Here is a 574,412-nt window from a genome sequence, read left to right on the forward strand (position 1 = left end):
GTTTCGTTCCTGGTAAGCTATTTGAATAAATAATGCAAAACCACACTGCCTTCAAAATCTCTCCCTGCCTATGCTACCTACCCCCAGGACTGAAATAGCAAAATTCCATAATGGATATGTTTCACCAGCAGTGTAGGGTTGTGGGCTATAGAATCTGTGTTAAATGATGTACCCTCCAGGAAGAAGAGCTGGTCATTTATCCAGGTACTAGAGGCATCGCTGCACAGCTGACACCACCTGAGTAACTGAACTAATGAGTTTTCAGGAGACACAGAATCCAGAACACAGCTGGGAGAATGAAGTCCGCATTTAGGACTGAAAAGCACCAGAATGGGGAGCAATTCTACAGTGGATAGCCTCTAAAAGTTCAATGCAGCAAAGAAAAAAGAAAAAGAAAGGGCCACCTGAGAACTAATTCTAGGCTAATGATTTAATTAATTAAGAATTAGTTAACTAAACTACTTCTCCAGTCATGTTTGCCTCGCTGTCAAGTAAAGGTATTAAAAACAAATACATTTTCAGAAGGTACACCATTGATCACTGAAGTCCATTCTCTGAAATTGGAACATTTTCAACATTGCACCCCAAGATGAATACGAAAGCATCAGACCAAAAGAATCCTTATGTACTGCACGGTACACGTTGTAATATTATTAAATTTATTTTGTTGAGCTCATTAACTCTACCTTTTGCCATCCCTTAGCAATAGTTCCTTTTCTGTTGTTAACTCTGCATTTTCAACCCCCTGTGCTGAGCACAAAAGGATCAAACACCACACACTTCCTGCAGCCTAAATAAAATAGCAGTGCAGCCTTGACAAAGGTGAATGTGGCATGATCATCTGCATTCCCAATTCTTCAACTTCAAAGCGAACGCTAATTGCCTCGTGAACGATGCATCGGGGTTAACATATGACATGCCTCCCAGTCTTGAGCACTGAAGTGCAGGCTGAGAGCAACAAATAGGCAAACCTCTGCAGCAGGGGATGCAGACTGCAAAGGAAGCCAGCAGCTATGAAGAATTCAGGCTTGTTTTACCTACCGGCGTTGTCCATGTCTCAGGAGTGGCGAGGCGAGTTCTGCGGCTGGCAGCGGGAAGCCCTGGCTCTTCTGGCTAACGAAGCACCCTGCCCTTCTGCTGATTATCAGCCCTTGCTGGCACACAGAGCATCCTTCATGCACTGTCTGCAGGAGACACCGCCAGGAAATTTATATCTCCAAGGATGACAAACAGCCATTAGCTCCATTACAGGCTGATTAAGAGAGACTGAGCCTATCAAGTGGGTACTTGAATCCCCTGGGGTTTCCACCTCTGTTCTAAGCAAAGAAGGAAAAAAAAAAAAAAAGGAAAAAAAAAAAAAAAAGAAAATCCCTGCAATGTTGAATGTGCTGCACATTTTAGGGGGAAAAAAAAGTGCACATGCTTTGCAAAACACCATGCTTTCCAAAAGATATCAGAGCAAACAGGAGCAGGAAGAGGCACACGTAATTAAAAGGTAAAAAGGAATCTCTAAAAATACTACAATAAATTATTCTTTCTTTGGGGTTAGTCTGAATAGGCTTCAGTCTTTATCACTGACATCACTGAATGACTGGGCAACTTTTCAATTTAAAATCTTAAAGTGTTTTGGTTGTTGTTGGGGGAGGGAGCAGGGAGTAAACATAAAGCATTTAAAAATAAAGACTATCTGGAATAGCTCTGCTCTATCTAAAGGCTAAGGCTGAGAATTCTGTTCCATCTTGGCCATGTTTTTATTGTCATTAGTTTTCTTATTTCTGGTCAAAATTTCTATCCACCTATCCGAACAGCAAAATTCAAAGGAATTTCATCAATCATACAAGAAATAACTATCAAAAGAGGTCAGGGTTAAGAAATGGAAATCTGAGGATCAAGAAAAAGCCATCAACGAACCCAGGAAAAGACAGTTCACTTCTTTAATTTAATCAAGTGAATGTGATCCCCCCACCCCCCGCCAAAGACACCAAAAACCGCTTCCAAAATCAGGGAACAGGGCTGAGCAAGGTGCTGAAGAAATCTTGTGTCAGGCCTTATGGCTATTAGAACGCTAGGTTTTGGGCACAGCATAACTCTGTCTTCTGCATTTTCTCAGATAAAGAGAAAAGATTTACAATGACCTCTTGTAACCTACAATACAATGAACCAACAGTACAACAAGTTTCTACAGGTGTTTTATTTTGACAGGTTCTTTTTTAAGTTCATAATACTATCATAGCCCCACAGTTGGTGAATTCAAAAAGTATTTTGTTTATTAAGCATTTCTGGATGCCATTAGAATTCCTAGTGACAAACCACACACCAATAATTCACAACCTAATCTTCTATTACAACAGCTTCTGAGCTTAATTTTTTTTTTTCGTGAACTTCAGGTTTGACTATAGAATTAAGGTTCTTTTAGAGTTTAAGCAAAATACTTCATTTATGATATCAGTATTAATTCAAATTTCTCAATGATTCTGCCCTGAGATTTTTATGTCTGTTATTTTAATTTTGTCAAGTGATTTTAAGGATGAATGAATTTTAAAAACTGAATATTTTTTCAAAAATATTCTTCATAGTTAAAAAAAAAAAAAACCTGCTTGGATCCCATAAGATTTAAATCACTGTGGCTTCCACACCTCTGCAGCTTGCCCTGATTAAGACCTGCCAGCTACCCAGAGTGAGTGTTATCAGCACAGAATCTAGGGCAAACTAACTATTTTTGAGAAAAAAAAAAAAGGGTGGGGAGGGGGAAGTAACAGGGAAATAGGAAAACTAGAGAGACAATTTATCACCAAGTCTGAGGTTCTGGTAAAGAACAGCTAAGAACTCTTATCTATTGAGAATTCAGATTGCCTCATACAAATATATTTGTATTAGCTTGGTCTGTAGTTTGAAATGTGTCAGTTATTTTTTATTAACATAGTAGTCCCCAGATGACAAATAGATTCTGTTCCAAAAGTTTATTTTGTTGAGCATTTGAAACATATTTTTCTCTTAAATACTGACAGGTTCTGAGGATGGTTCAATAAATGTTTTTTGATGTGATTTGTCTAAGGTACACAGCCCCTAAGATAATTCTAAAATCCAGAAAGTTCTGAGAATCTTAAGTTTTTTCAAAATTTTCTCCTTTTTTTCTCCCTCCCCCCCCCCCTCTCTCCACCTCCCTCCTTCCCTCCCTCTCCCTCTCTTTTTCTCCTTCCTTGTACTGGGGGTTGAATTTTTTTTTTTTCATTTGGCTCCAAAATACATTTGATGTCCCAATCTGACTTTAATCCTGTTGAAATCTTTTCTTATTCCATTCAGAGTGAAAAAACATGTACATATTTGCAATTTAAAATGGTAGGTAACAAGTATTTGTGCTGATGGATAGGTTAGTTTGCTTGATTTAATCATCTCACATTTTGTGTGTGTGTGTGTGTGTGTGTGTGTGTGTGTGTGTGTATCTTACAACATCATGCCGTACTCCATGAATATATACAGTCAAAAATTTGACAGTTTACAATAATATAAAAAAGTCTTAAAATTAAAATAACATTGAATGGTAGAAAACAGTCACTGACCCTGGCTTGCCACAGGGTCCCCTCCACGTATTTAGGAACTCACTTTCTTCTGCCCTCACCCATCAGCATCCAAATTTCCCCACTGATGATGTAAGAGGTGACAAAGCAAGGGCCATACAGGAAGATTCCAGAGAGGTTGCAACTGGTGTTGGTGTCTACTGTGAATCAGGCTGTGTTTAAAAGCTGCCTAAATATCATGCATAACTAAAAAGAACCAATTAAAAAAAAAATAATGCTGCCTAAATGGCCAAGGTTGTGTTTGTTTCCCATCTTCCTATCCTGGCCACTGGCACCACCATCTGCCCCTCCCCAGTATCAGAAAGCCACAGAGCAAGAAAAAGCACAATAAATGGGCCATTTTCCTCAAACCCCAAGAGAATCCACCCCCCATCCTCACTCTCCCACCCCCGACTTAATTCAGAGCCACAATTAATATGCTCTAGTTGGGGAATGCTTGAATCTAAAATGTTTTCTTAGGCCCTTTATAAATGTCCCAGAGATGCTGTGTGGCATAGAAGCAGTTCTAATATACCTCAGTGTTCTATATTACGTTTCTAAATATGAGTTGAGTTTTTATTCACCTTCCCATATGTGTACTACTCAGCTTGCTTAGATTTAGACTAACTTGTTGGAGACCAGAGGTAATTTGGAACACCCACACCCAAAGGACCCTCAGTGTATCCCACCTTCAAAAAGAAACCCCCCACACCCTAGGTTTTTAAAAGAAATTGTTTGCACAAGGACGTGGGACAACTACAGAATAGAAGAAAATATGTACAAGCTATAATCCTGGCCAGGGATTAATATACAGAATATATAAGGAACTCAAAAACTTAATAGCAAAAGAGTAAATAATGTGATTTAAAAATGGGCAAAAGACCTCAACTGACATTTCTCCAAAGAAGAAATTTGAATGGACAATCAGATATATGGGGGAAAATGTTCAACACCACTAATCATCAGAGAAACGCAAGTCAAAACCATAGTGCAAGATCACCTAACTCCAGTGAGAATGGCTACTACCAAAAAGACAGAAGATGAGTGTTGGCAAGGATATGAAACAAAAGAAACCCTTATAAACTTTTGCTGGTAATGTAAATTAATACAGCTATTATGGAAAACAGTAAGAAGATTTCTCAAAAAACTAAAACTAGAGCTAACATATGATCCAGCAATCCTTCTACTGGGTGCAGATACAGAGAAAATAAAATTAGTGTGTTGAAGAGGCATCTGCACTCCTATGTTCACCAATGCATTATTTCCTATGCCAAGTTGTAGAGTCAATCTAGGCATCCATCAATAAACAAGGGAATATTATTCAGTCACAAAAAGCATAAAAAGGATGAACTTCTATCATTTGCAACAACATGGATGGATCCAGAAGACACCTGTTAAGTGAAATAAGCCCGACACCAAGAGACAGATGCTGTGTGAGCTCACTCATTTGTGAATCTAAAACAGTGTTCTCAAGATCACAAGTTCAAAGCCAGCCTCAGCAATTTAGCAAGGCCCTAAGTAACTTAGCGAGATCCTGTCACAAAATGAAAAATAAAAAGGGCTGGGGATGTAACTCAGTGGTTAAGTGCCCTTGGGTTCAATCCTTGGAATTGGGGGGGGGAAGTTTTCATAGAAATAGAATGGAACAATGATTACCAGAGACCAGGAAGGTGAGTAGAGAAAAGGAGAGAGATTAGTGAATAGGTACAAAGTTAGCCAGGAAGGATCACTTCTTGTGTGCCATTACATAGTAAGGTGACTACAGTCGGCAACATGTATATTTAAAAAACTAGCACAAGGGAATTTGAATGTCTCACCACACACACACACACACACAAAATAATAAATGTCTGAAGTGATGGATAAGCTAATCACACTTACTGACTCATTTATAAGATGCATACATGTTTCCAAACAGTACCTCGTACCCCGTACTTATCTACAACTATTATGTGTCAAATTTTTTAAATTTAATTCAATTTTATTTTTAAATTTTTGTTTATTACAAAAAAAAGATGTTGATAACTCCAGACTTATCCAGCTGGGATAACATCATCAAAGGCCAGTGATATCTAGCACTTTCCCATATATCACTTCAAACCACATCTTTCTTCAAAGAACCCTATTAGCAACTGTCTCTCCTAATTTCCAAGAGAAGAGTATCTGAGTTTCCTATGACAGTTGTGTGGGTTTCACATGTCTTTCTGCAGTGCGGGCATTGAACCCATGGCCTCGTGCATGCTAGGCCAATGCTCTACCACCGATCAACACCCCAGACCTTTGCACTACTTCTTCACAGTTTGGGAGCACAGGAAAAGCTGATGATAGTAACAACCTGCCTTTTCTGACTGACTTCCAAGCCCAGGGGCCCTAAGGGCAGTTCAAGTGGATGTTGTGAACAACAAGAGCCAGAAACACCTTCTCAAGGAACAGAGCAACTGCAGAGTCTCAGGCTAGAAACACCATGGTTTGGCTTTCAGAAGACCAATCCTCCTCTGCAAGGGCAGACTCTGCTCTTTTCGATGGGAAAACTAAGAGAATGAATTGCCCAAGTAACACTATTGCTCAGCCCAGCATATCTGCAGTGCAGTTCAGTCTATGTGGCCTTCTTGACCTTTTCACCTTCTGACTCATCCAACGGCATAAAAAAGTGCCAAAATATTAACTGCCCAAGAGAAAGCTTGCTCCCAGTTCCTTTTGGAACAATTCTACTGGAAATCTGTTTGGAAAGCATTTCGGCCACTGCTTTTACAAAAACAGCTATCGGATACAGATAGTTTCGATGGGCAGAGTGCTTGGATTTATAACTCTCCAAATCCCTGAACTATTAACAACACACAAACACACACCAAAAAAAAAAAAAAAAAAAAAAAAAAAAAAAAAAAGTACATTGGAGAAAGTTTTGCTACAGATAGTCTTTCCAGGAAGTTCTGGGCAAAGAAATATGAAACATTTATCTAATGTTCTATTATGGGGATTTCAAGAAAATACTTACTTGACATGACTGCATTTTCAATTCTTCCTAACCATTCTCCTTTTGAGATTTCTCCGGTGTCAAAGGGTGTGGGGAGGGGGTCTCCTGAATCACTTGTTAACATTTGCTTCTCTTTCCTTATTTGTGGTCCTTGGTCTGTACCTTCCAGCTACACTTAATATCCTAAGCATCTTTATCTGGAGGCCAGGAAATTTCTCAGCACACTGAATGCCCCCTGATAAGTCTGGATGTTTGGTCAAGGTGATGTGGTGAATGCGGTGGGACCTCACCCACTGCTCCAGGCACATAGCAATGATGGTAAAATATCACATGGGAAGTCACAGCTTGGGCCCACAGAGGTAGACAACTCTTGCCACAAGTCAGAAAGGAGCCCAAAGCAGTGAGTGAGAGGCCTGCAGAGACTTGCTATGTGCAAGACACAAAAGTAGAGGCTCATTGCTCAGCTCCTGGGTGGTAAGGGTTTAAATGCACCAGGTGAGAAAGAATGGACAGGGCTAGATTCTGTTCAAAAGAGGCTGTGTGAATGACTCAAGAAATGAGGTTGGAAAAAAAATGGCTACTGTCCTAGTTTCAGGAGTCATGGCTCTGTAAAGCTGAGATGGGAGGATACATCCTCATCATGAAGAATTAAATTCGCTTCATACTGACTCCCTAAATGCTGGATCCACAACATCCCCTCCAAATAGGGGAGGAGCTCCAAGCTGTCATGAGAAAACTTGACTAGACAGCAGCGTCACAGGGACAAGGTGGAGGTGACTTTGGAACCATAACATTATTGAAGAGGGCAAGAGAGAGGGATCAAAGCCAAACCCAAAGAAGCAAAAACAAGCAAACAAAATAAATACAGCCGCTGAATTCCAAAGTACAGTCACAGTTACTCAATGGTGGGACACAGCCTGAGACCTATCACTGGGCAATCTTGTCCCTGTGCAAAATCGTATCGTTAAGTACACATTCCTAGATGGCAGAGGGCAATCACTGGTCTCCTGGTACAACTACGAGACACCGTGAATGGGACAGATGAGGCTGCTGATGGAGTGACATGGAGGGCAATTTATGGAAAAAAATTTTTTCTTAAATAAATAGGAGTACACTCTAAAATAGCAATAAAAAAAGAGCATGCTATAGGGACACTGCTACATCGATGTTCATAGCAGCACAATTCACAATAGCAAGACTGTGGAACCAACCTAGATGCCCTTCAATAGACGAATGGATTAAAAAAATGTGGCATTTATACACAATGGAGTATTACTCTGCATTAAAAAATGACAAAATCATAGAATTTGGAGGGAAATGGATGGCATTAGAGCAGATTATGCTAAGGGAAGCCAGCCAATCCCTAAAAAACAAATGCCAAATGTCTTCTTTGATATAAGGAGAGTAACTAAGAACAGAGTAGGGACGAAGAGCATGAGAAGAAGATTAACATTAAACAGAGATGAGAGGTGGGAGGGAAAGGGAGAGAGAAGGGAAATTGCATGGAAATGGAAGGAGACCCTCAGGGTTATACAAAATTACATACAAGAGGAAGTGAGGGGAAAGGGAAAAATAATACAAGGGGGAGAAATGAATTACAGTAGAGGGGGTAGAGAGAGAAGAGGGGAGGGGAGGGGAGGAGGGATAGTAAAGGATAGGAAAGGCAGCAGAATACAACAGACACTAGTATGGCAATATATAAATCAATGGAAGTGTAACTGATGTGATTCTGCAATCTGTATACGGGGTAAAAATGGGAGTTCATAACCCACTTGAATCAAAGTGTGAAATATGATATATCAAGAACTATGTAATGTTTTGAACAACCAACAATAAAAAAAAAGTTTAGTATAGTACATACAGAAACCAACAGCATAGTCATGTATTATCAAGTATCGTGCACTGTACACAGTTGTAGGAGTTAGACTTCAATGCAACTGGAAGTGCCACAGTTTTGTTCCCACCAGCACCACCATAAACAGGAAATATATTGGGCTAGGACATCACAACAGCTCCAGGGTCCCTAGGCGATGGCAATTCTTCAGCTCCATTAGTCTTATGGAACGACTGTCACACATGCAGGCTGCCATCGACTGAGACACCATTACACAGTGCATGCCTGTCTTAAGACTGCTACTACTAACCAAAGCAGGACAATACAATAACCAAATAACATGATTGCATGGATCAGAATGATGTCCATGTTGTGGAAGAGCCTAATACAGATTTTTAAAAATAAGTAAGTTTAGCCAAGAGTAAGTAAAGGCCTGACATCTACCAAAACAAAAAGGCAAATATGAAAGAAAAACAGGTTGATAGGCGGAAAAAAAAACAAAAAAAAAACCCAAAAAAACAGACGGATGCCGAAAATAACCCGCAGGAAATCTTGGAAATAAAAGTCATGACATTTAGACTGACGCAGGCTTCTTATGAGCAGTTACTGATGCCAGAAGGCACGACGCTGGAAGAAAATGACTGTCACCCTCACATTTTATGCTACCATTCGTCAGCAGAACTCTGCCCTTTAAGCCCTATAGATTCAGAGCTTAAAATCATTAAAAGATGTGTGGGACTTTGGTATAAGATCAAAAAGCACAGTGAGTAAGTTGCTATGACATATCAGTATATGGAAATAATTGGATTATGAAACAATGCTTTCATAAATAACAAAAATGTTTACAAAAAGGCATAAAACTGGCTGAACATCATGAAATGTGGGTATGGGGTTCAAAGTGTCAAAGGAGGATAGAAATATTGGAGCGTTTTAAGTTTAGGCTCAGACATGATGAATGGTTTTAAATTTTAAGTTAGTAGAAACATGTAAAGTTATATATCGTTTCGAAAATTAGGAGCAACTGCTTGAAGAACGGGAATAACTTGGTTCCTTAAACCAAATGTCTCTATCATAGATTAAATATGCACCAAAGGAAGGTGAAAAGTGATTCAGTGCTGTGAGGGAAAAGAACATTAGAACTTCTATTAACATTTATTTTATATAAAAGATAAGAAAACAGACTGGGGGTGTTGTTCAGTGATAGAGCAGGCATGTGTCCCAGGTTGGATCCCCAATACTGCCAATAAATAAATAAAAAGATGAAACCACTAAGCTATTATAGTATTTAATATATGCATTTCCTTGGCACTTTCACTTTTTCCATGTGTCAGATTTGAAAGGAGTTCCATAGTATGGAGTTGACACAAATTTTGAAGCTGAATTCTTAATCTGATTGTAAAAGTTTTGAAATGAAGAATTCCAGTGTATTTTTCAACTCATTTGCTAAAATACAAAGAGGGAACACATACCAATTAGCTCTCAAGAATAACTGAGGGCACCAGAGGAGAGCCCTGCACTAGCTGAGCTTCAATAGTGCCTCATGCACAAAAGGTCGAGGGGTTACATTATGATTGGCAAACTCAGCCAATGATACACTTCTTCACTGAGCTATCTCTTTCAACTCCGATTGTCATTAAAACCAGTATCAAAATAAACTTGAGAATCAAGTCATGAACTTGCTATTCCATTAATTGTCAAATTAAATTTTTAGAAATTATGATATGTACTTAGTCATCGCCCTCATTAAAAAAACATTTTTTTTGTCCATAGGAATATGTCTTATTAGTGCAATAAACTTTTGCTGTTTTTGAAACATTGTTTCACCTTGATCTTGGCCTTTAAGATGTTTTATTTTTATTCCCCATAATATGCATGATACACAGCAGTCCAAATATAAAACTTTTAATTTAAAATATATGCATATATTGAGAGAACATGATGATTTTCTTGTGACAAATTACCACAGTGCCTTGCTTGCCAGCCATCTGCAACACACACTCCTTCCATCAAAGTTCTGATTGTTTTCTTGACTCTCTTCTGCATTACTTTTTTTATATAAAGGTAGAGTCCACTGCTGTTACCACCGATGAGGTCTATATGTCCTGTCTGCTGGTCACTGAACTCTCAAGCACATTTCTTCCTACTCAATCTTTGGATCACTTTTCTTCCTTCATTCAAGAAATTACATCATTCTCACCTTCTCTATGGAACCTTCCCTAATGAACAGGACGCACAAGAAACTTCCATTACTTTGCTTTTACTCACCATCATACAGACCGTAATCACTGCTTGGTTTGTTCATACTGACACTTTATTTAATGTATTCTAAAAAATTCATTGGGAATAAGTTCTTTGTATTTTTTTTCTATGCAGCAAATGGACTGCAGTCTCTTTATTAATCTAGAACCAGGGAAAAAGGTGTCAGATGATCTGGGTTAGAGTCCCTCATTTCATTTATAAGCTGGAATCCTTGTGCAAGTTTGTGATGCCAAAGGACAACTGGTACCACGATTCATTTGGGATAACCAGTCTCCAGGAAGCTGTCAAAACACTTGACTCACTGAGTCACCTCCACCTCCCACTACCACCCTTTTTTCAGTGCTGCGGATTGAATTCAGGGCCTTGCACACCATAGGCTACGGCTCTACCACTGAGCTAGGCTCCCATGCCATCATCCACCATCTTTCTTCTACACGCTCCCTTAACTCCTGTAGATCCCAAATCCTGCTTCTCAGAAAAGAGATCATCGTTGAGGTGTGACTGCACATGCTTGCAATCCCACCGACTCTGGATGCTGAGGCAGGAACATCACAAACTTGAGGCCAGTCTCAGTAACTTCATGAGATCCTTTTTCAAAATAAAAAAAGGGATAGGGACATGGCTCAGTGTTACAGTTCCTCTGGATTCAATCCCCAGTACCCAAATAATAAAATAAAACAGGGAGGGGGTCGAGGCAGGGGGAGATCTTAGGTGTGAACGCCTCTTTCTCTAAGTGTGATCTACCAAGGGTTTCTCACGCTCATCTCAGCTAACCTTCCCTTTCTTCTGCCCTTTTTGGCATAACTCTTAAAATTCCCAAAGAACTAATGTTCATGTGGGAATTGAAGGGAAAGTTCAGGGTTTGTTTGTTTTTGTTTGCAGACTGATGATCAAACCCAGGGCCTCTTGCATGACAGGCAAACACTCTACCACTTCCCCAGCCTGGACAAGTTAACTTTAAACATGAGCATTTAGCACAACTTTTTGGTCTTGAACATTTTGAGTGCTTATGTCTGTTGCTTAGATTGCTACCATAGCAAGAAGGAGACAGGTTTCCCAGTGTGTGCCTAGGGAAAGGGTCCTAAGTAGAGCAATCTCTCTGTAGTCACAAAAAGAAAGCCCAGGAATGTGTTTCTGTTTCACTGCTAATGCAAAAAAAAAAAAAAAAAAAAAAAAAAAAAAGTGAGAGAGAATGAAGGACCATCTGAGACGCAAGAATACACATTTGCTAACAGTGAACCTCAAAGTGAATGTACAGTTGGCTATAGAATTTAAAACAAAACCAAAAATGAAACAAAACAAAACCTCAGCAGCCCATCTCAGTGAAAGAAGTCATACAGCAGTGGGTTCTCAATATGTAAAGTATTTTAGCTTTGTAAATAAGGCCAATACACTGGGTGTACCCTAAGAAGCATATTCTGACATGCAAATTAGATTTCCTCTGTGTCTGTCTAGAGTGTCTGAGCCTTAGAATTTGCTCCTACAGAAACTGAAAGTTGCCCTCAGAGAAGGAAGTTTCATGTTGACTTGGTCACTAAGACAGTAAAAGCTCTGGTAGTGAAGTCAATGTCAGTTTATCAGACAAGCAACCTATCCTGATCCACAATCCCAAAAAGGCCTTTTTCTAGATGATTCTTACTCAGGAAACCATTCACAGGTTTTCTTTTTTGTTTGCAGACCTGTAACCCAGAGTTGACACTTGCCTTTGATTCTCAGTCCAGGAACCTTAGTAATGGCAGCATATGCTTTTTGAGCATTGACTTTTTACCAGGTGCAGCTGAATTTTTTTTTCTTAGACTTGCTCTCATTTAAATCTAACAAGAAGAATTATTCTAGTACAATTTTTATTTCCATTTTCTAGATGAATAAACTAAGGTTTGGAAAAGTTATGAAATGTGCTTCAAGTTGCACAAACGGTAAACCTGGATTCAAACTCAGATCTTTCTTTTTTCTTTTGGGGTTGAGGTGGTACCAGGGATTGAACTTGGGGCCACACTACCACTGAGCCACATCCGCAGCCCTATTTTGCATTTTATTTAGAGACAGGGTCTCATTGAGTTGCTTAGCACCACGCTTTTGCTGAGGCTGGCTTTGAACTTGCAATCCTCCTGCCTTAGCCTCCCACACCCCTGGGATTACAGGTGGTACACTTACCTGGTCTCAGATCTTTCTTCTTGGAGCATCTTCCTTTGCAATGTCTACATTGATCAGGAATGGCAAGGCTCAACGTATAGGTCCAACATCTTTTTATAAAATCTGATCTTGTTGAACTCCTGATTTTAATGTGAAAGAATAATTTATTTTAAAGCTGAAGGGTTTTGTCTCAATTGAACAAATAAAATATTTAAAGCTAATATTTTTGTGCCTTGGCAAAAAAAGGAAGCTCTTGGTTTTCAATAGCACTCAGGTATCTTGGTATGAATATAAACATGGTAGAATTTCTGCCTCATTGTGTTAAGATACAAGCTTCCTTCTAAAGTCCAGAAGATAGCTACATTTAAAAATTATTTCTGAAGGAAGACTGAATTATAAATCTATAAATCAAGGCAGAATGATATATGCTCACCATTATTCAGATCAATTTATTTATCACTTCGAGGAGTTTTTAAGATAGTTTTCAGGAACCTTGCATAAACTTTATTATGGCGAATGCTCAAATAATGATTGAGTTGGCAGCAATACAACCAGGTCACCAGAATGTAGAGGAAAGCATCTATCTGATTCAGTGCTGAGTAATTGGCCAAAAAGAGCTGGCACTATCGATTAACCAAAGGGTGGCCTGTGGCCTACGGGGCACTCACAGCTGCTTTCGGATGAGTCTATTGTTATAAAACCAGTAAACAAAGGGGAAAAAATGCTCTGAGACTCTGCTCCAGAAATATACAGCCTAAACTAGTTCTCTCCACAGGCTACCATGTAGTTAAAGGGGTAATGATTACCCACCCCAACCAGAGAGATGTTCCCTTCAAATGACAGATGGTTGGTAGCTCAGGGGCAGCCTGCCACCCATACTCAAAAGACAATTCTCTCTATAGGGTATAAGAAAGGGTCAAGAGTGGGGTGCAGTGGGGTGCTCCTATAGCATCATCTATTTGGGAGGTTGATGTTGGAGGATCACTTGAATCCAGGAGCTCAAGAGAAGTTCAAGAGATAGTAAGACCCTATCTCCAAAAAATTGTGATGATTAGAGGTCAGACTATTGTTTTCTCAGATGAGCAACCAAGGGTTGCCTACTGGCAGTCTAGTGTCAAATCTAGCCCACTGATACAGTCATTTAACCAGGCCAGACCTCGAAAGCTTTAGATAAGGCATATGCTCTGAGTTTGCCAAAGTCCCCACCACTCCGTATAGTCTTACTTGAGTTGCGAACATCTATGAGCCCTGCCTAGCTCCTGAAAAGTGTTTGTGCTCAAGTTAGCAGAATGAACTGATGACATCTTACATTTTCTCCGGATTCATGATTCTCTAAATAAAGAGTGGTATACCTTAATTATCTATATAACATGAAAAGATAGAAAGACATACACTGGCTCTTAATGAACCACTCTTTCAGGAATTTAGTTTTGCAATCCAAAAAAGTTCCTAACATGAGCTATCCTTCTGGGATTCAACAAAGAAGGTACTATAAGCCCTAAGTGAATTAAATTTAAATTTATAAACATTCTTTAGTAATAAGATGATTGTTAGCTAGGGTAATTTCTTATCAAACATGGAATGCTTGCCTCCACTACTATATAGTCAAGGGAAGTAGGAATCCTGTTAGAATTCATAGCTCCTACCACATTACCAGAGTGCCAAACAATTGTTTTTAGAATGAATTCCTGACCAGATAAGTGATAGATAGACAAATCAACAACACTGTGGTCCAAGCAGGCTCCATCCTTACTCTTGGCTTTTTCCCATTTCATCAACAAGAAAATTCTAAAAGTGGCCCAGAGTTGTGTGCACACCTGGAATCCCAGCTACTCCGGAGGCAGAGGCGGGAGGGTGGCAAGTTCAAGACCAGCCTGGGTAACTTAGTAAGACCTTGCCTCAAGATGCAGAATAAAAAGGGGTAAAGATGTAGCTCAGTGGTAGAGAGCCCCTGGGTTCAATCTGCTAAATAAATAGAGAGATAAATAAATCCTAAAATGTCTGTAGTCACTTCTTTGTTTTTTTACTCTCATCCATTGTTAGGTTGAGGAGGTCTTCCTAACGTACACTTACCGTGTATTAGTTCAAAAACGGAGGGCAGGGTAAATATTTAGCATTAATGTTTAGCATTCAGGTAAATTGGGAGAATGATTCTTTTTCACATTGATATTTCATATCTCCTTGTCCAGGTGCTCATTGGATAAAAAAAAAAAGCGGAGGCGACCCAAATCTTTCCCATCAGCCCAGGGAATCTAGAGCAAAGTGCTGAGTACACAGTGGGTAATCAATAAATGTTTGGCTGACTTAACTGGGACTAAGTTCTTGGACTTCTCTCACTGCCACCACTGTTCTAGGGTCAGGGTGAGATCCTGTCTAAGTTCAGTCACGATAGGATTTCCTAGTGGCTCACCACTAAACCTGGCACAGGAAACAATGAACATCAGTGCCATTCATCTAAGTAGTTCTAGGAAGAATTGTTGAGTGCACAACACACATCTAGCTACTGCCTTTGAGGAACGTGAGGTCTAGTAATAATGCCTGCAAGATGGTCATAGAAAAGTTCCTGGGAGCCATGGTAGAAAAGGAGATGAACACTAGAATCTGATAGAGAGGCAAGACCAGGAGAGACACTGGGATGACAATCAAGGCTTAACCAGGTTCTAGTGTAGGAGCAGGAAAAGGTGAGTGAGGGAGTGAGGGGTTTGGGCAATTGTTCTTTGAGAAGTTCTTAGCCATCCTCCGCCGCTTTTTCTGCCTACTTCAGTTTTCTACAGTTTCCTTCTTTCTTCCACTGTCTTTTTAAAATCAGTATTAGTTTCCTGTTGCTGCTGTAACAAATTATCATACATTTAGAGGCTTAAATCAACTCAAATTCATTCTCACAGTTCTGGGTCAGAATCTAAAATGAGATTTACATGGCTAAAATCAAGGTGTTGACCAGGTTGTATTCCTTCTGGAGGCTCCAGCTTGGTCTCTTCTAGCCCTACAAGTTATGTTGAATTCTTCAGCTTGTAGCCTCTTCAAAATTTGCCCTTTCAAACCATTGCCTTCTCTTCTTTTGACCTTCTTATCTCCCTCTTATAAGAATCCTTGTGATTACATTGAACCCAACTGAAAAATCCAGGATAGTTTCCCCAATTCAATATCTTTAATTACATCTGCAAAGTCCCTTTGGAATATAAAGTAGCATATTCACAGAGTTAGAAAGTCAGATGTAGGCTTCTTTGTGGTGCTATTATTCAACCAACCATATCCTCATTGTTTTAACAAACTACATGTCATCAAGTCATCTTAAAATAAAATTTCCTCTCCCTGGAAACAAGCTCAAGGCAGCCAAAGTCCCCATGGGTGCACGGAAATCTATAGTTGAGGAGTTGTCAAGAGGGGTGATGGTAGTGGGATTTGAACAGGTACTGAAAGAATATTTAGCAGGAGAAAAGAGTAGAATTAAAAAAACAATGAAGAATATCAATATGATGGACATAGGGAATTTCCAAGATTCTAACCCCAAATGGCATGTGTTAAGTGAGGGTAGAATGGGGGAATCAAATTCTTCTAATGCCTTTATCATTGACTCCCCATCATGGAAAACAGAGCAGGGGAGAGATTCAAGAGTCCAGGAAAAGTTAAAACTGAACTCTGCAAAAGACCACAGATGCATCACATCTGATTCCAAGCTTGCATACCCACATTTGGCATGTGGATTGGAGGGAGGAGGGATTTCACCTGATTTTTCAGGACAGTGTGTAGGTAGAGAATGATGTTCATCTGGAATGAAAGAACTCTGGACATTTCATAAAAATGCACGAGGCCTTCACCCCTCACCTGGAAGCCAGAATCATGTTTCAGTACAACTGCCCAGCGTGAAAAAGCAAAGCAATTCTAAAGGAAGGGACAGCAGGTAGCTCCAAAGTGGCATTTCTAAGCAACTGTCTTCCTGGAGGTCATTTGTATTCCTCCCCTAAGACTCGGGGTGGGGGCAGGCAATCAATGTGCTCTTCCATGGCGTGCAGAGGGAGAACACAGAGAGGAAAATACATGTGAAGGAAAGAAAGAAAGATCCAGAGCATAGAGCAGAATGACGTGGGCTTGATGTGGCTCCTGGGAGCAACAAGGCAGGCCGGGAGAAAGGCGGCTGTGGACAGCAACAGAGCTATTGACGCAAGCCAGAGGCCAGAAGGCAGGGGATCCGGGCCAGCCCAGCCAGGTCACAGGATTCACATCAAGAACTGCGGAGGCCCAGCAACAGCCTTACGATTGGATGTGGTGATTTTGTTAGAGGGTTTCGCTATTTCCCAAAACATTCTCCTCCTGAAAATCTATATTATGCACCCCAAAACACTGCTTATTAAACATTTATCATGGATGCGGTGTTTATAATCTGGGGAAACCAAAAAAGGAAAGAGTCTCTTTCCTAGTAAAATTCAGGCAAATGAGAATCTCAGCAACACAATATATAATCACCAAGAAACAAACCTAAGAAAGGCTGATCGCTGCCCCTAGCCACCCCAGCTCAGGAAATGGACCATGAGATAAAAAGATACCACATCGGAACTGAGAGGAGAAAAGAATAGAGGGACTCTCAGCTCTCACTTGCTGGGGTCAAGGTTTTCCATGGTCAATTTTGTTACGGATCAAGATTCAATGGCCATATGTCCAGTGCTATAAGGTTTCTGTAATTCATTTGGGAGAGTTAAATTATTTAATAGGATTAATAATTTGTACATTGTCCAACTTTATAGCATCTCTACAAACTGAATAATTCTCAAATATTCTCTTATCCTTTCAAGTCCTATTTTTAAGAGCCCCCAGCAAATAGTGCTTATGTCAGAAATAGTTAGAACCATAGGAAAACCAAGAAAAAGGCTGACAGGAACAAACTCTTCCAGAAGTAAATCTACCTATAACCCACCCACTCAGTCGACCGGAAGGGAGTAGGAAAAGGTTACGGAATTAATGTTAAAATAGCACCATCCGCATGTAATGATTCACCATCGTGTTTATCTTTGGAGGGCTAAATTAAGTAGAACGTTCTGGTAACATTCTTTTTCTTTATTCTAAGGGCATTCTTTTTCTCTTTGAAATCAACAACAGACCACCTCTAGCCCTCTTCCTGAAAGCTTTCACGGAGGACTAGCACTAATGTGGGACCCCATCCCCTTGAAATTTGGATACGTTTACATTTGTAACGTGAAACGTGGGCACTGAAATCAAAGACATGGTGTGGAACTTTAAGTAAACATCAGTTTTTCAGGGCACATTGTATAGCTTGTGCTCTAAAAGTCTGAATTAAAAATATGTTAGCTCATGGGTCATTTGAGTCTGGAAACATTTAAATAATTAAGTTGCAAACACAGGCAGCACCAGAGGAAAGCTCATGACCCTGGAGGTGTCACAGGTTTGTCTGCTCAGCTTCAAGAGTTGAAAAACTCCCCCAGAGCCAAGGGAATGTGGCCCAAAGCCTTGCACTTTAGTTTTTTGCCTGAAATATAGAGTTACCTTAGTTTTTAAAAGTAGACTATGGGAAGCCTATCACATACCCTGCTTACTCTGCCCAGTTAGCCATCAGCGTGACATCTGACATACTTACCTTCCTTCATCTATATTTTAGTGACCATCCTCTAATTGGACTTTTTAATAAGAAACATTGTTCCTCGTCCATCTATATTTTGCATCAAATGCGTCACACCTTAGGAAGGTTTCTAAATCTGTTCTTACTATAAGAATCTAAAATTGTCTTGCTTCTAAAACCTGATTTGAAAATGTAACAGAAAAAGACTGACTTTATAGGAAGCTGTATGTTATTCATAAAGTGATTATGTAACGGTCTTCAATTTCAGAACTTCTTCCCTCTGCTGATGTGTTTATACAAAGAAGCTCTGCTAAAACAGGCTGATTAGAATAAGAGGGGCCCTATGATGTCAAACGTCCCCACAGACCTGATTCGCCCCACCTGACCACCAACAGCAGCCAGCAATTCTGACCTGGTTAATGAGAGGAAAATGGGGCCAAGTGCTCTGTAGCGGCTCCAGCCCAGCTCTGTGCACATGCGCCCTCGTTCAAGCTGCTGGCTCCAGACCAACAATGGTAAGCTCAAGGGGACGCCATATGCTGGTCAGCACAATGTACACGAAGGCGCCTTTTGTGAAAGCTGGGGCTTGCTCCTTGGTCTGGGCTTTTCCCACTTGACCTCCCTGGGGGCGCCATCCTACCAGTTTCATTTAGAAGAGAATGAGTGGTGTTCACCCCATGCCAACCCCCTGTGCATTGAGCCATTTTCACCAGAATGCATTCGCGGGTTCTAAACACAAGTTGTGTAATGGAGTTTCAGGTGGACAGCTGTCAAAAACACAAGGTTGTTCTACAAATTTGTTCTGTCAACACTTACTGAGCACAGAAGGAGGCCAGGCATTGAGCAAGGAGATGGGCACTCAGTGGTGAGCCAAATGTGGCTCTGAGAAGTCACAGTGGGGCGGAGGGGCAGCAACTTTGATAGGTAGTAACATGAGCAGAACAGACAAGTGCGGTGTCTTTTGACAAAGTTAGGACTACTTCAGTACCTCTGATAACAGCGGGGAGAACAGAGAAAAAGCCTGCTGTGGAGACACTGTTGACTATAAGAGCTTGGAGAAATGAACGCTGTTGAAACCGAACTTGCATGTCACTATGGTCTTTTTCCATTTGCTTTTTGTGGTGCTGGGGATGGAACCCAGGGCCTCACACATTCTAAGCAAGTGCTCTGCCACCGCCTTTTGCAGTGAGCTAATGTAGGGAGAGTGTCCAGCCCAGGGCCTACCACATTTATCATGTCTTCACTGGTATTCAATATTTGAACGAATTGATGTTTTAGCTAAAACTTAATCCAATGATGTAGGAATCACTTTTCAAGCATTAAGTGCTCCCCACTTTAAACATAAACAAGGTCATGAGGAATTTCTCTAGGACTGTAGATAAAACTAAGTAAGTCTCTCTTAAATTGCCTCACCACAGTTTCTACTGGTTTTGTTCCTCCAAATACCTATTGAAGGTAGGAAAAGAATGGATACATTTGATCTGAAAATAGACATGATGTGCTGTTAATTTGAGCCAAAAGTCCCTCCTGTAATTATCTGAAACAGAAAAGAAGACATGCCAATAATCTCCAAGAAATTTAGATACCGTTTCTCAATCACACAACTTCTCCTTCGAGATTCAACTGGAGATGCCAGTTTTTCTAGAACACCTTCCTTGGCCTACCAAGGACAGTTACACATCTACTGTGTCCTCCTTGAGGTCCTGTTCTTCCATCACGGAAAACACGTCTATGGAACACCAGGTTTCCTGTGAGGACAGGGCCATAATTGGTTTTGAACTCCTAGCATCTAATACACACCTGGATACTTAGCAGGTGTCCAGTAAATACCTATTCAATGAGTATACAAATATATGTAATATATCATATATATATATATATATATGAGATATAATTTCTTCTCTCAAATAGGCAACTATCTCACAAGCTGGGGATTCTTAACAACAGCTAACTTACATAGGCAATAAATTTGGAAGGATCGAAAAGTTCTAGTCTAGAGACTAGTTTTGGATATTATAAGGCTAAAGGAAACAGCATAGGCCAACAATCAGAAAGAGGACCTGTGGCTGGGCCAAGGGTCCTCTTTCTGATTTCAAAGGATCCGCCCATATGATCTGTGTCCCTTGGAGCACAGGTCCAGTGTGAATGGTAGAGTTAGGTTTGTTTTTTTTTTAAGCTTAAATTACTTTTTATTTATTTATTTATTTAATTACATGAGCTCTTTTATGATTATTATTATTATTTTCATTACAATTCTTAATACACCTTTATACCACAATTCATCATATCTCTGTATTTAAGGTCTGTTTTATGAAGCCTCCGGATGGAAAAATCTACCATTACTTGTGTTTCTCTTTCCCTAGAGTCAGGTGAAGCTTAGAAACTTTGCTAAGCAATAAGATATATGTGGGGGGCCTGAATGTAAAGGATGTTTATCTTTATTTAGATGCTCATTAGTTGTTAGTTTACTTGCTTTACATTTTATTGATTGCTTATTATCTACATTGATGAATAAAGAGAGAAGTAAGAGGTGGTGGGATAGAGAGGGGGAAGAACTAATTGTATCCCTAAGTCCAAGTTCAATTTATACTCTTTGCCAGGGAATGATATGATTTTCAATGTCTCCTCTTCTGTTGGGGGTAGGTTTTCCCCCTTCTTGAATAAAGATTCCTCTGACTAGAATTCTCTTTCTCGGGAATGTAACCCTGGCTTCAATACCTAGTGGATCCCTATTTATGATGAGACTCAACACCCTCTAACAAGTACATTTGCATTATCTGATCTTCAATTCACTCTCTTTTTTTGTCCTTATTAGTTATACATGATAATAAAATGTATTTTGAGATATATTATAGATATATGGAGTATAACTTCTCATTCTCATTCTTGTACATGATGTAGAATCACATTGGTCATGTAATCATATATGCACATAGGATACTCATGTCCAATTCATTCTACTGTCTTTCCTATTCCCATTCCCCCTCTCTTCCCTTCATTCCCCTTTGTCTAATCCAAAGTCCTTCTATTCTCCCCACCCTTCTAATTGTGAGTTAGCATTTTCATATCAGAGAAAACGTTCAGCCTTTGGTTTTCATGGGATTGGCTTATTTTACTTAGTATGATATTCTCCAGTTCCATCCATTTACTGGCAAAAGCCATAATTTCATTCTTCTTTATGACTGAGTAGTATTCCATTGTGTATATATAACACATTTTCTTTATCCATTTGTCTGTTGAAGGGGGCCTAGGTTGGTTCCATAGCTTAGCTATTGTGAATTGGGCTGCTATAAACATGGATGTGACTGTGTCACTATATCATGCTGATTTTAAGTCCTTTGGGGATCTTCTAAAGAGTGAACTAGCAGGGTCAAATGGGGTTCCATTCCAAGTTTTCTGAGGAATCTCCATACTGCTTTCCATAGAAGCTGTGGCAATTTGCATCCCACCAGCGTGTGTGAGTGTATCTTTCCCCCGCATTCCCACCTACACTGTCTTACCATGGTGCTATTCAAGCCTGCTCTTAACATGGGTGTTAAAGGGTCTGGGGCAAGGGAACATAGGAAAGTTCACATCCTCTGTTTACACATCTGAAAGTTAGAAATCAAGCTCACAAACTGCTGATTACAGCAGCTTCTACCCTCCAACTTTAACAAGGACACCTCTGTGATGGCTAGAACATGGTGGCACAGAAAGGCCCTCCTAGCTGGAGGCCCACCTCCTCTCTGCCCACCTCCAGGTCTGTCCTGCCCTGTGAGAGGCTGCATGCACCTCTCGTGTCCCTAAGGTACTTGCTGTCAGAACACCCTCAGAGCCAGCCAGCCCTGCTAACGACTCGGGTCTAGGGGCAAGCACCCAGCACTGGCAAGGTGACCCATGCAGGTTGGGGGACAGACTGAGGCCAAAGGACAGAGTGAAACTGCTTCATCCACAGAAAGACATTCTAAGACACCCTGTTTCTGACCACAGTCATCTTAGCTAATAAGGCTTAAGGCTTTTTCTTTAGATGTTCATATACATATATAGCAGCTTATTCCAAGAGATGAGATATAGGCAGACAGACAGACAGACAGACCGATGGTAGATGGTTACTGAACTCCTGGGGTGAAGTTTAAGCCCAAGAAGCTCACTGAATGGTGTCGCCTGGCCCTGTCTTCTTCTTTTCTCTTTTTCAATAGCACCCACTTGTGATCGCAAATGCCCCTGCACAATCCAGGATGCTCTGATTAGTTTCTAACACTGATTTTATATCGAGGCATGTAAATAACATGGGGGAGGTGAAATTCTGCGTTCCTCTTGATTAGTGTCTGAAAATAACAGGCTTAAGCAGCCGCGGGCTGACAGACATTTGCTCCCAAAGCACATTTAAAGCCACAGACAGGCGTTCTCCTGCGCTCAATTCAGCCAGACGCTCATTAGGACTTGCGTGAAACTCCAGGATGTTTTCATGAACGTGGACCCTTCAGCTTCATGGCCGTTGAGTTCCTAAAAGGCCTCGAAAGCACTTGAAGAGTTTTAATGAGTCTAAGACCAAAAACAGGGACAATACTGAAATAAGACTCGGTCTTATAAAAAGATTCGTAGGTTTTAGTGAATGTAAGACCACTCAAAACTTTCAATTCAAGTCAATCAAATTTGTTTTCAAATAAGTACATTTTCTTCAATCACTAATTACTGGTAAACTGATTTTAGACTCTGCTACCATGAATTTTAATCGCCAAGCCTAGGGTTTTAATGACTATGAGATTCTGTAATAAACTAAACTTAGGCGTGATTATTAGATTTTCTTCATTGGTGCATTATGGTTGTATATACTGACGGGATTTGTTGTTATGTATTTCTATATGAATACAATATGATTATTAGATTGTTAAATACTTTGTTGGTTCAGGTGAGATTTTGTTTATAAATTTTCCATCTCCTTCCTTCCTTCCTTCCTTCCTTCCTTCCTTCCTTCCTTCCTTCCTTCCTTCCTTCCTTTTTTGGTCCTGGGGATTGAACCTGAGGTACTAACCACTGAGCTGCATTCCCAGCCCTTTTTTTTTTTAAGTATTTTATTTAGAGACAGGGTCTCACTGAGTTGCTTAGGGACTTGCTAAGTTGCTGAGGCTGGCTTTGAACTTGTGATTACCCCTACTTCAGCCTCCTAAACTGCAGGGATTACAGGTACATACCACTGCACCTGGCTTTCCATCTAAATCTATGGTAAAGATTGGTTTGCCATATTCCACTGCCATACTATCCTTGCCTAGCTTCAGAAAGAGATGGAATGTAATTTCTCATTTTATGCAATATGAAATAGTTTGTGAAGATCAGCATTATGGGCTGAATTACTCCTATGTCGAAACCCTAACCCCAGTGCCTTGGAATGTGACTGTTTTTGAAAATACGAACTTTAAAAAGATGCCTGATTCAAGATGAGGCTGTTAGGGTGGGCCCCAGTTTGGTCTGGTGTCTTTGTAAGAAGAGAACACTTGGAGCCCATAACAGACAGCAGAGATGAACACTGAGGAAAGACCAGATGGGGTACAGCAAGAAAGTGGCCATCCAAAGCCCAGGAAAGAGACCTCAGAAGAAGTCACGTTGACCTTGAGCTTCTAACCTCCAGAACACTGAGTACACGAGTGACTGCTATTTAAGCTACACAGTCTGTGTTTCTGATGGCTGCCTCAGCCAACCAACAAAATTAGTGAAACTCACTAATAAAATTTTTTGAATCTGGTGGGACATTTTGATCCTTGATTCAAATTAGCTAACATAGAACTTGTCAATTTTTTCTTTCTTCTTGAACCAGTTTTCGTAAGTTAGGTTTTTTTTAGAAACCTGCATATCTTCTGGTTTGGAGTCTCTAGCTGTCGTCTTGTTTATGAGATCCTCTGGCCATCTTTTAATCTCTGCAGGCTCTCTAGGTGTGTTCCCTTTTCATCCTAATGTGGCTTATTTGTGCTGTTCCACACTCCCTTCCAGGTTATCTCCAGGTGTGTTGTTTTTTTTAGTCTTTTCACAGAACCAGCTTTTGGCTCTGTGGATCCTCATATATTTGTGATTTCACAAATTCCTGCACTTATCTTTTTTCTTTCCTTCTCTCTCTCTCTGAGTGGATTCCAGGGTGGCTGACATGCGGGCCATGCAGGGTAACTTAGTTGTGCAACACCCTAGCATTCTGTTTGGTGGTTGCTGTGGAGGGTCACTCGCACCTTGAGAATGCTCAAATGTCACCATCAAAGCAGTTCTCCTTTGACCAGTTTCACCTATAAGACTCCCATAAAATTTAGCGGAAAAAAAAAAAAAAGGTTCCATTTGCTAAAGAGAAAATATTTTAAAAATTTTTGAAGACTAATGAGCCCCTGGGACACTGAGGTCTATTTCCCCCATATCGTAATGTTTAGTACTCTTAGATACATATATTTCTATTGACAACATTACTAAATACCAATTTATAGCTGGGGAAATCTTTCTACATTCATCAATGCCAGGAATCCTTCTAAATTGGGATCCTGTAATTCTATCCACTTATATAAGATCAATTATCTTAAGTACAAAAAAGCTTTAGATCTTTCATTGCCAGCAACATTTAGAATTTGTGCTGAGTAGTGGACTAATTTTTTAATCTTAATAACCCTTTGGGTAGAGTCCTTATGGGATGAATGAAAGAACAGTGTTTTGCAATTTGGAAATATACACAGGTTGGGGCTGGGGCTCAGTGGTACAGCACTTTCCCAGCATATGAGGCCCTAGGTTTGATCCTTAGCACCACAAAAACAAATAAAACTCTTGATTTCCCATTTCTCATTAATTTCTTGAACATGCCCATGAAAAAAAAAAAAAAACATATTCAGAGATTTTTGTTCTTGTTCTCAACTAACAGCAGATTTAATCTTTTAGTTTAATCTTATATGAGGAGCTGACAAGCTGTAGGTATAATTATTGCATTATAGATCCCTGCAGTAAATCCTTCCATGTTGTGAGAGATGAGTTAAAGTTAACATCAGAGTGCACTTGTTAATATGAAACTTTGAGCAACATTAATCATCTAATATCAGCATTTGATTCCATTGACCAAAATAATTTATGGGCTTATGAATATGTTTTGACACAGTCTATAAATGCTTTTAGAATGTCGATATCCTATCCCATCGCCAAAAATCAAAGTATGATGGTTTCTTAGAAAAATAAAATGGAAATTCAAATGTTATAGAACAGCACTGAGTCTTGTTACCGCGTTTTCTCTCTCACACTTGCAGCCAAGTAATGTGATTTAAACTTTGGAATAATTATCATGTCTTTCCACCGTGGCAAGTAGATGATTGTCTGTCTTCACACAGATGATGTGAACCAGGAGCAGTAATTAGCTGGACTTGTTAGCTAATTACCATCAGGAAAAAAATGACTCAACAATAACAAAAATATCAACTGCTGAGATAAAAACTTCTCTTCCATTTAATATGATGCAGAAGGCCAGGGTCTCATCCAAACACATGATAATGTGTTTCCAAGGTTTATGTTTTGTTTTAAAGAAGAAACAAAATGTATCCTTGCCATGAAGGGCTAGTGGGCCCAGCTTAAACTCCCCTGCGGCAGGGCTTCTCCGCTTTGCATTTCAACATCCAGGGCTGCATTAACTTCTTGGCCAAATCTAATCTGAAACAGAGATTACCTAAGAAGTCTCATCCTTCCATGTCCACTAGAAGGGTTTGGGGGTGAAATTCAAGGAGTTCATTCACTCCCGAATGGTTTTTGAGCACCTATTAGGCACCATGCCTCAGGGTCATTAGGGAAAATGCCTGTCTTCATGGACCTGGCTTGAGGCTCCTGGTTAGTCTTTGTTAGAACACAGTATTCCCAAGATGACACCATCAGATGCTTGTATGATCCCTGAGCTGCAGGGTCCCAAGGAAGGATCTTCTGTCCCCAACTCAGCCACTTCTTCTGACCCTACAATCCCTTCCATGAGAGCTGTGGCTAAGATGAACTCCCACTCCCATCTCACAGTCTCAGGCCAACGATTGTAAGTGAAGAGCTCAGTACTGATGGACAGACACACGTGCTCACTCCTTTCATCCATGTGGTAAAAACTGACCAACAATTGCTGAATAATTCTGTCAAATCCTACATATCATTTAGATCTCTTAAAGTCTTCTGGGATGATGACACTCTGCTTTGGGTTGTCCCGGGGACACCATCAAGTCAAGGCCACCTTTTGCTGAGTGATGCCTTACTTGAATCTGACACTGTTTGATCGACTCTGTCCTTTCTTCCTCCAGAGCTGAGACTACCTGACCTTCCCTGGAAACTTCCTCCTCTGGACAGTTCAGGGATTTAGGATGCTTTATCCAACACCATGAGATGCCACATGAAATCACTTTTTGAGCTCTGTTCATACTGGTTCTTTAATTTTCCGGTCCCAGTCCATGTGGGGCTCCAAAAATATGACCATGACCCCAAGGAGTGATTAACAGTTGACATCTACAGCAGGAAGCAAGGTAAGAAGAACATTTCTCATGGAAATGGTGATGAGTCAGAGCTGCCTGGCAGAGTACGGCAGTGGGAAAGCCTGGTATGGAAGGGATTCATCGGAGCTAAAAGGCAGACCAGGAGGGAGGCACTTTCAGTAGGATATTCGATCAGTTGTTAACAGAACCTGAGCCACCATTTGCAAACCCACTCCTTTATCAAATTTTTACTAAGAATATCCTGGGGGTGCCAGGCATAATGGCAGGCAGAACAGTAAAGGAGATCAATAAGACACAGTCCCTGCTCTATAGACTCTCAGAATCTTGGAAATAACTCCTTTGCATAAACCCTGGTTCCTTATCTGGTTCCCCGGTCTCTCCTCAATATGATGCCTATCACTTTCTGTCCGGGTATTTTTTAAATAGTGCAGCAATCAATAAATGACAGTTTGCATTTAACACGTATTAAGCAAATATACTTTTAGACCAATGTCCAAAGTCTTTGGGTGAAGGACTGGCAAAACAGCTGGGAAAATCATAGCATTAGGGAGGTAATGTGTACAAGACCCACTTTAGCCCTCTTGCAATCAAGAGAGAGGAGGCTTACATACAGCTCTGGCTGCAGTTTTGTGTATTTGTACTCTATAGATTTCTTTCCATAAACTCTTGCCAGAGTCCCTGTTTTTGTGATTAAGCAAAGTACAAACATGTTATTGTGTCACTCGGCAACTGTGGGATAAACCTGGAGAGCATAAAGCAATTTTCCACCGAGCACAAAAGCGAGAAAGGGATTGTGTTTTTGCTGTGGATGTTTCTGTGCAGACGACAATCTGAGAATTGCTGCTAGCAGGCATTTCTGGAATCCATCCCCGTGTGGTATGACAAGTGCTTTCATTAACGAAATCACTGTGTAGTAAAAAAGAATTCAATCTTCTCAATTCACAGAGATGGAAGGAGTACGGAGGAACGCTCTTTACTGCTGCTGTGTGTCCCCATGGTGACATCGTCAGTACCTAAGTGGCCTGTATCCTGGCTATTATGGAAGAATAGTTGCCACATAATTACATTCAAAGACAGGAACAGAAACTTAACTCACTTCTAAATTCTCTGAGAAGTCTTTATATCCAAAATAGAAAGACTCAGGACAGTGTTGCTAATTAAAGTATGTGAATGTTGTCTGCCAGTTTAAAGCACACCAGAGTTTGAAATTAAATTCTATTTGCAGACAATATTATTTATATGTCCTTACACACAAATTATCTGTAGCCTTTTCTCTTTTAATACACCTAAATCCTTCAACAAAATATTAGCAAGGCCATCAGTTCTCCTGTTCTCTTTCTGTAGAATAGATCAAATACCTACTTAAACAGAATTCTAGAAGAATAAAATATTTCTGTTTATCTAAATAATTTGGAGAGTTGAACACTGCCACACTTAACAGTTTCTTATCTTACTTTTGCCCTTTAATATTGTATTATAAGCACATTCTCATAGCAGTAAAACTGTTCTTAAGTATGAATAATACCCTACAATTTTTAATCATTTACTTGTTTATTACCTCTTCTTAGATATGCAGGTTATTTCCAAGGGTTTATTTTTAACTATTATAAATAACAATATGATGAATATCCCTATATTTCCATATTTGACTTTTTTTTCAGAACAAGTTGCAGGAATAAAGGAACTAAACAAAAAGGAATGAAAGTTTTTAAGATTTTTTTTTATTTTACTTAAAACAGCCAAATATATCTTCCAGGTATGTGTCATTGAATCGAATTACCTGCTTCCTCTCCTGGTATCTATTATCTGTACCTGACAGTTTGGAATTTAAATTTCTGGTTTTTTTCCTTCTGATTCCCTCTCCCTGTGATTTGTTTCCTAGCCTATTTTGCAATTTTGATTTGTGAGCTTCTGTTCAGTCTCAATTGAATCCTTCATGTATGGGAATGGCATAAAACTTCCATTTCCAGAAGAGATTTGCCCTGGGTTGTGCTAGGTATCCCATGAAGCTCCAATCTAGAGCTATTTTAAGTTATTAGTTTGGTTTGGCATTTACAGACCTAAACGGGAAGGATAAATTCCAGCCTCAAACCTGCAAAGGGATTTATCTATTTTTGATCCTCTGATTTGTAGGGCTCCTGAAATGGAAGACTTTTCCAGGATATCTCATCCACTGGAGTGCCAGGAGTGGTGCCTTTTTTAATCACTAGACCTCTCGTCACTTTCTCTCACTCCCCAGAAGTTTCAGCATCCAGCCCACAGCTTACCTCTGCTCCAGGTCCCTCTTCATTCTGAGTCACTTCAACATTGACGTGGGTGACTCATCCAATATTCTAGCCTCTCAGTTATTTGTAATGTCATCTTTAGTGACCTCTGTGTTCATGTTCCCTCAGCTACGACACTCTGAACGTTTTTCCACTACATCAATGGTAGCACCTTCAATTATTTGAAATTCTATCATGTCACTCTTGTACCACAACCTGTTATATCTCCACTTCCCTTATTTGATTAGCTCTGACATTTCTGGACCCATGATTCCTTTATTCCATACGTCAATGCCTCCTGTCTTCCCTTCCTGCCTATCAAGTTTCCATCTCGGGATCCAGCCCTCACTCTGAGACTTCACCGTCTTGTTCTGCTGCCCTTCAGTTGCCCCCACCTGAGCAAAAGTTCGAAACGCTGTGATTCCAACAGCCTGCTCTTTCCACTCCTTTGCTTAGGCTGCGGGGGAAGTCCACACACCCATGGAGACTGTGCCTCTTGAATTCAAGTTCTGTAGCTGGTGGCCCTACACTACTTTTAAGTCTCCATAGTTAATTCTCTCTTCCCCAATACAGAACAATCGTTTCTTCCAGCGAACCTGTGACTCTCTCTATAAGCTTCACAGTAGAACAGTCCTCTTATCTCCCAGAAGAGGTGCCAGCTCTCTTCCTTAGGTTTTCCTGATACCAAATTTCAAACCAACCACACTATGTAGGCAGCCTCTTTTAAGAAGATCCCTAATATTCCCCATCCTGTATCTAAATAATCACCTTGCTTTAAGAAGGGACTGGGCCAAGTAACTGAGATTAGGTTGCAAAAAAAGAGTACGACTTCTGTCTTGCCTTCTTTCCTTTTGCTTTCCTGTCTGACTTGCCATGTTGTAAGCTATGGAAAGGTCTTCCCATGGCAAGACACAGGGTGGTCTACCGGACATCTGCCTGTGGAGGAACTGAGGTCCTCGGTCCCACAGCTCACAGAAAACGGAATCCTGCCAACAATCATGCGAGTGAGCTTGGAAGCAGATCCTCCCTAGGTTGAGCCAGGCGATGACTGCAGTCTTGGCAGAGACCTTGATTGCAATCTGGGAGCAATTCTGAGCCAGAGGACCCAGTTAGGATGCTCCTGGATTCTTGACCCACAGAAATAAATAAGTGGATTTTTTAAGCAGCTGCGTTTTGGGGTCATTTGTCACACAGCAACAGGTAATTAGTACAAACGCCCACTCATCCTTCCTGCTGCTGCCCTCCTGGCCATGGAGAAGGAGCTCTGCACCAGTCAGCCATTGGGGGAGGAGGTCTCCTGCCATCCCTTCTTCCCAGGACTTCCTGTGCCCCCAGACAAGCTCCTCTGGGATTTTGCCCTTCATGGAGTCCTTATCACTCTTAAGTATTGCTTCTCCCTTTGTCTCTCTCCCAAGAGTATAAGCTAAGCAAGGACAAGAACCTCGCAAGCAGTCTTCGTTGTCTATTCTCAGTTCCAACCATCAGCCTTTGCATGAGGGAGGCCCTTGATAACTCCGTGGTGAAGGAATGCATCATGAATGGACATGAACATTTCTAAGACACAGTCTAATGAGATTTCTTTGGTGGTCGGCCTTACAGTGTTGTCTTTTGAAAACATACAGATTTAAGTATGAAAATCTAATTTAAAACTATACACGTAAAAGGGTGATTTGCTGAAGTTGTTTTTTTGTTTTTTTTTACCACGTTTGGGTTTTATTTTTTCATTATTATCTTGTTTTCTACTAAAGAATCACCTCCTCCTCCAAGTGAAAATATTTTTCTTCCTTTAACCAGGACCTCATTTATCCCATAAGGCTTCTTTATGTAATTTTTTTTTTTTTCTAAGAAGGTGCCTTTTCCTCTTGCAGAAATGGTCCTGTGCCCAGCTTGGCAAGCAGGGTACACACCGGCTTTCCGGCCTCACTCTCCCTCACAGCCAATGCTCTTATTCAGTGAACAACCTACACATCCTTCCATTCCCACCCTCCTCGACCCTTTCCACAAAGAAAGCCTCATGCCAGATATTTGCACTCTTGAGTTCAAGTTTCCTCCTTAAGGAAAGGTAAAAACTAAAAAGAATTGACTCAAACTGGATCTTCCAAGAAAAGGAGAGATGGAGGATGAGGCTTTGCATTGATCAAGAGGAATTGATAAATCTGGCTCTGCCTTCCCTAGCCTGACCAGGAGGATGGCTGGTCTAGGGGTCCATCTCTAGCCACAGTGGAGCCAGTGCTTGGTTGTTATGGTCTGTGATCAGACCTAAATTAATTTAGGAAAATCATTAAGGAGCCCTGGTGTGCTCAGTACCCTATGTTGGGCCACAATCTCTATGTCCACACTTCCCTCACCACGCCTCACATGCACCCTTTGTTTCTGAAGGGCTGGAACCTTGCAGAGGCTCCGATGGTATCATATTTAAATAGGTGTTTCATGGCTCTAGCATTCGCTGTTTTCTTTCTCTCACTAAGTATGTGGTTATCAGATTTATCTCTTGTAAACCTAGTTTTCAGGGTGTCACTCTGGTGCACAAACATTTCGGACTCCCCATCAACTGGTGGCTGTTCAAATCCTTTGCCTGGGGCTTAAGGCCTTGCAAAACAGGGGCCCAACATGTCCACTTGGCTTTATCTTCCATTCCCCTGGCCTGTGATTGCAGCCAAGCTGAGAACTTACCTAGGCCTTTCTCATCTCAAAGCCCTGCTCACCCCACTTCTCTGACTGGGTTTTGTTCCACATTTTGTTGTTGTTGCTAAGTCTAAATTGGAGCCAGTCTTTAATCCCCTTGTATTTTTTTTTCTTTCTCCCAAAGCCTCTCCTGGCTCTTTTAACCCCTGGAGTCCTTCTCTCATCTTATCTTATTGTTTAAGATCACACCTTCATCTCCCTGTGTGAGGTAGTATTTTCATTTTAAAATGCTGCTGCCCTGGACTGTGCGTTCTCAGGGTCAGGGACCAAGCTGTATCCTTTTTTGTGTTTTCCATGTTTCCCGGCACAGGGTTATACACACAGAACATCTCAAACAAAAAGCCATTGATTGAAACTTCCCTTTATCAGGAGAGTCACCATAACAAATTTCTTGGTGTCCTGGAAATACGGGTTTTAAAAGCAAAACCGATTTTTAAACATTTCATTCAACTTCTCAAAGACGAATTCCATACATTTCACAAAAGCAAATCAAAAATTCTGAATCATAAATCCTGTCTTATAAAAATTAAAGGACATGAACATACAATCTGATATAGAAGTGTTTTGCTTTTTTATGTGTGGGGCATAGAGTTTTAGTACAGTATATCTGTGCCACAGCTGTGTCATAGAAAGTTCTGTCTTTTGCAAAGAATTTTCAGGTTAGCCTGAGAAAGGAAATGTTGCCTTTTTCAACTTGTGCTTTAGGACTGAAAAGCTACATGCTAAAAGTCTCGCATTCTAAGCCAGTTAGTGGTAATAAATACAATGATAAAAGTTAATAAATGTAAAACCTGTTAAACTTTCTGGTTTCTTATATTTTAAAGCCCAGGTTCTTTGCTGAATTAATATAATTTAGCAAACTTGCTTTTTCAGGAACAAAAAAAATCTTGTGATTTCTGAAATACGTAATCTAGAAAATGCGTGAGAAGAAAGACTTTCCAAAAACTGTCATGAGAGCTGAGTGTTCTACAGCAGCATCTCTAACTGATTGTCCCCTGGGCGTTATATAACTCAGAGGTAATTAAGAGATTCGGGCTTGGATTGCAAATTCCATCCCACAAAGAGTAATCCAAGGTGAAGACGTCAAGTTTGCAGATGCTCCGAATTTCCAGCCAAAATAAAGAAACAGCCTTTGGATGTATACATCGATGTTAATCCTGCTGGACACCAATTTAGATGAGTTTCAATTCATCCAAGGACATTGGCTTTCTCTGACATATCTCATTCCAGAAATGTGATTATACTCAGTTGGCTGAAAACAGCAACTTTTTTAACGTTTCTAAAAACTTTTTAAACATTTGTTCACAGACTAGAACACAGGTTTTTTTCCCCCTAAATTGAAAACAAATGTCCACTTAGAAAGATTTAATGTACTTAAGAATCAATTGTATCCTGAAAACAGTTTACCTCAGGAAGAGCTGGACATTTTTAATTTTTATTTAACAAAACAATTCAATAATGATTTTAATAGATTGGAAGATAAATAAACATTAAGTTGTTAAAAGCAAAGAGCAATAACTTAATACTGCTTCTCAAGGACTATAGTACTTTACAAGAGAAAAATATTTAAACATTATATTTATAGGTAGAGTACATCTATCTTTTTGATAGAAGCTATTCAGCCCAAACATCTAGTTCCAAATCCAAATGACTTATTTTATCAGTGTGACCACTGTGCCATCTAGTGTCCAAATTTCAAATGGCAGTTAAAGAGTTTTTTTTTTTTCCCTCCAGGTTCATCTTTCTAAATGGTATTTTGTAAAACAGTTTATCACCAAGAATATAAAGGATAGATCATTTGTGTCCAAGCTGTTCAGCACCATGTAACATTTCCAAGGGTGCTAGAAAATTAGATCTTTTACCTAAACAGTCACACATACTAAAAAAAAAAATATTAAAACACAGGTAAAGATAGGAATAAGTTAACCAAGTTATTTTTTAAAGATCTTTTGTAAAAGAAAAACATAAGATAGCTTATTGAAGCATGAGTCATGTTTAGGAATCAAGGCATTCATAGACTATTATTTATACCAACAAAATGGGGAAGATAATTAGCAGATATAAAGCTAAACCCATATAAATATGAAAACATACACGAAGAAACAATTTATTGGCTAGAAATGTTTTCAGAGTTGTTCATTATTATTGCTTATACAGATACTTTGTTATAATACAATAATACTTTGTACAGATACTTTGTTATAATAACTAGGCAAGAAATCCCTGAGAAATCTAATCTGACCGTCACATGGAGCCATTCTGCGTAGATAAAAATCTATCCAAATTTCACAGGACTCTATGAGAAATTTGATTTTTTTCTTCTGTATGGTATTAGAAAAACAAACAAATGACAGAGGGCAGCTGTTAGATTTAACAGAAAGGAAACATCTGTATGTGACAGGGCACAGTCCTTTGGGCTTCTCTCCAGTACTGCTGCTGGGGTCTTGCATTTTTTGGATATGTCCACATCAGATTCCAATGCAACCAACTCAGAGTTGGTGCTTTTTTCCCATCATCATAAAAAGTTTTTGAAAATTTAAACATGTTGCAGAGACTGATTTTATGAATATCTTATTATAAAATGATTCAGCCTAAAGGAAATGCAGGTGGTCACAAAAAGAAATTTCAAGTTGAAACTCAAGAACTTTCCTGAGGAGAAAAAAAAATAGAATTTTAAAATTCTAATTGAACTCTCTGAATGTTAGTTAGCACACTGAATGACATAAAACTCACTCGTGGAGCCAAAAGAAGATACTTTACACATCAAGAAAGGATAATGTGGAGGGCAGACCCCAATGTGATTTGTCACTTGCGAAGCCCATACAGTTGCATGATCCTGGCTCCTTGAATATGCATGGGACATGTGATGTGGCTTGTCTTTAGCCAAGAGAACGTGGCAATGGGAATGGGTTGCCACTCTGAGTGTGGCACCCTCTATGAGACTCCGTCTTAGCAGACCAGAGTGAGAGATTCTCCTTTATGGCTTGAGGAAGTGAAACAGAAGAAAAATCTGGAAAAAAAATCCTCTAACTTCACATATTTAGTTATTTGCTTTCAGTGACTTTAAAAGTCACTAATTTTTAGTGAAATCACACAGCTAAGCCATGTATCATTAGTCTTCTGACAAGACTGACTTGTGGGTCAGAGATCTCATCTTGCCTGGGCTGCCTGGGTTGCTTTTCAGGGACTTGAGGCTGCTCTTTTGGACATGAGAGGGCTGAAAACGCCACTCTCAGATCATGTTAATGCTGCCATTTTCTAAACATGTGTCCTATTTAGATCTATGAAGATTAATTGTACATGGATGGATCACTGATTATTTCACCTCTAAACACCCTACCTATGCCTTAAATGATCCTGTTTCTTTATCCCACAAATATCCCTAAACTCCATCCATCTCCATACTCTTGGCTGCCTCTAGAATAAACTTTGGCAAAACTCACTGTTCTGGTGACTGGCATACCATGCCTGGTCAGAACCAGCCCAGTGGCAACAGATGTGAGCAGCCAACAGAGGGCACCCATGAGAGGCTCTAGCAACTTTTATTTGACAGCTAGCAACATTAGGGCCCTGCACCACCAGCCTCTGCCCTCCAGCCAAATGAGCTTAGAAGCAGCTCTTTCCCAGTGGAGCCTCCGAAGAGAACACAGCCCCTGACACCCTGGCCTGCAACCTGGGAAGACCCTGAGCAGAGGACCCAGCTGGCTTGTGTTAGCTGCTATAGTAATGGAAAAATGAACACAGTAGTCTAGTACATAAAACTCACAACTCCAGATAGATCTGGGCATGGTGGATCAATAAATAAATAGCTCAGAAGAGGTAGCTCTTCCTTACAGAAGAATTTCAATGAATAAATGTGGAAGAAATGGCGGACATAGGAAGTGACCATTTGGCAAACAACACTGGAAGTCATCAGTGGGGTGTTTGACTACATTTGCATTAGGTGTTTTGATTAGGGAGTACTTTATCAAAGTTCATTTCCTGGTTTCAATAATTGTGCTCTGGTTCTATAAGATGCTGTACGGGGGAGAGCCAGTGAAGAGGATATGAGAACTCAACTTGCTAGTTTCCCAAGAGTTAAGGTTTTAAAAATGTCTTGAAAAATATGAACCTAATCTTCAGGTTGCAGGGTCGTCACGTGAACATCAAGCACCAATTTCAGAGCCATGACTTTGGTTAGGAAATTCAGGCAATGTCCTCCACCTGAATTTTGGAGGAAGGAAAGATACAGAGAAGGGCTTTGGCAGTCAAGAAGAGACACAGCTGATAAAAGTATCTAAGTGATCCACACTGGATCAGGTAGAGGCTCCTACAGAGCCCAAGGGAGGATATGCTCCTTCTCCATTTGCCCAGGCTCCTCACCCAGGGCCACCATTTTGTGGATCCTTTTCCACTGGGAAAATTTCTAAAACTGCTACTAAAATAATTAATTTCCACAAAAATGTGTGAAGATAAGGGAAGGAGGGCAAGCGGGGAGGGAAGAGCCACAGCAGAGTGAGGAGGCCTGACATACCTAGTGGAAGTGCTGGTCACCTCCTCAGGAACAGCTCGGAGGCTGTATTGGAAAAGTATTAAAGGACCCAACAAAGCCGGGCACCATGATGCACACTGTAATCCTGGGACTGGGGAGGCTGAGGCAGGAGGATCCAAGTTCAAGGTCAACCTCAGCAATTTAGCAAGACTCTCTCAAAATAAAAACACCAAAAGGGCTGGGAACGTAACTTTCTTGGTAGAGCACTTGCCTAAAATCCATCATTACAAAGCTATTGATACAACACATTCTTGGCTGCATTTGAAATGCAATATACAGTGTTATCACACAAGAACAGTTTGTCATCCATGTCTCTGACCTGTAGGTTGCTTGTCTCACACTTTAATATTCAGCATGGTGAGGAAAGTCGGAGTACAAAACTGCACAGAATGACTATGAATACAAAGACATTTTTGATTAGGGCCAGGGTTGGCTGAACAGAGGCACCCATGGACCTGCCCCTGTGACTTCAATCAGACCCACAGCAACATGAATGAAAGAACATGTAAATGAAAGAACACCAAATCATCATTTTAAAAAGATCCGCTATGCACACACAGCTTTACATTCTTAAAGGTCATGATGCCATTAAGATGAATCTTTGGTTAAATCTGATACTTTTAGACCAAAAAAAAAAAAAAAAAAAGACTTATTCTGCTATTGCATAGAAAGCTTTTAAAGTAGGAACCGTTATCTTACCAGGAAAAATTCTTTACACTTTAAACTTCCAAAAGGTTATTTTCTGTACAATCATATAAATATTTCATGCCTTTATATGAACACAATGCTTATGATCCTAAAAGTTCTAAAAATCAATACAATTAGATTCTTCGGATAATGATTAGCCTAAATAGAAAATAAGAAATAATCCCTGAGCAAGAATAGAGAGGACAGAACTGGGGACAGTGTGAAGGACTGGGGGAGGGGAGGAAGAAGACAGAAAACAATAAAAATGCAATAAAACCCTGCACTTGGATTTTAAAAGATAAAACCAGAAAAACCCATAATACATACAAACAACAACAAAAAAAAGGAATAGTTATCCAAGTAAAGGTGAGACAGCTTCATAAGCCACTGGGTTCTAGGTTGATGTAGCCAATACAGCCCCTGGCAGATCTGCTCTGCAGGCCAGGGACCTTTCTATTGTGCATCAAGGTAGTCAAGGCCGCAGCAGAATGAGGTCTTCAGAGCCCATGGTCAGGGCATGCAGATTGGCTGTGCGATCCTGGTTTGGATGTGAAATCTGATTTGAGCCCAAACACATGTACTGAAAACAGAACTTCTTAGGGCAGGGAAGAAAGAGGAAACAACAAAACTGACTTTAAAGGGCTGACCTGGGACCTTTACTATTTAAGATCCTGGATTTAAAAAGAAAAAAAAAATGTGTAATACTATCCGCTTGATAACATCTACTGGGGCGGGGGTTGGGGCTGTAGCTCAGTGGCAGAGCACCTGCCTAGCACATGTGAGGCACTGGGTTCAATCCTTAGAACTACATAAAAATAAAAAATAAAACAAAAGCACTCTGTCCATCTACAACTACCAAAGAAAGAAAGAGAGAGAGAAAGAAAGAAAAAAATGAAATCCACTGACCCTAATGCTCAGCTCTAATTATCAAAAATGAAAACTCCCTATATCATGGAGATCTTCTTAAGTAGAAATTCCACCAAATAATCAACCATACACTGTTCCCCATACCTTCGGTCATTTGAATACGGCCTCTCAGATTTTTGCCATAGCTGCATACCAATTATACTTTATCTACCGCATATTTCTCTTTCAGTTACTTCATGTTCTCCAAAGTCATTTTAAAAGAGGAATTTATGAAAGCACTAAGGATGGAAAGGAAGTATCAATTGCCTTAAGCAGAAGCAAATTTTAAGTGTAAATAAATATCTAAAATACAAACAAGATTATAATCCACATAAAATTGTTTCACATACAATGAGTGGTATGCATATCCAGTTTGGAAGACACTCCTATATAATGTAAAAAATGCAAATACAGCAACATTTTCAAGATTTACTGTCCACATACAGGTAGGATAAGAAAATCAAAGACTAGGCAGACTGAGGCAATGTTAGAGATGGAATGTGTAGTAGTCAGAACAGACTATATCATGCTACATTAACAAATAATCCCCAGACTTCATTGACTTGACAAAGCCAACATTACATCAAGTGCCAGGTAACTCTCCAAGGAAATGTCTTCATGTGATATGCCTCACAGCTGAAGCTTATAGAGGCTCTACTGGCATGTAGCTATAATATCCTGAACTTCTGGTCTCTTCCGTTTAAGAGTTGAGGAAAGAAAGCCAAAGTTATTAGGCTAAACCTTCTCACTGGTTCAAACCATAAGGGACACACACAGTATTTTCTCCCCGGTCACCAGCCAGAATGAATCATGCAGCCCTGCCTAGCTATAAGGACACAGGAAAGTGCAATCCTTATTCATAGATCTTGGTGAGCACTAACTATGTCACCACCAAATATGAATTGGGAAGATTAAGAGAGGAGACCAGAGGAGAAATGGTCTGGGAACAGAAATAGAGAGAAGAGCTGAGGGAACATAGCTGAATCCTGGACAGGAGACCCCCTTTGCAACTCTGAGTCAAAGATCCAAAATGTGCATTTGATCTATTACACTGCCAAGATGCTGTAGTCACTTGTCCAATGATAAGAGAACAAATAATTACCATAACTGCATGCATAATTCTCTTCTGCATCTAGCTTTAATTTAGGGCAACACATATCTATTGGACTCCTACAATATGCAAGGAGCGTGCAAAGCTTGAAGTACTTCCATTGTGAGCAATGAAAATACAAGGACACGTGAAGATTGGGAAAGCAGAACCAACCTTCATGAAAATATTAGCAGCATCTGAGATTCGAGGCTGCATTTACAAACCATCAGTTACAAGTCTGCCACTGTATCACCTTCTGGATTTAACATTTAAACCATGCTGGAGCAATTCCCCCTGCTCATCCATAGGAGGGGGAGGATGAGGAGAGAGGGCCTCTTCCTCAGGGGCAGCCCCACAGCCACACACCCAGCTCCTCTTTGGAGCTGGCATCTATAGCACTGGCAGAGCCCTAGGGTCCCTCTTCTGCTGTCAGGCTCAGTTGCAGGGTTTGGGTGCCTTTGACCAACCAGAAAATTGAACTATGTAGTTCCTACAGCCTCGTTCACTGCCTCTAAACATAGACACTAACAAATTATTTCCAAATATTAATTTAGAGCCAACAAGGGCCCTACAACCTTATTAATTCATTTCACCTCAGTCACAATCCTGCAAAATGGATGGCTTTGGTTGTACCTCTATTTGTGGACAGGCAGGCACAAGATTTCTCCTGATTCTGAATGTTCATCTCAGAATGCAAGGAGACTCATTTTTCTACTAGGAAAGATGTTCCTGGACACCCTGGATCTATTAAAAATCAAGGTCAAGGGAACTCTGTGACAACATACAAGAATTGTTTATAGTATCATGAAAAAGGAGTAACATCATGTATATGACTGCCATTCCATGCAAAGGATGTAATACAAGCATACCCCAAATCCCCTCCATGGGATGGAGAGATCTGGGAATTGCTGGGACCTTCCTGAAGGTGGGGTTGATACTCGGAGTCTCCTTCATCTATATTTTCAAGATCCCTTCCTTCTCTCCATCCCTCTTGCAGAGCATGACTTAAGCTCTCACACATCTGAGCAACACATTGACAGGTCAAACGTCTACAATGGAAAACCATGAAGAGCAAAGTCAGGCTATGCCTCAACTCAGCAATCAGTCCCCTGTGGCAAGATCCAGAGGGAACCTCCTTAGGGAAGGTTCTACCTGGAGCAAATTGGCATTTCTAAATCTAAGACAGAAGTCCAGGTGGAGAGAATCTTGAGGAGGAATGGCTCTGTTTCCTCTTGGAAACCTGCATATAGCTGCATATCTAGAGCTTCCGCGGTTTTCAAAGGCCAAACACATCTAAACCACATCTGCCACTTTCAAAATGACTCCAGGAGACTTGGGGTATTAAAGCCACCCCAGTGCTTAGAGGCAGTGAGTTCAAGAAGCGAAAGTGTCTACTGTTATGTATATCAACATTTTGAAAAACATAAAAAGAAAATGGGGGAAAAAATAAATGAATATACTGTCCCCAAAACTTGTGAAATAGCTTATAACCATTATTTATTTTTTAATATAAATCAGGTCCATCACTCATTTTTTTACACAAATAAATTCATGTTCTACTAATATGCTTTTTCCAAAATGGAAATAGCTCTAGCTTTTATTGATTGTAAAAGTACCTAAGATTGTTTGATCATTAATCCTCCCAAGTACGTGTTTTTATAACACGCTATGCTTTTTTACCACATCAGTTGTAGTTATAATAAATTGATCATTTGAATAATCATTTTTTTAAAAAAAAGCAAAAGTGTTAGTGTGACAAGAGAAAGGCCACTGCCCTGGAAAAAGACCTGATAATGACAAGGACGTGGACACCATGAGGAACACAGTGTTTGCTGTTAATAGCTTTAAACAAACAACTGGCGGCTGCATTTCAATAGGAAATTCTGAACCAGATGAAATAGATCAATTTTATTTGGATTCTGATTCAAATAATCCCATTTGTGAGACAATGAGGGGAAATTTGAACACTGGCTGAATAGATAATGGTATTAATATTACATTTTTAAATTACCATAATGGTATTGTGGCTTTGTTTTTTTTTTAAAGAGTCCTTATTCTTTAGCACCATGTACCAAAATATTTACGGGAAAACAGATACAATGTCTGGAATCTAGTTTTAAATATTCTGAAGTGGGGAGGGAGAACAGATGGGCACATGGAAGAAAGACGTTTGAGTTAGTAACTGCGGGGGATGGGCACCTGAGGTGCCTTAGACTATTCTGTCAAGACTAAAGAACAAGCTGAAAAATGATCCTGAGACGCAAAGGGCATTCTGGGTGGTTCGGGAGAGCCCGATGTCCTCATCTACATGAAGAGGAAGAGAGGTGAGCAGGAGCAGGGAGGCTGGGGTACCTCTGAAGACGGAGGAAAGGGCCAGGAGCCAAGGAATGCCAGAGCCTGGAGAAGCTGCAAAAGGCAAAGAAAAGGATTCCCCTTTTCTGGGGAAAAGGATCCCCGCCCTGCCAACATCTTTATTTTAGAACTTCTGACCTAAAAAACTGGAAAACAATACGACTCAGATACTGTACCACCAAATGTGGGGAAGGTGTCACAGCAGCTATAGGAGGAGATACACCACTCACCTATTCAACCTCTGCCGTCTAGGTGTCTCAAAGACACCTCAAACTCCATGTCCAAAATGAGCTGCAGGTGTTCACGTGAAACCTGCTACCCCCATGGCCTTCCATTCCGATGGCCACTGATGGTGCTCCATGCTTCTGTTGCTCAGAGCTAACACTTCTGAGCTGGCTGTGGCTCCTCAATGCCAACTCCTGCACCAGTGCAGATTCCATTTTCAAAAAGTCCTGCTAGTCCTCTAGTCCTGCACCCTTTTTTGGTACACTCAGGATCACCACACATTCTGTTGCTCCACCCACCATGTCTTGTTGGGAGTGTAAGAGTAACCTCAAAGCCCCCTTCCTTCCAGCCCTGCCCCCAGCCATCAATTTCCAACTCAGCAACCCACAGAACCCTTTGACCATCCAAGCCGGGTCAGCTTACTCCTCTGCTCAGAACTGGCATGTGCTCCCTTCCACTGAATTGATAAACCATGAGGCCCTTCTCTCCAGCACCCTCCCCACCTGGCCTGCAGCAGCCACACTGGCTGGGCGGACCAGGACCCCTTCTGGATCCTTCCCCCATTTTTGTCCTGGAACATGCATTTCCCAGTATCTACTAGTTCCCTGCTCCAATCCTTTGTCCCATTATTACTGTTCCATGGCAGTGACCCTGGTCAACCTAGCACAGCCCCACCTACTGCCCCTTGCCCATGCTCTCCTTTCTCTGGAACTCTTGAACTTCTTTCTGCTGCTCTGTTTTTTTTTTTTTGTTTTTTTTTTTTCTTCTTCTTCTTTCTGTAACACTACTTGCTAACAGATTATATCATTTACTTATATCCAATGTTTATTCCTTATTTGTATCTCTTCTCACTAGACCAGGAGCTTCACAAGGACAGAGAACTTGGTTTGGTTCCAAGAACTTAGAACAATGCCTGGCCTATAGTAGGTGCTCATTAAACATGAGAACATGAGAGAATGGCTACATGGAATCTGACTTTTGATCCATTCCAGCCACTTGCAACCAGAAAATTCCTCATCCGCATCATTGACTTGAGCTGTCATTTCTGCTCGAAGCCTGTGCTGACAGTGATCAATATTTTACACCACCAAACTCTGTAGAAAAAGGGGATCTCTACTTGTGATCACTCTTCATGTATCTAGATAAAAATACCAATCAATACATTTCCCATTATACTTCCCACACAGAAGGGCTTTCATTTTGCTGGGGTTGCAGTTGTTATTTTTAGGGCCTGTTACTGTTTGTGACTTCGCCATTTGGATTCTGCCAAAGCCTCTGCTTCTGATCAGAAGCCCTTCCGAGAACTGCCATCTGATCAGTCAGAGGCAATCTATAGACACCTTCTCCTGGGCTTGAGCCCTGAAATTATCCACAACACAGCCCCAGGCCCCGTCGGACCTCCCTGTGCTGCTCTGTGTCCCACACAATCTATCTCCTGCTCTTTAACTGTTTCATGTGGGAAATTTTAAAATCCGGACTTCTCCCTCTAGGGAGTACCCATAAATGGGCATAAGTGCCAAAAATACAAAATCCAAGCAAAAGTTGTTTTTATGAGATAACAGAGGGATCTAAACCAGAAAAACAAAAATATATCATAAATCATGCTATAACTGCTTATTTAACTCTTGGAACATTATTTGTGCGAGTGTATAGATACACACAGTTAAGACAGATTAAAAACTAAAGGTAACCAATTTATTTCATTTCCAAGAAATTTCAATAACCCAAATTTGAGTTCTCTCAGCTTATTTGAAATAGAATTTTATAGGTCAGGAGCTATGCCATGGATAAATCAAAGGAAGAGAAAAATGCTCCTGAACGTCAATCAATTATATATAGTTCATGGAGGTTAACATTAAAATTTTTCTCAATTTAACATTGAGAAAAAAAATACTTGCTGATGATAGTTTTGCAGAAAAATAAGATCACAGAATGCTGATTTTGATGAGATCTTACTGATTCCCTAAAAAATGTCAAGAAAAATGCATGTCTTTTGGGTTTTTTTCCTCTTGATAAGGAGTCTGTAGTGAGTCATGTCACCTTTAATTGGCACGCATACTTTCAAAATACTCTCTGCAATTGGGTTGTTAGATTGTTTTACTGATGATTTTTTTTTATTTCTTTCTTTTCCATGCATTGCTATTTCAAAGTCTAGAGTAAAAGACACATAACACATTTTAACTGTTTTTCCATTCATGGGATGAAGTACACTCACCACCATTTCCAAAACATTTCATCCTTCTAAACAAAAACACCAGACTTGTTAAATAGTGATTCCTTCCCTCTCCTCCTCCCCCATCCCCAGATTCTGTTTTCTGTCTCTGCGTTTGCCAACTCTAGGTACCTCCTGTACATGGAGTCACATGGTGTCTGGCTTTTTTCCTGTAGCAGAATGTTTTCAAGGCCCATCTATGTTGCAGCATGTACCAGAATGTTCTTCCTTTGGCTGGCCTAATGATATTGCCGTGTATTGCGGTTTACTGTAAAAAGTATGTTTAGCTTTTCCGGCTACTCACTGCCTTTCAGAAACAATTGTGGATGTTCTGGTTCCAATGCCTTAGATACGTTCTTTATTTTTTTCCCCCTTCATAAGATTCTGTGACTTGAGCTACAGTTATGCAAATTTCAAAACAGAATCCATTGTGCCTCTCCAAAGCGCAAGGGAGAAGCACTGTGATGGCTATGAGCCCCCAGTTAACTGTCTGGAGGGGCTATAAGAATTTCAAGTGAAGCAGTATTGACTGGCCAGGGTTTTGAAAGATGAATGGAATTTCCATGTCAGAAAAAGAAGAGCTGGATGGCTTCCAATCACCAGGAGTGACACCCTTTGAAACGTGGGGCAAAAACAGAGGGCACATTGGAGAACAGGGAGAAACTGAGAGGCCAGGAGCTATGCCATGGATAAATCAAAGGAAGAGAAAATGCTCCTGAACGTCAATCAATTATATATAGTTCATGGAGGTTAACATCAAAACCAATCTGTCTTTCCTCAGATTTCTGAGCCAGTGGTTAGGGGGTGAGATCACACAGCGGTAATAGTCCGACTCTCCTGGGCTTTCTGCCCAGGCCTCTTGGTGCCCCACAAGGTTGTCCCCATGAATCCAGGAGTCTTCCTCCCTGTCCTTCCTTCCCCCCAGAGCTTTGTGCCTTCCAGGTCTCTTGATGGCATGTCTCACGTTACTGTTGTGGGAATGCAGAGCCTTCTGGAAGCCCACAGGTGCTACAGTCCCCAGAGACTTTACAGTGCAGAGCCACAGGGAGCTCTAAGCAGAGGAGGGGCCCTGTCATGTCACCTGTGCTCAGAGCTACAGCAGCCCCGGAAATCCAGTCCAGGTAAACCTGCATCTCCTTTCTGCAAAGAGCTGAGGCCTATACCAGGGGGCCTGGTTGGTTCCCACCACAAAACCTCTTTCTGAAAGTTCTTCTCCAACAACCTCCTACATTCAGTTATTTTTTCAACAAATATTTATTGAACAACTACCTAATGTGTTAAGTCTTGGAGACAAAGTCAAAGAGAGAAGTCCCTGATCTCACAAAGCTTATTTTTTAGCATGTGTGTTATACAGAGGGGAATACAAATTATGAGCAGGTATAAAATTCTGTTCAGAAAGGCAATTTTAACAACTGATATCTTTAATAAGGTAGAATACATTAGCATGGAGAGAATGACTGCTGGATTGTGTTAAACAGCCATCCAGGGAGGGTAGAGGCACATGACCTCAGGTGCTGGTGGAGGTACAGCCAGGCCCTCCCGCAAAAACACTTATGATTGTGCCCAAATCATAAGACATCACCTACTTCCTTGTGAATAATGTTGTCTTCTGACCAGAACCTTCACAAAAGCCATGAGTAGATTGAAAGCAAGTTAACAATAATAGCCTATGAATATATCTTTCTCAGAATTACAAAATTAATCTCAGAATAGAATTACAAAACTTCTTTTGTGCACACCTATAATCCCGGTAGCTCAGGAGGCTGAGGCAGCAGGACAGATAGTTCAAAACCAGCCTCAGCAAAAAGCGAGGCATTAAGCAACCCAGTGAGGCACTGTCTCTAAATAAAATATAAAATAGGGCTGGGGAGTGGCTCAGTAGTCGAGTGCCCCTGAGTTCAATCCCTGGTACCCCAAAAATAAAATAAATAAAAAAGAGTCATGCTATACACTAATAATATTCCATGTTCAAATTAAGTAATACAATTTTTTTCATTTTCATTTTTTTCTCCATACATAATAAAGGCATTGACAAAGAAATCATAGAAGAAAAGACCTTTTGGTTGGTCATTTTCTTTAAGGCCACCTCCTATCTGGCCTCTGACAGGGATGGGGTCACCCTGTCTTTTTGAATGAAGTCCAAGTTTGAAGGAGTAAGCTTGAAGAAGTAGGGATTACACCTTTGTCATATCTGAGACGCCTATGTTGGTCTTTGATGATCTGAGAGTCTTTGCACCATCAAGCTCAGAGAGTCAGTAAGCAAGAAGCCTGGTTGAATGGTGCTAGATGGACTAGCCCCCCCATTCAGGTCATGGCATCTTGAAGGCTAAGGCTGCTGTGAGAGGGTGGACAGGGAAACTGTGCTCAGCATGGCTAGAACCTTCTAGGAGACAGAACGGCTCACCAGCCTGCACACACACGTCACACAAACACTGGCATCAGGCCAAGGTCGGAAGACAGCCAGTGCCTGTTCAGTCTTCTCCCCTGGTTCTTGCCTGTGTTTGAGATGCACCGGGCCTGCCCCAGGCTGGCTGCTAGCTAAGCCTAACTTGAGCCCAAACTGAGGTTCTGAGTTGGAACTCCTTCAACACTTGACATCATTTCCTGTCCATGCCTCATGCCTGATAGCATACACTGAGGTTCTGAGTTGGAACTCCTTCAGTTCTCGACCTTATTCCCCGCCCGTGCCTTATACCTAATATTGTGTGCGTGTGACACCACACACACACACACACACACACACACACACACTTTGCATTTTATATTATAATCATCCGGGTTTTTTTTTTAACCATTCCCCAGAATCCCAATCCACCCTCTCCTCTGTGTACCCACTGCTCTTGCAGGAAGCAAGCTCTTCTTCCTCCCCTGGCCATCGCCTGCTTCATGACTCAGCTCAGGTATCCGTCACCTCTGGCGATCCCTCATGGCCACCCAGGTCTAGGTCAGGTCTCCCTCCTCCATACTACTTTGGGTTGAAATGTAATTAAAGTGGACCTGTTGCAGGTCTGTTTAGGCCACAGAAATAAACTCCTAGATACAGGGACTAATGACATCTCTTTCCTTTTGTGCCCCTGGCACCTTCCAGACAGTGGTCTTATTCAGAGTTGATTGCGTGAACTAATGGGTAAATGGTAGACTGTGAGAAAGAGGGCTCCAGACAGTAGCCACAAACAGGGTTTGACTTCTTATCGTTTTTAATTAGCTGACAGTCACATGGCTTATGGGTGAATGAGTTGAATTGAAAGATACAGAATTGAATACTTGCTTCAGTTTTAAATCAATTAAACAACTGATTAGATCAGTCCATTTTAACTGCAGGACTTTTTTTGTAAGAATGGAAATTCTGTAACACACTTTTCCCAGTCTCTCTCCATGAGTACTGAGTTATTTTGAGTTATTTTTTTAAATATTTTTATTTGTAGATATCTGTATTTTATTTATTGATTTTTATGTAGTGCTGAGGATTGAACACAGTGCCTCACATGTGCTGGGCGAGCTCTCTTCCACTAAGCCACAATTTTAACCCAGTATTGAGTTATTTGACATCATTTTTAAAACCGAATGAATTTTATTTTAATAAAAATACTATGTAATTATTACCAAAAATTCCAAAAAATACCAAGTATTTGTTTTCCTAAAGCAATCCTTATATGTACAAGAAATCCACATCTTGGTAATGTTCTCATGGTAATCCTGACAGTCCATGCTTGCAAATTTTTTATATTAGAAAATAATTGGTATTTTTAATAATATTTGCCATATGGCACAACTAAGAGAGGAAAGAGGAGAAGGAGTTATCTGACATGTTCATGAATGAATTATATTCAGTTCCCTTCTCCATTGTCCTACTATTGCAGACCCAGCAAGAGTTAGAGGTGGGAGGAGAGATGCTAGGATAGAGTTACCATTGACATCCAGAGCATCACAAACTCATAAATAACTCATAAACCGTCTTGTCTTGCTCTCCTTCCTTTCTCCAGATATTTTCTTTGGATGATCTGTGACAATTTTGAAACAGGCCAATTCACATTAAGTCTAGGAGATCGTGACTCTGAATTCTTGGTAGCCAGGGAGATGCAGTTGGAGCCGACCCTATTCAATCAGATGCAAAGTAAAGCAGATGCTGGCAATGAGAATGTTCCAGCCCAAAAGGTGGCATATAAAGGTAACAGACTCCATTGCACAGTCTTATATATATTATAGTTGGGGACTCAATCCCATTCCAGGACATCTTTCAGACCATGAAACATTAGGCCATTCCTTATCTGGCACAGCACCCCTCCCTGACCTCTATGGTGGAGGGGTGCTGTGATGCACCTGGGGAAGGGAGCTGCAAGCTTCTATATCTGCTTATGACTGCCAACTATTCCGGAAACCTTTTCATTAGATGCTAATGGATCTCCCTCCTTCCAAGGACTGGGGTGGGGAGACCTAAGCCATACCCCATGCATTCCAGCTGCTTAATCTTCTGGGAGGTGTTTATGTACCTTCAAGCTACCTGATCACCAGTACTGAGCCCAATTTGCTGCAAGTTGTTGCAATTCTCTTCAAATGCCTAAAATTTCAAAAGTACTTGTGCTCAAAGGCCAGTGGAGAAGCAAAGAGCAGAAACTCAAATTTGCAAGAGTAGTGGCAAGACAGATTCATTCTTTAAAAACCAGAATGAGTCTATGTTGCCATTACTAAATTCACTTCCTCATCCTCTCCCAGAATATTACCAAGAAAAATGACAAAGATGATATGGATAAATAAGACGGTGAGCATCCTGGTCTCTGTCACATAACCTAAAACATGAAAATGGACGTTTAATTAGATTGAAACACTGAATTTGGTTCTTATAGTAGATTTTATACTCATGACTTTTACTCACATTAATTTAGAAATGCAGTATTTCTTGTGGCAGATAAAACATATTTATAGAATAAAGGGAGGGAGGGGAGTAAAAGATTTAAATCTTTTGGAGAAAAAAAAGGTGGAAATGTTTTTTTCTACTATTATACTTTTATGTGGAAATAGAGGGAGATGCCTTTTTTTAAAAAAATGACAACAATAGCATTTCATATTTAAAAGCAAGGATCACTGATTCCTTAATACCATCAAATATCTAGTATAACTTATTTTACAGTTTGAGTAAGAATACAAATAAAGCCATACGACCCATATATTTGAATGGTAGACTTTCTTTTAGTTCTCTTTCAATTTATAGGTTCCTGATTGGGAGCAAATATATAGACACGAGGACTGTCAGGTAACAAAGCGCCAGCTCTGAGGCAGGATGGCAGGGAGGAGGCGGGGGAAGAGCTCAGGTTGGGTCTCCTGTGGCAGACGAGGCTGGGCCTGGACCTCAGATGCCCACCCATCCTCCAAAGGTGTTACTGGTGCAAGAATGAGGGACAAAGGGAAGAAGGGAAAAAAGTGGTTTTCATATATGGAAGATGGTTCCAGTTTATTTCATGAATAATAGGCCTAAGCATTACCTGTTCAAGGGCAGGAGTAGATTTCTCTTTCCACTTGCCAGAGGCACCTTTTACATTTTCTTTCCAGGTAAAAGAAACTGGATGCCTCTATCTCAAAGGTGGGATGAGACATGCAGAGGATTGGTGCCTCCAGGGACTGTGACGAGACTCTAGGAGGAGCCCAGCAGAGGGAAATGATCATAGTCTGGAAGAGCTGGACCAAGCCCAAAGTGAGGCACTTACTCCATGGATGAAGGTTATGTCCTCTCACCCTCAGGCCTAACTTACTTGCTCTCTCCTGCACTTTCCCGCTTCCCCATCCTCTTCCCAGCCCACACAAAGCTCCTGCTCCCACAGGTGTGGGAATGTCATCTATCTGGTGATCTGGACAGGTGGCCACGCCCCAGGTCTTGGACTCAGAGGACCTGGTTTGGATCAGGACTCAAAGCTTACTGATGGTGCACTGGTTACCCACCCCTCACCTTCCTCGTCTGTGCAATGAAATGTTAGTCCTATCAGACCCACAGCGTCAACAGAATGAAACATGGTAGAGAGAGAGGAGCTTCTTCAATTTCTTTTCAATACTGATCACGAGGTGGAGGATTAGAGTGACTTTCACACACACACACACACACACACACACACACACACACAAATGTGAATGGTCACTAAAATGGCCTTCACCCTTTTGATATTGTTTAGTCTTTCAAAGGAAAAGCATGTCTAAGTAAGTATAACTTATTTTACAGTTTGAGTAAGAATACAAATAAAGCCATACGACCCATATATTTGAATGGTAGACTATTGGTGAACTACATGGAGAAAATATTTTTAAGACAAGTTCTTGGCCAGTTCCTCTGAAACTGAGGCTAGGGCTAGGCAGGTCCTTTCATCTGACCTCCTTTTTATTTCAAACAGAAATATAGACTCTTGGAAGGAGAAAGTTAGGCAAGCACTGGCAACATTTGAGCATTGTTTTGATTACTTCCTGGCCCGTTTCTTTTTTTTTTTTTTTTTTTTTTAAGCAAAAAAATATTTGTTGATTCTTAAATGACACACATCAGAACTCACTTGACTAGATCATGTCAAGTTGGACTCTAAGGTGTGGCCAGTGAGCCCAGCCTGAAAGTTTTATGATGGCCCATTGTCATGCCACTCTAGTGACCCACACCTTGCCTTCCATTCTAATTGACCTGAAGAGCTGAGAGGCTTCCATTTGACAGCAACTAGAAAGTTCTCAGCTTCATACCTAGAGGACTCCAAGATGGGAAACCCAACTGGTGCTCTAGAGGTTTATTTATATTGATTTTCTGGATGCTGTCCCTACAAGTGGGCTAGTGAATTTTATCTCAAAATATTTTTCTCATTTTCATTTTTCCCCTTTCCAATCTGACAGAATTGTAAATGTGTATTCTAGTTGGGGTTTATTCCTCAATTGTTTTTTTTTTTGTTGTTGTTGTTATTCTATCGAGATGTTTGCCTTCAACCTTTTCTCCATTTACTAAAACGTACTATGTGCTATAATGGCCTGTGATTTCCACTGTTGCAGCTGATTTCTTGGGCCTGTTATCCAGGAGCTTTGGAGATGCCTATGCCAAAAGTACATACCTTAAAGTCCTGAATGAATTTGAAGAGGGAAATGAATGAATTTGAAGAGGGGAGAAAAAAACAAAAAAAACAGAATAAGCTGGGATTAGATTATATCTGTAATTGCAATCACAAAATTCTCATCAAAGGGAATTTGGTGTCTTATCTATAGAGAACAGAAACCCGCCTGACATCCTAAAAGTCACTCCTTCACTTATTTATTCCATATACATCATGAATCTCACCATCCCTTCTACACTACCCCTGCTACCTTCAATGTAATACTACAAGTAGATTAATTACTAAAAGATTTGGTTTCTTTTTTCTTTTTGTTCTTTCTTTTCGTTTTTAATTTATTGTGAAACAGCAACTTAGAAAACAACAGTTTAAAAAACAACAGTCATTTCAATGAAAAAAAAAAAAAAGCTAAATGTCAAAGTGTCCTAAATTCTTTTGTGTGTGATTAGATTATATGTCACGAAACCATTCTGAGGTGATAATTAGATTTTATCTGCACATGGAGGTGGAGGATAGGAGTAGGTGGTGGTGTCAACATTTCACCAAAACAACAAGACAATGCACGTGATCAGGTAGGAAAAAAAAATTTTTACACGGTTGGTTGGGGCCATTGTTTGATCAAGTATGGTTTGACGCTTCCAGGATATAAGGTGGGTGGACATTTTATTTCCCTCTCTATGGCTAGAAATTTAAGAATACACACTGGTACAAGAGGAAAAAGCAGAAACATACAATGACATATAAAATTTAAAATCTCTCTGTTGTTGATCATCATGGAAGAATCTAAAACAGAGCAGAAAGACACCTTGTCCCCACAGGTTTTCAACAAATGGCTCCATTAATTATTTTTGAACTAGTATAAAGGACTGAGGATTGGAGGCAATGAAACTTCAAAGCAGCTGGTGTGGAAGTGATAAGGTTTTTGGCTTCCAATGACACCTCCAAATTTGCACAATAACAAGGACTCCTGGTGATAGAAATTCGCTTCAGGCCGGGTGATGTCCTACATTTCAACTCACTCCCAAGAAAATATCCTCAATTTCACAGGTGTTCACAGTAATATGACCTGACTGCAATCTCTTCTGCGTTTTTCTCTGGGTTAAAATTAAGCTCTGCAGGTTCAAAGTAAATTGTGCAGACAAGGCAAAGCAGGAAGCTTCCCACACCAGAAAGGGAAGATAAGAATTGCAAACGCTAGAATGTTCTTTCTATTGATGGACATTTCAAAGAAAATATAGACATCCACGGCATGTTTGTAAATCTTTCGTGTGTGTACATAAACATAACCCTTCATACATCAAAACTAGATTTGTTCCTGAGCAACAAAAGGTACTGAAAACAAAGTGAAAGTAAGTGAAACAGAAAATACTTCCCATGAAGACACAGGCACAGGGTTATTTGTTACCCTCAAGAGACCAAGAGCTAAGAAAACTGCCACAGAAAAATGGGCAAACGAGTTGACTACAAAGACCCAGAGAAAGAAAATAAAACTGGTTAATAATATCAAATACTTCCCAAGTTCAATAGTGATCAGGGAAATGCAAAATTGGAAATATACTCTGACCTCTTAGACGCCCAGTGACAAAGATTCTTTTGCTTAGTCAAACTTAAGTCAGTCTCTTGAGCCTACTTTGATCCATCTGTTGTCAATCAATTCAAACTCAGAAACTATAGAAGCAAAAGTATTTTATTTGGAGCTTGAGAATTGCATTTCAGGATAGATAGATGCAGAAAGTTTGGAATGAGTACTCCATAGATGCGCAGATTGTACGTGACTTTGACAGGAAAGAAGCAGCTGAGGACAGAGAGATTCCACATCTTCTGTGAAAAGTGTCTGGTACAAAGAAGCTGTCCTGGCACCAAGCTGTGCGTGCCAGGGCTACCCACAACTGACTGCCAGAGCTATCTGTAGGTGTAAAGTTTGCTAGTCATCAGGGACAGTTGACTGGCTGCAACTGCCAATAAAAGATGCTAATGGTGCCAGGCCCAGTGGTACATGCCCGTAATCCCAGCAGCTTGGGAGCCTGAAGCAAGTTCAAATTCAGCCTCAGCAACTTAGCGAGGCCGTAAAAATTTAGTGAGACCTTGTGTCTAAATAAAATGCAAAAAAAAAAAAAAAAAAGAACTGGTGATGTGACTCACTGGTTAAGCACACCTGGGTTCAGTCGCTGGTCCCTCCCTGCCCCCCCCCCAAAAAAAGATGCTAACAGCTTTGCAGAAGTTGGCCCTATTAAAAAATTAGCATTCTGTTGTCATTTTCTCAGGCCTAGTTCAAGGATTCACCTTCTCAGACAGCAGCCTGACAAGTGTGTGGATCCTGGTTCCCTCATGGCCTTCCAACTCCAGGTTGAAATGCTCTCTAAAAATTGCATTTCATAATGATTTTCTTTGGAATTTCAAACTATTGCACATGTAGGTTGAATAGAGTTTTGGCAAACATCCCTGATAAGTCAGTTTTGGCAAGAACATCCCACATTGTCCCAGGTGATGTCTGGAGCACCTTGGCCTGTCTTCAACAACTCCACTGCTAGGTTAGTTTGGCCAGAATCTCCCCTGACCCTGATGTTTCCTCCTAGTAATTTTTCATCCGCTGACTCCCACCCTGCTCTTGGCTACAAATTCCCACTTTTCCTTGTATTCAAAGTTGAGCCCAGTCTCCCTTCTCCACTACAAAATCCCATTGTGGTGTATCTGAATAAAATCTGCCTTACGTGCTTCATGGAACAAAGTTTCTTTAAATGAGGCTACAAAATGTTAGTAAAACCAGCCTGGCAAGGTCCGAGTCTTCTCATGGAATTATGCCCATGTATGCAAAGAGACACAGATGTCCAAGATTTAGGGAAAATGTAATATCAACAACTCAGAAAAACTGAATGCTATTAACAGAGAAGTGCTTATATAAAATGTATGTCTAGATCATAAAATTCTCTGCAATGAATGAAGCAGAATCATGTATATTGACAAAAAGGAATGTTCAAGACATGTTTGAGCACGAAATGGAGTTGGCAAGGAATACGCACAGCATAGTCCCAAATCTTTGGAGGATAAAGTTATTCCTATTGTGTTCCCAAGGAAGTAGTCAGGAAGGACAAGCTGATCCCCAGGGGGGTCATTCAGAAGGAAGGAGGCTAGGGCACATGAGAGGAGTTACACTTCCTATTTCATACTTGTCTGTCCTGGGTCGACTTTTTACTATCAGAATGTAACGATAGAGCAAATATAAACCAAGTTTGCTGTTTTACGTATTCTTCAATGACAAAGATGAATCGGAGTTTAGATAAAGATATTTCAGAATGACTTCAATTAGTTTGGCTACTTCCACATAATGTCACTTGTGTATCCGCTAATTGGCTAACTAATTGGCAGGAAGTGGGGAAGAGGCAGACACCGCAGCCCTGCATACTTCTTGACAGCATGTCGATGACCAAAACCTGTCCTTATTACTTTAGAGTCTAGCTTTGTGAACCTTTGCTATCCCTCCACCTACAGCTCCAAGGGTGGCATTTTTGTGTTCTCACTGGCACATCACAGAGACTCAGTAGATACTTGCTGAACATGGTGAATGGACCAAAAGTGGCACGTGGGTCTTAACTTCCTCAGCTACACTTCCAGGCTGGGATAAGCACCTTAAAGTTTTTGGATGAAATTTCATTGCTCATTTCAGACTTTAAACACCTGGCCAGCTGGGAGTGGTAGCGAACACCTGTATTTCCAGCAACTCAGGGGGCTGAGGCAGGAGGATCATGAGTTCAAAGCCAGTCTCAGCAATTTAGTGAGGCCCTAAGCAACTCAGCAAGACCCTGTCTCTAAATAAAATACAAAATGAGCTGGGGATGTGGCTTAGTGGTACCAGGTGGCCAACTATATCACAGATCATGGCAGTTTTCCTACCTTACATTTAATTTGTTTTAAATGTAATGACAGGGCACCATCTACCACGTGCTTAATGCCATCCATAAACATATGCAATCCAGCAAAGAATACCACATAACTAAAAGATGATTGAAAGGTACCCCGTGAAAAGCAGCAACTCCACAGGGCTCTTCTTATTACTTCCGCACCCTCGACTCCCCTAGACTCTCTCTGGAAATCCAGAGTGCTCTGAGGGGGTGGGTGTCACTCAGAGCGAGAGCACATGTGTAGCATGTGCAAGGCCCTGGATTCAATTAAAGGGGCTGTGGCTGTGAATTCCAGTGACTTCCTTCAGATGCATTCCAAAGATGTCTTTTCAGTACTTGTTCTTGAGGCTCTTTTAGGTGATATGGGTGCTGCTAATCTCCCTTGCCATGTTCTTTCTCCCTTGATCTTCTCTTTTTTCTTTCCAGCCATGGCTCCTCATCATTTTTAGCTGACTACAATTAGCCGAGTATAATCAGTGACTTGTAACAAATTAAGTAACCAACGCTTTAGCTGGAACTGCTAAAGGTGAGGCACCATGGAGATCACAAAGCTCTAGTTCAAAGGATGCACTGAAAGAGAGGGGAGACAGTCTATGCTCATACAAAAAGTTAAAGGTGATGGCATAGTGCCTGTTGTGAACATACCTTGTATACAACCAGAGATATCAAACATTGTGCTCTATATGTGTAATAAGAGTTGTAATGCATTCTGCTGTCATATGTAATTAAAAATTGCTTATTAAATGAAGTACCTATGGCAGAGAATTTCAAACTCTGCAATGTTTCAAACTCTGGCAATGTCCAAGGCAATAAGGAACTGTCATGTTATTGATACAACCAATAAGTTAAAGTTCTCCAGTTACAACTGGAACCTTCCCATTGTTACATTTCTTACTTCTGTACAATATTTCCCATGGGTATGAACCACAGTGAGCCAAACTAACATAACTTCTATTTCAGAATCTTCTAATTTCAGATTCAAACCACATATTTTCCAACATCCTGATAACCCAAATTCTTATACTAAAGTGTAACTTAGCATCTTCCATCTCCTGAGGAGACTATGATTCCAAGGTCTCCCTTCCTTCCCATTTCTTTGGCCACGGCCCTCATCTGGGAGTGATAACAGCAAAAACTCAAACTTTGCCCCAAACCTAGAGCATTCCAACAACATCCCCCAGATGACTTCTAAGCACGGTAACATTTGGGAAATGCTACATTAGATAATATGACTCTGTCACTAAAGCATATATGAACTCAGGTAAGCACTTCGATCAACAGGCCATTGCAGTTGATTTGAATCATTCATTGTCACACAGAAACATCGCCCCACTTCCCATTTAGCAGAGGATGGTAGAGTAGAGTAGGCCCTTTCTGTTGTGGCTCACTAGGACCCACTCACCCTTTGTGCTGTGCCCTGGTTGCTATTGCCTATTAACAGAGCCAAGTGCTGATGGCTGGGAACCAGCCTGGGATCAAGAGCACCCTTGGTGAGACACAGGGACCTGCTGAATCATACCAAGACATCCCCCTGCTTCTCAGCAAGGCTTTAACACAGGTTAGGGCCTGCAAAGGTGAACTTCGAGGGAGGCCAGTGAGGACGAAAACTCAAAGAGCAACTGTTAATGTGGATGAGTATAGAAGGGGAGGGAGGTGTAGGGGCCAGGCAGCCCAGAAGGGGAGGTAGGATAGGAATGTGTGGATGCAGATTCTGATGTATGAGGCAGGCTGTCCAAAAACAGAAAGTTCAAAACTTTTTGTTTTCCTTCTGCAGCTGGAACAACTTCATGTCAAACCTGGGCTTCTGGCAAACTGTGCCTTGTTGCCTTTACCTGAGGCCACTAAATGACTGTCAGACCCCAGCCCTCTGGGAATTTGTCAGCTGCCTCGCGGGTAGTCATCCCAGTGAAAACCCACAAATCTTGATCGGGGTGATCACACATGACCTCATGCCAGCTCTAAACCCTTGCTAAATGTCTGGTCAAATGGGGCCACAGGGATGCCATCTCATAGCCAGAAGAGGCCCTTAAGCCAGGGTCACCACATGGGAGTACATGATCCCCAGAGAGCCAGGGTCTGAATCAGCCCCATTGTCCTGTGGCTCCATTTGGAAAGCAGCACAGGCTTGCTCTGCTGTGTGAGGCCCACCACCGCCATCGACATTCCTGAGGGATGGGGAGAGCTGGTAAAATGGCCATTGAGAGCATCCTGATGGCAACAGGGCCCGGAAGGCACTGTGGCAATGCAGACTTGGGTGGTGGTCATTGTGGAGGGTGGCGGGGCTGGCATTCTGTCAATCAAGGAGAGTGAAGAATGCCAGTCTTCATGCCAAGACTTCCCCCTGGATTCTTGATGCTTCTTGCCGTAAGATCTATCTCTTGTGACTTGCCCTCTAATGTGGGCCTTCAGCCTGCACCCCAGTCACCCCGACTTCCAACCCCCTTGCCATCCTTGCTCTGGTGTTCCCTGGGAAACCCCCTTTCTTGCTTTCTTCCTTGTATCTCCAACAAACACTATGAGACACTCACTTCGTTGTAAACAAACTTTTCTTTTCTATGTAGCTTTCTTGTCTCACCCTTTTCCTTCTTTCTTACTTGAACAACTGACTTTTCTCAGTGACACCTATGCTTCCCCAAAACTCAGAAACTCCTTACCCCAGATCCCCTAATACAGTGAGGTAACAGATACTTTGGGGGTATTTTCAGTCCCTCTACCTCTTGTCTAAGAACCACCCTCTTGCCTACAACAGCAACCCAGAACTTCACTTGACCCAGGTCATCGATGCAACTGGCTACAGGATGGCTGGCTACTTGGTTCAGGCTGTGTTTAGAACTGGGATCCAAGGTCAGTGAGTGTCTCTGCTGGTATGAATTGACGATAGGTCAATCTGGGAACTTTGAGGGGAGCATGTGCTCATAGCAGCAGAGAAACCTGGGATGGATGGGTAGAATGAAAGACAGATTGCACAGACATGTAATGGAATACATGTCTGTGTCCCTTTATAAAGCAAAGGTTAAAAGTCCATCACTAATGTAAAGGCATTTGGAAGTGGGGTATTGGGGAGGTAATTAGGATGACATGAGGTCATGAGAGTAGAGCCCTCGTGAATGAGATTGTGTTCATAAGAGAACTTGCCTCCTCTTCTCTGTGACACAGTGAGAAGATGACTGTCTATCAACCAGGAGCCCAGTCCTCACCAAATACCTTGATCTTGGACTTCCTACAACTGTAGGAAATAAATTTTTAAAAGTCACTCAGTCAATAATATTTTGTTATAGCTTCCAAATGGACTAAGATAGTTAGATAGTTAGCTAGATCCCCAGGTTAAAAAAAAAAAAGTGAGGGAGAGTCCAGTTCCTGGTTCTAAGCTGTCATGATGCTCAACTCTCCTGCCTAGTTTGGGGCTGATCTAGTATCCTCATGAGAAGGGGAAAAAAATTAAAATAAATCAGCTCTTATCTTTCACTCAAACAAGGGTGTCTCTATGATTGGCTGGGACATGTGTTCATTTTGATCAAACTTCACTAATACTTAGCAATCTTCAGTCATAGCTTATTGAGTCCCTCCCACAAATGTCACAGTGGCAACTTCAAAACTTCTTTATTCTCTTGATCTCACCATCTCTGTGTTAACAGTCCAAACCAACCTGCTTGGTTAGCATGTGCTGTCTTGTATGGTTTCATATTTGGGGGATAGGTGGCACTACTAGGAAGTAATATGAATGGTTTAGCCATCCAAATGATTGTTACTACCACAAAATGATCATGTTATGACACAGTAATTGTATTTCCACATGTGGCCACTGTCCCTGCCATTTCTGAAATGCCTGTTCAACTTTTCCTCTGTAATAGTGAATCCGCCACTCCCATAGGTAGACACGATTTTCAAAAGAGCGACAGTCTTTTAGTCGGGGTAGGTAGATAGAAAGAACAGTCACACATTGTAGTTACAAATATTATTGGGCAAAACAGGGTGCTCTACAGTACTTGATATCAAACACCCATTAAGCTCATAATTATAATAAACACATTCTCTTCCTAAAGGACAAACTCTTAAAAGATAATAATTTGTAGACATAAGTTCTATTACATTTATTAAATTTAATCATCATCACCTCTTTCTGTCACTGTCATTCAGGCCTCTGGAGTAGAAATCAAAGATTTATGATGCCCAGTATACTGGAGAAGTAGGGTTTAATATAAATTTGTTTTTGGTGTTTAGGTTCCTTAAAATGATTACTCAATAGAAATTGTACTTCTAAAAAAGAGTCAAATATTCAGGTAGGTCAAAAGATATATGAACACAAAAGAAGATTACAGACCAACTTCAATAATTTGATTCACTGTCATAATATATCACACCCAATTATGTTAGCCATTGATCCAAAATCAAAGTATTGAACCTCTGAAATTCTCGCCCTCACCACAGTCCAGAGCTCTGGATAGATATAATGTACTCTTTTTTGTTTTTTTTTTTAAGTCATAAGTTTCTTCCTGTTATGAGGGATAAGCAGTAGCCACTTTTTTTTAAGACTTCACAGAGGCATCAAGAAACTGCAAAGTAAGGTATATAAATGTCAAGTTTTAGCCAATTGATCACAAAGTGAGTTAGATCTCAGAAACCATCCTAAGACAAGCCAGTGCAACCTACTTCTTAGTGCAAATTTCAGCTAGTGTGATCAAAGATAATGAGTCATCCAGCCTGGTATTTTAAAAACACTAAAGCTGCTTCGATGTTTTTTTTCTTTTCCTGAGCTTCACTGTAACTGAAACTACACTTGTACTTTGAGATATGGTTCTTGTGCATGAATTATACACGATTCCAACACTGAGTCGTTTTTCAATTTAAAGAGTGCACCTAGGTGTGATCCTTGTAGTGGGCTAGCCTGAAAATATTAGCAGAACCTCATCACGAGGAAGTCTAATGTTCTGTCTACAGTAGAAATTTGAGGTACTACACATACCTTCAAGTGGACAGACAATTGGCTAAGGCCTTAAAAGACTTTTTGGTAGAAAGAAATGTTTACTCTCATGCTCTCTCATACAAGGATATTCACAGTTTCAAAAACATGATCAGTTTTGTCCTACTTGAGAAAATGACCGTGTGGCTCCTACAGGGGTGATGGGATGTACTACGGTAACTTGGAGAAAAAGGGTGTGTGTGAGCTTTGAGGTCACCAAGACTTGAATGTCGGCTCTGTACTTGCCTGCCTCCTGTGGTGCTCGGTGGGTTACTCCGCCTTTCTGAAACCAGACTCCTTATCTCTCAAGTGAAGCTGCTACATCACCTTGTCACAGGGCTGCTATGAAGATGAAGTCTGACAGTGTGTGTAAACAATGCAGGACCAGATCAGTAAGAGTTCACCGCCTTCTGACCCTCCTTCCCATACTCTTGCGTCTGGTACCCAGTACAGTGTCTCAGAAGACTGAAGAATTCCTGTGACTGGGATGCCATCACCCCTAGCCTCAGGCCGGATGAAAGTCAGAGTGAGGATGACTTCTTTTCCACAAGCTTCCTTCTAAAGGTGTCACCAAAGGACGCTTGTGCGATACCTACTATGCAAACTTGAATGAACTCATGCTGGCTCTTTAAGAAGCAAAACCAAAAAACTCTGCATAGTAATTTTAAAATTTTACAATATTTTGAAATTATGTCTTTACTCATTCATATACCCAGACCAATTTTCTAATTATAGACACTTGATGTCAAAAGAGCTGACTTTTAAGTAATTTGTCCCTTGATTCTGTAAATGTCCAATGAGAGCGTCATATGTAGGCATTAGAATGCAAAAAATAAACTTGTTTTCTGTCTTCAATGATTTCCCAGCTTGGGGAAGGAGACAAAACCATCCTAATTTGAATGCATCATAGTTGGAAGTATGTAAAAGCGAACACTATTTGCAGAGTACTTCAAAGTTCAAAGCACTCTTCCCACATTTCAGCTTCATAATCATCAGATGAGCCAGATGTCACTGTTACTAATCATTTCCAGGTCAGATACAACGAAGCCAAGCATGGGGAGGCAAAGTAACTTGACCAAATCACACGGATGATAACCACGATTCTGTCTCAGTCTGGGTTGTCTCTGCCTCTCAGCGTCCATGTGAAAACACATTCAGAATATATCTTATCAAACTTGCAAATGCCATACAAATGTCACCTGAATTGTGTCTCCCAGGAAACAGGCACAGCCACCTCGTGTGCTCTGACCTTGGCCTCCCCTCTTGGCTCTTTCTCTCCCCCAGGAACCCAACTCGGAGCCAGCAGACTCTGATTGTGCCTGGTTGTTTCAGGCCTTGATGCTTTTGTGGGTACTGCTTCCTCTCCCCAAACACTCTTCCCCCGCCCACCCAACTCCATCTTCCTGTTCCTCCTCATGCACGGGGAGAGCACAGGTTTCACCCTCTCCAGGAGGCCCTTCTGCACTACCCTCCCCAAGCCATTTCCTATAGCTGGTGCCCTGGGTCTCCCCCTGCCAGGCCAGAGCACGAACCACAGCTCATCCTTGACGACTCTGCGGTTCTTGGCCTGTCTTTCCCCGCTAGACTGTGAGTTCCTTAGGGATGTCTTCGCGACCTGTGTTTAGCCTATTGGCTGTTTGTTGACTGAGTGAATAAATGAACATCTAGATAAGACTTCCTTGCCTGGAGCGCCCTCTGAAGTGGCCGAGGCCCACAAGAAATCCACAGCTTTCCAGCAGCCTCAGAGCCACTGCTGGAGCAGGAGTGCAAACTAGAGCTTACCCAGTGTAAGTTCATGCCGCCTCTGAAAACAAGGACAGCAGTAACATCACCATCATGTCGTCTATTGCCCCTCATGCATGGCAGATGGCTTGGATCACTAGAGATGCTCGTATCTGACCTGCTACACACTTCCAGAGTGGTCTCTCTGCTTTCAGTCTAACCCCCACCTCAAATCACAGAATCATATCTGCCCACCACCATATGTCCAGTGCCTAAAACAATATCTGGCACACAATGACTTTCACTTAATACTAGTTGAACGAATGAGTGAGTGAAAATTGCCTAGGCGCAGTCCTTTCCAAGTGTCCACACTGTCACTGTGGCACCTGACCCTGTAAAACGAGCTTGGCTGGGGTGGGTATCTATCTAATGGCAGCCTATCTGCAGGATTCTCTGTGATCTATGATCCATCATCTGCTGTAAAAGTTGGCTTCACAGAGTAGATCCTTTCTAGAGAACTTGAACTAAGAAAGATCAAGAAAAATTCCAAGGCATGTACAGAGTCAATGGCTAAAAGAAACCAAGGTCAGATTGTTGCAGTGCTAGTAGATCCAAGCACCTATGAGCAAGAGAGCTTTGCTCAGACAGGAGGGTAAGAAAACTGGTCAGCAGGGAGGCCAACAGAAGTTGGCATGTCAGCTGAGCCCATGCCAACCTCAAGTGCTGAAGAAAGAGGAACCAGTTGCCTCAGTTCCTGATAATTTTCTCATTTCAACTCTCAGTCAGGTGCAAACTGACTTTAGAGGGGGCATCCTTACTTTCAGGAGAGGCTGATTTTTAAAATGTGCCAGCTTCAGGTACAGGAGCACCATTCACTCACATGGTGACCTTGTGACAATTAGATCAAAGGTGCCCCTCCCAGCTGGGTAAGAAGCCACTGACCTTTGTGCAAAGAGAAAGTTCCCCTTGTTTCCCTCCTTGGGGGGTGGGGCACACATGTCCATGCCAGGTGCACAGCTTGGCCAAGGCAGAACACCGGCTGGATTTGAGCCCTCCAGCACCCGCTCCACCCGGCATCCTTCTGCACTGTCTGCCTTTCCCGGCAGGGTGGCCTTGCTGTTCTGTCACTGAGCAGAGACCGAAAGTAAACTTAGACACAGATGGTCTTTGTTTGGCAAAAACCCACTCTGAGACACACAAACTTAAAGTGAGCAGGTGTCTGTTGTCCCTGGTTTAGGACACCTCCAGTCTAGCTTGTCACTGGGACCCAGAAACCCCTGGAGACCCAGTCACCCTGGCACAGTACTATGATTTGGTGAGCAAAGCATCAACTTAAAGAGTTACAACCTTAGAGGTCTCTGACAGGCACCCTGGGAGAACCCCCAAGGTATGGACAAGCAAGGCCTCCTCCAAGGGAGTAGGTGATCATCAACTGCAGAACTGCCCTGGGTCAGCACAGCACCTCATGACAGTGACCAGGAAGCAGAGGCTATGGACAGACAGGACATCCAGGTTGCTAGATTCCTCACTTCACTCAGTACTGATCAAGAAAAAGATGAGTTTGCTTTCCCTACGTACCTAGACATACCAACACACGGGATGCTGGGGGGAATGATTAGAGTAATAATAATACAAGAGCTGAGATGGGCTGGGCATGGTGGTGCACAGCTGTAGTCCCAGTGACTCAGGAAGCTGAGGCAGGAGGACCACACATTCAAAGCCAGCCTCAGCAACTTAGTGAGACCTTGTCTTAACGTTTAAATATAATATTTATTTAAAAGGGGGCTGGTAAAGTGGTAAAGTGCCTCTGGGGTCAATCCCCAGTACCAAAGGGAAAAAAAAAAAAAAAAGCTGAGACTGTTTTGTTCACTAAGATGACCATCTGCTTATACAGCACCTTTTGGAGGTGGCTGAAATGGTTTTTTGTTCCATGAGCCCAGTGTGCATCACTTGAAGAGACCGCTAGCCCCCATAGGCACAGAACGGTGTTTAGCATACAGTGGGGTTACAGCCATCAATTTCTGGACACTTACAAAAGGAATTCTAGACTCTCTGCTTCCTAAACACTGGGCTTATCATAAGAGTCTATAAGAAGCAGCTAATTTAGGACTGGGACCGTAACTCAGTGGCAGAGCAGTTGACTAGCACATGTGAGGCACTAGGTTTGATCCTTAGCACCACATAAAAATAAATAAAATAAAGGTATTTTGTCCATCTACAACTAAAAAAATTTGAAAAAGAAACAGTTAATCATACGGAAGCTTCCAACTTGGAACAAGACCAATCTACAAATTAAAAGAACTATGTAGCTATGTAAACCTTGTTTCAAGATTTTACTTTTAAAACTTAATTAAAACCTTGCTTTATTTACAAAGAAATACTAGATTTAAAAAAATCCAGACCTTTTGTTGCACTTAAGAACTGTGAGTTCAAAAACCATAAGACAAAAATCAGTTGGAGCTTTTATAATGCCAAAGCAATTCCACTTTTTAATAAGGTCAATAAAAAGGCTTATTCATAAGTTCTATTGTCATTTCAATTTTCTCTTTTTAATTCTGTATTTGAAAACACTTGGGTTTCTTAACATTTTTGTATGAATTTTAAAATCTAAAACTAAAGATTTTGCTGATAAAGCACATGCATTTTTATTATGTGAAAAATGAACTCCTCAAACCAGAAATCAAATAAAAGCCCCTGAAGTCTGAAATGACTTTTTTGGGGGGTGGGTAACCGAGGATTAAACTCAGGAGTACTCAACCACTGAGTCACATCCCCAGTCCTATTTTGTATTTTATTTAGAGACAGGATCTCACTGAGTAGCTTCTACCTCGCTTTTCCTGAGGCTGGCTTTGAACTTGCCCTCCTCCTTTTCAGCCTCCTGAGCCATTGGGACTACAGGAGTACACCACATGCCCTGTCTGAAATGGCTTCTTGACAAAAGCCTAGTAATAATAGAGACCTCTCAGGGAATGGGGATTTTCTAGGGAGATCCTCACAGCAGAAATACAGAATCAGCACTAAGCAGGTCTTTTAAAAGTCTGTTTGGTATTAGACTGTAATTGCAGTACCTGGTAAAATGTTAGCTTTTTAATATTCTTTCATGGAAGAAAGAATGGAGGGGAATTGGTGGTGGGAGGTGGGGTGACGGCTGTGGCAAGCAGGCAGTGGTCAGTTGTCTTGGAATGAAGCTGTTCCTTGACAACCCTTCCTTCCCCTTCCTTCACCCTGCAGGGAACACAGCACTGCAAAAGGTGATTTCCTTTTCCCCTCAACCTCTCCCAGGGACTCCTACCGGGGAGATCTTAGAAATGATCCCATAGGAAGAATGATTTGACAACCAGCTGAATCAAGAATGAGAATGAGAAAGGCTGCTTGGGAGGTTGCATAGTGAAAAGAGGACTAATGGAGACGGGGAAGGTACTTCAGTGCTTCAAGCTCACACTTGCCTAGGCCAGCCTTAGTCACAGTATCATAATAATACATGGCCATAGGACAATGGTTCTCAAGCTTGGCCTCAGGGATTCACCTAATGCTGGACTGCACCTGATATTGATAAAATCAGAATCCCTGGGGGTGGAACCAGTCACAAATTGTTTAATTGTTGTTTTTTTCAATTCCCCAAGAGATTTCTATGTGCATCCAGTGTTCAAAAGAAAGGCTTTTTCAAACTTTAAGCTACCCAAGAAAAGCCTGGGGATCTTATCAACATGCAGATTTGGATTAAGTAGGTCTGGGGTGGGGCTGAGATTCTGAGATGAGGCTGGTGCTGCTGGCCCAGGGTTGGGTTCTGGCAAAGTCACATAGGAGCTAGCTCTCAATATTGCCTCTAAGTGTACCCAGAGTTGCTGGGGGTGGCCCGGAAATTGGGCTATTCCAGGAATGTTTTCACAAAGTGTGTCAACTCCTTAATGTGCATCTAAGAAAATTCAGGTGTCGTTTTGCTGGTTCTCTGATCCATCAAACGCTGCGGCATTCTTGGAAAATACTCTGTCAGTGAGGGACTGGCTCATTTTTGTTCTAAAAGATTCTAAGAAGGATGAGGGGGAGGAATCCTGCTTATGTTCAAGGCTCTGATCTGATAATGGAATCCAGTTACATGGAAGACACTCACTCTCCTAGCTATGGGGCAGAGCAACACTGAGCTGAAAGTTGTCATTTCTTAACATCCTATAAGAAGGCATAGAAAAGACAAGGATCCTTATAAGTAAAACTAACTTAATTAACATGGTTCACATGATGTACATTTTGCACATCACATTTGAAAGACGTGTACTGTCCTTTTTCTGAGTACAGGACTTAATTTCTATCTGTAAATACACAAATTGGAGATATTATATATGCTTACTTATAGTATTAACAGGACTAATATTCAGTTGTCTCCTTAGGACCATCTAATAGTTAATATTTGTTAAAAAATCAATCAAAATTACTCATGGCTTGAGTTCAGTTAGTTCAAGACACCCAAAGCTGGAGGTAAAATTCATTTTTATTCTGTGTTTTCATAAAATAAATTCAGAGGAAGACTCTTTACACACATTCCATGATTAACATCCCACTACTTGTATTTAATAATTCTGACTGGCTTTATCCATGGTGATCTGCAAAATCAGGTCAGTAATGGCTTTGATGCTTTTTAAGTACACACACTGGGTGGCAAAACTGTTTTAAAAGAATAAGACAATAGTAGGCTTTTGTGGAAAACAGCTAGCTAGCTGAAGTGGAGATAGAGGCATGGAAATGTGCTTTTTGTGAAGCAGGAACATGGCCTCATGTAGCAGTGAGGTTGAGTTAGAGATCACAGAAGGCCTGACCCCAGAACACCCAGCCAGAAAGAGGTAGTGACCCAGGTAGTGCATACAGGCACACCAGAGCAAGGGCCTTTGTTGTTGGTGGTGGTTGCAATGTCAGTTTCATTTCGAGTTTCCCAGCTCCCTTGCATCTCCATAGATTGCAAATTTTAAACAGTCAGTGAAAACTTATCTTGTGGACTTAAAAAAGAAAAAAAAAAAAAAACTAGTTCTACAGGCTGAGGATGTAGCTCAGTGATAGACCGCTTGCCTAGCATGCATGAGGTTCTGGGTTCGAGCCCCAGTACTGGAAATAAATACAATCATCATCATCTAAAATTTCTAGGATAATACTTTGTTCAAAAACACTTTGAATTATTAGTTATTTATTTCATGTAACCTCCCCCATGTGATAGTTCCATAATATCATTCCCACGTTAAATACAGATATATGAGAGACAAGGTCAAGTGATTTGCCCAACATTCTACAGCACAGCCTGACAGCATGGGGCCTCAGCCCAGTTCCTGGTTCTGTCATCCAGGTGCACCAGGCAATCTCTGAGGACACAGTGTAGAGGGCCAGTGCTACAGCAGCGGTGCTGACTCCAGTCTTTTCCAAGTAACAGTGAAGGATGAAATACCCAAACAGCCTGGACAAACTCTCACCACCACTTGTACCGGTTTTTACAGGAAGGAAAACTCATATCCCGGGTCCTGTTACCAGCAAACATTCAAAGAACCCTTAATTTCAGAAACCTGAGCAGCTGCGAGGGCTCCTTATAACCGCACTAGTCCCAGCCCCTCAAGTACGGGGACCGCACCCTTCCGAGGGACTGAAGTCGCACTGAAGACCGAGAAGGTTCCTCTTCCTGATGGACAAACCTAAAGAACCAAAGCTGTCGCCGGCGCTCCCTGGCGCCATACAGCCTAGAGGGAGCGCTTGGTAAACCAGCAGAGACCGCACACTGCACTCGCCCTGGCCAAACGCGCACCCACTGGGCTCACCTACTCATTGTCTGCATTTAGCATCCTCCACCGAGGGTCACCGAGCCTCCGCAGCCGAGCAGGAAGCGGCAGTCGGGGGAGATCACCTTCACCCCGTCTCCACCAGCCTGCCCGGCTGGTGCCCGCTAGCGCCCCGGGCTGGCTGCATCGTCTCTCCGCCACCTGCCCGCTGCCGGCCCTCCACCGCCCGCGTCCCAAGCCACCCTTACCTGAGCCGGAGATGTGGACCCGGAGCGGGCGGCCCCTGCTGGAGGACGATGAGAGGTCGCTCTGGGAGCGGCCGCGGGGACTCAGGTCTCCGGGCAGCCAGCGCAGGGCAGACGCCGGCGGCGGAGCGGGAGCCTCGGACTCGGAGGCTGGAGCAGCCGCCGCCTGCTCGGCCGGCTCTCCCGGGAGCCCCGCGGGACTCCTCCCCGCCTCGGCCATCGGTTCCGGGCGCCGGGCCCGCGCGCCGGCGCCGAGGGCTGCGCTACCGGGTGCTGCCCCGCGCGTCGCGACCCCGAGGCAGCGAGGCCGGCGAGGCTGGACGCCGGGTGCCGAGAAGCGGGTGGAGAGGGCGGGAGGAGGAAGAGGACAGAAAAGTTTGCACAGGAAGGAGCCGCCTACAGTCGACTCTCGCTCCCGCGGGCGAAAGCCGCAGGGTTGAAGCTGGGCGGCCCTCGGTGCCGGTGAACCTGCCCGGCTGCTCCTCCCCCAGGCGCCAGGCACTGCCCCTTTGCAGGACTGCAGCGGAGGGTCCCCCCTGGTGGGGCGCGGTTCACCCAGTCGGCTGGCCGCAGAAGAGTGGAGTCTGGGCTAGAGGAGCTGGGATGCAAAGTCAGGGCTAATGGTACCTTTTCTACACCGAGGCGGGGGGCGGCGCGGGGGACGACTTGTGCACGCACTTAACCGCCTTGTAATAGGACAGCAATCATCATACCCAGTTTATGGGTACGAAACTGGCGCCCAGGGGCCTTGGGATCACGGGTGGGTTAGTGGCAAATCTGGAGTTGTTTGCGAAGTCAAGCCTGATGACCTTTCCCACCACTAAAGCACCCTGCCCTCAAAGGCCATCTCCATTCTCACCATTGTCCACATCCCTGGGTTTCTGTCTGCTGGGTCAAATTCAAAGGTCATGTTTAAAAAGCCAGTCTTCTGAGAATGAACAAACACCATAGATTGGATGTCTGAGTCAACGCTTTCTAACAAGGATGAAGCTGAGTTGATGGGAAGTATCTCGGTTGACACCGCATCTTGTAGGGTGTTGCAAAATGCCCAATGGAGATGTTTTCCTAATTCCTTCAGTGATTTCAGAACCTGAGCTTAATCGGTTTTACAGATAGGTCCCTCAGTTGTGGCTTGTCCAGAATGGGAAGGCTATAAGTTAAGCTCAGGAGTCACCACTTCTGGAAGTTACCGGGAGAGAAGGAATATCCCTGGGCTCACCTGCAGATCACAGAGGGTGGGCAGGAAGAGAAGGAGACTATGGAGGGGAAGGAGAGAGTTAGCAATTGCCACTTACCACACACATTCACAGCCATATTCCAGGCGCTACATCAGGCACTTTGCAGATAATATATTATTTAATAAGAGAACAAACCCAAACAGTGAATGTAAGAGAAAACAAAAACCAGGAGTGCAAACTGGAGAAGCCCCTGGAAACCCACAAAGCAACTAGGTCATCATCATCATAATAGTTTGCCCTTGATAATTGAAAAGGTTGTTCCCCATAATTCTCACAGCAACTCTGTGGGAAGGTTATAAGTGTTCCAGCTTTACTGTGAAAACTGTCCAAATACAGGTCCCTTTCCACAAAGCCAGCCAAGGTTGCCTGGTCTAGCTCTAAATATTTCCTACTAATGAACCCTTTAAATTTATACTACCTCAAATGTCACTTTACTTTCTGGATAAAGTGTATACTTTATGATACTAAAATGATGGGCTATGTGTCACTTCAATGATAAAAGTAAAAGGGCACTTAGATGGGTTTTATACTTACCCCAAAATAGTTCACATTAGGTTATGTTGAGTTATAATTAGATTACAACATGAGATTATAACCTTGAATAATTAAATGCTAGATTACAATGGTAATTCTCACGGCTCTTGGCAATCTGGTATACTGTATTACTGGATGGGTGGTGACAATGCTGTCTATTCCCCCTATGTCCACTTCCTCAACAGCTAGCTCAGCCATGTGCAATCCCCCTCCTCCCCCGGGTGTACATCCCGGAGGCTCCACGTGGGTCTCCCCACCATCTGCTGTCCCCCGTTGCAAAGGATGTGAGTGCTCATAGTCTTCCAGGCTGCTTGCTTCTCCTGATATCTTCTCTGATATCTTCCATATCATCTCTTGTGAAGAGAAATGAGTAATTAAATACTTTAAAACATAAGAAGTCTTCTCTGACTCATTATTCAGGTATTCCAATAATCCATTATTTTGACTTTTATTCAAGAAATATGTACTTGAGTGCCTTTTGTGGGCCAGGCACTGTGCTAGACATTCCATGCCCTGTGTTCCTCCCCTCATTTTCCCTTTGCAGCCAAGCTTCCAGAGAGAGAGTAGCTTACACTTGCAATTCTTGTGCTTCTGTTATTTTCCCTTTCCACTCACTCCTCTGCTGTCTGCAGTGTGACTTCTGCCTCCAGTACTTCAAGATGCTGCTTTGGCAGCTGTCACTTTGAAGTACCTAGATGCTGGTATACTGGGAACCTCCCAGTTCTCACTTAGTTGGACTTGTTCTGCAGCCTTTAACATGTTCAATAATTTGCTCCTCTTCTAGATTCTACTGTCCTGGCTTCTAGGGCACTCATCTCTCTAGATGTTCCTCCAGCCTTTTGATTCCTTCTTACCCTCTTCTCAGGGTCTCTTTTTGCCACCTTTCCTTGGATAGTGTTGCCTAGAGTCCCAGCATCAACCTTTTTTCTCTTTGCAATCAACAGATTTTGCCTGGGACATCTCACCTGGGGTTTTGAGCTATGCACAGATGACTACCAAATCTCCACCCCAGACTTTTGCCCTGAGCTCCAGATCCCAATGTCCAGCTGCCTACTGGGTTTCCTTCTTGAAGTTTCCTTGACACTGACTGGGTGGGTAGTCAACATTCCCAAAGTTGAACTCCTTCTCTGCAAGTCTGCTCTGCCTATTCTTAATCCTAAGTGTTTTCAGAATCAGTTTCTTCTTGCAATTCACAGTCACCTTCATTGTTAGAACCTTCATCTTCTGTTTTCTTTTAAAAGGACTCTCTGCCTCTATAGTCACTTTCTCCCACTCTGCCCCCATCTCATTCCTAGTATGACCTTTCTAAAACATTCTCAAGACTTTGCTGCCCCTCCATTTAAATTCTTTTCAGAAGGCTGGGAAGGTTGCTTAGTGGTAGAGCTTGTGCTTAGCATGCACAAGGCTCAATCCCTAGCACCTATCTAAATAAATGAATAAATTATTTTAACAGTGTGCAGTCAAATAGATGATTTTTCCTCGCCCCCCTCCTCCTCCTCCTCCTCCTTTTTATGTGTGTGTGTGTGTGTGTGTGTGTGTTACTAAGGATTGATCTAGGGCCTTGCGCATGCTAGGTAAGCACTCTACCACTGAGCCACACCCCCAGCCCATGACACATAGATATACATCCTCAGCATGTGTATCAGGGCTTCTGTATCCTGCCCAGGCTCTTCCCTCCCTGCTGTTCCCTATGGCACCACTGCTCTGCTCTCTAGCCAAGCAGATCACTTGTAGTTCCTGGAATGCAGCCAGCTCATCTTCTCATGGTACCTCCGTGAACCTGTTTTCTCTGTCTGCAGCATCACTCCATGTCTTCCCTAACTTTGCCAAAATGACCATCACTTATCATTCCACCCTTAGTTCAAGTGTCTCCCCATACATGAAGCTTTTCTTGCTCCCCCCAACTGCCACACCAGGCTAAGTGCCCCTGCTGAACTGTGCCATTAGGCCCATGTAGGTCTCTTATATTACCTTTCATGCAGGTTTGTCTCCCCTACTCCCTGTGAACTACTTTAGGGCAGGAAGAACCAATACTTGACTTTGTCCCCCAGCACCACTGTATACTGAGTGGATGAATGAATGAGTGAAATCTGTTTGGGGAGACAGACGTTAACAAATGATCACCTGGAAATTTATGGCAATGGGTAAAACTGAGATGTAGATGAAAGGTGCTTTGGAAACCTGAAGGAGCAGACACCTAACCTGCCTGGAGCAGAGAACCAGGGAGGGCTTCCCAGAGGAAGTGGCATCTGAGATGCAAAGGTACCCCAAGATGAGGTAGGGATATGCAATGATAGAGAGACTTGGCTGAGACTTTTCAGGACATGGTAATGTGGGACTGAAGATCAGGAAGCTTTTTTTTTTTTTTTTTCCAGAGAGAGAGAGAGAGAGAGAGAGAGAGAGAGAGAAAATCTTTTTTTTTTTTTTTTTTTTTTTTTTTTTTTTTTTTTTGTAGATGGACACAACACAATGCCTTTATTTTTATGTGGTGCTGAGAATCGAACCTGGTCCCGCCCGTGCTAGGTGAGCGCTCTACCACTGAGCCACAATCCCAGCCCAAAGGGAGCTTAATTAAGATTTACTTTTCAAATACCTTATGTTTGCACAATGGTAAAATAATGAAATTTCTATTTAAGTGAGGGCTTTTTTGTTCTCAATTGTGTGCATCCTGACTCCTGCAAGATTTCTGTTTCCTTAGAAATGTCCCTCAACACCAAACACAATATTTTGCCTAGCACCTAGTAAATATAGCCATTTGACAAACTGATTCAGAGAGATAGAAATAGAGATAGATAGAAAGATAGATAGATAGATAGATAGAGTGTTAGAGTTCAGTTTTTTCAAAGTAAAATATTTCTAAATGTGGTTTTTGTTAAATTTAGCTCTTTTCATTAAATATCACAAAAGATTAGGAATAAAAAATGAAGATAAAAATAATTGCCTTTAATCACATAATTAAAATGTTGACAGAAAGACAAATAGGACACATTGTCATTCATTTGTGGAAAAAAATAAGTCAGACTTGTAGAAGAATAGAGTGGAAGGGTGGTCACTAGAGACTCCGGAGGGCAGCGGGTGGACAGAAGGAAGTTCAAAAAGAGGCGTCCAAACGCAGTAGAGGAATTACTTATGGTTCCTCTACAGCAAGAGTAGGGTAAATGTAGACTCAAACAATCTATGATATATTTTGAAAGACTAGAAGTGTATGAAATTTACAACATATAAAAATGATTGTTGCTAGGTGCAGTGGCACACGTCTGTAATCCCAGCAGCTTGGGAGGCTGAAACAGGAGGATAGAGAGTTCAAAGCCAGCCTTAGCAAAACCAAGGCACTAAGCAACTCAGTGAGACCCTTTCTCTACATAAAATACAAAATAGGACTGGGGATGTGGCTCAGCAGTCGAGTGGCCCTGAGTTCAATCCCCAATATCCCCCAAAAAAGATTCTTGTATGAAAAGATGGAAATGTTTCCAATCCCAATTTGATGGTCTCATATTGTATATATGTATCAAATCACTGTAGTATATCCCACAAAATGTACAAGTATCATGCCTCAATTGTAAAACCAAAAAAAAGGAGAGATTAACCTCATTGTTTTATCATGTTCTTTAAAATTATAACCCATGTAATATCATAAAGGACAAAGGAAATTTTATCAGTTAGTCCATTCCATGCATTAGTGCTTTCTACTGGGGAATGGATGTGGTCTGGAAGATGTCTAATCTGTGGCCATGGAGCATGGTGGCATGCACCTGTTGTCCCAGCTACTCAGAAGACACAGGAAGATCACTTGAGGCCAGGAGTCCCAAGCCAGGAAGATGAGGTCTCTTAAAATAGAACAAACAAAAACCTCAGTGGACTAAGTTGAAAACCCTATATAGATTACAGTTTCATTGGTGGAAGAAGAAATTTTTATTCAGACTTGGATGTGCAAGAAAGGGTACCATCAATTCTTGAATTAGACAAACTAGGGAGACAAAAGATATTTTGTAACTTTATGTATTAGTATTTCATAGTACTCTATGGTAATTTTTATATATGTAAACATGGATTTTTCATGGTAATGCCAGCAATTGAACTACTCAGGTTAAAATCAGACTTCCAAAGTTCTAATTGTTAGCAATATCAGTCCCCTTCCAACTTGGATTGGAAGTTCTGCTTGTTACCTGAGTACCAAGTTCTGCTTGTTACCTGAGTTCCTTGCCTTTCTCCTATTTAATTTTGGTTGCACATCATCAGTTCTGATCTCAGAGTGGCAGAGATATATTTGTAATATATAAATATATTACAAATTTTTATATTTGTAAGTTTATATATTTTTATATTTGTAAGTTTCCATTGCTATCTTCTCCACCACCATATGTTTATATATATCACCCAATTTATTATCCTTTTTGAGGGGAGGGGTACCGGGGATTGAATTCAGGGGCTCTCAACCACTAAGCCACATCCCTAGCCCTATTTTGTATTTTATGTAGAGACAGGATCTCACTGAGTTGCTTAGTGCCTTGCTTTTGCTGATATTATGTTTGGAATCTCCAGTCTCCTACCTCAGCTTTGCAAGCCGCTGGGATTATAGTTGTGTGCCACTGTGCCCAGTTAATTTATCATCCTTTATGTGTAAAACATGCATACAAAAGACAATTTATTTTATTATAAAGTACTGTTCCAAAATATGTAACACTGTATATCAGCATCTTTCATTGACAGTAGCATTTCCTTAATATAGGTAGATAAAAATCACTGTGAGTAGAGGCAAGGAGATTGAAATAATATCTGAAATGAGTGGCAGAGATCAGAACTGATGATATGCAGCCAAAATTAAATAGCAGAAAGGCAAGGAACTCAGGTAACAAGCAGAACTTGGTAACAAAGCAGAGATAAAACACCACCAAACAGTTAAAAATAGACCTGAATTTAAAGTTGCATTGTTAGAAAGAAAAGCAAAACAAGAAATTTGTTTGATAACTTCTAAGGCCTCTTCTGGTCTGGGATTTTGATGAAAATTTTTGTTTGTATTTATTTTAAAATTGAAGATGAAATTATTTGTGAGAGGCCAGAGCTGGTTCATAGCTTTGAGCCCACCCTACCATTTCCTTCTATGGTACCAGTCTGCAAAAGTCAACAGCTTCACTTTGACCTTCCTCTCCTCTCCCCTTCCTTTCCTCTTCTCATTATAAAAATGAACTCCAGAAGTAGAGTAGAGGAGGCTGGGGAGGGGTTGTGAAGATGAGAGACATGGTCAACCAGCACAGTTAGAAAGCAGGGATAAGTTGGTGTTGTATTACACAGCATGGAAACCATAGTTAATAACACTGCATTTTACATTTCCAAATAACCAAGAGTATTTTCAATGTTCTTGCCCCAAAGAATGAGGTGATGGCATACTAATTTGCCTGATTTGATCCTCCCACAGCCTACAGAAATGTGTATGTATGGAAACATCACATTTTACCCCATAAATATGTATTACTATTTGTCAATGACAAAGTAAAACTTAAGAATAAATAAATGCATAAACCAAGATAATACCTCCTACTATTCCCAGGCTATTTTCCAGTTACATGGAGGTGAACAGGAATCTATCTTGTGCTAACAACCTAGGAGACAGGGTTATTCAGATTTCAATGGAAAGAGAAAATTGTCCCTTTGTGGGTAGATTGGGGAAAGCTGCAATAGAAAGGATACAAGAAATCAGTCAGAAAACTAAGAAGGATAAAAGGGCGGGGCGGTCATGCTAAGCAAGGAAAATACTATGTACAAGGGCCCAAGGTAGGAAGCAGAGGAGAGGATGTGGGAGGTAAATGCGCCTGGAGCCTTGGAGGAGAGTGGGGAGACGTGGAATATGAATTGGGGTGGGGGGCTGTGGAAGGATTTAGCAGAATTATAACATGATCAGAATCACTATCTTTTTCTTCAATTTTAATACTGAAATGATGCATATATTTAATTTGTTGGGTTGTTTTAAGATTGAAAAAATATATGGAAGATGTCAAGTGGAAGATTTACATATAATGGCAGTTCAATATAATGATCAAAGAAACTCGGGACACACATTTTATTAATTTATTTCTATAAGTCAAACCAAGCACAGCTCCTCTACAAAGGTTACCCAAAAGACATTGTTATGGTCTAGATGTGAGGTGTCCCCAAAAGTTCATGTGTGAGACAATACAAGAGGGTTCAGAGGAGAAATGATTGGGTTGTGAGAGTCTTAACCCAATCAGTGAATTAACCACCTGATGGAATTAATTGCGTGGTGACTGAAGGCAGGTGGGGTGTGGCTGGAGGAGGGGGGACACTGGAAGGCATGGGTAGGGATATATATTTGTATCTGGCAAGTGGAGTCCCTCGCTCTGCTTTCTGATCACTAAGTGAGCTGCTTTCCTCAGCCACACTCTGCCATGTTTTTCTCCCTCACCTCGAGTCCTGAGGAATGGAGCCAGCTGTATATGGACTGAGACCTCTGAAACCGTAAGCCCTCAATAAACTTTTCCTCCACTACAATTGTTCTGGTCAGGGTTTTTGTCATAGCTGTGAAAAAGCTGACTCGAACAGACATTTTCCAGGATTCCCTCCTTCTCCTTGGTCCAAACAAAAACTTTGGGGCATATGAGTCTGAGAAGACAGGTGGGGACTGCTTTGGTGGTCCACACCTCTTCTGCTCTTTGGTTCTCCCATTGAAAGCAGGGGGTCTCTACTGGCACCTTCCATTCATGCCAAGCTCAGTGTGGTTCTTTGATTAGACTTCCAAGGCACCACATGTCGTATTCAGGACACCCAGGAAACCAGGAAGCCACCCCTCCCATGTTCTGATTACTTAGATTGCTGTTGGAGGGAAAGCTAAGATGTCCATCACTCAGATTCTAAAGGCCCCCCATTCTCTGAGGGGGGTTGGAGGTGTCCAAAACATCTGGGACCTGGCCTCCTCAATTTAATCCTCAAAACACTAAAATCAATTGCTAGTAGGAACACAAAATGGCACTGATACTTTAGAAACTAATGTTTCTTAGAAAGTGGAACATATATCTATTTACTATATGACCCAATAACCCCATTCATAGCAACTTACCCAGAGGAAATGAAAGCTTGACATTCATGCAAAACTTTGAAAGCAAGTGTTTATAGAAGCATTTTTCATAATCTCCAAAACAGAAATCCCAAATCAGTACACGCATACAATGTAATACATTGTATACATGTAATACATGATAAGAACGACCAATACACCCAAATGGAAGATGCTCATATGCATTATACCAAGTCAGAGAATCCAGGCCATACCACATTGTCCCATTTAAAAGATATTCTAGGAAAGGCAAGGATGTAGGGACAGAAAGAGAGATCAGTAATTAATCAGTTGTTGGGAGTAGGGAAGAGGATGACCATTGAGGATACTAGAGCTGTTCTAAATTTTGGTTGTGGTGATATTTATACAATTCTATTTGTTAAGAAGCATAGAATTAAATGCAAAGAAGAAATTTCCTGTGTGTGAATTATACCAACAACAACATATCCCATCAGATTACCTTCTTACTTTCCCTTTGGAGATAATCCAACCTAATTCTCTTGAACGAAAAAGACTAGGCAAACAGTGAGCCAGTTAGAGCTTGTTCTGTGCTTTGAAACTTCTCTGACTTGAGAACATTGAGCTGAGATAGAAAAACATTTAAATTTTTTTGTTGTTTTTGTTATTACTCTTTTATTGCTTCCAGGAAGCAAATGTCTGGCTTCCCTTCTAGAAGAGAGAAAAGACTATCTTTCACCTTTCTTGATGCCTCTCCAGCTGCACGGGAAACACCATATACACAGAGAAAATAAGGAAGAGGAAGAAGAGTGGGAGGAGAAAAATAGGGGAAGAAGAAGAAAAAGGAGGGGAGGAAGGGAGGGAGAGAGAGATGAAAGAAAGGAAAAAAAAGAAATGGAGGCAAAGAAAGATTTTAAAAAATTAAAAGACAGAACAGGTTAGTTTAAGGGTTACTATGGGTCTTGGCGATTTCCAATTTGTTTTTAGGTTTGCAAAGAGGGAAGGTCAGATAACTTTCATTCCTCAGGGAGACTGCACCTGCAAAGAAATAAGAAAGTAAACTTTTGGTAAATTTTCTGCTACACGGTATCTTAGCATAACATCCCAGTTTAGGATTTCTAGTCCAGGTTGACCTGTTTCCTGGCTGTGAGGAGGCAAGAGGCCCTAAAGGGAACTCCCAATGAAACCCAAGCACAGGAAAGGAAGACTGAAGCATGAGTCTGGTTTTTATTGTTGTTGTTGCTTTGATAATAACACAATGCCACAGACTGGATAAGATTTCACAAAAAGAGGTTTATTTGGGTTCTGGGTTCTGGAGGTGTAAAGTAGAGGGGCCACATCTGGTAACGGCCTTTGGCTGACTGCATCCTGAGGTTAGGCAGGACATCCTAGACAGGAGTCAGAGACTCTACCTGTATATATGCAAATTTTCTGGTCTCTCATCCTCTTCTATAAAGCCATGAAAGTTCAATCACAGTCCTTCACCCTAATAACTTTACCTAATTCTAACCACCTCCCAACGGCCCCATCTCTATATCATAGTCAGGTTGAGTTTCCACCCTCTCAATACCTCACATTGGGGATCAAATTTCAACAGATGAGACCTTGGAGGTCACAGTCTACCTATATCCAAACCACAGCAACAGACAAACAGACAAACAAGGTATGACTACTTCTCAGAGGTGTAACTACATTGAAGGAAGAAAATAGTGTGGTGTGGTAGAAAATACCTGGAAGAGGGGACACTTTAGCTAGAGTTATCTTTCTGAAGATGGGACCTTTGAAAAGACTTAAAACATGAGGCATCACTCATACCAAGAACAGGCTGAGGGGCCAGCAGATGCAAAACTGCCACAGAAGGGAGGCAGGGGTACAATGAGTAAGAGGATGGATCTAGGTGACAGAGGTCAACTGGGCCCACATCCCCCACTAGTCTAAGAGGAAGACATTGACAACAGAAAGAGCATTGTCAGAATCGCATTTGAAATAATCACTCTGGATTTTTAGCTGGGCATAGAGGTACATGCCTGTACCTCAGTGGTAGAGTGCTTGCCTAGCTCGTGTGAGGCACTGGGTTCGATTCTTAGCATCACATATAAATAAATAAAATAAAGGTATTGTGCCCATCTACAACCAAAAATATAAAATAAATAAATAAGACTAAAGATGTATCTCAGTGGTAAAGTGCCCCTGGGTTCAATCCCCAGTACCTAAATAAATAAATATTGCTCTGGATTTTAAAAAAAAATGTAAGTACTGATAGATAGGAGGCAGGGAATAAAGGGAAACAATGAATGAGGTACAGCTTCAAGATGTTGGGGTTGAGAAGAAATCAGCCTATTTTTTAAAGAAATAAAAATTAAGAAGATTTATTCAATATTTTAAAAACAAGACAGAGGCTGGGGTTGTGGTTCAGTGGTAGAGTGCTTACCTAGCATGTGTGAGGAGCTGAATTTGATTCTCAGCATCACATATAAATGAATAAATAAAATAAAGGTCCCTCAACAACTAAAAAAAAATACAGAGCTGTAATCATTGAAGAAATGTGCTATTGGCTACCACTTATTTAACTTGTACAATGGACCAGGCCTTACTCTGTTTTATACACATAACTCATTTAATCCTTAAAAAGTTGCACACGACAGATAACCAGTAGCACTAGTTTACAGATGAAGAGCAAAGCTACAGAAAGGGTTAATAGAATGTCCATGCACAAAGTTCAGGAGCAGGTGCCCAAGGTAGTCTGGTTCCAGTGCCAGGAACCATACACCCCATCCTGTAGTTTCTCATCAGCGGCTACAGATAAGACTGCTAGGCCCTTAGATCAAGATATGGAGTCCTCAAAAATCCCAGATATATATAAATCTTAGTCTATCATAAACGTATCACTACAGATCAATGAAAATTAATCAATAATGGCTGCATTATTTCCAAAGTATTTGAAAATTATTTTTAGCACATTCAATAGTAAAGACATGCTAAGTATAGATTTAAGAGTTAAATGCAAAGAAAACACAAATCACAAAAATAGTTACAAGTAAATATGGGATGAAAAACACTTTCTAGAAATGAAAGTAATGTAAGAAATCACACAAAGAAAAAAATCAATAGGTTTGACTTCATAAAAATTTAAGACTATAAAGTAAAACAATCCAGAAATACAATTGCTTTCCAGAAAGATTGTATAAAGTCTACATTATGGCTCACAAGATTATGTCAATTTCTTACCACACTAAAGTATCTAAGAGTATCCATCATACTTTGCCAACACTGGCCATAAAATTCTTTCTAAAAATTGTTTTTTTCCAAATTGACAAGAAAGAAAATAGTAAGCTTCTGTTGTTATAATTGGCAATTTAAAATGTCTGGTGACTTTGAACATTTGTTTGATGTCTCCACTGACTATCTGAATTTCCTGTTTGCAAAATGATTGTTCCTGCTCTTTCTCTATTTGCCTGTACGGATCTTAGCCTTATTGATTTGTATGAGCACTTTATAGATCAAGATGAGTATAATTTTTTTCACATTTGCAGAATATGAGTTTGCCTAATGTTGTTTGCCTTTTAGTTTCTATATTTTTTGTTGCTATTGCTAATGGAATGATTTCCATTGTTACTGTTATTCAAGCCAGTTTTGTATATAGGAAAGCTATTATTTTTATATCTTTGTTACTTAGTACCTTATTGAACTCTTTTAACTCTAAAAGTTTTTGGTTGATTCTTTCTTGGGTTTATGATAATATCATCTACAAAAACCTCTTCCTAATAATAAAACCCTTATTTAGATTTGATGTTTTTTTTTTAGCCAGAATTTCCAGAAAACTGATAATAATAAATATCATACCCCCCCCCCGCCCCCGTCCTATTTGAATAGGAATGTCTCTGGAATTTCACTATTAAGTGTTGGGAGCCATCCATGGACTTTGTGTGTGAGCTATGCGCATTTGAGCATATGAGGGGACTGGCCCAACATTACTGCCTGATGAGGCTGTGCAACATATGTGTGCCTTTCCTCTCGCTCTGCCTGTGATCCCCACAGCACCTGAGATGGGTGTGACTTTCCAAGATGTCAGTCAATCTGCAGGACATCACCAAGCAAGACTCCACCCTTTGAAACCCAATTCCTTGCCTTATTTGGGTGGAACTTTCTATCCAATGTCTTTCCCTTAAATAAATAGAGGGGTTTGAGGCATGCTGTCTCTCTTACCTCTTACCTCCCTTGCTCCCCTGCCCTCCTGTGTGGGAGCTGAGAACCATCCCTGAACTCCCCAAAAGATATTTCTTTGTTTGTGTGGTCTTTTAGTTGCCAGCCCAATTCACATGGAGTGACCCTGACTCCGTCACCCACAGGGATGTGGGTGACAATTAAGTATGGAGTTGGCTTTTGATTTTATATTGATATTAATAGCTATCTTAGAAACTTAATAATCTAAGGTAATTTTAAAGGATGTTTTTGTCTATTAAAGATAGTAATAAGACTAAAAGCAAAATGTTTGACTTCATGCATAAAACACACTAGCATTAGTATAAGTGAGGCAAGAAAAATCTTCAACTCTTTTCTCTAAGTGGTGAGCAATTTTTCTTTTCTTTGTTTTTTTTATTATTATATATATTTTTTATTACCAGTCCCTTGATTTTCCTTTGGATCTGACTCCTCCCGTTTTAAAAAATCAACTCCACTGAGTTTAATTTAAATGCCATATATTTTATCTATTTCAACCCACAATTTGATGCATTTGAGCAGATGGACTCATCAGTGAAATCGCCACCATCAAGACACTGACAATTTGCAATTTATACCCCTCCCACCCCCCCCCCCAAAAAAAAAAACCTCTGCCTATGTCCTTCCAACCCTTTACCTTAGCCTCATAGCCCCAGGCAACTACTGATCTGCTTTTTTTTTTTTTTTTTTTTTTTTTGTAGATTAGTTTGCGATTTCTGGAATTGCATAAGTAGAATTGTACTGCCTGGGCTCTTGAGTCTGACATCCTATATGTAGCTCTAATCCCACCTGTAGAATGGTAGAGGTAGCACCTTAAAAGGTAGATGAAACTTTGAGCTGCTACAGGTAGCTTTCTTCAGAATGAGCCATAAGGTTCCTTGAAAGCACCAAGCATAATAATCTCCTTTGGGGAAGTTAGTGAGTAGCTACAAAGTCAGCACCTCCAGAGGGTTAGTCAGACCCTCTCTGTTTTAAGGGTCCACAAGAAAACATGTTCCTATTCTTGGCATTGAGTTCTTTCTCCCTAGGAAGACAACAGAGGTTCTGGGTCCATGAGGGATCTGGTTCTGGAACTAGTCACATCAGTGCTCTGAACTTCTTCAAGATGGCTGTTTGTCAAGTGAAAAGGCTAGCCTCCAGGACCGCGGGCACTTCAGAAATTCAGAACATGACTTTCATGAGCTGAAATTGCTGAATGTGGAAATCTATCCCAAAATCCAGGCACGAGCACCCTGGGAACTTAGAGAGGTCATGTGTATGTATTAGTTTCTTATTGTTGCTGTTACCAATTACTATAAATAGAGTGGCTCAAAACAATACAAATTTATTATTTTGCAATTTTGGAGGTAAGAGTCCAAAATGGGCTACTGAACTAAAAATCAAGGTGCTAGTAGAGCTGTTTTTTTTTTTCCTGGAAGCTTGGGAAGAATCTATTTCCTTCCCTTTTCCAGCATTCAGAGGCTGACCACATCCCTTGGCTATGACTCCCTTCCATCTTCAAAGCCCGCAACAGTCCATCAGGTTTTCTCATGATGTCCTCACTCTGACTTTGATTTTTCTGCACCTCTTCCCCATTCAGAGATCCTTTTGATTACATGGGTCTTACCTCCACGATCTAGACTGAGCTGTTTATTTCAAGTTGGCACGTTAGCCACCTTAATTCCATTAGCAATCTAAATTCCTCTGTGCCACATGACAACATAACAACATGTTCACAGATTCCAAAAATCAGAAGTGGACACCCTTGGGAAGAAGGCATTAATTTGCCTTTAAAAATTATTTTTATTGGTTCATTATAATTATATATAACAGTGGGATTCCTTATGCCATATCTGTGTATGTTACTTTGCTTTTTACAGTGTATAAACTAAAAGAACCAACCACAGAGCACAGTTGTTTTGAGAACTCACATATAGACATCTGGCATGCAAGAGATGGCCATTCATCTGAATTAAATGAGCTAGTCACAAGAACTAACCATTATGAGGTCCCATACACAGCCATTCTGAGTACTCAAAGATGGTTAGGAATAAATAAAGAATAAGTTAAAATAAAGAATTTGGGAGGCGTCTGGGTGTAACTCAGTGGTAGAATATGTGCTTAGCAGGAACAAGGTCTTGGATTCAATCCCCAGAAACACACACACACACAATGTTTGTGTGTGTGTAAACATATACATGTATAGATATGTATATTTACATATCTATACATGTACATGTATACATATATATACACATACTATATAAAATGGGAACATCATCCTCTTTTGAAGAACATGAAGGACTGGCATCAGATAAGCCACAGCACAGAACCAGGGCAGCTGTGGAAGGCCAACATCAGGAGTCTCTCCATCAGAATGTGGAAGTTGGGTCTGCTTCCTTTTTCACATTGTGGGTCCCCACAACAACTCATGTGGGAAGGCCAGCCCCAGAGGGGGATATCAGGCTTTCTCCTAAGAAGGTAGGTGGGAGCCGGGGGCAGAAGTCATGAAAACAAACAAAATAAAAGATGACACACTAAATATCAAAATTTTAAATCAAGGCAAGATCTAACTCACCTTTCACAACTGACCTCATTTGCTATAACCTCAGCTCTGGTAAAAACTTCATTTACAAAAATGGGTGGCAGGGTAGACATCTATAGTTTGCTGACTGACTTCTAAAAATGTAGCATTTTCTGGGTGCGGTGGGGCACACCTGTAATCCCAATAGCTTGGGAGGCTGAGACAGGAGGATCAGACAGGAGGATCGGGAGTTCAAAGCCAGCCTCAGCTAAAGCGAGGCACTAAGCAACTCAGTGAGACCCTGTCTCTAAATAAAATACAAACTAGGGCTGGGGATGTGGCTCAGTGCTCAAGTGCCCCTGAGTTAAATCTCCAGTACCCTCCAAATAAAATAAAAATAAAATTATCATTTAAAAATTGATATTGATTAATAAATTTTCTTTGTGCTCCTGATATTTTGCTCCTGGAGTGAGGGTCTCACTTGTCTCTTGTTTGAATGTGGCTTAAAGAAGACAAAAGGTCTTGATAAAATTCACATCCCAAGAGTGCACAGACAGTATGCTCACCTCATGGACCATGTGCTTCAGATCAAAGCTGCTTCTCCTGGTCTTTAGGGCAGTTGCCTTTGTTCACATGGGAAGGCAGTGGAAAGTCTTCGCAAGTGTGGACCTCCCAGTGAGCCAGACCCCAACTTTCTGCTTAGAAGATCCAAGGCCTTGTGCATATTTCCTCATTTATGAAAAGGGTACAGTGCTATACAACTTAACAGATGTTAGTACGATCATGGGATCATCTGTAGTGACTAGCATTGACATTGCACAATGGGAAGCAATAAATATGAATTATTTAAATGGCCGCTGTACATCTCTGCTAAAATCATTCATACATTAGAGGTTCATATTTCCAAATAAAGACAAGTAAACATATTCCCAAGTAAAGACAAGCAACATTAACAACTGAACGTCCATAACAAACAAAATACACAGACGTTGTCTATTTTGATATCTAGGAGCTCCAGAGAGGCTGAGGGGGGTCAGGACAGGAGGGGTGACCCTAAGAACAAGCTGGTTAGGTGGCTGCTGGCTTGAAAGGTACTCCCCATAAAAATGTCCTCTCTGTCTGGCCTAATTCTCTCCATGGATGGATATTTGCATCCCAAACAAAGTCCTCAGCCATGCTGGGATTTCAGAGCTGTGGGTTTAGAGAAATGGGAGGGAGCTCAAGTAAGGAGCATCCCTGAGGCCCTTCAGGCTCAGCCTCTTGGCTATGAGTCTCTCCTCGGGAATGAGGATGGGACCCCAAACTTCAAGGGCTTCACTGAACCTGGGGTGCCAGCTCTAGATCTAGCAGTAATTCCTCTGTGATTGCCTCATTAGGACAGTTCATTTCCTTGGTTGGGAGCTGAGGCAGATGTCTCTCTCTTTGAAGAATCTGCTGATGACTACCAGTGGGATTTGGTAGGGAAGAGCAAGGTGGCTGAGGAGGTGCCTCCAATCTCACCTGTAAGGGCTGCATTCTTTCTGACAAAAGGTATCATGGGAAAAATCTATAATGAGGAAAATTATTCTGCCTTGTTATGGGGTGACTTGTGGAAGAGACAGAAGAGTCTTGTTCATTTATTCAAACCATTTTTTAATTGAATACTTACCATATTTTGGCCTTCTTCTAGTCACTGAGTATACTATGGTGGGTAAGAGCTTAAACTCTAGATGAGTTCTAGCAGAATAATTTTTGCCCTTCCAAATGTCTACCTCCTGATTCCTGGTACCATGAATATGTTATATTACATGGGAAAACTAAGTTTGCAGATGGAGTTAAAGTTACTCATCAGCTGACTTTAAGATGGGGGTTTATCCAAGTTAATTAGCTAAGCCTGATATAATCATAAATGTCCTTGAATGTGGAAGAGGAAAGCAGAGAGTCAATCAGAGAGATGGTATCACAGGAGAGACTCAAGCTGACTTTACTGGCTTTAAAGATCAAAGAAGCTCACAAGATAAGAAATGTCAGCCTTTAGCAGCTGCAAGAAAGAAACAGAATCTCCTCTAGAGTCTCAGAAAGAATGCAGCTCTGCTGACTGGGATTTTATTCAACTGAGACTTATTTCGGACTTCTGACCTCTAGTACTGTAAGACAAGAAGGTTGTGTTGTTTTTGGCCAACTAAGTTTGTGGTGATTTGTGGCAGCAAAAGAAAACTAGTAGAGACACATTGAACAAAATGAATAAATGAATGAACAAATGAATAAAATAATGTGAAAAAAAATTACTGGCTAGGATGAAAACTAAAGAGATGTGGAATGAAGGGATAGAGTAAGAGATGAAATAATGGAAGTGATGTTTTCAAAAAAGGAGTTTGGGATTCAGAGATGGATTGAGGGTAGAGACAGTCACTATAAGATATGACCAGGGCCCCAGGAGGAGGCAGCACTGGACAGGTTCCCTCACTGGACTCCTTTAACTAAATTGTGTAGCTAGAGGGTTGCTTTATGTTGCAGAGACCAGTACCTCATAAAAGCCTGTAAGCTGAGTTTAGTGCATAAAGAGAAATTGACTTCGTATTCTAGGCAAGTAACATGGGAACCCAATCTCATCTTCTCTATCCACTTGGTCTGATCCATGTCTGAATCATTTTAAAAATTCATTCATTTATTTATTAACAAATTTATTCATTCATTAAATAAACATTTCCTGAGCACATTTCTAAGCCTTGGAGATACAACACTGAGCAAAACGCATCTGGTCTCTGCCATCATGGATCACTGAGTTGTATTATTAAAACTATTTAAACAATCATAATGTTTGACTTCAATCAATCAGAAGGGACACTGACTTAGTTTCTTGAAATGAACCCAGTCCTTTTCTTGTTTCCTGTCCATCCCCACTCTTAGAACCTTCTCCTACCTGGTAGAAGTGATTCCGGTCACATCCATCCTTCCACAGTCAAGTGAAAATTTTTTAAGAAAAAAAAGTGCCCCTTACACTCCTCTGATTAAAGAACTTCAATGGCTTCTCATTGTATACTGGACCAGGTCCATCCAGACTCAGGGCGGGGGAGGGGGGAAGGAGGTGCATGACCCTCATCCCTCCAATCTCCTCTGCTTGATGTCCCAACATGCTCAACTCTCTCCTGTCTTGCCCAAACTGCCCTTTCAGCCTGCAGTGCTGTGCACCTCTCCCCTGATGAGATGTGCAGATGTGCCATGGTGGAGAACACATTCCTCTGAAGCCCAGAATCCTGGATCTATGTAAATCCTGTCTGGGCCACTCAGAACTGGGTGACCTTGGGCAAACAGCTCAAGTATCTAGGTCTTGGTCTTTCATCTGTAATAACAGATATATCACAGAGTACCTGAGACTCGCATTTGCTTATGCGTATATAAGCAAAGAACTGAGAATTGTGCCTGGTACAAAGAAGCAGTAAATGAGTGTTCATTATTTCTGGGTCCCCCCAACGTTCTTCCTCTTGTTTTCCTGCACATATTTCTACAGATGTACTGTAACTCCTTACTGTATTTATTTATTTTCATCTCCATGAGGCTGCCAGAACTTTGAGGTCAAAAATTTCCTCTGACTCAGCCTTAAATCTGGAGTTGGTGCATGTTATGGTCTAGATGTGAGGTGTCCCCCAAAAGCTCATGTGTGAGACAATACAAGAAGGTTTGGGGGAGAAATGATTGGGTTATCAAGACCTTAATCCAACCAGTGAATTAATCACCTGTGTGGGATCAACTGAGTGGTAACTGAAGGCAGGAAGGGTGAGGCTGGAAGAGTGCGTCCTTGGGGGAATGGCCTGGGGGTATAATTTTATATCTGGAAGAGTAGAGTCTCAGCTTCTGATCATCATGTGAGCTATTTCCCTCCACCACACTCTTCTGCCATGATGTTCAGCCTCACTTTGAGCCTGCTGCCTATGGACTGAGACCTTTGAAACTGTGAGCCCCAAAATAAACTTTTCCTTCTCTACAATTGCTCTGGGCAGATCCTTTAGTTACAGCATCAAAATAAACTGACTAAAACAGCACATTTGTTAGCATATAGTGGTGATTAAAAATGTAGTTATTGAAAGAATAAATTTAATGAAATATGATTTAAAATAAATAAATGAAAAAATCAGAAGAAGCTTGTTATTTGAGATTATCTAAAGCTATTATGAAGTAAATAAGTTAAGTGTTTTCCATAAATCTATAAATCTAATATCACTTTTCAGGATTTTCAATAAAAGTAAAGAAATCCTTGTTTTCTTTTAATGTTTTCAATAGCTAACATAAAGAAATTCATATGTGAATCTTGCCTCCTAAATTAAGCAAGAGCTGGTGGAGTAGTGCACACCTACAAATCCAGCAACTTGGGAGCCTGAGGCAGGAGGATCACAAGTTTAAGGCCAGCCTCCGAAACTTAGGGAGTGAGGCCCTAAGCAACTTAGTGAGACTGTCTCAAAATAAAAAGGGCTGGGAATGTAGCTCAGTGGTAGAGTGTCCTACCACTTGGTTCAAACACCAGTACTGCAAAAAAGAACAAATAAAGCTAAAATAAGCAAGATTTCATAGCAGGTTGCAAAATTGTAATGAACATTTCATTTTAAGAACCCATCTTCATATGTTGATGAACACTTACATGGCCTAATGTTAATTTTTTTTATTAATGACGTGTGTTTGAAGAAAGCTAGGGAGATGAAATATAGAGTATAAATCTCACACAGATATTTAAGGGAGTCTTATCTTTTGATATGAATATTTGAGCAATTCAGTTGTCAGATAATAATATGGGCTTTACTGATATTTACAGAATAAATGACATTCCTTCTGACAAGTTCCCAAGGTATCTGTGTCCCTGGGGGAGGTGGATGTGATGAGATGTCTCTGCTAGAAACTTCAAGTGACAGCAGCTATGTGTACTACACATTCCCCTCTTTGTCCTGCCCCAAGAGCTTATTCGGGCAACTTGGGGAAGGGGTGTTGAGCTTGGTGTTAGCCATAGGACAGGGCATTTCTTCCCATGAGACATAGATCTGGGGTCACTCTGTAGGTCTGTGGTAGCCTTACTGGGCTCTGGGCATGAAAAGATTTCAGCAATTTCTTCCTTCCCATACTGTCTGCAGGGCTATCTTCAACTACTCTGGTAAACAACCCCCAAGGCACTAAAATGGATAAGATCCTCTGTCTGTGCCTTAGGGAAATTGTTAATGGCTTATCCAGTCTTCTTTACAGATCTATTCTAAGTTATTTCCATGGGTTAAGACACCACCTCTCTCCCCACCAGCACTTCTTACTGAAATGCTCCACCTTCTCTCATTGCTTACCTCCAGGAATTTCTTCTCTCTTTACAACTGGAAATGTGCTGAGAACTGATTTTCTTTCCTGGGTATCTGACCCAGGCTGTCTGCCTCTGCCTGGAACACACTTTCTGTCACTGTTAACCTAGTCATTTATCCTTAAGACCTAATTCAAATTCTATGTACTCTGCAAAGCCGTCTCTGGTGCCCAAATTCAATTGGGGTCCGATGACATGCACTTTGAAGGAACTCTATGTTTCTTTTTAAAAATAGATATATTAATTTATTTATTTTTGAAATAAATGAACTTATTCTGAAAATAAAAATTCAACAAAAATTTTAAAATTGAAGATTACATTTTATATTTTATTTTTTCTAATAATAGCTCTTTTCTTTTTTATGTAAATTTTAAAAATTTATATATGATAGAATGCATTTCAATTCTTATTACATAGGCAGAGGGGTTGGAGGGAAAGGGAGGAGGCATGGGGTAATTATGATGGTGGAATGTGATAATCATTACTTTCCAAAGTACATGTATGAAGACATGAATTGGGGACTCTATATTTCTTAGCACAAACTCCAGTTTACAAGGCTGTATTTAGGTGGTCATTTGCTTAATGTCAGTATTTTCCACTAGAGAGTAAGCGAGAGGAGGGGTAGGGCCATGTCTGCTTTCTTACCTTTGTAACTACTGAGCCAACTTAGTACCTGCACAAAGTAGAACCTGAATAAATATATATTTTGACCCAATGAAATAAAAAGGCAATGACCAAAGAAATGAGTGGGTGATTGCAGTGTTTTCTTTCATGTGATATAAGCAGCTTTCCTTAGTTGAGTATGATGGCTAAAAATGGGCCCTTGGCCATACTACCAAAAACAACATACAGATTCAATGCCATCTCCATCAAAATGCCAATGATATTCTTCACAGAACAAGAAAAAATAGTCCTAAAATTCATCTGGAAGAATGAAAGACCAGAATATCCAAACCAATCTTAAGCCAAAAAATCAGCTAGAGGCATCACAATACCTGCCCTCAAATTATACTACAGAGATAGTAACAAAAACTCCATGGTATTGGCATAAATACAGACACATGGACCAATAGTACAGGACAGAAGACACAGAGACAAACCCACATAGTCATCCAATATATATAGTCATCCAATCCTTGGAAAAGATAACAAAAACATACATTGGAGAAAAGATAGCCTTTTAAACAAATGGTGCTGGGAAAACTGGTTATTCATATGTAGAAGAATGAAACTGACCTTATCTCTCACCCTGCACAAAAATAAACTCAAATGGATTAAAGATCTTGGAATTTGACCAGAAACTATGCAACTCCTAGAAAAAAAACTTAGGGTTAACATTCCAGGGTGTAGGCACAGGCAACAACTTTCTCTATAGGATCCCTAACGCTTGGAAAATAATTCCAAGAGTTAATAAATGGGATGACATCAAATTAAAAGCTTTTGCACACCAAAGGAAACAATTAGAAATGTGAAGAGACAACCTACAGAATGAGAAGAAATCTTTGCTATTTACTCTTCTGACAGAGGATTAATATCTAGAATATATAAAGAACTCAAAAACCTCAACACCGAAAGAATCAAATAATCTAATTTATAAGTGGGCAAAAGAATTAAAAATACATTGTTTAAAAAAATACAAATGGGAAACAAGTATACAAAAAAATGTTCAACATTATTATCAATTAGGGAAATGCAAATCAAAACTGCACTTAGATTTCATCTCACACCAGTCAGAATGGCAATTATCAAGAATACAAATAATAATAAATGCTGGAGAGGATGTGGAGAAAAAGGAACACTTTTACACTGTTGGTGGGATTGTAAGTTAGTACAACCACTTTGATAATCAGTATGGAGGTTTCTCAAAAGACTAGGCATGGAACTATCATATGACCCAGCTACATAACTCCTTGGTATTTTTCCTAAAGAATGAGAGTCATCACACTACAGTGAGACATGCATGCCCATGTTTATAGCAGCACAATTCAAATTCATAATAGCCAAACTATGTAACCAGCCTAGGTGTCCATCAACAGATGAATGGATAACAAAAATGTGGTATATATACACAATGCAGTTTTATTCAGCCATAAAGAAAAATGAAATTGTGTCATCTGCAGGAGAATGGATGGAACTAGAGACCATTATGTTAAGTGAAATAAGTTAAACTCAGGGGTCAGGGGTTGTATGTTTTCTCTCAAATGAGGAAGTTAGAGGGAAAAGGGAAAAGAAAAGTGGGGGGTGCATCTTATAAAAATCAAGGGAGATCAACAGAGGAAAGAGACAAGGGGTGGAATGGGAAGAGGGAGGGGGATAGTGGGGTATGATATTGGCTAAATTATATTGTTATATTGTGTGCATGTGAGAATATGTAACAATGAATCCCATCATTACTTACAACTATAATGTGTCAATTAAAAAGTGTGGGAAAAAATGAACCTTTGCTATTTAGGTAAGTGATTTAAATCTCTATGCTTCTCAAATTCATTTGTAGAATGAGAATTTTAGACCTGAAAGAGTGTTATGGGGGTTCAATGAAAAAAAAAAGACACATCACGTGGGACAGTGCCTAGCATACAGTAAGCATTGAACAGCATATGCCAGCACCTAAAAAATCCACCTCTCTCTGGAATTACAAAATCCCATGATCATTGCTTCTAATTGCTGCTATTTTAATGCACTTAACCTGGCTCACATTAATATAAATATTTAATGTAATCCCTTTGTATATTTTTAGAGCTTATTATTCTGTGTCTCTGCATTGTTCAGGGTTGTCGTATCCACCAGGGCAGCAGACACAGCACCTGCAACACTTACAGAGTTCCAAAAAGTGTTTTCATTTCTTATAAAATCAAAGGGAAATAAAAGAGCCTTTAGTTCAAAGAGAAAGTTTTAATAAATATATATAATATTAATCGATTCCCTTGTATCCCAACATAGTCATAACATATTTTTGTTTCTATAGAGGAGGAAGGGGCCCAGAGGCAAAGGGGCCCAGGGCCCACACCAGACAATGCAGTCCCGTGAGTTTGGACTTACCCCCTCTGATTCGGAACCTACACCCTAAAAGGGGAGTGAAGATACCAGTGTGGCTTCAGGACACTCACACACCATCCGAGTGGTTTAGGTTGGACCAGGCTGCTCCTGGAGGAAGGACTCCGGCAGGAGGAGGCTCTCCATTTGGGTTCTGCCTTTCCCAGCACACACATTCAGATGTTGCTGGCCAAAAAGGACTCCTCTTGGTTCCCCTTCTCTCAACCACCTGCTCTCTCCAGCTTGTTCTTTAGGCCTCCCTGCAGATGTCCTGTACCTGCTGCACTGGTCTTTGCCAGTCACCCCTTGTTTGCTGCCACACAGGGCCAGGACTCACATGCAGGCCATCCACACCTCACCTAGCTTACAGCCTTCTTCCTCTGCCCGACCATCCCTTGAGTTTCTCATTTTGTTCTTTTAACATTTTTACTTTCTCATTTTGTTCTTTTAACATTTTTACTTTCTCATCTGCTTTTCTTTGTTTCAATTTCTTTTTTTTTATTCCAGTTTTGGGATACTCTTTCTCTCCTGTTATCCTTTTATGGCTTTACTGACTCCATTCTCTTATACATTGATTTGTGTGTGGGATGGTATGAAGGGTGTGTGTGTGTGTGTGTGTGTGTGTGTGTGTGTGTGAGAGAGAGAGAGAGAGAGAGAGAGAGAGAGAGAACATCTCCCCTATCCCTCTTGCCCAGTCTTCTCTCTGTTCTCTGCTAGTTCCTATTTTTGCTTTCTCTTCCTCTTGAGACCTGGCCTCCTCCCTCACACTCCTAACAGGGCTGTTGAAACTCCACCCTCCACTCTGACTGGCCCACACCACAGGACATTGTCTCCATGAGCCACAAGGGCCACGAGAAATGAGGTTTGATGTGCAATGAAAACACCAGATCTCTTCTCCCTGAACAGGACCTCTGTGGGCAGGCACTTATTAGATCATTAATTTTTCAATGGAGACATTGGGAAGGAGGAAAAAGGGAGGCAAGTGCGATGCTTACCTGCATTATCAGGAACAAAAATTTACTTGCTGCTACTCACCATGGTGCAGAAAAAAAAATGTGACTTTTTCATTTTATTTATAGTCAACCTGCTTGCCTTGCAGACAAGCATATCTTTCTCTGCCCCTTTATACACATCCATTGGTCTGTGTGTCACAGGAGAATGGGGAGCCCAACCTCCAAATCTCAGTTCTTATGTTCTGATGAAAGAAAATATAAAGTCAGACATGAAAAGTCAAGCAAGAGAACTTCATTATAAGGGAAAGTAAAGTAAGGCTCAAGCAAAAAGCACTCCCGAGAGAGACAGTGGGCCCTCTCCAAGCAGAGAAGGACAAAGGGCACACTGCTGCCTCCACATTCATCCTTGTTTAATGCTGACCAGGAGAACTGGGCTCCACCTTCTGCAGTCTTTACCCATCAGTGTTTATCTCCTCTCTCACATCTGGTGGGGGCATTTTTGACCTTAGCTGGTCTTTTCTGGAACTGTCATGGTGACCATCCCATTCAGTGGGGCTGCATCTACAAGTTGGTCCTATATTAATGTGGGTGCTGGGGTCAATGCCCTGTAGACTTCATCTTAGTGCACCTGCACTACTAAAGGAATTTCCCCTCTGAAATACATGGAGAAATCTATGGCCATTAATCCTAACTGTACAATAACCTCAGTAGACCTTGCCTGGAGTTAGTCCCATTGATCTTTCTTTCTTGACGTAGTTCTTAATTGGCTCCCTTTGTTTCCATCTGTTTATTCTCAGGGTTAGTGAACCTGTTGTTCTACAAATTATTTGATTTGTTCACGAAAGGCAATTTCAAAGAAACCCCATGACCCTGCTGTTATTGGTTCACACTTCACTGCTCATTTCTAACTACTATCTAACTCATGGGCAAATTTCATTGTTCCATCTGGAGTAAATGTAGACACCAAAACAAGGTGCATTAGCAAATATTTAGGCTATTCTCTGTACTCTGGTTTGAAGATGCCTCCCCACGTCCTGCATCTTCCTTACTTATGGTAAAAATAAGACCTCCTTTAGTGTACCTTAGGACATAAATGATCCTAAAATACCAGGTTGACAATTGACATAAGATTTGGAAAGAATGGCAAATTGTGTTATTTGGAAAGGAAGAAGAAGAGAGATTCTACTGGAAAAATTTGTTAAATAACTGTAAGAACAAAACTTATGAGCTATTTTAGGACACAGTACTATGGAGAGACTCACATGCAGTAGATTTCTTACTCACATAATATTTTATAAGATAATACTTAGTAAAACTAGTTTTTGCAGCTGGGAAAACTGTGGTGCATGTCTATAATCCCAGCAGCTTAGGAGACTAAAGCAGGAAGAACCCAATTTCAAAGTCAGCCTCAGCAACTTAGAGAGGCCCTAAGCAACTTATTGAGACCCTGTCTCAAAATAAAAAAAAAAAAAAATGAAAGAAGGCCTGGGGATGTGGCTCTGTGGTTAAATGCCCTGTCCCCAGTACCAAACAAACAAACAAACAAAAACCCTTTGCTAGTTGAGTATTAGAACTCTACACTAAGGCTTAAACTCTATATTTGAAGGTTTTGATAGAAGATCCGGAAATCTGACATATCAAGTTCTTTGGGAGGACATGGTTTATTAATAAGGCTTTTGGGAGCCCTGGGCCTCCATGGGAACATTGTCAAGAAGCTCTGATCTGATCCTGCTTGCCTGAAGGAGCCAATTGTAGGAAACGTGAGGTCGTTGTCCTGTAGCAACAGGTGTGCTCATGGAGCCACCACGGCTGGCAGCTCCTGGCACACAGGGCACTGGGCAGGAAAGCCTGGGGGACCAGCCCCCACCAGATTCTTTGTTGCTGCCAGAGGAAGAAGTCCTGCCAGTTGTATCCTCAGGGATGTCACCGACTGCCGAGAGTGGAGCTGATATCTGAGTGAGCTCTTGATGACATTCTGGATCTCTATATGGGAGTTGGATGATGGCCACCAACCAGTCTCAGCACTTCCCAGAACTCCTCTGAAGTGGACAGTGGAAGAAGTGAGACATTCACCCCGCAGCTGACATCAACACACAGAAGGAGAGTGTTCAGAACAAATCGAAACTCCATCCAGCCTTTATATGGTAACTAGTCCAGTTTCATGGTAGCAAGAGCCCATGACATAGCACAAATGAGAGAAACCCTTTCTTTTTTTGGCCTGGAGTCAGGGAATACATAGAAAAGGAGTAAAGAGAGGAGGACAAGGGATTACAAATAATAAGGAGCACCCCAGAAAACAGTTTGAGACCACTGGGGTTTCCAGACAACTCCACTCTCAGCTACAGGACTGTGGATCACTGGGTAAGGCACTCAACCTCTCTGAGTCTCAGTGTCCTCACCTGTTAAATGTGAATGATAATGGGACATCATCTTCCTCAGATTGAGGTGAGAATTAAATTATGCATTGTACATAGTAAGCCTCCTGTAAGTGTGAACACTATCTTTGTGGGTGTTACAGAAGTAAGGGGGAGACTGAGGGAAGGGGCTTTTCTATCCCATCACAGGCTGATGGGCACATTTAACAGGTACAGCCCTGTTAGGCACAGAAGGCTGAATTTTACATTTCTGGGAATGAACTTGATATTTCAGTGTAACAGATAGGATCCAGAAATAGCTGAGAAGTTAACAGAAAATTTGACCAGAGTTATTCTTTGTGGCAGGCCCTCTTTGCCATGGGTGTGCAGTTCACAACCATGTCTTAAAAGACCCCAGCATACCCCTGTAAGCCTCCCTGCAGACCAGATCATGAATCACAGGAATATCAAGCCTCTTGTGGCAATGGCAAGAGGACCAACGTCAGCACCCCCGGGCCAGAGGAGGCAGGGACATCATATTCCTTTCCAGAACCTGGAGAGCACCTGAGCCTCCTGTCCCCAACTCCCTGTAAGCCTCATGTAAGTGTGAACACTATCTTTGTGGATGTTAGAAAAGTAAAGGGGAGCCTGAGGGAAAGGGCTTCTCTGCCCATCGTAGGGACAGAAAAGCTAACTAAAATAGTTTCTTTGCCTTCACAAGAAATGATAAATGACCCAAGTATCATTTATGTAGATCAGAGCTAATCAGCACTCTTAAAATGAAATGCATGGGAATGTAAATAACTTATTACATGATAAAAGCACAGTTTGGAAGACAGAAGTTTTTGCTACATGGGGTTCACATAAGGCTGATGAGAAGACTAGGCCCCACTGTTGCGTTGTCACCACGACCATATCTACAGTCCCATTGACTCTTCACAATATCATTGTCACTAGGAAAAAATGTCACTTGCACTTAATACACGAACCTCTGATGAGGGATGATGTTAAGGCAACAGTGGTGAGAAGTCCACCTCATTGTTCCAGTGTGCCTTGGGTTCAGTGGCTTCTGAAGTCTCAGATGGTTCTGGGGCTTCAAAGACGAGGTAATAAAAATTATCACTTTCCTTTTGTATCAAACTGGGACTGTTGCAATTGGTAGTTCATGTTTAGCAGATCCCTTGTGCCCTCTCTTCCAAAAGACCCTCGCTATGACAAAACTGGGGACTCTCATGGTGGAGCTGCAGTCCTGGGGAGTCACTGTCATTGAAACAAGAGGAAGAATGCCACAATTCCTGTGATGTCAGTGACTTCAGCTGTTCCCATGTCTCTGCAGAGATGGGAGAGTGCAGGCAACATGCCACTTCCTTCCTTGTTCACTCACTAATTAGAACCCCGATTCTGTGAAGAACTTCAGGAAACACATTTTGAGTGTTTTGACACAGCTTCTCTGTGTCAGGCTCTGCTGTATATGCAGGGACAAGAGAAATGAAATTCACTATTATCACCCTCAAGAAATGCACAGACTAAGGAGAAATGGGGTCTATATGTACCCACTTACAAGACAGAGCCTAAAATCCTGTCTTAGTGGTTGCAATATGGTGTTATGGAGATACACAGGAGGGCATAAAATGTTTAGGGAGGGAAGCAGGAGGCAGAGAGCATCACACAAGAGGTGGCATTTAAATTGACCCAACAAAGGGAGAGGATTTGCAGAGAAGAGGAGTGAGGACTCTTTCTGGCTTTACTCTGAAGATATTTATAAGGCAGGAGAGGTAAACTTCTGAAGCGGGCTCTTGATTAATTTTTCCAAGTTTCTAGCTCCTTTCCCCAAGCCGGCTTGGAGATTTCTGAAACATTCATTTCAAAAGTGTCACCTGTCTCAGATCACCTTGTTTTCTAATGAGTAGTCCTTGGAAAAGTTTGGTCCACCCACTAACAACATGAAACTCACCTAGGGCCTCCGTAGAAATGTAAATTCTTGGGCCCCAGTCCAGATTAACTGAACCTGAAACTCTTGGGACTTCACATGATACAAATTGAAGGTTGGCAGCGACAGTTCTAACATATCCAGAAACTCTGGGGCAAATGTAGTGGTTAAGAACAATCTGGATTACTTTCTGAGTTCCTGCCTGGAGAAACTCCTGCCTCTAAGAACATGGTTGAGACACATTAGGCAGTCTCCATAGTGGATGGGGTCACGATGACCTTTCTAATGATTTCTGTAAGGGTCATTTTGTTACAGGGTTGCGGGTCTTCTGAGAAACTGAAACAGCCTGAAGTCCCCCTTTCAAACCCTGATTCTTGGAATCAAGTCAGAAAGATTTGAGACAGTGTAGCTCAGAGTTACAGGCACCAACCAGTTTATTAGAAGGAATGGGAAAGAGAGGGGAACACTCCTGAGGGAGAGAGTGGGTCTTCTTGGAGAGGAGAGAGTGTGCCCTGCTCCCCTCCAGTTTCATTGGACATCCCAGGGAAGTTTCCAGAGAGTTCTGCTCAGGTCCTCATCTTGGCTTTTGACTGACAGCAGGATGATGTCAGACTTTCAAGTCCCCACTGCTGTGGCAACTCCAGGTCACTCTGACCAATGCTGTTTCTGTTTGGAATCTGTTCTCACAGATTTTATGCTTAGGCCTTATCTCCCTGAGTTCTGGGGTCAGGTCTGTGTAAGGGTCACAAAAGTGTCCCCCTTCAGATTAACTTGTCCTCTTCTTATGACTTTTTACACCTGCATTTCTCCTTCGAATAATAGGCAGTTTGCTGAAGAATGTGACATATCCTATTGATGTAAGCCAGTTAGGGTTAGAGGTAGAAAGGAAAGCATTTGGATCAGCACAGAGGGCCCAGTTTATAGATTTATTCCCTTAACCTCATGTTCTCACCACTCATGTCTGTCCCTATCAATATCAGATGGAGGGCAGAGCTGCTGGTCACCGGTTTCTCATCCACACTTAACTTTTCTCTCCTCAAAGCAGATGAACTGGGAGTCTTAGCTAGGCACTCTCGGGGCTGGTCGTGGGATAATAATTGGCTTTCTTTGTTTTACAAGTGAACCAGGCAACCCTCCTGGGTTCAATTTAAGGACCCCAAAGCGGGCACACCCAACCCACAGGGAGAGAGGATGGTCCGTCATCTGACTGAGGCCTGTTTGGTCAGGTGACAGTAGCAGAGCATACTTGGCAGGAGACGCGGAAGTACAAAGCTCCAGCGGCCGCGGGAGCGTGCAGACGGACCGTCGCCGCCCCGGGGACATGTTGTCCTGGGAGCTGGCGCGCACGCGCCTCGCGCTCCCGCTATTGCTGCTACTGCTTCTGCCACCCCCACCGGGCCCGGCCAGCTGCGCGGCACCCTACGACCCCACCTGGGAGTCGCTGGACGCCCGCCCACTGCCCGCCTGGTTCGACCAGGCCAAGTTCGGCATCTTCATCCACTGGGGCGTGTTTTCCGTGCCCAGCTTCGGTAGCGAATGGTTCTGGTGAGTGCGCTCCCCCCACCCCAGTCTCCTTGCACGCTGCTTTTTGTCCCTAGGCCAAGGACCCGGGACGCGCCCCAGCACGCCTGTTTATGGCCTACGGCTTGTCAGTTTCGCTTGGCCGGTTCCAGAGTTCGGTTCCCGGGGTTGATGACTTCCTGACAGTGCCTGGGGCTAGAAGAGCACAGGACAGTCCTTCCTCGTGACTGCAAGTTTCCAGACACCGACCCTGGATCGACCTCCTCACCTCCTGGAGCCTTGCGCTGGTCGAGCTGGAGTTATGACATTATGTATGCCGTGGAGCGACCCGAAAAACCAGTTTGTGTCGGGGAGACCAGTGCCTCGGACTCACGTCCCACTGTTGTTAGGCGGCTACCTGCCCACTTTCAGTCGTTTTGCCTTTAAGTATGGTCCAAGTGTATGTGGAAAGGCTTTCATTTGTTTTTGTTTTGAAACTAATTTGCCCTTGCTGGCCTGGAACTCCGGGGGACTTCTGCCTTAGCTTCCGGACTGGCTGGGATTTCAGGCTTGTGCCACCCTGCCTAGCTAGAACCTTCTTTAAAAGAGTGACACATGATAGCATTTTAACATAGCACACCAATATGTGATGGATGGTGTGTATCCACCAGAGATGCTGAGGCAGGAGGATGGGAGTTGGAGGCTAGCCTGGCAACTTAGTGAGAACCTGTCTCAAAAAACAAAAACATTTAAATCATTAATAGACTGTCATATGAAAGGTGCTGCACAAAAATGTTTGTTAGATTTTATCTTGAGATTTATATGAAATGTGCATGTGATTTTATAAATGGTTACACACACCTTTTCTGATTAAGCGCTTCTAATATTCAGCTCTTCAAATGAGTGTGCACATGTTTATATTTGTGTTCAGCTTTCTGATTGTCACAATTTCTTTTGTAGTTCACTTCTCTTTATTCCCCTACTGGTACTCTTACCTCCCAGCTACATCTAGGGCCCTTTTTATTTTTAAATTTGAGACAGGGTCTCCTTTTGCTTAGACTGGTCTTGAACTTTTGATCTTCCTGTTAAGAGGATCCCCAGTTGCTGTTATTATAGGTTTACACTACTCTGCCAAACTTGTAGTTCAATTTAAAAGATAAGAATGTTGGCTGGGGGGATAGCTCAGAGGCAGAGCATTAGCAGCATGCTGGAGACCCTGAGCTCAATCCCCAGCAGCATAAATAAATAAATAAATAAATAGTGAAAATGCACCATAGATCACTTGTGGTATTTTCATTTCGAGGCATCAAAAACCCAGGTAAAAGTTGTAATAATAAGACTTTTTTGTCTCACAGAACAAGAAGTTTAGAAGTAGTTGGTTCACAAATGAATCAAAGATGCAGCCTCTGTTTGAGGGCTTGGTCCTTCATAGTTTTATGATAGTGTTCAGGCATCCCAAACCTCACATAACCTGCAATCTTGCCCAAAGGCAGGAAGGAAGGCCTTGTTTGTCTTTTTTGCTCAGAAAGAAACCATTCCCAGAAACCCCCAAGCCACCTTTCCCACAAGGTCTACTGGCCAGCATAGTTCTCACTTCTGTGTCCTACCTACCGTGGAAGCTGGGAAAATATGTATGTGACTTTGGACCAGGCACAGGTCAGTACTCAGTATGTATTATGTTTACCAGCGAAGTCTTCATAGCCAGAAGAGCCTCCTTGTCATCTTTGGGGATGCAGTGCTGACTGTGGATTTGTTTATCCAGTGGAAGTATTCTTATAAAAGTAGAGGTGACCGACAGGCAGAAGATGGGTCCCAGATATAGCTTGCATCTGTTTTGTAAGGATAGTTACTGTCAGGTTGATTTCATGTGTTTTAGATGTACGTTTCCTTATGCAGCCTTGTGGAAGCAGTTTAGGCTCAGTTCACTCTTGGTCAGAATGAATACATGTGATAAGTCATTCTTGCAGGCTGTTAACTTGTTAAAAATAGCATCTTCTTATTTACTGTTGCTTCTTTTTCATCTTACACCCAAAATGTGTTTTCTGCTATTGAATATAGTAGGGGTTTGTCTCTTTTGAAGCCCTAGTTTCTTGTGTTACAAAGCACTTAAAGGTCATTCTAGGTATTGTGATTTAAAAGTGAAGAACTAAGAGAATATATAGCCAGGTTGTCCAGAATGCTTTAATTTCAGAGCTGAGAGGATTTCACAGTGGAAATAGAGGAAAAATGAGAGGGGAGTTTGGTTTACATCAGCTTTTCTTAATACAAAGTCAACGGGGAAGTTGATGGGGAAGCCAAGGGGATCTGGATAATTTTTGAGGAACTGGGAGATACTAGAGGGATCCAGGGCAATCATTTCAAATGGTTATGTTTGTGTTGTTTATGTGCTACTGCTCTTCTTCCCATAGGTGGTATTGGCAAAAGGAAAAGAGACCAAAGTTTGTGAAATTTATGAAAGATAATTACCCTCCTGATTTTAAATATGAAGATTTTGCACCACTATTTACAGCAAAATTCTTTAATGCAAATCAATGGGCAGATATTCTTCAGGCCTCTGGTGCCAAATACATTGTCTTGACTTCCAAACATCATGAAGGTAATGTGCACACAGATGCTGACAATGCTCAGGAACTGACAAGTTATTCCTTTGCTAAAGCAAGGTCATCCCTATGAGATCAGTTCTCCAAAGTGGAGACTGACATTTAAGACCACATGTTTTACCTAAATTGAGAGACAGTGGGGATACAGACAGATCACATATTTCACAGAACAAGATGGCCACAATTTATTCTATGCACAGTTGTTTCCAAGCATTACTTAAAGCCAACTGAAGTGGGATGAGAGTTCGAGTTTCCAAGAGGAATTGCATACTTAACTCTCTTTCCTCTGAATACTTTCTGTGAAGACACCATGAAGTCTATGCGGCAGTCTTGCAATATTATTGATAAATTTGACTGCAGTTTTGACTAACTCTTAGATGGCCACATGGTACAAATGGTGGATGAGTTACTAGTGATCAACACAGATTACCTGGAGGGAAAAGGATTATGGAACTGCGATGCTGCCTAGAAATATCATAGTTGGTTGAGGAATATCTAAAAGAAAACACAGTGGTCCTACACTAAGACTGCACTCCACCCATTACCACTTAGTATCATAAGACCAAGGACACATCAATAAGTTTATTGTCCCAACCTCATAATTCATTAGGTAGTTTCATTTCCATGACCATCTTTGCCTTGATATAAGAAAATTTACCTCATTGTTTTTTCTAGGAGTACAAAGGAAATAGGAAGGGAGGAACAAAAATTTGGAATTATCTTAGAGTATTTTCCCCTTTGGCCACAGTCTGAAGCTTCATGATTCTTCCTTATAGATATTTCTGCTGAGATGAATTTTTATTAAGTGTGTTTTTTCTTGAGATCATGTTGATTTCCTGATATCTAGGAACTTCCCCAACCTATATGGCACAAAGTATTACTTAGTGAGTGTATTAAAACACCACCACCAACAACAACACAATGATCTTAATCAAACTGTGAGGAGAGATGACACAGCCCACATTTATACATTCTCAATTTTTATTGCTCATGGACAGTGTGCTACTGGTTCCCGTTAGGAGGGACCAACACTGTGTGAGCATATGGTGGAGATACTGAGTCAAAGATCCAAGTGGTCACTGCACTGCCTGACATTAGGATATGTCAAGCTGAAAATATTTGAGTTAAGACCTCAAATGTTAACACTGCTTTGAAGCTTACCCCAAATGTCTTTGGAATAAGTGCAAACTATTTTAAAAACTTCTTGAAATAAATCTGAAGAGAGACTCAATCTTAGACTTGACTGGAATAATAACATGATATCTATGATTCTACGAGTCTTTCATGTTGTTTCTTAAGCATTTCAGTTTATATCTCTCTTTGAACATGTTTATATAGAACAACTAGCAATCAAAATGCACATTCCCATTAAAATATTAATTATTTCAAAATACTTGGGTAATGGTATACTACTATTTTCTCAACTATTTAATTGGTAAATTATTCACTTTTGGGGCTGGGGTTGTGGTCAGTGGTACACTGCTTGCCTACCATGCACAAGGTGCTAAGTTTGATCCTCAGCACCACATAAAAATAAATAAATAAAAATATTGTGTCCAACTTACAACTAAAAACATTATTTACTTTTATGTTTAGAGTAGGGTGAGGTTCCAAATGGTGGGTAGCATGAAACTACTGGGAAGTAGTGTCTTTTCTGCCTCTTGGTTAAATGAATTGTCAAGATCAAGGAGATTGTTTACATATGGATCCCTAGTGTTCTAGAATCACACTATGATAAAACAGACAATCCTACAACCAAGCAATATACCTTCACATTTGGATAAGAAGTCACATAAGAAACTTGTAGGAATGCATCATCTCAGAAGCTCCATTGTAAACAGTGGTGGTCATTGTTGTAGCTTGTGGGTATGGAAGGTGTCCCCATCTTAGAAGTGACCTGCTGTTGTTGGTTTATTTTGCTTTGATCTTGAGCTGACAGTTGGCTGAGCATAGTGGGGAGCACTGCTGACATGATGCTGCCCCTCAAGGATCTCAAAGTCCTAAGGAGAAAAAAAGAGATCACACTATACAGACCTTACAGTATACCCTGAGTGATGTTTTTAAAGATTGAGGTTCCACTTTGTTTAAATTCTCATTTGTTTCTCTTATAAGAACAGAATCTGAAAAAGAAACGCTAAACTATGAAAAAAATGCTAAACAATTGTCACTTGTTTAAGTAGTTATTTGTATATTGCATCTGAGTTGTTTTGGCATTTTTATGAGTGGAAATTTACTGAAGTGAAATTGACAATGCTTACAAAGGGTTTTAATGTCACCTTTCAGGCTTTACTTTGTGGGGTTCAGAGTATTCCTGGAACTGGAATGCCATGGATGAGGGACCGAAGAGGGACATTGTCAAGGAACTGGAAGTGGCCATCAGGAACAAAACTGACTTGCATTTTGGACTGTACTATTCCCTTTTTGAATGGTTTCATCCACTCTTCCTTGAAGATGAATCCAGTTCCTTCCGTAAGCAAAAATTTCCAATTTCTAAGATGTTGCCTGAGCTCTATGAGTTGGTGAAAAAGTACCAGCCTGAGGTTCTGTGGTCAGATGGAGATGGAGGGGCACCAGATAAATACTGGAACAGCACAAACTTCTTAGCCTGGCTGTACAATGAAAGGTATGTGTGCTACTAGGTGCTTGTAATTTCCCAGGAGCTCCTAATTTGCATATAGCATTTAAATTTACATACTTCTTGAAATATTTCCTTTTAGGCTCACTTGTGGTATGGAAAGTGTTACAGGGTTGGGGTCTGCCAAGAAACTGAGGCAGCATAGAGACCCCTCCTCCAAATCCCCATTCTTGTGATCAAGTCAGAAAGAAAGATTTCAGACATGTCGCTCAGAGTTACAGGCACAAGTTTTTTTTTAGAAAGAATAGGAAAGGGGGACACTCTTAAGGGAGAAAAATGTGTCCTTTCAGAGAATAGAGCGACAGTGTGCCTCTCCTGCTGTCTAGTTCTATTGGGGGTTCCAAGAGAAGTTTCCAGAGTGCCCCCCCAGATCCACCTTCTTGACTTTTGACTGATAGCAGGATGATATTAGACTTTCACGTCCCCACTGTCATGACAACTCTAGGTCACTTTGGACAATGCTGACTAATTCTATTTGGAACCTATTCTTGAAGATTTTATGCTTAGGAGGAATGATCCTTACCTCCTTGAGTTCTGGGGTTAGGACTGTGTTAGGGTCACAAAAGTGCCTCCACTTCACAAGAACTTGTATTCTTCTTATGACATTTTGTGCATGCATTTCTACTTCAGATAACAGGTAATTTGCAGAGACATCCTGTCTACTTAAGCCAGACAGGGCTGCAGGTAAATTGTTTTTTGTTTTAAAAAAGGGAAAGCATTTGGGGGTTGGCAAGAAGGACCCATTTATAGAATTATTCCCTTAACCTCATGTTTTCACTACTCAAGTCTGTCTGTCCCTTATCAGGGAAGGAAATCATTATAAATAACACTTATTAGCAGTATCCATATTCACTTGAAATTATCAGAAGTAAATAAATCAGGAATTAAATACAACTTTGTTTTCTGATTTTGAAGTCAGACTAAAAATCAAAGAATCAAAAACTTTAGAAGTATTATTTTTGTGGATCCCTCTTTTAATCAATTCCTCTGGTCTGTTAAGGACCTTGTACTACATTTTGATTACATTTTCACTTCCTCTAATTGCTTCTTTTTATCATCCTACCTTCTGATAATCTTTGCCGCTCTGTCGGAGTCAACCTTGTCTGTCTTCTCTTTCCAGTCATCCTCAGTATTCTCACCTTTTCCCCTTCTTTCCTGTTACTTTCTTGAGCATTCAAGACTGTCCTGTGTGAATTGGGAGCTCTTACTGAATTCCTCCATTAGGCTAGAACCATGGGAACCACATTTACATTTGTAAGCACTTGATACTGTGCAGTAAAGTCAGGAAGCCTTCTGCTTTTGCTTCCTTGGTCTACAAAGCACATAAGTACATGTTCTGGAAAACTCTTGATACCAAAAGTGGTAGTGCTTCCAGGTGCTCCTTCTGAGGAAAAGGACTGGAAGCCATCTCCTTTGGTTTGTGAATCAAAACTGCCTCTTTAGAGGTGCTAAATATCTTGTAGAGGAGGAAGATTTTCATCTTTAGCAAAGGAATTTCTGTCATTTACAACAAATATTTTGAAAACAATGGAAAAACATTTTTCTGAATAAATTCATGTCTCAGTTACATTCACATCAGGATTATGTTCTCAGAGCAAAATGGATCAACTCCTAGGACACACCCAACTTGTCATGTCTGCGATATGCTGAAGATTGGAACATTTGTTCTTGATACAGCACAAGCTTTTTACATTAGCTTGGGAGAGGGGGCAATGACCTTAATTTATCCTCAAGAAGTTGTATCTGACTTGATCTGAAAAAAATTGACACAAAGCCCTGTTATGAGCTGTATTAAAATGCATTTAAATGAAACAGTAGAAAGTAAAGAGGTTGTTAATGATTAAATGTATTCCTTGTGACAAAAGAAAAAAAATTTGCCTCCTTTAAGTGCAATGAGTTCCTTCTATGTGAACTATCAGTCATGATAAGAAATGTTGTGAACTTATTTCATATGATTTAAACAGTTTATTTTTCTGAGATTCTAAAATACTAAGCACAATTAGAGAAGAAAGGTTAGAATATACATTTGAGATTATTGGAGAAAAATATCTTGAGTATAAATCTAGTTTGGGGTGCCATTCACAGTATGGGAGGCAGAGCTTCAAATAATAGTACAATGCTCTTGTAAGTGCTGTGTGTGCTGGGCACTGGGCTGTTTACATCAATTATTTTTGTTCTAATGATAATGAGGCAATTGGTTATTCAGAGGAGTTAGATAACCTGCTCTAGGTCTTGGAGCTAGAAGGTTGACAGAGCCAGAATTCCAATCAACCTGGGTCTAATTGACTTCAGCACTTTGGGGTCCCACTCTGTCATTCTGTGGTCATTTTTCAGGAGTGGATTTCGGCTAGACCTCTTTTCAGTGACATTTCCTTTGGCATATAAGACACATTTTCTTTGAAAAAAATTATACTTCTCATTTCAGCCCAGTTCGGGACACAGTAGTCACCAACGATCGCTGGGGAGCTGGCTGCATCTGTAAGCACGGTGGCTACTATACCTGCAGTGATCGATATAACCCAGGACACCTTTTGCCACATAAGTGGGAAAACTGTATGACAATAGACAAGTTTTCCTGGGGCTATAGGAGGAATGCTGACATTGGCGACTATTTTACAATTGAAGAGTTGGTAAAGGTACGGTAAAATGTGTGATGGCCATTATTGTCATGTTCTTTTTTTTGAATATTTTCTTTTTAGTTTTAGGCAGACACAATATCTTTATTTTATATTTATGTGGTGCTGAGGATCAAACCCAGTGCCTCAAGTATGCTAGGCAAGCACTCCACCATTGAGCTACAGCATCAGCCTATGTTCTTAATAGTGAGGTTGGGTGGGAACAATTTCTTACAAGTGGGGTAGCTTGATGACCTGCAAACACAGGGCATTACTCTATGTCTAGGTTTGTTCTTCTGGATAGTGACTGTATGTATACAGAAAATTATGATGTATTAACACATGGAAGATGGATTTTTTTAAATCTAAGAACTGTATTTATTCTTAATTCTCTAGCAACTTGTGCAAACAGTTGCATGTGGAGGAAATCTTTTGATGAATATTGGACCCACACTAGATGGCACCATTTCTGCAATTTTTGAGGAGCGATTAAGGCAAATGGGGACCTGGCTAAAAGTCAATGGGGAAGCCATTTATGAAACCCACCCGTGGCGATCCCAGAATGACAGTGTCACTCCAGATGTGTGGTAAGTTTTTCTTGTTACCAAGTTCCATTTGATAGAGGAAGGCATTTAAATTTCTCAAAGATAAAAATAAGAGCAGAATAATAAGGGAAATCAGATGATATTACCCATCCAAAGCACTTTCCAACTTTACTCAAATACAAAGAGAAAAAGAAGAATTAGCATATTTTTGAATACTTAATGTTTCTCAAATTCTAGATATCTCCTAGGAATGGACAAATTTTAACCCAAAGTTGTCAGCTCTTATAAGAGCCATTTAAATAAGTTGTAAGCCATTTAAATAAGTTGAAAATGCTGAGTGGTTAATCTAAAGCAGACTACTGTTGAATCATCAGTAAATTCTAATTTTTGCAGATGTTATATCCTATCATATTAGCAAGCAAGAGATATCCAAGAAAGGAGAAAAAAAATCCAAATTACAGAGGATTTGGGGAAGATGTCCAAGTAGGAAGCACCAGGTATCTGTCTCCCTACTGAGACAACAGTTGTAATGGTGTAATTTGTCTCATGGCCAACAAGCACAAGATGAGATACTTAATATCATAATGATTAGGGAAATGCAAGTAAAATCCATAATGAGATACTATCTCACATCCACTAAGATGGCTACTATCAAAAAAAGGGGAAGCAAGTGTTGATGAGGATGTGGAGAGACTAGAACCCCTGAGCACTGTTAGAGGGAATGTAAAATGTTACAGCTACTGTAGAAAACAGTATGGCAATTCCTCAAAAAATAAATCATAGAATTAACCTATGACCCTTGAGTTTTACGTCTGGGATTCATATGTGCCAGGCAAGTGCTTTACCACTCACTGACTTATTGCACATCCATGTTCATAGCAGAATTATATTCACAATAGCTATCCAAGAGTCCACTGACAGATGAATGGATAGGCAAAAGGTGTCATGTACATATACTGTGATATGCACATATTATTCAGCCTTGAAAAGGAAGGAAATTCCAACATATGTTACACATAGATGAACATTCATGTTATGTAAAGTGAAATAAGCCAAAAGACAAATACTATATGATTCCATTTTGCGAGATATCTGCAGTAGTTAAACTCAGAGACAGAAATTAGAATGGGAGTTGATGGGAGATGGGACAGAGGAGGTGGGAAGTGATTAATGGGTACAGAGCTGAGTTCTATAAGATGAAGACAGTTTTAGAGATGAATGGTGGTGTTAGTTGCATAACATTATGGATGTATCTAATAACAATGAGCTGTACACTTAAACAAATTTAAGATGATAAATTTTGTTATACCTTACCACAATTAAAAAATTGGAAAAAATCAGTCTCAAACAACAGCATTATTCTTATTGATTAAAAATGTGTTACTTGTTTATACTATGCTAATAAATCTAAACCTGATGTTTCTTTAAAATTAACTTGCTTAATTTTCTTTAATATCTTCCATAAAAGTTTTTCCTCAAGTTTCTACCTGATCTTGGGAAGCTTCTGTGTGCCAATGAGTACCCAAATTACACTGCAAACCTAATGGTGTTTGATGTGGGGCCTTCATATGCATACATAAGTGCAGTCAGTGAAGTTCTAAAATTGTACCCCGATGCCACCTAAGTGCGTGCTTCCTGATCAAATATGAATCAGAAGGTTAAACTAAATGTTCTTGCTCAATCATACTTAACTTATAACTTAAAAACCTATAGTCAACTCTCTGAAGAAAATAAAGAAAGGCAATCTATTCAGAGGCAAATAATTGAAAAAAAAGGTGTTTTTTTATTTTTCACAATTTTATCATGTTGGATCTTAGAGAAACCCTAATGAGAACTCAGTGCCAATTCTTCATATTACAGATAGTTTAAATCTAATTTTGGAATTTGCTTCTCTGTTTTTAATTTCACAATCATTAGTATTATCTATCGAGTGGTGTTGCAATAACTAAAAGTAAAATACAAAATATTTGATGTGACCTCTGAAGCTGAATGTCTCCCTCCTTCTCCCTCATTCTTGGGAGCTCTTCTTAGTTTCAGAAGAGCTCCCAAGAGCTCTGCCTCTCCTTCTGCTTATGGTCATCTACATATTCCCAGGTCAAACCTTGAAATCCTTTGAGAGTTTAGCCTTAGCTCACTATCCCTATTCCCAGAACAGTTTTTAAAATACTTCATAATGGTTTTACTTTATCTATTTACAGTTCTAACTTGCTGTGTGACCTCTCTCCTAGGGATTTTGTCTATTCTACCTTTGCTACCCCTTCCTTTGGTTACAACTTAGATTTTGCCACACATTTTCCATGGTTTTAATTTGAAACATTCTTATATCTCAGCTCACTCCACAAAGCCTGTCAGCCTCCAAAGGGATTTATAATCCAATGATCAAATGTCTTTAATCCTATCACATTTTCCCTGTCCCTCAGCCCTCTCAAGTTTTCTTTTCTTCCTTATCCAGGTCAGATCTCTGGCCCATCATTGCAGTAAATCCATTGCACATGCCCTCAGCTCCTTTGCCCTCTCTCTATTGTATTTACTTAATGTAAAATCAGCTTTGGTTAAGTTAAGCTCTAAGTTTAGCTCTAATCTTGGCTGTCCCTAGAAAGATAATTGTCACTAGAAACACGTGTATACATATACAGTGTCAATTTATATCACTTTGATTTAAGGTCATTTCTTGGGGGCTTTTTGTTTTTTTGTGGTGCTAGAGATCTAACTCAGGACCTTGCACATGCTAAGCCAGGACTATATCACTGAGCTACACTCCCACTCTTAATCCTTGTTTCAAGGATCCCATCCTAAATCCTATACTCAAGGATATTGTAGCAATTCTCCATTTTTACTGTGTGCCAATACCATGCCCTTTTTGTTACATAAGTCTGTAGTATAATTTAAGGTCTGCTATTGTGATGCCTCCTGCATCACTTTTCTTGCTAAGTATTCTTTGGCTATTCTGGGCCTCATTTTTTTTTGGGGGGGGTACTGGTCATTGAACTTAGGGGCATTTGGCCACTAAGCCACATCCCCAGACCTATTTTGTATTTTATTTAGAGAAAGCGTCTCACTGAGTTGCTTAGTGCCTCATTTTTGCTGAGGCTGGCTTTGAACTCAAGATCCTCCTGCCTCAGCCTCCGGAACTGTTGGGATTACAGGCATGCACCACTGCACCTGGCAAGGGCCTCTAATTTTTCCAAATGAATTTCATGAATGCTTTTTATATTTCTATGAAGAATGACATTGGAATTGCATTAAATCTGTATAGCATTTTTGGCAGTATGGCCATTTTGACAATATTAATCTGCTATACTACCTAATCTGCCTGTGGAAGAACATGGGATAATCACATGATTATCTCAATAGATGCAGAAAAAGCATTTGATAAAATTCAACATCCATTTATGTTCAAAACACTAGAAAAACTAGGGATAGTATGAACATAGCTCAACATTGTAAAAGCTATATATGCTAAAACTAAGGCCAACATCATTCTCAATGGAGAAAAATTTTCTTCTTCTAAGGTCTTCTTCAATTACTTTCTTTAGTGTTCTATAGTTTTTGTTGTAGAGGTCTTTCACCTCTTTTGTTAAATTAATTCACTTTGTTGTTGTTTTTTTGTTTTTGAGGCTATTGTGAATGGGATAGTTTTCCTGATTTCTCTTTCAGCTGATTCGTCATTGGTATGTAGGAATGAAACTTATTTGGATGTTAGTTTTATAACCTCCTACTTTGCTGAATTCATTTATGACTTCTAGAGGTTTTCTGGCAGCGCTTTTTTGGGTCTTCTAAATATAGACTATATATTTATTCTAAATATAAATATAGAAATGGGGATAGTTGAGCTCTTCTTTTCATATTCATATCCCTTTAATTTCTTTCTTTTGTCTAATTGCTCTGGTTAGAGTTTCAAGGAAGATGTTGCATAGGAGGGGTGAAAGAGGGCATCCTGTCTTGTTCAGTTTTTAGAGGGAATACTTTCAATTTTTCTCCATTTAGAATGATGTTCGCCTTAGGTTTAGCATATTTAACTTTTACAATGTTGAGGTATGTTCATATTATCCCTAGTTTTTCTACTGTTTTGAACATGAATGGATGCTGAATGTTATCAAATACTTTTTCTGCATCTATTGAGATAATCATGTGATTTTTGTCCTCAAGTCTATTCATGTAATTAATTACATTTATTAATTTTTGTATGTTGAACCAGCCTTTCTTTCCTGGAATGAAACCCACTTGATCATGGTGCACTATCATTTTAATATGTTTTTGCATGTGATTTGCCAGGATTTTATTAAGAATTTTTGCATCTATGTTCATCAGGGATATTGATCTGAAGCTTTCTTTACTTGATATGTCTTTGTCTAGTTTTGGTCTTATAGAACTTAGCTAAGAATCCATCTGGTCCTGGGCTTTTCTTTGTTGGTAGGCTTTTGATAGTGTCTTCAATTTCATTGTTTGAAATTGATCTGTTTAAAATTTCTGTGTCCTCCTGGTTCCATTTGTGTAGGCCATATGTTTCTAGAAATTTGTCAATGTCTTCATGATTTTCTATTTTATTGGAGTAGATTTTAAAACTAGTTTCTGATTGCAACTTCAGTTTACCCCTTTTTCTAAATCTGCTCTCATCAGCATATGAACATGTTATTTCTTTCATTTTAATAAAGTGCTTTTGACTCTGCTTATGTTTCCAGCTACCTGCTCATTCTTTCCTTTCCTTACTGGTAAAATATCTTGAAAGAATCTCCAACCTTTTGCTCCAATTTTCCTCTTGAACCCTCTCTGTTCAGACTTCCACTCCCAACATTCCTCACAGTTGTTGTTGCCAAGTCCCATCGTAACCTCTGGTGGTTAATACCCAGTTTCTCATTTTCTGAACATATTGGGAGTATTTCCCTCAGCTGACTGCCATTTCTCTTGGTTTTCATTGCACCTCTTGGCTGTTCCTCTTTGTTGATCCCACCTGATTTTCTCAACCTCTGAATCTTGAAGGTCCTGTGACTTACTCTTTGGGCTTTTATTTTCTCTCTAGTTCTTAATTCCAAAGTTGATATCATCCATTTTCTTGGCTTTAATGCCATATGGATGACCTCTCCATGTCTGTTTCCATTTGGATGTAGAGCATAGTAAAGCTGTATGTCTAAAATGGAAGTCTTAATTTAAAATTTTTACTGTAAACTACCTGAGTGCTGTTCTTGTTGGATCCCTAACTGAGCACAATACACAGCTGACACATGCAGACCTGGGAAGATTTGAATTAACAGGTGGAAAGCCATCTAGTTCTTGTGTCCTACACTTAGTTCATTCTCACCCCTTTTCCAGCTCCATGAGAGCAGTCTGAAAAGAATACTAGCCAAAGAAAATTATTTTCTTCCAAGCACTTCCTTTTAGTACTAGAGGAGTGGAGAGAGTGCTTTATATACAACCAGGGGGCTATTTTCATTTCTTCTTTTTTAGCAGAGACCTTGGTAAATGCACATAGAATTATTTCTAAAATAATTCTAGACCTGACCCATAAAGAAGGAGTAACATGGGATGTAACTTGTTACTATGCTTTCTATTTTTTCTTTTAACCAGGTATACATCTAAACCTAAGGAAAAATTAGTCTATGCCATCTTCCTTAAGTGGCCCGCCTCAGGACACCTGTTTCTTGGCCAACCCAGAGGTATTCTGGGGGAAACAGAGGTAAGAGGAAGTGTTCCTTTAGTTGCTGACTAAAATATCCTGATGAGAACATAACTTGTTTTAATTTCAAGGGGAGCCTTATATATGTTCCTCTTATATCTAATAAGAGTAATTTTTAAATGAGCTTCATCAATTGCAAATGTTTGGCCAAAATTTTTTCAAATTCTTCCTAAGAAAATTAAACTTACAACAGATATATCATCTCCATGCATATCAATATAAAATAGATATTGTTCTTCAGTCATTTTACATTGTTCAAGTTTACTGATTTTTTTCCATAAAATTGATATTTAGGTGCTTCCTCTGACATCCCAGCCTAGAACACATCTGATTTATGATTTAAGATGTCATGGCCCTACTTTTTTCTTTTTGATATCCAGGATTGAATCCATGGGCAATTAACCACTAAGCCCCATTCCTAGCTCACACCCCTTTGGTTTTTTTTTTCTTTTTAGATGTTGATGAACCTTTATTTATTTATTTATTTATTTATTTATTTATTTATATGTGGTGCTAAGACTCAAACCCAGTGCCTCATGCATGCTAGGCAAGTGCTATACAACTGAGTCATAACCGCAGCCCTAGCCCTTTTTGAAAAATATTTTTTATTTAGAGGCAAGGTCTTGCTAAGTTGCTTAGGGTCTTGCTAAGATATTGAGGCTGGCTTTGAACTCTTAACCCTTCTGCCTCAGCCTCCCAAGCCTCTGGAATTACAAGCATGCACCACCACATCTGGTTATTACCCTACTATTTTAAACTAACTGTTGTAACCACCAGGTCTGGTAGTCAGTCCATTTTGGCATATTTTATGGCTTGTTCTTTAAGATGTTGATTCCTTTGGAGCTGAGTTGCCCAAATAAGCCTTTTTGTGTCACTTTCCACATTTGTGACACTTATGGTTATCAGGCAGAAATAAGATGAGTTCAAATCTAAAGTTTAAGGACACCTTTAAAGTCTGGATATGACATTATTTAAGTTTATCTATGTTTTCTTTGGCATCAGTTAGTATTATTATTATTTAAAAGTACATGGGATGCTGGGTGTGGTGGTGCATGCCTATAATCTCAGCTATTTGGGAGGCTAAAGTAAGAGGATCACAAATTCAATGCCAGTCTGGCCAACTTATTGAGATCCTGATTCAAAATAAAACTAAAATGGGTTGTGGCCTATGAGTCAATTAATATGAAGTTATTGATGAATATTTTCTTGTAGACTGCTTATCTAGCATGTGGAAGACTTTTTGATAGCAAAAAATAAAAGTAGAAGGATTTTATTCTTATGTTGATCCATCTGAGAAAGTTATGGTTCAAAATACTCTTAGCATATGTAGGGAATAACTTCTTTTAATCCACTTACCATAATGAAAATTAAGGCTGTGAAACAATTACAGCAGTAACTGATTAAACTAATATATTATTGATTAGTGGAGGCTATTAGTAAACCTGGGAAGAAACAGTGGCTAAAGAAGAGAGTGTTTCTCCAAACATTCAGCGTAAGCACTGGGCAGGCCTTGGTTGGGCAAATGGTTCTGGTCTTTTTCTATCTGATTCTCTCTTTGGCATTTCCCCTCCTTGGACACTTCATTTAAGCTTTACAATTCTGATTCCCCCAATCTTTGTACAATTTTATTTCCTTCTTGAGAGTAATAAAGAAAAACCATGTATTCACTGAATTGACTTAAAACTTGTAACTCTCGAAGGGTAAAAATGTATCTTCTGCTGGGCCTGGTGGCACACGCCTGTAATTCCAGTGGCTCAGGAAGCTGAGACAGGAAGATCAAGAGTTCAAAGCCAGACTCAAAAGCAAAAGCGAGGTGCTAAGCAACTCAGTGAAACCCTGTCTCTAAATAAAATACAAAATAGGGCTGGGGATGTGGCTCAGTGGTCATGTGCCCCTGGAGTTCAATCCCTGGGACAAAACAAAACAAAACAAAACAAAACAAAACAAAACCCAAAATAAAAGAATCTTCTGTCAGTGGTGCTTTTTTAGAAATATCAATCACTTCTTCCCCCCCCAAAAGTGGGTGGATCTGAGAGATGCATCTGGAGACATTGTATGTCTAATGTTTCTAATTTCAGGTAAAACTACTGGGACATGGAAAGCAGCTTAACTGGATTTCTTCAAAGCCAGATGGCATTATGATAGAACTGCCACAGCTAAGCTTTCCTCAGATGCCCTGCAATTGGGGCTGGGCTCTTGCTCTAACTAACGTGACCTAATGTGCAGCAGAGAGACCCATGCTGCAGTTAGCTCTAACACTAGGAAATGATAGGTGTCTATGATTATACTATGTGGAGAAAGCAAATATAAAATTTTATCCCATCTGATTCAAATGTATGATATGTCAAGGTCATTGTACTGTCATGTGTAACTAATTAAAACAAATTAAAAAATCAAGTAATTAGAAAACACAGCTCTATGTTCCCTTTTCTCCCTGTTGCCTAAATTACTCATTGTATCATTTTAACTTTCACTGCACTTTACCATTTAAGTTTTTCTTCTTCACATTGAATTCATTTCCATGTGTGTCAGAGGTAGAATTATTTTTTGTTTTTAGTTTTGCTAGGAATTAGTGGTGCTATGGATTAAATTGTGTGTGTCCCCCCCACCCCACCATTCTTATGTTGAAGGTTCTAACCCCCGATGTGACTATATTTGGAAATAGAGATTTATAAAGAGATAATTAAGATTAAATGAGGTCATAAGGGCAGGGCCCTAATTCAATAGGACTGGTGTCCTTATAAGGGAAAGAGATACCAGAGATGCAAGAGCACAGAAGAAAGCTATGTAAAAACATAGCAAGAAGGTCACCATCTGCAAGCCCAGACAGAAGCATCAAACCAACCAAATCTGCCAATATCTTGATGTTGGACTTCCAGCCTCCAGAACTGAGAAAATAAATTTCTGTTGTTTGAGCCATCTAGGCAATTGTGTGTGTGTGTGTGTGTGTGTGTGTGTGTGTGTGTGTGTCTTGTTTTGTTACGGCAATCCTAGCATACAAAACAGGTATTTAATAAATTTGGCCCAATGTGTATTTCCAATGTATCCAGTAATAGTCTTTTCCCTCTTAGTTATAAAACTGATACATGTTTATTATAGATATTTTAAAACAAATTCTCCAAGATGAAATTTCTACTCAGATTGGCACTACTAATATTTTAGAACATAGTCTTCCAATTTTTTTTCCCCCTGCAGAAGGAGAGGTTAGAAAGAGGTATGAGATTTGAGGTGTGGGCCTATTTTTGAAGATGGGTTAATCTGAAGGCCAACTTAAATTCATAAATTTGTTTACTTCAAGCAAATTGAAGTTGAAAACCCAGTTGAAAATTAGGAAATCTATTCAGATCTTCTCTTAGAAGGAGACAAAAATAATTATGATTTTCCAAATGTAAGTTTAATGAAAATTGATTAAGGAGCTCATTCCCCTCAACAAAAGATGTTTTATATGGTCATATCTTTATTTGAAATGCTATAGATTCCACTTTGTTACAATCAAATGTAGAAATGTGTTTCAAAAAGTCCTTCAAATAGTGAGATTAAACATTATTTTTATTTCCTAAAATCATACCAAGGTTGAAAACTTTATTTTTAAAATTACTCATTGTTGAGGTTCTTGAAACTGACCATTATTTTTTTTGTTGAGACAGGGTCTCACTATATTGCCCAGGCTGACCTCAAACTTCAGGGCTCAAGTGACATTCTTGCCTCTACCTCTCAAGTAGCTGGGATTCAGCTGCAATTATTAAATATTTGAAGCTATGCCAAAGACTTTATGTGGACAAATATTTCAGTAGTTCCTAAATCCCAATTAACCTTTTATTAGAGATCCACTCTATGTAGATTTTCATGATTCCAAACACTATATTAAGAAAAACAACACACAAAAAAAGAAAAAGACACCAACAAATAAACTAATACATAAAGGAAAATGACAAAACAAAATCCAACCAAATGGTATTAATGGTAATCTTAAGGCAAAAGTAGGGTTAGCTGTTTGAAGAAATTATTCTTGGGCCCAAAACTTGTGAATTGCTTAAATTCCTACCTTGCTTTTATGGTTTAGATGTGGTGTCTCCCAAAAGCTAACTCGAGAGAGAGACAATACAAGAAGGATTGGAGGAGAAATGATTGGGTCATATCCTCAATCTAATCAGCAAATTAATCCATGATGGGATTACTGGTAACTAGAGGCAGGTGGGGTGTGACTAGAGGAGGGAATTAGGGGTGTGACTTTGGGGTATATATTTGTATCTGGCAAGTGAAGACTGCTTTCTGATCACCATGTGAACTGCTTCCCTGTGACATACTCCTCCACCATGATGTTCAGCCTCACCTTGAGCCCCACAGAATGGAATCGGCCTTCTATGACTGAGACCTCTGAAACTGTGAGCCCCCAAATAAACTTTTCTCCCTCTACAATTGTGCTGGTTGAGCCTTTTAGTCACAACAGTGAAAACGTTGACTAAAACACCTGCCCATCTTGACCTCTTAAAATTAAGAATGAAGTTATGCTAAAAATGGAAATACTTCATGAAATCATAGTTAGAGACAGGGTTTAGTAAATGAGTAGCTATGAGGGAGCTATATGAAAAAAAATCAGTATTCAGAAGTACTGATGTTTTGCCAATAACCAGACTATATATAAAAAAGTATAGATCCTAAATTTAGATTTATTTAAAGTATATTTTGTTTATATGTGAAATGTACTACCACTGGGTAAATTACAACTGTAAAGACAACATTTCCAAGTGAGCTAATACTCAGAGTTTCCAGGTGAATAATTTTGGGGGAACACTATTATACTATTATAATAAGGATTTGAAACACTCCAAATTCTTAAAATGATCTGAGGCATGGAAGACAAGGATTGAGGATGGTTAGAAATCAGACCTTTCACTACCTATCTAACCCAATAGTTTTTTATCCTCTCACTAATTAATCCTTTTCCTAGAGTTGCTCATAGGCACAAATTTGCCTTACTTGAATTTTGGTAATTTCTGATTTACTTTTAATGACTATATATTAAAGGCAGAGTAAACCAAACTATATATTAAAGGCAAAGTTTTAGATTGAATAATATAGACATTGATGTTTGTTTTGCCATTTTAAAAATGAATATCAATTTAATAAGATTTATCTCATTTTCTTCTGAGTGCCATATTGAAAATGTAATTGCTCTTAGAGGTCAGACTACAAATAAATATGAATTATAACAAACCTTCATTTCATTTTGACTAAGTGAAAAACTTGGTTAGATAAGAATCTTCTTAATTTCCAGATAAAATAAATGCCCATATAAAACTTTTATACATATATAATAACAAGCATATTTATGCAAGTTTGAAAGTATAAAAGTAGTGACAGTTTAAAGTCATCTCCATTTAATCATCAGATTAACTGATACTGTCCATTTCCTTGTAAAAAACAGATTGATGCCCAGGACAAGCTTTAGGCTTTTATTTGGTAAGCTCATCCATTTCCAGTTGCTAAAATATATATAAACCAAAAGTTAGTTGAGTATGTGACTATCATAAGTTGAATAGTGTTCTCAACAATTATGAACATGATCTCACTTGGAAATGGTGTTTTTACAGATGTAATTAAGGATTGAGACAAGCACGTAGTGGATGTGGGTAGGTCCTAAATACAATGCCAGTATCCTTAAAAGAGACTTTAGAAAAGGACACAGAGATACATAAAGCCTGTGAAGATAAAGCAGAGATTTAGGGTTATGCTACTACATAAATCAAGGAATGCTTGGTGCCACCAGAGGCTGGAAGAGGCAAGGAAAGACTAGAAGGATCTTCCCTAGAGCCTGCAGTGGAAGTGCGGCCTTGCTGATACCTTGATTTTGAACTTCTAACCATATCTGTTGTCTTGAGCTTTCCAGTTAATAGTAATTTTTTACAGCAGCCCTGAGAAACTAATATGGTTGCCAAATAGATTATGCAAGTTGACATTTTATTTTTATGATTATATTAGTTGATGAATGTTAAAGAGTTATAGTTTCTGTGAAAGCCAAGTTTAATACTTCAGAAAGAACAGATAAAATATTGCCCAAGTGTTAAAAATGCTATTGGTTAAGTATAGGCAAAACAGTACTAACAAACTGGAGAGAACTACAATAAAAATGTACAAAAATTCTGCCCCTCTGGTTCACAGCCATGCAATGAAATCCATGTGATTTGTGTAGGAAAGACAATTATAGAACACTTACAGTGGACCTCCACTGGAAGGCAGTTCTGCTAATCACTCCACCACCAGTGTTCCAGCTCAGCGGCGCATACTGAAGTTAGAAAAGGCCCGGGTCCTATGAAAAATCACTGGCAAATAAAGAATATTTATATTATAAGTTAAAATGTCTAAAATATGTGTATATGATAATATGTTTCAAATAACTTTTTAGATTAAGCATACTAAGTATCTGACAAAGCAACTCTAGTATTACTAGAAAGTAAACTAGTAATGCCTAACACAAATAATTTTAAATACATATGGTTTTACCTTGCTATCTTTCCAACAGCCACAACTGTACAGATGCAGATGATTCCAAGTAATAATTTTTAGTTGATCAAATATGTTCTTATAAAACCACCCCTGTTCTCAAATTTTCTCTGATGAAATCCTGGGTAAATATTGCTGGAAGACATGCATGCCCATTATATATGTTCCCTAACATTCCAAAATGCAATTTTTCCTTCACCCAATTAGGAATGATAACAATATATTCTGTCAAACTTTGAAAGCATTCCCTCTTCTCGATTATACCTATTTTCATTTTTTAAAACATTCTAGACATACACACTTTAGCAGTAGGCTCTGGGCCTACCTCAGAAAAGACTTCACAATTCATTTTCTGCCTTTTACTATTTAGCTATGTAATGTTAGAGAGACATAAATGATGTTTGAAAATTATCTATTACTGAAAATATATCTAATACACTAATGATATAATGATTTATTTATTTCTACCATAATTCCCCTTCTATATTCAGAACTATAAAGTTACTAGAGACAATGCATTCATTTATTTTTCAGAAAGTAATGCTATTTATTTTTTTTCTAAATAAGTTAAAGCAACTATATTAGCAGTTAAAATGAAACCTAAAACTTGTTCTTCCAAAATAACAGTAAAAGCACTATGGGACAAATAATAGCAGTAAAATATTAATTCAACAAATCTATGTTGTATTAAAATAGTTTATTGCAATAAGATTCATTGTACTCAAAATCATTACAAAGTAAGTTATTAAAATTATTTACATACAAATTAATAAAATTATGCAGTTAATAATAGCTGTGAGTAAAACAGCATTAACACAATTTGAGCCTATAAATCAATATGTAACTTTCTAAGAAAGTTAGAAACTATTGCAAAGAAATAGCAAAGAAAAAAAAGCTCACCATAATTGTTAAAATTCACTGATTTCCTTAAGAAAAAAAAACCCTCCAGAATATATGAAACAAATAATTTATTCCTTTGAAGGGTAACTAGAGAAAAGTCCACTTTACTCCTGGTTACTGCAGAGTCCAAGGAATTTTATGATTAGTTAAACAGCACATTTTCCAAACTTCATAAATTTTAGGCTTATTTCCTGAACAGATTTTTCCTCAGTATTAATGCCAAAATACACAGCACTTCATAGTTTATACAAAAGTAATTACCTTAGTTTTAGTCAGTTTGGATCAAATATCCCTGATGTAATAAACTATGAACAATTCTTTTATCTGCATTGTGTGTACATTTAGATATACCTGCAAAAATTGGTCTGTTGATGAATTTAAAAAAATATATTAAGATGCCAAATAAATCTATTTCATTATGAAATGAAGACTTTGATTAAGAATATTTTTTTATTAGGCATTTTTGTAACAAATTGTCACTCTATGTATAGTTGATTTATTCATGTATTTTTAAAAGTAACTGAATCCCACTGTAGTTTTTCTTGAAGGAAAAGTCATTTCTCCAATTGCTGAGGGGTACTAAAAGCTTCGTACACATTAGCAGCAAAGTCTTTCACTTGTTCCATCATCAACAGATCCTAGCAAAGAGGACAATATAACATTACAATTTGTAAAAAGTATAGGTAATTTTGAATTCATTTCTGCAATAAAACAATGAATTTGGCTCTAAGAAATATACCATTAAGAAAGGAATATTTTTTCTTATAATAAATCCTAGGACATATTTATTGTTTGAGTTATTATATGAAAGATGGTGTACAAGTATTCAAGTATTATTTAGCAAAAGAAAGTCCCAAATAGTCTTCACATAAATTTAAATGTATATTCATATAAATTTAAATGTATGTTAATTTAAATGAATAAATGATACAATAATAAAGTTACAAGACTGAAGTTACTGTTTGCTGTTTGTTTGCTGGAAGCTGACATAACATGGTTGAGGCATATTTCTAGAAGATCTAACACACACTATGTGTATATTTAGTAGGCTCATATATTTTAAAAAATATTTTTTTCAGTTGTAGATGGACACAGTTTGATTTATTTATGTGGTGCTGAGGATTAAACCCAGTGCCTCACACATGCCAGGCGAGAGCTCTACCACTGAGCCACAACTCCAACCTCATAGCAGGCTCATATTTTATATACACACACATACAAACCAACTATATACACGTTAGAGAAAAGGTTCTTAACCCCAGGGGCTTGTGAATATAAAGATAAGGAAAAAATTACATATATATATATATATATATATATATATATATATATATATTTTATAAATATATATATATATATATTTTATTAACCTTTAACTCTAAAATCCAAAATTTCCTTCAAATATGAACACAGGCCTCAAAACACAACAATATTAAACAGGATATATAAATTTGTCATCAATAAAAATCACAGACATTTTTATATTTTACTTATGTTACTAGACTTCCCCATCTTGACATTTAATTTATTTAATGCTTTATTTAGCAGCAATACTGCTACAAAATGTTTGACTTTAAGAGGTATTTTGAAAACTGTATATTTATAATTAGTCACCCTTAAAAAATTTGCATGAAAGTTTTTTAAACAGCAGTTTTGCTGCCTTCATTTGTAGATGTGATTCTAAAAAGGGGTACATGACAGAGGCTTAAAGCCTCTGAAAGTGTCAAAGACATAGGAAGTGAACCTGGCCTTTGTGGTCTCTCTTGAGTACTAGAAAACCTAAGTGCACTTAGTGCAAGTGCTGATCTCAATCGGTTCATGGTTAAATTCTCCCACTAAAGAACTCAATGTATTCAGTTTCAACTATGTTCAATAAAACAGTTTTAGATCAATGTTTTTTTTTTTCAACCAGGATTTATAGACATGCTTTCAGGGCCCAAGAATTTGAGAGGAAATTTTAAGTTTTAATTTCTACGAACTCTAAAAGAAAATTCATAAATTAGATCATCTGAAAGATAAACGTATAACCTAGAATTTAGGGCTTTTGTATTTATACTTACATTCTTATTGGCTCCAAGTAGTAGTATTTTGAGTCTTATGAATTAATTAAAAGTACAGAGGTAATGAGAAAAGAATAGAGATAGAAATTCTTTTAATGAAGCCCAAATCATATACTAGTAGCTCATAGGATATAAATGAAGGTTTCAGAATAGTTAAAGTAGACAAAAAAGAGTGCCCAGCAAGTTAGGTGTAGAAGAAGCAGGTTGAATGCCCACAAACATGAATGGTAATAGATAGGTCCATGTTCACTTTGGAACAACGAATTAGTAGCCATCAGCTATGTTTAGTAAGGTGTGCTTTTTGTAGTTCAGATCTAATCTAATGAAAAAAAACGGGCTTTTGGTTTTTAAGTTATGAAAAGGTCTAAGCTTAAGGAGTTTTATAGTTTTTTTTACTTACATATTAAAACAATTTCAACACTGGTGGACTGATTTTTTTTAAACTTAGAAGAGGTATATTAATAAGTTTGAGAAATATTTATTATTGCAGTGCAAAGCAATATCGAATAGTACATAAACTAAAGGACATAGGTTTGTCCAATAGAACAAAAGCAGGTGGTTGGCCAGATTTGACTCAAAGTTTATAGATGGCTGACCCAAGCTCTACCCTACAGGGTTGGTTTGGATATGAGGTATCCCCCAAAGACTCATTGTGAGACAATGCAATAAGGTTCAGAGGAGAAATGATTGGGTTATGAGAACCTTAACCCAATCAGTGAATTAATCCCCTGATGGGATTAACTAGTGGTTGAAGGAAGGGAGGGTGTGGCTGGAGGAGGTGGGTCATCAGGAACATTTTTTGGGGTATATATTTTGTATCTGGCAAGTGGAGTGTCTCTCTTTGCTCCCTGATTACAAATGTTCTTTTCTTAAGTTATTTGGAAGCAATCTGAAATAATTTGTCTCATTATGTTATTTGAAATAGCATTGAAAAAACTAGCTCTCTCAATTGTTTTCCAATTTTGTCCAATTTCCTACCTTTCCCAGCTGTACTACCATCCTAATATCTTTTACCACAAGGATCAGCAAAGTATGGCCTACAGGTCATGACTTCACATGACAGATTATCAAAAGGTAGGTGCAATAAAAATATTGTTTAAAATTATCTTCAGGCTATAAGATGTATTGAAACATAAATGAATTTTGTGCTTAGACTTGGGTCTCATCCTTAAGATATCTCATTTTGTATATGCAAATATTCCCAAATCCAAAAAATATCCGAAATCCAAAATACTCACTCTGATCCCAAGCATTTCAGATAAGAAATGATCTGTGTCTGGTCTTCATGGAGTTTGCCAACCCTGGTCCTACAGCATTCCCACAAGAGTATCTCCTATACATCTTTGTGACTGAATTACTAGCAGTAATTTGGAAGGATTAATTTCAAGTATCTTAGCATTCCAATCAAGGCAAATGCTTTATGGAAGATAAATAAAAATAAAAGAGCTTAAAACATTATTTTTGGTTAAGAAGATCACTTGGTATTTTAACTCAGAAATTTAAAAAACAAGATAGAAGCCTTTTAAATCAATGATCTAATATATAAACAGAATCAATATCCAGTCACACTGAAAAATGATAGTAAATGCTAATATTAATCTTATTAGATTAGAACCCTTTGTTTTCATTATATTAATTATGCAGAATTAATTTATTTTTTGGTTCCAGGGATTGAATGCAGGGGTTCTTAATCACTGAGCCACATCCCCTGCCTTTCCTTATATTTTTGTTTTGAGACAGGGTCTCACTAAGTTGCTTAGGGCCTCACTAAGCTGATGAAGCTGACTTTGAACTTGTGATCCTCTTGCCTCAGCCTCCCGAGCTGCTGGGATTTCAGGCGTGCACCACTGCACCTGGCTAATTATACAGAATTAAAATGTACTACATAAAATTACTTAGGTATTAAGGCTGATGAGAATGTTTATACTTGGTTGTATTTCCCACTTATTGATCAAAATGAATGGCCTTCAGATAACACCAGAGACGACTTCAACAGAAAGTTGAGAAAGGTAAAGTTAAGCTTTTTTTTTTTTTTTTTTTAAAGAGAGAGAGAGAGAGAGAGAGAGAGAGAGAGAGAGAGAGAGAGAGAGAGAATTTTAATGTTTATTTTTTAGTTTTCGGTGGACACAACACCTTTGTTTGTATGTGGTGCTGAGGATCGAACCTGGGCCGCATGCATGCCAGGCGAGTGCGCTACCGCTTGAGCCACATCCCCAGCCCAAAAGTTAAGCTTTAAGTGCTAAAAGTCACAATTTTTTTTCTCACCCAGATATACATGTGAAGCTTAAATTCAGTGAAATATGATCAGCCTTATTCACTATTTCTTCTGAAATGTTAATGCTCTTTTGGGTAAAGCTGATGACACTGAAGACTGAAGAGAACAGTAAAGGAAAATAGGCATGTGAAGAACAGGCTAATAACTCTACTGGGAAAAAAATAAATAACATTTCTTAGCCTTGGTGCTCTTCACCTTCCCAAGACTTCACTGAAGATGGACTAAATTGTCTGAGACAATTCGTATATGCAAATATTCCAAAATCCAAAAAATATCTGAAATCCAAAATGCAACCATAATTCTACCACCTGGAAATGACAACTATAATTGAATTTATGGATAGTTTTTCTGGTAATGTATATGTATATGTATCAAATTATCATTCTGTGTCTGGTAAATTTGTACAATTAAAATAGTAATGGATAAAATAATAAGAAGATAAATTTTCCCAGAGCAGAACCCCTCCTCCTAAATAACATTATGAGGATGCCATCTTTACCCTTAGGCCTTCTTTCTGTACACTGCTGCAGCAGTTTAGCAACTGAGGCCTACTGTAAGTAATTTTTTCCTTATAATTCAGTTCCTAAATTTTCAAATGATTCAGAAATAATTATGTAGATAGAGATTATCCTTTTAATAACAACAGTTTTATTCACTGCATTCCCAAGAAAAAAGAGCTGTGGGTTGATGAGTGAAAATTTTAAATAACTCATTGTTTATACAGCTTTTAGTGACCAGACTGATGTACTATTAACAGTTGTATTTCATTAATTACTAAAATGCTTCTCCATGAAATTTCTTTTAGTTTTCTTCAAACCCTGAGCAACTGGATCACTGATTTGCCTCAAGGCTCAATTTTCTTACAAGAACAGCTTCATGCAAACCATTAATGCTATATAAATTCAACTGACCCCTAGAATATATCTGGTCTAAAAGGGAGTCCAACAGGTATTTGGACTATAACACGGGGAACTTTATAAATGTTCTGTGATACATTATTGCTCTCATGGGGCATTCCACCACACTCTACACATGATTCCAGGTTTTGTGTTATTTTGAACGTATATTACAGTGGATAATGCAATTTTATGTTAGAAAACATGATTATATCATGAATATAATTTGTGTTCAATAGTATCCCCAAGTTTGTTCTTACCTGAACAAAATGACTAGGAGTTTCACTGCAAACTGAGTGGATCTGTCCATTTACTATTGGAATTATCTTAGCTAAAGGCAGGCTGACACTAGAAAGACTGAAAAATCCATCACAGTGATTATTTTCTGAAATCATCTCATAGTCATTTAACATTTTAATTAAAAAGTAACATTCACTCATAGAAGAATACATGCAGAAATATATTAAAAGAAAAATCAAGTCCAACCATAATTCTACCACCTGGAAATGACAACCAATTGAATTCATGGATAGTTTTTCTGGTAATTTTTACACATAGCTTTTTTTTTTAACACAAAACTCTTAACTACTTGAAAGTATTGTTTTAAATTTTTTGTTATGAGCATTTTTCTATCTTTTAAAAAGTTCTAAAATTTTGGTCTGATTTTTTTTTTAATGGTTGCATGGTAATCCATTCTCTAGCTATGAGAATTTTCATCATCAGCTTCTTAAAGTTGGGGTCATTTAAGTATTTGACTTGATTTTCTTAACATAAATAATTCTATATAAACATGGTCAAACAGTATTAATGCTTTTAAGATTTATTGTGTACACTGCCAAATGCCCTCTGCTTCCTCAGCAGTATATGAATAGGCTTGCTCCATCAGGCCTTATTTCCACATTGGATACCCTTTTCTTTTATCTTTCTATGTATGAAAAGTGAAAATGTTATAAGTCTGTATTTCTTTTAATTACTCTCAAAGTTGAATGTTTTTTTGCCCCTATTCTGAACCACATCATTATCTATCTGGCAGTGTAAGTAGAAAACCTGGGCATTATCCTTGTTGATATCCGATCTCTCCATAATCCTAAACATTCCCTTCTTTTCTTTTCTCCTCCCTTCTCCTCCCAACCCTTCCCCTTATGCTGGGGATTGAACCTAGGGCCTATGTCTGGAATTTATATTGTATTCTGCTAATTTAGCTATTCTTTTATGTGTAACATATTATCTTAATAATTAACACTTTATGTATTCTACAGGAAAAGCAAATTCATTGCTCTACTTTTTCAATAATTTCTTAAATAGTCTCAGCCCAGTGTTTCTCCAGATCATCTGTATTATCATTTGTCCAGGCTTACTATTAACAAAGCAATATCCTCCAATCCCCAATAGGGTTTTAGTATAGTACTTTGACTAAGTCTAGGAGAATAATTTTATAATTTTTAGTTAATTCTCTTTGTTTTCTAAGTTTAAAATCATGTCACCTTCAAATAACAATAGTCATTCCTCTCTCTTTCCAAAACTTGTATTATTTTAAAAGATTACACGAATTTAACTTAGAAAATCAAGAGTCAATTAACAGTTTGTTAGAATAGTAACAACAGTTGGTAATTTGTCTATTTCCAGGATAAATATATAAAAAAATCAATGGCTTTCCTCAATTTTGTCTTCAAAAAAATGGTCTTGTCTTAGCCTTACTACATTAGTTAGAATAAAAGAATGATGCTGAGTAAATATATCAATACTGACCATCTTTATATTGTTTCTGAATGTGATGAAAATCATTCTGGTGTTTCACTATTAAATATATTTGCTCTTGATTTCAAATTTTCTTTTCTTAATATTTATTTTTTAGTTGTAGTTGCACAATAACTTTATTTTATTTATTTATTTTTATGTAGTGTTGATGATCAAACCCAGGGCCTAACAGGTGTGAGGAAAGCACTCTACTGCTGAGCCACACCCCAGCTCTTCTTTTATTTTTATAAACATACTTTTTTATTTATGATAAGAGGCTTTATCAATAATTGATTATTCAAAAGGCTTTATTAAATGCCTTTTCAGCAACAGTGATAATGTTCTTTTGTCCTATTAATTTTATAGTTTATTGTTAAAGCTTTACTAATGTTTTAACCCTCTTTTCATTCTTAAAATAAACCTTATTTAGTCCTAGTTGCAGAATAATTAAAATTCTGGGCTCTGATATTCAACAGAAGTTATTGAACATCTGTCTTCACCACTTCCTAGATTTTTGACCTGAAGTTATTTAACTTTTTTGTGTCAGTCTTCTCACTTGGAAAATGAGAAAAATACCAGCACCTATTTCCTAATGTTACTTTAAGAATTCTATGAGATATGTTCTGAAGAATATCTATCATCACACTAACAAATAGAAAAGGTTTTGGCCACCATATATTTCTGGATTTCATTTGCTAATATTTTATTAAGAATTCTTATATCTATATTCATCCCTCGAAAATCTATAGTTTTCCTTTTAGTCCTATCTTATTCATTATAGTTTCTATTGGGCTACTACTGGTGATAGGTAAGCTTTTCATTTTAAATATCCATTGTATATATTAATATATATGTATACATAATATATAAAGCATTATGCATATACTTTATGTATCTAAAACCTTTATTAGTTTGCATCATTTTCAGTTGACTATCTCCAGAAATGTGAAATATTAATCATAATACATAATACATAAATAATGATACATTTTGTCTTTGCCAATTTGAAAATTTTATTTTTTTCTTCATTTACTATAATGACTAGAATTTCCACAACATGTTCACTAATAGTGATGAAGTATGCATGATGTAAATGTTTCTAAGTGTTACATATAGATTATAAAGTTAGTTATTTTATGAACTAGAAAAATAGGAAATATCTGATGTCCCAGTATATACATGCAGAGATATGAAAGGGTATAAGATGATCTCTATTTTTGAGAGGAGACTCAAAATTTAACTGAGGAATAAAACTTCAAAGTGGTGCATGTAGGTTGTGCATGAAAGTATAGACAGTAAGCACTCTGTGTGTTCAGAAAATGATAAGACTATCAAGGGCTGATGATGTTGCAGTCTAATTTTTGTAATTCTTTAGTATAAGATAAAGCTTTTGTTCATGTTAAAACAACTATTACCATTCTTTACCACCACTTGGGAAATAACTAATACTTTGCTAAGTTCAGATTATACCCAAATTTTACTAACTATAGTATTTTTTTTACCAATATTAACTGAGTATCTTGATTTTCAAATACAGGATTGGCCTTGAACTAAATATTTTTAATGTAACTTAAAAGAACTGCCAAAAAAGGTTTGAGGATCATATTCAAATTGTTTCAGGAAATAAAGTTTATGGTTCTAAGTATTCCAAATGCTCAATGTTAATGGAAATTATTCTTTTCTGTACAATAAAGAAGGGTTTAATAGAAGTGGGTAAACAATGTCTTGTCATGTATAGATATTTAAAAATTAAACTGGAAACTGCACATATTGCGTATAAGTTATTGTTTCCTCAAATTTTAGTGGGACACTTTATAGTCATCATTGATTTGGTACCCTTATTTCTAAATGTGACATAAACATCTGCAAAAACAGAGCTCCTGGAAGAGTGTAGATGCTAAAATGAGACCAAAAGTGCTCATCTTGAGCTGATAAAGGATCCACGATGTAATAACAGGTATAATTAACATTACTAACATTGAACTAACTAAATAATACCAATCCTATCATAAAATGAATTTTCTCCTTGAATTATAATGATCTCAATTTTTAGAGATAGTTGTAATAAGATAATTACAATACAAGGAGAAAATTCATTAAATGAGAATCTACAACAAGAATGACCAGTAAAAGTATTAAATTATGTAAACCAACAATGGCTTAAAATACCAGAATAATATTGGAGAACACATTTAAATTTAAGTACATTATCATTTTATGTCTTAAAAAGTTAAAAAAAAACTATAACTGGAATTTGGTTTATAGAAAGGCAGTTTCACAGCTTAAATATTTCAATATAGTAGAAAAAATTTTAGAAAAACTGCAAGTTCTAATATTGAATCTAGAAGGAACTTCCACTAATGAAGAAGTCATTGGTTCAAAAAGCTTAATATGTTAAAAATGAGGTACTCAAATTTATTCTCTAAGATTTCATCTGGGACAAAAATAAATGTATTCAAAGCACCATTTTTAAAGATCATTCATTTGTATGATACCATTTTCATATGTCATCTTACCTATTCATGGAGTTGCTATGTTGCAGGTCCTGTTCAGTAGGTCGAAAGAACTCAGCCATGTTGTCTAGAAGTCTACTAAAACCTCGATTTAAACAGGTATTCAAAACTGTACTAAAATCTGGACTACATAAAATAAGAAGTATATGTTACTTTTTAGATTCTCCATGGAAAAGGAAACAAATTCAATAGTTATGTAGCTATCTTTGAAAGCCACCAACATTTCTAGTTACAATCTAGTTTTTATGGCCAGAAACATTAAAAATTTATCAAGGAACCAATCTTTAAAAAAATAAGCATAAAATGATATTATTATTTAGCACAACATGATGACAATATTCATTCATTTCACTAGATTTTTTTAAATAAATCAGCACTTTATACAATGTTTAAAAAAATAGCAATATTCTTATTACTTCTCTCAAGGAAACTTTTGAATCCTTCCACAGTCACAGATTATTGGTTTGCTTTACTACAACATCCAAATTTAATGAGATAGAAAATATTATTATCATGTATAGATGAAAAACAAGATACATGAAGAATGAAGAAACTCCCTCAATGGAATGCAATTAGTAAACTGGGGAGCTCTAATTCATATCCAGGTATTTTTCAATCCTAATTCAGGCTCCTTTAATTACATGGATTTCATACCTTACCCAACTCTGATATAAAAAATACTATACAAGGATACTATCAAAGTTAGAAAATGCCTAGTGAAGTAACTACCGCTTTTTAAATCAGTGTGTTTGTATATATATATCTATGTATTTTTCCTATTTCTTCTCTTTTTAAAAAACTTTAATGTGTTAGAACTTTGATACTATAAATTTCACTCATTTTAAATGTACTAAGTCACTGATTTTTCACAAATTTACATATTTGTACAACTATCACTACAATCCAATTTTAGATCATTTTTCTCACCTTTTTTGTCCAGTTGCAGACAACCCCATCCCAACCCAGGCCACAGGTAACCATAAATTTACTTTTTGTCTCTGTAGTTTTCTGGACATTTCATGGAAACAGAGTCTTAGGAAATTGTGGTCTTTTGTGTCTGTCTTCTCTCACTTAGCATGATGGTTTCTTATTTTTTTATTTTTTGCAGTAGTGGGGCTCAAAACCCAGGGTATTTTACTATGAAGCTACAGCTCTAGCCCTTTTAACTTTTTATTTTGAAAATAAGAGTTTTGGTAAGTTGTTGAAGCTAGTGTGGAATTTGAAGTCCCCTTTCCTCAGCCTCCTGAGTTGCTGAGATTACGGTTATACTGGTGTGCATGGTCATGTCACACCTGGCCAGCATGATGTTTTTAGGGTTCATCTATGTTGTGCCATGTATCAATAGTTTGTTCCTTTTTGTTGCTAAGTAGAATTCCATTGCATAAATATATCACATTCTATTTATTCATTCATCAGTTGATGGGCACCTAGATTGTTTCCACTTTTTGTCCATTTAAAATAATTCTATTATGAAATTTCTTAAGTTTTTGTGTGCACATATGTTTCAATTCTCTTCAATAGATATCTAGGAGTGGAATTGCTTGGTCAGGTAGTAAACTTAATCTTGCCCTCAAAGGGAATATGATAGGATTAAAAGAAGAAAAAAATGATTAAGGGGACGAAAATTCAAGAAATGAAAACTGAACCTACCTGCATTTTTTCCATAATTCCCATATTTAAAAAATATTATTTATTTATTTATTTAATTTATATATGACAGCAGAATGCATTAAATGATTTAGGAAAGGTAAAGGAGTATAGTACAGTGTTTGGAGCACAAGTCCTCGAAAATATTAATTTTTATTTTTCTTCTGATTAGATTGTTTTCATTTGGGCAATAAAAGAAATGAGAATAGCTTTTTTTAAAGAAATGACCTTGCTTCCTACTCCACAGAATAAGCAATGAGAACTTCCACATATTTGTCCTACCATATCTACCAACTTACATGCCTCTGTGCCTATCCTTAGCTATCTCTCACTGACTCCTAAAACCAATTCCTTAGAAAAAAATTTTTACTGACACATATTTGTACATATTTATGGATGTGATGTAATTCAATAATGTATACAATGTTTGTAACGATCAAATCATGGTAATTAGCAACCTTGTACAGTGTATTGAATCCCATTTTTTTTTTCTATTTGAGGTTCTTTGTTCTTAAAAGTACTCTAATTTCCTACACCAATTTCTCCCTCTCCTATCACTTTAGGTCAGTTAAGTAAAGACTTATTGAGTATCTATTACATGCAAGGCACTGTTCTAAAAGTACAGTATACACTGATGAGCAAAAAGACCCAATTTTCTTATCTCATGGAGTTAAAGTCTACTAGAACCTGTGATTAAAAAAATGCTTGAAACCAAAATAGACCTGTAGACCAATGGTATAGAATAGAGGACAAAGAGTCTAACCCACATAACTAAAGTCATCCTATATTAGATAAAGATGCCAAAAACGTACATTGGAAAAAAGATAGGCTCTTCAACAAATGGTGCTGGGAAAACTAGAAATCTACATGTAACAAGATGAAATTAAACTTCTGTCTCTCACCATGCACAAAACTCAACTCAAAGTGGATCAAGGACCTAGGAATTAAATCAGAGACTTTGTGCCTAATGGAAGAAAAAATAGGCCCCAGCTTTCTTAATAAGACTCCTGTAGCACAAGAATTAAAACCAAGAATCAATAAACGGGATGGATTCAAACTAAAAAGCTTCTTCTCAGCAAAAGAACAATCAGTGAAGTGAATACAGAGCCTATTAACTGGGAACAAATCTTTACCACAAGCACATCAGATAGAGCACTAATCTCTAGGATACAGAAAGCACTCAAAAACCTTAACACCAAAAAACCAAACTAACCCAATCAATAAATGGGACAAGGAACTGAACAGACACTTCTCGGCAGAGTATACACAATCAATCAACAAACATATGAAAAAATGTTCAACATCTCTTTAGCAATTAGAGAAAGGCAAATCAAAACTACTCTAAGATTTCATCTCACTCCAGTCAGAATGGCAGCTATTAAGAATACAAACAACAATAGGTGTTGTTGGTGAGGATGTGGAGAAAAAGGCACACTCATACATTGCTGGTGGGACTGCAAATTAGTGAAGCCAATTTGGAAAGCAGTATGGAGATTCCTTGGAAAACTTGGAATGGAACTGCCATTTGACCCAGCTACCCCACTCCTCGGTTTATACCCAAAGGTCTTAGAAACAGCATACTACAGGGATGCAAACATATCAATGTTTATAGCAGCACAATTCACAATAGCTAAATTATGGAGCCAACCTAGATGCCCTTCAGTAGATGAATGTATAGGGAAACTTTGGCATATATATGCAATGGAACATTACTCAGCATTAAAAGAGAATAAAATTATGGCATTTGCAAGTAAATGGATAAAGACACGAATGGTGTGAAAATACTTTGTGTTCAATCAGTAACTTGAAAAATTGTGCTCTATATGTGTAATATGAAGTGAATTGCATTCTGCCATCATGTATAACAAATTAGAATAAATAAATAATTTTTAAAAATGCTTGAAACACAAAACTGAGGTTGAACAGCTAATAAGTAAAGGAGCCAATTTTGAATCTAGGTCACATGGTCTTCTAATGCACACTCTGGTGCTTTTTCATTTTTAATACTTTGACTTTTAAGTGATTCAAATAATAATACTAAATTTAGGGAAGAAATGAATTTCTATATTGCTGGGGTATACCAAGATTACCCTGGAAAGCATTTTCAGAATATATCTTTTAACCTCTCAATCAATATATCATAAGGATCTATAGTCCAAGGGAGTGGGTGGCCAAGGTGAGTATCTTAAAATAAAAAATCCCTCCAGTTAGGAAGGAAATCCTACCTGAAGGCAGAAAAATGATTCAAAGTTTAATTTTAACACAAAATTATGTTGAATATGGTGTTCAGGAAAAACTAAATAAATGGTCTAACACATATCCAAAATACAAGCCCATTTTCCCTCTTACATGCAGTCTACATACCTTTCTAACATGTCTCTAGTTTCATTGAGAAGTTTAATAGTAGTAATATCTCTGGAAGAAAGTCCACAGGCCTGTAAAATTAAAATGCCATACTTCAGAATTTCATATATCACCTTGGTTTCATGAAGAAACTAATCACATTCAAGGACTTAGGAGTTCAAGAAGTCTAAAAGTCTTTGTTACATCAATGATTAAAAAAAAAAATTCACCAAACTCAAATACACCTACAATAGTTAATGTACACAGGTAAGTAGTATTTAAAACACGAGTCAAAGTATACTTTATAAAATCCTTGTTAATTTGGCCCTTCTTGGGTGAATTTCTTGCATATATAGACAATGAAAAATAGGTTTTCAGATTCCAGAGATTTGGGGTTTTTTTTTCCTCTTTCACCATTAAAAAATTTTATCAGGAAATGTGTCTTTTTCATCAGTCTATCCTGAGGCTCCGTGTGGTTTTTCAATCTGAAGTTTCAGGTTTTCTTTCAATTCAGTAGGATTTAGTCCATCATTCTGCTCTTCACCTTTTCCTCCAGATCATTTTCTTTTTAGTTCCACTATTGAATTTTAAAATTTGGAAATTGTTTTCTAGTCCAGAAAGCTTTTAAAATTCTCTTACTATGTCTCCTTGAGACCATTCTGTAAGTAAGTTTTCCATTAATTCTGCACCACTTGTCCTTCTTACTCAGTTTAGCCTCTCTATTTCAAGTCACAGGTCTCCCTTAAATGGTAGATTGCAACTTTAAAAAAAAAAATTGCTCATGAATGTTGCTTAGCACTCAAAGAGGTCATCTTTGGGGTCTCTAAGGGAAGGCAAACTGGCAGGCAATTAAATTATAGTATTCTAGTCTATGGTACCTTCATGCTGAAGTAGAGGCATTGGTTGGTTACAGTTATTATTCTTCCAATTGCAAAGAATTGGCTTAATCTAGTTTATGCATAAAAAGCCACTAATTTAAAAATGAACTACATAATCTACAATCTTTGGCACTTTTATTGTTCCTACTCAATGAATGATTTTTATACAACAATTGCTTAGGACACAACAGTGTGTAATAACACTATAGTTGATAATTTGTTAGATTAGGCTTTGTTTCTCAACTGGATAACTACAACATCCTTCAGGTCATTTCACACTACCCTTATTTTTTTTTTTTTCACTACTGGGTATTGAACCCAGGAGTGCTCTATCACTGAGCTACATCTCTAGCCCTTTTTAGTTTTTATTTTAAGATAAGGTTCTAGTAAGTTGCTGAAACTGGCATTTGCCATCCTCCTGCCTCAGCCTCTGTAGCAGCTGAGATTATAAGTGTATAATACCAAGCCTGGCTGCCTTTAGTTATTTTAAAAGCAAATTTGAATGTAGAACTTAACTTCATTAAAATTTAAATTTCTTTGTCTGCAAATTGAAGTTTAACCTGTTTACCTTGGCATACAAAGCTTTGCATGACCTTGTCCTCACATGATCTTGTTCTAGGTTCTGCTACTTGATCTTACAGAAATAGGTCTAGCCAAACTAACTGAATTTGTCTTCTCAATTCCCCAAGTGAAATGAACATGTCTACCTTATTTTATATCTGCAGCATATATCGCAGTGTCTGTCACATAAATATTACTCAAAAATTTGCTGAATATCTAAAATTATATGTGATTCTAACTAAAAAATAGCTGTATTTACAGTTTGTTTTCTAAATTAATCAAGTTTTATTTAAATTATTGAACTATATCTTTCAATCATTTACATTTCAAGAGACAGTAACAAATTTAGAAGATACAGAATAGCTGGTTTGGTTAAATGGTTATAAATTAAGCACCTGAACTGCTAATGGAGTTTCTTCATCTGGCATCATATAATGGCATAATAAAGATTTGGATCCATCTTTATTAATCCAAGAAGAAGATTTATCTTGTTCAACAAGAGTTCTGATTTCTTTTATTTTTTGCTCCAAGTCCAAAAGGGACAAAGAATGTTTAAGAGAAACACTAGAAACAAAGAAAAGAGAATTGAGTTAAATTTAAACTATGAAACACATCACATACACATTTTGTTTTCTTTACAGGCTACTACCTGTTTCATCTGGTCAAACCTGAAACTGCTGAATGGATTAGAATGGATTAATAAATCAGCCACCAGTTAAGGATCATTACTACAAAGCCAAGAAAAAAATCTTGCTGCAGATTAATAAGAAAATTCCTTTTGTAATTATAGATTTTATTAGTGTTAGTGGGAGATAAAAGCTTTAGGCAGATTTTAAAGGAGGCTTTTTTTCTTTTATTTCATGACCCAAATATTTCTGATTTGCAAAGAAATAAATAAACATGAATGTTAAATATTTCCCTTGTGTATCAACAGGTTGATACTGATGAAGAAAAAGGGTTCTACAATGCAATACTCAGAGCTGGTATCTGGTTACACAGTGTTTCACATATCACCATTCATCAAGTTACCTGCTTCACTAGAACAATTTTAATTTTTCTTTTATTTGTCAGAATCAGGGAGTCTGAAAAGTCAAAAAATGCCTTACCTTCCTAAAATATTCTGCACAGCTTGTTTAATGACAGTGATCAATTCTGTCAGGCCTATTAAAGGAAAAACAAAATTTAAAAAATCTTGCTCACATTAAGAATTCCTCAATAATAAATACAAATAAGTGACCTGAAATTAATATACAGGTCACAAGTCAGAATCTTACCATCTCCAAGGAGGTGTTGAATACTTGATAAATATTGCTGTTGGACATCTGGGGGAGCAAGAACTGTCTGTACAAAACAAAAATAAGGTTAAATTATCTAAATTTTTATTAGTAAGTAATATTTTCAGTACAATCTGAGTTGAAATTTTTCAGGATCTAGAATGTCAGGGAAAATATTTTTTAACATACCAAAATGTATGTTTTCAAAAGATGAAAAATAATCACAATGCCAAAGTTTATAATCTCATTTAATACAAAGTTATTTTTCATAGAAACTGTTATCAGAATACATAATATCCAACTAAACTTTGAACTTCCTAAAAGAAAGGGCAATATGTATTTAAGTCTATTAAACTTACTGTGCCATTTTTGCCAACAGCTGCATTATCCAAGTAAATATATCCACCAATTATGTTTAACTGGACTCTCAAAAGAACAACCAGCATGCAAGTACTATATACAGCCACGATACTTCTTGTGAAACCTTCAGAGAGAAAAGAAATTCTTTGGTATTATTATTAAGATATCAACAAATGTGTAAAATCCTGAATCATCTCTAACACTATTTTTTTCATAACATGAATTTAAAAATGTATTTGTAACTGTATCAAGTATAAAAATATATCAATTTAAATAGTTCATATTCAATCCACCTCCTTACAACTTGTTTAGAAGTAATATAGGTTACGCTCCTAATTTAAGTAATAACCAATGAAAACATATTGTATAAAAGAGCTATACAATATAAACTTAGAAAGGAAAACAAGAACAGATTGTACTAAAAGTAGCAGCCTCTAAACTCAAGAGTTTTCCAGGGAGCCAGAGAGCTAAGAGAAGGTGGCTAGGCATGGAAGAACTATGGCCTTCAAGGGCAGGCAAAGTAGGAAAAGCCCAGTAAAGGAGTAGAAGAAGGAAAAGAAAAGGAAAACACCTCAGCAGCATATGTCACAGAACGTTCATGACAGAGGAGAGAGCAGAAGTGTAGACTGCTGCTAGGAGATAGGTGTAGACTGCTGCTAGCAGGTGAAAGATGTCCCAGTGGATTTAGCAACACAGACTTACTAGTGATGACTACAAAATCTGCCTGGGTAGACACAGGGGTGGAAGTCAGGTTATAGTGTGTCAAAGAGTGAGTGAAAGTGAAGAAAGAGGATGTAGAAATCTTTGGTCAGAAGGAAAGTAAGCAATAGTTGAAAGGAAATACAGGATACTAGAAAGGTTTCTTTAAAAACAGGCAAGGCTTAAACATCATTCAGTTGCTAAGGATTAGTTGAATGGATCAAAAAATATGGGAATAATTGTTAATATGAAGTTTTGAGACATAGGTAGATATACAGGACCCAGGGAAGCTCTTTCTTTCTGTTTTTACCAATGAAGGTTTGCATACAATATCAAAGTAAAGTTCCTAACTGGATTAGAGTAAAAGCTCCCCTTTAAAATATAATGTTAAACACACTAGTACTCAATACAGGCATATGTAGTTTAGGAGTTTTCACATTATAATTAGAACAATAATAATACCACTATCACTAAAATTCACTAAGTACTTCTTATGAACAGATATTGATCTATTTGTTTTATGAGTATTATTTTATTTAATCTCGACAATAACTTTATGAGGCTGGTAGAGTTATTCATATAATGCAGTACAAAAATTTCCCCTTATAAATAGCTTAAGGATGTGTTGCCTCTCAGAATATATAGTCTTACTTATTATCTTCAGATCCTCCCATATTTCTAGCTTGTTTGAAGGCCTAAAGGAAAAAAATAAGGAAATATATAAAAATAATAATCCAGATAAGCTAATAGAAAACTTTGAATTCAATTTTTTAAATTAAAAATAATAGAGATAACTGAAGAAGACAAAGCTCACAAAATATAATAAAAACCAATTATAATTCCAGGAACCAATGATAACAATCATTTTCACTGGCATATATTCATTCACTCTTTTTCTTCTTTCTAAGCATATGCATACATGTACTATAAAACCATGAAGGACAATCAGGAAAGGATGTTTATTTCTTTCCCTTATTTACCATTTTACAAACAAGAAAGTATATCTTGTAATCCTCCAAAGGTAACTGGTGGGATTTTTGTTTCAAATATCATATAAACACACAAATTTGCACATATATTTGATATCTAATGAACTGTAGTTATTATCTCTAATGATGTTCAAATTTCCCATCTCTGACCACTAAAGGGTTTTTTAGGTAGACTCCTGGATCTTTTTGAAGTGACCCCATTAATCTTTGAGAGCTTCCTTGGTTTCTGATGAGAAAAACAGTTCTGATTTCATCCTATGCAATTTTTGCTTCAGACATGAAATTATCTGTATCTCTTAAAGTCCTGGTTCCTTGTCATGGAAAATGGTAGCTAGAGACCACATCTTTGATTAAGGACATTTGTTGTTACTGGGTAGGTCATTATTTCTAACCTTTACAATGGACTAAGCTGGTTGGTGTTTAGTCCTTCAGAAGTCCATGAATTAAAGGCTTGGTACCCAGAATAGCACTACTGGGAGGTGGCAGAACCTTTAGGAGGTGGGGCCTAGTGGAAGGTTGTAAGGTTATTGGTGGGGGGGCGGGAGTTATGTCCTCAAAGGGGATTTTGAGACCCTAACCCATCCAGTGTTATTCTTTTTGCTTCCTGGCTATGAAGTAAACAGTTTGCCCCACCACATACTTCCTGGCATTGCCATGACACTCCCACCAGGTGCCTACAGCAATGGGTCTGCCTGCTCTTGGACTGGAACTACCAAATCCATAAGCCAAAATAAACTCTTCTTTTTGTAAGTTTATTGTCTCAGGTATTTTGTTATAGCAACAGAAAGCTAACTAATACATTGACAAATATGTGTCTGTCTACTTACATGTACATGTACTTGAAGAGAGAAAATACATCATACAGTCATACTTTTATTTCCAATTCAAAATCAGGACCACAGGGTTTTTAACTTAAGTTCATTGATCTTACTTACATCTGCATTTACTGAAAAATCAGTGAAAAACATAATTGCTAATTTGCTTCATCCCTCAACACAAGCACAGCAGACTTAAAATATCAATACTAAAAAGGGTTTAAATGTTTTTGTTTTTTTTAAGATACTGTGTGTCGAATGAATATATGCACCAAGAAGGATATATAATCAAATTTCTGTGGTAAAGTCACTTGGCTATAGTTTCTGTCTTTTTGGTTATACTACCAACTAGTGTTTTTTTTTCCTTTGTTATATCCAATTTGTCAGAGACCAATATTTGTGTAAAATACAATAGATTACCAGAAAATTAGTTTAACCATAAATATATAAAAAATACAAGCTTGAAAATCCTTATTATTATATTTAGACACAAATTTGTATTTCAATAAAAATTGAATTAGCATTACAATTGTGGGATATTATTAGCTCTCATCTTTCTTTACCAATGAACAGACTCTAAAGCTTTAGTCATCTCTTAACTAGATGATACAGGTTCAGTAGAGATCTAGAGTAGATCCTATAAAATACCACCATAGCTTTAATATAATTTAACATTTAAGACTCCTAGTGGAATGCCATTTTTCCCTTCCTCCTCCTCCCCCTCCCTTCCTTCTCCTTTTTTTCAGTGATAAGATTCTCCTTTTTTCACTGCTAGGATTTAAGCCCAGGGCTTCATTCATGCTAGGCAAACTATTCCAATTAAATTGATGACTGGGCCACAATTTGAGGGTGAGATAGTTTAATATAAGGAAATCATATCTTTTATCACCTCAGAAAAACTTCCAAATGTGAAATAAGAAAATAATGATCCTTAAATGCAGGAAGTGCTTAGCAGCAGCAGTTTGTAGAAGGAAAAATTAGGTTATTTGAATTGAAATTGTATTTGCTGAAACTGTATGTTATTTGGGGTGATTTTGGATGGAGAGGACAGAGTAACAGTCACCTAGGACATTCCTTTGTGTTGACAGTCATCAAAATTAGGCTTTAAAAGTAGATATAAAAATACTGTCCTTAGGACTGTGGACATAGCTTAGTGATAATGCTTGCCTAGAATATTTGAGGCTTTGGGTTGATCCTCAGCAGTTAAGTATGTATGTTATGTGTGTGTGTGTGTATGTATGTATGTGTGTGTGTGTATACATATATATGTATACACACACACATATGGCATTCCACCGAAGTCTTGAATATTAAATTATATTAAGGTGTACTAAATTGTGTGTGTGTGTGTGTGTGTGTGTGTGTATATATATATATATATATATATATATATATATATATTGAGAGAGAGAGAGAGAGAAATGGGGGAGGGAGCTAGATACATACATCTGTATATATGTATACATGTATTTATGTATCTCCCCCTTTCTCTATATATATTCATTATTTTATATACATATATATATGTGTGTGTGTATGTATATGTATGTATGTATGTATATGTATATATATATATATATATATATATATATATATATATATATATATATATATTCTCTTCCAAATATATGTAGAAGGACAGGGAAAATATTTCCTAGCAAAGATTCCTTTCAAATGCTTCATCTGATGGAAATCTACTCCAAGTTAAATACATCCAGGTTCATTAGTGTTGCTAAAATATATACTTAAAAATTAAACTAATCCATACAACGTAGTCTCTTTCTTGTGATGAGTTTCTAAGATTCTTTGGCTTCAGAACTTTATTGGCATTGTCAATCTTCAATAAGAATGCTAAATATTAAAAAGTGATACATGTATATTTGCTATTATGAAACTGACAAAATAAGGCTATAAGGTCATTTACTTATTTCTGATTAGTCACTATCAAATTAGTTTAAAGAGAAAATTAACTTGCTTTATAAGTTTATATGAGATCAGAGTTGACTGAATACTAACATAAAAGCAATCGTAAGATTGGGGCCTCGTGTAATCATACTTTGTAATGGCTCAAGCCTCTTTTTAGGCAAATGTTTTTCAAATGGACCTTTTACCCCTAAATTGCAAAATAGAAATTTCAAGTCAAAAGTAAAGAAAGAAAAACAATAACATTTAGATATTTAAAGAAGTAATGATGAGGGAGAAAAATAGTGACTCATCTCAAAATCTGAATTTAAAGAAATTCTCCTATGTATTGAGTAGGAAAAGGGGAATCACATCTTTTTTTTCTCACATTGTTTATTGGTGCATTATAGTTCTACAAAATGGTCTGATCTGTTGTTATATATTTGTACATGCACACAATATAACTATATAGTTTGGCCAATATTATTCGCCAGCATTTTCCTTTTCCCTCCCCTCCTCCCTTTCTTACACTTTAATGATTTCCTTTGATTTTTATAAGACCTCCCTCACCAACCTTTCTTTTCCTTTTGCCTCTCTAGCTTCTACATATGACCCTTGACATTCTGAGTTTGGCTTATTTTGTCTAATGTAATGTTCTCAAGTCCCATCCATTTTCCTGCCAATTGTGAAATTTGATTTCATTTTTCTTTATGGCTGAATAAAACTCCATTGTGCATATATATCACATTTTCATTATCCATTCATCTGTTGCAATTATCCATTCATCTGTTGCAATCAATCACCTAGGCTGGTTCTATGGTTTGGCAATTGTGAATTTGAATTGTGCTTTTTAAACATGGGTATTCATATATCACTAAAGTATGACAACCTTAATTCTTTAGGATAAATACTGAGGAGTGGTATAGCTGGGTCATATTGTGATTCTATGACTAGTCTTTGAGGAATCTCCATAACGATATCCATAGTGGTTGTACTAATTTAAAATCCAGTAATTTACTAATTTAAATTATGCCAACAGTGTAAAAATGTTCTTTTTTTCTCCATATTCTCTCCAGCATTTATTATTGTTCATGATCTTGATAACTGCCATTCTGACTGGAGTGAGAAATCTCAGCGTAATTTGATCTATATTTCCCTAATTGCTAATGATGTTTAACATTTTTTCACACATTTGTTGGTCATTTGTATTTCTTCTTTTGTGAAGTGTCTATTTAGTTAATTTCCCCATTTGTTAATTGAGTTTTTTATGTTAGTTTCTTAAGTTATGTATTCTAGATATTAAACCTTTGTCGGATTCTTTTCTTTAAAGCTATCCAGGACTAACGTCAAAATTAATCCTTTTCTTTTCTATATGCCCATATTTTCTTCTCACATTTTCTACCATGACACTAATAACTCTTGTATTATGATAATTTTGTTTACTCCTTCCTTTGGCTTTGGATGGTGGAAGCCTCCATGACCCCCTAATGCCAGCATCCTGCATTTCTGCAGAGCCAGCACCACGTGGTCGAGACCAAGGTCTGCAACCATCTTGAGCAGTAGCCAACCCTCCTGGACCATGGATATAGCCGCCTCTGAGTGCCTGGGTAGCTAGGAATGGTAAGCAAAGCAAAACAAAACAAAACAAAATTTCCTGGGCTCCTCTGTGCAAGCAGTGCACCCATGATCTCTTCTCAAAAGAATTTTTTACTTTTACACCATTGAGCCTGAGATGGGTATGGTCTTGCCAATTCTTGACATTTCCTGAAGCCATCTTTCCTATTGAATCTGTGGAAAGTACTTAGCCTCTGTGCAGTGGCTGTAATGTCTTTAACAATCATGCCTCCCTTAGTTTCAGTTTTACACACAATTTTCTAGACAAACTGCAAGTTTTAAAAAATCTTTCTGCTTTGCTTTCTGCTCATAATTATCATAGTAAACTTAGATAGAAGTGCCAAAAATATCCATGCTACTTCTTAAATGCTGTGTTGCCTTGAATTTTCCTCTGCTAGATTAATTAGTTCATCATCTTTAAATTCAGAGTCACAGGAAGGCTCAGGACAAGGGCAAAATGTAGACAACTGCTTTGCCAGAACAGACAACTAATGGCATCTAGTCCAATTTCCAATAGTCTTCTTCTTTCTTCTGAAATCTCATAAACCCACTCTTTACTGTCTGCAGTGCTAGTCATAAACTTCACTTATCACATTCTAAAGATTTTCCAGTTTGCATCTCTAAACTTTTCAAAATTCCTCGTGCTGCAAACCATCCTAAGGTTTCTGAACTACATGGTAAAGTAGTCACAGTGAAGACCCCATTTCTCAGTTCTAACTTCTGTTTTAGTCAATTTTTGCATCACTGTGGCCAAAAGACATGAAAATAACAACTTAGAGGAGGAAAAGTATATTTTGGCACGTAGTTTCAGAGGTTTCAGTCCATAGTTGAGCCTGAGGTAAGGCAGAACATCAGAGCAGAAGGCTGACAGAGCAAAGTAGTTCAGGAAGTAGCAACCAGGAAGCAAAGAGTGAGCTCCACTCAAGAAGGACAAAAGATAATCCATAAAGGCTTACCCCCAATAACCTACTTCCTTTAATTACACCATGCCTACAGTTACCAACCACTTATCTGTATTGGTGAATTAATCCACCAATTAGGTCACATCTCTCATAATCTAATCATTTAACCTCTGAAAATTTTTGCACTGTCCTCCACATGAACTTTTGGAGGATATGTCATATCTAAACCGTAAGAATGTCTTAATTATCTTTATGTGTGTGTGTGCACTAGGGATTGAATCTAGGGCCTTAAGCATGGTCACCACATACAGGTTCTACCCTATCTTAATGATCTTGAATCCCCCAAAACATATGGGACCTAGGGCCTTTCAGGATACAGATTAACCAAGACGAAAGAATGCCACTGTGTTTATTACTTTATTAAAAGCTTGTTATTATGTTAGCATTATTCATTTACTTCATCTGTTTTGCCTCAGTATGACTCAAACTTAAGGCAACTGAACTCTATTTCTTTTCTATACTATACTAATGTATAGGTGGTAATTAGGTGTTTTTTGACTAACGGCAATCAACTCATATGCATTTTGTATATAATTATACAAATAATTTGTAAACCAAACCTTACATCTATAAGCAGGGGTTAAAGTCAGTCTACCTCTAAGAATGATGAAATTTATGGAGGAAAAATCTCTTGCCAGTAGTAGTATACTTTAATCAGATTTAAAAAAAAATCAAAGTACAAAAATCCATTGCTATTTTAGGAGGTATTCTCTGCATATAAAAATATTTCAAAGAATTTTTCCAACTTCTTATTTCACCTATCTAAAGCACTAAATTCTTATGTGCAAAATGGAGATGATAATGTCTATCTCACAGGAATACTTTGAAAATTAAATAGGAGCATGTATGCATGGAAGGTATCTAGCACTGGAGCTGGCACAGAGAGACTCTAGAAATAGCACTTTTTTCCCTCCAACTATTTGAAGGGTGATTACAAGGCAAATAAATATTTCAGTAAGGCCACAGTGATTAAAATTTATTTAGTGTTGGAGATATAGGTTAGTGACATAGTAGATACTTAGCCATGTGTAGGGCTCTGGGTTTGGTCTACAGCATTACACACACACACATACATAAGCACATAACATTTACTTAGTGAAATCATCCCCATACCTAATCTTCCTCATTAAAAGAAGGAGCCATTTCCTTCTGGAAGTCTTCACAAACTAACCTAAAATTATACTAACTGAGGGCTGGGGCTGGGGCTCAGTGGCAGAGCACTTTCCTAGTGTTCGTGAGGCACTGGGTTCAGTCCTTAGCACCACATAAAAATAAACAGATAAAATAAAGGCATTCGGTTCATCTACCTCTACAAAAAAATGTATTAAAAAATTATGGACTGGGGATGTGGCTCAAGCGGTAGCACGCTCGCCTGGCATGTGTGCGGCCCGGGTTCGAACCTCAGCACCACATACAAAACAAAGATGTTGTGTCCGCCGATAACTAAAAAATAAATATTAAAAAAAAAATTCTCTCTCTCTCTCTCTCTCTCTCTCTCTCTCTCCCTCTCTCACTCTCTCTTTAAAAAAAAAATTATACTAACTTACAATACCTCGGGTATACTATATGCCATATGTAAAGTCATACATATGAAAGTGCTTTGTAAAATGGCATTATCATATGCAAGTGTTATATTTGTACTTCATTTTGTTAATAATTTATAATGTAAATTCAGGTGCTTTAGTTATTAAAATGTATGATAACATGCTTCACTTATTACACTGTAAACAATATAAGAAACACAATGTTTAACGTAAGTTTTGTCTGCTTCACAACATCTGGTTCAGGAATAATTAAATTTCTGAAAAATGTCAACATTATATAAAATCTATTTATATAAAATAATGCATAACATATTGGTGCTCTAAATTATTTGCATAATGCCAGTGGTACTATACTTTAATCAGATTTAGCAGAAATGAATGAACAAAATAAAATATGGATTCAGTGATACAGTCACTTGATTTTTTTTTTTTCTGAGTCTAAATAAGTCTTCATTAGAAAGAAAAGTAAGAAAACAAAGACTTTGGGAAAGTATTTTTGTTCATTCTATCAATTGTAGTCCATGAACAAAACATGCTGGAACTGGCATTTACCTGTTTTTTAGTAGAGCTGTAAGGCTCTCGGAATTGAGTTGCTGCATTAAGGCCTCTCTCAGTGTTGGAAGCATGGACAGCACTGTAATCCAAACAGAAAAAGAAGATCACAATTGATATGACTGTAATCACTGAGAAATATATGTTATTTCAGGCTATATGAAAAGCAGCTAGTAAGAGGTGGAAGGAAGTCAAGTCTAGAGAATTCCAATTAATACTATTAGTGATATAAAACTAATTTGTGCTAATAAATCATTCATTTTCTGATGCTATTACAACAAAATTATACATATGCCATGATATGATCACAGCAATGTAAACAAGTACATGCAGAAGAATGAATGAAAAAAATTACCCTCAGGTGTAACAATGGTGGTCTACGGACTATGGATTATGAATAATTCTGTTTTTTTCCTTGTTTTCTGTACTCTCCAAATTTTTTTACAATAAATGCTTATTTATGATATAATGAAAATGATTAAGACATTTTTATATTAGATATACTTTTTCTACATATTTTATATATAATGTTACAAAAAGGTTTATCAATATTTTAAAACATTAAGTACTATAGCATGGCAAATAGGAATTAAGTACTGCTGACTTTTAGTTTTGGTTTTGTCAGTGGCTACTCTATGTCTACCACTCCCAAGAATAACATGAAGACAAAATAATTCAGTATTCCACGGAAAAAACCTTGCAATTACTTCATGTCTTGAAAGTTATTTCTTAAACATTGTTTAAGAAATACTAGAGCCACATACACATTTAAATTTAAATGAATTTCTAACACTAAATAAATCATGAAAAATATGAAAAAAATCCAAGAAATCATAAGTACCACATTCTAGAAGGGAAAATTTTAGTATATGATTTTTATTTCTCAACTAGGTAAAATTGTCAATATAAAATCCAAGTTTTTTTTCTATAGAAAATTTAGGTTTTAATCTACGCAACATTTATTTCAATACTGCACTCTTAGTTTCAGCATATTTCTTCAAGCTGCTCTTGAAATCTCCTAAGTTATTTAGACCATTATCAAAGTAGCAGCTTAGAACCAATACAAAAGCTAGCTTGTTTCTTAGTGTATTTGGTATAGATGTCCAGTCCAAACACAATACAGTTGGCTCTCTATATCAGTGGGTTCTGCACCTGCAGATTCAACCAACTTCAGACCAAAAATATTTGAAAAAACTGGGTCTGGGGCTTGGAGTATAGCTCACTGGTAAAACACTAGCTTGGCATGCACAAAGCCCTGCCTGGGTTTGATTCCCAGAATCAGGAAACAAAAATTTTGTCTATACTGAATAAGTACAGATTTTTTTTCTTATCATTATTCCCTAAACAATAGAGTATAACAACTTTACATTGTATTAGGTATTATAAGTCATATAGAAATGATTTCAAGTATAGAGGAGGATTTGTGTAGGTTATTGAAAGTACTATGCCATTTAATATAGGACTTGAGCATCCTATTTTGTATACTGAAATCTCATTTGTGGTGTCAGCTATGCATATATGAAGAAATTCAATAAGCTTCCCTCCCAGATCTTCAATAAAATCATGAAGAAGAAAAGTGAAAATGGAAAGCACAGAAGCAATCCATTAGATATTATCTTTCAAGATGGGATCAACTTCTTGGGCAAAAAAGCAAAACAAAAAATAGTTATGTTTACCCAAAAGTATTAAAAATTTTCTAGTATATTCACTACAGATTTCTAAATAAAAGGATAGAAATTTGAACATACTAGTATCAGTATATATCAGAAAGCTAGTCTGTCAACTTTTTAAGTGAACCTATATTTTGCCTATTAGTAATCACCATATGTTATTTTAAAAATTATCCATAGTCAGCTATTTCTTCATCTGAGGGTATGATGGTTATGGACATGTGTCACTTCCATCTTCTGTTGGGAGCACCATAGTCAATTAACAACTCTATCTGCCATCCTCTATATCCATGGCTGTGATTGCACTGATCCTTGCCAATGAGAGTGCTCAGGTGGGGACTCCTCTACTAGGGAACTCCACTGGCCTGGCCAGGCTCTCCTAGAATTTGGTATAGTCTCAGGCTCTCCTAACCTAATTTTTCTTCCTTCTCTTTTCCTTTCATAAATGTCAGACCAGAATTGTGATATAAAGGTTTTCCTTGCCTTCTCCCCTGTTCCTCCCCTCCAGGAAATTTCTCACATCTAACCTATCTGCATCCTGGAGCAACCAAACTGACATAGGATCTGTGTCAAACTGAGATATATCTTGAGACCCTAGAAGCTGCCTTTTTGTATTTTCTGAAAATCTGAGTAATCGCCTGAAATGAATCATTCCTATACTCTAAAAATTCATCAAATTGTTCTTGGTAGCACCACTACATTTAATGCTGAAATTTAAAGAACTATGTTTAAAAAGTTATAATTTACTGAGTATTTATTATGTGCCAAGTACTTTAGAAGCATTATTTCATCACACTCTTACAAAACATTTCTGAAGTGGCTTTTATGATGTGTATTCTGTAGAGAAGAGAAATGAGATTTAGGTTGGCCCAAAGACACATAAATAAAACAAGTCAAACTGGAAACTAGACCAGATCTGCCTCACCCTAGGGCCTATGCTCTTACTCACTATGCCATATCAGAGTAATCATTGTATACAATATTTCTGGTCACTCTCTGCCCTATTAAATAGAAGTATTTTTCTGTATATTACTACTTCAAATATTAAAATGCATACTTAAGTAGTAACTTTCAGACTATCTCTCACTTCTTGATCTTAGCCTCTTTATCTATAAAACAAGGCAAGTGAAGTAACAATAAAGTCCTTTTAGCTCTGGAAAAAATGTTCTACTTTTACAATTTAAAAAGGAACACTTAGCTTTATAAAGTCTTTCCAAATTAATTGTTCTTGAAAGAAACATCTTTTTAGAGAAAATATTAAGCTTTAAACAATGAAAAAGATGAACAAGTTTGACACAGATTTGAGAACTCTTCAAATATTGGCAATTGGTTTTATTATGACATTCAATCAGTTTCTAGCTCCAGGGGTTAAATTATTACCATTACTTAATGCTGAGTGAATGTATACTACTATGAAAGAATTACAGGTCTATAATTGCCTGCTCTAAATTTAACAAACTTAGGACTCTTTGCTATGACCTATTAGGCCCTGTAGATAAGGCCAACCTTTGTGGCCTTGTTTCCTACCACTTATCCATTGTTCATTATTTTCTAGCTACATGACCTTTTTGCTATTTCTTGATTGTCCCAAACTTGTTCTCACCCCGGGCACTTTGTATGGCTTGCTCCATTGTACTGAGTGGTTTCTCCTCAGATGTCACCTCCTCAAAGAGACCTGACTGATGATCATCCTCTCTTAAGGGACATCGTCACTCCTCACACAGCTTTATTCTCCTTATAGCAGTCATCACTGCTGAAAGTCATTTATCTGTTGTTTATCATCTTTTCTTCTCACTAGAATATAAACCCCAAAGGTCAGGAATCTTAAAAATATTGTTCACTCTCTGCTTCCCCAATGCTGGATACTGCAAGTATTTGCTGGATGAATATATAAAATGAATGAACAAGTATTCATTTAAAAATTCTATGGAAATGATATATTTCAGTTAATGCAAATACTTGCTAGATTTATCATTCTTGGTCTTTTCCTCTAAATTTGGCTTTGGAAATATGCAAAATACTACAAATCAACAAGCAAATTCATACACATATAAATATTTATCTCTGCCTTACCTGTCATATTGCAAGTCCTCTGGTTACTTTCAAAATGATACTGTCGTCGTGCTTGGGCAATGTATTCTGCCGCCTCCCTTTCTTGTATTTCTCTTATTTTCTTCTGTCCATATTTCCCCAGGATATATACTCCTAAAAATAAGTTAGTATGCAATTAGAGTATTAAAAATCCCAAACACTATTTTTAACTTGCTTTATCTAATTATAAGGTTTATATTATAGAAAACCTAAAAATTATAACTTCTAGAAAACCCTATATTAAAAACTGGTATACAACTAAACTAAAGATAAGGAGAAACAGATTAATGTTTAATGGCCAATGACAGAGGAAATGATGGGCACATAAGAAAAAGAAAGAAATTAAATCTAGAAAGTCTGGCAATGACTTTAATAGTTAACTGGAGACACTGTAAATGTCCAGTAATAGGGTATTATTTAAATAAATCATGGCCTATCCACACAATAGAATTTCATGCAGCTATTAAAAACCACATTGCTGAATAGTTAATGACTCAAGGAAATATCCATGTTTTATGATGTTAGATGATAAAATAAGATCTCAGAACTTTTATTTTTTCATTTCTCACAGAAAGAGATGAGTTTTAATTTCTAGCCTATAATAAAGTGATCATTGCTGACTGATGGGATAACAAGTGATTTTTTCCCTCCATTTGCTTTCCATTTTCCATATTTTCTTCAAAGAATATATAATATTTATAAAAATTTTTAAGATAAATTTTTAAAAAGGAAGAGTGAAAGAAAGGTAGGTAGTCAGGCATACTAAAAAATAACACATGCATCCATGTGTTTGAAAAATCTCTGAAAAGGAGAGAATGAAGCTTGAACCACCTAAAACCCAGTAACTTAAATATAAAAGGGAAATATGTTTACAGTATAAAAACATAGGTGGTATCATGTGTTCTGCAATTAAACACATTTCAGCATAGAAAGTATAATATAAATGTGTATACGCTGGTCTATACCCAAGGTGGTTAGTTGTCCCAGTAGAGAATGTGAACACACCAGTATTTAGTTAGTATATGATCAAAAGACACATTCTAAAGCCTAAGTGCTTCAGTTAACTTTTATCTATGATCAGAAACAGATAATTTGTTAATTAGTACACTGATCATCAGAATTGGATTTTAATAGATTAAATTAGTGGTGTTCAAGATACTGGACCATCTAAAGCATTTTAGTAATATTCATATGAATGTGAATACACGAATCTAGCAAGTCCTACCACCTTAGGAATGACTTAGCCTGGGATTGTGAGCATTCAGAGGATTCTTCTTAGTGAACATGTGTCAAATGAGTTAACTAGATGACCAGCTGGCTTCTATAGCTAGAATTTGTTGTATTTGTTTCAAGTAAATCTTTTGTACATGTTTTGTCATAGCACTAAAGAAATATAGAATTCAATGAGCTTATAGAATAGGTTGTGTTGCTTTTTCATCTTTGTTTGCTAATACTTTTTTTTATATGTGTCAGAACTTGGCTTCATTGTAACCAGACAGAGAGACTGTATGAGAGTAACTAATCCTCATTTACCTCCAATTGTCTGTGGCCTACAATATCTACTAAAATGAATTTAAGAATTATGCATGACCTAAATAACTGGGTTTGTATGTTTGTCACAAGTGAGGAGGAGACAGCCCTGTAGGAACTGCAAAGTAAATCTGTATTCTATAACGAATGCAGATGTTATAGATGAGCTGATAAGATGTAATATATTCTTTCAAATAGTTCAGTAAGACTATGTGCTATGATAATTAGAAGTATAGTATGATTGTTGTTGCTACATTTATATATATATATAAATGTATTGCAATCATGCTTAAGGAACAAATACAAGTTCACCTAAGGAGCTTCATGGCTACCTTTCTTGTAAGTAATCCTAAATAAACTGATAGTGTCTCAATACAACAGAATGAACAAACTGACTTATATTTCAAAAAGCAATACCTTGACAAGCAACTCTGATACAACTAGTTCTGCATGAAATGCTTGTTATCTTATTCTCATAACAAGCTACTAAAAGTAATGTGCAAAATGGTTCAAGTTATATTGTAAAATGAAACACTGAAATGACATCCTTTGCAGAGGTAGGATTTTTTCTGGAATAATGGTAAATTTAATTGTTATGTATGTTTTCCTGGGGAGAAGCTACACATATTTCATCTGATTCTCAAGAAATCTGATAAAAAATTAGGAATCACTATATTTTATAAATGTCTAGCTACAGCTAAAAAAGAAAATAAATTGTTATGGGCTAAATTGTGTTAATTCTCTTCCCTCAACAAATTGATATGTTGGAGTCCAGTATCTTACAATATGACCTTTTTTGGAGATCCAGTCTTTATAATCAATTATCTCTGTAAAGAATTGAGATATATCTTTATATCTCAATTATAAAATGAAGACATTAAGGTAGGTTGTAAACCAATATGACTGGTATCCTTTTAAGAAGAAAAAACTTGGGCACAGATTTGGACATGTGAAACTCAGAAAAGATGGCAACCTACAAGCTAAGGAGAGAGGCCTGGTACAGATCCTTTATAGCATATAGAAGGAACAAACTCTGCCAACACCTTTATTTTGGACTCCTAATCTTCAAAACTGTTAAAAGAATAATTTTTTGTCACTTAAGCTGCTTAGTTTATGGTATTTTGCCTTGACAGCTCTCATAAACTAATACATGGAAAAATAGGCTAAAATCCTAAATTCATTATTTTTGTTTAGTTAGCACTAAAGTTCCTATACAAGGTCTAGTTTACCCTGGCTCTCATAACCATATTCATAAATTTTGTCATATTTGTCTCCCTTGTAAAATAAGAATGAGGAAAGAAAACTCATTACATAAAACATGGAGCTCTGGCCTCTGTACATACTTGAATAGCAGCTTGAATTTGGGCCTAGAAGATAGGACATCTTGATGGTTCTGGTGCCAACTAGTTACGTGACTTTAAAGCAGTCCCTTTCTCTCTCTGAATCTAACTTCTTCATAAAATGACATATTGGGATTATATGAGCTTTAATGTTTCTTCTGTAGCTATAACTTGATTTATGAATAATGGAAACATTGATTAAACACCTCAAAAAAATAAATGTAAAATGTAAGTTTCCCTTTCAGAACATTTCTGGTAAAGCAAAATATCTTTCAGTTGTTTTAAAATCATCTTTTAGTCTTCTCTTTCAGGATAAAAATTCCTAAAATGCAACTATTTGCCAGGTTAAACATTTCAATAACAGTTTGAAAAGTAATATATTAATATTGTTCCCAATCTAACAGATTCCCAAATCCTTCTACTCTAATTCTATTTCAGAAATAATTTTCTTTTCTTTACCATTACATGTTTAGAACATGAATTAGTGCTCTTGAACTGAGTCATAAATAGCTTCTTAGTTTTTTTCTTTTGTTAAACTCTTACTGGTGCACACTGGGAACTCTATAAATATTTGCTGAATGAATTAAGGAATTCTTGAACTGTAGAAGTGGAGTCTTTATTTTTATTATCCCCTTAAGTATTTTTTTCCATAATAAAGTCTTAGAAGCACCAATACACAGGATATTATCCACATTATTTAGAATAGGGTAGTAAGGAAGGCCTTTAATCTAGTTTTATTTATGACCTAGTGACTTCTCCAAATCAACCTTTTACCATTCCTCACTGCTTAGCTATAGTGAAATATACTTTGACTTGTCAAAATCAGTGTTTCTGTATCTCTTGTATACTTCCTTTTTCTTCTGTGCCCTTGACTCCTTTGCTAGCTTAGAACTTAAGTGGAACTTCTGTAAAGTTTGCCAGACAAATTCATGCTTCTCTCTCCTCTGCTTCCATAGTACCATAATACTATCATTGTGCTACTTTTATTTTTATTTATGCTTTCCAGATTGTATCATGATTTCCTCAAAATCAAGAATTGTGTATTATTTCTTTGTTTTCCCAGAGTCCAGTAAAAAATAATGAATAATGAACCCTCTAATGAGAGCAGGCATTTATTGTCATTAAAATGCTTGTTGAATGAATGAATAAATAAAAATATGAAGAGTCCAGAAATGACAAAGTTTAAGACATAAACCATTAGTCAATGTTCTGTGATTTTCTAAAAATCAGCAAGCCAATATATATGAATCTGGTTGCTTTCTGTTCTGCAATACCTTCTCTAGTGCATTGATTCTTCATGGCTTGGGCACCCCTGGGTGCTTTGAGACTCTTTCAGGGGATCTGTAAGGTCATAACTATTTTTGCAATAGTATTAAAATGTTATTTGCAATTTACATTATCAATCTCTCATGAGTGTACAGAGGAAGATCCTAAGAGCTACATGATGTATGGTATCACAACTGATTGAATGCAGAAAAAGATATGAGAATCTAGTTCTCTTCAGTTAAGCCAATCATTATAGAGACTTGCAAAATTTAAACAATGCCATTTTTCTAGTAAGTGTTGTTAATGTTAACATGCAATGGTTTATTATTTTAAATGAATTAATAAAAAATTTTAAAATTTCTTGGTTTTAATTTCAAATATTATAAATAGTAGGTATAACATTTAGAAAGCTCTTTAGGCTCCTTAATTTTTAAGAATTATGTAAGGGAGACCTTAGATCAAAAAGTTTGAGAACTACTACTTTATCGTCTTTCCACACTGGTCAAATTGTACAAATTCGTCTGAAGTAATTACCCATCCAAAATTCAGGGAAATAGAAATTCCCACATAAGCAGCCTTGCAACTCAAAATTTGATTTGAGCTTTTTTCCACTAGTAAATGGTCAGACTTCTTTGAGAGTGCATGTAGATACCTTACTCAGCTTTCAAGCATGTCAAAATGTGCCACTTGGGGGCTGGTACTGTCTCTTTTCTTTTTTTCAGACTGACTTTCTTTGCTGTACGACAGCAGAAACAGAACATCAGCTCTATTATTCTGAACTTGTTAAAACAACTCCTCTTAGTCTGATATTTTAATCTGTAATTATAAAGCTCTCCATAGATTTTTAAAACCCTATCTTTTTTGTTATCCCAGGGTTGAACTCAGAGGTGCTTAAACACTTTATAACCTCCCATCCCTCTTTTTATTTATTTATTTATTTTTATTTTGAGACTGGGTCTCACTAAGTGCTTAGGGCCTCACTAAATTACTGAGGTTGGCTTTGAGATTGTGATCCTTCTGCCCCAGCATGCCAAGCTGCTAGGATTACAGACGTGCACCACCATTCCTGGCTTCTATAACTATCTTTTAAGAACAGTCTTTGTTTCTCCTGTGATTATTTCTGATTTACCATTAGGTTGTTCTATAAGCCTGAAGGGGTATGCTATTCCTTCTGAAACTGCTAAAGGGAAAATTTGCCTTCCTTCAGAAGCAGCAAAAATATTGTACTGACATATATTCCATTACAAATATATCTTTAGCTTTTATAAATAGAATGGTCTCTGTAGTCTCAGTGTAGCTTAAACATACTTTAAGATGTTTAAAGTATCAGAAGAGGCTTAAGATATCAGAAGATACCTTTTATTTATAAAGGATGTCTTAATGGTGATCAAAGTTTGTATATGCTTATTATCAATTTGTGCTAGACCTGAGACATGCAAAACATAATCCTGATCGAAAACCCTATCTCAAACCACAAAGAATCATCATATCTGAATTACTGATATAATGGTATTATTAATTTCAAATTGTTTGGGCATAATAGAATACAATCAAAAAGTAAGACAATAGCAACCAAGTTCTTTGGGAAACTTCTGTCCTTGATCTTTAAGTACTTATGTAACCTAAACATGTAGTTGGTGATAAAAAAAATTCTCAAACCCTCAAGTTCAAAAACATTCTCTTAAAGTTCCTAAGTTTCCTTTTTGTATAATTCAAAAGGCTTTTTATTTTCTCCTTCAAATTCCTGAATGCTATTACATGAATGTTATATGATGGAAAAGGGTCTCAAGATTTTTAAGTAAAATCTGTTTCTAAATCTCCTTTCAGCCAGTGATTTCAGATGTGTTACCTAGATGTGTACTGATCCCAACCTTCACAATCCTGAGAAGATTGCACAACATCCTAATCCTAAGCATTTTGTTGCTGCATAATTTTATCTAAAATGGCAGAACCAGAGCTAAAATATTGATTTGCTTTTCTTTATCTAGTACATATCTTCCTTCAGTACAACGTGCTATTTTTTAAAAGTCAAGTTATCTTTAAACACCACCCAAAGTACAGACTTCAGATAACTCCCTTAGAATGTTATGAAACTCCAATAAAGGGTGAAAGCCAAAGTACTGAGAGTGCCAAAAAGAAATGAAGGCTATCACAAGAAAGCAACAAAGAGAATTAGAAAGAATGCCTGGGGGGGGGGGTACTTAATTGTGGTAGGTTCTCCAAGTTCCGTGGGGGGTAGGGGGTGGAGAGAGAAGCAGAGTGAGGGGCAGTGACAGGGCAAAAGACGTAGAAACTGGAGAGATGGAAAGAACCCTGGAGGTTTGCCACACCGCTCCTCATCCACAGCCTCTACATATCCTGGCCTCTCCCTGTTTTGGAAGAAAGCCACCTCTCTCCCACCTCTTTCTCCCAGTGCCCCTTTCCAAGCACGCTCGCTGTCACCCACCTCCAAGAACTGTGCCCAGGAAAATGCATTTCTTTTTGTGACGTTTCAAAAAATTCCACATAGATCTCAGCATCTTCAGGCGCTGGGGGTGCGGACTGCTTGGGTGAGGGACAGGTTCACCAGGAAACCGTTTCTTTGTCACCTGGGCCGGAAGACCCGGCAGGATCGCCGTCGTCCCTCTCGGTGCTCTCCAGAAATCACAAACACGACTTTCCGCAGAGGCTGTCACCAGAGCGGGGAAGGGGGCGTGGACTACAGAGCAGCTGCGCTTTCTGTCGCTGCCGCCGCGCCGCCGTCACCGCTCACTGGTCCGGAGCTCCCAGGTCCGTCGGGAAATTGCTTCCGCGTGCCCTGGCCTTCTCCTCTCCCCCGGAAACGGTGGCCCATTTACACTGCGTTCCGCAGTCCCTGCTCCCCTTCGGTCTCGGCCTCTGGCACCCAGAGGTCGCGCGCGGGTGCGGTATGGAGGCAAAGGTGGCTTCCTCGCCGGCCCCAGACGGCTCGTGCGTGGTGTCAGCAGAGGAGATCGAAAAGTGGATGGAGGAGGCGATGCAGATGGTGAGGAGCATGGGAGGGTGGGTGCTGCCGGTGCGAACTTTCTCCAGCCCCATCCCTAGCCTGGTTTTCCAGCAAAACTCCCAGGCGCGCTGCTTCACACCATCATCTGGATGGCGCTCAAATTTTCTGGGTAATCGACTGGCTTTACTCTCATAATTTTTTAAAAGTCTTTTCTCACAGTGGCTCCCGGAGAAAGGGAAGGAGAAAAGTACAGAAATTATTTGTTTTGGTGTCAAGGAGTAGGTGCTGATGTAGCCCTTCAGCTGTTCCTTGGTCTGCGCTGCCTCTCCTTCCTTCCCGTGGACGCACAGTCCCAAATCTACACGTCACAGGAGTTTGTATTTGGGACCCTCAAACGTTTCTAGTAGAAGCGAGAAAGTTGAAATGTTTCTGGTGGAGAACAGTTTGAAATGCGTGCCTGTACAATCAGCGTGCCTCTCGTTCGTTCGTTCGTTCGTTCGTTCATTCATTCATTCATTCAAAGTCTACAGGACTTTCGGCTCTCCTCGGGCTTCCTTCCCTCGCCCTGTGTAGCATTGCTGATTGAGGAGGGCGAATCAGATTTGGGTATTATCCAAGCTTTACTCTTATTTGTGTGTGCCAATGAGCTTCTTAATTGGGATTAAAGTTTGTATGGTGTATATATGTACAGCCTACTAGGACACGTTCCAAGAAATGCCTCCTGAGGCAATTTCATCACTGTGTGAATATCATAGAGTGTACTTAGCATTCCTCCTACACACTGGGCTATATGGCAAGCCTGTAACTCCTAGGCTACAGCCCATTTAGCATGTTACAGAACTGAATACTGTAAGTTATTGTAACACAATGGTAGGTGCTGGTGTATCTAAACATAGAAAACTTAGTAATAATGCAGTGCAAAAGATTTAAAAATTGAACACCTGTATAGGGCATATGCCTTGAACAGAGCTTGCTTTGGGTGAGTCAGTGAGTGAAATAGGATATTGTTGTATACAGTGTAGACTTTACAAACATTCTACACTTAGGCTACATTTTAGAAAAATATTTTTTCGCCATTCAATGTGTTAACCTTAGCTTACTGTAACTTTTTAAACTTTTTGTTAAAAGAAAAAAAAGAAAAACTAAGACACAAATACCCCCAGTAGCCTAGGCCTACAGGAGGTCGTACCAATACCATTGTCTTCCACCTCCACATCTTGTGCCTCTGCTGTTTTACAGTTAACTTTTTTTTTAACAGGTAGAAGGAATAGACTGTAATGATAAAAATGTAGTAAATACTTAAACAAGTAACATAGTAGATGATCATCATTATCAAGCTTGTGTATTTTCACCAGACCGGCAGTGCAAGTAGGGTTGTTTCTACTAGCATAACTACAAACCTATGAGTAGTGTGTGGTGCAACTTTATTACAACATCTCATGGCAATCGGATTTTTTTTTCTTTTTTTGTACCAGAGATTGAACCCAGGCACTTAACCAGAGCCACATCCCCAGCAATTTTTATTTTTTATTTTGAGACAGGATCTAAATTGCTTAGGGCCTCACTAAGTTGCAGAGACTGACTTTGAAATTGCAATGCTCTTGTCACAGCCTCCCAAGTCACTAGAATTACAGGTATGTGCCACCACCACCCAGAGGCAATAGGATTTTTTTTAACTCCATTGTAGTCTTGTAGACCATTGTCACATGCAGTCTATTGTTGATCAGATTTTCAGCATGTAACTATATACAAACAAACATACACATTTATATATAGATAAGTACATATCCATATATACATGCATTTGTGCACATACAAAATGCATATTTCATATGCATGCATAAACATATAAATATATATTAAATGCCCTGAGCTTTTCATTTCTCTGACACTGTTGTAAAATGATCTTTTTATACATGTTTTGATTATGTTCTATCCTTAATGATCTCTGGTCTCCTATAGTTAACTAATTCACAATTTTTGGTTTATTTCACAAGTTTATTGAGTGTGCTGTGCTTAACACTGAGGATTCTCCACTGAAAAACTTTGCTCTATCGTTCTCTGTTCTCAGAACTCTTGCTAAAATATAACCTCTCATTTTATTTTTCCTGTATTTATTCACTTTAACAACCAAATGTTTTTCAGTTTCTTCTGTAAGCTATGATGCACGGGAGCATTTATCATTTTCTTTTACTTATATGATGTTCTTTTAAATTTGCTACTAATACTTTAAAAAAGTGATCCTTGGTTAAAAAATCGATTTTATATTATAACTTAGGAAACAAATATATGCAATAATTTAAACAAAGGTTTCATAGAACAGTGCTTTCCTTCATATACACAGTTTTCCTGGTATTTTTATTTTAATGCATTAAAAAAATGCTAGTCATGACCTAGTAACTTGATACTCTGACTCATTCTTTAAGCCCTCTTCTAGATATATTTTTTCCATTAAATTTAGAGAATGCACAGCCTTCTGATACTTATGTGCAAATATGCATTTCAATATTAAACTTGTAATTTTTAATAAAAAATTATTTGTCCTGAACTCCTTTTTTTAAAAAAAAAATTTTTTTTAGTTGTAGTTGGATACAATACCTTTATTTATTTATTTTTATGTGGTGCTGAGGATCAAACCTAGTACCTCACATGTGCTAGGTAAGGGCTCTACCACTGAGCCAAAACCACAGCACCCTGAACTCCTTTATGTTATTAAATTCTCCACATTGGACAGGAAATTTTCTTATGATACCAAAATTTCATTATTCCTCCCAATATAAATTAGCTTTTTATTATTATAACAAAATACCTGAAATAATTAATTTATAAAGAGAAAAGGTTATTTTGGCTCACAGTTTTGGAGGTTCCAGTCCATGATCAATTGACTCCATTACTTTGGGGCATGTGGCAAGGCAGCACATCGTAATGGGAGAGTGAGAGTCCTTGTATCAGGAGCCAAGGAACAAAAGGGAAAGACAAAGAAACAAGGGTATCACAATTCCCTTCAAGGGCAAGCCCCCAATAACCTAAAGACCTCCTATTAGGCCCCAACTCCTACAACCTCCTAAGAGTGCCACACTGGAGACCAAGCCTTTAACATATGGGACACTTATCTAAACCATAGCACTACCCCAAATCATTTCAATAATACCATGCACTAGATAGTTCCTAACAGCCAGGATGAAAATACTAAAGATGCATAAAGGCTAAAATATCATAGAGTAGGTTAGTCTGCTTTCCATCACCATAAAGAATATCTGAGGTAATTGATTTATGAAGGAAAAGATTTATTTTGACTCATGGTTTTAGAGTTCAAGTTTGTGATCCTATTTTCTCCAGTGGAACTGCCCATTGGTGATGGTGGAGAGCATGTGGTGGGGCTCCAGCCTCAGCAAAAGCGAGGCGCTGAACAGCTCAGTGAGACCCTGTCTCTAAATAAAATACAAAATAGGGCTGAGGATGTGGCTCAGTGGTGGAGTGCCCCTGAGTTCAATCAAAGACCTCCCACTAGGCCCCACCTTGGAAAGGTTCCATCACCTCCTGGGGTCCAAGCCTCTAACACATGGGCCTTGGGGGGACATTGGATATGCACAGAATCAGCTGCATTTGTATCTTTCTATGGGTGAGAGATCTAGAGGGCAGATGATGCCTGGTGCTGGGAAACCATAATTTTGTTTCCCCGGTTTATTTTCATAACTTTTCTCAAGGTGCTTATCTGCTGAACTTGCTTAGATGAAACTTTTACGGACACTATCATGAAGGTAGTTTCAGAACAGCCAAGTTCAGTCATTTGTTGAGATTTTCACTTTTGAATTGGAACTGTGTTTTCTTCCCATTCTTTCACATTGTGAGTCTCTATTTTCTTTTAAGCATCTTTTCATCAAACTGCTTCAGGGCATTTCATCCACCCACCTCTGTACTATTCTGTATTTAGACTTCTGCACTAAACACATAAGTCCTTTTGTGTGACTGTGGCAGATCACTTCATCCTCATAGCTGCACTTTCTACTCTGAAATGAGATGGTTGAACTCCAGAGAATTTCTGTGATCCCTATGGCCTTAACATTGTGCCTCTCAATTCACTTATAGATATCTAGGGTGTGATTACCTAGTTTACTTCCTGTGTGAGGTTAAGGAGATCCAGTTGCTATTATTATTATTATTATTATTATTATTATTATTGTTATTGTTTGCCGATGTCTGTTTCTTCATGCCTTAATCAAAAGAGAAAAAGTATTTGTCATAAATCTTGCTCTTCATCCTGAAAGAAATTTCAAATCTTAGGTTATTTTGAGAATTACTTCTAAGAGTTTGAGATTAGACCAGAAGCATAAGTACTGTCGAATCTGTAGGCAGCAGATTAGTTGTTAATTAATTCATGGTGAGAATTTGTTTATTTGTTTTAGGATGGGAGTCTCACTATGTTGCCCAGGCTGGCCTGAAACTTGTAATCCTCCTGCTTCAGCCTCCCACAGAGGGATTACAGGTGTGTGCCACTGGAAGTGAAAATGTCCAGTATTATATGTAATGGGGAGGATACAAGTGTCCTCATAGCACATGGATAGAATAAACATATTTCTATGGCCAATATGAATCACAATATGGCTGACTGAGATGAAAGGTGAACACAGGCTAGGCGAAAACAACTCAGTCATTTCTGGGTCTTATTTTATTCATGTTTAAAATAAGAGCGTTACACTAGACATTTTCCCTTATTTAAAATTTTAGTAATAAAACAAACCTATAAGCCTAGGTTATAAGAAGAAAGGAAAAGCATTCTTTAGAAAACTTAAAATCTATTTTTTACAAAATGTTATCTAAAGTTAATGAGATTGCAAAAATCAGTACAGCCATACCAGTCTAACAGGTTTAATGTTTTTGGAAGGCAGCCTGGCATAACATTATTAACATCCACAAGACATCATTTGACCCAGTAATACAGTCGCTTCTGTAAATAGTGTAGAATGATAAAAACGATTGTCATTTCAGTGTTAGACATAATAGTGAAACTAGGGAACATATGGTATTTAGCATTAAACAAGCAGAATACAAATTGTTTTATACATATAAGTTTAGAGGTTTGCTGTGTTTAAACAGCTGCTGACCAGCAAACTGACCTTGACAGGTGCTTACCCTTTCAGCCTCAGTGTCCTCTTCTGTAAAAATGAGAATATAATATTGATGTCACGGGGCTATATAGATTAAAAGAGACAGTGTGTAAAGTGTTTAACATAATATGCTCAATACACAGAAGCTGTCATTCTGTGAATGAAGACCAAAGGAGAATATACAAAAGTCCTTAACAGAGTCAAATTATGGGTGATTTAGAAAAAGAATTATCAGTATTTTTATAGTAAAAATATAAAAATTTAATTGAAAAGATAGGATTAAAGAATAAAACCAAATAAAAATTAACAAAACTATCAGAGAATCAGAAGCAATAAATGGTAGTAGTTATATAATCTTCCTTTAGTCTACCACTAAAGGAAGAAAACACAAAAGAAAAATTATTGACTTTTCATTATATAAACATGCAAAACACCTACCTGTTTAAAAGATAACATGCAAAGTAACAAAGCAAATGGCAAAGAAAGAAAAATGCGACATATGTAAAAGGACAGGTTTAACAACCTTAATGAGTAATTTATAGATGCCTAGAAAATATATAATTTATATTGTTTTGGTCTATTCCTGTGTTTAGATTTTTGCCTAGTAATGCCATTTTTGTTTTTTTTTTTATTTTTCCCCCCCAAATAAAAATATTTTAGTGTTTTATTTTTCTGATTATATCAATAATTCAGGGTCATAAGAGATTCAAACTATAAAAGTTTAATAAATATGTTTAATGTTTAAAATAAAGGAATATATATGTACATATATATATATATACATACACACACACACATATATATGTATATAAGTTTAACAAATTATGTAAAAAATTACCTAAAAATCCTACCATCAAAAGTAACACTTCACATTTTGGGAGCATCCTTTCATATATCGCTGTCCACATAGAAACAGCTACATATACTTTTGCATAAATGGATTATATATTCTTTTTGATTATTAGCAACTTTTTTGTGATTTTACAAAAAAAAAATTATTTTTGACTTGTCATCATCCTCTCAGCCCTGCCCCATGGAACTTTCATTGCAATAGAGTAACTATCAAAAGTAGGACAAAAGATGTGCATGTGTTTTTAAAACATACAGATATTATAGTGTTGTTTTCTAAAATAATATTGCCCAATATAGTAGCTATTTAAATTTAAGTTAGTTCAAGGAAAATAAAATTCAACTTCTCAGTTGTACTAGCTACATTTCCAGTATTCAGTGACCACATGTAACCACTGGCTACCACATTGGATAACACAGAATAAGACATTTTCATTGCTACAAAAGTTTCTTTTGGTCACCACTGTTAACAATGGTCACAATTCCATTACCAGTGTGTGAAAATGTCCTGTTTCATCTGTTGAAGGGCATTTAGGTTGGTTCCATAGTTTAGCTATTGTGAATTGAGCTTCTATAAACATTGATGTGGCTGCATTACTATAGTATACTGATTTTAAGTCCTTTGGGTATAAACTGAGGAGTGCATCCTGGGTCAAATGGTGTTCCATTCCAAGTTTTCTGAAGTATCTCCATACTGCTTTCCAGAGTGGTTGCACTAATTTTCAGTCTGACCAGCACTGTATAAATGTACCTTTTCCCCACATCCTCGCCAACAATTATTATTGCTTGTATTCTTGATGTTATAGTGTTGTTTTCTAGAATAATATTGCCCAATACAGTAGCTATTTAAGTTTAAATTAGTTCAAGGAAAATAAAATTCAACTTCTCAGTTGTACTAGCTACATTTCCAGTATTCCAGGCCAAATATTTTCTCTGATAAGCAGATGCTGATCCACAGTGGAGGAGGGATGGTAGGGAAGAATGAAGGAACTTTGAACTGTGCAGAGGGGAGTGAGGGGAGTAGTGGGGCTGTGGGGATGGGAAGGACAGAAGAATGAGGCAAACGTTATTTGTATATACATGATTATATATGATTACACTACAGGTGTACCATGTGCAGCCAAAGGAATTAGAAGTTATGCTCCGTTTGTATACAATGTGTCAAAGTGCATCCCAGTGTCATGTATAAATAATTAGAGCGAAATAAATAAATAAATAAATACACAAAAAAGAAAGCGTCCTGGGTTCATTCTTTCTCCATTAGACCTGGAATCGTTCCTCGTTAATATTTGGCAGTGTGATAAGTGAGAAGATATATCCCTGTTACTTTAGTTGTTGTTGTTCCTGAGTCTTAAATAAGGCCATCAACTTTATTATTTTTTAATAAAACCATTTTTTTCATGACAGTTTTATTTTGTAGAGCTGAGCATGTGCGAAAGGTTATCATTTTAACCATCATAGCCTGCTGAGCACAGCATTCTAGAGATATGGGCTTAGAAAAATATCTGATTAAGAAACAGTGTTGTCCTCTTATGTTCCACCCACAGTGCTAGGCAGTATTTCACCTGGGCTGTGTCACTTAAGCCCCACACCAGCCTTTTGAGGTGGAAATTGTTAGTGTCTTTGGCTTCAGATGGGGACATTGGCATTGAGAAAGTTGTGATTTCCTCAAGCTGACAGGGCTGGTTAGGTGGAGCTTGGTTGGAGTCTACCCATCCATTCTGTTCTGGCCTGTGCTTCTAGTCAGGGTTGGGTTGCTCAGGGCTCAACTGCATGTTCTCTACTCTACTTTTCTCAACTTCGTTTCCCTAACTTCCACTTTGAGCATGCTAATTGGATGTTTAGTTTCTTTTCTTCTGTGAATTGCTTAGGCATATTTGCCCAGTTTTATTATTTGTTTTATATATATATATATATATATATATATATATATATATATATATATATATATATAAAATCACACTGTAGGAGTTCTTTGTGTTTTATAGCTATTTCTTGGAATAATTCACAAGGAAACAATAAACATACTATATAGGGCAGGTCTACACTTGTTTATAATGAAAGAAAAATTTGAAGAAATGTAAATGTCAAACAATTGAGGATTGAGTAAATGAATCTGATATATTCATATAAAGCAATACTTTAAACCTTTAACCTCTAAAAGATCATGTGATAAAAATTATTACCCAACCAAGGGAAATGTTTACAATGCATTTCTAAAAGAGAAAGGCAGACTGCTGCACTGTATATAAAGTGTGAATCTTTTGACTTAAAAAAAAAACTACAAAAATAGTGTGCAGGTAACAGGAAGAAAACTGAAAAACTTGTTGCCTCAGAGTAACAGTGATTATATTTTGGGGTGATGATATTATGAATTGGTTTTGTTTTTTATTGTTTTAGCCCCCCCCCATGTTTTCTTATATATTTTACCTTGTAGTTATAAAAAAAAGAGAAAGATTTACTATATATACACAAAGAGGGGAAAGAATTGCAAATTTTCTAGAATAAATTATGTTTTATCATAGTATGCATTTTGGGGGCACTTAGGATAACATTGTATTAGGCCTTGAGGAAAATTCAAAGAGAAAGCCAAGATAAACATTGATTCATTTTAATGAATGTGGCATGATCAAGTGTTCCCTGTGTGTTAGGACTTGTGCTGAGGGCTAGAGCTGCAAAGGTGAGCAAGAGCACTGGATCTAGGGCTCACCTCCTAGGATTAAGCCATGCTCAGATGGAAATGTGGATAGGAACATGTCCAGGGATGTCAGGGTTTGGTTATGAAATATCCCACAAAAGCTCCTATGGTGAAATAACTAGATTATGAGAACGTAACCTAATCACTGGTTCAATCTGTTTGATGGGTTATAATGATTTGAATGGACTACTAGGTGGTAATTGTAGGCAGGTAGGGTGTAGCTGGAGGAACTGGGTCACTGGGGGTGCTTGAGGATTATACCTTGTCCCTGGCTCTTCTTTTCTCTTCCTGCTTCCCAGCTGCCGTGAGCTGAGCAGCTTTCCTCCACCGTGCCTTTCCATGATGCTCTGCCTCACCTCAGGCCCAGAGCAATTGAATCGGCTGACCATGGACTGAACCTCTGGAACATGAGCCAAAATAAACTTTTTCTCTTCCAAGTTGTTATTGTCAGGTGTTTTAGTCACAGCGATGGAAAGCTCACTAATACAAGAGATCAACATGAGGGACAGATATAAAATACTATCACATAATCACTGTCAAGGTCCTGAGCAGTTCATTAACATAAATTATAGAATTCCTTCTGTATTTTAAGGGAAAAAGGAGATAGAGGAAAGGAAAGACTGATCAGAGGAACTGTCAGAAACGAAGAAATGAAGGATTTTGTCTACTATCTTTCTAGAACAGAGCTTCCTAACCTGGGACTCACATTATAGGGGGATCTGTGAACCCTGAAACTATCTGGAAAATTATTACGTGTATGTGCTGTCTTTTTCTATTAAGAGAATCCATACCTATCCTCAGATTCTCTATAGGGGATTTTGGCTCCAATAAAAGGTTAAGAACCACAGACCTAGAAGAATAGTGAAAAGATTCTCTGACTGCCTGGTGGGGAGGATGAGTGGGAGTTGGGAGGCCATGCTGAGGAATGTTAAGTTGATAGAGTGAAAACAGAACTGCTGGGAGTCATTTGCAGTAAGAGTCGTATCGTTTAACCTTCCTATGTTATGATGCTGTACCTAAGAGTTATTCTAGCTCATTGTTTTTTCGCCCTCATTTTTTGTCCTTAGTAGGAAATACATCTTCAGAAACTTATCAAGAGTCTCAAACACAGTCTGTTTTCTTCCTAGCCCCTCTTTTATTTTCACATCAGTTTTTGGTGGTAATGTCTTTAGAGAACATAGTCAAAACTACAACAGCTCTTCCACGCAGGAGTTTTCATTATCGATGTGGGCAATCCATGACTAGAGAGAAAAGCAAATTATACTTAAAGACAAAATGGAGACTTGTGTTCAGGCTGGAAAGAAGAGAGCTTTTGTGCTTCAATTTTGAATGTTGATCATTTGTTAGTTTATGTAAGACCAGGATGCCATTTGAAATAGTGAACTGAGCTTTGCTTTCCCAAAAAAGGCAAGGTATGTTAAATTCAGAACTGCTTGCACACATTTCAGATCCATTTTGCTTGAGCTCTTTTGTGTTTGTAAAGAAATGATCAGACTTGACAGAAGAGGTGGGAGGAGCATTGGAAAGTATGAGAGGGGATAGAGTAAAATGGATTTTCAGCTTAATTAAATCTGCTTTGGACTTGTCAGCAAAGAAAATATATGTGTGTGTTATTGGGAAACAGTTCCCTCAAACTCCTTTCCTTGGAGCCTTGTCTTACTCTCCCCATGACCCTCCTGGCTTGCCATTCTGAGTGCTCATCTTCACTCCCAGCATGGCTAACTAGGCCATTCTTCATTGGTGATGGTATCTGTCCTTTTAAGATATTCTCATCACTCCTATTTTCAAACGAGATACATTTGCTGAAAGAAAAAGAAAAAATCCAGAGGAAGAAACAGAAGGCACAAGCCTAGTCTGCTGGTGGCCTGGGAGCCGAGAGAGGCTATCAGGCCAGCAACAGCTTCTGTAGCATTGTCCCTGCTCTGTTCAGTGGGCAAGACAGGTCTGGTAGGCAATGAGAACTCCCTGTCCCTCTCACCTCCCACCTGTGCACATTCCACTTAGTTTTGGATTCTCCTTTGTGTGTTTGAAATATTCATGTGGAAATACCTAGAGTCCTTCAGGGGGTATACTTACAGAAAAGCCTTACAAGTGGCCTCCATTTGATTATTCTCTTGCCAAATGTGTTTTGTAATCCTTAAACTTTCCATGTCTCACTCTTTTGCTGACTCTTCTCTCTCCTTTTATCTCTTGACCCACTCTAAACCCAAATCCTAATAAAGTAGCTTATCAATGATGTGAATAAAATTAGAGACAGTATAGTGACAGAGAACCTTGGAGTTTATCATCTGCTAGGTACCCAAAAGTTTTTGTTGAGCAGGTGAATGGGTACAGCCAAGCTGTCTGGGCTGTGGCCCCAGCTCTCTCACATGAATGAGTTATGTGATACCCCATGCCTCTCTTTCCTCGTCTTCAACATAGGGAAGATCATGCAACTGCCTGGTGGGGTTGTAAACTAAATGAATTTATTCTTATAAAGGGAACAAGATAGTCCCAGGTGAAAGTAAGCTTGCAATATTTTCAATATCTCAGCATCTGAATATTTGAGATGTAAACAGCATTACTTCTTGAGAGGTTCACTGGGAAAGTACAATTGGAAGCTAGAAATTTAACCCATAGATAAGTCACTCTTTAGACCACTGGTTTTCATTTCCACCATTCCACCTAAATCACTTCTTGTCACTGAGTTTGACCCCAGCTGACCCCCATTTCTTCTTGGCCTACTTTTTTCTGGGGTTTTCTGTTACACTGAACACTTCTGGTTTCCTTCCTCCCTCAGTAGGCAACTCTTCTCAATTTCAGTTGCAAGATTCTTCTTGTTTACTTGTTTATTTATTAACTTTTCATTTGAAGTAATCATAAATGCACAGGAAATTGCCAAAAAAAATGTGCAGGCTGGGTGCCATTTTTACATGGAATACTCCTAAACTTTTATTGTCTCGCTTACAGTAGAAATTGTGGGACATGATGACATTCATTCTGCTATTGACATCCATTTATGCTATTGGGACTCTAGGGGATCATTTCTATAATTTTTGGAAAAGCAAAAAAAATTAAGTAGAACTTTAACATAATTCTGATGAAAGCTTTGTAAATGTTATTTCTTCTCCTTTGCAAATATATATATATATACTCTCTCTGATAAGGGCTGCTCCTGGCATGTTAAGATAGTGGTTAGTAATCGTCCTGTGGTCCCATGTGCTTCCAGTGACAAGAAGAAACTAGAGTCTTGGAAACTATGAAGGGAATTTATTCCCAAGTCTTCCTTAACAAGGACACACAGCAGAGAACATGGGTGCTGAATATTGTAACAGAGCTAGATTTGAGCAGAGAGAAAGCTCAATTGCATTTCTTTGTTCTGGTGGTCGTACATGTGCATCTTGTTTGTCCTGTATCAATTTCTCTCCTATAGCCTTCTCAAGTATTGAAGTACATCTCAGGTTTTCTACTTTGTGTTTCAGGCCAAACAAGCCCTCGAAAATACTGAAGTTCCTGTTGGCTGCCTTATGGTCTACAACAATGAAGTTGTGGGGAAGGGAAGAAATGAAGTTAATCAAACCAAAAATGTATGTGAGTTAACTAGTGTGATTACAAATGTACAGTAGCGATGGTAGTAGCAGAGGGATCCTAGGACAATTGAGGAGAAGATGAGACTGAACATGGCCCCCGAGGTAGGCACCAGTGCTGAGGTAGTTTTCTTTAATATGTCTCTCTTTTTAAAAATGCTTTTTTCAGATTATAATAGTAATACAATGTTTTGTTTAATTTAATTAATTAATTAATTTGTTTGTTTGTTTGTTTATTTATTTCCATACCGGGGATTGAACTCAGGGGCACTCGACCACTGAGCCATATTCCCAACCCTATTTTGTATTTTATTTAGAGACAGGGTCTTACTGCGTTGCTTAGTGCCTAGCTATTGCTGAGGCTGGCTTTGAATTTGCGATCCTCCTGCCTCAGCCTCCTGAGCCGTTGGGATTATAGGCGTGTGCCACTGTGCCTGGCTTGTTTTATTTTAGAAAAACCTAATGAAGTTATAAAATCGTAGGGGATAAGATTTTCTGGTTTTCTATTTCATAGAGTTTTATGTTGACCCTTGAGTGAAACCCAAGAGTGGATTCTGTTATCTCAGTGTGTCAGCATGGAAGAAACAAGTCTAGCTCCTTTTTAAGCAAATCAAATATGTGAAAACTCCACTTTGCAAAGGAGATCAATGTACTTCTCCATGCATTCTTTGTTTCCTTTAAGCGTTTTCTTCCTAGTAAATCAGTTTATAACTTTGGAGGGAGGAATAGAAGAATTATATAAAGGAACCTATTTTTGTGTCAGATAATTCAACAGAATAAGGTCTCCAGCACCAGCTGTCTGTAGCCATGTGTAGTGCATGTGCTCCAAGGGCTTGTGGTTTTCTCTTGGTTGGGTGGGAATTGCATGGTTTAAGGCAGTGCTCCTTAGACATGGTGTCACAACAGTGTCATAGTAGGTATACTTGGGAAGTGGAAGTGGAAGGGAAATACTAAAATTTATGATTATAAATCCACATGGATTCAAGGATAACTTTGATCTTATCATGTGATCTTGGGAGCCAGAGAACAATCTAGTGTTGGTACCCAATGCTGCTAATGCCTTTAAAGTTCATCTATCACATGTATCAAAAATAAAAAAAGAACCTGCGATTTAGCAAAACAAGTAGAGTAGGAATCCAAATTCACAAAGAAATAGTTATGAGGATATCAAAACATCTGTGAGATAAGTAATAATCATAATACAGCAGTTAAAAATGAATTTATTGATGCTTGCCTAGGAATTCTGTTTTTTATTGTTGTTTTGGGCACCTAGGGATTGAACTTGGGGGCATTTAATCACTGAGCCACATTCCCGGCTCTTTTTCAGTCCTTTTTATTTTGAGACAAGGTCTAAGTTGCTTAAAACCTCAATAAATTGCTGAGGCCAGCTTAGAACTCCTGCTCTAACCTCCAAATTTGCTAAAATTATAGGTGTACACCACAGCACCTGGCATGGAATTCTGTTTTAAACAGTCATTGTATCTCCCAATTTGTGTTCTGTAGTTGGTATGATATCTTTAGCATGAGAATTTTGAATGACCTGACAATATCCATCTAATCCCATCTAGACCCATCTAATCTATTCCATAACCTGGATTTCTTCTATATCTAAAAATTAAGCAAGGTCTATTCTGGTATCACGTGTTATATAGATGACCCTAATATGCACAGAAAGACTCTGGACCCTAAATGAGGAGACCTAAATTCTACTTTTGTTCTGATACTACCACCACCCCGTCAACACCACCAGCTCCTCTCCCTATGCCTTTAATACACGCTAACATAGCTTAACTTTCATTTCTAGAAGGAGTTGACAGAGTTGATTCAGTGCAATAATATTTATCAGGAGCTCTGGGGAGATATGATTCAGGAATTTTGAACCTGAGTTTTAAAGAGAAGCTACAATGGGGAGACATTTTTTTAACCTTTCCAGGAGTTTCAGTATGATGTCAAGATTGGCAGTCTCTTTTCTAAAGTAACTTCCGTGTGAGTTTCTGATTCTATAATTTACCCACATATCTCCCCTGGCCAGCTTTGCTCCCATCAGCCTCTGGCTTCCATGGCATCTTGGTCACAGTTCCAGCACTTCTCACACCATGCCTTAGATCATAGCACCTTTCAATTGGCCTCATCCAATTTTATGCTCATTGAGGGCAGTGATGTTTTTTTATCCTATGCAGAATTTATTTAGGACTGTGCTTTGTATATATTTAGCACTCAGTGTAAATTATTGATAAATGCTATTGTAATGGATATTATAAATAAGTATTTTATAGAGGATCTATGATCTACATTAAGCTATTTAATAAGGGGAGAAGAAAAGGGAAAGAAACCTAGCCAAGAACATATATGCAACACTGTGTTTCATGTAATTCAGCTATTACATGCATTATGAGGTGTGTAGGGGTAGATATCAGTGCACCCCATTTTACACATGGGGAAACCAAGGCTTAAAGAAATTAGTTAATTTTCCCAAGACTACATAATTAGTATCATCACTGTCAGGATTCAAATTTAAATGCAGTCAATTCCACATGCTGTGTGATTTCTCCTGTAGTGTGCTGTCTCCCTTGAGGTATCTGAGATTCATACCAAATCTCTGTTTCTCTCCAGCCTGCCGGTATATAAAATCTCATTCCCCAAAATGTAAATGATGACATTCCAGTAAGCTAAATATAGATTTGCTTACAGTGAGGTCAGTGACAGCCTTGAGAATATATTTGAAACTGGAACTTAAGCTTATAAAAATTTTAAGCTTCCCCTAAAATATTCAGAAACCATAGATGTCTCTTTTTTTTTTCTTTTTGAGACTTTTCTCTGGCATTTTAATTGCAAGTGTCCCCTAAGGGACTTAGGAAGTTAACTAAATACAGAAGGATTTGTTCAGCATCTTAGATGAGGGGGTCTTCTGCTGGTGAGGCTATGATACATGAACTGGGGAGTAGACTATCAGCTGCTAAGGATGTCCTAGAAACACATTCATTAAAATGGCAGAAATGATGGGCATCTATTTTTGTAGTTAAATTTTGTATATTTGTAGAGTATCTGTTATATGAAGCAAATGATATTGTGTAAACATCTCTTTCTTTTAAGGCTACTCGACATGCAGAGATGGTGGCCATTGATCAGGTCCTGGATTGGTGTCATCAGAGTGGCCAGAGTCCTACTACTGTGTTTGAACACACTGTGCTATATGTCACTGTGGAGCCGTGCATTATGTGTGCAGCTGCTCTCCGCCTGATGAGTATCCTTTGACTTCATAGGACTGTGTCTTATACCCGTCCCCTATCAGAAAGTGACCAAACACAAAACCTGTTTTCTTCCTTCTTTTTTGACCCTGGGGATTCAACTCAGGGCCTTACTGCACATGCTAGTCACACATTCTCACTGAGCCACACCCTGGCCCTCTGTTTTCTAACACAAGAAAACAAATTTATAAAGCACATCGTAAAACATTGTGTATCTTGGCAAAAAAAAGGGAAAGTTTAAAATAAAATTACCTATTTCTTTTTGTATCAATACATGTAGAACTCTTGAACAAATAAGCTAGAAAAAGAAGAGCTGGAGGGCTGGGGATATGGCTTAAGTGGTAGCGCACTTGCCTGACATGTGTGAGGCACTGGGTTCGATTCTCAGCACCACATAAAAATAAAATAAAGATATTATGTCCACCTAAAGCTAAAAAATAAATATTAAAAAAGAAAGAAAACTAAGGATAAATAGTAAATTAAGTTAAAGTAAGTTATAGGAGAAGTTCGGAAGAATATGCACCAAAGTTTAAGCTTGGATAATGGTTTAAATTTTTTTCTTTCTTCGTTTATCTGTCTTTTTTTTTTTTAATAAGAAAATTTAAGCCAAAAATAAATAAGTTAAAAAATTATTTGTGATACTATAATTATCTGCAAATGGTAAATTATTTACATTATAATTCTGGGTTGTGTCTTGCTTAGAGTAAACAATATAAATACGGGGTGTAGTCAGCCTAAAGATCTTTTCAAAAATTATATGAAAATAAAGAAACTTAGTTTCACACTGGTATTTTCATGTACTTTTTAAACTATATATGTTGAATAATTTTATCACTTTAAAAATAATGCAGAGGTTTGTATTGGGGCACGGGGTATATTTTACTTAGGGACAGAAGCAGAAGCAATCTGTTATTTTTAAAAGATAAAAATCCCCAGATTGAATTTCAGCCTCTTTTCTGGCTCCAATTCTCGTGTTTCTGGAAAAGCGATTTAGGAAAAAGTAGAGAGTGCGCTAAACTAAAAGCTGAGCAACTGCACACTCGGTTTCCATTCTGTAGCAATTGTTAAATATCACTCTTTAAATACTTTAGACCACTTTCTTTTGTGTAGCTGGATTGTGTCGTGTTTAGGACTGACCCTAGCTTCACTGTCTTGCAGAGAGCAGCCTGAGCTTTCTTTCCACCCCCATTTTGCCACCGTACTTCCTGTACTATGTATAACCTTAATTCTGTCTTATAAATCCCACTGGTCGTCTATGGCTGTCAGAATGAACGATTTGGTGGTTGTGGCTCTGTCCTGAACATTGCCTCTGCGGACTTACCAAATACGGGGAGGCCTTTTCAGGTAATATGACCTGCTTATGCTTCTTCTTTCTCTGATTGCATTCATCTCACTTATAGTGTGTGGTTGGTGTTCCAAGAAGCCATGTCAGAATCAGACAGGATCTAGGGACCCCGAGGGTGGGCTCCTTTAAACCCCCACGGAGGACAACAGGTAAGTTTCTTGTCAGTGTCCCCTCTCTTCACTCACAGCTTCTCCTGACCTTCCCCTGGCTCCTGACAACCTTCACCACAACAGGTAGATTAAGGAGCTGCTGTCAGAGCTTTCACTCACTGAATATTACCTGCTCCAGGATGGACCAACTTTGGGGAGGCTTAGCCTGTGTCCATGTCAGTAGATAATATTTTAAGTGAACACAATATTCTTCCAATCATTTTGCTTGATCACCACTTACCTACTAGCAATCACTGTAATTTTATTTTCCCCTGGCCTTCTTAATGTTGAAATTTCTTCCAGATTCAAGAATCTACATCTTTCATTTCTTAGAAATTCTGCTTTCTTTGTGCTCTTGCCACATCTTCCACATTTTTATGGTTAAGAGTGTAAGCATTAGGAATTTATATGCATCCCAGACCAGACTCTGACATGAATTGTTGTTCTCTCCAAGATGTAAGGTTAACCCCAAAGTATTGTATTTTCAAAAGAAAAGGATTTAACAAATGGTGAACCTTGGGCAGTTCACTTTAATCCCTTGGGTATTCTTAGATAAGGACCTATGAAGGGCTAAATTTGGCTGCATCCCACTGAGAACAAGTTTTGTAGAACGTTCTGTCTGAATTTGCCCAGCTGGACATTAGCTTTCTTAACAACTGCTATACATCTGAGAATAGATGCCTTTAACATCACATTGAAAGAAACTGTAATGGGATGATGGAAAGTGAACAGTACAATTTCCCTGATCATTAAAGACATCAGCAAAATCAGTGGATTTTTTTTCCATCACTTCTATGAGTAACTGAAACTTTAATTGCATAACTCTTTGCAAATGGATTGCTGACTCTGTGCAGTACTTCTTTTTGGGAATGATCTAAAGAATTTCTCAGAGGTTTTGGGCAGAACAAAATGAGCCCCAGGATATCAGACATGGATGGAACATTTCTCTCTGAGACGTCATCGATGTGAGGCCACAACCATAGTCCTTTTTCCCTGATATCTCTGCACAGAGTCAGAGAACCTAAAGTCTGGATGAACCTAAAAACATTCATTTGCAGTTTGTACACCAACTACATAAGCTCAATTAGAACTGAATGGCCACAGCTTGAAGCTGTATATCTAGGTTTGATGCTCAAGTATGAGTTTTAAAAGTGTTTTGAAATTCTAAAGAAACATGGATGCCCTAGCTTTCTGGATTCTGTATTTTCCTACTTTCTTTGGCTGGATTCAGCAGGCAGGGGATGACAGGAAAGTAGGTTCTCTTTTCTTATTGTAGAATTATATATTCTATAAGCAGCAGGAAAGTTCATAGAAAAGACCAACAGAACTGTTCTTTTCAAAGAAGATGTCAATTCATTTATAATACCTGCTCTGTCTTAAAGATTTTTTTATTTTAATAATAATGTGTGCTTTTTACTAAAGCCACAAATCTGTAGCTACAATGGATACTTGCAAATAGTATCTTGATATCTTAGCACAACACAATTTCCTTCTCCACCTGTAATCCCAAGAGCCTTTTCCCTGCCTACATATCTGAATCACCTGGAGGGCTTTGGTGCTCAGTCTTTGCCCTTATTAAACCAACGGAATGAGAAGGCAGGGCATGAGCACTGCTGTGTTTGAAGGGGCCTCCCAAATGATTCTACTAAGCAGCTGGGATTGAGAACCATTGCTCCAATTCCATGGGAGAGGAGAGGGCTTTGCATGTGCACTAGGGTGCTGCTCTCCAGAGCAAAGGTAGGAGTCCTGGGGTACCAGCTCCTATAGACAGAAAGCCCAGGACACCTGTGCAGACACCAAGCAACAGTAGTTAGAATAATAATATACAAAGGAAGAGAAGATGCCTGAGGCAGGTGTGGAAAGAAGGTGTGGAAGAGAAGATGCTAAGATGAGTTAAGGAGGTGGAAAGAAGACCAGGGTTTTGGTATGTAGGGGCCCTTAGAATATCTGAGCAGCAGCATCAGTGGAGTCGAGAACATAAGCCATTGACGGTGAGATTGACAAGGAAATGAGAGTGAGAGGGAAGTCTAGAATGTTCTGGGGCAGGAGCAGGACATTTGCTCTGAGGAGACAGGTGAATTGACAGTGTGGTTACCACGGGGAGGATGTGTGGGGGCTTTGTGTGTTCTGAGCCTAGCTCCTCCTGATGCAGACACAAGTACACATTCCAAGGAGAAGTTCATTAAAAATAAGAGCAGACTAGGCTGGGGTTGTGGCTCAGTGGTAATGAGCTTGCCTAGGATGTATGAGGCACTGGGTTCGATTCTCAGCACCACATATAAATAAATAAAATAAAGGTCCATCAACAACTCAAAAATATTTAAAAAAAAAAAAAAAGAGCAGAACTGGGAGAACAGTAGGACCTTATTTTACACCAGTCTTTGTACCCCAGACTCAGGAACCATTGGGGCATGGTCTCAGAAATGACCTCTAGCTTAAAGACAGGAAGAAAGACCATGATCTGGAGGACCCCCCTACCCATGAGGCTGAATGCTGTGCATTCAGTCTTTGGCATCCTTAAACCATCATGTTTTAAAGACCATCTAGAAATAATGGGGTGTCAGTGGAGGTGGATGGTGCCAACTGGGGTTATGCTGGGGATGTGCTTGTGGGGCACAGTACACCCAAGGTTTGATGTCTTAAGAAATGTTTTCCATGGTGTCATCAGCATAACAGGGATTCCCTTGATCTGCTTTCAATCCCAAGTCGCAGTTCTCATTAAGAATGTCAGCAGTCTGGTCCTTGGGTGGACACAGTCTTCCTTCTGATGGCTTCCAGGTGTTCAGTTCCTATCAGACTCTTCCTCAATCACAGCAAGGTCTTTCTCTTTGGAATGTGTGCCCTAGCTACAGACAGGAGTGTCATTAGGGATGCTCTGTGCACCACTGGCTAATGGCCATCTCAGTGTCTCTCTCTCTCTTCTCTCTCTCTCTCTCTCTCTCTCTCTCTCTCTCTCTCTCTCTCTCTCTCTCTCTCTCCCCCTCCCTCTATTTCTCTCTCTCTCCTGAAAAATCTTGGCAAAGCCAGCCTCTGGGCTGGGAACTGCCCCCTCCTGCTTGGGGGTAGTTGTGGGACCCTGACGTATCCCTGTGGCCCCCAGAGCCTGGGCCCTGGCCACCTTGGGGCCCATGCCTGGCTGCCTGTGGCCTGCTACCCTGAATGCTGCTTGACCATGTGTTGTGCAGGCTTAGTTGCCAGCCCAAGGATATGTCCACTTCTTTAAATATCCTTCAAGTTTTTCACCTTCTCCATATAATATTACCTATAATATCACTCCCTACTAGTATCACAACTTCTTATATTTATTCTTTCACATGTTTTGATTTCCCCTCTCCAGTTAGGTCCCAAAGATAGAACAAACACTTTTTAAAAATCTTCTGTAGCAAAAACTGACAAACTTTTTATATAAAGGGCAGATAGTATATATTTTAGCCTTTATGAGCCACAGTATCTCTGTTGCAGAGCATTTTTTAAACAAATCTTTAAAATTTATAAACCATTCTTAACTCACCACTCTTGGCTGTGAATTGAATTTAGTCCACCAAGTATAGATGGCCAACTCCAGTTCTGTAGCATCAAACACTTAATGAGCCACCACCAATAATAATATAACAGCAGATAAAAATAGTTAATGCTTTAAAAGCACTTGTGATACACCAGGTATTTAATAGGTATTATCTCATTAAATCCTCATGACTTCTCTCTGAGCAAGTGCTGATACCTATGTTATACATGTGAGGCATGGAGTTTAAGTACCTTATTCAAGATCACACAGCTAATATCTCCAGTAATAGTTGCTTGAGAGTGATGTTTGAAGCTAAATGTCTTTTCCTTTATAAATGTGCTTCTTTACCCATAGTAATATCCCCAAGGGATATTACTATGGGTAAATATTATCTGAAATCTCTTCGCCTAACTGTGTATGTGTTGCTGTTTTTAAGGCCTACAACACACACTCATGGGCAGGTGTTCATTTCTCACTTTTCTCATTTCCTCAGTGCATTCCTGGGTATCGGGCTGAGGAAGCAGTACAACTGCTGAAGACTTTCTACAAACAAGAAAATCCAAATGGTCAGTTTTCCCCTCTTCCAATAATGTCCCTCCCCTAAAGCAAATCAGTGTGAAGAGAGTCTTCATTTTCTTTTCTATTCTTTTTACAGCCCCTAAATCGAAAGTTCGGAAGAAGGATTGTCAGAGATCGTGAACTTGTTTTGAGAAAGACTAATCCACACAGTGACCTGCACAAAATTCCTGGCCTGAAAGCTGTTGACATTGATGAATCATATGTTTATATGTTGTTTCTCTGTGGGAAAATGGTGCCTCTCATCATTTGCTCTGTTAAGGGAACAAATTAGCACTTTTTAAAAGTCTGACAATTGTAAACAACTATTAGCTTTTCCACAAGCTGAAAGAACATTTTAAGAAGGGGGAAGAAATTAAGGTTTGAGGTTTTAGGAATTAGCAAACAGTGCATGCCCCTCAGCCACAGCATGATGCCCAGTCCAGGAAAGGGCTGACTTTTCAGGGAAAGTGCATCCAGCCCTAGTGACCTGCTTCTGTCTGAGCTAGCAAGTGCCAGGCTAGGACTTGTTCTCCAGGCCTGGCCTTTCAGGGTTGGATTCCTCCCTAGGGACTGGGCCTGGCTTTATTCTAGATTGCATATGAGTTGTATAGATATGATCATGATTATATAGTCCATAGTATAGATTTTTTTCTTTTATAAAGCATTTAGAGAAAATGCATACTTAAGTCCTTGAAGGTCATTTTTAAGTTATAGCATATTGCTATAATAAAGCCTTATTTATGCCTTCTTTGAAAAGGAATAGTCTTAAAAGTAAAACATAAAAGTGGAAATGATACAATTCCTTGTTTTTGAGCAACTGTTTTGTGCCAGGGTCCTGGAACAAAACAAAGAATTCTTCCCTTGTGGCAAAGGGAGACAGATCATAAATATAGCCAATCACGTGGTTTACTGAAGGGTGATAAAATTGGGGGTAATGCTAGATAAGGGTATGGGCACACCAGTTGGTGATAGGAATGCTAGTTGCAGAATCTAAAATCAAAGTTATTTTTGTTTAAATATAATAAACTTTAAATTTAATATCCAAAATCTGAAACTGTAAACTCGACACAGGAGAGAGTACCCACTGCAGAAGCCCCAGGCGGTCACCTCACCCACTGCAGTAAGGGTCACTGATGCCAAGTGCCACTTTGTAGAGCCTCCCTGGGAGCAATGTGCTTCTCTAGCCAGAAGGGGGCCTCACCGTTCCAGCAGAAGCCCAGTGCCAGGCCCTGGGTGGCAGTGCCTTCTCAGTGCATTTCTTCAGTGGATTCATTTCCTTGATGCAAAGCATCTGTATTTGTTGGTTCTGCCTTTGAGTGATGTCTCTGACTTGTTTGTTTTGAATTACATTACAGGCTGGAATGTAATTGTGGTGGAAGTATTTTTATATCACTGAGAGTAGCAGCTAATCACAGTTACATGCTTCAGAGGATTTATAATTGCTTGGTTTTGTGCATCTGTGTTCTTACTGCATTTGGGAAGTTTTATGGAGAAGAATATGCATGATTTAAAATCGACAATAATGTTACAGGCACCTTCTCTTTGATTTTTACCTATTTTTAAAATTGTCTTCTCATTAAATTTTAGTGCCTTGACTAGTTTGTTCTTTTTAGCAGTTGGTCATAATTCACTTCTGGCTCCTTATGCTTTTCTGCAAGCAGACTTCATTTCATTTATTGTCTGTATACCATCTTCTTGGAGATTATTTGTAGGACAAACAACCTGGAGGGTCTTCCCTCTGTAGAGTAGCACGCAGAATCTGGCTGAGCACCTTAAGCCAATAGGTTCTTAGCAAACATTTGCTAAATTAAATCATTAGTTGAAACTTGGGGAAAAATGAATAAGGAGACTAAGATAAAGACACAAAGTCAAAAATGGTATATGGGTATATTATCCCAGAGACAGTAATTACTAAGAATCAAAACAAAGCAATAAGCAGGGAAAGATAGAAAAGAGACTATACATACATATGTTCTGTTTTTGTTGTGTTTTGAAGAATGGGTAAGTAGTATTTCCAGATTCTTTAACATGGATGAACACTTTAATTTCGGTTTACCACCTTTTCAGGTCTCTCTGTGACTGATTCTAAGTCTGTGCTGAAGTTTCGGACACATGCATAGTTATGTCTATTGCTTTGGTAGAAAATCAGTTAAGATGGCACATTGTACCCTGGAGGCCAGCACTCCCAAGTGCTGATGCAAGACCACTGTGGGTGCCACAGACATTGCAGCTGCAGAATTCAGACAGCAATATTCATGTAGTGACCCCAGTTCCTGAGTACCATGTTCTCCAGTGACTTAGCCATTGCTTAAAATATGAATATGTCTCAGCTCAAAAGTTTGCTTTCCATTCATTGATACTGACAGTGCCTACCTAAGAGAACAGCTAAGAAACTTGCTTTGTCTATGATGGTTCTGGAAGAAGTGGGTTACAAAAAGGTTTTAAAGTCACTTTCCTGTTTAGAGAAATTGAGGGGAAATTATTAGATCTAAGCCGCTAGAGTATCCAATGTTTGCTGGTTTTTGCAACAAACTCTGCTGAAGATGGGTGGTATGTAATGTTTTGGCAGACTTCAATCACTGATAAAATATCATGTTAAAATATCTTTGTGCTTTCTTGTTACTTGGCACGAGCGCTTCTTCCTGTGTTGTATTTGGAATATAATGGAGAGAAATTAGATAGCCAAAAATCCCAAGCATTATTAATTTTTCTTGTAACTGTACTTGGAAAATTGTAAATATCATGCATCATGGCCCTTTGCTCTGAATTTCTTCAGTATCTGATAGGTAAAAGATATTTCTTACGTTACCACTGTACAGTTAATGATTTCAGGAAATTTTACATTGATGTACTTTAGGGCTGGGGTTGTGGCTCAGTGGTGGAGTGCTTGTCTGGCACGCATGAGGCACTGGGTTCAATTCTCAGCACCACATATAAATAAATAAAAAGGTCCATTAATAACTAAAAAAATTTTAAATAAAAATAAAATAAAAATTGATGTACTTTATCATTGGTATTCCCATTTTGCCAATTAGTTCAATTACTCCCTTTTGCAAATTTCCTCTACTCTCCCTACAATACCAGATCCCTTCTAGGGTCAGATGTTATATTTAGTTTTCTTGTGGAACCCAAGGCCTGGCCCATGCTCTACCACTCTACCATTGAGCCCCACCCCAACCCCACAGGCAGTTTTTAATAGCATGGCCATTCTGCCCCTCCACTGCCTTTACTTCTGCTGCTGCTTTATCATCTTCTAAATAGACTGATCCTTTTTAAAAATTTATTGGTGTTCTCTCATGATTAGATTCAGACCATGCACTCAGAGGATACAATATTCCCCTTAGAGTACCACATCTAGAGGCACAAAAGGCCGTTGACTCCACTGGTGATGTTAACTTTGGTCACCTGGTCAAGATATCTGAGTTATTCACTATATAATTGGTTTTCCCCCTTCATTGCAATGAATAAGCTATCTGTGGGAGAGGACTTTTACATTTTTAGGAGAAAGTTCATTGGACACTGATAGAAAGGAAGGAAGGAAAATTAATGATACAAAATTTAAAGCAGCTATTGAATTATTAGACTGCATTTTCCCTCTGATACTATGCCTGTCCAGAATACACAAAGTTCTTTTTCTAGTAAGAATATTTTAAATTGCACCGTCTTTTAAAAAAATTTTTACATGGTGCTGAGGATGGAACCCAGTGCCTCACACATGCCAGACGAGTATGCTACCCTTGAGCCACAATCCCAGCCCCAATAGCACTGTCTTAATAAAAGATAGAAGGAAGCCACAGATGTAAGTTCTTTCCATCTTCCTCCTCAGCAAAAGTAAATTTCATATGACTGATAGAATTCCAAAAATTCTAAGATATTTCTGACATTGGAGATGGCAGAGAGTGATCCAGTAGGATATAGAACCCTAGGTAGGTAGTCATTTGGCCACAAAATGTGAGTCTTCCTGGGTTTCCATAGAGACATCTCATCTAGGCTTAAAATGCTTTAAGCCCTGCTACTTAAGTGTCAGTAAAAACAGCAAAAGTTGGGACTTTTTAAAAAATCATTTTATTGTTATTTTTTAGTGTAGGTTCCCTGTTAAAAATCTCCAGGGAAGCCAAAGCTTGTCCTTCCCAGGCGTTCTGCATCAACTGGCCTTGAGTAGCCCCAGGGAAAAGAGGCTTCAGGAATTGGTTTCCCTGCCTTTTGGCAAAGGAATGAGACTGTGTTGACTTCATCGATGAAGACAACTGCCAGCTATTTCCTTACTTCATAAATTGCTAATTGTGTGTGGTGAGGAGAGGAGTGATGGGCCACGTTATTTTTATGGGTGAGATTGGCATAAATTGTGGTGAGAGTTTGACAACTGTAGGGTCTTATGTTTTTCCAAGTTGAGTTAATAAAAGCAGGTTCGTGGGATTGTTTCTTACCTGCTTTTTAAGTGGATTTTTACCTGGCTAACCCTGTGTCTCCATGACTCGCAAGGAGGCTCTAGGTTGCTGTTTGACAAAGGCTGTCCTCTTGACCAAACTTGAGTCAAGCTCCATGCCCTCAACCAGGCCTCAGCCATGGCCAGCTGCACCTCACTGGGCCTGCATAGTCTAGCCCATCGTTAGCAGGAATCCTGCTAACTCAGAGAGAATCTCTAACCCTCAATATCATATTCTATTTCTCATCCCCTGCCTGATGGGAAAGTCCTTGGCTTGCCTTCAGCAAGAATCCTAAATTGGTTTGGCAAGAACTCTCCTACCTTTAATGTTGCCCCTTTCCACCCACTGATCCCCTTATCCCCTTGTTGGTTATCAGTCTCCACTTCTGTGTTTAGGGTTGAGCCCAGTCTTTCTCCCCTATTGTGCTGTTCTTGACACCAACCACTATAATCCTGAATAAAATCTTCCTTTCCATTTTCACAAGTGTCAGAATATTTTTTCCTTCCATCCGTTGAACATGAGCCTGAGAATCTAGAACAAGAATCCACGAAGTGTGGCTGATGGGCCAAATTCAGCCCCATATCTGTTTTCATACCACTCATGAGTTAAAACATATTTTTACTTTTCTAAATGGTGGTGGGGGGTGTTAAAATAATACTTATTGACCCAAGAATCTTACATGAAAATAAAATTTCAGTGTTCTTATCATTGGATCACAGCCAGCCCTTTTTTTTCCCCATATTGTCTATAGTTGCTTTAGTGCTACAATGACAGAGTGGAATGTGGTGACAACCATGTGGCTCAAAAAGCCTATTTAGTGTCTGCTCTTTAAGAATATTCACTGCCCACTGGCCTAAAGTAGGTATAGGGATGAACATGGCTCTCTGAGGTCCTCATTCAAATTCTGTGACTTTAGAAGAGAATAATGTTCATCTTTGCTTCAGCATTGTGATATTTTTTTAAAAAATTTTTTTGGTTTATAAATGTAGATGAAAGATTTAAGACTAAAATATAGTGGCTTGGGATATTTTTATTTATGTACATTTTTTTATTGTTGGTTGTTCAAAACATTACATAGTTCTTGATATATCATATTTCACACTTTGATTCAAGTGGGTTATGAACTCCCATTTTTACCCCTTATACAGATTGCAGAATCACATCAGTTACACTTCCATTGATTTATATATTGCCATACTAGTGTCTGTTGTATTCTGCTGCCTTTCCTATCCTTTACTATCCCCCCTCCCCTCCCCTCCCCTCCCCTCCCCTCTTCTCTCTCTACCCCTTCTACTGTAATTCATTTCTCCCCCTTGTATTATTTTTCCCTTTCCCCTCGCTTCCTCTTAGGAGACCTGAGGGTCTCCTTCCATTTCCATGCAATTTCCCTTCTCTCTCCCTTTCCCTCCCACCTCTCATCCCTGTTTAATGTTAATCATCTTCTCATGCTCTTCGTCCCTACTCTGTTCTTAGTTACTCTCCTTATATCAAAGAAGACATTTGGCATTTGTTTTTTAGGGATTGGCTGGCTTCACTTAGCATAATCTGCTCTAATGCCATCCATTTCCCTCCAAATTCTATGATTTTGTCATTTTTTTAATGCAGAGTAATACTCCATTGTGTATAAATGCCACATTTTTTTTATCCATTCGTCTATTGAAGGGCATCTAGGTTGGTTCCACAGTCTTGCTATTGTGAATTGTGCTGCTATGAACATGGATGTAGCAGTCTCCCTGTAGCATGCTCTTTTTAGGTCTTTAGGGAATAGACTGAGAAGGGGAATAGCTGGGTCAAATGGTGGTTCCATTTCGAGCTTTCCAAGAAATCTCCATACTGCTTTCCAGATTGGCTGCTATTTATGTACATTTTAAGAGAGGCAAGGGAAAAAGGTAATTTGCCATTTTATTTGGGTTTATGATATATGATGCATTTAATTATGATTATATTTAAAATGTTGTCAAATATTTATCCTCTGTAAGAACAGTTACTATAATATCAGGAATCTATTGGACGCCTTGAAAAACCCGGAACATAAACAGAAACCATCTTCGTACCATCCTCATTACTACTTTCCCCAATTTTCTCTGCAATGGGTTTGCTCATGCTCTGATGCTAGAGCACACACAATTGATTTGAGGGAAAGACAATAAGAAGAAAAGAACAGAAAACTAATTAGGTCTTTAATTTCTCCTCTAGCACTGAATTCAGGACAAAGCCTTCATATGTATGATAGCCAAATGCAAATGTCTAGATGCTAGGGGTAGGGAGCTTTGGGATTTGGAAAGGTCAGTGAGAGGATAAGAGGCCACGTATGCAGTGAGAGTGGTGGGAAGAAGCATGATGTGAAGACAGGGAAGGGACATAGGGCCTGTTGTCATAATACAGACACACACTTCAGAGGACAGTCCATCTTCATTCTTTTCTGATGTTTGCTTCCCGGGGTACACCAGGTTTGGGTGGAGTATTGACAGGGATGGAGCTTCTGGACACTATGGTCACTGAGCCTAGGAGACAGGAACTAGACATCACAAGGTAGGATTTGAGCTGTGGGGAGCGAGTGTGTCAGTGATAGAAGGTAATGTTTACCTAGCACTAGTACCTAATGTGTGCCAAGTCCTGTTCATATATACCTCCCTAATTCATTAAGTCCCAGATTTTTAATTCTGGGAATATTTCAACAAAGTCGACCAAAGTACATTAAAATAGGTTAGAAATCCTAGTTTAGAGCTTCTATGTATCATATTAATATTATAATTTTATTCATGTTCTCAAATAACTATATATTATGAACTATATTTAAGTTTTTATAGGTGTTTTATTTGGCTATTTTCCAGATATGACCAAAAGACCTGGAAAGAGCAATTAGAGGAGGAAAAATTTATTGGGGTCTTAGCCCCTAGATGGCCGACTCCATTCCTCCAGGCCTGAGGTGATGCAAAACATCATGGTGACAGGGTGTGTTAGAACAAAGCAGCTCAGGACATTACCAGGAAGTAGAGGAGCTCCCCTCATCACAGACAAATGTAAACCCCAAGGGCACACCCTCGTCTACTCAGTTGCTCCATTCATACCCTACCTGCCTACAGTTACCACCCACTTAATCCCTATCAGGCGATTAATGCACTGATTAGGTTAAGGCTCTCATAACCCAATCATTTCACTTCTAAACCCTCTTGTATTGTCTGACACATGAGCTTTAGAGGTTCCCCTCATATCTAGACCATAACAATAGGTGTTCCACATCTGGGAAAATGAAAATTAGTTAGTCCTTTTAACATCCCTATGAGTAAGAACTGTTATCTTCATCTGATATCCAGGAAACTGAGGCACAGGGAGACTGAGTAACTTGTCCAAGGTGCTAAGTGAGTCAATCAGAATGAATTATGTATACCAATATAACAACCCTCAAGTCTTCATGACTTGGAAGACAAGATTATTTCTCTCAAGTTTCACTTCTTCCTTTCTGGACAGATCAAGGGGCCTAGACTAAAGGAAATGCTACGTGGAAACTCTGCTCACTGGCTAGAAAAGAGAACATGGGTGAATGATGCTCTGTGTCTTAGGAACAGGGCTTCATAAACTCAGATGTACATGGGAATCTCTTGGGAGCTTATGAAACACAAGTTCTATTTGGGAGATCTGAGAGAGTCATGCCCAACTTTATGGTGGCCAGGTTGTGCATCCACCATCTCTATCAGGAGAAAGATTGTTAGAGTATTTGTGAATACCTCCAATGCAGAGGAAAAAACTGTGACATGAGGATGTGAATTCTACCAGGCTGGCCCAAGTTCACACTAGTCATCATCTTATGCAGTCATGGGAACTGGTCCATTCTTTATCAGGAAAAGGCAGCACAATGGCACCAGGCCCTAGGTAGGCAGCCTGTTGGGGCAGTTACAACTGACTTCTGTGACCCTGGCACTGGTTGATCCAAGCAACATAATATCCAAGCTAGGTGTTTTTAACAGCTCTATGAAATGTTTCAATTCATTTTTATTTTAATAAAGCACCAATATCTATAAATTATTATTTCTAAATTGAAACCATACCTTAGGGTCAATTCAACTCTTCCCCTATACTCCCTCATCTCTAAACATCTACCTTGCTTTCCTATTCTGGAGAAGTCCTGGGATTAAAAGCAGCCTCCAGGGAATTGTGCATGATCCTGGTTGTGCCCTGGGGTGTATGTCTGCGATGTATACCATGCCTTGTGTATGTTTGCTGCAAAGTGCTAAAGTGCTGGTTGGGGATGGCCCCAGGCTTGCAGTCAGCATAATAAACTTGATTTCCAGACGGTTTGGCAGAAAAATATGCAGGTATGAGCCTGCAACCTATAACCATAAACTGGGAAATTCTGATATCACCATAAATCATTGAGTAGCATAGATGTGAGTGGTGGATCCCAGGCCAATTTTGTTGAAGTCTTTAAATAGAGCAAAGTGGACATGGTTTCTTTGAGAGGGGTACCAAATGAATATCACACCTCTTTTGACCTTCTAATGCCCAGTGAGCCCCTGTTCTGGGTCCTACAATTGCCCATTTTGCTGTTGGTTCTCAGGTTGGAGTGCAGAGAAACCATTAGATACATTGGATTAAGCAAATCTTCTGTCTACCTTATGAAAAAAACTGATCGTCTGATGATACTTAGAATGAAAGGAGATTGTTCTTCACTTGGAGGGGAAAAAAAAACTCCCCCAAGAGATAAATAGCTCTATATTTCAGTTTTACATAATAATTAGTGTGAGATAAGATTTCAGAATTAACCCGCAGCACTAGTTGAGTCAGTCAGCACTTTTGCTAAATGTGAAAGAGAAAATTTTAGCTAAATGTGAAGGAGAAAATTTAGCTAAATGTAAAGGCCTTTGCTGCCTTTCTTTTGGAAAATCAAGTTTGCCATGTTGAAAAATGCTTCCACTTCTATCCACTTGTCCTATCATTAATCATAGGATGAGCTGGTTAGATTTGGGTTGTTTCTCCAGAGACAATTTTGTCAAATAATGCTCATAGTTTAGTTAAAATATGCAGATAAATGCAAAGTTAATAGTTAAGGGAAAATAATGAAAAGCATTGCTATTTCCATCAATTACTTAGGTCTAAACCTACAATATGACTTTTGTAAATTAATGGAACAGACAGAATTTACTGTGTGATCATGCTAATCCTAGAAAGTATTACCAATTGGCTGTTAGCATCCCTTAATCCATTAGTAATCCTGACTTTGCAGGAAAATGCTTTCCTCTTTAGATCCAGCCTGTGCTGGCATTGGTAAAAAGTCATTTCCCTTCCATGATGTTTCTGTATTGGAGGCCTAAATAAATTAAGGATGTCTGAGTTTTATGTCAGCAATGTTACCATCATGATTCAAATGCTAAACACTTTCAGGAAAGATTCAATTTCCTCTTGACCTGAGAGGAACCCCATTTTCTTGGTGATGAGAGCTCTGGCAGGATGCCGGAAGCCCAGCAGCTCCTTCCAGGGTGGAATCTGCTTTTCTGGTGGGGAAGCCTGGTGTGCCCCCAGCGTGCTTCTATCCCAAGCACATTTATCACCATCACAAACCTCACTTGTTTTGCTGCTGCCTTCAAAGTCCTGCAATCTCTACAAGCTCTTTCCCAACGACTCCAGCCCACAATGATCATTTTCTTCAAAACACCTACTTAGTGTTACATGGTTTAATACTCAATTGGTCTCTAATTATAGTGATCAGATGCTAAGCTCCTCAAAAGCCAGGGTTTAGCTCAGTGCTAGGCCCAGGGGCAGATTCAGCAAATGCAGGCTGAGTGATGGATTTGCAATTCTGAATGTTTTTCCAGTCAGCAGGACAAATGGGTGAATTAGCACTGCCGTGGGGACTGTCATGGATTCCTGAGCAAGCCTCTGTCCACTGTCACTTCTGCAACATTGCCAGATGGCTGGGCCGCCAAAGTAGCACAACTTAGATTCTAGATGTTATCCTCCAGTTCATTTCTGCTCATTGGAAACCCACATTTTGAACTTGGGCTTATAATCTCCCATTTTGGGGTTTGAGAAGTCAAGGTGAACAATGTAGAAGGGCGGAGGGCTACCAATGTTTCTGCCTGCTTTGCTAGAAGCTAACTTTCCTGTGGAGGCATAAAAAAAATAAAGAGAGGACACATGGCATATTTAACAGCAAGTCAAGTGCTGTGTGGAGATTTATATAACTCTTGCTAGATTAGTCCAGAAGCTGGGTTAATATTTTAATCATATTCTCTTGACAGGAAAAGGCAGCTGGTGAAATTGTTGGAGGTGACATGCCAATCTACATAGAAACCAAGTGTGGCTTGGAGACCACCATGGAAATAATAACTCCAGTCATTAAGTGGAGAATGAAAGGGAGAAAGAAACCAGATAAGTTTTCCAGGATCAAGAAGTTATTTTTTATTATAAACTAACCTTAGGAGACCACAGACTTTATTATTATTTTAACATTTAAATTCGAATACTGACGGCATTATCTCTTCACGGTGATTACTCTTGGCAACAGCAAGTTAGTGATGAGGGCAATAGAACATCCTTCATCTTTGTTTTCTAAATTGCCATTTGATCCACGTCTGTAAGCTCCCGTTGTGTAGGCAAAGCATAGCAAGAACACATGGCACAGTTGGGGTCCCCATGCAGGCTTGCTCTGTCCTGTGAAGACTCCCCAAGGCCTAAATTCTAAAAGTTGGCACAAATTCACTGGCATCATTTCCTGGAAAGAAAAGGACTTAGTTTCCCCGCAGACCTGGACAACACCAAATCTTTACAGTGGTCACTAGCAATAAGGGTCTGGATTATAACATATGTGGGGCTCTGGGAAATGCTGTCCTTTGCTTGGAACTAGCATAGGTGGAAATGGATGCTTGTATTTTTAACTGGGAATTTGTTTGTGCTTCTGAATTTTATGGGATTAAGGCAGGGGCTGTGATATTTTCATGTGCTCTGTTGACCCTTGGGTGTTTTAGCAAGAGGGAAATGAATGTCTCAGGACAGAAATAGTCCCTGGCTGGAGGTGCTAAGGCTCTACTCCAACTACATTGGCAGTGCCCACGGTGCATCTGCTCAAGTAGGACCCCAGATTCCACCCACACCCCCAAATACCATCCCTTCTGCCTGCAAGCAAGTCAGTAAAGGGAAATAGTAAAGGGTAGAACTTTGGACTGAGATTTCTTTGTGGGAGCAGCAGATTGAATTGATAATGGGAGGAAGTTTTGTATTGTTAACTTTTATAAGGTGGCAGTAATTTCAGGAATTTTATAGTGTTGGCATATGACTTGGGCCTTATTTTCATCTGGTACTCATTGTTCACCCTGTTTGGTTGGGTAGCCTTGGCTGAGCAGGGTTGAAGATGAGGAAGAGAATTGTGATTGACTTTGGCATTGGCATTCACCAAAGCCCTGAGGGATGAAACAGGAATCTCTTTGACTTCTAGAGGTCAGGGAGGAAGAGAGGGAAGAAGCCACCCAGGAGGTGGCTTCTTGGAGAAGAGAGTGAGAACTTGGGCTTCTCCCCTATCTGAGGAGGATGCCCATACTCAGGGTAGAATGGTTCTGTGGTTGATTTCACTAAATTAATAATAGAGAAATAGGAAAAAAAGAAAGAAAGAACATTGGTGTCCAGGGGAAGGAGAATCTGCTCATGCCCTTGGTTGATTAGGAGAAGGTCATTTGATCTGTCTGTGTGTCACAGGCAGAGCTACAGTATAAAGCTGCAAGTCACTTTGAAAACTTTTCTCCTAAGAGGCTGGGTGGGTGACTTAGAAGTAGCAAAGAAACATGGCTCTTGGCAGCCATCCAAAGTCCTGACCCTCTTCTTCTCCTTCATAGGTGTGGCCTTTCCCCACACTGGAGCATGAATTCTGAGACTTGGTTTTTAATCTATATCTGGGATGGCTATAGGTGATTCAGTGCTCTAACCTGTTTGGAAGCAAGGCATCTTAGGCTTAGCTAACGCAGATATCCATGTGGTCCCCAGAATCTAGCTAAAATAGAAATGAAGCGGAGAGAACGCAGACTCTCTGTTAGAATAAGTAGGAATAGCTAATATTTATTGACTGTTTATTGTGTGTCAGGCACAGCTCTAAGGAGCTTTGCAGCTGTAATTTTATATGATCCCTGAACAGCCTTAGGAGGTTACTGTTCTTATCCCCACTTAAGGAATGAGGTAATAGAGGTTTATAAAGTTTAACTTGCACAAGATCACAGAGGGGCAGAACCAGAATTTAAACTTTAGGTCTCCCATTTCTTACCCATTATATTAGATGACTCCAAGATTTACAAATAGGAAAAGAACAGAGGCTGGTAATGAACGTTGTTCCCTGCCCAGCCCCTTCACAGCAGTAGAACCCACAGCTTAAGTTTATTCATGAGGCTAGCCTTTGGCTTCTCTCAGTAGACTGTGAATTTGAATCTCTTTACTTGTGTGTGTGTGTGTGTGTGTGTGTGTGTGTGTTGGTTTTGCTTTTTAAAATTTTAGCAAAATAAATATTCTAGGAAAAGAAGAACTGCTTAACTTGCAAGGATATTTAGAAGCTTAAAAAATGCAATTGGATCATCATTTTGGACCTTTACAAAAACTAAAATTGCCTGGTTCTACAAAACTTGTCAATGAAATGTGTTGTTCAGGATTCACAGATGAATTTCCAATACTTTTGCCTCTTCTGAAATTGTTTCTCTTAAAGAACAACACATGTTAGCATTGTTGTTATTGTTATTAGGGACTGGGTGAAATGATTGCCATGTATTTTCCCACCTAAATTGATACATGTATGACAGGTATTACCATTGTTATGGTATATATATGGGGTGTCCCCCAAAAGCTCATGTGTGATACAGGGCAAGAACTTTCAGAGGTGAAATGATTAGATAAGAGGGTGTAACCCAGTCAGTGGATTACTCCTCTGGTGTGATTAATAAAGTGGTAATCGAAGGCAGGTAGGGTGTGCTTAGAGGAGGTAAGTCACAGGGAGGGCTCCTTAGGGGTCTCTATTTTGTCCTGGGTGAGTGGTGCTCTTTCTCCTTCCTGGTTGCCATGTCCTGAGGTGTTTTCCTCCACTGTGCTCTTCTGTCGTGATATCCTGCCTCATCTCACATCCAGTGCTCAGACCATGGACTGAATATCTGAAACTCTGAGTCAAAATAAGCTTTTTTTCCTCTAAAATGTTCTTGTCAGGTCTTTTGGTCCCAGTGATGCAAAACAGCCATCACTTATCAATAATCTATTGTCACAGCCCTATTGCCTAAGAAAAAGTTTAATGAAACCTCAGTGACATACAGAAATAACTACTTACTGCTTCGTCATCTGGCACAACAGCTAAATGGATCTGCTGATCTTGACTGGCCATGGAGAGTTGTGCTCACTGGAGGCTGATGGAGCCTGGCTGTGGTTGGCCTGAATGGAGCAAATCAGCTCCACATGTCTCTCATTCTCCACCAGCAGGTCTGGTTATGTTCTGGGGACAATTGCAGAGCTCTGATCACAACTCTGAATAAGCCTAATTAAATCCATTTAATCTTTTTGCTTGCAACATGTCTGTTAATAGCTTATTGGCCAAAGAAAGTCACATGTCGAAGACTAAAAATGTGGGGGAGCACCTTAATGCACTCCCGCCCTTGGGAAACTACTGGAAAATAGCCCAGCAAAAGGAATGGATACAGGGAATGGTAATCTATGACACGTTCTCAGTTTACAGGTAGAGAAACTGAGGTTCACATAGTCAAGTGGCCTAGGGTCACATAAATATGAAGTGACCAAGCTGGAATTTGAACCTGCACTTGTCTTTCCTCCAAGCTGGAGTTCTTAATGATGGGTAGAAAAGGCAAGATTTAGAAACAAGCTCTGCCTCCAACTCCTTTCCAGATCTGAACAATCCTTTAACTCCCTTTTTGTTCATCTTCACCAGAGAAGACAAAATTCAGCTGTTGACATTAGGTAATGTGAATGCTGCCAGGAGTAATTAATATTAGCAAATTCTCTGAAATAATGCTAGGTATTATGATTGAATATCCAGACTTTTAAATTACTTCCAGGCTTAATCTACATTTTGTATTCTTTCAGATCTCTATCACTTGCCAGAGATTAGAAATTTAGTACGTATAAAATCTTGTAATACTCTTCACTCCCCCACCCTCCAATTATCCTGCCGTGCCCCAATCTGCCTCTTTTGGCAGTAATTATGATTTAAAATAATGCCTTGTACAAATCGCTCTCTAAGAAAACCACAGTAACATCTTTCAGGCTGTCTAGAAAGCTGTACATTTTACAAATGGACAAGTGTGTGCTCTAAACTGCTAGAAAAATCTTGTCTTGCCAGATGTGGTGGCACATATTTGTAAATTCCAGCAACTCAGGAAGCTGAGGCAGGAGGATCACAAGTTCAAGGCCAGACTGGGCAATTTAATGTCTCAAAATAAAAGCAAAACGGGGTATAACCCAGTGGGAGAATACCCCTGGGTTAAATCCCCAGTACCACAAAAAGAAATAAATAAGAAAGAAAGACAGAAAGAAAGAAAAGAAAAGAAAAGAAAATGCAGTCTTTGTGTCAAATGCCCTTTCAACACATGTCTAGTTTTACTTGATGACTGCTTGCTATTGTTATGGTTTAGATATGAAGTATCCACCCCCACCAAGACGCATGCATTGAAGTCTTCCTCCCCATTGCAGTGATGCTCAGAGGTGGGGCTTTGGGGAAGTGACTGGATCATGAGGGCTCTGACCTCATCAGTGGGTGGCAGAGTGGACCACTGAGAGTTGGAGGAAGCAGGTCACTGGAGACATGCCCTTGGGGATTACATCTTGCTCCTCTCCCTCCCCACTCCCCCTCTCCTTCCTGGCTGCCATGCATTGAGCAGCTTTCCTCTGCCACTCTCTTCTTTCACGATGTTTCTGTCTTAAGCCAGTCACGGAGTGAAATCTCTGAAACCATGAACCAAAAAAAACTTTTCCTCCTTTAAATTGCTTATGTCAGGTAATTTGGTCTTAGTGACCAAAAGCTGACTGACAGACTAGTCTGTGTGTGTGTGTGGCGGGGGGGGGGTGGGGGGGGTGCTGGGGATTAAACCCAAGAGTGCTCTACCACTAAGCTACATCCTTAGCTCTTTTTATTTTGAGACAGGGTTTTACTAAGTTGATGAGGCTGGCCTTGAACTTGTGATCCTCCTGTCTCAGCCTCCTGAGTCATTGGGATTCTAGGCATGCACTACTGTGCTGGCCCCTATTGTTATTCTTTTTGATAAATCAGTTTCATGGCACATGTTTTGAAGAAAGTTAAAAAGCTTTATATTTTTCTACTGACCCCAGAAGCAAAAGAGCATAAAGTGGGGGCACATTCAGACACATTTCATGGTATACCCTTTGGCCCATGTCCCTCTGGTCCTGTCCTGGGCCATTAACAGTAGAACAAAGACAGTCCCTTGGTTCTCAGGAATGGACATATTTGTAGAGCTCAAGAACCACTGAGTGTCCCTCAGGACTGTGGATGAGAAGAGTGTTGGGCATCACTTTTGAAATATGGAGTTAGGGAGAGAGACTTTGAAGGAGAAAGGGGGAAATTGGAGAGAAAAGATAAAGATGAAAGTACATTGCCTCTGGGATGAGGAGAGAGAACAAAGCTGATGGATTCCAGCCAATATGCAAACGATGCAGGCTGACTAAGAAACTCAATTCTACTTCTATGTGAACATCAACACTTGGGAAACCCGAGCATGTGCTGAATCTCCTCCACCAAGCTCCTCCACTCCACATGGTTCGGACCTGCTCTCTCCTGGACTGTGCACTCGGGGGACGCAGGGACTGAGCATGTCTTGACTGGTGTTATCATCACAAGGTAACCTAATGTGTTGTACTTGGCGTGTGCTAAATAAACGTTGATCAGCCGAACGGACCAGTAGCTAACCAGTACTTCTGGAACATTCGTCTCATGAAAGCTCAGGATTGCTTTTATCTTGTATGACCAGAAAACTTAAGGCCGGAATGAAATAAAATATAACTCCAGTATTTAATTAAGTCCCAAAGGAGAAGTTTCTCATGATGGAGGAGAGGAAGGGAAGAAATATCACCATAAAGTGAAGCAAGAAAGATCACCATAAAGTGAAGCGCCTGTCTTCTCGAGGTAGCTCTGGTTTTGATCCTATCACATGACCCAACCGCAGCTCCCCAGGTATACCACAGGAATAACATGTGAGGTGCTATATACGAGAAGGCTTCCGAAGTAAAAGTTCCAAATTAAAGCCAGGTACCATCATTATGTAAGACACAAGTTAAACTGGAGAGTAACTCCAGATAACTCAGGAAAGTTGTACTAGAGCCAGAACAAGTAGCATATAGATAAATATTTTTATAAGAACACAAATCCAGTTTTATTTATTTTTTAGTTCAAATCCTTGAGCAGTACAGCCTCACACGGATTGTGTGCCCAATGGCCTTAACAGAAAGGCTGCTTCTGAATTTGGCAGGAACCATGCCACTGTTTCCATGGGTACGCGCTACCTTTCCACAGATTACTGTGGTTTTCTCTGATTTGCCACCAGGACTCACGGTGTTGTTTTCTGTTTTCTACACATAAGAACATATCTTGCCCAAGTGGAATTCAGTTTCATCTCTGACATAAACCCTTAGATTTTTAGAAGAGCTGTGTACGCCCTTTACTCCTGAAGATCTTGCTAATAGCCAACAAAAATGGCCTTGCACCCCAGCCTTCCAGATAGATTTTTCTTTTCTTTTTTTCTTTTCTTCTCTCTCTCTCTCTCTCTCTCTCTCTCTCTCTCTCTCTCTCTCGGTACTGGGGATTGAACCCAGAGGATCTTAACTAACCTTTTTAATTTTTTATTTGAGACAGGGTTTTGCTAAGTTGCTGAGGGCCTTGCTAAATTGCTAAAGCTGGCCTCAAACTTTTGATCCTCCTGCCTCAGCCTCTTGAGTCCCTGTGATTTTAGGCATGCACCGTCACATTTGGCAGTTAGATTTTTCTTTTAGAAGTCCTATTTCTAGCAGGACAAGGTACCCTTTCCTCAGCTGTCAGGGTCCCAGCACCATCAGTTCCACATCTCCATTCCATTCTCCTTTTCCCAGAATTCCTATAAATCACTGGCTGGAAGAGTCTCTGGGATGAACTGGTGCCTGACTGGGGTATATGGATAAACCAAGTGGTGTATCTTTTTAATCTTTTGTTTGTTTTCAATGCCTGATACCAGGCATTGAACTCAGGGACATTTGACCACTGAGCCACATTGCCAGCCCTATTTTATATTTTATTTAGAGACAGGGTCGTGCTGAGTTTCTTAGCACCTTGTTTTTGCTGAGGTTGACTTTTTTTTTTTTTTTTTTTTTTACCCAGTAAGGCTGACCTTTTAATCTTATATACAACTTCAATGCCTCACATACTAAGTACATGGTCAATAATGGCACCTTTATGGCATCAATGAATGATCCTCACTATAACATAGAATACAAAAGTAATCCCAGATAATTATTCTAGTCCTTTTGTTTTACAATAGAAGATTTTCATGAATTTTGTTACCATGCAGTTATAGAAACTACATAAATTAATAAACAGTTGAATTGTTCAAAACTACTTGTTGCTGAAACTCTAATGGAAGCAGTACTATATGTAGAGTCAGTGAAAATTTATAGCCTGACTAGGATGGATTTCATTTATGTAAGGGATTTAGTTATAAGACTAAAGAAACATCCAACCTCACAAGATCTCATTAGCCACTCCTCAAATTAAACGTTAATAACAGGCCATAGAAGAGTCCTGGTTAAGTGCTTTTGGATGTAAGGGCTGGACATTACTCTGGTCAATTTCAGAGGAAAGAATGTGTGGTTTTCAGAAATGAAGGGAATGTGGAAAAGCCAAGCCCAGGGAAGACAAGCTCCTGTACCTGCAGGATGTAGGAGCAGGACACAGAGTGAGGTCCACCAGGCTCTGCAGCCAGCGTGACTATCTTTATCCTTTTCCTCCTTGGGTCACTCCATTCTTGATTCACAGAGCTGGGAGGGAAAGTCCAGTTGGCACAGCTGGGAACACAGACTCACTCCCTGGTCAAGGAAGGGTAGCAAGAAAGAGCTGCATGAACTGGGGACCACATGTTCCCCAGAGTCCAGCAGGATGCAACTGTGAGATGCAGGGAATCCCGCCAGCAGTTAGCTTGCTGAGAGTTCCAAAGAGGGGAACCCTGGTGCACCCTTAGGGGATCAGGATAGACATTTAAGAGTGAGTATGAATGAGATCAATGAAGAAGAACAGACTTCAGACGGCCTTCCATGAGGAGCAAGGCTTCGAGTTAGGGTTGAAGCAGACATGTTCACCAGAGGAGACAGAGAAGAAGGTTATTTAAAGATCCTAGTAGGAAATGAAGGTAGACTAACCCAGGCAGGGAAACAGTAAATATACCAGACAAAATATACATCCTGAGAAGGCAAGAGGGACACCTATGTATTTTTAAAGACAATCAGAAAAGTAAAGGACGTATTCTGGACATGAGTTTGAGAATCCAACTGAAGGATGAGTCTTAAAGATGGGCAAGGTCCCTGCTTGCACAGAGACTAAAGGATAGGATTGGGAATGTTGGGACATCAGCACGACTATTTTATTTTAGATATACCAGACCTTTGCAGTTGGGGTAAAGATCTTGGCCAGTGAAGGGAGCAATGTTGGATGAAGACTCAAAGATGAAGGTGCTTTGGAGTGTCCACTGTGGTCAGACCACAAAGCAATCAACAAGGGGTCAGTACAGGATTACAAGTGTCTCTGCTTAGGTTAAAATTAGCATGAATTCGAGATGATTTTCCAAATGACTGGATGGAAACTCTTCTCAGTTAATATCCAAAAGCTAGGGTTTCCAAAACTTTGGAGGAGATTTTGAAGATAAGGGAATTTATTCAGGAATTTAGCCTTTGTTCCTAGACTTAAAGGATTATTGGAAATATTTGGAAGGCAGCAGAGTGGTGTATATTGTTTGTGATGCTTTGCACCCCTAATTTATAAATGGAATAGTTGTTATACAAGTCCCTTGATCTTATATCCTTTTCATAAAATAAACATATTACCCGAAGCACCAGACATTTCAGTGTTTGACTTAGCACTGAAACAGGATCCTGTGTAGCTGTACTCACCCTTCTTCTGTCCTTGCCCATTATTTATCCTGGAGTTATCTCAAAAATGGATTAAAAGAGAAAGCGTGAGTCTACAAGCAATCTTTAACCTCAAATATTTGATCTATGTCATCACATTTAAGTAGTTCAGAATCTGCTTAGAATAGACAAACCAGAGGGTTTGGCTTCTCCTTGCCCCTTTGACAGAGTCAACATTGTTAAGACTTATTAAGCCAGAATCTCCCCATGCCTGAGTCACCCAGCGGTGGCCCTTTCTCAGTTTGCTTAAGGCAATGCTTTATGACAGATCTGTCACTGCAAAATTAAAAGTAAACCAAATTTTACTTGCTTCAAAAGAGGCCTATGAATCATGTCTTAAAAAAAATAATCACCCACTATTTATCTGTTTCAAAAGTTTAGAATTTCACACATTGGATTTACTTATAATGAAGTACCTCAAAACCTTAAAAGCACAACCTATGGGGTATCTCCCTGGTCTTCAAGAGGCCCCTCAGTATACCTGTGTAATTTGTTCCAAGGAGTAAGCTAGTCATTGATGTAACTCATTGTAACCAATCACAATAACAACTACTACAAATCCTGTTGGCTGAATTTATCATAAGTTCTGGACAAATATTAGCTATTGAGTATAGCTAATCATAATATGGACACAAATATAGGCAATTGTGTTAAACCATATAAAGTTGATGTGGTTATGAGGACCCATTTGGAGAAAGAAACAGAGAGATTAGGTAACCAGCCTGGCATTGCAGTTTGTAAGCACCAAGGCCAGAGTTGAGCCCACATCTGGATGGCTCCAAAGCGGTGCCTTCTCTGTGGATTACTGTTTTCTTGCTTAATAAATGGTCCCATATGTGACCAGATTCCCAACCAGAAGGACTTGCACAGTTACTTGCTGTTTGTCTTGATATTTTTTAAATTAAAACTTTCAAGCTTTTCATTTTAAATTAGTTTTAAGCCCACAAAAACGTTGTACAAACAGTACAGATAATTCCAGTATACACAGATTCCCTCAACGTTAACATTCTACATCACTACAGCATGATGATCAAAATCAGGAACTTCACATTGATACAACAGTCAACAGAACTTTCTTGAGTTTCACCAGTTCCCCACTCACATCCAGGATGTAAACCAGGATGACATGCTGCGTTTAGTTGTCAGGTCTTCGTCAGGGCCATCCCTATACTTGTGTGACCCGAAGAGCAAAGTCCCCCTTAACTCTGCACCTTATCAGCTTTACCTGTTTCATCCCAGTCCCTTGAGACTAGAACAATTCTCTTCCTATCTTGGTCTTTCATGATACATTTAAAAAAAAAAAAAAAAAAAAAAACACTGGCCAGTTATTTTTGCAGAATGTTCCTGAATTTGCTGTTGTCTGATTTATTCTGCATAATTTGCGTTGTGCATTTTGTGTACTATAGATGTGATGTTCTGACCTCCTCAGTGCACCATACTAAGAGGCACCTGTGTGATTTTTCTAATCACAGCTGACTTTAACTTTGATCCTGTGTTTATAGTGATCTCTGCCAGATTTCTCCACTATAAATAACTATTTTGCCTTTGTAATTAATGAGTTTTTGTAGAAGAGACTGTGTAAATATCCTGTTCCTCGTAATACTGTGTCCACTAATTTTATCATTCATTGATGATTGTTGACGATTCTTTCCTAAAATAATTATTGCTATATACTTGAAAATTGTGATTTCCCCTGCCATCTTAACTTCTACATTCATTAATTGGAATTCTATTGTAATGAAAAGTTTTCTCTTCCTCCTTACTGTTCAGGTTTTTTATTTACATCAGTATGTTCTTTTTTTTTTTGATAGAGAGAGAGAGAATATCTTTTTTTGTAGATGGACACAACACAATGCCTTTATTTTTATGTGGTACTGAGAATTGAACCCGGGTCCCACCCTGCTAGGCAAGTGCTCTACCTCTGAGCCACAATCCCAGCCCCGGATTCATGGATTCTTATATTCTCTGGGTTATGTCTGTTCCTGTCATTTTCCATTTTGTTTGCTAAATTGTCACAAATTTGGTCAAGAGAACTGCTTCAGGTTGGTGACTGTATCCCCATCCTTAAAAACAAAAACAAAAACAAAACAAAAAACACCACTTCCTTACTTTCTAACAACAGGAGATGTTTCAAGTTCCTCTTGCATTTTCCTTGCTTATCTCTGGTATCCAAGGAATCTGTTTTCTTTTGTTGGAGAATGATATTTAGAAGCCAATATCTGGATACTATACTCATGTTATTGGAGTAACATTGATTTCAGCCTCTCTCAATGAAGAGAGCTAGAAATCTATGTGAGGATACACACATACTGTTATGGGCCAGGCTATAAGGGCAATAACCAAACAGACTCCATTATACCTTGAGACTTCATATCCTGTAAGAAATGTTTCTCTGTACCCATTAATAATTACCTAGCATAACATACTTGGCAACACAAAATAGCAATTCTTATACAATGTAAAATTGTTCTCTTTGGTTTCCATTTTTTCTTGGGTAATGGTACCTTGTCAGAGACTGATTGTCTAGACGTTAGTAACCATTCTCTAACTTGTATTGAACTAGGGTCATTTTGACCCCCTTCCCTTCTGCTTGCTTGCTGCTATGCCAACCTGGATAGTCCCGTGGGAAATACCAAGGTACCCATTGCATTCTCTCACTAAATGCCCTATTCAGCTTCTGTACCTGCTTGCTTGCAGCTATGTCAACCCATATGCGGTTTTTGCCTTTAAATATCCTAAAATGCTCAGGCTTGGGGCTGTTCCTTGCAGAGACAGTTATGGGTCCTGCAGAGAGCAGTGGACGGCCTTCCTGCTAAATAAAGACTCTTCTATTTGGATAAAACTAGGAGTTGGTATGTTTTCTGAGTGACCTGCCCCACAATAATACTTCTTTGTCTATTTATATATTTGTCTTTCTGAACTTATTTTATACGCATTAATATCACTTCACAGTGATGCCTGCAATTCCAGTCCAACCCCACAATGTTTATTCTAGACTTTATAACTCCTTTCTCTGTCAATGAGAAAACTGAATCTCTTTTGTCACAGTAATTAATATTCACTTATTTGTTCAATATTGGAATTCACAGAAAGTGGTTTCCCATTCCCCTAGAAGTAAGGTTCATTTTATCTTTTGTCTTAGCACATATAATAAAAGTGCTTTTGGGCTGTGTTTTCAAAGTAAACTTAAGGTTAGTTGCTTCTTCTGGGTGGATATGCTATTCATTTGTTATTATATTGATTTTTTTCAGCTCTTTTGCCAGCTATCGATTAATTGCCTGCTCTCTCCAAATTGCTCCTTATCTTCAAATGAGGCCTGAATCTCATCTTTGGAGAGAGGCCCTTCTAAGCCTGTTCATACTGTGGGTCCTGTCTTTCAGCCCTAGTGTACACTTTAAAGTTCTCTGTATACCTTTTAGTTCTCTTTCTACAATAGTTTATATTAAACCTCTCTACTGAAATTATATGAAACCACATGATTTTTGCCTCCTGATTGGACCCAGACCAAGACATATTCTATTTGGTTTTCCTTTTTCATCCTTGCTGGTTTTATGTATGTCTCTTTCTTGAATAAATAAGTGATTCACTACTATGGTTGTCAAAAGTCAGAATCATGTAAGAAGGTGTATTCAGAGAAGAGTTACTCCTCTACTCCCCCACCCGTCTACACTGCTTTTATTTTCCCACCCTTTTCAACCCATTCCCATCTACTTCTTGGTTTGCAACCAATCTCATCAGTTCCTAGGTTATCTTTTCTCTATTTTTGTACTATTAAGCAGATATGTGTATATATTTCCCCCTTTTTTCTTATGCAAAAGATAACATGCTATTAATTTTTTTAACATTTTACTTTTTTCATTAACGTAGCCTAGTGAACACATCACATGGGTTCAAAGAGACCCTTTAACATTGCTTTTAACAGCTGCGTAGTTCTCCATTGAATGGATACACTCTAATTTATTCACCAGCTCTCTTAAGTATGAACATTTAAGTGGCTTCCAACCAATACTACAATGAATAAACTATTGTATTTTTGTGTTTTTGGAGTTTTATCTTTAGGGTGGATTTCAAGAAACGGGATTTCTCCATTGAAAGGTAAGTGCATGAATATTTTGTTAGTGATTGCCAAATTCCCTCTAACATGATTGAGCCAATCTGTATTCCTACCAGCAATACAGGAGAGTAGCTGCCTTTTTCTAGCTTTGCCAACAGAATGTGTTGAGATATTTTAAAATGTGGGCTTATCTGATAGGCTTTAACTTGCATTTCTTCAATTATGAGTTATTTGAATATCTTCTTATATGTTTGAATGCCATGTATATCTTTTTAAATGAACTGTTGGTACATGCCTTTTTTTCCTGTTTTTCTGCTGATTTCTGTCATTCCCTTCTCTTTAAGAATTTGTTAAATATTGAGGATATTAACACCATGTCTGTGGTGTAAGTTACAAATATTTTACCTAGTGTGTCAATTGTCTTTTGACTTTATATGTGGTACTACTGTTATGAATACATTTTTGTAACTTTTTGTTTTGTTTTTGTTTTTGATGATACTGGGGAATTGAACCTAGGAACTCCCTACCACTGAGCTGCATCCCCAACCCTGCCTCAGCCTCCTGAGTGGCTGGAATTACAGGAGTATGCTATGTTTTTTTTTTTTTTTTTTTATCATTTTATGTAGCACAGTCACCATTTTTAAATGTTTTTTTTTCCCCCTGGGTTTTGAGACCTTAATACCAAAATTAAAGGGGAGTTCACCCATATTTTCTCCATGTACTTGTATATTTTTAATAGTTATGTTCAGAGTCCTGATCCATTTGGAGTTTCTTCTTGTGTGTGGTGTGAAGTACGGATCTAATCTTCTTCCAGTGGCTACTCAGTTTTCTCCAATCTTTGCCCTACCTATTTAAGATTACCCTTTTGTTATATACTAAATTCCCGTATGTGCTTGGATCTCCTTTGGGAATTCTTATTTTATGCCACTGGTCTGCTTGTTTCGTCATGTGGTCAGTACCAGACTATTTTGAACACAAAAGTTGATTGTAGGTTTTTGTGTCTGGTGGAGATAATTTCTTCTCAAAGTTGTCCTTTTTTTAAAAAAAAAAATGTTTTCTGGGTGATTCTTGCACACTAGTCATGTTTACTACTTTTCCTTGATGGTTCATATGATTCAGTTATGTGATACTAAATTGAGGAAGTACTTCAGGGATTCAGAAGCATTTTTGCTTTAACAGTAATTTAGGCAGTGGGAGTCCACAGCAGAGACCTGGGGCCTGGAAGAAGTTTGAGGAAAAAGCATCAGGGGCCCAGATGGAGTGAGGAAAATCACTGAGGTAAGAGGCATACTCTGGGTAAGTTCTATGTCCTGGAACTCACCGTTGGACAGAGGGTCAATATTGGATGATTAGAAGGGGGAATCAGGACCCCACCTGATGGTGGTCAAAACCCAGCACATATGCTGTGGAGGCCCACAGGTTCTTAGCCCTCAGTGAAATAAGTTTATATTATACATTTGAAAGAAAAAATTCTGAAACCTCTATTCAAATAGCCAGCAACATGACCCTGAAGAGTTCAAATGTATCTGCAATAAGGTTTGCTTTATTTATTCCTGGAAAATCCAAGTTCCTTCTTGGAGCGTTCAACCATTTTAAACTGAAATTTCAAATGCATTTTAAACAGCCCCTTTCCCTCCTCTACCCACACATTTACCAAAATAAATAGGGCCACCCGACAAGGCGCTCTCTGATTTGCAGAGCAGTGAGAACCCATGCAAATCCTCACACTAGGGGCTATTTCAGCTTTTGTGGAGATGGCAAAGGGTTCTATTCTTTAAATAATCCTGAGCGTGATACCGAGCTTGGGCACTTTCTGAAGTGCTTTGGCTCTAGAGTGAAAATATTTGAGGAAATAAGATGCTGATGATAAAAGAAAAAATTGGAGAATGGTGTCAGGTTTGATTTTTGTAGTAAAAAACCATCCCAGTCCTGAGTGGAAAGTTAGAACTTGGAGCCTGGTGTTGCCTGCGGCTCCTGCTTCAGTCTCAGCCAGCTCCTGGTCTCACCTGCCTCAGGGGGCCCTGCCATTCCCAATGACAGTTCACTTCTGTGCCTCCTACCCCGCCACCACACACATACAGAGAAAGCAGGATCTGACACCGACTCACACCCGACACAAGTCTCTTCATATAAAAGCATCTGAATAGTGCATAGCATGCGCTTGTACAGAATCCAGCACAGCATATGCGCACGAGCAGGTAGACGAAAAACCTTGGTTCTGGTGCAGTAAATCCAGTTTGTCACATCTTCACCCCCTTCCAGTCCCCAACCTGCTCCACTGCCAGGGGAAGCCAAAGTCCCCAGTGCAGTGTTCAAGGTCACGAGCATGGTAAGGTAAACAGGGATTGATAATGACAAGTGATTGGTAGAGAGAAGGGAGGAACCGGAGAGGGAGTTCATATCCACAGAACACTGTCTTTGTCCCAGGCAAATGTGCTGTAGACATCTTGCTTCAGTTGACGGTCCCATTAGCTGCACACATTCATCCTCGTTTTTCATGGAGTCTTAGGGATTCTGGATTTTTCTGTCTGACCCAAAGCTCATGCTGAATTACGTGCCTCTGTATTTACTCACAATAACTAGGACAATGATCAGCAAGTAGTTGTGGCTCAAGAATCTTGTGATTAAGTGAAGTTAAACCATGGACTTTCAAAGACTCAAAGACTGACCCCTAAATAAGGATCTTCAAATTTTAGGGACAAGCAAGGTTATTTTGTTAGATTCTCATAGTCTCGAAATGTAGAAAACTACCTTGTCTGACTCTGAACAAGATTTCTGACTTTTGTGATTCTGCTTCTTTTCTTTTCTGTGCCTTTGGCTGACCCCAACTTTAGAAAACCTCATAACAGAAGTTGGCCCTCTAGATTTTTTCAAAAGTCAGTCTGTCCCTGAGGACCGAACTTATTCTCCACTAAGATGCCAGCAAAGCCTGACCTCAAAATATCGAGTCCGCTGTCCAAGCTGAGAATGTCATTCACATTTAGGGATTCTTCCCAGCACAAGAAGATGCTGCTAGTGCAGCCAGATACATGTGACCAGAGAATATGCATAAACGTGTTTGGCTTTACAAATTATCAGGGAAATGTTAATGAAAATTAAGGAAAGTCATTTTTTTCTTCTTCTGATAGTCTACTTCAAATATAAAAGATTGGTAATATCAAAAGTCAGCACTGGGACGGGTGTGGTGGTGCATGCCTGTAACTCCAGCAGCTCTGGAAGCTGAGGCAGGAGTCTCACGAGTTCAAAGCCAGCCTCAGTAACTTAGTGAGGCTCTATGCAACTCAGAAAGTCCCTGTTTCTAAATAAAATACAACAACAACAATAAAAGACTGGGGAAGTGGCTCAGTGGTAAAGCACCCCTGGATTCAATCCCTGGCACAGAAAAGAAGCAGCAGAATCACTGAACATTTTTTTGATGTTTAATTAATAGGGTAGATCAAAATTTAAAGTATGCATATTTACATTGAATTAGTTTTTTTTTTTTTTTAATACCTGGGATTGAACTCAGGAACCCTTAACCACTGAGCCATTCTCCAGCCTTTTTTTTTTTTTTTAATTTAAAGTTTTATTTAGACACAGGCTCTCGCTAAAGTTGCTGAGGCTGATTTTGAACTTGTGATCCTCCTGTCTCAGCCTGCTTAACTGCTGGGATTACAGACGTGCACCAACGTGCCTGGCTTTCTTTGTTTTATTGTCTTTAAATTTTTCTTTTTTCCTTTACTCTTTCTCCCACCTCCCCCTTCATTCCTCCTTCCTCCCTTCTCCCTTCTCCTCTCCTTCTCCCTTTCCCCTTCTTTTTCTCTTTCATCTTGTTTGTTTTATAAAAATTTTACTGGCTGAAATTTGTTTTCCTAAGTGGGTCTTCCTGTGATGTACACCTTTCACCTGCTTTTACCTATGTTCCTTTTATTCTTTCTCATTCAGAGAGAGAAATACAATCAAACTGTTTTTAAATTAAAGAACTTTCTTAAGAGCTTCCCTCATTCTTGGAGCCCCAAAATAAAGGAGAGACATATCTTCAAGGAAATAAATTGGCAGCTTTGGTGAGAGGCCTCCAGTCAAGGCTGACAGTCCTTCTGGGAGTGAGTAACTGGTCCTTCTCCTCCTCTCTGGCTTGCCTTCCTCCTGGATCTCTTCTCCCTAACTGGAGACCCAGGGCAGTTACCTGCCTGAGCTGTAATGTGGTCCCCAGCCTCATTTTCCAGCTCCATCAACATATCAGAGTAGATATGCTCAGTGGTTTTGTTTGGGGTGTAGACATTTGTTCCACTAAAGAAAACGTTTTCTTCCGTTAGCCTTGAAAGGGGTGTCAGGTAAAAACGCTTGCTTCTTGTATGGTGTTTAACTGCAAGTTTAATTTCAGAATCACAACACTGTAGCTTACTTGAAATCCTCTTTGTTTATACTTTCCTCCCAATGCTTGCTCACTTGTAACTGGCTCATGTTAGTCACGCACACTCACCCCAGAGAAAATATGTACTCAGATTGCTAAACATGGCTGGAAAACACTTTTTTCTTGACTTTTATTTTTTTGGCCAGCAAAATGTTCCCAGTCATCTTTGGCACTTGTACTTTCCTCAATGGTCTTTTACAGTTTTCCCAAGAATACAACCATCTGGGAAGGCAAAGGAGAGGGTTCAACACGGAGATCATGGAGCAATTCACCCATTTCCGGGAACATCAACAACCCAGGAGGTGCTTGATTTCAGAACGCTGTTGACCATGATGGCCTCTAGCTAAGCTGTCCACTATGGCAGGTCCGTGGGGTGGTCTGAGTTTGGAGATAGCTATTTTTGTGTCCATGAGATGGGAGAGAAATAACCCTAGCACCTGACAAAGAAAAGCCAGTTTTCTAGAGAATTTTTTATTTTTGCTTGTTTTTCATTTGCATTTCACTGGGTGGCTCACACTAATGAGAAGACCAGAGACTATGTGACCACAAACGTAAAAGTGTTGGCACCTAAATCACTGGGTGTCATTTTTAAATTTTCTGGTTTACCCTGGTTTCTTACAGATCGCCTCCTGGACAACTGGTTTTTGTTGTAGGCAGCCCCTGGCGAGGAGAGCGTCTGAGCATCTTCCTTTCCTGAAGATGTGTTCCTGAGCTTAGAACAGGCTGTTACTGCGGTACTCACGACCCTCCCATAAGATGTCACAGCATGCCAAGACACAGGCTCCTTCTTTTGCATGAGGCAGCTTCTACAGACAGATGTGGTAACTAGACTTCTGTCTTGAGCAACAGCTCTGTTTTTAAATAGCTTCCAAAACACACCTGAGTGTGCTCAGGATTATATTGGGTTTTTCCTATTTTGTAGAGAACGACTTCTTTTTATCAGGAGAGGATCTTTTCTTGTTTAGAAATAATGTTCTTTGGTTTCTGCTATGTTTGAATGCCTTCCCCACCCCCAATTCTTACGTTAGAACTGTAATCTGCATCAATAGATATTGGTGGTATTTGGAGGTGGGGCCTTTGGAGGTAATTAGGATTAGATGAAGTCATGAGAGAGGGGCCCACATAAGTGGTTTTATATGAAGAGGAGGAGACATCTAAGCTAGCATGCTCTCTGGCATTTTACAACTAAGCTAAAAGGCCCTTACCAGATGCAGAGCAAATGCCAGCACCATTTTCTTAGACTTCCCAGCCTCCAGAACTTTGAACTAAATAAATCTCTATCCTTATAATAACTTGGTTCAGGTATTTTGTTATAGCAACACTAAATGGACTATGAATTTCCAAGTTACTTTGGTGAAAAATTATTTTACCTTTTGATTGACATACAACAATTATGTATACTTTTTTTAAAAAAAAAATTTCGATTCAAGTTACTTTCTATGAGGAGAAACCAAAAAAAAAAAAAAAAAAAAAAAAAAACCTATAAGAGAAGCAAGGGTAAAGAAACTATGAAAGTTTTGTATATATATTAACAGAAATAACTGTAACAATGACTTAGTCTAACCAGCATTGTAAAATAAAAAGAAAAGTAAGTTCCATGTCCATTATTCTTTAAGGTGTAATTTATACAGAGGTGTTCAATTTAGGTAGAAAATGTAAAAGAACCAACACTTCCCACCTTAGGATCTTGCTGAGTATTGTAGATAAAAGTTCCAGTGAGCAACTCCTCAAAAATATTCGCACGCAGCCTGGGCCGTTTGGAATTTGCATTGAGGTGAAAGTGAAGCTACCTTGTTTCCCCAAACTGCTCACTTTTCTTAGCATGAAACAATGGGGCGCATTGAGCCGTCCAGACCTGCGTATACAGAGGAGGCTGAAGAGAAGAACTGAGCGTTGGGACACTGACCTACACAAAGCCCCCCAGGGATCTCACAGAGCTGAGGGGCTTTGCCTGTTTATTTGTGTTCACACCTTTGAAACAATACAGCCTTCCCAGTTTCGGCCATGTTAATTAACAGCCTTGCCAGTCAGCATGATGAACAAAATAAAATCATTTCTGGATGTTTAAATCAGAGAGAGCTTTGAAAACCTCATTGCTGCAGATCTGCTGGCAGAGTTTGTCCCAGGATGCGTGGACGTGCTCCTGCAGAGGCCAGCTTTCCATACTGTGCCTGCTCTTGGTGTTGCAAGCGCTGTCTGGGGCACCTTCTTGCTGCTTTGAAGGTCTGGCCTGTGGCTCTGGGCCCTTAGGAACCTCTCTTCTCTTTATTTCCTTGCAACTCCCAGTCTTCTGAGAGCTCTTCAAACAAGCTTGTGAACTTTATTGAACAGGAGGAATTAGAGACATCAGTGAACGCCGGAGGGGCCCAGCCAGGATCCTTAGTGTGGAGCACAGGAGAGCTGTTTTTGCAGCGTGTGTCTTTCTTGCTTACTTCCCGATTTCAGGCTGTGCTTTGCCACAGGGTTTGGGTAATGTAAGATGGATGAGGAATCACCATAATTTGAAGAAACAGGATGAATGAAAATGTGATGAAAGCTTTACTGTCTTTGGCGCTTGGCTCATGTTCTACTGTGGTCACCTTGGGGAGAATCCTCCAGACTGCTTGAATACCAAGTAGTGGAGCAGTAGGAGCCGGGCTGAGTCTCGGAGGATGGGAGGATGGGGACTGTTGTAGTCAGCTTTTTCGTTGCTGTGACTAAAGGACCCGACCGGCACAATTGTAGAGGAGGAAGAATTTATTTGAAGGCTCATGGTTTCAGAGGTCTTAGTCCATAGAGGCCAGCTCCATTCCTCAGGGCTCGATGTAGGGCTGAACATAAAAGTGGCAGAGGGTGGCAGAAGGAAGCAGTTCACATCACGGTGATATCAGAAAGCAGAGAAAGACTCCACTCTCCAAGTACAAAATATATATATATGGAAAGCCACGCCCCAAGTTCCCACCTCCTCCAGCCACACCCTACCATTTCAGTCACCACTAAGGTTAAGACTCTCACAACCCCATCATTTTTCCTCTGAACCTTCTTGCATTGGGAGCTTTTGGGAGACACCACATCCAAATCATAACAGGGATGATCAGCTCGGGTGGCTTTGAGCTGGGTGAGTTTGGTAGAAGGGAATGTGACTTTCTGTTGGAGTTCTGCTGTAACCTCAGAAAATTGCCCATTCACTTCGTATTTTTTTCTCTTATTGTAAATGGAAAGATTAAGAACAAAAAAACAAGGTTCTTTTAGCTTAGCATTTTGAGTTTTCTGTGTGTGTTTCAACGTGGAGGACCCATGGGAAAAGGCTAAATGATGAATAGCAGATGTCGTGTCATCCCAAGATCCAACACCAGGACAAGAAGAACAGAACAATCTCCTAGAACCTCTGGCACCAGTGCTGACTTGTCAGAGCAAGGCAGGCAGGATTATCCATGAATGCCACCTTTCTAGCACAGTGACCTTTTAACTAGCTTCTACAAGACAAAGGAAGATGGGGCCCAGGACCCATGTGAATTGAGGAAGAGGAAGAAGAATTATGAGACACTCCTGACAAGTCGGGCTCTGGTTGGTGTTTTCTGGGCTGCCTGAATTTGATAATCCTCTCTCCTTGCCTTACAAACATTAAATCCCATTCTACATGATCCAAGATGATCTACATTTAGTGATTCTACGCCCCTTTAGACTGCCATCTGCATGCTGATGTAAGAAGGGATATCTCATTCTGAAAATCTCCAGCAGCTTTTGTTTATAACAAAGCTGCAAAATTCATAAATTTTAAAAGGAAGGAGATGGGGTGGGGAAGCACATTTCACTTTTAACATATTGTCAGAAATGACTTGATACCCACGATTCTGATCTGTCACACTGATGAGAACAGACAGACTGGTTCTTTCCGAGAGACCAGGGGCCCCCAGATGGTGGCTGGTTTTGAATAAGAGTTGAGATTTTCCTCTCATTTTCAGACTGTGTTTGCAGCATGCTAACCAGACATGGTGACCTAGAAGAGCCGCTGAGAGCTGATAACTATATACAGTATGTACAACACAGTGTATTTTTTTGCAGGGGAGGTACCAGAGATCAAACTCGGGGCAGTTGACCACTGAGCCACATCCCCAGACCTATTTTGTGTTTTATCTAAAGACCGGGTCCCTGAGTTGCTTAGCGCCTTGCTTTTGCTGAGGCTGGCTTTGAATTCTTAATCCTCCTGCCTCAGCCTCTTGAGCCACTGGGATTACAGGTCTTCGCCACTGCGTCTGGCTCAATGCATTGTATTTTAAATGTGGACATCGTTCATGACTATACACATGCTTAGGAAATGGAATATCCATATATGTTATTTGGATGATCATGATACAGTATGAAAACTTGTGAAAATGTACCTGTGAAAGATATTAGAATCTCTGGTAAGGTCTAAAAATTCCTATATAGATGAGTCTACCTAATATATCCCAGGGGTGTGTGTGTGTGTGTGTGTGTGTGTGCGCGCGCGTGTGTGTTTATGTGTGTGTGTATGTATGTGTGTGTGTGAATTATATCCCTTCACTAATATCACAGGTGTTCTGAGATTAAGGGTTACAACTAGGGTTTAATTCATACACCAGTTTTACATGTTCAATGATAAATCTACTCAACCTTCTTCTTACATGTGATAGTGACATCCAATCCTCACCATGAATTCCAGGGTCCCCTATGACCTGGCCCAGGCTTACACATCCTACCTTCTTTCCTATTCTTCTCCCTTCCAATTCTCAGCCACGTGGACTTTCTCTTCCTAGAATATGCCAATCTCACTTCTTGGGACCTTTGCACTTTCTGTTCCGTCTGCCTGGAATGCATGTCTAATACTAAGGCTGGCTGTTTCTTGTCAGTCTGTCTCTGTTCATAGGTCACAACTTCAGAGGTCTTTCTTAACTCTCCTACTTCCTCCCCATCACTTCATCACATGAATTTTTCATTTTCCTTGCAACACTTCTCTCTCTTAGACCTGATGTCCATTGATTGGCTTGCTGTTTGTCCATCTTCCAAGAAAGAATGCAAGTCCCATGCTAGCAGGGAAATGGCTGGTACTGTTCAAGATCCCATGTCAGCTCCTAAAGAGGGCGTGGCACAGAGCTGTGGCTGGGTCTATATTTGGGCCACATAGGTGCTGACTGCAAGCAAAGTCAGCTTATGTCTTAAGAGTTGAAAAACAAAACAAAAAAACAAACAAACAAACCCCCCTAAACTATAAATATGTCCTATTGAACAACTGTCCCTACGAGCCATGTATCTGTGTGTAATGGTTTGGATATGAGTTGTCTCCCAAAGCTCCTGTTAATGTGGGAATATTCAAAGGAGATATGATTAGATTGAGAGCTGTGGCCTAGTCCTAGTTTGAATGGACTGACTGGGTGGTAACCATAGGCAGGTAAGGAATGGCTGGAGGAGCTGGGTCACATGAGGTGTGCCCCAGAAGGTGCCACATCCTGTGGTCCCTTCCCCTCTCTCTCTGTTTTCTGACCCTACCATGAGCTGAGCGCATGCTCCATTGTAACTTGCTCTGTCCCTCTGCTTGGCCCTATAGGTCTCCTCCAAAACCCAACTCAGAACTCACCCCTAGTAAGATGCCCTTACAAAACCCTCTTGCTCTGCACCTGCGTTGGGCCACTCTCAGGTGGCATTCCAGTTTATGGACTAGCATTGCTAATATTCTTTTATACAAAAGCTACTTCTTTCTTTGGTGTATTGACAGGGAAGAAGGGGACATCTTAATCATATATTCAAGTATTTGAGAATAAAACTTTGTGGGATTGTTTTCCCTTGTAATTTTTTTTTTAATTTTGTTAACCTTATGACTTAGCTGATATAAGAAACCACCTGGGTCTTCTATGAAATAGCTTGCTGTCATTATCAGAAAGGTAATTTGTTCCCTGAGAAAAGCAACAATGCCATGTTTGACTGAAGTTTAAAATACCCAGTAAGAGTATAGCTGTTCACAATGGTCTTGTCCTCCCCAGTAATGACAACAGGCAGTTCCATGGTCCTTCGTGAAGTCATTTACTACTGAGCATCTCCAGTTGGAAGGACTTCCTGGTCCTCTTTGCCAAACTCCTACTCAAGAATGACCCTGTGGAGCCTCTCAACACAGAAGCAGAGTCATAGCATCTAGGGTTAGTCATCTCATCCTCTCCTGCCTCCGCAGGAACAAAGCTAAAGAGTCCTAAGCAAACAGATCGCTTCCACAGGATCCCCACAGACTCTTTTTGGTGTTGCCAAAGGCAAAACCTTGGTGTTGGGTGTCAGCTGACCTCACAGGAAGTCAGTCATGGGGCCAAGCCAACCAGCCAACCGAGAAGCTCAGCCCAATCCCGGGCTTTGAGACCAGACCGTGTTCCTGCTGTTTCCATGGCATCCAAACGTTTGTGTGGGCACAGTCATTTCCAGTAGAAGCTCATCATGAGGCAGCTGCCTCACCCCTGTTGGTGCCAGGAGAGTGCACCCCGTGACCTCACGCAGCAGGCTGCTCCCCCACCTCCTCTACCTGGTGTTCTGAACGTCAAAAGTTTCACAACTCGGCCTGACTCAGTGTGGGGTGTTATTAAATTACATGATAAAACAGAGCTACATGGATTGCAGTGTTCACACCTGTGGGATGTGGAGCTACAAAAAGCAGGAAAGGAGAAAGAGCGGAGGCCAGCGAAACCCTATAAATCATCTTCATTTCCCACCGCCCCCGTGTCTGATGTTCAGGCGTTTCTTCTGCCATTTTCTTCTTGCTGAGTTTCCATAGCTCAGGGAGAAAACAAACAAGGAAAGAAACCACACGGCTCCATCAAGCAGAAAGGACTTCTGGAAGGTTAGTTAGAGTGGTTCAGACCTCCTGTGTCTGCACCACACAGAAGTGGGGTCTCCCCACTGCAGTCCTGTGGGCATCTGCCATGCACAGGCCATCAGCTGGCACCCAGGCTGAGCCAGCCCTCACCTCGTGTGGAGGGCTCTATGCATACGTGTGCATGTGCGTATGTGGGAATGTGGGTGTGTGCAGAGAGGAGGGTGTGAAAAAGCCTCAAAATTCAACCTCCAAAGAGGATGTTTTAATTCAAGACAGTTCCTACTAAGGAATCTGCGTACAAAACTAGAGACAAACATGTCCTTTTGTCAAAAGAGATTGCCAAGAAACATGTCAGATACTTGTGCTTTCATTCAAACTTAGAATTAAGTCACAGTAAATGGCTCATCAGACAGTTAAATACAGATGCTCAAAAGAACAGAATTATCCAGAGCTCCACAAGAAGTCTGTTGGTGCCATCTGTCTTTGGCTTTGAGATGCCTTCTTCTGCTGATGTCACCATGTCCTGGGTGACTGAGCTTCTTATTGCCCATGTTTGTACTGCCTGTCCATCCCACACTCCTAATCAGTCATGTATTTGAATGATCTCTCATGTGTCTCTTTTTTTTAAAAAAAAAAGGGGGGGGTGCCATTGGTGGTCTCTGATGAAGTGTCACAGATTCATGACTGTGACATCTCAGTAGCAGCTCAACAGAGCCAAGGTTGTCCCTACTCTGCTAAATGACAGGTCAGAGGGGCACACAAATTACTTTCTCTCAACTTCCAGCTGTTCTCTGCTTTAATGCATTTTCAGCCAGATTTCTGAGAACTATTAACATTTTAAATCACGTTGGCAGTGATTGCCAGGTCAGTTCTGAAACCTGAATTTTCCTGCGCATTATCTGCAGCTCAGTGTTGACCTGGTAGCATGGAACCCTCTTAGTTTTCCTATTTAAGAAAAGGCACAGATGAAATGGATGGGTCTTCCATTTACTTCTAAGAAGACATGGTTTTTAGAGTCATTTTGAACAATTTAGAAATGAGAACAATTGCTTTTTTCCTGTTGCTTGGCTGGTTAATAGAGAATAGGGTTTCTCAAATGAAGATGGCCCTGGGATCAGAGAGTAGCCTCTAGGTCAGTGCTTTGTGCCTGCATCACCATAAGCATGTGATAGACCTGAGCCAGCAGATTGGATCCCGCTGGGATGACCCTCCTCCTCCTCCTCTCCCTCCTTCTCCTCCTCCTCTTTCCTCTCCTTCTTCTTCCTCCTCCTCCTCCTCCTCTCTCACCAGGCCTGCATGGCTCTTTCCACCCAGTGGGGGTCTTTCAGTCCACACTCCCTGTCTCAGCATGAGGAACAGCACCATGCCTAGTATTGGGGGTGAACTCAGGACAGACTTTTCCCCATCATTCTGAATTTCCTAGGTTTCGTCAGTGTAAGCCAGATGCTTAATGCTATTTTAACGCAGTTGTTTTGTGTGTGAATAATATGCTCTTTTTGCCAAACCTCAAGCCCTGGAACTAAGATCTCATAAAAATGCCTAGAGTCCAAAGCTAATAGCTATTATTCAGCTCTTATGGGATGGGGCCTAAAACCTTTCAGGTTGATGTTATCCTCAGAAGTGCAGCGGGTGACATGAACCTAGAGGGGTAGATGCCCACACATCAAGCTGCACCTACTAGGCTGTTTCAGCTTGTCCCTCCATGCTGAGGTCTCTGATAAAAGACATTTTAAAGTTTGTTCTTTACTCAGTTCCTACTGACAGCTTCTCCTTAGTCTCCAATGCAGAGAATAGCCTCACCTCCCACCTATGTTGAAAGTTCTGGAAGTCATCTTTGACACCTGCCTTCTCTACCACCACCCCCGCCCTCACCATCTTCAGCATGCATATCTAATCATTACCAGCATTCCTCCAACAAGTTCATCATGTAAGATGCAATTACATGCAAGCTTCTCTCCATGTACAATGATAAAGTGAGCTTACTCCTAAGGGCAGTACAGCATCATGGTTAAGTATTTAAACTTGGGGAGATGAGGGTGGTAGAGCACTTGCCCAGCATATGTAGTTTTAATCCCCGGCACCACAAACACACACTAAAATGAACTCAGAAGCCAGACAGCCAGGATCACATCCTGCCATTGCCACCAATGAACTAGCTCTGTGACCTTGAGCAAGGTCTTCCTGTCTTACTCTGGGATTAATAACAGTACGTGCTTCATAGTTACTTTTCAATGCATAAATTAATTAATATTTATAATGTACTCAGTGCTTGGCACATGGTAAAAACCATGTAAGTAAATGAAAAAATAAAATAATAGAGGAGAAAATATTGGTACCAGACTCTACACAGACAGGTGCTAATGCTGCCAGGAGACCCACATTCCTGAGAGCTCTGGGAAGCTTGAGCTGGGGGAGCTGAAGGATGAGTGGGCATCAGAGTCCTATGGGCTTCATCTCCTGATACATTCCTCACTCAGGCCACAACCATCTCCCATCATGACCACACAGACAACTCTCTAAGGGACAGCTAAGGCCCCTCAGTGACTCCTAAATACCCTCAGGTTTACATGCAAACTCCTCAGCAGGTTTACGGGGTCTGCATGGTTTTCCTTCCCACGTTGTCTCTCTCCTCCTGTCCCTTCTCAATACCTAGGACACGCTCACAATTGCAACACTCCAACTCCAAGGAATTTCTTTTACTCTTCTCTCCACGTGCCTCAGTCTCTCTCCCCTCTGGCTTTTGTCCTGTTGTTGCCTCATAGGAATATGTATCTGCTCCACTCCAAACTTACCTAGGCAAAAGCCTATCATCCTGCAGACTTCAGACTCGGCCTCACTCCCCAGGGTGCATGGCAAGATTGCTCCTCCTCCTCTGTTCTCTTGCCATCTCTTCCAGGGTCCTATTGTAGCATTGGTCACTTTATCGATTGCATAATTTCTCTCTTTACTCCCTGCACCCTCCAATGACCTTGAGGAGAGTAGAAATTGTATTGGGCCGGCACACAGAATCCAGCACAATGCCTGGCCCATGGCAGTGTATAATTTTATACATGACGGTATGAATTGTGTCCCCCCAAAAATCATCTCTTGAAGCTCTAACCCTCAGTACCTTGGAATACGATCTTATTTGGAGTTGTTGCAGATATGATTTGCTAAACTGAGGTCATACTGGAGTAGAATGGGCTTCTAATCCAGAGTGTCTGTGTCCTTATAAAAAGGTCAACATGTGAAGAGAAATATACACAATAGAGGAAAGATTACATGAAGATACATAGGGAAAAGGCAGACATCCACAAGCCCAGGAGAAAGACCTGGAACAGAGCCTTCCCTCACAGCTCTCAGGAGAACTACCTCTGCTGACGCCTTGATCATGGACTTTTAGCCTGTGTCCAGAACTGTGGAGTAATAGATTTCTATGGTTAAGCCATACAGTGTATGGGACTTTATTAAGGCAGATTGAGTAAACTAGCATAACATATTTTTTTTTTCCTGCAAAGACTGGGTTTCCAACTCTTTTAAATGTGCTTCTGTAAGTAAAGACAGCATGTGCACAAATAAACCCTCCACAGTTCCATATTCCACAAATAGATGGATCCACAAGAATGGCAGGCCCAGGTGGCTCTTAGTCATTGCGGCAAGCAGCCAATTTTAGCTTCCTATGACCCCCTCTCCCTGGGTATTCCAAGAACTTCACCCAAGTAGGCAGGGAGGCACCCCTTTCAGCAAGCCTCCACAGCAGGGGGATGTGAGCTGGTGTGCAAACAGGTGCTTGTTTTTCTCTCCCTGTCAGAGGAAGCAGCTGAGAAAGAACCAGAAGAAGTGGGGGGAGGGGCAGGGCTGAGCCAAGAGCAGGGAAGAAGAAAAATGTGAACAGGAATGTGGAGCCAGAGTCGTGCTTATTCCAGACTCCAGTATCATGCCACAGGATGTCATTGCCGGCTGTATGGAAGCCAAGATGTCAGGCAGGAATTTCCCCCCTTAGAAAAGTTCTCCTCCTCCATTTGATTGCAGCCTCTAATAAGCAATTCTTCCAAATTTCTTGACTTCAGAAGTTCAGAGTATGTTGAGCTGAAGAGACACAAGGCTCATAATTACGGTTATTATAGGGAGTCATGTGCCCATCACCACGGCATCTGGCTGTAATCACATACTTAATGGAAGGCAAGATGATCCGCTGCTTATAATGGGCAGTTTCCGAGCCAGGCAGCCACCAAGTGCCCACCCTCTCACTTGGAGGCCCAACAGAACAGATGTTTGTGGAAAGAGATGATGCTTGTGTCTGTCTGGAAGGTCAGTGACCTCAGGGATAGTGCCAAGGAAAGCAGGTTCCATAAGCAGGTCACGGAGCCCATATGGTTTCTACCAACCAGCAAGGGCAAGATGCGGGCTTTCCCTCAACGCTGGTGGCAGGGAAGGGGTGGAGTGGGGCAGGTCCCATTATTCAACTCACAGATGGTGAAGTAAAGGGATGTGACTGTGGGTCATAGTGGAGCATTTGATCCTACTAATACCAAGTACCTTGCCTCATTCTTCAACAATGCTAGAAAGGTAGGCTAGAAATTTCTCTAGCCAAACAGATAATCTAGAGCACAATTATCTCAGGCAGTTCCAGCTGCCATAGGAAGATGCCATGGGCTGCCTGGTTTGAACAACAGAATTCTATTTCTCACAGTTCTGGAAGTCGGGAAGACCAAGATCAAGGTCAAGGAAGACCAGATTCAGCTCTGGGTGAGAACCCTCTTCCTGGCTTAAGGATTCCTGCCTTCCCTTTCCTGCTGGGTCCTCCTGTGTGGAGAGCGGAGCCTCTGGGGTCTCTTCCTCTTTTCATAAGGACACAAATCCCACCATGGAGGCTTTGCCCTCATAGCCTCATCCAAACCTAAACGCCTCCCAAAAGACTTCCTAATCCAAGATATGGGGGCAGAACTTCAAGATGTGAATCCAGGCAAGGGACAATCAATTCACAATGATAATCACATTTCTCTATAAAGTGTGTGTGCGCGCGCGCGCGTGTGTGTGTGTACACTGTCCATTTTTTTTCTTCAGAATAGGAAAGACCATTTATGTTGGTGACACATAAGGTGGCAGTGGAGGACGGGAACAAGAGTCAAGAGACCTACGACCTGAGCAGGCCTCATCCCTACAGATTAGGGCCTCTAGTGCTCTGAACTGGTTGTGCCACACTTTGATTATACTGAGTCTTAGCTGGTGTCTTCAGTGGGTCCCTGAACACTGTCACTATTGGGAACCCTGAAGCCAAGTACTGGAAACCCCTGTGCCATACATTCTAGGCACCTTGGTCACGAAGTGCCTATAATACCCAGACCTACATGAGTCAAGTCATTGCAGGTGAATGTGTCTTCTCCAAAAACAGGGTGACCACATGCCTAATTGGTCAAGATGGTCTTGGTGCAATTCAGTATGCCTTATCACAGGACCATCTCAAAAGTGTCGCAGTTTAGATAATTAATCATATCATCAAATACCAGTTCATTAGTACAACTGAAGTAATTGAGAGAACTCCCCTATGTTAGTCAGCTTTGCATTGCTGTGGTCAAAATACCTGACAAGGACAACTTAAAGAAGGAAAAGTTGATTTGAAGCTATGGTTTCATAGGCTCAATTCATGGTGCACTGACTCCACGACTCGGCCTGAAATGAGGCAGAACATCATGGTGGAAAGGCATGGTAGAGAAGAGCCACTCAGCTCAGGGCAACTGGGAAGTAGAGAAAGGAAGAGAAGAGCTGGGGACAAGGTATAGTCCCTAAGGGCATGCCCCTAGTGACTGTCTTCCTCCAGCATGCCCCAACTGCCTATAGTTGTCACCCAGTAGCCCATTTAATCATTAACCCAGCAAGTGGATCAACCCACTGATTAGATCGCAGCTTTCATCATCCAATCATTTCACCTCTGACATTCCTGCATTGTCTGACATGTGAGATTTTGTGGGACATTAAATATCCCAGCCCTAAAGTCATCTAAAAAGAATGTGTAAGAATTCAAATATTAAGGTGTCCATTTTTTCTAAGGGATTATGTGGGTCACATATCTTATATTTAGGCATAACTAGTGTTTTTTACTACTAGTTGTTTCTCTGCTTCCAGAATGTTTTCATCCATCAAGTTAATACTCTGCTGTTTCTCCTGGCTTAGGACCCTTCAATGGTTCCTCAGTGCTACAGGGTTACATCCAAGCTCTTTTTTTGTGGCTAACAAGATCTCTTTTTCTGGATCCCTTTGTGTTTTATAAAACGCATTTCCTGCTTTTCCCTATGCCATGGCCTCCAAATGCATCCACATCCTAATCCCTGATACTTGTGGATTTTACCTGGAAAAAAAAATCACCCTTTTGATGTGATTAAATTAAGGATCTCGAGATCAGGAGATTATCTTACAATTACAGGGGTCTTTATAAGAGGGAGACAAACAGGTCAAACAACAAGTGGGAGATGGTGGGTAAGTGAGAGCCAGAGGAAAAGGCAACATGTGACAGAAACAGAGAGTATAGCCATTTGCTTTGAAGATGAAGGGAGGGGCCATTAGCCAAAGAATGCAGGCTGACACCAGAAGCTGAAAAATACAAGAGGCTCCAGAAGGAAACTTAGAGCCTCCAGAAGGAACCTGCCCTGATAATATCCTGACTTTATCCTGGTGACACCAAGCTTGGACTTTCTGACCTCCAGAACTGTAAGGGGAATGCATTTCTGTTATTTTAAGTCACTGCATTCATGCTACTGTGTCATAGCAACTGTGCAGAACAGACACCTTCCCTGATGCTTTATATTCTGGCAACCAGTCCATCTGAAGCTCACTGCCCACATCTTATGTTTCCTAGCTCTGCTATTTTGCTGCCATCTCTGCAGCCTGAAGTGCCTTTTATCTCCCACCCTCCTCCCTTTCTCACTCCAGCCCCCATTTGTTCAGCTTGGGTATTGCCACCACAGGAAAATATCAGTGCCCTGTTCCTACATCTACTTAGGCAGAGTATCTTTCCTCTGGATCCTGTAATTTTTTTCTTTGTCTAGCATTTCTTTTACCACATTTTATTAAAATTGTCTAGTGATTGTGTGATTGTCATCTCTAATAGTACAAGAGAACTTTAGTGAAGGGACTGTGTATTATCTACTTTTATAACTCTAAGTTTAATGGGTGCTCAATGGTGGTTTGTTGAATGATTGAAAAATACATCTTAAAAAGTTTACTTTAACAAATATTTCTTGAAGACCTAGTTGTCTTTTGTCTATTTCCAAATAATTTAGGGAAGAGTCCCCTATGTTCAATATTCTATCATATTATGATATAATATAATCATATCAAATTATGATTTGCTGCCAACTGGAGAGAAATTAAGAATCAAAATTTAAGAGTTCTGGATCTCCTCTCTTTACTATGGTCTTGGTCTGAAATGTTCCACCAGAGTTCATGTGTTGAAGGCTTGGTCCCCTGTGCAGCCCACAGCAGTGTTCAGAGGAGAGGCTTCTGGGCGGTGGTTGCATCCTGAGGGCTCTGACCTCACCAATTCATGAGGGAGGGGCTTTGGCATAAAAGGGACCTGTCTCTCTGCTTACTGGTTGCCATGAGATGAGCAGCTCTTTCTCTACCACATTCTCTGCCATGATGGACTGTCAAGTGACCAAGGATTAAAACCATGAGCCAAAACAAACTTTACTACTCTCTAGTTCTTTATTTCAGGTTTTTATAACAGTGATGAAAAGCTAACATGCCCTTCATTTCCCTCACAATGGGCTTTTAGGAACCCTCGCCTGTTCCTGGTGTTTTGTGTTTCCAAGGAAGCTTTCCCCTCAGAGGGAGTGACTCATTGGGATCCTGGGGCCCAGGTTCTAAGCTCTATTGGACCAGGTGAGAGCATCAGCAGAAATAGTTTTGTGCCAGGAATGTCTCACCCCAGCTTCAGCCCAGCTGGACTGAGCTTCTCTTTCCAACAGGACTTCCTGTCTCCACACCTTTGCTCAGTTCTGTCTCCCCTTGGATGCTCTTCTCTCTCATTCTCCATGTTTTCTTATTTGAACTCATCATCCATTGAAGTTCACCTTCTAAAACTATTCCAAATCCTGGCGAGGCATTTCATATTTCGGCTGAGAGGGTATGAATAATCAGCCCAATCCATCACTACCATAAAAGCAGTTGAAGATCAAGTTCCTCCAAGATGGAGCCCATCACACCTTTCTCTACCTTTGCAGAGTCATTAGACTTTAGAATGTGATGGAATCTTCCATAGACGCCTCTGAACATTCTCTTGTGTATCTTCTGTGGCCCATTATGTAAATTCCTTCTCCTCTTTACCTTTCTTTTTTGCAACTGGGCAATTATACAGCTGGTCCCTGGGTACTATAATTTGCATTGCAGTATGAGGCTTCTATTTGATGCTTGCAAATTATGGGCCCGGGGCTGAAGCTCTGATGTGAAAGATGCTTGCACGTGAGTCAAAAGAAGTTACATATATATGAGTGCAATGCTGGGAATAAAGAACCTCTTTGATAATCACAATTGAATATTTAAAAATAAAATCTCAGTTGCAAGAAAAATAATAGGAATGGGCCCACCATAAAAAATAGAGGAGAGTGGAAATGAGGTGCTGCCGTAAAGGTTTCAGAGACGACAACCACACATGTATTGCACACACGGGGCTGCCATAAAAGTTCTGCACAGGAAGAAGCAATGTTCCCTCTGTCCCCCTTCCTGTTCAGGAAGGATTTCTTCTGAGTTCTGAAGACCCTCCAGGTGAGTGTTCACAGGCATTGAGGCATTTGAGAGGAAATAAGTTAGAATCATTGGTCTGAGAAAACAGGGAGAGAGACATTAGCTCTATCCAGGGAAATCACAGACTATCACTGTCAGAGGACGAGAATTATCATACAGATGTGTTTATCTAATTCAGATTTTGCCAGAGGACATAGCTTTTGTGATCTTGAATTCAGGGGAAAACATGGTGTATTGAGGGAGGGCAATTTCTGCATGGTAAATAGATCTGGGTTCTAGTCTCATTTAACCTTCTCATGACCTTGTCACCCTCAACAAGAACTGGGTGACTTCATCTCTTTATCGTGGAAGTCAAAGGAGAATATCTTTAAAGTTTCTTCTACATTTAATGTTCCAGCATTGTTACCCAGAGCTCACTGGTGTGTGATGACTAGACTAGTAGCTTCAGGCAAAATCTTTACCTGGAGAATATTATTCCAGCTTTGATCTACATAAAGGAGTTAGTGAGACACTAAATCCAGAGGCTGGAGCTCGCCCCATCTCTAGTTTGTTGGTCTGAATAAAAAGTTTTCTACTCTGTTCTCCCACCCTCCGAAAATTTTCGAGAGTTAAATTCTCTGGCATTATGCGTGTGTGTGTGTGTGTGTGTGTGTGTGTGTGTGTGTGTGAGAGAGAGAGAGAGAGAGAGACAGACAGAGAGAGAGAGAGAGAGAGAGAGAGAGAGAGTGAGTTATGCTCAGAAAAGTGCAACATTGAAGATTGAAGTACATGGAACTGAGAGAACCAAGGGCAAGAGGTGGAAGTGAGGAATCCCTGAGCCAGAGACTGTTAGAACAACAGCAATAGAAAAGTACCAACAATTGTAAATAACTCTGAAGTAGGACTTGGTTTTCTGAACTTTAACTGTAGGTCTGTGTTAAACAAGATATATGTGGAGGGAAGCAATTTCAGATCCTGGGAAATTCATTAAGCCAAATTAATTGTTTAGTTAAACCTTAAAAATGATAGAAAATTTCCAATTTTCAATTGAGATCTACTTATTTCAAGACATATCCAATATAATGAACAATGATACAAATTCTAAACCTGCTGCCCTAACAAAGTGATGCAGATGTTTTCTTGAAATTGACTATTAGGAGGTTAGACCTACATGGAATTTTAACATCACAGTAGGATCAATCTATCATGACATGTATGAACCTAAGTCTCTTTTTCTAGTTGTATGATGTATTTGGAGATGGCCTGACATTGCAAAGAGTAAAAGCTCTGGAGTCAATCATCCCCAAGGGGCTCAAATCTTGGCATTCCACTTTTTGTGTGACTTTCAGTGGATTTCATAATCTATCTAAACTTCTATTTCCTCTTTAATCAAAAACAGCCTTTTTCAGGAGATGGTTGTGAAAATTAGAGATAACATGCTTAAGGGCACTTGATAGAACTTAATAATTATAGCTGTTTAAAATGGATTGAATGTTTGAGTCCCCCCAGAATTCTTGTTGAAACCTGAATCCCAATGTTATGGTATTTGGAGGTGGGTCAGGAGGTGATAGGTCATGACAGTGGAGCCCTTGTGAATGTGATTAGTGATTTCACAAGCAAAGGCCAGAGAGCTAGTGATGACGCATACAAGAAGCCATCAGCCTGCAACCCTGAAGAAAGACAGCCCTCAACAGAACACAACCAGTCTGGCAGCTGCATCCTGGACTTTCAGCCTCCACGACTGTGAGCAATAAATTTCTGCTGTTTTGAGCCACTCAGCCTGTAGTGCTTTGTCATAACAGCCCAAGTGGACTAAGACACTATCACTACCTCTGACATGGCCATTGCAACTCTTCCAGCCACACGTCTACATGTAGGAAGAAAAAGCACCATGTATCCCTGTGTAGTCTTGAGACCCATTTCTCTTTTCATTGAGAGAATCATGGAGGAAGTCCTGCTAACGTGAACACACAGGAAATCTACTCTCTAGCACCACACCTTGACTCTCCATGGCCCTGAGTGATGTGGATAAGACGACTTCCTGGTTCCCATTCCAGCACACCACCATCATCAATGTGCTCCCCACCCCAATCTGTAGTGCTCTCCTTGGAAGGTCAAGCAACAGTTTTTGAGAGAGATCCTTATCTGCTGCCCTCGAAGGAAACTGAGCTGGAGATCTCTAGGATCACTTTCAGCAACTTGGAGAATTTATAAAGAACACAACCTAGAAATAGTGCTAAGGAGATGTTTTGAATGCAAAAGCTCTAGCTGTTGAGGAGAGGTTTCATCACTCTTGAGCTTAAAACACTCCAATAGCTTCTTATCACTTAAAAAGACACCCAGATAAAGCAAACAACAAGAACAGAGGAAGAATGAAAAGGCCTCAGTGTGTCCGACAAAGACCTCACCCTGGCCTTCAACATTTCCCACCATCTTCTCCTTGCTCTGTTTGGGCTACCCTGCTCTTGTTCTGGCCTTTGCACCCCCTTCTCCCTCCTTCTGGAAACCCCTTCTCCACGATCTTTGCGTGACTCACTTCCTCATTACATAAGGTTTCTTCTCAAAGCGAAGGTCTCTTGGGCTCCTCTGCATAAAAGACCCCCTAAACCACCCCTTCCCTTCCTCTGTTCCTCCATCTTTTCTTCTCTACCTTCTTTCCCTGTCTCCTGACCCTTCCCTAACCCCTGTATTTATTTTTTTCTTCATTGCACTAACACTACTGGAAAATTACTTATTTACTTTTTTTTTTCTCTTTTGGTCTGTGTTCAGAATTTAAATTTCATGAGAATAAGGGATTTGTGTATCTTATTTGTCACTGTATCTCCAGTGCTTACAACAGCCTGGCACTTCATCAATGTTTGCTGCATGACTGAATAAATAAACAGAGAAGCAGGAGACCAGATTGCCTCTTACACTAGGTCATGACCATTCAACTCTAAGATGCTGCAAGTATTTTCCAAGTGCAATTAGATTTGGAGTTTCAATGAATTTCCCTGTTTTCAGTTTATACAAGGACATAACTATTTAAACCGGTTTCTTTTTAGTAGTTATTGCATTTTTATCTAATTTAAGTCATCCTTTTCTCAAAATAGAGCCATCTTTAGGTTGGTAATGAAACCTGCCATATAGGCTCTGGGCATTCTCTCAGGTATAATTTGTGGCCCATTATGGTAATTTCTTCTCTTTACCTTTTTTGTAACTTAGGAAGTCTTACAAAGTGCTGAAGTATTTGTTTGGATTAATTAAAACCAAGAATACCTTCTGGATGTTTAAATCCAAGGCTGTAGGTCAAGGAGGGCAGAGACCATGTCTGTTGTTCACATTGTTTTCGACTGGGCATCCCGCATAGTGGTTTGGCACATCATTTCTTGGGAAGCTCAATGAATGTCATTGAATAGACACTTAAATCATTTCTCCTGGCTACTTTGACAACTAATGGAACCATTGATTATGGCCCTGGCCTTCACAGCTAATTACTCACTAAGTGAAGTTACTGGGGAGCTGACTCCTCCCTCCCCACTCTTTCCATTGTAGGATGGCTCACCATTCTCCTTGGTCATGACTTACATTTTTTGGCTGACTTGGTGCTTGTTGGCTTCTTCAGGAGGTGGTGCCTCTATAGCCTCCTCTACTTGTGCCTTTGTTTCCAGCTGCTACTTTGTGCCATTGTTTGGATTCAGCCATCACAATGGCTTCTGAAGATGGAGAACAGTTATGTCTCAGTTCATTAACCTTAGACATACCTCACCTCACCTAGACAACAGTGCCTCCCACTAACAGAGATCTTCATCCAGTGTCTAACATGCTGTTTTCTCTTTTGGTGTGACATCACTTCCTTGTAGACCTCAGAGTAACTTAAGAGTAACTGTGCTTGAAGATTATTGAGAAGCACCATGTGCCAGCGAATGTGAAAAAGTATTGTTGATGCAAAGAAGACTTAGTCGTATAATTCTGAATCCTAAAGTAGCAGAGTCTAGTAGAATATACAGGCTTGTGTTTGTTAGCTTTAAAGGAATAATCAGTGGACATAATAGACAAATTTCATACTTGTAAAGAATCTGTAGTTTGGCTGAGGGGGATGAATCAGACATTGAGAACCAAGAGAAGATGTTTCTCTCTGCTTCCTTTTTCTCTCCTCCATCCTTTTCCTCCTCCTCCTCCTCCTCCTCCTTCTCCTTTTCTTATTTCTTCTTCTCCTTCTTCTTCCTCTTCTTCTCCTCCTCCTTCTTTCTCTTCCTCTCCTTCTCTTTCTCTTCCTCCTCTTTTTCCAAGCACAATTAGATTTGGAGTTTTAATGAATTTCTGTTAAATAAACTAAGGCTTCTCCTTGTCCTCCTCCTCTCTTGTCTTTCCTCTTGTTTATAATTTGTTGCCTGGTTTCAAATCCTTCCTCTGCCAATTATCTATCTCCCTACCACTGTATGGTTTTCATTTCCTTTCATAATCCAGTGGGATAAGTGAGGAAGAACTCTTCTTTGGAACTTTTGTCCCCAAATGGAAACAATAATGCCCAAGTCTCTCAGTTCCATTAAGGCTCTCAGTTCCATTTTGACCTCTTTAATATATATATATATATAATTTCAAAGGCCTTTTTACAACAGCACTGTTCTGCGGAGGGTAGATGATGCTCTAGAGTCAAGATTCCTTACTTTTGCCCTAAGGAGGGGAGGAGATTTCTTCTCATGTGTTTGGAGTGATGCTGAATATTTGTTGAATTTACTGCGAACCTGCTTTAGGCAACTATTAGTTCATTAAACTTTTCTTAGTATATAGGAAACCTGATAAGACCTGGTAAGACCATCTAGACTATACTAGGGCAATGCTGTTATTTATACCTCCAAATTACTTACACTTTAAAATAAAATAGTCAGTTTCTCTAGCTAATTAAGTCATATTTCCTCCAGGAAACAGAAACAAAATAATTTTTAATAACTTGGTTTGCATAATTTGGTTTGAAACACAACAGTTTTTATATTTTTGTAGTGTATGTTTCAGCCAGCTTTTTAAAAATTTATTCTAGTTTATTGTACATGATAGCAGAATGCAATTCATTTCATATTACACATATAGAACACAATTTTTCAAGTCACTGATTATAACAAAGTATTTTCACACCATTCATGTCTTCATACATGTACTTAAGGTAATGATGTCTAACTCATTCCATCATCATTCCTACCCCCTTGCTCCCTGCCTTCCCCTCCCTCCCCTTTGCCCTAGCTAAAGTTCTGGGTGACTTTAACACACCTCTTTCACCACTGGATAGATCTTCCAAACAAAAGCTAAACAAAGAAGCTATAGAACTCAATAATACAATCAATAACTTAGACTTAACTGACATATATAGACTATATTATCCATCAACGATCGAAAACACTTTCTTCACAGCATCACATGAATCCTTCTCTAAAACAGACCATATATTATGCCACAAAGCAAATCTTAGTAAATATAAGAAAGCAAAGATACTACCCTACATTCTCCCAGAAAACAATGGAATAAAATTAGAAATCAATGATAAAATTTTAAAAAAATAAAAGATACTCCAACACCTGGAGACTAAATAATATGCTATTGAATGAACAATGGGTTGCAAAAGATATCAAGGAGGAGATTAAAAAATTCTTAGAGGTAAATAAGAACACCAATACAACATATCAAAATCTCTGGGCCAATATGAAGGCAGTTCTAAGAGGAAAGTTCATTGCATGGAGTTCATTCCTTCAAAGAAGAAAAAGTCAACAAATAAATGACCTCACATTATATCTCAAAGTCCTAGAAATATGAGAACAAATCAATTCCTAAAGCAAAACAAAGAATATAGCAACTAGCTTGGGATAGTCTTGATTTGTAACTATCATAGCTTGTAGCTAGATTCCCCATGTCATACTCTTGGAGCTTTATTTTTTTCCTCTAATAAAATTCTACCTTCTTCTCCAGAATCTATTACTGGGGAAAATGAGTAATACACTTTGGAGAAATTCTTGCCTTTCTTTAAGGAGGTGTTAACTATTAGAGACATACCCAGCATTTAAAGAGGGTGATTTCTTTTAAGTCCTTAAAGCACATGTTCACATTCTTGTTTCCTATGAAAAGTGAATTTCAACGAGGAGAAGAAACAAAAATAAACAATAAAATTAGGAACTCCAAAGTCATAACTAGTTCTGGTGTGTAGAAATGGGACAGGTGATGTGTCACCTTCCTGAAATTACTATTTTATTCTAAAGAGAATAGAAGTTGTTCTGACTTAGAACCTCTCAAGTAGTGGTGGGGACTTTGAGCTCTTCTTTAAAGGGCAAAGGTAAGTTTGGGGAACTTTCCAGGGCATCATACACAATTGACAGATGTGTTGACATTCAGAAATTCATTGTGTCATGAATCTATTTTCAAGGCTCACTGATTTAGAATATCTTACAGTGACATTGAGGATTGCTAGAGATGGAGGGCTTTTTTTTTTTCTTTTGAGTTTTTGTTCTATGTCCTAAAATCTGCTTTCTAATTTTTCGAAAATCTTTTAAAAATGTTATATTGTCCCATATTTTCCAGTGGTTTTGTCTGAAGATAGAGAAATAGATTTAAGCAACCTCCCAAGACCCCTTTTGAGTCCCCATGTGTCGAGTTTGCCACCTGTCTTGCAGGCCACCAGAGGGGGATCAACCCTTAGCCACAGGAAGTTCTGAGGTAATTGTTAAGAGAGGCACACTTGGGGTCGTCCTGTGATCCATTCGCCCCCTTTCTCTGCAGATGCCTCAAGTGTGTTAGAATTAAGGTAAAGGATCTTTATAACATCCAGAGGATGGCTCTGGAAAAAGGGTTTGTTAAAGAAGAAAAAATTTTCTCTAATCTTTTTAATCATATAATTTCTAATAAAGACAATTCAGGGAAGATTCATCAATGTGTATTCTAGAATTGTGATTACAGAAACTTAAACCTCTGTAATCTGGAATTTGGGTTAAAAAACATCACTAAATTAGGAGAGTGACAATATTCCTTCTTTTAACCATGCAGACAAAATGCAATCCCAGTGGAGCTTTTCTTAGACTTCATCTGGATGCCTGGGACAAGTCATATGAAGAATTTGAAATGTGCATAGCCATAGAAATAATGAGCACGTTTTGATGTTTTTAAACTCAAGTGACAAATTTCATACCATGAGTGTGAAAGTAGCTTTAACCTGGAGATTTCTGTATTGTACTAGTCCTACTCTTTTTTTTTTTAAGTACAGCTATATATATATTTTAAATATTATAGTTGTATGAAGATACAGAGACTTTGAACTTGGATGGATGAATGGATGGATGAAGTGCTTCTGCTCTATACAGCGCAGAGTTTATGAAGTGAAGGAAGATGGAAGGCCAGTGTAAAGAGGGGTCAGATTTATCACAAATACATATTTTTTAATGAGAGAATTCCTTTATCTCTGTACTGAAATGAAGAGGTCCATAACAGCCTGTATCAAGAGTTCATAAATCAACATGACTAATTTTTCAGAGTTATAAGAATTTGCTTTAAAAGTCCATCAGGAGAGTAGAAGATTGGCCAGCAACACGTACATCCCATAACAGAGGACAAGCATGGTCACACCCAGGAGATTCCTGCACATGTGACCAGGAGCCAGATCCTCAGGTGGAAGGAGGAAGGATTCACAGGCTTTTAGATTCCTCATTGAAGAGGTGAAAATGCTCCTCCTTAACTTTCTCTCAGATTGTTTTCTACTTTCAGATTTATCAGAACCAGCTAACTTTCCAACATCAGCACATACACATTCCCAACAGAAATCAGCTCTGTGAATGTTGAAGTGGTAAAATGTCTAAAATGAAAACAAAATAAAACAAAACCAAGGCAGAAACCAGCATATTCAGACAATCCTTAATTTCAGAAAGAAATATTCAAGGACAATAGGATTCCCCAAGGGTAGGCTTATTGTATTGAAAACTGCCCAAATTTCATGAGAAAACAAAAACAAAAACAAATTCCAGGAAAAGGAGACAGCTCCTGGCCCTGAGTCGAAGGGAAGAAGCCTGTTGCAGAATCTAGCTCATGCTGTCTGTGCCCTCATCACTTCCTCTATTTCTTACTTCTATTCCATTCCAGAGCTTTTGCCTTGGTTGTTGTGATTCTTTATATAATATCAGAAGTAAAACAAACTATTCAAAAAGATGTAAAGTTTTGTGGTTTCTTTCCTGCATTTTTATCCTTAAAGCAGTCAAGGAAACAAGTGACAAAATTTAAAATGTTCATCCAGCAGATTTTTGTCAGGAGCATAATTTTTATTTCTAACTTTTGGAATGATGGATATGTGCACTATCTAGATTATGGTGATGGTTTCATGGTATACACATATGTCAAAACACAAAAATGTGCACTTTAAACATGTGCAGTTTATTATATGCCAATTGTACTTCAGCAAAGATATTTTTAAATTTTTGAAAGTTCCCACACACATCCCTTCTATATCCACGCTGTCCAATAAACTCCTGAAGCTATTTCAGTTAGTTAAAATGAAATAAAATTAGAAACTGTTTTTTAGTTGCACTAGACACGTTTCAAGTGCTCAAAATAGCTACTGATGGCTAGTGGGTACCTTATTTAAAGGGTAGACAGAGGACTTCCCATCCCTGCCCGTCAGGCTCATGGACAGGATTGTAAATAATTACCCCATTCACCCCTCATTTTTATTTCCATGTCCTACCTTAATTATGCCCTTATCAAAGCAGGGATCTCTTGCTTTCAGACTCCACATTGAAACTGGGGCTGTCTTTCTAAAATGGAAATCTACCCAAAATCACTTTCCTGCTTGAAAGCCTTCAAATTTCTCCTTGAGAAGAAATCCAAACGTTTGTAAATGGAAGCTGAAGAAAGGAACTCCCCATATCCATTTTCTGCCACATCCCATCCTTCTCTTTCCATGTTCCTGTTCTCTAGAAACATTGTCAATCCACCCCCTTCCTCAAGAAAGCTCTCTGCTCAAATCTCTGGACTTTTATACGTAATGATCTTATCTAGGCTGTCTTCCGGATCAATTTGGACAATTAAATGACTCCCATCTTCTGCTCCATGGCAGCTGTCCACGGGCCTATCTGTTTCAGGGATATATGAGATTTTCTTTGTTGCTTAATAATATGGCTATTTAGTGTTTTTATGTGTACTTACTTAAAAAAGAAGGTACGATCTCTGTTTATAGAGTGAAAATTTTTATGTGTATATTTCACATCAGCTTATTGATGACATTTTGATAAATGAGCGATAGTTTCTTTGCCTATATCTATTTTATAATATCATATATATTTTATTAAGTAATCATATTTTTAATAGAGGTTGTTTTTAAAAGGCTTTAAACCTCATTTTTTTTTTTGTCTGCCACAGTACATTGAGATTCCCTCAATTGAAGAATTCAATATACTTTTAGACCCTCCTCCCCATCCTCATTCATATACCTCACCATATTTTTAATCTCATGTTCTGGGTCAGGTACTTGTGTGACTTATTCTTTCTCCCCACATATGTGTGTGCATGAAGATTCCTATCTGTTGATTCTCTACATATAGTAACACACATGCATGAAACTGAAAGTCCTCCTTGCTGACCTATCCCTAGCCCTCCTTCCTTCCTGACCCGCAGAGCACTGGCAACCAAGCCTTGGGCCATCAAGGCCTCCAAGCAGAAATTAGACAGAATCTTCTACAGCATCTGAGAAACCTTGAGAAAAAAGAAATGAAATGGAGGGCCTCAAACTGTCCATATAAATCCTCAATGTGAAGTGTTCATTTGGCAATTCCTTTCACCTACTTAGAAATACCCATTAATTTTCTTTCTTTGGTCTTACTCTTTTGAACGTGAATAGATAGCCAAAACTCTCTCTCTCTTTCTTCTGAGGAAACACCTAAAATTGAAAGTGGGACAATAAAATAATCAAGTGGCAAAAGCAATTTTCAGTAAACAAAAGTGATATGGAGAGAAAAAAATGATTTCATACTTTAAGAATATCCTCCAGAAATATGAAAAGGGATGGTATCCAGAAGACAAGGACAGGATGCTGGATGCTGTAAAATAAGAACATTCTGGAAAACATAAGAACTTTTAGAAATTAAAAAGCCATTAGCAGCTGAAGAACTCAATTGATGGAATGGGAGATAAAATAATTTCCAAGAAAATAGAATAAAAAATATAAAGAGAAAAAGGATTAGAGAAAGGATGGCTACTTTTTTTTTGGTTTTATTAATTAGATTTCACATTTATTAGTTGGATGCGGTGACACACACCTGTAATTCCAGCCACCAGGGAGGCTGAGGCAGGAGGATCTCACGTAGAAGGCCAGTCTTAGCAGTTTAGTGAGGTTTCTCAGCAATTTAACAAGATTTTTTTCTCAAAATAAAAATTTTGTAGCTCAGTGGTAATGTGCTTCTAGGTACAATCCCTAGTGCTGCCTCCCCATTCATATTTATTAATGTATAAAATAATCAATCATAAAATATTTATTTGAAGGGAATATGTTTTTTTTTTTCATGATCTGGCCTGGGTTGGTCATTAGGGGCAACATAAGATTTGAGGACATGACAGTCATGGGAGGGTCTGAGAGGCAGCCTTGACCTGTGGGTGATTGGACTGAATACGGCTGAGTGGTGCAGGTCACAGGGGCCAATATGATCAGCAGTTGACCGGCCCTGCACGTTGTCTGAGATCACGGGTCAGAGGAGGGAAACTTTACGGCCCTCTCTGCAATTATCTTATTAAGAGCTTGTCCCAATTTCCCCTTTTAATGGAATTTGCACACCCATTAAGAATGGGTATGCAAAAGGTTAAAGCATAGGCCAATCTCAATACATGTGGTCCCAGAATTTGTCCTTCAAAATCACGTGTGATTTCCCCACTGCCTCGAAACTTTAAGGTGATGAAAAGAGTCTAGGAATTGTGCCTTCAAGTTACTGAATTTTTTACAAGTTACAAAATATTGTCTCCCTTTTATGGCCTCTTGACCCCTTTCTTCAGTGTTTACAAATTTCTTGTCTCAGAACACACACCAATCTTTGTGTGTGTGTGTGTGTGTGTGTGTGTGTGTGTGTGTGTATGCACACGTGGGGTGGCAGCCCAGGGTGGGGGTACTGGGGATTGAACTCAGGGGCACTCCAACCACTGAGCCACATCCGCAGCCCTATTTTTTTTAAAGTATTTTAAAAATATTTTTTAAAAAATATTTTTAAAAACTGGACACATGTTCTCCAGTTTCCAGATAAGAAAACTGAGGCTTAGCAGGATTGATGACAAGGTCTCCCGGACAGTGAATGGCAGAGCTGGGAAGGAAGGCTGCGTCCCTCCAGTTGCACAGCGTGAGCTCAGTGCTGTGTCCTCTGGACTGGCTGTTCACTTCCTTTCTGCTTCAGACAGAATACTTTTCTTTCGGCTTTAGGAAGGTAAACTTGGGCATTTTTCACAAAAAAGGAATGCATGCTGTCATTCTGTGATTGCTGCCCTTTCTTGTCTCTCTGCTCTTGATTATGATTGTCCCCTTTCACTACCTTAAGGGGCCATGGCTGGCACAGTGACAGGAAGGAGAGAATGTTGGAGGATCTTGGGAAGATGGAGAGTTTTGGGGTCTCTGGCAACAATCGATATGCTAATCACTTAACAATCCTCAAACAATGGAACAGGAATATGCCCAGCAGCACAAATACTTTCCATTTCTAGCCACGTATGGTGGGCAGCACAAATACTTTCAATTTCTAGCCACATATGGTGGGCAGCACAAAAGACTACTGTTCAAGGTTAGTAGGGGGCCTGGCAGAACCCCAGGTCCACTCCGTCCCCATGCTCACACTCTTGTCTCAGACCCCCTCACCAGCCATTTCTCTGAAGAACAGGGGTCAAGGCTTCTAGCAGTGGGGAATGGCCACCACTCAGTGTATACTGTGAAAATTGCCATCTCAAAGAAGGAGAAACTGTGAAAATAGTTGGTGCTGTGGACAGGAATAAAGAGGAGGGGCGGAAGGCTGGTAAATGGGCAAAAATAATGAATTGAGAAACCAGAATGCTAGAAAATGGCCAGAAATCTGTAAAAGAGAGGAGGGGTATCCCCATGGAGAAGGGGAGTGGGCATGAGAAAGAAGAGGTCCCACCAAGAAGAGTGAGTTGTGCACAACCACCATTAATCTAGCATCCATCCCAGGCCATCCTGATTATTTATCTTGTATTGCCTTTAGAAATGTAATATTGGATACATACAAACTCTTTCTCTACCCCCTTCCCCCCCCATATGCGTGTGTGTGTGTGTGTGTGTGTGTGTGTGTGTATCCATCTCCAGGTGATTAAAAAAAATACAATACAGGGAATTGTACCCAGGGGCACTCTATCACTGACTACACCCCGAGCCTTTTTTGAGACAGGTTTTCACTAAGTTGCCCAGGATTGCCTTGAACTTGAATCCTCCTTCCTCAGGCTCTTGAGTTGCTGGGATTACAGGCATGTGCTACTGTGCTTGGCCATGCACCAGGTAATTTTTAAGTCATTAGAATTTCATGGTTGAATAAAATATGAGAAAACACGTAGTAGGTAAATCAGAAGTCATGTCTGGGTGCTCAGGCAAGAAAGGAGAGATATATATTTACCTGGAATGTGGATTGATAATATTTCCCCTTTAATATTTGAAAGTGTATGTTGCAGGTTAAAAAAAAATAGGTTTTATGGAAAGCAAGCAGCATTTCCCAGTTTTCAGGGCTTACATCCACATCTCCTGCAAAGTTAAGTTGGAGAGCTGCTTTAATCGCAGTCTCTCTTGAAGGAAATCATCTTTTCTCCTGTTGTAGTCTCAATTGACATTCAAGCACAGAGTGTTATGTGCCCTAGATAACTCTTTAAAAAAATATATAATTAGATTGTGTAGAAAAATGTTAACTTAGAAATGTTATTTGCAAAAATTAAGTAACTCCAAAATTTACAGGGGATTGGTCAAGAGAGATCTGCCTGAGTAGGATTTTGGTGCCACTACCAAATGGATAATTTCAGGTGTTTTCCTCTCTTATTTATCAAATCGCTTCCTCTCTGCTCTGGGACTCTTTGTTCCAGCCCAAATAACAAGGATGGAGGTGCATAGAAACCTGAGAATTAGAATAACAAATTCTTGTCCTCTTTGCAGAAACCCTCAACCCATATGTGAGACAGAAGTGGTTTGGGGACGATGCAATTTGGTATCACTGGTTCCTGTCACAACCAGATGAAAAACCTCTAGGATGGAAGGGAAGGACAGTTGAGGCAGGAATAAGCTACACACTGGAACAGGGGACTTTGCAACCTGCTTTGGGTTGAGCCAAATCCTTAGAGTGATAAAGAATGATAAGAGAAACACAGCATAATTTGAAGTGCTCAGGTAGAGATTGCCTCAGGTATTATCCACTACAGAAATATGATTGACAGTGCAGGGTATTCAAGTATAAACACACTGTTCGTTTTCTTTTCATTAAGAATTATGAAATAAGAACTTATGAGAAACTTTGTATTCACAGGGCATAAATCATACATACGGTAACCTGTGTGTGAATTTGCATGTTTTATGAATCCAGACCATCTGTAACACAGTAGCTTCCCCTTCTCTGAAGTTTCTGTTTTCATGGTTGCAGTTAGCCATAGCCAACCAGTCTAACAACACCAATATTTGTCTTGACTCTTTCAAGAGACAGAGACCACTCTCAAATATTTTTTATTACAATGTATTGCTGTAATTGTTTTGTTTTACTATTAGTTATTGATGTTAATCTCTTGCTGTGCCCAATTTATAATTTAAACTTTATCATAGGTATGTATGTATACCAAAATATATAGAGAGAGTTCGGTTCTACTCACAGTTTCAGGTGTCTACTGGGGTACTCAGAATGTATTCCCCCATATATAAGGGGGCACCACTGTAATAATAAAAAAGTCATTTGACTAACTTTTCTAAAGAAAAAGTAAAACATCTTTCTATTCTTTCTACTAAAAATCCTAATACAAAAACAAAAAAGTCTGAATCTCAATAAATAAATAAATAAGACAATAGAAACCTAGTATAGAGGTGTGTGGCAGGCAATTGATAGAAAAGAAAGTTTGTTACCTTCCTGGATTTTATGTTTTGGATAGTATTGGCTTTGTAAAATTAGTGATTTGTTGTGAATAAATGTTTATATTTATACTTATTTTCTGTTTGTAATTGTGTATTACATTCTTTTAAAGAGAGCCTCCCAAATACTTGCTGTCCCATAACACTTTATCTGCTTCCTCAAAATAGCAGTCTTTGCATATAGAATTCATGTCCCAAAAATATATTAATGAATATCTCAATATACATTATTAGTGGGAAGAATGTTTCAATTTTTTTTTCTAATAGTGCCAAATGCAGTTTTATGATCAGTTATTCTTTACATGGAGATAAAATGTCATGGGCAAAAGACAGGCTTTAGAAACAAACAAAAACCATTTGAATACTTGTGGTGCCAGAGACCAGCCATGGGTCTTTGAGACTGTAACTGGTCCACTCTGAGCTTCTGTACCCTCAGTTCTGGGATAACATGTAATGGGTTCACCTTCATGGAATAACACCTCCACTGGGATCAGGTCTTTCTATTCCAGAAGGCCCCATGGCTCAGGCCCGTCCACCAGGCACAAAACACATTCATGAATTGTTGTTTACTTTTGTCAAATGCTTTTTAAAAAATCTGTTGAGATTATCATGTGATTTTCTGTTTTATTTGGCTATTATGGTGAATTGAGCTATTAAGCAAATCTTACATTGCAGGGATAAACTCTACTTTGTGGGATATTATCCTTTTTCGATATTTCTGAATCCAACTTGTTAATGTTTTGTTAAGAACTTTTGTGTTCATGACCTAGAGGGATACTGGTTTCTAGATTCTTTATTATGTGATGTGTTTGGATTTGATATTAGTAGGAATTTCCCTACTAATGTATGTAGGCTCCAGGCAAATAGCTTTTGCCAGGCTTTTGCCTATATAAACAATTTGATTAAAAGTATATTAAATTCATGGATCCATGTGAGACACAGTGAAGATTAAGAATACAGGTAGACAAAAGGTGCTTATTATTTGTTTATTGTCTAATTGGTGTATATTAAGTTTCTTTATAGTATCCGTATCTCCCTATTTAAGTCTAGGAACTATCTTATCCAGGTCTTTATAAAGAATATTGCTTCTGGATTACTTCCTATCTCTCATCTTGAGAGAATGCAGCAATGCTGCCATTACTCACATTGCCAGAACTTATTTGAATCCCAAAAGCATAAATCTCCTTACCTCTGAAATCTCTAAAATGCCATTTATTTATGTCAGTCACATTATTACTCATTACTCACATCATCCATCTGCTACCCATGAACATTGGCTTTCCATGGACACAATACATGTTGTTCTTGGGCCTTCTCTATGCCACACATAGAGGTCTCACCCAGAATCTGTGGGGAAATTGAACGATATTTTGTTTTCTGCTCATGTTAAATTTGTTGTTTAGAATTGTAAAGCATAAATGTAGGAATCTTTAGATTATAATCAGAGCATTTCTAAATGTGATCTCTTTTGATGTTGGCCACAACACTACTTTTACACACTGCCGTTTTCAGGGAGGATAGGAGAAGGACCTGTGAATAGAGCAGGAATGGCGGATTCATTTGTGCAAGAAAGGTCAATCCCCTATCAGGCATGACTTACAACCATCCTGGCAGAGCACAACCATGCCAATTGGAGGCATCAGAGAACACTAATCAGGAGGAAAACTGGTGTTGCAGAGCATGATCTCAAAAGGCTCAGAGAAGACACAACTGCTTCCAGAGCACTGCCTGACTGTCACACAGAACTTGTGGAAGAGGTTGGGTACAAGTCTGGGTATTAGAGGTGGGAGATGTACAGAGTAAAGAATTTTTGATATCTGGTTTCATATAACTTCTGCTTATAATCAAGTTTACTGATAATGAGTTCTCTCAACTTTTGTTGGGGAAAAAAATTCTTTTTTTGTCTCATTTTTTGAAATATATTTTTCAGAGTATGTACCTCTAGTTTGACAGTTTTTTCCCCCAGCATTTTCAAGATACCATTTCATTGTCTCCAGAACTGCACAGTTTCCAAAAAGAGATCTACAGTATTTCCTATGTTTGTTCCTCTTTATATGTGTGTCTATTCTTCCTATGGATGCTTTTAAGATTCTTCTCTGTATTACTTGTTCTCTGCAATATGAACATTGTTTCCCTTGAAGTGATTATTTTTGCTTTTTATCCTATATGGAGTTTGTTGAGCTTCTTAAATTCGTGTTTACCGTTTTCAATCAATTTGGAATATGTTCCGTTGTTATTACTTCAAAATTTTCTGTCTCCCCCTTTCTCTTCTCTTTTTATGGATCTCCAATTTCATTGAGGTGGCAACTCCATCCCAAGATGTTTTTTTTTTTTTAATCTCTTTTAATAGCAGTAACCTGCTGGTTTCTGCTTCTGTAATCATGCTTTCTCAGCAGCTGTGCCAGGAACCAGAGCTGCCTAGATAAAGGGGAAGGGATCAAGGGTACTTGCATGAGAACGTCTCAAAACATCTCTTTCCATTGATACAATTTTCCATGTTTTCTGTAACAGCGTATATGTTATTCCATATGTCACTAAGTCTGCAAAAATTTTTTCTCACTCTCTATTCTCTGCTTCAGTATAGATAGTTCCTATGACCATCTCTTCACATTTGCTGATCCTTCACCCCTTGTAATTTCTACTTTTTTGTTAATACATCATTGCATTTTTCATATCTAAAAGTTCCATTTGCATTTTTCATATCTTACATTTTTCTCTGAGACATATTAATTTCCCCTCTGCCTTCTTGACACATGGGGTACATTCATAGTAGTTGTTTTAAAATCCTTCTGTGTTGATTTTCTTTCTTTATTAATTCTGGGTCACCTTCCATTGATTGACACCTCCACCCTTTATATTAGGTCAGAAAAATTTTCCTACATCTAGGCAGGGGTAGAAAATTTGATTGGATGTTAGGTGCAATAAATTTTATGACTTGAGCATGTGATTTTTTTTTTTTTTTTTTTTTTTTGGAGAGTACATCTTTTTTAAAGGCTGTGTACTTTATTCTAGAAAGAAGTAAAATTACTAAGGATCAGTTTAATAATTTTGAGGCTCCTTTTAAAGATTTTTTAAGAGTGGGTCTAGAATCATCTTTACTCAAGAATTGTTACAAGCATGTGGCCCCTTTAGGTCCCTACTGAATGCCCTGTGTGTTCAATGAGGCCTCTTCACTCTAGCTAGTGAGAACATGGATGGTCTGATGTGAGTGCCTGGATTATTCAGCTTATAGTGCCTCAGCAATTGTACTTTCCCCCAAATTGTAGATTTTTGCCCTATGTCTGTGCAGACTGTCCAGAGATCATGGAACCCCCATGTGGATTTCTGGGGCTCTTTCTTTCCATAGCTTTCTCATATTCAGTATTGTGTTCCACAAATTCCAATCACCTAAAGTCTCCCTGAACTCTGGTTTCCTTAACTCAGTGAGACCCTGAGGTTTTGCTGGGAGATTCCCCTCCAGAGCTATGATCTGGAAGTTGTCTCTAGTCAGAAATTTAGGGCTTACAATGGGCCCACAGAGTTCATTTTATTTTCTTCACGGATCTTAGTCCTAAGTAGTTGTGTTGAGCAGTATCTAAAGATTATTATTTTACTGTATTTTACCACTTTTTCTCCAGTTATTTGTAGGTATGTGTGTGTGTGTGTGTGTGTGTGTGTGTGTGTATGTGGTATGTGTGTATGTGTAAGAGACAGAGAGAGAGAGAGAGAGAGAGAGAGAGAGAGAGAGCGCAAGAGAGAATTTCAGAGCCTATTACTTCTTCAGAGTAGGAAGCAGAAATCCCCCAGACACAACAGATTTTGAACTTTGTCTCAATATTCTAGTTTGAGTGAGAACAAATGTTGCAATCTGCTAGGCTTTCTCACAAATGGTGATAAACCTCTAGTTCTCTAAAAAAGTTTTTATCCCAGAGTTTCATTTGTTTTTCTAAAATTAATATAGTGAACTCCCAAATTACAACTTGAAGTTATATATATATATATTAGAGTTATATCATAATTTGTAAGTGCCAAGATTATGGTCTCAGGTTGAGCCAGTTTAAATGGAAAACTTACTTCTTGGAGGCACAGCACTTTAAACTGGAGATCTGTCTTTGGAAAAGTGATACAAATATTGCAAAATTAATCCTGACCCTCGTATGAAATAAATATTAAAAAGTAGTGAAGTGGGAATGAGGAACCTTTGTGCTTCCTGGTAGCTGTCAACTGGAGTCCATAGATCAAGATAAAACTTGCCAAATGTCTCACCTTTTAAGTTCAGAGAAATGCCTTCTTGGTGCCAGTCGTGTGCTGTGAATTTACTAGCCAAAGGGGTTTGGCAGAACCAGTTTCTTCATCCCCGGCTCTTCATCCATCTTTCTTTTCCTTCTTTCCCTCCTTCCTTCCTTCTTTCTTTCTTCCTTTCTTTTCTCTTTCTCTCTTTCTCCCTCTCTCTCTCCTTCCTTCCCTTCCTTCCTCTTTATTTCCATTCATTCTTGGTACTAGAAATTGAACTCAAGGCACTTTACTGATGAACTACATCCATAGCCCTTTTAAAATCTGAGTCAAGATCTTGCTAAATTGCCCAATCTGGCCTCAAACTTATCATCCTCCTGTCTCAGCCTCCTGAGTTGCTAGAATAAGAAGCAGGTGTGCTGCACTGGACAGTCCTTATACAAAATTACATATAAGAGGTTGTGAGGGGAATGGGAAAATAAACAAGGAGAGAAATGATTTACAGTTGATGGAATAGAGAGAGACTATGGGAGGGGAAGGGGAGGGGGGATAGTTGAGGATAGGAAAGGTAGCAGAATACAACAGTCACTAACATGGCATTATGTGAAAATGTGGATGTGTAACCGATGTGATTCTGCAATCTGTATTTGGGGTAAAAATGGGAGTTCATAACCCACTTGAATCTAATGTATGAAATATGATATGTCAAGAGCTTTGTAATGTTTTGAACAACCAATAAAAAAAAAGAATAAGCCAATAAAAAGAAGGGACAAGATGATGTGGGCTTTGTAGAAATCAGAGTTAACATTAAGCATTAACAATGCCCTTTCCTTTCCCTTTCCTTAGTGGGGAGCCAAAGAGACAGGAGGCAAAGAAATCTCAATTTGTTCCACTTTCTTCTAAAATCTTTGTTTCCCAAGTTCCTCTGCTCCCAGGAAGAGCTGTGGGAGAGGGATGTGGTTGTATGAAGCTGGACTGAGGAGCACTTAGTGCTGCCACTGATGGAGGGAGAGTGCCCCAGGGCAGCCCGTGTACCCACCCTTGGCTTAGCAGAGTGAGTACCTGTCATGGAAGGTAGCTGGGGTCTGCCTGAAGCAGAGACTTCTGGGTGGATTGCTTGTTGCCATAACAGGGGAGAAGAGCCCTTGTGAAGCTAACAGTCTCCTCCCCACCTGAAAACCATTGCCAGCACTTGACTCCACCCCCCTCACCATTGGACTGAGAGGCCCAGCAGGCACATAACCATCTCTGGTGTCATTTGCTACATAAGCCTAGATCATTCCCCCTTTTTTTTCCAGGCACGAGGAAGGGAAAGTGGGTTTCGACAGTTTGAATTTCAAAAGGCACAGGATTAAATGTTAAACCTGAGTGGGATGAAGAAATAACATTTCCGGCCTGCTCAGGATGCAGAGTTGAGGAATATCTAGGGATGTTTAAAAATGAATTAGTTGTGTTCTTCAATGTTGTCTATGTGGAGACTATGTAATCGAACTTAATATGCTTGTGCAAGTATGTAAAACCTGGCATAGCATTAAAACATCTTCGATCATGTTTGGTTTTATACACTTGCAAAATTTCCTTGAGAGGATTTTTATTGCTTATATTGTTTTGACTAAGGCTTTAAAAATATGTCTTCAATAAAGCTTGGTGATAAGAGGCCTCCCTCCCTCTCTGGCAAATCTCCCCGTAGCAAGCGTAGACATTTGTCATTACTCCAAGATTCTTTGAATTGTATTCAAAATTAGGGTCATCTGTCTCAAAAATGTTCTTTGCTTTGCTGATGAGTAGGCATGAAAGCACCTAAATGTTGCTTCAGTGGGAACTTGAATGGTCCTCGGTGCTTCCATTTCAATAATTCAGATGATTTTGAATGATTCTGGCTGACTTGGCAGCATTGGGTCATCAGTTTGGCTTAGTGAGAGATAATGGCGTTGGCCAATTATTAGAGAATAGCCTACATAAATGGAAAAGCTCTTAAAGATAGCATAGGTATTCGTTTCCTATTGCTGCAATTGAACAAATCACCACAAATTTAGTGACTGAAGACAAATTTATCATATGGAGTCAGAAGTCTTGAAATCAGAGTGTCAATGGGAGTGTTCCTTTTGAAGTTTTGAGAGTCCATTTCCCTGGCTCTCTGCATTCTTCGGCTTGTGCCCCTTCCTCACGCCACTCTGAATTCTGTTGCCATGATCACATTTCTTTCTCCCACTTTACCTTCCTGCGTCCTCCACTAAGGATGCCTGTAATCACAATGGGCCCACTGGTAATTCAGGGCCACTCCCACATCTTAAGATCCTTAACTTCATCATACTTCAAAATCCCCTTTGCCTTCAAGGGAACTGGATTCACAGGGATTAGCATGTGGAGCTCTGCAGGGGCCGGGTGGGGTGGGCAGGACTACCACACCATATTTACTGAAAAAGCAAGAAACAGAATGATCGTGTACATCTCTATAATGTTAAATCCCAACAGTTAATTCCCGATAGTGACTTCCTATCTATCTATTGCCCTCATTTCCTTGAGACATCTGTTTTCCAACTTCATGGAGACCACCAACTTCTGAATCATTTTATTGTGTCCCTACATTTCCCCCCAAGTTCCCTCTGGATCCCATGATCCTCTCATGACAATACTCTTGCTCACCTGCTTGTCTTTGTGTGGCAACTCTCCTCTTCTAAACCAAAGAATTTCCTTACCTTGCCTGGCCTGTTGAAGTTCTTGGAAGGAAACCTGGATCAGTCCTTGTTATCACCAAGTAAATTCACGGTCTTCAATCTCTCCTGGACCCTCGGTGTAGCCTGGAAAGCCTTCTGTGTTTCCACAGCCCATGCCACTGTTTACAGGGCAGGTGACAAACTTCAGTCCTTCGTCTGTCCTCTCACTCTAGAGACAATTCTTTGAGACAAAATGGTAGCCATCAAGCCCATTAAAAATTCTATCATGCTGGGTGCAGTGGCGTAACCTATAATTCCAGTGGCTCAAGAGACTGAGGCAGTAGGATCTAGAGTTCAAAGCCAGCCTCAACAAAAAGTGAGGTGCTAAGTAACTCACTGTGATGCTGTCTCTAAATAAATATCAACTAGAGCTGGGGATGTGGCTCTGTGGAGTTCAATCCCTGGGACCAATCAATCGATCAGTTAATAAATGTCTATCAGCTCTTCCCAGGGCACACATCCCTTTCTCCTTTCCTGTGACACTGGGAGAGGTGTTCCCCGCCTAAGCCTAGCCCAGAATAGTTACCAGGTGAAGATATCCACATTTGATTCATATTCCTCACTTAACCTTTGCGATGTGACAATTCTTCTTGAAACAGGATTCAGTAGTTGCTCTCTACTTCTTTACCATCCTCAGAAACTGCTGACTCCTTCCTCCTATACAATCTGCATTCTGTCCCTATAATTTCAATGAAACCAGCCCTTGACTCCATACAGAAAGATCCAAGGCCTAGATTATCATGGAATTCTACCAGCCTGGTCATCCTTCAGGCTTCCTTCTTAAGGAAACAGTGGTGTCACTGTCTTGAACACATCCCAGGTTGCTTCCTCTCAATTATCTCATAGTGTGTCAGTTCCCAGACCCCTTGGACTCAATTTCCTAATATATATCAGTATATAACATAAACTTACCATCCTCTGTTGTGGGAGCAGATATCCACCTGTACTTCCTTATATTTCTCTAAGTCTTTATTACTTTATTCTTTCTTATTTTTAAATTATTTAGTCCTGTGTGTGTGTGCAGTTTAAGGAAAAAAGAAATTCTTAATTGTTTCTTTTTCATCAAATAGTTTTACAGGGGCTGGGGCTGGGGCTCAGTGGTACAGTGCTTGCCTAGCATGTGTGAGGCACTTGGCTCAATGCTCAGTACCACATAAAAATACATAAAATGAAGGTATTACGTTTGTCTACAAATAAAAAAAATAGAGAATAGTTTTTCATTTATCATGGCATAATTTATTGGATAATTTATTATAACCTTACAAATTAAAAATTGCCATTTTTATTGTTAACTAAATTTCTGTGTATACTAAGGCCTGTTTCTGGGCTTGTTGTCTATTTTTTTTTTTTTAAATTTTCTCTACTCTTGAGCCATATCATACCACTTTAATTATTGCATTTTTATAATATGTTTTAATAGACCAAAGTATGCTTTAAGTATTTACCTTTTTCAAGATTTTTTTTTCAGTTGTTCTTACTGGTTTATTCTGTTAAGTTGAAAAAAAACAAAACAAAACCGTGTTCTACTCATGTGCTATGTAGACATTTTGATCAATGGAAGATTATATATATATATATATATATATATATATATATATATATATATATATCTCCATCCGTATATGACTGTAGTGGATGGAAAAATTTCTATGGCCTCATGAAATTATAACTGTCACAGCACAGTCCATGTGTATTTGTGATGATGCTGGTGTAAATAAACCCATGCTCTGCCAGCTGTGTAGAAGTAGAGCTCATACAATTGTGTACCATACTAACACTTGACACTAATGATAGTAACTGTTGCTAGTCTATATACTTACTATACAATATGTTTAATTATTATTTTAGAGTACACTCGTTTGTTCTACTTGTATACAAAGTTTCCTGTAAACAAAATGCCATGGTATACCTGCAGTAATAGTATTATATATCTTCTCTTTACTGCTTCCTTTGGCCCATAGATTGACCTACACCATCTAGGTTTGTGTAATACACTTTGAATGCTTGTATAATAATGAAATTGCTGCAGGATGCATTTCTCAGAATGTGTCCTCGACACTAAGTGACCTATGACTTTATTGGGAAGAAAAAAAATTGGCATTCTTTTTAAAAATTGAGTTTTCCAGAATTAACTTCATTTTATTAAAGTCTTTAATACAGCAGTGGTGCATGCCTGTAATTCTAGCAATCCAAGCAGCTGGGGAGGCTGAGGCAGGAGGATCACAAGTTCAAAGCCAGCTTCAGCAATTTAGTGAGGCCCTAAGCAACTTAGTGAGAACTTATCTCAAAATAAAAAATAAAAGGGACTGGGAATTGTGGCCCAATTACATCCCCGGTACCACACAGACACATACACATGCTCACAAAATCTCCATGGAGAAAATATAGTATTGGGGCATAAAGATCATTATTTTATTATAGTGTTAATTTTTACTCCTAGTATTTTATTTATGATAAATGAAATATTGTGCTCTGTTGGTTTTAGGAAGGGTGTGTAATATATAGAAAATAACTGGAGAAACTTTTTGTCACTCTGCATTTTTGGTGCAATTTCTTCTTAAACCTTCTTCCATTAATTCTCGTTAATTAATTATTAATTTTCTTTTTCTAGAAGTGGAAGTAGAAGCAGGTTCTCTCCTTTATATGCAGGCACAGAGAAAAGCACATTTTCCAGAGAGTTGCCCAGAGGAAGGAAGCAAGTGGTTTAAACCAAAGGGAGGAGCGGCTGGTTATTCTTCCTTTGCACTCAGTGATTACAGAGCAGTAGGCAGAGTCATCCTGATGGGCTCCTGGGCAGAAGGAGTTGCTTGCACAGGTCACTGGGTACCTAGCAGCACCTGCTCCGCGTGGGCGTGTCCTAGTGCTGCAAGCAGCTGGCGAGACAGGGCTGCCTTCCTAAGGAAATAAGTAGCCCAAGGCTCAGCTGCTGGGATTTCCAAAGCCAAAATAACCCACCAGGAGAAAACAACACAGCAACCCCCCCAAGTCCAAGGGCATACTCTATTTCCAGCACCGCAGTTCTGCGCGCATCCCAAAGGGCTCACAGTGAGCTGAATTAGTTTCTTTAAAGCACACAGGTGTCAGGTTCTGTAGGTGTTTAGTGTTCGGATCAGGAAACATTATTTGCTTGAGAAAGAAGTGGGGTAGTCACAGGGCCCCAGAGGAATTTTTCCTGGAACTGCTTTAAAATTCCACTCCACTAGGTTCCTTTTGTGAGAGTCGCCTGGAGAAATGTTTTTCTCTTAGATGTTGGTTTTGCGTCTTTCCTGCTTGTCTCAAAACATTAATTTTCTTTTCCATTAATAATAGAATTCTGTAGTTGTTTATAAATGCTTCTTTTTTAAAATGTAAAATTTTCCACTGATGGTCAAAATATAACTCATTTTAAGCACGATAAAAAATATTGTAATATTTTTGTTGTTAGTATTTTAGTTAAAACAAGTGAAAAACATTTTTGGGGGGGTTCTGTTGGCTGTTTTGAGAGTTTTATTCACTTTGAAAAGTAATTTGTGAAGTGTTACATCATTGTGTTATCTTAGAATAATTTAAATAATATTAGAATTATACGCAAGCGTTTTCAAGAACTTGTTCGTAAAACACTGAACTTAACAACTTGTTTGAAGATGGTAAATTGAACATTAAAAAAAATCACTTCCACTTATATTCAATTCCTTTTAAGTCCATTTCCCTTGAAAATTGCACATTTCGTGGTTCTAAGAATTTGTTCCTAAAGTGCTATAAACATTTTTATAATTAAAAATTTACTTAATATCTGTTTATATTGTCAAGTGTTTGTGTTTCTCTCTCTTTCAATTAACATGCTGATGGCTTGTATCTTTTATTGATATTGGTACACATGATATACTTGTATATGTTAATCAACTTGTCAGTTCTGGTGTTTTCCTGCTTTTTATTTAATTTTTACTTTCATTTCCTTAGTTCCTAATATTGTTCATGAGAAGAAAAATAGGTACAATCCCCACAGAGAACAATTTGTCTGTACCTTTTAAAATTACAGATTATATTTACTATACAATATGTTTAATTATTTGTAAAACTTGGAGTTTTAAAAGTTTTAAAAAAATGTTTCCTATTTCTTATATTTACGACATGGCTTGTTTTTGTCACACAAATTTTGTTTAAAAATAAAGTCTAAGGCTAATATTTTTTCTAAATATAGCTTTGATTACTTCTTGAGAATTTTGTTATTATTTTCTGACTAGGTAGAAATTGTGTGTGTGAGTGTGTGTGTGTGTGTATGTATTTGTTGTAGATGGACACAATACCTTTATTTTATTTTGTCTATTTTTATGTGGTGTTGGGGATTGAACCCAGTGCCTCACACATGCTAGGCAAGTGCTCTATCACTGAGCCACAACCCCAGCCCCTAGAAATTGCATTTTAATTTTTTGTCTGTAACATACTTTCCTCAGAGTTGTATTTAAATTAATTTATTACCCTTTTTAAGAATACAAACACCTTTCAAAATATTTTTTAAAATAAGATGGTGTCAAATAAGATCCCACCAATGGGGTCTCCTATCAGTCCTGTTTCATCCTTTATCACACACATGAATAACTTCGTACATTTATGTATCTTTCCAAAGTTTCCTTACCCATGTGCAAGTGAATCTCCATCCTTTTATTCCTTCCTCATCATTCTGGCATGAAGAGTGGCATGTTATGCCCTTTCTTTGACATGTTTCTTCTTAAAATTTAAGGTAGATTTTTAGGTAGATTTCCCCGTATGGATGCACAAAGGATGTTATCAGGTCCTCTACCCCTCTTCCTTCTTTTTATAGCCCCATAGTATTCTATCCCATAGAGGAACCATTATGTTTTAAACCAGTTTCCTATTAGGAAAGGAAACATTTCAATTGTTTCCTTTTCTTCTGTTATAGACTTTGGTACAATCAATAAGTTAAGTGTGGAAATAAGCCTGTTAGCATAAATTCTGAAAAACAGAATGACTAGGTCAAATGATTCATGCATCTGTAATTTAAAAAGATACAGACAAATTGTTCTCTGTGGGGACTGTACCTATTTGTCTTTTCATGAACAATTATAAAAGTCTCCTATCCTCACAAATAGTGTTTTGTCAAATTTTAGGGGGTTTGTCTATCCAATAGGTAAAAATGATATTGAGAGTGGCTTTTATTGTGTTTTCTTATTGTGATTGAGGATGCATTCTTTTCATATGTTTAAGCAATACTTCCCTTTTTCCTCTAATATTTTCATGTTCTTTGCAATTATTTTCCTACTAGGTTGCTGTTTGCTTTTTTCCCCTAGGATTTCTTTATATATTAGGAACACAAATCCTTTGTTAAAGGAGTTGTAATTTTTCCCTCCAGTTTGTGGATTTTGTCTTTTCTCTATTTTTTTTTCAATGTAGGAGTTTTAAAAAGAATTTTGATGTAACTGAATCTATTAATTTTGTTTTATGAGTATTATAGTATGGTTCATAGTTAACTGGAAAGGTTCTCTACTACTGGAAAATTCCAAATCTTCTTTTCCTATAGTTTCTTTAACATTTTAAATCTTTGTTCCTTTCAAAATATGTCAGAGTAAAAGGTACAGGTTTGAATCCAGCTATTTTTTTCCCCATATTTAGATGGCTTTTGGATTATCCTTATAATATTTACTGAATAATCCATCGTTCCTCACTGATTTGAGGTACAACTTTTATCTATATTCCAAAATTCCATATGTACTTATTTTTGTTATTGATCTTTCCATTTTGTTTCATAGTTCCCACTGCTTTATTTAGAGAAGCTTTTATTTTAATATTTGGTTGGGTTAGTTTTCTGATCCTTTATTGCTACTATTTTCCCCCCAGAATTTTCCTGACACTTGTTGATTTTTACATGATGTTTCAGGATTAACTTACCTAGTTTTAGAAACAAACGAACAAACAAACAAATAAATAAATAAAATGATGGGTACTTTCAGTTTATACTGAATTTATAAACTTTAGGCTTTCTAAGAACAGGACATGTGTTGCTACTTGTTAAAATCATATCTTACATAATTTTACATAATTTTCTTTGTAAGGTTGTTTCTATTGCATATGGGAACTTTTCTTCCATGATTTTCCATTACATCTTGTATGTAGGACGACTACCAATTTGTATATGTTAATTTTATATTCTATTGCCATACTATCTTAATTCTTAAGTCATTTTTCACTTTACTTTTTTTGGGTGAGTTTCCAAATCTAGACACCAATATATCCTAAATCCATATATTCTTTTTACAATGTAACATTGATACTTCTCCATCAAGACACGGGGAGTCTATGTTTCCTCCCCTCGAGTCTGTCATAAATGCAGAAGCACTCTGAGACTTCTGAAGCCAAGTCATATTAAGAAACATAATTTTTACCTGGATTTGCTTGGACCCAGCCACTATATTACATCAAAGCCAACATAAAAATGACAGTCAACTGTATAGGATGAAGCCAGCCCCCACATGGAAAGGACACCTGTAGCTGTTCCAGGGACAGCCTAAGCTGAGGTCTCAGTTAAGAGCCAGCAACAATCACTGGACATGCACATGAATAAGCCCTTAGATGGCTCTAGCTTCAGCCTTCAAGTCACCTTGGCAGATACAATGCCCCATTAACAAGCTCATGCTACTAAATCCTGCTCATGTGGCCAATTCTTTGGCAAAGTAAATGTTTTCAGCCATTAAGTTTTGTCATGGTGTGTCAGTGGTAAGAAATAATCAGAACAGGTTTTGTGTAAGTGTTTGTTTAAAATCATATCATTACAAAAGTGTGATACTTTTACCTTTTCATTTTAATTTGTAAAGCTCTACTTTATTTTTCTCTGTGGTCAAGGGTTTGGAACCACATAGTCAATGTGATACATATTTCCTTCAAAATCCAATAAGACCCCATGATCTTGCATGCATGAAAATCTTGGATTTCACTTTAGAGGCATGTAGTGTCATGCTCACATGGATTACGGGAGCCCCGGAAACTTCATGAAGGTGGATGGCTTCTGCATGTTTATTTTGGAAGGGTCTCTAGGGTATGTGTTGCATCCTGCAAGGAGTATAATTTAATCAGAGTAATAGAGGCTTGATGCCCCATGCAATGATTAGACAACCAAGGTCACTGATACACCGCCAGAAGGCATACTGCTGTCCTTGCATGGTAGAGCATTTTCATAGCTTCATACCAGGGCTTGAATTGAGTTATCACTACAAAAAAGGACCTTTCATCTGGAAGAGTTCCTGTAAGTGGAGTCACCACCTAAGTAAGTTTATAATAACTCATTACCATCCTCCAAAAGCCATTAGTTTGTTATGCACAGCAGTGTTAGTTTACTAGGACTGCCATAATAACCACATCCTGGGGCGTAACCAACAGATCTATTTCCACAGAGTTCTGAGGCTGGAAGTCCAAGAACAAGCTGTCAGCAGGTTTCAGTGTCTTCTGAGGCCTCTTTCTTTGGCTTGCATTTGGTTCTCACATGGCCTTTTCTCTGAGCATCCCTGGGGTATCTTTGTGCATCCAAATATTCCCTTCTTATGAAGACACCAGCATTTTGGATTGGGGCCTACCCTAATGGCCTCATTTTAACGTAATCACTTCTTTAAAGGCCTTATCTCCAAATAGTCACATTCTGAGGTACTAGGGGTTAGGGCTTCAACAATAGGAACTTCAGAACCATGCAAATCAACACATTACTACGGGTCAAACAGGTGAGTTGAGTGTGGTTGTGATGGCAATCACCAGCTCTGTAAGTCTTTGATAGTGGCACTATCAAAATGTGGCATTGCTTTTCTGTTTTTGGCAGATTTCTGCTTGACCTTTCCTACTTCCTCATTCCAACTCTGAGAGTTAGGAAGTCAGTATGATGATTCTTCCAGATAGTCTGATTCTATCAACTGTGCTTTCAGAAAAGGGCCAAGGAATGCTAAGTGAAATGAACCAATCCCAGAAAACCAAAGGCCCAGTGTTCTCTCTGATATGCAGATGCTCACTCACAATAAGGGAGGGGGAGGGAAGAATAGAAGTTCATTGGATGAGATAGAGGGGAATGAAGGGAAAGAGGTGAGGTGGGGATAGGAAAGACAGTGGAATGAACCAGACATAACTTTCCCATGTTCATATATGAATACACTAGTGAAAATCCACATCATGTACCACCACAAGAAGGGGAAGTTATACTCCAGGTATGTATGATATGTCAGAATTCACTTTACTGTCATGTGTAGCTAAAAACAAATAAAAAAAGAAAAATAAAAACAAAATTTAAAAAGTGGGGGGCATGGAATGCCTCACCATGAGGTACTTGGGTTTGAACTGCACATTAAATCTCTGTTTGTTTTAGTTTACCATTTTCAGGTGTACTTTGGCTATTTTTTCAATCTTTCGGAATGACTTTGTGTCTGTTTTGCAATATATAGAATAGAGTTGGATTTGCCTTTGAGATGTAGTCTAAAATATCTTTTTCTTTTAATATATGAATACTCTTTTATGTTTATTGATATTGACATGTTTAGTTAGAGTTCTTTTGTAATATTTTATGATATGTTACTTTTCTACATTATTGACTCAACTTTCCTTCTTCAGGCTAGAAGTTTTAATAAGTAGTATGTTAAAAATTGGATGTATGTACTGTGAAGTACAAACACATTTACTATTTTAAAGTATATCTACTTTGAATTATCTTCAGTAAATTATCAGGAGCATCCTAGAACCTTCTCTCCTCTGCAGGTGGGTACTGGGCCCTTGGCAGTTGCCAATGGGAATACTCAGCCTTAGTTAGGAAGGAGTTGTAATTAAGAAAAAATAAATAGAGGAAGAGAATGTATGTTTATGTGCATGTGAGGGTATTGGTACAGGTGTAGGCATGGGTGAGTGTGTGTGATGGGAAGATAAAAAGATGGGGAGACATATTTCAAGCATTTTAAAAATTATATTATCATCAATTACATAATAATTATTTTTTGTGATAGCAGGGATTGAACCCAAGGACGCTTAACTACTGAACCACACACCCAGCCCTTTTTTATGCTTTAGTTTGAGACAGGGTCTCACTAGGTTGCTTACAGCCTCACTTAGTTGCTAAGGGAGGCTTCAAACTTGGGATCCTCCTGTCTCAGCCTTCCAAGCCACTAGGATTACAGGTGTGTACCACCATGCCCAGCTTTAAATAATAATTTTTCTAGTAAATTATTTTATATCATTTGCTGATCCAACTTAGTGTGGACAACCAGCACCTATATTTGTGTTAGGTATTACTTTATAATTTATATAGCATTCCATTTTCTACTTGAAAATTAATCATGGTCATCAGTAGAGAAAGGGACTGGGGGCAGGGAGAGGGAGGTGTGGCAGTACTAAGGAATAAAACTGACCAAATTATGTGCACATATGAATATGTAGCAATGAATCCCACTATTATGTATAATTATAATGCACTAATTAAAAATAAATAAACATAGGCAAAAAAGTAATTATGTCTCAAGGTTTTATAACTAGTGCTGAGAAAGTTTTTCTTTTTGGAATTGCCAAAATCTACATCTTTTTCTAAGTCAGAAAAAGTATAGGATAAAACTAGGTATAGTAAACCCACTTTCAACAGGTGATAATGCAGAATAAGAAAGGAGATGCCAGTGTTGTTAGGATCTTGAGAAATACCACGTGAACATCAGATTTGGGGTTGCTTGGTCTTTATTAAAGTTTGCATCAAGGGAGTTTCACAAGATTAAATCAGGAGATTGAGTACACTCAGGGTTTTGACTAATTTGATGTAATTATTACTAACATTGCCCGGATGAGGTGACTGTGACTTAATTGCAATTGGAACCATCTGTCTTGCTTCCCCTCAGGCCCCCATGATGGCCTAGGTGTGTTATTCCAGCTCCTTTGGGACTAAATACACTCATGCCTTGCTCCACATACCCCCCTTTGACTTGAAATATTTCTCAACAAGAAACACAATAGAATTTTATTCCTCCTTGATTAAATGGAGTTATAATTGCAAAAAGGAAAAATCCAATGATCAATTTTAGTTTTAAAGCTAGAAAAGGAAAAAAGACGTTATTATCAAAAAATGAATTTGGAAAGAATTCTTTAAAACACAGCCAGGGTGAAGTATTTTGGAAAGCACTGTATTCTATTTGTATGCATATTTGTATATAAAAAGTGTCCTCCCTCTGGGGCAGGGAGGTGGGGGCTGATGACATTGCCTCTTGTGAGGTTCTGTTCTACATTGCAGATGCTGGAGGTGACAAAGCTCAGTGGTGATTCAATCCTGCTTTTCTGTTTAGACCTGGATCTTATTCCAGTTTAGGCTTCTCTTTCTCTTCTTCCATACCTAGAAATACAAACAAAGTTCTTTATTTGGGCATCAGATTAAACTAGGATCAGATATGTCAAAACTGCTCACAAAACTCTCATCTCCCCACCCTCCTAAAGACTGCTCCCCCTTTTTCTCTTAACGGAAAAGGAAAGCCATGTACAACTTTTCCCAGAAACATCCTCAGTCACTTCTTTCCACAACCTTTCCCTGAATCAGGACACAACACCTCTGGGACATAGTCAGCTCTCTCTCTTCTGTGGGTGAGGACCACACATTGATTCTTGATCCATTGAGTTTGTGTGGAAACCCCAATCTGACCAACAGAAGCCGTGCAGCTGATGTATTTCAAATGGACTTCATTTATTTTTATTCTAGTCCTGTTTCTTCCTAAGGCAAGGACTCTGGATTTCCAAGAGTTAAGACTTTAAAAAATATATATTTATTTTTATATTTTAAAAAGCTCATAGGGACCTTATTAGTCACAAGAACTATTTATTTCCATACCTGTGTGTACTTTTTAAAAGACATTTTTGCAATGCTAGGGGTGGAACCCAGAGTGTCATGCATGCAAGGCAAGTGCCCATTACTAGGTTACACCCCAGTCAAGTCTTCCTTCTATTCAACCTGCTGCTGATAGACCTACACTTTTCTTCTTTTCCTCCTGCAGAATTTGTGTGTACTAGACTAGTAAGATCTGCCTGTTGTCTTTGGTGAATAGCCAGCAACCTTTCATTTTCCTGGGGATAAATATGTTTGAGTCATTCTTACAAATTATAATTAACTTTTTTCTTTTGCTTCTAGTTAAACATTTTTTTCTCATGTTACCAAATTCTCAGAGACTTTTTGCATGTTGTTTTCAATAGCAAGGATGGAATGAAAGAATTCAAAATACTGTTTTCCAGGTTTTATTAGTATTCTTTTATAAATTGCTAGCTCTCTGAAAGCAGGGTCCTTGACTGTTTTGCTCCCGATTGTATCTCTAGCATCCAACATGCAGTGTCTGTCTCATAGGAGGTACTCAATCGTCACTGAATAAATTAAGAAAAAATGCATATAAAGAAGGCCTCAGAAGACCGGACCTGCAGGAAAGCAGTAGAACAAAACATGGGCCTCCACAATATAATAAATCATAAAGCCCCATAGGGTCATATAGCCCATAATGGCTCCCCACCAACTCCCACTCCCAGCTCCTAGTCTATGTTTGGTGGGGTCAGGAGGAGATAGTGGGTGTCCTCAACAGTCTTTGTGTTTGGTTCTCACTACTAAGGAACTACAACACTGTTTCTAAATTACTTCTCAGATTATGAGAAACCTCATTTTGAAGAACAAGGACATTGAGAGGGAGGAGGAATAGGGCTTCGCTGTTGGTAGCTAAGGCAAAGGCCGGAAATAACCGATTCTGTTCAAACTGCAGACAAGATTTGAGTTCCAACTTCTGGCCCACATTCTCTGTCCATGGAGAAGGTACTGGAGACTAATATGAACTTGCTTCCTAATGTCTTTTTCCTCCAAACCCCTTCTGCTAATGGGCCAAGGAGGCATCATGGTGGAATCTTCAGAAGCGAGAGTGGGGAACAGGGAACATTCTCTGATCTAGAGAAGGAAAATGGCTCCCCACCTATTTTGGTTCGGCAGCTGTGAGATTGAGGTGAAAAATTAGACAGTTGTAATAACTGTTTAGAAGAACCAGGCGTACAGTTTCCACACAAAGCAGAAAGAACCCTGTCACAAAGCTGATGGTGGCTGCAGATGCAGGACACCAGGACAAGACTGTCCTTGAGGGAGGTATTTAGGTGTGTCCTCAGGCTGGAACAGGGGCTCCACCAGGGGGCAGTACTTTGACACTGCCAGCCTGCTGGGCCCAGGCAAGAAATGACCTGGAGAAGAAAGGCCAGGGGGGTTCTGCACTCTCAGGCTCTCCTTCCCAACTCGTGTGTGAAAGTCCTAACTCTCTTTTCTGATAGTTTGGCCAATCGCACAGAGGCCAATTTTTTTTTTTTTTGGGGGGGGGCAGGGAATTTTCTACCAGCAGAGACACTGCCACCTTGGACAAGCACAAAGAAATGAAGGAGACAAATCTTTGGTCAAGATGGCTCAGGCACTGCCTCCTGGTTCCAGAGGGTGGGGCTGTAGCCCAGGGCTGAAGGGGTGGAGCTACTGCTAGGCCTGAAGGCAGGGCCACACCCCCTTCCCTGTGAACCCTGAAGACAGAGCATCCAATCAAAGAGGATTATTCTCAAGCTTTCAAATCTGACGGATTTTCCTTGCTGGCTTTCAGACTTTCTTGGGAACCACTAGGGGCCTTCTTTCCCCTGCCATTTCTCTCCCACCATTGTGTCTTAGAAGCAGGTAATTTCTTATTTGGTTTCATAGGTTTCCATGCAACTGGAGAATAATTTTGCTCCAGGATGACTCATACTTCAAGTCTCATCCATGCCTGATTGATACTATATTAAGATGAGATTTTGGATTTAAGAGTTGATGTTGGAAGGACTTTGGGGGCCACTGGGATGAGGGGAATGTATTTTGCATGTGTGAAGGTCATGAGTTTTATGAGGCAGGGAGCATTATAGGCTGAATTATGGCCCTCCAAAATTCTCATGTTGAATTCTGGACCGCTGGAGTCTCAGAATGTGACCTTTTTTGTATAGGGTCTTCACAAAATTAAATGAAAGTCATCAGGGTGGGCCCTCATCAAATATGACTTATGTCCTCAGAAAAAGGGGAAGTTGGGGAGCTATCTCACATACAGGGAGAACATAAGTAAAGGAAGATGGGTAACTGTAAGCCAAGGAGACATCAGGAACAGATACTTCCCTCACGGAGGAACCAATTATGCCAATACCTTGGATTTTGGACTTCCAGTCCCTAGATGTGTGAGCTAATGAATTTCTGTCATTAAGCCACCCAGCTTGTGGAACTCTGTTCCCACAGTCTTAGTAAACTAAACTTCCATGAAACCATCTTGAGTTACTTTATTATATAAAGAGCAAATGCTTGATTTTTAACTTAGCCTATTTTAAGGGCTTTTAAAAATTTATATTTCCTATCAGCTTAGCCTGTTTTGCAATTATATAGGCAAGGTCTGTGGTTCTGATGAAGTCTCTTGAGTTCTCATATGTCTGGATTTCTAAACATGACGACGTGCTGATGCTTCACTAGCAATAGCGCTGGACTGAACCTTGGCTAGAAGGTATTGGCTCTGCCACCAATTATTTTGGTAGGTCCCTCTATTTTGGTATGACCCTCTGGAGGCTTTAAGATTTCTGAGCCTCAGCTGACTTTGGTAAAAGGAAAATGTTGGTTTAGATGATTCCTGATCTCTTTTTCAGCAATAAGCTTACACAATAATGAAATCATGTGATTTTATCTTGAAGTTATAGTTGACAAAAGGAACTCAAGTCACAAAAACCATTATGGAACAAGGGAAGGGGGCTCATGTGCAGTGTACCTTCTTCTTGGGGGATTCTCTAGTAACTGGTGTGTGGTAATGATGATACACTGTACGCCACTGAATTCAACACACACACACACACACACACACACACACACACACACACACTCCGTGTTCAATCAGCAGTTTCAAAAATCAACTACTAATGAGCCAGGAAACTAAGTAAAGTGCCAGATGAGAATTAGGGAAAATTAGAGAGCCATCTAAAGCAGAGAGTCAATTCTAATTAATTCTTGGTTGATAGAGGGAACAGTGGGCTTGGTATTCCTAGATCTTAAAATATTTGATAGGAATTTGAAGTCTGGCCTTTATGTGAGGTCTCCCAAGTTTTAAATGTTGGTTCCAAACTCAAAACCCCACTATGTAGGCCTAATGAAACTTCTTGGTGGATACAATTTAGGGGCAGGTGATCAGTATTGTGATCCCCTATTGTAAATGGGAAGATACCTACCTGACACAAAACATCAGCCTCAAGGGAATCAACTAGAGAGATGTAGACAAAATTAATTTCAAACCTGAGATGAGTTATAAAAAGTTAGCCTTCACTCAAGTGCCTTAAGAGAATAGGACAATTAAAGTGAACAGACCATTTGAAAAAGTCTTAGTTTCACTATTCATTTTAAACTCCTCATTCAAAGTTGTTAAAAGCAATATTATTGTGATCTGGAATGGATATTTATCACTCCTGGTTTTTAGGCCATCTCCTCATAAAAGTATTAGAAAAATGGCCAAATGACTGTCAGACAAATCAAGGGGATACAGTCATAAATATTTCCTATCTTGGACTATTAAATCTGAATACAGTTTTTCTTCCAAGAATCTGGAAAAAAAAGCTTAATTTTGTTTTCAAAATATTTTCAGTTAACTAAATGCCTCTATAAATTATTTAAATTAACTAATAGAGAAAGATTATTATTCCTATCAAACCGAGGGAACATTATTAAAAGATAACTTCTGATTCCCCAACTGTGTCCTGAACTGAATATAAAATTTTGAAATCTTTTCAGTAGACTACTCATCAAACCGAAAAGCTGAGAAAGTAAACCCTCAATTCCTCTGGGCCATTTAGCATTGGCTAACACCTTGACACATACAATCTTAGAAGATTCACACAAAAAATGCCTGAATCAGTAACTGCAATCACTGTGCTTTATTTGTGTATTAGATGGAGTTCCTGGCATAGTATCTGACTTGGAGTAGGGTGCTCAATGTTTGTGGAGCAGAATCCAGTTACTGGTGACCTCTAGAATGCTGTGATTGTTGGAGATGTCCAGAGCTTTCTAGAATTCCCACACCATCTTGCCTTTGGATGGTATTTTCATGCAGGATTCAAATCACTACACATGTGTCACTTTTTCCATCTTCCAATGTTTATGTTATATTACATACAATTTGGACAGGTTTTGCACAGCTTGGACAAGATTACACGTCTTGCCCAGATGGAGGCTCTGCCATAAATGGAAACAAAACAGAAATCACATCATGGGTTAAGAGAGCTTTTGCAACAATGCAGTATTACCTTTCACAAGCCTGTACCTCTTTGCCATCTTTGTACCTTAAAGAGGACAGCCACTGGAGAGTCATTTGGCCAGAGGCATTCTGAGGTGCTTAAGAGTTCTAACTACGTGGTGGTGAGACTCCTCTGAGATTATTGCACCCACATAAAAGATGACTTAGAAAGTGGACAACCAGGTGATTTAACAAGACCTCTTGGCTACATTTCGTATCTTATCTATTAAATTTGGGGTCCTTTTGGCTAAGACAGCATTTGGATAACCAGAGCAAATGTCTCTAATTTTTTTTCCTGTTGATACTATGTTTTTCCCTATAAAATTTTATGGATTTGGAGGTTTTACTAGCTAATAAGACTGAGTGAGTAGTCAACCTATCAGGTAAAACCTCCAACAGTTCCTAAATTGATACTGTAATTATAAAAATGAGAATTTCAGAAGAGATCCAGCGTGAGGGTTAAAGGAGAGGCCGCTGTGGAATTTTCCCTCAGTCTCTGCATCAGCTGTCGTGGGCAGCACTTCTCCTGTTTTATGCCCCCCTCCCCCCCGCCCCCCTACCCCCAAATACTTACTTCTCTGTGTATCCCAGATGTAGTTGTTCAGAACTTCTCCCAGCAGGTACAGAAAGTTCATCAAGATGGTCGTCGACCCAAAGAAGATGATCCTGGCTCCGGGGCCAATGTGTTCCAGGAAGGGGTACACCCACATGCCAGTGACATGATGCACCCAGCACACCCTGCCAAGGAGTCGGAAAGGAGACAGAGGCAGTCACTCTCATGGCAGATGTCAGAGCTGCTAGGTTACAAGTACACACACCCCCATCTAACCCTTCTTCAGCAGCTGCCAGTCCCAAGTGTGGCTTCCGATCCTTGGGAGTGACCAGAAACCTGGTGGTTGGTGATTTTTACCTTTTATTTTGAAATAATTTTAGACTCTCAGAAAGAGGTGCTAATATGAGGCAGAGAATTCCCATCTGTCCCACTCTTAGCCTGTTGGCATCCTGTATAACCCTGGGACCATCACTACATCTAGGAAGTCAACCTTGGTACAGCAGTATTAATGAAACTACGGCTTTATCTGAAATTCCCCATTGTTTCCATCAATGCCCTTTTTCTGTACCAGGATCCACTCCGGGGTCCCTCCTTACATTTAAAGGCGTGTCTCCTTAGTCTTCACTCTGGCAGCTCCTCAGCCTCTCCTTGTCTTTGAAGGACACTTACAGCTTTTGGTCAGGTATTTGAAACTGTTATACAATCTTTTTAATCTCGTCTTTACATAACGAAACAATGTAGCATTAGGCAGCCACGCTGTAACCAGATCTAGGTGGAGATGCACAGGCATCCTGCCAGACCACCTTCCAACCAGACATGACTGCCAGCCGGGCATGCTAGCAGGACCATCCCGGAGCCTAGCAAACACCAGGCTTCCTGCTCCTCTGATCTTCTCATCCTACGTTCATTTCACCGTTCCCCCCCACCACCCCATTTTACATATGTACTTGTAATCATTCTATTTGTGTCTGGAGATATTTTTGGCTCAGTGGGAACAGCAACATCATCAACTGCGGCTGCTTTCAAAAGTTTGTTAGAGTAACTGAGCCACTGGCTTGGTCCTGACATGATGTTCATAGCTGTTTTTCAAAAATATTTTGGAGTTCATTATTCTATTGAATGTTGTCAATTTTGAAGACCAAATAAAATATGAATAACTATAGTATACTAGGAATAAAATTACTTTTTAAACTAATGTGTTCTGGGGTCATCTCATTTTCCATGATTTCACTTTTTAAGAAGTGTACTTACATATTCATTACCTACACATAAATTCATTGAAGAAAAACCTGGGGTCTCAGAGCTTGTATTATCCATGAAGATAACCCCCAACCCCCATGGAAGTCAAAATTCATTTTGGGGTGTTAGTAAAACACTCTTACTTTTTAAATGTAGAAAGCATATACATACACAGCTAAAATCATGCATGTGTATATATATATAAACACATGCACATAAAAAGATATACACTATATCTGTAGTATCAGAACTTCATGGCTCAGCAATTCCACTCCTAGGTATGCAGCAAAATAATAGAAAGCAGAAACTCTAAAATATTTGTACATCAATGTTCTATCAGCCAGAAGGATGAAATAATCCAACTGTCCATCAACAGATGAATGAATAAACATGATGTCGGATATACTGTCAATGGAATATTAATTAGCCATAAAGAGGAATGAAATTTTGATACATGTTGCAACATGGATGAACACTGAAAACAAGCTAAATGGATTAAGCCAGATATGGGACAAATGTTGTAGTTTCCACTTATATGACACATCTAAAATAGGCAAATTCAGAGACAGAAACTATAATGCAGGTTACCAGGGACTGAGGGGAGTGGAGAATAGGAAATTTGCATTGGAGATGATGAAAAAATTCTGGGTATAGATAGTGGTGATTATTATGTAACATTACAAATGTATTTAATGACAACTGTACATCTACAAGTGGTCAAAATGATAAATATTGTGTGATGTATATTTTACTACAATAAAACATTTCATGGGATAAAGATTAGGGGGAATGTATGAAAGGGCTCCTTGGAAAGGTGGAGAAATTGTGCCTTTGGAAGAAGAAGCAGTCACTGGGTTCATCCATGGCTTGAATCATGTGCAAAATCAGAGTTGTTTTATTTTTTTTAAATAAAAAATGAGGCCTTGCTATCAAAAATAAACACATACACAAATAAATACATAAATAATAAATTTTAAAGCTAAAGCATTTATGAGACTCAGTAGAAATTAAATTGTCAGAGCTAACCTGTGGGCTTCTGATACATCACATTCTGTTTGTTCATAAATCAGAGGCAGTTTTATCTTCCTAATCTTGTCTTAACTAATGTGTACCCATCAAGTGGCTTATTAATTTCCACAGAGATAATATGCAATATTCCCCAAATTTAATACCATAAAACTATAATTGATTTCTTTGCAAATCTACTTATGACAGTATAATCTGACTCACAGTAAAACTGTTTCCTTAATTAGGCAAACTGGGAGCAATTCAAATTATAATTGCTAATGGTACTTTTTATACTTGTTCCTGATATTCAACTCACTTTTGTAGAATGAGCTTTCCATTTGCAGGTTTTGGGATCATCTCTGATGTCAGGATGAGGTCTACTCTTCAGACCCTATTGGATGGCAATGTACTTTTTTTGATTTGTATGGAATCATCCTATAATACCAAACAGATATAACCACGATGCCACATCCTATCTACCCTTAGACAACTCCTAAATTCTCACCTCCAGCCTAGATCTCTTTCCTGAACCCCAGTATTCCACACCCCACTGCACAACTGCCCTGGGATGTTTAGACGTGCTGTTAGCAGCATTTCCAACTGAACATTTCCATGCCATCAACTTCCCTGCATCTGATTCCGCACACACCCTTTCCCCTGTCCCCATCACTCAATGACAAATGTGCCTATTCTGCATCTTTCTCTTCCCAGATTGATGGCCACTATATTTTTCTAGTAGTAGCCTGGGGCAGGAAACATGGAGTCATCTTTCTCTTTTATTTTTCTCACAACCCACACCCAACCCATCCTTAGATCCTTTAGGCACCACTTTCCAAATATTGTCATCACTTGATATCCATAGGGGATTGGATCTAGGAATCCCACAGAGACCTAATTCTGCAGATGCAAAAGTCTCATATAAAATGTCTTGGTGTTCACATATCATCTATGCACACCCTTCTGTATTCTTTAAATCATCTCAATTACTTATAATACTTAGTACAACGGACATGCTGTGCCACAAGTTGCTACACTGCATTGTTTGGGAAGTAATGACAAAAAAAGAAGTCTGTGTGTGTTCAGTATAGATGAAATTTCCCCCCAATATTTTTGATCTGTGATTAGTTGAATCAGTGATACAGAAGGCCAATCGTATGACCCATGTATCTACCTCCCACCACTCCCTCACTGTCCCTTGAGTTCAAGCCATCCTTGCTTCTCCCAGGAACAATGAGGCCCCCTCTAGTCTCTGCTTTCACTCTCTCCACACTGGAGCAGCCAGGCAGGTCAGCATCCAGTGCCCGCCAGGCCCTGCTGCTCTTCTGCTCAACTCTCGCTTCCTCTCCCACTTAGAGAAAAGCCCGGTCCCTGGATGGTTCTCAAGGCCTGACCTAAGCTTGCCTGGCGCCTTCCTAACGTCATCTCCTGCTCTTCTCCCTCTTGCTCACTCCATCCCACCACACCCACTTCCTGGCATCCCTGAAGCACACTTAGCCTTGTCACTTCCGGGATCACTACAGGGCTTCTCATCCTCCCTGATCCCAGTATCTCCAGGGCTCCCTTGGGTCTTCCAGATGTTCACCCAAATGCCACCTTCTCATTGAGGGCTTCCCTGGCCCAAACACTGCAACCCTGTCCTGAAACTTTCTATTCCCCATCTCCCTAGCCATTTACTGAGCTTTATTTATTTACTTGTCTGTTTACTGTCTGCACCTTGAGCCCAGATATTTTGTCTGTTATGTTCACTGCTGTATGTCACGGTCCCCGCAGCAGTGTCTGGCATACAGTATGCACCAAAAAATTTATTTGTTGAATTAATAATTGAATAAAGGAACATCTACCGCCACATCTTGTACATCCTTATATTATGTAGCAGGCACTTTCCCAATATCTTAAAAGCAATCCCAAATAGAAATGCAAAGTAAACAACTCAAATCTCTATGCTTTTTGTCACTACATTTGATTTAAGTTAGGGGTAGGCAAACCTTTTCTACACAGGACCAGACAGTAAATGTTCTCAGCCATTATATGGTCTCTATATGGTCTATATAGGTCTATATAGGCCACTATATGGTCTCTGCCACAGGTAAAGTCTGCCGCTGCAGTGCAAAAGCAGCTACCGATACTAGCTAAACAAATGCATGTGGATATGTCCCAATAATTTTATCTATGAATATTGAAATTTGAATTTTCATATCATGAAATTATCTTATTTTGATTTTTTTCAACCATTTAAAAATGTAAAAGCTACTAGTTTTTTTTGTGTGTGTGATACCACACACACACACACACACATACACACACACACAGAAGTGATGGACTGAATTTGGCCCATGGGCTGTCATTTACTAACCCCTAGTTTAGTAGTTTTTTTGTGTGTTTCACAAAACTCTTTGTGCACATCATCTCATCTAGTCCTCTCAGCAATTCTATGTATAGCATGTCTTTCTAATTTTACTGATGTGAAAATCAGAGATTATGAAGAATATGTCAGAATTGCCAATGCCAATTGCCAGGTTTACATCCTGCAGTGCAGGGCAGTGAAAGTTATCTCCTTGACCTGTACCACCCTGTGACAAGGTACAAGCATCCCTATTTCACAGATAAAGAAACTGAGACTCGTTTTTTTTTTTTCTAAAAAGTTTCTTTCTAAAAAGCTGGCTAATCCAGGAAAGAAATGCACATTTGATTTCTCTTTTTTCTGTGTGCATTGCTTTCCATAGTGAAGCATTTATTACTGCTGCCAAAATGGAAGTGAGAGTTTCTTTCTTTCTTTTCTTTTCTTTTTTTTTTTAGTTTTCTTGATCTGGGGGGTCAACACACCATCTCAGATACGGAAGTCCTGTTACCTGGGGCTTCACCTGGATCAGTGTGAGGATGCATACACTTGCCCTGACAGGCTGTGCTTTCATCATTTGCTTCCTTGATATGATCAGGGCCCAATTTTCTGCACCAAGATGACTCATGCCCCTGTTCATTTATTTGTGAAGAGTTCTCAGTTCTTGGTTGACTCAATTTCTATCTTATTATAAAGCCTTCTTGTCTTAGTGCCTAAATAAATCACACTTAAGGTAATGGTACCAAATGTAATTTAAGAAATCAATAACCATGGTGTGTGCATATGTTTGTGTGTGTGTGTGCACACACAAGTATGTATATACTTATACCATGAAACTTCTGGAGTATCTATTTTATCAAATGTACCTTCAATTTCATTCACTTTAATGTGTCATTTTTTAAAAAATAACACTTATCTATGTCTCCCACCTAAGTACTTTGCTAGCAAGGATACAGAAGTAAATAAGACAAAGGTAACTTCTGTCCTCTTGGCTTATAGTCAAATTAGGGACCCAGCTATTAGAGAAACATTTATAAGTGCAGTAAGAATTAAGACAGGGTAACTGTAGGGGTGCCGTGGGTGCACAGGGACTGTCCCCTGCTTTTTCTTTTAGCCTTATACTTATCATTAGTCTTTCTCTTATATATATTCAACTTTCTTTCAAACCATTTTCTCATAAATATAAAAATAAGAACATGTAGGATATAAATATAAAAATATTTGAAAGAGTTAAATATGAAACTTTTTACAGTGGTTAATATACAACTTCTTATAATGGTTTCACAAATATGAGAAAATGATAAATATGCTCAAATATCTTTCATTAAACTACAACCACAAGGTCTCCACTGGTGTCAGAAATACTGCTGTGTCTGTCCTCTACAAAGACAAACTGTTCCAACAGTGGCTCACACTCTGACTCTGCCTCTTTGCTCAGCACTCACTCCTCCACTCATGACTGCTTGGCTCCTTTTCCCCAGCTGCCTGCTCTTCTTAGCTCCCTTTGTGAGTTCACCCTTCACTGCCTCGCCAGTAAATGTGGAACTTCCTTAAGGCTGGGTTCCTAACCCATTTCTCACGTTGTGCATTCTCAGGTGATGAGCTCATTTATGGCCACTGCAGAATTCCACTAAATAGATGGATATTTCACAAATTTGCACCCTAACCCAGATTTCTTCTCTATTTTAGAAAAGATTATAAACAGTCCTCAAAACACATTGTTCTGCACATCTTAAAGATATCTTAGTTCAATATATCTAAAGCCAAAGGCACGCTTCCCCCAGACCTCTGGAGTTTCTTATCTCTGAGAATGGTACCACTGTTCTTTCAGTGCAACTCAAACACCTGGAGTCACCTTTGACACCTTCCTCTCCTTCATCACATATAGTCAATCCACAATCCTGTCTTCTCAAGATCAGCACACAAATCTCTCCCATACATTGCTATTTTTTTTCACTTCCATCATCAGCATCTTAATTTGTGTTACAATAATCTCTGTCCAGAGAACTGCAAAAGTTTCTAACTTATCTCTGCTTTTACTTTTGTCTCCTTTGTACTCATTATCATACCTGCCACAGTGATTTTTTCCAAAACAGAAATCTGAGCACATGATATTACAGCTTTCTACACACTGATGGATTCCCATTGCTGTCTGTTAAAGACAACAAGGTCTGGAGTGCCCTTTAGGCCCTGGCTGCTGCCTGTCCACATGACTCTGTCTCAAGCCTTCTCCTGCTCCTCTTTACATTCCTGTTACACTAGATTTCATTTGGTTCCTTGATTTTGCCATGTTTCCCCTGTCATGTGAATTTTCACATGTTCCTCTTTCTGCTTATGCTATTACCACTCCTTAAACTAGTTCAGTTGTGTTTATATTTTATATCTTATATCACCTCTTATAATTGCTCTGTTGGTACATACTGAGGAAAAATTCCTTGATTTACCAGATGAGGATAGATTTTTTATAAATTTTTATAGAATGGCAGATCTCTTTTATTTTCAAAGTTCTTTCATTGGTATTTAAATTTGAATAATATCTTTATTTGAGCATTTCTTCCCTCTAGAGTACAAGTTCTGTAGGGCAAGACTGGGTCTATTTGTACTTTTCCTGACATCCTTAATGCTTGCCACATGCCTGTCCAAATAGAAGAATGAACAAGTGAATAAAGTAGCATTTAAGCTGTGATATGGAAGATGAGTAAAAGCTGAGTAACGATGGAAGCAAAAAACCTTCTAGCCAAAAGGCAATAAATAGCAATACCCAAGAAAAGGAAAAGCTCCTAGATGTTCAAGAAGAACATTTTGTTGTTGTTGTTGTTGTTGTTGTTGTTGTTGTTGAGATCAAGAGAGACAGCACAGGATGGGTAGGCAGGTTCCAAACTGTGGATGGTTTTTTAAGAATTGTAGACTTTGTCTTAGTCTGGACAATAGGAAGTCTCTGAAACATATTAAGTAAACTTAAAATAGATCAGATTGACCTAGAAACCAATTTTATCAGAAATGGTGGTGGCTGGGAGAAAAATGGCAACATTAGGGATGAAAATTAATGGATAAATTTAAGAGAGATGTAGACCAACAAGTGTCTATCAGGCTATAGTTCAGAAACATTGGCATCCTGGAGATGATCATGAGAGCCAGTTAAATCTTTAGGAAGTTTGTAAGCTGATTGGCTGGCAGCTTGAATTCAGCCACCATGGAACTACTCACACCAAAGACATGGGCAAACACTATACATCAGGTGTCCCCTCCCCTATCCCCCAAAGAACTGGTTGTTACACAGTTTCCAGTAACCACAGGTTTCTAGCCTTTAAAAAAAATAAGAAAAGAAAAAAGAAAACATCAGAGGACACTGCATATAATGATAAAAATTGTTTTGCAAAATTTCTGTTTCAATTATGCAAAAATGTTGCATGAGCACACATTCACACGCATGTTGGCTGGATCATGATACAAAGGATGTTTCTTTAATTCATAGGAAAAAAATTGACAAGCACTGATTTAGGAAACAGAATTTAGAGAACTTGGTGATTGATTGGATTTGGGCAATGAGGGAAATGAGATGAGTCAGGGATTAATCATAGATTCCTGGCCTGATTAGCTGGGTGGAGAGTGCTACTATTTCCTGAGATAGGGAGTGCTGGGAGGGAGGCTGCTTGAGGGGATCATGAGTTCCGTCTGGACACGTGGAGCCTGAGATCTCTTTGAGATATCCAAGTGGAGATGTCTTGAAGGCAGACAGCAACAGGGGCCTGAACTATAGAGCAAGGACTGAAGTGACTGCAGGTATTGAGCTCATTGGCAGAAAGATGATCTGAACAGATTGAGATCAGCTGGAGAAGAGTGTAAGGTATGAAGAAACTGGGCCCATGGGAGAGCCCGGGAAAAAAGTCAAGATTTAAAGGGCTTCTTAGGGAAAGGAAGCTAAAAGGAAGACCAAGAAATGTGGGCTAGTGATATGGAAGCAAGATGGAAATTGCCATTTCTTGAAGCCAGGGAAGAAGTGGCTCAAAGATAAGAGTAGACATTCTCTGTTAGCACAGGAACTTTAAGAATTATTAGAAAACTGGCTTTTTGCCTATAAAATAGAAGTGAGACATTGTCAGATTTCAAGTGGTATGTGTATCATTCACATCTATTCTGAATATTGACTGGGAAGAAGTGATAAAACAGTTCATTAAAAAAATTGACCTTGACCAGTTCAGTGACTCTTTTCGTCACACAGCCAAATTTCATCTGATCACTCATATCATGAATTGTGGTAGTCCCAGGAGCCCTTGAGGAGCCATAGTGAGATAGATTTATCATCCCTTCCTTTTCTGGCTGTTACTCTTATTTATTCTGGATAGACACAGTACCTGTCTGACCACTGAGAACCTTTCAGTGTTGAAGAGTATTTTAAATAGGATTAAAATTTCTCTTTACAATTCACATTTAGATAAGGATCTAGGTTGTTTGAGAGTTAGGCTATTTGCTCATCAGATACTAAGGATATAGACACATACAACAATAGCAAACAGCCAACTACATGAATGCTTCATGACAGGCACTTGCTAAATCCCTTACATGAGCAATTCTTTGGAGAAGGTATCATGGTACCGTTTCACAGATGAGGATACTGAAACCCAGAGTGACTAAGGCATGGAGAAACTGTGAGGCACATTTCAGCAATTAAGTTCTCAGCCTGTATACCAGGGCCTTCTACTGCACCAAAGGCTAGATTGTGATGGATGGGAACAGGGCCCTGGAAAGCTTTTAATGCACTCAGAACCAAAAAATAATCTAAGTATGAAATCTCTCTATAACATTTTTCTTTTTTTCCCACTGACTATAAAAGTAATTCATACTCATTACCAAAAATGTGCGAGATGCAGAAATGTTGCAAAATGCAAGATAAATCATGTTTGTTGAAGTTTTAACACAAGATTAAATGTCTTATAAAACTCAGGGACCTGATTTTATAACTTCCCCTGAGGAGCAGGGAAACCACTGCAGGGATAAAGTAATGAACCCTTCCATCAGAGAAAATAATAACGTACCTCTTAAGAAACAGTCACATGATGTGACTACATTTCACCTACTGAAATTTACTACACTAAGTGTCAGCCAAAGAGCATGTGTCCTGGGTGGGACACAAAGTGCATCAGCTTCTCATTCCCTGGGTCTCTGTGCATCTCATGGTACTTCCAACCTGATGCCTGAAGGTCTTTCCAAGGGCAGATTTGACTTTTGGCTTAGATGCTGACTTTAGACCTGGCACTCTCTTTAGATCTATTTTAGGGCTATTTGAAAGGTCTCTTAGACTGTCCCCTGAGTATTGACTGTGTGGGTCTGGCTATATTTTATGGGAATCTATAATCCTACTGGAGTGTCTAGAGTTCGTGAATACATTCCCTTACTTAACAATTTTTCTTTTTTTAAATGCTGGGGTTTAAACCCAGGGCCTTACATATGCTCTACCACTCAGCTATGCCCCTGGACCCAGTAAATATTTCTTCAGTCTTGACTTTGTGTCAAGTTGGGTGAACAACAGTGGGGATGAGTGTGATGGGTCTGCCATGACTCCCAGGGACTAGAACAAGGGACATTTGCTTTGATGGAAACAGGGCTCAAAAAGCTCTCCTAGCTGAAGCATACAGTAGTGCCAGAAAATTAATGAATTAATTCACAGGCAAATACTAAACAGAGGGTTCCCATCTGAAGTAGTTTTGAACTAATTCTCTAGTTCAGTCACAGATATACTTTTAAAAGTCTATTTTTCTTAAACTGTGGGTTTAAGAAATTTTTTTTCAAAATAATATTTTAAGGCAGAATCATAATTTAATACTCATCAAACATGACTCATTTTTTTTTTCAGTGGAACTACCCCAGCAGACCCTGGGGGGTAGCTATACATGGGGTAGGCTTTCTGGGTATGTGTCCTGTGTAGTCACACAAAGCACTGTGCCCAGAAGGGCCCCATCCTTGGTTGAATGACCTGCTGTGACCATCCTGAAATTCTTAATTTTTGAACAAGGGGTCCCACATTCTTGTGTTGCCCTGGGTCCCATCAATTATGTAGCTATCTTGTCTCTAAAGCTGTGTCATCAACCCTCCAGTAACTCCTAGCTGATTCACACATTTGTTAGGCTACCTTGGATATTATTGAACTTCTGTGAGCCTCAATTTCCCATTTAGTAACGTGGCATAAGCAATATTGCCCAACTTAGAGATGTAAGCATCAGGTAGTATAAAGTTTTTAGCATAGAAAACTTTCATCAGATAAAAGAAAAATAACAAGCAATGAAGGCAAACAAAAAACCTTCCCACTGCTTTCTTCAGCAGAAATATCGACTATTTTTCCCGTACTTCTCATACACAAGAATATTTTCAAGGTTACAAGTCCCTCCACCCATCCCTGGGGAAAGAGGCAAACTGTGCATGCCTCCCGGAATGAATTCCTGTAATGAGGTAATGAGGGAATGTGCTCAGTTCCTGATTCTAAATCACGAATATCAGAGTGATTTATCCAGTAAGGCAGGCTTTGGAATACTCTGTTTCAGAATATTTTCCTTTAACACATCTCCTGGCAGGTGTCTAAGCTGGTTGCAAATGATTTGTTTCCATTGAGCTCCACTCTCTACAATCTACCTGGTTTTAGGGTGATGTTTTCCTGGAAATAATTCAATTTGGATTTCTCATAATAAAACCCATAACTATTTTTCTTAACTTAAATCATTTGGAACTTCTCAAAGCATACAGGTGCCAAGCATTAAGTTGACATATTGAACACCACAGGGAGTACGTGTACTTTTAGAAAGGAGGTGGGAACTCAGCAAGGGACCATTATGGCCCAAGTGATCATCAGAGTTGGCTGCGGCAGAAAGAAGCAACACACTCAAACTGGAAGGGAAGGAGGAAGAACATTCTGCATTCCACAACAGAAAACCATAATCGTCCATATTTTGTAGAAATTACCTCCAGTGTGTCTCTAGCATCTTCTCTGTGTCTCCCTCCACTAAGTGCTTATATTTAGGACTGTAAACATGATTCTGGTTATCCCTGCCATGACACTATCTTCTCTGATCCAATCTTTCTCTCTCATTGCCAACGTTCCTTAATAAAGAGATAATTTCCCCAACATTCTTTGAACCCCTGCTTTTGTGCCAGGGCCCCATGTCACACTGTAGCAAGGCCTTCTCTGTGTTGTTCGCCACATGTATCTTCTGGGTGCTGCCTCTACCACTGTGAAATGTTTCTTTTTATTTTCTCATTCCACAGGTAAGTAGCAGGCCTGGAGGTGGAAGACATGTGAGTGCAGCAGCCTGTGAAGTGGACGTGGTCGCTGACTTTTAGATGGGGTTCCAGTCGAACAGTCCCTTTACACCACCATAGAAGTGTGCCCTCACTAGAGTGGAAAGATGAGTTACAGTGTTCCTTCTTAAAGCTCATTTTAATTCTTATAAGAATTAAAAGTGCTTATAAAAATTTCTAAAATGCTTATATTAAAAAAAGAAAGCCAGGCACCGCGGCGCATGCCTGTGATCCCAGTGGCTCCAGAGGCTGAGGCAGGAGGATTGAGAGTTCAAAGCCAGGCTCAGCAACGTATTGAGGCACTTAGCAACTCAGTGAGACCCTGTCTTTAAATAAAACTTTAAAAGGTGCTGGGGATGTGGCTCAGTGGTTGAGCACTGCTGGGTTCAATCCCCAGTACCATAAAAAAAGGAAGAAAAATTTCCCTGCTCCATAAAGCGCAGCCCTGAGTACCCTCCCTGTTCTCTGCCCTGACCCCCAGGGGAAGCCACATTCGACTCTTCTGGTTGTTTCCTCGGGTGTTTTCTTATTTAAAAAGTGGACTCTTTAAAAACTGAGATATGATTGACATAAAAGGTGTACATTATTTAATGCATACATGTCGATGGGTCAGAAGATAAAGATACACCTGTGAGACCATCTCCATAAATCATGCTATACACATAACCATCTCCTATAAGCTTCCTCCACTTTCTTTGTGTGGGAAGAATGTGTAACTAAGCTCTATTCTCTTAACAAAGTCTCCAGTGTTTTCACGGTTGGGATCTTAAAGCTCCCGTGCACGAGTCTTGACACAGCAGTGTGCAGAGGCAGAGCTCCCGGGAGGTGATCATGATGACTCTGACCCCATGAATGGATTAATCCATCTATGGAGGCATAGTTTCAGGAAGGAGCTTTGTTATAAAAGCAAGCTCTGTCTCTTAACTTCCTGGTTCCCATGAGGTGACCAGCCTTTCTTTATCCTCCACTGCCACCATGATGTACCGTCTCACAACAGGGCTAAAAGCAACTGGGCCAACTGGACATAGACTTAAACCTTGAGCCAAAATGAACCTTACCTCCTTTAGGTTGATTTCTCTCAAGGACTTTCTAATAGCAACGGAGAGTGGAATAACACACGTACAATACAGGATCTAAATACGTGCACTATGCTGTAGATTAGATTTCTAGAGCTTATGATTTTCCATGACTGAAACATTGTACACTTTGACAAACACCTTCCAGAGTCTTCTCCTCCAAGCCCCAGGTAGCAACCATTCCACTCTGTTTCTATGAGTTTAATGATTTTAGATTCCTGATGTAAGTGGGATCAGATGATCTGGCTGATTTCACTTTGAACCATGTCCTCCAGGTTCATCCAAGTTTGATCAAATGAAAGAACCTCCTTTTTAAAGGTTGAATAATATTCCATTGTAAGCACATGCCATCTTTTATTTATCCACTCATCTGTTGATGGACATTTAGGTTGTTTCTATGATCTTGCTCTTGCGAATGCTGCTGCCATGAACATGGGAATGCAGATAGCTTTTTGAGATTCTGCTTTCAGTTTTTTGGGCTATATCCCCAGAAGTGGGATTACTGGGTTCTATAATAGTTCACTCTTGATTTTTTGAGGATCTTGCATACTGTTTTCCAGAATGGTTGCACCAAGTGGCCTTCCTAGCAAGAGTGTACAAGGCTTTCCTTTACTCTACATCCTCACCAGCATTCATCTTTTGTTTTTCCATAACAGCCATCCTAACAGGTGCGAGGTTATATCTCATTGTTGCCTAAATTTGCATTTTTCTAATGATCAGAAAATGTGAACACCTTTTCACACACCTGTTGACCATTTGTATGTCTTTTTTTTTGAAGATATATCTATTCAGATCTTTTAGTTTTTTAAAATCAGGGTTTTTTTTTTTTTCTATTGAGTTGTATGAGTTCTTTGCATATTTTGGATATTTACCCAGTATCAGAAAAATGGTTTGCAAATTTTTTTTTCACAGTTCATAAGGCCTTTTTAATTTGCTGATGGTTTCCTTTTCTGTGTAGAAGCTTCTGAACTGGATGTAATACCATTTGTGGATTTTTGCTTTTGGTGTCATATCCAAGAAATCAGTGCCAGGGTCAACGTCAAGAGTCTTTTTCCCTATGCGCTCTTCAGAACATTTTATTTGTTTATTCATTTTTTCTTCTTCAAAACATTTCAGTGCTTCAGGGCTTACATGTAAGTCACTAATCCACTTTGGGTTGATTTTTCTGGATGGTGTGAGATTGGGATTCTTCCTCATGTGGATGCCCAGTTTTCCCAACACATTCACTGAAGAGACTGTCCTTTCCCCATTGTGTGCTCTTATCCCCCGAACCCCCCTGGCACTTGTCAAAGATCGGTTTACTATAAAGGGGTGCTCTCACTTCTGGGCTTTCTATTCAATTCCACTGATTGATACATCTGTTTTATGCCAGTACCATACTGTTTTGAGTACTGTAGTTTTGTATATGTTTTGAAATGGGAAGTGTGATGCTTCCTGCTTTTTTTTCTTATTCAGGACTGCTTTGGCTATTTGTGATCTCTTGTAGTTCATCATAAAATTTTAGGACTTTTTCTCTTCCAATTCCTTTACAAAAACAAAAAGCCATTGGTATTTTGACAGGGATTGCATCAGCTCTGTAGATCTCTTTGCACAGGTCATTTTGACCATATTAATTCTTCTAATCCTTGAACACCAATGTCTTTCTATTTGTCTTTCTCAATTTCCTTAGTTAATGTTTTATAGCTTTTACTGTACAAGTTTTTCAGCTCCTTGGTTAAACTTATTCCTAAGCTGTTGTTAATGGAATTGTTTTCCTGATTTCCCTTCCAGATAGTTCATCATTAATGTAAAGAAATAATATTGATTTCTGCATGTTGATTTTTTTATCCTGCTGTTTTACAGAATTTAACAGTGCAAAAGAGGTTTTTTTTTCTGGGGGGGAGGGGTCTTTTGGTTTTCTGTATTTGTTTTACTTTTTAAATATTTTTTAACTGTAGATGGACATAATGCCTTTATTTTGTTGATTTATTTTTATGTGGTGCTGAGGATTGAACCCAGTGCCTCACACACACTGGACAAGTGCTCTACCACTGAGCCACAACTCCAGCGCCAGGTTTTCTATACTTATGATTGTATTATCTGCAAGAATATAATTTCACTTCTTCCTTTCTGATTTGTATGCATTTTATTTCATCTTCTTACCTAAATGCTCTAACTAGAATTTTCACTACGATGTTAGTGGTGACATTGGGCATTCTTGTCAAGTTCCTGATCTTAGAGGAAAGAAAAGCTTTCATTTTTTCACTGTTGAGAATGATATTATCTGTGGGCTTTTCATAAATGGTTGTTATTGTATGGAGGTAAATTCCTTCAATACTTAGTTCGTTCAGAATTTATTGTTTTTAAGTCGTGGAAGTTAAATTCTGTCAAATGCTTTTCCTGCCTGTATTGAGGTGATCATGTGATTTTTGTCTTCTTGCTATTACCATGGTGTGTCACATTAGTGACTTGTAAACGTGACATCACCCTTGCATCCCAGGGGTAAATCAACTTGGTCATGATGTATGATTCTTTAAGGTGCTATATTGTATTCAGTTGGATATCATTTTGTTGAGGATTTTTGCATCTATATTCCTCAGGGATGTTAGCCTGTTGTTTTCTTTTCTTGCAGTATCTTTGTCTGGCTTTGGTATGAGAATGAAGCTGGCCTCATAAAATGGTTTTGGAATTCTTCCCTTCTATTTTTTGGCAGAGTTTAAAAGGGTTGGTATTAATTTGTCTTAAATGTTAGGTAGAATTCACCTGTGAGGCCAGATGGTCCCTGATTTCTTTGTTGGGAGAGTTTTGATTACTGCATCTGTCTCCTTGATTGTTACTGGGCTATTCAAGCTTTTAGTTTCTTCTTAAGTTCAGTCTCAACGGGTTTAATGCTAATAGGAATTTGTCCATTTCATGTAGGCTTGTGCATAATTGCTCATGCATAATTGTTCACTATAATCCCTTATACACTTTTTAAAATTTTATTTCATGGAATCAACTGTAATGTCTCCTCTTTCATTTATCATTTTACTTGAGTTTTCTCTCCCTTTTCACATAGTAGTCTAGCTAGGGTTTGTTGATTTTTTTTTTTTATCCTTTAAAATATTAACTCTTAGTTTTATTGATTTTCCTGTTGTTTTTCTATTTTATTTATTTATGCTCTACTATTTATTATTTCTTTCCTTCTGCTAACTTCGAACTTAGTTTCTTGTTCTTTTTCTAGTTTCTACAAGTAGAAAGTTAGGTTGTTTGAGGTGTTTGTGTTTGTGTGTGTGTGTGTGTGTGTGTGTGTGTGTGTTATCAGTGTCTGACTCCAGGACCTTGTTTCTGCTAAGCACGTGCTCTACCACTGAGCTACTCTCCCAATATCTTTCTTTCTTGCTTGCTTTTTTTTTTTTTCAATGTGGTGCTAATTGTTGTAAAATTCCTTCTTAGGATTGTTTTTGCTTCATTTTATAATGTTTGCTATGTTGTATTTACATTTTCATTTGTCTCAAGATATTTTCTATTTCCCTTTTGGTTTCCTTTTTGACCCAATGGTTGTTCAAGACTGTGCTGTTCAGTTTCTCTGTTTGTGAATTTCCCAATGTTACTGATATCTAGTTTCATTCCCACTGTGGTCAGAAAAGACACCTGGGATGAAGTCAGTCTTCTTAAATTTTTTAAGACATGTGATCTATCTTGGAGAATCTTCCATGTGTGCTCATGTGTATTCTGCTGTTGCTGGATGGGATATTGTGTACATGTCACTTGGTCCACAGGGCTCAAGCCTGCTATTTCATTATTGATTTTCTGACTGAGTAATCTGTTCATTATTGAAAATGGGGTAGTGAAGTGTCCTCTATTATTATTGTGTCTGTGTCCATCTTCCTTGTTAGGTCTGACAATGTTTGCTCTTTATAATGTTAGGTGTATGTTATTTATAGCTACTATCTTTTGGGTGAATTGGCCCTGGTTTGTCTCTTATAAACAGATTTTGACTTAAAGTCTATTTTGTCTGATTATAAGTATAGCTACCTCTGGTCTTTTTCGACTACTATTTTCTTGGAATATCTATTTCCATCCCTCCACTTTCAGCCTATATGTGGCAAGTCTAAGGTGAGTTTCTTGTAGACAACATACTTGGACTTGTTTTCTTTATTCATTTAGCCAGCCTACGTCTTTTGATTGGTAAGTTTAGTCTATTTACAAATTAAAGTAATTACTGATAGGTAAGGGCTTGCTGTTGCCTTTTTGTTGACTGCTTTTACCGTTTTATAATTCTCTTGTTCCTCTCTTCTTCTATCACCTTTTCATGGTTTGATGATTTAGTTTTAGTAGTCGTGTGCTCTTTTCTTTTGTCATTATTATTATCATTTTGAATACACTATAGATATTTTCCTTTGTGAAGACCATGAATCTTGCTTCAAACTTCTTATAGAACTTTCTATTTGAAGCTGATAAAATCTTTACTTCAATTGCATATGAAAATCCTAGACTTCTACTGCCCTCCTTTATGCTCTTAACGGCAGAGTTTTGTCTGCTTATGTGTATATCAATAATAGATTTTTTGTGGTTATAGTTATTCTTTTTGGGGGTACTGGAGATTGAACTCAGGGACACTCGGCCACTGAGCCACATCCCCAGCCCTATTTTGTATTTTTATTTAGAGGCAGGGTCTCACTGAGTTGCTTAGCATCTCACTTTTGCTGAGGCTGGCTTTGAACTCCAGATCCTCCTGCCTCAGCCTCCTGAGCCACTGGGATTATAGGCGTGTGTCACTGTACCTGGCAGTTATAGTTATTCTTAACACATTTGCATTGTGGCTTTTTTTGCTAGTGAGATTTGCACTTCCATATGCTTTTGTGTTGCTGTCTGGTATTTGTTTCAATTTGAATATCCCCCTCATCATTCTCTGTAAAGCAGATCTAGTAGTGATGAACTCCCTGTTTTACTGCATGGGGAAAGTCCTCTACCTCTTTTTCATTTGAAAGACAATTTTGCCAGGTATGGTATTCTTGGTTGGCAGTTTTTCCTTACAGTATTTCACATATATCTTCCCTCTCTCCCCTTCCTGCAAATTTTCTGTAAAGAAAAGTATAAGGAGACAGAAGCAAACAAGGTGCAGGGGCAAAGTAAAAGGGCTCGCTGAGCTGCAGGTTTCTGCTAAGTCCACTGATAGTTTTGCAGGGGTTGGGGGTGGCGGGACCGAAATTCCTAATATGCAATGACACAGTTTTCTGTTTCTGCTTACAAAATTTTCTCTTTGACTTTGATTTTTGGTAATTTAGTTATAATAAGTCTTTGTGTCTGAGCTTCATGAATCTGCATATCTATTTCCCTCCCCAGACTTGGGGAAGTTTTCAGTCATATTTCTGTAAGTAATTTTCCACCCCTTTCTCTCTCTTTTCCTTCTGAAACTTCCATACTGTATGCTCTTTCACTTGATGTCCTATATATCCTGTAGAGATCTTCACTCCTCATTCTTCTATCTTTTGATCTTTTGACTGGAGGATTAAGTTCACAGGACCTGTCTTCATGTTTGTGAATTCTTTCTTTCACTTGATCAAGTATTCCTGATTTCTTTGCTTATTCTGAAGCAGGCTTTGATGGAAATTGCTATAGTTACACCAGCTTAATTTGGATTGGTGTTACCTCACTATACTTTCTCCATCCCTCTATTCTTGGCCTGTGCTTTTAAATTTAAAGTAAGTTTCTTGTAAGCAATGTATATTTCAGTCTTGCATTTTATCTACAATAATAATCTTTGTCTTTTCATTGGTGTATTTACACCACCTGCATTCAAAGTGATGTAGTCATATTAATAAGTACCGTGTTTATAATTGTTTTCCATTTATCATGTTTTGTTTTCATTTCATTTCTTTCTTTCTTTCTTTTTTTTTTTTTTTAATTTCCTGACCACTTTTCTGCTTTCTCTGGTGGTTTTAACTGAGCAATGTATATAATTTGGTTTCCTCTTGAATACTTCTAATTTCCTAGAAGTACTTCTTTATATATATTTTTTCTGGTCTGTTCTTGGAGATATGATATATATCTCATCTCATATCATATCGTATCATATCATATCATATTCCTAGAAGTACTTCTTTATATATTTTTTCTGGTCTGTTCTTGAAGATATGATATATATATATATATATATATATATATATTTATATATTTATTTATAACAAATGTATACAATTGTAAAATAAGCCTAATAAGTCTAAGTCCATTCTTCAAATAAGACTCCCTCCAAAGATAGTTCAAGCACCAAAGTGAGGATATTCTCGGTTCCTTTCATCTCTTTTAACATCACTACCTTTAATTCTACTGTCCACACACTATAAGCACCTAATATTGTTACCATTGTAACTTTAAACACTTCTCTACTAATTAAGGATAAAATTAAAACATGTTACCTTTATTTATTCCTTCTTAAATGCTCTTCCTTTAAAAAATTTAGATCTAAGATTTTGACCTGTGTGATTTCCTGCTCCTGAAGAACACCTTTTAACATTTATTTTAGGGCAGGTTTGTGAGTGATGAATTCCTTCAGCTTTTGCTTTTTTCTGAGAGAATCCTTATTCCTTCTTTTGAAAGATAATTTCGCTGGATAGAGAATTCTAGGTTGATGGTGGGGGGGTTCCCCCTAACACTTTAAATCGTTTACTCCCCTCTCCTCTAAATTGTGTGTTTTTTTTATGAGAAGCATGATATATATAATTCACATTATTCTCAGTCTTCTTCAAGTAAAATGTATTTTTCTCCACCTCTGAATTCTTTTAAAAATTTTCTGACCTTGGTTTTTGTAGCTTGAATACAATGTGTGTGTGTGTGTGTGTGTGTGTGTGTGTGTATATATATATATATATATATATTTTTTTTTTTTTTTTTTGTGTGTGTGTGTGTGTGTGTGTGTGTTCAACCTGTGTGGTGTTCTCTGAGTTTCCTGGGTGGGTCTGGATCTGTGGTTTGGTGTCTTGTCATTAATTCTGGAAAGTCTTAGCCATTTTTGCTTCAAATATTATAATATTTGTAACTGCTGTTCTTTATTTTCTTTCTGATATTTAAATTTTGTTTATATCATACCTTTTAAACCCTGAAGTTCTTGGATATGCTGTTCCATCTTTTTCATTCTTTTTTTCTTTTTGCATTTAAGCTGAGAAATTTTTATTGACATATCATCAAACTCACTGATTTTGTCCTTGGCTGTGTCCAGTATACTGATAAGCCTATCAAAGACATTCCTCCTTTCTGCTACAGTGTTTATGATTTATAGCACTTCTTTTTTATTCTTATGTTAGAGTTTTCATCTTACAATATCCCCTCTGTTCTTGTATGTTGTCACTTTTACCATTAAAGCCTTTATGTACTAATTGCAATTATTTTAAATTCCTTGCCTGATAATCAAAATCTGCACCATATCTGATTCTGATGTTTGCTTTGTATCTTCAGACTATGCTTTTTCTTCTTTCCTATTATGATTTGCCTTTTTTTTTTGTTGAAAGCTAAACATATAGTGAGTACTAGTAACTGATAAACTTTTAGTGCGAGATTTTATGTTACTTTTTCTATGACTGGGGCTGTTTTTCATGTTTGTGATAGCCACAGTGCCAGAGGAGTCACTAACATTAGTGTTTTTGTGTTTCTTTCCCCTTTTGTCTTTAAGTTTCCCTATAAACTCCTTCTTAAATAGAATTGGTGTCTAGAAGCTCTCTCTCTCTCTGTTGTAATCTGCTATTATTATGCTATGTAGCTGCTATTATTATTATTATTATTATTATTCTCTATTAATGTGGCAGTAGGTGTGAAGAAAAAGGTGTGTTATACATCATATTATTAAATCTTAGTCTTTTAGAGCCTATGGCCCTGTGCTGAGACAGGATGACTAGAGATGTACAACTATACTTCTGCAGGAGCATAATGTTCTGGTAAAGTCTTTTCCCTTTTGCAAGAAGGTTTTTGTTGTTGAGAATGTACTGAGAATATTTCAAAATGATTATTTTTCATTCCACTTTCCAAAAAGCAAAAAAGCAAAAAAAAAAGTTTTCTTGAGTTTCCACCATATGAATCATTCATTCTTGATTCTCTATTAGTTAACACAACCATCTTGTAGGGAGCCCTACATATATATTTGTGGTACAAGTGAATCAGTGAGTGAAGTTAAATCCATAAAGAAGATGGTTTAGAATAAATAGTATGTAGTGCTTCAACCTCAATACCGATGACTACATTAAAATTATACGCAACTGTTTTTTTCTGCCCATTATAAGCAAAAAAAAAAAAAAAATGTAAATGGGAAAACAATGGTGTCCGGCACACTCTAGAAACAATGGAAGACATTCCTTATTCTAAGACTGAGTTGGCTCACTGCTCACTCTCTGGAAGTGGCAGAATCTGTGGGCCCAGCTCTTCCTCCCACATGATCTGGCTCTGTTTCTGCTCCTGTTCTCTCATGTTACCCACTGGAAGGAAGTCCTCTTCTAGATCCTAATTCTCCCCAGTTTCCAGTCCTGCTGACCTTCAGTCTCTCTCCCTTGCTCTGATCTCAAATCTCACTGCTCTCCAAGGGAAGTCCACATTCTCTCATCCTCCACCCTAAAGGTGGATGGGTCCCTCCTGACAACTTCCAGCTGGAAACTTCAACCCTTAATTTAGTCTAAATTTCTTCTATCGCAATCCTAGTTCCTTTCCATTTTTTTCCTCACCGGCCCCATGCATAGCTAAGTCTCTATTAATTCCTACTGCCCATCCCATGGAAGTTTTTTTAATATGTAAAAATATATTTAGTAGATGACAGAAACTTTTATATACCCCCGTGGATGTAGTACCCACCTAGGTCATTTATACTGAGGGCTAAATCTACAAGGGAAAGACCATCTTACAGAAATTTCACAGATTAAAGTAGCTAAAATGGAAGCACTATAGACCTACTAGTTCATAGGTGGTTTTGGACATCCCAGCCTATAAGAAAGAGAAAGGAAATTAAAATGAAGAAGTATAGTCTTTCTTCTCTTGCTGAGTAAGTGGCAGAAATTATGTTTCATATAGTTGAGCAGCAAAATGATGGTAAGCCTTAGTCAATTTTTTCTATTTTGAATGGAAGACCGAGTTGAATGAGCACTGACTGACTTCACTGTCAACATCAGTGAGAACAGGCAGGCTGTAAAATGAACCCCACATGTACTCCTATGAGCTCAAGTAATCCATTCATAACCAAAGAGAGGTCACACTCACCAGAATGCATTTATTTTAGACAATAAAGACAATGAGTAAATCTCAGTGCTGAGCCACTGGGAAAAATGAACACATACATGAACACCACAAATAGCCATTTTTAATCCTCGATGTTAATCCTTATACCTTAAAAGTTTGAGCTGTTTTATTCCATCCTTTTACATTGCACTATTAAGTGTATAATCACAAACTTCTTTTCCAGCTCTGACGAAACGATTTCACCCGTCATTCAGTTCTATTTATCCCTAGAGCAACAACTGGGACAGGTGAATTAAGTTATTAATATGCAATAAGATCAAAGGGACACTAGCCCTGTTTTAGTGGACAGCTGCTTAAAAGAAAACCTGAGTAGACATTGTGCCTTCCCTAGTGCGAAACCCAGAGACCTGCTTCCTCATCATGCTGGTGTTATCAACATTCCATTTCCTTTCTTTAAGCAATGACAAGGTGCATATTCAGGTACTGTCTATGTTATCAATGTGAATAACAAAAGAAGGACTGCTACCATGGAAACCTACCTGATGGCCTTTGTGGAGAGCTCCTTGTTACTTGAATTCTAGCAAACTTCACACAATAAAGGGCAGATCAACGTTAGGCATACCGCTTCTCTACAAGAGCACTGATTATTAACTTTAATGAATGCCTTGAACATTGCAATCCGAGGCAGCATTATTTGTGTCCAACCTCATTATTAGATAAGCAAAGGGGAATCTGCACCAAGATCTACTTTGGATTGCAAGGCAAGTGTCAATTGAAGGCTATCTTGTACTATTTGTCTCTTATAAAAACAAACTATATAGTTGGTTTAAAGATGCATGCACTTAGAAATAAAGTATTAAAAGCAAACCAAGAATGTGGATCATTGCCAGCTATATTTTAATAGATCAAGCTCACAGAGGTTGTGTGTGTCATCTATTTCTTCTACACAGAGGAAAATTCATCCAAACACTTGGTGTACGCTGATTTAACTGTAGCTGTTTTTTTCTAGGTGTGACTATCTTGAAGAAGGATTTATTTGGACAATTCTAGGGAATATCCCTTTCAACTTAATGTGCTAATTTAAAAATCTGATTTTTCTATATAATTTAGTAATTTTTAAAAGTGCACATAGTAAAAAACTTAACCAAGTTAAGAAAAAAGGTCTTTGCACCTAATGGAGGGTAGGCATGTCAATAGTAATTCTTTGCTTTTTAAAAGCACTTTTACCCTCTCCAATGGCCATTCAAACAGCCTGTCTCTACTGCTACATTATATTTGAAGGCCTGGCTAGTATCCCGATCTTCTCTACCTTTGAGTATTGGGTGAAGAGCCTTTTGCCACTTTCTAGTGGTGGTGCAGCAGTGAAGGTGTTATGGAAGTTGGTGTTATAGCACCCAACACCAGCTCAGTGTCAGGGAAGGTCTCTTGAGGAAGTGACATCTGATCTGAGACTGAAAAACTGAAAATGGCAATGAGACCTGGTGCGGGGGGAAGGACCAGGCAGAAAGAAGACACAAAACCCATAAGTCATTACAAGAGGAGCTACAGGTAGTTGAGGAGGGATGGTATGTGGAGTTTTGAGTCTCCCCCTGCATTACATAACTGTGCAGCATTGTACTGTGACCACCAAACACAACCAGGCTCCTTCTGTGGTATGGAACTCCTGTTCCCATAGCTCCTTCTGTCTTTTGACATGTGAGCACTACATATCTTCAAAATTCCATCTTTAGCTAAACAATGCAAACCACCTAGGGATCCATCAACTGATGAATGGACAAGCAAAATGTGGTATATCTTCACAATGGAATATTATTCAGCTCTAAAATGAGTAAAGTACAAGCTATTAGAACCCTGTCATAAAAGGATACATGTTGCATGAATTCCAGAATAGACAGATCCATATAGATCAGAAGTAGATTAGGGATTGCCAGAGAATAGGGGAGGTGATAAGTAACTGCCTGAAGAATTTTAAGATTCTCCTGGGAATGACAAAATATCTGGAATTAAAGAGTAGTGATAGTTGCACAGCCTCATGTATATTCTCAAAACTACTGGATCGTACACTTTAACAGGGTGAGATTTATAGTAAGTAAATGCTCTCTGCGTAAAAAAAAATCAAGGTAGAGTTATAGATAGAACAAGTTTGACAATAAATTGGTAATTGTTGAAATTAGATAGGGGTTCATTATACCATTTCTTCCTGAAAATACAGAACAAACAAAACCCCACCTGTCTCATCCACCTTTCTTCTTATATTTCAGTCATTTCCTGTCAGAGAGAAAATAGAAGCTAGAAGAAAACAACTCATTCAGCTTGCTGTCATCAAACCTTAACACTCCTTCACACTTTCTCCTCATCCATTTATTTCTCCATTTAACTCATGCTTCAAGCTACACTTTCTGCTAAGAAGTTGAGATACAGCAATGAATTGAAGCACCACAGTGCTTACTCTCAGCACTTCACTGACTAGAAGGAAAACCAGACATTTGAGAGTAATTCCTAATGATTATTGGGAAGCAGAAACACAGACCTAAAACAGGGGATAAAGGAAATTTTCATGGGAACACGTTGAAGTTTAAGGTGAACATGAAAGCATGGATGGGAGTTGTTAGGTGAAGGGGGGGGTTGGAAGTGGAGCCAGTGACAGGGGAGGGACAAACGTAAGAATGTCTTGCGGGAAGAAGGAACATGGTGTGCTTGCCAGTTGGGGTTCACGAGTGGCTACATACACATACATGACACATATGGAAAGAGATTTATTATGATCCATTGACTCAGTGATGATGGAGGCTGAGAAGTCCCACCATCCACTGTTTAGAAGCCAGAGGTGCAGAAAAGCTGGTGGTGTCATTCCAGTCTAACCCAGAGGCCCAGGCCCCAGAGGGCTGGTGGTGTTGAGTCATGGTCTGAGTCCCGAGCTGGAGAACCAGGAGCTGTGCTCTCTGTGGGCAGATGATGGACATCCCACTTCAGCAGAGACAGCAAATTCGCCTTTCCTCCACCTATTTTATTTAAGCTCTAAATAGACTGCAGGATGCCCAACTGCATTGGTGAGGGTGATCTTCTCTATTCAGTGTGCAAATTCAAATGCCAACTTCTTCCAAAACACCCTCAGAGACACAACTGGAAATAATGTTTTGCCAGCTATCTGGGCACCCCTTAGTCCAGATTCACAACTGCAGGATGTCTGAGGGATGGAAAGAAGTTGAATGTGGCCAAATGATAAAAGGGCAGATGGACAAGGTCAAGGAATGAGGCAGCACCAGCAGGCAGGGGATCACTTAGGGCTTTGGGGATCACCTAGGGATTTCAGCAGTGGGAAGCTCTTCAGCTGACTGCATTGTTCTACTCCTAGTTCTTTCCCATCTCTGTGTATGTGGCAAATGAAAGCATCAAGAAGAATCAAGAAACCACGGCTCTTTCCCTCAACTGTGGTTCAGGTTGAGCAAAATTGCCTCTGCTGAGGGCAATGCCCACTGTGCCTCACTGCTCAAAGCAAGGATGCCATGGCAGGTATGGGAAGAAAGGTCACTATGCGGATGAAGAACCTGGGACTAAAGAGTTGTCTACCACCTAAGATTCCTGTTCAATGTAGGAATCTTGCATTGTGAGATAGGGAAGTCTGGTAGTGTCCCTTCTACAGCAAGATGCCTGTCGCTCCTGAGGAACACTGTGTTTACCTTACAAAGCTCCTCTCAACCTCCTTTCAACAAGGTCACTCGTCTCAGACCCCGTTCAGCACCTTCAATCACCTACCTGCGTGTGTTGCTATTCCTGCCACACGTCTGTGTGCTTCTGCTCGTGTGCTGCTGGCGTTACAGACTAGGTGACAGTGGCACCACACAGTGTCTTTCTACGAGGGCTGTACTGACTCACGCCATCTTATTTTTAGACCCAGCCATTCCAAAGATTGTGAGAAGAAGAGGCCACAATGTCACTACCACAGGAGAGAAGAAAATTTTACATGATGCTCGGGAAAAGTCGGGCCTCCTTGACCTGGATGTCAAATAGAACTACCATCCTCCCGAGGGATAAGAAGTGGGTTCTCTGCCAGTCAGGTGATCAGCTCTAGCAACAAGGACACGGATCCAGTTTTTGTTGTTGTTGTTGTTGTCTTTCCCAGATATGAAATGGGTGGCATTTAGGAGAGCACTTCCAGCCAACCACAAGCTGTGATGCTTACACTGGAAAGGACATACGTGCCAACACAACACACACCAGCTGGTCTGGTAGCACTACCACGTGCTCTGGTATTACTGACTTTAGAACACGAACAGACGCCACAGCCCTGGAGCCATCCACAATGAAAATCAAGGCTATTTCTCCTTAGAATGCAGAGAGTGTGTCTGGCTGCTAACTTGACCTTATACCAGGGGCCAAGCAGGACTGATGAGTTTGGACTGTTAATTACTCACTGAAAACACTTTTAAGTGGATGACTGACAGATACACTGCACATTTTATATGAGTTAGTTTGCAAACAGAAGTTGGCCTTAAAGATCTAAGTGTGTACGAATACTATTTTTAAAGGAAAAAAAAAAGAATCAAAATACATCATCTATTAGAAGAACATCCCACATTAAAAAAATTAATCTGAAAATGAAAAGAAGTTTTCTGAAAAAGGTAAAAAAAATTGACAAAATGAATTTAACCTTAATGAAATTGTTAAATTCAAGGAAAGACAGAACTTTAAGATGTATCCTGATGATAGCAGGTTGTTCTCTAAAGAAATGGAGCTTGCCTCAGATTTCTTCACAGCAAGATTAGAGACCAGCTTGGCATGATGGCTGCATGGTCAGATGAGGCAACAGGGTTGCAAGTTTGGGGCCAGTCTCAGAAAATTAGCAAAACCATGTCTCAAAAAATAAAAAGGTCTGGGATGTAGCTCAGTGATAGAGTACTCCTGGGTTCAATTCCCAGTAATGCTGGAAAAAAAAAGAGTAGAGACCAGAAGTTCCTACAGCAAAATCAAAGAAATGTTACAAGAAAGTTTATAAGAACTTTAACTCGGTCAAGATGGTGTTCAGTGGTAAAGGTAACAAAAAGGAAGTTTGAAAAATGAGCAAAATAAGAAAATCTACTTGAATTTTAATCCTATCATAGTCACAAATAAGGAAATAGCAGTCTGCTAAAAAGGAGAGGTTAAAAAAACAAAGTTTCTCCAACCGATAGTTTTTTGCAAGCTATTACTACTTTGGGGAAGGAACAGGTCTCAACAGAGTCCTAATGACAATTCTTGATTTCTCTAGAGGCTGACAAGAATTTATGAATGAATTGTCACTTCCTTCTTGTAGTCTTCCAGCAGAGCTAGATAGATAGAGGACACAGCTCATCCAAGTCTAAAGACTCCATTATCCTTCACATCCAATGTTTTTCCAGCAGAATATCAAGGGTTAAGTGATTATCATTTGAAAATAGTTTGTATTTGTACCTGTAGGTTTATGCATCGTTTTAATTTGCATAGGATTTTTGTACGGGATTCTCAGATTTTAAGGATGACTTACACACTTTGTTTTCCTCTCTACCGTCATGTGAGAATATCACAGCCCAGGGAGACATAGTGCAAGGAAAAAAGAAAAGTGCTACCAAAACAGAAAAATCCAAGAAACCTCAAACTGGGAAAAGCAAACGATTGAAGTTTTAAATAGAACGATTGATATGATAAAATTTGCATTTAAAAAACAAACTCTCTGGCCAAGAAGTGGAAAATAGATGGGAGGCAGGGTAAGAATGCTTGCTCAGAGTTGGAACATAGGGAGGGTGTGGAAGAATGGGCTCAGGGAGGCTGGGAAGAAGTGACCACAGAACAGCTGGTAGCGCAGAAAGGGGACAGAACACCCACCTACCCACTCAACCACCAAGAAACCTGCTCAGAGAAGGCGTTGTGGGAAGGTAAAATGAAAGTGGAGGAGGGTCAAAGGTCACTGGCTCCAGGTGCACTGAACTTCTTTGGCTTTCTGGGGGTTGTCTCTCCTTCCTCTGGCTGGTGCTTTTACCAGGGACCTTCATAGGGATGGCTCCTATTCACCCACAAAGGGGCAGGTTATAACGTCACTTTTTCTAGGAAGCTTTTCATGACCTTGTAAAACAGGTTAGAGAACCTTCCTCTGGGCTCTGGAGGTCCACCTACTTCTCCTTTTTATAAACAGGCTTCATCAAGTCTAATTGCTGCTTATTTCCCTGTGCCCTTTAATAGTGTAGAAGTTTCTAGGTCAGAGCCAAAGCTCTTCCCATTGTTTACCTCCCCCACCTGGCATAAGGCCTTATACATGGTAGGCACTCAACAGACACATTTTTGAGAAAGTCAGTGAACTTTGTCATCTATCAACATGTACCTAAATATTTCAAAATAAGATCTAGAATATTATGGTAATAATAATCATCAAGATGCTTTGTTTACTTAGAAAACTATTAGGAGATGTATAAAATCAAAATTTTACATGGTGATTTTTAGACCAAGTTTCTCTCGCCATTTCCATTAATCTCAAACAAATGATCTTTTGGCTTTAGATTCTATTGACTCTTGGAATATAAATTCAACTCTGGTGCAGATATCTCCTCATCTGAATTGTTTATTTTCAATTGGTTTTTATTCTGTGTCTCCTGGGAACCCAGCACTTGTGGGAGAGACCATGCCTGGGAACTGTTTTCCTCCTGGTTATTCCTGGCTATGGAAACCATCTGCTGAAGGTGAGCAGGGCAGGGCTGAGGTCACTGTGAAGATGCTCCTGTAAAGCTTCCAGTGCAGCCCATTAGAGAATGTTCTGAGCCTTCAAAGTGCTCTCAAATTCTCTGAGAACCTGCAGAGGCTCGGCTCAGGAAAAGGCACAGGCTATAATTTTGCTAAAAAAAATGAAATTTTCCTCTATTTGAGATGTTCCTATTGCCTGAACTGGACCATCTCCCATACAGGATGTCACTCAGACAAGAAGTGCAGTCTGTGAGGTTTCTCCTACAGGATCATCAGCTTCCGTTGTCAATTTAAACGAATCAGGTAGGTGGGAGATGAGATGATACAGCTGAAACTCAGTCTTACGGAAATAAATGGGAGAGGCATTGCACATAGTTTATGTGGCTACCATCAAGCTAAGTGTTAAGAGAGGGGTGTGGGAGGTTTATATACCATGCAACTTTCAGTTAGAACTCACTGTCACAATCTCTTCTTGAGCTCTCAAAATCAAGAATCTTGTCTATGACATTTCGATTGATGCTATGTCTAAAGATAATTAACCCTTAGAATATTGTAGAAGACAAGGCTTTCTGTTGTCTTTAAGATTATTTCAGGTGATGATCTTCTTTTGCTCTACATAGTGAGGGGAAGGGACTATGGGGACAGACTTTTGGAGATAAAGAAAACCCCACAAACTTACAAGACTACACGCAATGTTGAAATCCCCTGGCACAAATGAACAGGGGATTATAGTAGGTGTACCACACAGAAGCTGCCAAGTGTGAAGAATCCCAGAAGGCCCCCACTACTGAGAAAGAAAATCAGGCCAGAGCCTGAGAGATGAGTTAACAGAAGTGGGAATCATGGTTGGGGAAGGTGGGTTGGGTGGGGTATGGACAGGGTGAAAGTGGTAAATCTGGGAGGATAATTGGATAATCTCTTGATAATCAAAGAGACAGTTCACTGTGGCTGGCCTAGTTAGCAAAGGGGAAGAGGAAGCAGAGGAGAGGTCATCAGGGGTCAGGTAATGCAGGGCTCCCTAAACTACCATGTAAAGAATTTTGTCCTAATCCCTAGAAGCAATGAGAAATCATCCAAACTTTGTAGCAAAGGAGTGGCATGCTTATGTTAGTTTTTAAAAGATCACTCAGTGATCCCGTGAATAGATAGGGTGGGTGGAGGACGCTAGTTTTATGTGGTGGTTTAGGATAGAGATAACTGAGCTTGGACCATGGTGTTGGCCATGGGAGTAGAGCAAAGTGTGAGGGTTATAAAAGTTCTTTGCAGGTATAAAAGCCAGAAACTGATAAGCAACTGCCTGTTGTATGTCCAAGAGAGACTGAGAGTGTCTCCTAGATTTCTGACATGGGTAACAGGGTAGGTGATGATGGCAGGGTATGCAGGTTTGGAGGTGGGATGGGAAATCAGGTATGATATGAAGTTGGCTTGAAATTGCTAAGTGGGTAGATTATGGAGTAGGCTCAGTAGAGAGCTGCTGGCTGAAGATTTGGGAGATACTGCAAACACAGAGGGGACTGAATGGACCAGGGAGAATTGGTAGTAACAGAAGAGAACCTGGTACTGGGTCAAAAAAAACCCTCCAATATAGAGGTTTGGGGAGAATTGGAAGAACCGTCAAAAGAAGCTAAGGGGATCACCATGAGAAACTGGAGAGGGAAAGAATAGGGAGACTGTTATATTACTGAAGTCAGGGAAAGAGAGTTTTGCGGAAAGAGTGCAAAAAACATCCATTGAGAAGAGGCCTATAAAGCATTCCATGACTTCCTTAAGATACAAGCCACTAGTGATATCAGCAAAGCCACATTAGAGTGGGTTAATAATAATAATATTATAGTACAGACTCTGTGCTAGGTATTATCTTACATGCCTTATATATACTCAAGATGAACATTATTTTAATGCTTAATGTTAAGAAATAGGTACAATTATTTTCCCATTTCACAGATGAGGAAATTAAGGCATTGAGAGGTTTAATGAATTGCTCAAGGTCATGTAGCAGAAAGAGAATTTAGACATGAGTTCATTTTTTCAACCAGTACACTACATTATCCTGTCTCTTTGATGTGTAAGTGAGAGTTAAGACAGTCTAAACGACTCCTGGGAGCAACTCGGCTGTGAGTAGCAAGTGGGGTAGTAGCTGGATTTCCAAGGGGGTGATCTTGGAAAAGCAATTTTTGTAAGGTGAACATGGGGACTAGACTGTAAGGATCCAAGAGTGAGGCTGAAGTTACAGAAGAATGAAATGATGATTGACAGATGAGGTTCCAGAAGCTGGGAGGGGATGGGGCCAGCTCACAGAGGGGAGGGCTGCCTATTGAAAAGTGAGGAAACACATCTCCAAGGTGAGAAGAGGGTGAGTGCAGAGAGAGCACCTGCAGGAGGAAGGTGAAGGAGTCCTTGTTGGAAGTCTGGTTTTCTCTGTGGCATAAAAGGCCAGGCCACCCATTGAGAGGAGTGGGAGAACGAGGTGGAGGAAGATGAAAGTGGACAGAGATGTCCACATGGAGAAACTGCCAAGTAGCATCAAGGACACAAGCAGCATCAACTTGTTAATCTGAGAAGACTGAGGGAAAAGAAGGAATGGTGTGGTTATGGGTGGGAAGCTGGGAGTGTGGGAAGGCCCATAACCACATAGAAAATGACTCTGGGGTGGGGAAAATTAACAGCACATGGGGATTTCCCCATCTCCAGGTATTCCCAGAATGTCTGAGAACTGACTCTTGCAGGGAAAAGATGAATTCCAAATGATAAATCCTGGGAACTGAGATAGATTAGAGACACAGGCCTTTTCTGTATGGGAGCAGATCTAAGAAACTGATTGGACACGCACCCCAGCCGATTCTCGGAGTGGCCCAGCACAAGCCACATCTCAGTGGCTAAGCCCTCAAGAGTAAAGATAGACTTCTTGTTAAAAGAATGAGAAAGCAACATACTCTCAACAAAGTGCTTCTGAAAGCAAGCAGATTGGAACAATGGGAAAGCAATGACATTCTCAATTCTCAGGGGAAAATCAGAGCTCCAGAAATAACTTAATATATGAACCATAAGAAAATTTCAGAAAACTCTTTAGCATTCTTAATAGGGGGAAAAGATAGAAATCCCATGAAAAAGGACCAAAACCCATAAGAGGAGCAGAGGATAAAATGAAAATTAAATAAGGTTGGTGGGGAAGAGAGAGAGAAAGAAAAATGGGCCTCTCTCGTGGAGACTCTGTAGATGTTTGGGTTTTTTTATTGTGACCTAGAAGGAAGGAAAGATCCTTTCATTCTTCCTTTCACTTCTTGAGCATCCCTACGTGCCTGTGACACAGGTGTTCTTTTGTGTTTTATAGGTGGTAAAAATGAGGCTAGGGAAGGCTAAGCAACATGCTCAAAGGCCCGAGGAAGAGGGAAACTCAACAAGGAGCCTCTGAATTCAATGATCTGGACTTCCGCTCCCAGAATAAGCCCCACAGGTTCGTGAAGGCTTTCCAGAGACCAAACATTCTCAGAGTATAAATAGAACTATAGTAATGGCCATTGTACTGAGTGTCAATTATGGGATGGGAATTGTATACCCATTTTTCTGATTCTCACGGTAATCCTCCCTGATAAGTATCATATTTCTTATTTCCTCAAGTGGAGAAACGGTGGCCCACAGAGATTGAATGATTTGCTCAAGTATATTAGTTTGCTATTATTGCTATAACTTATCGCCACAAACCTCATGACTTAAAACAACATAAACTTAAAATTCTATAGATTAGATGTCTAACTTCAAAGGAAAATTCTCTTCTCTGCCCTTCTCAGCTTCTAGAGATGGCCTGTGTCCCTTGCTCATGGCCTCCTTCCTCTACCTTCAGAGTCCGGAGCGGAGGTCTGGGTCCGTCCCTCCTTCCATCTTTGAGACTGTTCTATCAGATCATGTCTCGTTCTGACCATAGCTATGAAAGGTTCTTCCCCTCTAAGGACTCCTGTGGTCCTCTGGGCCAACACAGGATAATCTCCTCCATCCAAGGTCCTTAACCTGATCATACCTCAAGGTCCTTTTTCCAGGGACCATTCACATTTTCTGATGATCAGGGTGTGGCTATCTTTGGGGGTAGTGTAGGCATCATTTTGTCTTCCATACCAAGGTTAAATATTGTTAAAGGGGCTGTGTTTGGAGTTTATTGACTGGGTCACAAATTTCTACTGACTGTACCTTCAGCCATCCCCATTTCTACTATCAGAGGCCAAGCCACTTTGTCTCTCAGCAGGATTACTTCCATAGCCTCCCATCTTTTCCCCTGTCCCATCCCTGTTATGATTTAGATATTAGGTGTTCCCCAAAAGCTCCTGTCTGAGATAATGCAAGAGCATTCAGAAGTGAAATGATTGGGTTATGAAAGCCTTAACCCAATCAGTGAATTAATCCCCTACTAGGTATTAACTGAGTGGTAACTGAAGGCAGGGTGTGGCTGGAGGAAGTGGGCATTGGGCACATGCTCTTGGGGTCTATATATTTTATCTGGTGAGTGGATTCTTTCTTTCTCTCTGCTTCCTGATCATCATGTGAGCTGCTTCCCTCCACCACACTCTTCTGCCATGATGTTCTGCTTCATCTTGAGCCCTGAGGAATGGAGCCAGCTGTATATGGACTGAGGCCTTTGAAATTGTGAGCCTCCAAATAAACTTTCCCTCCTCTAAAATTGTTCTTATCGGGTCTTTTAGTCATGGCAGTGAAAGAGCTGACTAAAACAATCCCTTGCCCCAATCCACTCTTAACAAAGTAGCCCAAGGGATCCTTTAAAAACCTCTTGGGTCATGTAAATGCTCTGTTCCAGCCTTCCAATGACTCTAGATTTCACCCTGAATTAAGCACAAAGTCCTTACAATGACCCACGAGACCCTCGGTGGCCCTCCCCAACTCCAGGAGTCTCTGTGCACTCTCCCTTTTCACTCTGATCCAACATCTGGCCCTCTGCTACGAGTACATGAGGCTCGTAGGTGGAGCCCTGAGTGGAGGGCATGGCCTGGTTCTGAGATGCCTCATCCCCTGCCTGGAGGTCTGAGAGGAGAAATGAGAGGAGGATAAATACCTTCAGACTACACGGCCTGTTTTTCTGTAAGTGGCTGCCTCTATTTCTCTGGCTAATCCCAACATCTTGCTGATCATTGTACTGAAGCTGCAGTCTAAATGCCCACTTTTTCTTGGGACTCAGGTGTGAGATTTGTAGGAGTCTCTGAAGGGCTTCTCCACTGCAGAGTTCCCTGATGCTGGGAATATGGCTGGCTCCCTCGATTACACATTTAACACAGCTCAGCTTCTGCCCATGGGAACATAACACAGAGTTTCTTATTGCTGGATAACTCTTGCCCAGGGGGCTGGACTTCTTGGGGGCCTATCCAGACAGCTCAATGGGAAACCTTCCTCTGTCAAGTCATACCCATAAGAAACTCATTCATCTTTGAAACACAACCATGAGATCGGGGCAGCTCTACAGCAGTCCCTCTCTCCACATGCCACTTTCCTTGCACAGGTATGAGGCATAAGAGAAATGAAAAGTCTGCTTCTTGAGTGGATTCCTGCCTCAGCCCAGTGTTTACCAGAGATTCTCTTGGAGCCTCTCACACTTGACTTTGGTGAGCATGGGGAGCACTTCTTTTACGTGTTGCATTTTTCCATCCCCTAATGGCTCCCTCAGACTCCAAATTCAAGTCTGCAAAGAACCTCTTTCACTTTCTCAGTCAAGCTGGAGCTGGAGGATGGGGGAGATGGCCATGATGAAGAGTGTGGGTGGCTCTGGGGATGGGCAAGGGAACAGAGTCCCTTGGTTGTCTCTTACAACCCTAAGAAAGGCATCTCTATTCAGAATGTGAAGTACTTAGAAGTTACTCACTCATCCGGGGCCCAGAAAAATCAAGAAAACCTTGAAGCACTAGTATAGATATAAAAGCCAACAGGTGGGCAGTTGTGGTGGAGTGAAAGGTTCAAGCTGAACAGAGAAAAGTGTCATCCTCTGGTCAAAGAACAATTACCCGTGGGCCAGATATGTTTAACTGGTGAAGAAGCATCCAATTAATCGGGAGGACTTAAATGTGGTCTAAAATTTCATTTTCTTAGTCAAAATTTTACTCATTCATGACTAAAAATTCTTAAGACTTTAAAAAAATCTGAGTGCACTATTATTTTTGTTTTTTAAAATTTCTTTGTGTTTAAAGGTGATATATGTAAATAAAATAATGATGTTTCCAGTAGAAACTTGAGAAAATGCAAAAGTTTCAATAAGGAAAAAAAAAATGATCCAGAATTGCATGACCTAAAGATAATCAAGCTTGGTGGCAGATAAAATTATGAGACAATTTAGGATTGCATCACAAAGCAAAGGTCATATTTCATTCTGCTTTTGCTCCATTTCCTATGTTGGAAAATTATGAACACATTTGGAATAATGGTGTTTGGAATATGGTATTTATCTAAAACCATTAGGGCCCTGAGACCATAAAAAATGATATTTTCAAATCCCATAGAGAAAGTGAAGAGTGATGAAATAAGTAAAGGGAGAAAAAACTTAGGGTATCATAACTAGTATTCTCAAACCTTTGAAAAGAAAACATTAGGTGCTAGTATTATTGTTTGTTGGGGAGCTTCTCAGAACTGATAATAGCAAATATAGGAACTTTTTACTATGAGCTAGGCATTGTTCTCTAGGTTGTACATTCAGTCATTGACTTCTTACAACTGTTCTGTGAGGGATAAACTATCTTTCTCCCTATTTTACATCTGGATGAGCCTAGAAAGGTGAAGTGGAGGGGCCAGAATTCCAACCCAGGAAATAGGCTTACCTCCTAGAGTTGGCTGTTTTGGTTTGTTTCTTTAAAATACAACAAAACCAAAACTCCATATAATACTTTCATCTATAGAGTTACTCTTCCTACAGGAACAGGCAGGCAAGGGTAAAGCTAATAATATGGATTCTGAGCCACACATCTATAGTTCTGGCAAAGCCCAGTGGCTTGTCCTGATTTGAGTCAAAGAAGCTTTTTGAGTTTTAGCTTCTTTCTTTGTGAAATGGGCAAGATATGCCCATCCCACAGGTCTCCTGGGGGAACGATACTGTGATATTTGAAAAGCACTTGGCATGGTGTCCACTTCAGAAGAATGGTTCCTACTACGAACCTTGATAATCACTGTCATATGAATCACCAAGGGGACCTCAGTGTTGTATGCAGCATGAGACAATAAGGATCCTCTCATTTATTTGGAGAAATATTACCAATAGGGTGCAGAGAAATGATGATGGGAAATGATGATGGAGGATAAGGATTCAGGAAAAGAGTTAGGAGCTCTCCATAAAGTGAACAGAAGGTTGTTTATGTCTGAAACATTTGGGTAGATGGAGAAAGCAGACTGGCGGGTAGGCAGACATGGTCACGAGAGGACCTGGGATGGACTTGGGTGTTAAGCTTGGGGAGGACTGGGATGAGGTTGGGAAACGGAGCCACTGAGTGTGGGAGCTCAGGGGTGCATCACTGAGGGAAAGTCCAGGCATCTCTCCCGGGATTTCTCAACTCTCCTTCTCCAAACCTAAGATAAGAATAACTTTCAATGGGGAGGAAACTGAAAGCCAGTTAGTATCTGAGGAAAGAAGTGGACCTGCTGGCCCGCAGCCCCAAGGTACACAGTCAGCTACACCCTACTCAGCACTATAAAGGAGATCTGCTTATTTTATAAGTAGCACATGATAAGAAGACTACTTTATTTTTTCTTCATCTTGGCATGAGGTTCCAGAATGTCCAATTCTAACACTGGAATGCTGTCCAAAGATTTCATATCCGGCAACTTCTGCTGTTGTGTTACTGGTATGTGAGTTCTGAGATAGTCTAGAAGGGAGCAAAAGCCAGTGCCTTTTTGATAACAATTAAATCTCTGGGTTTATATAATGTGACATGACGTGAGAGGCATTGTTCAGCTCTTGGCATGGCTATAAGTGCCTGGGGCAGAACACCAAAGGAAAATGCCTACTTTGAAAGCTTTCTCAGAACAAATCTGAGGGAATTCTCTGGTTAATGCAAACACAAGGACCAAACAAGTACTGGTTTGCTTGGGAGTACATGGAGCTGGCAAGCCTCACTTGGCACAAGAGCATGAGTCATGCTTCACTGTAATGAGGGATCTTGGGGGTCTATAAAGAAGACTGTGTGGTATTTCCCCCATGCCTCTTTGGAACATGGACTGATTGTATATACAGTCGAAGAAAGGCCATCAAAAAGAACATAGTTCCTAAAACCTCTGGGGCTTTACAAGAAAACTGAAAAGCATAAAAATGAACCCTCAGATATATATCACGGTTTCCAGAGAGCAAAACCTGCCTGTCCCATAGGTGGAGGTGTGGGTATGAGAGGTTGACTTTTAAGCTAATGCTAAAGGCAGTTTCAGGTATGTTTTAGCTTTTGTAGCATCCTTGCAGTGACTGTAGCTTCCCTACTCGATTCTTCTGAAAGGGAATAGTCATTGAATATCAAGTTCATATGTAAAAAGCAGGGAAGTTCATTTCTAAGACATAACGTTAATCACATTTCATCTGTGATCTTTTGGACTTTTTCTATCAGACCAAGTCAATACTTAAGGAATTGCATGCAGAAAAACAAAACAAACAAACAAACAACAACAATAACAGGAAACCAACTCCGGAAAGTAATTAGGACTCTTTCCCAGTGCTTGCAAATGGCTCCTTACTACCTGATGGAGTGTCAGATGGGATGAACTTCTCTGCATGTTTATTTTGGGGTCCACTATCTGGATGCCCCTTGGATCCAGCCACATAGTGTGACTTCCTGGCAGCAATTTCTCTTTCTGATCAGATCCGGGGCATTATGTGATTGTTTATGCATAGAATGTGAAGTCCTGGACTGGCTGTACTTTATTTTATATTCTAGGCTGGATGAAGCAAAATGCTCTATGGAGACTGGGCCTCCCAAAGAGCTCTGGGCTCTTGGCGGGATGAAGTACAGTTTGGGGGTGTTTGGAAGAACATTATCCAGTCCTTCAGGCTCAGAGGAGGGGATGGTGACCCAGAACTCAGGACAAAAGTGTCTCAAGAGACAGAAATGCTGGTGGGAGGGACAGCTCAGTTAAGAGGAGTATGTGTGTGTTAATATATCAAAGCAGACGTGGAATTATAAAGAGAAATTAGTACTCCTCTATGGTAAGATAAATAAATTTTGAAGTATTAAAACATGATAAAAACTTAAATTAATGTGAAGTAAACTTGCCAGGCAAAAACTCTTATCAGATAAATTTGTCACCTTACTCTGGGACTTCACTGTGTCCAATAGCCAACATGGAGATTTCTTGTGGTGATGTACCCCAACATTCAACCCCCAAACAGTTAAACACACTCTATATGTAATAGCTAACTCTGGAACAAGTTTTAAACACATTCAGAAAAATGGACATTTTCGCTTGCTTCCTATTAAAGTTGCTGTTCTTAAGAGGTCATTTCTTCTGTCCTTATTTCATGTTTGTTGCAATTTCTCCACCCCACCCCCAACAAAAGCGACAACAAAAAATCCCAAGCTAAAAAGCCCTTAAGCTATAAAATTGGTGTCCAAGAAAAACATTTAGTTTGAAAAAGAGTTGAAAAATGTAGCCTTGGAAGAACCACTGCTTACATGGGATTGTTCAACAAATTCCTGCTGTGTGAGGTTTGGCATATACTTTCTAAAAATATAAGCATCTGGGGAAACGAGACAAAGCCCAGGTCTTGGACCAAATGAGGCACACAGTGTGAATCTGTTAGTGATTATATCCATAATGCAATATGTGCCCAAATTTAGCTGTGCAAAATCTCATACAATATGAAGGCCCAGCAGGCATGGTCCTTACCATAATATATAGCCCACAGAGAAGGTGCATATGGCTGTGAGTCCACTGCTCCTGCTGGGATACTGATGATGCGATGTCCTCATCTCGATTAATATAAAGGGCAAAACCGTCGTGTGCTGGAAAAGAACAGAGACTAGGTGACACAGATTCTTATCATTGCCTTTCTACAGTTGTATTTTTTCTCCAGTAGGAAAATGAACAGTGTAAATTCCTAAGAAGGGGCCAGAGTAGAAAGTGTATAACATGCTAGAGAGGGAGAAAGACACGACAACATGTCCCGCAGCAACTGCTCCGTTTTTCTTCTATATCTTAACTTTTGAAATTTTGTTTGATTTGATGTCCATGATAGGAAATTTTGATGCCATAGAAAGAGGTAGAGCAAAAAGAACTGGAACAAAAATAACCATAGCTAACATTTGGGGGATGGGTTGTTTTTGTTTTTTTTTTCTCCTTGGTCATGTTATTTATATATCTTTAAGATCATACAGTGCATGCAATTTAGTTTTAGATTTTTATCACACTATTGTAGCATGAGAATTTTTGTTATTCCATTTTAGAAATTCTTCTAGACCAACAGCCCTGACCGTAACTGCTTAAAACTCTATTATGTGGATGTACTAAAATTTATTTAACCAATTCCTGTCCTTGGGCATCAGACAGTAAAGGGTTTTCAATTTTTCATTTATTACCAATGTCATTATCAACTTTTAAAAATAGAACTCTCTGAAGGTCTGAATGTTAAAGTATTTCCTTGGAGTTAAAGTGTCTGAAGATTTTAAAGCTACTGACATCTACTGCCAAATTATGTGTGTATCAGAATCAGATTAGGAAACAACATCAAATTTGTTTCCCAAAAGGCTGTGCCAGTATGTACCAGCAGTACATGGATTTAAATATGATGTTTGAAGGCAGAATCCCAAGAAGTTAAGTGGAACATTCCCTTGGTCTTTCTGTTCCAGTGGTTACTCTATATACTAAGTACAAGGGACCAGAATGGAGATGAAATGTATCTACCCAAAGGGTAAGAAGGAAATTCAAGTTCTTAAATCCCTCTAAGATCCAAAATATTCTTTGGTACTGAGATATGGTAGCTAGACATAAGGTTCCAAGAGCTTCTTAGATAAAAGTGTGTCAGGATATATCCTTACTTGTCAACTCTAGAGTTTCTTAGAAGTGCAAAGGTGGCAGAAATGACTGAAAATCCATCTGTTGGTAGGGTTGAATTTTATTTAGTAACTCCTGAACAGCCATGGAAGAATCTTTGTCCTGCTCACGCTGTGTTGTTTGCATATGCAAAGAAAAGTAGACAATTTAATGTCCTGATTTTCAAACTCAGATTATAACAAGTATTTCAGCAAAAATGAAGCCAGGTGGCAGGTAGGTGTTGGCAGGTTGAAAGACATGCTGGGGATGTCAAGGTAAGCATCTCTGGAGCAACTTATTGTTAATGTCCATAGACAAAATAGAAAAAAAAAAAAGTGATTTTGAAAGAAATATTAAAATGGTGGATTTTTTATTTTTTAGCCTCAACAGTCTCCTCTAGATAACTGTTCTAAGTGCCATTTCATTAGTAATTAGAGTGGCATTCCAAGGATGTCAGGAGAGTGATCCCACAGTTGGGTAGCTTTATGTTTCTTCATCTTTTATCTTCTTTACTATTATTATTGTTTTGAAACAGTATAATTATCTCTCTAGGGAAGCATGCAAAATGCACATATGTGCTAATACAGAAAAGATAAATGCATTTTAAAGAACCATTCTCTTGTATTTTTATTGTAATCGAGTTACCTCAGATGACACTGGTCTGGAATTTTACCAACAGTTTGAGATAGCAACAATACTTTCACTGTGTAAAATTTAAAATACAGCTAGCAATAAGGTCATTTCTTATCAAACCTTACATAGAAAAAAATTCTTCAAACCTTTACATTGAAGATAATGTTGACTTTGATAACCCATGTGGTTATAAATGAGAATGATATTAGTTTGAGATCATTCATATTAAGGTATTTCTTAGTTCTGCCTCTGCAATCCAAAATGAGTAGAAATGAACCCATTTTTCTACAAATTTATATTAGTTCAAATATCCTTAGTTACCCAGTGACTATTATTTTATCTAGTCTACTTGCTGACAATCAGCACAGGGTTAGGATGCACTTTACTGATGGCAGGCAGAAAAATCTACTTTTAAAAAGGAAGATCTTTGTAGATCACTTTACCCTTGAAACACTAAAAAGGAACAACTTGTTCCATCAGTGACATAACCACTAAGGAGGAAAGTTTTTCTAGACCATTCTTATCATTCATAATTTTCATGTACTAAAGAATGTTTATCTTCTCCTCTGAACATTTATAATGCAAATCATATTTACTTGTAAATAGCATCTACCAGCAAAAGTCAACATAATATCAAAGATTTATTGCAAGTGTTGCCCTAGTCTAAAGTTTTATGAACTAAAAAGATGGTAAAACTTTATAGATGGTCATTTTGAATTTTAAGTAACTTTTAGCAGCTAAGCTATAACTCCAAATCTGTGGTAGCAAGAGGGATAGTTATTTTAGAACTTTAGGTACAAGAAATCCAGTTTGAATCCATTTCTAGGCAACACTGCTTCAGAGACTTAAGGCCCAGGATAGAAAGGGTCTGTTCCCTTTTAAGACCACCAGCTGCACAAGAATGGAAATCTTATGTTTTATTCACTGTGGCATTTGCAGTACTTAGAAAAGACCTTGTTGGCGCTTAGAAGGAACTTGAGGAATATTTGTTGAGATAATTTAATGTTCTGAACATTCTCCTAAGTGAGTATTATTAACTTCATTCTGTAGATGAGAAAAAAAAAAGCTCATAGAGGTTAATTATTTTGCCTAAGATCACTCAGCTACTAGATCCAGAGGGAGGATTCAAAACAGATCTGTTTTTAATCTGCCTCCAAATCCCATGGTTTTTTTTTTTTCCCTTAGCATTGTATTTTTCAAATATAACAGAGTTGAATAATCTTAGAATCATAAGCCAGTGCATGATTGAAGATCACGTATATTGTTTCCCACAGACCAGAACTATTTTTTGGTTGGCCCCCCAAGGAACAAAAAGTTCTTCACTCTAATAAAATTAATTTTACTCACCCTTACTTCCTGTGATTATCTGAATAATCATAAATGACAGAGTGGGCTACTATAAAGTCAGAACTATAAAGTGGTTTGATGACAGCAACAGAGGACTGGAGACATAATCAAGAAGCACCTGTTTCTTCTCACCCCAATACTATTTAAAACCTGAGTATTCTCAGGTAGGTGTAGGCTCACTTTGGATAAACAGAGGAAATAAACAGTGGGGTAAACAGTGGCTCCCAAGACTTGTATAGGGTTGTTCTTTTTATAGACTGTTGCTATGGTTTTTGGTATGGCTTGTTCCCAAGGGATCCTGTGTTGGGAGGCTTGATCCTGGGAGTACAGGTGGACCTTTAAGAGGTGGAGCCTAGTGACAGGCCCTTAGGTCATGGGAGGTACACTTGGAAGGGCTGTAAGAGCCCAGACTGTCTTTCTCTTTCTCTCTAAAACTTCTTGTTTTTCAATAGGAGGATGGTATTCCTGTACCATGTGAAAAAATTTCTTCCTTGGAGGCAAAGCCTGGTTTTGAATATGAGGTGTGACCAGCCTAGTTGGGTAACAGAGCTGGCAACCTGGGGTCCACTTTTCTGCATCAGCAGGACACAGGCAGCCTCTGAGAGTGTGCTCATGGTAAAGGGTGCATCAGATCACCAAGCAAGCTTGCTTTTGCTTTCACAGTTGTCAGGACATCTAGGTTTTCTGATATCCCTAAGACAACTAATGATCAAAAATATAAGGACAGCTGTGTAGGTATGCATGGCACCTGCATATATGTGCATGTGTGTACTCGCAGTCTTATGGGCACCCAGGTTTCAGGCATGCTGGAGACATGACAGGGCCTCCCAGAGAAGATGGGATGAGAAAGAGTCTCCATGAGGTCCACCACAAACGGAAATAATATGAAAGGCTTCCCTAGGATGCAAAAAGTCATACACTCCAGGTTGTAACTTGGATGCTTGTTTTTTTTTTTTTCATCCTATTAAAAATGGGAAATCTGGGCTGGGGATGTGGCTCAAGCGGTAGCGCGCTCGCCTGGCATGCGTGCGGCCCGGGTTCGATCCTCAGCACCACATACAAACAAAGATGTTGTGTCCGCCAATAACTAAAAAAAATAAATATTAAACTTCTCTCTCTCTCTCTCTCTCTCTCTCTCTCTCTCTCTCTCTCTCTCTCTTTAAAATAAATTAGAAAAAAATAAAAATAAAAATAAAAATGGGAAATCTGTATTTGTACATAAAATAAGAAGGGATTTCCCAGTTTTTAAAATAAGACCCATTGCATTAGCAAAGTAATATTTAAAATGATAGAAGGGGTGACATCAGAAAACAGTGATATCACAAAACACTGGCCGATTCCAATCTTGGGCAAAGTTCTGGGCTCTCCCAAAAGTCCAATGCTTTCTGAGTACAGGAAAACACTATATAGGGTGGGGGCCTGTGCAAAATTAGGGTGGATCTTCCCTTGGGGCCAATAATTTAGAATCTGTTGGTGAGGCATCTTCCTCTTACAGAGAGACAGAGATGACATCCAGGCATCTTGGAAATAAAAACGATACAGGCTCAGCTGTGAACCTAAAGTTTTACCTCTGAAAATATGAACAAATGTTTTATCCTGAAGCTGTTGTTATTAATTCCACTATCAGTTCAAATCAGCCACTCCCTCCCTAGTACAGATGTTTCAGTGTTTAGAGTGACAGAAAGCTGCCAATCTCAAACACTATAATGTCCTTTTCTCCAGAAGTCTCCAGAATGGAACCTCCTCATGGGACTCCCTCTCCTGAAAGCTGAGGTGTTAGTTTTTATTTGGTGATGTCTGTAAATATGATGTAGAATCTCTCTAGTAAGTTCCAGAACATTTTTGATTATGCCTTTTTGGTACGGTTTTGGGTGTCTATTCCTGCCAGCTGCCACGTGGGATTGAATTGCTTTTTACACAGAGCAGCCTCATGTTCAAAATGAGGATAGAAAAACTGTGACCCAGGGTCAAAATCTCAGGTTCAGATGGAACCAACATGCATCGTGAGTCTGTGTGGTCTCAGGTACTTCCCAATCTCTTTTTGGCCTACGTATTAAATTTGGGATTCATTCAGCTCTAACTTTAGTCCCAACAACTGTTAGGATATGGTTTTATAATTAGGCCAAATAAATCAAATAATGTCACACATTATAAACAAAGACACACATATCTTTGCAATTAAGAGCAAACTATGCATCACAGAAACAATTACACTAGGACAGGGACATGGTTCACTGGACTATTATTTTGCATTTAAAAAGCATTTTTAATATGACTGGAGGGCAGTAAATACCTCTTGCAAAATCTTCCTAATGATGGCGGCCATGAGGTGCCAAGGGGACGTGACATTATTGGGCAGTTTCAATGTGGTGTAATATTCCTTCCAAATAAGGAATTCTTTTTGTGAATGGGATGCCAGAAATGGCCCATGTTGTACCATAAAATGTAACAGTGATTTTTGAGGGACCTATTTTGTTTACTTCTCCCATGACATTTGACAGTTAGCATTTGTCCTTCTTATAGACTCTCTCTCTAATTACTGCCTTCTTCAGAAAATCAGACAACATGATGGGCTCTAGCCAGATGGCTGACATGCAAGGGCCTGAGGGATCTGCTCTGCTTGGGTGGGTCAGGGAAAGACTGCACACAACAGGAGACATTTGAGCTGGGTTTTTACCTGTGACTGGGGATTACAAAGCAGAAAGGAAGGAATTCATCTACCAGGACAAGAAGAAGTCAAAGTGAGTGATGGTCCACCACGGAGACATGGCCCATGAAAGAGTGTGAGGATGAAGTCTGGCTAGGTGAGGTGACCAGAAGGCAAATCACCAAGGGTTCTGGTGTGCGCTTTGCCAAACTGCTCCTGCCGTATTGTTAAGGTGTACAGGGTAGGAGAAACACGTTTGTATATGAACAGTGGAAAGGTCAGGTGGGGTGGAGGACGATCAGGGAGAGGTGGATCTACCTGCCACGGGCTCCCCTGTCTGATCTTCTGTCCTGCAGGTCTTTCAGCAACGACGGGGCTCCTATGTGCCCCACAACTTTGTTTAGGCCTCCTCTCTAGTCTTTTACCTTATATACCTTTCTCAGCCTGATTACCTACAATTTTTCCCTCTTTTTTCCTTTTTTCTCCTTTAATAAACACCACAATACTGAAAACAATGTATGGGGAAAAGTACAAAAAACGAGTCTGTATCTTTGGGAATATTTGACAGGCCCACACGGGAATGTGACTCTTCATCCGTCTGTGTTTACAATGCTTCCTCCATTAGTTATTGATGCACATAAATGTAGAATAAATAAGAAGAGATACCATTTACTTAGCTACTGTTCATGCTAGACATTTCAACTAATATCATATTTAATTCTAATGACAATCTTTATGCAGTAGTTATCTGTACCTTTATTTTATGTACAAGGAAATAGCAAAACAAGGGTTTGACTGGCAAAGGTAGTAAAGAACTCCTAATTGGTGCAGTCAGCATTTGACATCAAATCTCTGTGACTTCAGAAACTGTGCTCCAACTGAGACACATTGCTTCCCAAGCTCCTTTGTACATTCATTCAATAAATATTTTACTAACTGGACTTGTACTATGATGTCACTCACTATCCCAGTTATCTTAAAATATACTCCAGAACAAAGATTCTTGCCCCTAATGAACTATTCTTCTTGGAAATGTATTTCAATTAGCCTGATACAAATTTGAAGTCTTTCACCTTTGAAAAGAGCCAATTCACTAGGGTTGCATGTATGAGATCCTATAGTAAAAGCAGCTCACTCCATACATGCAAATATGATTGAAGTTATTCTGCGTGATCTCTTTTCTGCATGCTAGCAACTGTAGCACTTTATATGGATTAAAACTCATTCAATTTTAACAATAATCATTTGAGGTATATGTTGTTGTTATTTTTATCATCATCATCATCATCATCATCAATTCCATTATAGAGAAAAATGAAGCAAAGTATAATTAAGAAAATTGCTCAGGTTTATCTGATGGGAAGGTGGTGGATTTGGGCTCAGACCTGGGCAGTTCAGCTTCTGAGGCCACCCTTTGAGCCTTGATGCCACGTTGCCTATGGAGCACGGGGAGAACATGAGCCTATCAGGGCAACTCTCTCATGGTGGAGCTTGAAAGAAGGAGCCAGGCATCTTTTCTCATCCCCCTGCCATTCAGGTTGGAAAGATTCCAGGGGCAAAGGACTGAATGGCTTCTATATTCAGTATGAAGCCAATCTTCATGCTCATGTTGCAGGGCAAATCCCCTGGGCACTGAGGACCTCACATAAGGAGAAAGGAAGGAGTCAGAGTAATAGCAAGTCACTGTCACAGAGAAGCACCCTCTGGGATTTGTACGACCTTTCTTTTTTTTGATGGCCTATTACTCAAAAGTATTTTGCAAGCATTTTGGGTCATGGAGTGAGGAGAAGAAGGAGGGAAGGAACCTCAATGCCAGATAAAGTAGAGGTGGAAGGCAAGGGAAAGGGACAAATGAACTGGATGTTCCTGCAGTCAGTAATATTTGAAAGCATTGGGGTATTTTCTTAAACATCAGGAGAAAATGGCAAGTTTGGGGAAAAATTATAGAAAATGAAACTTATTGTTAAGAGAATTCTGGAATTAAAAAAAATAAGAAACTAGGATTTTAATGCTAATCGCCTGTTTCTCAGAAATTATTTTCTCTGTAAAATTCACTCATCCAGATACATCAGCACCCTCTAATGTCAAGGGACAGCTCTCAAAACACAATCCTAATCATCTGGTTCCCTTCTTTGAAGCATTCCAACTACTTTCAATCTGTTTCTTGGCATTGCGTTCAAAGGCCTTTGCTATGAGACTCAACCTATTTTTCCAGATTAGTTTTATATCACTCTGCACTGGTAACTGTTCTTATTTTGCTAAGAAACCTCAAGTCTTCATGCTTATGTTCCTGTTCTACTCTCGGAGTGAGATCCCTTGACACTGGGGTTTTCTCTTTGGTATATACTTAGAATCATGTCTGCCCATCAGAGAGCGTCGCTCACCTGTCTCTGCATCTTTACAGTTAGGCAGGGCCACTGAGGGGTCTAGTTCTGACCAGTGGGCCTAATGTTAACAGAACAGATGTGAACACCTGTAGACCAGGGTACTCAAAGACTACTCTCAGTTCGCTTTCTTCTCTGCCATACTGACCTGGAGCTATGTATTGTCATGGAGCCACAGATGGAAATAGTCTGGATTCCTGAGTCACCACCTGGAGGGGAGCTACCCAGAGAATCAACTGGATGACATCAGACTATGTGAATGAGAAATAAATGTTGTGGGGCAAATCCAGGGAGAGTTCAGGGTTAATCTGTTACCTCAAAATAACCTGGCAAATGAGATTCCATGATGTCAAACCTGTCCCTGAAAAAAAAAAAATTCCTTATTTTTACTTGTGTTCTCACTACATACCTATGTGATGGCACTGAAAGGTTTTCTATCTATCTGTATCTATACAAAAGGTGGAGTAAGACACCTCACAATGCTGGTTCTAGTTAGCCTGACGAAAGGTGACCCTAATGCATTGAGGCACTGCAAGGAGAAGAAACAAACCAAATTGACCGTAATATACTTGGCTTTTGTTGAAGGAACATATTAGCCTGACTTTCCCTTAAGCGAATCTTATTTTCCATTAGCTTTTATTAGGAAAAAAAATGCCCCTGTAATTGAAGTGGAATTAAAAAATTAGTTCCTGAATGCAATGTATAAGTAAATTTCAAAATATATTTATCTTTAAGAGACAAAAATTGTAACTATCCATTACAGAAGGGAAGGGAGCTATTTTGACCCAAATCATATTCATATGGGAATAAATTGCCAAATTAAAGCTGCATATTCACAAAATATGTAGAGGCATTAATTTTTTGAAGTGAAAATAGTAACACACTTCCATAAACTTTTATAATGTCACCATCAGGGTTCTCTATCACAGTATAGTGCAAACTTGAAGGTTCTAAAATGTTTCTTCACTGAGTCTTCAAATACAATGATTTCAAATGGTTTTAATTTACTCTTGTTTATGATAAAATAAATGTTGTTTTGATTGATTGGCAAACGTCTACTAGCAGCAATAAGAGCAATTAGGTTTGACATGGAGACATTATAAAATCTACAACCCAAACCTTTAAAGCCTGATTTGAAATGTCAAATTTGACTTATGAGAACCAGTTATAATCCTGCTTCATGCAAAAAGCATTAGGTTAATCTGGAGCAAAGTACTGTTGCCAAGCGTGCACTGGCATAATTAATCAGGGATATTTCAGAAATGAATCGTCTCCAAGAAGTTATTGATTTGCTGTCATGACAAGTTTTTCTTATGGGCTATGATGGTACTCTGGAGCTGGGATGCACTGGCATGTATTTTTCAGTGACTAAGCCTTGATCTGTCCTCCTGGATTCTTGCCTTCCATGCTCTGACATCTGCAAACACTCACATTTGACAGCCTCATGCCTGAGTGTGGTGGCTTCCAAATTGATTAGGATTAGTTCAGAGGGGTTTTGGACTAGTCTGAGTATAATCAAAAGCAGAGAGCCATGAATCTCAAGAGAATGACATGCACCCTGCAAATGACAACATATTAATAGAGAAATGTGCGTGTGCATACAGTCGCATGTGCATACACAAATACACCCCAATGTATACAAACACCCATGCAAGTACATGCATCTATGCAAATACACACCCATACAAAAATATACAATCATACCCAGCCACGCACACCCATGCAATCATATACCCATAAAAAGAAATTCACAAGCACATGAAAACACACACACACACACACACACTTATGCACACATACAAATACACATCCATGCAAACAGACTGTCAGGTACACACCCATGCATACATACACAAGCAGATACACATACACAATTTATATATAATGCAAATATACCCTAAGTACATATCCATGCTTATGTATACACACAACACACATGTGAACACATGAAGCACATACTGATGCACATTCACAAATTAACATACTTAAGGAATTGAGAAGATTTCAGTTTTAATCTCCAAGGTCATCTCAATAACCTATTAAACAAAATTTAAGCTCTTAGAGAAGCACTTTTTTTAAACATATAAATCAGCTACAACTTAATTTTTTTTCATAGTAATTCTAGGACATAAGAGGCTCAGAAAAGTTCTTAAAGAACAAAGTAGTCAGATGTTCTCCCAAAGATTAGAGGAGAAAGACAAGTCGGAAGATACAACTCAGCTCACAAGTCAAAACTTTTTCTCCCTAGTCTTTGCAAAGAGTAAGTGACAGACTTTCAATAAAAAGCAATGTCAATGGTTACAGAAGTGTGGATGAGCAGACAGCAGGTAACGGATTGAAAAAGACCCATAGGGAAAGGAAAACATCTCTGTTACCCTGGTACATCCAATTCCCATGCCTTTCCCAATCTGTTCAAGATGTATTTCCCTATACCTTCCATGCCCTGATTAAGCTGCCCTAATGACTATGTGGTCAGTGTTGAGCCCAAATGAATGGGGACTTTAATAGGCACAAGAGCTCTGATCACTGGGTTGATCTAGGGAGAGGATGGGCCCATGATGTCATTCACCACTAGCTGGTTATGTAACTTGGAACCAGCTGGAGCTCTTCTGGACCTCAGGCCCCTCATCTTTAAGAGCCTGTAGCACTGGACAGTATAAGTCCTGTACAGGTCTAGAAAATTTGTGCCCACATCCTTGATGATACACTTCTGTAGAGTTTATATCTGCCTTTCTTTCCTCTTTCCCTCACTGTGTAAACTTTCAGTTTAAGTATGACATATATACAGAAAGTGCACAAATAATCACTATCCAGAAGATCAATGAATATTCACAAAGTGAACTCACTTCCATAATCATGGATCCATGGACCAAGATACAGCCTTACAAGTCCCCCAGAATATCCCCTCAGACCCTTTCTTGTCACTATTAATCTCCTCCAACCAAGTTAAACATGATTCTGTCTTTGACTTCAAAATCAGTTTTGTCTGCTCTTAAGATTCACAGAAGTGGAGTCACGCAGTATGTATTCTTTTGTGTCTTGCTGCTTTTGCTCAGTATTGTCTGTGAGACTCACCCAAGTTGCAGTGTGGATCTGCAGGTTTTCATTGTAGAGTAGCATGCCTTTGTTGGAACATGATACAATGTACTCACTCATTCATTCTACTGTCAATAGCACTGACATTCTTTCTAGACTGGTGTATTTAGAATGCCGTAACCTCAGTTCCTGTGCTTTATTCTTTGGGTGAACAAGTTTGCAATTTTCTAGGGCACATGCTGGGAAGAGAAATTGCTACATCATAGGACATGATCCCAGGTATTTGGAGATCCCAGGTATGTCGAAGTTTTCCAAATGATCATACCAATTTACCCTCCTCTAGCAGTGTGAGTTTCACTAATTCTGCACCTTGCCAACACTTTTAATTCTGTCTTTTCATTTCGGTGATTGTTACACCTGTCCTTTAAATTATGGCATTTCTAACTTAACATCACCTTTTTACATACTACTCTATGTCAAGTTTCCTGGGAAGCAGAATCTGAGATGGAAATCAGCACACAGAATTTTCTTAGGGAGGGTTATTAGGGTCAACACCTTTGGGAGGGGAGAAGGAAGTGTGGTCAGCCCAGGAAGTGGGCCCATGAAGTAGCTGACCCTATCAGCAGCTGAGAAATGTGATGGCCCTTCAAGGACCCCAGATTGGGATAAGTGGGTCAGGTCTTCATACCCCAGGGTGGACCAGTTATGGGACATGGGCTACCACAGGAGAGGGAGGCCTGCTCTTCAGCAAGGCAGCTCTTTCCAGATGACAGCTGGTCCTGGAGGAGGCTGAGAGCAGAGAGCAGAAACCTGCATGCAGCACTCTCAGCTCCTGGGTAGTATGTCTTTTAGTGCCCAAATAAGGGACATCACAGCACCCATCAAACATGTTACCACCAAACTAGGTGATGCAGTCAGTCTGAACCTCTCCTTGTAAAATCCAAACTCCAGCAAATGGACTCTGACCATTCCCACTTGCACTGCAGAGACATGAACTTGCCATGTGGCAGTGCACTTAGGAGGGGTGGCTGGAGGGAGACAGCTCTGAGCTCCATAATGAGGTCATACTACCCAACTGTAGCTTGATTTCTCTTTATGGCCTTCTTTTGTCATTTTTTTTTTTTTTGTGCACAAGCCAATATTTTAAACAATTTTATTTCTCAAGCCATATATATTGCCATAGTCCTCCCTATTTTAATATCAATAATCAAAGACATGTATTTTTGATCTCAGCTTCAAATCAGTATGGGACCAACAGTATTATGACATTATGCTCACAAAGTTCAGATGAATCAAAGAAACCTGACGTTTTCATTAGCCTTGGTAACCTGATAGGGGTAGAGACACATTTAAAAAATTACGTATTTATAAATAATAGTTGTATATATAGAGATACTTCTTGAAAGCTTAATCACAGCCCTGGATTCATCGCCATCTCCACCTTGGTTGATCCTAGAAGTCAGGTTCCCATTCTATAATCACTTAGGCAGACAGAAAAAGCCCCGTATCGGTAGAAGTAAGTGTGATATGTGTCTCCTCACCAGGAGCCTTCCTCATTAGCAGAGACTGGACCTCTGAGAACTGGGGGGTCAGCATGTGTCTTCAATCCCGTGTTCCAGCCATATCTTACTAACCCCATATCCTCTCACTTTCCTGGTCATGAATTAAGCCATCTGGGAGCCACTCGAGAAGTGAGCAGGATGAGGTCAGGACTCACTTGAAGCCTTGAGAATCTTTTCAGCTTCAAGAATCAGAAAGGATGAAGGGAAAAAAGTCTGAAGAAAGATTACTTTTGGTCTAAGATGAGGAACACTATAGGTTGGATGGACTAGAATAACAGCCAGTTCCTAGAACACTGGGGCTTGGAATGAAGTGAGTTGAGGAATATAGAAAAGCCTTGTGCTGTGCTGTGAACGGAGAGGCCACTTCTGGGTTGAAAGTAGAATGGTCTAAAGCAGAAACTGGTTCAATACAAGTTTTGATAAATGTGTTAATGTGATCAAAGAATAAGAAATGGCTAGGAAAAGCTAGGTTGCATTAAGAATATCAGGCGTCAACCCCAGCAACTTAGCAAGCCCCTAAGCAACTTAGTGAGACCCTGTCTCGAAATAAAATATAAAAAGGGCTGGGGATGTGGCTCAGTGGTTAAGCACCCTTGGGTATTATAATAATAATAATAATATATATTATTAACCCCTGGTATAATAATAATAATAATAATAATAATAATAATAATAATAATAATAATAAAAATAATAATAATATCAGGTGTCCTTCCAGTTATAGGCAGACAAACTGGCAAACTAGTCCCCTTCCAATGGCCTCAGAGGACCTTTTTCTCTGGCCTCAACACACCCAGTGGCCCCTGCTCCAGTGAGAAGGAAGCCAATATGGCTTCCAAGATTTGAACAAAGATGTTGGGATCCTTCAGATCCTTTTGTAGGAGCTGTTTTTAAAATGTAGTTGAGAATAGAAGAGGGAAGGGAAGAAGAGAGGACACTGACAAGAGCTGGGTCACTTTTTTGATTCATGGACATGTTCCTTGAAGTCCCGTTCTTTCTGCTCTGCTTAGATTGGTGCTTGATCATAGTACTGCCCTTTGTCAATTCTTTTTTTTTTGTTTGTTTGTTTCATTTTTACTGAGGTATAGTTGACAAATATAAATTGAATTGGTGTACAACTTGATATTTTGATATATATATGGACATTGTGAAATGATTACCATAATCAATCTAATTAACATATTTGTCACCTCAAGTAAGTTAGAGTGTGTGTGTGTGTGTGTATGAGAGACAGAGAGTTTGTTTGTATGACACTGAAGGTTTACCCTCTGAGCAAATTTCAAGTAGACTATGATTAATTCCTAACAGATTATCTCATGGGATTTCTGCTTAACACCTGCAGTGAATTCGCCATATTCTTATTCTCGTTTCCTTTTAATTCATCACCTATGGAGCATTACAGATAAACAGGATTCTAAATTACAGGAACGGAGAGAAATGTCACTGAATGATATTTAGATGCCCTGGTGTGGTAAGGGCTAAAGATTAATGAAGCAGATGAAATGCACATTGTAAGGGCTGACTCCACAGACTCTCAAGGACAGCCAGGAAGGAGCAGGCTCCTGGGACTTTCAAATGGTAAAAGGTGCTTAATGCTTTTTCGTTTTTCTTTTTTTCCCCCTTTTTTGGTGAGAAGGAGTGGGTGAAGATTCTGCAGAAACACCAGATGCAGAAGGCCTGACCTGGTGACTTTGTCATTTTCAGTTCACAGGGAGCACCAGCGGGCACTTAATTCCATCAGGGTCCCTCTCAGAAATCTTTCTCCTCCGAATGAGGTATATTGTTTTCAGCTCTTGCCAAACCTAAATTGCATCCATGTTAAAGAGGAAAGAGGCTTTAGCACATTCCTTTGGGGAATGGAAACAATTTATTTTGTTTGTTTCTAATGGAGAGGTTCAGCTGCAAAATCACACTGTGAGGTCTGAGAATCGGGGCTGAGGACGGTCAGGCAGCCAGAGGGAGAGCAGGGAGAGGAGAGGAGAGGGACCAGGAGACTATCAGGTGAGTGGAAACAGCAGGAGCATCCAGTTACAGCAACCACGAAACACAGTTCTTGGATTTACATCAGGAAAACACCTTTAGCCAAATATTACATGAATAGAACTTGCTTCATGATTATTATTTTAAAAAGAAGTGATTGATTTTTTTCCCCCAAATTAAAACCTTCCCCCTGTTCCCTACAGCCCCGTACAACCAACTACAGTATCCTTCTTTGGTGTGGTATGGGGCAGTTTTTGTTTATCATTTTATTTTCCCTCCTTGTGTTTCCCCTTCCTGCGAAAGAAGAAAGGCATGAATGTAAATGACCCGAATGGTCATAAGTAATGAGATTTTGGAAAGACTTTCAGATTCCCCCACATGAACAGGGTGATGAGAAACATAAGCACAATGTTTCATCTGTTGGTTCCCTCTGAAAGCTTATTCTATAATTTACTTCCAGAGGGTGGCTTGGTCTCCTAACAAGAGTGCAGCATTGTCATTGCAAAGCGGCAAGCGTCAGGACATGGCCTCAAGGTTAACATGGGTGGCATAAATAAAAAGGAAGACACATCTTTCTCAGAGTTCCCAAGCCGACAATAAGAGTGCTGTGTGTTCAGTGATATATGACATCTTTTTATTTTCAGCAGAGAGAAGTATGCTTTAAGTCTTCAAAATATTGTTTGATTGCTTTACAGAAACCAATCAATAACACACAGGTAAAGTTTTGTGCAAGGCACATAAATCCTAGCCTGGGGAGACCAGCTGTTGCAAGGTTCTGGATGGGTTCCAATTTCCAACTGGGGAGTCTCAAGGAAATGATCCTGAATCTGGGGCTTTGTTTGGATTTCAATGGAACATAATCGGGCGACATCTGGTCCCCCACCTTGTGCTGGCTTGGCCACACTTCATCTGTCATGGCTCTGGGCACCTCCTGCAGGGCTTCCTGTGAGTGCCAAGCACTAGTGCCCTGCCCGTCATCAGCTGCCAATCAGTTTCTCACAGTGGGGGACAAAAAGAGAACTTGGGGCCTTGACGTCACCTGCTGAGAAGGACTCATAAAAATGATCTTAAAATGCAATTTGGGTCCCTCTGCCCCACAAGTTACTGGACACCAGACAAAAGAGAATTACAAAAATAACTCGGGGTGGGGGGGCTAGCAGAAGGGAATAGGATAAGCATTGGAAATGAGCAGAGCAGAGCACGAGGTAATGAGAGGGTGAAGAAGGGGCGAAAGAATTCATGAGTAATGGCTGACAATAATCAAATGTACATGGAAATACACGCACTCACACCAATACCAGTTGCCATCACGTGAAATACCATTTTCACATACTGAATTAGCAGACTTTTAAAAGTATTCAGAGACATAAGAATGAAAGGAAAGGCACATGTTCATGAATGCCAGACACAGAACACCCACAACCAGTTTTGAAAACAAGTTCACCCTCTTGTCAAAGGTGCTAAGCCCCTTTCCAAGAACTGTAATTCGATTTCTGTGCATCTATGCTAAAGAAGTAGTAATCAGCCTAAATAAAAGAGACAAACACAAGATACACACATCCTGCTCAGCTCAGTAAAGATCTCTAACGTCACTTAAAACAATCTTAAAGATCTACAACTTGGGAATGATGTTTTTAAACTAAGATATTGCTAATCAGTGGAAAATTATACAACCATTAAAATATATTAGGAAAAGTATTCATTTTTCATATTTAGACATCAAAGAACATCAAAGGATACTTGTATCATCATATTTACTTTATAAATCTTATTCATAAGACAGTCTAAAAGGAACAAACTGTAATGTTCACAGTAGATTCTTTCTTTCTTCTTTGTTTTCATATTTTTCAAAATATTCTTAAATTTGTGTGTATTCCATTATCATTAAAGATAAATTAATAAAAATTTTAAAAGAATACATTAAAGAAAATGTGGCATATATCTAATGAAACATTAGGAAAAATTTTTAAAGAAAACACAGAAATATGAGGAAACAGATCAGGGCTTATAATAAAAATTGAGAAGATCAGTAAGAGAAAGCGTAAGCTGGCCAATTCCAGCAATCGGTGGCGGGAGGGGCAGGGGGGCGGGGAAGGATAAAGTAGAGGGAGATGCTTAAGTGGTTTAAAAAAAAAAAAAAAAAAAAAAAGGAAGAAAACCCAGTGAGGTATCAGGACACAGAAAACAATAATGGGAAGCTATTAAATAAAAGTGGCATAGCTTAACGTTGGATCCATTTGGTTTGCTAGGGGACCATTTAAACACGCTTGGTTACCATAAGCAATGTCGAGGTAAGCCATGAGAATCTGCAATACTAAAAAGCCAAAGCCAACTGTGCTGACCTGGGGGATGCGCTGAGCTGATTTCCCTTCTTTAAAACACAGTCGCAGCCAAAGGAGTCATTCCAAGTTTCAAGTCGGTCTACTGGGACACAAGTGACCTAACAAATATTCCTTGTGGCTTTCCCCTGCCAACTTGATTATTACCCTCCTGCTCATCTCTGGCGTGGGTTTTATGAATATTTCAGGCTATCCATGCAGATTTGATTGAGGAGGAATGTGAAGGGGGGGGAGATTAGAAAGGATTGCAATAATGACACATATTGAAAACTTGAAAACGTGACCACAACGGTTAGGCAGAAAACTGCAAATAGTGTGGCTCTCATCTGTGGTCCCCCACACGATTTTCCATCCTCGAATTGGCCCTCCGGGAATCTAATGGAGACCTTAATGTTGCACATTTCTAAGATCTTCCACTTGTTAAATTGTAAATCTTTTGTTAAAAACAAGCCTCCAATTTTCAGTTCTGTTTCAATGTATATTGGCTCTTTCTGCCTTTGTTGAATCCTGTGTAAAATCCCTTCCACCCATATATTATCGAGTAGTAAGTTAATGTGACTCTTGGCAGCAATTTCCTTCATTTAAAGGCAATTGCTTCTCAGAATCTCCTTATTTTCCTCTCTGTTCCCCTTTTTCCTTGCAGTTGGAAAAAAAAACAAAAAAACAAAAACAAAAAACGATGAGATAAAATAGAGCACTTCTTATTTTCCAGCTGCCACTTGAACACAAGGCAGAGCTATGAGCATTTCAGAGTTTCTCCCACAGCAAATAATTCTTCCTACCTCTTACTTGCAGATGGAGATTTCAATTTTCCAAAGAAAAAAGTATCTTGAAAATGATGTCACCCTGTTTTAACAGCATGAAGTATTTACTATTTCCTGTGCTACATAGATTATGAGACCCATTTAACCCTCCCCTGGCACAGCTTAAATTTTCAAGTGGATTTAATGTCGAGTTGTTTTTGCTAAGTAATATTAGGAAAACACTTCCTCTTGCAAATTCTTAAGGCTGCCTTCTGTTACTTGTTTCATCGAACATCCCTGGTTGAGCTACTATTGCTGAAAGTCTCTTAGCAGCTGCACCTGGAACATGTCATGCAATCTTATTTTTCAACAGCAAGGTAAGTTCAATACTCCTTCTCATAACTCACATGTTTTCTGAAAGATAATCATTGAGAGAAATTGACCATAAACTAACCATTTGCTTATCCCAGAATCCAAGATTTTCTTCCCTAGTGGCAACGAAAATTCTTTTAAGTCAACCCATCAGGGGTAGGTGCCTTTTGGTGGTGATTCTGATTAGACTCGAACACTTTTTTAAAAAAAACTTTTGCATGGAAGAAAGGTAAGGGTTATCATCTGTGTGTGTTTTCTAAATTTTATTATCCCTATTTCCCCCCCTTATAAATTCTGACATTTAACCAAAACTCTTTTTCAGGGGGAAGCTTTGATCTGCTGAGGCCAAGGCCACCACTATTCACATGACTCCCTCAAACACAGCCTCTCACAGGATGGAAGATGCCAACACCAAAGAGCTACCATGCTTTCCCTCCTCCTTCCTCGATACTCGGGAACACCATATATCTGTGGGTTACAGTGAGGTTCATCTCCAGGCTGTTTGCTTGTGTGTTTGATACCCTGGGACTCTCTTTCCTTTTAATTTCTCATCCTCCTTCCTTCAACTAGAGAGCTGAAACCTAAGAGAAAGACATTCTTTTTGTTGTTGTTCATTTGAATGAGCAAAAGGAAACACGGGGCCCCCTTTGGGTTTCTCTGAGCAGGATACACTCATTAATGATTTGGAAGTTTTTGCAGAGGTGAGATAGGAAGCATAATTGGAGGGGGAAGGCTCTGAAGTTAGTCTTGGGTTGGAATTCTAGCTTTGCATTTATTAGCTTTGTGAGCTTGGGCCAGATATTTAATTTATTTAAGGCTTAGTTGACACAGCTACAAAATGGGGTTAAAAAGAATATCTAGCTAATGGTAGGACTAAATCAGACTATAAATATAAAGCATTCCTCATAGAAACTGGCACAAAGTAAGCATTCAGTGTTTGTATCATCATCATTTCCTCACTCTGGTAGTCTTTCCTGAATTTTTCCTGGCAACAATAGCACCCCAAAGATTCCTCAGTGATCTTGAGATAAAGTGGAACTAATGGGCCTATATAAGGAATCTGTGATCATGGATGAATGAATGAATAAATGAGAGGATGAAATTTCAATTACTAAACACTGAGCACAAGGATGTATATTGAACTGATAGGGTGGAGTAGAGAGTAGTGTCTTTGAGAAGTAGGAGAATCTTACTGTCTCTCCTGTACGACTTTGATCCAAAAACTCTATAGAAATAATTTTTCATTTGACCTCCAGGTCTTGATCAAATCCTCTGATACTTGAAACTTTATGCAGCTCAAATGCCCTAAGCCTGGAGTAAATCCATGATCAGCTCTTTTTTTGGTTGTTGTTATTTTGTTTTTTAACTATCTCGGTTCTTCCAGGGCTCCCTATTAATTATCCAAGCAATTGTTCAAATGAGACACTGGGGGTCATTCAGCAGATAATAGGGACAGAAGGCAAATGTCCATGTATCCTACTAGCCCATATTATCCAATCTAAACTCTTGGGTTTTGAATTTGAGATCTTTTCCTCAACTTTTTCTCAATTACCAACTTAAGCTATCATTTACCAACAACTCTATAGTGTCTCTTAGCCTCAGTTATGCCAATCTCTTTCTTGATTCTTCCTCCATTCTACTGACATGGTCCTCCTTTATTTTCTCTGCCATTCAAGATCACGAAATACCTTCAGGGTAAGAAGCATGTAAGAAAAGAAAAAAATTTTGAAAAAGGATTGTTATGAGTTCTTTCAAAGGGGAATGGGTAAGAATGGAAGGTCTCACTCTCTTTAATGTTAGTAACGGCTAAGAAGAAATCTCTGGACTGGGATCACATTTAATTCAGCCTCGGTGAGTCAGGCAAAGGTTAATTTGTTGATGACTGGAGTCATCATGTGCTGATGCTTGTTCACAATTCATAAAGGGGCTGAACGAACGTAAGTTCATTTGAATCTGTTCAGCCACATTCACTACTCCAGAATAAACGACAGACCCCAAAATATTTTTGTCTTTACTTAGATAAGAAAACTCATGGCCCACCTTCTCCAACATTTACACAGAAATGGTTCAGTCAAGTGAGAAACATCTGGCCTTTGTCTTTAGTGAAACTGAAATTCAAATATGATTGATGTCACAAAAGTTGGAGAACCCTGGGCACTGATTTGGCTTTTCTCATTCTTGGTTTCCTCATCTGTCAATAGGGATAATTCTTCTTATGGCACTGTCATGAGGATTAAACCCATGGCCTTCCATGTAACAGGTACTCTGTACTATTAGTTTCTTTTTTCTTCCCTCCTTCTTCTTTAACCTTTGAAATTTCAATTGGAAAAAGCATGACCCACTGAACCTGGATACACTTAACTTTGAGGGCTGGTGGGAAGCAAAGAACAGTTAGTAGGAACTCAGCCTCTCAATCAAGTGCATGTTCTCAGAACTGTTTCCATTTTCCACAGACATCACTGGGCATAAGTGAGAACTGAAACTCATGAAGAGTTACCATGGTCTTTGCCAATGACTGGGACAGGGCTTATCTGTGTCTTCATGATACTTAGCCCAGTGCCTGCCAGACAAGGCCAGATACAAAGGTCAGTGTGTTGGCAACTGAAGCAGCATATTAAAAAAACCAGGAAGGCCTAGGGCAAATAACATAAAATATGGCAATTTTATTTCTTTGCCGAGTGGAACTGGAAATGTTAGTAGAATTAAAAAACAAACAAAAAAGCCCCCAAACACCAAAACCAGACCAAAACAAAATCAATCAAATAAACAAAGCAGGCAAAAAGCCCTTTGCAAAAATATAAATGCTTAACTGTAATAATCCAGGCACAAAAAAAAATATACACAGACACTCAGTGTGTTTCCATTGAGATTCTCCAAGATTCATAAGTGTTTTATTTTTGCTAATTTCAGATTTACTGTTTTAAAAAATATTTATTTTAGTTGTAGGTGGATACAATACCTTTATTTCATCTTTTATGTGGTGCTGAGGATTGAACCCTGTGCCTCACACATGCTAGGTGAGCACTCTACTTCTGAGCCACAACCCCAGCCCCCAGAGATTTACTTTTTAAAGGTTTTCTTAATTCTTTGGGGAGGTAGCAATTAAAGACTCTTTCTTTCTCAAAGTTATACGCCCTAGAAATGTTCAAGATCACTCTAATAGAAAACTACCCATTTCAAACTTTATTTAATTTTAGTGATTCAGATTGCTATTGACTCCAGAATGGATGGGACCCCAGGATCTTGGAGCACTCCCTGAAAGCCATCAGGCATGGACCAAGGCCGTGGGAGATGCCAGCTGCCTTTGCAACTGACACAGTGACTTCAGCAAAACTGACATTGAGGCTTTGTCATAATTCTTTACAAAACAGCTCTCCATCATCGGGGAATCAGAGGATGGCTTAAATACGTAGGTTCTGTGGCTCTAGCTGTATTCTTTTGGGCAAAATGAGGCTCAAGGTTAAAAATGTTTCTGAAGTCAATTATGCTATTTAAGATTTCCAGCTCCTTCCCTCTCATTGTCTGAAAATGAGAACAGGTAAATGAGAATGGTGTTAATTTTCCTATTCGCTACTGATATTTTTATAAGTGATTATGGTCAGAGAAAGTAAATATGACCCCCCTAAATCTGTTCTTTTAAAAAAATGATAATTTGTTTTCTTCTTCTGATATTCCATTATATAAAGAGTGCTACATACACAGGGCAAGAAGCCACTGCAAACTTCTGATGGAGGGAAACTCCATGCAGAGTTCACTTGGGGTGAAGGAGATACTGGATTCGTAGTATACTTCCAATTCAGTGGGACCCCTTTCCCTTTCCATTCCAGCTGTAACTGATCCCTTTTTATCTGGTTGGCACCCATGGAAGATTTTGCTTGGATGAAGGGTTCAATAACTAAAGCAAAACTTGAAAATTCCTGTGTAAGAAAAATACCTAAACCTATCAAAATGAAATTTATTCATTTCTTTTTGGTGCTGGGGATTGAACCCAGGGCCTCATGTGTGCTAGGCAAGCGCTCTACCGCTGGGCTACATCCCCAGCTCTCCAAATGAAATTTATTGATGGCAAACAAAAATCCACTATTGAGGTTTAAGAAGCTCATCAGCACAAATATGCATTTAAAATACTAGCTGCAGAGATCAGTGTCTGGTGTGTGTGGTGGGGGGTGGGGGGCAAGCAGCCGTACAAAGGAAAGCCAGAAAACAACATGGGGAGGTAAAATTTAAGTATCCTTCATCTTATATTTTCCATTTAAAAATCCTAATCTCTTTAGATTTTTCCCACGTCATCTGTTTCCCAGCCACTTGTTTTCACTACTTTAGTCCACATGCGAATGATTATGGACATACTGCTGTCTAGACTGGGCAATCTACTTCTATTTGCTTGCGTACTTATTTTTGTAACACTTTACGGTGTCCTATGTTCTTGGTTACTTTTCAACTGCTTTTCCTTGACCTACCTCAGATGTTTATTTGATTCATAAACTTTATATATTTACTCAAGCAACCAAGCCACCTTGTATGGAGGAAGATTCTAAAACTTTACAATAATGGAAAATCATTACTTTAGATATCTCTGAAGGATAAACAAACAAACAAACATGTTTTTCAACCATTCCCTGCAGTTTTTGAAAGATTAATTATTTGTATCAAAATAGAATATCTCCAAAGTTAAAGCCACAGTTAGTATGGCCAATATCCAAAAGACCCAAAATACCAAGTGCTGGTAAGGGTGAGGAGGAAGGGGACCTTGAACCTGTGGGTGTGAGTGTAAACTAGTACGCTGTTATAAAAGACAGTATGGAAGTTCCTCAAAACATTAAAAATAGGAATATAACTACCATATGACCTAGCAATCCCACTACTGGTTCCACAACCAAACGAAGAGACACCTGTAGTCACACTCCCATATCACTATGGCACTAGTCATCGCAGCCAAGAACTGGAAACAACCCCAGTTGTGATGAGTGGAGACCATGTGGTATATGTATTCGATGAACCACTATTCAGCCAGAAAAAATAATAAAATCCTATTATTTGTGACAACATGGATGCAACTGGAGATTATTATGTTAAGTGAAAGAAATTAGGCACAGAAAGACATGTAGCACATGATTTTACTCATATGTAGTATATAAAATAGGTGATCTCACAGAAGTTGAGAGGAGAATGGTGGTTACTGGAGGATGAGGGCAGGAATGTGATGGGGAAAGGTTGATCCATGGGCACTAAGCTACAGCTAGACAGGAGCAAGAAGCTTGGGGTACTGTTGCACAGTACAATGACTATACATGACAATATGAACTGTGCAATTTTGAAAAGCTAGAAGAAAGGATTTTGAAGAGTTTTCACCACAAAGAAACAATAAATGTTTGAGGAAATAAACAGGTTTTAACCTTACTTAAACTTTAAGCAATGTATACATGTATTGAACATTGCCCAGCACTCCATTAATAGGTACAATTTTGTTTTTGCATATCAGTTATAAAAGAAATTACAGAGCACAGAGCAACAGGGTTTCTAGAAACATAGAATCTTTGTGAAAGGATTAGCATATAGCATCATGCCGAGAAGAGTAACTAGGGAAGTTGGTATAAACCAGTGCATCCTACTGCAATCCTCCGAAATTCCCATAAGGGTGTGAACGCTCTCCAGGACAATCTACCTAAGTACACTCTCACACACATATTGTCTTAAACTATTTATGACCTCAGATCTATCCATTCAGGAATATTGTGAATGATCCTACATTTATGGATTGAATTATATTCCCCAAAATTCATATGTTGAAGTCCTAACCAGCCAATATGCCCATATTAGGAGATATCTGAGTGAGCTGAGGTCATTAGGATGCGACCCTAATCCAACAGGACTACTGTCCTGACAAGATGTTGAAGAGATCACGCTCTCACAACTCAAGGACACAACTAGAGGGCACCATTTTGCAAGCCTAGGAGAGAGGCCTCAGGAGACTCCTATCTGCAGACACCTTGATCTTGGACTTCAAGCCTCTAGTACTGTGGAAAAACCAGTTTCTGTTGTTTAAGCCACTCATTCTCACTGTATTTCATTAGGATAGTCATAGCAAAATAGTGGACTCCAGGATGAAAAAAAAAATTTTTTTTCATATAGTGAGAAAAGCGTGAAGTGTGATTGGATTGTTGTTGCTCACAGTAGACCACTGGCTATTCTAGACACGAACTATTCTGCATTGCGAGACAACCAAAGGGCTATTCTATGTACTCACACATTTGATAAGATTCTAGAATCATATTTTTTCAACAGGAAGAGCTCAGTTTTAAATACCTCACAAGGCATTGCAATAACTCTAGTCATATCTTCCTTAGAAAATAAAACAGGCCTTCATGAGAGCTAAAGCCGTCCAAATCTAAATCAGCAAGTTAAACTGGGCGGGGGTGGGGGGGGGAAGGACAAAGAGAATCAACTCAATAATGCACGAGTCTATAAAGGGAGGAAAGAAAAAGAAAAGCCCCCAAGAGTTTCCACTTCATTTGTGTTTCAAGATGAAGGGAAACAGGCACACGACCAGGATGGCTAGGACTTGGCCCCAGGGCAGGGTCTAACTCTTTAGGTGCCTAGGGAAGATTCCCACTTCAATAACTTCCATTGCTTTAAATTTCCCATGAGGCCTCTGGGACACCCACCTGGGTGAAAATCTCCACCTATGCTTGGTCCACTTTCAATGCCACTCCCTGTTTCATGCAAATTACAGCAAACTGCAGCCCACTGAAGGACCTTGCATGTTAAACACTCTCCAAGTCACAGGGCAAGGTGGCTTTCTATGATTCCCATTCTCCCTCAGCTCTCTCAGTAATCCCCAGGAACTGCTGCTGCTATTGATTATTACTTTTGTTTACTGCTGCCTGCTCCAACAGACTCAGGTAAGGCAGGAACCCACTACTTTCAAAAGGTATTTTCTCCCTGCACAGAAGGGAGCAAGCCTTTGAAGAGGAACATGGTCAGTGGGAGCCCAGTTCAAAGCACTCCCTGATGGTTAGGAAGCTAGAGAAGACTTCAAAAAGGGAAAGGGTCAGTCTTTGATGAATCTAAAAATTCAAAAGAGTTTCTGCTCCCCACCTAACAGGGAGATTCTTCCATCCTGAGCTACAGGGAGAGGAGGTGGCATCCATGGTAACCCATGAGATTTAATGTCAACAAGGGACCAGGAACTTCAGAATAGGGGACTCAGTGTTGCTTGGGAAGTTTTTGTTTAATTTTAAGAATCTGAAACAGTTTGAAATATTTCCTTGAATTATACATTAAGAGACATTTGGACTTCCATTGAAAACACTGAGGACTGCATAGGGTAACTCTGCAGTAAATACAACATTGATCAAGATCAGTTCATGGCCACATACTCTTTTGTTGGGAAATAATTTGTTAATAGTCCTCATGTGAAGCAGTAAGAAATTAGTGATGGCAGAAGTATAGAATTCACTTCCTTACATGGCTGAGGACCCATTAAGTGGAGAATTGGTCCCAGGATATCAACCTGAAATTTGGAAAACATATTCTCACAGAATAACAATGGGATAAATAAATGTTGGTTAAAGTAGTTTGGTTAGCATGACATTTGGAATATTTTGGGTAAAACAGGCATGACTTATGGGTGGTAAGCCCCAAGAACATAACTCTATTGTTTTTATAAGAAAAGCCTACAGAATTCTTAGTTCTAACTGAGCAAGAAATAAATGTGGGGGATGAGACCCCATTCTGTACTTAGGGAGTGCCTTGGGTACTTACCAGGTGTGACAGATTCTGCAATGTTTTTCTTTTTTTTTTTTAATTAATTTTTATTGTAGGTTGTTCAAAACATTACATAGTTCTTGATATATCATATTTCACACTTTGATTCAAGTGGGATATGAGCTCCCATTTTACCCCATATACAGATTGCAGAATCACATCAGTTGCAGAACCATTGATTTACATATTGCCATTCTGGTGTCTGTTGTATTCTGCTGCCTTTCCTATCCTCTACTATCCCCCCTCCCCCCTCCCCTCTCCTCTTCTCTCTCTACCCCCTCTACTGATCTGCAATGTTTTTCAATGCTTCCAGATTCCTGACATTCACGCCCTTGTTTGAGGGTTGGGTGGCTTAGTGACTTGCTTCTAATCTACAGTATATGATAAAAAGTTGATGAGATGCTACTCCTTTGATTACGATAGATAAGACCACAGATTTCATCTTGTCAGCAGGTTTACTCCCGTACTGGCAAGGTGCCTTGAAGTAAGGTGCCATGTTGGGAAGGCCCTCATGACGAGACCTTGGGGCATCCCCTGGCCAGCAGCCCTTGAGAAGCTGGATCCCATCAACAGACATGCATACTTGGAAGCAGATTTTTATCCTGTCAATCTCCCAGATAAGGCCTCCAATTTTGACTGCCACATTGTACTTTAAGAGGCCCTACAGTAGAGGATCTAGCTAGGGCATGTCTGGACTCGCGACTTACTGAAACTGTGAGATGATAAACATGTTGTTTTAAGCTGCTAAATCTGCTAAAGAGCAGTAGGAAAGAAATGAGCATAGACTCACCTAACCATTCTGACCTTATCCATATGTGTTTGGGTTAGCCCACAACCCAGTCAACGGAGACCTCTAATGTTGTTTCAGAATAATTTTATTTACCTTCTTAGATTCCTAGAAAATTAAAGAATTTATTCCAAAACATCGCCATTTTTGTCAAACCTCTTCAGCTCTCCCATGCTCCGTCTATTCAGTTGTGTGGTACCTGTTGGGTTCCTATACTGTTAGATGAACCAGATGGTAAGGCCATTCTAAAGTCTGGTAGAAGATATTCACATGAATACCTGGTTTAGTCTCCAAGAAAGAACACAGTGATATGGAAAAGGAATAAGCTGGCATGATGGATCCCAGAGAAGAAAGTTCTGGACGGAGGGGGCAGTTTTGATGTAGCTTTGGAGATGGGGAGATGGGGTAATGGAGAGCATAAATGGAGAACAGACGTAATATGAACAATAGTTTCCTTTATTGAAAGCAAACCAAAGGAAAGGCAGGCTGCCTTTTTAATTTTTAAAATTTTTAGTTGTAAATGGATAATACCTTTATTTTTTACTTATTTATATGTGGTACTGAGAATTGAACCTGGTGGCTCACACATACAAGGCAAGTACTCTACCACTGAGCCATAATCCCAGCCCCCAAAGTTGCCTTTCTTATACAGTGTGAGCACACAGAGAGTGAAGGAAGAAGCAAGAACAATGGAATGAACTACTAGCCAGAGACCAGGATGGGACTCAAAAAAGGCCAGAAAAGTACAGATTTAAAGTATAGTGCCATCTGGGGCTGGGGGAGACACGTGGGCACACAAAATCAGGAAAAAAAAGGATTAGAATGAGGGATAGTTTTTTATTCATCCAGTGAATAGTTATTAAGCACCTATAGCATGCATCACAGTGCTACTTTCATAGATATTACAGTTCAATAATCTCAGGTCCTAGTTATGGTGCTGCTTCAGGCAAAACCTGAAGATCCCACTCTAGTTTGCAAATAGTGTCTCAAGAACTCTGGAGACATCTAAGAAACATTTAACATCTCACTCCACTCAGAATGGCAGTTATTACAAAGACAAACAACAATAAGTGTTGGCAAGGATATGGGGAAAAAGGCACACTTATACATTGCTGGTGGGACTGCAATTGGTGCACTCAATGTGGAAATCAGAATGGAGGTTCCTTGGAAATCTAGAAATGGAACCACCATTTGACCCAGCTATCCTCTCCTTGGACTATACCCAAAGGACTTAAAAACGGAGTACTACAGGGACACAGTCACATCAATGTTTATAGCAACGCAATTCACAATAGCTAAACTGTGAAGTGCTTCAGTGGATGAATGGATAAAAAAAATGTGGCATATATACACAATGAAATTTTACTCAGCAATAAAAGAGAATAAAATCATGGCATTTGCAGGTAAATGGATGGCGTTGGAGAAGATAATGCTAAGTGAAGTTAGCCAATATCCGCCTCCGCCCCCCCACCAAAAAAAAACAACAACAAATGCTGAATGTCTTCTCTGATATAAGAAAGCTGACTCACAATGGGGTAGGGAGGGGAACATGGGAGGAACAGATGAATTCTAGATAGGGAAGAGGGGAGGGAGGGAAAAGGAGGTGGCAGGGGATTAGCAAGGGCAGTGGAATGTGATAGACATCATTATCCAAAGTACATGTATGAAGACACGAATTGGGTGTTAACCTACTTTATATACAGAGATATGAAAAACTGTGGTATATATGTGTAATAAAAATTGTAATGCAAAAAAGTACATATATAAAGACATGAATTGGCGTGAGCATACTTTATACAAAGATATGAAAAAACTGTGCTCTATATGTGTAATAAGAATTGTAATACATTCCGCTGTCACGTATTTAAAAAATAAAATCAATTAAAAAAAAGAAAAAAAAATTGAAACATTTTGGAAAGTATATGTATTAGTTTCGCAGGGCTGTGTCATGATCTGGATTCACTTGGCAATTTAACTGCCTTCCTAAAAAGGTAAAGGCTGGGACCTTTAAGAGATGATTAGGTCAAGAGGGCTCTGCCCTCATGAATGGATGAACGCTGCTATCCAGGGACTGTGTTAGTTATATCTCAGGAGCATGCTCCAATAGGAGCATGAGTTAGGCTGGTTTCCTCTCTGGTGGGGGCTCCCTTGTCCTTCCTCCATGTTGCCATGCAGCACAAGACCTTGACCAGGTGAGGGTATTGTGCTCTTAGATATCCCAGCCTCCAGAACTGTGAGCCAAATAAACTTCTTTTGTTGATAAACTACCCATTTTGTGGCATTTTGTAACAGTGGCAGAAGTTGGACCAAGCCAGGCTACTATAAAGAATGCCACAAATTGGGTGGTTTAAAACAATAAAAATGTGTTCTGTCACAGTTCTGGAGGACAAAAACATGAAATTAAGGTGTTGGCAGGGCTTCAGTCCTTCCCAAGGCTTGAGGGGAAGGATCTGTGCTTGTCCTAGCAGTTCTGGCTAGTAGCTGCATCTCTCCAGCCTCTGCCTCTGTGGTCACAGGGCCTCCATTTCTTCTAAGCAGTGTGTCTAGTTTCCCTCTGCTGTTCTTGCATGACATTTGCAATGGCATTTAGTTCCCACTCCAATAATCCAGGATAAGTTCCTCTCAAAATTCTTAATTGTATCTTTTTTCTGTATCAGTCAATAATCACTCTTTTGTCATAATAGGTAATATTCACAGATTCTGGAGGTTGACATGTGGATATTTTTTGTTGTTGTTAAAATGTTCACACTTTGATATGATTATATAATCATGGAATAGATCTTATTCTAGTTAGAGTCTCAGACTTGGAATGAATAAAAGATGCAAGTATTTATAAAAGAAAAGTTCACTCTTTAATATAAACTACTCATAGGAAGTCTTTTGAGATTTATAATCCCTTCTTTGGCATTTTAGTAAACTCATTCTCAAACCAGAGTCCTCAGCATGAACATTTAAAGCAGATAAACCAAGTAATTCTTAAAGGGACAGAAAAGTAAGGGGTACAAAGTCAAAGAGCTGCCTCCTTTTCCAGAGCCAGCCTTGGCTTCCCTCAGGTGAAGAAGACACAGGTGATAACAATTATGGAGAGGAGCAATGGAGCCCAGAGACTGTGAACACAGGGTCTACAGAATGCTCAGCCAGGACAGGGGACTGTGCTGGGGGTCAACCTGCAGTGCTGCTAATGTGGTCTGTTTACTCTGGATAGCCAGTGCTTTTGGAGAAGCCCCATTCCCACAGTTTCCTTTTTTCTAGACTTTTAAAAATTTTTTTTTAGTTGTCAATGGACCTTTATTTTTATTTATTTGTATGCGGTGCTGAGAATAGAACCCAGTGCCTCACACATGCAAGGTGAGCTCACTACCGCTGAGCTACAATTCCAGCCCCATCCTTTCCCTAGACTTTATGCATGGCTTGCCATGTTGTGTATCTCTGATACCACTTTCCTGGTCAAAGCCAGATGGATATAGAACGAGTACTTGACCCAAAGATGGCCTTCTGTAGGCAAGCAGTGCCCTTGTGGAGACTTGTTTGTTGCAATATATGCTCACTAAGGGTGCAAGACATGGATCATGACTGGTCACCCTACTCACTTGCTTTTAGAGGCTTCGAATATGAGACACACAAAGAGCATCAGCAAATGACACAATGAGCTGAAGCAAAGGACACAAGAAGAAGGTAGTAAGCAGTTCCATGAAGATAGTAGAGGCTCTGAATAAATCAAAGCTATGCACTGGGGAGATAGTCTATCACAACAGCAGAGACCAGGAGCTCAGTGCAACAGGAAGTCCAATCTAGCAGAGAAGCAGAGATGGAAGAGCCAAGTACTGAGCTTAGTAGGCTATCAGAGTTGCTGTTGGGTTTCCGGAACTAGTTTCAGATGAAAGGAGCCCTGTCCAGTCCTGGCTTAACAATGACTCACGCTCACTTTTCTATGAGATCTGGCCATGAGGCTGCTTGGCAGATTTTGTTTTTCTCGCTACACACATGCCCTCCTAACACATCCACGTTGATGGTGTAACCCAAGCTTATTTCTTTCTTACAACTTGAAAGAACTTAAAATTCAGGCTGCATACCCCATATTGATGTCAATAAATAAGGAATGATTAGTCCATCAGCATCATATGGAAGGTGTACTGAGGAAACCGCTTCAAACAAACCTTTTATCCCCACAAAAGATGTACAAATCAAAGAGCCACTCTGTTCTTGGAAGCGACTTTAGGAAGTTCCTCAGCTGTGGTCATTAACATCTAGGGTGAAAATACTGTTAAAAAAACTGCAAAAGATTTATAAATGACAATCAAATTACTTTGTTGCAAACTTATCCCAATTTTTAATATATTCAACACACATAAATGCATTTACTTTTAATGAACAGTACCAGCCCCTCTTACAAACCAAAATTAAATCTAAGTGGAGGCTGGTCATTTTATTTCCTCTTTAAGAATGAACCTGTCCAATGCTAAAAACTAGCATTAGATGATAAGTTGTTCTGTTCCACATTTTTTTTTGGCAAAGTTAAGTTTTTAAGTGGTGGTATTATTTCAGATCTATTATGTCTTTGACATTCGTTATAACTCCGAATCCCCTGTAGAAAAAAATCCAGAGTTGCTATGCTTTGACCCAGGACATGCTGATTAAGGAGGAATCCAACTAACTGACAGGCTGGATAGGAAGTGGAGGAGGAAGTGGACCTATTTTTTTGCTTTATTCAACTCACACAGTTTGACTGCAGGCTCAGGGATGAGCTGGCCTTGCACATTAGCACAGCCGCTCTGTGGGTGGGAGGTGCCCGCCCCTTTGATTTTCATCAATGATCCCTCTCTGTTTGCAGTGGTTACCCAGAAAAGCTGTTCTCCAAGGGTGGTGGTGGGGGTGTGGATCTCCTCCCACCACACTCCACAAAACCCTCCAGGCCTGACAAGTAACTGAGAGATAGTCTTTAAGGGAACAAGCTGTGGCTGGGTATCTATAATTATATCCAAAATTTCAGGGCATTGGAGACAGCTCCAAGAAAACACTGTGCATTCAAAAATATATGAGGAAGTATTGCCCTTATATGTGCCATAGTGGTGTACTCTGTGCAAGCAGAGGCCAACTCTATTTCCATACAGGCCCTCAGTATCGTCCCTTCCCTTGAAACGTACATGCCATATAGTTATGTCTGAAACCTGTTTTTGTCCTCTATTGAAATATTGGTCCCAGAGGTAATATTTTCAAGGCTTATACAAACTCTCCTGACTTAAGATACTCCCAGAAGACAACAGAGGAGTACTTTTGAGATACATGCTATAAGGCTCGATTTGCCAGCAGTAGAACCCAGTGTGAGTCATTAGCAACTTCACTGAGGAAGAATTCAGAGTCTTGTGGACAATATTCACTCAGCAAGGCTCTCACGTTTATGTGAGGAAAAAACCAGAAGAAGATAGAAAGATCAGAAACTCTTGAAACAGAACCACCCAGGTTCAAATCCAGGACCTACCTACCATTTATTAGCAGTCTGATTCTGGGGGAGTCAATAAATATATCTTAAGGCAGCCAGGAGTAATGCTAACACATTCCAGAGAAAGACTGCCTGGTTCTCAATCACCATCTAATTCTTATGTAAGTTTCTTCACCTCTCTGTGCTTCCATTTCTCTTCCTATAAAATGGGAATCACATTAGTAAGGAAGAATTAACTTTATCCAAAGAGAGGTCTTGCCATTGACCTTGGCTACTAGGAGGTGCTCTCCAGGCCTTTGGGATGTGCTGGCTAATAGGAGTGTCTTGGTTTGCCCTGGGGTTTTTGACAAGCTGACAGCCTAACAATGTGATTTATAATGGGGGCTTTGGGCCACTGCTATCATTTGGATCTATTTTTTGGAGGGTACCAAGGATTGAACTCAGGGTACTGAAGCCACATCCCCAGCCCTATTTAATATTTTTATTTAGAGACAGGGTCTCACTGAGTTGCTTAGTGCCTCTCTTCTGCTGAGGCTGGATTTAAACTCACAATTCTCCTGCCTTAGTCTCCTGAGCCCCTGGGATTACAGGTGTGCACCACCACTCCCAGCCTCTTTTGGATCTTAACTGTCCCCAAAAGGCCCATGTGATAAAGGTTTGGCAGCCAGTTCATGGTGTTATTGGGAGGTCATGGAACCTTTAGGAGGAGGGGTGTAGTGGACTGAGGTCAGGTTATTGGGGTGTGCCCTTGCAGGGGCCTCTTCCTGCCTGTCTCATGCTGCTTCCAAGCTGCCATAAGGAAAGCATTTTTGATCCACTGTGTACTCCCCACCAGGATGTTCTATCTTGCCACAGGCCCAGAGGCAATAGAGCTAGCTGACCATGGGCTGAAACCTCTGAAGTTATGAGCCAAAATCAATCTTTCTTTTAATTTGATTATCTTAGATATTTTGTCAAAGCAGCAGAGAGCTGACTGACGCAGCCACCTAGCATCAGTTTTGCCTCCCAATGGACACTGAAGGTTGGCCACGTGGGCAGTCCATGGCCAAGCCCCCAAAACCCTGCACACCAAAGCTCAAGGGACCTCCTTGGCTGGCAGTACTCCATGGAGAAAGAACAACTGCAGGTCCCACATTTGGACCCTTCTGGACTCTTCCCTTGGCTGACTTTAATTAGTGTCCTTTTCCTGTTGTAAACCATAACCATGAGTATGACAGATTTCAGTGAGTTCTCTGAACCCTTCTTGCAGACTTTTGAGACTTTATATGGTTTTGGGAATCCCTGAACCAGCAATCGGTGTCACAAGAAGTGAAAAGTGAAAATGCTCTTTGTCAACAGTGTTCCCCCTAATTTCACAGGTGGCTAATTGTTGAAGTTCACTGAAAACCTTTTGCCTGACTTCCTCACGTCATTATTGAAAGAATTACATGTTTTAACACATAAAATGCACAGAATAGAACATGGTATATGCTAGCTATTACTTTATGAACTGCACAAGTATTTACTAATCATTTTTTTGCTGCTCAGTACTGACTGCATGCCAGTTGAATAGTTCAGGCGAGTCATCATGCAGCTACCTCTTTAGAGAAAACTAAATGAAATGTAGAGAGCTTCAATAACTTCCTCAGCTGTCAATCAGTAAGCAAAGTCAGGACTTGAACACAGACTCATATGTCTTTCAAGCCTGTGCTCCAGCTGATAAGCTACACTGTCTTATAAAATACCCCTGTTGAAGGCATTCATCAACTGTGCTGCTGTCAGGTTTATAGACAATGTTTGCAAGCTCACAAAGTGTTCAAGAAATGAGAACAAAAGCTCTCAGATTTTCAGTTTTTTTCCTTGCAGGAGAGAAACCCTTGAAATGCTACTGTGGAAAAATCTGGAAGAAGACCCCACTTTTGGGATTGCTTCATTGGCTGAGAACACCCTCATCCCAAACTTGTTTATTTCTTTTCAAAGCAATTATCATTTTGTAAGACTCTAGCTTTGGGAGGGGCAATATTTTTTCTTGATTGGATTTTATACTGACATATGAAACGAATAAACATTTTAGTCTCTGAATTAGAGTGTATCAAACTCCATTATAGTATCAATAAAATGAAAGAAGCAGTAAATTTAGTGCAGAGCCTCAGGGGGAATAATTCAAATCACCATGAAACTTCTATATATTCCAAATTTTCACTAGAAGTTGTATGTGTGTGTGTGTGTGTGTGTGTGTGTGTACTACTTTTGTATAAATAGATGCCATTTCCATACACTTTGCTATTGCACATATCAAAATGTTAAAAAAAAAAAATGACTGACAACAAGTCCTGCGATTCTTCTCCTCTGGTGAACCGCACTAATTATTTATGTCCCCATGGCTCTACCCCTCCCCCACCTAGCACATCTTTCCTTTCTCCTTTTCTGTCTTGTTCATTTCAGTCTCTTTCCCCTGTCTTCAGTTTCTTTAAAAAAAAAAATCTCACTTCTTTTTCACTCAGGGGTACATTCTGTACTTATGAAAATGTACCATATTAATAGCAATGCTTCGAGTTGGTGATAATTCCTCAAATTTCAAGCTGCCTGGTTGCCATGGGACACATTTTTTTCACTAGGTTCATCTTTGAGGTGTTCAGTCCCTTTGAAGAGAACTAAATGGCTGTCATAACCCCACATGACCCTTCTGTGATTTAACTAGCATGGAATGGGCAAGACCTGATACATGTAACTGTCCCAAAATTCTCACTGCAGATGATTATTCAAGCCTTTGTTTCATTGTTTATGTAGATTATTTTATTTTCTTTTAAAATCTAGATTCTGGATAGTGATAAAACTTATCACTAAAATAGATCTAATAATAACTTTCCATCTACTTTGCATCATGGTTGAGAGCATCAGATAATATAATGTATGTGAAAGCAAGTGTTTTGCTAACTGTCCTATAAAATGCAGGAGATTATTCTAATATTCATTTGAGTCATGTTCAATATTTGGATCAATAACCCAGAATTATTTTTCTTTATGTGGCTTTGGGAGGTATGATTCTCCCCCACCACCACTAAAAGGGACAATGGCTGCTGCTCCTTCACAATACTAATTCCGTAGTGGCTCTGTTGCAGATCTGTTTCTTCTTCAGGATTGGACTATGAGGTTAATATCTGAGTGTATTTCCTTCATAACATATTTATTAAATGTTAAAAATTTCCCAGGGAGTGAATGCTAAGTTCAAAGCTTGGGCTATGAGAAAGGCTCCAGTGGTAATTCAAGTTAGGGTTTGGGAATCTCCAGCTGAGAGTCCACACTAGTCTAAAAAGGAGAATTAAATTGATGTACATGATATAAAACACCTGAATGGACATCCAGATCCCAGGACTCAAGTCCCCACATTTCCCATCCTGAACAGGGAGGAACTTGGTTAAGTCAGCTCTGCAGCCTGTACCTTGATGCCCATGGTGTTTTTGTGCACATTGAGTTAGCCACCGAGGGCAAAAGCCTTCTCTTCTCTATATTGCCTACTGCTAGAACCACACAGGATGTGTGCTCTTAGCAGTGACATTATTAATGTCCATAGCTGTATGATATATTCCCCCATCATCAGAGACCAGTCCCTAGGTGTGCTGTGAATTCATGGAGCCTTGTCAATGTTTCATGGCTCCCGAGGGGTCCACGTGCCTTATCACCCTTCCTGGCAATCCAAAAGGTCAAGCTCTTGACCAGAAGCCTAGTCCCCCTTCAGCCACTGCCCTGCTGGGCCCCAGGCTGGAAAAGCACTGTCCAGGGTCAAGCTATTAGAAGTCCCATGCCTCTTTCTTCTAAGAAGTGAACTTCCCTGCCCCGCTTTCCTTCCAATTTTGCTCTTTTTCTCCAGGAAATCCTATTTACCTCTTTCAGGAACAGTTACTACACCATCTCAATACCATTGAGCTTATAAATTCTATCATTTTACCTCCTAATATTCTACTAACTGATGCTAGGTAGGATTCTCACCTCTGTCAGCAACTGTTTGAGAGCAGGCGCTGTTTTATTCATTTTTTTCATAACCAGTACTAACCAGAGAAAACCAACAGTTTTCAACTCATGGGACACCTGTCATGATTTGAGAGGATCTGGCTGGAGCCTTGAAGTGAGAAGGATTTTGATGCCAAATTCAGGCTTGGCAGGAAAGAGTGCTGTGATTGATTAGTTATGGTCTGCGTTGGGAGCCAGAGAGGTGACTGAGGTATGAATGCCATGTATGCATCCTTCCTATGCAGCTTTGAGACTGCCCACTGCATGGATCAGAAGTGCTTTCTGGTTCAAAATGAATGAACATTGAGGGTTCACAGAGGAGACCACCAAACACAAATTACAAATGCTTGTTTCTGTTTTTATCCCCTGAATATCAGCTCTGTCCAGAAAATCTCTGTCTCTTAATTCTTCCTTTTCTCCTGCACCCAGGGGATTTCTTTTCCTGATCTACCTTCAGAGGAAGGGTAACACTTCAGAACCACAACCAGGGGCAATAAAGAATTCTTTAATTTTCTTAAGCAAGTCATAGAAAGTCTTCTCCTTCCTCCACTTTCTTACATTGATACTTTGAAGATACCTATGTTAGCTCTGCCTATTGCCAAATAAAATGTATAAGCTTATCTGGGGTGATTTAATCTCCAATATCTTGAAAGAAGAGAGGTCACCTGGTCAAAAGATTCCAGGCATTTTGTATTTTAGGATACTTTATCTGGTTATTTTTAACTGGCAGGTCATTCAAAGAAAGATAAGGCTAGGATTCTAAGCAGGTGTATAATTACAGGAAGCACCTTGCCAATTCCAAGAGTGTACAGGCTTTCTCTTTTGGGAAAGTCTTATCAGTTTATTTTCAAGATTTCATTTAGCATTACAAGAATATCACTCGTGATGACCCACCCTGGAATGGCTTCTTGAATTGCTTTAGCCAAACTGAATATCCTAGATATATCTCCAACTCCACAGTCAATAAAACTTTAGTATCTACATACGCAACTGCAAGTGTTCCTACATAAACAACTTCTTGATTATTAAGAACTGAAAAGTAGTTGGACCTAGGATTATTCTAAGAGATATGAAATGTATTTGTGCAGGATTTGAGGAGTAATGAAAACTCCTCCAGCCCAGCCTCAGGGACCAGCTCCATTTCCCCACAAACTGTATGTAGATCTAGGATGGAAATAATGCTGGCAGAACACAATAACTCTAATGGGTCATCCATCCAGGACATCAGATAGGCATGAGGCCCAGGAACAGCATTCCGCCTTCCACAGACCACATACAACCTGGTGTAAGAGACACATACCCCAGGACAAGTGCTAGCTTCTTCTCAGGGACATAGTCTCAGCCATCATGTCACATATAGCTCTTGCAGAGGTGCATAAGACATTGCACTTGTATGATACAGAAATATTCTGTAGTTAGTTAATGGGTGCTAAGTTTACCTTTCTTTATTTTTGTAATTTAAAAAAAAGTTAAATTTTACCTGTGGGTGCCACCATTTGGAGATTTCTTGGGCACACAGAGGCTCAACACATGGATTTAGGATTCTCCTAAGCCATCCTTCTAATGGCACTGGGTAACTTACTGATAAGCAGCTTGGATCAGTGATATGTACCTTTATTCCCAGCAATACCAGAGGCTGAGGCAGGAGAACTGCAATTTGAAAGCCAGCTTGAATAACCTAGTGAGACACTGTCTCAAAATAAAATGAAAAGGGCTGAGATGCAGCTTAGCAGTAGGATGTCTCTGGGTTTAATCGCCAGTACTGAGAAAAAAAAAAATACCTTTTAGTAATAATGGAATATCACTAAAATAGATAATAGACTATTATTATTCTATTGCCTATTATTCTACTATTATTCTAATATTCTATTATCACTGTGATTATTACAGATGTATTAGCATGTCCTTGGAAGTGAGTTTGGTTGTGATATGTGATTTTGGTTCTATTTTCTTGTATTACATAACGGCCCTGCCACAAAGTCCTAAGTTGGTTTTCCCATACTGGTGACTGGAATCCTGTGCTGTGTCTGAGATGTGGCTGCTTTCATGTGCTAGGACTGTTGCTTTTCCTGGACTAAGTTAAATTCTCCCCACTACCACTACTATTACTTGTGCTCATTCTAAGCTGGCACCTCTGCCTGTCTCCTTTACTCTGGAGGGAGAGAGATACTAAACAGATCAAAATTTACCTGCGTGACCAGGAATCTATTTCTTAAACATTCTGTGCTTTAGTCTCCTCATCTACATAAATCAGAGGAAATAATAGGACCTACCTGCTAGGGTTGTCCTAAGGATTAAATGAGTGGATATTTGCAAATTCCTTAGAACAGTTCCTGACACTCAATAAGCACAGTGGGAATACTTGTTAAATAAAACGGGATGAAATGAAATAGAAAGCCCTTGTTAGGAGGTGTAGCAGCAGGGCTGCATGAAAATACTCTTTTCTTCATTCCTTTCATTTCCTTTGTCTCTCAATACTTCAGCAGAGAAGTGGCAAGATACAGCCCGAGTGGTGCACTTGCAGAAAATGCTGTCAAGCAAGTCTGGGTGAGTCAGGGAGGCAGCCTGAGGGGTGAAGGGGGCTCCAGGAGACTCTAAAATAGTTCAGTCTGCCTGACAAAGGGGCAGGGATTTCATGTAGGGATTTGGGCCAGTTCTGGGCTAAAATAGTGTTTCTGAAGTAGGACCAGAGCTTATTTCCTTCAGGATTCTCTTGAGCCTTTGTTAAAAGTGACTTTAATATTTTCTTTGCACCTAGCGCAAGATGAGCTGTAGAGGCTGTTTGGTTGTTGCTGTCATATTGTTTCATATCACTTTTTTAATGTCCTCTGAGGGTGGATACAGGTCCTCTAGGAAGTTCTGCAAACACCAGGTCAATGTGTGTAAAGGAAAATCTATGGAAATCTAAGTAATTTTTCCAATAAGCTAAGAGCAAAGAGGAATGTGTATCATTTCCACCTGACTAGTAACTAACTCTTGGTGGAATTCTTGAAACCAGATATTCAGAGTGTGGTCTGCAGAGTGGAGACTGGCCACTGGTCCAGTGCCATGGAAAGACGAGTAGAGGAACCGAGGAGAAGCACTTAGAAACTCCATCAGCAATTCTCCCACTGAACCTAATCATACAAAAGATGGAGCTGAAATGTTGCCTACTTGGTTTTCATATTCATTTCTTTTCTTTTTTTTTTAGTAATTCTCTTTTTATTGTATTTTGTAAATAATTTTGGTTCATGACAGATTGGAGACTAAAAAAGAAAAAAAATACTAACTAAATACCAAACATGAAAACAAATGCTCCTTCACCACTGATAGTTTTAAGTGTGAAGAAAATTCTAGCAGTCACTTGGTCAAGAGGCAGGAATTAGACAAAGTGGCCAAGTCTGTGATTCCATAATTTTCATGATCCTGGCAAGAAAGAGGAATCTGCTGTTTATGTTTAACATAGATACATGAATTTGTTAAAGGAAATATTTTTATGAAGTTTCAGCTTCTTTCTCACATGTAAAGGTTAAAGTCAATGGACTCACTCATAATATAAGTCCTTATGTCATAATACTATATGGCCACATTAATTTCTTACACTGGGGCTTGTAGCGTCAGGTTTAAATCTCAATCTCAATTCTCTCACTACCTAACTCACCTCAGAGACGCAGCCCCTATTTAACATTTATAAGCTGTCATCAGCTATAAAGTGTGAATGTAATGTCTAACTCCTAGGGTTGCTTCAAAGCTCAGGTAGTTAGTACTTGTATATCTTCACCACTTGCCAAGCTCAGAGTAATGCAGAACAATACTACATGTATACATTTAATTCTTACAATGACCCTCTGAAGTGGTTAACTGTTTCTATTTTTCAGATGAATAAACTGAGGCACAGAGAAGTAAAGTGACTTGCCCAAAGTCAGTCAGAAAGCAATGAGGCTGGGGTTGAAACCCAATGGGTCTGTCTAAGGAGTCTCTAATATAAGTCCTTATGTCATACTCTTTTTATTGGTAGTTTGATAAACGGTTGCTCCTTCCTCATTTAATCTCTTTGTCACTGTAGGTGATTTAGGTAGTAGCTCAGTTCTACCTAGAACCTCCTGTGTTATATTCACCCAATAATAGGGAGACATTCTTTCTCCACTTCCCCACCTGTTGATACATTTCAGAGGTTCTCATCAGGTACAAAACCCTGAGCCAGCTATGATTAATACACTCAAACCAGGAGACCAATTGGAAAATTCCCGTTGCTTATGTGGTCAACACAGAGGTCACCACTAGCCAGCTTCACACTTCACTTATTCAATCATCCATTTGTTCAACACTCAGTTTAAGACAAAGACTGTGTGTTAGTCTGGTGCTAGGGCAGAGGTATGACGAAGATGTAATGGTGCACACCCCCCTGGGGAGGTATGAAGTTTACTGGGTAAGATGGACCTTAAATGTGATGTGAAGGTGAGAAAGTGAAGAAACAAACAAGATCATTGGTAAAAGAGGTGGGGAACGGAGCCGGGTGTTGTGGTGCACGCCTGTAATCCCAGCAGCTTGGGAGTTAGAGGCAGAAGGATCGCGAGTTCAAAGCCAGCCTCAGCAAGGCACTAAGCAACTCAGTGAGACTCTGCCTCTAATAAAATACAATACAGGGCTGGGGATGTGACTTAGTGGTCGAGTGCCCCTGAGTTCAATCCCTGATACCCAAGAAAAAAAATAAAAAGAGATGGGGAATGGAATAAGAGTCCTTCCTACGTTCCTTAGGTACTGCTTACCCTCAGTCCAGCCCACAGTGGCTCCTTAGCTCTTCTGCAAGCAGCTGTGTCTAATTATCTACCACCTGCTCATTCTGAAGTCATACCCACAGTCTCTCTCAACGAAGGAAAAGAGCACAGCTTTTCTGAGTAGTAGTGGTGCAGGTTCTTGGGGTCCTGAAGATTTTATCACTGATAGCTACTGAAAGAGATTCAAAGGACTTGAACTTCTGTTATGAGATTCCTCTGGACTAGATTACTGTCTCCTATATTTCACTGAGTGTGTCTTTTCCTTCTTCAGAGTCCATCTCAAATGTCATTTCAAGTGCACCCCTCCCTGTATCACTGCGTATCCCATTCTGAGCAGAATCAGCTGGTCCCTCTAGAGGGTTCCAGTTGTCATCTGTGTGGACCATTGGCAAAGTCCTTACCATATTCCAAGTACTTTCAGAAATGCATAGATATCCAGAATTTCTGCCTGTGAGTGGACGTGTCTCAGGCATCTTTGTGTCACAGTGCCCTGTGTAAAACAGACACCTGGATGAACCTCGTGTCCACTTTCCTGGTAGTACTTTTACTGTGTCTAAATTGAAAATGAAAGGGAAGTTGTAGCTGGCCCTTCTCCATTTCAAATACAAGATAGTCATGGGGCATTCACAGGAGTCTCCCTAGTGGCGATCTTATCGCTTGCTTTTCTCTTTTAGGGACAATTTCCTCTAGTAACAAACTCTGTGGACAACAAAGGTTTTGCTCCTGAGTATATCCTTCCCAGTGTTAAAGCGTTGAGTAGTCTCACCCATTACGGTGTTTTTTCAAGGGTTTTTCTAGGGCCAAATGATACTACAGTGTTTGCTTCCAAACCCAACTCTCCATGACTACTTACCCTTCTCCTTGCAAATTCAACACAGGTTTTAAAGAGCTGACAAATCTCGGACCTCAGAGAATGCTGAATTCACATACTCAGATCCAAAGGGTGAATTATGATTGGCTTAGCTCTTGACCTATGACCTGGTTCTAACACATGAGATAAAGCAGGAGGTTGGCTGGGGGAGGGCTCCTTTTCCAGATTATTATGATTATTTTTTAAAATACATGTGCCACAGCAAGAAGAAAGTCTTTCCTCCTATGGCTTCTTTTCTGCTGGGACACTGTTGTAAGAAAATAATACTGGGAATATCAAATACCATTTTGTAACCACAAGGAAATGACTGAAGATAAAAGGCCAAGATACCAAGCAAGATGGCAAATGAGAAACCTAGCCAAAACTGGGTCCTTGGTGGCACTGTTGAGCAACTGAAATAATACCAGCAACATTCACCCTTTGACCTCTTCTTGTATGAGAAAACTCCTAAAGCCACTGGCCATCATGTTTTCTGCTACTTGTAGACAAAAGCTCTCTAGTTGATGTACTTGTGGAACTTCTTTTTCCTCACTGCCTCATGAACCCGGATTACCTCTTTCTTCTTTTCCCACATTTCTAAACCCTCGCCTTCTTTTAAAGCCAAGTTTGATTAGAGTAGAAAGTATTTTTCCAGAGCTGGAAGTAACCTTACGTATTACCTACTCAATAGATGAAGAAACCAAGAGCAAGACAAGCTCCAAGCCTGGCCAGGACACACCTGCCAGATACTCGTGCTGGCACCCAGCTTTCGGATTCCTAACCTGAGAGGCCCAATACACTGGAAAACTGTGAGTTTATCATATAGCAGCATAGGGCTACACACCATATGTCCCTTATAAAGGTTTATTAAATGAATAAATGTAGCCCCACTCCACTATAAGCTTCACAAGGCAAGACCTCCTCATCATTGTGTCCTTAAAGCCCAGCCCAGCACACAATACTCAGAAGATGCTCAAAAATATGCACTGGGTGGAGAAGAGCATGGGAATTGCTAATAGATGTATGATGCCATATTTAAGGCTTCAGGGTTTAATTAGTCAGTGGAAGGCATTGCAATTCAAAGCACTGGATTATTAATGTCAGGGTGGAGGCAGTGTACAAGAAAGTCAAACTCTTACCCTCTGGAGCCAGGCAGTTGGGCTTAGTTCCAGGTCTACCACTTAGCAGCATGGTCATGATAAGTTCCTTGACCTGTCTGAGCCCCAATTTCCTTAAGTGCAAAAGCAAAGATACTAACTGTACCTCTTTCACTGGATTTCCATGAGGATATTATGGTTGTCTATTTTCTTGGTAAAAATAAAATTTCTCCAGGAGGCATGGAAAGGTATGTGGTTCTGAACAGATATTTAGGCTTTCTTGATGCAAATGAGTTTCACTCAGGGATGTTTTTGTGGGTTGGTTAGGTGGCTCATTTTGCTTAGTTTGAGGAGGGAAAAAGCTAAGCAGATGGCCCAGTGACACAAAGGACTGGAGCCTACTGTTGCTAGAGGTTGTAAAAGTGGAACCCCACGGCTGCCAGCTTGGCTGAACTTCAAATGAGTCCCACAAAGAGTCACTGGCTCAAAGGGAGCAGGCTTGGGTGTGAGGTTCTCTAAAGTGCAAAGGGCAACATCGTTAAACTCAGGGCAGCCTGACTCAGCGCTGGGTCCTGGCCACAGGCGGGACAGGAAGAGGGGGTCAGGAAATCGCTGCCAGTGCCCCTCATGGAGGGAAGCCAGAGACTGAATCCTTTGAAAACCCCTGACTCCAGAACAAGGACAAATTACCAACAGATGGCATGAGTCACAGAAGCCGAGTCGGAATGAGGCATCCGCAAACGCACGGCAGAGGCCCTGCCCCGCTGGGCTAGCCGGACAGACGCAGGTCCTGGCCCAGATGGCTGCGAAGGTCACCAGGAGGGACACCAGCCGTACGCACTCCACTCCTGAGAAAAACACAGCCTGTGAAGTCCACTGAGGCTTCTAGGAGCAAATCAACCCAGATGTCCTGGGCAGGTAAGACCTCACACTTTGGGACTTATTACTTATGAGAAAATAAAAATGTGATGCGGCTGAGGATGGGCTAGCCCAAAATACTTGACACTAAAGGTATCTGAGAAAATGGAAGAAGCAGGATGGTCATCCTCATGGCCTCCCCCCAGCCTCTTCTCCCCTGAAGCAGGTTATAATCTGAGATTGGTTTTCTGACCTACTTTGAACCAGGTGAGAAGACCCTCATTGGAGAGATGCCCTCCCTATTCCCAAAGCAAAGTCATGTTCTTTTCGTTCAAGAAAAGGTGAAGATGTTGCTGTTTCCTCCAATACATTATGTTAGGTCATATTTTTTTTTTACTCATTCATATTTCACAACTATCTACTCTTCAAACTTAATGTAAAAAATTAAACATGTTTAACTGTTTCTTTCATTTTTCTTAGGAAAGCTCTTGTGACATGAAAAACTTGTAACATACATTTGGATGCTTTTCTCTTGTTAATATATGTCTTGCTATGGGGGCTTCAGCCATGTACCTAGAATTACATTTAAGGGGGTGCAGGCGGGGAGGAATTTGGGGTGGATAAGCCCTTTGCCACACTCCAAGTCAATCAGACTGAAATTCATTTCATCCTCCCCTCCCAACTGGTTTTAACTCTTGCTGTGTGTCGCACAATATTCAACACCAGTGACCGAGTCATGAAAGGCTACTTTCTGAATGAAAGGTCCAAGCATTTCTCTCCCAAACCACTGTTAAAGTTTGGCTCAGGTCCTGTATTCTAATTTCATCCTATTCTTCCCCCTAATCAGGGTCTGAGTAATCACTCCCCCTGTTCCCAAAAAAGCATGTGAAAGCCTCTGTTTAAGAAAATAAAAAGAACTCAGCCAGGTAATGCTGGCTGGCTGAATTCTTTTTTCCCCTTAGTATTTATTTCTCTAGTAATTAAGCCTTTTCTTTCTGTATAAAGACAACTCCTAGTCAGCCTCAATCAATATGTTCTTCTCTTTTGAAACAAAGCTCTCCTAAAAGGACTCTGATGCTCCCAACCAGGTGGGGGCAGTTGGAAGGATTTTCTCTTTGGGAAAGCCCCTTAGGGGTATTCAGGGCCTTATCACTGATCACTCTAATCTATCTTTGAAGGAAGGCAATTGACAAAGCTACAGGAGTCAACCTCAGTGGATGTAGTTTTCCAGAGAAAATTCACTTTTCTTCCTTTATGAATGTTTGTGTGATGAAAAGATCATAAAAAGAAATCTTTCACCTTGGAAAAGGCTAATTGTCTACCATTTTACTTAACAGTGGGTAAAATATGGTCAAAGTCCAAATCTCCTCCTCCTCACAGTGACACTGTCCACCCCACGAGAATGGCCAGAGTTGCGTGTGTGTGTGTGCGTGTGTTGTGTGTGTGTGTGTGTGTGTGTGTGTGTGTGTTGGCATGGGTGTCTTTCTGGTTTTCAGAATATCCTCAACCACCCATCAAGCACCATGGACAGATGCCAGTCAGGCTATCCACAGTATCTAACTCAAAATGAAAAAAAAAATGTTTTAAATAAATAAAGGAGACTTTTCTAGTAACTTACCATCTCAGTAAACTAGGCACATCATAAGAAAAAGTGACAGTCATTCACATGTGACATGGCAAAATTAAGGTGATTCCTCAACTACTCACCATGGCCATCTTTACTCTCTCATTAAACCACCAATCGTTCCCAAATTTCCTGGACTCTAATTTGAGCAAAACAAATTAAACCAACCCAGGAGTTGGTTTTGAAACTTAAGAAATTTTAGATTCAAAAAATTTAGGTTTAAATGTTAAGATTTAAGAAATGGCTGCAGGGCCATGCAGAGTCACCCCTGTGGTCCATGTCCCTGGTGATGGTCATCTGAATCACTTTATGCTTTATCATCTCTGGGGTATAGAGGATGGTGCCTAGTGTGGGGCAGACCCCAGGAGTCCAGGAATGAACTCTGGACACCTCCTCCTCCGGGCATCAGCATCTCCCTGTGCTCCTGTCCTCCAGGCTTGGGGCAGTTCTTTGTACATTTCAGTTATTTTAGTTACCATTGTTAGGCTCAGGGAGACCGGCAGAGGCATGGGAGCTCCTAGAGCAGGAGAAAGAGGAGGCATGGCCAGCACGTGGCTCTGCAAGAACACCATCTGAAGTTTCCAGGTTCACTTGCTCTGCACATAAATATCCATTGATGTGTGGCATTTGGATTAGCAATCAAGGGAGCTAGAAGGCTGCCAGAGAATGAGGCAGCAGAAAAGCAGAAGATAACAGAAGGAAGGACCCTGTGAAGTAGACAATCCTGAGAACAAAATGAACTTGGAAAGCTTGTCTTAGTTCCTCAAGGGGAAAAAGTGACAGCTTGACTATTAACAGGTGTGGTGAGAAACTATGCAACCAACTCAAGACATTTGCCTTTTTAGAAAAGATCACAAAAAATCAATTTTTATCTCAAAGGAAACAAATTACTACCTAGAACTTAGAGGTAGGAGCACACTAGCAAAGGCGGGATCTGGGACAGTGGGATATTTCCCTTGGATCTACTGCCATCAAGGACAGCAGTCCTGCACCTGTGTATGTGGTGGGGCACTCTCACTGCCTGCATGGTGGTTTGTGGAGGTCTGTTGATGAGGAAATGCCATCATGAGCTGTGCAGCCTAAGCCCCGCCGTGTCCGCAGTCCCCGTGCCGTCTCTCTTATAACCTGATATTCTTTGCTCCTCTTCTACCATACCCTTAATTCTCACTAAGGCCCAGAAAAAGATTAAAACTCATGAAACGCTGGAAATTAAAGCTGTGTACTAACTGCTAGTGTTTATGTGAAAATTCCATAAGCACAGAGAAAGACTTTAAACAGCACTGCTTTTCAAAGTGCCTCCCCAATCAGTCCTTCACATCATTGCTGACATAATCTTTCAAATCCACAAATTATACCTATATAAAGTGTTTCAAAGGCGTCAAAGGCTCCTGAACGTGTTCATGATTAAGTCAAGACTCCCCCATCTTGGCATCCAAGGCCTTGCCAGTCTGGTGTCTGACTGTATCTCCTTTTCATCTTCCACTGGTATCCCACACATCCAGGGCTATAAGCACATCAAAGATCTCTCAGCTTATTTAGTATTCTGGGCTTCTATCATCTATACCTGTGCTGTCAAATTCAGTAGCCACTAGACACATGTGGCTAATGAGCACTTGAAACATGGTTGATCCAAACTGACAAGTATTGTGGATGTCAAATATATACTATGTTTCAAAGATTTTTTTATACAAAAGAATGTGAAATATCTCATTAATAATTTAAAATATTTATTACCTATTAGATGGTAATATTTAGGATTTATTGAGTTAAATATATTATACTGTTAAAATTAATTCTATGCATTTCTTTGCATCTTTTGTTTAACCTGGATTATATTTGTGGCTTGCATTATATTTCTGTTGGACAGTGCTGGTCTACACAGAATATCCCTGCCCTCAGCCCAGGGAGCCCTTCTGTACCCTCTCCATGACATCACCTGTCTTCATCCTGTCAGGCTCAGTTTAAGCATCACCTTACATTATGCCTTCTATGGTAATTACCTCTTCAGGTAAAGCTTGATTCTGTTCCTTGAAGGGAGCTTCCTTAAATTGAGTTCCTTGAAGGTAGACACCCTTTCTCTGATAGTTCTGCATTAGGTACTGCCTGCCATTCCATGAATGCTCCCTTCGTTAAATAAGTGCCCTTTCAAACCTGAACACTGGTGTTATTCATTCATTTATTATCTAACACATCCTTAATGGGCACTTATTCTGCACTGAGAGCTATAAAAGTGAAATATTATAACCCATTATATTTGTATAATTTATTTCATTTGACACAGTACTAGTACATCCAGAAACTTTTAAGAGACATCTGGTGGGTGACCATTCATTAGTTTCTAGTCCTGTTTTAAGTGAGGAAACCCAAGAAGTTTAAGTGACTTTCCCAAGGCATACATATGTGATGTGACTAAGTCAACACTAGAACTCAAGAATGGGAAATGTGAAAGTTAATTGGATATTTAAGGAGCAGCCAATATTTCTGGATGGTTAATTGAAAGGCAACAAGATATAAAGCTGGATATAAGCTGAAGAGTCAAACTTTCTCCTGCTGGTAAACATTTAGAGATTTCACATATTTAAGAACCACCTGTAGCATTATTTACTTAGTATTAAAAATGGATTCTATAATGATTCACTTAATGTTCTTATCATTCTGGGCAATAATATCCATAATTGATATATACATTATATTATATAATATAATGTATATATTATAATAATATAGTGTATATAATGATACAATGATATAATATATAATATAATAATATATATTGTATATATCATGTATATATATAATGTCCATAAATGATATATACATTTTTAATATATAATAATATAATGGTAAGTTACTTTATTAATGCATAACATTCTTAATATATAATAATTAATATGTAACATTACCTATGATAATTTTACTTTAATATATACTTATATTTTTCCTAATACATAGTAAAATTAACATAGAAGTAAAAAAACAAATTTCCACGATGCCCCTAAAACCATTTCACTATCACCAGGAACAGCCATGCCATCCACTGGGAAACTGCTATCGACGGTGGGGATTTTCAATACAGAAGTCACATAATCAAGTTGTTGTTTTAGATTTCTAGAAACTGATCACCTAGCCTTCAGATGAAAGGAAGGAGGGTGATGGGATAAAAGCTCTAGTTAATAGTAAGATAAGAAAAGCTCTGAGAGCTTAGAATCACATTTTAAATTACCTTTAAATAAAAGAATACTAAAGATTAGGTAATGTCCTACAGTGTCATTTGCTGTCTCTGAATGACGAAGCCTTGTAAATGGGGCAAACTGCACATCAAACACTGTTGTACCACAAAAACCAGCAAAGTTCTTCTTTGGTTATAGTTGAAGATCATTTTTCTAAAATGTCCAAATACCAGAAGCATCTAAGTAAAGTTATTACAAAAGGCCTAAAAAAAGTTAATCAAATGATCATTGTTTTATCAGTTGAAATATGAATGATGAATGGGCAACCTCATGACGATGGCCCGGCCCATTTAGGACACTATTAGCTAGTGACATCATAACAGTCTCAGACCAATTTCTTTTTGGAGCCAAAGGTCTTCAAACATCAGTGGTGAGGGAAATGGCTGTAAGTATTTTGTTCCAATTGCAGGAATCACAGCTGCTGTTTTCAAAGAGCCCTGAGGCCATGTCTGAGGGTCTCCAGAATAAGGCCTTGTTCCTATTGGAGGGCAGGGCCCCCTTAGGGTCACATTATACTTCCTGTGGCTGGGAGCACCACAGACCTTTCATCTGGACCAAAATCTGGGTTTCTATTATGGCACTGGCCAAATGGTCTTTGCCATACATCCTTCCAAATGATGGTCACAGAAGCCACTTCTGCATTTTACAGGGAATAAGAAATGAACTCTTAGATGGAGAGTGAGTTGGCGTTTCACACTTGACATCTTGAAAATGGAAAGAACACATTTTTTAAAAGCTAACTCCACCCTACACAAGGAGGCAGATAAAGGTTACTTTTGTTTTCCTTGTTCCCCAGACCACACCCACTTTGGGACCAATTAATCACACTGGTGACAATCGTTTCTTTATTTGGTGCTGAACTTCCAACAATCCCAAGTCCAAGCCCCTGGGCCCCTCTCATTTGCACAAGTGAAGGTGGTTTGGATGTCCCTAATGGCTCCTTCAGATCCTCTTTCTGGCTGATCAGCTGTCCTTTCCTTCCAGGTGGCCTGTAGCTGGTTGATGCTTCAGCCTCCTACATGCTCTCCTGGTTTGGGTGCCAGGACACCTGCTCCACTATCATCATGACTAGACATAGTATCATGGAAGCCATCACCTTACCCAGTTCCTGGTGAAGGGAAATCCTTACCTGGTCTCTGTATCACTTAACCTCATCTTTAACTTGGTCACAATTGATGAGACCAGAGGTGGCTGCTTCACTCGACACTAGTCCAGTCTGTACGTAAACAGGCCTGATGCAAAAAACAAAGTAGCCTGTGAGATTCTACCGCAGGCCAAATGTGGTCACAGCAGGTCATGAGGAGGAGTCAATGATGAGAACGCCAAAGCCAAGGGACAGAGCTGAGGTTCTCAAAGTGTGTTCTAAGGTGTGTTGGGGTTCTCTGGAGACAGTGTAGGGCTTGATGCAGGGATGAGAAGAGGGCCACAGCTACTGTCACTTCCTTCTCTGCAGGTTAGTTTATATCAGCTTTAAATAGAAGATGCTGCCCGCAGAAAGAATTTCATTGCTTCAAGTGTTTGAAATCCCTAAGGAAGGGGCAAAGATAGAACCAGGGGAGGTTAAGGAAGCTAGATGACAGAAGCAAACCAAGGAGATGTAGCAGGCCTGGGAGAAGAGCTGAGTCACATCAATGTGGATCAGAGTGCAGACACCTCTGTTCTTCCTGAAGCTGACTCCTCCGTGGCCCCAGCTCCTTCTGGCTTGTGTTAGGTCCCTTTGAAGGTGTGTCTCTCCAATAGACTGCTGCCAGCCTGCCCCATTTCCTCCAAGGCCTGGTCACTTAAGGCAGCTGAGTCTTAGGTTCTGCATCCAAAGAACCTTTATTAAAAGAATCCTAAAGCATGTGAGGGTTCTCCACGTGAAAACAATGTAGCCCAAAGAGATCACAGCCCTTTTGGCTAATCAAAGGTCATGACTTCTATGAGGTTGCTGAGATATTTTAGGCCCTGAAAGTTGGCCTGTTTGGTTTTTTTGTTTTGCTTTGGTTTCTTTCAACTTCACAATCTCTTGGATCAAAGAGTTTTAGAATTTTCCAGGTTCCAGACTAGAAGATAAATACAAGGAAACTGTCACTGTTGCTTTCTAAAGCCTCCTTCCCAATGTCAACTGGGCCAAATAGCATAAAGGAGGGGCAGGGGACAGAGGCACCTGGGCAGCCACGATGGTGCCTCTCGCCAGGCATCCACCCCGTGAAGAGGGCCTTGGCCATGCCTGGCAGGTTCTCACTGCACCTCTCAACACTACATCCCTACCTTGTCTGCAACAGGTGCTGAGTAAGCATTTGCTGTCAGGTTGACTGACTGGCTACAGGTGAAATTCTTGTTTTCTGAGACAAACTTCCTACCTCTGAGAATTCCAGGATCTTTGCCAAGAGTCTTAATGATAGAAGTTTAGACAGTGAATTCTGTTTTTTGTTTCTTTTGTTTTGGGGCATTAAGTTAGCTATGGAAATAAGATGCATGGTGGCCTTCCCTGACATCCCAGTTCCCTATGAGGGAATGTGAATGAGCTACCCCTGAGGTCACTCTATCAATATTTTAATGACCATCTAAGTTAAGTAGGATTTCTATATAATTTTCATAAAATTATGCTAATTCTGAGGCCTGAGCATTTCAAATTCAATAAAAGTTAACTGCCTGTATTTTCACTTCCGAAAACCCATGCTGGGATAAAAGTGGGGTAAAAATATTCACAGCAGTTAAAAGAATTATTTGAGCAATTATCCAATGCAAAGAAAAAGATCTCTAGGATTAAAAAGTTAAGGAGCAGGGGATCTAGAACTGTTGCTTTCAGGTAAGACCAAGCAGGTGTAACTCTTCACTGCACCAGGACACTTTTGTGAGAAAAACGAGTGAATAAATGTTGAAACACGAGCCAGAAGATGGTCTGCTCCTCTATAGCACAGTCCCCGGGATCCAGCAGCAATTCCACATGGTCTCTTTGTCAACAGGCAACTTTTTCTTAATGAGATCTGGAGCAAAAATTAAAATAGCACCACCACCAAAAACTAATAAAATCTATTCCTTTAACCACAGATGTTTTCTTAAAAAAAAAAAAAATTCTAGCAGCTCAGGAGGTTGATGCAAGAGTATTGCAAGTACAAAGTTCAAAGCCAGCCTCAGCAACTTAGCAAGACCCTAAGCAACTTAGTAAGACACTATGTCAAAATTTAAAAAAATAAAATAAAATGGCTAAGGATGTGGTTCTGTGGTTAAGCACCCCTGGGTTTAATACCAGTACCCAAAATATAAAAATTTTAAAATAAAAAAATAAATACAATAAAAGGACTGGGCATGTAGCTCAGTGGTAGAGCATCACTAGGTTTAATCCCCTGTGCCACAAAAACAAAGAAACAAACTTTATGTCTTAGTGACTATAAGACAGTTGCAAAATGGATATGCTGAAACAGTCTAGCCCTATTTCTTTAAAATACATATAAATTTCCATCAACTGGGACAAAGGCAAGGAAAAAAGAAAAAACAACGCAAAATTTCCTGCACATTTTGGAGTTTGGGGGAAATCAGTGAAGTCAACCAATTTTAAGTATTTTCTGATATCCAAGTTGTAAGCAAATGCCCATTTTTACTATATACATATGTCAAATTTGCCTTTGAACCAATTATTTTTTCCTAATTATGAAATTATTTTTTTTTTCGTGGAAAGTAACGCTAATTTCATCAATTAAAAGATGCAGAAAAACATCTTGTGTAGTTTTAGAACTATTGGCTTCATGGTTATCTTAATTTAAGCAATTTTAAACTTCGATGATTTTAAATTTTAATTTAAAAGAGACAAAAATCAGTGAGAATCCATGTCATAGTCTTTAAAATGTTTGGTCACTCAAGGAGGCAAGGGCAGGATTTAATTACTGGAGGGGCAGGATTTAATTACTCACTTATTCATTCAACAAGCATTGACTGAGTTCCTCTTATGTTAGAATTGAGGCCAAGAAGCATGAGCCAGATCTATTTGCTGCCTCCCAACCCCTTTCTTTGTGGGCTGCCTAAGATATAATTACAATAAAAAAACAGAGCACGAAGAGGTCTAGGAATGAATAAAACAAGGTTAGGTGAATTGAGGGGAGAAGGACTGAAGGGATTTGAACAGGTGGAGGCAGAAGAAAGGTTCCACTACCCAGGAGAGACAAGGGCAAAGGTACCAGGGAGGTCAAAGCAGTTGGGAAATGCTCATGTTTGCTGAACATGGTACAGATAAAGGTCAGTGCTGGAATGAAGCATGAAGAAATCTACTGGCCCCCAACAGGAAGGCTTTTGCATGCCATCCTGGTGAGTCTTAACTTTAGTAAGTGTGTACAGGCAGTTGTTAAAGGGTCTTGAGTTAGAGAATGGGTTGAGAGAGATGGTTTCAGAAGACTAATCTGGCAACAGTACAAATTACACATAGAAAGGGAAAAATAAAAGGTAAGGAGCTCAGCTGGAAGAATGGTCCTGCCTTCTAAGAGGGAGGGACTGAGGCCACGTGGGATGGGAGGGATGACAATGAGAAACAGTCAAACACAAGCACAGGGAGGGAAAGGGAACTAGTATTTATTGAGGACTCACTGCATGTGACTCACAATACTAAATATACAGGAGGAACACACGACCTGCTTAGCTGATCTGAGTATATCTTTTTTTTTTTTTTTTTTTTTTTTTTTTTTATTTTTTAGACATGGAAAAATTAGTCTGGCCACCTTTACTATCTCAATGTGGCCTGGTTTGGATAATGTGTCACACCATCATGTACTAGTTTATTTTATTTTTTGCAATGCTGGGAAATGAATCCAAACAATCATATAATTTAAATAATTTTTCTATTTTATTCCTTAAGACAGTTTCCCACTTTACATACAAAGGATCTAAAGATTTGAGAGAAGAGTTGCTTAGTGGCATGTAGCCAGTGTGTGGCAGCATCTGGATCTGAATCCAGATCTATACAGGTCTCAAATCCATGGACTTTCCACTATCTTCTGCTTAATGGCTTTTATGGTTTAGATATGAGGTGTCTCCAAAAAGCCCATGGGTGAGACAATGCAAGAAGGTTTAGAGGAGAAATATTTGGGTTAGGAGAAACTTAACTGAATCAACTCAATAATCCTCTGCTAGGGATTAATTTGGTAAGTTCTGTAGGCAGGCAGGTTATGGCTGGAGGAGGTGGGTCACTGGGGTTTATACTGTGTCTTGTTGAGCAGAATATTCTATCTGCTTCCTGGTGTGATGTCTTGAACTGCTTTTTCTCTGCCACACTCTTCTGCCACACCCTAGGGCCTTGAGGAATGGAGCCAGCTGTCTATGGACTGGGACCTATGAAACCATGAACTCCCAAATAAACTTATCCTCCTTTAAAACTGTTCTTGTCAGCCGGGTGTGGTGGTGCACACATGTAATCTCAGCAGCTCGGGAGGCTGAGGAAGGAGAATGGCGAATTCAAAGCCAGCCTCAGCAAAAGAGAGGTGCTATGCAACTCAGTGAAACCCTGTCTCTAAATAAAATATAAAATAGCACTGGGGTTGTGGCTCAGTGGGCCAGTGTCCCCAAATTGTTCTCGTCAGGTCTTTTGGTCATAGCAGTGAAAAAGCTGACTAAAAAACGGTAGATACGTTCATTAAAAGAAATATGGATGTCATGGAAACCAAAGGAGGGTAAAAGTGCATTCTGGTTTGGATGTGTGGTCTACAAAGCGCTGGAAGGACACTGAAGCAGTTGGAGATATTGGCTGGAACTCAGAAGTGGAGTCACACTCTCGTTACACATTTGTGAGCCTTCCAAATCAACAGATGCAGGAGTCAAAACCTCAGGACTGAATGACATCGCCAAGCATGAGACCACAGGACAAAGGTCGTGGCTCAGTTGCCTGCAGTAGCCAGGCAGGTTACACAAACGAGTGAGGAGCACCCAGGAGACACTAGGAAGAGATGTCTGAGCATGTTCGTAATTTCCCCTGGAATGATTTGCAAATTTAGATAGAAATAAGATAATTATTAAAATTATGGCCTATTTCTTAATTAAAGCTGGTGACGAATTTAATTTTAAAGAAATCTCCATTTATTTATTAAAATAGCTGTTCTGTTATAGAGACAAGGCTCATTAATAGAACAGAGAATTATAAATTGTAATGATTCAGTTTTTGTCTACCTTTTCATCCTGGACTTCTAACGAGAATTTATTTAAAAAAAGAAAAAACACAATTGGGTTTTGTCAATAATATTAGTTTCATACAAGTAGGATAATAGCATTTTCTTACTGTCCTAAACACACAAAAAAATATAATTCAGACACTATTCCCATAAGCATGTAGTGGAGGGTGAGAAGAGAGTCAGAAGACAGGGGAAGGAGGGGGGAAAACATTTTAAAGTCAACATCCCTAGATTTCAAATTCATTTATATTAGAAAAAAAATTAATTTATTAAAGAGAACTTTATGAATCTTCTCATTGCTTCATACTTTCAACTGAAAGGTAAAATTCCTGAAGCCTTCATGGGCTTAAACCAGGGGTTCTCAAACTTTTCTCAGCATCAAAATTACCTAGACTTATTACCTGGAAGACTCAGCACAGATTGCCACACCTTTGAACTTACTAGTTCAGGATATCTGGGATAGGTTATGAGAATGCCTCTACTCCAAGGCCAGGAGATGCCAATGCTGCTGGCCCAAGGACCACACTTTGAGAACTGCTGATCTACACACCAGTGGGTATGCTAAACAGAGGGTGGCTTGCTTTTGCCATTTGCAGAATTACTGTGGAGCACAAACATCCAGTAAGGCCCTGTTTCTCATGGCACTCTGGAAAATGATTCAACGACATGGCTTCGAACACAGGTCCAACTTTTTGCCTCATTGTCTGTGTTCTGAATCCAACCTAGTTTAATATTTTGGAAAATGTTACCCTTTTCTGTACTGAGCAAAGTAAATATTTTGTCAGTTGTTAAGGATGAGCTGCATAGTAAGACCTAACGATGTATCCAAATTCAGCAGGAAGGCATGGAGCTGCTTTGGAACTTTTTACAGATTGTGATTTGTAATGTATTTCAGGAGCCAGCAGAAATACCAACCACTTGATCTATTAAGAAAAGGCTGAATGAACCTTTTCACAGCAGAATATTTTTTTTCCATACCAACTCTCATTATACTTGGCAAAGAAAGGAGAAAGGGGAGACCAAATGCTTTTCTGTCGATAGGATTTCATAGGAGCATTGTTCTCATATGAAGAACTTAGGAGCAGAGAGTTTTAAAACTGGAAGAATTTTTTAGCAATCCTTTTGCTTTGACAATTAACAAAACTTAGACCCAGAGAAGGTCAATGTCATTTGCCAGTGAACCAGACAGTGGCAGAGCTGGAGCTGAACTCATAGGGCTCTTGACTCCTGGGTCAATGCTTTTCCTACCACAACATACCACTTCCCATGTGAAACAAATCATAGTGAATTGATTTAAAAACAAACAAAAACTCAAATACTACTGATAGTGTATTTTATGCTGTGCTTTCCTTGAAACTTCCTAACCCAGTTTGGTTACTGACAGATGGAGGAACAGAGAGAAGGGAGTCCTGGAGGGTCCTTTTCCAATCTTCCATGCTGAGTACCTCCTACCCTCTTTCACTATGATGATTTGGATCTCTGCAAGGTACTGTGTGGGCTAAGAAATGTAGAAATATTATGATGAAATTCACATTTTGTCAAGGAACTATCTGGGAAATGGCTTAGATATGCCCCCCAGAATTCAGGTGTTGGAAACATAATCCTGAAAAGTCATAAACTGATGGTATTTGGACATGGGTCTTTGAAGGTAATGAGGACTAGATAGGATCATCAGGTTGGGGCCCATGTGGTACTATTAGTAGTTTCAGAAGAAGAGGAAGAAAGTCCAGAGTTAACACATCTGTCTCACCATGGGATACCCTCTGCCACATTATGAGGCAGCAAGAAGACCCTCTCTAGATACCAATGCCAGACTCTTGAGACTTCCCAGCCTCCAGAACCATGCACCGAACAAACCCCTATTCTTTATAAACCATCTAGTCTGTGATACTGAGTTATAGAAACAGAAAATGGACAAAGGGAGGATACACAGCGGGTAAGACACCTTAGAGCTGCCAGTTGCACACATTTTACATATCAATGAGAAATCAAAGCTCTCAGGAGATGAGGAACTTCTGGGCTGTTCACAGCCTATCCAATGGTAAAACTAAAGCCTGACCACAGATCTTTTGGCCTGAAGCATGTTGCTATTTCTACCTTATCTTTCTGTCTACTGTAGTATAGTGTGTTGATTTAAGCCAGAAAATTACATGCTTCACTGTGAGTCTAGATCCAAAAATACTAAATCTGCACAGCAGCAAGAAAGTAATATGGTAATCACAACTGCTAACATTTTTGAGGTGCTAACTCTAGGCCAGACACTGTTCTAAGTACTTTACATGGACCACTGCATCTGATCAGTCATATCATGTGGAAGATAGAATATTAGAAAATAGGAAATGGAAATTCAGGTTGAAATGAAAAAAAAATGCATAGAATAACGACAACAAAACCCATGTTATTTTCCTAGAACATACTACTGTCTATTAAATGTGACGATCCTAACTTTCCTGTGTACATTTATGAATATACCGCAATGAATCTCCACATCCATGTACAACCATAAGACTGGTATCTTAATTAGAATAAGATATACTCCATGTTTGTATAAATATGCCAAAATATGCTCTACTGTCACGTATAACTAAAAAGAACAAATAAAAAATGTGATGATCCAAGTAAGGGATTTAGAAGAGTTGTTAACTTATAGAACACACTAAATATTATCACATTTTCTCTATTTCTTTCTGTAAGACATAATAAAAAATTTCAATCTAGGGGGCTGGGGTTGTGGCTCAGTGGTAGAGTGCTTGCCTAGCACATGCGAGGCCCTGGGTTCGATCCTCAGCATCACATAAAAATAAATAAAAAAAGATATTGTGTCCAACTAAAAAATAAATATTTCTTAAAAATTTCAATCTAGATAAAAGTTATGAACCACATAAGATTCCAATACAGGTAACAGTCTCAGGAATCAGCTGCCACCAGTGGAGACCACAGACCACAGGGTAGTTAGGACTCAAATGTTCTTAAAGGACAAAAGCTGAAGGCAGAGACCACATTTTTGTTTTTCTGTTCCACAGAACTGAACAGATTTGTATCGGCCTTTGTTGTGAGGAGCTCATAGGGTGGCCTCTGCATTTCCCTGTCCATCTTTATCACACTCAAGTTGGAAGGGGGAGTGAATAAGGTATGTCACAAGGGGACAGCTTGCAAAGACCAACCAATCACCCATGCCAGTGGTGAGAACTCCCTTTCCTTAATAAATGCCTTATCGACTAGCTAAAAAAAGGAATATCATCATTGATTAAGATGAAACAAGAACAGTGATCCTCATTAAGGCACCATGGCAATTAAACTGCCTTGTAAATTACCTGCAATGCTTACTGGTGCTTGCACACTGGTGAGAAACTAGGAATCTCCACACCTAGTGAGCCCTGCTGTCACTAATTTCCTCTCCAAACTGGAAGCTAGAAAGTAGTCACTCTATTTTGTTACAAAGGGATAAACTGCAATTAGTGAGTAAAAGATGCCTGAGGGTAGATTTCAGCTCAAGATAAAAACTTTGAAAAATCGAAAGTATCCAAGCCTGAATGTGCTGCTCCCTAGGATGCCCTGTGTCTGCAGATGCAAATGATCAAGGAGAGGCTCAGTAAACACTCATGGGGTGAACAAAGATTGGCATCACAATTTTCATCATCATTATAATCATTATTAGCATTTTACCAGGTAGACACAGGCATATTTGAAAGCTCATAAATGGCAATCAAGACATGCTTTGAGGTCAAACTTGAGTTTGAACCCAGGTTCTATTACTGTGAGTCAGCTTTCTATCGCTGTGACAAAACACATGAGGAAAACAACTTACAGGTGCAAAGATTTATTTTGGCTGATGACATCAGAGTTTCCCTTCACTTGGTTCTATTGCTTCTGAGCCTTTGGTGAGACAGAACATCACAATGGGGAGCATATGGTGAAGCAACACTGCTCACCTCATGGCAGCCAGGAAGCAGAGAGAAAAGTGAAAAAGAAAGAGCCCAGGGTCCCAAAACCCCTCCCAAGATATACTCCCAAAGACCTGACCTACTTCTTCCAAGTAGGCCCTGCTCCTAGTTTCCATTACCATCCAACAGTGCAGTAAATTCCATTCGATGGGTTAATCCACCATCAGAGTTCTCATGACCCAATTACTTCCCAAAAGCCTCACCTCTGAACATTGTTGCATTGGGGACCCAGATTTCAAAATATGAGCCTTTGGGGGACACTCTAAATCCAAACTACAACAGTTGCTTCCTAGTGATGTGACTTAGAGTTGTCAATCAAGCCTTTCTACACCTCAGTTTCTGTGCCTGTCTGTTAGAGAAGCTAACAAATGCCACTCAAGTTCATTTATTCATTCTCTAGGTCCCTATAAGGCATTCACTGTGGACTAGGCACTTTAAAGGGGGTTGGGTGTTGGATGAATGAGCCAAGATCTTTATTTTCCTTGCATTTGCATTTGGGGGCATGCAGAGGGATTCGGGAAATATGCAAGTAAACATGAACATAATGACTGGACTAAATATTTATGCAAGCAATAATTAACACTGTGAATAAAATAAGACGAGATGCCCCAAAGATCCAGGATAATCAAAGAAAACTTATCTAGGAAGGTGACATACAAATTACAACCTAAAAAAAAGAAAAAGGACCAGCTCTGAGAAGCTCTGGCAGGGGAAACGGCCAAGGTGCCATGATCACCCCTGTCCTCACAGCTGGGCTGGTGTGTGCCAAGCGGGAAAGAGTGAGTATTTCAGGATGAAGTTGGTGGTGAGGATGAAAGGGGGCAGGGCAGGGTGATGTGCAGCAGAGTTCACGGCACAAGGGAAGTGCTCCATAAAGGAGTATGAAGTCATTACTCATGTTTAAAAATGTCCACAATGTACTGATGCCCCTGAGTAGTCAGGTCAGATAGAGACCATCGCTACTTGACCCTTTGGAATCCCAATATGACCAGGCCTTGCCACAGGGAAAGGTCTCAGTGCCTCTCTGCTGGTCTAAACTGCTCAGCCTAATCCCAGCGTGATCTGTATTTTAACCACTGGGGAATACAAGACGTGGAAGTGGAAATGAACTTGGTCTGTCTGTGTATCAATTTTCATATCACCATGGGAAACATCTCAGGGAACAGCGTTGGAAACCCTGAGGAGTGCAAAGTTAGAAGGTAAGAGGGTGGGACTCCAGGGCTCTGGTCAACACAAAAATGTACATAAACAATTTCCAAAGCTATTAAAATCAGAATAGGTATTTTTATGTAACAAAGCATATGGGAAAATTATCAAATAAGAAGTCAGAAGCTGATCCCAATCCCAGGCTTTGCACTGCAAGGAGTTCTATGGGTGCCTATTTCATGTTTTAGTTTTCACTGGAAACCTGAGTTGTGTTGCTAAAAACAATCCCCAAGTTTGAAAATGAGAAACTGACTCCTGTTTTATAGATAAGGAAACTAAATCTCAAAGCCTGGGACAGGGATCAGCTTCTGAATTCTTATTTGATAATTTTCCCATATGCTTTGTTACGTAAAAATACCTATACTGATTTTCATAGCTATGGAAATTGTTTCTGTACAACTCTGTGTTGACAGTAAGTACTGCCCGTCGTGAAAATGAATATCTGAGTTCTGATGCCCTGGAAAGTACTCTTCTGTTTAATTAGTTTTGACTAACAAACAATTTGGTGTTCTGCCATTCACGGAAGTTTCCTCAGAACCAGAAGATGTTTCAGGTAAGGTCTAGGAGTGAGATTTGAGGGAAAAGAAATAAAGCAGCAATTTCTAAAAAAGATAATAAGAATTGAATTACTCTTTCCTATCTGAGGAGGAACTAAAGCTGAAAGAGAAAGCTTCAGGATTAGAGGTTAGAAAGCAGCATTTTAGGAAGACTTATTGTCTAATAAAGATAGGATTTTCAAAATGTTGAGATTGAATTAAGGAATCCTTCAGGACCCCCCTTTTAAGCTACCTTACCTAGTGGCAACAGCTCCTGTTGTGTTCAAACTCCAGTTAGAGGGAAGGTGCCACCTGGCTACTTCAAAACATTAGAAGCAAGTTTAGAGGAAGAAAGAAATCGGCAAAGATTTTAAAGACAAAAGTTACACATGTGCTTCGGGGCCAGGAAGTTGGACAGATTTGGGTCACAGGGGGGCAAGTTTTCTATTTGGAAAAGAACAGTAACAATAGAAAAATATATGCTATTTTATTCTACTTTTGACAATGAAAAGCAATACTGACACATAGGAAAAGGCAATCGAAGATGTTTCCCAGATTACTGGACAGCAGTCTTGGGTGAATTATCCTTCCTTCATCGCTTAATGCTGGCAGCTAAAGCAGATGACAGGAGCAAAAATAAGCTGTCAATTTTCACAAGTTCAAGGTACTCTCAGAAGAAGGCTAACAGGTTTCTTTGCAAAGGAGAATGAAAGGTGTCCCTGCGGCTAGTTGGAAAAACAAACTCCAAATGAGGACACTGCTCTTCTCTCTATGGCTTTCCCTCACATTGCTAAAGAGAAGTAAGTGAATTCACAAAGGAGAAAATACAATGAGTAACATGCAAATGAGAAACACTGATGTTAAAGTAAGGGTGAGATGTTGCTCCTCCTTGGATTTCAGAGTGCTTCCAGGGGTGTAGGGAAACGTGACCTCATGCATGGCAGGTATGTTGGAAAGCAGTTTGGTAGTAGTGAATCCAAAACATGGTCGCACCAAGTGACCAGCAATCACACTCCTGGGAATCTCTTAAATAATAAAAAATATTTAAAAGGTCTATCCAGAAAGACGTTTGCTCAAATCGTGTTTGAAAGAGTACAGTAAGAAATTTTAATTCACTTGGATGAGTGATGACTGAATATCTACTAGGAGCTCAGTGTAATGAGACAGACTTCCATCCCTCAATAATTTAGAACCACCATTTAATGGCTGCATGCTCTGGAATACTATGTAACCATTGGAAAAGAGGCTGTGTAGACACTGAGGTGAAAATACATGTGATACATTGAATTTTAAAAGCTGAGCTTAGCATCATGTTTACCACTATGTTTTAAGGGGAAAAGCAAAGGAAGAAACCCAGAAGGAAAAAAAGCCCAAAATGGTAACAATGATGGAATGATGGGTCATGTTTTCTTTTTCTCTGTTTTCCTATGATGTGGTTCTACTGCCTTCTAAATAAAGAACAATAATAAAAAACAAAAAGAGAAACGGAAAAATAAATCAGTGACTAAATGAAAATGAAGCTTATGAGGAAAGTACCAAGTATACTTAGGAATTTTTACTTATATAAAAATCACAGTGGTGCATATCTATAATTCCAGCAACTGCAACTGGGGAGGCTAAGGCAGGAGGATTGCAGAGACTGAGGCAGGAGGATTGCAAATTTGAGGCTAGCCTCAGCAACTTAGCAAAACCATAAGCAACTTACTGAGATGAAACCCTGTCTGAAAATTAAAAAAAAATTAAAAGGGCTGGGGATGTGTCAATGTGGTAATGTGCCCCTGGGCTTATTCCCTAGTAAGCCCCCCTCTCCCAATGTTTTTCACTATATCTTGTAATTGGCTAATACAAATTATTTGTTAATTTCATAAACTAGTTTATTTCAGATGAAAATATCATGAGGCCTCTAAACTAGAGTAATTGAATCCTTCTCATGGAGGTCTTTAGATTCTCACATAAATAAAAGTTACTCTGAACTTTAGAAGTTCTGTTGCCCAAACATGAACTGCAAAACTAAGAGTAAAATAGATCACTAAAAAAAGATCTGGTTTACTGGCTTGAAAGGATATGAAATGAAGATGTACCAATATTTTGGAGAAATGTCTTATCGTAGGCTAAGCTTCACTCCAAAGGTTTGGTAATAAAGGACAGGTAAAAGAATTTTTGTGTTCTAACCAAAATGGGAAACTGACTTCTTCTGGCAAGGGACTTCTATGGGTACTAAGGCAATGAGGGAGCAGAAGCCAAAGAGTTGAAGGCAGGAGTAGCCAAATCCAAGGGCAAAGAAAATCCAGTGTGGGAGATGATTTTTAGGAATTCTGAGTCTCCCAAACTAACTGCTCCTATTAACTTGGCTCTTCCCAAGAGATCTGAAGACCCTGAATTCAACTAAGATTGTGACTCAAAAACCCACAAGATTAAACTCTGCAGAATCATTTTGTTTTGCTTTGTTTTTGATACCTCTGTGTTTGAGGCTACTTTAAAGTCTTCCTGAAAAGTTCCTGTCCACTGAAAAGTTCCTGCATTTTTCTTTTGTCTTAAACCAAGCACATGTGGACTTGAACCCGACATTCTATTTCTTTATACTCTCCGATGGTACAGCCCACCTTAATCCCTTATGTCCTTTCTGTTCTATGGCAGTGATGAGCCCACTTTTGCCCTTGTGAGCAGATGACTCCAGGTGATCTCAGATGCCTTTAATTAGCCAGTTTACTCGTAGGTGCTACAAGCTGTTAGAACTATAGCCTGGGTACAAAATAGGATATTTTTGCATTCCACCTAATCCAGATTAGATAATCAATTCCCAATTCCCTGTATTGCACTCAGGGTCTATTTCCTGAAATCCATGCCCTGGGATCAATTTCCTTATCAAACATAGTTCCTGACGGCAGGTAGAAACTGACACTGAACAAAACAAAACAAAACAAAACAAAACAAAAAAAACTAAAAACAACAAAGCAAAGTTATTGGAAGACTAAGGGGCTTATGAGACTAAAAGGAGTTTGAAGAATGGGCTCTCACAAAGCATCAGCTTCAGGAAGTCTGGAAGTGTGATTGTGGGAACCAAGCAAAGATCCCACCAACAAGCAGGTTCGAGTTTGATGTTAGAAAGAAAAGATTAAAAATTAACAATAAGTATAAAAACATCTGAATCAAACGTGTAGTGCCGTGTAAAGAGAAATGCCACTGTTGCCTTCTCCAACTGGTTTTGCTGCTGATAGTCATACGACCCTGCATGAGCTGCTTTCATTACTGATAAAGCCATCTGTAAAATGAAGAACCAGATTAGAGGCTCTTTAAATGATGGCTCCCTTCTGGCCTACCTGCTTGTGAGCTCTCCCCTGCCCCATCCCACTCCCAAGCACCTGGGGATGATGCTGTGGAGAAGCACAGACTACTCCTGTAAAAAACTCAATGCAGCCCCAGAATCCTGCCCCATGGAGCTCTAGATGTCTACTACCCAACAGTTGGAGTTTGCATGTAAGGGGAATCAATTTGCCCTTCCTGGTCTGTACTCTATTGTTCTGGTTTCACAGGATGAGCCGAATCAGAAAAGCCAAGACATCCTAACAGCATCAGGCAAAGTCTTCTCTGAAAAGAATCTCCAAGACCAGCTCTTGCCCTGCTGCTAAACATTGATTTCACTTGTACAATCTCCTTGGTAACGGAGTACAACGACTGATCATCCAGTCAGCCTGAAAGTTCTGTGGTATAATTCAAACACGTTTTAGGACTGTCAGCATGGTGTTCTTCATTCAGTTCTTGCAGGTCTTGCCTTTGTCCTCCATTCTCCCTGCCCACACACCTGACGACTCTCTCATTGATATTCTGCTGGAATCCTCCAAAGGGAACATAATGGAACCTGGAGTAACCCAGAAAAGCCCTGGATCCAAATGGGCTGGTCTTAATAATCAAAAGAGTTTGGAAACAGACATGACAGAATTTTGTACTATTCAAGTCAGGATAAGCCAAGGGAGAAAGAGCCTACCAAAGGAAAAATTTTAAAAAATGAAACAGGAGGCCTGGTAGTTTGTTTCTTACAAATTTAACATTTCAGATCACCATAACAGATCACCAAAAATGATTGGTTAGTTAGGATTAGATATGGCTACAAATGTCAGAAAGACTCAGTATCACTGTGCCTTGGAAAAGGGATCCGCAGGCTATATCCCAGGCACCTAACCTGGCCTGCCAATTAAAATTAAAATTTTATTCAAACATATTCACTCCTTTGATTATGTACCATCCAAGGCTACTTAGGCAGCATAAGTTGGGCAATGACTGCATGCTGGCAAAGACTAAAATATTTAATATCTGGCCTTTTACAGAAAAAAGTGTGCTAATAAAATGTGCTAATCGCTGCCTTAGAATATTGATTTCTTTTCATGTAAAGAAGTCTATAAATGGAAGGCCAGGTGAAGAGGGCTATCAGAGAAGGGACTGCTTTGGCTCCTTGAAAGTGAGCCAAAGTTGTGGTCCACAACCACTGATGGGACTCTACTCGCCAAATCTAAAATGGGAAAAGTAGGAGATGGTTAAGTGGGACTCTTCATTCTCCTCCATGATGAGTCAGCTGTCATTAAACAGCCTTCCTGGTTATTCCACAAAACACTTCCACTTCTATTTTATTTGTCAGGACTTAGCCCTTTGCTGTAACTAGCTGCAAGGAATAGGGAATATAAAGTTCTGTTGTTGTCACTGTATTATTTCCAGTGTCAGTAATCAGCTAAGAATAAGAACCTGTGGAGAAAGGAGGGAATAGATGCTGAGTTAGGCCAGCACAGTCTTCGCTACAAAATGCTATTCAGAGACATAGTGAGTACCAGAATTCATAGGTAACCCACCTTTTCCCATTCTGGAGTGGAAAATTTTAAAGAATGATGAACTTGAATCCTGATTTCATAATTACAACTTCTCTCATTTAATAATATGCACATCACTTGATATGCATATTAGTCAATTACATAACAGTGACTGATCAATTCATTCCTTCAACAGGACTTACTGAGCACCTACCACATTCCAGGCACAGGGTAAGGCCCAGGGATGTAGAGTGCAGTGATCCCTAATTGCTACCCTCCAGGAGTTCCATGTCAATGACAAAGACATAGAAGCAAGTGGGCAATGGCTGTTTAGGGTGAGATGGTTCTGGGGAGGTGTGTGTTGGAACATTTTGGAAAGCCCATACATAAGGCTATAAAGACTTGTGCTGAATGCTGAAGAATCCAGTGGGAGCAGGTTGCAGGTAAAAAAGGGAGCACAGGGATTCCACTATGAGAGAGCGGCACGTGCAGAGACCTGGACAGAGAGTGAGCATGTGTAGCCTGGGGAGAACAGAGGAAGAAGGACAGAGATCCAGTGGGCAGAAACCATACCCTTGGCACCAAGATGTTGGATTTCATAGCAGAATTATAGGACCAACATGTTTCACAAGGATCATTCCAGTCACAGTGAAGAGGGTTTGGATGGGATGAGCAGGAAGGAAGACGAGAGATTTCTGTTTACCGCCATCACATATTCTTCACTCATGCTTAAGTTAAAGCAGAATTTCTTTCGTATTGTTGCTTGAAAAGCTCCATTCACGGGACAGCTAATAGTAAAGAGACATAATGGGTAACAATAACCTGAAATTCATTTGCTTCTCGCAGCTGTGCTGTGAAGCCCCATCACATGAGGTGAACTGAGGTTCAGAGAGGTGAGGTGGCTTGTCTGGATTCACAGACAATGGGTGGCAGAATAGGGCTCGCCCAAGGTCTGCTGAGCTGCAGTCTAGGGCTCCTTCTGAGGCACGTCAAGAGCAACACACATTCCAGTCTCAACCTGTCACCCTAAATCCAGCCCAGACAGTCCTTTCTGCGTGTTTTGGCAGTAACATATCTTAATGGCATTAAACATAGGAAAACACGGAGGTATTTCGCTTGTGTTTCTCTCTGAGGCAAGATATCAAGGGTATTTTATTAAGTTTTGGCAAAGTCTCTTAATAGGAAAAAATCAAGCATATATTTTATTATTCTTTTGTTCAGTACCGTGGCAGTTATTCAAACACACATGAAAGATCTACTTCTCCAACTTTCTATTTGATGACAGTCCATCTTTCCTCATTTATGTGGGGAGCCATAAGAATTTTCAAGATGGCCTTGCTTAAAGTCTTAAAGCAACTACATTTAATATTTTTGTGGTTTTGGTTGTTCTCATACATTTTTACCGTTACAGAAAGAAATTTCCACATACCTGTTCTTCTCCCTTGACCTCCATGGTTGAGTTAGAAGCTGCCTCTCATTGATTGTGCTGCCCAAGTCAAAATACTTAAAACCTTGAGTTGTGATTTTCAGTTTCTTTCTCTTTTCCTCAACTAGGTGATAAGACCCTTAATCAGTGAAGGGGTACAGTTAAGACCATCATACCCACAAGTTCTACTCTGAAGATTCAATACTCCATGGGTTAAAAATATCCAGGGGATAGGGGGTGGAGCTCAGGCGAACAGCACATACTAGCATGTACCCTGTCCTGGGTTCCATCCTCAGCACTAAAATTATACAACAGAAAAAGTGCATCACTGCTGAACGTGTACTTACTTCTTTTCCTTATCATTATTCCTTAAGAAACAGAATAGAACAACTATTTCTAAAGAATTTATATTGTATTAGGTATTATAAGTAATGAATAGACATTAAAGTCTAAGCAGATCTGCACAGATTCTATGCAAACACTGTGCCATTTTATATAAAGGACATGAGTTTCCACAGATTTTTGCATTCCTGGAGAGTCCTGAAACCCTTTGCCACATACTGAGAGACAACTATATTAATTTATATTTACACCTCCAGAGTCTGGTACAGTGATTAGCATTCAGTAAGTTGCCCACAAAAATGGGTTGTGGATTAATTAATAAAATGCAGTGACAGTGTAAATGAACACACACAATTAATTTAAAATGGTATGCATCATAATCCCCGGCACATTAAAAGAATTTTTACTTTCCTGCAATTTTATTGCAAAAAAAAATTAAAAGTTCTGGGAACCACCTTGGGATTGTGGCGTTTAGAGGGCCTACCCAGGGTTCATTTTGATATTTGTTAAGACTTAAGATCACAAGCCTTTTTAAGAAGCTGAGCCTGAGATGACTGTCTTTCAATTCTACTTTTTCCCCTGTCACATCTCCCACTGGAAACTCAGGCTTTGTGGGTTAAGTCTGCCTAGGTTTAAAAGCATAGAGTCTTTCTGATATCTTACGGGACCAGGCATCATGATGGGCACAAATGCCTCAAAATCCACTTTGTCTTCTAGTCTTCTTATTTCCATTTATATTTGACTTTTTAAAAATTATTTTAATTGTCCAAATGTATGGGTAAGTGTGATAATTCAATATGTACATGGTGTAATGATCACATCGGCCACCTGGCTTGGACACGGCAGCACAGGCCTGTAACCCCAGTGACTGGGGAGGCTGAGGCAGGAGGATGACAAGTTCAAGGACAGCCTGGGCAATTTAGTGAGACCCTGTCTAAAAATTTTGAGAAAGCAAAAAGGGTTGGAGATGTAGCTCAGTGGTAATGCACCCTGGGTTTAGTCCCCAGCACAAAAGAAAAATACATTAAATTAAAAAATCAACTACCCATCCTTGCTTCCTATCAGGAAAAGCCTTCTAAGTTTGTTCTGAACAGGACCAAGGAGCTCTCACACACAGATGCACACACACTCAATACTCTTCACCATTATACAGCTCACCTTTCCTCATTTTCATTTTGTGGTTTAATTTTAATGCCCTAATGGGGTGTAGCTATCAAGTAAGGACACATTGTCACTAACAGATCAAAATTCATCACCTGGTCAGTCACTTGCTCAAAACCTGCGTGGAAACCACTGTCTTATACCCTGTTTAATTCATGCCCGCTCCTCCCTTGTCAACAGCTCTTTTTAACTTGGCCTTTCTTTTGTTCCCTCTCTTTGCTCTGTTTAGCTGTCTCTTCCCTTCTCCTGCTATGGAGCCAACAACCCAAATACATTCAGTGCCTAGGAACCCTGGGGGAAGGTGTGAAACAGAGAGAAGCAAAAAACCCAAACAAGCCTTGCACCTCCAGAGTGCCCAGGAGGGTCCTGAGATCCCACTGGTTACCTGGCATCCCACTGGGGCTCCTGCCCACCCCAAGGCTGGGGGGCAGGTGGTGGCTGGATTTGGAACATGCAAAACTGCTGAGCTTCAAAGACTGTGTAGTATTGCTGCAGATTTCTAAGAAGGCAGAGAAAGAAAGAAGAATGGGCTGGAACTGTTCGGAAAGGTGATGGTCTTCAAGAAGAGGTGGGATGTGTATCACCAGTATGGTTATCAGTGCTCCCAAGCCAGTGTGGTTTTGCTCTTTGGGGGACATTCAGCAATGAATGATGACATTTTTGGTTGTCACAAGCTTTGGGGCGTGTTATGAATGGGATGAAGTCGGGATGATGCTAAGCAGCCTGCAATGCACAGGATAGTTCCCCACCCAATAAAGAATTATCCAGCCTCAAATATGCAACAATGCTGAGGCTGGGAAACCCTGAGTTAGAGGACATTCAGAGCATATAAAAAAGGGGGGGAAATGTAGATATTAACTTATTGTTAGACTTTGAGAAACAATTCCTATCACATCTCATCAACTTCTACTTTACCTAGTATTTGCCTATGAAGCACATAGACATTTCATATGTAAATATTCATTTGATCTTGGTACAAAGTATAAACTAGAGAGACTGGGTTAGTCCACACTGGTAATCATTGTCTCAGCATCCTGCATTCTGTGACTTCTTCACAGCACCAGTCTCAACAAACACTGGTGTGAGTTTTATTTATTATGTCTCCTTGGGAGAGTGTGAGACTCCCAAAACCAGGGACTGACTGGTCTGATGGACTTCCTGTTTATTGCAGCGTCCAGCACATCCTGGGGTCGGGCAGCAGGAGTGGAGCTGAGACCATGGACTCCAGAATCAAACTGCCTGGGTTTAATTCTACATACAACCACTAACTTACCATGTGACCTCAGCAGGTCATCTACCTTTCACCAAGACTCAGTTTCCTCATCTCTATGTGGGGGGATTTATGGTGTCTGCCCCAGAGGCTTAATAAGATGACATGTGCCAAATGTTCAACTTGTCACATGGCACTTGACGGGACACGTTCTGAAAAATGCATCATTATGCAATTTCGTCACTACAAACATCATAGTATGTACTTACAGGGACCTAGACGGTGTAGCCTACTACACACCTAAACTATATGGTATTTATATATACCTGTGGTATAACCCATTGCTCCTAGACTACAAACCCATTATAATATTACAGTACTAGATCCTGTATACAATTCTGATCCACTAATAAGCATTTATATATACAAACATAGGAAAAATACAGTAAGGATACTAGAAATAGGAAATTTTGAGCTCCGTTACAATCTACTGGGACCACAATTGCATCTATGGTTCATTGTTGACCAAAGTGATGCATAATTATAAATGCATAAATATCAATGGTGCATAATTATAAATATTTGTGGACGATTGAAGCACTTAAAAGAAAAAAAAATGCATTTACCTTTTGAGTATTTAGAAATTTAAGTGTTCTTTGTGATGTTATGAACATGGAAATATGTTAATATTTATCTACAAAAGGCATTGAAAGCTGTATTTGGATACACCTTTTACCTTATTGATTTTACTTCATAGTAAATGTTCTACTCAGTTTTTCTGCTATGGCCAGTTCTCTCCCTATATTTATTGCTACGGGTTAATTTCATTTTTATCATCTCCTGATAAAAACTGATTTATGGCACTATGCTAAGTCAACCTGAAAAGGAACTAAAGAGTTTTCTGTGGTCGAACACTACCAGTCTCCTTCCTGTTATTAAGAGCTACTTTAGGCCACAGTTATACTTGTGTACCACAGGGCTCTCTCAAGCACTCAACATGTTTACATTTTAATTGTTTTGTAATTGATATTTTCTAAAAAAAGAATTCATTTCCCATTACTTCCAGTTCCTGATCCCTCACTACTTTTGGTTTTTCCTTTATTTTCTAGGTGTGTATCTTATGGATGTCCCTGGGGAGAGAATTGGGATTTCAAATCACTCATTCATATGTATAATGATTCACTTGACACCCAAGAAGCATTTATTGAGCATCAGTGTACTGTAAGCTCTGTTCCTAGCTTCTGGGATACAGCAGCAAACATACCTGACAAGGCCCTGCCCTCCCAAGAGAACATTCTTGAGTGTGGAGGGAGACAGGAAGAAGTAAGCAAATTAATGAACCAGGTAATCTCTAACATTATTATAAAGGAAATCAACTGCATGGCTGTATTAGATGACAGTTATAACAAATTACTATGAACCTGATGGCTTAAAACAACACAGATTTATCATCTTACAGTTCTGTCCAAAGTGGGTCTCCTTGGGCTATAATTGGGGTGTTGTCAGGGATGTATTTCTTCTGGAAATGCTACAAGAGAATCTGTTTCTGGGGCTGGGTTGTGGTTCAGTGGTAGAGCGCTCGCCTAACACATGCAAGGCCCGAGTTTAATCCTCAGAACCACATAAAGATAAATTAAAATAAAGGTATAAAAAATAAAAATTAAAAAAGAGAATCTATTTCCTTGCTTTTCCCAGCATCTAGAGGGCCCTTGGTTCACAGCCCCCTTGCCATCTTTAGAATCATCAATGACCAATCACTAGATCTTCTCACTCTGACTGTACCATTCATCCTTGAGATCACACTAGGCCCATCTGGATAATCAGGATAATTCGATTGAAAGTTAGTTTATTAGCAATCTGTATTCCATCCACAATCTTATTTCCCCCTTTGCCATACAATACAATATATTCAAGGGTTCTGGAGATCAGGACAACTACTCTCAGGGCCATTACTCTGTCTCCTACGATGATATGGTGGAAACTATAATTTTAGTATCTTGTTCAATACCTACATAGATGTTTAATGAATTCAGAGAACAGAGCTGTGTTTTCTTTATTGTAGGAGCAAGAAGGGTGAGTGGTTTCAGCCAACTTTCCAGGTTAACTACAAGTCATCCCAGTGCAGAGGCAGGACCCCATACCCCCATTGTGATGTGTCAGATTCTGGAGGAACAGCCTCCCCTGCTTTGTTCTTGCTTATTCCTTGGAGCTGGCTCCTGCCTATGGCTGGTGCAGGATCCACTGTGGCCAGCATCTCCTCCCCTCCTCTCAGCAGCCCTTTCCTGAAGCTTCCCCAAGAGCTTGCCCACCTTCACTGCAGCAATTTTCTTGCATTATAAAAAGGGGATTCTTTTTTTAAAGGATCCTAAAATATCATTTTCTAGACAAGGACAATGAGTTTTAAAATAGCTGGGGAAAATATCTAAAATGGTTCAGAAAGGTTTCTGGTGAGTGAAGGGTGAGATTCAAAGTTTTTGTGGGGTTTCTGATGCAGAAAGAGGATGGAGAGATTAATTTTGAATTTATGCAGTGTTGCTTCATTGCATGATGCTACTGTTTTTCAGGGTGCATCAGAAGCAGACCAATCCTCCTCATTAAATTTCAGCCCTCTGTTCCTAAAAAGGTCTCGTAAGAATTAATCTTTGAGAAATCTAACAACACTTAGTGCCACTGACCCTGCCTGTCCCTGATTATATAACACAGTTAGCTGTATATGTATTACTTTGCCTCACTTCTCTGCAGCCATCTAGTTTACTGTGGATTCTTGGCTGTGTTCTCCATGCAACAGTAAGTGCCCAGCAGAAAACAGAAGGGGCCCATTGCTCGTCTTGCTTGTACTTTGGCCAGAAGTTGTGGAGTTAGATTATTCCATATAGTGTTGCTTGAAAATATTGTAAAAAAATAATTTTTATTTCCTAGTTGGCTTTTACCTGTGCAGAAGGACATGGGCACTATCCATCAAAAAGATTTTGGCCTACACTTTCATTCATGAAGGCCAACCAAAAACCTTGCAGTGCACACCTTAGCCTTCTTTCTCTAGAAACCCTTCTTGTTTCATTTCATGTTGAGTTAGATCTTATTAGAAATTACCCTTCATTCAGACATTTTCATTTTGCTATAGAATGGCCATAAATCTCACTCTGCCTGTCTCTGACAAAGAACATCTCTGACCTAGAAGATGGTAAAGTATATCTGAAACATCCTAAAGACATGACTCTACTGACTGAAATTTCAAGAGAATACACTTTCCAGGCAATATGAATATATACATTAATGTTAGTTTTATTCATAGCAAAATGAGCTGTGAAAATCTAAGAAGATATTTTCTTTGATTCCTTTCTAATTTTCCCTTAAATCCATTCTCAGGATTAAATGTCAGCACCAACTCATTATTTTATATACTATGGCCAAGAATATTAATAGCCTAAGTTTTCATTCTGCTATGGGAGTCCAAAGAAGTGGTCTCATCTCTGCTCTACTGATAGTAGAATCCAGCTAATTTCACTTTATACACAAACTTGAAGGAATGTGTGTTTGTGGTGTGCACCCAAACTGCAATAATTTTAAGAAATCTAAGTTGAAACTTTGCTTCATGTAGTTACAATGTTCACTTGGATAATAGCTTTTTGTAAACAGTTTCTTACAAAGTCCTAGCTTGCTGCTATGGAAGCAATGACATTAACAGAAATAACAGCGGTGCCACAAATCTTCAGGGATTTTCTTTTTAATGGAAAGGAAAATTCTAAACTAAAAATACACTTTTTATTTGCAACTATGGGAATACAAACACCAGAAAAACACGAGAGGACTGTGTAATTGGGACATGGAAGGTATTCTATCTGGTGGTTCTAGAGGAAGGACAGTCATATAGGATGGAATCTGAGTCTTAGGTCATTGCAAGTGGGGCAAAAGACAAAACAACTAAATGTACAAAAGAGGAGACATGTTGGAGGGGTGACAACCTTCTCCACTTGTTCCTGAATATGCCAATTTTATGCTGTCCAGCCTAATATTTTGTGAGTTTATATGACTTATGACATCATGCACCCGATCCTCATAGGGACAGACAACCACCCACCACAGAGGTACAGTCCCCCACCTTGGTCATCAACTGTCAATCTTAATGACACTTATTTTACAGAGTCCACTGAAAATTGTCCAGGTTTAAAAGTACTGAAATAGAAGATAAGTACCATCTCTTTTATCTCAACTCAAAATGTCAATAGTGCTTGGACTTCTGAAGCAACATTATTAAGCTCAGTGGCCTCCTTCATTCAAATTGGCCTCTATTAGCACTATTAGCAAAGACCATGAAATGGTTTTCTGCATGCTTGAACTTAATGATCTTATTATACTAGCTGTAAATTATTTATACCAAAATGCTGATTCATAAAACTTGGTTACAGAATTTTTTTTTTCAATTAAGAAGCTCTATGGTGATTTTTGTTTTGGTTTAGTTCGGTTTTCAGATCTTTTAGAGGGTTAAAAGAGGAAATGCTCCTTTCCACATTTAAATCCACGATAAGGCTATGGTAGACTTGCATTAAAAAAAGCAAAGACTTGTCTGTATTTCTCTTATCTAATACATATTTGAAAAGAACACCATCACCTCTGGAATTTGAAAAAGAGTTGGCTTTTTGCCTTTCTGTTAGTAGGCATGCAGGAGAATCTTTGCTTACAAAGTTAAGAATGAGTAAAACAAGGATGTTTTTATCCACTTAAAAATTTTTATCCACTTAAAAATTGATTTAGAAAAATATTATCCTAGTTTGTTTTGTTTTTTTTTTTTTTAACAGAGAAACTATTATGGTTAAAGATTAACAACTACCTTGAGAAAGGGGGCGGGGAACTGCTACTTAAAATAGAACCAGAATGACACCATCCCAACATTACATCAGTGCTGTCCCAGGCAAGTTGCTTGCTGGCCACTTACAATGGACAGTGAATAATCCAATTTTAATTTCTGTACTTAAAACTGTGTCACACCTGTGGCTGGGCCAGCCTCCCCTGACCTTTTGGAGCTGATGCTACAACTATACAAACTCTATGTAGTGAGTCAACACTGAAAAAGAAAGAGAGAAGTTGTGGGACAATATAGTCATGACACCTTGTTCATTAAGACAGACTCAAGAAATAATTAGACATAAATGATTTCTAATGATCTAGAAGAATGAAATTATGTAACAATTAAACTGCATTTCCACTGTCAAGTTCATCAGAAGTTGCTTTCTCAAGCACTTTGGCTACCTGTAAATTCTCATGGTTGACGCTTAATATTTTGCCCTACAATCTGCATTTTATTTAAAAAAAATTCAGCTTGGGGAATTCTTTGTTGCAGGCTGAAAAACCTCATGCCTGCCCTAGGGTATTGTAACAGCACATTAATGCAATATTACATTAATCAATGGCACCACAGACATATACTATTTTAAAAGAAAACAACTGCAAAATCCACATCTGTGCTGTATGGGCAAGTGTGATTCTGACTTGGCAAAATGTCACATTCCAAATTCAGCTATCCTGAAATGAATCCAATTTGTGCACTTTATGTCAACAATCGAAAACACTGTTTGAGCAAAGGTAATACTTATGCATCCATCATTTATCACCGGAATGTATAATGTGAAAAGAATGATACGCAGAGCCAAAGAGAAGCATTCCTTTAAAATTAATTAGCAAGCTTCTAAAGATCCTTATCAAAAGGATGCATGCAAGTAAAGCTGCATAAATCACCCTCATGAACAGCTCTGTGGCTACAAGAGGGGCCAAGCCACAATCACTGCAGCTTTCAATAAATGCCAGACTGTCACCCTCACATGGCTGGTTTTTATCCAGAAGGGGATTGGAAGAGATTATCTGGATAATTGGTGGAAAGCGGATTTCACATTTTACTACTCAAGCCTCAGTTCATGACTGGTCTGCTCTGGGAATGAGTCACAGATAGGCTTATTTTCTAGGGAGGCCAATTTACCTGCCCCACCACACTGGACTACACAGGAGTTTGGTGTGCTTTATGTGGTACATGAAGAGCATACAAAACCTTGGCCAAGTAGCCTTGCACACAGTGCTTCACAGAAGTCTGTTTTAGCCATGCCTGGTGAAACCAGTGACAATATATTACCAAAACCAGAAAACAACAGGTAGAGTCGACTGTCAGTGGGTAAGTGGCCTGATTTTCATTATTATAGGAAATCCTTTTCCCACTAAGTAAACTGGATGATTTGAACTCTGTGGAAATAGTTCCTTCCACTTTTCCTTGTCTTTGTCTCCAAATGTCTCTCTTTCTCTACCTCCTGGATCCCCTTTTGTCTCCAAGGCAGACACATTCTCCATCATTTTAAGGGTAGTCTTTCTACCGTGGCTCTCCATTTGTATCATCCACATTGTTCAGGATCTCCCTTCTGCTGGCTGTCTCCAAGGGACATTAAAGATGGGTTATGAATTCTCTGGCACACTCCCACAAAGCAGTGGCATCTTGTTCTTGCCCTTGGAGTCTGAACTGGGCTTAAGGACTTGACTGACCAGGAGGTGCAGTCAAGTGGAATGCAAAGCCTTGCAGTTCAAAGCCTTGTAGTTCTAGGCCTCCTGGAATACTGCTCTGGGAGCCATGAGCTGCCAATAAGTCGGACTACACTGAGAGGCTGGTGAGGCCACGAGTAGGCGCTCATGTCAACAGATTCACCCGAACACAGGCTTCTAGCCATCCCCCATCAGGGCACATGTCAGCCAAGGACCACAAGTGCTGATAACATGTGGAACAGAAGAGTCACCACCTGAGCATTGTCCCAATTCCAGTCCCACACAATCTGAGATGTAATAAAATAATCATTGTTTGAAGCCACTAAGTAGCCTTCCCATTCACAGTTTCACTTTCTAGTTTCCATTACCTGTAGTCAACTGCAGTCCAAAAAATAAATTAAAAATTTCAGAAAAAAATAATTCATCAGTTTTGAATTGCATGCTACTCTGAGTATGTCCTTCACCTAACTTTACTGCCTTGGGTACACACTGTATTATCTCACACCATCACAAGAAGAAGGGTGAATATGGTTGAAGATTTTTCAAGAGTGACCTCATTCACCTAACTTATATTAAAGCATATTGTAATAATATACTCTTATTGAAGGGTATTTTTTCAATTTTTAGTTATTGTTATTGGTCTCTTATGGTGCCTAATTTGTAAGTTAAACTTTGTGATAGGTATGAATGCATAAGAAAAATTTAGTATATATAGGGATTTGTATTAAATTTGTTTTCAAGCATCCACTGAGAATCTTGTAATGTGTCTCCCTGGGATAAAAAGAGACTACTGTAGCATGTTATGCAAAAATATACACTGAAACAGCATCCTCTTTTAGTTTTTCCTTTTTAAAAAATATTTAATTCCTACTTTATCTACACATTGGTTCAAGGTGAAATCTTTTCTCAGGCCTACCACATCACATCATAAAGCTCTGCTTCCCTCAGGGGTAACCATCCTCCAACACCAACCTAGACCTTCTGGTTCCATTTTCTCATTGCCACTCTTTAAATACATAGCAATTTGGCTTCCGTGGTCTCCATTCTAAAATGGCAGAATTTCACAGCTGGAGAGATCTTAAAGGCCATGTCGTCCAGCCAGATGTCCTGTACTGAATTCCCCTTCCTAATGTCTTTTCTCAGTGGTGGCTGTCTCAACAATGTCACGCCATCATAAGGAGATGGCACGTGGAGCCACCCAACAGTGCTCGGTCTGTGTTTGGACATCTGAAATGGTGAGCAAGTCCTCTCTATTCTGCACAGAATTCCCTTCATTGCTCCTACTTGTTCTTGCTTCTCATTACGTGGGGGAAACCTGACCTCTCCAATTTGGAACCACTTGCAATAGTCCAAGTAAGTCATGGATTTAGTGATGGCAGAAGCGATGGCTTACATTTCTTCTAATCTCAAGCATTTTAATGTTAATGCATCTTAAAATCTATGTGTAAAGCCACAGGTTATTTCACCATCATTTTAACTTCCTATAATGCAATTTTATTTGGGTCTTGAGTCACCATCCCATTTGGTTGTGGGGAACATGGAGGTAGCAGAATTGAGTAGAAAATGGTACTCTCCAGCCTGGTGATTCAGACTGCCTAAGCTACAATCCTGGCTGCCTGGCTTACTGTCGAGCCATGTGACCTTGAGTAACTTAGCTACTAAACCTACAGCCACTTCCGGGATATTCAAAGTTATAATTTCCAGTTGAATTACAATTTGAACATCATCAAATCAAAGTTCTAACCTTTCTTTTATTTTTCCTATAATAGGATCTAAATGCTGAGTGCCCATATGTATCATGGCACCAGGGGAGCAATATCTGTTCCCTCAGCCCCTCGGTCCTGCTCATCTTTCATGGGAACTTCTATCCATGGTATTTTAGCTGCAGACATCATTTCTGTTTCCATAGCCTCCTGCATGGAGAATCCAAAACAAGTCTGCTGTTGGTGTTCCCGGACCAGGACACCCTGGCCCTCTGGTCCCCTCCCATGGTTGCTTCCTCTGCTGGGGCTCAAACCCAAGTCTCCTGTACTCTGGGATTTCCCCCCAATACTTCTGAGGTTGCCATGCCTTTTCCTTTCCAGTGGCACAGGAAATGGAGTTCTCAGGGTCCTTCCATCTTTGAACTACAGATTCTCTTCCTGCCGGAAGCTAAGTGATTATCTCCTTTGGGACAGAAAGCTCGCAGACATCATCCTTCATTCTTCCCAACTCCACCGCTGACCTCAGTATTGTCAGCTTTGGCTCATGATATGCAAAGCAATAGAAGTCAATAGCCAAGAATTTGCCGTTTTCTTCAACTTGTCTGTCCCTGCAGCTAAAAACCCAGAGGGGATTCCTCCTACTCTAAGTGAGGTAGAAAGGAATTACCAAAGGAAGAAGAAGAAAAAAGCACATTGGTTAGGACTTTCAAAGGCAATCCCACTAAAACTGTATTTGATTTGGTAATGCTTACTTTATTTCTGAAAACTGTTATTAAATTAAATTGATGATATATCTTACATCAATGACACAATAGCAACGGGTGGAAAAAAAGACATTCAGAGGTGGTATCTATGCAACACAGTATAACAAGAGTGATTAAGAGCAGACTTGAATAGCCTGGACTTAAATCCTGGCTTTTCATTAGCTGAGTATCTCTGAGCAATTTCCTAAGCCTCCAGGCCCTGTCTCTTCATATGTTAAACAACAGTAACATTTCACTCATATGTTGTTAGGATTAGATGAGTTCATACATACAGAGTACCTGGAATAGTGTCTGGCACAGGTAAACATTCAGATGGTGTCAGTTAATGTTTGATGTGGGGGAAGATAAAAAAGGGCGGGGGATAAGGATAACTGTACCAATTAGATTTACAACAACTTGCTGGTTTCTGAGGCAGAACTAGAAGCAGTTCTAGTTGGATCTTTAACTTCCTATTTGCAATTTTATTTGTGTCTTGAGCCAAATGTTGGATCTTTCTACAGAATACAGACTCATAAGTAATGGATAAAATGCAAACCTACTTTAAACCATCCTCTCCCAACCCAGTGGGATAGAAAAGAAAGGATCCCCCGTCCTTCTCAAAAACAAAAACAAACAAACAAAAACTAGGGTTGCTATTTTTTTGCACCAATCTGGCAGAGGAGAGAGTGGTAGAGATGTCCACACCTGTAGATTTCCAGTCTTAATGAAACAAGACCAGTACCTGTACCTCTCAGATGTCTTCAGAGATCCCTTCTACTTTGGAGGCCCTCTGGTGCTAGTCTTGACTCTCACAAAATGTGGTCAGCTCAGAGAGCTTGACTGCTCAGTATAAGTAGCCTACAACATTCTTAAAAAAATGTGTAGCTTAAAGTGGTCCATGAATTGAAGTTAAAGCTAGCATTGGTGTCTAAATGGAATTCCTATGTGGCAATGAAGTTACAAAGGAAAGCTTTATCTTTGAGGCTTACACACTTCAGCTGTGCTAATGAATAATCTAGGGATCAAACATTTCATGATGAAATAGTATTTGCTTGGGCTTCCTAGTGCAGTTGTCCTATGAGCTCTGCAAACTAAATGATTCACTTCACTGGTCTAAGCAAGGTAGATGGTGATGAAATTTACTGAGATGGTGGAGATTACCATTTGGGAGGAAGACAGTAGTTCAAATTTCAGTTTTGCATTTGTTACCTATGAAATGTTTGTGAGAAATTCAAGTGACAAATGAGGTAGACCAGAATTTAAATGAGATTTATGTGAGAGCTGATTGGGTCAAACTATGAAGTAAAAAGAATCCCCTCCAGGAGAGTCTTGTCAGAAAGGACATTCTGGGACTGGTCCCGAGGCACCACTGCCTAGAAATGTTCAGTAGTGGAGGAGTCTGCACAGCAGCCAGAAGAAAACGCAAGGAAGAGTGATTGAAGGAAGAGACTGAAGTTGCCAAAAAGGTCAGAAGCTGTTCAGAGAATCAAGGGAAATGAGAAATACAACAGGCAGCCACTGATAATTCTACCAAACCACATCAATGGAGTGGTGACTGGAATTCTGATTTAGAATGGGTTAAAGAGTGAATGGAGCTGGGTGCAGTGGTGTACCCCTGTAATCCCAGTGGCTTGGAAGGCTGAGGCAAGAGGATCCCAAGTTCAAATTGAGCCTCAGCAATTAGCAAGGCCCTGAGCAACTTAGGGAGACCTTGACTCTAAATACAAGAAAAAATGGAGGACCAGGGATGCGGCTCAGTGGTTAAGCACCCTTGGGTTCAATCTCTGGTATTAAAAAAAATAGTAATAATGAATAGAAGTCAGGAGGTGGACATGTTATGGACTGACAACTCTTGGCTTAGGCTGAAGGAGGAAGAAGAGAGAAAGTGGAGCTGGGTGGGCTCTGTAGAACAAAAAGTGCTGAGAATTTGGGGGAGAGGGAGAGGAAGGAATACACATCTTGTCTTATCAATGACTCGTTATCTTAAATGTAATCGGAAATCATTATGTAATTTTTTACAATGATGTCATCATAATTGCCATCCTCTATGGTAATAAAACCAGCTTTAAAAAAAATCTTTTCCTTGTTCTTGTCAGTAGTAAATTCATCACCTTCCTGCAGCTTCAATGATCAGCCTCAGCATCTGCCTACCACACACCCTAAACATTCACTGTGCCCCAGCACCATAGTTCAGCTGAACATCTCATTTTGAGTCTCGCCAGCATCTCAAAACTGTACATCCCTATACACAGCAGTCTTCCCATTTGGTTCCCTTTATTTTCTCCCTGGCTTTCTTTAATGGAACATCCAGATACACATACTAAAATAAACCCCATATCTCCCTTTGCCTTCACCAGGAAACCATCTCAAGTTCTCTGGCTTGGTGCCTTTCTCTTGGTGGTCCACTTTCCCCACTACCTCCATCTGTCAAAGCCCATGCTTCCTTTAAGCTTACCAGATATGATCCTGGAAACTTTTCCTGATCCTTCAAATTTGATGTAATCTCCTAACATTTAAGCCTTCTTGTATATTTCTGTAAATCACATTTATTTGAGAGACCATCTCATCTTCCAGATTTCATTTTATACTTGCAGAAAGGGACCTTATTTCACTCATTTCTGCATCCCTTGAATCACTAGACACAACAACCATTCATGAAATTTTCATTTAGTTAACTCAAAAGCAAATTGTTAACAAAACCTGCAGGTGGAAAAAAAAAGTTTTCTGGGTATATGTATGCGTGCAGAATAAACAGTAATCTGGGAATTTAAGAGAGGACTTAACTTGAGTACAGAATCAAATTGATATGACCATTGAGGCACAGCCAAAACTTATTTTTATTTCTTGCAACAGTATTTATTTAACTTTTTATTATGGAATATTTCAAATATACATAAAAGTAGAAAGAATAGCCTAACTCCCATCATTCAGCTTCAACAACTAACATGTTCCTTCTAATTTCATTGATTTATCATCCTCTCTCCCATTGTTCCTGGGATATTTTATTTTATTTTGGTACTGGGGATTGAACAAAAGGGCACTTAAATACTGAGCTACATCCCCAGCATTTTGTTTTTTATTTTTGAGGCAGGTTCTCTCTAAGTTGTTTAGGGTCTTGCATTGTTGCTGAGATTGACTTTGAACTTGTGATCCTCCTGCCTCCGTCTCCCAAGCTTCTGGAATTATAGGCATGGCCTACTTCCTGGGGTATTTTAAAGCAAACTCTAGATATCATACTCCACTTATAGATATCGTATCTCTACCAGATGAGACTTTGTTTTATAATCTAGTCATATATGAAACCGAATGAAATGAATTCTAGTTATTTAATATGATTTAATATCTAGTCTTGGTTCAATTTGTTGCAATGATTTTATTTGAAGACTACTGATTTAACAGTTATCACCTATTTTAAAATAAGTTAATGCAAGACATTGACTCCTGATTCTTTTAGCATAAGCACTGGAGGAGGAGAATATGAAAGTGAATCTTCAATTTCTGATTTACTTTGTTTCCTTAGTTCATTTCCTTCCATTTTCTGTTTTGGTTATTCTGGATCTTACTCATTACCATGTTCATCAGAAGGAAACAAAGTGTGGCATAGGCTGATATTTGTCTAGTCCTCTTTTTTTTAAAGTATGAAAGTATTGTCACTTAAAAATGACATTTCCTATTCTCCCTTCAGATGTTCATGCAACCATGAAACTTCTGTGAGCAAAAATGACAGGTACAATTTTGGGGACATGTCCTTAACTGCAAAGAAGCCCACTGTCTCCTCTCTTATAATCCCTTTCTAACATCTTAAATGCAGAAGCAAACTCTCTGGGCATCAGAGGAGAAACAACCTAAAGAACCCAGCAGCTGCCAGATGAAAGAGCCTGGGGCCCTAGCTGACCTCATGAGGAAGAGTTGGCCTGTGGACTCCAGGCTCTCAGTGTTGAACTGCTATTGAATCTGTTACAACTACTCTTCTGATATCTTAAGATAGAAAGTAAAACTCAACATGATGGAATTATAACTGAATGAGAGTTTCAGCTCCCAACCCCATAGATTGTTGTTTATTTGTGTTTCAAATTGTTGCTAACTGTCATTCTATCCCAGAGCACAGTGATTAACTGACTTCAACAATGTAAACTACAAGAAATGGCTTGTAAAAAGCTTGGCTATGTTTGCTTCCCTGCAAGCTTCTGTTTGATTCCTCCCTTGCTGTTACCCTAGCTCTGACAAAGTAATTTAACCTAAATGACACTTTAAAAATCTGTAACATGGGAATGATGGAGCTGGGTAGGAGATTCACCACAGAGAACAAATAAAGCTGTGTATACCAGAGAAGGGAACACTATTCTTGGTATTATGCACAGAAATATCTAGAAAACTACCCTTCTCTTTGGTTCTCTGTGCACGTAAGTTACAGGGTCTGACATTTTCCAAATATCTTTTAGTGTTATAGCCATTCAGGTCTCTGAGCCTCTTCCAAAACAGAAAATTTATCACTGGACACTGGACACTGCTGGAATTGAGAGCAGTTGATTTTTAAAGATTGTGAAAGAAGTTATGAGAGACACTTTTGGATGAAAAACTTGAGCCTTCTCCCAAGGATTATATGGCCCATTTAGAAGAAACATTAATAAGCACTGTATCAGTTAGGATAACAGTAGCTGATGTAACATACACATTTAAGAGGTTTTGTCTCCTTTCTATAAGATAGATATTACTAACCCACAGTGAGGCTCTGCTCCACCAAGTGTTTTAAGGACCAGGCTGACAGTTTCCAACCAGACTGGAAACAGGGATAGGATGATTAAGTGGAATTAAGAGACCAGACCCACAAATGGTTATATACAGTCATCCATTGGAGATTAGTTCCAGGACTCCCCCAAATACCAAAATTTTGACTATACTCAAGTGCCTTATATAAAATGGCATAGTATTTGTATAGGAACTATACACATCTACCTGTGTACTCCAAATCATCTCTAGATGATTTATAATCCCTAATACTTGCTATATGAATGATTTTCCTACTATATTATCTAGGGAATAATGACAAGAAAGTGTGTGCATGGTCAATACCAATGTGATTTTTTTCAAATATTTTCAATTAGCAGTTTATTGAATCAAAGACGCAGAACCTGTGGATACAGATGGTTGAATGTAACATCTAAACACATTCCACCATCCTATGATTCCCAGCAAGGAATGCTAGGAAATATAGTCAGGTTAGATCCCCAGGAAGAAGACAAATGAGCATGGGCATTGGTTAGCAGCCTCTGCCACATGCAGTTGGCCTGGAAGGTAATTTAATGAACTGCTTTATTTAGCTTCAGCTTGGGTACTGGAAGAATACATTTGGAAAAACTATCTCAAAACCTCTACTAACAGTGTCTCACAGAAACTCTTCTATGATACAAGAAATAAATTTAGCAAAGATAATTTTTAAATGAATTGATAAGAAAAAAAAGCTTCCTGAACACCTGAAAGTGATGTCTGCAAGTAATAATTGTTACTTAATTTTTTTTTTCATGTCAGAAAACCTAAATATTTTAGTTAGAAAAGATTCAAGCCCTGGGATATTTTCCTATAGGAAAAGGATAAGCACTTTGGGGAAACATTTGAACTTTTAAGGGATTCTCAAAAGTCATTAAGTTCAAGTTGTCTTTTCCTAAACAATGATGTCCTAGTTACTGAATCAACAGCACACAGGTGGCCCAGAAACCACACACACATTCATCACAGTCATCGTCAGAGTCTCTGAGATATGTGGAGAAACTTGCTAAGAGGCTGCTAACTATTATGTTTCACTATAATGACATTTCCAGAAATAAAGGGAATTACACATTAATAAAGCAATGAAACTATGCAGGTAACCATGACGACTGCTGCAAATTCAATAACATTTTATGCTCCTGCAGTGATTTTTTTCTTTTTTTCCTTTTTATTGCCAGTAAGATCAGAGAAATTATGAGAAAGAACTTAGAAGCATTTATGTTTCAACTGTGTGCTCACAACCCCAAATATGGCCTGGGCATGCTCAGTACCTTATAATATGAACTTTACAAGCAACCCTGAAAATGCCCCTCCTGGTTCCTCCATGCATGTCTGTCTTGAGAGACAGAGCTTGGGCCATTTGTCCTATGCCTTTAAATGACATCTGGTCAAAGAACTATTTCTCCAAACAGAGTCCCAGTTTCATTTGTTTTCTAAAATACATTTTCCCTTTTGAATCTCCACAAAAACAAATGGTTTATCTCTAGCAGCACATCCACAGAAATTTCTGAAGGCTCCTAAATATCTATAACAGATTTTTGAAAATGTAAACAAAAGACATACAATGGAATTCATGCAGCCAGCCTTCCAGTTTATCAAATCATGGGTAAGTTGTTTGTTTGTTTTGCCTTTGTTGCTTCTGATGTGTTGACAACCAAGAAGGAACAAAAGGGAAGAATTATTCAAAGTTTATCTTCTTCCTTCCCCAAGTAATTGCTTTTTAACCATTTTCCTGCAAATTCTCCTGTGATTTCTCCTTCTCAAAACAACATAGGAAAACATTACACTGGGTGAGAGTCCATTAGCACATAGCTGGGGTAAGTTCTGACCCTGCTGAATAAGGGCACTGGCCAGAAACAGTGCCTCTTTCACTGGGAGAAAACTCAGGGTCGCAGGGTTAGGGTTAAGGAAAAATCGTTCACTCCTCAAATGCTGTTACTCAACACGCCCTTGTTTTCAATTCAAGTGACTGATGAAGTGACCAATCTTGTTTCACCAAAAAAATGCGACATTGCTGAGATTTTTAATTGCTTTCTTTTCTAGCAAGCTTCTTCTCCTCTGGCTTCACCCACTGTAGTCATTTTGACTTTTGCCAGCACCCATGCCATTTGCTCCATGTGGTCCAGGAAGGCCTGACTCTGCCTTCTGGAAGCTCTCACCTTCTTGGCTTCCCTGGTGCTTTCTCCCTCAAATTCTCTCCCATTCCATGGAGGGTCCTCCCAGCTTCCCCTCCCTGGGTCCATGAGCCAAAGCTCCATTCTCAGCCTTCTTCTCTCTCTTCCTAAAGCCAGGCTGCCCTTGTGGGAGGAGACTATTGCACAGACACCTAATATAAAGAACACTGAGTAAAATAACAAAATATCTTCAGAATGGTTTATCAGAGCAAGTAGTTTAGATTGGCAGAAAGTGCCCCAAGTTGGATGAACCTGGTTTGAACCTAGGTTCTCTGCTGTACCATCTTTGGCACGTTTCTTAACTACCCTGAGTCTCAGCTCCTCATATGTGAAATCATGATAATAATCCCTACCCCTCAGGGTTACACTGGGCATTCACTGAGATATTATATGTAAGTAGTCAATCCACAGCAGGTATGTAAGGATGACTTAGGAACCCCCCTTTTCCAGATGCATCCTAGGTGTTCCAACATTATTCCTTGTAAATCTGTATGGATTTTAATGTTCACCCAATAAATTTTAATAAAAATGGATGAATCCCAAGTAATTATCTATTTGCAACATCATTTGATTGTTTTCCCCCACTTGATTATAAGCTTCATAGAGTGTTTCTTTATGTTTTGTCTGGTAGGATCAATAGCAAGAACCATCTAGGACACAGCATGTGTTCCTTCCAGATTTGTTGTGGGAAATGGAGGCATTTGTACTGAAGACTCACTGATACGGTCACTGCTTTCTAGTGACCAGCCTGCAACACACAGGGCCACTCCTTTGACTGACATTCTCCAATATCAGCATTAGCTATTCTGAACAGCCTCAGAATCTTCAAATCACATCTGCTTTCCTTCCATGACCAGCGTTAAAGATAAAAGTCTGAAGCAATTCAACAATTGATTTTATTGCCTTTATGTTCTTTAGATCTATTAGATTTCAACTGTATAGTGTGCCATTTATCATTGTAAATGCACAATAATTCAGCTTCAAAACAGAATAAGGAGAGTTTATGAGCTAGCCTCGAAAATTAATTACCACTTATATAACAAAGTTTTTGCAGGCAAACACATTTCCAGTTCCAAGTAACTGGCTCAAGAAAGAACTTTTGAAACCCAAATCTATTTGCACTTCAGAGTTGTCTAAAACGTGCCAATGACAGACCATGAAAGCTTTACCTTTACAATGCCATTGTAAGTTTAAAGACAAATGCAATCTAAAGTGAAATGCTTTATGCCCGTCTTTCTCTTCTTTCTTCCCTTCTTCTCTCCCACCCTCCCACCCTCCCTTCCTTTGGTTCTCTTTGAAAATCTCCTATATTCCAAGCTGCACTGGCAGAAGCAGCTCCAAAAAAGTGTTAAGACTATGACTCACCTCATTGTAATTCTGCTTATAGGATTTATGGAAAAATAATGAGATCCAAGAAAATAAAATAAAACTTTAAAAATCCCACCGACAAGTAAAAATCCTTTCTGAAGGAAATAGAGTTATATAAAAGATTTATATTTTGCTTCATATAACTCAGAGGAAGCCCATATCCCCTGTTAACTGCAGACTCTAATTAGTTACAGACCGTTGAACTCCATAAATATTTTCAAGTTTTAATGATAATTGACACATGTACCATGTTTTTAATCTTCTAATAAATGGTAATATTAATTCACTTTTTCCTAGAATTTAGGGATGGTGCCAATATTTTATTCCAGTAGACACCAAGGCAGAGATACTGCCTCGTAACCAGCCCACAAAAGTTAGATATGCCTGCTTGTTCCTATTTATTCAGGTTTGTCTATTTGCCATAATGTCCATTCAGTTCAGCTCCAGACATCACCAAATTGACTTATATCCATTAACCACTTTCCTTAACCCAAGGATGCCAGCGAGATTAGTGAATTCAAAGGTCTTCAAACCCACCTTAAAACCATATGAAGAAGCATGAGAAAAACACAGAGGGGTAGGTTCCATCCCAGATGGAATGAGTCAGGTCCTCAGCATGTAGCCTGGACTACCAGGGTTGGCCACCATTAGTGCATGGTGACCACCAGTGCATGCAGAAAGGACCTCTACAGATAGGGTTAGTTTATAAAGGAAAAGAGTTTTCAATAGGGATCCTATTTCTTTGAACTATCTGCACTAGTATAAATACAAATGAAAATAATCTAGAAGGTGTTTGAGAGATAGAATGGTTTCCCCTTCTCAGCAGTGTTAGGTTCCAAAATTCCCAGTGGAGGCATGAACTTCAGATTGCACCAAACTCTATATATTATGTGTTTTCCTATGTAAACATACCTACAATAAAGTTCAATTTATAAATTAGAGACACCAACAGATTAACAATAACAAAAAAGAACAATTATAACAAATACTGTAATAAAAATTATGTAAACGTGGTCTCTCTCAGAAGTCTCACTGTTTTGTATTCACCCTTTATTATGGTTTAGAGATGTCCCCCAAAAGCTCAGGTGTGAGATAATGGAAGTTTAGAGGTGAAATAATTGGGTTATGAGAGCCTTTATCAGCACATTAATCCCCTGATAAGGATTAACTGGGTGGTAACTGGCCGTTGGGAAGGTGTGGCTGGAAGAGCGGGGCCATGGGGACGGGAGTGTCTTCTGGGTATATATTTTGTTCTAGGTAAGGGAAGCTGTCTCTCAGCTTCCTGGTTCTGTGTCCTGAGCTACTTTTTTCCACTGCACCTTTCCACCATGATGTTCTGTCTCACCTCAGGCCCATCTATCGACTAAGACTGCTGAAACTGTGAGCGCCAAATAAACTTTTCCTCTTCTAAAATTGTTCTTTCTAGTATTTTGGTCACAGCAGTGAAAAAGCTGACTAAACACCCTTCTTGTGATGATGTGAGAGGATACCTCTTGTGATGAGATGAGGTGGATAACCTGACATGGTGATGTTGTGACACTGTGATTATGTAAGGGTTGCCTGAACCCAAGCACTAAATACCACGGGAGTAGATCTGATAACAGAGACAGATACTGAGTGACTAGAGGGTGGGCAGCACATACAGTGAGAATTCTGGACAAAAGATAGCTCACATCCTTGGAAGGACAGAGCAAGAAGGTGTGCATTTCATCAACAACTCAGAACAATGGGCAAATTAAAATTTAGGAATGTTTTATTTCTGAAAATTCCCATTTAATATTTTTGCACTTTGGTTTACCAAGGATAGATGAAACCATCCATGGTAAGTAAAACCAGAGTGGGGGACTGCCATAGTTTGTAAGAGCTGAAAGCCACAAAGACAAAGTGCTGTCATGTTAGAACAGGGCTAAGTAAATCCTTATCTGCAGTTTCAAAAAGACTCATGTTCAATTGGGGGATCCTGTGCTATGATGCAGAAGTCCATAAGACAGTGCTTTACAATTTGTTCACATACAAATAAATAATCTCATATGATTCTAAAAAATAGGATAGTGAGATTCTAAATATACATTGAAGGTAAAGATATTGTTTGAATATTTTAAATAATGGTAAGTTTCCTACTTCCTCATATCTTAAATGTTTACTGAAAAGATAAATGAAAATGTCAACAAGGAATAAGGCACTGTGACTGCTGAGGTCACCAGGCAGCAGGGCACAAGGAGTCTCAGGCATCACAAGTTTACTGGCCTGGGCATTTTTTTTTTTAATTCTGTCTGTCTCTTGGTTCCTTTGATCTGTAATTTATGATACTGAATATCAGAAGCATGACTTTCTCTGCTGACATTCCTTTCTTTTTGTCATCCTGCTAGGGTCTGAATGTGTCTATCCCCCTCAAAGGTCACGAGTTGAAATCTAAATTCACAGAGCAATGGTGTTCAGGTGGGGCCTCTGGAAGATGATTAGATCATGAAGGTGAGGAGCCCTCATGATGGGATTAGTATCATTATAAAAAGGTCCCTACCTGGGGATACAGTGAGAAGTCATCAGTCTACTACCTAAGAGAGCCCTCACGGGGTCCTGATCATGATAGCACCTTGATTTGGACTTCCAACATCCAGAGCTGAGAAGTAAGTGTATGGTTTTCACAGGCCTTTTGGCTTATAACATTTTGTTATAACAAGCTGAATGGATAAAGACATATGCCTTCTTCATTCAAGAAGCTGAGAATCATTTTAGAAATAAATTCAAAATAAATCATATTAAAGTAAGAGGTCCCTAAATTATGGATGAGGACTATTATATAATTTGTATTCTTCAATTTAAAATATGTAAAAGTTTTAAAAAAAAGTGATACTACAACTTAGAGCAAATTGCCTTGAAATTAATAAAGACAATAAGGTAAAATATCAGAATCTTTCTGAAACTCCGACACCAGAACTTTTAAAGCGAACTTATCAAATAAAGGCAATTAGGTGGGGGAGGGGGTCCATAAGCAAATAATCTAGCATATGACACTCAGAAAAACCTAATAAAAAAATCACCAAGATGGAGTTTCAACATAGTTACTTCATGCAAAAACTGGTTTTGCAAATACGTTACTGGTTTTAACATGTTGCTACATAAAATGTGAACAGTTGTGCCAACAACTATAATCTATAATTTGGATTCTTAGTTGCCTGTTTACTTATGTAACTCTACAAAATGATGAGTCTGGAAGGTTTGAGCTTATGAGGAAAAAATGCCTTCATTTTAGTGATTCTAGTTTAAACTTACAGAAATATCAAATTACGAATTGAAAACTCCCAGATGAAATAAAAAGAAATGTCCTGGGAAGTTGCTGTTGACAGTATGTTTCCTTGCTCATATAGATGTACATTTCTCAAAACTGCAGTGAAGACTATCAGTTTTGCAAAAGTGAGACTGGCCAAAAGTCATTGAGTCATTTACAGCCTCTTTTGGAGAGCTCCAGAGGTGCTGACTAGTTTATTTTATATTTTTTAAAGAAATGTAGAATTTGATTTTGTATAAAAGTCTCACAGCTGGATTAAGAGAATATATGACTCTCCCCATTCTCTTCTGCTGTTCTGCCTGAGTGTTCCAACCTAGGGTTGTCTCAGCCTTTTCATAGGTATAGAAGGGAGGTTACAGGAAGCACAGAGCTGGGGTACCTTGCAGAATCATAATAACCCTGACTTCCAAGTAAGATTAAAGAGCAGCTTCATTTTATCTAGATCCTTAGATGTCAAGTTCACCAGAATGAGAAGTTCTAGCAGGTGACTTTATGCACTAGCATAAATACAGCAACAATTAGTGTGAAAATCAATTAACATGTTTAAACAACAACATCAGTTTACTCTTGGATGTGAGATCAAGCAATGTCCCCTCCTAGAATCTAAATTTGGTGAGCCAGAATCCTATCAATGGGCAATTTACAAGTAAAGAGAGATACCTCTGTCATCTTTTCTTTATTCCCTAATTGTATCTCCATCTCCATCTGCACCTTCTATTTCATTTTAAAGCTCCATCTCCCCATTTAAAACTGTGCCCTTTGAGCATCTCTATTTTTTAGGCAAATGCTTGAAAAAAAAAAATCACCTAAGAGAAATAAGTGTGCAATGCCAATTTTCTCCATTACCTAGTTTTTCCAACCTGTTACAATGTGCAACTAATAAAACCAAGAGTGAGCATCATTCCTTATAGATGTTAAAAACTTGTGGTTACCCAATACCAAATTCAGGGCACAAGTTCTGACAATGCTGAAAAACTCTTCTACAAATCACTTGAAAAATGTCACTTCTTGAAGGCCCATATTTCATTAACTTGGCAAAACTCTGTTTCAAGGTCATTTCCAACTGCTCTTCTTGTGCAGAGCAGCGTGTGTGGAACAGCACCAGTATGGCACCAGGTCAACCCTTTAGTCATTGCAGGAATGAGCTTTCTGTGGAGAGGCAGCCTGCTTCAAAGTCAGATGGGCGTTTGAACAACATGCCAAGGAGAGTTCAAGATTTGAAATGTTACAGAAAAGAAGGTCGCAACATCTTTTAATTGCCTACTATCCTTGCAGAAGTTTGCTTTTAATATTTTTAGGCAAATATTACAGATCTACCCTGTGTGAAAAACAGTCAAAAAATGTGGTGAGTTTGTGCATATGTCTTCAATTGAATATAGTGCCGAGTGCCAAACGTCAACCAGGCTGATCACACTGTAAGTCCGTGTAAAAGCCTAACGTGGTGGAATCTAGTTGCTATAGCTGCAAATCAAACAAATAAATGAGACACCATGGAATGCAGCAAAATATCTGTGGTCTGATTAGTTCACATTTGCCATATGTGTGAAGATTAGCAGTCAAATTCTGAGTTGAAGCAAAGTTCTTTGCGATAGGTGCAACTGAGGGGAAATGCTTAAAGCTACACAAGGAAGATTTGAATTCATCGTCCAACAATAAATCTCTTACATTTTATGTGAACTTTTAAGGAATTTCATTAACCTTTTACATTAGGAAAATCTACAAACTCAGTGTTGTTAGATGCATAAAGATTTGTCTCAGGGTGTTTTTCCTTGAAACTTTAGGCAGAATTTGATACTAACTTGCTACTTATTATATGAGAAGTTACAATAATTAGCTCTAGGGATATCTGATGCTATTTTATTTAATGCTGTTTTATTTTACATTCTAGGAGTGACATTTATTGGGTCTACTGTGTGGAAGGCACTGTGCTTTTCATAGCCATGGTCAATCTCATGCATCCTACAACAAGTTTTAAGTTTCCTATTAGTGAACTCAGGAGAAATTTAGGCAGACCATTCAATGGAGAACTCTCCTCTTACCTCTTAAATCATTTACACTAAACTGTAATAATAAAGCCAGGGAAAATTTGGAGGTTACTTGGTTCAGTCCCCCCTCCCAGGTAGCTCAAATGTTCGTGGCTATTAGAAGTGCAGTCCACAGAAAGAGTGGCTCTTTGGGATTAACCTGGTGTGAGAAGAAGAATGGAAACAAAAGACATCCTATTGTGTGTGCAGTGAGGGCTGCAGAGCAGCTACAAAGGCATGTTTACTCACACCAGCCTTCTTATCCTAACCAGAGACAGCAGCTACATGAGCAGTAGAGCAGTCAGGACTGGATGTGTAGGACAGTTAGATGTATTCCCAGGTCAAATGAATCCCTATATTTGGAAGGGATGAAAGGGGTTGCATGATGGTGGAGGAAACATTTCCACTAATCAGGGCTAATCCTGTCTCTATGTTAAAAGCATATCTGAATTAGATTATTATGTGCAAACTCACTCTCCAGATATGGATATAGAAATGGTAAAAACACAGTAAATGATAATATCTGCTTAGATGAAAAGGGAAGTCTTTTTTTTTTTCTCTCTACCAAAAGGATAACAATGGTTTATGAGTGCCCTGGTATTGGACATGAACGTTCTCTGTGTTCTACTGAAAGATGTTTGGTGAAATATAATGATAACATATACTTAAAGGTAACTCCTAAACTGGCTTTCTACAAGGCTAAGGATTGGTCAAGTGTGGCTGGTGGATGGGTGGTTCACTCCCAGCTTGGCCGCTCATGAGTTGTGAGAACTTGGATAAATTATTATACTGGACACTCGGAGGCCAGCAGATAAAGTTCTGCTGTTTGAAGGGGGAAGACTAATCCTGAAGGTTATAAACCAGTGAGCTTGACAAGGATGCTGTAAAACACTGGAATGGATTGCTGAGAGATTATTGTGAAACAATTAAAATGAAATGTCAATCATAAATGGTATGGCCTAGATATAAAGGTATGCTCATAAGCTCATGTGTGAGAAATTGCAAGGGGGTTTAGTGGTGAACTGATTGTGTTATGACAGCCTTAACTGAATCAGTGCATCAATCGACTTGAATGGATTAATTGGGTGGTAATTGTAGGCAGGTAGGGTGGGGCTAGAGGAGGTGGGTCACTAGGGGCATGCATTTAGGTTTATATTTTGTCTCTGGTGAGTGGAGCGTGCTCTCTCTGCTTCAGGATTACCATGTCCTGAGCTGCTTTCTTCTTCCCCACCCTTCTGCCATGATGTTCTTCCTTACCTCAGGCCCAGCGCAACACAGTCAGCCATCTATGGACTGAGACCTCCTCTGAAAGTGGGAGTGCCAAATAAACTTCTCCTCCTCTAAAATTCTGCTTCTCAGGTCTTTTGGTCACAGTGGTGAAAAAATTAACGAAAACATATAAAGTACCAGCTTAGGTTCATGTAGAAAAAATAATATCTTCTTTCCAGAAAGTGTTACCTGACTGGGAGTGTGAGGAAGGAAATATGGCAGAAATCCATTCATTCACTTAATCATTCCATTCATCCAACCATTCAAAGAATATTTTCTGAGACCTAGTCTGTGTTAAGCACTGAGCTAAATAATGGGAGTATGCAGAGGAAGCTAAGACCACGTGCCAGCACTCAAAGAACATCCAGTTCCAGAGAAATGTACAAATAAGCTGTAAATACTGTACAGTGGGTGCTATTGTGGAGGTAGCTAGAGGGTAATGAGGCTCTTATATAAGGGATGGAAGAAGAGAGGTGATTATGCAGGAGCAAATAGATGATGTTAAGGGAAGAGGCAATGATAAGTAAAGTTTTGACAGAGGAAAAAGGAATCAGCATAAACTCAATCTTAGGAGTCAGTTTGGTGAGACTGTGGAAGGTATGGCTGGAGCTCTGGGTAGCCACAGGTTAAGGGTGGGGACAGATACTTGAGACCTCCTGGAGAAGCCTTACATGGTGGAACCATAGATGAGCTTGGAAAAGTCATCCAGGACCTCCGTTTCCCCAAAAGACCAGGTGGTTCGGGGACAAACACAGTGGTTTAGATTCAGAATAAGTGGTCATGAAATAAAAGTTAGGCTCAACATTTTCTGTTGGATTGTCATGCTCTTGCTTCTCTTCACCAACCATTTTTTTTATACTACTTGGATAAACAGGCACACAGATCCCATGAGGACAAGGGAAACCATCAAGAAACCTTATTCTCTCCATGATCTGAAGCTAGAAGAAGGGGGTGGGACGATGATTCTGGACTCACAGAAGTTTCTTTTCCCACTTATATCTAAGTATGACCAACACAAGGACTCCCTCAGGAACTCTAGATACGTAGAGGCCAGCCACCTTGGTTAAAAAGGTAGGTGTTGACCTACCTTTCGCTGCTGGGTTTTCCATGCCACTATCCACTTGTTTCCAGTTCCAGCTCTGTTATAATCAGTTTGCCTCAATGGGACCAAAGTACCAGGCAAGATCAACTAAGAGAAGGAAAAATTTACTTGGGGCTTCGGTTTTCAGAGGTCCAGTCTCCTCCATAGTTCTGAGTCCACAATGAGACAGCATGTCATGCAGGAAGGGAATAGCAGAGGAAAGCAGCTCAGTTCACGACAACTAGGAAGCAGAGACAGCTATACTCACCAGAGACAAAATAGTGACCCACCTCCTTGAGCCACACCCTACCTGCCTGTAATAACCACCCAGTTAATCCATTCAAGTGAAGGAATTCACTGCTTAGGTTAGAACTCTCATGATCTAATCGTTTTACCTGAACAATTGTCTCACACAAGAGCTTTTGGGGATACCTTATATCTAAACCATAACAGGCCCCCAGACTTTTTTATCATGAGATCCCTTGCCACACAACCTTCACCCCTCAGTTTCTTATTTCTGCATCAATGAATATAGTAGCTTTTCCTGCAGCTCGCCCTGCCCTATTGCCATGATGTGTCTTGGCCTTAGGAATCATCCATTCACTCCAAGCAAGGTCTCCACGGGGTTAAAATGTATGGCTCTGAAAAATCAATAATTTTCTTACTGACTATACCACCCTCAGTCTCTGAAGCAGCTTTAACTCAACAGCACACACTTAGGTACCTCAATTTAAAACAAAGAGCACATCACTATTAAATCCTAATATAGCCACTCGATGATCCTCATGTTCTTAATACTGTGGCTTCCGTATAGTTCTTCCTGTATTCACGCTGAGTTTAACAAGTTGAAATTCACTAGGAAGACATTTGATCTGAAAAAGCAAAAACTTTAAATCTTAGCTTAACCACACACTAATCAGGCAAGAAAGATGTAGAAGTTTTATCACAGAGTATAATGAAACCGTCAAAAATGTTGATGGAGGTCTGGATGACACTCATAAGCCTAAGGACAATGCCTAAGTTGCTTTGCTGTGTATTTGTTAAACCACAGGAAACTGTAAAAACACATAAGACAAGTTGAAACAAGGTTAGAAGAGGCTGGGCATGATGGGGAAGGGTCTAGGTATCATTTCCTCCATCATCATTTCCAGGGTGTGTACCAATTTCTAGATTCTAAGGAAAAGGTAGGGAAAAAATTGCTACCCTTTATGACTCAGAGACCAATGGGGGGTTAATAAGCAAACACATGGTAACCAAACAATGCACTAAGAGCAATCAAGGGTGCACAAACAAACCATTAAGGGTGTGGTGAGAAGGGACCCACTCAACCTAGGAGACCAAGAACCACTTCACTCTAAGAAAGGAGCCCCCACGGCGACGCCCATTCTTTGAGAAAGATAAACATGGGCAGCAATAAGGAAAAGGGGCTGTAAAGAAAGAGGAGGGAGGCAGGAGGTGTAGAGAGAGCCTGCAGGCTCAGTTCACCTGGGAGAAGAGGAGATGGGAGATGGTGAGAGACAATGGATATGAGGAGGTGGGGGCAGACTGGGGAGCTACTTGAAGGTCCAACAAACAGGATTTGTCACCTAACTATATGGGGTTGTGGCAGAAGAGCTTTAGCATGCTCTCGCCCTTATTGAAATGGCTACATAAAACAAGTGATGAGATTAAAGGAAGGGTTAATGTAATGCATTTGTCTTCAGGTTTACTTCAAGGTCCATGTGTCAAATGCAGTGTGATGTTGCACATAGTTGCACCAAGAAGCACAGACTTGGGAATGACCCATGTATATATTGCAGTGGTTGAAGTCATGGGGGAGAGTAAGATCCACTCTGAAGAGAATATGAGAGAAATATAGAGGACCGCTGTTCAGAAAGGATGAAGAGAGTAGGTAGATTTGGACTGGGGCGGAGGGGAATAACATCCAAATCTCAGTTCCCTATGAGGGCCTTTCCCACAACTGAAGCCCACCCCTTGGTCATGGTCTGCTGCTGGAGCCCCCTTAGTGGAGATGCTCAACCACAGGCTGGAATGTAATTACCAGGTTATTGTTCAGGTATTCCTGCATCACATCCTGTATGGACCAGATGATCTTGAGAACCACAAGTCTAAGACTCTGGGATCCCATGGCAGAACACACAGCTTCTCAGCTTCTTTCCACTTTACTTTCTTTGGCAACTACATTGATATGAGCTGAGGTTGGAGCATCAATTAAAAGAGACTGGAAAGGATACAGGTGTGGACCTCAGCCAAGGCATTCAGTCTGTGGCTCATGAATGATCCGTCTGTGGAAGTTAAGAAGGAAGCCAGTGCCTATGACAGAACCCTCCTGCCACTTCCCCTCCCCGAAACATGAAGACCTAGAGGCTCATGAATGGAAAACAGATGAACGAAGTTTACTTTGAAATATCTTTGGATTTAAGGATTATTGGGGGGAAAGCATTTGAGTAAACCACACTTAGGGTTTTGCTGACCCCCCCAAAAAAAATCTAAATAGAACTTATAGACCTTTTGACAAACTAAATACCACTGCTGGGCCTGCTTATCTTTTAAACAAAGTAAGAACAAAGGGAAAGTGTAAGCTAAGTAAGAATATTAGCATTGAATTCTACCCATGCACGGAAAATTAGTTCCATAAAGAGATTTTTGATGGCATGAAATTGTCTTAGAAATTCATTGTCTATTTCATAAGAACCCAGATACAATAAACCAACATATAGAGGTACTTTTCAATAAATTTTATTCAGTCTATTATTTACCTGACTTATAGCTTAGATGTTCCAAGGATGTGTTCTTTTAAAAAAAAAAAATTAGTTGTAGATGGACACGATACCTTTATTTTATTTATTTATTTTTATGTGGTGCTGAGGTTTGAACCCAGTGTCTCATGCATGCAAGGCAAGCACTCTACCACCAAGCAACAACCCCAGCCCTAAGGATGTGTTCTTTGAAACATAAGTTCAGGCCATCTCAGACAGCAGGAGTAATAAAATATGTGCAAAAAAGACTCCTTGGAGGAACAGCAGGCCATGCATGCAGGATTTTGCTGCAGTGCAGCTGAGACTGAATGATGTAAAATACAAGTTAGAAAAGAAGCAAAGAGCGGGGTTGCCTTCTCTATCAACTACTATGAAGGAAAGAGAGAAAGAGGAGAAGAAAGAGAATGAGAAAACTTGCACATATCAATCTTTTTGATAAGATCAGTTTATTCACACGAAAATATTCACTGATCATGGTTGGAGGCGATGCTATAGAAGCATGAGATAACTCCATAATAGGAACAAAGACACTGACCTTATGGACATGACAGTCTAGTAGAGGGAGACGGACAACAAATCATAAATACAACATACAAGCAAAGTCATATTCCATGTCAAGGATGGTAAACATCATGGGGGATGGAAGAGGTGTGTACAGGGATTTTCCTGGGTTGGCAAGTACGGGGTGGTTGTGGTACCTAACTGGCTTCTCAGGGTTGGTCTAACAGAGAAAGCAGAATTGGGCATAGATTTAGAGGCAGTAAAGAAGAGAGCCAAGCAGATCTCTGGGGACACATTTCAACAAGAGGAGGGTACCTGGTGGGTTCAAAGAGCAGCAAGGACTGCAAGGAGTTCAGCTGGATCTACTGACATCCACTGACTCATCAAATGGCTGCTGAGTACCTGTGTTATACCCAGCGCTACGCCAGGTGCTGCAGGGCTGAAGAGAAAAACATTAATCCCCAAACCTCAAGAAGCTGAGAGGGTAGATGGTCTGACTTTGCCAATCTATCTTCTTTATTCTGGGACTTTTTTTTTTTTTAGTACTAAGTATTGAACCCAGGGGTACTGTACCCCTGAGCTACCCCTCCAGCCCTTTTTATTTTTAATTTCAGCAAAAGGTCTTGTTAAATTGCTGAAGTTAGTCTCAAACTTGTGATCCTCCTGCCTCTGCTTCCCGAGGACCTGGGATGACAGGACTGAGCCAAAACACTCAGCTGATTCTCGGACATTATAAAACTCCTTTGTCCTCTATCTCCCTCTTCTCAGCCCTGTCCTGTATCCTCTTTCTTATGCCCCTCTCTTTTCTTCATCGCCCCTTTTCCTTTTCTCTTTCCCCTCATTCTTCTCTCTTCCCCATCCTGGCCTCTCCCAATCTTTTTAGTTTTCTTTCTCTATTTCACAAAATTATTCACAATCTTCTCAAACAATAACTTAAAATACATTGTTTTCTAACTTAAAATGCATTGGGTTGAGATAAATTTAAAAAAAATGAAGTTAACTACAACTCAAATTGAATACATTGACATTTGTAACTGATTTAAAAAGAATAATCAAAAATCTTCATGTCAAAATTCAAATCTGCAAAATCTGATGTAAGAGAATTGGACTTGGTTGAACAAACAACCACAACTGAAATTTCACAATGGGAGAAGCCGTCATGCGTCAACTCTGACCTACCACAGCTCACACGTAGAACACCATGCAGCATTTCTGAAAGGCTCTGCTTGTGTGGTACAGCTCCTCTCCTGGTTCCTGATCTTTGGGTCTTACTTGTTTTGGGGGGGGATCCTAGAAAGGGGTTCCTAAGACATTTTTCACCTCTCTTTAGGTTTCTTTTATTTTGAAAACTGCCAGATATCTCATGGTTACTTTAGCACACTATGTAAAAAATTGAGAAAGCCCGGTTTTTCTTTTTTTCCTATGCAATGTTTATGAGGTTTTCTTTCAACCAACAGCTTATTTCATGAAGCATCCAAGCATTAGGGTGACACAGACTCCATGGGTCATAAAGTGCACAATCCGTGTAATCCAGAGCTGGAAACTATCCATAAAGTCACTCCATCTACCAAAAACATGGCATCAGAGCTGATTTCGTGCAAAACCAGAGATCATCCAAGTAGCATTTAATGTCTTCTCTTAGGGGAAAAGACGGATGTATAAAATCTTTCGTAATTACCAAATGTCAAAATAATATTGAACAGAATAAATAGTTGCCTAAATTAAGGTTCTCTTGAGGATTGGTTACATATAACAAGAACAACTGACAAATCAAGCATGAAGAGAGGTGGGGCTTATTATTTTTTCTCCCCATAAATTACATGGGGGAATGAACAATTCCTGCTGTGATTACAAGAATATCAAGATCTCATCTGCTTTAAGATCTGTGGTAATAATAATAATGTCTTAACCTTCTGCTGTGCTTTGCATTCTCACAGGACTTGATAAACATTAATTAGGTCTTCAATAAGCAGAAACATTCATTGTTGGTTTTTCCTGATTTAGCATCATTGAAAGTCCGTGCTCTTTCTAGAGTTTAAATGGTTATTTATTGCTTTTAATGTATATTTACTCCACTGACAATGCTTTAAAATTCTTATCAGCAGAAGAGAGAGGTTCAGGGCTCTATTTCTACAACCAAGAAACAGACCAGAATAACAATAGTGCTTCTCCCTTGCAGAATGAATATGGCCCTTTGGGAACTACTCTGTTGGCTTGCAGAACTGTTTTCCTATTTATCTTTCTACACCACATACATGCCATTTCCATCCTTTAAAAGTGATTATGTTTTTTTCTTTTTCTCGTCCTGTACCCCAACAATGCCTAGCAGGGTGCTGTACATATTGCAGGTTTTCAATAAATATTTGTTAGACTGGATTAAATCAAAACTCAGCTCCCAAGTGTTTCAAGCTTTGCAAAACTGTCTCCCACAACTGTTCTCGATATAGTTTAAAAACTGATTTGTTTGCTGATATTATCTCTTTATACTTTTTGGGTGACTATCAGTGGTTAAAGGATATGAAAGCAAATGTGACATTCTTCTAACCATCAAAAGCAAATGCACAAACATCCTTTTAATTGCCAACACTTTGTGAATGTCTAATGGGCATCATGTGCTATTGAGTGGCTGGGAACACAAAGATAAATAGAGTTGCAAGGATAGAACAATTTTTGGTTTTAGATATTGAACTGGCTATAGTTAAATGTGCTGTTTATATGTTTATATTTTCACTTGTAATAAACTAAAATTCTGTGGGGTTTTTTTGTTTGTTTGTTTGTTTGTTTGCCTGCAGATTATACAACAAGGCTGTCTATTGCCTCTTCTCTTCTTCAAATACACTCTAGGATTGGTTATTGAGAGAAAAAAAAGTAGACAACAGAATGGAAGCAAATGACACCTTCTTTACTTACAATTGCTAAACTTCTGGCAATGGTAGTGTAAATTAAAATGAAAGCCCTGTGAATCTCAGATGCAGAGAGTTTTCTTGGGCTTGTTGTTTGCCTGAATTTGGTAGTTGTGTGCTATGAATTCAAGACTAGACTGATGATGACGTTCTTTGAGATGGTGCCATAATTTTATCTCTATGCCAGTTTTGTGGTGCTACTTTAGATCCCTTGAAGTTATGTTTAGCATCTTCCAAGAGTGGATGTGATTCTGCATGTGAACAGGATATATACTCTCTTGGTATTCTTTTCTTTATAAAGATCTAAACAGATAATGGCAGTGTATTGTAAATTTTGAAAAAGTGAAATTTTAGTGATGCCTCAATATCCTCCACAAATAAGCTGTGAGTACCTATCACCCTTGTGATATGGCTGGTCCCTGCCATGAGTACCCCTCTTTGCCCTCCCTCTGACTCAGTGACATTTAAATATAACAATGAAATCCCCTTCATCCGGGCCCCTTAACAAGGTATTAACCTGCTTAACTGAGCTTGCTCCCTGGATGCTCCTCCTACTTGGACTTTGAGTGGCCTGACTCGCCATCCCTCCTGTCTCTAAGACCTGGGAGTAGAAGTCCTTTAATTTCATATGCCTTTCCAGTGGGATTTCCACAGCTGTGTTGGAGTGATACTTAAAGACTCCAAAAACAGCACGTACTTAACCCATTCACTACACAGGCAGGCAGGCCTAGAGAGTCATAACCATTTACAGGAATATTGAAAAGTTACAAATTAAACAGTAAAATGCATTATCCTCCTATACTGTCAGATATATGTTCACAAAAAAACTAGAAAAATTTCTGATGTAATTAGTAGCAAATCATGAGATATTTATAAATTAAAAATATAAAAATTAAAATATTTAATAAAATATGAATATAAATGTTACAAATTTTTATTTTTCTTGCCTCATTTCAGCAAAATCACCAAATACAATGTTGCAATAGAAATTATTACAAAATTTGACCTCAGATATTGCTATATCCTAGTTGGCAACCTATGCCGGGTTCACAAATCTGACTATTCCAATAATTTAAGACAATGACAAAGGAAGCATGCAAACACACTGTTCAAAATCCGGGATGGCTCTCCGATCTTAGGGGTCCGTGGAAAGAGAGAGTGACCCACTGGAATACTTTATTCTTATATAGTGGACACACAAGGGGAGGTTCCATGGAATATTCTATCCCCAAAAGGGCAAAGGGGCAGGATTACAAATGAACAGGTGAGTGTAACTCAACCCCACCAGGTGACGCCTACTCCTGGAGCCACACCTCATTATCCAAGTTGGGGTAAGGCCCAATGTGTTGCGGGCTGCAACAACAGTTCCATACTCCATTACTCAGGACTTTAAGGTGTGTACAGTCCAGAGCGGTTCCCAACACTCCGAGAGTAATAATCTAAATGATCCATCAAAAAAATATAATCATTATCAAAATATGAATAATTTGAATGTTTTAATCAAAATATATACATTAAAATAAGTGTGAAGCCTTTCAACTGAATTATTTTCATACATTTAAAATACCATTTTCAAATTAAATATTCAAAATCATATTTTAGAATTAAAATCAAATACAAATTATAATTGATAGTTATTAAAACTTTAGAATTGAAACAAAGCTGAAAAATACTTAAAATCTGATGATACATTTTTCAAAAACTTAAATGATCCATGATCCCATTAATGTTCATGTTTTAATTTCTACTCTTGTAAAGAATTAGCATCATGCTTTATGCAGGTTGTATCTATAGTAACATATATACAAAATTTGAGTAATGTAAATTAATATTACAAAATATTCCTCAGTCTCCATGTGCAACTTCTTTTTGTCAGTAATTCTGGAACCATGAATTGGAACATGAAGAAAGGCAAGGACATAGCCATTCATCTCTGCTAGGAAACAAAATTCATTGTGAAAGAATCTACTGAGCTCATATTATCTCAGAGGATTTGACGTGTTAATTAATTTATCTTTTCTCTTTCCTAAATATTTGTGTCACTCAATTTCCCTAATGTTTTTAAGTAGTGTTCATCTCCAAGAGTAAAAACTTTAACCCATTAATGATTCTAGAGAAAATTAAGACTGTCAAGTCCAAGTTCCAAAGGCTACATACATGCTTAACAGGTCATTTGTTTGCAACATTAAAAATTAAGAACAAGGATCTGCAACTTTGTGATTCATTCTCTAGCATGAAGGTAATTGTGTGCAGTGTAAGTATATAAAAAATGGACCAAATGTCCAGGACTGTGCTTCTATTACACAAGACCTCCCTGGTTGTTCTCAGCTAAGACTCCAATGTCAGAATTATTTCCCATTCAGTAAGCAGCTCCAGATGTCTCCCTTTACTAGTTCATTCATTTAGGATACACAATAAAGTTATCTAGATATCACTTCCTAGCATGATGATGTGCTTTTTTGACATCTGGAGGGGTGACTTGCAAAGCCCATCTTCACCTGCAATTCAGACTCTTGAAGTAATGAATGCCCTGAAATTTTTTTCTTAAAATTCCTCTTTCATACATTGGTGAAAAGATAGCCTCTTCAACAAATGGTGCTGGGAATACTGGAAATCCACATGTAGTAGAATGAAATTGAACCTCTATCTCTCACCCTGTGCAAAACTCAACTCAAAATGGATCAAAGACCCAGAGATTAAGCCAGAAACCCTGCGCAAAATAGAAGAAAATGTAGGACATATTGGTTCATGAACTGACTTCCTTAAAAGACTTCCAAAGTGCAAGAAGTAAAATCAAGAATCAACAAAAGGGATGGCATCAAACTAAAAGCTTTTTCACAGCAAAAGAAACAATCAAGAAATGAAGAGAGACTATAGAATGGGAGAATTTTTTTGCTACCTGCACCTCAGATAGGGTGTTAATCTTCAGGATATATAAAGAACACAAAAAACTTAACATCAAAAAAACAAATAACCCAATCAATAAATGCCAAAGGAACTAAACAGACACTTCTCATAAGAAATACGAATGGTCAACCAAATATATGAAAAAGTGTTCAACATCTCTAGCAACTAGAGAAATGCAAATTCAAATTACATTAAGATTCCATCTCATTCCAGTCATAATGGCAATTATCAAGAATACAAGTAAAAATAAATGCTGGCAAAAATGTGGGGGAAAAGGTATATTCATACATTGCTGGTAGGTAGGACTACAAACTGAGGTAACCACTTTGTAAAGCAGTATGGAGATTCCTCAAAAAACTAGGAATGGAACCACAATTTGACTCAGCCTTCCTACTACTTTGTGTGTATATATAGATATACACACACAAAGGATTTTAAATCAGTATACCATAGTGATACAGCCACATCAATGTTTATAGCAGTTCAATTCACAATAACTAAGCTATGGAACCATCCTAGGTGCCCTTCAACAGAGGAATGGATAAAGAAAATGTTGTACAGAAACACAATAGAATATTACTCAGCCATAAAGAAGAATGCCTTTATGGTATTTGCTAGTAAATGGATAGATCTGGAGACTATCATGCTAAGTGAAATAAGCCAGTCTCAAGAAACCAAGGTGCAATTTTTTTACTAAGTGAAAAGTAACCTACAATAAAGGGTGAGGGGGAATTAACAGATATTCAGTAGATTAGACAAAGGGGAATGAAGGGAAGAGACAGGGGATAGGAAAAGAAAAGACAGTGGAATGAATCTGAAATAATTTTACTATGTACATATATGAATACACCATAGTGTGTCCTACCATCATGTATATCCACAAAAATGGGGTCATAATTAGAATAAGATACATTCTATGTTTGTGTAATTATATCAAAATGAATTATACTGTCATGTGTAACTAAAAAGAACAACAACAACAACAAAAAAATACCTCTTTCACCCTGTGCAACTTTTTTTTTTCATTAATTCTGGAACCGTGAATTGGAACATGAAGAAAAGCAAAGAAAATGTCAAGTGGTTTATCTTAGAAAGCTGAACTATGCTGCTTTGAAAACAAGCTTCAAAATATCCCAGAAGTGTTTCTCCTGTATTTTCTTGAGGTACAGTTGTAAAAGCTACATGAAGTAATAATTTCTAAGAATCAATTAATATTTTGCTTTTTGAGACAAAATATAAACTAGTAGAAGGAACACACACTCCAGGCCAGACAGGCCTTGGCTCAGACCCCATTTCTACCACTCTAAGCTTATTGTTTTGGGACAAATTATATAGCTTCTTTGAGCCTCAGTGTTTTTATTTGTAAATGAGATAATAATTCTGTGTTCACAGTGTCAGTTTGAACACTAAATGGTGCAACCACCGTGAAATAAGGGGTGACAGAAGAGACTCCAAAGATTGTACATATTGGTATTGATAAGCAAAGACTTATAGAAACTGGTTACACTGAATTCATTCGATGGTCTAGTACGTATGTATTGATCCCACCATATGCCAACCCCCTGGGCACAGTGCTGAGAATTCAAAGGCTGTTGCTTTATACTAGGAGCTTGATATTTTATGGGGGTGCAGATGTGCATATCAGAGACAGGGAAGTGGAATGCAAGCACAAATAACAGAACAGCAAACTTTGCAAGGAGAGTTAGCAAGACTTACTAAGGAAATCTGTAACGATGGCAGCTAGATGAGCTAGAGTGTACCAGGGAATAATAAGAGGGGCACCTGGGGAAGGATGCAAAAGCACAGAGCTATGGAAAGGCTTTTCACCTCTGAGAAGAGTAAAATTTTGAAAAGAGGCAGAGTAACACTATTGGGCCCCTTAGGTGGTTAACTTGAACCCATAAGAGCAGCTTATGTTGTTTGAAATTAGCTCAGATACCAAGGTAATCTGTCAACAGTGTGGCTCCAATTGATCGCAAAGAAAATTTCAGTTCCCTGACATGTGCCACTTTCAATGGGCTGGCCTAAGAAAGGTTGGCTCCAGGGCCATCAGTACGCTAGTGTTTGTCAGTACTCACCACTTTTCTTAAAAAGTACTGAAATTGGAGGCAGAAGGGAAACAGTTATTTTAGATCTAGGACTCATGATTTCTAGCTCTTCATTCCCCTGTAATTTCTGTGATGGGTTGCCCTTTTCAAGAGGAACTCCCTGGGACCTATTCTAAAAAATTGCTGTAACTAAAATACATGTTTCATAGCTAATAACCCAACAGTACTCCATTCCAGAAGCAGAAAAGGAAGATGACACAAAATATCTCTGCAGAAAATATGTCCTCAAATTTTGTAAAGTGGTGTGCAAACATTTCAAAGTAATCTACTGGAAACCAGTAAAACACCACAGCTAGAGCATCAGAAAGATGCACAGAAAGAAACAGCCCTGTGCCAACACGCCAGGAAGGGCAGGACTTGATGAAGCAAACAAGCTCCTGCCTGGACACCTCCAGGGGCCGACAACGATTCTCCCAGGGAAATAATAGTCTTGCTGTTCTTCTGGGGGCAACTGTCCATGCACAACAGTTGCTTCCAGCACAATCCCTGGGTTGTGAGGTGGAGTTGGAGCAGAGGACTGACGATTGTGTAGGTGGAAATCAATCTACTACATAGTCTAGACAATGACTCAATTCCATTTTAGAACATTTTTAAATTTACATGTGGTATTCTTCTCTAATGATAATCTCTCATTATTATTTTCTGAAATCTGATGGATATTTAGGTCAATGCCTTGGAAAGTCTAAGACAGAATATAGTTCTAGAATAGATTCTGTTCCGTCAAAGGAAGCCAGTTGCCTTAATCTACTCACCATTCCGTGATTCAACCACCCTGGGATAAAATTATCAAGCAACTTCGGGTATATCATCTCTCTGTCACAGGCATAGATGGTCCAGAACACCGATACGACGAACTGGAAAAGGAAAAGGAAATCTTTTATTTTGAGTTCATTAACTGTCTACAACATACAATCTGTTGGTTATCTGTTGTTAAAAGAACCCAACAGAATTTGAAACTGATGCTAAAAGTCAGAGAATAAACCAGCTCCTGCTGTAAAGATGGGTCAGTTAGTGGTGACAGTTGGGGTACCTCCTCTCTCTTAGGACTCCCAACTGTGTTCTCTCAGGCAGAGCAAGAGGGAGAGGAAAGAGGCCTGTCGTCAGGAGCAGCACCATTTCAGGGCTCACTGAGCTGGTATGATTCCTCTCAAGAGGGTTTAAAAGTTCACTGGTGGTTTTCTCGGATCCCATTCCCCACTTTACAGAGCTAGCACACATTCAAGAAGCTGTAGCCTTCATCCCTTCTCCTTGAACCCATCATGTGGTTTAAATTAATCTTCACCTTCTCAAGTTTCCATTCCACCACTAACAGCACTGAAACCGCTGCTTATAAAATGTCCCAAAGTCACATTTCCAGCAAATGTATTAATTTATACAGCCTCAGCAAGGGCTTTAGCTGTGCTGAAAAGCAGGGTATGTAGAGGGTAAAGGAAGATTCCGGGTTCTCTTGGAATAACTAAGTTCATCTGCGTTTCAGAAGTTTGTTTTGGCCCATTAGCAACATAATCATTGAAAGAGAGGAGAATACTAGATTTATGTCTTTACTATTCTTTGAACTAATAGTGAGAAAAAAAATTCAGATAAAGAAATAAGTGGCCCATGGTCTTAACCTTCAGCATAGAATTTAAAAGAAAAAGTACGTGCTTTTTTAAATGTCAAAAATAGAGTAAAAAATAGGAAAAGGGAGATGGTCTAGAAGCATCACAGTGTCTATATAATGTTCTCAAAATAAAAAAGATACTTCAAAATAAAAATAATGCAGCATGAATATTAAACCAAAGTTTTTATTTCATTTTCTAGTTATTAATGCTCTCACATTTTATTAATACAAACAATAAATATTACAGTGCCATTTTTAATAAAACACTTTGTTACACCTGATGCTCAGACTAGCACTCAGAATGAGTCCCAAAGTTTTCCCACTGTGAGTTATGATATGGGTAGTCTTAGCCAGGACACACAAAAAATCACCTTTCACATTTAAGTGGAACATTCATTGTTTTATAAAATATAATGGATGATAATTAATTCAATAGGCAATAGTACCAACCTAAGTATCCTTCAATAGATGAATGGATAGAGAGAATATGGTATATATATTCAATGGAATATTACTCAGCTTTAAAGAAGAATGAAATTATGGCATTTGTCACTAAATTGATAGAGTTGGAGAATATCATGCTAAGCGAAATAAGCCAATCCCACAAAACCAAAGGCCTAATATTTTTTCTACTATGTGAATGCACCAGGGAAGAACAGAGTTACCTTAGATTAGATAGAGAAGAGAGAAGGGAGAAGAGGGGAGGGGAAGTGGGATAGAAAGAATAGTAGAATAAAACAGACATTATTACTTTGTGTGTGTGTGTGTGTGTGTGTGTGTGTGTGTGTGTGTATGACTGCATGACCAATGTGTTTCTACAACATGTACAATCAGAAAAAGGAGAAATTATACTCCATCTAGGGGGTATAATATATATCAAAATGCATAAATGCATTATACTATCATGTATAACTAATTAAAAGAAATTAAAAATGTTTTTAAAAACAGGCAACTGTATATTAATTACATTGCTTTAATACCAGATTGGATCCCTATCTTGCTTTTTTTCACTGTAGTTTATAAATGCACAAATTTTTTTAAAAAAGAAAAAATCTATTTTTGCTTAACTTTTCAAGTACAATGAATAGTTTTGAATTATCCATAATTTAGAATTATTTACTTCAGATTTCATATATACTGAGTATCCATGCTGACTGCATTCGTAAGGTACATATTTGATAGTTACCAAGTGTTTATCACATTACCTCTCAGCATAATCTCCTTATAGCAGGCTGGAACACAAATTATTGTATTTTTTCCTTTCAACAAATAGAGAAATTAAGGTTTTTCTTTTCACTTTAGTAACATTTGTTTGTGTGTAAGGATTCACATATCATAAATGGAATGGAACCTCACTATAACTTCAATGATTTTAATCCCACTAATTTGGATGCTAATGTAGACAGAATCTACTGTGCACTCAGTTTATTTCTATTTTATGAAGAAAGGATTTATTAAGGAACTACACACACACACACACACACACACACACACACGTACACACACACAGAGGCATGTGACAATTAATTGTAAAGCATGTAAATTTCTTTCTTTGAATGACCTTGCAGTTGGTGGTCTGAATACTTTGGTGAAGTCTGGATTAACAGAGATCAAGGTGGTGTCAGTGGGGTCAGGGATCCCAGTCACAGTAGGCAAGGGGAAAGAGGCCTTTAGCAGGGGATAAAGTAAAGTAGGCACAATTTTAAAAAACAGGAGAGTTGGCTAAGATCAGAGTCAAAGGAGAGAGAAAGTTAGGGAATTACCCACAAGCAATACCCAGAAGAAAGGGATTAGGACCAAGTACTCTTTCCTCTTTAAAGTGAGATGAAGCACTTTTGCTGCCAGTTGGAAATATGCTGAGCACAGACTGAAAGTGATCTGGAGCACTACTGTGGATAATGTGCTAGAAAGCCAGTAAGATATTTAAAGAAAGACTGTCAAGGATCAAGATACTACAACTGAGGTTAATGGGATGGTTTTGTAGAGGAACCAACAGCATACTGTCCAGAGCTATCAAGATATTTTAAAAAGTGGATTTAGAAAGAGGATTCTGGGAATTTCCCAGTGCTGTGAACTGGGTAACTCTCATAGACAGAAGGTCTGAAATGAGGATGCTATAAAATCAGGAAGAACACCTTTCAGTGACTGAGCAGTGTTTCTAAGCTGCTACTTAGGAAGGAGCAGTTGCCAATGACATACATCAATCACCTTCTATTGAAACACAGTGGACATTCAACTAATGATTGTCCTTCCTATTTTTACTCTCTTCTTGTTGTATAGATTTGGCAAATCTGAGTGAAATCAATCCATCAGGGTTGATTTCATGCCTTAATGCCAGGGTGTTCTACTAGGTTCCATAGCGGTTCTATCCTTAGACTTGGACCCAGGCTTTATAGCCTGGCTCTTCACAGTATGGATCAACAGCACCCATGTCACCTGAGAGTTTGTTCCTATATGCAGAAGACCAGTTCTCACTCTGTTAGGTTCTGATCCTAAATTGTAATAAGATCCTGAGGTCATCCATGTGCACATAAAAGTTTGAGATATGTTGCTTAGTGAGGCCCTTCCAGCCACCTTGTGCCTCCTGCCTTCCCATGGAATGAGGAGATCCCAGGTCTGGAGTCCTCTCTACCCAGAGACTACATTCCTCCCTTCTAGGCCACACCCAGGTAACCATGACACTGGAATTCCCTCCCCAAACACACACAAGTATGACTCACGGTGCCTCCTCCTCTGGTTATGAACCCAGGGTGGACTTTGTAATAAATGTGTGTTTACCTTGATCTGAAAGGGGGTTAAGACATGTCTGTTTGGTGCTTAAGGCTAAGCACCAAAGTTTCATGTTTAATCCGGGTATTCACACCTAACCATGAAGCCATGCAGCCCTGCAGAGCCATTGGTGGAAATCCCTTCACCTCTGCTATATAACATCACCCACTTATGAGAACAAAATTCCATCCTGTTCAGTCCCCTCCTCCACACAAAGCCAGGAGATTATACTGCCCTTGCAGCAGAGCAGGGCAGAATCCTGGAGCCATGTTACAATCCTGCTCACACAGGCTCCCACTCTGTTCTTCTTTCCACAATTGTTTTGACTGTTTTAAGTCCTCTGCAGTTCCAAAGTTCCATTTAACTTTCAGAATCTCAGCTTGTTAGTTTCTACAAATATCCTGCTAGAATTCTCACTGTGACTGTTTGAGAACTGACGTCTTCACATGGAGTCTTCCAACCCATGCACACAATTTACTTCTCCATTTACTGAGGTCTCCTTTTAATTTCTCTCAGCAAGGTTTGTAGTTTTCAGTGTACAGATATTCACATATATTGTGGAATCCATCCCTAAGTATTGTATGTTTTGTGAGGTTATTGTACAACATATTACATTTTTGACATTCTTTGTTGCTAGTCTATAAAAATACAGCATGTTTTTGAATATTGTCATTGTTTCTTTACTTTGGCTAAATTCACTTGGTAGTTCTAATAGCTATTTTGGATTTTCATTTCTACATAATAAGCAAATTAGAACAGTTTTCCTTCATTTCTTACAATTTGTATGTCTTTTACTTTCTTTCCCTTTTAATTGTGCTACCTAAGATCTTTGACACAATGTTGGATAGAGTGATCTAGAATGAGCATCCTTGCCTTCTTCCCTAGTGTAGGGAAACTATTCAGTCTTTCAACATTGAAGTTTGGTATTAGTTGCATAGTCTTCTTTGGTACCTCTTATCAAGTTGAGAAGACCTCTTCTGTTGTCAATTTACTTGGGAGATACATCTATACACACACATACACAGACACACACACACTTATCATAAGTACTATATTTTTTCAGATGGTTTTATTGCCTACCTTGAGATGATCATATAATTTTTCTTCCTAACTCTGTTAATATGAAGAATCATATCAACTTATTCTGAATGTTAAGACAACCTTTCATCCTTGATCATCACATATTATAATTTATGTATGCATGCTGCTGGATTTGATTTGCTATTTTGTTAAGGATATTTTTTATCCTCTATTCATGAAGTATACTGATCTATAATTTTCTTTTCTCATGATGTCTTCATCCGATTTTGGTAACAGGAAATTGCTAACCTCAAAAAGCAAGCTGAAAGTGTTTTCTCTCTTTTCTGAAGGACTTTATGCAAAACCAGTATTTTTTTTTTTCCTTATCCAAGTGATAGACATCTCTAGTAAATCTCTCACAACTTTTCTTCTAGGCAAATTTAATCATGAAGTAATTTTCTTTAATGAAATAGGACTATTGAGGCTTTTTAATTGTTCTTAATTGATTTTAGTAATCTTCATCTTTTGTGGAATTCCTCCATTTTATCAAAGTTTTCTTTTCTGCTATTTTTGTTTTATTTTTGGTTTTGGTGCTGGGGAAGGACCCAGGGCCTTGTGCATGCTAAGGAAAATAACTGTGTTTCTCTAATACTAGGTTGAATCTCCTGCTCTCATCTAAGTGTTTGAATCTACAAAGTTGTTCTTCATATTTCACTGTGGAAATTGGAAAATGCTATCAATCAGGTATGCTTCCCCTGGAGAACCAGGTGTTCTTTACCAGCACAACACTGTTGGGAGCTACTTTCTGTTCACCTCCAGTGGCCCTCCATGGCATCCCTAAAGCACCATGGGGTCACTGCTCAACCCTGGAATTTCAGCCAATACTTCAACCTGTATCATGAAGGAATTATAAAGGTTATTCAAAGTGAAGTGATTTCCAAGGAAGTGTGAGTCACCTTTCTGGGGATGAGACTAGAAGGACAGGAGGCACAGCTAACTGAGTTAGGTCTCATAAACAATTTTTTTTTAACATATAAACACAGAACAGATGGTAGTTTCTTGGCTTCCTACGCTGATATCCTCTTAATAGTATGGTCATCAGCAAACCCAAAATAAGTTTGAACTCTACTACCAGGGCATGCATATGAAACAGAAATAGTTTCACGTGGACAGGCTAAGTGATACTGGAACGTTCTGACACTGTAAAGAAGTTGCTTCTCTGGCCAGGATGAATGGCCAGCTATGCCCCATGGCGCACCTGCTGCTTTCTTGGCTTCCAGGACCAGAATACTGTATTTGAACGAAGAACAGAAGGAACACAGTTACTTTCCAGTCCTTCAGGTTTCAAGAAAAAGTACTTGAGTGACAGCTAACATCAACCCCCATCCACACCCCTAGAATGATTGGAAACTAATGCCAAACAACAAAAACTCTGGACACACAGTTTGCCTCTTTTTAAAAGCAGTTTCTCGTATGATAGCTGACAGAAGCCTAAACTTCAGCTTTAGCACACTTCTAAGAAACTTTCCTGATTATGTTTTTTTCTTTAATTTAGAAAAGCCAATTAAAATGCAAAGGATGTTGTAGAGAAACACTCATTTATAAGGGCCAAGTTGCATGATGTCAGACATCCAAAGAGAGAAGGAGAGGGAAGAAAAATAAATATATCTTTAAAAACTTCAGCTTCAGCATTCAGATATGATTCTATGAAATTCCTTTCCCTTTTGCTATTTTGATACTCAAATAATCAAACGCTCATAGGAAAAACAATCAAATTTGGGGTGGAGGGCTGTCACCTTGTTTCTGGGCTTCTTTCTCATGTTTGTTCTTTCCACATGTGTGCTGTGGCTCTGAGGCCATCTTTAGAGATGCCTCCAATCGCGACACCTCTTTCCAAACAGGTAGCACAAGCATGGGAATGCTGTGTTTGTGTGACCTGCTCTGTTCTGATGGCCTTTATGCACAGTGAATGTCTCACTTTGCTGTGAACCTTATCCTGCCACCTTCATATTGGGGAGATTTTGAGTCCCTATGTTGTCTCCTCCTGGCTTCTCTCCCTCAACAACACTCTCAAATTTAGAAATGCAGAGTAAAGCACAGGACTCTCTAAAATGTCAGTGATTTTTGTTCCAGATACAGCAAGATTCTAGAACTGCTTTCTAGAAATGTGATGTGGAATTCCACTCCTTATAATTATGACTCTGTTATATTTTTTATGCTATGCATTTTGCCCAAATTACCTTAAAACCAGCATCTCCATGAAAAGAGTTTCTAAAGCACATGTTGATGTTATTCCTTTTTTTCCCCCCGACCTTCAGTTACCACCTTTTTGGTAGAGCTATAATTTATCCATATTTATCTACAGTTAGGTCCTTAATTATCTCCACTGACTAAGTCATGTGAGAATAAAAACCCAGCTCCTACAAGGGCCCATATGGTTTGGTTCCTGCTTTCCTCTCCAACCTCAGCTTGTGCTCCCTAAACTCCAACTGGCAATTTGACTGTTCCTAAAAATTACTAAGCTCTTTCCTGCTTCAAGGCCATAGCCTTTCCTACTGCCTATGCCAGGAATGCTATTCCCCATTTCACGTGGCAGGATTCTCTGTTCCTCTGGATCTATCTTCAACAGCACCTCTGCAGGAGAGCCCTCATAGATCACTTGACTGTGGTGCTATTTCCTATCATAGACCTTGATAGAAAAGAGGCTATTTCTGTTATTATTATTGTGCAATTGCTCATTGTCTTGCTCCTCTAGGAGAAGTGAATTGTCAGAGAACAGGGACTCATGCATCTTGTTAGTTGCATATTCCCGACTGCCTGGCACACAGCATGTATGTGATACAAATTTGTAGGATAAATGAATAGAGACATTGCTGCTCCCCTTGTGGGCCAGACTCCCCATCTCCCACAGGAGCAAGTGTCTCGTTACTCCTTCAATTTTCTTGTATTGACCTAGAATTTCTCCTTCATGTTGTCCCCCAGTGTGTAAGGAAGAGAAAGCCTCCTTTCCTGGCCACTTTCACACGTCAGTCCTTCTCAGATCTCTATCAGATACTCCCTCTTCCTCTGTGAAAGTCTTCTGTCATCCTGCAGTAATACCCTGGACTTCCAGATCAAGCTGGAAGACAAAAAAAAAAAAAAAAAAAGAATAAGGAGAATGAATAAGAAACAGAAATATAAGTGATGAATGTGAGAAATACTCATAATCCAAACATCACTCTTTAGAAAGGCTGCCTGCCAAGGGCTCAGAAAATTGAAAAAGGACTGGGGAAGACTCTCTGAGGAAGAAACAAGATCCTACTGCTCCCTGGCTGAGTGAGCAGAACAGAGAGCTCTTAAAGGTGGCACTCCCTGGGGACATTCAGTGACCCTTGCTGGGAACATGATGGCTTGACATGCAGGAAGACTAGGAGGTGCTCTGATCCCTGTATAGCTTAAAAGTGTGGAAACGGGCCAACGTGTCATCTCTGTGAGAGCAAGGGTGGTATGGTAAGGTGAACAAAAACAGATCAGTGCAAACAAACCTAAACACACATCCCTGTGAAACCAAGCACCTGACGAAACCAAGCACACGTCATTCATACAAAAGGACCATAACAACATAAGTCAGGGAGAGAGGAATGAGCTGAGTGCAGAAAAGAGCCACCTCCACAGCAGGATGCTGGTGGGAAATAGATGGAAATAATTAAGTGTCCTTGCTCGGTTCCAGAGGTGTCTCCACTTCTGTCCTTTCACAAAGCACTAGAGCAAGAAGAACAAACCCACTGAGGGATGAGCAATCACAGGACAAGAAATAGTATCAGAGACACTCCCCATACACAGACCTAAAGAAAAATGTGACAAAAAATGCAAAGGAACAATACAAACCAAAAAATAACTCCAATACAGGTATAATTTATGATCAAATAATTCTCCATTGAAGAAAAGAGGTCAAAGAAGAAAAAAATAAACCTGAAGAGAAGATAGCACTTTCGAGAAGCCGGCAAAAGTGAGTGGGAAGGATTTAATAAAGAAATAAAATATAAAAGGTAAAACCGAAAGTGATGTTAGAAGCAGGAAAAGAAAAGTGACCTCTGGTGAAGACAGTCGGGGTTGAGTTTTCTGCAGGACTGTGGACTGCGTACACTGAAAACCCCTCCTGCTGCGAAACACTAGGTGCTAAATAAATTACCACACATACACTCTCAAATGTACTGCTGAACACACAAGAAAGGAAGGCACATCATTAGGAGCCAAAAAAAAAGCTGGGGGGAAACAGAACAGTAGAAAACACAGGATCTGGGACGGGACCGCCTGGGAGGCAGATGCCAATACCAGAACCAGCATTCTGTGGAAAGAGGTAGACTAGAAGGCCTGGTTACACATAGTCTAGGGAAGAACAGGAAACAGAATTTGGGGGCATATTACAAAGGGATTTTGATTTTTATCCTGCACATGAAGAACAGCCATAAAAGGTGGTGGCACAAACTTGGGGGGTCTGACCAGCAGAGGGGCTCTATCTTCAGTGAAAGAAAAGTCTGGGAAAAGCACTCTCGGTCAGGTTTAAGAAATTGTTTTCTATTCCTAATTACTAAGATATTTTAATTTTGCTTAAAAAACTTTTAATTTCATAGAATTTTTTTCTGCATTGAGAAAATCAGTTTTCCTCCTTTATCTTCATATTAATGAAAGCTAAAAGTGGTAACTAAGCAAGGTCTACAAAGTTGAAAATAAATTTTATTCCAACTTCAAGTTCCTTTAGTGGATCCTGCAGTACCTCTCTGGGACCTCCTTCTGGGGCTGATGGACCCGTCCCTCACCATTCAGATTATAAATTGCTGGCAGTTCTGCTACAAGCCTCATTGGGAACTGCCCTCAACCCTAGGCAACTGCTTTGTCCAAGGTCACGTTCCCTCCTCCAGGGCAGTCCAAATCCAAGGACTGATGCAAGGATACAAAGACCCAGCCTTGTTGCCTCAATTGAGGACAACTATGAAGGGCCAGCCCAGCTCTAGAGCCCTCAGAATACCTGTGTGACCACTGCAGTGTGGGTCAGCCTCCACACTTGCCCAGATATCTTCCTTACCTCCTAACAGGTTCATCTAGTGTTCCGTCCTTCTGCATGATTCTGCATCTGCTCTGGTTTGAATATGGTTTGTCCCTCTCATCACCCAAATTCACACAAGAATTTCATCCATAAATTTTATGTTCATAGAATTAAGAAGCTGGAACCAATTATGATGTTTAGAGGTGGTACCTCTGAGGAGTAGTTGGGTTTAGATAAAGTCACTAGGGTGGAGCCCCCACAACCAAGTCCTGGGGGCTTTATAAGAGGAGAGCATAGACACATGTAAACACGCACTCTCTGTCTTTTGCCATGTGACACTCTATGCTACCTCGTGACTCTCACAGTGAGTAAGCCATAACCAGATAAAGCCCTTGGACCTTATACCTCCATAATTATGGGCCAGAATAAACATTTTTTTCTTTATAAAGGAGCCTGCCTCAGTTTATAGTAACAAAAACCAGACTGATACACCATCTCAGAGCCTGTTCACAGAGATCCCAGTCTAAGACAATGCTGTTCATGTGGAAGTACAACAGACAGATGTTTTTAAGCATGAAAAAATTTGCAATAAATAACCATGAAGAATAAAAATTCCTTGTAAAAGAAATCCAAAAATAAAAATAATTTACAATCCCAGCCTGCAGAGATAATCATTGTCAAAAAGGAGGGTTATATCTTTCTATGCATGTAAAATGTGTTCCACACATTATTGTATGAAATTGGGTCATACTACACCCATTCTTCTGCAATTACTTTGACTCTAAAATGTTTATAGAGATATTCTATTTTCTTAGGTGCTCCATAGAACCCCACCATATGATTGTGCACCATAACTTACTTAAGCACTCACTCACTCACTCATGGTGTGTGCATTCTTTCCAATTTTTAAAATTTCTAATAATGCTGTTATGGGTGTATTAGGTACACGCCTTAGTGCACCTTTTTGAGTACCTCAGAGGAATCTATTACTAGGAGGGGTCTGAGGTCCCACTGCCTGGTGAGTCTCCTTTCATAATGGCTCCTCTGTGATTCTCTGTGCCCAGCATCCACTTCCTCTGCTCCCATTCCAAGCTATACCGTCCCTTCCCTGGACTACTGCAGCAGCCTCTTGGCTAGGCTCACTGGCTTCAGTTTTCTTTTAACTTTGTCTAAGATTTATCTTGGCTTCAGAATTAACTTTGAAGAACTTTTCAGCTAAAAACCTCCAATGGCTGCTCTTTATTTGCAGGATAAAATCAAAATCCTTTGTAATATGGCCCCAAATTCTGTTTCCTGTTCCTTCCCTAGACTATATGTAACTCTGAGCTCAAACTCATCACAAGCTTCCAAGTACCCATTTCTTTGTATATAACTGCAGCTTACAATGTCTAATTTTTTTTTCTTTTTGCAAAATCTAAGCCCCATTAACTGTTACTTTCATTGTGCAGCTGACTTCCTCTCTACAATTTTCTTGTCACAAGGACCTGCTAGCTCATCTAAGCCACTTGAGGGTCCCTTTACCCTCTAGGCTCCACATGTGTTGCCTACAATGTCTCCCCCAACTCACCTGCTGACCTTGACCATACAGGTGAGAGTTCAATGTGGTACCCTCCAGGAAACCTCCCCTGTGTGGCCCTAGCTGGCCCCTTTTCTTTGCACATGCTCTAGTAGCACATTAAATTTTTCCTTCATAACACCAAGTATAATTAGACGAAACAACTGACTACATAATTACTAATCACTAATTTTTCCTCACAAGGAATATAAACTCCGTGATTGCAAAAACCCACCTTATCTCCTTTCTGTTCCATTTTCAAGCAGGCTACTCACCAGAAGCTGAAAAACAATAGAGACTGTTCCTATGTTTCCTTTACCCAGCTTTCCTACACATTCATGTAAGGAAGGTGGCACCACCTTACATAGCTATGGTCCATTTTCAAAACCAAAAAATGGGCACTGATATAATACTATTAACTAAACTATACAGACCATGTTCTGATTTCACTAGTTTTTAAATGCACTCACTTTTTCAGGGGAGGAAGAAACTGACTGTACAGTGAGATTTTATCAGATACATTTGGGTACCCAGGGCCATGAAGAATATACAGAGGCATGCCATTACCACAAGGAAACTCCCCATCTGCCCCAGTACAGTTCCAAGCTCCCCTCCAGCCCTAACCTCTGGCAACAGTTGATTTGTTCTCCATCCATGCAATTTAGTCATTTTGAGAACATCATATAAATGTAGCTTTTCTCAGTGATTTATTAAACCTGGCTTACATTTGTTTAGTCTCTAAAATATATGGGCCAGGGACTTCACAAGGAAAATCCTCCCTGAGAATCACAACTACCTTGAGGTAGTTCCTCAATAATAGCTACTATTATTTTTCTGGTATTACAGATGAAGAAACTTTGGAGAATTTAAATTACTTTTCAGTGTCCAAAAGTTAATGTAGTCAAGCCAGAATGTGAGGCCAGATTGTGGGACAACAGGATCGAAGCTTTTAACCACTTAAAAAATTTTTGCACATAGTGGGTACTAGATACTTTTTAAATTTTTTTTTGAAACTGGTGTTTATTTTCTGTAAATTTTCCCATTATGCTTAATAAATGTCTGCAGAAAAGCTCAACAGCTCAACACCACTCAGTGGGAGCTGCAGCCCAGTCTTAAGTGGCTGGCTGGGTATTCCAGCCTTCAGTAGGCACTGATGGCTAGGCAGAGAGGGCACCTGTGTACCTTCAGAACAGTCTGCAACCTCAGGTTGAGCAGCAGTGAACTCAGGAGCTGGAGCAGTCATCCACCCTAAAATTCCTCCCTGGTCACAGCTTTTTCAGCAGCAGCCTGCTCTTCCTTTTCAGTCTCTTCAGGATATCCGCAGAAATAGAGCTCAGGCATGACCTCCCATGGAAGTTCACCGGAAATGGTGCCACGCATACACAGAACTTCTCGGGCCAGCATCCACATCAGACCCACAGAATGAGCTCCCCTGTTGTTGCTCAGAATGGCAATGTCCACGTAGCACAGGGGAGAGTCTGTGTTACACAGAGCCATGGTAGACAGATTGACACAAGATGCTTCTATAAGAGGCTGGTGTTCAGCCCTGGGATCAGTAACCACCGGAAGACATGGCTCCCGGAAGGCTGCCTGGATCTGGCTAGTGAAGGTTCCAGGAGTGAAGCAGCCAGCAAAAGGAGTGGCTCCAGTGGCAGCAGCAAACTTCAGTACAGCCCACTGGCCAGTATTCCTAGAGGATATGACACTGACATCAGTAGGGTTTTTGATGGCAATAATGGCATGAGCTGCCATCCAGAAGATGCTAATCCTAGGTCCTCTTCAGATTTATGATGCAGATGCCATCACATTTTCTTTTGTAGATATATTGTTCCATCTGGAAATCAAGGTTAGTGCCACCTAAGTGGGTTCTTGTTGCAAGGAATTTGAGGATCTCCTCCTTTGTCTGCAGCATATTAAGGGCTCCAGACACTGTGAAAGTTTCCCTTTAAGTTACAACCGGAATCAAGAACAATGGACTGCTCCTGGGGAGTGGGGATGGGGTGGGGGGGTGTTATTAGATATTTTTGAATGGATTAATAATTGGGTGAGTGAATATATTAAATGCCAGAGACCATTTCATGGCTAATTTGTGGGCCCATGGAAAAGCTTGCATTAAGTAGCAATGTTAACAATTTTTATTGAGCAAATGTGGCTAATCAATGTGATTAATCATTCTAGAAAAAAAAGGAAAAGAAAAAGTATGATATATGGGGAAAAACTGTAAAACTGCTCTTCTGGATCAAACACCTATGACAGCAGCATGGAATGCAGACAACTTTGGAGAATCCTTTCTTGTCTTGCTAGAAATAAGCACACTCGGGGAATCTTAAGCATGTCAGTAAGGACTGTCTGACAAGACACACATTATCTCTAGAAAGGTCACAGCCACAGGATAGAAAAGCAATACTGATTTAGAATATTTGTTGGTCCTAATATTTGAGTTTGCCTTGCACCTTGGATCCATACACTGACCTGCCCGAGAAGGTCAGCTTGTATGGACAGGTGTAATTATGGTTTGAGTCTAGTCCATCCCCACCAAAACTCACGTGAAGCATGGTCCCCAATGAAACAATGCTGAGAGATGTTTGAGCCTTTAAGAGGGATTAATGATTAATGCTCTTCCCATAGAAATGAGTCCTAGCTCTTGCAGTCCTGGGTTGGCTGCCAGGAGGGTGGGTTGTTATACAGCAAGCTGGTACTTCCCCTTAGTCTCTCTCTTCCACATACATCTACTTTCCCTTTCCACTTTTTCCACTATGACGTGAGCTGCCATGAGGCCCTTCCCAGAAACCAACCAAATGCCAGTGCCATCTTGTTGAGCTTCCAGAACTGTGAGCTAGATAACCTTCTTATTTATGACGTTCCCAGACTCAGATATTTTGTTCTGTTAATACAAAACAGACTAAGATAGGTGCCTACGACCAGTCCTCTGGATTTGTGGATGGAGTCCCCAGAGGTTATTCCCTGTGTTGTCCTTGGGTCTATAGGCTGACACCTTGCCAATCATGCCATGTTCCTCTAGTTCTGTTTTTTCTTGGTTTTGGTGTTTTCTTTCTCTCCAGGAGACAAATTGCCTGAGGCTAGCCTCTGGTGTAACAGTCTTCTTCGATGAAGAGAGATGTTGGAAGGTTTACTGCACAGCCTAGAAAGCATCCTGGTTAGTAAGGTGCTGTGAAAGGGTAGACTGTGGAGAAATGAAGCCCAAAGGAGGAAAAGACAGTTCACTTTGTGGTCATCCATCAAGCTGCAGACACAGGGGCTGAGAAACTTGAAGATATACCACTGCTATAAAGAATAAATCAGGGCTGGGGATGTGGCTCAAGTGGTAGCGTGCTCGCCTAGCATACGTGAGGCACTGGGTTTGATTCTCAGCACCACATTAAAAAAAATAAAATAAAGATATTGTGTCCACTAAAACTAAAAAATAAACATTAAAAAAAAGAATAAATCAGAGGTAGTTGTGATTCAAATGGAAAACTACAAAGATTACAATCAACTGCACACGGAATGAAAAGGCAATCAGACACTCCAGAAAGACCCAGGGTGGTGCACTGGTTTCAATGGGTACAAAGGAAACAGTTCTCTTTCACTTAGGTTAACCCTGGTATATGTGATGCAACTGTTAGAGTTAAGATGACTTCTGTAATTGAGATGTTGATACAAGGAATATGTGCAGTAAGAAGCACAGGTGAACTTATTCTTGATATTAGACATGGAGTGGAAAGGGGTCAAGGAATTACCATCTAGCTTCATGATGGAATAAATGCCCTGAGTTATTTTCCTAATACAAAAAAAAAATCATGTACATTTGGAAATCTAAAAACATTCTTTCTTTAAAACATATGAGTCAAATGTGAAATCATAATGGACTCCATAAAACATTTAGCAATAAACATGGAAAATACAAACCTTGTCAGATATAATTAGTATGTTAACTGAGGAAGTTTACAGGTTTTCATACTTACATTAGAAAACAAGAAACAGCAAAAATTAATAAGTGGTTAATACATCTTTTGAAAAGCAGCCAAAAAACTGAAGAAATAGAAACAAGCATAGAAGACAGAATTGATGAAAAAATGCCCAGAAGTTCGAATTTTTTGGAGATCACAGATTAATTCTGCAAGAGTGGTAAAGTAAAGAAGAGAGAGAGGAAAAATAAATACAAATAAGCAATATTAGGAAGGAGGAAATTCCTACAGGTAACCTGAGAACAAAAACATAAAAAAAACTTATAAACAAGTTTGACATTAATTTACAATCTGATGAAATAAAATTTTTATTCAGAAAACACTGCTCATTAAAACTGACTCAAGGAGAAATACAAAATCCAAATAGCCTCATAATTATGAGATCAAATTAGAGGTTAAAAATCTTCCCAGAGTGTGTATGCTAGACACAATAGTCATTTTTACCAAACATTCAAAGAAAAGATGATTCCAATCTTTTACCCAACTTTTCCAGTGGATAAAAAGAAGGGACTATGTCCCATGGCACTTTATGAGGCTGGTACAATAATGATGTAATAATAGAAAGGAACATGATAAGAAAGGAAATCATCATTCACAAACATGTGCAAAAATCCTAAACAAAATCTTTTAAAACATATACCCATCAATGTTTATAAAATGCACTGTATCAGGAGCAAGTGAATTTTATCCCAAGGATGCAAAACTGCTTTAATATTAGAAAACCATATGTAACTTACTACACTGATAAAAATAAAAGGAGAAAAATTTTATTACCTCCACAAGGGCAGAAAAAAATCTGATAAAATTTGGCAATCATTCATGATGACAATTCTGGTAAGCAAGAAATACAAGTCCTTGCTACAGGATAAGGCTGGCTGGAATCTTACAGACTGAGGTGACCTCACACATTGGTAAGTTGGCATTTTGTCACAGCAGGTGGTTGGGGAAATGTCACCCTAAATGATCTCTTACAAATGTGAATCAGGAGCCATGTACAGAAATGTTCAGGGCAAGGTTGCCTATAACAGGCAAAAACCCGGAAACAAGCCCAATATTTATCAAGAGTAGCACAGATAATAAATTTCCCTGGTGAAAATTCTAAAGACTGGTAAGATCTTCTGAAAAAATTCTAAGATTTTTAAAAATTTAGTCTTCTCTACAAATCTGGATTGTCATGTTTAAGTCCATTACTGATTTTCATTATAAAATAAAATATGTATTGCCAGGCACAGTGGCACATGCCTATGATCCCAGCTACTTGGGAGGCTAAGGCAGGAATACTGTTAAGTTCAAGGCAAGCCTGGGCAACTTAGTGAGGAGATTCTGTCTCAAAAAAAATGAATAAATAAAAAGGGCTGGGATGTAGCTCAGGGGTACAGCACCCTGGATTTAATCCCTAGTATGAGAGAGAGAGAGAGAGAGAGAGAGAGAGAGAGAGAGAGAGAAAGAGAGAGACGGGGGGGGGGGGAGGGGGAGGAGGAGGAAGAGGAGGAGGAGGAGAAGGGGGGGAACATTCATCACCTCCAAAGTTCCCAGGAAATCTAAGTTAGAAAGTGCTGGTGAGAAAGACGGGTAGAGCAGACCTGTTCCTAATTTATGCTGTAAAATCCTATTTGCTTATTATTTTTCTCTCTGAACCTTTTCTTAAAACTAAATCTTTTCTCCTGACTTTGATTTGTGAACAACTCAAATTCCTTCTATGACTTTGAATGTGTTACCACATCCTTGGAATTTCAAGAACCTGAATTTTCTGGCCTCTTGAAGGAGTATTTGCAATGGGGCAATATCACACTACACCCACAGATACTGTCATCTAACAATATTCTCTGTGGCTTTAGGCCAACAGAAGTAAACTGGCCTTCTTTGACTATGTGTCATGTGTCACTTTTGTTGACCTTCAAAATAACCCAGGTAATTTGTACTTTTCTGCTCACATTTCAATACCAAGGTTTTGACAGTAGGAAGTCCTGAATCCACAATTAGAACCCAGATCTGCGTGTCTCCAGATCTGGTGCTCTTTGGACTGTATCTGGCTGTCTTAAGTCTCTCACAAGGGAGATCTACTGATGAAGTGATCATCTTAGCAATAAATAACTGACTCCACTTTTATGAGTTCAAAGTTAGATCCATTTTAAATTGAATTCCACACCAAAATAAATGAACAAGACTTCTTTTACACTCTGTCAAGTGGTAATAAATAAAATAATTAAACAGATACCCATAAACCTCAAACAAAGCTATTTTAACTCATCAGTTAGCATCAATATTTTTGCTTTAAAAAAAAAACTATATGGACCTTGTGTCTATCATAAAATCATTTAATAATCGCATGCCTATGTATTGCTCTTTTTTTTTAATAAAAGGGGACTATAGTCTAGTTACAGATACAATTACATTGTCACAAATATCCACAGGGTGGCTCTAAGTATATAATAGAGATCCAACTAATGACAACCAGAATATAAAGTTACCATCTGAGAATAAAATTAAGAAAAATCTAATTTAATAGAATCTAATGAAAGTTAATTAGATTATCCTTTTGCAGCGCATACTATGTTAGAAGACTGTGTCAATGAGTGCCTACATTCAGTGACTCAGGTATAATATCAGAATGACAGAATACCACTGACCTGAACACTACAGTAACAGTGAAAGGTAAAGTCTACTCAAATGAATTACAATCTTCCCAAGAAAGGTTCGTTGACAGGAGAAATGGGATCATAATGGTGAGTAGCCTTATAGGTACTGAAGGGCAAGAATACGTCTCTAACTTTATACAGATGAGGGTCCCTTGGTCACTGAGGAAAGCATTCTGGTCTACCTAGCAAGTCAATCCTTCAATACAAAAAGATATATCCAACTCTAGTTTTGATCACCCATCATTAAAATCATTCAATTATCACTCCTTGCCTTGATTTCAAGTTCACCCAGTAATCTCCTGGCATCCTTCTGGCTTTTTCAAAGTTATTTTGCCTGTGGAGGGAGCTTGGGCAGATTTTAGTCTACCTGAATATTTTTTTTCCTCCTCATAAATGACTTATCCTTCTGATTTAAATTTTAGAATGTAATTACTTAATCGGTATGAGTTAACTGACCGAAAGAAGAATTATCTTAACAAAGACTGAAAAAACCAAGTGTTTAGATTTTGGTCCTGGACTGCAGGACATTTGAGTTCTTGTCCTAGCATACCAGAACATCCCCAGAGGAATGCCTTCAAATGCTCTGGAGATAGGACAGAAGGAGGAAGGATAAGGCTTTCTGTTTTGTTGCTTTCAAATTATATACAAACTAGGAAAATATGCCACACCCCGTACAAGAGTGTACAATGGCAATTTGTGTACATAGTTAGCAACAAGAAAAACTATGGAGACACTGATGTATTGTTTCATGGTATCATTCATATCAAGAACATTTTGTTTCTTTTTTCTCTAAGTGATTTGCCCTTTAATTTAGGACACGAACATTCCTAATTGGGAATGCTTTTGCAAATATGAATGTTTATTTATTTTCCAAATATAAGTAGTTGTCTGAGGGCTTTCCTAATATGTTTTGTGGGTTTTGCTTGTTATAAAAGTGATAAATCTACTGTGGGAATTTGTGTGGATTTTTGTTTTTGCCTTTAAATCTTCTCTCTGATGACCTACACTGTATACCAAAGCGAAAGGCGTCAGCAAGCAAATGTTCATCACTGGAACCAAAATGGCTCAAAGATGCATATGTGCAACCCAACTGTCAGCAGTCTGTCTGCCTGGCAGCACTTTGAACTTTTCCCCCTTGGCATTTGATGCACCCTGAATTCGTTGTCAACTGCTTACTTAGGGTCCCTTTAGAACTGCTGATCCATTATGAGATTTTTTTGTTTGTTTGTTTTGGTTTGGTTTTTTGTGACAGACGAGCCCTTCTTGTCAATTGAGACAGGAGGTTTTACCAGACTAATTACTCTGAGGATCAGCAAGCAGTTCAGGAAGGTACCAGGTTAGGGAGAGACATCTGCTTTGATGCTGATCTATGAAAGATGCCAGGGAACCCAAAGAGAACCAATGTCATGTGGGTGAGTTTTTTTCCCCTAAAGCTTTTTCTTCTTTTTCCTCCCTTCTTATGCTTGAGACTCTTTAAGGACAAATGCTGTTCATCCAACATTCCTGAACAGGTCCATTATGACTTCCTGTCACCTAATGCCTCTTGGTTATGTAAGATCCCCTTCTAGGGTCAGCAAAGTCACATGATAATGGTTAATAGGGTGACAAGCACTCAATATATGTTAACTGAATTCACTAGAAGGTCTATCAAAGGTTTCTGCATCTTTCTGGTTTTCCTCCCCTTTTCAGATAAAAAGGTTAAGAAAGTTGCACTGTTTTGCTTACATCATGATATAGAAAATACCCAAACAGGCAAGATTATTTATAGGAGGCCTTTGATGAATAACACCAAGGCCCAGGATGCTGTGATGTTTTCTGATTAACTGACCTGACTTACGCCACCTCAAGTCCTTGTTGAAAATGGGTGGAGGTATAAATTACAAATTTAAAAAGAAAAGCAGATTTGGCTGAACACTCACTCTTGATTAAGGAGAACAAAATAACTTTCAGGAATTCTTAGTAAAATATTTTACTGACTAGGCATAATTCATTTGTTAGGATATTCCTGCCCACGTGGAATGTCCTGGATCATTTCTTGCCAAACACATTCTTTTGCAATTGTGTAGCTACAAACTATGTCTTCTTGGAAGTCCAGAGACAATTTATAGATTATACTGGATGCATTTAGCAATCTTTTTTTAATGTAGCTAATTCTACTGATAAAACCTTATTTGCTCATATTAAAAAGAAGTATAATGAGTAAATATGCAGAAGCTTATGCGACTGTTAAGATGAAAAGACAAAGTGGGAAGAATTTTCTTTTCTTATCAAAACCTGTACTTTACAGAAATAAACTGGTCTGTAAAACTATCAAGCACTGGACCCCACAGTGTGAAAAAAAAATTATCAGAGAGAAACAACAAAAAGCACACATGAACTTAGTCTTCTGTGAAACATCAAGGAGACACATAAAGCATTGATTTTTGTTTTAGAATCTGTGCAATTCCCTTTTCTTTTTTTTATACTTTCTCCTAAATTAGAAATTTTGGTCGGCTCAGGCTGTATGTATATAGCTCAAATTCTATGAAGTGCATGATGAAAAGCAAAGTTAGGCTTGGTTTGTCAGAAAGTTTGGAATCGTTGCTGGAATAGTTCCTAAAAGTAAGCACTTCATTAGTCTGTGTCGGGGTTCAAATCCTCCTCAATCTACTAGCCTCAGGTACTAGCTGCATGACCTCAGGCATGCAAGCTGTGAAATGGGAGCCTGTCTTCTCTGTACATTGAGGTAAGAATAATGGAAACTCCTACCTAACGGGGCTCCGAGGACCAAATAAATCATTTGAGGAAAACCCTTAGCATGTTGCCTGGCTCACAGCACACATGCAGTAGAAGTAAGCTGTTTCTTGGTTTTTCGGGCTCTTAGAGTTGTTTGTGGGTTTTGGCACTGTGGAAAGGGAGGTGGTGAGAAGTCTCATGAAATACAAGTGGGGCTGCTCATTCACAGGCTGTAGGCAAACCTGAGGGAAGAGCAAAAGCCTCTGGGTGTGAGGGGTCCCTAAATATTCAGACGTGAGTAACTGTCCCAATAAACCTGGGACTGACTTTGTTGCCCTAATCCTAATTTAATTTAGCTGCAGCCCCCTAGGCATTTGCCTGCTCACATCATCCTTTCTGGCCATGGGTGCACCCAGGCTTCTGTTTAGTTATCTGTGCTTATGAAGAAGAAATCTTCTTTTTTGTTGTTGTTGATTTTTAAGGCAAACAAAGGGGCGAGGGGACCCTCCTTAAGATCAAGTGGTGAGGTGGTAAATCCTCTCTAGTCATGCTTTTTAACTTGGGTACATCACCGATCCATATTTTGGATTCTTCCTTATTTTATGTCTCTCTTCCATCTCCTCCCAGTGAACAATGAACAAGGTATCAGAGAACTCAGAAAAGCACAAAAGCAGATTAAGCCTGAGGGGCTGCTTCTGGTTCCCTCTGTGACACAGGTCTCTTCATTGTCCTCATGTCGCCCTAAACTTCACCAGCACAGCCCAACCTACCAAATAAACAGACATTCTCTAGAGGGAAACTGCACAAATTGGCTCTTCAGAGGTGTTTAGGAGAGAGCGAACTGGTTTAGCAGGCTACATATGAATGATGGCTACACTCTGTCCTCACCGTCTCCCATCTCATCTTCCCACCTGAGTTTCTGGCACACTCATAACTACACCTCAGCAAAGACATGATGAATGAAAATCCTATCAAGACTGGCCATTTGTGGTAAAATAAGCAAATCATTAACATGGTAATAACATGGGTCCAACAACAGTTAATAAATCTTGTGTAGCTCCTTCTTTTGGGGAGAAAATGTTTTTATATCCAGCTGATGTAACATAACACTCTTTGATCCAGCCAAAGCAGGTAAGAGTTACCTCAAAACACCCATGGGGACTTTTGTAATTTCAGGAACAAATTGTTTCTTCTATATAGAAAACAATACTCAGGATCTAAGGAAAGAAAGGGATGACAGAAAGGGATAATGTAAGGAGGGAGATATGTAGACAGGAAAAAATGATACATCTTTTCTTTGGTTCCCAAGAGAAGGACATATGCAAGACTTTGTTATAGGACAAGAACCATGTTTGTTTTATAATATATACCCATTACTAACGTTACTGAAGATTACTTCTAACATCTTGAGATCAAGTTTCAAATACATGTGAATAAAACTATACAAAAATGTATCTTCATTTTCTGAGATATTTTGTGATTTTTTTTGCTCAGTAAGAGTGAGATCTCTGTGAAATGATATAGGAGTATAATACTTTTCTATAATTTCTAGGGAGACAGAAATTGAAAGAAGATTTTACTCCTTGAACCCAGTTATCTGTGTTTCTAAGACAGTGGTCTAAAACAAAAGTCACCTCTGATAAATTTGTAGGAAGTTTCAGAAATCAAACATAAGCCATTTAGTCAATTGCCTAAGAGATCTGATTTTCTCTTAATAGTTTATGATAATACTGGCAAGAATGCACTGAACATGGTATTGGAAGAGAATGAATGGAAAAAATAGTCCTTTATTTACTACAACAGAAAATGCTCATGATTAGCTGATCAGCATTTTTCATATCAATATGAATAAAAAATGAATTACCTAAAATCCTACTAGCTTTTACTTACTTTATATTCCACTGTAATTCTCAAAATGTGTTACTTATAATAGGTTTTAAACTCCTGGTTCTGTTTGGGCAGCAATATGCCCAGCCCTAAGGATAAATCATTAGTTTAAGCTCTCATGGTAACCTCCCTTCCTGCTGCTTCCACCTGCTTGTCTGGCCTCTCATCAAGTTGTTTCTAGCCACATGATGGTTCTAAGCACTAAGACCTAAGGGGAAATCTGCAATTGGAGCTTCTGGAATGATGCATTTGCCTGAGGAAGAGACAAATACTTTGGTATGGTGGTGTGTGGGGGGGGGGGCTCCCTAAAGAGATTTATTCCTCTTCTTGCCTTGAACATGGACGTGAAGGATGTGATCCTTGGTGTTTTTTCTATCCTCTTGAGAATTAAAAACCAATTCCAAGGTCAAAAGGATGAAGATGGAAGATGAAAAAGTTTATGAAGACGGAAGAGTCTAAAACAGAAAATTCCCAATTCTTAAATCATAATCCTGAGCAATACCACAACTACCTGTCGACAGGCCTACTATTTTATGAGAGATTAAATATCCTTATTGCTCAAGCTAGAGTGGAACAGATTGCACTCAACTAATATTGAATTAATATTTAGACATTGCCCCTGATGCATGGATCAGCAGGAAATGAAACATACAACCTACACTTACCTTGGTTATGTAATTACAGTGTTCTGAGCCTTTCTCCTGGAAAAGGGGAAATATGGCTTATTTTGCTTACCAATCTTGAACAAACTGTCATCCATGAACTTCCTTTTTGGCAAATTAACTCATATCCTCATTTCTGAGCAGGGGGTGAGCATATGATTGACTGAATCAGAAGTGAACTTGGTTTTTCCATAAAATATGACCTAGCTAGAATTGTAGTTTTAATTTCAGAGGTGAAAAGAAAAGGGGCATTTAAAATAACTTAAAAATCTTAGCTAAGGCTTAAAGAAAATAGAAAAGGGTTTGATTTTAGTATTTTTGTGAAAATTTAATAAAGAGGATTAGCAGATATAAAGTATATTTTTAAGTTCCATTTTGAATTGGTAGTAGAAAGTAAACAATGTATTTTTAAAATATTTCCCCTTAAATTTTAAAACAAAAGCAAAAATATTTGTTTTTATTTGCAATCACAAATAGAATCAAATTCCTTTCTTTTGGGTGTTTTACTAACAGACACTAATATTAGTAATTCTCAATGTGTGTTGTATGTTACATTAAAAGGTATTAATATTAGTAAATAATTGATATGCTTGTTTTCTATTTAAGCCAACCTCTTACATTTAATGAATGTATAATGAAAATAATATTTTTTAATTATAGGGATATGACAATCTAAACTGTTATACATCTCAAAAGTTTTCTTCATGTAGCTTAAACTTAGGTAGAATATCAATAAATGAAGACTATGGAGAATTACCTTTTTTTTGGGGGGGGGGACCAAGGATTGAACTCAGGGGCATTTAACCACTGAGGCATACTCCACTCCATTATATATTTTATTTAGAGACATGTTCTTGCTAAGTTTCTTAGGGCCTTGCTAAGTAGATGAGGCTGGTTTAGGAACTCACAATCTTCCTGCCTTGTCCTCCCAAGCCACTGGGATTACAGGAATGTGCCAGCACACCCGGTGAGGAATTACTTTTGAAAACAATTGCAATAGACTTTTTCGTGGAGTTTGCATCAGAAATTTATTTTATTTTATTGTAATAGTTTTTCCCTTTATTTCCTCCCCCGTCCCCTCCCAGTACTGGGGACTGAACCCACAGGCACTATGTCACTGAACTACATCCCCAGTCCTTTTTTATTTTGAGACAGGGTCTTGTTAAATTGCCCAGCTAATCTCAAACTTGTGATCGTCCTGCCTCAGGCTCCTGAGTTACTTGTATTACAGGCATGTGCCCAACCAACTTAAGTGGTAATAATAAAACAAGAACTTTCTTCCTTGTTAAATATGAACGTTTCCTGGAGCAAAGAAGAAGCACTTTACTCTTCCTGTGGTTCCCGGCCCTGAAGGGAGATGCCCAGCCAATGGGGCTCACAACTGCAGAAGGATGGAAACAGCATTTGTGGCCAGTACCTGATGGGCACAGTTATAATACCCGCAGGAATTTGTAGCATTAAGAATTCTTACCATATGTGCAAATGATTCATAATAACATGTGAAGTAAACGCCTTTCATCATTTTGGTAGATGCAAACAGAATTCCAGAGAGCAAAACATCTAAGCACCTTTGGAGCATGAGGCGAGCACAGGTCCTAGCTCCAGCAACCTAAGGTAGAAAGTATCATCGACTCTGTGTTTGGAAACCCTTGTGTCCTAAGGGCTTTACTGCTCTGCTGCTCTGGCTGCAAGGTGCCTGGCTGACCATGCCCAGTGCTCCTTCTGTAACAGGTTTCTTCTACCTCACACTTCTTGTCAGTTTGTTCCTGAGGAAGCAGTGTTATCTTTGCTTCATAGTACAGGCATGAGAGACTGTTTGGCCCAAGCTTTTCCTGGTGCTCCCACTCTCCCTCTTTCTCTCACATGCACACATGTGCACATACATTTCACAGCTGCAATGGAGGCATCAAGGAAGACAGGGTGGGTTATGCAGGATTTGTAATTTCTGCACTAATGCATCCTCCAGGAACAAGGTTAATTGAGAGTTGACAGTAATTGCTTTCTGTGAGCATGGAGCACTAAATATGATTTGGTGACCCGTGGACCTAATGCATCTACTTCAAGCTCTCTCTTACCTCAAGGATATATAAAAATAATGAAACATTCCAATCAAAGATAATTGGAGTAAAGGTTTGTTTCAGTGTGACCTTGAAGAAATCAGGCAGCTTTGCTTGAGTGAACAGAGCATGTATCATCTTGATTTGTGTCGATTCCCACAAATGCAAAGCTGGCCTTGATTAGTAATGCTAATGGCCGGAAATCACCACCACTCCCAAAGCCTTGCAATTCATTTCACAGGGATAACCCACGGGAGGCTCTTCTTACCATGTGCAGTTTTTTCTGAACCCTGTCACCCTTTTAAAGAAGCATTACAAATAATTCTATGACATTATGTGGTCTGGAAGCACTGAAGTTTATTAGGAACAATCAAACCAAGAATGTCTTTTGTCTTCTGTGTGTTTGTTGACTTTTGTGCTGGCAAGATACCACTCTAGTTAAAGAGAGTAAGCTTATACTTTTAACCAAAAAACAAACAAACAAACAAAGAGTAAGATGAGTATGAAAGTGTCCCTCTCCCAAAACCCTAAATGTGTCCCCAATGGCAATCCAATGCAGCCCTCTTAATGAAGAACAATTGTACACTTTCCATAAATTCAAATCTAGGCACTGGATTCATTTGTTATTCTGCTTGAAAAATGCACACAATCAAATTTCACTACCTCGCCAGTACATCTTTGTCTTGGTAACGCCTTGGGGTGGCTGCTGTAGCCCAGATGCTGCCCTGCCCCTGTGAAGGTGCAGATATCCTTTGCTGGGTGGGTTTGAGGGGACCCTGAAGGTTGTGCCTGTCCTGTTCTGGGATTAGTGTACACAGTCGCAGAGCAAGGCAGTATGTGCCTGAATGAATGTTTCAGGAATCTGTCTTTATTATCTGAGTTTAGTCTTAAAGTTATTTATTAAGTCACTATTTCTGACATTCTAATCATATCTTGAAGAGTCGATGAAGATTTAATATGTGCCAACCTCTTCTAGAATCATCTAAAAATTGTTTTTACTAGTGATGAGGCATCTATGAATTTCTATTTCCTTAGGAAACATAGAAAATCGAATTTAAACTCTAATGCAATGCCAAGTACAGTAACAACTTATTGAGACCCTATAAGAAAATAAATATTTTAAATGGGCTGGGGGTGTAGCTCAGTGGTAGGGGCACTTGCCTAGCACATGTGAGACTCTGGGTTTGATCCCCAGGACCACAAACACAAAACAAAGAATAAAACTACAGTAGTATTTTAGACCCTTCTGAGCAAATGTATGACTTCACAATAAAATTAATGTATCTTGAAAGAATCCATCTTTTGTCTCAAGATGAATTTCTGTGCATTAGAGTTAGAAATGTGGAAGAAACTGGGTAAAGAGATACAAAGCCAAAAGACACAATAAGGTAGAAACGGTGGAAAACATATAGGATTTCCAGAGAATACTGGCCAAGATTGTTCTTAATTGGAGAAGAGTGGGAAAGGGAGGAAGGGAAGAAAGAAGGAGGAGAACAAAGAAAAATAACAGAAACTTAAGGAAGTTCAAAAAAAAAAAAAAAACAGGCTAGTGACTATAAAGGGAAATATAACACACTATAATAATAAGAAAGATTATGAAAAATGGAAATAGTGACTATAAGATACCAGTGGCCAAGGAAAAAAATGAGTGGAAGAAATCAGCAAGTTGCATATCTGTGATTCATCACTATCACTTTACTCTCTTCTGTGACTGCAGATAACTGATCACCTCCTGTGTGCCGGGTGGCACAGGATGGAGGTGCCAGGTGCGAGGCCGAGGCTGGCCTGCTGCTCAGGAACTTGTCACCAGGAAAGTTGAACACTGTGCTGTGACAATGTGATGCTGTGACTTCTGGTTAACAAGGGCATGGAGATGAAGAGTAGTGCTACTCCTCTCCTTCTTCCAAAATATGGACAAATCAACAAAAACAGTGAATCACAGAGGAAAATACCAGATATAATAAACACAGAAGCAAATCAAAAGGCTCACAAACTCACATGGTGAAACACACCCACACTGAATTTAGGAAGAATGCTCAAAGTTGATGAGTACCTCAAGTCTAAAGCACAAAAAGGTGCAGAAAATTTCCCACCAAAGAATGTCACAACCATCCAAAGAGCATAGGCAATGAGCCTTTGAGAAGCAGGTAAAATTTACACCTTAAGTCAGAATGTTCCTTTGGAAACACTCTGACATCAGTTAACAGGAGATGTGGAGCTAAGAGGAAAACATGCCCATATCTGTGCTCCTACTTTTATTTAGTATTCTTTTTACCCAATGAAGACTTCCAGAGGCAATGATACTCCTATAGAATTATAAAGTTTTTTTTAAAAAAGAAACACACACCCCAACTATATGGACACACACAGACTTGAATATCTAGATAATTCTTTTATGCAGAAAGTGTACATCTTTACACTTCATGCTAGAGAAAAAATTTTCTTCTATGTGGCTATTCTGATGCAAGGTATTTGAATTTTAGAAGGCAAGTGCAAAGAAGGAATATGAAATAATACAAAGTCAAATGACAGAGTAAAGCATTTAGGTCTGTTATGTAAAGGACAGAACCCGAGAGATCTGCTAGACGGCTTGGATCTGGGCACTGGCCCAGTGGCCTTCAGAAGACAAGCCTGGAGGAATGAGGGGTCAGGGACTGGCTGTGAAGCCCCACTTGCCCTTGCACAGTTCTCGAGAACTAAGAACTATCTCACCCAAGAAAATGCAACTCAGCACACAGAAAAAGAACTCAGCCACACACGTGGGGCCTCTGGTGGCTCTGAGGAAGAGCCACAGGAAGGATCTGGGCATAACTTTCTGATGACAAGCCTTGGACTTGGTGCTCCTGGTGCCTACGTCAGTGGTGCTTCTGCTCCTCCAGGAAAAAGATGGCAAGCGAGAGGTCTGAATTTGAACTAGGTAAAACACTCGGACCTGTCCTCACAACTTGAGATATAGAATTCTCTCATTCTTCTCCTGGCTATACACAAGTTCAAATCTACAGTCTTGTGGAGCCTTTGAAGAAACAAGGTTTATATGCAAATGTAGGGAAGGAAGTTGAGTTATGGAGAGAATCTAACTGGAAACAAAGAAAGTCAGTGAAGCCGGAATGGATCCAAACATTAAGTGGCATTTCTTAAGTGATGTTAACTAATGGCACAGTTGACAACTTGAATAAGTTAACAAGGGTGAACTAATGCTGATTTATCTCTAAAACTAAAAAGCAAAACAATACCAAAAAAAAAAAAAACCCTCAAGTATCTAATCAAATTATATACATTTCAAGTTTAGGGCTGTTTAACACACCATTATGGATTAAACTGTGCCCCCCCAAAAGTCTCATGTTGAAGTTCTAACCCCCCAGAACCTCTGGAGGTGATAACACTTGGGCCTTTAAAGAGGGAACTGAGGTTAAATGAGGCCAGGAGGGGCATACTGACCCAATATGAGTGATCTCCTTATAAAAAAAAGAAATCAGAGTACAGACCCGCACATGGGGAAGGGGATATAAGACACAGTGAGATGGTGATTATCTAGAAGTCAAAGAGAGAGGCCTCCAAGAAACTAACCCTGCCGATTAATCTTGATCTTGGACCTCCAGACTCCAGAAGTGTGAGAAAATAAGCTTCTGCTGGTTAAGCCCTCCAGTCTGGGGTACTGGCAGCCCAGTGAACTAATCTAAATCTAAATCTAAACCTTGGGGCCAGTGTTGCAGCCCAGTGTTAGTATGTGTGCTTAGCATGCACAAGACTCTAGCTTCAATCCTCAGCACTAAGAGAGAGAAAGGAAGGAGGAAATCAATTTCCTATAATGTGTATTTTTTTTCTATCTTAAAAATCTGAAATAAGATTCATGCTTTTTTTTGGGGGGGGGCTAAATGCATTCTACATCATACTCACAACCCCAACGGGAAAGGCCAACACAGCCAGCATCCAGTCCCGCAGAGAGATGAGCTTCTTGAGCTGCCTCTCTTGCTCTTGGTTCCCACTTCCTCTCGTCAGAAGACTAGAAAGATCAGTCAGCACGCAGATCCCGAAAAAGACGGCCTGTATAACCTGTAGGGAGACAAGTATGGGAACTCATCAACAAGCACAGAGACACCGAGCAGTGGAACAGGATGTGAGCTGCACTTCTGCAACACGACCCAGGGTCAAAGCAGATCAAAGGCCCCACTGAAGAGCTGGACCTAGGAATAGGAAACAGGACGTTTACAACTTGCCATTATAGGTGAGAAGAGTTATCTTCTAAACACTACTTCCATTTGCACTCACCTCAGCACAAGTGCAACACACACAAGTGCAGCACACACAGGCACACACATAACCAAGGAGGCCCAACAGAAAGCAGCATTCATCAGCACACTCCACTTCTGTGATCCTGGAGCCTCTGGTTATACTGACCAGAGAGGTTCAGCGAACATCCAAGAAGTGGAAACACAAGGACAAGGGGAGTGTGAATGATAAACAAGATGACTCAGTCTAAACGTGAAGAAACTTTCCTTGGCTTTAATCTCTTAATACAGACATTCTCCCAACAAAGGGAGTGGTAGAAATCTTGTCTTGAAGTCATAAAGAAATCAACTGAGCACAATCATCCAGACTCTGATACAGATCAATTTTTCTGCCAGCCAACTTGAACTAACTGACCTCCTCCTCGGGTTTTTCAGTATGTGTGAAATAAAATATTTCCAAAGTAATATAAACAGAGATACCCAACACATTTTCCCAGAAGAGCTCTCAGTATCAATAGCAAATTGAATCCGTGCCATCAGCTGGGTTCTCACTTGTGCCGTCTCAGGGAGGGCACCCTGAAATACTGCACACCAATGACATGGAATGGAGTCCCAACGTGGGGACAAAAGCACTGGTGATCCAGAGCTGAGTGAGGCAGGCAACATACTGTCACACAGGAAAGCAAATGACAATTCAGACTCTAGAAGGGACAGCACGTGTGCTCCCTGGGGTCAAAACCTTATCTACTTAGCACCAATGGTAGATTCAGGGAAAATTTTCTGGCTGCTTCTATTAGAAATAATTTGTAAACACTTTTACTCATCACCTCTTCAGAAAACAAGTACTTAAAACATTTTTTTTTTTTTTCCCACACAGGCAGTGGAAAGTCTGTGAAAGCTTTGCGGGTGATTCCTCATTTAGGCACAGCATACAGGCCGAAAAAAGGTCCTAAAGAGCATCAAGGTCCGTCCCTTTGCTCAGCCCAGGAACCCCCGTGTGGTTGATGTAGGCTTTCTGGGGCTCCCCAAATCCTGCTGATCTCAGTCCATCTTAGTTAGAGGGGTGCTCTGTGTTGCCTTATGACTTAGCCTCATCCTGAGCATCAATGGCTTAAGGTTTATTGTCATCCTTTCTATAGCCAGAACTGGACTAGGAGAAGCTGAGGCTGTCACAACTGAGAATAACACAGGAGACGCGCAGGCAAGCATCATGTTTTGATAATCAGAAGGAACTTTAATGAGCCAGGGAATAATTTCCTACTTAGGACATTTGTCTATATTGTTTTTAAGACTTTAGCCATTTGAATCTGTCAGTCCCACTAGAGTGTGAGACACTGGGGTGCTCATGCCTGGGAATAATAACTCCACGCTAATCTGGCCAGTAGACATTAAGGTGCCCGGTGTGACAACCACAGAAATGCCAATGGCAATTCTCACCAGTATAATGATTTACAATATAATTCTGACAATACCAAGTTTTATAAAGATGTAGAGCAACCAGAAAGCTTATAGTGGGAATGGAAATCTGGACAACCACCTTGGTTGGGGCTGACAATATCTAGTTACTTAACGACGCGTATGTTCCTAGTAACTTAACAATGAAGACATTCCCTGGAGTACACACATATGCACTAATTACACCTACTGACAATTAATTCCAGCAGTCATTACTTCAAAAAAGTTGGATAAATATAGGGTACTGAATTCATACAATGAAATTCTAATTACATATCAATTTTTAATTTTCACAGCAAAACATGAAACTAAAAAAAAAGAATGGTGTATTTTGACATGATCAAAACAAATTTCAAAAAATACAAAGATAAATATGAGGATGCAGGTACATGAATTAAAATAGGTAGATTAGTAAAATATGGAAATTGGTAACACTGAATTCAGGTGCCTCTGGAAGGAAGATAACAGTGGGAGAAGGACAGAAGGGCCTCGACTACATTGAGAGTGTTTTATTTCTTGTAGCTTATTACTGGACATACTGAAAGTTTTTTTGTACTACTCAAAAAAATTTTGTAGTGTAGAATAAGTCCAAATTAATTAAAAATAAAAGTTAAAAATGGCTTCCATACTTTTAGAATATAATTAGCTAGTCTCTTCTTTCCTTTCCTAAGTTCCCCCTAGATTTAAAGATTGGCTAATCACAGCAGGATTTGGTGAGCTCAAAGGCTAAGACACTGTAGTGTATGTATAAATTCCGCAGGGTTTTTATTTATAGGCGAAAGAAAGAGAATCTTGGCTTGGTACTGATAAAGAAAAATATTTGGAAAACAATTATTTTTTAATGCATCCTGGGAAACTTAGTGGTGGATAAGTGCAAGAAAAACAGTTCTAGTTACAATTATTGCAATACTTTCCAAACACAAGTGAATTTGCTACTACTTTTCACTTCAAAACCCGAAGATATAGTATCTGATACCAGATTTCCTTTTCCATTGTAAACAACCAGACCTCTATTCTAAATACATGAATCAATTTTTTTAGATGCTGATTTTGTAACGATTAATTATATAGGTTGAATATCTCTAATCTAAAATGCTCCAAAGTGTAAAACATTTTGAGTGCCAAACAGGATGCCACAAATAGAAATAGACCTTAAAATGGGTCAGTAAAAGTGCAGGTGCACAATACAGTTTATTCCATATATACCCAAGGGGAAAAACGATCCTCCAAGTCCCTTTAGCAGCAATATAAACTGTGTTTTGTGTACCAATTATTAAAAATGGTGTACAAATTATCTTCAGACTATTGTATAATATGTATGTAAACATATCTGAATTTTGTGTTTAGACTTGGATCCCATCCCCAGGATATCCATCCCACTGTGTATGTGCAAATATCCCAAAATCAAACATCTCTGATCCCAAGTATTTTAAAAAATATTTTTAGTTACATATGGACACAAAACCTTTATTTTTTTATTTAGTTTTTTTAATATGGTGCTGAGGATCAAACCAAGTGCCTCACACATGCTAGGCAAGCGCTCCACCACTGAGCCACAACCCTAGCCCTGATCCCAAGTATTTTAAATAGAGGATATTGACCTGTATTACAAAAAAGGGGTTACATTTTATAGATAAAAAGTTCATGTCATCAAGAAGGTAAGATGATCTTAATTATATTTATACCTAAATAACAGACTTTCAAAAGAGAGGAAAAAGAAACCAATTTAACATGAATCTAAATTACTTAATAAAATTTTTTTTTGGATAAATGAATGATTTGCTGATTCTTGGGATGCAGATACTTTTATAAAGACTTTTTAAAAAGGAATAGCAATGTAAGGGAACATTTAAAATGAAAAATTTTAAATGAAAAGGGGGGAAAACAATTTCATATTTTAAAATTACCTCTAGATAGGGCATAGGGATGGGAAGGAAAGGGAGGGAGAAGGGGAATAGCTAGGATGGTGGAAGGAGATGGTCATCATTATACAAAATATATGTATGAAGATGTGAATTTGGTGTTAACATACCTTATATACAAACAGAGATATGATAAATGGTGGTATAAAGGTGTATTAAGAATTGTATGCAAAAAAAAAGAGAGCTCGTGTATAATGGCATAATTTGGCTTGAACATACTTTATGTACAGAATTACAAAAAGTTGTGCTATAAATGGATAATTATGAATGTAATGCACTCTACTATTGTTATCTATGTAAGAAATAAATAAATAAATAAAATGGGAAAAATTTTTAAAAAGAAAAATAATTTCTAAAAATATACACATAATAGGCTAAACAACATTTTGTCAAATTTGCCTGGTTAACAGCACATATGAAAGGGGTCTACACTTTTCTAGGGCTACCTCATCATCATCTTATTTAAAGTGCCATACCCAGGTGGCTGCCTCTCACTCTCTGGCCTCTCTGCTCTCTCCCTTTCCTGTGACTAGAGTAGGTGCCTCCTCACCTGCATTGCTAGAGATTTCCCCAAGTGAGAAGGTGGAGGTCAAGAAATGCAGAAGCCATAAAGCTATCTTCTAGCTTCTGAATATAAGGAGACAGAGGAAATTTGGAGGTTTTATTCTTGTTTCTTTACTTCGGATATTAGGCTGAGGACAGAGCTCAGGAGTAGAGTGCTTACCTATTCTGTGAGAGGCCCTGGGTTTGATCCTCAGCACTACAAAGAAAAAGAAATCTTTGTCTTTAACTCACATGATCAAAAGAAAATCTTTGAAAATTATGAAACAGCCTACTATTCCCTGGAGAATGGACTGACTTTTGGTTATTTGCTTTAGAAGCAGTTTGCCAATATTGTAAACCACTGTAGATTTCTGCCATTTTTATTAGAGTTTGATTTGAGCTGACAGTTAACAAATCTCATTAGTGACCTTTCATCTGTTTTTCTATTGCTTGTGTGTATATCATCCTTCCGCTACAACTTAAAATTCACTATACTAATTGGATAAAATGTATACATTGTACAGAGATGTACAAGTGGGCCTTAAGCAGGATTACCTTGAAGTATTATTCAGCTCCAGCCATTCTGCAGGGCTGGCATTTCCAAACCATCAGCTCAGCATGACACACATATACACCATCTGGCTTTGAATTCTTAGCAGGCTGGTTGCTCTTATTATTTTACACCCCATGTAGAAATGAAGTGGTCAAATGTATCATCTGTCTCCAAGAAACATAAATAGGGATTGATCAGAATGTAAACGAAAAATTCCCAGGATATTTTTGAGTCACTCAGTGTTTGCTCCTCTAGAAGGTTCTCTACTGTTTAGTTCCTTTGATATCTTTTCTTCATCTCCTCAACTCTTTCTGTCAGGAAATTATAGCTTATTTACTGAGTCACTTTAGATTTAGGATTCATTTTTACAAGTATAAAAATATACTCAAATTCCATTCATATTTTTAATCTTTTTTTACATGATGGTTTTGATTAAATTAATATTATTTTCCTTTCTCCTCTGGGAAGCACTAATGATTACAATTCTGTCTGTACTAATAGACAAGTCTATTAGACTCCTACCATTTATTCCTGAATGTACATAATACAGTTTATTCAGAATCAGTTTTGTTTTACTCCATGATCTCATCTTCAATTCTCTCAATTAAATTTATTTGCACCAAAACCATATATATCAAATTATGTCATTAATTTAGTTAGTTTCTAACTTGTACATTTCTGCCTAACTCAGTCAAGACACAAGAATTTGTCCAAGTAGGAAAAGCAGCACATAGAGTAAGAAATGAAATCGTTATTTATAAGATTTTTAAAGGCCAGAGTGCAGTTGTCATGACCACAGGATCTTCAGCAACTGCTGTCTATGGTGCATCACACTTTGATTATGTTGTGCTTTCGTAAGATTAAAGAATGCCATGATGTCTACTTGAAGAAGATGCTTAGTTTCAAGTTAATTTTAGACAAAGAAGACAGAAGAAACAAGAAGGTGGAACTCAGGGGTAGCAGTGGAAACTGGAGTGACAAGGATCATGGAATGAAGGAGCACTGTGGAGAGAACAGATGGGAAGGAGGCAGTGAGATTTATCGGTGTCATCAAGAAAGGCCTGGAGGAGTCTCCATATGAAGATAAGAGCATTAATTAAAGGCGAAATGATAAGGAAGTAATGAAAACTCTACCTGGATTCTTCTAATTAGAGACCATAAAGTGTTTTGTGACACTTGATAAACGTATGTGTAATCCAAAGAATAGATAGGTAGTCTACATGTAGATTATCTACCTTCTCTATTATCTATCTTTACATACAACATATATTATATAATACAAAGTATGTGACAGGCAGCAAGAACAAAAGAGAAAGAGAAAGAAGATTATCCTATGCAGAAAGGTAACTGATTCATTTGGAGAAATGGTCTGAGTTCCGACCTTCCTGTATCTCACCTACAGTCACATATTATGAGGTCTTTTTATAACATAGATGTTATTTTGTTTTCAGTTCATAAAAACTTTCATGAAGTTCTTGTTGGAAACCAACCTAAGCAGTGTCTCTGTGCAACCAAGAGCAAATCTGACTGGAGGATTAAGGAGCACATGGAAAGAACAGAGGAGCCATAAACTAGCAGCACCAAAACACACTCTCTTCAAGGGACTCCCCTCCTTCCCACAGATATCCAACCTTTTAATAGTACCTAATACACTCCCTGTCATCAAGATCAAAACTGCATGCCAAAGGTCATTCAGCACCATGAGACAGTGACCCAGGATGCTACCAGATGCAATGCTACTAGTCTGCAATGATTTCCTCTGCATTTCTTTCCAGGGTCTTCCTTGACTGAGATATTTGAACATCCTGTGGCACTTCCACAGCCAGGGAAGTTGATCAACAGTCCCTTGTACTCTGTGATCAGGTGCATGCTTAAATGCTACTCTCTAGAGAAATCAATGCGTTTAAAAGTACATCATGCTGTCTCTGCCTCGCTTATCCACTGAGACAACCCATCAGACGCACCGCCCAGTGAATTCGCCTCTATGACCCGTAAGGAGGTTAGCCTGACCAAGCCAATATGGACCTCTCACTCTAATGACTGTGTAACTCTATTTCTCTAATTCTGTCATTTAAGTGCTGTGCTTTAAACCAAAGCTTTTTCAAGAAACCTTCACCACAAACATTTTCAAGGAGATGGACTCAAGGCATCATCAAGCTCGTGGTTTGCAGAATGTGATTGAGAATCCCTGCCCGTGTGCACAGACATTTACCTCATACTGCTCCATCTCATTACTGAAAATCGATGAAATAAGCCATAAGTCACTACTGGCAAGCAATCCATTCAGACAGAAGAAAAAAAAAAAACAAACAAGCTTTTCAGTCAGAAGTAATGTAGTCTGATAAGCAGCTTTGGAAAGGAAGGTTTGTCAACAAAAATTCATCCAACATCATGTAACGACTTATAAGTAGCAAGGAGCAGTCATCTAAGAATGCATTTGGATATGTTTCACAAGGAAATGGGTAAGACATGCCATGTTCCATCACAAGCCAACAGGAGGACAGCAGGGACCTTTCCACAGACTCCACAGTTATTTGCAAATAATGACAGAAAACTGCCCCCTGTGGTGTTCTGACTGCATTTTCACAGCTACGAGGGAGGGCCTTACACCTACACCACAAGCTACTCAAAAAGTATGAACGTAAAGATTTCCTATAAACTACTAATATTAGCACGAATCCCTTTTCAACACTGAACTAAACAAACACCACTGATTGATTGATTTAATAAATATTTATTGATTACTGTGTACAAAGCACTCAGTGAAAAAAAAATACAGAAATGCAAACTATTCAATGATGGAACACTATCTCACAAACCTAAAGATGATCAGATAAACCTAACTGCCCTAACTTATCTACATTTGCTAAATAGATGAAGTCTAGGCTTATGCACAAAAATAGGGATGAATAGTTATGGGGCGGGGGGAGATGTTGCATCTTTAATAACAGAAATCTGAAGTGCATTAATTTTTCTAACATTGCAAAATGTATTTCATCTAACTAAGGTTTTACTCATGGTGAAAATTTGTGTCACCAGGAGATTATTTAAATGTCAAAAGAAATCACTGAAGAGCTTGATAAATCTTAATCCTAAATAACAGAGGGCCTTAACCTGAGTCAAGATCAGATCAGATTTTAACTGGTAGATGATACAGAATCAGATAATTCTATAGGACCAATGCACAATCTGTATAGTGTAAAAGAAATTTTAAGTATTATTGCATATACACGTATACAGGTGAAACTGTATTAATGAAGCCCATTAGAAAGATGTGGCCCTGTCCATAGAAGCATGTATTAAATATTTTAAATCTATTGATTGTGGTCTGGCCAAACCTTAGCCTACATAAAGTCTACGTCTATACAATTGTTGTTAAATTGATGACTGGTTAAGACAGTTATAAAGGCAGTTCCCTGTTTCTAACTTGATTTGTGTCTTGGGGAAAAGAACCTTCCAAGCAATAGTTTCTGGGTGGCTTTGCAAGGGTTCTTTCACTCCTTATCAGATAATATTTGTGACATTAACTCAAATTGGCTATTGTTCTAGCATAATTTTTTTTTTATATTTTGGAGTTTACCAGCATAGACCCTGAAAGAGTTGAAGATAAACCATTCTTCTCATTATACTCCCTGTTAGTACACCTGTGACACCACCTTCAGGAGTGTTTAGGAATCTAGTATCTTTAGAAGTATGAAGCTGGTGCTAGAAGAGTCCCACAACTACCCAACTTAAGTGACAATGTGAATCTCAGACAAAATTAAAAGTTCCAAAAATAGTTTAAACTTTCATTAATGGCATAAAAAAGAAAATATCAGGGGCTGTAGCTATGGCTCAGCAGTGGCATACTTACCTGGCATGTGTGAGGCACTGGGTTTGATTCTCAGCACCACATATAAATAAATAAAATAAAAGTCTATCAACAACTAAAAAAAATATTTAAAAGAAAATATCAAGTGGAGAAGATAATGTGGAACAATGCAAGTGGGGCTATATTTTGGTTCAATCACTTTGGAAAATAATGGCATTATCTCAAAAGTTAAGGATGTATATCTCCATGAATGGTCTTACATATGGCTCCTGGAATCCAGTGCTGATGAGTAGAATGGGACTGAAATTGTAGACATGTTTCTGTCCTGGAGACTAGCATGAAAAAAAAAAAACTAAAATAAAAAGAAAGAAGTGGCTCTAATATTTATTATATTAGGAAACTGAGAAATACATTCAGTAAACAATTTCTTAGGTAACACAGTCAAGACCTCCACTAATTTCTTAACAAATTTATCACTTTAAATTTCTATTAAGGTACAATCTTTTTTCTTGAAGATTGAAAGTAATAGATAAAATTTTAAGTTACAACTAAAGAGTTAATATACAATTTTCTCATACTTTAATGACTCATTTGGAACCTTAAAATTATGTTAGATTTTAGAACTGAATTTTTTAATACAGAGAAAATTTAATGTAAAGAATTATTAAGCTATCATAGGAGGGAAGGTATAAAGAGACTATAAAAAGGCACCGGGGCTTATTTTAAAATTTTAAACATAACAGAACTTAAAATTTGTTAATTTTTAGTAGAGAAAGCTGAAGGGAATGGCCAAAAATAAAATTGACATATATATTGAAAATTTACCAATCTTTTTCATGCCCTTCTTATTCATATTAGAATTTTTATAATGTGAAAAAAATAGAAAACAGATGTATACAGGCTCGACCAAGGATAAAAACAGAGGTATTATAAAGCAGTGAAAATAAAGTCCTAAAGTTACATGTATCGACATGGGTGAATCACATAAGCAAGCTCTGGAAGACTGAAAAAGAGTAACACCATTTAAACAAAGTTCTAAGCCGGGCGCAGTGGTGCATGCCTGTAATCCCAGTGTTCAGGAGGCTGAGACAGGAGGATCATGAGTTCAAGGCCAGTCTCAGCAATGGCAAGGTGCTAAGCAACTAAGTGAGACCATGTCTCTAAATAAAATACCAAGTAGGGCTGGGAATGCAGCTCAGTGGTCAAGTACCCCTGAGTTCAATCCTCAGTACCAAAATACATAAATAAAATTCTAAAAGAAATTTGAAAAAATCCAAATATTGGCCCAGAAAATACACATGTGGTAAGCTGTAAGACAAAGCAAGTCACTGGGCATGGTGGCACACGCCTCTAATCCCAGCAGCTCAGGAGGCTGCGGCAGGAGGATTACAAATTCAAGCCAGCCTCAGAAATAGCAAGGTGCTAAGCAACTCAGTGAGATACTGTCTCTAAATAAAACACAAAACAGGGCTGGGGATGTGGCTCAGTGGTTGAGTGCCCCTGAGTTCAATCCCTGGTGCCAAAAAAAAAAAAAAAAAAAAGAAAAGAAAAAAGAAAAAAAAAAGGAAAGAAAAGAAAAGAAAAACGAAGTCAATGATAATAAACCCTACCTATATCCCAATTAGTGTCTCCCCTTTCCTGTCTCAATCATAAGCACTTTTTTTTAACCACCTGATTCAGTAAAATGATATCACCATTAGTGTTGCTATTTTATGTGTCTGACTCTCTTGTAGGCTACATAAGAGTATGGTTTGGTTTTGGTTTAATAGTGTATCCCTAGAGCTTGAGGTATAGTGTTAATACACATTTACTTATTACAGAATTAATCTCAGTGGGGAAGACAACTCAGTGGAGTGGGAAGGGACCTGACTTTGAACTGACAGAGGATGGCCAAGAAATGTCACAGTCCCTATAAGGAAAGGGGCTGCAGAGCTGGATTTCTACTCATCTGCACTGCTATATTGCTGTTTTTCAAAAGTGTTCAGAGTCCTCATTTCAGGGAATGCAAATGGTAACTAATGGGTGTGAGGGCTTCAAGGCAAGCCCAGCACGACACAGGGGCACTGAGAGTACGAGGAGATGAATAATTAGAGATCAATCATGGAGCTTGGAATGAATGGACAGAAAAAAAGGTGAAGTCAGAAGGGAGACAAAATGAGAGTTCTTGAGTGTGTCACAGGGCAGTGGGCATGAACATCTGCAAGATGGGAGACTATGGGTCAGGCAGTTCTCAGTGACAAGATCCAGTAAACTCCCAGATGGATGAGACAGATGTCAGCAGAGTTGAGGAGAAAGGAAGAATGTAAGAAGTGAGTCTCATATACTAACTATATTATTGTAAATGTCGTGGCAAAAAAAAAAAGGTTAAAAGAAATTGGAATCAAAATTTAAAATAACATATTTTAAAAGAGCATCAAAGATTTTAGAAACCTTTCAATACAGGATATAACTTAAAAATAGATGTTTATGAAATAATGAATAGCAACTGACTACTTTGAATCAATAGAAATATAAACAATGGCAATTTCTGTTCAGTAACATTACACTAATGCATCTTCTTTTGATTTTGCCACATTTCTGTTCTCATAAATATACAAGGTACATGTTTAAATGCTAATCTAAAGGAAAAAAACCAATAGCCAAAGTTGGGACAGAAGAATTCTTTCAATTTGATGAATATACCCCATAAAGGAATAAATTTAGTTTCATTACTTTTACTGTGGATGGAAGAAAGAAGGCAAATCCCAATTTTTCTGGAGAAGCTCCAACAGGTATAAATAAAAATTAATATATATTTTTCTAAAAAGCAGTATTCTTTTTTTAAATTTTTTTTGTTTTATTTTTTTTAATTTTTATTGTTGGTTGTTCAAAACATTACATAGTTCTTGATATATCACATTTCACACTTTGATTCAAGTGGGTTATGAATTCATCTATAAACTACTTTCTGAGAAAAGTTAATTCAACATTCACTCATCAAAGGTCAAATAAAATGAGGAGGAAATAACAGGAAGAGCTCTAAGAATTCACAAAATAAAAATGCATAACTAATGTTGACTTACAAAGTACAAGAATTTTGAAAATTAGGAATAATTTCCTCACCAGAAGAAATATAAACAAAATAACTTGCTGCTTGTTAGAAGTTAGGAAGTATACTAAATTTTGTACTAGAAACTCACTAAAACTTTGAGTTGTTAAAGATAGCTGGGAAAAACAAATAGATGAAAAACTTGGTATAGTATACTAAATTTAGTTTTTTTTAAAAAAAAAGATATTTACAGAGCTGGGACTGTAGCTCATTGCCTAGCATGTGTGAGGTCCTGGGTTTAATCCTCAGTATCATGTAAAAGTAATAGAATAAAGTACTGTGAAAAAAGTTCTTAAAAAAAAAAAAAGATGTTTACAAATTTTAAGTGATTCTAAATGAGATTTTCCTAAGAAGTAGTTGGGAAAAAAACAGAATTAACAATAACATTTAAAATAATTAATGTAAGGTTTTACCAGTAGAAAATCAAATACTTAAGGCTTATAAGTGGCTAAGAGTTGTATGATATGGATGTGTCCACCACTTGGTGGAGAAAACCCTGGTTGCTAACAGTAACTGGAGTTACAGCAAATGGTTTCAATAGCTTCTCCAAATAGCTCACAGTGACATTTTTATGGAAATTTTGCCTGTAGGAAAAGAAGGAAAGGAGGAGGAAAAGGGAGAGAGGAAGAGAAATAACGGAAATTTATAAATCCAATGTTCTGAAATATATTATTTACATATACCCCCCCACACACATACACCCTTCATTCTTAACATTACATGAAATACTCAGCACACAGTCAATAACTCCTGATCAGAATATAACAGCTGAAGGTTGATGTTTCAAATTGGTTAATGCTGGAAGAAATCTTATAGTTAAAAATACAGTGGGCAAATTAGAGAAAATCTATCCATCTTTTCCTATCATAACTGATACTTGATGCTAGAGCTGAACTGGAAAGATCATCAAATTATGTCAAATTTTTAGACAGTCCATAAGGCAGCTTATGTAGTGCATACAACATGTACCTCAGTTTTTTAACTCTATTATTGATGCTGAGGCCAAAACAAAATGTTTCAGTAGATATACAAAGTCCCACTATTCTTTTGCAATTTCAAAAAGTTTATGATGTGTTTGATATTAAGTTGAGCATATCTGTGCAAAAATGAAGGATATTCTGTTAGCCATAGAGCTCCCAGACATAAGCTGAGAAAATTGTTAGTAAGGGCTAAAGACAAAGTAGTCCAAAAATGTTCTCTTCAGGACTCTCTCCAGAAGCTCCACTTTGAATAGCTTCAGCCCTGAACATGACAGAGATTTACCAAGTCCCTTTGTTATAAACTTTTTTTTTATTTAGACTAGGAATACTATGTTCTATTTTTTTTTATTTAATTGGTTTTATTTTTTTAAATACACGACAGCAGAATGCATTACAATTCTTATTACACATAAAGAGCACAATTTTTCATATCTTTGTATATAAAACATGTTCACACCAGTTGTCTTTATATATGTATTTTTGTTTTTTGCATTACAATTCTTATTACACATATACACCACAATTGTCATAGGACTTTATGATTTGATTATTTACTATCACTATCACTCATAAAGCAACATAAATGATAAGGTTATGCTATTAAACTAATTTTTGTTATGGAATAAATGAAGAAGACATGGGGAGAGCTCTATATATATAAATGAAATAAGTTCTAAAAGCACAGGCACACAAACTGCTTTCTGGAAGGTGTGTTTTTCCTAGAAAAACTGGCCTATGTCTTAAGTCCAATGCACAGGGATCTTTTACTTTAACATTAAATGTATACTGTTGGGGTTGGGGTTGGGATTGTGGCTCAGTGGCACAGCTCATGTCTCACACATGTGAGGCCCTGGTTCGGTCCTCAGCACCACATAAAATAAATAAACAAAATAAAGATTTTTGGTTTTTTAATTTTTACAAAGCATACTGTACAGGGCTGGGGTTGTGGCTCAGTGGTAGAGCACTTGCCTAGCATGTGTGAGGCCCTGGGTTCAATTCAATAAATATTCGATAAATAAATAAAATAAATGTCCGTTGACAACTAAAAAAATATTTTAAAAAAGCATATTGTACATTATTCACACAGCCATTTTAGTAATATTATAATCTCCAGGGATCTACATTCCTTTCGTATTTTTCTGAACCTGTGTTTTTATATAGTAAACTCGGAGATCACTAACCCTGTTTAAATACTCTTCAGAAGCACCCTTCGCAGAGCTGCATATAACCAGCGCCAGTAGTGCTCAAACTACACTAGAATCAACCCTTGACAGGAAAATACCTTAATAAATCTTTCAGGTCATGGAGACATAATTTAGTAAGAAGACAGTGTTTCTAGCAGTGACTACTACACAGATAAACATACAACATAACATCAAATTTGCATCAAAAAAATACTCATGATATAGCATATTTCTACAAAAGTGCTTAACAGTTGTTAGTATCCTCTTAAGGGCAGTTCACCACAGGCCTCGGTCATTGGAACTTTCTCTCTCTCTCTCTTTTTTTTTTGTGATATCTGCAATTTATTTTTTAAAATTTATATATGACAGTAGAATGCATTACAATTCTTATTACACATATAAAGCACAATTTTTCATATCTCTGGTTGTATACAAAGTATATTCACACCAATTCATGTCTTCATACATGTACTTTGGATAATAATGTCCATCACATTCCACCATCATAATTGCCCCATGCCTCCTCCCTTCCCCTCCCACCCCTCTGCCCTATCTAGAGTTCCTCTATTCCTCCCATGCTCCCTCTCCCTATCCAACTATGAATCAGCCTCCTTATATCAAAAAAAAAAAACAACAAAAAACAGTATTTGGTGTTTGAGGATTGGCTAACTTCACTCAGCATATAGCCTCAAAAATAAAATAAAATAAAATAAAATATTTGGGAATCAACTTAACAAAAGAGGTGAAAGATCTATATAATGAAAAATATAGAACCCTAAAGAAAGAAATCAATAAAGACCTTCAAAGATGAAAAAATCTCCCTTGCTCTTGGATCAGCAGAATTAATATTGTCAAAATGACCACACTTCCAAAAGCACTATACAGATTTAATGCAATTCCAATCAAAATTCCATTGACATTCCTCATAGAAATAGAAAAAGCAATCATGAAATTCATCTGGAAAAAAAAGAGACCCAGAATAGCTAAAGCAATCCTTAGCAGGAAGAGTGAAGCAAATGGCATCACTATACCAGACTTTAAACTATACTACAGAGCAACAGTAACAAAAACAGCACGGTATTGGCACCAAAACAGACTGGTAGACCAATAATACAGAATAGAGGACACATTAACTAACCCATAAAACTACAGTTATCTTATATTAGTCAAAGGTGCCAAGAACATGCATTGGAAAAAAGATGGCACTTTCTCTTTTTAGTTACAATTACTTGAGATCTGATCTAGCCGCCTGACTTCAGATATCATCTCTATGATGATCACTCTCATTTTTACATATTTAACTAGGACCTTATCCTTGAATTTCAACTATTATGGAATTTCAAAGACTTGAAATTTTTGAATGTCAAATAGGCATCTCCCACCTATGGAGATCCAAAATGGAACCCCGTGCATTTGCCAATAAATTTGTTCTCCAGAGTCATCCATATCTCAGTTGATGGTTACAGTGATGCAGCCACAAACACTACCAAAGCAATTCACTGGCAAATCCTGTTGGCATTATCTTAAAATAATCTTCAGAATCTGATTCTTTGTACCAAGCCTACTGCTATGTCCCTAGTGCCCATCATCACCATCATTCACCAGGAACACTGGGATGGACTTCCACTGGACTGTTCTCTTCCCCCCCTTCCTTAGTCCATTCTGGGTAGAGGCCATTCAAGACAACTGCATTCCTCTGCTCACAGTCTTTGAAAGTCTTTTATCTCAGGCCTAAGAAGGTCTAACCTCACTGTCCGGCCATTCCCATCTACTCTGTGTTGGGGCCGATTCCTCTCTCCATTACTTCCTTCCCTGGCTTGTCCTAAGTCCCTCCCTGTCACTCTGTGAAACTGCAACCGCAGCCCCCTGAGCTTCCTTCACTGCCTTTTTAAAATTTCAGAACAATTTTTACATCTCATCCTACACCAGAATCTAAACAAGCTCCATGAGGGCAGGTATTTTTGTATATTTCGTTCTCTGAATCTCAAGCACTCAACAAATAATTGCCAAATGTTTGTGGATGGATGAATAACTAAATTTCAACTTGTTTTCATTTTCTTGTTTAAAATGGGCTTGCCTTGCTCAAAGTCATCCAACAAGTAAGCTTTGAAGATCACAGGAGCCAAGGTCTTCTGACTGAAAGCCCATCCTCTCTATACAATGGTAGCCAATCAACTTAACTATATGCCACATTCTTACCCACCTCCGGTATGGGTCTGGCTTTATCATTACTCACTTTCACAGTCAAAACACCTACTAGTGCATGTCTCATGGGAAAAGCACAAAAGAATGTTCAATAAACAGAAAGAAAGGGATTTCATCCAGAAAATATGGTGATCACTGTCTAGATTGAGAGCCTTTCAAGGACAAAGATTACATTTAATTCATTCCTGCATCATCAAATTCTTGGTTCAGTGCCTGGAACAAAGCAGGGGGCCACACGTGGACTAAATCAAGGCATAAAACTGCATTAAGTGGACCCTCAGCAGGACCTTCAGCAACGCTGACAGTACAAATGAAAAGTGTCACAGAATTCTGCCCTGTGCTCACTCCATCCACAGAGCAGCCAGAACACCTGATAGGGTCTCTGCCACTCTATGAAACTAAGGTGCAATGGAATGAGGCATCCTGAGGCTCACTCTGCAGCAGAAATCACACTTGTGGCCAAGAACACTGTGATCAACTGCAGGAGCTCTCTATGTGCCTGGTGCTTATCATGCAACATCTGAATAGCCACAAAAGTCCTCTAAGATAGATACCACCCTTTTATCACTTGTGAGTCTATAACCTTGAGAGGCAGAGTGAATTCAAGCTTATACATATTCCTCTATCAGTCTGTACTGTATTCAGGCCTCTTGACTTCAATGCAATACTTTCATCTCACTACACAAAAGCTGAGCTGTCTTGTCTCCCCAAGTATGAATACACACCATGGCATAAATTATTAAATAGCAAATGCAAATATTCCCACTCTGAAATTTCCAGCCTTCTATAATATTTCTCCAAGTTATTTTACATTTATTTAGTTCTTATGTAAACACTATAACAGGGAAGGACACTTTCAAATAGGTATAATCTTTGGAGATGTAATTTGGATCTATAAATTAAAAGTCTTTAAAATATTTAAACCTTCTGACCCAATCATTCTATTTTAGAGCAGCAACTTACTTGATCATAAATACTAATGCTTACATTATAGAGTTTATATTATGTATTAGAAATCTACAAATCATTAAACAGACCAAAATGACCTTATTTAAATCTTAAGGGAGTAACGGGATAGTATATGTTCATGAGATAGCATGATTAATACTTAATAATAGTTAACAATCTAAGAAAATGCTTACGATATATGATAAAATGTAAAAACCAAGTATCAAGAACAACTACCTGCATGCCCACCGCGTGCCAGGCTCTGTGCTGGGTGCATTACTAACCTATTCCATTTACTCCTGTCAACAACACTATGAGCCAGGTATTCCAATAGCTAATATTTCACTGATAAAAAAGTAGCACACAGAAAAGTATACTTCACATGGCATAATCTCAAATTCATTAAAACATGTAAAAAATAAATAATGGTAGGCTGGAGGTATAGCTTATTAGTAAAGTGCATGCTTGTCCAAAACTCTGGACCCAGTTCCAAGTACAAAAATTAAAAATAAAGTAAAGCCTAAAAATAGAGGCTTAGCCAGGGTACTTTAAACAATTGATGTTCCCGAAAGTATAAAGGTACATGGTATGCCAGGATCCTATGTTCTCTTTACTGATGGAGAAACTGTAAGCTGATATACACTATTTTTTATCTTCAAGTTGAAAAATACATACTTACAACCTAAATATTTTATTCAAATTGCAATTCACTCTGCCTAATTGTTAATACAAGAAAAATAATGCTGGCTTCGTGTTTTCTCATGTTCTTTCTTCCCTGATGCCATTCCTACCATGGAGCATTTTCTTTCTCATCTATTTTATAGTGGAATTTATTCTGAGAACTGTTGAAAACATGTAGCAGGCAGGAAACTCATTACATAGGAGGCTCTTGCAGCATTTTCCCTTAGGAATCATCTAGCATTGTTTAAATTAGTCGTACTGTTTTTCAACAGAAAATAAAACAACAAAACCAAGCATTAAATCTTTTATCCCTATAATATTTTTACAGACAGATCTGTGTTTTCAGCTTGAAGACACACTGTTCTACTTAACTTTCCTGCTATTCAGGGCCAGGAACTAGTTGAAACAATTACCTATGTGTTTGGGTTAATTGTTAGGTTTGAGAGTCTGTTGTAATCAGATTAAGTTAAGAAAATGATTATAGTGTTTCTCTTTCCCACAAAAACCTACTGCTATGGTTTGCATGAGTCCCCCCAAAATTCATGTGTTGGAAACTTCATTCCCACTGGAAGAGTGTTGGGAGGTGGGGCCTAATGAAATGTACTTACGCTGTGAGGGCTCCCCCTCATGAAAGCACGGAGGCTGTTAGTTATGAAGTCTGCCCCCTTTTTTCCTTTTTGCCCACCGTCTCTTTCTCTCACCTCTGACACCTGCCAGGCGCGGGCACTGTGCTCTTGTGAACTTCCCAGGCTCTAGAATTGAGAAACAGAATTCTTTCCTTTGTAAATTACTCAGTCTGTGATATTCTGTTACAGCAACAAAAAATGGACTATCACACACATTAAATCAAAGAAGTGTTTTAGGGCATCTCACAGTGCAAGGGACACGTGCACTACATCGTCTTTGAAAGAAAACATCTGCAAAAATAAATAAATAATTGGCCACCTGTATGCTGGGCTAATTTCTGGCAAGGAACTGTAGATGTGGTGATAAACGTGGAATCCCGTAGGACAGAACCACATTCTTGGACATATCTCTATCTGTGCTCTGATATTTATTTACTTATGCACTCACCATTCCAAACCACTATCATCTTCTTCAGTAGAGTTTTAGTTCCTCAAGAAATGGGCTTCAGATACAGAGATTTCCCACATATGCCCTGCTCCCACACATGCACAGCCTACCCCATTATTAACATTACCCACAAGGATGGTACATTTGTGCCTATTCTGACTCAATATAATCACCCAGAATCCATAGTTACAAGAGGGTTCCCTCTTGGTATTGTACTCTCTATGAGTTTGAATACATGTATAATGACATATATCCACCACTCAGTATCATATAGAATAGTTTCACTGTATGAATAAACCAAGAATCAGTCCTCTGCTCCACCTGTTCATCCCTTCCTCCCTCCTAATCCCTGGCAACCTGATCTTTTTACTGTCTCCCTAGTTTGTTTTTCTATGAAAAGCCATATATTTGGAATCATATGATATTCTGTATTTTCAGATTGGCTTCTTTAAATTAGTAATATGCATGTCTTTTTTTTACTGTTCATTTCTTTTTAGAGTTGAATGATATTCCATTGCCTGGATATACAACCATTTTTTTATCCCTTCACCTAATGAAAGACATCTAGTTTGCTTTCAAGGTTTAGCAATTATGAATAAATAATTAAAATGTTTATAAATAAACATTCTAAGCAACTTTTTGTGGGCATAAGTTTTCAATCTTCTTTATGAATACCAAGGAGCATGACTTCTAGATTTATGATAGTAGTATGTTAGTTTTGTAAGGAACTGCCAAACTGTCTTCCAATGTGGCATTTTTGCATTCCCCCCAGCAATGAGAGTTCTTGTTGCTCCACATCCTCACCAGCATTTAATGATGTCAGTCATGTGGATTCAGGCAAGGCTGCAGTGATGCATGGACTGATTCAGATTTAAATAAGCAAGGCTAATAGGTGTGTAGCAGTATCTCCTTGTTTTTATCTCCACTTTCATGATAACATACAATGTGGAACATCTCTTCATATGCTTATTTGCAACACATCTCACGAGAATAAATCAGAATGGAGTGAAATGTTTATGGACTACATCCTGAAAAATGATTACCAAGTGCATAAATATAATGAGCATAAATAAAAATGTGTGTATCGTGATTCTTTGGGTTACAAGAACTTTGCAAATATGATGAAAACCATGGCCCTTTTCCTCATTTTCACACATACTCAATTTTGCATGGGATTTTAGGCACCCTCCAAACCCTCTGAAGTTCACAGCTCTACAGGGTACCTTTTGAGCCCCTATTATACACTCATGTAAAAAGACCAGGTTTACTGGGTCCAGACAGACTAGGCTTCCTTTTCTGACTGCTACAGTTTCAACTTTTTTTTTTTTGAGTTTTAATATTTATTTATTAGTTATCATTACATCTTTGTTTGTATGTGGTGCTGAGGATCGAACCCGGGCCGCATGCATGCCAGGCAAGCGTGCTACCGCTTGAGCCACATACCCAGCCCCACAGTTTCAACACTTTATGATGTATACAGTTTTGGCTACTACCCTCCTGGCCTGGTAGATACTCCTGGTAATCTAGAATAGCTCTCAACCATCATGTCCCCACCTGGGATATGGACAGAGGGATTCCATTTTGCAGGATTGTTTTCTGAGACTTAACACTATACCTGAAAAAGAACTAGACTAAAATAATGCAGGCAAATATTTTTAGACAAAGGGTGGTTTCGATCTTAATCACAGGGTTTTATCAGAGAGCTCCTGAGCATACAAAATAAGATATTAAGCTGGGTGTAGTGGCGCACACCTGTAATCCCAGTGGCTCAGACGCTAAGGTAGGAGAACTGCAAGTTCAAAACCAGCCTCAGCAACAGGGAGGCACTAAGCAACTCAGTGAGTCCCTGTCTCTAAATAAAATACAAAATAGGGCTGGGACTATTTTGTATTTTATTTATGTATTTGTGGTTGAGTGCCTCTGAGTTCAATCCTCAGTACCTCCCACAAAAAAATAAGATGTTGATTCTTTCACATTTCCACTAAGCACCTGAAAAATATGGTTTAATACTTAACCTATTCCACCAAACCACATGATATTTATCTACATGTTGAGGTACTATTTGTTAAAATTTAACTCTCATGTAGTTCTCTGCATTTGAATATCTGAGTGAACAATCTCTGGAGATGAACTGGTAAAACTGACCCTGCGGTTGCCAGGGATTTTCCTGGAGATGATCTTACTCTAAGGATCATTTATCCACCCATCATGTCTTTAGGCATCCCTGTATACACTTCAGTAAAATTCATTCTAACCCAAAGGGGCTCCCTTATTCCATGCTATAAAAACACCTGTCCTGTGGTACTCACAAATTGCAGAGTAATTATCTCTTGGTGTTTCTGTTTTGTCTCTTACATTGTGAGATCCTCAGGGAGTGGAGATGATGTCATTCATCTTTATATCCCCAAAGCCCAACACAGTACCTGCTTGTAAAAGCATCTTCGGGGAGGATACATATATGATAGACATGTTCCTTACCTTCAAGAAATTAGTGTGGGAATAACACACATAATGCAATATATTATAATTCAGATTTGTGGGGATGAGTGAATGCAAAAGTCTCTCCTACAGTGTGTTCCATCTGAGCTGAGATTTGACAAATGAGTAAAGAGCCATCCACGGGGGATGAGGGAGGGATAAGGAGGTGATTGTTCTGGGCAAGAGTACAGCACTGTGAAGGGAGACACAGAGAGATGGAAGGACCTGCATTTGTCCTGAATAAGAACCCTGGCAGGTGAAAAGGGTAGTGTCTGCATATGAGCCTGGCGATGCAGAAGGGGCCCTGTGATAAGTGGGATTTTAATGTTATATTAAAGATCTTGGCTCTCATGCCTAAGCAAGAACAGACCCACTGTCAAGGTTTAAACAGAAGAGTAACATGTTTGGGAAAGATCACCTGAAAACAGACATTGGATTGGAGGGTAACAAAACTGAGAGCAGAGGCCAGTTAAGAGGCTGTTTGGGTAAACCAGAAGTGAGAATATATGGGAACAGAGAAAAGGCAGTGAGGACAGAGGAGGACCTAAGTGGCAGAGACGTGATGGGTATTAAGGAGGAAGCCTAGCTGGATGGTGTCAATGGTCATGGGAAAACAAAGGAGAAAGAACAGTCAATGGTCACTTGAGGTGTTGGGCCCGGTGACAATGGCGCCATTCCCCAAGGTGAAGAGCACATCCAAGACTCTCCTCTTCAACACATTAAATTCCAAGTGTCTTACAGGCCCTTAAATGCAGAGGTCCAAAAAGAAGTTGAACTTGTGTGTTTGTACGATCAGACATTTAAAGATTAGCCTTCAAAACCAATGGATTCTAGTTGTCAAGGGAGTCAGAAGAATACAGGCCTGAAGTAGGCCACCCACAGTACAGAACAAAGAGAGCCCGAGGAAGCCTGAGAAGGAGTTTGAGAGGGAGAAGAAGACCAGGAGAGAAGAGAAGGCAGGGAAGCTGCAAAAGAGATGTTCATGGAAAAAGAACCCATAACTGCAAAGGTCGAGAAGAACTTGAACAGTTTTTCACAGATCTGGCAATTGTGAGGTCACCTTGATTCTGAGAGTAGGTTTGTGAACCTTGTAAGTCAGGAGCCAGCGTGGGCAGTGAGTGGTGCTGAGATGCTGAAGTTAGTGAGAAAGAAATATTCTCTCCCAAAGCATGATTGGGAAAGGGAAGAAAAACAGTAGCAAACATAAGGAATTCCAAGAGACTTCAGCCCTGAGACAGTATGACTCAAGCATGAGTTATTAAATTCTGAAAGTATTTTTAATGGAAAACATACTTGGTGGTACCTCCAAAAAACATCCCTTATTTAGTTACCTGGGCAATATTTTAATCATTAATTTTAAAACTACTAATCTCCAGTGATTGTCAATGATAAATCAAAGATTTAAGGAAGGGAAGTCCAGGATATATAATTTAACTGTTTAGAATGGCCATTTGTATTGCATCAATGAATGTGCTTCAGATACTTAAAATATGCATAGGTTTATTCATTCAACTCTGCAATTACTCAAGGCATTAAGTAAGTTTGCTTCTCAATATACTCCGTCATTCTTCCCACACACATCTGCTGCTTTTACGGATATTCTGAAGATTCCATCTGGACAGGACATGCTGTATTGCACCTAACTCAAACCAGCAACAAAAAAAACCCCACACCTCCTCCTCAAGGTGAAGGGCACTTCCTCTCTTCCGTTTCAAAATAGAGTTTCTCTGTAATACTCTGCTGGAGAGTGTGAGTCTAAAGGAAGATTCTGCTTCTCTGCAAACTAGAAGCAGCTCTCTACTAAAAAGAGGGCACCTAAGTAGAAACATAGCTAGAGAAAGACATGCAAGAACTCCACAAAGAAAAATGCAAACTTTACTGAGATAAGGTTAGATAAGAAATGAAGAAACACAATGTTCCTGCAAGGCACTATGTTGACAACTGTCAACGTTCCCTAAATTATACATTACAGATTCACTGTTATCTCAATTAATAACCTAAAGATCTTTGTGGAAATTTGGCAAGCTGATTCTAAAACTCAGTGGGAATACATAAGGAATAGTCAAATCAGTCTAGAAGAAGCACAACTTGAAGGGCTTATGCTACTGGGTGTTGAGATTTAATTCATAGGTATAATCACTACAAGAGTGTGGGACTGGTGCAAGGTCAGAAGAATAGACACAAACCCTAATTTATCGCAAATCTGCCACTGGGAAAAAGAATGGATAGCAATACAGGACAAAATAACACTTGTCTCCTCATACCATTCATAAAAATTGCTACCACATGAATCATAAATGAGGTAAAACAACAAAGATTCTTGAAGACAGCACAGGAAAATATACTCATGATCTTGAATTAGGTGACTCCTTATCAGCAAAAAAAAAAAAAAAGGCCCATAGTAATAAAGTGGATTATCAAATTGAGTTTCATTGAAAGCAAGAATTTCACTTGATCAAAAGATAACATAAATAGGGAAGGTAAGCCACAGACAAGGAAAATATATTTGTCATGTAGATGGCTGAAAAGGGACTTGTATCTTAAAAAAAGAAATAAAAAATAAAAAAAAGCTTCTACGAATCAGAAAGTAAAATAGAGACCACTCAATGTTTTAAATGGACAAAGGACTTTTAACAGGCACCTCACAGAAGAGGCTGTTCAAATGAGTAAGAAAATAAGTGATCAGAAAAAGCCAAATTAAAGTCACAACAAAATATTAGTGAAGATCCACCAGAATGCCTAAAATTTAAAAAAAACAAATAAAAAAATGAAACAAAATTTTAAAAACACTGACAATAGAACATGTTGCTGAGAATATAGAATAATTGAAACTCTTAAACACTGCTGGCAGGAATATAAATTGCTAAAACCACTTTGGAAATCTATCTGGCAGAATCTACCAAGTTGAATATATATGTATCCTATAATCCAGCAATTCTACTCCTAAGCAAAAATGCATATACAAAAAACAACCATATACAAGCATGTTCATAAAAGCATTATTCTTTATATCTAAAACTGGAAATAACTCAAAAGTTTATCAGCTAGAATGGAAAGTAAATTTTGAAGTCCACTAAGTGGAATCCTACACAGCTGTGATAAAGAACAAACGCCTGCTACACTTAACAGCCTGGAGAAACCTCACAGACACATAATAGGTGAAGGCAGCAAGAAAAACAGTGAAACCTGCATGACCCCACTTCTGTGAAACTCAGGAACTGGCAGCACCAATCCACAGTGAGCAAAGTCAGAACAGTGGCAACCTCTGATGGGCTAACAGCTAGGAGGGGACACAAAGCAGATTCTGGGGTGTGTGAAGTTGATGATACATTGATGGGGTAGTGGTGACACAGAGGTACTCCCTTTGCAAAACGGTTGCTGAACTATTCCTGTAAGATCTGTGTATTTCTCAATATGTCTGTTATGCTTTGCTATAAATAAATAAGGAGGAGTAGTAACAGAGAGTCAAGTATATGGAATCATGGTATTCCACACTAATATACCTGCAGTGCAGGGGTTTAAAAGGCATTTTAACAATAAATATATTTAAAAGTTGAAGACCTGTGTGAATCCCACATATACATGTGTGCCTGTATCTGGCAACGGGAAGTGTTAATATCCACACTTACAGTTAAAAGTGTAATTTTATACACCAGAGCCAGATTCTGGGCCTCATCCCAGCTGAAGCTGTTAAGTGAGAATTCTCTGAGCTGCAAACTGCCCTTCTGCATTTTATTCCTAGAAACAGAGGTTAGATCAGGGAAAAGGAGAAGGAGGCATTCTATCTTCCCTGTTGTACCATCAGACACCACAAGCATTTGACCACCATGTCAGAGGACCTTTTCTGTCCACATCTTTTTACTTGGTTTTAGGTTTCTCAAAAGACTGACTTAAATTCAGTGACTTTTTTTCTTACATGTTATATTGCAAGTAAGAAATCTTAAAGATTTCTCTTCCCATTTTTAGAAGAGAAAAATCTGGACTGTTTCTTAAATGAACTTGAATCTACTGCCTCTAATCCACACTTTGCAAAAGGCAACTAATAGGGTCTGACCTTCCCTGCTCTTTGGAAACACTCTTTGCAATTGAGAAGTGAAATCAGCACTAAAGCTTTCATGCATCCATTGCATCAAGTCTAAGCGCTCAAACAAAACAGAACTCAAGGTAAAACAACAGTAATTCAAGCAAATGAATTCTCAGAGAAAGTTTTATGTGACACCATGCCATCAGTCAAATACTTAACTGACCAGGAATTTAATGGAAGCATTTGTTTTTTGTTTCCTTTGTGCAACAAAATAAAAACCAACACAAGGAACTACAGAAGCTGGAACACACAAAAGATAGTGAAGTCAACAATGTTTTCAACTTATCATAATATATAAGGATATTTTAGCTGATTTCCAAACTTTCAGAAATGACTTCTAACTCATGGTTTCAAAAAACTATTACAAAGTAAATTCCTTCCACCTCTGACCCAGAATGCTCTGCCTTTCCTGTTCTATCTATGCCATTTCATCTTCTTCCATGTCTCCAATCAGACTCCTGTTCCCTTGCTTTTCCACCCTTTGGTACAAAGGTTAAAAACTCAAGTAAATAGGGGTGGGGTTGTGATTCAGGGGTGGAGTGCTTGTCTAGCATGTGTGAGGCACTGGGTTCAATCCTCAGCACCACATAAAAATAAATAAATAAAATAAAGGTATAATGTCCATCTACACACACACACACAAAAAAAAAAAAAAAAAAAAAAAAAAAAAAACCTCAAATAAATAAATGCTGAATTTTCCAGATCTAGCCAGTTGGCACATTTTTGTTGCTTGCATTTATGAAGAAACGTTTTCCAGTTTACATTTAAGGACCCACATTTTTACTTATGGTTAAAAACTATCTCTGGCCACATATCACCATAACTTGATATAGCTAGCTTTCACAATCTAGATGGCAGCTATCCGTATCCATGGTAATATGCTTTGGATAAGCTACCACTCCACTTAGTCTAAATAAACTGTCCATTTATATTTTTAATATACTTAAGACACCTGTCTACATGAGTAAACATCTTTATATTAAAATTAATCTTTGACTTTATTTGTCAATAAAATACTACTATTCCTCCCTCAAAGAAACATTAACCAAATGCTTAATTATATATATAAATATATATATTTTTTAAGTTTTCTAGAACCATGGTATAAAGTTTCACTTTTCCAGCTGGGGCTGTGGCTCAGTGGTAGAGCACTTGCCTAGCACGCATGAGGCTCTGGGTTCGATTTTAAGTACCACATAAAAGCAAACAAGTGAATAAAGGTCCACCAATAACTAATAAAAACATTTTTTTTTAAATTTCACTTTTCTAGGGGCTGGGATTGTGGCTTAGCAGTAGAGTGCTTGTCTAGCATGTGCGAGGCCCTGGGTTCAGACCTCAGCACCACATAAAAATAAATAAAACAAAGGTATTGTGTCCAACTACTTCTAAAAGATAAATGTTAAAAAATTTCACTTTTCTATAGATACTATAAAAACTGATATATTTAACTTTTGAAATACAGAAATATTTAAATGAAGGACATTGGAAGGGTCTGGAGAGAATTTATCGAGCTGCTATGGTCTGACTGTGTGTTCTCTCAGAACCCATAGGTTGGAACCCAATGCCCAGTGGTAGGTTACTGGTGGGCCTTTGAGGTCATAAAGGTGGAGCCCATAGAAGAGACCACACAGAGATCCTCCCTCCCTTCTACCATGTGAAGACATGGCAAAAAGATGGCCATCTATGAACCAGGAAGCAGGCCCTTGCCACCAAATCTACCAGTGCCTTGTTCTTGGACTTCCCAAACAACAAAAGTATAGGAAATAAATTTCTGCTCTTTATAAGCCACCCACCCTGTGATATTCTGTTATAACACCAAACAAGGGAAAGACACAAGGGAAGCCACTCAAACTTAACCCAACATCAACACTGCCAACCTGGAATAAGTTTGAGACTTAGGAGAATAGTATACATGCTTTCCTAACTGAGAGACTACCAAGTGTTTATTGGTAAAAGTGAACATTACTAGTTTTTTAATTCAGCAATATTTGTGAAAGCCTCTTAAATTTGCTAAGATTGTTCTTTGTGATGAGAATTTATGTGGAAATGACCATGACATAGTCCCTGACCACAGCGAGTGCCAGATGATTTGGAAGAGACAGATAGGAAACATGTTGATCGTGTTCATCATGCATTCATGTGCTAGGCCTGCCACAATGAAGTCTGACAAACTAGATGGTCTGAACAATAACAAGCATTGTCTCAATTTGGGGGGCTAAAAGTTCAAGATCCAATTATCTACAGGAAGAGCTGCGGAGAACATCTGTCCTGTGTCTCTCCCTAGCCTTTCCTCGGGTGGTCTGCTGGTGCGCCATGGCCTGTAGAGACAGCCCCTTCCTCTGTGCCTTTATCCTCACATGATGTCTTCCCCATGGGCATGTCTGTCTCCATATTTCCCCTTTCTATAAGGACACTAGTCACCCTGGACTTAAGGCCCACCCTACTTCAGCATGACCTCATCTAAATTATCACATCTTGCAATGACCCTATCCAAACAAGGCCGCCATCTGTGGTATTAGGAGTTACGCCTTCAACACATGAATTTTAGGGAGACACAATGCAGAAGGAAAGTGGGAGAAGGGAAGGGAGGTGTTCATGCACACCATCACCATTCTCCAGACTTTGGGGCATCCTTGCAGAAGACCCGCCATTTCTTAATAACTTCCACATTCCTATCATCTAGTTCCAAAATCAGTTCTGTATTCATCCCATATGGTCCACCTTCAGGTCGGTTACCCACAGAGGTAGAATATAATATAATATAATTCAAGGAATGTATCCTAATGTCACAAGTGTGTTTGAGATACACAGAAAGGACCTTGCCCTGCACTTCCAAAGCACAGTCCTGTGTCAACTCAGAGTTTGCAAAATACATGTTGGAGAATTCAGTACTACATTCCCCTCTGCAAAATGATCCATTTCATTTGTAAAATCACCAATTCAAGGATAAGACTCTTCTTCTGGACACATTTTTTTCTGTAACTGTGGGAGAAATATTGATATCATTCAACACTTTTTTCTCAGCAAAACCTACACTTCCGAGTGTTTATAGTCAGCTTGGGAAAAGCATCCTGGCTATCATATTCCTAGACAAATATTGCAGCTTAAGGATGTGAGTGATATTATAATTACAATACACAACAGATTTCTGAACTTCCTGGCATGTTGTTCTCCAAAGGCCTGTGCTCTATCTGCTCCCCCTGGTGCACTCCTTTTGAGGTCTGCTCCCACCCCAAGTGCTGTGCAGGCCCTTCCCAGCCCCCTCATACATGCCTTGGCAACTCCCCCTTGCTACTGTCTAGCATGTCCTTTTGGTCCTTGCTTTACCTGGCTTTCTTGGCCTGCATTACTCCATTCACCATTTATACTATGCTTGCTTGACCACACCTTCAGAACTCTGCTATGTTCTTCTTGGTCTGTGCCATGTTACCCATATTCCACATAAAATTTTATGGAAATGTGGAAAAGTGACAATGAACTGAGAGACATGGTTAAGAGCCCTACCTTAGCTGAGCCAAACTGTTAATATGCCATTCTCCACCCAAGACAGACAAGTCCCATTTCTAGGGTTCAATTCCAGGCCTACTAGTTATGCCTCTTGGACACACTCAGGTTATTCTATAATTTCTGTTTCCTCTGATCCAGCACTGAAAAACAAAAACAAACAACAAAAATTCCAGAGGCCTTTAGTGTGCCAGATGTCGTATATGCAGAGGTCTTTTAACAATAAAAAGCTTAGCTGAGGCAAATGACTTTTGCAGAGATGGCATCTCAGGCTGGAAAGGGGAGAAGAAAGTTCCATGGGGAGAACTAAGAGAGTCCAAGTCCTTCACTTATGCCTATGCAGGGCCTGGGGACACACAAGGTGAACAGTTTTATATAATAGCGATATGCAATGTAAACTCCACATTTCTATTTTTAATTTTAGTACCATTTCTGTTCCTACAGATCACTCAGTTGCATAGCTCTTAAATAAGGAAGGTCTCAAGAAGGTGCTAGACAGGCAACAAAGATGATTCTCAGAAACCAATTCAGATTGACCCTTACCTCCATGTTGACTCATCACATGGCTTCTAGGGTCCTCCTCTGGTGGGTTAAGATCAAACCAGAAGTCTCTCTCCATCAGACCCACCACTACCACCACCACCACCAGCACTCACTATACTTGTGAATTTCTTCCATGCAGAGTTGAAAATGAAGGCAAATTATTTTGATGGGACAAGTACTTTTCACTAAGTTACCAATAAGAACCCTAGCTAGTGACTATCTTCTTCCAAGGCCTAGGTGATGTTCCTTTAGTGAGAAATTGGGGGTTAGAACTTATCAGGAAGAAGGGCATTCAGGAGCACATTTTAGGAAATGTCTATATTTATCACTTCTACCCCGTGAAGGCTATGAATGACCTCAGTGAGCTGAAACAGTGTATTTCTAAATACAGCCATTTACTTCACCAGGGCAACAGCAGAATGGACACATGTACATCTTACAGTGCAGCTCCTAGAGTAGGCTTGCTTAATTTAGCTGACAAATGCTCCCTTAGAATCCAACGATGAGGGTTAGGGTAGAGTTTTTCATCATTTATAATACTCTGTGCATCTATTATACTTTTCCTGCTGTTTCTCAAGGTTTGGCATCTAACATCCCCTTAAACTGCAATGCTTTTAAGGCAGGGGTTGTGTGTTCCTTGTGATTGTCTTATAACTAGCATAAGGGTGGGCACAAAGTAAGTATTCATAAAGTGTTCACTGAGTAAACAAGACAGCTAATAAGAATGACTATCTTTTCACTGCCTTTGCACTGGTTTAAATGTATAATTCAGTGACACCTTCCAAAAACAGGGATACCCTATAATGGTGTTTTAATCGGCTTTTTTTCATCCCTATGACCAAAAGACCTAAGAACAATGTAGAGGAGGAAAAGTTTATCAGGGGCTCACAGTTTCAGAGGTTTCAGCCCACGGAGGGCCAACTCCAATGCTCTGGGCCCAAGGTGGGGCAGAATATCAAGGCAGAAGGGACATGGCAAGAGGAAAGAGAGAGAGAGAGAGAGAGAGAGAGAGAGAGAGAGACAGAGACAGAGAGAGACAGAGAGAATATGCTCCACTCACCATGGACCAAATATATATCCCAAAGGACTGCCCCCAGAGACCTATTTCTTCTATCCATACCCTATTTGCTTACAGTTGCCAACCAGTTAATTCCTATCAGTGGATTAACAAAATGGTTACAATCAAATATCACCTCCTACATGCATGCTGGACATCTGTGCTCACTGTGTATACAAATCTTTGGGACTCTGGGAAAATATAAAAAGATAAGGTGACAACCCAGTGTACAAAGTTTTGTTTCCTTGCTTTACTGTGGTTTTAGCTCTGATGAAATACACGGCTGGTTGACATGTCTATATCAGTCTCTGCTCATAATCAAATTTTGTATTTTATTAAATTAGATACCTTTTCAAAATACAACTATGCATTACAGAAATAAAAAACAATATCAACTTCTATTATTTTATCAAAATATTCTATATGTTAAAATGGATGCAATGATGAACAATTAATATCATCTCCAATGCGGTATGTCTAAAAAATATCCTGAGAGGCCATGAAATAATTGGCATTTCCATTTGATTGCTCCTGGATGTTTTAAGTCCTTCTGGCTGTAATTACTTTCTCAGACCTAACTGAAAAGTCAATGTAAGAGGTTTTTCCAGGGCCGTGCCTGGCATTCTGGCCTCTGTCCCCCCAGTTTCCTTCATGCTGTCCTTCAGCAGGCTCCAGGGCCCCAGTCCTCAACCTACTCCAAGTTACCCTACAGAGAGAAACCCGGCCTTTAACCATTTTATCCCATTATCCCAGATGTTGGACACCTACAGAAACTTAAACTGAGCAATAAATATGCCACTGATAGTAACTCTGAAATAACATTTGAATGTTTATTATGTTCACAGATTCGACAACTTGGAACTTAGTGGTTTAAGCGTGTCTTCCTCCACCTGTCTATTCTAACTTGCCCCTGTTCTCCAATCAATAATTCTTTGGAAATCATGCTAAAATGGTGGAAGAAAGGCAATGTGGTTACCAAATTAGTGTAATGCACACAATGTTGTGAAGAGTTGCTGTGCGCCACCCTTGCAGGCTGCTCGAGCTCTACTTGACAGCCTAATGTGCTCCAGGGTTCCTCTGGGTATTGGGCGCCATGGTCTCCCAACGCTCCTTTATGTGCCACTCCATCATCTCCTTTTCTCACCTTATCCTCCTAAGACAGAATATTGAAGAGTGAAAGTCATCAACCTGACTTCTCATTTTAACTGACCTACACTGGTTACCTAATGGAGTTTAACATCAATTTAAGAAAAATAACCTCTCAGACATGCACACAAAGACGATACAAATTAAAGCTTAAGAAATTTATAAAAGTCAGATTAAATTAACTAATAAGACAATAAACTTCAATATGATCACATTATTCTCTCTGTTAGTATCTTATAAATCTTTACAGTAGGTGCTTTCCTATTAAAATAAAGAAAATAAAGATAAATATGAGCATTAATGGAGCCCTTTGAAATAAGAATCCTTAATTAACACATTTTCCTAATATTGACTTCTAATTCCTAATTATTTCTTAAAGTAGTAAATGTTTTTTAAAAAATTGTAGATTCATGTAATGGCTAAATGATGATTTTTCTTTTTTTCCTGTGTCCTGTGAGTATCTGTGTGTATGCATGGTGGGGAAGGGGTACTGGGGATTGAACCCAGGGGCACTCTACTACTGAGGTACGCTCCTAGACCATCTTATTTTTTTTATGTTCAACCAGGATCTCACTAAGTTGTCCAGCGGACCTCAAACTTGTGATCTTCCTGCCTCAGGCTCTCAGGCAGCTGGGATTCCAGGTGTGCACCATCATGCCTGGCTTCTGTTTTCTTTATGAAACTAATTGATATTACTTTCTATCTAAATCAGAAAAAAAGACAAAATAGTAAAACCAAAAGAATATTTTTCATGAAAACAAATCTCCAACCATCTCTGAAATCTTAGTACACAATCTAGGTCAATGAGCCACAGAGATCTTTCACAAAACAAAACAAAAAAAGTCCTCCCCAGGTAAATGTTGAGGCTCCAAGGTCCACTTTTCAGTGCAAATGGGGTCAGAACTGAGACCTGAGCAGAACAGAAAGCACCAGCCAAAGCAATGTGCTCTGTGGTGGCATCAGGTCCCCTGGGTTAATGATGCCCACATGTGCTGTAAGTTTCAGTGACATAGATGAAAGCCACAGAAAAGTAAATATGTTTTAAAATAAGCATGACACCACTGGCACACAAATGAAATTGTCCTCGAGTGGAGCTCACTGAGGCTCAGTCTTCCTGAGCAGCGGGCCACGGTCTGCCATTGACACTTGTGCTTGGGTTTGGCTCGGGGCCTCCCAAACAATAAGGCAGGAGACACTCCACAAATCTCTGCTCTGAAATCATTCTGTCAGTTAGACAGTAACATTTACATATCATTCCTCCAATCCCTAATTGGCTAATCAGCTGCAAGACCAAATTCCATAGTGCTGAAGGCGATAAAAACACAAGCATGTTGACAGCACCACAATGGACCACCACACCAAGTGTGCCGGGTCAACACGCTGGTTCTACTGGGATGAATAAAGCCCTTGTAATGACAGCATCTTTATGAAGGCCCTGCTCAGGCAAAACTAAACAATACAATATTTGTTTAGGGGCAAACACTGTTTTAAAAAGGGAGAATAATAAACACAAAAGGCAGAATAGTAGTGACTTCTAGGCAGGAGGCGAAAATATGGACTGGGAAAGAAACATGATAAGGAAGCAACCATAGAGTTAAATTACGTGCACAATTGTCCTTAACTTACGCACATATCACAATTAGCCCATGTTCAACTTTTTTTTTAAACTCCTCACTTGTTTAGCAAAAGGAATACTGTATGGAACAGGGAACAGCAGGTTTGCCTTATGCCGAGGAAGCACCTATATTAATTTTTAGAAACTGCTTGAAAGCACTTTGATCTTCATAATATTCATGGCTGAAAAGCTTATGAAGGTTTCTGCATTAACTGCAGCAAATAAAAAGTTAATATTTACCACTTTTTGGTCAAAAACAAATGTTCTCATCTTTCATGAACTAATTTTAAAAAAAGTACTATGTGGTAACCAGCCTAAATGCTAAGTAAAAACTGATTTTTTAAAAATCAAATATTTTTCACTGATAGCTGCAGTAATTTAGCAAGGTCTTAAACAACTTATTGAGACATTTTAATTTTTTAAAAAATTAAAAAAGAGTTGTGGATGTGGGTCAGTAGAAAAGTGCCTCTAGATTCAATCCCCAGTACCAAAAAGTAAAACAATAAAAATATTCACTGAAATTTCTCCAAGATCTAAAGCTGGTTAAAGTTTTTTGTTTGTTTGTTTTGTTTATTTTTTGGTTTTTTCATTATGTGCTTCAGCCAATGTAAAGATTATTCTCTGATCTTGGGCAATTCCCAAAGGAATGGTAACTGACCTTTTTCATCATATAACCAGTATAATAGTTGCATGGACAGAATTTTTAAGAAATTTTTAAGAGCCAGATATAGCTGCTAAAATGTTCACATTTTTAGTACAATCTAAATAAACAAGATGGCCACTGGGAGAATGTATAGAAGATGCTGACAGAAGTTCAACTAACAGATAAGAACCACACACCTAGGATGATGGTGGCATTTATTTAGCTAGAAAACAATGGGCACAAGCAGATTTGGGAGGTGAAATTGGTAATTGTGTTGAGTATAAGTTTGAAAATGTTATAGAAATACGGAGCTCAGAAGAGACCAGGGTTCAGCATTCCAATTTGTGACCAGAGCTAATCATCACATATTTAAAGCCAAGGTATTAGGTGAACTCCCCCAAGGGAGTGAATGCGTACTAAAGGGAGAATACGGTCTTGGGCTGACTCCTGGGGACTTCAACATCAAGGGTTAAGAAGAGGAAGAGAATCCAGCAAGGGAGACTAAGGAGAAATAGGAACAGCCAGCAAGGTCAGAGGAAATCCAGGGCGGGGTCAGTTCCCAGAAACCAAGTTTTAGGACCATGTTTCAAGAAACAATAATTGACCAACGGGGCCAAGCATTCCAAAAGTGTATGCTGAATGAGGATTCAGCCATGGCCACTGTGTTTGTGGAGAGGGTGGCCAGTGATGGTCTTGATAGAGCTCTTAGTGGAGTAGGTATGGGCAAGAGAGAATGGGGGAAGCAGTGTGTAGTCTTCTCTCAAAGAATTTTGCTGAAAACTGAATCAGAAAAATAGGGTGGCACTAATTCTGTTGTGTGATGTTTGAGGTGACAGATGGCGGGGTGAGTCTGTAAACTGATGGAAATGAAGCAGTTGATACGCAAAACTGTGTGATATACAAGGGAATGATCAAAGTATCAAGAAAGTGTTGGAGGCCAGGTACACAAGGAAGTATAGTTCATCCATGGGAACATGAGGGAAGGTGGAACAGCTTCAGATAAAGGTAGACTGTGCCAGCTCGGCGTTGCTGTGACCAAATTCCTTATTCTGGCTCACAATACCAGAGGTTTCAGTCCATGGTCAGGGGCTCCACTGCTCTGTACCTGAGACAAGGCAGAACATCAAGGTGAAAAGGAATGGTGGAGAAAAGCTTCTCAGCTCATGGTGGCCAGTAAGCAGAGAGAAAGAGAGGAAGGGGCCAGAGACAAGGTAGAATTTGCAAAAGCATGTCCCCAGTGAGCTACTTCCTCTAACCTTGCCCCACCTACCTGCAGTTACCACCCAGCAGTTCATTCAAATTATTAATCCATCAAATGGATTAATCCACTGATGAGGTCAGAGCCCTCATGATCCAGTCATTTCCTAAAAGTTCCACCTTTAGACACTGCCACATTACCTTCAACACATGAGCTTTGGGGGACATTCTAGGTCCAAACCATAGCGATTTGAAAGTGGGAAAATATGCAAGTTTCTTCTGATTGGTTTTGTTTTCATACTGAAACAAGCAGCAAAATCATCCTGTTCTTCAGCTAATAACAAAGACTGTTCTATGAGTAAAAGAGTGAGCTGAGTGAGAGGATCAAGGAAAGGATGCCCAAAACAGGAGGACAGAGAAACAGGTGGAAGAGGCTCTGTGAGGATTAAAAAGGAAGCTTACTAAAGAAGCAGTACTTTGTGAGCAGCACTGAGGGTCCTCTTAACATCTCTGGTCATAAAGACCACATCATTCCTAATAGCAGGCCTCAGAGACTTTCTTTAATCCTGCTCACCTCCTTGGGTGCAGGCAGGGGTAGGCCAGTACTTGGGTTCAATCAAGATTACAGGTTTTCCAGGTGAAAAAGAAAGTGGATACAGTAGTAGAGAGTATGCTAAGGTGTTCTTCTAAGGGTGGACCATGGAATCCAAGCTGCTCAGAAAAGAAAATGAGGAAATGATCTTAGGACTAGGAGAGGTGGTAGGATTTAAATATTCTTGTACAGCAGAAGGTGTTTCAGAAATTCCCCCACCGTGACCAAGCACAAGAAGCCCCATTCCAGCAACAAACCAAGGAGGTTCCAGGAGATAGGCATTCTCCTAGAAAAATAATCTCACTTTTCCTGTAGCGCCAAGGTCTTCTGGGACAGTGCTGCTCACTTTCTATTTGTGCCTAAGGTCACTAAAGGCAATTTTAATATATCAAATTAGGTCACACCATAATGGCTTTGTGCAGCAAACAGAAATTGGTTCAATTTATGTTTGTTGCAGTCAAGCTATGAGTTTAACTTGTGTTCATAAATGGAGAAATTAAATGAATTAAAAGAAAAAATCATTTTAAATTATAATGCTAGGTGGCCCTTCAGTAGGAACACATGAAGTAGGAAGAAAGCAATTGCAACTGGGTTGCGGCCTCTATCACACACTCCTATAAACTTCTAACTTACATGGGATAGAGACCCATGCCCAGCCTGAGAGATGTTCTCAATCTCCTTTTTTCTTTTTTTTTTTTTTTTTCCTGAAATTAACTCTTCAATGACAAGGGAGTCATAAAGAAACTGCTTATCAGGTATAAACATAAAGTAGCTATTGATCATCCACATCAGCATGGACCTGGGGGACTGTACCCATAAATGAAATCACAGGGGAATTCACCTTGTGAGGTATTGAGGCTCCATCTTATTTACAGTGGCAATAATACAAAGCTCTTCATCTTCTCTTTTGAGTCTGTTATTTAAAATACAAGTTTAAGAGCAAAGATTGGGTGAGATTTTTTTTTAATTTCTTAGTCATTCTCATACTAGATATACCTTGATTAACCTCAAATTTGCCCTTGAAACTGACCAATGATAAAACATAATAAAAGTTTAGATGAGATTATTTGGCCAATATAGACATATCAATTTATTTTCATTCATGTAAACTACAATAGTAGAAGCAAAAGCCTATATATTCAGGTTACTGTCTTCAGGTACTGATTAACAAATACTCCTTAAGTACTCATGAAAGTAGTGCCTCTGTTAGTAAACATCTGCTACATTAGTTCTCTTTAATTTTAATCAGGACAACAGGATTCAAAAAACCTATAAGCAAGCGCTGGGAGTGTAGCTCAGTGGTAGGGCACTTGACCAGCATAGACAAGACTCTGGGTTCAATCCCTAGGGCTGCAAAAGCAAATAAAATATCTGTAATTAGAAACACACTACCTTCGCTAGATTTTTTAATCAATAGTCTGCCTTAGGAACATTTTAGTTTTTAATTGTACCATTTTTCCTTGTAAACTGAAGACAACTAACAAATTATTTAGATTTAACTTGTAATCAGTTTGATGGACAACACAAGTTTTATATTATTTCTACTTCATTCCTAAATTTTACATTTTATTTCCTCTCTAAGCTTGTTCCCAAAAAAGGCAGTAACAACTAGAATGAATGAAAAGACAAGAAAAGATATATAGGTGATACTTCCTAAAATCCTGTATAACTGACAATATGATTATCTTAACTCATAAAGATAACCTTGGGCTGGGGTTGTAGCTCAGTGATACAGTGCTTGCCTTGTTTCGATTCTCAGCACCACATAAAAATAAATAAATAGAGACTCCGTGGTAGAGTGCTTGCCTCACACTTCTGAGGCCCTGGGTTCAATCCTCAGCAGCACACATAAATAAACAAGTAAAATAAAGGTATTGTGTCCATTTACAACTAAAATAATATTAAAAATAAATAAAGATATTTAGAAAACAGATAAGCTGGTTAGGTATGAAATTTTTTATATCCTTTGCTCCCCAAGATTCTGTAAGTGTTGCTGTATTAACTGATGAACTCTATATCTAAACAATACATACTAAATTTAGGCTATGCAAAGCACTGCATTTTTCCTCCTTTGTGCATAATTTGTTGAAGGGCTTTGTATTTTGTTCAAGCATGAATACTTACATGATATTTAATAATTATCTTAAAACACAAAGGATGAATCCAAATAGGTGTCATTTCTTATTCATTTTGCTTGAGAGACAATGAATCTTTCAGACCCATGTACCCTCTGCAGGTTTTCTAGTTATTTATTTACTGCCCCTAGCATGGAGCGTTTTCTTCAATTTTGTTTGGATTATTAATTTTATTCTAATTGCAGTAGTTTATTTTTCAGGAACAATGAACAATCAATAGTTGCTACTAAATTTACATTCTCTTCACTTCACATTTTCTCTTCCATTATTTTCCTTTACCTTTTCTTCTCTTTTCATCTCATCCTGCTGCCTTTTCATTTCTCCATTCTCAACTTGGCCATATGCTCCGTGTCACAGAAGCCATGGCCTTTTTCATTATAGTGAGGACCCTGAACAGTTTTCTAAAAATTTTTTGTTGTTGTTGTTTCCTATAGTAAGTACTTTTCTTTTCTGTTCTCTTCTTTGTGTACGTTTTCAGATTGCTATCCATTTCCTTTGTTCTGTGGTCAGTTTCAAGGGTTGCATATTGTTATCTTTCTTTTTTTTTTTTCTATTTATTCAGTGCGGAACAATAAAATATTTGTCTAATGCTGGTATTTTTAAACATAGGATATGTAGATTAATCTGGTGTCACTCCTTTACTTGAGAGCCATTCTTGTCCCTGATCTTTGGTTGAAAATGTTTATATGTACAAGTCTAGCTCTATTTTGTGTTATTCTGTAGGCTTGCATGCTAGGAACCTCTGCTTTATTGAGAAGCATTGTTCCTCCTCACAGGCTGGTTCTGGCACTCTGAAACAAAGGAGTAGACAAGTATCACTCAACCTTGGGGATACATTCTGAGAAATGCACCATTTGGTAATTTCATTAGGGCATAAACACCACAGGAATACTTGCACAAACTAGATAGTGTGACCTACTACACCCTGAAACTACCACTTTTAGACTACTTAATTCTGCTGGCAATCATGACTCAACATTAAGCACCTGTCTACTTAAGTATAGCTAAACATAGAAAAGACATGGTGAAGACATGAGGGGAGAGTGATACAGTAGCTCTTCCAGAACAACATCTTATATGCAGTCTGTCATTGGGCGAACACCTTTAGACAGCCAATGACTGTACTGTACCTAAAAATGAACCCAGACATCCCAGAGCACACTGCTGCAAGCTCTTCCTGCTAGCAACCACCTATAGTACTTTATCTGGCACAGTCTAATCCCGGGATGCCACGCACTTCTCTTAGCTCTTGTCAGACTTCTTTTCTACCCAGCTGTTTTCTGCTTTAATCATCAAGCAAACAAATTCAGGCTGCCTTTCAGGTCTGCACCCTGGAATAAGAAGTCTTTCCAGACACTGTGAGTCAGAAACAGAAAAGAGTTTTATGGACAACGTCTCAACTGTTAGACCAGCAGATACGGGGTGGGTCATGATTCCATGCTTGACTCCTCCAGTCCTGGCTTTTATGGAAATATTCTCTTAGATTCTGGAAAAAGATTGACTATAAATTCCAACTTTTTGACATTATTATGAATTTTCCTACTTTCCACTGTATACCTAAAATTTTAAATATCCATCTCTATATATTTATGTCTATATTTACTTATCTAAGAGATCTTACTCCATAGTCTATGAATTTAATTATTGAGTTCTTTATCCCTTCTAAATACTATTTAGCAATTGGTCTCTTCCTAAAATGACCACAGTCCTATCAACTCATGGTTTTTGTGCCTAGTCACAGGTACACATATAATAATTAGAATAACAGATAACATTTATTTATTAAGTTCTTAACACATATTAAGTATTGGCATTGGGTTACACCATTTACATACCTTGCCTCTTTTAATCCTCACAACAATCCTATGTGATAGGTACTATTCTTACTTCTGTGTAGTCAACAACAACAACAACAACAAAATAGTAACATTAGGCCTTTCAGAAGGTAATATATTTGACTCAGACAGCTGGTGGATGGAAAAGTTGGGATTAAAACTCAGTTTGATTTCTGAACCCTGGCACTCACCTCACATACTATAAAGCCTAATGGATATTTAATATTATACTAATTGATAAATAATATGCTATATATAATTCTCCAATAAACTGGCAGCATAATTTGCTAAGAACTCATATTCTAATAATTATCATTTTATATATCCGACTATAAATTAATGCTTTGAAACAAACATGTTGCTTCATCATATACAATTATCTGCAAGTTAGCCAGAGACTTCTGTACACATTTGTGGTAGGAGGTTTCAACGTAATAATTTTTCCCGTATTCTCTTTGGTAGATCTTTGCATACTGCATGAAGCAGCTTCCTTACCTTTGATTTCTTCGAGGTTTAACCAATGAGAAACACTGACAGGAGACTGGACAGAGGAAAGAAGGGATGGTTGGAGGTCTATGTTTTGCTCACCTCCCTTTCCCCAGGGGATCCTGCACACTGGATGAACACTAAGGGTCTCTTCTGCAGGTCTAGCATAGTAACCTGCTCTCAGTTTCTAGCCTATTTTTTTGTATGCTGTGAACTCTACATCCTTCCCACACTTATAAAAAGGATTCCTTCCCTAAACTCATTCAAATTACCATTTGGAGTATGCCAACTCTCTCCTCTACCTTGACCTGCTCTGATACAGAAGTTATTTATTCTGGCATAAAATACGCTTCAATGTTTTAGAAGAGGCTGCTTTCCCATTCTATATGGATTCCAAAATTTTCATATGTCTTTTTTTGAAACAACAAGGATATATAAGTGCAATTACATAGAGAAGGATGTGTAGTATCACAGCAAATACACTTACCTTGAACCCCTGAATGCTGAGGAGCCAATTTTTCAAGTTGAGCCTAATGAATCACTCATGACTAAGCTAAGGGCAATTTTAATGCATAGGGAATGGACTATGCAGGCAGATTCATGTTTGCTGTACACAGAAAGCCACTCTGCTCTCTTCAGTCATCTAAATTCTACACTAATTAAGATGTTCTAGGCACCTAAAGATTTATATTTGACTCAAGTATGAGTCCAAACCTAATGTGCCTAATATCACTGAGTTATGAAAACATGGAGTCAAAGGTAGCTAGTCACTTACATTTATGAAATATATGGTGAAAATTTTTCAGTTAATGTACTAGACAGGAAATTGTGAGGCTTAAGTACCTGGAGTGACTATTGGTATTATTCTTCTACATATGTTATCAGAATACAAAGAAATCAATATTCCAAGTATCAGAGAAGATGAAAAATTGATTTAAAGTTCTGACATTCTCTTGAGACTTTAGTATAAATACTCCATCTCTAAGAATTTATCTAAGAAAACCATCATAAGTGTATGTAAAGATCTATATGTATATTTCATATTCACTGCAACAATTAATAGAAATACCCATTGATGAACAGGCAATAATTTAAAATGATGTCATGAAAGAATGTACAATGGCATGGAAAACTGTTATAAAGTATTTTAAATGGAAAAAATAGATATTAAAACTATATATAGGCTACTTCTGTGCCATCATCAATGGAGTGAGTTGGCCCCTGTCATTCTCACTAATCACTAAAAACTCTGAACAGAATACAAAAAGCAGCCACCTGAGGACTTTGAAAAGCACACAATGGCGGGCAGATAGGGAACAAAAGTAAAAATGAAGAAAGGCCCATACGGGGGAGGTTCCGGAAGTTTTCTTCTTCTTTTTCCCCCAGATCTGACCTGAGAGCAGGCTGATGCCTGGAACCCTGGAGCAAGCGCTGAGGGCAGAAACTGCAGCCAGGTAACTGGGGAAGAGGCTGCTGAGAGCTACAGCTCATGTCCCCCCAACCCCCACTTTTTTTCTCCTCAGTGCGGGTAACTAAAACCCCAAGAAAAGCCTCTCTCTCTGGACAGAGAAAAGAGGAAAAAGAAAGCCCTGTTGTATAAACCTAAGGCGGAGGGGGATGTTTTCTCTCTCTCTTCTCACTGCCTCACTCTGAAGCATGTGTGGACTGCCTGACAGCTGAAATCCTGAGAGGACTCCATACTTCTGACCAGAGGAACCAAGAGAAAGGCTATTTGAGAGCTGTAGAGGAAGACAAAAACACAGATAAAGACCTGAAAAGGGTCAGTGCATAATTCTGCATATGCACTTCTGTCCTGGACACAACTCAGAACAGACCTAATCAAGCATCGTAGAAGCCACTGCTGACGTCCCAGACTAATTCCTTAGTGGAGCAAGCCACAGTCCAAAACAAAAAGCTACCAAAATCTTTGAAATTTCTGCTGGCACCAAAACATCCATGAGCTATAGAACATGAGATCTGAACCTAACCAGGTTGACAGCCTGCTATGACAGACAAGAATCAGTATTCTCTATAAGGTTTAAAAAGAACCCAGAATCTCACAATGTAACATCCAAAATGTTCTGGGTATAAGCCCAAATAACTTGACAAAGAGACAGGAAAATCAGACCAACATTAAGAAAAGAAAAAAGGTCATTAACAGATGTCAGTTCCAAGATGGCCTAGATATTGGAATTATTAGACAGGAACTGTAAGGTAGGTCTTCAACAATCCTCCATAAAGGTAACTGTGCAAGTGAATGAACAACAGAAATTTATCTTGGGAAAATAGTAACTGTAAAAAGGAATCAAGTGGACAGTTTAGAAATGAAACATATAATATCCAAAATTTTAAAAATTCATTGGGTGGCTCCATGCAGAAAGTGGATGACAGAGTATCATTGAACTTCAAGAAAGATGGGTAGAAAATATACAACCCAAAAACAGAGGGGGAAAAAAGACTAAAAAAGGAATGAATCCTCAAGAATAAAAATAAAAAGATCTGACATTCATATCAACAGAGTCCCAGAAGAAGAGACAAAAGAAATAGTTACAAGGGCTGGGATTGAGGCTCAGTGGTAGAGCCCTTGCCTAGCACATGTGAGGCACAGGGTTCGATCTTCAGCTTCACATAAAAATAAATAAAATAAAGATATTGTGTCCATCTACAACTAAAATATTTTTTAAAAAAATAAACAGTTACAGAAAGAATACCTAAATAAATAATGGCTGTAAATTTCTCAAATGGATGAAATACATAGACTACATATTCAAGAAGCTCAGAAAACCCCTATCAAGATAAACTCATAAAAACATACCCAGACATGTAATCACACTGGTGAGCACCAAAAATAATAAGGAAAACATTAAAGGCAACAAGAGAAAAAACATATTATATCCAAGAAAGCAACATGTTGAACTTCTACAAATTTGTCATCCAAAATCATGTAGGCCAGATGACAGTAGCACATGATCTTTCAAGTGGTGAAAGAAAAGAACTGTTACCAGAATTTTATACCCAGCAAAAATATCCTTCAATGAAGACAAAAACTGAAGGAAAAGTCAGAGAATCTATAGCCAGAAGACTTCTTAGTAAAATGCTAAATGTAAATTATCAGGCTGATGGAAAATAATACCAAAGGGAAATATGGATATAAGAACTGAAGAAAGAACAATATAAATGGTAAGTATTTGGGTAAATTTAATAGACTATTTTACTCTATTAAGTTCCTTAAAATATTTTACTGTGACTAGCAAAAATTATACTATTATCTATGGAGTTATATAAATGCAATTAATATGATAACTATCTCAAAAAGTGGGAAGGGTAAAGTGACAAGTCTTGCATGTTTTACTTGAAGTACTAAACTAGCTGCTTTAATTAGATTATGTAAAGGTAAGTTTGTATATAGTAACCTCTGGAACAATAATTAAAATAATACAACACTGAGGATATAGCTCAGAAGCAGAGCATATAGTTTTAGTATGCACAAGACCCTCAAATAAATAAATAAAATAATAGAAGAGATATATATATTTGAATAGCCAACAGATACATTAAAATGAAATGCAGTGTGATAAAAATATTCAAATAATCCAAATGAAGGCAGAAAATAGGAAAAGAAAAACAAAAAGAATAACAAATACTAAAATGACAAGCCGAAATTCAACCATTTTAATAATGGCATCAAATAAAAACAGTGCCTATTAAAACAATGATCATATTAAATTTAAAAATGAGATTCAACTATATATTGTCTGCAAGAAAACTTCCTTGATGTATACTAATATAGATAAGCTAAAAGTAAAAAGGAAAAATACATACTATGCAAACACTAATCAAAATAAATCCGTAATAGTTTATTAATATCAGATGAGGAAAATCACCAAGGAAAAAGAATCAAATTGGTAATGACAAAAGAGTCAATTCACCATGATACACATTATTCCTACATGTGTATGCACTTAACATTGTTCCATGCTTCAAAATACATGATGCAAAAACTGATAGAGTTGGGCACAGTGACACACGTCTACAACCCAGCCATTTGGTAGGCTTGTGGCAGGAGGATCACAAGTTCAAGGTCAGCCTCTGCAACTTAGCAAGATCCTGTGTGTTAAAACCTAAAAATAAAACAAACAGAAAACAAGCAAACAAACCAAAACCTGATAGAACTGAAATGTGAAATAGACAAACACATAATTATTCTTACACAGTTTAATTCTCCTTTCTCAGTTAATCAGAGAAAACAGACAGTAAATCAACAAGGATATAGAACACCTGAGCCATAGTATTAACAAACTATGTAATCGACATTTAAGGAACACTCCACTCAGAAACAGCAGAATACCCATGCCAAGTACACATGGAATATTCAACATGATAGGCAGGTAAAAACAGAAATCAATGAAATTGAAAATGGAATTAAAATAGGAAAAAAGCTATTCATCGGAGGAAAAAAAAACAATAAATATTGAGAAACACTAACCAAACAGATGAAGAAAACAAAAATAAGATACATATTACCAATTCACATCTGAAGTGTGGTTATGACTACAAATCCTATGAACAGTAAAAGAAAGATAAGAAGAGAATACTAAAAGGTGGAATGGACCAATTCTGTGAAAGACAAACTATCAAATATCAATTTAAAAAAACAACTAATAACCTTAACAGTTCTAGGCCTTGAAGTCAACCAAACTAAATTTGCAAATGAAACTTTTCAACAACAAAAAAATTCCAGTGACTTTCAGTAGTAAATTCTACCAAATATTTCACAAAGAAGCAATACTATTTCTACTTAATCTTTTCCAGAGCACTGTAGAGGAATGAGGCCAGCATAATCTAATATTAAAGCCAGACAAAGATTTAAAAAAACTGATGAATATTTCTCATGAAAAGAGATTAAAAATAGCTCAAAAATTATTAGCAAATCAAATGTGGTATATATAAAGAGGACAATACTGCACAATTAAGTGGCATTTACTCCAGGAACACAAGACCAGTTCAATAAGTAAAAATCAAGTAATATAATTCACCATATTAACAGAAAAAAAACAATAAAAACCATATGAAAATATCAGTAGATATAGTTAAACTACATGACAAAATTCAATATCTATTAATATTAAAGAAAACTAGGAATGGAAGGAAATTTAAACTGATAAATATCAGGAAAAAAAAAAACTCAATGTAACCCCATAATTACCTGCAAAAGACTGAATGTTTTTACCTAGGAAGAAACAAGGTAAAGATATCTGCTCTCATCTCTTCTATTCAACAGTATACAGACAGTCTTAGCTAATGCAATAAAGCATGAAAAAGAAATAAAAGCTATGCTAATTAGAAAAGAAAAAGTAAAATGTCTCTAGTAACATAATTATCTACATTATTTTTTAAAATCCCATGGGATCCAGCACAGAGTTCCTAGAACTAATAAGTGGGTTTAACAAAATCAGAGGACATAAAGGCAACATGCAAAAATCATATATCTCTACATGCTAAAAATAAACAACCAGAAAGTAAAATTTAACAAAACAGTATTACTGCTTCACTAAGGAGGATACACAGATAACCAATATGCACAAGAAAAATATGTAATGCAAATTATAACCACAATCTGAAATCACTCCAATCAAACACCATTCAGAATGGCTAAAATGTACAATATTGACAATATCTGGCAAGAATGGGGAGAAACTATCATTCACACACATTTGGTGAACTTAAGGCACTACTTGCTTTCAAGACATACTGTAACACTACAACAGTCAAGACAGTGTGATACCTAAGAACAAAGATACTTCCCTGGCAGAGAACAGAGTTCAGATTTATACATATATGTAGCATGACTTAGGAATCAAAAGCCAATCAAAATTGAAAGGAAAATCTCTTCAAGAAATGCTGTTGGAACGATTGCACATCATATACCAAAAAAAAAAAAAAAGGAAAACTTCTAGAAGGTAAAAGGCAGGGGTGGATCTTTGTGATTTTATTTTAGGCAAAGAGTTCTTAGCTACATCAAAAACAGGTTCCAGCTGGGCTCAGTGGTGCACACCTGTAATTTCAGTGGCTTGGAAGGCTGAGGCATGAGAATCGCAAGTTCAAAGCCAGCCTCAGCATTTTAGTGAGATTCCAGGAAACTCAGTGAGACCCTGTTTCTAATAGAAGACAAAATAGGGCTGGGGTTGTGACTCAGTGATTAAGTGCCTCTGGGTTCAATCCCCAATACCAAAAAAAAAAAAAAAAAAAAGTTCCATAAAATAATAGCTTAGATGTCATCAAAATGATAAACTTTTGCTCTGCCAAAGATATTACTAATAAAATTAAAAGATAAGCCACAGACAGGGAGAAAATATTTGCAAATCACATATTTGACAAAGTACTATTTTTGGCATATGTAAAATTGCTCAAAGCTTAATAATAAAAAAAATCAATTTTTTAATAGGCAAAGATTTGGATCCATCATTTTTCTTTCTTTCTCTTCGTGTATTTGTGTGTGTGTGTGTGTGTGTGTGTGTGTGTGTGTGTGTTTTGCTTTGTTTTGTTTTTATTTGTTTGTTGGTTGGTACCGGAGACTGAAAACAGGAGCACTTTACCTGAATTACTTTCTCAGTCCTTTTAATTTTTTGAGACAGTGTCTTACTACATTGCTGAAGCTGGCCTTAAACTTGTGATCCTCCTGGCTCAGCCTCCTAAGTCAATGCAATTATAAGTGAGAACACAACTGCACCCAGCTTGCACACACTCTTTAACAATCACACACACACATATATACACACAGGCATACACACAGAGAGAGGATAAAAATGCATAGGAAAATATAATTTAACATCATTAGTCAGGAGAGAAGCACAAATTAAAAATCAAGAGAATATATCACCAGGCAGACACCTTTTAGAACAGCTAAAACAGAAAAAAACCCACACTGAAGAGGACACACAGCAACTGAAAAATTTAAATATACTTCAACTTATGGATAGATAAACAAGCTGTGGCACCCTGGAATACCACTCAGCAATCAAATGGGACAAATTATTGATATGCAGGATGTGAATGCATATTAAATGCACAGACAGACTCACAGACATGCTGTAGTCCTTACATATTTTTTCTAGAAAACAAATCTGCAGTTGGTAAGAGTCAAGGGAGGATTTGACTATAAAGAGGCCAGCACACATGAAGGAATGCTTTTAGGTGGTTAACTGTAGTCACACAATTCTGTCAAAACTTACAGAGCTTGCACCAACAAGAATCTTGAAGTATGTGAATTAAAAACCAATTTTTAAAAACCATGTGTATACATTGAACTTTCTTCTTAAAGTACATATATGATTGAAAATAAAACTATCAAAATACTAACATTGATATCTGAGTGATAGCTATAATTTCTTAAAAATTATATGACTTTTTTCCTGAAATATGACAACATATAAATGTACACACATATATGCATATATATCTGTAGTATGACTGTTTCTGTGTATGTAAATACCACCTTGAAGCACTAAAATACTAAAATGCAAGGAAATTTGGCAGAATTTAAGATGTAATGTATTTTCTTCCCTATGATTTCACATAAATACATATGTATAATAAATTTTCTTTCTTTTCTTTTTCTTTTTTTTTTTTTGTGGTGCCAAAGTGAGGCAAAAAATGTACAAGTTCTCTATATTAGTTATGCATTGCTTTTGAAATTGAAAATTTCAAATTATAATGCAATCTTAGAGAGCTGACATAAGTCAACATGAAGGAGCAGGCACATTGTCTGACATCCTTTAATTCCATGCCTCCCTCCTGCATCTTATTCCACTCCCCCAAGAAGCTTATCAAGGGGTGTGTCATTTTCAAAGACATTTCAGTTCCCACTGCACTGGTACAGGACTAAGGTGCAGGTGAGAAATGAGTCCTTCAACTTCACGCCACAGGCTACACCAAAGAAAACAGTGGTATTATGGACTCCTGAGCAGTAAGACTTTTCCAAGCATGCTTGGATCAAAGGAACATCTGATTCAATGTGGAAAATTATACTATTGTTCATGCTTCCACAGAAACATGTGACAATTCAGGGGAACACAGAGAAACAAATGAAAACCCTCAAGAGCAGCTACCAATTTTGCTAAATGTTATACCAGGCATGGGGGAATGGTGAGGATGAGAAAAGAAGTGACCTCAACCAGTGGTCAGATGACTTTCTGTAATTTCAATAACATTTGCAACTAAGAGAGGGAATGGGTAAATCTACCACCAACTACTTCCCCAACTCTGACAAAACCAGGCCCCTGTTTTATGTCTGATCCAAAAGCAACATTTGCACAAAGGTAAGGAGCATTCTCTGCAAAGGATTAATCTCAGGATTATTCTCCAGGTTAGGAAAAAAAACACGATTTGATGCTTTATGCTTATGTGCACATTATGGTCTGAGCTTACTGAAGTAAAATGTGCAGATTCAACCCCCAAAAAGGAAAAGTGAACAACAACAACAACAACAAAATCCCACCTAATTTTGTTCATGAACTTCTGGCCTTTACATGGCATTCTGTGCTTTTCACTGGCTAAACACCATAGTTAGATAATAACATGCAAAAGCTCTTCTCAAGATATTTTATTTCCTATTTAAATTAAGTCATGAACTACAGTCAAGACTGTCTTTTATGATAAGTAGGTAAGTAAATATAAGGCTAACTCAATTGCAAAATTCTGTATACTTATGCAGTTCACTCTGCCTTTTCAACATTTTTCCAAATGTCAAAAATTCTCATGAGCCTTAAAGCAAAAAATGTATCAACCAGGTATACTTGACCATTTCCTGCTTTGAACAGCACAATCTCTTCCACATCAGAGCCCTTATTTATCCTGCTCCTTCTGTGGTTTTCCTACATTCTTTTGCAATATGGATTTTGATAACAAAAACAACAATGTACCTAGATTATATTACCTTTAATTTCTCCAAAAATTCTTTCACCCTGTCAAATGTGTTTGGCTTTCATAAAATTACAATAAAAGAAACATCAACTATAAGGACATGCCTGTACATTCTGCCAAAAAAGTAATTTAAGGAATTATCTATCATGCTACCTGATGTCTGTTATATGAGGATCTGAGTGATAAATAACTTTGAAAAGTTAATATGTGGAAAGAAACTGTCTTTTTCCTGATAAATTGGTATGCGTCCTTTATTCCAAAGCTAGGGACTATCAAACAATTTCTTCATTTTTGCATTGGCTGCCCTAAAGCTTATTTAATTCATTTCTCAATTGTAAAAACTACCCATCTCTGTGCCTGTTTCTATTTTTTTTTTCTTTTATTTTCAAGTTGTAAGTTTTTACATGTGTTTAATTATGTCATAGTGAAAGCCACCTTAAATATGTTTTGAAAGTAGGCAGAATTCCTACGTGAAGGCTGGGCCCTACAGCTATCCCACATTAAATTACAAAATTCCTAGAGTATACTTTTATCAAACCAAAATGTGCAATGGAAATCACCTGATAAGCTCAGTAAAATGCAAATTCTATCTCAGAAGATGTGGGGTGGAGCCAGCTCCCAGAGAAAGCAACTCATGTGGGTCTCAGCCCACCCTTTGAGTAGGCAGCATCTTGGCAACAATATACTGCCAATGCATGAATGAAAAGTCCAGTACAGGAGGAATAATGAGGATCATAAACAGTAAGTACCATAAAGCAGAGCAAAAGAGGCAGCCAGATCTCTGTTCCAATCTTTAAAAATCCAACTCTCAAACCCAATATCATCATTAATTTAATTTTTAATAACAAACTCCCAGTTTATGTTTTTCAAAGAAGTTGGTTCTGACTTATTTGTTAGGCAATTTACCATACACATCCAAATAAAGTTCTGGTTGATATGCTGTTTAAAATTCCTATTATTTTCAATATTTCGGGAGGAGACAAGAAAAGAATGCTCATTAAAAATCTGGAAAGGGAAAATTCCCAAGTACTAGGGTGAAGCTTCAAATTACAGCTGCCGTTTTCATTTATTTATTGCTGGTTTTATTTTGATTCTTCCTTTTTTTATTGTCTTTGGCAGTATCTATGAGAAGGATCACAGCAAGGAATAAGGGAACAAGTCTCCATCATTTTAAGAAAATTCATCAGTTGTGATATTTATTAAGGAAATACTGGAACATCAGTTTGTTTAAATTTTCGGTTTTTTTCCAGATTATTTCCAGTTAAGAGGATTCCTTCCCTTAGCCTTGACCTGGCATCTTGCAAACAATAGTTTCTGAAATAATTCACAGTTAAGAAAAGGCCTAGGGCTGGGGTTGTGGCTCAGCGGTAAATTGATTGCCTAGCATGTGCAAGGCCCCAAGTTTGATCCTTAGCACCACAGAAAAATAAATACAGGTATTGTGTCCAACTACAACTATAAAATAAATATTAAAAAATATATTTAAAAACAAAGAGAAACGCCTAACATTTTCCAATGTTGTTCAGTCTATAAATTCTCACACTGTGCACATTACATGCATGTCTTCTCCACAGAGTTTCATGGGTAAAAAAGGTAAAAACCTATGTTTTGGTTAAAGATGAAATTAGCCAGTTATTTAATACACAAGGACTAGGAGAGTATTTTGTTTCACATAAGTAAAAAAAAAGAAAGATTTTTTTTTCCAGTTCAGAAGCTTTAAAGCCAAATGTAGGAGTTTTCTATTGCTCCTATAACAAGTTACTATTAGTTTAGTGGCTTAAACAACACAAGTAATTGTTTCACAATTCCTGAGGTCAGAAAGTCCAAAACTGGTTTTATTGGGTTAAAACTCAGGGCTGTGTTCCTTCCAGAAACTCCAGAGGAAAATCCATTTTCCTTATTCTCAGCTTCTAAATGCCTTTCCCACTCCTTGGCTCATGACCCCTCTTCCATTCAACACCAGCAATGTTGATGATCTATTTATGACTTTCCTCCTCAGTCACATCTTCTTCCAAATGACTCTTCTGTTTCCTCATTCCATTTCTAAGGACTCTCAAGATTCTGTGGTAGTGTCCATTCCAATTGTATTTTCATCACTCTTTGAGAATAAGAATTCAAAAGAACCAAAGTCATACCATTGGGCCCAGCTAGATATTCCAGAATAATCCCCCTATTTTAAGGTCAGTTGATCAGCAATCTTCATTCCCTTTGCTATACAATATGACATATTCACAGGTTCTGGGCATGAGGATGTTGAAATCTTTGGGGACCCATAATTCTGCCTACCACACCAAGACAGTGTTTCTTCTTCCATTTACTAACTTGAACTTTCCAAAAATGATTAGGTTCTTTTACAATCGTTCAATACTAGGAAAAGAAGCTCTTGGGCCATAATAGCATGCGATTACTGGTAATAACAACGTGCTTTCCAGTTTTTGACCATGAGCTCTGATGCTATTAGAATGACTTTCATACCCAAAGAGCAATGCGAATACAGCTAGAGGCCACTACCATGGAACCAACTGCACCTGGAGACATTAGTCCACATTTCCCGACTCCCATTAGAGTAAACTGATGCCATAGAACATGGAATTCAACTGTGACTCTGCAACCAGGTTGGCCAGAAAAGGAGCCCTCTTATTAAAATTCTGAGAAGCTAAACCCTCTTCCAAATTGCTCCAATAAGCTTAGAATCATTAAAATTGTCAAAGGCACTAGGAAATAAAGTTCATTCAGTATCTTCTTAAGCACACAAAAAATGTAAAATTAAACAGGTACATTTTAGTAGCCTCATCTTTTCATGCCATCATGGCAGACTGACAAGATGGTTGTTTTAACAGCTGTATGATGCTTAAGCTCTAAGGACTTGAAATCTCTAATAAAAAGAGTAACACTTTGCATGTGAGCTTTTACAAATATATTCCAGACATACTTTCTCACAGGAACTCTTGGCTAAGTATAATTATTGTATTTCAATCAGGAGCCACAAAGTGTAAAGATTTTGAAGGGTTGGCTAAAGGCCCTATACACACACAGGGCCAAATATAAATACAAAAGTACAAGTTTTATATTTGAATCTATGGTCTAAATACTGGAATAGAAAACAAAAGTATAGTTTTGACATTACTGATGTTTAAAATAGGCAAGTCCAATCATCAAATGTTAAAATAGAAACTGCATGACAGCACATCAGACTGACTCTACTACCATTCCATGTCACAGGAAGGTTACAGGAGGTGTATTGTTTCTTGTGAGCCTTGTTTTCTAACACATTGGAAGCGATGCCAATGCGAGAAAGCAGTCCTCTATCTTGGGGTAACCAATATACTCAATTTCCACCCCTCTCACCACTGATCCATTCACTTGTTCCCCGCAAAATAGCACCGAAGGCAAGGGCAGGGCTGTGCACTGTTTGAAGAATCTATGGCGACCTCCTTAGCAACACTCAAATGGGCCAGTTCTAAGAAAAGATCTGACTTAGGAATGGGATAAGAGTTTTGTTCACCTAGGCCCTTAAAAGAATTCTGAACATCTATGTGTGTATTTTTAAATACATCTAAACATCTTTAACTTAAGATTAAATACTTGAAGAAGGGACAAGATTTCTGGTGCTCTGTATATGGTACTTGTGTCTTTTACACATATTTACCAGAACCTTAGGGATATAGAGATAATTCATTCAATCTATGCAAAATTTCTGCATAACATAATTGGTGAAGCCAATTCTTATTGATAAGCTACTCAATCCAATGAGACTTTCTGTCAAAACAACTCCAATTGGTTTTCAATCAGATATGAAGATAGTCCTGGTGACAGTCACATATTTTCTGAATGCTAAAAGGAACATTCAGAAAAAATAAGAGACACAGCCTTGGCATTTGCTCCTCACCTGGATGAATGGAGAGGAAGAAAGGCTATTGGAAAGAAATTCACATGCTCAGAGGCAGATTAGTTTCAAGAAAGAGTTGAAAGTGGAAGATTTGAAAATGAAAACTTGGAGCACTCCATGTGTGCCTAGGATGCTGGGGAAAAGAATTTAAATTGCTCACTGAAATATATTGCAAACATAAGGTGGTATCCTAAAGCCTCTAATGGCTTTTTTTTTTTTTTTTTTTTTTGAGGCATACTGAACCTTTGGAAAGACCTTAAAGTAAGTATCAAGTTCTCTTTATCAAAATGAAGGTTCAATCAAAGTGATGATAGCTGTGGTGTGTGGCCAACCTTGTGTAAATCTTGAACTGACAGTTCCAGCATTCCAGCAGCTGGTTCTGCATTTTCTCTGAGTCCTTTAGAACTATATTGCTTTTGTTTTAACCCTCTGCCCATGCTTGATAGTCTTGTGTGTGTGTGTGTGTCCTGATCTTAGTCACCTTTGGCCCAGAAGTTCGAAAGTCCACCCTGTGTCCCTGTGGAAGCCCTTTTAGTGCCAGAAACAACCTTTAAAATAATAATAATCTATACCTGTTAAGAGTATCATGTGGTGCCAACAGAGGACCTGCTTATGCAAACACTGCAAACTTATACCAGAGGAGACCAAGAGCAGTGCACAGCCACAGTAGGAATACACTTTGAAAATCTCTCTCCCTTGATGTTTCTGGGGCAAAGGTTGCAAGGAAACTATTGACAATGGGCAAAAAAACAGATGCAAACAAGTTAAGTTTATTAGGTGCTTCATCTGTCATAGAAGAGGGATTTGGGCGCTTTCACACGAAGCTTCAAGTAACTAGACAATACCCAGTTTCCTTCGATGCTGCAAATTTATCCGATGGCGATGGCAGGTGCTCTAGAAAGCACCTTGAGGGCGAATGCGACTGAGGCCACTCGTGATCAAGGTCGTCGGATGCTTTGGGTAGATGAAGAATCTTCTCATGTCACCTCTTAGAAGCAGGTCTGTGTCCCTCTCCAATAGCCCACCGCCTGGCCGCGCCCCACCTCCATTCGTCCCCAGCTACCAGGTAACGGTGGGTGGTTCCGAAGGTGCCACAGCGGGGGCAGCCAGGCCTTCAGACGCTGGGAAGCGTCACTGGGAAGACGCGAGCACAGGGGAAAGCGCGCAGGTGCTGGCGCCCCCGAAACGCACACGGGGCACCGGGCGCAGGGCGGGCGGTTGGGGGGAGGGGACGGCCTTACCAGATCAATGAACGTCAGAAATTTCCAGCTCCCTCCGTAGGTCTGATGCGAGGGCATTTCGATGGCCTTGTAATTGCACAGGATAGAGCAATAGGACAGCAGGATCGCCACCCGCAGCACCTGGCAGGGGACAAGCGCCATGTTCGCGAGAGGCCTGGGCGGGCCGGGCGGCGCGGAGGGCGCGGAGGGCGCGCGGGCGGCGCCAGGCGCGCGGGGGCGAGCGCCGTGGGAACCCGGACGCGGCGCGACGCGGGGCGGGGGCTGCGGCGGGGCGCGTGCCCCGCGGGACCGGCGCGGCAGCGAGCGCCCTGGCGACCTGCGCGGGTGGGGCGCTGTTTGTGGGCGCTCCCGGTGGCCGGCTGCGGCCAGGCAGGCGGTGTGGCGTCATCTCTTCCGTCACCTTCGTCATTCTGCTCCTGCTTTCGCAGGGCCCGGGAGACCCGGCCGGGGGCGCCCTCTAGGCGTCCCGGGAAGGGGTGGGCGGGCTCTGAGTGTCACCCTGGCTCGGGAAGTGCGCAGCGACTTGGGGAACCGCGGCTGATGGCATCTGCCGGGCGTGGAGTGAGCAGGGCCGGGCGAGGGGGCGAGGAACCTGGATGGAATCAGAGGACCCTCCTGTCAACCAGTGTTCCAGCCCCTGGGACGCTGTTCTGGGCCAGGCGAGGTGCCCAGTGCGGGTCCAGGGGAGGTGTCAGCGCTGTCAGGTCGCCCCTAAGTGACTCATAAATCGTGCTTTCAGGCGGGGACTACCCTGCACTGTTCTGCAAGAGGTTTACCATCCTGACAACAAACAACACAAGCTAGAATATGAACTTTGGACAAGAGATTTATAAATGTAAAGCTATAAAGAAAGTAGTGCCCGGTAACACTTGCTGCTAAAGACTCCATGCAATTCAAAAACCAAACCCATGTGCGGTAACTTAAGTCCTTGGGGCGTTAAACTCCCATTTACCCATTGACTTCCGCCGCCCCCCAACCCCCACCCCACCCGCAGTATGAAACCAGAGCTTAATGGGACTAAAACAAATATAAACTGGATTCCCTCTGCCTTCCAGTAAATGTTGTCACTCTAAAGTTGCCTCAGTCTGTGGGCAGGATTTTTTTTTTTTTCCTTAAATCATGATCGTATTTCAACCAACCAGATGCAGGGTCAGACTGTGAAAGACCACATAGGTATTTCCTGTGGATCCATTTAAAACAGGTGTCCTCTCCAAATAGTCTCTGAGTCAGAGAGGATGTGGAGTAAGAAGTGGCTGGGTAAGCATAGCTTCAGAGGTAAAGAGAAAGTAGCAAATCAGAATGTTTTCCTGCGTTATTTTCAATCAACATCTAAACTAAAAAGAAACCCACTACATTTTCTGAAATTGGCTTTGTAATTTTGCTCATAGAAATTGAAATCACAAGGTTGTATTAGCATAAGATTGTTCTTCAATGATGATTTATAGACTTACTGTCATGTAATAGTTGGGTCTATTTTTTTGTGTGTCCTTGTTACATATTCATAAGTTCCAAAAAAAGATTTTTTGGAGACTTACCTAGCTATCAAAGGTCTTGACAAAGTTTTGTGTGTTGATGTGATATTCTCAAAGTTGGATGTACCTTTCCTAGTTTAGATTTTAGAAAATCATCATGAGACTCCCTGTCCCCATGATTACAAAATAAAATGATATTTTCATAAAGCTCTTTAAATTTTTTCCTATGGTCAGTTTCTTTTCAAATAAGTAATACTTAAATGTTCAAACATAAGAAGTTTGGTTGTGTTGTGTGATTTGCTAACCATAATGAGATAGTTCTATATATTTTTCGTTTTTTAATATTTATTTTTTTAGGTATAGATGGACACAACACAATGCCTTTTTATTTTTATGTGGTGCTGAGGATCGAACCTCGGTCCTGCCCGTGCTAGGCGAGCACTCTACCGCTGAGTCACAATCCCAGTCCAGGAGATAGTTCTATATTTTAAAAAATGAAGTGTTTGCATAAAGCTTAACTCAAATACTATTTTATGAGAATGTCAGTCTACAATTTTTAGAACTTCTTAATCACTATTTGTAAACATGTCCAGGGTTGCTTTCTTTGATTTTAATCCATATCTAATAATATTATTCATGTTTAGGGTATTCTTTGTGATATAATATTAATATACACAGAGATTATATTTCATAGTGTAAATAATACAATTGGCTATTGCTCTTAGAACTTCACTCAGTAGGTTATTCCTTTTTATAAACTGTAATACATTACTCACTTCTACATGTGTATGATGATTCCTCATTTGATTTAAGGAATACTGTTTACATTCTATAGAAGAAATATCTGCATTCCACTTTTTCAATTTTTTTTCTTCTACTGCACCATTAATGAGATGGAAAAGAAAATCTTGTCCAACTAAGTTTCATGGATACTAAAACATAAGAAACACCAAGGGAAGATTTCAAACCCTATTTTAACTTGTAGTTATTTTAATGTTCTTACTCTTAAGGCTATATAAGGGCTGAGAATACTCTAAGTACTTCTAAAAACTGATACAAATTCTGTGTGTGTGTGTGTGTGTGTGTGTGTGTGTGTGTGTGTGTGTGGAAGAGGAGAACTTTGGACATATTGGTGGCGATAATACCTGCTAATTTTGGAAATGACAAGAACCCCTGTGTCTCCCTTATGTTGTATTCCAAAAAGCCAACTTCATTTAAGTATAGATCTTTGCTTTAAAATTCTGGCGGAAAAACTGTGTTTATGTAAAGTTCATGATAATCAATGTCTATGCATTTACTTTAGTTCTGCATTTACGTTAAATAAGCAATTTCTAACAATATCAATTATATTTGGACCAATAATTTATCCCCCTTCACACTTTTCTGCCACCACAGGGGTGGAAGTCAGGACATGTCCTTTTCAGAGGCTTGGGCATTGGAAAAATCCTCTCAGTATTGCAACCTTTCAGTTGCTTATTTTTCTTTATTATGAAAGTAGCATGTTGATAATATGAAAATAGGAAAAAAAAATTCAACATTAGCTCCACCCAGAGAAAACACTGAATATTTTAGCATTTCCTGACTGTTATTTTTTCATAATGCCTAGTTAGATGGGTGTAACCTACTGTATAACCATTTACATCATTTAAATTTATCTCTTAAGTTTAATGAGAATTTTCCCTCATGTAAAATTTGTGAAAATCATATTTAATGATTGCATAGTGCAACATAATACGGACATATCATATTTTGCTTAAAGTTTTCCCTGTTCTTGGATATTTAGGTTGTTTCCAGTTTTTTACCACCAAAAGTACACTGTAATGTCTGTGTTTTGAATTGAGAAAGTCACTTTTCAAGTATTATTTGGAGCTCAAAACCAATTAAGAAATCACACTTTTATAACCTAACAGGTATACTTGTTCACACCTGTTTATATGAACTGAGGTGCCAAGGAGAGTGCTTTTGCCCTGAAGAGCGGTTGAGAAAGACTAAGCGAAGTAGTTAAAAAATAATTTTTCCTGAAATTGATACTCATTATAGCTTTTAAATTTTGCCTTAGATATAAAATGTAGTGCCAATACATTTGATTAGCCAGATATTTTTCCTATTAACCAGGAAAAGTTGTTTTTTGTAGGCCAAATGGAACAGCAGGCACTAGCAGTTTTGTTGATGTTGCTGACTATACCAGATTTGCTGATTTGAAAATGGACTGTTTGTTATAGAGATCTTTGCTAAGGTATGAGATATCTAAATGCTAAGAATTCTATCGAGAATTGTTAAAAAGCTTTAGAAAAGTTAGTGTGTAGATCAGTGCATAGATCTCATACATAAGTAAAGTATCCTACTGCTAACAGTGTGCTGGCCAATGCTCCTTGTCCTGCTTGGAATGTTCTCTCTTCACATACAGTCAAACCCAGCCCATCCCATAAGACATGGTGTTTAAGCCCATATCATCTGAGAATCCCCCTTTGGGGTTTATAATCTTGCCTTCTTATTCAGAATGATCCACCTGCATGGTTCATTGGTGATTCAAATTCTACATGTATAACCTGTACTTATTATTTCCTTCTCAAAAATTGCCCTCTCTGCAGTTCCTAATTTCTGGAAATAGTACCTGCCTTCCATGTGAGAAACATCAAGACAGAGCCAGATGGCCTGAGGTGCCAGCCTCTTCTGCTCAAATATGCTGGAGTCATGGCAAGATAAAGGTCATGTACTACCAGAATTTTCCCAGGGGAGGATACTGTGTGTTTTTAAATGTTTCTTTCATAAGCTACTTGGGTAGATGGTGATGATGGACATAAGGACCTCCTAAAACATTCTAGAGTAACAACAAAGAGTTGCTAACTGTCCCCCACCCTCCACATGGGTGTCAGAGTAATTGCAGAGTTTTGTTTTGATGAGTGGAATATATAGGAATTGGGGACTAGGACTAAATTTTGCTCTGGATAGTAGAGGTGGGGCTACCATAACCAGGGTCCTTTTTCTTCACCACCTTTAGCTCTATTCTAAATAAATACTGAGAAAATATTTAAAGACTATTTCAAAAGATTTTAAAGAATTTTGAGTGTTTTCACCATAAAGAAGAGTTAAATATTTGAAGAGATAGATGTATTAACCTGATTACACAATGTCTACATGTATTGAAATATCATAATATCCTACTAATATGTACAATTTTTATGTATTGGTTTAAAAACTAAATTTAATTTGATAAATAAAAAATGTTTTAATGCTGGGCTGGGGTTGTGGCTTAGTGGTAGAGCACTTGGCTAGCACGTTCATGGCCCTGGATTTCATCCTCAGCACCACATATAAAGAAAGAAAGAAAGAATATAAAGGTATTGTGTCCAACTACAACTACAAAAAAAATTTTTTTAAAGATATTGTGCCCAACTACAACTAAAAATTAAATATTAAAAAAATGTTTTAATGTCATAAGCTCAAATCCTGTAGAAACCAGACATATACATAGTTAAGCTATATGTAAGGTAATAGGACATGATTAGGTCTATGAAAAATGAGAACAAATACCATTTACTTTTATTCTAATAAAGGCATTCCAATTTAAATTTTTGAAAATGTTCTGTCTTAGTCCTCTTTCTGTTACTACAACAGAATGCCTGAGAGTAATTTATAAAGGAAAGACAATCAAGTGATGGTCTGGAGTCTTCAAATCCAAGATCAGGTGGTTGCATCTGTCAAGAGACTTGTGCTATCGTATAACATAATAGGAAAGTAGAAGGGCAAGTGGATATAGGTGGAAGAGGAAAAACTCAAGGAACAGGCTTGCTTTTTAACAACCCACTTTCACAGTAACTGGCCCAGTTCCATGAGAGAGGCCTTAATCCCTGATCACCTCTTAAAGCCTCCACCATAGCAGCAAATTTCAACGTGAGTTTTAGAGGGCACAAAACATGTTCAACCCATGACATTATGTCAGCCAAAATAAAGATCACATCTGTGTTCTCTAGTCAACTAGCAGGTCTCAGGGCGGGACTTCTGCACTCTCCTTTTGAAAGAGCACCTTTTTAAAAAAAATAATAACAATAACTTAATTTTATTTATTTATATTTTTATGTGGTGCTGAGGATCGAACCCAGTGCCTCACATGTCCTAGGCAAGTGCTCTACCATCCCCAGAGCACATTTTGACCCTCTTACCCAGAGTGTCTACAGAACTCTGCCAGTCCTGCTTCAAAGTCACTCTAGACTCCCCCCCCCTTTTAAAGCCATGACAACTGACACTGGAATTGACAACCCTGTTCCTAGGTGGGACAGGAGGCAAGCATGAGGATGTGTCACCCAGAATGGAAACTCCTTGTCCTAGCAGTAACCATGTGGAGGAGCACTAGCCTGTAGGGTGCAGGTGGAAGTGGTATGTGGCAATACACTGTCCCGCTTAAGGAAGGTCTGCAGAAGCTGCACACCACTTCCCCCTGAACTTACTTCATTGGCAGGCACTCACCATGTGACCACTGCTGGGAAAGGGAGTCTCCAGATTCCTGGTGGCCCAGCCCAAAAAGCAGGCCTCCAGAAACACAAAAGTGGGGTTGTATGGGTTGGATTGTGTTCCTCAAAAAGATATGTTGAAGTTCTAACCCCTGGTACCTCAGAAAGTGACCTTATTTGGAAATAGGAATGCAGATATAATTACTTAAGATAAACGATGTAATACTGGAATAGAGTAGGCCCTAGTCCAACATGAATGACTGGTGTCCTTACGGGAACAGAGACCCACACGAGGAGAAGGCCCTCAGAAGACAGGAGCAGAGATTAGACTGATGACAAGCCAAGGAATGCTCAGGGTTATTGACTGTTTCTAAAAGCTGGGAGATTAGGGCACGCAGCAGATTCTTCCTCATAGGCCTCCATAGGAACCAACTCAGCTGCACCTTGATCTTAGGCTTTCAGCCACCAGAACTGAGGAAAAAAATTTCTGTTGTTTCAAGCCACCCAGTTTGTTGTGAATGCCCTAGCAAACTAATATAAGGGAGAAAAAGGTGTTGGGAGACCATGAAGAGTTCCTGCCACAACCAGTAAATTAACTAAACTGCCCAAGGTTAAGAGTCAATTATAGTAATTTGTTCTTTGCAACATTTCTCAGGGTGGAACTTTCACTTTTCAGTCTCCTGCTATTGCCTTGTTGAATAAACTCTGCAGCTGGTTTTCCTGCCTCATCCCCTGCAACCTACATCACCCTTTTCACCACCACTAGAATTGTCTTCCTAAAAATATAGGTCAGATCAGATCACGTCTCTTCTCAAAAATAGTGATTTCCCATGGCCTACAGGAAATCTCACTCCCTTAGAGTATGACATTTAACGTCTTCCATGAGTTAGCTGACCTTAACCCAGTTTTTCAACTTCCATGATTGCATCTCTTTAAATAATTGCATATTCTGTTTTCATAGGAATGCTTGCTTTTCCTCCAAAACTCAACATTTACTTTTACTAAATGTTCAGTAAAACATTTCCATCCCCCTCGGGCACTAATAATTCACAGCATCTCTCCATTGGTTGAAATTCTACTCATCTTCCAAGGTCAGTTCCGACTGGAATTCTATAATAATGCCTATATTTGCATAATATTTTGTCAACAGGAACGCGCTTTAACATTATACTAAATGTCATGGTAGCACCTTCTACAGAGGTCTATGCTCTCTCATCCCTTGGGCATCTCTGCACTGTCACCCATGCAGCAGGGACTTACCTGAGATGCCCTTCACAGTTGCCAGGCCATAAGTGAGGTAGTTGGCAGTGAGCGTTCCCTCTTTTTTAAGATGGAAAACTTATCTCTTGATAGTTTAGATTACATGAAACAGCTAATTAAACTATCCCCTTGGGACCCAGACTCTTTGTCCAAAGAAGGCAAGGCTTTGCAGGAACCAATGGCCTCTCCATAAAAGCAATATTACAGAAATGTGGAATGCAGGGATGATGGGATGGGCTGCTCCTTCTTACCATATTAAGCAACTTTTCCCCAAATTAAGGGCAGCGAAAATGTCTGCAGTCCATTTATTGGTCCCCTGTGTTAGTCATCCAGAGAGTTAGCCGAAAGTCAGTTTGGGAATTTAGCATAATAAACATCCAGCACAAAAGAAGAGCTCAATAAAACTAAATGAAGTGCCAGTGTTTTGTTTTCAGGAGACTTGTGACTTGCCATGAGAGATGGCAGTAGCATCAGGCAGTCTTCCTAAGAGCCAGGAGGCAGTTTGAATGATCTGTGAATCTAGCCAACTGAGAGCCCAAGCTATTTTTACTTCTCTCACCAAAGAGAAGACTTGATACCTTCGAAGTCCTCTTGGGGCTAAGTCTTGTTCTGACACCTTCAGGAGCTGAGCATTCAATTTCTATTCCTCTCAAAAATTTGTTTATCAGTAAAAACAAACCATTTTCTCAGATCACTGATGGGTTCTGAATGTAGAGGAAGGTATCAGTGGATAACCATATTTGGGAAATTACATGGAAGACAATGTGGCTGTTCCAGGCCATGGCTCCAAGTAAAGTTAGAATCTTCTGGGAGGACTCTGAAATATTTACCTAGTGCAATCCTTATCCTAACCCATTTTTTCCTGTTTCACTGTCTATTTGATGGCTGGTGCTACAGTAGCCATCTCATAATCTTGAGGAAAAGAACAGAGATTTTCAGAGACATTTGCCCATAGAGCAATAACCTGCTAAACCAACAAAAACTATAGTCTCTTTTCAGATTTCTTATGATTTTTCATAAAAAATTATTTATTTAAAACAATGTAATAGAATGTTCAATTACAAGAAGCTAAATGATGATACAAGAAGATATATTTTGTGTTATTTTCTGGTATTCTTTAAAAAGTGCAGAATCACGAGAATATAAGAATATAAGAACAAGATTTAAATTTATGTATTTTTATATAACAAACACTCATAGAATACTACGGGCCAGGTGCCAAGCTGAGCACTTTGCAAGTATTAATTCATTTCATCCTCACTGAAAATGGTTGCTATTATTATTTTCATTTACAAAAGAGGAAATGTAGAAGCAGCCTCAATTAAGTGAACTACCCAAGCCCACATGACCTATAAATGGCAGAGCTGGGTATGAAAACCATGTGTTTGAGTTCTTAATCATCACACTGGGCTAGCAGTACACAATGCTACTAGTACATTCTCATATAGAAGGTTCAATTCCTTCTCTGCCATTGACAGGTTCTGGGATCTGGGTCGTTTTTCACCTGTTACAGTAAAGTTCTGACCTCTCCTCATAGACCCTGACTCCTCTACCCAGGCTAAGGGCCATACCTGACAGCAATGTATCATGTCAGGCATAAACGATGTCTACCTTTCATCATCTCTGTGAACCTAATGATGTCTAATTCGTAAGGAGGAGAGAATTCTATCTAAGAATTCTAAGAGGCACAAATCTTTTCATAGACTTTTAATTTATTGATCATCATTTGTGATCATTTGGCCATGCCACTTAATCAACAGAGGGATCTGAAGTCATCTTCTGGAAACCGGAGCTCTACCTTCTTTGAATGAATATATCTTCAATACCTATTGCAGATCTTTTTTCCATTATTCTTTCACATAAATGGCATTTGGTCACCAGATTCATCCAGGAATTCTATTCACTGGCTTGCTGATATTGCAGAATGATATTCTTTTAAGTTTTGCTTTAGTCAATGAATTATTTTCTTTCAAAATACAATTTCCTTCTACCTTAAAATATATTGGAGATCAATCATCACGGAATGACAGAATCTTCTATTTGAAGGAAGGAAGACTAACTACTCCTGGTGTTCCAGTTTATAAATGCTGAAACTCAGACTCAGAAGAGTTAAATGACCACAGTTTTAGTTTACAGAAAAAATTGAGCAGAAAGTACGGAGAATGCCCATGTTCCCACATATGAATGTTCTTCAACTTACAGTGGGTTGGTATCCCTATAAATCCATCTTAAGTTGAAAATATCTTAAGTAAAAAATGCATTTAATTCACTAAACATACCAAAATCGTGGCTTATTAAAGAAGCACCTTTAAAAGTGTCAGTTGTTTCTCCTCCCGGGTGGTGTCAGCTGACTGGGAGATGTGGCCTAGCATTGTGACAGAGGATTGTATCACATATTGCTGTCCTGACAAGAGATCAAAATTCAAAGTTTAGTTCTTAGTGAACATATACCACTTTTACTCCATCCTAAAGGTGAAAGATTGTAAGTCAAACTACTGTGAAGTCAAAGATCATCTGTATCTTGTCCCCCTTTATCCCTACATGCAGTTTCCCCTAATATCTAGAGCTTGCTGTCATGTAATACTTCTGTTAGAATTGATGGAACAGCATAGAATCATTATTAATAAATAAAGTCCATAGTTTACTTTATGGTTAACTTTCCATGTTGCTGTGCAGTTCTACGGTTTGGACAAATTTATAATGACTTGTTATACTGAGTGCTAATATTCATCGTGAATGGATGTTGGATTTTGTCAAATGCTTTTGCTGCCTCAATTGTGATCACACATTTTTCTTTTACTGGTTGATAAGATGAATCATATAAATTGTTTTAATTTTTTTTGCAGTTGTAGATGAACTGAATGTCTTTATTTTATTTGTTTATTTTTATTTTTTTCATGTGGTGCTGAGGATCGAACCCAGTGCCTCACGCACGCTAGGTAAGTGCTCTGCCACTGAGCTACAGCCCAGCACTTAAAATACTGAACAAGACTTTCACACTTGGAATAAATTTCACTTGTCGTGTTATATAATTCTTTTTGGACATTGTGGGATTTTATTTCTTAATAATTTGTTGAGGAATTTTGCATGTATTCATGAGAGAGATTGCTTTGTAGTTTCTTATATTATCTTTGGTTTTGGTATGTTGGCCTCATAAATGAGTTAGGAAGTGCTTCCTTTAATTCTATTTTCTGGAAATAGACAGTAGAGACTTGTGTCATTTCTCTTCATTGAATTTACTAGTGATCCCACCTGGTCTAGTGCTTTCTCTTTTGCAAGATCATAAATTATTTATTCAAGTATTTTAATAGATATAGGCCTACTCAAATCATATGCTTTGTGTGTGTGAGTTTTGGTAGACTGTCTTTTGGGGGAGTTAGACTACTTCATCTAGGTTGTCAAATCTGTGGGCATAGAGTTGTACATCAGATTCCTTTATTCCTTCACAGGTAGTGAATGTACCATACAACAAAGCATTTCTAATTCTTTCCTCCCATCCTTTATAACATGTCATTGTGTTTCCTTACACTCTCTCTCTCTCTCTCTCTCTCTCTCTCTCTCTCTCTGTGTGTGTGTGTGTGTGTGTGTGTGTGTGTGTGTGTATGTGTGTGTGTGTGTGTGTACATGCACATGCATTGGGAATTGAAACCAGGTCCTTGTGCATGTTAAACTTGTTGTCTACCATTGAGCTACAGCCTTTTATAACATCTCTGTTCTTTATTTCACTTATCCATATGCTATAATCACCAAATACACTGCTCTTATTTGTAATAAACTATTATCTGTTAGACCAATTAAGAAAAAAGAAAAGAAATGGTTACCTTCATTCGTTCCTCCCATGACACTCTTACTCTCTTTACGTGAGTCCTAGTTTGTGATCTAAGTAGTTTTCCTTCTCTAGAAAGAATTGTCTTAACATTTCTTGCAAAACAGGTTTACCAGCACAAATTCCCTCAATTCTTGTCTATCTGAGAAAATATTTCTCTTTATTTCTGCAGGATAATGTTACTGAATACAGGATCCTAGTGGGGTTTATTTTTTCAACACCTTAAATAGTTCATTTCATCTTCTTCCTTGTATGGTTTGAGACTTCAGGGTAATTTTGATCCAACTTAGTCCTGCCTTTCATGAATAACTCTCAGAACAGTTATTTATTATTATTTTTACTTCCTTTCCTTATAAACATTTTATTATAGTAATTTGTAACCTCTTTGATTCCAGAAAATACTGTTTACCCTAGTCATTTTTCCTCCTCTCTCCATCATTATAGAAAAGGATAAAGTACTCAACTGAACATCATGTCAATTATCTTTGCTTCTCTCAGGCAGCCACTGACAACTACCCACCTTTACCCCTTATCACTGTACCACTACTACCACCCAGCCAGGCTCTCCTCTCTTTAATACTTCTTTCTTATTCTATTTATCAAGCCATACTTTGCCTACTTTTTATTTTGCTTTTCTCTACTAATACATACATTATAGGGTTTTCAAGAAAGAAGGTGGCACTTTAATTATACATTAATTTCTAACACTATTTCATTGGCATAACTATAATGACATAGAAATCATTGTGTATTTACTTTGGAGATATCAATCGCATTTTAGCAATGTTATCAAACAAGAAAAACAACAAAACACATAGAAAGCATCACATTCATAATATATTAAGCAAGACTGCAAAGGATAATTGGAACAAAGAAAGGTATGTTTAGCTAGCAAAAGAGACAACATTTGATATATATGTGGTCTTGGTTTTACTGAATGGAAATTCAACTTTACCTAGTGAGTCTGCTGCAGTGTCAAGATTAGTTGATGTCATCAGCTTTCTTGATATAGCTTTTATGTGTTTGGGATAATTAGGGAAAGTCATGTTGCTATGATTGCCTGAAGGTAAGCAGAGAGAAGATGGGTGAGGAATCAGATCTGATGGCACAGTGAATCCCAGCTGATCCTGGGGAGAGTGAACAGTTATCTGATGTCCCTTAAAGAAAGTTTTTAAAATTATGAATATTTTTAATTTTAGTTTTTTCTTTTTAATTGACATATAATAATTGCACATATTTATGAAGTATAATGTGATAATACATATATGTACTGTGTAAATCCTAAAATCAGAATAATTATCAATTCTACCTCCTTAAACATTTATCATTTCTTTGTGTTTGGAAAATTTGGACTCCTGTTTTCTGGCTCTTCATGAAGTGTAGAATAGGCTGTTGTGAGCTATAATCACCCTTTTGAGCTATAGAACACAGGGGCTTATTCCTCCTAACTGTATTTTAGTCCCTGTTATCTCACCTCCTCCTCTCTCTCCTTACAGTCATCCTTCCTAACCTCTAACAATCACCATTCTACTCTCCTTTCTTTTGAGGACAGTTTTTGTTTGTTTGGTTGGTTGGTTGGTTTTAGCTTCTACATGTCAGCAAGAACATGCAGTATGTCTTCCTGTGCCTGGCTTATGTCACTTAGTGTAATGTCCTACAGTTTCATCTTCTTGTTGCAAGTGACAGATATTCATTCTTTTGTGGCTAAATAATATTCCATTATATTTATAATATACACATCATATACAGCACATATATACATATATGTATACACACACACACTACAGTCTTGTAATCCTTTCATTGGGCAGTACGTTAAATAATGTAAATGCCAAGAACAATTTGGGATGTTCTGGCCCACTGCAGTTTTAGAGTAACTTCAAAGAAACGGTAGAGCATCTTGGTGGGACTGGTCACGCTCCTTTGGTGTACAGGTTCCAAAGCCACGGGAGCCAGCTAGGAGACAATGTCAATGCCAGTGCAGGTTTGGAAAGGGTGATTTGGATCTACGGGAAACATGATCATACCTATGTGAAACCGTAGACCTTGCAATAGAGGAGAATGCACCTATTCTATAAGAGCATTAATCTGAAACAGAATTTTAAAAATAAGCTTTCCCCCCCCATTTTCATCGAGTAGGAAAGTCACTCCTCACTAGGAGCACTGAACACAGGAAGGGGTTATAAGTGCTGAAACCCCAGTGAGGTAAAGGTTCCTATTTCATGGGCTAGCAGAAGCCCTTGAAGTTTTAGAAACAAAGACAAGGATGTATCTGAACAGAAGAAACTTGGGAGACACTGTAATCCTTATACAAGTTAGACCCAGAGGAGCCGTAAAATGGCACCTAATATCTAATGCACATTCTTTAAGTAAGATACATAGAATACAGGAAATAATTTTCCCTGTTCTTGTACATCACAACATCTCCAACCTTCCCAACTTAACATGATGGCCATCTAAGTTTTATAATGAATAGAGAAAGAACTTCATCAGCAGCAGAGATAAAATACCTGCATAGGAGACTTTCATCTATTATATGGGTACTGTCTACCCAGTCTGTCCTGGAGACTCTTGGGATCTTGTCAAATCCCTTACAGAGGACAGGGCTTGGTTTCATAAAACATCTTTGTCTCCAACCTCTTACCCCTGTTTAAGACCAATGGGTTCACATACCTAGACTTATATATCAACCATATGTCCTGTTATTGTCTATGTTTATTTTCTGTATTCTTCTACTATAATATAATCTCCATTAGGACAGAGAGTTCATCTTCTGTTTACTAATGACTCTCTTTTGCTTAGAAAGAACACAGTTGACATGAAGTGACTAAATGAAAGCAAAAGATGAAAACATATGAGACAGTGAGAGAGCGTGTTAGATCTGGTAGCCTTGATTGATAGATAGGGAAGAAGAGGGCTGATACTACTGGTCACTGCTGAAATACTGTAACATTCCAGACGAAGCATGATTTCAAATATTCAGTGCTAGAATGGGAACTTACTAATATTTCCCTCTTTCCAAAGGAGGTCACTGAAACTATTCATATTTTATTCACACAAGCCTAATTTACAATTGTTAGATTCAATCAATTTTCTACTAGATCTAAAGTGGTATAGAAACCAATCCCAGTACTTCATGCTTCCAAAAACATGGACAGATGTGTTTTGGACCAAGAATTAACTATAAAGTGGCAGAAAATATTTCTTAAGCATCAGAGAGAACTTCTACTTTCAGAAAAGATGTAGTATGCTGTGGCAGGCCAATGCTTGCACTGACGACAATGAGAGGAACCCAGGTGAAGTATACATTCACAGGGGAACTGGAGAGCTTTAGAAATAGGTACTCAATGGATTAAAATTCCAGAGAAGTGAAAACTTTTCAATGGTGAGTTGATGATTTCAATCGTTTTTTCTCTTAGGAAAAAGTGCCGATTTGGAGGTCAGGACAAAGAGCAAGCTAGGACCAGGCTGAGTCCAGGAAGAAGGAAAAATGGGAAATTGAGCAATGTTTTAGCATCAAGGAAAAAATGGGAAATGAGCAATGTTTTAGTAGTTATCTGAGGCTTCAGTAATTCATTTGAGATGTGAAAGGCTTCAAACTCATGGCTAAGACATTTACTAAATTCTGAGGCTAAAACAGCCTCAAATTTATAAAAGATAACGTGAAATTCCCCATAGTTTCACTGTGATAAAGGGAAGGGGTTGGGGCAGAAACAACAGAGGTAAGATATAACTCATAAGAGGGGGGAGTTGGTAAAATCCCAAAGTGGTTTTTATATGGGATTATTTAAGATTCTAAGCAAAACTATAGGCAAAGAAAGCTACTATAGAGATCCTGGTATTCCCAGAAGACTAGAAGAAGCCAAGATGAAGAGTCACAGCTTGCAATATAACCAGCAGCCAAAGACGAAGGGTCAGGGGCATGAAGGCAGTGGCATGTCAAAGAACCAAGGATTTGGTAGAGAAGAGTTCTGCATTAGTCAGTTTTGCATTATTACAAGGAAATACCCAAGGCAATAACCCTTATAAAGAGAAAAGGTGTATTTAGCTCACAGTTCAGGAAGTTTAAGTCCAACATCTGGTTGGTTTGGGCCACTAATGAGGACACCGAATGGCAACGGTAGGAGCACATATCAGATTAAATAGTCACATTATGAGTCAAAAAGGCAAAGAGAGTGAATGAGGAAGAGACCAGTCCCCTAAGTCCACAGTCCCTTCCAACGCATGTTTCCAGTGACCTAAGGGCTTCCATTAGAGCCCCATCTCTCACAGTCCACAGTACCTCCTAGTACTATCACACTCAAGGGGAAGTTCTTACATATGGACCTTTGAGGAACGCTCAACATTCAAACCATAGCAAGTTCAGAGGCAATGATTTGCCTGAAGATGAAGAAAGTGGTATTAATGAGTTGACCATGGTAGTACCTGGTGTTTGAAGAAAATTGACTGTGCCAAGGAGAATGGATTTATTTTGAAAGTATTCATATTGAAGTTAAGGAAGTCAGCTGTCTCACTATGAAAGATGAGAATTATAAATATGGAATGGGAAAAAGAATAAAGAACCCTAAGGTCTTGGATTAAAATTTAGTGTGTTATAATATATATATATATATATTATAGATGCATATGAACACATATGAATACATATACATAAGTACACACACATATATTTCAAAATTTTGTCCATGTGGAGAGTCTTAAGTACAATGATGCCCCAGTAGCATTGGGTATACCAAGTATGCAGATCTCAATTTCTATGTAATGATATCTGTCAAAAAGAGCAAGGACCTCTTGTAAAAATAGGTAATTCAAGAACCAGGGCAGGAAAAGTTCAAAATGAGCATGGTTCATCGTATTGCTCCTCAAATAAAGAAATATTGAAGGCAACACACTGAAATGACACAGGAATCAGTTTTTGAAAGATTCAACAAGCCAAACTTGGGGGAAAATGAGCATCAAAATAAAGGATAATAACAGATTACAACCCAATGAACAATAGAAATCCAAATTGAGGATAAAGAAAGAAGAGACTATACTTCTAAAACTATCAAGGTCTTGACAATTCGGAAAAAGACAAGGAAGTGTTACAGATTGGAAGAGGATGAAGAAATAAAACAACAAATATAATATGATCCTAGATCATATCCTGAATCAGAGGGGAAAACTAGACATTGTTGGGAATGCTGGAAATTTTGGAATAGGGATTGTGAATGGCTATTAATGTACTGGTTTAGTAGTAGTTTTTATCAATGTTCATTCTCTGGCTTGAAAAGTTTGGTGATGAATATGTAGAAGAGTCCCTTTGGGAATATTTAGGAGTGATAGGGCATAAGTGATAGAGAGCAGCTGTCTTACTCCGAAAGATGAGATTTATAAATATGGAATGGGAAAAAGAATAAAGAGCTCTTAAGGTCTTGGATTGAAATTGAATATATTATAACAGATACATAATTAGAGATGCATATGAACATGTATGGATACATATACATAAGTACACACATATATTTCAAAATTTTGTCCTTGTTCTCCAATTGTTCACACACAGACACACACACACAAACACACACACACACACACACACACACACACACACAAAAGCCATCATACACTGGAATACACATATCTCGGTGTGTCTATCTATAGAAAGAGAGATGGAGCAAATAACTATGAGACCATTAACTGGGAAATCTGGATGAAAAGAATATGGGGATTCATTCTACTGTTTTCAAAAAATCACTGGGAATTTAAATTAGTTTCAAAGCAAATTATTTCCAAGTTGAATTTAAAAACCCTCAGTGTGTACATTTAACAGTAGATTTGACACTGATGACTACAGGACTTGTGAACTGTAAATATATAAAAAAGAAATGCACAAAGCACAGGAGAAGAAGAATTGGGGGGAAAAGAGAAACAAATGAGAGACAGACAGGACATGGGCAAGAGAGCCAACCTGTATAGTTAGGGTTTCAGATAGAAGGGGAAAGAAATGGGGCAGAAGCTGAAGATTTAACCTGCTCATTAAAAAGTTTTCAATAGACCCTAAAGCAGGGGAAGCATAAGGAAAATCACAACTGGGCAACTCACCATGAAATGACTAAACTCAAGACGGAGAAGATCTCCAAACCAGTCAGAGGGAAAAAGACACATGACCGGCAGCTGCTTCTTCCTAGGAACAACAGAAGCCAGGAGACAACGGGGATGGAAACCAACAGCCAACCTGTGGGAAATCACCAAATAAAAACATTTCAAAGGAACAACAATGAAAGGAAGCAAAAAACAAATGCAAAGGCAAACCTGAGACAATGTACTGCCAGGAGGCCTGTCCTGAAATGCCAGTAGAACTCCTGGCAAAAGTAAACATGGATTCTGCACTATCCCCCCTCCCCCTCCTCCCCTCCCCTCTTCTCTCTCTACCCCCTCTACTGTAATTCATTTCTCCCCCTTATATTTTTTTTCCCTTTCCCCTCACTTCCTAAATACAACAGACACTAGTATGGCAATATGTAAATCAATGGATGTGTAACTGATATGATTCTGCAATCTGTATACAGGGTAAAAATGGGAGTTCATATCCCACTTGAATCAAAGTGTGAAATATGATATATCAAGAACTATGTAATGTTTTGAACAACCAACAATAAAAATTTTAAAAAAAGTAAACATGGAAATTTGGGAATATGGAAATTTAGCAGGAAATAAAGGACGATGGATGGGAAAAAATATGGGTAAATATACATTACTATACGAAACAAGAGCCAGTGTAGGGAGTTTAGAATAGATGTAGAAATAAGCATGTGCCAAACATAGCATGAAAGACAGGAAGAGGGTGAGTTAGTGTCTCAAGATTGCAGCAGTACTGGGCTGGGTTTGTGGCTCCGTGGTAGAGCACTTGCCTAGCATGTGTGAGGCACTGGGTTCAATCCTTCGTACCACATATAAATAAATGAATGAAATATAAAGGTCCATCAATGTCCAAAAAAGATTTAAAAAAAAAAAAAGATTCCAACAGTAACTGAGAAGTAGCAAAGTTAAAGATTGATAAACAGGTTGTAATGTCTGGAGCAATCATCACCATAAGTTAAAAAAGCAGAACAATAAAATCAGTTAATTCAGAGAACAAAACCAAATGCTTAGCCTAGAATTAGCAAGAATAAAGATATTGGGTCCACATGGATAATCTGGGAAAATCTCCTTGGTTTAAGATGAGCTGATTAGCAGTCTTAATGCCCTTTCACCATATAATTTAACATATGCACAATTTCTGAGGATTAGGAGGTGGAATCCGCTAGGAGGTATTATTCTGCTTCCCACAACATCTCTCTTAGAATTTGTCAGATCAAGTAGATAAGACAAGTAAATTTACAAAAGATGCTAATAACTCAAATCATTTAAAAATCTATAGAGAGATTTATAACCAACACACAAAACATTTGTAAACGTTAGTCATTGCTAGATTACAAATAAAATCTCAAGCAAAAGTAGAAAGCATACCCACATGTTATAGCTTTTCTTACCATTCCAAATCCCTAGAAGTACCCTAAAAACATATGGCAAATAAATACATCTAGAACCTCCTGGAGGACACACACACACACACACACACACACACACACACACACGGTGTCTCCATATACCAGAAACTGTGTTAAATAACTGAAAGATGGCCAGGAGCAGTGGCGTGCGGTTAGCTCAGTTGGTTAGAGCTTGGTGCTGATAACGCCAAGGTCGCGGGTTCGTTCCCCGTACGGGCCACCAAATGCTGCAGTCTGGCTGGGCACAAATCACGAGCCACTCACAGCTTTGTAGATTCAAATAGCAACTCTTTATTCCCGAACTCACACCGGCCTTCTACAAACATGTTCTGGGGAAATCCACGTTCTCTGCCCAAATCCACCTCCACTGGGCTTCTGTCTCCCAAATATATTCTGAATATATATATATATATATATATATATATATATATATATATATATATATATCCCAAATATATTCTGAATCCCGTGAGAACTCAAGGGGAACTCAGGCAGCAGGATATGCCCTATTCTAAACGGGGAACACCCTAAACACGGATCCGTGTTTTTGGAACACCCTAAACACGATCCGCCCTGGTCCTTGAGCAAGGTCACCTTACATGCAATGTCGCTGCAAAATGTCCTATTTCCACGAGTCCTTCCACTAAAGAAACATGGGGGTACGCTGGCAAGAAAATTGTCATACCTACTTGGCTGATGGCTCCCATCACCAGCCCTTTTAAAATATTTGTTTAGAGACAGGGTCTCACTGAATTACTTAGCACCTTGCTAAATTGCTGAGGCTGTCTTTGAACTTGCCATCCTCCTGCCTCAGCCTCCCCAGCTGCTGGGATTATAGGTGTGTGCTGCCGGCTTCATAGCCTTTCTTAATGGTTCGAGGAAAAATGGACAAGTATTTAGAGGTGATTGAAAAATGGCTTGATAGGTTATATGATTGTTGTATATGCATGTTTTCCTGGATTTGTTATCTGGAAGGGAGTCCTTCCTACCTTACTGCGACTCAAGAGTTTGGTCTGGGGTTTGATGACTCTCTGGTGCCACATTCTGGAATCCTGGTCGTAAACAAACCCCTTGGACCCGATTAATCCATGCAGTGGGTAATCCCAGAAAACCAGTGGAGTAAAAGGGTAAACATCAATGTGAAGCCTAGACTAATTCAGACATCTCTGGCTAATGCCAGTAATTATTTTTCAAAAATTCTTCAAACATTTAAAATCAGAACTAGTGTGCTAGTTAGTTTTACATTACTGGAACCAAAATACTTGATGAGAACAACTTAGAGGACAAGTTTATTTGGGGCTCATAGTTTCAGAGGTTCAGTCCATGGTTGGCCAGCTCCGTTGCTCTGAGCCCAAAATGAGACAGGACATCATTGCAGAAGGTGTGGCAGAGGAAAGCTGCTCAGCTCATAGTGGCCAGAAGCAGAAAGAGAGGAGCCAGGGACAAGATATATAATCCTCAAGGACACATCCCCAGTGACTCACTTCCCCCAGCCACAGCTCTACCTGCCTACAGTTACGGCCCAGTAACCCATTCAAATTATTAATCCATTTAATGGATTAGTCTGCTAATATAGCTCTTGAAATCTAACTGACTCACCTCTGAACCTTTCTGTATTGCCTAACACGAGCTTGTTAGGGGACACCTCATATCCGAACTATAACAACTAGGCCTATGTTTAGTGTTCTCATTCCATTAAGAAAGACTATGAGGCTGGCAGCACACACCTATAATCCCAGCAGCTGGGGAGGCTGAGGCAGGAGGATGGCGAGTTCAAAGACAGCCTCAGCAATTTAGCAAGGTGCTAAGTAATTCAATGAGACCCTGTCTCTAAACAAATATTTTAAAAGGGCTGGGGATTTGCTCAATGGTTAAATGTCCTTGGGTTCAATGCCTGGTATCAAAAGAAAAAAGAAAAAGAAAGGCTATGTAAAATGAGAGCAGTGCTATCAGTTAAAGTGAGTTTAGGTATATGCAGTGTGGGGATGATGGTGGAAAGGGATGTTCTAAAACATAAAAAGGCAGCTTTAATGTAGCAGGACATTGCATAGCCAGGGAATGGAAAGAACATTGGAAATAAATTTAGATAGTTCTCTTGGAACAGAATACTTATAATAGCAGAAATTCCCTCACAGAAAACTGTAGCAAACAGACTGTAGCCACAAAATAAAGAAAAGCCCAGAATATGCAAATGAGCTCTTCCTACAAATAACTGTGTATCCTTATAGCATCACCTTCAAGGCTATCAAATTCCTTTCCTTACTGTTTTAAAACCTTGGAGAGATGATTTAAAAACAATAACACCAGTTTACACTCTTAAAATCGGAGGGCATATATGTACTAAGGGAAAAAGAGATTCAACAAGGGGAAATCCATATTGTAGTAAATTTTTTAATAAATTATTAACTGGCTGGCACTTTTATCTAAGTAAGAGAATCGTGAATTTTTCTCAGCCTTTCCTTCTAAAGAGGTTATAAAGTTAAACTATAAAACGAGTCACAACATCCTGCTGGAACAATAGATGATAAAGTCCAGGCAAATAGCTATTGGCACCAACTCATCTCTCCTTATAGGAAGGGAAATTTCAAGAGTAACTCTACAAACAAAGTACTTTTTATAGAGTGAAGGCAACACTGTGCAGTAAAATGTGCATTTGACTAGGAAATAGACTTCTGGATCTAGGCCCAGTTTTGGTATTTATTAATACATGGAATTACATAGCTTATCTTGGGCAGTTTCTAGAAACCTTGACCCTCAATTCTTTATCAACAGATGGAATTGAATAGATAATCTCTAAAGTATGACAACTCTGTTTTTTTGGATTCTCAACAAAATATGACAAAGTACACACACACACACACACACACACACACACACACCATTACTATTTTGCAGGAAATTGCTATGTAAGAATATGGAGGAATATGGAGGAATCCAAAGATCTATCCAAGTAATGAATTCAAATCTACTAAAATGCAAAACAAAGGACATGGGAATGGGGGGAGGCAAGAATGAGAGGAGAGGGAAAAGAAGGCAGTGAGGGAGCACATTTAAAATGATTTGACACTTTAATTTGAAAAGTAATTATTTTCTAATTGATTTTTCAAATTACTGAAAATATTTTTTCAATTAATATATGTAAGCTGGACACAGTGAAATATATTTCAATTAATATATTTAAACTGCATGCCTGGAATCCGAGTAACTCAGGAGACTGAGGCAGAAGGATCAGAAGTTCAAGGTCATCCCCAGCAACTTAGTGAGACACTGAGACTGTCTCTAAATAAAAGGAAAGGAACGGGGATGTAGCTCAAGCTAGAGCATTCCCGTGTTCAATCCCAAGAGATAGAGCCTTTGGGAGGTGACAAGGTCCTGAGAACAGTGCACTCCTAGTGAGATTAATGCCCTTCTAAGAGAGGCAGGAGAGAAACACCCTGCTCCTTCCATGTGGGAAGGAAGGCACAATGAAAAGGCGCCATCTGTCCCTCCCCAGGCCCAGAGTCTGTTAGTACTTCCACCTTGGATTTCTCAGTCTACAGAACACTGAGAAATAAATTTATGTTATTTATAAGCAGCTCAGTGTATAGTATTTTTATTACAGCAGCCTGAGAAGACTAAGACAGAGTATGTAGACAAACAGATCGGTTTTTTAATAAGATACACACAAAATGCACACATAACTGTCATATTCCTGAGAAGACATTTTGAGAGGTATGATGATAACATTCAAGCCAAATGCATTCAAAATGATGTTTTCTTAGTAAATAGAAAAAAGTGTTTGTGTGAGAAAGAGGAAACGGAAGATGACAGGTCCCTGATTCTTAAAAAAGTAAACATTTACTTTTGAGTACCTTTGCATTACAGAGAGGTTGCCATGGTAACCTCTTAAAACTTTCTTTTTTTGAAGAAACTACCTGTAACCTGTGCCCACTTTCTCCTGTCAGCACCTTGTATTTTATGGTACATTTGTAATAACGAATGAACTAATATTGACACTTTATAATCAAAGTTCATATTTTATTTGTATATAATTATGGTTTGGTTCTGGAATGTCCCCTAAAGATTCATGGATTGAAGGCTCAGTCCCTGATGCAGCAATGTTCAGAGGTGGGGCTTTAAGGAAAGCATTGGATTATAAGGGATCTAACTTCACCAGTGGATTAATCCATTTCATAGATAATAATTTGGTGGCATCATTGGGAAGTGGTGGAAACTGTAGGAGATGTAGGTCACGGTGGGGGTAGGGGGGCTGCCCTAAAAGGGTATATTTTGTCCCTCTTCCTCCCTTCTTTTCTCTTTTTCTCTCTGCTTCCTGAGTGCCCTGAGCATTCCCATGCCATGTCCTTCTCTAGAACTGTAAGCTAAAATGAATCTTTCCTCCTTCTGTTTTTCAGGTACTTTGGTCACATCAATGAGAAGCTAAGCAACACAGATATCTTTAGTTATAACCCCAGGAATTCAATTCAGGATATTGCATTTAGTTCTTTTTTTTTTTTTTTTTTTTTTTTTTTGAGTACCAGAAACTCAGGGACACTCAACCACTGAGCCACATCCTCAGCCCTGTTTTGTATTTTATTTAGAGACAAGGTCTCACTGAGTTGCTTAGGACCTTGCTAAGTTGCTGAGGCTGGCTTTGAACTTGCAATCTTCCTGCCTCCTGAGCCGCTGGGATTACAGGCATGCACCACTGCACCTGACTAGTTCTCACATCTTTTTGAGCCTACTTAATTCCTAGTTTCCCAGAGCTGGGCCTCCTGACTTCCCATATGTAAAAGCAACTCCCCCCAAGAACAAGGCAATCTATTAAGAAGAAGCCTCCCTATCAAGCAGGATTCTTTCTTAAGCTGACCCCATCCTAAAGGCTCCTAATGAGCTAAGAGGTCTGTCTCCCAGTGTAGGCCTTCCTGGTGCTCAGTTCCAGAAACAGCTCTGAAATTGAAGTCCCTTTGCTTTGTATTTGTTCCTAGATAAATGTCTCCTACTAAACTTTGACTTCTATGTTCATATCTTTTCAGTGCCAGGTTCTTTAGAGGTGGTCTTGTCCCTATGCCCAGCCTTGCAATGTCCCTCTGATTCTATATTTGGGCATTTGTTAATCTAACTGGCTCCCCTCAGACAACCAGGGGCTTGTTTTCTTCCAGGCAAATACCCTGGCAGACAATGGAATCTGCCTTTGAAATCCAGCCCACCAGCTAAGATCTTGTTTCCGTACAGGCACTTGTGCTTCCTTTCACTGCGACCCACACACTCCCTGAGATGCTAGTAATGCATTGCCTTATGGATCTCCACTCTCAGCCCAGTTCTCGGAAATCCATGCCAAGGACCACCCCCCCCCCAGGTGAATTTAGTGATTGCTCAGGGACTCCCATGGTTCTTGGCACATAGGAAGTATTCAATACATATTCATCGAGGGAAGGCTCAGGAGCACAAGCACAAACCTTAGAACTTGAGCCAGCTTTCTCAGTGGGCAAGTGGGGGTGTGTGTCTTCCCCTGAGGCCCAGCTCACTCTGCCTGTCTTGTCTCACCTGGAGACATCAGCCACACTTTCCAAATGAACCACTTTGTTAACAATTCATCAACAGGGGAAAACTCAGATTTTTGTCTGAACAAAAGAAAATTTAGGAACATTAAGAGACTACTTTCTGATTAATCCAAATATATGTTAAATACTACATCACATTTTGTGATTAGTAAGCCTCTTTAAGGCTATAGAATTTATAATTGCTAAGTTTGGTCAAGGTAAGCCATTTGCTTTGGCTCTTTTTATTGGTTTTGAAACTGTTAAAATACAAATTTAATAATAAAAATATCTGGAAAAATCTTCATTAAATAAATTGAAAGTTCTATCCATTTAGGGATCCTTTCTTAGTGGTAATATTTTATTTATTTATTTGTGTTTGTTTATTTTTGGTACCAGGGATTGAACCCAGAGGGTGCTTAACCACCAAGCCACATCCCCAACCCTCTTTTATTTTTATTAGACAGGTTGCTCAGGGCTTCGCTAAGTTGCTGAGGCTGGTTTTGAATTTGTGATCTTTCTGCCTCAGCCTCCCGAGTCACTGGGGACATTACAGGCATGGGCCACTGCGCTGGGCAATAATGTTTTATTTTTAATTTAAAAAATCCAAACAAGTATTTTTTTTACCCATTTGTCAAAATCAGATCAGCTAACATGCTTGTAATAATTTGTATAGCAATTTCATAGAATAGGCTATGTTGATAAACACAATGTAGAAGGTGTTTTTTTAATCTACCTTCATTTTTAATCAAGGTTTATTATTATTTTATAAAGTTACTCTTTAACAGTTTATTTATTATTGACACCTTTGAATTTAAGTACACTGCAGTCTAGACAGGATACACTTATTTATTCGATAAATAATAAATAAAGGATTTGTGTGCAATTTGCTTTTAATGTGAATGATGGGTTCCTCACAATACTATTGTCTATTCTTAGTTCGGCTCTGATGCCAACGGTCTCCACCATTGTACAACGTCCATGATACCTGCATAATAATTGACATGGTGGCTCATGGTTCTTAAATTGTTCTTTTTGTTTTGTCATTTAAAAAAAAAAAGGTCTTAGAAATGTACTGACACAAAATGGATTTTCAAATTAAAATGTGTTTTTCTGTATTACTACTTTACTATACTAATTTTTTTTTTTCTGAATCGGAATCTTGGGGCTATTTTTTGGGAGGTGTAAAGGAACAGAAACTAGAATAGAAGGTTTTGTTTTGTGGATAGGTTTACTGAGGTGAAGTAGAATGAAGAGGGGACCTTTTCACTTCTCCTGTCACTTCCTTTTTGCTTTAAAGTAGTGACCTTAAGGTGGAGGCTGAGATTTCAGGTGGACCTCAGAAAGGATGAGAAGATCTTTCGTCCATCGGGAAACTATCCATGCATCAGCTTTGGTCATATTGATATTAAAAGAAATCTAGTGTATGCTTGAAACCACCTTGCTTTATTTTTCTACAGAGTACAGGACACAACGAAAAGACTCAACTGCAAATATTTTATAACTATATTCGTATACTTTTATTATAACAAGAATTAGATAAAATTGAAGGAAGTGTATATCTGATTACAGGATGTAAAGTTCTAAGTAAATCCAGGGCTCAGATCTTGATTTGTAATTCTATCTTGAATAAAAATACCTAAGCTCCTTGGAGAAATGGCTAATACTAGGACAGGGACAAGAAACATACAAGACAAGCCCGGAGCACCGTACAGTATTATGAAATAAAGAAGTGCTCATGAAAACAAAATAAAGATGGGAGCGTGTCAGAGGGATGCAGGAACCAGCAGAAAGAGCTGCCAATGGCCAAGGCTGGAAAAATGTGAGCAAGGAAATATTCATATTGATACACATACATGATTGAATAAATAACTAACCTTGAAAAAGAATTCCAAATAATTTACAGAGATACTGAATCCTCCAATAGATGAAGAATAACTTCCTGCCCTTACATATGTGCTGCACATAGTGACTTCCTTCAAGGAGAATCTCATAAAAGGAAGGGATAAGTTACCTCTCAGTGGAGACACCTTAAGAACACTGCTTCAGCCTCGTGACCAACAGCTTAGACACTGACGTTATCAATGTCGTTTGATAGCATGTATCCTTGGTGTAATGTTAAAAAGATGGTACTCCGCCTCTATGTCCTTCCTCTCCTGAGTTCATAACTGCTGACAATCATGAAAAACAGAACATCATACAAGTCCATGTGGAGGGAGATTCTTGACTAGTGTTCCTCACTACTGTCAAGGTCAACAAAAGAAACTGAGTCTTCAAAGCTGCCATCTGGAGGGAACAATGATATCCTGGATGGGTTCTGGAACAGAAATAGGACAATAGGTAAAAATCTAAGGATATTTGAAAAAAGTATGGGCTTCAAGTGATAATAACATATAAATACCGATTTATTAGCTGTGACTCATGTAGTATAATAATGTAAGATGTGAATAATGTGGGTGCAGGGTTAAGGGAACCCTGTCTACCAGCTTTGCAACTTTCCTATAAATTTAAAACTATTTTAGAGTTGAAAGTTTAAAAATAAATTTCAAAAATAAAAATTTCAAAAAATAGTAGGCCAGGGCTTGTGCTGTACCACAGTGACAGAGTGCTTGCCTAGCAAGTGTGAGGCACTGGGTTCAATCCTTAGCATCACATAAAAATAAACAAAATAAAGTCATGCTGTCCATCTACAACTACGAAAAAATTTGAAAATTAAAAAAATACTAGGCCATAGTATCAAAATAGGTATAAATCGTCATTCATAAGACTCAAATATTTCAACATGAAAACTAAAAAGTACACATAAAACTGTTTAAAACAAGATTAATGAAAATAACAAAAAAGGGAAAATTGGGGGAATATTAGAATAAAATAACAAATATTCAAATGATGGCTTATGAAGCAGTCATTTGATGATGTTGAAATTTTTTATTAGTTCATTTTAATTGTACCTAATATTAGGGTTCATTTTGACATAATTATATATGGCTAAAATATAATTTGCTCTAATTCAGTCCTTCATATTTTCCCTTTATCTCTCTTTTCTACTCTACTGATTTTTGTTCTATTTATTTATAGTTTTTTTTTAAATTAGTCTCTTGAATACACATAAAGGTGAGATTCATTTATGTACATGAGAAAGTCTCTTCAGACTTCTCCCTCAGTCCTCTTTCTCTACTCCAGTAATGATGATGTTGGAGGGTTTTTTTGTTTGTTTGTTTATTTTTTTTATATGGACACAACATAATGCCTTTATTTTTATGTGGTGCTGAGAATCGAACCCGGGCCCCGCACATGTGAGGTGAGCACTCTACCACTGAGCTATAATCCCAGTCCTGATGTTGAAGTTTTAAAAGTTTAGTTGCTCAGGAAAATGCATGTGAAATACTATTGAATGAAAAAGATGATACCGAAATGTGTATGTAGTATGAACAACAAGTATATCACAAACACTTAATTCAAAAAATAGGCAAAGAACATAATTGAGCAAGACATCTTTTAATGACACAGAAGATACATTTGAAAAGAGTTTATGTAATAATTCCAAATATGGGGCAACTGATACCATCCAACCTGGTTGTCGGGAGTATATTTTGTCCAAATATTTTGGAGGATTTTAGCTTTATATTTAAAAATTTTTTCAAATAGGGTTGCAATATCATGCAAGCCCTGAGGATGACAACCCCAAAGACAGTCAAAGCCCTTCTTCCTGCCTTTCCTCTGTTGGGATATGGAAGTCTAAATTACTACCCACCAAACATACTTGCAGCAAGAACTGCAGTACTGTGCTAGGAATGCAGGTAGCACCTTCCAGAATAAATGATAAAGACTCACAAGGAGAAAATTTTGGGGCTTTCCTCCTACTTTCGATCAGCAATACTAGCACAATAAGTATAAGTGCAGCAGCCGATTTGAAACACACAGGATAAAAACCAAATATGGAGAAAACTGGCTACCCAAAGATACAGTTGAACAACTCTATCAGCTTGACCATGATCCCATTCTTCTTGTGGCCTAAGACAAATAGGCCCTTTGCTTTTTAAAATTGATGTGCTCAAGTTTTCTGTTACAGTAGCCAGGTGTAATTCCAATAGCTACAACAAATAGGGAAACAGAAGAGTTTAAACTGGAGCAAATTTTCAGAGGCAGTATAGCAATATGTGACAAAAACTTTTGAAGTTAAATACATACATATTTCACCTATTGTGTATGTGCATACAAATTCATTATATGAATATGAATTTTTATTAATTTTATGTTAATGACAAAAATAAACTACTTCATGTCCCAACAATATATTTATTTACATAAGGACTTTATAATATTTACATAAATATGGTGCAACCATTCAAGAGAATAAAATACAGTCATGAAAATTGAAGTCATAATAGTTCACAGGGAAAGTTTCATAATAAGCATAAGAAAGTGTTTTTTCAAAGAAGTAGGAACCATCTGATATTTTAATAATATCAAAATTGTTAATTATAATTATTGCTTACTAACATAATTATATAATAAAAATGATAAGATATAATTAGGTTAAAAAGTATTACATTTATAAAATAATATAAAATAAAATTAATATGGGCAGAAAAATGTAGGAATTTTACAAACCAAAATTTACTCACCAAAAATTTACTAACTTTAACAGTACTCTTAGTTTTTTCACATTACATTTTTCATTTTTATATGATTTTAAAGACACTTACATGGACTGAGCCTGAGGTATAGGTTGGATGTTAAATGTTCCCCAGAGGCCCATGTGTGGGTCCAGTGCCCACGCTGGAGGCTTAGTCTTGGGTTTGGAGCTCAGGTGCTCAGTGGAAGCTTTAATGAGTGGGGCCTTAGGGAGATTTTAGGTCATTGAGGGCATACTCTGAAAAGGGATTGGAGGACCTTCCTCTCTTCTTCTTTACTTCCTGTCCAGGAAATGTGAATAGTTACTATTCACAGGTGGCTGCCACACTGTGCTGCCCCTGCCCCGACAGAGGCCTAAAAGCAATGGTTCTGCCTGATCTTGGACTGAAACCTCCAAAATTGTGAACACAAAGAAATGTTTATAGATCAATAATTTCAGGTATTTGGTACAGTAAGGGAAAGCTGACTAACAAAAATTATTTTTTAAAGCAGAAAAATCACAAATATTATTTTTTAAAAATTTAAACCATGCTTAGAATTCAGCCTGATATGAATGTAAAGTCAATCATATAACATTATTTTTTAAATGGTCAGGCATAGAGTTACTTCGAAGGAAGTCTCTGTCACTGTGAGATTAGGGTCCAGGAAGCTGTAATTTTGTGCAAGCATGAAGTGAGACCTTGCACATGTTGTATTTACTTTCTTTGCTATTCCATGGCATAGAGCGTTGGTAATGTTTCCATCCTAGTCCTTGAAATCTGAAAGTTTGAGTTCTAAATTAGAAATATTTACTTCTTTGACCATATGTCCACTGTCTCTCTATGCTTGGGAATTGTAGTTTCCTATAGGGAAAAGGATACCTCTGGTAATGAAGTCTTCTAGGAAAATTCGGCAGCCAGGGATGCTGTGCCTCTGGCCAGGAATGAACCGGGATGTGTTTCCCTTTCAGTTTCACACACATCCCTCCCTCATCTCCACAACCTTCTGCAAGGCAGATAAGCAGCAGATGTGACCAGCTCTCACCTGAAGCCTTGGGGTAAACAGGCCAGCCAGATGAGGATAAATTGATTTGCAGGCCACGTGGAAGCAGCAGCTTTCAGAGTCAAGGATGACTCTGGGGTTGCAGTCTCAGGTAAAAACATACCTGTTCAACATTCTGGAGGGGAACTCTTCCACTGCTGGAGTTCAAGGACAAGGTCTCCCAGGGTGAGAGCCTGCAGGGAGAGAAAATGACGTGCCATGTGGAAACCCAAGAAGAGACCCGCATCAGCACACTCTTATAGATCTCTTAGGCTTTCCCACTGCAAGAGGACTTGCCATCAGCACAATTCAGGCGCTTACTGAGTTCCTTATCCTGGGCAAGTCTGAGTTAACTCCAACCTGCCTGGGATAGGGATAGAGAGAGTACTTCCACCTTTTTCTTTTCCCTTTTTCTTTTTTGTTTGTTTAAAGAAAACAGTTCTATACAAACATTTCATCTAGAGAAAAGATGTGGAAATATACAAATGGATACAAGGTATTCCTAAAAAGATATGACTCTGAGCTTGCTCCCCTCCCCCCACCATTACCTCTGTCAATCTGGATGGAAAAATGTGGCAGTGTACACTGCCTGAAGATGTTTTCATTTCTACAAAATCCTGGAATTTAACCTAAGTATCCTCTTGATGTGGGCCAGTGTTAATCAACTTTCCTTTAAGGGGACAAGATACCTGAGATAAACAATTTAGAGGAAGAAAGGTTTGTTGGGCCTCATGATTTCAGTGCTTGGTCAGCTGGCTCCGTTGCCTTGGACCTGAGGTGAGGCAGAGCATCATGGCAGAGGGGAGTGGCACAGGAAATCTGCCAGCTCATGGCAGCCAGAAAGAGGGGGCAGGGGGTGGGGCAAGGCTGAGGACAAAATATAATGTTTCAGGGTATACCCCCAGTAAGCTACTTCCTCCAGATGCCCCCTCTCCCACAGTTTCCACCAGCTCCCACGAATGTCCTCAAATCAGAATCCTTAATGTATTGATCTCTTCATGAGGGTCAGAACCTTCATGATCCAATTACTTACCAAAGTCCCCACCTGGGAACATTGCTGTGGTGTTTGACACTTCATATTCAAACCATAGCAGCCACTTTCCAAGGATTATCTTCCCAGTTATACATACTAAGCATAATTTTCATTTTTGTGTTGAAAGATATGGAAATTATATTTGAAGACTGATGAACAACTCAGCACAATTATTCTGAAAACAGATTTTGCCAAGTGAAATGGCCTCGGTGATAGTCATTTCTTTTAAATTATGACCAAGTCTTCTTTATAGACTCTATAATGGAAAATATCTTTTCCCAGGTCCATTTCTCAGTGGAGAAGAGACTGGAGCGACTCTTGGATTCTCTCACAGGCAGAGGAGGTTGCACGTTAGCCAGGGCTCATCCACCTACCATGCCTTCTAGAGGGTCACCTCTAGAAAATCATCAGAGCAGGAAGTGGCTCCTTCACTGGCTACTGCAGCTTGAGTCCCTTTCTGCTATGCACTGAGCTCTGAATATATGATTCAAATATTAGCTCTCTGGTCCTGTGTATGACCTGTCTGAGCCATTCTGTGGCATTCCTGCAAGACCTCACCTAACAGATTAACATCTCCTACCTGTCCCCATTGTCCCTTTTGACTTCAATATTAGTTTGATAAGGTGTAAACTACCAAGGGAGTATTTCAGCTGGTAAAACTGAAAGCCAACAATTTTTTATTTTATTTTATTTTTTCAATCCAATTGCTTGGATTGAAAAATCAAGCTTCTACATGTCTGTTGTGATCTTTCTAGGACCATCTACTATGCATACTGTTTCATAGACTGATATTGTAGAATTGATATAAATGGTACAAAATTAGTAATTTTCATTAACATAACATTAAACTATACTCTAATAAAAGAAAATAGAGCTCCAATGAGAAAGAAAGAGCTGATTATAGGATTGTGACAAACAAATTGTAAGATAAGTTTGGAATACTTGGAAAAATAAGGAAATACTCAAAAAAACATGGGAATATGTCAAAAGAAAATTGGAATCAATTTGAAGAGGTTACTAATGGTGAAATCTGTGACAATTTGACCAAAAACAAATGATAATTATACTAGATTAAAACCTATTGAATAAAATAAGTCACAAATCCATACTAACATAAATAGACAGTTAAAAAAATAAATGGTAAGAATGGAATGATATTCCTTATAATAGAATTCCAACTAACAAATATAGAAGGAAGGGTGAAAATAGAAAATAACCACTTGGCAAACAGCACATTATTAATTTTTTAAGGTAAGAATCATCCATGGATTGTAGAGTTCCTGGATGAGAATATGAGAAACAGGATTTTACATAGACTCAGAGTATCTCCCTACAAATTACTGTATTGATTACAACTGGAAAAATGGTGACTTTACAGAAAAGAATTCTGAAGACACCACCCTAACAAAGTTAAGTTTATCTTGGGTATCTTGTCCCCTTAATGGAAAGTTGATTAACACTGGCCCACATCACAAAGATACTTGAGTTAAATTCCAAAATTAGCATCACCAGGACTAAGAAAAATCAGTAGCATGGCCTCTCCTGATATGTGGCACTCAAAAGAGCACATCATTTCTTATCCCAAATAAATAGCCTTAATTTAATTATGAGAATATGTTCAATAACTAGTGTGTGTGTGTGTGTGTGTTGATTGAGACTGAACATAAGGCCTTATGCATGCGAGGTAAGTACTCTACCAACTGAATTATATCCCCAGCCCAATAACTGTAAATTTAAGAATATTTATAAAAAATAACTGACCAATACTCTTCAAAAGTGACAATGACCTAAAAGACAAAGAGGGATTAGGGAACAGTTCCAGACTAAATCTGACTAAGAACACATGCCAGTTAAGTGCCACTTGTGATCAAAGAGACATGAGAGGGACAACTGATAAAAATTTGAATGTTTTGAAAATTGTACTAAGTAATTGTTAATTTCCTGAGTTTGATAATTTGGTAATATAAACTATTACTTGGGGAATCTGGCTAAAAATCTGGAGATTCTTTATTCCACAAATCTGAAATTATCTCAAAATGTAAACCTAAACAAATTTAAAATAACCATGCAAAATGAGTAGAAAATTAATTTTGCATTTCCCATTTCCCATAGAATTTGGAATACTTTTAGTAATCCTGTCATGCCCTAGCTCTATTTTTCAGATGAAGCAAAAGGACTAAGAAAGCTTAAATGACTTGCTATGGAGATTGCAGAGTTAGTACATGTTGACTTCAGGTTTGCTAAGGGACTGAATGTTCTTGTGTCCCCAAAATTCATGTTGAACCCTAATCTGCAATGTGATCGGACTCACACGTGGGCCTTTAGAAGGTGAGTAGGTCATGAGGGTGAGGCACTCATGAGGGGATTAGTGCCCTTAAAAAGAGATCCAAGAGACCTCACATTCCCGTGTTACACCAAGGGAGGACACAGTGGAAAGATAGCAACTTTCTGAACCAGAGAATAGCCCACACCAGGTATGGAATCTGCTGGCACCTTGATCTTGGACTTCTAACTTCCAAAACTTTGAGAAATGTATTACTGCTGTTCATAATTATTCAGTTTATAGAATTCTGTTATAGTAGGATGAACAGACTAAGACAAATTCCTTCTGACTTTAAAGATTTAAAACATAAGCGTACTTTAGAATTCATTACATCGTGTAATCATGTCATTATTACTTTCTTTAAAAAAATTCATCTTCATTGAAAAAGAGCTTGCATACAATAAATGCTATTTTTAAATACCTTAAGGTTAAAATTTGGTGGGTTTGGGCACATATATGACGAATGTAACCATCACCATAATCAAGATAGAGAACAGTCTGTCACCCCCAAAAGTTCTCTTGTGTATCTTCCCAGTAAATACCTCCTTTCTCCCAGCTGCAAGAATCATGCTCTGCTTTCTATCTCTTTGGGTGAACTTGTCATTTAAAGGTCTCCTACACAATAATCATTTAGTTTATATTCTTTTGTAACTAGTTCCTCTTGCTCAGGAGAATGTTTTTAGAGGTTGGTCCATGTTGATGTTTTCATCAGTAGCTCGTTACTTTTTATTGCACCCTTCCTTTGTATGTACATGCTACAATTTATTTATCCACTCCCTCACTGATGGGCATTTGAGTTATTTACAGTTTGGGTCATTATTAATAAAGCTACTCTAAACATTCACATGCAGTTTTTTGTGGAAATGTGTTTTGATTTCTTTTGTATAAATACCTTGGAATGGGATTGCTTGGTTTTATGGTAGGTATGTGTTTATTTTTTGAGGAACTGTCACACTGTTCTCCACAAGGGTGTGCCACTTTATATTCCAACAGCAATGAGTGAGAGTTCAGCTACTCTGCATCCTCATCCCCACCAAATTTAATCTATTTGGATGTGTATTTCAGGTGTTTGGAGAAGAATGCTTATTCTGCAGTTTTTGCAAGGAGGAGTCTATATATAAGTCAGGTAGGCTGTTGCATTGATCAAGTCTTTCCTGTTGATATCTATCTAGTTTATTTTGGGGGGGTGGATGTTGAGATTGGAGCATTTACAACTCCAACTATGATGGTAGATTTTTCTACTTCTTTCAGTTTTGTGAGTTTTGTTTCAAGTGTTTAAGATTGTTAGAGCATTCTGATAAACTGACTTACAGAATTTCCAGCAAAAGTGTCTCTAGTTATACTTTTATAGTTCATTTGTAAGTAATATGGTTGTTTTTCTCCTTTTTCTGATTTTTTTTCTTTTTATCATTGACTATTGGCAACTTAACTATGAAGAGCTTTGGTATGTTTTATTAGTGTGTGTGTGTGTGTGTGTATGTGTGTGTGTGTGTGTGGTTTATCATGGAGTTTGTTGAAATTATTGAATCTGGGTTTATAGTTTTTGTTAAATTCACAAACTTTTTGTCCACTATTTCTTTAAGTAATGTTACCCCTTCCTTAGAACTTGAAGTACGCATGTGCTAGACTCCCTGATATTGGTTCACAGGTCACTGACGCTCTATTCATTTTTTATTGCTTTATCAGAACCCATTGCAAAATATTTAAAACCAGTTGTTGATTTATTTTGTCCAGAGTTCTAGATGTTTGGGGTGAAAGGTTGATTCTGGGAACTATTACTCCATCAAGGCTATATGCAAATGTCTACTATTCTTTTTGAGTCTTACAAAGTCATTGTTCCTTGAGCCCATTTTCTCCCAGATTGACCTGTGCTTCATAGTCTACATGAGGCTTTCTCCTTCACTTTTATGATTTAGTTCCTTAGTGAAAACCGAGATCATATCAACTAGTAAAATAAATAATAAATAAAATATAGAGGTACTCTCACAGTCAAAGTAGTATTAATTTAAGCCTAAAAATGTGCTTCATCTTGGTTGCCCAATAGCCAGATTTTCCAGAAGGGAATGCTTTCATATTGTCAAGTAGTATTTTATGAGCACTCACTAAACACTTTGAAGGAAAGAGCTAATTAAGTAAGAATGGCTCTGGACCACTTTGGGCTGCTAAGATTTCTAAGTTGTATCTAAAGATAACAACAGCCAAAGCAAGTAGACAACATACCATTATTCTGTGCCAGAATAATATATAATATATAATAATATATAATAATATATTATGTCAGAGAATTGTGATCTTCAATGTGCTTATTTCAGTATGTACTTGAAAACCTTTTATAAATCCCAGCATCCTCAATATGATTGGCATATGGACTCTTTAGTATCTGACTGCATCCTATTTTCCTGGATCTTTCTTTTAACTCACCTACACTTTCACTCCCTTGCTACCAACTAGAAGCACATCCTCATCTTCAGCTGATGAGCACTGACACATTGCAATGACCCATCTCCTCTGGGCATCTTTTCCTGGTTCACTCTGATACAGTTTGTTTCTTTCCCCTCATTGCTTACATAGCAACTAGCACTTGTGTCTACCATGTTGTGTATTGGAAATCTCTTGATGAAGGCTGGAAACTTCTCCAGTTCATATTTTTATCTCCAGGTCATAATTCTGTAGCTGATGAATTTTAGTTAGGTAATTAAAGTTTGCTAAAAAAAATCAATAAATTAATGGATGAGGGGATTAATCTAAAACGGCTTATTAAGAGACAAGGAATTTCAACCTTGGCATCAAACTTGAAGGATTTGCTACATATAAACTAGCATGAGATAGAGCAGAATTAGGTAATGTTCTAGCAATCTAGCATTTTGGAGAAAGGAATTTGCAGAATCAATAATAATCATAATTGACAATAATAATGGAATGTGTGAAGAAAAGAAAAGCAGCATCAATGAGGGCAGGGAGCATTTTACTTGTGTCTCCACCTCATGGGGAATTACTTGGCTAGCTAAAGTATCTTTCCATGAAGAGTCGGTGTCATCAAGGGAACTTTTGTGGGACATGCAGAATTAAGGAACTTAGTTCTTATCATTGCAGGAAAAATAAAATTTTCAGAAATTTTATGTAGGCAAATCATGAAAGAAATTATAGTAGAATCATTCTTTTTAAGTCATTTTATAATATTCTGTAACACCAAATATTGTGATGTGACTCGATAGAAGACAACCTTAATTTTAAAAATACTGGTTTTATGCATGATCTCACTAGCCTATGAGATCTATAAATGATGGAACCCATAGAAGAAGAAAGAAGAAGAATGGTTACCAGGGCTGAGTGGGGTGGAGGAAGGATTGAGGAAATGCTGGTAAAGAATTTGAAGCTTCACTTAAGAGGAATTAGGTCAAAATAGGTGTTGTACAACATGTGGACTAGAGTGAAAAACCATGTATTGTATTCTTGAAAATCATTAAAAGAGTAGATTCCAAGGGTTCTCAACACAAAAAAATGATAAGTATGTGAAGTAATGTGTGTGTTCATTAACTCAACTTACCCATTTCACAATGTATATAAGTTTCCATACATAATATGGACAGGATAAAAATAAATGATGTTTGTTGATATAACAAATAATTAATTTTTTAAAAGCTATGAAAAAATGTAGGGCTAGTTTGTCCAAACAAAACTGGTTTTAAAAACAATATTTTCTTACTCTACTCATATCCTTAGTCACTTCTTCCATAAGCTGCCCACAGCTAAAAGGATAAAATTGTTATGCAGGAGAGTAATAAAAGGCATTCTCAGGAAACTAAGCAAGGCTCAAAAATTCAATAAAAATCTCTATTCATCTATGTGCCCTAATTCCTATATGACAACCCAGTAGGCCAAACAAAGAGCACAGTAGCATACAAATAGAAAAGTAACAGCATAAAATAAGCATGTATAATAAATGCACTGATAAAACTAATTCTTCAGGAGGGAAGAGGAGATATTGACTGAGCAGGTTTTACTTTGGTCAAAAGGAAGAACTTGGGAAGTGCTCTACTGACATCAAATTAAGGTCTGTTTTCCACATCTTTTACAACAAGCTGTTCATATATTTCTTAAAATGTAAAAAGGGAAATCCACAATAACTTAATTATTATGTACTAATAGTTAATTTAATGAACACCCACGACACACCTTAAAAATCTATAAAAGCTTATCAGAAAGAAGGTTTTAAAATATTTTATTGTAATTTCCCAGCATATTCAAATTTTTATTTCTCAATTCAAAGTATTGTTTCATATTGTCTAAATAAAAATATAAATCTTTCTAAACTATTTTAAAGTCAAAGATATCATTAAAAAAATAAAGGCACTCATTCCAATGGCCTCAGTATTTTGACTAGGATGTCAAGTCTTTTTAAAACTTTTTAATGTTTACAAGTAGAAACAAATTCAGTTATGGCAAGAATATTTATACCTATGTGTCTGTATAAGTGACAAAATTCCAAGTCTAATTGTATAAATGGAATGTGGCATTACACAATTCTGCATTAAGAGCACTAGGGAAATGTTCTGTTCTTTTACCAGTGATTGTCACCCTTTTTACATAATGTGACATCATGTCTTCTTAGAATTAGATGGGATTTCACCTGAAGTGAAAAGGCAGATGCATCTTGTCCTGAATGCCATTATTAGACTGTTCCCTCTATTCATCAAATATGATAGAAATCATTGGTTGTAAGTTTGTTGTCACTGAGCAGCAGAGAAAACCGGGACAAGATAAGGAAGGAGCCACAAGAAGGAAAGGAGCATCACATGGGAGTGTCACAACCCCTAAGTGGCTTGTGTACCCTTGAGCAAATCACACATGCCCTCGATCTTCAACTTCTGTGTGTAACATTTATGACAGATCTTTAATGCTAAGATATCAACGGTACAAAATACTCTAGTTTCTCTACACTAAAGACAAGCACACAGGACAATTCTCAAGTGTGATTGAAAGGTATATCTCTGGGTCATTCATCTTTTTATAAGAAAGTTCAGTGAGATAGGCATCAGGCAGTGGGTTATAGGAGAATCCAAAAGAATAAGATTCAGTCTCTTTTCTTTATATATATTTTATTTTATATGGTGCTGGGGATCAAGCCCAGTCTTTCACATGCAAAGTGAGTATTCCACCACTGAGCTACAACCCCAGCTCAAGACTCAATCTCTCTTCTTAAGAAAGGGATCTCTTGAGAGTAATCTCATACATTCAACAAGTACTTCTTTATTCCAGGCACAAGACTACATTACTTGACTTTGTTACATCCTTAACAGGAACAGGAGATGAGGCTGTTACTACTATCACAATGTTGATGTTGAGGCAATAATTGAGGAAGGTCAATTGAGGTGATAGCAGTCATTCCTTAAGTGTACAACCAATGGTTCATAAAGCAGCAGCTCCTGACCCTGCACAATTGTAGCAGTATCCTTGTTCGGGTGTTGCAATACTTTAAGGCAGAAAGTATAAGAACTAAGAGGTTCCTCCAGCAAAATGCTCAGCATTCCATGAGAAAGAAAAGACTTCCTCATTTCAATGACATTTAGTTGAATGTGATAAAGTAATGTCAGAATATTTTCAGATCAAAACATCTGGGTCAAAGTAGTATCATACTAATCAGAAGAAAACTAGATGCAATGCACTGAAAGAACTGGGTTGAGTTTCCAGCAGGCAAGAGTTTGGGAACATGTACAAAATATAAGATGTCGTTGATTAGCTCCCAAATCCTGAGTCTAGCAGGGGAAATATTTTAAACCTTATCCAATAATGGGAGCATAATTTTGTTTGACATCTTCAGATTAGTCATAACTGTACCTCTTTGCATTTTTTAATGTTTTTGCCTCTATTTAAAATACCTCCCTTCCTTAGAGCTACTAATATACAATTTATGCATTAATCTTATTCACCCACTAGAAACCATACTTGCACCCTGGAGAGTTTCCCAGTCTAACTTTCCTCTCCTAGGTCTTTCTCCTCTATATAGCCATACTTTTCTAAAAGAATAATTTTACATTTTCAGGAAAGTTACAAAGACATTACAAAGAATCCCTGTATGCCCTTCACTCAACTTCCTTCAAGGTTAACATTTTTTTTTCCTTCAGTGCTAGAAATCAAAACCAGAGTCTTACTCAGGCTATGCAATTGTTCTACCACTGAGTTGCATCCCCAGTCCAAGGTTAACATCTTAAATAAGAGTGATATATTTGTTGAAACTAAGAAATTAACAACGACACAATACCATTAACTAAGTTATAGACTTATTTGATTTTGCTAGCTGTTTCCAATAACATTCTTTTGTGTTTCAGAATTTAATCCAGGGTACTGCGTGCCATTTAGTAATCATACATTTAAAATCTTGTATTATGATTTGCAACTCATGTGTTACTCTTTACCTTGTACTTGAGTAATTAGTTATACATCTGTCCATCTACTGTACTACCATCCCCTTGAAGGCAGGATTCACGGTAAGTCTATTTTGTCACTGTTAGGTGCTTTGCACTGATTGGATGCTTGGAAGATATTTAGTAAGTTGTCATATATAATATAAGTTATTGAGAATCATGTCTTCATTCTCCTGAATTTTCTTTGAACTCATTGGCCCTTCATTGCCTGGCTGCTCTTCAGTGTCCCACTTCTAAATGTTTAGGTGCCCAGGGCTCAGTCAGTGCCTGAGCCACTTCTCTTTTCTTTCTCTGCTGTAGGTGAGAGCTAAGTGATCTCATCTAGTCCTGTGGCATTAAATACCTCCAGCATGTTAATGATTCCAAAATTGTATCACTAGTCACAACTTCCCTCCTAGTATATAGACTCATGTACAACTGCCTTCATAAATGGAAACTTGTATGTCTAATTGGAGTCTCAAAAGTAGGGCAGCCTGAATGCAGCCTCTGCTCCTCCCCTCCCCCTCAAGCCTGCTGCTCTAGCAGACATCCCTATCCCAGCATATACAGCTCTATTTACTCACGTCAAACACCTGGGGGTCTCCTTATTTTATTATGTCCCATACCCCACATCTGCCCCTGTGGAAAACCCTGTTCAGAGGACTTTAATGTTTTGGATGATTTGTCCAAAGATCAGAGTAGCCTAAGAACTGATTCAAAACTAGGCTTTTTTCCATGATCCCACAGCTGCCTTGGGCATTAGAAGCCACAGCAAGAATTTAAGTTGGCACATATGGGTTCAGCTAGGAGCCTCAGGCAGAGAGGGTACTGGAGTAAGCCATGTATATGTACCTAGTAGATGAGCAAAGGTAAGAGGACATAAACACCAGAAGGTGAAGCAAGATGGAAAATACTTAAGCTATTTAAACTGACTGGACAAGAAAAATGGAGACTAGATAATAACTGCAAAGCTTTGTGAACAGAGATCTCAATCAAGGCTCTTTTCCTTATAGTAGTGCCCCCTTGTCCCCAGAGGGTATGTTTCAAGACCCCCAGTGGATGCCTAAACCAGAGAGTAGCAAACCTTACATATATTATGATTTTATCCTATAAACAAATGTCTACAATAAAACTTAATTTATAAATCAGGAATAGTTAGAGATTAACAACAACTGCAATTTTAAAAATAGAAAAATTATAATACTATACTCTAATAAAAAGTTATGTGATGTGGTCTCTTTCTCTCCCTCACCAAAATATCTTATTGTATTGTACTTACCCTTCTTCTTATGATAATGTGAGATGATTCAATCCTTATATGATGAGATGAAATGAGGTGAATGCTATATACATTAGACTACTACCAGCTTCTTACTTGAATACAAGCACTGGGATACCCCTACAGTAGATTTGCTAATCAAGATGGTTGCTGAGTGACTAATGAACAGATCATGTATACAGCATGGATACTCTGGACAAAGGGATGATTTACATCTCAGGTAGGATGGAGTGGGATGACATGAGATTTCATTCTACGACTCAAAATGGCATGCAATTCAAAACTTAAAGTATTTACTTCTGGGATTTTTCCATTTAGTATTTTTGGACTATGGTTGACAATGAGTAACTGAAACAGTGGATCATGAAAATGTGGACGAGGTGATTGTACATCCTGATATTCAATGATTTACTTGACAAATAGGTGACGGGCACTGCCCTACTATGCTAGGCAGAGTTCACACAGCAATGGAAAAGGAAGTGAGGTTCATGTTCTCATGTTTTTACAGTTGAGCAACAGGAGATAGATAATAAACAAGTAAACAGAGAAAGAAAGAGTGTTTTTAGATAAAGGTAAGTGTGATAAATAAGATGAAGTAATAGTGACTTAGAAGGCAAGGGAAGGCCACTCTGAGGAGACAGAAACTTAAAGATTGATGTGAGACCCTTCCCGATAAAATGATCAGCAAGTGCAAATGTAAAATACAAGATGACTTGGAATGTTGTAGGAAGACATACCAGATCAGTGAGTTGAGTGTAGTGGGGGAGCATAGTGTGAGCTGAAATCAGTGATGAAGGCTGGGGCCAGCTTGTAGAGGATCTCTGTGCCCTGGGAAGGCAATCGTCTTTATTTAAGGGGCGTGGGAGCCATGATCTAATGGAATTCCACAAGGATTGTGTCTTGGTTTATTGATACTTTGTAACAACCAGATCTGGTTGAAGTGAGAATGGAGTGGATGAGGTGAATCTACACAATAACTGGTATATCTGACTAGAATAAATCTGAAAAGGTAATGAGTCAGTCCTACTTCTCTTTCTCCGGAGAGCATTTAGTCCCAACAGAATTTTTTTTCTTCATCCTTTTATCAGAACAAAAGGATTGGAACTTAAGAAAGTCTTTCTTTAGCTGGGGTGTTACCATTAGTAATGAAATTGCTGTTTCAGGCTAACATTAACTTTGTAAGTACTGGCAAATAAATAATTAGTACATATTTCTTAAATGGATGCATGGGAGTAGCTAGCTAGTAGTAGGGAAGGAACCACACTTTCTATGTGTGGTAGGAGAGTTAGAGGGTATCAGGGGTGGTGAGATACTGTGATTCAAAGTCCATCCTGAGCTGGTGGCAGCACACAGTATTTTTTTTAAGATGTTGATGGATCTTTATTTTATTCATTTATTTATATGTGGTGCTGAGAATCAAACTCAGTGCCTCACACATGCTAGGCTACCACTGAGCCACAAACAACCCCAGCCCCAGCACACGGTATTCTTAATCTGCTACTTGGCTTCCCCCACTGTCCTCCTCTCCATTAACCCCCTAATAAAGTTTAAAAGTTAAAAATACCAATGTGTGCACAGGTACTCAATTCACACATTTGAATTCTGGGGAAAATAAATTTAGGAAGTGAATCAGTTTAACAGAATTACTTCACTGCCACTTTAAAAATATTGCTTCACATTACTCAGATTTCAATATCCTAGTTTTCTCTTCAGTTTGTAATTACCATTAGGATTCTATCAACAACAGAGTTTTAGCCAAATATGCTACTGAATGCTGTGTTTAAAAAAAAAAAAAAACAATTGCAGATGGCAATCTACTTGGCAAATCTCTTCAATAAAAATAAAATTATTTAAATTGATTTGCTGGTCAGTCAGACAAACAAAGCAAAGGAGTTTTCTGTTTGTTTCTTATTTAGTGTTGGTCAATTGCGCACAAGCGAACTGGCAGGAGAGACTGCAGTATTTTCCGTTTTGTGAAGGTTGCCAAGTAGAGTCCATTTATTTCCAGGATAACCTTGAGAATGTTCTTCTAATTTTCAGCAGATACAGTTTGCTGGAAAAAAAAAATATATATATTTTTTGTCCTTAATTGGGGTCTTTCATTTAAATAGCCTTCTTAACCTTGTTTCTTTTCAGAGATTAGTCTTTTTAATAGACTGTTGTAAGTCTTGGTTTCTATCACAGATCAGCATATGCAGAGTCACTTAATTCTATAGAGATTTGGCAGGAAGGCAGCACCCTGATCTGAAATGCTCATTTAAAACATCACTGTCCACCCTTGTACGAGTGTTCTAGAAGCTCATTGCTCCTTTCCATAATTGTTTATCAAAGGATTCCCAAAGGGGAAATGGACAAAAACTGTGTGAGAGAAGTATGTAGGAGGCATGAGACAGCTGGGGTTGGTGAGGAGGAGCTCATACGTGACCACATTTAAACAAGGTCTGGTTGGAAGTTGAGCGTGTGGGTACACGCATGGGGACACGCATGTGCCTGTTGGTGGCGGAGCGCTTCAGTTTCGTGCATTTATCATTTCTTAGTCATAATGTGGAGTAGGCTTCTGAGAGAATACCATTCATTTGTTACCGAAGATTAGACTAATAGAACCATCATGGAGGTAACATGGGTATCGTTTGAGCAAATCTGTTACTGACTGAGCATTTTGAATTTTAACAGTAATCTTTATTAAACGTATTTGAAACTACCATATTACCATATTACCAATCTAATTTTAGTGATTGTAGGTAATGTATGGCTCTTTGAGCAATAAGCATCATGACCTATGTTTTGATTACAGTCAATTAGAGTCAATCCTTCCAACCTCTCATTCTAGGCTGTGTGAATGTTACATTTCATATGGAAGTTTCTAGTAATAGCAACAAAATCTTAAATGCATACCAAAAGCATTATTTATTTAGGGGGGAAAAAAAGCCAAACTGAAGTTTGTGGAAGAAAAATAAGTCAGCATTTAATGGATGGAACAGAGAGTGGAAACATCTGAGAGAACAGTAGGAAACTTCGTTCTGTTTTGAATGCCTCACCACTACTCATACCATCTGTCATGCATTTCTCATGAAATAAACAATTTTCAGAAATGTTTTGTCCAGGGAAGAGACATTTTGCATTTTATTGATCTATTTATCCTATGTGGACTAAAGGTAATAGCATTTAAGAAAATTGTCTTTGAAGGAGATTCTTTTAGCCTAATAGCTAAGAGTTCTTTTATTTGAAAATATGTATGAAGGACACGAGACAGGGATGCATATTTTAATAGATAGATCGAATGGGAAATGTAGGGGGTGGCTTGGAGAGAAAAGAAGTGCTGCCAAGAGCAAACACTGAATTTCCTGCCGTTTTTTATTTCCCGAAATCAGAGTGGCTGAGAAAGGGCAGGCAGAGAGCAGGAGCTGGGGGAAGGGAAGGAAAGATGACTCTTCTCCACGGGGGGTCCCCTTCATACAATTTTTGAACTATGGCCACAATCTGGCAATATTTTTATGCCAGAGGAGAGATGACATTCTCCTCATTATTTACAGTTTTCATACCATGTCTCCACTGATTGGAGAAGTCTCTCCCGAGGGTTCCATATGTGAACGTTGGCTTTTCTTAGTTCTCCTTTCCTTAAGAGTTGAGGGCATTTCCCAGAATAGTCCAGTGACAACCTTCAATTTGACTGTTGGTGGCTTCATAGAATGTTTTTAACATCATATTTCTAGGATTCCCTCCTCCCCATTTCATGATCCCCCACCAGTTCTCCTCTTATTTCTTCTGTCCTACAAATGTTTTGTTGTTGTTGTTGTTGTTGTTTTGTTTTTTTCCTCCTCTTGAGGAGAAGAACATGAGTCGTCTGGTGCTGGATGCAGTCTTAGCTTCAGTTTAGCTCAGTGTTCCCGGACAAGTCCCTTAACCTCCTGTCCCTCCAGTTGTATGTTTGCTCCTCAGTGTCGTTATAAGTGTTGAATGGGATAATGGATTTACATCATCTGGTTTGTATTAGGGAAATACTTGTTTCTTCCCTCCCCATACTTCTTTCCTTGTTGTTCCCATTCCTCTGTCCATCTTTCCTGACATGGCTTTACCCTTGGACCCTCCTTCCCCCCTGTTTTTACAGCACTGTCTCTGTCCTTTGCGTGAACAGAGACAACATCTGACAAGTTAGGGGCCTGTAGGCTGTTACACTGTGTGCAAAACAATTTTAAGGCTCCACAGTTTATATTTCATAGAGCAATAAAAAGGAGTAGGAATTAAGCCACCAGAACTATCCTGGCCTGACACTCGTGTCTTTTGACATTGAATTTATCTTTCATCTACACACTTCCCTATCTTCTGAGGTCGAGTGATAGTTCTTGCTCTCTTCCTTCACGCCTCCCCTGTGTCTGTGATTTCATTATCCCTTTGACGTGTGTTAACATTTTCCTCCCTAGTGACTACTCTCTAACTGGGTGTACACTTGAGATTAATAGTGACTCTGGTTAAATACTGTGACCCAGTGCAATTGTCCAGTTGTTGACTGTCCCCCAAAAGTTTTTGGGCTAAAGGCTTTGTCCCCAGAGTGCTCTATTGAGAGGTTGTAGAAACTTTAAGAGGTGGGACCTTGTGAGAGGTTTTTAGGTCACTGGGGGCATGCTCTAGAAGGGGACCCTGGGACCCTGGTCTCTTCCTATTTGCTTTCTTGCCTGGTTTGCAAAATATGAGGAGCTTTTGCTCTGCCACGTGCTCCTGCCATGATATGCTAACTCATCAGATGCCCAAAGAAATGGGACTCCATCATGGACTGGAACTTTCACAACCATGAGCCAAAGTAACTTTTCTATTTATAAGTTAATCATCTCGGTATTTTGTTATACTAATGGGGCCCTGACTAACATGTCTTGCATAGCTGATCTGTCTCCCTCTAGACTGGCAGTAGCACTAATTATCGTGATTGGCACTAATCTGTTCTTCTGTGTCAGCCTTATTCCTTCACACCTCTCCCAATTCCTCATCCTTGTATGTGGTTAGCTTCAAATGATGGTGAATTTTTATCTAAAACACCTTTTGTAACCACGTCTTTTCTCTTTTTTATCAGGCACTAAAAACATCCCCAAACTCTATGCATTTTCCTTGCTATTTGCTCCCTGGTCTTCTTCTTGGAAACTCCCATAGATCCTTCTAGTCTTTCCCCTCCCTCATTTACTTATAATAGCAACTATAATTAAGAATTAAAATGCCTTTTTAATTGTTACTACACTGTTCAGAAACTTGCCTCTCGTTGTCTGTTTCTTAAAGTTAGTGCCAAAACCAAGTTTCAAGGCTTCCCAGCCAGGAGAGCCCTGAGATCTGCTTATTCTTTATTTTTCTTGGGATACACTTTTCCAGAAAGCATTCTACTTATGTAAAAAAGAATCTAGTACTGGACCCACTCCTCTGGATTCTCCTTGCCAAGTGCAAAAAGGTGTGGGAGCACATAGAATTATTAGAAACTGTAAAGGAGAAAGCAAATTTGTTTGTGGCGCTACATGATAATTGATGTCAAGGTGCCAGCATGGTGACTAGCTTTTTTCAAAATCAGAGAAATGTTTAGGGTTATTCAAAAGCACTAAGGTTGTTAATTATTACTTTATGCAGGCAAGATAAACCAGGCTCTGGACAAAGGACAATAACATAGGTTTCTGTCTCTGCTTTTGTATTTCTGATTTTTAACATCTCTAAAGCCAAGTACTTGAAGTCATATTTCCCACAAACACCATCTAATGGCTTCCCTTGCTGTTTGATGTATTCCATTCAAGGAATGGTGACTTAGTGCTCACATTTCTAAATTTCTAATAGATGCAAATACCTACCCTGACATTTTCCTTGGCGTGATCCACATAGTTTCTTCATTAGGACAAGACTAATTTGTCCATTTTCAACTAGCTTTCCTAAGTAGTGAGATTCTCTTTCTCTCTCCCACCCCATAGATTCTCTCACTCACATCTCTCTAATATCCTTTCCTTTTAATATTCATAGGGCACCATATTTGTCTGTTTTTTGTATTGTGTTTGGAGTGCTGAAATCAGGTCATTCTCTGTGTCTTAGTCCTGTAAAGACTTTAATCTACCCCATCTGCTATGCCAAAATTCGTTTTCCTAGGGCAGAGCTAGAAGTCCTGCTCTGAGACTGGAACTCTCTCCTTTCAGGGGGTAGCCAGGGTCCTGCCCATATCCAGTGTTATGTCCTCAGTTCTAAATGAAACTTATGTTTTATAGTGACTTTGGCCTCTCCTTTTTTAAATTGGATCTTTACACTTGAAATAGTCTACTTTCCTCCTGCCCTGCACCCTCATCTCCGTTTATGGAGACCCTACTTAGCCTTTAAAAAAAAAAAAAAAAAACAAAACAGATAAAACTCCTCTCCCCTGTGAGCCTTCAAAGCATTCCTTTATAAATGGTTTCTTACTGCTTTGATTAATAATTATTTGACTCCTGTGTTACAGAGAAATGTTATAGATAAATCTGCCAGGAGAGCTAATGTTTTATCTTGCACTTAAAATTGTTTTCCCCTTACTTCAAGAATCTCCATCCATTATAATCTTCCCTTTTTATTAACTACAGGATTTGTTTTATTCTTTCCTAAAATGGTGATCAGGATATATTGGTATAGCTTTTAAGAAATGTTTTAAAGTAGATTAATGTATTGAGTTCACCTTGGCTCCTTTAGACGTGGAAGCAGGAAAGCAGGGAATGGTGGGGATGGGGTTGTGGCTTAGTGGTAGAGCGCTTGCCTAACACACATAAGGCGCTGAGTTCGATCCTCAGCAACACATAAAAATGAAATAAAGATATTGTGTCCACCTACAACTAAAAAATAAATATTAAAAACAAAGAAAGTAGGGAATGTGAGGGAGCAGTGTGTGATGATTGAATAAATATATTAAGATGATATACTTCAGGTTTATTTCCTTTAATCCAGTCTCCCCATTGTGGTCAGCATGATCTCTCAACAGCTCACGTTGCTTCTCAAGCCCTGGAAAGTCTTGCCATTACTCTTAGGATGTGTTAAACCCTTAGAAGATCTTACCGTGATCTGGTTCCTCTTTGCCTTGGTAGCTTCCACTTCATCCATCTCCTCACCTTCAACTTCTTTTAAAAAAAATTTTATGTGTTTGTGTGTGTGTATATATTAGTTGTAGATGGACACAATACCTTTGTTTCACTTATTCATCTTTTTTATGTGGTGCTAAGAATCAAACCCAGTGCTCCACAAGTGTGAGGCAAGCACTCACTACTGAGCTACAACCCCAGTCCCCTCACCCTGAACTTCTTTTACCTCTTTGAAGAGTCCGTACTCCCGCTGGGCCTTCTAAGTCCTGTTGCCCCTATAGGGCATAATCTGCCTGAACCTCTGCCCCTGTCACTTCTCAGCAAATACCAACTCATCCTCGGAATACAAGTTTAGAATCGTGTCCTCTGCAAACTCCCTCCAACTGTCCAAGACTAGCATAGATGCCCTTGTGAGATTCTCCTAGAGCTCCTGTACTTCTCAAGAATAGATCTGTGTTGTTATTGCCCTTTTATCAACATGAATCTCTCATTAGATTAGCTCCAGGAGGGCAAGACTATGCCTGTCTTTGTATCTTGTATCCCAGCATACCCTAGGTCAGTGACACCTAATTTCATAGAAAAGAATGAATATTTTGTATCATATCTGTATATGTGCTATATACTAAAGATATGAATTGTGTGTGTGTGTGTGTGTGTGTGTGTGTGTGTGTGTGTGTGCAAGAGTTCTGGTGGGAGGATACTCCAGACCCTCAACCTCAAAATATGCTGTAGACAGAGTACTCTCTAAGACCACCTCACTTCTATCTTGTCTTATGATTTCCATCCTTGATAAACCTTCACTAATCTGTACAAAATGTCTTCCTGGTTCCTTTCTCACTCTCTCCTTTAGAATTATTTTAATACTACTCTTCTCCAGATGGAGTTCCTCACTTGAACAGAATAAAACTTTGTTCTTTGGTCCAGGGTATTCATTTTGCACATTATCCCAAGCAAATCTTGCTTTCAAATTTGTTTCAATTCAAAATAAACTAGACTTTTGTTGTTGCTGTTGTTTTACTTCTGCAAACTCTCTGAAGTCCGTCTGAAGTTCTGGCAAATCACTTATTTCCTCATAAGCAGGAAAGGTGTGGAAGCTCTACCATGGTGACTCCAGCACAGCCTATGTTGGTGTTCGTAGTGACTGTACGAAGAAAGACTTTCCATCACCAGCAGATACAAACTTAACAAGTAGCACAAAGTATTTTAAAATGTAGATAATGACTCATTTAGTGGCAGTGTTCAATGTTTTTCATTGATATTCTGATCCATCAGCAAATAAACCTAGGACATGCTTGTCTTGATTCCTTTTTTTTTTTTTTTTTTTTTTTGGTACTGGGATTAAACCCAGGGATGCTTAACCACTGAGCCACATCCTCAGCCCTTTTTTAAATATTTTACTTAGATATAGGGTGTTGCTAAATTGCTGAGGCTGGCTTTGAACTCATGATCCTCCTGCCTCAGCCTCTCAAGCTGCTGGGATTACAGGTGTGTGTGCACCATCAAGCCCAGCTTTGATTCTTACCTTATAGTGCTGGATGACAGCTTTAAGGAACCATGCCACGGTATGCAGTGTCCACTGGAGGCATGCAGACCTAGGTGCCCAGCTCACATAACAGTGAGGTGCTGGGGCCAAAATACTTCCTCATTCTTTACATTAATCATGGTCTGACTTACTACTTTGTCAACCACCTGCCAACAACTGGCTCTACCCCTGTGTCTCCGCAGCGTACTTGTATCTCTGGCTTCTTGCCCATCACTGCTACAGGCTCGTGGTATATCTCTTGCCTTCTGGTTTGATAAGGTAAAAAGCACAACAAGATTATTTGATCTCTCTTAGTGGTGAAAGACCCTTTCTCATATGAGTTATTCTGGGATCTGTTGCCTTCCTGGGTCAGGCTTTGGAGGTACCAGTGTTGGCTGCTATCTTGAATGCTTATGATCCCTGTGGTAATGGAAACAACAAAATACTTGAATTTTTGCCAATGTCCTTACTCTACAATTAAAAGCATATAATATTGAATTCACTGCACTTCACAGGAGAGATACTCCACCCTGAGTTTGAGCTGCAACTGAAAATATTTATGATCTCCTTTGCGAGTCTTCGAACTGTCGTGCCTTCTTTTGATGATAAATATTTTATAACACTCCTTTTATGATCTTGAAATAAAAGGGAGAGATAATGTAATCTGTCTACACATCATTTCAAAAAATCAATATACTACACAAATTTGAACAGAAAGGAAAATAATTGACAATAGGTGAGTATGAATTTCATGATAAAAATGCTTAGGAATTAGGATCCTAGAAGACATAATAGTGTAGTCAGATGGTTGTACCTATGCACCAAACCAACCTGTCACAACTAAAGGCAGATGGCTGGAGACATGTTTTATTTGGGGATTCCAATAGTGAGTGGTGCTGCTGTCAGAATGTAATTTTCAGAAAAATTGGTCAAGTCCAAACAAAACAAAATACAATCTTGAATGAGAAGGTTGGGAAGTGCTGTGTTGCTGTGTAAAATGGAAGCCACCTCTGGACTTGAACAGTATAAACAGGTTTTAAACTAAAACAAATATCAGTGCAACATTGAGAATTTATGTGGAACGCAAGACAATTCTTTATTGTCTAGCACTGGCTCATGTATTACAGGACATCTGGCATTCCTCAGCCAGTCTAGGGATCCCATTAAAGCCAGGTGTTTCTTTATCACAGTGACAACCAAAACTTGTCCTCTCCCAGTTTTTCAAATGCCACCAAAGGGATGGTAGAGCCTATTTGAGGACCACTGCTCCAATCAACCACCTGTCAGGGAATGTGGACAGAGAGAAAGAAGTGGCAGAGGCCACAGAGGGTATGAACAGACATTTATTGGTACCTACTATGTTGCAATATCCACGAAGGGGTTTACATGTGCTTAAACTTCATCTCCAAATTGGCTTTCAAGGTAGGCAGCCTGGAGAGGTTAAGTCATTTACTAAAGGTCATAGAGCCAGGAAGTAATTAGAGGAGTGGATTTGGATTCCATAGCTGGTAGCATTCTTGGCTCTCTGGCTGTACAGAAAATGAAGAAATGGTCAATACCACACACACACAGTAGAGAGGCCCCTTCATGGAAATTTCAAGGGGGTTCCCAGCTGAGCCATGCCAGATGCCTGAAAGCCCAGGCCAAGCAGAGAATGTCAATCAAGCTATTCACAGGCTCCAGCTGAGGGAGGTCCTGTCCACTGCTGTGCCGCAGAGTCTAAATCTTGGCCCGAGACCCAGCCCTGGAACAATGCCACTCTCTATGGGATTTTTTCTTTTCTTTTTTTTTTTTCTTTTTCTTTTCCTTAAAAAAAGAAAACTCATTGTTTTCCCTTTTATAATAGAAATAATAGATGCTAGTGTAAAACATTCCTCCAATCTAAAAATGTATAAAACGAGAAATGAAAATTCTGTCATCCTATCCCTCAAAAATAATTGTTGCTTGAATCCTTTTGGGTTTTTTCCCCCCTCTGTGCATAAAAATACTAATTTAAAATGAGATCACATTGTAAATACTGTTTTTAACTTGCTATTTTTATTTAACAATATACTATGAGTTTTTATCCTTGTCAATATACAGAAGACTCTTTCCCCTATTTTCTTTTATTTATTTATTTATTTATTTATTTATTTATTTATTTATTTATTTATCTATTTTTGAGAGAGTTTTTTAATCTTTATTTTCTAGTTTTTAGTGGACATAACATCTTTATTTTATTTTTATGTGGTGTTGAGGATCCAACCCAGCGCCCCGCACATGCCAGGCTGGCGCGTTACCACTTGAGCCACATCCCCAGCCCTCTCTTTCCCTTATTTTCAATGGCTTAATAATGTAAAATGTTTTTGCACTAGGTCCATCAGGAAACATCCCCCAAGGCAAACAGATCATGGAAAGTTGGGCTTTTTTTTTTTTTTTTTTAAGATTTTTGCCATCATACATAGTGCTGTAATGGGCATCGTTGGGCACATATCTTCATGCAAAGGTACATGTACTCCTGTAGTGTAAATTCTTAGAAATTGATTTGCCAAACTGCCCTCTGAAAGGTTCTACCATTTTACTTTTGTACTAATGGTACTTGAAAATGTTAATTCCTCACACCTCAGCAAACTTGTAATTAACAATTCTTTCTTCTCTGTTGGTTTTGGAAAAACAATGCATGCTAACTATTTTTAAAATGCAGTAAAGCACAGGGAAATAACCTTTTGAATTCACACCATTTAAAGACTCCCATTACAATCTTCTACTGTGGATCTCTAGAGGGACTCGGTGGTGCCACTGGGAACCTGTGAATGTGACTTTTCTAGATACAGAATCTTTAGAAATGTAATGAAGTTAAAGGTCTCAAGATACGATCATTCTGGATTACAGTGGGTGGTGAATCCTATGACAAGCGTCATTGCAAGAAAAAAGAGAAGACACAGAGGGAAGGTTGACACAGAATAGAGGCAGAGATGAAGCCATGCAGTTAGTGGCCAAGCCTGCAAGGATGGCCAGCAGCCGCCAGTCGTGGGGAGAGGAGCACGGAACTGGTTCTCCCTCCCCACTTCTGCAAGGAAATGACTCTTCTGACACCTTGATTTTGAACTTCTGGCCTCTAGAGCTCTAGGGAATACATTTATGCCCTGTTTTATGCCACCACGGTAATAATGTGGTAATTGTCTGCAACACCCTACAAAACCAACACCTCTCTGGGCATTTCTCTGTTCACATACACATGTACACTATCCAGCTTAACACCAAGAGGATCAATGTGCACATGATATTTTGCTTATAGCTTTTTTTTCCATTCAACAATATATCCATGCTAATTACAAGAGAGCCATATAATCTACTTTTTAAAATTCAGATGAAAATGTTTTAATGAGATCCAATTCACATACCACAAAATTTACCAATTTAAAGCATATGATTCAATGTATTATATTTTTAATCACAAGATTATGCAGCCATTACCTAATTCTAGGATATTTTTATTGTTTGTCCCCTGCCCCAAAAGAAACCCTTACCCATTAGCAATTACTCCCCATATCCCTCTTCCCCAGCCTCTGGTTTCCACCAATCTACTTTCTATCCCTATGGATTTGCCTATTCTGAGCATTTTGTTTACATGACATTATATAATGTGTGGCCTTTTGTGACTGATTTTTATTTAACATAATATTCTGAAGACTCATTGAAGTTTATCTTCAAGTATTTCATTCATTTTCATGACTGGATAATATTCCATTGTATGGATATAACACATTTTCTATCCATTCATAGTTAATGGCTATTTTGGTTATTTCTACTTTTGTCTACTATGAACAATACTGCTATGGACATATGAGTACACTTTTTTGTGTGGACATGTTTTCCATTCTTTTGGATATATACCTAGAAGTGGAACTGAGGATCATATGATAATTCTAAGCTTCACTTTCTGAAGAAATGCTGAACTATTTTCCACAGTGGCTGCATCATTTATCATCCCACCAGCAATGTATGAGGCTTCCAATTTCTCACATCCTCATTGACACTTGTCATTTTCCAGTTTTTAAATCATCATAGTCACCCTAATGAGTATGAAGTGGCATCTCATTTTGGTTTTGATTTGAATTTCTTTATGACTGATGATTGTGAGTACATAATTACTTTTAATGCTTCAGAATATTTAATTGTATGTGTGCACTATGATTTATTCCATAATTGATTTAAATGGTTCCCTACTGATAGGTATGTAGGATTTTCCAAAATCTTTTTGTCATCATAGACAATTTTCAATGTATCTATGTACTTTGATCAATTAGGGAAGTTTCTTAGTGTAGACTCTTCTGATTAAGACTGCTAGTGAGAAAACATGTTCATTTTACTTTTTAGCCAAATAGTCCTTCTAAATGGTTTTGTTTATTTTCTGGTGGTGTGGGTTTCTCCCCAAGCTGGTTAACATGAACAACTATGAAGCCAGGTATGAAGAAAAATTATATTTCCTTATTTATTTGAAATCCACTTAAATAAGACTCAGTGGTCTATCCTGATGTTAGGGAGGGTATTAAATTATACCTTTGCTATAGTTTGAATGTGTGCTCCAAAAGTTAGTGAGTTAGAAACTTAATCCCCCAATTCATTTAATAATGCTATCTAGATGTAGAGCCTCCAGGGGGTAAGTAGGATTAGATGAGGTTATGAGGGTGAGGCCCCCATGAAAGCACTAGTGGCTTTAGAAGAAGAGGAAGAAAGACCCAAGCTACATGCTTGCTCCTCTGGCCATGTGATACCCCCGCCATGTTGTCATCAGTGAGAAGGCCCTCACCGGAGCTGATGTCATGTTCTTGGACTTCCCAACATCCAGCACCATAAGCCAAATAAGCATATTATTTATAAATAACCTGGTCTTTTGTATTTTGTTATAGCAACAGAAAACAAACTGAGACACCCTGATTGGGGATCTCCACCAAACCTCTCCTCCACTCCAAGCCCATGAAGTCCCCAGTCCCAAAGTCTTAAAAAACCACATCATGGAGCAAGGAGCTCCTTCCCACTTCCATCCACAGGCTACCACATAGATGCTAATTTATATAAGTCCTTTGGTTGCTGATGATCATGCTATTTCCAAACAGTACTTAGGAATGTTTAAAGGGGTGTCAACCTGGGGAGGGTTTGGACACTACAGGATGCTGTTTCAGAGGAGGTCAATCAAGTCTGGGCTGCCTCATGACCCTTTCAAATGGAACTTTCTCCCTTCCCTCCATAAACTGATCCCTCTGCTTCTTTTTTATCTCTCTCTCTCTCTCTCTCTCTCTCTCTCTCTCTCTCTCTCTCTCTCTCTTTCTATCACCTCCCACCAGTCTATGAGCTGGCCATGTGGCAGAGTATGTGCAAGTATATACACTGTGTGAATATGAATTGGTAAAAATTTAGGGAGGTCAACAAAAAAAATTCCCATATATATTTTAAATGTGCACTCACTCCAAAGATTTTTTAAGGGGGAGGAGAGGGTGTTAGCAGAAACACTTAGTATAGCACATGCAAGGCCCTGGGTTCCCATCTCCAGCACCACACACACAAAACAACTTTTGTTCTGATTTTATTGAGGTTTCTATTGTTTCCCATATTGATTATTAATTATTTTGTGGATTTAATAGGTATTGGATTAATGTCTATGTATTTTATTTAATGTGTTGATCATCCTTTCAAATTTCTATTATTCATTATTATTAAATTATCTTTTTATTTTATTTATCCATTTCTCAACAAGTGCTTGACATTTTCTTACTGATGTGTAGACACCTTTTCTTTCTTTCTTTTTTTTTTTTTTTTTTGGAGGCAGGGTTTCACAAGTTGCTCAGGGCTTTGCTAAGTTGCTGAAGCTGAACTTGAACTCCTCTTATCTCAGTCTCCTAAGTCTCTGGGATTACAGTCATGTGCCACTACACCCAGCCTGTGTAGATAGTTTTTAATAACAAAAATGTTCCACCCTTACACTGTATCATAAATATTTTTATTAGTCTTTATTGTCAACTTTTTAAAGGTTCTTTAAGTTTCTAATTTTTTATAATCAACTGTCAACACTGATTCTTTTTCAGTATTTGGACTTCCAAAGGTCACGACAAGTACTTTTTCATACGAAGAAATATTCTCCTAATTATTGTTTTAGTGCCACTATAACTCTGTTTTAATATTATTTATTCATGTATTAAAACTATCTGAATTGTGTGAGTGAGTGAGTGTGTGTGTGTGTGTGTGTGTGTGTGTGTGTGTTGCATGAGGAAAGAAAGCAATTATTTCCTATTTTGGCTATCAAATTTCTCCAAAATTATTTATCAGTCAATCCATCAGTTATTTGCTGATTTCAAATGTTGTCCTTTCTACTCTATTACATTTTCTAATTTGTTTTGCTGCCATATGCAATTAATTCTATGTATTTCCTTAATTTATAGCTATCTTACTAAACTCTAGTATTAATAAACTATCATCAATTTTTTGTTTTCCTATATTATAAAAATAATATCATCATCAAAAAAAGATAGTTTTAACCCTCATATAAACTTCAATTAAATTTTATGATTTTCTTCATATGGGCTTTACATGTTTCTTGTTAAATTTTTAATAAAATAGAATAGACTTGTGTGTGGATCTACTTTTCTTATTGTTTATTAGGAACTCTTTTTAATAAGAAATAATAAAGATGCATTTCCAGTGTTTCTGCTAACACCCTCTACTCCCCTTTAAAAAAAAATATTTGGAGTGAGTTCAAATTTAAAATATATATGGGAATTTTTTTGTTGTCCTCCCTAAATTTTTACCAATTCATATTCACACAGTGTATATAAGAATGTCTATTCCCTAGTTGCATGCTGGGAAAAGGTCATAAAATGTAAAAATGCATCTAAGCATAAACCTAGTCTTTGAAAGAGTAAATCAGGTCATCCTGGCAATAGATTGGCCTATTTTTCTCCTGTTGCCAGATTTTGCCTTCACTGTGTACCAGGTAAGGGCCCTATCCTAGCCATTCCTCTTGATTCACTAACTCGCCCCCACTTGCAGGAGATGGAGCTGGTGTGGTCAGTACAATACTGACCCAGTATGTGGAATACGTTCAGGATTAGTTCCCCAGAGACCAGGGCTGTAACTAAGTTGTTTTAGTTCAGCTTTCTCCCTGATGTGACTAAAGGACCCGACCAGCACAATTATAGAAGAAGAAGAGTTTATTTGAGAGCTCACAGTTTCAGAGGTCTCAGTCCATAGAAGGCTGGCTCCATTTCTTGGAGCTTGAGGCTGAACATCATGGTGGAGTGTATGGCAGAGGGAAGCAGCTTACATCATGGTGATCAAGAAGCAGAGAGAGAAACTCCAATCTCAAGATACAAAATATATACCCTATAGCCACGCCACTAATGAACCACTTCCTCCAACCACACCCCACCTGCTTCCAGTTACCACTCAATTAATCCCATCAGAATCAATTCATTGATTAGTTTAAGACTCTCACAATCATTTCTCCTCTGAACTTTCTTGTATTGTACCACACATGAGCTTTCAGGAGGCACCACATCTAAAACATAAGTCAAAAGGACATGGTTAGAAGTATAGAAGATACTGTGTATGAATAATAAGAAGACCATGTGAATTACTGGATTCAAAATTTAAATCCCAGCACAGATCACTCCTGAGAATGTCAGGATCTCTCTGACTTGCACCCAGTAACAAGTCTAAAGCTGGATAGTGACTTGATTCTCCAGTCTTAGAACAAGGCTCCTGTGACTCTCCATAAAAGTAACTTCTTCCTGAAGCACCAAAATGGAGCCAGACACAGAGGCACATGCTTGTAATCCCAGAGACCTGGCTGGACTGAGGCAGAAACATGAGCTCCAGGCCAGCCTGGGAAACTCAGCAAAACATTGTCTCAAAATAAAAAAGAAAAAGATATTGGGATGTAGCTTAGTGATAAAGTGCCCCTGGGTTCAGTCCCAGTACTAGCCCCCCAACACAAAAGAACCAAAATGGCGCTCTAGTCATCCATCTTTCAGGTTGTAAGCAGCACATTGGAAGAAGAAAGGAAGAAGATGTGCAGAACTGTGACAGTTGATGCCAATGGAAACTTATTGGATGTGGGCACAGCACACTTTCACTTAAACCCCATTGGTCAGAACCAAGTCACTGACTATACCAAGGGAGAATGCAGCCCTTCTTTAGTGCCTTTGTAGAAATTCTATTACTATGAAGGAAGGGAAGAAAGATGATTATGGGTAATTTTTAATTGCTGCCCCGAGAGTTCACTAAATTAGATCATGAGTTGGGCTTTCCTTCAACCAACAAAGAAAGACCATGTGAGTGAACAAATAAAATAAAGTCCTATCTCATGTCTGATTTTGGGTGAAAGATTCAATGCAAGAATGGAATACAGAAGAATAATTAATCAATTGCATGGGAAAGAGGAAAAAGGGATGTGTCAGAGAAGATGTTTTAACTAAGTCTTGACAGCTTTTGCCAGGGGCTTTATAAGGAAGAACGTGAGGTTGTTGGACACCTAAAGCATAAATGAGTAAAATATGATGGTGTCTTCACAGATATGGATGCATTTCCATCTGAGTGGCAGGTGCAAGAGAAGTGGGTAGAACAGCAAGAAATGAGTCTGGAGAAGCAGGCAGGTACCATAAAAAGAATAGCCAGGTGTGCCTTACTTAGGAGCTCAGACTTTGATCTCTAGGCAATATGGACCAGTCCTGTTTGCAGAATTACAAAATCAAATCTGAAACTTATTTTAAAGAGTATTTTTTAAAAATCATATAGAAGAGAAAGAGTTGAAGAAGTCTCTTATTTTTAGCCTGGATGTCTAGGGTGGATGGGGTATCAATCAGGATTCCCAAAGGGGGGGAAAAACAGTACATTATCAAAGATAATCTCTTCAGTTAAAGTCAATAGATTATTGACCTTAAACACACCAGAGCAATGAAATACCTTCACAGCAAAACCCAGATTAGTGTTTATCTGTAACACTGGGTACAATAGCCTAGGAAAAAAAACAACACAGAGTCCCGGCTGTCATTGATGTTGACTATGAACTCTATAAGGGTTACAGAATAAGCAAATTTGGTGGTCAGAAAAGATGTGCTTGGCTTGAGACATGTTGAGAGAGGGGAGCTAACAGTACTATGGAAAGCCGGAATATTGTACAGTGTTTATAAATGTGTTCTGGGTTAGAAATTTAGATCAAATCATAAGTCGAGATGAGATTACACAGGATCAATATGGAAGGAATAGTTACAAATGCTCACTTATGTAAAGAATAAAGTGATTGGGCCAGGGACTTATCGCAATGGGGAGTGGTGAGGACTATGGCAACAGGGGAGCAAATGCCCAATATGTATAGAGCAACTTCTATTTAGTTTAATAAATTATTGCTTGTATAAATGTTGGTTGAGTTTGTCAGATCTTTCCATTTTTTGGAAAGAACTTGGGAAATCCAAATGAATACATGCACCATTCTGATTTTAAGTACTGGTTTTTAAATTTGCCTGAAGGATTCTCCAGCCCAAACTGAAGACATCTGTGGGTCCTACCCTGTGTGCAGGCCTCCACTTTGAGAACTCTGAAAAAGAATAAGTGAATGTAACAGATGGGTCTGTGAAACTGTTTAAGGGCCAATAAGAGAAAATGTCAACTGTATATAAAGACCAAAATGAGACCTTGAAGAATAAAATAAAATAAATGAGGCCTTGAAATCTGTATGACAATTCGAAGTGCTCTGATTGGGTAAGTGCTGCCTGAAGGTCTCCGCATCGATGGCTGGGTCACCAACCTGTGGTGTAGTTGGGAGGTGGAAACGTTAAGAGCTGTGGCCTGGTGTGAGGGGGTCAGGTCGCTGGGGCTTGCTTTCACAGGAGATTCTGGGATCCTGTCTCCTTCCCCTTCCTGCCTCCTCTGCCTGTTTCCTGGCTGCTATGAGGTGAGCAGATCTCCTCCACCACACACTCCTGCCATGATGTCCTCAGCTGCCACAGGCCCAGAGCAATAAGGCCGAGTGATCATGGACTGAAACCTGTGAAACCATAACCCCAAACATGTTTCCCCCCTTCACTTGATTGTCTAGGTATTTTTCAGTGGCAAAAAAACTAACCAGCACAGGAATTGATTGGCAGTCTGTGAGTTATTTTGCTAGTATGGTGGACGCAGACGGTGAATTATATGCGTTGAGGAAAGTTAAGATGGTTCTTTCAAGATTTTCCTCAGAAATAATTTTTCCCCATAAGCACTGTAGTAACTCCCTCCTTCCTCTTAGCTCTTGAGAACACAGTGTGCATTTCCCACTCCTTTTGTGCTTATGTGCTCATGTTGAGGGAATATGTGATTCTGTGTTCCTGGAATATTCTAGTCTTCCTGGTTCCTGAGATTTAAGGGGTGAAAATGAAAAAAAAAACAAAGAAGTCATAAATGAAATTTATTTTTAACAATAAATTATATGTAATTTTACGCAAAGCAAATGCAAACAAAAATAATATATTGCTATAATTTGTGAATATTGCCCTAGGAAGAAATCTTTGCAAATTCAAATATTTGGTAAAAATAATAACATTTACACACAATACTTATTCTTTTTAAGACTCTTTGACACCTCTGGAGAGCAACAGTTAATCAAAGACCAAGAATATTTCTGTCATCCATGCTTGTCAACTGATACCTAGAATCAATTAGGCCTCAGTCACACCTGCAGTCTATACTCTACAACTCGAAAGAGGAACTAGTGTCCCATGTAACTTAAACTGTATTGTCTATGAATAAACAAGAAGTGCTGCCTCATATTGTGTATGTGTGTGTTTATGCACACACAGATGAAAACCTGTATTTCCTCATGGGTTTATGCCAATCAGCAGGACTCTGCAAGCAGTTTTCAAGTTCCAAGTTGCATTCTTGGTGTCAATGGCAGCCAGAAGTGACTGTGCTAATCCTTAAGCAATTATTATTTTTTTCCACAGGAAAAATCTTTGCTTAAAGAGACTGGTCTTAATCAAAGGGCCAGTATGACAATTCGAAGTGCTCTGATTGGGTAAGTGCTGCCTGAAGGTCTCCGCATCAATGGCTCGGTCACCAACCTGTGGTGTAGTTGGGAGGTGGAAATGTTAAGAGCTATGGCCTGGTGTGAGGGGGTCAGGTCGCTGGGGCGAAGTTGGCTGTTAAAGGAAAGAAGAAATGCCTGAGGCTTATAGATAACCCTGCCTGGTAGTCTAGGTACCCTAACAAATTTCATAAAACATTTCACTAATTGTAAGATGAAGATGAGTTAACTTGCTTAAAATGCAAAGTCTCAAAAGGAAAAAAAATAAAAGTGGTTATTCACATTTTAGGGTTGCTTGGTTGGTTCTTCTCTTTATTGCTTGCCGAGATAAGCAGTTTTGAAAGGATGTCAGTCTGTTTGAAAGGAAGGTTGAGGAAAAAAAAGTGGCGATCATTCTGAGATAGGAGACCCTCCAGAGGAGGCAGAAGGCAGTCATCAGCTGAGCTGCTGCTATAGTTTAAATCTTAACTGACCCTCAAAGATCCTTCTGTTAAAGGCTTGGTTCCTGGCCTGTGGTGCTTTCTGGAGGTTGTGCAACTTTTAAGAGGCGGGGTCTAGTGGGAGAAAGTTAGGTCATTAAGGGCATGCCTTTGAAGGGGATATTGGGATCTCAGCCTCTTCTTTCCCCTTCTTTTTCTTTCCTGCCACCATAAGGTGAGCAGTCTGTTCTACCATGCACTTCCTGCTGTGACATATTGTCTTGCCATAGGCCCATAAGCAGTAGGTCCATCTGACCATGGACCAAAATCTCCAAAGCAATCAGCCAAAATAAACCTTCCCTCTTTTTAACTTGACTTATCTCAGGTTTTGTTTTGTTTTGTTTCAGTACTGGAAAACTGACTAATATAACAGTGGACATAAAAACTCCAGCTTCCTAGGGAATAGAATGTGGGATGGGGTGAAACAGAGGGTAGCAAAGACAACTTTCATTTATATCCAGTCCTACTGCCACTTGACTCCCCTTGTGATTGGCTGATGAAGTTCTTTTCCTGGTGCCAATTTTGCTGGCATCTATGAGGGCTGGGGTGGGGAACGCTGAGGTTGGGCAAAGGGAGGGATGGATTCCAGCATAGATGCTGGGCCAAAATGAGAATGAAAAAAATGAGGAAGGATCCAATTAAAATGTCTCACATTAGTTAAGAAACCATGGTAGAGGGGAGATGAATCATCAGACGACTGCCATGGAAATCGCTTCTGATGTCTTCAGCTAGTGGAGAGGAATGTTTCTCACATTTGATTTTTCCATTTGGCTACACTTAAATTAACTCTGTGCGTGTATACGTATGTGTATACATATGTATATAATTGTCATCAGTAATAAAATCTAATTGTACAATTACTCTTACTCAGTGGCAACTTGACTTTAATTTGTTATTGATTATTTTGTGTGTGACCATAGTTGTGTTAGTTCTTGGATTTTGAAAGTATTTTCCATAATTTTCATGGAAGAAGAGAGATTGAAAACCTGGTGCTCCATTATCTTCAATATTTTACACTCATATAAAGATTTACAACTTTCTTTTTTGCATTGAATAATAGATCAAATTTGAAAGAATATTTAACCTTTGTCTTCACACATTCCAAGGAGGAAGGCATCAGTATATCTACTTACAGCACAGAAAACTGAAGCTCAGAGAGGTAAATGATTAGGTTTCCTAACCCCCAATATAGTGCTAACATCTGGAAGGCTCCAGCGTCAGGAGAGCCTTCTTCTGTGCTTCAGGATCATTCTATCTCCACAGAGGTAAGAACAGCTTCCTGCTTATATGCTGCTTGTGACTCTGTTTGGATACCTATTGCCATGAGCTATTGTTTAGAGAACATCAGAGAAGAGTATCATTAGTAAATAATAAGTAGTAGATTAGTAGGTAATTCAAATGTGAATACCACATAGAATGCCACGTTAACATTATAACCATTAACTTTTAAAGGAATAAAGTAGAGGATCAGAGTCCTAAAGACATGGCTGCTTACGGGTCTTCCTATTAACCATGACTGAGTCCAAGCAAAACTTGGCTTCCTGTTTGTTTTGAAAGAGAAAAATTCTTATCACTCCCTTATAACTCTCTGTTTTGTTCTGAAGATGTAGTAAATTCTAACAAAGCAAAGTGTTAACTCAGTAGGACAGATAAAAATGGAGGGACCTTCAGACAGATATTCTAAAGAAGATGGATGATATTTGTGCATTGTTATTTTTCTTATGCTTCCCAGGGTATGCTAAAATTTTTGCAAGAAGTCAGGAGGTTTAGAAACCACACAGAGAAACATTCCTTGGAAAGGGGAACTCTTCAATGGTCTAAGATTACAGATCCTTGAAATGGAATGGTATGCAGTTGAGTTTTCCATTCACAGTTCCAGGAAAAAATGGGATTTTTTTCCCCATTAAGAATACTGTTATTTAGTTATTTTGAAGTATACAGTACATACATGCTTTTTCCCCTAAAACCACTAGATTTCATAAGTAGCACATATTGGAGTATTGCAAACCTTCTGTATTGATTTTAGATCAGACCTGGGGCTCAGCTGCAGAAAAAAATTGCATTTCAAGTATAGAACAGAAGCTGAGGCATCTATCATATGGCTCATAAAGTACTTAAATTTACTATTTATTTCTTCAGAATGACTCAGCCATTCTTATTTATAATATCAAAATCTACACAACAACTGCCAATAAATGTTGGAAAGGCTGAATGTTCTAGATCCAACACAGTAATTATCCTACCTGACAAAACTTTTTTTGATTCTTGTAAGAAAGAGAAAGGTGCTTTAAAAGTTAAAAAAGAACTTAATTAAATAAAATATAATTAAAGCACTGCACATTAAGTTATTTTTTTCTCCCTATTGTCCAACTGTGAATCAAGCTATATGTAGGAGGCTGCTTAAACTCTATCTAAACGTCAGATTTCATTCCCATAAAATAAGGAAAAAAGTCCAACCAAAAGCAAAAGACTCTTTCAGCTGCAAATGAAAATGCTGAGCTCAAAATGGCAAAAGGATATTTTAAAAGAACGTAATGACACACATAGATAAAAAATCTTGAGGTAGCCTGGCATCCATGTGACTAGACCCTGGTTCAAACAATGTCATTGGGACTTAGTCACCCTCTATGCCTTGGTCTCACTTTCTCCAGTTCAACCCCACTCTCTGGAAAGCTCTCTTTCATGAGGCACGATGGTCTCTAGCAACTCCAGGTGTACTAGCCTTTCATCACTGTGACAAAATACCAGAGATAAACAATTTAAAGGAAGAAGGATTTATTTTGACTCAAGGTTTCAGAGGTTTCAGTCCATGGTCACTTGGCTCTGTTGTTTCTGGGCTGTGGTGAGGCAGAACATCATGGCAGGGAGCATGTTGCAGAGAAAAATTGCTTACCTCACAGTGGCCAGGAAGTGAAGAGAGGAGGAAGGGGTCAGGGTTCCAAGGACACACTGCCCAGTGACCTGCCTTCCTCTACTAGCCCTCACCTTATAAAGTTTCCACCACCTCCCAGTAATTCCACCCATCTGGGCTCCAACCTTTCAACACACGAGCCTTTGTAGGACATTCAGACCCAAAATATAATACCAGGCTTATGTCCACATAGCTTCAGAAGGACGTCTATTTCTCAGTCACTACATTAGTAGTTCAATCAATGACTACTAGTAGTAGTTATTGAACTAGTAGTTCAATAACAGGATTGACAATTAGCATGTCAACATGACTTGGATTTCCGTGTTTCTGAATTGCAGTAGACATGAGCTTCATTGGCCAGGTCTAGGACATAGCCCCACCCTCTAAGTTGGAGTTGGAATCAGCTCCATCCAAACAGTAGGAATGTGAGAGTAAATATGGAGCTATAGCTCCCCATAGAAAATCTGGGTGATTGACAAATAAGAATATATCACTTTGTTATAAGGTAGGTGATTCATAGTGGGGTAGGGAGAGAGAACGTGGGAGGAACAGACAAACTCTAGATAAGGCAGAGGGTTTGGAGGGGAAGGGAGGGGGCATGGGGTTAGAAATGACGGTGGAATATGAAGGACATTTTTATCCAAAGTACATGTCTGAAGACACGAATTGATATACTTTGTATATAACCAGAGATATGAAGATTGTGCTCTATATGTGTAATAAGAATTGTAATGCATTCCTCTGTCATATATTAAAAAATAATATCACTTTGTATAAATGTCAGTTGTTATTTAATTAGAATACCTCCTAAAGACTTGATTTTTTTCAATAATGATATTATTTTGGAACTTGAAACATCTGAGTTTTATATCTTTTGGGAATCTCCATTTCATCTTGACAAATTCTCCTCTGTAGTCACTGTGGCGAATTCTCTTGCTGCTGATTGCACAAGAAAAGAACCACTAAGTATTATCTTCTGTGAAAACATCTGAATCCTCCTAAAAGAATTAAGCAAATCTTGGAATGCAAATAACAAACATCTTAAGTGAGTAGAAGACAATGGCATAGTCCTATTTTGCAATTACAGTATATGATCAGTGTTTATTCTGGAACAACAAGGCTATAAGGGAGCACAGATTTTGACTATTTTTATGGTACATTTATTAGTTAAGTGCTTACCTGACAACTAGCTCTCTGATTTTCAAGTGTTGTAGATACTGGCTAGAAGTTCATCAATTGTAGGTCCTATTGCTGGGCATAGATAGGTTCTAGATTTACCAGCTCCTTTGAATTGGGTTGAGACCACATGACTCTGTCTGCTCAATCAATGGAAAATGGGCAGAAGTAATAGGAGTCACTTCTAGGTATTACCTTTAAAATTCCTTCCTTAATTCTTCAATCCTATCATTGTATGTGTTTTAGTTAGCTATTTCGTTGCTGTGATTAAAGACCCAACCAGAACAATTGTAGAGGAGAAAAACATTTATTTGAGGGCTCATGGTTTCAGAAGTCTTAGTCCATAGGAGGCCAACTCCATTTTTAAGGCTCAAGGTGAGGAAGAACATCATGGCGGAAGAGTGTGGCAGAAGAACTCAGCTTACATGACGATCAGGAAGCAGAGAGAGAGATTCCATTTGCCATATAACAAATATATACCTCAAAGCCATACCCCCAATTCCCACATCCTCCAGCCAAACCCTACCATTTCAGTTACCACTCAGTTAATCCCTATGAGGGGATTAATTCACTGCTTGGGTTAAGGCTCTTATAACCCACTCATTTCTTCTCTGACACTTCTTACATTGTCTCACATGTGAGATTTTGGGGGACACCTCACATCCAAACCATAGCAGTATGTGACACCCTGCCTCTAAGATGGTAAGTTTATAAGATTGTATGAGCCTGAGTCTCTGAAACAGCAGGATATCTATCAAAAGGAACTCCCAGGTCCTCTTGGGAATGTTACAAAAGAGTGAACTTTTGTTGTATTAAGTCTCTGATTTTGGAGTTGCTCATTATGACCAAGTCTGGAAAAAATTAAATTTCACTAATTAGCATTACTTTATATCTTAGCAAGTAAGAATATACTTACATGAGTCGATGAGAGTAGCAAGTCATTCAGACTTCCCTAGACCTGAGAGGAAGATGCTCTTACTTTTCCTATCCAAGGGAAAAATAGCTGAAAAAAGAATTAACAAGTTTGAGTCCTTCACTTGTTTTGACTTGTATTGTATAGTTACTTCATGCAAAGTTTGTGTTACATGCTTACTATGTGCCTACAAGCCCTTGAGCACAACAATGTCCTTAGACCCAGGCAAACTATCTTTCCCAATATATCTCTCAAACTTCCACTTCAATTCCCTGTCCCACTGAATACATCACTAGCTACCTAACTTCACAGGCCAAGACCTAGGAATCATTCTTGACTCCAAACTCTCTTTAAATAGGTCCTATAGACTTTACTCTTACAACCTCCATTCAGTCCAAACCATCTACATTTATTACCAAGATTACTAAATTAGACTCATTCCTTGTTCTCCTTATTCCAGGATTGGGTCTTACCATCAATTCACTTTGCAGTAGACTAATCTTTCTAAAATGCCAATCTAGGGGCTGGGGTTGTGGCTCAGCAGTAGAGCACTTGCCTAGCATGTGCAAGGCCCTGGGTTCAATCCTCAGCACCACATAAAAATAAATAAATAAAATAAAGATTGTGTCCAACTACAACTAAAAAATAAATATTTAAAAAAAATAAAAAATAAAATGCCAATCTAATAATGTCAGCTTCATACTAAATGTCCTTGAGTATTTCTCTGTTGCATTCATCTCAGCCTAAACTCCATAGTATGGTTTATAGGACCCTTTATGATCAGGTTCTTTCTTCCTTCTGTAGCTTATCTTTTGCCACTGCCCCCAATACAAATAATCCAATCATTACTATGGGCAATTCTAATGTATCTGATTCATCCAAGATGGTATATTAGTTAAATGCATAGACACTAGAACATCAAAAGTAAGATGGATCTGCCTTTTGATGATCCCCAATTCTTTCCCTGGACAATTTTTAACAGTTGTGGGGCCTAAGGGAAAAGGCCCAATTACTATACATGTAAACATTTAAAAGTTTTCACTAAACTACCAGTTAAGTAAAATATATCTTATCCTCCCATCTCACCAATATATTCACAACAACCTGTAAGGTTAGTCTTGAATTTTGAATCCTCTGTTTCTTCAACTATATGGGAGTGGAGAAGTAGTATGAGGAGAGGTGCCGCTGATCAGAACTAGCTCTTAAGTATGTGTATGGACACTCAGCTCAAAATTTGGTTCACATTCTTTTAAAAGCACTTCTTTAGCCTTTCCTTACTCCTGGAAGCACACAAGTAGCATGATTTGTGCTCAAAGAATAGACACTCCAGAGGCCCCCACAGTCACTTTGAGTGGTCCTGTACCATTTGGCCAGAGAAGTCCTTGCCCTGGGTACTCACAGAATGATCTAGCAGGAGGGACTTCATGCTTTAGTAGAAAACATCTTGTTATTGCTAACAACTTCTTCCCTCACAGAGAGAGAAATAGTCAGAGGAGAGCCATATTTGAGCCAGTAAAGTAAGGGTCCAGTGGCCCTTTTTCCTGGACTAAGGACAGTGTCTGTTCCCACCTAAGGTAACCACTGATTCATATTAATAATTCACTTCCATTTTTACTTATTTAGTTTATTTCATATTTATGTAGTCCTAGAAGCATATCACTTATTTATAGTGTTCAAATCTTATAAAAATGATGTGCTGAAAGTATTCTTTGGGAACTTATTCCATTTATCTACCTAGCTATAATTTTTATTTATGCATTTATTTATTTTGCTATCTCTTTCTAATATCCACCCATAATATGGTACAAAGCTGATGTGTCCTTCAATCTCAACACCGTACAGTATTCCACTATTTTAAAGTTACCAGTTGATTGACACATTCTCCTAATGATAGACATGTAGATCATTCTTAGATTTTTTGCTTTTTATAAAATAGCATTGCCACAAGTGTCCCTGTATGTGACCCCAGTTCACAAATGTGAGACTTCCTCTTTGGTATTCACCTAGGAGTGGTAGCTGGATATTTTCATTATGATTTCTTTATCTCATGAGTTCCAAATATGCAGAAGATTCGTCTTTTTCATATTATCTTTTAACTTACTAGAGTTAGGGTTAGAGAATGTGATAAGTGTAATACCCATTCACAGAGTCTTACTAAGGTTTACTTTTTGTCCAAATAGGTGATCAATGTCTATAAATGTTTCATGTGTAATTAAAAAGAATGCATAGTTCTACTTCTTTTATACTACTATAACAAAATGCCTTAAGCTGACTAATTTATAAAGAAAACAAATTTATTTCTAACATTCCAGAAGCTAGGAAGTCCAAGATTAAGATGCCTATAGATTTAGAATCTGACAAGGGCCCATTCCTCACTGATAGTGCATTCTGTGTGTCTTTATTTATGAAAAGGACAGAGGAATCAAAGGACAAGGACTAAGTTAGATCCTTCCAGTGCTTTTATAAGGCACTAATCCATCAGTGAGGGCAGCGATAATTTAAACACTTCTCCAAAGCCCCATTTCTTACCACCACAATGGGGATTAAGTTTTAACATGAATTTTGGAGGGGACATATTCAGACCATACCAGGTATAATTCTATTTTGTTGGATACAAAATTTTATTTATTAATGGCGTTTTGAGATCGTGTGTTTTATTTAGAATTGATGGATTAGCATTTTTAAAAATTAGAGCAGTTTGATGAAATCACTCACTATGATCATGGTGTCATTTACTCCCTTCTCAAGTTTTGAGGCTATTAAATTAGGTGTGTGGTAGTTAGAATTATTATAACTTCTTGTATGGTTGGATACACAGAGATCCTCTTTGATGCTAATGGTGCCTTTATTTTAAAATAGATTTTATCTGATACACTTACAGCCACAAAAGCTTTCTTTTGGTTACCATTTGCCTTATTTTGTCCATTCTATTATTACAATGTAGTGTATTAGATTTCATTACTATTCTCCAACTATTGTCCCTTCCACGTATTTTATGAGCCCTTGTCATGTGACTTGGTTTAGCCAACAGAATGTTGGTAGACATAATGCAAACAGTGGCTTTAAACATGATTGAAAGACTGGGCACATTCTCCTGTATTCCTGACTTTTACCATGATTAGAACCTGACTTCAGAAGCTACTGGTCCAAAAAAGACAGGAGGTGTTTGGAACAGACCCAGGCTTAGCCTACATATTGGAGCAAAATCCAGATAGACAAAATAAGCTGTATTATCTTATCTGCATCTGTATGACCCACAGATGCATAGGCAAGAATTTATATTTGCATGTCACTAAGATGATGTGGCTGCTACATAGTAAAAGATGGCTGACACACTGTGTCTTAAGCTTTAAGTACATCTCTTACAGAAAAACACATCACTGTAATTTTTTTTAAAAAAATTGATTCAAGAAGTTTAATGGGTTTAAATCTTTTAGATTTAGAGGGATTGTTGATATATTAATATCCACCAGGAGCTTTCACCAAGATATACTGATTACTGCTTTAGTTTGGATTTTATCCTAAGCAAACCCCGAAATAAGGACTAGAGTGCAAGTTGCGAATTTGGGAGGTGACTACAAGAATGGAAAGACTGACAAAGTGAAGCTGGAAAAAAGGGCTATTTAAAAGAAGAAGGAGGAGTGGAGGAGAAGGGAATAAAGTGAAATAAGTGTGTGGCCACCATTCCGAGTGAATGTAACATACCATGGGTCATCCTTCCACTTGGAGATTTAAAAGGTAACTGCCAAGTCAGTAGCTGCATATCAAGTATCAGAGGTTGCACTCATCTATTTAAGGAAAGATCCCATGTCCTGCACAGCAGTTACGATTGAAGCCATCCCTTGGTTACATTTCTAGCAGCACATTATAATCTACCACTCTCCACTTCCACCTGTCATGTTGCAGAGTCACAGTGCTGGGTTAAATAGAAACAGGAGGGAAAACATCCCTATATCCTATAAGTTTAGAGGACATTGTTAATATCTGCCTACCACCTAAGATGTGGTATTGCTTCCAATTTGCTTTTTTGGCTGAGAAGGCAGCAGTTTCAGGGGCTTCCACTTGTCCTTGTCTACAAGGACATCACTTGTCCCAAAGGTCAGGAAAACAGTAAGAGGGCTCTGTCAAAAGCTAAGTATATGCATCTTGGTTCTACTCTCAGAGGCTGTGATAATGCATGTAACTTATATAGATTGTGTCCAGAGACTCACTGTGAGATATATTTGGTCCAGTATTCCATTTGTACTCTGTTTATCCCCATACTAACTGAGAACTATGATGATATTTGGGGACTTCTGATCCAACAGGAAGTTCTGGTACATTGTTTAATTCTAGAGTTTCATCCTGAAGTTCATTTTTCTAGACCCATTTCTTAGCCATCTTAGATTAAGTCCTTTCTAAAGTAGATCCTGAGATTAAAATTGGAGTGCAGATGGTCCCAAGAAGAGTAAAGAGGAACTAGGGAGAAAAACAGGGTAGAAATGCAAATAAAAGATGTGTTGATGAGTATGTTAATGAGTGAGAAACTGGAGTTTAGTTCTGCTGGGAACCCTCTGAGAGTCTATCTCAGTCACATCTTAGAACAGCTGTAATGAGGAAGAAAAAAACTGGGGTATTATTTTACAACCCTGATCTCTTAGTGGTTGAAAGTTCCTCACTGGTGTGTGGACACTTAGGTAATCTGGTCCACCAGGTTGTGGATTGAACATGTTTTCACAGTTGTTCTTTAGGAAGAGAACACCCCCAATCACAGAAGAGCACTGCTTAAGGTGGAGGTGGTAAGCCATTGGAGTATATAGGAATTGTTCACCAAAGCTGTGGGTGGAAACTGACAAAACTATCTTAAAATTCATGTAAAAATGTAAAGAATCTAGAATGCTCACAAGATCTTTGAAAAAGAGCTAAGTTGGAGGACTAACACTTTCTGATGTATAGTAACTAAAACAGGGTAATACAGGCATCAAAAGAGATATATCAATGGAAAAGAATAGAGAGTGCAAAAATAGACCAACATAAATAAAGACAACAGATCTTTGATATAGGTGCAAATTCAATTTAGTGGTGATGAGAGTCTTTTCAATAAATGGTACTAGAACAACTGAATGCCCATATGTCAAAAAAAGAAAGTCAACTTGGATCCATATCCAGCACCATATTTTAAAAAATTAACTGAAAATGGATCATAGATCTAAATGTAAAACCTAAAACAATTGTATATCTAGAAGAACACACACACACACACACACACACACACACACGGAAATATTCATGATCTTGGATTAAACAAAGATTTCTTAGATGACACCAAAAGTATTATCCATAAAAGAAAGAAATGATATATTTGGACTTTGTTAAAATTTAAAACTTCTCTTCAAAAGGGAAGGAAAGACAAACCTCTTGTAGACTTTATATCTGGTAAAGAATTTCTATCCATAATATATAAAGAAGTTTGAAAATTCAACAATAAAAGAAACTCAAATTTTTGAAAATGGAAACAAGATCTCAACAGACATTTACCAAAGGAAGTATTTGGACATCAAATAAGCATAGGAGAAGATGCTTGACATCATTAGTCATTAGAAAAATGCAAGTTAAAACCACAGTGTAATTCTACTGCATGCTATTATAAAGGAAATTAAAGGACTGACCATAGCAAGTGTTAACAAGGATGTGGTGGAACAGGAATTCTCTTAAACTGCTGATGGAATGTTTGGAAAACATTTTGGCAGTTTCTTAAAATGTTAAACATACACCAACCACATGATCCAGCCATCTCACTCCTACATGTTTACTCAAGAAGGAAAAAAAATCTACGCACCCAAAGATCCACACAAAATGTTCATAATAGCTTTATTTGTGAAAATCCAAAACTGCAAATAACTCAAGTGTTGACCAATGGGTTAGTGGAGATATATTTTATATATATATATATATAAAATATATATATATATTCAACAATAGAAAGAATTAACTATTGGTGCATGCAACAACACAAAACATTTTTTCTCCATTAAAAATAATTGAGAGCTTGTTAATATTCTATATTTCCTAATGTGTGGATAAAGACATCTCATGATAATGTGGTTATCATTTTGTGATGCTTACACAGTTTCCACCAGGAGTTGGCAAACTTTTAATGCAAAGGGCTGGATAGTAACTATTTTAGGTTTGGAGACCAGATGGTCTTAGTCACAAAGTATTCAACTGTGAACTTGTAGTACAAAAGCAGCCACAGACAATATGTAAATGAATGGGTACAGCAGTGCGCCAACACAACTTCATCTGCAAAAACAGGTAGTGGCTGGTGTTGGCCCATAGATGTAATTTTCTGTCCTCTGGTTTAGACCATTGGTACTAGTGTTAGGCTTTCAACCTTTTTCTTATGTGAAATGTTGAATCTGGGTCCCATTAGCCATTTGCTTAATCCATTGATCCTGTAGTTCAGGGAACACATCACTGGATGCAGCCATGTCTGTGGTGCCATGAAGCTTGGATATTCAGAGCTATCTGGGGGCTCCTGCAGTGTCCATGAGCAGGTTCTTTGTCTCATAGGACAAAAAGTTCATGCTAAAAGTTCATGAGGGGTGTGGAAGATTGAACATAACTGCAAATTATTTATTATTGCTCTTTCCATTATCTTCATGAAAAGATGGAGTTTATTTTGGTCCCTTTGAGTCTGGGCTAATCCTTAAACCAAAAGAATGTGATGGAAGTGCTGTTCTACCAGTTCTGGGCCTAAACCTTAAAAGGATCTTAGAAGCTTCTGATTTTGTACCCTTAGGTCCCTAGTCTAGATATCACATAGAGAACACAGGTGAAGATAAAGGCCTTGATACTAGATGGAGAGAGAGAAGCCTAGCCATGTTACCATCCGGAGCTATTCTCAGCCTTTCAGTCATCCCTGCCAAAGTATCAGTCAAGCCCCAGGTAACTGCAGACCCAGCTAACATGACATGGAACAGAAGAATTACCTAGGTGATTCCAGTCAACCAAGATAATGAAATTGTTTTTAGCCACTAAGTTTAAGTGACTGAAACAGAAGGTAAACAAGGAATGAGATTCTGTCAATGAAAAGATTATTAGTTTAGTGATCCTCTCTGTAAATTTTGTGAGATGTCTATAAGGTATCCTTAAAATAAGAGTATAATGGTTTCCATGTTCAAATAAGATAAAAAACTTATTTTGTGAATCAAAATTTTATTTATGTAAGTTAGACCTCCTCAGAGATTTTAACATGAACATTTAATAATAAACAGTATGAAAACTCCAGGAGTAGAGTAACATAGAAGAGTCTGTAACTTTTTTTTTTTAAAGGTGCATTTATTTACCTCCAGAGGACTCAGAATTGCCAGAAGAGATAATGTCTAAGTTCTCTTCTGACCAAGAAGTAAAGTCTTGCAGATGCTGAACAAGATGTTTCAAAAGTGTATTTCTAGCTCCGCCGTGTTCTGATCTGGAACCCATTATAAAATGGTCTCCATCAGTACTATGAGATCTCTAATACAAGACGGAGAACAAACACATGAAGTTCTTGGTGGCTATCCAAACTTCTAACACAGCCTTCACCCCGGTCTTCTCATTATGGAGAAAGACTTCGGCTTTGAGCCACCTGAATACTTTTGACTCTAAATCTTAATCAATGCCTCCAAATAAAAATATGTTAGGCAGTCCCCAGTCACTAAGGGTGAAATACAAAACAAACCCAAATTTTGATATAGTGGGGTGAGACCTCAACAAAATCTATACTAACTAAACTTGTTTTCTCATATCTTTTTTGTGTCTGTCACATAATATCCTCCCTTCCAGGGGCTGGGGTTGTGGCTCACTGGTACAGCACTCACTAGCAAGTGCAAGGCGCTGTGTTCAATTCTCAGCACCACATAAAAAAACAAACAAATAAAATAAAGGTATTGTGTCCAACCAGAACTAAATATATATATATATATATATATATATATATTTTTTTTTTTAAATCCTCCTTCCAATGATTCTGACTCCTCAATTAAAAATAGGCTCAATGGTCTTTCTTTTTCTTAAACTAACTGAAACAGAAATGAAAGAAACATAGCACTATCTACTGTCTTCATTTCTTTATTTGGATTCTCAGCACCCAACTCTTGAATTAGCTGCCTGCACAGTTTGTATTTCTCCTCTTTTTTTTTTTTCTTTACTCCATAGTATACTGCAGTTTGGTCCCCTTCACTCATTCTTTCTGTTACTTTTTAAATGGCACCTTTCCCTAAGTGTTCACACTGAATCCTTTCAACTCTTTACCTACATAGAGTGTGACTGAGAGAAGAGAAGCTCCCATGTCTAAAACTCTAGTCCATCTCCTCTCCTAAGCCCAATACCTGAACTCCAGGCCTATATTGCTAACAACCTCTTTCTGCCTAAATACTACAAAGTATAAAATAAACTTCCCCTAACCCCCAACAGCATCACTTGTTCAAGCACTTATGGATTTAACCCACATTTGTTGAGCACCTATGCTGGATCCAGAGCTTTATGAGGCACTAGATTCCAACATGGGTCAGGACTCACCTTGAGGAGCTCATATTGTGGTCTAATGGTAGTGATGGACAAATAACCAAACAAGTATAGGGGAAAATACAAGTTTCCATGAGAGCACAGAGGAGGGACACGCAATCCAGTCTTGAGAGTGGTGGGTGATGAGGGCCCAGGGAGGATGGCGTGGAACCTACCAACGATGAAAATGACCATGTTAAGTATTTAAGAATGGGTAGGGCATGTAATGGAGAAAGAGTGAGCACCCAGAAGGAGTACCAAGTTGGGGAACTCACAGCAAGGAGACTGAATCACACCCTCAGAACAGCAAGTCATTCCCATGACTGGATGGAGAAGGCTGGTGAGTGAGAAGCTTTGGGACAGAAGTGCAGACAGGGGAAAAGGGATCTTTACAGGATCCCAATTCACGGGCCCCTTCAGCACTGTGCAACAAGGACGTGCTTTGGTTTTGTCTTTTCCTTGTAGATGGAGTATTTTAAATGTGAATGCTATGTTTCTAATAAAGTTAAACAAGCCTTTACCTATGTTGGGGCATTTCTATTTTGGGATATTGACTCAAGAGAAGAGAAAACACATGATCACGCAAAGACTTACACAAGAACATTCAAAGTGGACTTATCCACAATAGCCCAAATGGAAATAACCCAACTGTCCATCAATAGGAGAATGAATAAACAAATTGTGGGATATTTGCTCAGTGAAATAGCTGTAATAAAACAAAACAAACCACCAATACAGACAACAACATGGGTGATCTTCAACCTCATGTTAAGCAAAATAAGACAGACACATAAGTTTACTTACTCAGTGATTCCATTTAAATGAAGTCCAAGAACAGGCAAAATGTATTATGGTGATAGAATTCAGAAAACTATTGCTTTGGGAGCGCAGGGTAGATGAAGAAAAGACTTTTGGTGGGAAAGGGATAAAGAGAACTTTCTGGGGTGATAGAAATATCCTGTCTTGTTTTAGATGATGGTACTTTCAAAACTCATTGAGCTGAACACTATGATATGTTCATTTTATTGTGTGGTAATTATACTTCAATTTTTTAAAATGCTAGAAAGAATGTTCTTTCAAGAATCTAAACGTAACAACATGTTTTGGTTTGCCCTTACTAACGCTTATCAAGCCTTAAAACAATGTACAATGAAATGTAATGATTCTAAAATACATTTCTCAAGGCATGGAAAAGAAAAGTATGATGTGAAAAGGTTATTAAAAAAATTCATAAGGCATTAATGAACTGTAGTTTGGATGTTTTATACCTTTTCAATTAAAAAAAGTGAGAAATCAGTGATTACTTGTTTGGTTATATGTGAACTATAACTCTTTTGTCACCTATGAATAGATTTGTTAAAGAATTGAGAAAAAATTTAGATAAAATATATGAAAAATATTAAAGAATTGAGAAAAATTTAGATAAAATTTATGAAAAATGTTAAAAGAATTGAGAAAAAATTCAGATAAAAATTTATAAAAAATGAAGGAAAAATGAGAGAAAAAACATCGAAATTATTCTAGCATCAAGAATTAAATTATAGCAGAAATATTTTTCAGAGTATACAAAGAGTAATAATTCATAAAAAGCAAAATGTAAAAATTGACTAAGCTCTCTATTGTTTATAATTCAATTAATGGAGAGGAATGCATCCTAAAATTCCCTGGAAATATTTTAAAATTTCTTTCAAATTTGATACATAATACTGACATTGACAGAGATAAAGATCAAACTAACAACAAACTAACAATATACTATTACAACAGGAACGCTAATAATAAGTTGGTCAATGAATGTCATCAATGGAAAGAGTTCTTAAAATTATTTATACACAAGAAAATTTTCTTATAGCTCTTAAAGAGCTATAGCTCATATATGAAACTTCACTGAGGTTTCTTTGCATTTGACACAAATCCTGAAAATTTACTTCTTAAAATTGTTTATAGATTATGAACCAGAAATGATATAAATTTTGATCCATCATACCAGAAGAATGACTGAATTAACATTCTCTTCTCTCAACAGAAAGGTGTAGAGCACAATTCTTGTGATGTGGTCAAAAACATGCTAATCAAAATGTAGGGCAAATAGAACCATAAGGCAGATCAGTAAATTAAATAACAAAATAAAGTTTTCCCATAAATTTTATGATGTTTATCTTATATTTGCATTTTAATTTGTTGTGAGTATATTTCTCTTTGCAATAAATATTCACAATTGTTAATTGTGTATTGTTTTTTCCTAAAATGCATCTCCAAAATCATATCTAGACCCACTCTGCCTTCCTTCAGATTGTGTGTTGCTTAAGGGAAGGGGCTGTGACCTTTCCTCTCTGTACCTGACAATAAATAAGAACTTAACAAATATATTTGTAATTACATGGAGTGGGAACAAACAGTCTGATGCATATGGTGGAACTCTGGTGATGATGGAGCAGTACAGATACAACTGAATCACAGAATAATATCTAATATCTAACAATATCTAATATCCTTTGACTTCTTGGGGTACGATTCTGGCATACTCCAAGTTTTGATAAGGTACATCCAATCCAGCTTTCCTATAGCGTCCACCCCACTAAATATAGGAACTACTTGGTGAAAATTAAAAATCAAATGTAGAATTTTCTACACTGCCTTCTCTATAACTTTCTGGTTCCTTTCTGGCTTCATAATATTTAGGGGCAGTACTACAAATGGATAATTAAGGGTTCACCTTTTGCTGTCTATTCTGAATAACATAATTACCTACCTTTGCATTGCAAATAACAATGAAAATAGTTTTATAATAGAATGGAAATGATGAGTTCAAGTCCAGTTTGCCAGGTGATCACAGGTTATTTGTTGCTAGTCACAATCTGAAATAGAAATGGGAGAATGTCCAAGATATAGGTTTACCGGAAGAAGCTGCCTGGTCAGGCTTTACCACCATTATTCCATCCAAACAGATGTGATCCTATTTTTAAAGACTTCTGGGAAAAGGGAGATTCCCTCACCTCCCTTAGCAACGCCTTCCCATGTTTGACAACACTTGCTGTCAGGGATGCCTGGCTGCAAGTTTTTTTTACATGTTTCTATGTACTGGTGTTTTTCTGTGTTCTCTTTTCCTCTTTTAGTACCGTTTCATCCCCCTACTTCTTTGCCTTTTTCAGTTAATTTTGTTGGTAGCATTTTTTTTATTTGCAAATAAAAATGGAATTTGACATGACCCGAAACTAAAAATAAAACCAAATTTGTAGAATATTATTGGGATGGAAATAAGTTTTAACTTAGATTTTATACAAATAGTACAACAGGCATTTGATATTCTGTCTCTGTAAATGTGTCTATTGTACATCTGTGACCTTGTATAAGAAGAGAAAAATATTTTATTGAAGCATATTACATTGGGAATTTTCAATATTTAAGTATACTCATAATTTTGTTCTGATCTTGGATTTCTTCTTAATGCTCTCCCAATTGTCTGTATGTTTCTTATATAGGTAAATTCTCAACTAGTATAAAATTCTAACAGAGGTTAGAGAGCACTGAGCATATGAGGTAGAACACCTCTGTCATTTCTGTCCTGTTAGAGTGCTTGCCTCTGAATCCACCTGTATACCTCTGTAGCTGAACAATAAAGTTTAAACACCTAGTTGACCATATCTCATATGAGAGATATACTGACAGGCTCCAAGAAAATCAAGTTATTTTGAAATAGTTCTTATTACCGAGTATGTAATTGCTAGAGTCTTCATTGTCAGTGATTCATATAATTGGACCTCTTTCTTTTTGAGCTCTGTTACAATATAAGAACCTTCTGAAATCATAAGACTTGAATCAGATTCCCAGGTAAAGCACTGGTTTTCTAGTAAATGGCTGGAAATGGAGATAATGTATAAAGAGGAAGTATATTCCAATGGGCCCTGGACTGTCTTGGTCCATGCCAACTGTTCAAATGTATGTTACAGCTTGCTCTTTACTCTCAAATATGTGGTTACCTTAGCATCCACCAAACAGGAAAATGATTACTAAGTGAAGCTGTGTAGAGTTGAAAATAGCTCTGGAGCCCTCAGACCAGAAGATGAATCCCTTCTCTCATATCTGTTGGCTGGGTGATCCTGGGCAGGTTAACTTCTGTTACTCTCAGCCTCCCAGTTGAAAAATACGGATTCTTTTGTCTTTTGAATACACCTAGTAATGATGCAGCCTTATTCTTGATGCTCCTGTTTTGCCCAGATCTGAACTATTCAAATTTACCAAGTTCAGATATTTTTCTACTCTAGAATTACTCTCTGTCTTCTTATTTGCATTTCATTTCCATTTTATTTTCTAAATTTCATGCTTTAAAATTCTCTTTCATCCCTCTTGTCTAAGTTCAGGCTACTGTAACAAAATACTATAGGTTAGGTGGCTAAACAACAGAAATTTCTCTCTCACAGTTCTGAAAATCGGAAGTCCAAAATCAGGGTGCCAATATTGACAGGTTCTAGTGCAGGCCTCTTTCCTGTTGCAGAGTGCTATTACTTGTTGTATTTTCACATGATGGAAAGATAATGAGCTACTTCTCTGGCTTCTTCTTGCAAGGGTACTAATCCAATTCTTGAAGAGTATACCCTCAAGCTTATGAATCTCCCAAAGATCTCACCTTCAAATATGAACATATATGGGTTTGGGGAGAACATTCAATCCATAACACTACCAATCTGTATAACTTGTTTTTTTCACTTTCATCTGTGTTACTGGCTGTTGTTCTCTCTGTGTTAATACTTCTTCCCATATTTTCCATTTATTGAAAGAAGACTCATCTCATATTTTTTTTGATAATCTAGCACAGTGTGCAGAGCAATAAGGAACTGCCAGATTCATGTTGCTTCACTGAGCTAAGACTCCAGACCTGTACACCACTCTCAGCTTCATTCTCAAATTATTCTGAGGATAAAAGGTGCTAAAATTATTGCCATCTTCTAAAGTGTAAAAAAACAATTTTAAGAGAGATCCAAAGATTTTTGAAATGTGTAGGGATTGAAATCCAAAATAAAAACACTGATAGTGACAGTTTCTTTGTGGCACAAACTAAGAAAATGAACCTGCCTTGAACTTGAAACTTCTGCAGGACTGAGATCTATCTCCACGGTTCATTTGGTTCTTAGCCTTCTTGCCTGCCAATCAAGGCACTTTGGAGAGTGCTTTTTTTTGGCATATAAGCCCTGACTACTTGAAATGAGGCAGATATCACTGGTGCATTTCAGAGGCCAGACACCAGATGGTTATAATACATTTCAACTATTAGAAATTTGGATCAGAAAGCTAAAGGTGAAGGTTTTATCTCATTTATCAAATGATGTAAGTCATTATTAAATTAGGACAAACCAGCTACCATCTGAAGTCTAATTTTGGTTGCTATTTATAATGTATTCACCAGTTCGTTTGGCCAGGTTGGTTTATTTAATTGTGTATTGCGTGTCACATTCGTTAAAAGCTCAGGGAGGGCTAGGAAATCACAACTCCAAGTAAATGAAAACTTTTCTTCATGTGCCAATTGAATGTTAGCATGCTCGAGTTACTTGATGAAATTATGTATTATTTAAAACAATTTTAAACAGGAAACCACAGGAAATTTTCCAGGTAAACTTAGTGAGCTTGGACAGCATGTGTGGGATTTGGAGATTATTTTTTCAGAATGAAAATGAACACATCTGGAGGCTCACCAAAAGAGAGGGTGGCCATGAGACAAATGATTTCTTAAGACACTGGTATAAGAAGAAGAAGAAGAAAAAAAAAAACTCCAGTAGGCTAGGGCATCTGTACTGAGAACTCATATTGTGTTTTGTACTGAGAGTGATGTCTTCAAGAACCTATACGGGATAAAATATTGGTCACTCTGATACTGACTCTGGAAAGGAGAGATGACATGGTCAATTTGACATTGAGAATGTTTTACAGTGACCGCATCATTAGCCAGCTTCATCATTAGCAATATCATCATGGCTGGTACATTATTAAGTTTTTCCTATGTTCTAGGCACTAGTCTAAGAATTTCTGCCTTTCTTCATTTTATTCTCTCAGAAATTTTTTTTAATTTTATTATTTTCTATTTATTTATTTATTTTACAGTAGAAGGAATGCATTTTGACATATAGTATACAAATGGAGCACAGCTTCTCATTCTTCTGGCTATACATGGTTCAGAGTTACTCCACTAGTGTAATCAGATGTGTATATAGGGTAATAATGTCTGTCTCTTTCTACCATCCTTCCCATCTTCTCAGAAATTCTATGAGGTCTCTTATTATGCCCACTATAAAGGTGAGGACACTGAGGTCACATAGACTGGAGTTGGAAGTAAGATAAGCACTTTGCTCAACTCTCAATTTATAGATGAGAACACTTAGGCCCAGAGTTTAATATCCGCTCGGGATAACATAAACAGTTAGCGGCTGACCACCAATATTTCTGTAAATAACCAGTAGATACTGAGTGCTTACTGTATGCAATCTAACCTTTATATAACACTATGAGACCAATACTACAGTCTCAATTTTTCCAGAAAATGAGGCTTCTAGAGATGTTGAAGTACTTAGACTAATGAGGGTCCTGGGATTTGAGCCCTGGCTTGTCACTAGACAGCCTAACAATATCAGCAGATTGTCTCTTATATAAGATCTTGTCTCCTCTCTATGCACTTTCTCCTGTCCCCTGTGGACTCTGACTAATGTCATAAACAACTGCATTTTAATCCACAACCCTGTTGAATTTCATGTTAGAGAAAGCAGTTCATGAAATCCTGGAATGATCAAGAAAAAGCCAAAACAAGGGGCAGCCCCTTTTCAATTCAGAAATACCAAAACAGTAAGAGACTTTCAGTATGCTAATAAATAAATAAATAAATCTGATTGATAAAGGAAATTGCTCAACCAAATATCTTAATGCTCTCAGATATCCTGATACTAAAAATCATGCACATTTTCTTCATTTCTGCTCTGATTCAGGCTCATTGGGGGCATGTTGCAAACATTGTTATTATGTTTTTACAAACACGATAAACCTAGTGATGTAATCTCTTGTTGGAAACTTAAACCCAAATGTAGTTGTTTTGATTTTTTTCTCTTTGAATTTCACCCTTGCTATGAAATTTAATATTTCAAATCATGCATTATTTTACTGCTTTTTAAAATAATACATGGTTTATTTAATAAAGGGTGAGTGTTGAAGGTGCCAATTGGCTATTGGCTTCTATCATCTCTTTTAAGTTTATATATATGCATGTATCTATATTTACATATATATGGATCAATATATATGAAATAATGTTTAAAATGAGAAGCACACATGATATATACTAAAAGATGATGGACATAGATCTAAGATTTTAGATACCCCTTTTTTTCTAGTTCCATATACCCAAATATTCCATTTTCTGTGTAAAAGAAAAAAAAAATTTAAATGGGATTTTAAAGAGCAAAGTAAATTTGGCAGTTGCTTAATTAACATGGAGATGTGATTTGAACTTGTATCTCCCCATAAGAGAAAGGTACCCTTTATAGATATTCAGAAGGCTATTATTTTTACTCATCTACTCTGATAAGACAATGGATGTTCCAAGACAAGCTGGGGGTGGTAACTAAGGGCTTCATTTATCTGAAATTAGAAGTGTCCATAATGGGTTGGCAGGACTGTGGGCAGCATTGTGTGTTTCCCAGTTCTCTCTAATTAGCTACAGAAAAATGTGAAGAATAGCACCCACATTATCCAGATTCTCTTTAGGGTTTGCTACCTTAAAAACTATTTTCCTTTTGTTACATTCAATATGTATAATTATGCCTTCAGAAAGTCCTCTGTTTTGGATTCTTCCATTGCTGACCTGCCACCCAGTTACACGTCACCCAACAGTCATTCCTTACTGACGTACTGAAGGTTGTTTCTGGGAAAAGCTTTTTAAAATTAATTAATAGGATATATCTAATAGATCGTTTTCATCCCCAACGTCTGTCCCCTTCTTTGAAAACGACCTAGCCCATAAATGCATTTTCCTCTGGCTCCTGGTCGCCTCTTTCACATCTTCTCTCTGGACTTTCTCCTCCCTGTTCTGCACCTCCGTGTCCAGCCACACTGGCCTTTCAGTTCCTCATGGCACACAACTGCTTCTTGTCTCAGGGCTTTTGAGTTTTCAGTTCCCTCTTCCTGGGGCCCTCTTTCCCTACTCTGCATCAGTCAGCTCTCAAACCAAAAGTCGACTCTGCCCTGCTCTGCTAACTTATTTCCCATCACTTACCTTATTTTATTTTTCTTGCCAGTTTTCACATTTTGAATTTGCCTTGTTGGCCCTCAGTTCCTCATTCAGTCCAGCGGCCTCATCTGCCTTCTCCCTTGTATTTCTAGGCACTCAGCATAGATAAGTTATGTGGGGTGGCCAGAACCCTGCCAGGGTAGTTTCCTGCTCAGAAGGTGTGAGAAAAAGAATCTGAAATAATTAGTAAAGAATAAGAGACAGAGCCAGAAATTAGGTTTTAAGGGAGTGCCTGATAGGTCTGGTTCTTTATTTAAGGGAGAATACTCAAAGGCAGGGATAAGGTTTCAGTGGGAGGAGTCTTCCTTCTTGGTGTGGCAGAGGGTGTGGCAGGGGTCTTGCAGTAAACAAGTTGATTGGCATCTTGGCATACCACACCCATCTCAGAGAGGCTATGTGGTTCCAGTGGGTCACCCTATCTCCAGTGCAGTGCTGAACTTAGAGCCAGGTGGGAAGTCACATGTATTGGGCAGTCTCAAACCAGCAGGATTGGCTCTGGGAGTTCTTAGATACCAGACTTTCCTGCCTAATGGCTTCCAATGTCATTTTTAGTTCATGCACAGTTCATGATGGCTCCCAGCAATAAGTCTTTGCTCAAAATCCAAACTATGGAGATAGAAGTTAGAATACAGATTGTCGCAGGAGTGTATTAACTGGAAAGGGGCACAAGGGAGCCTTCCAGAATGTTAAAAATATTCTCCATCTTCATCAGAGTAAGGACACACACATATCAAAAATTAATTTAGTTGTACACTTCTGTTTGTCTACTTTAGAAACCTAAATAAAATTAAAAAGCAAAGCAAACAAACAAAAACAAAACTGTTTTGTCAGTCCATGAAGCAGGAAACTCCATGCATGACATGTCATGAGCTTCAAACCACTGATGTTTGGGTTAGACATCTCTAAATGCTTGGCAAAAAAAAAATCTTTTTTGGAAAATATCAAGGATAGATGTAAGTAAGATCAATAACAGATCAGGTTGTCTTCCCAAAGCCACATTTTTTTTAAACACAAATCTGTTTCAACTATGGCCTTTCTTATGTCATTATGTAAGAGTTTAGTTATAAACTAAACTCATATATTTCAGTGGCAGTGAGGTGGCTAATCCACAAAGTCCAGAAAAAAGATAAGAAAGCCAAAATAAAATACTAACTTTAAAATTCACTATTTATTCAACACAATACATCATTGGCACAAATCTCTGCTGGTTGCTCTCCATACTCCTGTCTAGGAGAAATGATTATGGAACAATGATGGATAAACTTGGAGGGCACTGGGGGAACATGGAACCTATATGTTTACTGGTACAGAAGTTTTGACAGATTCATCTACATATGCAAAAATGTCAGTGGGAAATGGCACACTGAGTATATAGTTCCTTTATGAAAAATCTTTTTCAAAAAAAGTCATAAAACAAAAAATCAACTTGCTAATGTTGCTATATTCCATGAAAATCGCTGAGTAATTTTCAATATATGTAACCTTTTCAAATAATGAAATCTTAACTGTTCAACACAAAAGATTTTTAAATAATTTTAATTTTTTTTTGTGGAAGTCTTTCTAAAAAGGACATAAATTTCCTCTTCTTCTCATTAAAAAAAAAAAAAAAAAAGTGTACTACTGTAATATACCACCCTTGCTGAGATTTGGGTTGATGATGCACATTGCCAATGGCATGGGATGATCTTAGTAGTTGTTCTGTCACTATTCCAGTAACAGCTAAGTAAACCGGCCCCTCTGTGCATCTCTAACTTTAGCATCTCCCTTCTTGCTGAATGGTTTCCCTCTGGGTTTGAGATAATTCACTCCACTGGCATATCCTCTCTTTGATATAATGCTTTTAATTTGCTACCTTATTTTACATAAATTTTCTAGTGAAGAGCATAAATCATTGTACAAGCTTAGTGACAACCATTTGATTTTTTTTTAACTTCTTAGCTCAGGGTTCAAAGTAAAATGGAGATCAGACCAATAGACAGCCTGGGAGTAGGCCCATGTAATTGTTCTCAGAAATCCCAAAATTTTAATGAAGTATAAAAGACTTCATTGGTTAGATTCAAGAAACTCACAGTTTTTTCAAAATATTTTAAGGGTAATAATGAGAAACAACTCTTGTTTCTGAGCATATAGTATATCAAGTTCATATTGCATAGGTTTAAGCCAAAATCTATCTTTTGATCATCACCCAGTACTAGGTACTTACCTGGAAATACCAATTTCTTTGAAACTGGAAATTGATGTTTTGCTCCAGGAAGATCTTGGAGGGATTGGAAGGTCCTTGATTAGCATTGTCCCTTCTTTTCTCCTTTATATTCCTGTTTCTTTCTGCTACCTATTTTTCCTATCTCTAATCAGTTGTTAAAAGCTCTGATTTTAGAGTTTCATGGTTGAGAAGACACTTGTCTTTGTTTGGAGGCCCAGAGAGGGAACCCAAGTCTAGCTCAGGGCCAGACTTGGGACCTGTGTCCTCCACTGACAGAGTAGCCACCTGTTCCTAAGGAACATGGGTACTCAAAGGCACTGGGCAGAGGAATCCTTGGTGGTCAAAGATGTTGCTCTAGGGTTTGCCTCTCTGTCACTCCATCTTTCGACCATATTAGTCTGATGGAGCTTTGGACCACTGTGTCTCACCTCCCATAGAACCTCCTTATATTATCCCCAGTTCTATATTTTGTCAAGATAAATCAGGTTGAGTCCTAAAAGAGCTGTCACTATGGAAACCTAATAATCTAATAATGTCTCATAGAAAGTAATGACTAATTAAGACCTTTAGTATAGATACCAAGAGCTTGCCATTATAGTTAATTTATAAGGGAAGATTTTTAAAGGTGCAAACCCTTAACTCAAATAGTAACTGTTAAGGGGAGGAATTTCAACTCTTTCGGGAGTTGGGAGAGGGTGAGGGAAGACAGTAGAATGGAAGCATGTGGTTACAAGTTGTTACTGTTTATTTTAAGCCTACATTTCCCTATATCTAAGGTGGCACTTCAGGCATTATTAATCCTGCACAAAATCTTATTCCCACTGGCTAGTTCTTAAAAGGTGACTTTTGCTCTTTAGTTTCAAGAAGATCATCCATGATATATCATAGAACTCACCTTCTTCAGAATACAGATCTGATGTGAGCATACCTAAAGTATTCTCTAGAATGTGAGAAGCTAGTTTCACAAGCAGCTTGGTCTGTGAAATGTACGATGTCCTTTCATAAACTGTGGACAGGCATGGTCCCAAACTAAGCAGAAAATTTTTCAAGGCTTTTTTAAAAATATTTTTTTTAGTTATACATGGACAAAATATCTTTATTTTATTTATTTATTTGTTTTATTTTTATGTGGTGCTGAGGGCTTTACATGTGCCCATCTTCTGAAGCCATGAGGATAAGCACTTTATCTTTTAATCCTAACAGATGTCACCTTCAGTCTCAGTATGGCTCTGGCTGATGTGATGGTGCTTCATTACCACCACCACCTCCCTCCACTTCCCAACAAAGGACATGAGAGTGGAATATATCCTGGTCTACATTATGATGCTTGGACTTGTATTCAATGAATAATTCAACAGATAGGCACAGCTTTCCTCAAAATTCTTTTCAATTCATAGTAGAGACCTAGATATTCTTCACACCACTGGAAATTATGACACTGCTTGATTCTTCTCCATATACCAAAAACCAGAAAAACAAGAAGCATGGGAAATCCACCAGACAGGCAGTTCTAAGTTTCTTTTTACTACAACCACAGCTATATTCTGTGTATGCATCAGGACCTCCAAGCAGGTAACACTTTTATTGTTGTACTTAACAGTACTATAAATCTGAGAAAATGGTATGCCAGTTAATTCATTTTACACAATTTTACAGAGGGATTTATTATAGCATTTTTATAAAAAATTTGATCATAAGGCATCAGACACATCATCTTGACCAGCTGCCTAATTTTAAAAAGTAGAGAAACCGGGCTGAGGATGTGGCTCAAGTGGTAGTGTGTGAGCCTGGCATGCGTGCAGCCCGGGTTTGATCCTCAGCACCCCATACAAAAACAAAGATGTTGTGTCCGCCAATAACTTAAAAAAAAAAAAAAAAAGTAGAGAAACCAAGGCCCAGAGAGTTAGAGACAAAGTAGACATCCATCCCCAAGGCCATACAACTCCTTTTTTTGTGTGTGACAGTTTCTTTCCTGAGTTCGTCCCCCCAGGTCCAGGCCAGACATATCAGATCACCTGCCCCACGCCCAGTGAGTGGTTCATGTGTTTGTTAGGATATGGTAAGGCTGCCTCAGCTGCTTAGAGAGAGGGTCTTCTTCCCCAAGAGTTGTTAAGATAGAAAAACAGTAATGCGGGACAGCTTCCCAACACTCTGCAGAATGTTTGTCCAAGGGCAAAAGGAGGCAGAAAGGTAAGAAGAGCTGAAAGATGGAGAAAGACTTAAGTCTTTTTAACTATTTAAGCATCAGTATCACCTGAGTTGGAAGCTAGTTTTTGATGTCTGGCTGTGTGAGACAATGGAATTCCACTTTCCTCAATCTCATCAAAGTTGGGGATTTAACTGGAAAAGCATTAAACTGTATGTACAATGTGTTCTGGTAATCAGTCCTCCTGCCTCAGGAGATAGAGCAGGGGCTCCAGGGCCTCGTGGTAGGACTTGAGCTTTAGAACAACTAAGTATGAACTCTACTGTCAGTTAAAAACAGAGTCCTGGACCCACAAATATTCAGATTCAGCAGGACTTTTTATCATGTTTTCCCAGAGAGAGAGGCTATTCTGATCACCAGTGTCTTAATCTGTTCTAGCCACACTATTCCCCTTGAAGTCTATGAAAATATCAGATCTTGGAATTCTAACTTAGCTGTTCATTTTACCTGAAAAACTCTGTCCTCAAATGGTGAAAACTTTGCCTCTGAGCCTTCTGTCTTCTCAACAACTCCTACACTGACCTCCCTATTTAATACTGCAACATGGCTATTTGGTTCCACCAAATCCTACCCCAACCCCAATCTTTACCTTTCAAAGTCCTATACAAATGATTTTCCCTCTTGTTCCTCTACCTACCCTCCTCCCACTACACTGCCAGTGCCAGAAAGACATGATTCATCTGTTCACAGATATGTTCTAAGTGTCTTCAGCACATAGTAGGTACTTGACAAATATTTTCTGAATGAAAGTGATTTCAATTCAAAGTGACTTTCTGAAAACACTCTGAAAAAAACTCATACTGCCTTGTAGCCATTAATTATTTTACTTTCTTTGTAGCTCATAATCCAGATTACCAATTTATTCTCTCCCCTTTGAAACTGAGAAGTGGTAAAGACAAGGGATGGAAGTGCAGTTCTGCTTAGTTCCATATGATGACCTCATTGGGTCAGCGGTGCCCCCACTCAGCGTCACTTCCCACAGGGTTTCATAGGGCAGCATGCACAGTTTTCAACCAATGCCAGTTGTGTTTTGGAGGGCTGTATTTGGAAAAAGGAGTATTTCTGTTACTTTATTGTCCTTACATGTAAGCAACTGAACAGTCACTAAGTATGGATGGCATGTTTGGGATACAGACATAAAATATGTATTAAAAGGGAAATTTCCTTGGAAGGGAAAGGCACTGCAATCCTTCTGACAGCAGGCTAGTGGGACATATCACAGGAAGCAGCAGCTGCATCAGACAGTGCTTTCTAACAGGTGCATGGACATCTGACTCTGGAATAGCTGGTGTCCAATGGCTGAAATGGCTGCTTTGGAGGGGCAATGGCTCCCTGTCAACTCCAAGCAACTGTTAGGCACATCAGAGACAAGCAACAGTGGTGTATTTATTTAAAGATGTTGACTCTTGGGTAGCAGAGGGATGTCACCTAGTTTACACATATTCAGATAGTTTTTACTTCCTTTTAAAACTCAATCTAGGCTATCTTCTTTAGATTTTAGTAATTTTTAAAACAAAGTAATCATTTAAAGAAGTGGCAAAGTTTGAATCCTGTTTTCAGGGATCCTCTTTGGCGGTAGATTCATATAATCAAAATTGATGTAGATTTGCTTTGCTTTTTAAATAAAAACATTTTAACTATCCAATTACTTGAATATTTCCATAGTCACGTTATACCTTCTCATCTCCTCTTTTAAGGAGGTTTTTAAGGTTTCAACTAATATTCATTCTGGTGAAGCAAACTGCCTGCTTTATTTGCTCAAGTTTCTGAGAGCATGGGCAGCTGCTGTGTGTGTTGAAGGGAAATTGGATTCTTAAAAAACTGCTTAATCTTCTCTATTAAGCAATTAAATAAAATGGGCTCTGGGAGTATGTAGCAGGTGGGCTTGAAAGTGAAAAAAAACTCGAAAATCACATTTGGAGTTTTAAATGAATGTTTAAAAAAGTAACCACACAGAAGATGATAATTGGGGAGTTCCCCCC

General features: G+C 38.9%; 4 protein-coding genes, 1 long non-coding RNA gene, 1 other non-coding gene and 2 pseudogenes across 10 annotated transcripts; 3 read left to right on the plus strand and 5 right to left on the minus strand.

The window, feature by feature from the left end:
* Window positions 1–97,764: 97,764 nt before the first annotated feature.
* Fuca2 (alpha-L-fucosidase 2) lies at window positions 97,765–135,226 on the plus strand. Of its 2 annotated transcripts, XM_076858179.2 has the most exons (8): window positions 97,765–98,026; window positions 100,390–100,577; window positions 102,865–103,204; window positions 105,642–105,852; window positions 106,228–106,418; window positions 111,942–112,050; window positions 122,502–122,588; window positions 135,006–135,226. In XM_076858179.2, the coding sequence occupies exons 1-7, from the start codon at window positions 97,803–97,805 to the stop codon at window positions 122,562–122,564; spliced, it is 1,326 nt and encodes a 441-aa protein (XP_076714294.2). In that variant the 5' UTR covers window positions 97,765–97,802; the 3' UTR covers window positions 122,565–122,588; window positions 135,006–135,226. The 2 variants fall into 2 exon arrangements, with proteins under 2 accessions (XP_076714294.2, XP_076714293.2); XM_076858178.2 differs by lacking the exons at window positions 122,502–122,588; window positions 135,006–135,226 and adding an exon at window positions 114,129–114,969.
* LOC143401129 (uncharacterized) lies at window positions 100,184–119,248 on the minus strand. Its single transcript, XR_013091613.2, has 3 exons — window positions 118,555–119,248; window positions 118,268–118,373; window positions 100,184–102,581 (listed from the first exon to the last, which is right to left on the minus strand). It is a non-coding gene; the product is annotated as an uncharacterized LOC143401129 (long non-coding RNA).
* Pex3 (peroxisomal biogenesis factor 3) lies at window positions 119,886–155,748 on the minus strand. Its single transcript, XM_076858180.2, has 12 exons — window positions 155,419–155,748; window positions 148,819–148,950; window positions 145,076–145,157; window positions 137,349–137,392; window positions 135,998–136,122; window positions 135,639–135,705; window positions 135,471–135,525; window positions 134,760–134,928; window positions 132,947–133,017; window positions 128,939–129,061; window positions 124,946–125,042; window positions 119,886–120,092 (listed from the first exon to the last, which is right to left on the minus strand). Exons 1-12 carry the CDS (start codon window positions 155,489–155,491, stop codon window positions 120,009–120,011), a joined length of 1,122 nt encoding a protein of 373 aa, XP_076714295.2. The 5' UTR covers window positions 155,492–155,748; the 3' UTR covers window positions 119,886–120,008.
* Window positions 155,749–155,843: 95 nt separating this feature from the next.
* Adat2 (adenosine deaminase tRNA specific 2) lies at window positions 155,844–181,838 on the plus strand. 2 transcript variants are annotated; one of them, XM_076859676.2, is made up of 6 exons: window positions 155,844–155,976; window positions 168,054–168,158; window positions 171,252–171,402; window positions 172,644–172,750; window positions 176,899–176,971; window positions 177,061–181,838. In XM_076859676.2, exons 1-6 carry the CDS (start codon window positions 155,881–155,883, stop codon window positions 177,102–177,104), a joined length of 576 nt encoding a protein of 191 aa, XP_076715791.2. In that variant the 5' UTR covers window positions 155,844–155,880; the 3' UTR covers window positions 177,105–181,838. The 2 variants fall into 2 exon arrangements, with proteins under 2 accessions (XP_076715791.2, XP_076715792.2); XM_076859677.2 differs by lacking the exon at window positions 155,844–155,976 and adding an exon at window positions 160,352–160,423.
* An 11,924-nt stretch (window positions 181,839–193,762) lies between these two features.
* On the minus strand, window positions 193,763–194,091 carry LOC143401809 (large ribosomal subunit protein eL33 pseudogene; annotated as a pseudogene).
* A 57,052-nt stretch (window positions 194,092–251,143) lies between these two features.
* Aig1 (androgen induced 1) lies at window positions 251,144–485,902 on the minus strand. Of its 3 annotated transcripts, none has more exons than XM_076858181.2 (7): window positions 485,692–485,799; window positions 485,376–485,495; window positions 431,233–431,388; window positions 402,190–402,291; window positions 295,976–296,091; window positions 257,330–257,493; window positions 251,144–251,807 (listed from the first exon to the last, which is right to left on the minus strand). In XM_076858181.2, the coding sequence occupies exons 1-7, from the start codon at window positions 485,782–485,784 to the stop codon at window positions 251,770–251,772; spliced, it is 789 nt and encodes a 262-aa protein (XP_076714296.1). In that variant the 5' UTR covers window positions 485,785–485,799; the 3' UTR covers window positions 251,144–251,769. The 3 variants fall into 3 exon arrangements, with proteins under 3 accessions (XP_076714296.1, XP_076714297.1, XP_076714298.1); XM_076858182.2 differs by lacking the exon at window positions 251,144–251,807 and adding an exon at window positions 256,199–256,694 and having other exon boundaries at window positions 485,692–485,839; XM_076858183.1 differs by lacking the exons at window positions 251,144–251,807; window positions 257,330–257,493; window positions 295,976–296,091; window positions 402,190–402,291; window positions 431,233–431,388 and adding an exon at window positions 484,885–485,268 and having other exon boundaries at window positions 485,692–485,902.
* Window positions 414,487–415,962, minus strand: LOC143401642 (small ribosomal subunit protein uS2 pseudogene; annotated as a pseudogene).
* An 18,157-nt stretch (window positions 485,903–504,059) lies between the features above and the next one.
* Window positions 504,060–504,136, plus strand: Trnai-gau (transfer RNA isoleucine (anticodon GAU)). Its single transcript has one exon. It is a non-coding gene; the product is annotated as a tRNA-Ile (tRNA).
* Window positions 504,137–574,412: the final 70,276 nt, after the last annotated feature.

The sequence above is a fragment of the Callospermophilus lateralis genome, chromosome 6 (assembly GCF_048772815.1).
Source record: "Callospermophilus lateralis isolate mCalLat2 chromosome 6, mCalLat2.hap1, whole genome shotgun sequence".
Classification (NCBI taxonomy): Eukaryota; Metazoa; Chordata; class Mammalia; order Rodentia; family Sciuridae; genus Callospermophilus; species Callospermophilus lateralis.

Coding starts and splice junctions, on each gene's coding strand:
- Adat2 (XM_076859676.2), top strand. CDS start 155,881: ATGGAGGCAAAGGTGGCTTCCTCGCCGGCCCCAGACGGCTCGTGCGTG. Junction 155,977..168,053: donor TGGAGGAGGCGATGCAGATG/GTGAGGAGCATG, acceptor TTTGTGTTTCAG/GCCAAACAAGCCCTCGAAAA. Junction 168,159..171,251: donor AAGTTAATCAAACCAAAAAT/GTATGTGAGTTA, acceptor CTTTCTTTTAAG/GCTACTCGACATGCAGAGAT.
- Aig1 (XM_076858181.2), bottom strand. CDS start 485,784: ATGACGAAGGTGACGGAAGAGATGACGCCACACCGCCTGCCTGGCCGC. Junction 402,292..431,232: donor TGGCCTTTCCCGTTGGGGTT/GTGAGTATGATG, acceptor TTCCTTTTCCAG/TTCGTCGTATCGGTGTTCTG. Junction 257,494..295,975: donor TCTGTGGGCTATATATTATG/GTAAGGACCATG, acceptor ACTCCTTGGCAG/GGTGTGCTGGGTGCATCATG.
- Fuca2 (XM_076858178.2), top strand. CDS start 97,803: ATGTTGTCCTGGGAGCTGGCGCGCACGCGCCTCGCGCTCCCGCTATTG. Junction 98,027..100,389: donor TTCGGTAGCGAATGGTTCTG/GTGAGTGCGCTC, acceptor TTCTTCCCATAG/GTGGTATTGGCAAAAGGAAA. Junction 103,205..105,641: donor GCCTGGCTGTACAATGAAAG/GTATGTGTGCTA, acceptor TTCTCATTTCAG/CCCAGTTCGGGACACAGTAG.
- Pex3 (XM_076858180.2), bottom strand. CDS start 155,491: ATGCTGAGATCTATGTGGAATTTTTTGAAACGTCACAAAAAGAAATGC. Junction 145,158..148,818: donor GAGGACTTGCAATATGACAG/GTAAGGCAGAGA, acceptor TTTGGATTACAG/TGCTGTCCATGCTTCCAACA. Junction 135,526..135,638: donor TCAACACCTCCTTGGAGATG/GTAAGATTCTGA, acceptor TTCCTTTAATAG/GCCTGACAGAATTGATCACT.